The 464,805-nt window shown below is 36.7% G+C and overlaps 5 protein-coding genes, 1 non-coding gene and 1 pseudogene across 9 annotated transcripts; 2 read left to right on the forward strand and 5 right to left on the reverse strand.

Moving 5' to 3' along the window:
* Positions 1 to 467: 467 nt before the first annotated feature.
* LIN7A (lin-7 homolog A, crumbs cell polarity complex component) lies at positions 468 to 120,606 on the forward strand. Of its 3 annotated transcripts, none has more exons than XM_032854688.1 (6): positions 468 to 953; positions 42,522 to 42,640; positions 82,253 to 82,324; positions 84,693 to 84,902; positions 112,917 to 113,135; positions 119,569 to 119,678. In XM_032854688.1, exons 1-5 carry the CDS (start codon positions 872 to 874, stop codon positions 113,133 to 113,135), a joined length of 702 nt encoding a protein of 233 aa, XP_032710579.1. In that variant the 5' UTR covers positions 468 to 871; the 3' UTR covers positions 119,569 to 119,678. The 3 variants fall into 3 exon arrangements, with proteins under 3 accessions (XP_032710579.1, XP_032710580.1, XP_032710581.1); XM_032854690.1 differs by lacking the exon at positions 468 to 953 and adding an exon at positions 1,202 to 1,283; XM_032854689.1 differs by lacking the exons at positions 468 to 953; positions 84,693 to 84,902 and adding an exon at positions 1,146 to 1,283 and having other exon boundaries at positions 119,569 to 120,606.
* Positions 120,607 to 174,145: 53,539 nt separating this feature from the next.
* Positions 174,146 to 176,108, reverse strand: MYF5 (myogenic factor 5). The gene is made up of 3 exons (XM_032855392.1): positions 175,608 to 176,108; positions 174,841 to 174,916; positions 174,146 to 174,433 (listed from the first exon to the last, which is right to left on the reverse strand). The coding sequence occupies exons 1-3, from the start codon at positions 176,106 to 176,108 to the stop codon at positions 174,243 to 174,245; spliced, it is 768 nt and encodes a 255-aa protein (XP_032711283.1). The 3' UTR covers positions 174,146 to 174,242.
* Positions 176,109 to 183,768: 7,660 nt separating this feature from the next.
* Positions 183,769 to 185,579, reverse strand: MYF6 (myogenic factor 6). Its single transcript, XM_032855394.1, has 3 exons — positions 184,997 to 185,579; positions 184,618 to 184,708; positions 183,769 to 184,415 (listed from the first exon to the last, which is right to left on the reverse strand). The coding sequence occupies exons 1-3, from the start codon at positions 185,513 to 185,515 to the stop codon at positions 184,297 to 184,299; spliced, it is 729 nt and encodes a 242-aa protein (XP_032711285.1). The 5' UTR covers positions 185,516 to 185,579; the 3' UTR covers positions 183,769 to 184,296.
* A 24,605-nt stretch (positions 185,580 to 210,184) lies between these two features.
* On the reverse strand, positions 210,185 to 407,552 carry PTPRQ (protein tyrosine phosphatase receptor type Q). Of its 2 annotated transcripts, XM_032854693.1 has the most exons (46): positions 407,475 to 407,552; positions 400,274 to 400,434; positions 399,339 to 399,450; positions 398,451 to 398,677; positions 395,981 to 396,050; positions 391,974 to 392,173; positions 390,580 to 390,829; positions 388,882 to 389,010; positions 386,869 to 387,015; positions 380,521 to 380,693; positions 370,978 to 371,158; positions 369,498 to 369,659; positions 369,214 to 369,393; positions 368,514 to 368,621; positions 368,085 to 368,366; positions 359,442 to 359,624; positions 358,985 to 359,086; positions 354,938 to 355,058; positions 342,391 to 342,551; positions 341,508 to 341,653; positions 336,762 to 336,930; positions 335,047 to 335,337; positions 334,536 to 334,811; positions 334,016 to 334,167; positions 330,512 to 330,653; positions 326,622 to 326,891; positions 299,036 to 299,359; positions 280,208 to 280,329; positions 274,510 to 274,696; positions 271,307 to 271,551; positions 268,756 to 268,822; positions 265,403 to 265,561; positions 264,624 to 264,846; positions 262,558 to 262,631; positions 252,623 to 252,722; positions 250,197 to 250,325; positions 236,687 to 236,713; positions 235,968 to 236,049; positions 232,827 to 232,917; positions 227,454 to 227,530; positions 221,927 to 222,061; positions 221,606 to 221,731; positions 220,602 to 220,750; positions 216,829 to 216,964; positions 211,619 to 211,742; positions 210,185 to 211,382 (listed from the first exon to the last, which is right to left on the reverse strand). In XM_032854693.1, the coding sequence occupies exons 4-46, from the start codon at positions 398,580 to 398,582 to the stop codon at positions 211,345 to 211,347; spliced, it is 6,642 nt and encodes a 2,213-aa protein (XP_032710584.1). In that variant the 5' UTR covers positions 398,583 to 398,677; positions 399,339 to 399,450; positions 400,274 to 400,434; positions 407,475 to 407,552; the 3' UTR covers positions 210,185 to 211,344. The 2 variants fall into 2 exon arrangements, with proteins under 2 accessions (XP_032710584.1, XP_032710583.1); XM_032854692.1 differs by lacking the exons at positions 400,274 to 400,434; positions 407,475 to 407,552 and adding an exon at positions 399,807 to 399,898.
* Positions 279,711 to 279,817, reverse strand: LOC116866467. The gene has a single exon (XR_004382399.1). It is a non-coding gene; the product is annotated as a U6 spliceosomal RNA (small nuclear RNA).
* On the forward strand, positions 323,863 to 324,061 carry LOC116866456 (annotated as a pseudogene).
* LOC116866366 (tenascin-R-like) lies at positions 400,009 to 455,963 on the reverse strand. Its single transcript, XM_032855372.1, has 20 exons — positions 455,951 to 455,963; positions 455,410 to 455,516; positions 454,017 to 454,064; positions 452,994 to 453,131; positions 450,872 to 451,004; positions 450,136 to 450,393; positions 448,227 to 448,441; positions 444,695 to 444,884; positions 444,282 to 444,587; positions 442,405 to 442,680; positions 437,002 to 437,271; positions 428,118 to 428,248; positions 427,809 to 427,938; positions 426,018 to 426,168; positions 425,453 to 425,559; positions 421,477 to 421,574; positions 409,067 to 409,232; positions 407,475 to 407,660; positions 400,274 to 400,434; positions 400,009 to 400,053 (listed from the first exon to the last, which is right to left on the reverse strand). Exons 1-20 carry the CDS (start codon positions 455,961 to 455,963, stop codon positions 400,009 to 400,011), a joined length of 3,129 nt encoding a protein of 1,042 aa, XP_032711263.1.
* Positions 455,964 to 464,805: the final 8,842 nt, after the last annotated feature.

Here is a 464,805-nt window from a genome sequence, read left to right on the forward strand (position 1 = left end):
CAAGTGAGACCATTGCACATGGCATGGAACCCTCCTAGCTTATTTCCTGTCACACACGTCAATGAATCAGCGAGTGGCAACTCTTAGTAACCAGTGGCTATAAATCAACCCCCAAAAGTGCTAGGCACACGTTTTTTAAACTGAGTGACAGAAATTTCTCTTTGTGTGTGTGTGTCTTTTAATTTAAAACCATTTTTAAGAAGTTTGTGTTTAAGGTATATTATTTTCTAGGCCATACACTCGGGTCCTTAATGGAGACCTAGTGATGGAACACTGGTCTTAAGTCCGTTATCCTGGATACTGTTATACCTCAACATTCCAAAAAACACTTTAACAGAAATTAACAGCAACTATAATGAAATCCTGATATTTCTGAACTAGAAGCGCTTTCCAAGGGATGGGATTACTGGGTTGACAATTTCTCTTAATCTGAAACAAACAAACAAACAAAATCCATCTTCCTTCCTCCCTCCCTCCCTCCCCCCATCCCCTTTCAGTCTTCTTCCATCCCGAGAGACGCACGAAGACTCTGACCGTTTTTATTTGAGTGGAAAGTTGAAAGAGAGCAATACACCGGCTGCACCCATCCAGCGCTTCCTGGGGTGGAATAGCAAAGTTCTAGGGTACAGCCTTCCTGCCCGGAGCTGGCGAGGCAGCCGCTCTCCGCTACCTGCTCAGCTTCACGCCGCCTCTGAAGGTCCGCCCGCCGCGGAACAGTTGCGTCTCCATCTGGCTGCCAACCCACCCAAGCTTTCTTCTCCTCCACCACCACCACCTTCCCTCCTTCCCCCCTCCTCCCCCTCCTTTCCGTCTTCCCTCTCCACCCCCGCCCCCAATCTCCTCCTCTTTTTCTCACTACAAGCGGTTGCTGATGCTGAAGCCGAGCGTCACTTCGGCTCCCACGGCAGACATGGCGACATTGACAGTGGTCCAGCCACTCACTCTGGACAGAGGTAAGGGAGCGGCTCGCCCGCCAGGCCACTGCGTCCCCTCTGCCTCCCTCTCTGCCCCTGCCAACTCCCACCGGGACAGCCGGACGCGCTCGGGCAGGGGCAGCAGGGCGAGCGAGGACGAGCGAAAACGAGCGTAGAAGGCGTTCGCGCGGAGAGCAGGATACTTTCTTCCCCTTTCTCTGCCCGCCACGTCCCCACTGTCCCTGCATGCTGCGCTCGCCCGGCCCAGGGATGCCTTCGCCGGGCTCTGGCGCCCCCGCTGCCACTCCCAGCCCCTCGCCCGGTCGCCTCCGGGCCGCCGGCTTTGTTGGAGCGGAGGCACAGAGACCGGTAGGCGCCCGGGGCTCGGGGTTGGAGAGGGGCAGGGAGGAAGCTCGCCGCGCCGGGCGAGGGCGCCTGCAGCCGGAGACCGGGGAAGCCTGGCGAGGGAGCCGCTGCCAGCCTGCGCAGCCCGCGGGCCCGAGAGGGAGGAAGTTTGTCCGGGCGCGGGGGAACGAAGGTCGGTAGGGCTGCGGCTGCTCGGGCGGCCGCCCGGGGGCGGAGGAGGCGCACCCCGGGGTGGCCTGTGCCGGGGCGCGCGGCGGCTGGGCTGCAGCGGCGAGGAGCTGCCCTCGGCCGAAAGGGCAACGTGGAGCACCGGCAGCAGTGCCCGGGCTGGGGGCGCAGCGTCGCTGCCGCGGAGCCCGACTCTTTCCGGTTTCTTGCTCCGAAGGCGGCCGGGGTCTCCTCTGTCCCTCGCCGTCCGCCGCGCTCCGGTGGTGGCAACTCAGTTTCTCCTGCCCCGGCCAGCCTCCTTCCTTCTCTCCCCAGCCCGGTGTCAGCGCGGCACCCCGGCTGCGGAAGGCGCTGGGACGCAGCGCGGACTGGCTTGAAATTCAACTTCTGACCCGCGACCCGGTGCGTCTTGCTTTCCGACTTGAATGGGGAAGCAGTGTTTGCTTCCTCCCAGGACCTCGCCAAGCCCAAGGCTAGAAACCCCCGCTGCTCTGCGGTGGGGTGGGGGGGCCTCTCTGGAGCGCGCGTACGAGGCTGTACCTGTGCCTGTGTGTTCGGGTTTCCTTTCTGGCTTCCGACGTCTAGTTATGCAGGCGCGGGAGTCCCACGACGCCGCAGCGGAGGACACCTGCTCGTCCCCGACCGCAGCAGCCGGATTTAGGACCCTGGGCGGCCATTTGGAAATGGTGTGCTCAGTCGGAGATGATTTAGTCCGATGTGCCTCTAAAAATATTCTTCCTAGCGGATTAAACTGGACTGTGGGGCAAAGCGAAAGAGCATCCCGCTGCGAGTACAGTGCAAAAGCCAGGGAACTCAGTGGGGTTTTAATTTGGAGAGATTGTGGATGACTTTAACGCAATCTGTTGGCGCCAGAACAGATAGTATGTAGTGCCCATAGCAACCTTACTTGGGGTAAGAGTTGAAAAGTAAAAACCAAAAATAAATAATTAATCAATTTAATTAAATTAAAAAATGTAATAATTGATTTATGTTGGGAAACGTTGATTTGCAAGCTACTAAATTAATAACAGTAGTTAAAGAACTCAGAAATCTAGGATATAATCCATGATTTCACCCCAGTATCACCATCTACACTAAGCAGGATAAATCCATTGCCACTAAGAGCCAGATGGCAAGCTATTAGAAATTATGGATTTCCCACGAATTTCTGTTTTAATGTTATGAGCTCTTATATCGTCCCATTACTAAATCAGCCTTTAAATATCCCAAGTAAAACGACTATACTGGGAGAAAAAAAACAACTGCAAGAAAATTGCCTACCTGAGCAATTTTATATATTAAGACTACTAAAAGTATTTCACCTCTTGGGTTTCACCTTAGCCCCGAGATTCCTGACGCAGTTGTGGAGAAGAAGTTCAATCAGACGGGGATCTATTCTTTTTTTTTTTTTTAAGATTTTATTTATTTATTTGACAGACAGAGATCACAAGTAGGCAGAGAGGCAGGCAGAGAAAGAGGAAGGGAAGCAGGCTCCCCGCCGAGCAGAGAGCCCGATGCGGGGCTCGATCTAAGAATCCTGGGATCATGACCTGAGCTGAAGGCAGAGGCTTTAACCCACTGAGCCACCCAGGCGCCCCAACAGGGATCTATTCTTAAAGTTTGTTCTCGTTCACAGCCAGACTGTACCTGTCCTTTCCAGTGTGATTAGGTCCATTTAGTAAGTAGCTCAAGAGGCAGAATGAGACTAGATGTAGCTGAATAAATTAACCAGCAGCCAACTGCAAAGTCTGATTTGTGGATGATGAGTTATTGGCACCATTGCTGTCCATGAAGTCAGTGTGTATAAATATTTTTCCCTCTACCTTATTAAGACATGATTAATTATTTGATTAATTGCATCATTAAACCAATGAGAGAAAGAGTTCTGAAAAATGCTCCTACAAAAAAATACAAGTCTGTTTAGAAAGGCAGCCCAATAATACTAATCTGGGCCCTATTTGGTTAGAATGTGGTGCTTGCTTTGGATGGGTTGGTTAGCATCTTTGGGCATCCGTTTCCCTCTGTGCACTGTAAGGAATTTGGATTAGATGATTCTGACACTGTGCAACTTTAGTAGTCTATAAGTCAATTAGTTGAAATTAGAACGCAGTTTCTGGTCATCTACTGGAAGATTTTCCAGATTAGTCCCTCTCCCAGGTTGTTTGAGTGACCTTTGTTGTATCCAGAGGTCACCCACTGATTTGGCCCTATCAAAGCATTTCTCATATGCTGGTGCATCTGTCTCCTTGCTGAATGGTTGCTCCTTGAGAGACGAGACCATTTCTAAATTCATTTTCATATTCTCAGTGCCTGTCATAGTTCCTGACTCACAGTAGAAGATCAAAAATTAACGTGAACTAAGGACTGCAGTAATTTAAACAGTGTTAAAAGATAGGGATTTAGTAGTGAACCAAGGTACCGTTCATAGATTCATGACATTTTGGCTCTGGGAAAGATGGCAGGAAAAACACAGGCCAGTGGTTCTTAACCTTTCTTTCCCTCTGTGTGCTTGACAGATTCCTATCAGTAACCATAGCTCACCCAAGCTGTGATTAGTAACCAAGGGGGGATGGAGCAGGTAGGCAAAGGAGAAGGAAAGAAGATGCTTGACAAAGCCTCCCAAAGGCATCTCAGCAAATCGGAATGCATAGATCCATAATTTGATTTTTTTTCCTAGCATCTTTCCTTTTCAAGTGAGAAATATTGAAGAAGTAATAAGTATTTTCAAGGTTACTCTACTAGTTAGTGGGAAGTTTTATGCTAAAATTTAAATCTCTTTGTTTGATGCCCTTTGGCACCATAAACCGATTTATCTGGAATCTTCAGGGTAAAGGTTTTAAGCAAATAAATCAAACCTGTGGATTGAAATTAAGATTTACTCCTCCCAGAATTCAAAAGATATTACCTGAAAGTAAGAAGCTCAGAAGTCTACACCAGCTAGCTTCTTGGACCTTGTTTGGGAAGCAAGATTTTGCCAGGACCAGGCTGGGCTCTGAAAAGATGAACACAGGGACTTAATATTCCAAACTCTTTTCTACCTTCCATTAAGACCTCATATTAAGCCTGTAAAGGCCTCTGGTGGCTATGGCCAGAGCTGGCTCCTGTTTACCCTGGTCCTAGTCCTTTGGATTCTTTACTCACTCATTGAATGCCTGGTATAAGGCAGACCCTACTATAGAAAGGTTAACTGGTTAACACGGTGGTGAACTAAACAGACATAATTCTAATCTCTGTGGCAGTTAAAGACCATGGGGAGAGAGAGATTATCCATATAAATACATATGCACACACGCATACACAAAAAAATTCACTCATGCAATAAATATTCATTCATTGAATGTATATATCATATATGTATATACACATAAGGTATACATGTGATATACTACTTTCTCTATATATAATATACTATAGAAATACCAGAAACAAAAGTTTCTGCTTTTCTGGTCCTTAAGAGTGTTGTGGTAGAAACAGATAATAAGGGACTGATTAGTTAATTCAACAAATAAGTATTGAGTGTCAGCCTTATGGAAAGCATTATTTTCAGCTTTGTGGCTAATGAATAAAAGAGATAAAGTCTAGCGGAGTTTACACACTCATGAGTGAGACGCAGAACATATTCACATACAATGCCACCAAGAAAAGCTAAGACTGGACCAAGGAGAGTGGCAGGGGCTGCTCTTGTGGATGTGAGAGTCAAGAAAGGCCCTCCCTCCTGGACTGATGACATTTGAGAAAAGATCCAAAGGAAATAAGGAAGCAAACTCTGCAGACATGGTGGGGGTGGGGTGGTAGTGATGGGGGTTGCCCTCTGCAGAAGGATGTTATCTGTGCATCCTAGGAACAGCACGGAAGTCTACATGAAAAGGAGAGCACAGGGAAGAGTGGTGGAAAGTGAATGTGTGAAGTTGGTGGCCAGGAATCAGATGATGTAGGTTATGATGTGGATTTTAGATTGGTTGAAAGTCTGAAGACAGAAATGATGTGAAGATGGAAAAGAATGGGGAAGGACCTATTTACATGGTGTTAGGCAAGGAAAGGTCATGAGAAAGCAAAATTTAAAACTGAGTTCTGATGCATTAATACAATTTTTAGGAACAACGTTCTGGTTAAAGGGAAGAATACACATAAAAGCAACTTGACTGCATACAGCTTGGCTACCATTCCATTAATACATCTAGAACCAAACAAACGATCCAAAAGAAGAATTACCGAGAAGCAGTAACACTCCAAATGTGCCTCCTAGGATAGAAATTTGGTTTTAAGTATACCAAGAAAATCTATAGATCAGCTTTTTCTTATTGCTGGGATAAAATATCATATAATTAGATTTTTAAAGACATACTGAGAGCTGTAATGTACACATCACTATGCATAAATCTACATGTTGAACCCAAGTGGTCATACTATGAGATAGAGTCATTTTTAGTCTAATATTTTATATTAACAGTGATGTAGAAAGTAGTACCTGTAATTTACCCTTGTGGCAGAGAGAAGAGCCTGATAAGGAGATTAGTGTGGAGTCTTCTCTGCCAGAATTTAAAATGTTTATAGCAATTCTTACCTACACCAGAGGTTAGTTTGTCCCCGATTATAATCTCTAAAACTGGGAATGACCTTCAGCTAAACTCAAGAGAACAAGGCAGGATGCAATCCATGATACTTAACACTTTCATAACAAGGGACACAGGAATACTTCACTACATCAAGACTTCATGGATTTAGGCACTTTCTTAAATACAATAGCTCCAACTCTCTTTCACTTTCCATCTCAACGTCAGGAAAGATAACACAACTGAATTCTTCAAAATTTCACTTCTTTCTACCTCCCCCCTCTAACTTTAATCGGAATTGCTTTTTCTTTTCTTTTCTTTTTAAATTAAGGCTTATAAACAAATAATACAAAAACAGGTCTTAGAGAACTATTGATAAATAAAGCAATTTCTAGGTGTGATTAAAATTGTATCAACTTTTGAGACTTCGTTAATGACATGATTAATAGTTTATAATCTATATTAGGTGCCTACGTAAAATAAAACATTGGTATCCCTGAGTTAGATGCAACTTGGATAAGTCACAAAAATATAAATGGAAATCTTGATTTCTTGGTTTCTGAAAAGAGTCATAATCTAAGATATTGGTTAAACAAATCTTGCTGTGTTTTCTCCTTAAGAAAATGAAACTTTTAGTTATTTAAAAATTAAGAGCTTTTATTTTGTGGATTTCAACTTTATGGAAAAAAAAAGAGTGCAAAATTGAATGCAAATGAAAATCCCATGGGTGCCACACTTTTCACGGAATTTATGATACATTAAAATTTTTCTTTCTTTTCCTTTCACTTTTCAAGGCAGGCAGAGCTTATTACTTTATGTATCTCCCATTTCAGGCCTTGGGCAGCCCTATAGTTTTCTAATCAACTGTATTTGCCCATTTTTATAAAATCTGCATTTGCCTGAAATTGCTTTTGCTCACAGTCCAAAGGGGCTTGCCCTACCTCGCTCTCCTTGCTATTTCTTTTAACATGAGGAGCGATAGAGGAAAAAGGAAAACAAAAATTAAGGTAGTTCTTCTGTTGTTTCACACATGTATGCCCTGATGGGGGAGGAAGAAGAGGGATCAACATTGTCTTATGGCTCTTGTCCTAAAACCTTCTCACATCAGCAGCCACGTATGTTTTCATCTACAAACATTAAGTGCTTGCTTGATTTCTCATATTTTCTGTGAGCTTCACTACACCTAAAAAATTTATTTTTATTGAACTTTTTTTTGACAAATCAATATCCAAGTCTTTCATTCTTCACTATATAATTAGTTACACAACATTTTCCAGGAGTCAGAATTATGCCACATCCATCTTCTCTTTTCCTTTGATAATGAAAAGTTGCAACAAGAAGGTCTCAAATTTTAGAAATCTGTTGATTATTAAAAAAAAGTATTTTGCATGTAATGGGAGTTTTATGTACAGTTTTAAATCTGAAAAGAAATCAAGAAATTAATGATAGAGCTTCCAGAAAAAAGAAAAACATATCTGATATATACTCTGGTTTGGTGCAGTAGCTATTCAAACCCTGAGACATATTTGGTGTGCTCTAGTCATTTATGAAACTAATGCTTTTGCTTTTGGAGTGCTTCCTGGGCGATCACAACTAGGGCTAGTAAGGAAAAGGAAACATGGAATGAGTAGTGTCAAATGGGGAGCTGTATACTGGGTATTGGGGAAGCTATTATAGGTGCAAAGCCAATACCTCTTGGAGAGAATTCTTTGTCCTGATATCAGTCTATTAGGATACAGCCTTCATCAGATCAGGGCGCTGACCTCGTTTATGTAGAACTCAACACATTGTCTGGCACAGAGTTGGGACACTCCTAATATTTGTTGATTGAACGAATGAATGAAATTGACTTAGCTGGACTGCCTCTCATGGACACATCTGTAATGCTTAAAAATCAAAAAAACAAACAACAATAACAAAAACCAGCCTTCTAACCTATAATAATGTGAAAAGGTGGCTACCTTACTCTATCACTTTGCTTCTGTGTCTGTGTATGTGTAGCAGACTCTTAAAAGTGGCGTGCTCCCCAGGGCCAAGAAAGGCTGCAAAGTGCTGGTGTTGATATCAAGGGCTACTTTCATCGTTCACATCCACCTGCAATTTTAACTTGTTATTTGAATTTGTTATTTTAGCTAATGCTAAAATACAACTGAAAAGGTTAAAAAAAAAGGTGTGTGTGTGTGTGTGTGTGTGTGTATTTGTATGTAGAGGGGTCTAGCAGAATTTCCTACGTGCACGTGCACACACACACACACACACACAATGTACACTGCTTCAACCCGTTTTAAAAAACTACAAATGGATGAATGATAAAGCTGTTTTCTGATAAGCAAGTTAAAATGGATTTAATTTGAAATCACTTATGTGTTGGCAAGAGGGAACACGCTTTAAAAGTCATATTGATTACATCGATGATTTACTTCTGGGCTAGGTGGTAGACAAGTTGTTTTATGATTGAATTTTACTAACATTTTGTGCTAGCTGAATTTGAAGACTGGTCTAATAAAAAAAATAAATATGCCCAAACACTACTTGAAAAAAAATTATGTTGAATTAAGACTTACTTTGACTTTATACTCTGATAGTTATTTATCTTGGACAGAAAACTGTAGCTCCTTCTTTAAAGTGATGGCAATTTCCCGTAGAAACACTGTAGCTATTTCAAGTCCAACTGGTTCTGCTATTTTTGTTTACTTGGCCAGTGTGGTGATAGTTATGATATTCCAGTATAAAATCTGTTTTTTTTTTCCTATCAAAGAATTATCTTTAACCAAAAAAGGCTAGAATATAGGGAATCACAAAATGGCAATACAAGTTAAGCCCCCAGTTTAGATGGGGGAGAAAACCATCAAATCCCAGCTGAGTCTATTTAATAAAAATGAGGGAATTGTGAGATATGGCTGAGAGATTCCTGAAAGTGATCTTTTGAGGAAAATTGGAGAAGAGCAGTAACTGCTGATAGACAAATACCCCTGATTCCAAAAGGGTGAGAAAAGTGTTTTAGGAAACTGTAGTTCAATCTACTAGTTTTTTTTTTGTGTGTGTGTGTGTGTGTGTGTGTGTGTTTTATGCAGAAAAGGCAGTGATCAGCCACTTTTTTTTTTTTTTAGATTTTTAAAATTTATTTATTGGACAGAGAGAGATCACAAGTAGGCAGAGAGGCAGGCAGAGAGAGAGAGGAGGAAGCAGGCTCCCCACCAAGGAAAGAGCCCAATGTGGGGCTCGATCCCAGGACCCTGGGATCATGACCTGAGCCAAAGGCAGAGGCTTTAACCCTCTGAGCCACCCAGGCGTCCCGATCAGCCACTTTTTATTTATTTATTTATTTATTTAGTGTACCAGAATTCATTGTTTATGTACCATACCCAGTGTTCCATGTAATACGTGCCCTCCATAATACCCACCACCAGGCTCACCCAACTTCCCAAGTTTTTGCTTGTTGGCAGAAAAATCTAAGGACAGTAATAGAAGAATGGGATTTTGGCACTTATAAAAGAAAGTGGTGATCCCCAGAGCCTACATGAGATCACTGAGAATAGATCTTGTCAAATTTCAGGTGTGTGCTATGACCCTACAATATTCATGACATCACAACTGTTAGAGAAGCCTTATGGAAAGTGTAGAAATACATGAAGTGGATGATCATATTCTAGGATTTTTAGTGGTTGAAACACTGCTCCAAGGCAGTTTGGTTCTCTGTCCTATTCACTGCTCTTACCGTTATTTTGGATGAGGGTCTTGGGAGATTTGTGTAGATGATGTAGAATCTGGCGGGATAGCGAATGATTAAAGAAACCATATCAATATTCTAAAATTATACCTTGCTTGAATGGCAGGTTACAACGTTAGAGATAAAATTTAGGGGCAATGAATAAAGTCTTCATTCATTCATTCATTCATTCACCAGGAAAAAGGAGCCAGCCCTGGCTATTTACTGCTCTTGGTCATACTGCCCAGTGAATACTGCCGACTCCACTCAGCCACCTGGAAGACCTCGGTCCTGGGCTGGAGTAGGAGGTGTTTCAAATGGCAAAGAGGCATTCCAGAATCAGCCTGCCTGGTTTTGAATCCCAGCTTTTGCCTTTACTGGTTCTGCAACTTCCAAAGTTACTAGACTCTTTTGACTCTCCATTTTCTTGTCTGTAAAATGTCAAATGACAAAAATAGCAGTGACTTCATAAAATGTTCGCTTTACATGAGCTAATACGTATGAAGTATGTATTACTATTGTACATATTACAGGTCATCCTAGTAACCACTCAACAATAGTAATTATTTCTTCCTTGAGTCATGAAACTTCTGTCACCCCACCATACTCCCAGGGGGCAGAGACAGATAATATTCCTTGTCTTCAGGCTATCCTAAAAGACAGGGACTATTTATTTTGGTATTCTCTAAGAGCAAGATGCATTTGGAGATGCTTGGAGGTCAAAACCAAGTTTCCTATATACATACCTTATTTGCCAACCCACTCTCCCCAAATTGCTTTTTTCTTGATGCTTGAATAACAGTTCCCCCCCCCCCACAATTCCGTTGGAGTACTTAGCACACAAGATTGACTTTTTTTTTTTTTTACACTGCTCTCACCCCAGCAAAATTAAGTTATTTGCATTCATCTTGTTGTTCTCATTACCTATCACAGTGCCTGAAAGATAAGCACTCAGATGTGTGCTGAATAAATTACTGGTTGGTCTTCACATGTTGCATGTGAAGGGAGTAAGCCTAGATAGGTGAGCAGATGACACAAGACGACAGATTTTTATTTAAGAAAAAAAATTATCTACATTTATTCTGCTCAAAATTCAAATGGGTGCCTTCCAGAAATAAGTGAACATCTTACTACTGGATTCCTGGAAATATACAGGCAAAAGTTGGCTGACAGATTGGAAAAGCTACTGAGTGACTTTAAGATTCAGTAAAAGTTTAGGACAGAGATTAGAGTTTATGTAGATGTTCATTGTTTTTTGCTTTATTTTATTTGTATGCGGATAGCAAAAGTGTTCTAAATGGTTGACTGGAGAAAATATAACCAAGAGCAACTTTTTTTTTTTTTTCTCTCTCCTTTGTAGTGCTATTACATTGCTAAGCATCACAGGACAGGGAAAGGCATATAGATGCCAGTGAGGGGTAAGAGCTCCAGATCTGGATGGCTGGGTTCAATTCCTCCCTATCCCTACCTCTCCCTTGCTATGTCAACTTGGCCTGTTGCTACCCTCTCTTTTTTTTTTTTTTCACTTTCATCTGTAAGATTGGAAATAATATCTCTCTACCTCTTGAGGTTGCTCTAAAAATGAACTGGGAAAACATATGCAAGTGCTCAGACCATTGCCAGGTCCATATAAATGCTCAATCCTGATTGATTATTCCCCACCTCTTCTCCCCAGGGCATGCATTTTCCCCAATGCAATAAGTGAAAAGTGTGCAAGCTTCAGATCTAGACAGATGGGGATTTGAATTGCAATTCTGCTACTTACTATCTGTGAAAGCGTAAGACATTTCTTATTCTCTCCACATCTTCTTTCTTTCATTCTTTAAAAAAAATTTTTTTAAAGATTTTTATTTATTTATTTGACAGACAGAGATCACAAGTTGGCAGAGAGGCTGGGGCAGGGGGGAGCGAAGCAGGCTCCCTGCCATGCAGAGAGCCCAATGGGAGGCTTGATCCCAGGACCCTGGAATCATGAAAGCAGAGGCTTTAACCCACTGAGCCACCCAGGCGCCCCTTTTCTTTCATTCTTAATACCGGAATAATGACACACACTTTGTATGGTGATCCATTCCTTCGATTCTTCCCCTCACTTAGCCTTTCAAGGAACAGTGAATGAGTCTGCTTTGAGCCTGGTACCAAGTCAAGGGCTAGCGGTAGAGCTTGCAGTCTAGGGGAGAGAGACCTTACGCAGATAGTTCATAATAAGATAGTTTAAGTATTAGAACAATAGCTCATGAATTGAGCATTTACTACTTTACACTGCATTATACTACATGGGCTACTAGGCAGTCAGGCATTCTGCTTAAGTCTCTTCTTGTCCCGTTTCAATTAGTCCTCAAAACAAGACTTTGAGGCAGATGCTTTTAGTATTTTGAAGATGTGGGAATTGAGGCATAAACAAGCTAAATAAAGTGATTGAGGCTCAGGCTGGTTGATTCTTGAGGCCTTCAGCTTCATCATTATGCTACGCCAGCGGGCAAGTGCATTGGTCTATAATGGGGTCTGTAGCAAGCTTTGAGGAATTTGACCTTGTAAGGGACAAAAGATGCAGAGGTGCTTGCAAAGTCTTCAAAAGACAGACAGACAGACAAACAGACAGAAGGCACACCAGGAATGCATGTTACCCTGAGAGAAATGACTTTGTCCAGTGCTTGCAAAAGGAATGTATACCAGTGTTGCTCAAGATTAATTTAAGTGATGTATTTTTAAGAGTTTACCACGATTATTGTAAACTAGCAGGCGTTTAATAAATGGATGTGCTTAGTATTCGTTTCTTAGTACCAAAGAGAGAATATCCATAGATAGAATTACAAGAAAGTACTAGCAATATTCTGTTCCTTCCCATGCTGTGCCGGTGAACACAAAAATAATGACTGTGGCATTCAGATTACGTTTCGGCGATCTGTACTGCACAGCTAAAACAGCCCAGACTTCTTCATAGAACGAGAATTTTCACAGACTCTCTTAAGCGAGTGATAATAATGTCCCAAATCCCCTTTCCTTACAGTCTTTGTCTCTAAGTGGGATTAGTGAGAGGGATTTGGGAAGGTAACAGAACTCAAATTTCAGGCACACAGAGAAAATTGTGACTTCTTTTTCTCTTTCAAAATTAGCTTTCAGTGTCTTGAAGAGTGTAAACACACTCTGCTTACCCATTATTATTAAAATATATGAGATGATGTTTAAATATGGATTTCAGTGATGCAGGTAATGCTGTATTTGTGTAGGATTAAATGTGGAGGAGAGGTTGCACTGGGGTAAAACTTACAGATGACTGAAGTTTACTCCTTTAGGCCCCAAACTTACTAATTTTTAACTTAAAATAAAATAAATAAAAAAATAAAAATATAGGATTCATTTACTTTCCTTCTTTGATACCATGTACGTTCTCTAGAAAATGGGATTTTTGTGAAGGAATTGTGGAAGGTAAATAAGGCAGTAAAACTTAATGCACATTACTGAAGGAAAGATGAGACACTTATTTGGACGGGAAAGGGAAATTCTGCATCACTCCAGCTTCTCAGACCTACTTTAGTTATTTGAGGGTGACAGATACACGCCTCTGGATAAATGAAGTACTCTGGATCGTGTAGACACTCTGTGACTCTCATGTGACACTCTGATGTCGCACACATTCCCAGTATTGCCAATTTGGCATTCCAATGGGAACTGCAAATAGCAGAATATTAATATGGGCATATGCTATGGACTGAAAGTGTCTCTCCCATTCCTATTTATACGTTGAAGCCCTGACCCCCAACATGGTAGTATTTGGACTTTGGGGAGATGATTAGATTCAGGTGCGGTCATGAGGGGTTTGCCCCTTGTTGAGATTGATGCCCTTCCAAGAAGAGACCAGAGGACTCTCTCACCTGGTGAGTATGTACATGCTGAAGGTAGAGGTTGCAAGCTAGGAAGGAGCTGAAGGAACGGCATCTGTGGGCACCTCAATCTTGAACTTACCAGCCTCCAGAACTGTGAGAAATAAATGCCTGGTTTTTTTTAAGCCACCTAGTCTGTGATATTTGGTTGTAGCCATCTAAGTTAGGACAGAGTGGCAGTCATCATATGATCTTGGCCTCAGCAGTCTTTGTCCTAAGAAGTTGAAAAATTAGCCACCGGCAAGATCTGCTGTGCATAGATACGCATTAAGGTATGCCTAATTTCCTGCTTTGCTTTCATTTTCTCCCCTCTCGGGGTTTAGAAATCTCTCCTTTACATGTACTAACAAGTTTTCAAAGCTTCTTGTCTTGCATTGCTCTCCATTATTTTCAGAGCTTTGAAGAAAATATATTTAATTATTCTTTTCTTAAAAGTTTCTCCAGGATATTTTCCAAGAGGAGATTTTCTGTTTGTGAATTATATGTTTTCCAAATGTGAAGGAGCTCTAACTAATCAATTGTCTTATATTCAAATAATACTTTCTTGATCTATTATTGATGTAGGCCTTTGCATATCTTGCTATTACCTTTCTTTGATTGTTTGTGGTGGTAGCCCCAGGGTTGACAGGATATATCTTTAATTTAGCACGGTTGTCCTTCAAACAATACACTTCCAATTGCTTCTTCCCATCTTTTGGCCTATTGTTGTACCGATGCTAGAAGCATGTAATTCATTGCTATTAAACCAAGGGTCACAAACTAGAGCCCCCCAAACCCAATTTAGCGTGTGACCTAAGATTGTTTTGGTTTTTTTTTCCTACATTTTTGAATGGTTAGAAAACTCAAGAGAAGAATATTTTGACAGAAGAAAATTCTATTAACTTCAAATTTCAGTGTCCACAAGTGAAGTTTGATTGGAACACCGTGCGATCATTCATTTGCATATGGTACATGGCTGTTCTCCAGCTGTAAAGAAAGACTTTGAGAGTCAAGGAGTTGTGACAGACCATTTGGTCTGCAAAGCCCATGCTTTTTACTGTCTGACTCTTTACAGAAAATGCTTGCTGACCTCTGCTTTTAAAGCATTAGAAAAAATAGAGGAGAGAATATGTCTTTTATATTTATCTTATTTTAACCATTTGAGGGTCTTTGCCCTCAGCTTTCAGTCTTTCTTGTGCACCTGTGTCCCAGATGGCTCACTCCACTTGCTCTCTGCCTTCCCCCAAGGGTAGACTGCTGTTGCTTGTTACTTGATACTGGCTGGTGGTGGGGATTGCAGGGGTTTCTCTATTGTCCTGGCCCAGCCTCAGGCCCCAGTCCTGAGGCTTACGTTGGGTTTTGTTTTTCTGAGAAATTAATCTGATCATGTCATCCCTTGCATTAAACTCTTCAGTGACTTCTCACTGTCCAACATTCTTAACATGTTTTATATGTTCTTAATTTTATTCATTGAGCATATGCCAAATATTTATCTGAGTCTCAAGGATGGCCTTTTCTAAATGATCCTGCCTCTCTTTGGTCTACAGACTAAAAACTGTACCTTCATCTCTGGAAGGTCTTATGTAGGAGAGTTCAGCATACCTTCCCTAGTGGTAGGAGATTTCTAATAGTATTGGCGTAGGATCCTGGAACTAGGAGTTTCCTGCCTCCTCCCTCCCCCTTGTGGTAGAGAATTTTTCTTTTACCATCTTCCTGTTGTAATGTGTCTTCATTTCCGGTTCTCATCTTGATCCATTCTTTCTCATGAACTCCCAGTAAAAGTTTGTGGAAAAAGCCCCTGAGTATTTGCCTGCGCTCACTCCCCCTTTCTACTTGAAGGATTTTCTATACCCTTTGTTACTACTGTTTTGCCAGGTTAACTCAATCTGTGTGAGCTGTGATTCCTACTAACCTAGTTGAGTAAGGAATTGTGTTCCCAGTTGAGAAGACAGGCTTTGAAAGCATTTTTTACAGCTTAGTTAATTTTCAGTACCGATTTGCACATCTGAGCAACTATTTGGTTAGGCAGACTGTCTTTATGTTGTTATTCATATTTCAAATTAAAATCCAATTCTGAGACTAATTTGAGTGAATCTGTAATATGGCAGACTGAGCTAACACAGAACCTCTCCCATTACAAACATCAAGTTGTGCCAGATAAAACCTAACAATTAAAAAAAACTATCTATAGCTTAAATTGCAAGTGAGAAAGCATAATCTTCAGGAGCCAGAAATGAAAAGGGAAGTGAAGGCTGGAATGACATCTTGGTAGAAGTGGAGGGAGGGAGATGGAAAACATATCAAGTGGTTCCAGACTTAGAAATTAGCCCCATGGTTGGGGGCAAAGCAGGATCTAGGGGTGAGGTGTTAGATATGCTCTATACCCATACTTTAGACTTAATTACTTAGCTTGGATTTTAAATGTATGCCATAGAGTTGATTCAGGAAATGTTCTCTCAAGAAATGTACATAAAATGATTGCTAGTCTAGAACAAACTAGAGGAAGTAAAATGAAAGACAGTGCTCTTAAGAAACATCTAGCTACACTGGTTTCTCATAGAACAAATAATCCCTGCCGAAGGGGGGGGCACACAATTAAACATTAGAAACATATCAGAAGGAGCTAGAACCTTGGATTGAGTCAGTATTCACAACCAATCAGTGAGTGAATGAACCCTGCGTTTCCGGCAGAGGGAACAGAAATTCAGAGAGAAGTTATGTCTGTAAAATGAAAACAACTTGATGTGGAAAAAATCAGAGACTATAAAATAAACATATTTATAATTATTTTTAAAATGTATTCTAAAAGAATGGAAACTATAAGGAGATAACCTGACACTAAAAGATTAATAGGCACATTTGAAAAACATTATTGAAAAATATGAGAAAAGAATGCTGAAAGATTTTTTTTTAATAAAATGCTATTCAATTACGTTAAAGTTCTGAAAAAATTTAAAACTTAAATGTATAAGACCATTTTTGTGTTTCACATACAGGGAAAAAATATCACTTACACAGCAACATTTTCACTTTATCTGATGTTATAGGCTTATATTAGAAATTACTGAGGAACATGAAAGGAAGCTGTTGTGGATTAAATATTAAACAAGCCAGGAACTGGGGGTGAGGCTTACGTTGGGTTTTGTTTTTCTGAGAAATTAATCTGATCATGTCATCCATTGCATTAAACTCTTCAGTGCCTTCTCACTGTCCAACATTCTTAACATGTTTTATATGTTCTTAATTTTATTCATTGAGCATATGCCAAATATTTATTTGTGTATGACCTCTTCCTTTTACCCCTTAGGTCCCAAATGCCTGGAACACAGTCTGGTACACTGCAGGTGTTTAACAGCTCTTGAAGAAACAGATAAACTCAAGGTCTTGGCTAATGTTCACTTTGTGGGAAAACTCCTCCCGTCCCCTTCTTCCCCTTTTCCTGGCAAACTCCTCTATTTGTCAGTGTTCAGGTTTCAGATTCTGCAAGAAATCTTTTCTTGTTCTTTCAGCCTAGTTTAGACCCCTATTTTATACTTCTGCTGCACCTTATAATTCCCTTTTGTAACATTACTCAATTATTCACTTGACAAGTAGTTTTTGAGCTCCTGCGAGGTCTCAACCATTGGTCTAGGCCCTGGGAATGCAGTAGCAAACACAACAGACCATCTGAACTCTTGTGAAGTTTACATTCCGGTGTGGTTGGGGTGGTGAGGGCAGGCAAGATGAAAGTAAACAAGTAAATACATAGTACTTCATTTAATTATAAGTAGCAGGAGGAAACAGGAAGCAAGCTTAGGGGGATGAGAGAGCCAAAGAAGTGGGGAGTGGCTCATGGACATAGGGGACCAGAGAGGTCCTCATGCAATGAGGCATTAGCCCTGAGAATAACTAGGGGAAGTGGACCCGTCAGAGGAAAGAGCAAGGGTAAATGCTTTGAGGCTAGAATGTTCTAAGGTATTACAGAACAGCAATGAAGCTAGTGTGGTTGGAACACAGCGAAGGAGGGAAAGGGTAGTAGGAGATGAAGTTAGAGAGGGACTGTTTAAAATTTTTTTTTTTTTTTAATTTTAAGAGTGATGTCATTTTAGTTGGTACATTTACCACAGAGCTGGGCATGGTGCAGGGAAAAGAGGTATGGTATGGCTTTTGGCCTCGTTAGGGTTCAAAGGAGTGCTGGAGACCCAATAGCTCAAGGACCAGCAGTGAGATGGCGCCGGGTGGCACAGGCCAATTCAGGATGTGGGGTGTGGGGCTGGAGCTGGGTGTCCACCACTGATTCTAGAGGACCCCATAGCCAGCCCTCTGCAAAGCTGGTGGGCTTAGGAACTTCTTTCCTCAAGCCTCAGATGAGGTTCGCTCCACTTAAGAGATCCCGGTCCCAAGGTTTGGGCATGGCCATGGTGGTGCCCACCTGCTTGAGGGGCAGTTCCTGGTCACAGCCTGGGAACTGACCGGGTCCAGCTGAGCTAACTCAGCAGAAGGTCAGCACCCAGCTCCTTTCCGTGCTGCTGGGGCCGTCGAAGCAGTGAGGGCCCCACAGAGCCAGTCGCCACGATCGTGGCTTCTGAGGGCCACGTTGGCTGCCTCCTGGAAGAGGGTGTGGAAGTTTTTGTGGAGATGAGCTAAGCGCTGGAGAGAGGCCACTGCACCCACGGACTGGCTAAGGCTTGCTATTTTAAGGGCTTTGGTTTTTTACTCCTAAGATATTAAAGCCATGAGAGGGATTTTAGTTTGAACAGGCTCTCTGCTAAGTTGACAATAGTGGGTAAAAAGTCCACGGGGTGTTAGAAAGTAATTAAAAGAATCTAGATCAGAGATGATGGCATTTGGGACCTAGGTAGTAGGAGAAGCAGTGATAGGTGGTCAGCTTCTGGATACATTGGGGACATTTAGCCAGCAGGATGATGAAAGTTTGAATATAGGGTATGAGAGAAACAAAGCAGTCAATCATGATCAGGCCTCTGGTCTGAGTATTTGGAAAGAGGGAACCCAATTTTCTGAGATTGGGAAGACTACAGAAGAGCAGAGGGAAGGGGTTATTCCAAGAAGAATACAAATTTGGATATGTTGAGGTATCTATAGGACACACAAATGAATTCGAGTTAGCAACTGTATATAAAATTCTGGAACTCAAGGGGAAAGTCCAAGATGCAGATATAAATAGGGTTATTAACATATAGATGTTATTTAAGGCATCTGGAGGGTGGAAAGATGAAGATTGTTGACTCAGCTCTGGGTAATTCCAACATTTAAAGGTTGAGAAGATGAGGAAGCATGAGCTAGAGAGGAAAACCAAAAGAGAGTGGTGATCAGAGGACATGTGAATGTCTTTTAAGAAGATGGCAAGGATTATCTCTATGAAATGCTAACAGGTAAGGTAAGATATCATTTAGGAATTGACCATGGTGTCTAGCAGTATGGAGGTCATCGGTGGTCCTGACAACTTGTTGGAATAGCAGATGAAAGCTTCATTGGAATAGGTACAACAGAGGATGGGAACAGATATTTTAGAGACAATGAATGAGTTTTTGGAGAAATTTGCTTTCAAAGGTTTAGAGAAAACATAGAGTAGCTGGAAGAAGGCAGAATACTTGACATACTTAAAACTCTGTGTCTGTAAGAATGGTAAGAATTGTATGTTGTGGTAACAGCTCTGTCCATTGTGTTAACTTTTTTTGCCTACTACAATACTTGACCCACAGCAGAAGCACAATTAAGTATTTCTTAAACAAGTACCATTTCAGTTAAAATTAGAACCTCAAATTTGTTATCATTTAGAAATATTTTCAATTGACATTGCTTTTTCTTTTAAATTGGACAAGCATATGTATTTTGACACTGGTGAAAAAATGAAGCGATCACAGATAATATGATTATTCCTCATCTACTCCCCAGTTCCCCAGCTGACTTAATTATGCAAAGCACCACATACCACCTTTATTTCAGAAAAACCATGCGATGTGACAAATTAATTTGCTAAAAATATTCAGCACAGGTAGCTTTAATTATCTGGAGCAGAGTTTTTCAAATCACAGAAAAAAGGAAGAAAATCTTATTTTTCTTCAACAAAGTAGACTTTGACTTAAGTTTGGAGAGGATCAGGAAACCATGAAGTCTTTTCTAAAGTCTTTTCTAAAGGAGTGCCATAGTTGTGTGTCAAAGGTTGATTCATTGCTAAGGGATGGTACACAATTATGTGATGAAACACATGTTTTTGATCCGAGGATGGTCAGTTGTCGTACTAAGATCCTAAGCCTGACATCTAGGGAACTACACAGATGAACGAATTCATAAAAGATAAGATGAAACACATCGGGTGCAGGTAGGTAGGGGTGCTTAGCTTTGTTTGATGGATAATCAAGAATGTTTAAAACTTTTAAGGCAGGAAGTGAAATGATCTGAGCTGTGAATTCATTAACTAATATGAAAATTAGTTGCAAGATTGAAATGTATGAAGATCAGTGTTTTACAAACATGACTCTGGGAGATTTTATTGGATGCACTTTGAAAAAAGTTCCGTGGTAAAAGGAATGAGGAGATTTCAGGTCTCCAAAGTGCTGGATTAAGCAAACTTAAAGATGTCTGTAAACTTTACAGACATCTTTAAGCCTATGACATGGTTTTGAATCTCCAAGTCCTAGGCACATGATGGAACTCTTTGTTCAAGAAACTCAGTTATTCTTTGGAACAGTTTGACAGTTTTGGTCTGTATTTTCGTTGTGATCTGGATGACCAAACCTGAACCTGAGGAAGAATTATGGGAATGGAAATGAAGGAGGTGGTGATAATGGGCATGTATTGACTAATAGGGGGTGAAAACAGGGAAAGGGAAAAGCCCAAAGGGAAACATATTGATCTACAAGGCTGATGCGTTAGCTTGGCACTTAATGAGCTTTGAGATGCTGTGAGGACAACCTTATATAAGTTAGGGCTTTGATCCTGAAAGAAGTTTCAGAAGCACAGACACCATATAGTGCACCATGTTGAGAATAATGGGAATGATTAGAGCACTGATTAAGGATATTGAGGAAATAGTAGCTACAGGGTTTGTTTTTTTTTTTTTTTTTTTAAATGCAGTATAGAGCAAAAGACTAGTTTTAGAAAAGATATGGCAACAAGTATTTGAAAGTAAGTATTTTTTTTTTTTAGCGTGACTAGCATCATTTCCAGTATTCAGATGAAGATATAAAAAGAAAACCAATGTAAAAAAATGTTTTTCTGCTTAGCATATTAATTCACTATGGCAGGAAAGTGTGATGCCTCCTTCAGAAATCCTGACATACTCAGGATACTTGGGCAATCAGTGTTTTGTGACGAGTCAGGAATTCCACACTCAGCTTTGTCATCCTTCCTGTGAGTCTCTGGGGTGGCCCATTGTGTCACATCGGGATTACAGTGCTAGGCTCCCAACGCCTCAACTTGATGTGCTTAGCGCCTCCTGGGCTTCCTTGAGAACCACCAGTTCGCAAAGAAGTATTTATTCTTGGAACTGTGCCTGTCAGCCCTTGCAGGTGTATCATGGAAAGTGCAGGAATTTATTGAATGGCTGAAAAGCTGACAAGGTGCCATCACCAGAAACAAAACCTTTTAAAACATCGGAAAGCTGAGATTAAATAAAATACAACACACTATGTCCCTCGTTGTATTAATATCCTTTACATAATTAAGTCTACCTGCTTTTATGTTTAGAAGGAAATGGATGTAGCAAAACCTATGAATGCATTTTCAAGGTCAGAATGTGGAGTTTGGAAGAAAAACAGGGAGCAGAAGGTAAGCTCATAGGAAAATTAAATCAGCCAGCTCTCCCCAGATGGTCACCTTTATACTGTTTTTGTAGCTCCTGAATTAGGCACCTGTGTTTTCTTCAACTCACTCCCTGCCATGTGAATTCTTGCATTTGACATTTTAATTGCAAATAAAAACAATAAATCCTGATTTTTTTTTTCACCAAAAAACCACCCTATGTTTTTTACTCTTATTTTTTCTTGGAATGCAATAACTCATTTGTATTTGGGGATTCCTAAAATGCTTATTTGAATTTTACAATTCAAATTGTATGATAAGTTATGATAATAGAAATGCAAGTATAGTGGTTTGACACACATAAAGGATTTCTTCTTGTACTCTTCAGGAGACTGACTTGAGTAACTTTTAAGATCTGTTCAGTTTCAAAATATATATTACATGTTTTCTATAGTATGCATTTTTAAAGTAGATCTATGATTCATGATAAGAATAGTCATATGGGGGCCCCTAGGTGGCTCAGTTGGTTAAGCGTCTGCCCTCAGTGCAGGTTGTGATTCCAGGGTCCTGGAATCAAGCCCTTCGTCTGGCTCCCTGCTCCGTGGGGAGTCTGCTTCTCTTTCTCCTCCCTGCTTGTGCTCTCTCTCGCTCTCTCTCTTTAATAAATAAATAAAGTCTTTTTTAAAAGGGGGGGGGAGAATAACCATAGGGATTTCATACCTAATTCAATTTAAAATGTTCCTTGAATGTGATAGTGACATGTCAAGTACCTCATCTACCCCCATACATGAGAAGAACATAATGCCTTTAAATAAACAATGACTTAATAAACAAATGACTCAATAAACAAAAGAATGTACTTTTCTCAGTCACTGCTTTCAAACTTCAGGGGCATTTGAACTGGCATTCTTATTATTGAAATATCAGGTAAAAGCAGTAAGCTACCACCATCAGTTCTTAATAAACCAACACAGTAATTTCCACTTTTTTGTGCAGTGCTTCTGTGCATTGAGAAGTGTTAACACTGAGGTTCATGTAAAAGAAAAGTGATTCCTCAGAGATACACGTTATTTTTTCTCTTTCTGTTAGAGATACCCTTGATAAATATAGCAGAAAACTAAATGTGTTTAAAGCATTTATACAATGTGATGAAATATTTGCACCTATTTTAAGGTGCTCAGTGCACATACAATTAGAGATAGGATAAAACTACTCTGTAAATTATGGCAGGAGTGGTTTATATTAATACCACTTGAAAAACAATGCCTTTCAAATTAAACTCATTTAGGTATGAATAATTAGTCTTGCAGTAAAAAAAAAAAAAGAATTCATGATCAGATTTAAAGATTAGGACCTTATCTCATTCAAAAGATAAAACTAAGCTTTTTATTTAATAGTCTCTCACATGGAACAAAACCAAGTTATTTACTGTATATTCAGGACCTTGTTGAGTAAGTCATTTCAAGTTTATTGCATTTGCCTGTTTATTTTGAGTTAATTAGATCCTAATGACTCATGAAATAGAAAAGGTACAAGTATAATTTCAAGGACATCTAGTGGTCTATGGGTTTAAATTTTTTCATCTGACAAAATATTAAATTATTATTTAATCTAATATGAGCTTGTAGCAGCTGTTTTTACCCAATTAAAGTTTTACTTGTGAATTTAAAAATTAACTCCTCATGCTTAGAATCTACAACTCAACCTCCAATTTTATCTCCTAGAACTTCCTTAAAATTGCATTTAAAAAATGTTTCTGATACATTTTCATGTATACAGAGATTGAATAATGATTATAGAATCAGTGAACAGTCTTTTGAACAGTGTGTGTTGAATGGCATTGAGCAATTGAACCCTACCCTCCAAATATTTCCTCCATCTTCTGGACAGGCATTTTCTTTTGGCTCATTTATTTATTCTGTAAATATTTAATGAGTACCTGTCATGTTACAGGCCTTAAGCTAGGCATGGACATCAAAGGAGAACAAAAAGCATTCATGGTTCTTGTTCTCATGATACTTACAATCTGCAGGAGAGAGAGTAGCCAAATAACCATGGAAATAAATGTAGAAGTTAAAATAATAATAGATACTAGGAAGCAAGGGTAGATGGTACTATGAAAGAATGATGGCACATGGTAGGCATTTAATAGGAGGCACTTAATCTTTGTTTGCTGGATTAATGAAAGAATAATGGAGTAAAAGGGCTAGCACAGAGACTTGTCTTAGAAAAATCTTCCAAAAAAAAAAAAAAAAAAGAAAGAAAGAAAAGAAAAAGCTTCCCTGAGGAAAGTATGTTTGACCTGAGATCTGAAGTATGAATAGGCATTTACTTGGCAAAGAATAAAGGGTCTAAAACAAAAACAAAAACAAGATTTGGTGGCAAGATAGAACTTGACAGATAAAGAAGAGTGAACCTGTAATAAAAGTTCAAAATAGAACATGATGGCAGTAGAAATTGGAGTGGTTGATCTTTACTCACAGACAACATGATTGTCCATATAGAAAATCCTACAGAATCTACCAAAACAGCTACTAAAACTGATTTTTATAAGATGAGAAAATATAAGGTTAACATTAAAATATCAATTGTATTTCTATATAATAACAGCAAGCAGTATCAAAATCATGAAATATTTAGAATCAAATGTAACAAAATATGTACAAGAATTATTTACAAAAAAACTACAAAATACTGCTGAAAGAAATGAAAGATTTATATAAGTGGAACGGCATACTATGTTTACAGCATTGGAAGATCCAACATTGTAGAGATGTTAGTTTTTCTCGAATAGATTTGACACAATCCTAGTTAAAATATCACAGTCTTTTTAAAAACAAAAGCTGACAAGCTAATTATATGTAATTATTATAAAACTTATATGAAAATGTAGAAGGTATCGAGTAGCAAAATTGAAAAGCAAGAACAAAGTTGGAGGGCTTATACTACTGCTTCATTTCAAAACTTACTATAAAGATATAGTAATTAAGAAAGTATGATATTAGTGTAAGTATTAATATACAGGTCAATGAAATAGAGTAGAGCTCAGAAATAGGCTCACAGATATATAGCCAATTGATATTCAGCACGTGGGTTGGGAAAGTCAGTGAAGAAAGGCTAATCCTTTCAATAAATGTACTATAAAAATTGGATACCCGTATGCTATGCTGAAAAATCAACTCAAAATGGGCCATAAATATAAATGTAAGATCTGAAACTATATTATATTATTTTATTTTATTTTAAAAGATTTTATTTATTTATTTGACACAGAGAGAGAGATCACAAGTAGGCAGAGGCAGGTAGAGAAAGAGGGGGAGACAGGCTCCCTGCTGAGCAGAGAGCCCAATGCGGGGCTCAATCCCAGGACCCTGGGATCATGACCTGAGCCGAAGGCAGAGGCTTTAATCCACTGAGCCACCCAGGAGCCCCTGAAACTATATTATTTTAAAAGAAAGTATAGAAGGGAGGACCCCTGGGGGTCAGTTGGTTAAACGTCTGACTCTTGATTTCCGCTCAAGTTATGATCTCAGGGTCTTGAGATCAAGACCTGTGTTGGGCTCCCCACTGAGTGGGGAGTCTGCTTGAGAGTCTCTCTCTCCCTCACGTCCCATCTCAAATGAATAAGTAAATCTTTTAAATAGTAATAATAATTAAAAAAAAGAAAGTATAGAAGAAAATATTTAAGACCTTGGGCTAATCCAAGATTTCTTAGATTGACTGTAAAAAGCATAAACCATAATAGAAAACAGGGTCAAATTTAAAATTACTGGTTTAAAAAAAATCAATTTACTTTCATTTTATTTAAGAAAATTTTTAAGAAGCCAAGGAATAAGAGAAAACACTCTTGAAACATATCTGATAAAGAATCTATACAGAACTCTTAAAACTCAACAATAAAAGAAAATAAAATGACCCAATAAAAAAATAAAAGATTTAAATAGACACTCCACCAAAGAAGATAAATAAGTGGCAAATAAGTATATGAAGATATTCAACCAGTGTTTAGGGAGAAGCAGATTAAAGCTACACTAATATTCCTAGTAGGATTTTTTTTTTCTTAAAGTCCTAATTTCTGTGTATTATTTTTAAAAAGGTAGACTTTACTCTGAGTGATTATTGTCTTAATTACAGAACAGTATAGAAATGGCTCTTCCCGCATACAAGAGGGCTTATCTAGGCTCAATGCTGTCAGTCTTCTTTCTCCAGTAATCACCTTTCATTTGATAATAAACGCTCATTTTCTGAAAATTTTCCCTGTTCAAAACCTCAGACAAATCATATTGTGTCCTTTGACCTCAGACATAAAATGTAGAGTTTGGAACACAAAGTCCCTTCCGACTCTGTGATACTACTCTCTTAAAATTGAGATAACTTTTTGATAAAAATCAAGCAAAAATAGCCACCTTCACCTACATTTGGCCCATCTATGGTGGGAATACAGGCATACAGATACCAGATTCTGGTAAGACATACTCCTCTTATAATTGTGCATATTAAAATGTAACATTTATTTTGATTATTTTTGTAACCTTTTCCCCTGAGTCAAATTTTTACTATAACTCTCATTACCAATATATCTGAATTACACTAAAAAGGTGAACCTTGATATAGTAGATATGTGAGTATTGATTTAGGAAATGTTGGACTCACTCTTACAATTGGTACATTTATGTATACAGTAAGTTATTTTTAATTAGGACTCAAGGACAAAAGCAAGTCTGAAGGATTTCAGTTAACTATTGAATAGTAGTATAGTGGAAGAAGATCTGCCCTGGGATTCAGTCTATCTTAGTTTTAGTTCTGGCTTTATCAGTAACATTCAGACTACTTTGTCTAAGTCTTTGAGTACTTAGACAAATCTTATTTATTTATTTATTTATTTATTTATTTAGAGTTCATTCATGTGGAGGCGGGAGGGGTTGAGGAAGAAGGAGACAGAGACTCTGAAGCAGGCTCTGCACCCAGTATAGAGCCTGACACAGGGCTCGATCTCACCCTGAGATCATAACCTGAGCTGAAACCACGAGCCAGGAGCTTTGCTTAACCATCTGAGCCGCCCAGGAGCCCCAGTACTCAACCTTTAGATTGTGGGCAGTAATTTTATCTTACTTGGTTTTGATTTCCTCATCTTTAAATTTATAGATCTGATTTGCTTATCACTAGCGTCCCTCCTGTTTGAGTAGTTTATTGCTTCTATTCTGATTTATTGCTTTCAGGCATGTACAAAAATTTAAATTAGGCTGTCTATGGAGAACACCTTTAAATAACTCATTTTCCTTCACTATCTTTTATTTACTATTAATTTACCTGGTAGCAGGGCTTTCTATTACCTCCTCTGTGAGCATTCTTCCTTTTGAACTCTCCTGCACAAAACCATCTTAGCATAATTGTGTATTGGGCCCCATTCTTCCTGGGGCTCAAGCCATCCTCTCCCACCACTCTTTTTTTCCGTGCCCCATTAATTAATGGCACTCTTGATAAATGAACCATCCTGTTAGGCAGAACACTTACTTTTTAAGGCAAAAAAAAAAAAAAAAAAAAAAAACCCAAAAAACAACTAGTCCAAAACATTGATTTTATAAAGATGCTGAAGTTGATAGAAATTAAGCAAGTTTCCAAAATTATAGCAAAAATTTCAGGACTCTGAACCAGGAGTCTTGACTTCTAGTCTTTTGTGGTTTCCATAATATCATAAGGCATTTCTAGAGCAAGCAGGTAATGATAAAAGGAGGATTTGTATCAAGGTAGTAGGTTAAGCATATGTAATTTCCTCCCCCACCTCAAAATTCATCGATGTCAAATAGATGTAAAACAAACAATAAATTTTAAAAGATGATGGGGGATAAAGGGTTGTTACTAAAACACAAAGTTTTGAAGGATTCCTAGAAGTGAGCAAGCAGACAGAATCAGATTGGTGAGTGACGATGACAAGAATGATCAGTAGTAACATTCATTGAGCATTTACTATGTACCAGGCACAATGCTGAGCATTATTATTTATAATGCTCACACACAGGCACGCACACATGCACACACTCTGGGGTAGATATTATCATGATCTTTGCTTTACGGTGAAGGAAACTCAACAAGGTTGAGACCCCTATCTAATACCCTATGCCCAAACCCCTCAGCTTCCCTGCCTCTCGGGTTCCTGTCTCCTTTCTAACCACTGAGATATTCTGGCAGAACAGAGAGGACTAAAACTCGAAAGCATGAACCTGAGAGAGCAAAGTATGGACAAATTCTCCTAGTGAAGGCCGGAGAAGAACCCTAAACTCACATAGAGAGGGCAGAAGAGATTCCTGGTACAAACATTTGGTGATCGATGAAAGAACTGAATTGATAGAGTGAATCCATTCTCTTTCCTTCTTTAGACTTCAACACAGCAGCAGTTGTTCCTAGGTTAAAAGCTCCAGCATTACTCTCTAAAGGAAGACATTTCAATTTCAGAGTAGGAGCTGAGATGAGAAAAGCATAGCAGTAATCCCCAGATGTTTTTCAAAAGCCAGGAGCAACTGAGCCATCATACCCTGGGACAAACCATCTCTTTATTACCCTTTGCTGAAGAGGCCGGTTCCTCAGCTACTTGGCATATCTACTCCTGGAAATAGGTTTTTATTATTAGAAACTCTATCCCCTCACAGATGGATGGGAATGCCTATTTGGTTACAGAAGCATATAGTTTAAGTTGTTAAGTATATCTATTAAATAAAGCAAAAAAATAAAAAAGTCACTAGCTCTTTAAGAATGACCATCTTTATGATGATACATATATTTATATAATTATAGATAATTATCCTAGAGGAGATAGAATTAATAGAGCAAACAGTGCATTCTTTAAAAAATAAATATCAGAAAAATCAAGAAAATAATAGACTGAGGTGAAGAAGAGACAATCATAGAAAAAGAGTTTGAAAATAAGAGAGGGAAGATGTAAGGAACCTATCAGAGTTTATGGAATACAATAATGAAAAAGGCAAAAATGCTAGAAAGAAGAAATACTAGGGAAACATTAGAAAAATATAGCAAAATCATATTAAGACATCAGTCAAAATAAAATCTAAGCCAAAATTAAATGGGACAAAGATGATACTTAATTTAGAGAAAAATTACTAAGAATGTATTAGTATCAGGTGCCTGGGTGGCTCAGGTGGTTAAGCCACTGCCTTTGGCTCAGGTCATGATCCTGGAGTTCCAGGATCAAGTCCCCCATCGGGCTCTCAGCTCTGTGGGGAGTCTGCTTCTCCCTCTGACCTTCTGCTCTCTCATGCTCTCTCTCTCTCAAATAAATAAAATCTTTAAAAAGAATGCATTAGTATCCTTACATACCTAGGATCAGAGTTTGAAGTACATGTATGAGGTAAAAACTGATAGTGGGAAAAATTAGCAATTCACACAGCTTTCTCAGAGATGATCAGCTCCAATAGAGAAAAATGTAAGACCAGTTGAAATTTCAATAAGTCATTTTAACAAACTCGAGTATACATATAGGTTTGTATATGTATTATCTAAAGTTTTCAAGCATCTGTGCTATGACTCCAAATTTGTTATTAAAATCCAAAATGAGAAACGAAACAAGTAATTTTTTCTCTGATCAATATGTAAAAAATCACAAAATAAAGATTAAAAATATAGTCCTTTTAAAAGCATTCCCTTGGTAACTTTTTTTTCCCCCTCTAAATAATGTTTTCTTTAGGAGCACCTGGGTAGCTCAGTTGGTTGAGAGACTGGCTCTTGGTTTTGGCTCAGATCATGATCTCAGGGTTGTAAGATTGCCCTGCATGTTGGGCTCCATGCTTAGTGGGGAATCTGCTTAGGATTCTTTCTTTTTCCATCCTCCTTGCCCCTACCCCCAACTCGTGTGCTCACGTGTGTGTACTTGGACGCTCTCTCTCTTTGTCTCAGATAAATAAATAATTAAAAAAAAAATAAGAAATCAAAATTAAACACTAGACAGGAAAGAAATGATCCACTCTGTCAAAAGAAGAAAGATAGAGCTATGGTGGGATTCTAATTCCTCAGAATTCATGCAGAATCATGAACACATCCATAAACCTAAACAAACTATAAAGAAGGAGGTAATAAAGATATTAGTAAGTAAAATAATCATGAAACAAAACATATTTCATAAAACCAAATGTTGGATTTTTGAAATGACCAGTATCATGAATGAAATGTTTTCATGTTTGATCAAGAAAAAGAGCACTGGTACAAATTTTAAAAAGAGAAAATCAGATGAAATGTATATTCTAAGACCACAGGACAATGAAGTGATAGAATATTGGAATAGCCCAACAGCAGAAGAAACGGAAAAGAAAAGCTAAAACCTACTGTAGGGTCCCAGTTCCAAATGAATTAGTAAAGATCTGTCCTTCAAAGAACAGGAACTTCTAAAGTATTTTACCTATTCCAGAGTATATGTTAAAATTAATGGAAAAATAATATTTGGTAACTCAGTAAATAAGATATTAGGATTTTTATTTTTTTTTTTTTAAGAGAGCAAGTGAGAGAGAGCGAGCAAGTGAGCATGAGTGGTGGGGGGCAGAGGGAGAGGGAGAGAATCTTAAATAGGCTTTATGCTGAGCACAGAGCCCATTGTAGAACTAGATCCAACGATCCTGAAATCATATCTGAGCTGAAATCAAGAGTCAGACGCTTAACCAACTGAGCCACCCAGGCAGGCCAAGGATTCTATTAATTCTAACATAAAGAATGATCTGATGACAGAGTAAATGATTATCATAAAACTAAAATTTTATAGAATGGAATCACTATATACCCATGATTACAATTTTTTTATGATTTTTTTTTTTTTTTTGAGAGAGAGAGAGAGAGAATGAGAGGGGAGAAGGTCAGAGGGAGAAGGAGACTCCCCACTGAGCAGGGAGCCCAATGCGGGACTTAATCCCGGGACTCCAGGATCATGACCTGAGCCACCCAGGTGCCCCCCATGATTGCAATTTTTGATAAAATAATGAATTTTAAGACTTAGAAATTTAAATAATTACTTTCCATTTTAATCTAAAGTTATTCACTTAGTTAAATTATTTTGAATCATCTTTGAAATTTTTCATTTTAATTTTAGGAAAAAATGATAGAACATGTTAAAAGATTTTTTAAACAAAGAAAAAGTGTCTAGAGCACAGGCCTGGGCTTCAGACTTATCCTATAAACCCACAAGATGTGACTTTATTTTATAATTAGGAAAAAATACTCAAATTCATTTTGATAATCTCTAATTTTATCCAATACTTCATAAAACTGTACTTAAATAACACTTCATTAGTTACTGGTAGTTTGTTATGCAAATGCGGTAAGTTACTAAACAATTACTTTTCCTCCTTCTCTATTCCCAAGATTTAGTTTATAAAAGAAACATCAATAGAAAATCTGAGAAAGCAGCCCCAAGGAATCTAACATAATGAGGAGAAACTCATTATTTCGTGTGTTTCACTTGGCGATTTAAATCCTCTTAATAGTAATCACATTTTCGAGAAAATACATAAACTATTCACCATAACAACTTCTACAAAGTCCAAGCTTCACCTTGTCCCATGAGCACCTTTTACAGATGTAGATAGACCACACTAACCTCACCACATAATTCCAAAGTAACTAAAAAACTAGATGACAGTATGATACAGTAGCGAGAACACAGAAGAGCAAACATATTGTTTAGTGGCTCGATAGCCGAATAATACATCAAAGTGTCAGTTTGGATAAAAACATTCATCCATTTTCTAGTATAGGAGATACTGGAGGACATGAGAAGTTAAATTTGTAAGGTTTCTTTGTAACAACCTCTCTGAAAACACCCCGTTTGATTGGGTGTCTCTCCAGCAATTTCTTGATAAAGTCTTTCCCTTCCAATTTCCTGAGCACTGTGAAAAAGGGAATTGGGATTTACTAATGATAATTACGAAAAGAGCCTCCCAATTTTATGATACACCCAGGTGGAATCACTACCAATATAAAAGGTTGGTTGCTCTTTTAGGTACTAAGCTAGGGAAATATTATACAGATTACTATAGAGCCTAAGGGTCCACATCATTTGGGTCTAGTGTTTTTAAGATGTCAAATAATAATTATTTTTTTACTAACTTTCATTGAGGAATCATTAGACAGACAAGGAGTTGTAGAAAGGAAGGTAAAAAATACACAGACTTTAATTTTAAGGTGAACTAAAGCTTTGTGAAAGACGTTCTGGTCTTGACCAGCTCCATCTAAGATCAGTTGAGGTCCTAAATGAAGCAGAAATAAATAATAGTGTAGATGGACAGGCTGGGTCTCTGGGGGTGCACTGTGGAGGTATCCTATTGCTAATCTGGATACAGTGGTTTTATTGTGTTCCTACAGTCCTATACCCAGTACAGTTAATTGGCTAATGAATAAGTGTTCATCATACTCATGTTCTAAGAAACTTCAGAAACAGTTTATCTGCATACAAAATGTTGTCATCTGGACAGCGTATTTTAAAATACCTCCCTAGAGAGCTTAAAATAAGACTTCTCTAAATTTTTTCACAAGTGCTAAAATGAACTTTGATACACTTTTAAGTCATATACATGGGTTCTTACTCCTGCTTATGGAAGAAAGATTAAGTTGATCATTACGGAAAGATAGGGTTTGGTCCCTTAAGTTCTCATTTTCTTAGAATTCACACTTCATAAGAAACCTAAATCTTGTCAGTGAGGCCCGACACAAGTATCACTGTTAAGTAATGAATACAAATACAATAGAACTGTAACAAGAAAATTTAATTCCATACAATCAGTGCCATTCTACAGACACTTTTTAAGTGCCTACAATTGTCATGATTCTGTATTGGATACAATGGCATATACAAAAATTAGTAGGACACAGATGTTCTAGTATCTAGCGTAGAAGAGGACAGTAGATTGTTTCATTTCATTCTTTCAGACATGCAAAGACAGTTTACATTTTAGTTCAGGTCTAATCCTCATAGGTTCCCAAAACACATTCAAGTCAGCTGTTCGTTTGCATGGATGCCATGAAAGTTGGAAATAAGAAAATATGGACTGAGCTAATTTCACTCTCATTAGGAATAAGTTATAGTTGGCTGTCATGATGTACAGACATGGATGCAAGACTGAGTAGAGAAGTGAGGTGAAAATATAGAAGGAAAGGGAAGACATCACATACAATAGAGCTCAAAGAAAGCTCAAAAAAATGAACGTACAACTTTTGACTTCCCGAGATCTTGGGTAATGGTAGGCAAATCAAGATTCAGTTTCAGCTGTTTGGGAAAATTAGATGAATTTTAAAAGGGGGAGGGGTGGGTGTGGAGGAAGAAGAAAAGAAAAAGAACAAAATGCTGATTATAGTTCCTAGAAAAACTGGGAAACATTACTCATTCTGACCACATAATGGATTGTTTAACAAAGAAAACTGTATCTTAAGCTTTGTATACCTAAAGATTTGTTTATTGGGTAAGTAATCACTTTCAAATGAAATAGGTACCTTCCATTTCAGAGAATCTCTTAGCAACTACAGCTTTTCATTTTGTAGCACAAATTGTTCCCTTGGTTGTGGTAGGTTTGGTAAACACTTTACAGAGAGTCTGGGCCAGGATTTTGTCATTCTATAAATTTATGACTTAAAAATTCTAGTATTGTCAAACTTTTTTTTTTGTTATATACTCCAGTATCATCCCAAATCCCATGAAGAGAAGTCATTCTGTTTTTGCTAAGTAACATAAAGTTGGATATTTTAAAGAACATAGTGAATGAGGTTTTTAAGTTGAGCACATTTAAATTGGGATAATTCTTTTTTTTCAAGTTTACTAGTTGGTCTGCATTTGAGGAACATGGCAAGTTGGTGGTGAATCAAAGTAGAAATGATTGGCAGATGAGAAGGACATACTGACTCTCATGTCTCATTAGTAACCTGTGAAGTAAGAGTGTTTCCTTTCATAAACAGAGCCATGGAAATGCACAGCATTATTGAGCATTTATTTGGTTGGTACATATGCTCCGCTGCACAGCATTAGATTTTTAAACTGACCATTTACTGGCCCATTGGGAGCTGATTGGTAAGTAGTGAGGAATTTTGCAATCTAGTGATATCATACTGGTAGTTTGAAATTGGCTGTGGTAGGAGTATTTATATAACAGAAGTCAGCAAGTGTTACCCATGAGGACTTTTGTCTTGTTTTGTTTTGTCTTTTTGTTTCGGGGAACTGTTTGTGGATTATTTGCCAGGACACCACTGTTGACACGCTCTGCATCTCACTCACCAAGTTGCATTGACCTTGGTTTAGCCTGTTCTTCTAACATGTAGACTTGCTCCCCTCAGTTTAGGGTCTTTGCCCTTGCTGTTCTCTGTCTGGATGCCCCTGCTTTGGATTTGCATAAGGCTGGCTCCTTCTGAACATTCAGGTTTCACTCCAAATGTCACCTTTCCAGGGAGGCTTTCTAAGACCATCTTAATCAAAAGACCAACATAGGTGACCCGATATCTTCAACCTTAGCTCTGCAACCTAGAATAGTGTCTTTAAAGTTATGTGCTCATGTATCAGCTAGCTTGTATCTGGTTGCGAGTCACAGAAAACCAAACAGTAAAGCCTGTATTTGTCTCGTAGGCAGGAATCATGGGGCTGCACCGTTCAAGGCTGGTACAACAGCTCAGTGATGGCATCGAGGGCTGGGATCCTTTCTTTTTCTGCTCCACCTTCCTTAACAAGTGAAGGTTCTTTGCATGATCACAAACTGGGGAAAGAGGAAGGGTGCAAAGACCAAATGGCTGTAGGCCTATGCCAGCAGTTTGTCCATTTAAAAAGCCTTCTTAGAAACCATGCCCAATGTCTTTACACTTAAAACAACTGGCCAAATGACAAGAGTCTGGAAAGAGAAGTATGTTTGCTTTCCAGCTTTTATAGTAGAAGGCAAGAGACATGAAAGTTTTAGATGGCTTTAGAGTAGATAATTCATATTGTTTGCCATAGTACCCAATAAATGTTTATGGGATTAGTCAACAATATGCTTTAAATAACCCAGCTTCATCTTCATCCAGGTTCCAGATGGAGATGAGTCATAGGTCAGATTCTGCAATATAAATGTCAGTCAAGTTAATAAAAATTCATCATTAAGGAAAAAGAAAAAGGTAATTTGATTTTTCTAGATCACTGGGAGCTCGTGCCATTAAGTTTCAATATTTTCTTGTTTTGGGTTGTAATGTCCAACCTACCTTAAAGGAAATCTTTCCAAAATAGGTTATCCTATTATCATCAGGTACTTGATGACTGATCATTTTTCAGTGGCCAAAATATGTTATTAGGGACATTTGGATCGCTCAGTTGATTAAATGCTCAACTCTTGGTTTCAGCTCAGGTCATGCTCTTGCATTTGTGGGGTCAAGCCCTGTGTTGGGCTCTACGCTCAGTGTGGAATCTGCTTCAAACTCTCTCTCCCTCTCCCTCTCACTCATTCTCTCTCAAATAAATAAAATCTTTTTTTAAAAATATGTTATCAATATGAACATATTCATTATACCATAATGTTTTGAGGGGTCACCTCCTGGGTCTCTGGGCAGTGTTACGACTCTTTGCCCCAGCTTACAGTGGTCCATGATGCTATATTAAATGCTTTTTTATATACCTTTATTGTTTTATTTCTAATCCCTCTTCTGTGGCAGGGTAGAGAAATAAATAAGAGCATGGCCACTGGAGTCAAACACATATGGTTTTGGATCCTGGCCCTATCATTTACTACTTGTATTGCCTTGAGCCAGATAATTCATCTTCCTACGCCTTATTTGTTATTTTTCTTTAACTATACAGTGGAAACAATAGTAATTCTTGTATATATGGTTGAGGATTTTATAAAATGATATAGATAGGGCAAATAAGCGCTGAATAGATGATGACCTCCCCCTGTTCTGGATCACATATTAAACTATTAGTAGTAACCCAGAGAGTATGTCTGTGATCTACTGCTTGCATTAGCCCCATCTGAGAGGATTAGTAAAGAGCAGATTTCAAGGTTCAGTCAACCTTCAACATCTTTTTTTTTTAATCTAAATTTTTAACAATAATAATAATAATAACAAATGGCCCAAAGTTAAGTTTTTATGTTGACTAAAATTTGAGAACCACTGCCTTCAGGCCTCAAGCAAGGATTTGTGGATCAGATTAACTTAATCTCTGTTAACACCCTTGGAGAACTGCTGGGAATGATTTTAAGAATATGGATTCCCGAGTCCCGTCTGAGTGTAGCCCAGATTCTACAGCCATATTGGTGAGATTCAAATCTTAACTCTACAACTTACTGTTTCCCTGGGGAAGTCATTTTAACTCTACTGGTCGCAGTTTCCTTTTCTGTAAAATGGGAGTAATAACGGTACCTACCTCATAGTGCGGTTAAGAGGAGTGAAATGTTTAAATCAGTGCCATACTACATACTAGATACACCAGCTAATATTATTAAAAGTAACATTGCTATTTAAAATCCCTGGGCTATAGATATGCTAAGTTTCCCTATTGGTGAGTCTCAGTATGACCACACATTATCATCACCAGGGAGCTCTGAAGATCTTGATGTCAAGTCCATACCCCAGAACAATGAAATCAGAAATATATGTAGGTAGGATCTAGGTCCGTGGTTTTATTTTTTTCCAGTGTTCCCAGGTGACGATAGTGGGTAGCCAAGACCGAAAACCACTCCTCCCTTCCATTTGAAAGCTCTCCAGGTGATTCTGATGATCAGAGAGTACTATCTGAGAGAGGTAGACTGGCAAATGGAATAGGGGTTAATCTTTATTGAGGGAGGAAAGATTAAGAGCTCAGCCTCTGACCAGGAAAGCCTGCAGAGCGTAGAGCTATTATAAAAGTACTGAATGTTGAAGGCAAAAGCTGCTAAAAGAAAAGCTGTGAATGGAATAAAAATAAAAGGCACAGGGTTTAGAATCCCTTAGATCTGGACTCCAGACTCAGATCCTGTTTGTTAATGAGGTACTTAAAACTCTGTAGAAACCTCAATTTTCTCATTGCAAAATGTGGATATTTACTACCACATAAAGGTTGTTGGAAGGATAAAATGGGTTAAAGATGTAAAGTTCTTAGCATACTATGCCCCCTACTTCATAGGCATTAAATCTTTATTGTTATTGTTGCTTTTAGAAGTGAGGATTCAGGAATGGCTACAATTAACAACACAGGATACAACATGTTGGTGAGGATGCAGAGAAAGGAGGTCACTCTTACACTGTTGCTGGGAAAGCAAACTGGTGCAGTTACTCTGAAAAACAGTAAGGAGGTTCCTCAAAAAGTTAAAAATAGAACCACCCTATAATTCAGCAATTCCACTATTAAGTATTTACCCAAAGGATACAAACATACTAATTTGCAGGGATACGTGCCCCATGTTTATAGCAGCATTATCTACAATAGCCACAGTATGGAAAGAACCCAAATGTCTGTAAACTGATGAATGGGTAAAGAAGATGTGGTATATATATGTGTATATACACACATACACAGGACTATTACTAGGCCATAAAAAGGAATAAAATCTTGCCATTTGCAACAATGTGGTTGGAGCTCGAGAGTATTATGCTAAGTGAAATAAGTCAATCAGAGAAAGACAAATACCATATGATTTCATTCATATGTGTAATTTAAGAAACAAAACAGGGGAATGTAGGGGGAAAAAAGAGAAGCAAACCAAGAAACAGACTCTTAACAAACTGATGGTGACCAGAGGGGACGTGGCTGGGGTGGGGGGGGGGGACACCGAGATGGGTTTAAATAGGTGAAGGACATCAAGGAGGACAGGGATGATGATGATGATGATGGATGGATGATGAAGGATGATGTGATGAGCACAGGGAGTTGTATGTAAGAATCACTAAATTCTGTACCTGGAAGAAAAAACTGTAACAACATTGTATGGTGACAGATACTGCTATGCTTACTGCAATGAGCACTGAGTAGTGGATAGAATTCTTGAATTGGAATGTTGTATGCCTGAAACCAAATATCACAGTTATGTTAATTATATTTCAATAAAAATTATATTAATAATCTATATTAAAATAAAGACAGGATTAATGGAATCCAGGATATGAGAAAGAGTGAGGGGGCAAGTGTAATACCCCAGCACTTATGGGATAAATGCTACATAGAGGGATGAACTTGAGAATTGGCAGAGCAGAGGAGGAGTCGGTTTCGGGAAAATATTCTGAGATCTTCTTATTTTCATTGTTTGTCTGGCAGCCTTCCCAGTCCTTATCTAATATTCCTTCTAGGCTGAGCTAAACTACTAAACCCGGACTTCAATATTAGTAACCAAATTTGGTAGAATAGGTTCATGAAATAAGTGCAAGGAGGTTCTGAATAAGAACCTTAAGGGGACTCATCAGTAAAGTAGGCACACTTGCCGTGGTTTTAAAAACAGGTTTTTTGCTGACTTCAAAGCCTCTTTTGCTCCCTTCCAGATCCTGACCTTGCAGGTTTCTGTTACTTCTACAGAGCTAAAGGGAATTAGAAATCCATGGAAAACTCTAGTTTGTATCGAGTTGATTACTCACCAACTTTGTGTAACACCAGCCAGGTCTGGGTTGGTGAGACCTGATTTCTCCCACCTTTGGGCCTTAGACTTCTTTTGGCTTTTACCGACTGCTGTGTATCCCATGACCTCATCCTGCTCAATTCTCTTAGGTGGCTTCCAGCAAGATGGTTTAGGCTCCAGTGGGCTCTGCTTTCCAGTTCTCTCCCTCTGACCAGACAGGCATACAGGGCATGCAGGCCTCCAAGTCCGTTGTCTGTGCAACCAGGAAAGACTCCAGTCTCCCTTCTTGTAGGCACCGCCAGCAGCCATCATTGGTTCTACTGGGAACATTCCTCAGTGGATAGAAGGGAAGCAAAGACTTGGTATTCTGACCTAAGTTAATGACATAACACTTCTCCATGAGTTTTCCTTCCTCTCACCATTACCTCTTCATAAGGACTGGAAAGGGCCTAGCCTGTAATGTAATAGGGCTGGTCCAGCTTTTAATGGGATGTGCCTAGTTTCCTTGATCTTTTTTTTTTTTTTTAAATAATATTTCTTAGCCTCGGATGGTCATAGGAATCATCTGAAAGCTTAAACAAACAAAAATTCTGATGACTGGGTCCCAGTCTTACAGATTCTGATTTAATTAGTGTGGGGTAGCAGGCTGGTTTAAAAACTCCACAGGTGATTCTAAAGACAGCCAGCCTGGTGGTGGGTACTAAGGAGGGCACGTATTGCATAAAACCTTGGGTGTGGTGCATAAACAGTGAATCTTGGAACACTGAAAAAAATAAAATAAAATTAAATTAAATTAAAAATAAAGACAGCCTTTCTAAGGAAGACTGTTTTAGAATGGGGTGGTACTTAACATCCATGAACTTGTACCAGTCATTCTGAGGCTCCTGGAAAAACCATATTCAGTGTTACACAAGGTAGTAAAGAATAATGGAAATGCTAGGATTCTGGAATGCTGGGACTGATAGGAACCTGAAAGATCCATTTTATTTGCTTTCTCAACAAACAGGGTCTGTGAACCAACAACTTCGGAATCACTTGCAGTGTTTGTTTAAAAGGACAATTCCTGGGCCTTATTTTCACACCTTCTGAATTAATACCCCTCTCTAAAGTGGGGGTAGAGGGTCAGGAACATGTGTTTTAATAACTTTCCCCAGGTGATTGTTAGGTTCATTCATGGTTTAGAGACATTAATCTGTAGCAGAGCTTTTAAACCCTGGCTGCACGTTAGAATCACATAGGGGCTATAAAAATACCCATGCCAAGTTGACCAGTAGTTCTCAACCTTGGCTGCACTTTAATATCACCTGGAGGGTTTTTGAAAGCTCCATGTCCAGGCCCCACACTGTGCCAGTCACATCAGAATCTCTGGGGTCGGACCCAAGCATCTTTTTGGTTTTTATAACTCTCTAAGTGGTATCAATCTATAGCCAAGGTTGAGAACCAGTGTTGTGAATATTCTGGCATAATTTGGGGGTGGTGGGCTGGGGAGAAGTCTTAGGCATTAATAGTTTTTAAATGTATCCCAGATAATTATAATGTGCAGCCAAGGTTGAGAATTCCTGAGTATTTAGGTTGGGGTCATTTTCCCTCGGTGTGGTTACTCAGTGGCCTCTAGCCTAGAGATGCAGGTTTGCCTCCTTCTCCCACACCAGATCCATGCCAGTCTTGACCAAGGAGGTCTAGTCTCGTGAGAAGTCATGTGTCCCTGTAGACACAAACCTCTAACCCCTGCTTTCCTGAGTTAGTTACATTAATTAATCTATCTATATAATTATAGATATCTATATGTATAATTATAGATTATATAGAATTATATAATTATAGATATCTATATAATTAATATATCTATATATATAATTAATCTATCACTCATTCGGTAAGTATGTATTAAACTTCTGATATTTGCCAAGTACTCTGCATTGAACCACAGATACAATGGCAAATAAGATATTGTTCCGACCCCTCAAGAAGCTCATAGATTTGCAAGGGTAAAGGAGGGAGATAGACATGCAAACAGAGGCAGAGCAGAGAGTAGGAACTACTACAGCAGATGAGTCAAGAGAACTGTGGGATCACAGATAAGGGAGCAACTTTATCTGCCTTGGGGAATCAGGAAAGCCATGCCAAGGAGATGCTATTTAAGCCAAGTCTTCCCCTATGATTTAAAACAGTTTCCATGATGTGATTTCTATTTCATTTCTTGCTTCCCTTTCCTTGCTTTCAACTTGAGCCATACTGGACTCCTTTCAGTTCTCTGAATGCCCCACACTCTGTTGACCAGACTTCAGTCTGTGTTGATTTGCTGGGGGCATTCTTCCCCTTTCCCCACCCTGCACTTCCTACCTAAGACTCTGCTTAGCTATTAATTCCATGAAGAGGCCCTTCCTGGCCTCCTGAATGATAAATGCCTTCATTAGGTCCATGCAGCAACCTGTAGTGATTCTTCTATAGGACATGCCCGCTTTACTGCGTGTCTATGACTCCTCAAACCTATAAATGTCGTGAAAGGGACAACAACCAGCTGTGTCCTTTACCACTATATCCTATGGATAGCACGGATGAGTGACTTAACTGTGTTCCAGGAACAGGGGATGATGTATGCAAAGCCATATAGGTTGCAATTCTGTGCCACATCCTAGAATAACAGAAATTTTGTCTGTCCAAAATAACAATGAACAGGGAAAAGTTTTTAGAGATGAGTCGGAAGCGGTTGGTTGTAAAGGGCCTTGAGTGTAACCCTACCTGGTCTGAACTTCACTTTGTAAGCAGTGGGAAGCAGAGAAGGTGTTACACTGGGGAGATAATAATGAGGTTTATCATTCAGGGTAGTCATTCTGGAAGCAAGGTGGAGGATGGAATGAGCAAGAAAAGGCTAATATTAAGAACAGTTGGGAGATGTTTCATTTCTGTGAGTGAAAAATAATAAAGGCTTTTCTGAAGTAATCAAGCAAAAGGGCTCCATTCAAAAGGGATATTTGAGATAGCATCTTCAGCTGCCACTGACTAACTGCCGGTTAGTCAGGGGGTGAATGTGAACAATGTTGCCATTGTCTAGCTTGCAGGACAGGCTGGGTGGGGTGTTATAAATGGAATTATGGAATATGGAAAGAGAAGAAGTAGCTTCAGGAAAAATATTAATGAGCTCAGTTTTTAACATGTGGAGAATTCCATATACCTGTGGACATCTAGGTAGAGTCTTCCGTGCAGTAAAAATGCATGAAATTCTTAGCTTGGTAACTTACTGGTTGTGAATATGGCTGGTATTATCCAATTGACTACGTTGACTTCCAGTGTATGTACAAAAAGACCAAGTTTTCCAACTGGCAGTGTTGTGTCGATTTCATGATTTTTGCTTCGTTGGGCCACGATTGACAATTAGTTGGCAATACTTCAAGGGAGAGTCTCCGTTAAAGTTGCTTACTGGTTATTTTCTTTGATTAGGTACATATATGTATGCTAACCCCTCCTAAATTCCGAGGAGGTAATGATTTTATTATAGGTAGCCATGCTGTTATAGTCTCCTCATTTGACTGTGAGTTCAGAAGGGATGTGTGTCTTGTTCTTACTGTCAAACTTAGTGCCTGGTCAAATAGGAACACAAATTAGTGGATGGATAGATGGATGGGTGGATAGATGGATGAATTTGAAATCTGATGGCAGGGATATGGGATGCTTTCTGGAACTAATCCCTTAGGAACTGAAAACCCTCTATCTTACACATAAGTACCTACATGACTCTTCACTGAGCTATTGACTACAACAAGTAGAAGAGATCACCATAAGTATTTTTAAAAGGGTCTTTCATCATATCATTTTTTTCTTGGGAGTATAAAACCATGCAGGGAATTTTAAAGCTATGGGTATAAAAGACAGTGGTTCTTGATACATTAACTTATGATGTTGTCAAGTACAAGAGGAGCCTTTAACTTAATTGTTACAGAAAATTCTTTTGCTTGGTACTGTTCTAGAAGTTGGTAGGTGGTACATGATCAGATTCTTTAGGAAGATAACCTTATGGACCTTATGAAGAGACTGGAGGAGAAGAAATGACTCTATCTGAACAGAGAGGAGATAATGATGAGGGCTTAGAATAATAGAGAAGCAGTTAAATGGATAGAGGCCGTTAGTTAATTAATTCATTCATCAGATATTTAGTCACTGTATTATACCAGACTCTGGGGATGCAAAGGTGACCAAACTTAGATAAGTTCCTACCCTGTAAGAGTTTATCAGTAAGTGGAAGAAATGCACATTGATCAAATCATGACACTAATAAATGTAAAATTGCCAATGTGATAAATATAGTATGGGAAAGGAAGAGTCAGACTGCAAACAGCATCTCAGAGATAAAATTGACAGGACTTATTTGGTTATTGGGTGTCAATAAAAGGCATGTTTCCTACTCTTCTTTGCTAAGAGAATATTCAAACTAGTGTGTATGACAGAAATAACATACATGAAATGCCACCGAGGGAGGTATATTCAGCGACGAATTGTGTAGAACAAATTAAAATGACTTTTTACCAAAAGATTAGATCAATAAGCTATGAATTTTAAGTTGTGATTTTGCAATTCATTCCACTTGTTTTTCATTGCACCATTCAACTGGAATAATAGTACTTTGCTGATGAGTTACAGTTGATTCTAGATGTCTCTATTTTGATTTTTTTTTTTTTCAGATGTTGCCAGAGCAATTGAATTACTGGAAAAACTACAGGAATCTGGAGAAGTACCAGTGCACAAGCTACAATCCCTCAAAAAAGTGCTTCAGAGTGAGTTTTGTACTGCTATTCGAGAGGTATGACACTAAAATTTTAATCACTTCTATTTAGCCATATGTCTTCTGAAGAGAAAGCATGTCTTTTCCACACAAACAGTTGAATAGTTAAGACTGGAGCTACATTTAAGCTTTCTGTTTTTAGTTCCTTGGACAGATGATAAAATATGATTTAGTCTGCTAAATTCTTAAATTAGATCGAGTCAGGATTTATACATTCATGTAAAACCAAATGTTGACCTTATGGTACCGATGAGGTCACTCCCTCAGCAGGTTAACTATTACTTACTTGGAGTCTAAGTTACTTCGTGGCCACATGCAGTCATATGGAAATTCAATTCAAAATAGTCATAATTCGTGAGGGTTGAGCTTTTCTTAAAAGGACACTCAGCTGAATCTTAGATAAATCTGGAAGAGTTACTTCCTACAGACTAATGTTATAATTATCCAAACATTGCTGTCTAGTGAAATAATGGAAAATCTCTGAACAGACTGCTATGCCCTTCTAACAAATTTTTGTAATGCTTTCCTCGCTGGTGGTTGCAAGAAGCCTAACATACACAAGTGTGTAGAAATGACTGAATTTTTGCATTGACTTGTGGTGGTATTGACTAGTCCACTAATGAATTTTATTGGTTACAAAAGAGTTCATTTGGGATGTATAAGCCATATTGTTTTTTGAACAAAATAATATTAAGTAAGCCCATCATTTCTTCCTCATCAGGTTCTAAGTAATAATTCATTATTTAATAATTACTTAGAACCTAAAGTCCCTAAGTCCAGCATATTTGCTCCACTAGAAGCCCCCAATAATAAATTATCTACTGTCATCCTCTCCAAAGCCAGTTGAACCCAGTGACAATCCGGAGAGTTTGTTCTGGTGGAGGACATACACTCGGCAAGGAACACTTGTTATCAACTTCCCTTTCTCCTTGCAATTCTACCTGTAGCTAATGCATTTACCTCAACAATGCTAACAGTCACCACACCAGAAAGACCTAGGGGACTAAGATAGAGACATACAAAACCTCTTTCACTACAAGTTTAAACTGTAGCTTATCCAGTGTGGTTACAGTTTGGATTTTGCTGAGATTTGACTTAAACTGGGCTTGTGCTAAATCTTTATCAGGTGAAGTTGTTCGCTATTGAAGTGTTCTTTATAATGAACACAGCTTAAATAAATAACCATAATTGTGTCTCCAAGTTCAACACTGTGTATTTAACCAAAAGCTGAAAGAAAATTTCTCAAAGTGTATTAGTTCTTGGCCACTGGCTGCTCAGTGGGAAAGGTATAGCTACATGAAAACTCTGTGGGCCTCTCTGAGGTAAATTTCTGTAGTTGCTCTGTAGATCAAGGTTAGATCCCCTACACACAATTTTCTTCCTTCACAGAGTGCTACTCCTCTGAGATTTGATGGCCGATTTTTCATTTTTAGATATTCTATCATCTCTTTTACTTTCCACAGAACTAACTGAAGGATAGGACACATCAAATATATAACTCTCCTCACTGGGAGTTTGGCATATGATCAATGTGAAGTATCTATCTTCATGGAATTTACTTTCCAGTGAGAATATGATTAAATAAATATGCAATACAATGTCAGAGGGTGACAAAACTATGGAAATAAATAAAGCAGGATTAGCGGAGGTAGGAGTAAAGTTCTGTTAAGTTGAGGTGGTAAGAAAATAACCTAATTGCGTTGAGGTGGTAAGAAAGTAATTGAACACGTCACAAATATAAGTGAGGTAGAGTTTTCCAGGGAGAAGAAACCACAAGTGCAAAAACCAAGAATGATCTGAGTCCATGGAAGGAATATCCCCCAAACCAGACCGTCTGCAGTAAAATAAGCAAGGTAGACTTCCCAAAGGCAGCCAGAGAGCAAATCAAGTAAGGCCTCACATGCTAAGGTTGGGACAGTGGATTTCACTCTGGGAGAAAGCCCTTGGAGAGTTTTACCCTGACCTGACTGGATTTTTAAAAGGGTCCTTCTGACTGCTGTGAGAGAATACAAGTGTGTGGGCAAGAGAAGAAATCAGAGAGTCCAGGAACAAAGTCATGAGCAGATCAAGTGAGAGGCTAGATAATGGCAGCTTGCATGGTTAATAGTGTAAGTCGTCAGGTTCAATGTGTGCTTTTTGGAAGTCAAGTTAACAGGAATTGTTCATGCACTGGGTACACAGATGAGAGAGACAAGTCTCAATCACCTTTTAGGTTTCAGCTTGAACAGTTGGATGAATGGTTACATAATTGGGTAGGAATCTTTGCAGTTGGACCAAATTTGGACTGTCCAAGGGCTCTGTTGTAGACAAGAGTAAGTTGATGATGCTTTTCAGGCATCCAAGTAGGAGTCTGGCAGGCATCTGAGTCTGGAGCCTGGAGGAGAGGTTGGGTCTGGAGATGTAACTGTGTTATGGATATATGTTCAAACAAATGCACAGACCTTTTTCTTTAAAGAGTTTGTTAAGGAAAAAGAGAATAAAAGTAAAAAAGAAAATAAATATGAAGACATTATATTGACATTAGAAACATATCTTCCAAACCCTGTCTGTGGTAAAGTGTTCTGTGTGTATCATTAGTGATCCATGGAAATCTGTAACTGAACTATGGGCAGCCCAACAGTTTCGGAGGGAAATAGGTGATGTAATTTATCCGCCTTACATTTTATAAATTTGGACTAATGAGATTAATTTTAGGTTCACAGTAAGGCCCTTATAATAATTTTGTCCTGAAGGGCCATGCATGTTATATAGAAATTGTTTTCATCACTTCATCTTGACTCATATTCCACACTAGTTTTATGATATCATTCATACTTAAGCTTGGAATGTTCCTTGTTATTCTCATTGTGTCACTCTACATTAACTGGGAAGTAACAGTAAAAATAGAAATATGTATTCAACAATTCTGAATCATAGAATTGTATTGTATCTCCATTTAGTAAAAAGGTCTTCAATAAAAATGTAAAATATGAACCCATGTTGTCAGACAGGTGAATCGACAAGCCAGTAAAGAAAAGGGCAGCTAGGAAGTATGATGATGTACAACAGCAAATATCTGAAAATTAAATTTTTTTGAGTCAAGGTTCCTTTCCCTCTTGGTCTCTTGGGTACTATTATACTGCTGTGAAACCTTTGAAGTTACAGTTTCTTATTCAATTCTTATTCTTATTCAATTATTATTCAGTTATTATTCTTACTCAAATTATGCTCAGAATCTCTATGATTAAATTATTTGATTTTTCAGGAATATTTGCTAGTTAATACTTTCCAGTGTGAAAGTTATGAATTTGTCATGCCGGGTAGAGAAAAGACAAAGAACTCCTGGGGCATTATCCTTTGTCAGACTTACCAGAGCAAAAACAGGTACAGGTCATTATCAATAAGACCGTAAAATCCAAATTATGCCAAAAAAAAAAAAAAAAAAAGGCAGGTGGATCAGTGGGTTAAAGCCTCTGCCTTCAGCTCAGGTCATGATCCCAGGGTCCTGGAATTGAGCTCCGCATCGGGCTCTCTGCTTGGCAGGGAGCCTGCTTCCTCCTCTCTCTGCCTGCCTCTCTGCCTACTTGTGATCTCTGTCTCTCAAATAAATAAAGAAAATCTTTAATAAAAAAAAAAAGGCAGGATAATCAATGGCCAATTTTTTTAATTGCCTTACACAGGTGTAACAGTAGTTATTGTTACAATCCCATGTTTTGCTTTACATTTGGATGCAACCACTGAATCAACTCTTGGCCTATGGGCAGTATTTATTTGGGAGGAATGGTTTAATGAAATTTTATTTTGTTTTTTGCTGCAAATGAATGATTAAAAGACACTTGATGTTTTCTGTTCATAACTCTTCTTCTGTGGTCTCTAATAAAGATGGACAAAATCATGTTGAGCTCAGGACTGAAGCAAGACCATTTATGTATATAACTAAAAAAGACATCGATCTATTAATGAGTTTCACTTGAATGCCAGTCCACACACAGCTTTAGCCACAGAATACAGATAGTAGTTTGCAATACTCATGTGCCTTGATATTGTCTTTTCTTGCTGAAAGATCTTAAAAGGACCTGATTAATAATTAAATTACACCTATTCTGTGCAAGTAATTTTGAAGTACATGGCTGGTAAATGAACTCCCACATGCTTCAGCTCTCCCATAGTGAGAGGCACTGGCTGACAAGAGAAAGTTCACAGAACTTTTTGAATGAGAGATGAAATAAAATTTTATGGTACTGATATTCCCAGTAAGGACCATTTCAGGGATTTTAAGTGGCTTCTTCAAGTTTTAGTTCCTCACTCTACTATTTAGGTTGAGTGACCTAAGTTTATAAATTGAAATATAAGGAAATATAGGGTTGAAATATAGGGATTATAAAACGTTGACTTCGGATAAGAGAATTTCCCAAGAGAACTGGAGGGTGAACTTGAATTGAATTCAAATAGCTCGATTGCCAAGAGATGAAATTTTCCCTGACACTTCATGTTCTTTGTGCCTCAGAGAAAGAAATCAATAGTATCTGAGTGGTAATATTTTAAGGGGATGTCCGATTTTCTGCAACAAAATTCAAAGAAATTCTTTCTGAAACTAAGATAATAAAAAAGCAGAATGAATTTATTTACCATCATCATCTTCCAAGTTTTGCAACATTCAGGCTTCCTGATTTCCAGGGTGATATGCTCATTGATCCGATATTTGATGTGCTGCTGAGAGTGGTCTGTGGCGATGACTTGCTCCCACATTTATGACTATCATATTCATGTGAGAACCAAAAATGCAGAACCAAATGACATAGTCACCAAAGACTGCCTTGCTTGGCCAGTCACCAGATGCTGTGTGCTAGGATGCTCTAATGTAGTAGAACTGTAGATTAAGAAAGTAATCCAACTCCATATGGAATCCTTCTGTGAGAGTCAGTAGGATTGTTGGAAAACATTCCAGTTCTCCTCTCCTTCTTAGCACATGTTACAGTTGGATTTCCCCAAACTCCTTAAAGCAGGATGTGGTTATGACAACTGCTTTGGCGAAGAAAATGTGAATGGAAGTGATGTGTGCCACTGCCTTGGTGAAGCCTTTGAGTCAGTGTGTGATATGTTGTGTTCCTTCCCTTTTGCCATGTGACTAGTGATGTTTTACCTGATAAAGGATCAATCAAGTGTGGGTTGCAGAGGGAGAAAATGAGAAATATGGGCTTTAGCCAAGCTTTTGCAAACACGTAGTCTGAGCAAGAAATACACCTTTGTTACTTTAAGCCTCCAGGATATTGGGGTTACAGTACCACAATATAATTCAAGCCATCCTGACAATACACAACTATCAAGCCAAATTTAGCTTGGGTAAATGTTATAAGCTGTAGCAAGCAACCCTTTAACTGCTGTAAAACAAAAGTCTATGTTATTATTTTCGGTAAGCTAGGGTAAATCTTTTTAAAACTATATGAAATTAAAATTGATAACCACTATAAGTACCTATGCCCATTAGTTGACTCATTAATTTTAAATTGAGATACTTAGGTCATGGATTTTGCTCCTAGATTATTTTCCATTTGCTCCTATTCTCATTTTTTTTTCCCTCCCTGAGGATGGAGCTCCTTAACCCTCCACCACCACCTCCCACCCCATCTAAGTCTTACACTGTTGCCTTATAAAGGGATTTCTTTGTTTTATATACTTAAAGTTATAAGCCACTTAGAAGAGATATTTAGAATGTATCAGTCTGCTAATCAATGGCTCTTAGTCTCCAGTGAGATTCTTTCCCTGAAGGGATCTATAGATTAAGAATTATCACCACAATGCCTCCCACCAGGAATGTATTGTCACTGTGATGCAGTCTGTCAGATGGGGGGGGGGTGGGCGGAGGGGGGGGATTGGTAGCAACATCATTAGAGCAGTGTTGTAGTCAAGTCAATGACCAATGTTTGAATCCCAACTTGGTTACTTATTTCAGACCTCTGTAATATTTTATTCGATAATTTTTAATAATGGAATGATACCATCAGTCTTGCAGTGATTCTGACAATTATAGATCCTGTATGTAAAGTCACATAGTACAGAGTCTGGCATCCAATCAGAGGATGGTATTGTAATTAAAGAGTAGACTCCCAAATTATCCCTAGGTCCAGTGTTTTGGTAAGTCAGGAAATGGAAAACAGGGTGGGGGGAGAAGTGTCAAGTTTCTATAGGCTAGATTTAAGAAAACCCGTAAGACTAATAGACCTACTCATTGCCCCACCATTAATCATGACAACAAAATTAACAGAGCCATTGTACCCTAATGCCATGACCATTTGGGACATACAATTATGACACACATGTTTGTTTTTGGTGCTGTTCTGTACATCTTAATCTACTGTGTGGATGAAAATGTGGACAGTAAGTTTAATCAGCTTTATGAGAAAACTAATGGTGGGTGGTATGGCAGAATACAGATTTATAATTACCTTAAGAAAACACGTACGTGGATCAGTACTGACAAGAAGAGATGAAGTAAGGATACGTGGGAGGAGAAAAGAGAGTGGGAGGAAGGGAGAATGGAAGGGATGGAAAGTAGAAAGGGGAGAGGGAGAGGGAAGGAAGCAACCAAGAAAGGAAGAAAGAAAAAGGTAGGAAGGAAGGAATGGAGGGCGGCAGACTGATGTGGAATCATGGCTTTGCGTTGTGTATTGGAAAAATGGCAAGAACATGGAGTCATACAGAGCACTGACAATGAATTCTGACAACCTGGACTCAAATCATTGCTTAGCCCTTTAATTATATGCTCATGCTATACTCATTACTTAACTTCTATGTTCTTGGTTTTGTGTACCCTTTCTTTAAAAAATGATTTATTGAAATTTATTTTATTTTATTTTAAAAGATTTTATTTATTTATTTGACAGAGAGATAGAGAGCACAAGTAGGCCTAGTGGCAGGTAGAGGGAGAGGGGGAGAAACAGGCTCTCTGCTGAGCAGGGAGCCCGATGCAGGATCCTGGGATCATGACTTGAACGGACGACACCACTTAACTGACAACCAAGTGTCTCCCCCAAATATTTTTATTTATTAATTTGAGAGAGAGAGAGAGATACTGAGAGAGAGAGAGAGCACAGAAGTGGAATGAGAGGGAGAAGCAGACTCCCCACTGAGTGGAGAGCCCGATGCAGGGCTCGATCCACGACCCTGAGATCATGACCTGAGCTGAAAGCAAATGCCTAACCAACTGAGACACCCAGGCGCCCAGGTTTATCCTCTTTTTTAACATAAAGGAAGACAATAATAACTTTGTGGGGTTGTTGGGAAGGTTAAATCAAATGAGACTAAAAAGTATAAAATACTTTGACTAACACAGTATAACTAGAAGTATAGCTAAAAGAAGAAGCAGGTAAGAAATGGTAGTTACTCTGGTGAAAAAATCAGTGGTTTTAATGACAAGACAATAAAATTTTATTGTGTTCTAATAGAAATACTAGTTATAAATACAAAGAATAATTGTTCTGTAGTTATTAATCATCCAAACAAGTGAAAAATCTTTTTCTCAATAGGAGGCTCACATTTTAAGAAATATCTTCACAATCTGGAGTGGTTTTAGAATAAACCAGTGTAGTAAGGAATCTGGAAACCTTGTCATTCTACAAGAAGTTAAGGACTTGGTGATCGTTAACCACAAAAGAAAAAAAAAATAGTGGGTAACATAGTTGTCATTTATTATCTGGTAGGATAAAGTGAAAGGGATATAACCAATGTGGACCACTGGGTGAAAAGTAGCAGATTACAGATAACTAGCAATAACCACCAATGAGCTCAGTTATAATGTAAGAAGCTTCCTATAACAACAGCAGAGGTTGGATGGTCATATTTCAGACCCATTTTTGCACAAGAGTTTTTAATTTAATGTCACGTATAAATTTCATGTTGTAGGTGAAGTAAAAGCAAATATATTTATATGCTTTAATAATTTATTTATATACTTACATATACATATATATAGTACAGAATTTATATTTATATGCCTTATTTTTATTCCCTTCCATTTGTGTGCAAAAGTTTTATGGAAAAATATGTTTTTTTAATGTTTTGCTTTAAACATGGATAGAATGGCATGGGTTCATTATGTAAAATTATCAATCTGTTATATAATGGCATCTAGAATAGTATTACATTCAAGGGAATTAACAAAAAATGTGTCTGACATATGTTTACACGTATCTTTCTGTTCATATTGAATTTAGCTTAAGTTGGCAGATGACGAAAGAAAGCTTGATGGCTCTTACATTTCCCTTGATTTTATTTGCACTGCCAAATGTGATAGGACACAAAAGCTAGATTGTTCCTTGTGTGATATGTTTCCTGCCAAGAAGAGCATGAAGTCAATAAATCTTATTTCTGAGCATCCTGAAGATTCATTGCACGATAGAGAATTTTTATGTTCTTTACCAAAACTTGTATTTGTCCCAGCGTGTCTTGACACGTCTCCAAGCCAAAGGAACCATAAATAATCGGGGAAAGCTTGATCAAATCAGGTACTCTAGAAATGTCTGAACGGGTGGGTTGCTCAGAACTACAAGAACAACAAAAATCTCAAAGAGTGCCTCTGTTCATTTGCTATAACCTACTCCTGAACTCTGACATTTTGCTACTATTTTGAAACCCATTATGCTGAAAATAGCAGCTGTTTGGCATGCAATTGGTGCAAAGTCTGATTGTTTTGGTAAAGCTCTGATTTTTATCTATCTTGTGAGTGCTGATGGTCCTATTGAAGTCCGTGTGTGTGTGTGTGTGTGTGTGTGTGTGTGTGTGTGTGTTACCCCATGGGTAATTTCAAGACCCACGTTGTTCCAACGGTAAAAAGTTTCTTTGTTCTGCAGAACTCCAGATGGAAGAAAACTCTTCATATTCAAAGTGCACGTGGGGTAACATGTGGAGTTTCTGGGTCCCACATCCAGCTTGATTACTCTGGAGAAGAAGACGGAGCTTTTACTTTTTATGGAGATTTATTACTTTTCAACATCAGCAGGCATTAGTGTCAAAGACTGACGATTATCCTAAAAGATATCTTGCCTGCTCTGGGAAAAGTGGCCCAATAATTTCAAAGCCATAGCCTAGAACCTATATCTTTCTAAGGTTTTATTTAGAAATGGAGCAAACTGTGTTCTCTTTACTGTCAAAGTTTTTGTTTGTTTGTTTGTTTGTTTGTTTTTTGGCTTTCCCAAGGATAAGTGTTAATGCACTCGGTTGAACTTGGGTCAGAAATTTCACTTTATTTATTCATTTTTTAAGTATTGGGTTTATTTTTCCTGGTACTTTCGAATAGGCTGACAAGAGAGGTTCATTTGTGGCTAGACTTTCTTGTAGTAACATCTAAAATGGCTGTAAGAAGGAGGCTAGTCATCAGATTCCAGAGTCACTGTATGATGGCTGCTAGAAATGTCTGCCATTTTGGAAGGAGACATTAAAACTGAAAACTTGTGACCTTTCCAGAGCTGAAGCAAGGATATTTGTGAGGGGAAAGGGAGTTGAAAATGAGAAAGCCTTGTCAGTTTAACCATGGGAAAGAACTAGAGCAACTGAAAAGACTGCAAAACTCTTTTAAAGGTTACTTCTGCATAGATAATTTAAATTGAAAAAAAAAAAAAAGATTTCAAACGTCTTTCTTTGCTGACAGAGGCTGCATCGTTGATGCCAACCTTTTCAAAAATAACTTTATTTGCCTTAAGGACACAGGATTTGGTAGGACCTAAATTCAACTTGAAGTGTCTTGAAGGAAGCTCAGGTGTCTTGACATAAGTCTGTCTGCCATAATGGAGCTTAATTCTGTTTGCTTTTGAAAGTGCCGTGGGCGGCAACTTTGTGCCCTTGCTGGTATTAAAACAGACTCAGAACTGATTGAATACTAAAAAGGACACAAATATTTCCGTGTAAAAGATCACTCCAAACTTTAACTACTTCCAAATCAAACAAGCTTCTCATTGAAATATATGTTAAGCAAACACAGAATTTTCTTCTTTTTATATGGTTTGTTTAATTTGATTAATTTTCCAGACAGCAGCCATTCATTTTTACAAGAAAAGAATCACATAATCTTAATAAAACTAACTCAATGTCAAAAGCAAAACATGGCATGAGCACTTACACACATGGCTGCATTTTTCTTGGGGTAACACCATAACTTTATCAGATTCTCAAAAGGGCCCATGATCTAGGCTCCCGCTCCACCTCCCAGAAAATGAAGACTACTCCCTAATAAAAGATTCTGGTATCAGTGGAGATGAGATGTACTACGTAACTCAGCTGGTCTCCCTCTCTAAGATCCTACCAGTTCTATGAATCTGTAATTGCATAGCAAGTGACATATGTTTTTCTTCACATAAATGACCTGGAATTATAGAAGGCTGAGCATGTATGGATGGTAGGAATATGTGACTCTGTGAGACCGTGTATTACTGGTGTAGGGAAGACAGATACGATGGAGATTTTTAAACTGCTAAAAATAATGAGAAAAATAAGTGTACTCATTTTATTGAGTTTTTCGAAGAATATAATTATAATTTTATCACAGGAAATTGCAAAAACAGAATGACTAACTCATGGGAAATGGAATCTTTAAACTAAGTTATATTTCTGCAGTTTTCTCAGGAAAGACACATTTGTAACCGTGTGAGGAGCGTTTATAACATCAACAGGTCACTTTCTGGTAGTGAGAACGGGGATCTGTGTGGCAGGAAACATCTTAGACCGTAATTGCACTAAAGGGTCATTGATCTTAAAGATATCTAAACAGAACCTCACAAATAGTCCGTAATGACTCTGAAGGCTGTTAGCATCCACTGTTGGGTAAATAATCAGCTCAGACTTTGTATTTGCTGTAGCAAATGATAAATAGTTCATAATTCTAGAAGCTTGTAATTACATGTACCTACATAGGAGTTCAAAATAATGGAGTCCTCAGAGAAGTAGTATTTTATATCAGTTAGATAAAGTGAACATCCTGTCTTCTGTTGAGATCATAGGGCTGGAAATCAGAACTTCTATTTTTGGCACCATGGATGACAACTTTTTTTTTTCAGTGAACAAGTCATTTAGCCTTTTCTTGCATCAGTACTGCCAACATATGTGCAGACAAGTCCATTTGTACAAGCCATCTCAAGTGAATGTTAAGTTGCAAATTGTCATTTTTAAGCAGCTTGCTATTATCCCTTGGGTGTGATTTGCATATTAGTATCACTTATAATTCAAATATATGCAAGGTGATCATTAACTTCCTCCCTCCCCTCCTTCTTTCTCTCCTTCCTGCCCTTTTTCTTTCATACAAGATGTAGGGCTGACTGCTGACCACGACATCTTGTATTCATCATTTCCTTGTTTTTTATATAGTCTGTGTGTTTGTGTATTTTCCTCAAATATATTATTTTATTATTTTTTAAGATTTTACTTATTTATTTGAGAGAGAGAGAAAGTGAGCAAGTGAGCATGAGCTGGTGGGGGCAAAGCAGGAGGAGAGACAGAAGCAGACTCCCCGCTGAGCAGGGAGCCCCTATCCAGGGCTCAACGTGGGGCTCCATCCTAGATACCAAGTTCACAACCCGAGCTGAAGGCAAATGCTTAACCAGCTGAGCCACCCAGGTGCCCCTCATGTGTATTTATTTTAATTCTATTTAAAATATTATAAAAAGGTATCATGCTGCTGAAATCTTTGGGGGATGTCCTTTTTTCACTTAATATCCTACTCCTAAGATCCACTCATTCTTTATGGTGTTACTGTAATTCACTTATTTTGACTATTATGTGATATTCCATTGTATAAATATACTATCTTTTATTAATTCACTCTCTCATTGATGAACATTTAAATTGTTTCCAGGTGCTACTATTAACATACCTGCACTTCTTGTCACATGAACAAGACTTCTTTTGGGTTCATATCTAGATCTGGAATTTCTGGATCATAAGGTGTAAAAAATATTCAACTTTAAGAAATAATGCCAAACTATTTTTAAGCTTGGTTGCTCCAGTTTATACCCTAACAAGTAATACAGAAGTTGTGTATCCACATTACCTCTAACTTTGCATAGGAGACATTTAAACTTATACTAACTGAATATACTAAAATAGTATCTCGTTGTAGTCATCATTTGCATTTAATTGATCACTACATTATTTAATACCTCTTCTTGTAATTATTGGCCATTATGTTTCTTTTTCTGTTAAATACCTGTTCATGTATTTTTTTTACTGATTTATGCTTATTTTTTAAAATCAGGCAATTTTTACTTGCCTGATTTTTTTTTTTAAAGATTTTATTTATTTATTTGTCAGAGAGAAAAAGAAAGAGAGCACACAAGCAGGCAGAGAGGCAGGCAGAGGCAGAGAGAGAAGCAGGCTCCCCGCTGAGCAAGGAGCCCGACATGGGACTCGATCCCAGGACTCTGGGATCATGACCTGAGCCGAAGGCAGTGACTTAGCCCACTAAGCCACCCAGGCGTCCCTATGCTTATTTTTTAAAACATTTTTTATATATATTCTTTTTTTTTTTTAAGTAGTCTGCCCAACATGGAGCCCAGCACGGGTATTGAACTCACAACCCTGAGATCAAGACCTGAACTGAGATCAAGAGTCAGTTGCTTAACTGACTGATCCACCCAAGTGCCCTTAACATAATCTTGTTATTAATTTTTTGCTGATGGTGTATGTAAGTTCTCCTATGTTGTATTTCCTATGTTATAACTTGTCTTCGAGATGTCTTTCATAAATAAAATTCTTAATTTAAAATAGTCACATTAATTACCTTTTCAATAATCACTGATTTTGGGGGGTATCTTACTTAAGAAGTATTTCCTACCTCAATGTCTAAAAGATATTCATCTATATTTTCTACTAAAAGTAGAAGTTTTATTTTTAAAATTTATGTTCTTAATCCATCTAGAATTGATTTTTTTTTGTATGTTGTATGAAGTAGGCATCTGATTTTGTCTTTTATTTATAAGGATAACTATTCCATGTTCTATTTTTTGAAATTTAATTTAAATATTTTAGTGTTCCAAGATTCATTGTTTATCCATTACATCCAGTGCTCTGTACAGTATGTGCCCTCCTTAATACTCATCACCCGGCTCACCCAACCCCCCCTCCAATTTCCCTCAATTCACTTTTCCATTATTGAATAATTCATAAATTTTTCTGTGACTTGCCATATTAATACACACTGAACTATACACATGGATCTGTTTCTGGGTTTCTGATTAATTGGTCAATTTATCTAACCTTTCATTAATGCCCTACTTATTTCTTTTGGGAGAGGCAAGGTAATGAGTACAGGGTGGGGGGGTATAGTTTTAATCCTAGCTTTTGTTTTATTAGGAGATTTATGAGTGCTTGTTACGGGTGTGTATGTGTGTGTGTATGTGCAAAAGGAAATTGATGAAAGCAAACCATTCATGCATCAATGAACAGTGATGAGTATGTACCGTAAACTAAAGATTTTTATAATACCAATTCTGTTTTTTACAATAGAGGTCCTGTGGGGGGGGTACCACAGTTTCATATTCGTAATTTGTGGGTCTCTTTCAATTTCTTTCATTAAGGTTAATTAAGGTTTTAAGTAAAGTCATTTATCTTATTCAGCTGAAGGCAGAGAATGTTTCAGTTATCACAGCAAAATTAGTGCCCACTACAGTATCTGCCAAATAGTGAGCATTTAATAAATACTTGTTGTATGCATAAAAAATTCATCAAGATGACCTTTTTATTAATAGACAAACATATATTTGATTTTCATGGGTCTTGATTTTCAAATGGGACCTTGAGCTCATACAAATCCCAGGTAAAACCTGATAACACCTCTAGTTCAAAATAAGATCTTACTTACCTTAAAATGGCTTCCAACCTTGAAAGGTAATCAGTGATTAAAACCAAATACTTTTTTTTTTACATTTAAAAATTGTTTCTGAGGTGCCTGGGTGGCTCAGTGGGTTAAGGCCTTTGCCTTCGGCTCGGGTCATGATCCCAGGGTCCTGGGATCGAGCCCTGCATCGGGCTCTCTGCTTAGCCTGCTTCCCCCTCTCTCTCTGCCTGCCTCTCTGCCTACTTGTGATCTGTCAAATAAATAAATGAAATCTTAAAAAAAATGTTTCTGACTATGAAAACTGACCAATAATTAAAATAAAAATTTCAAATCTTTTAATGTATTTGTATAAATGTATAGACTGGTCTGGGTGTGCATATATATAATACATTGGTTTTCATGTGGTGAATGTATATTATTATGTAGCCGACATAAAATTTAGTAATGTGTATAGGTCATAAAGGAACCTTAGAAAGACCCTACTCCTGTGGAAGTTAGACTTAGGGGAGTTTTACACTTCTTTGTGGATCTTGTGATTGCAACTCTTATAAAATTATGAATCATTTTTCAAGGAATAGGCATTGCAAATTTTATAAATGCAGAGCGTTGGTAAGTTCTCTAAAATGGAGCCATTTGGAGTCTTAATCTATTATAACTATAATTTTACAGATAAGAAAATAAGAACTGGAAAGTTAAGTTGTCTTTCAAGCTAGTTAGTGCCTGATTTAGTAACAGAGCAAAGTTTCCTGAATGCTAGGCCGGTTCTAATTCCCCTTGCTTTGGACAGTATTTCAGAACATTCTGAAATGTGGAAACAATGAAACGTTATTTCACTATTTATCAGTAATGAACCAAAATAATTGGAAAATTGCATCATGCTTCCCATTTCCATAATTCCTATTCATATCAGTGTTCCATGTGTACCAACAACATTATTTAAAATTTTTGCCTTCTAATTCTTCCTTTGCTTCATTTAACATAAGACAATACATTGTGGCTTAGTTTTATATCCTCTCGTATATTTGTAATCCAAATTTCCAAGAGACAACGTAAAAATTTTAGTTACTAATCATTGCATAATTGGCGTCATATCACTGAAAGAGTTACGACAGTTGCAGAAAATTTCAGCCTCTACTAGAATAATTTAGTATTTTTAAGATCAAACTTTAGCAAATATGTCTCAGAATCTATCACAAATATGCATGTCTATTCAAATATGCCTTTAGTCCTTTTCTTAGTAAGTTAGTCCTAGAGGCAGCAACACCATTTTCAACAAATAGCTATATTGGGGAGAATGCCTGCTATGCTAGCTGGAGAAAAAAAAATCTATTACAGGTAATCTTGTCTTCCAGACTACTTTGTTTTCCTCCTGTCTGCCTGTTGATTATGTAAGAGATGCCAAATATTTATTAAGCCTGATACTTGGAAACCTTTTGGACTGCATTTTCTTCACGCTGTTTCCCATAAGTCAGCAATGGGGGAAACATCCTCTTCTCCTCCTCAGTCTTGCTTCTAGCAGGGTGGGGCCAGTGACCAGGGACACCCGTGACAGAGAATTCATGGAGGTCTGAATAGCCAACAAGAAGCATCCCCTTGATGGCAGTGGGAAGATGTGTATTTTCCATGTTAAATGCAGTAATGTCCCTCTTTATGTAAGGTGAAGAAAGAAGAGGGGACTTAGTCTTTCTGGAACATCTAGTAGAACAGATAACTTCTCTCTCACTGATTTTGTAGAAATCATTTCCTAAACAATTTTCAGGTCCTATCCACTTTGGGATAACAATACAGGCATGTGGTCATAACAAGGATGACAGCGCAGCACACATTTTTCTAAAGAATACTCGTGGAATATAAGCCCATATGGAATCAACGTGGGAAAGGTTACTGGCTGTGTAGCGAAATTAAAGAATCCTACCTCCTAGAGTTTCTAATTAAAAAAATATTCTGTTAAATTTTCTTTATGACCACCTGCATGACTGGCAGATATTTTTTTACTCCTTATTTCAGAAAGTGAATTATAACTGAGTTCTGTTACATTTTTTTGAAAATCATTCCATTTCCTCACAGACGGGACAGTAATTACTTCTGTGTCCAGGATAGAGACTAGCCAACTGTCACTATACGTTGAGAGAATTGGGATTGCTAGACATTAGCTAAGTAAATTAGACTTTCCTAAACAAGGTTAATATATATATATATATATATATATATCTCCTTTCTCCACAAATGACAAAGAGCTGTGTCAATTATATTTCAGTAAAAATTAAAATAGCCAAATCCTAAAGTTGGAAGAAATTTGAGGTCTTAGAAAATTATAAAGACACCATAATTATTCAGTAGAACTTCTAAATAATAAATATTTTAAATGTCTGAAGATAGTCCCATGAGAGGACAATAATTTATTAGTTACTATGGTTGAAGAGTTTGTAATTATATTATTCAAATCACATTGTTGATATTTCATGCAAAATACCTTGTCAAGCATAGGCAATTACTCAAACAATAGTTAAGAGGAAGAGATTCATTTAGAATGTTCATTTGCCTTAATTAATTTTGGCACATGACTACAGCCGAGGGAGGAATTTTTAAGATTTCCATGACTTACTGACGGAAAGTAGGAGAGCCACTGAATCATACTTGATACTCATATTTTCATCTTAGAAAGGATAATCTTGGGTAATAAAGAGTCCATTTAAAATGTTGATTTACTCATCGTGGTATTAAAATTGTTTTTAATGAAATTGCTTATTATTATAATTACGGCTTTATAATATCTGCATTGCCAAATATAAAAATAGATTGAGGTAGCCACACATTTGAACATGTGACTATGTAAATGAATTTTCCCTAAACTTGAATTTCTAAATAATGAAAATTGGACCCTGTTAAGCTATAACTTAGGAAAAACAAACCCTCAGAACGTTTATTCCATCTTTAGTCGAGTTGGTTATAATGATCTACTAGTGAGAAAAAGAAATATTTCATATTTCATAAAATTGTATTTCATAAAATATTTCCATTCTGTAGGAGATAAAATATTTTTTCATTGAATTACCAGTGATAGTAAGATTTACATTTGTTAACTTATTGTAAGATTCCAGAAAGTTTTTGACTATCAAATACTTACATTTAATTTTGAAAGATGTTTTACAGTGGATACTTAAACATGAGTTTACAAGCAAAATATTCACAACTTCATCATCTGTCAGGCTATTTTATTTATTCAATGTCAAATGTTCAGATGTTTACAAACATGGATTTTCTTTTAGGAAAGCAATATTTATAATTGTTAGGAAAACATATGCTTATTGAACTATATATTTCAGTGTATTCAGTATTGATATACATATTGGCAGCTAAAAAATAGTAAAAGGAGAGTTTTCCTCAGTGACTGATTTCAATATATAAAACTAGTTAGTTGGCTTTAAAACCAGATGCATTGTAATTAACTTATTGACTTGCTTTGCTAACAGAAATAATTTCTTAAAGATACTGTTTCAGACACTGCAATTCAATATACATAATTTATTTTTAATGTAGCAGGTAATTTAGGAAATAAAATCATTATGTGTTGTGCGTTAACTCTCAAGGACGTTTCCTGTTTCCCGCTCTTCTCCGCTACCTTCCCTTTCTCTGAGCATCTAAAAATCAGGTAACCACTGAAACATTCTCTTTACCTCCTCTCATCCCACTGCTTCTATCCTTGAATGTGTCTGGAAAAGGGAAAGAAGCTGAGTGAGAGGGATACCTACCCCACACCCCGTCACTGTTTTCAGCTGAAGATTTCTTAATTCTGACTGCGATTTTGGTTCTTTTAAAAATGTAGCAATTACTAGTTTTAGGGCCTCGGGGCTTAGATCATTTCTACATGAATGCTTTTTCCATTTATAGCAGAATTTTCCATTGACCTTTCCTAAGGTATACAAATAATCCCTTAGACTCTCTGTTTGCTGCTAAAATTAATACAAACATATTACATTACGGTGTTCATGGACAGTGGTAAATTAGGCCCCGGATCAGTGAATTTTTCATTTTGTAGCTAGCACCCAGAGTAGCTCCCAGGGAAAGGAATGACTGTGCTACACATAGTCTGGCCAGAGTTCCGGCTCAGCAAGTTTTTTCCTGTTTATGATCTCTGGTCACAACAGACTTTCTCTTCCATGTGGTCTCCCCCAGTAAGCCATAGATGATGGCACCAGTAGAAGGTGTTTGTGGTGCTAGCTGTGATTTAACGCATTTTGGAATGTGTCTTCAGGCCTCTGTGCTTGCTGTGCCCCCCTCCCCAACAGCCCCAACTTTTGTTTACTTCTTATCAGCTGCTGCTCCTCCACTCTGTGCCCAGGACTTGTCCAGAATTTTTTTTTTAAGTATCAGGCTGATCACCTGGACTGGCAGGATTCCCTTTCTTCCTGTTGAAGAGGAGAGTGTACTTAACGCTAGCTATTCTTCTGGAACTTCTCAAGGATCCTAAGTAAGACTGTGCACTGCATCTTTTTGGGACATCATTCATTTTTGTGGTCATCATGGATTTGAATATTTATTACTATGATGTCCTGGCAGATGGCTGTGTCTTGAAGAAGGGCCAGCTTTCTCTAACATGCACAGAGGCACCAATTATGCTAAGTACAAGATGGGATTTCCCACAACATATTCTTTGTCATTTTGTACATTTATAATAGGAAGGTAGTACTTTGTACATTGAGATTCTAAGAGAGATCCCAAACCTATTAGGAGTTAGCCAAAGTCCCCAGAGCCTTACAACCAACAAGCTTTCTCTCCCTGATTGAAGCTTTCTTATCCTTTAACTCCCATTCTTTCTATAATCTGGTTATCTGCCTATAATAAACATGGAAGTTCATAAGAAATGCTTGCTGAAAATATTTGATTCTATAATTTTAAGTTTTGCCTGATTGCTTTACATGTAACACTGTTAGGTAATTCATGCCCACTCAGTGCCCCATAGGGATTATATATATGGCCTTAATATTTCAGTTGCATTATGCTCTTAATAGTTACATAGTCTTCTAAATTTCTAACAATACATATAACGTTGTATGGCCATCTACTTCTTGGAATCTTCCACAATACATGTTATTCAGGGAAACGATTTCCGAATATGTCTATTCACGGGGCGCCTGGGTGGCTCAGTGGGTTGAGCCTCTGTCTATGGCTTGGGTCATGATCTCAGGGTCCTGGGATTGGGCCCCACATATGGCTCTCTGCTCAGTGGGGGGCCTGCTTCCCCCCCCTCCCGCCGCCTACCTCTCTGCCTACTTGTGATCTCTCTCTGTCAAATAAATAAATAAAATCTTTAAAAAAAAAGAATATGTCTATTCTAAGGATATCTGGGATGTGAATTTTATTTTATTTATTTACTTTTAAAGATTTTATTTATTTATTTGACAGATAGATCACAAGTAGGCAGAGAGGCAGGCAGAGAGAGGAAGGGAAGCAAACTCTCTGCTGAGCAGAGAGCCCGATGCGGGGCTCGATTCCAAGATCCTAGGACCATGACCTGGGCCAAAGGCAGAGGCTTTAACCCACTGAGCCACCCAGGCGCCCTGGGATGTGAATTTTATAAAAGTACAGGGTCCCAACAGGCATGGTTCTCCGCCCAAACCTCTAGGGCTCTTTGCAACTCCTGACAGCTGTGATGGAGTACAGTGCCTTCTGCCCAAGTGACTCCACACCCGGCCAACTCAACTATCTACCCAAGCAGTGTGAATTGGGCAGAAGGGACAGACATGTCCCCAGCATTCTCCTCACTGGGGCATCCTCAAATTCATATTGAAATGCTTTCTTTCTTTATGTGTGACCAGAAAGCACGGGCATCTGAAACACCAGAGGGAGTTCCCACGAAGCCTTTAGCTGAGCCTCACAGGCTTTTGCTCGCCTGTCTCATATACCACATGACATTTTAAAACGAAGTCTAAGATATTTGGGGTTAAACTGTTAAATGCCAATGTCTTTTCTCCGCCTACTTTTCAAAACCCAGTTCACCTGAGCTGCTTCTCCTTGTGGCTTCACCTTGGCTCTTCTCAATGGCAAGTGTGTCCTTGTTTAGATAAGATCACATCCTTATCGACATTCTTAGGTGTCAAATGTGAAGCAGTTCCAATGCAGTGGGTCTGTTTTTGGACACTGGAGAAGAGTCTCTGCTCTAGGATTTCCTCAAGGTGGAGCCAATCCTGCCAACGGATAGTGATTATAACCAACAGGGACCGCTTGTGAAAGCAGCCAAGAGGCAAGTTCTAGCCTCCAGTGATCTTATCCAACGAGGTGTCTATGCTCACTTAGTTAATTAAAGCTGAGCCATAAGTTTGCTGAGCAGTTTGGCAGGTAGCATTTCTGATCTATCTTGTCAGGAGACAGTTAAGTGAGATCCTAGCCACGTCCTGGTTTCTCAATTAATTAGTTCCTGGCAAGTTTGACCTAAGAGACAAATGGCACACGGCTGTGGTGAAAGGCATACTTCCTGCCAGTTTCTTTCCTGTCTTACCAGCAGGGCTGATGTCTCTGGATCCTTGAGTAGGCAAACGCTGACGTGTTGGAAGAACTCTGAGTGATGACCTCGCTACTCAGCAGATGGCCTTCCATAATTACCATTACACTCCCTCGGAAGGCAACTTCAGCATTACCAAAGATAAGAATTGCTACCAAGGTGTGGTCAAGATGCTAACTGTTCATTATTTCACCACAGCAGGCCCAGACTAGCTGCTTCCAGCTTTTCTTTTGCTCTGCTGTCAGTGTAGGAACACTTTAGGGATACGTATTTTGGTGTGGACTGTGTATCTGAAATATACTTAAATGTAAACTTAAATTCTACTAATAAGTTAAATTGGCAATATAATACCCATGAAGCAGACATGTCTTTTATATGTTTCTGGGCCTGAAGGGGATGGGTTGCAAGTACTAACAAAATGCAAATTGAAAAGAATTGGATTTTACTATAATAAGACCGTACCACCAAGGAAGCATGCTTGGAGAACGAGATTGTTTCCAGTTGATTTTCCTCGGAGCCCTGCCATCCTCATAATTTCTCACTTTTATGGAGCAAAGAAAAATGTGAGAAAAATGGATAGAAACCTTACATAAGATGAAACCTATCTTATGATGATGGAGTAGAGGGAGTAGAATGGGGAAGAAAGGAATAGAGTGGACACTCCATGTTTCCTACCAAACAGCTTCCCTCACTTCTCTCCGAGGGCCAGAAAGATGACTTTATTTAGGTGCTTACACCTCCTACCTCTGCATCCTTCCCCCAGAATAATTCAGGGAAGGGTGAGTTTACTCCCTCAGTTAGAGGGCTTAGTCTTACTGGCTTAAAGTAAGGTAGGTGCCCCGGTGTAAGCCCCTTGTGAATGATTGGTTTAGCAGGGTGAGGAAGTGACCTTGATACAGCTAATGTGGCAAGAGAGGAAGTCCAATGACAAGTTTCGGGGGAGTTTATTGTAGCTATTAAGAAAAGACATAGAAACAGATAAATACCTCTTTTCTACTGGATCTTACCTTGTCTGGATATAATTTTTTTTGGAACTATCATGGCCTTTTGAGGGCTATAAGGAGAACAAGCCTCCAAAGACAAAACTGACGCTCGGAACATTCCAGAGGAGTAAAAGCCTGGGTTTTTGATAAAAAGATTAAGTCCCTGAACTAATTCTCTAGATTCTCCTTATCTTGAACTTTCTTGTTGCTAGCTTTTCTCAGTATTTGAGCCAGTATTTTCCAAACTGCACAGGAGAATCACGGGCAGAACTTTTAAAAATCCGAATGCCCAGCTCTCACCCCACTGTTGTCTGATCAGAGTGTTGGGTGGGAGCCAGATATCAGTATATTTCAAGGACCCCCCAGGTGATTCCATTATGTAGCAACATTTGGAAACCATCTGCTCTGAGCTATTTTGAAGTACATCTTTTGTTATTTCCATTCAAGTGCTTCCTAACTGAAATGACAGAATTCAAACTAAGAAAAAAAAAAGGAAAAAAGAAACTAAAAACATTATTTGTATGAGCAGCTACACTGAATAAGAAAATAGAAACAATATTGAGAGTATAATAAAGAGTCAAAAATGCTTTCGTAGTTTTCAAGAGGAACTCTAAGTCAGTTACTTAGCAATTTAATTGAATCATATTCAAATGGAATCAAGTACCTACTACTCTTGATAGAGTAGTCTTACTGATTAGTTCCTTTGATAAAACTTCATGTCTATTTAATAACCTGAAGTTTAATTTATGTAAAATAATTAAAAGTGAGAGAATCCTTCCATCTTTATTAAATTTGGTCTTTGAAGAATGTCCATACAACAGAAACAAATATTGGCTTCTGTTATATATAATTCAAGAGCGGAAGATTCATTATCCTTGTCAGCTGTTACAAATCTCCCTGAACACACACACACACACACACACACACACACACACACACACATATGCAAATATACACACATCATGTTTTAACCCCTGGGGAATCCTAGATTAAGTTCCTCTGATATCTTATCTTGTTGTGTAGTCCATAATTATTATAATATTGAATTTAGGAAACCATCTAAGGAATGATCTACTTACACTCCACATGGAAAAACTCAGGCAACAAAACTAACAGCTCCCTGGGAATCATGGCAATAATTCTAGGATTCAACCAGGAAGTCTCATTTTCTATTCTCCAGAAGGTTATACTTTCTCTTATTTTGAGGAGGGGAACTTCCTGTCTTCTCCTTCAGGGTAGAGATTAGAGAGCAATAATCCATCAGTTGTTTCCTTATCTCAGAGCCAAAGGACAGCAGTCTGTGTCTTTCTCACACTTTTAAAACACTGTGCAGCTGACTCAGGATCTTGCTGAGAATTTCAGTGTCACCTCAGCCCAAGGGTGGTTATTTTTGTCTCCCTAAATTTTAACCTTGTTTGTAATCACAGTACATCATAATCTAACATGATGGCTTCCAGAAAAACCTTCCAGTTTTTGTAAAAATGTTCTTGATATCCCCTAGCTCTCATGGATCCCATTATTCTTCTCCACTGTTCAGTCGTTGGATTGGGACCTTGATTTCCTACTTTGTCTTCAAGTAGGGTCATAAAAACTGGGATAGGTACGATATATGAAGGTATCTTTAGTCTCATTAGATAGCAGGACAGGCCACTCAATTTAAAAAACAAGTCTGGTAAATTGACAGATAAATGGGCTTTGCATTTCATTGGTCATACCAGTGTAGAATGTCTTTAATTCTACAATACAGAGAGATAAGTTTCTCAACAGATTCGAAAAGTGACTACCCAATCTACTTAAATAAAAGACTTTTCAAGAATATGCATTTGCATAGGTAGTAAGAACATGCAGAGGACACTGCAGATTTAGAAACAGGCTTGAAGGGCACCTGGATGTCTCAGTCGGTTAAGCATCCAACTTCAGCTCAGGTCGGTCATGATCTCAGCGTCCTGGGATCAAGCCCTGCTTTGGACTCCCTGCTTAGCGGGGAGTCTGCTTGTCCCTCTTCCTCTGCCCCTCCTTGCTGAATCCCCTCTCTGCCCTTCATGGCCTTCCTCTCTCTCAAAATAAATAAATAAAATCTTTTAAAAAACAGACATGAGATCACAAGGTTGTTTCCCTTTAATGCTGAGTTGTGCTGACAATTATCTCTAATAAAAATGAATGGGCAGGGGTGCCTGGCTGGCTCATGGGTTAAGCCTCTCCCTTCGGCTCAGGTCATGATCCTGGGGTCCTGGGATGGAGCCCCGCATTGGGCTCTCTGCTCAGCGGGGAGCCTGCTTGCTCCTCTCTCTCTGCCTGCCTCTCTGCCAATTTGTGATCTCTCTCTATCAAATAAATAAATAAAATCTTTTAAAAAAAATGATTGGGCAATGTGACAGGAATCATCAGTGACTGAGAGAGAGATTGTTTGTATCAATCTGAATGGATAGCATTTACCTGATTGAGAGGAGGTAGTAATGAAGCACTTTGACCTGGTTAATCTTTGAGCTTTTCTTCCCCCCTTTGAGACTTAGATTTTCTTTTATAGGATTTAATTGGAAGGATATGGAAATACAAAGGTGGATTTTTGTCCCACGTAAGGACAGGTTAATAATGCATTCAGATTCACATCATCTTCGAGGTTGATAAAATTGACCTACTTTTTCTTCAAGAGACAAAAAGTCTCATGAAATATTTTCACATTAAAAAATGTTGCATTTTGGTGTCTGTCTTCTTGCATTCTATAATTAAACCTGGCATATCACTTCCAAAAGTTAAATGAAGTTTAGTTCATTTTCAGGTCTGGGCTATGCAATGAGTTAGCATTTCTGCTGCTTGAGACAAGTGGCATTTGCTGCTTTGTCTGCCGGAGAAGTTTCCTGACAGTGGTGATAATGATGCAGATGTTTTTCGTTGTAGGGATCTTCCAACAATATCCCTAATGGAAACACATGCCTACTTCCTGGCAAAGAAAAACAATCATTTTTGAAAGCAAGAAAATTCAAATGCCTTTATCAAAGATGGCCAATGTAAACAGTCCATGATTTTCTCCACATCATTTCTGCTGTGTTCTGTTGCAGCCGTAAAGTGATTCTCCTTTTTTACTTTTTTTTTTTTTTTCCTGGCTCTCATATTGACCCAATTTTGGAAAGTCTTACGTAGGTTCCAAGTGGAGTGGGGGTATTTAAAGTGGTGCGGGTATCATTGGAGCAGAGGGTTCAAGCCTTGTGAATGCACTCTTAAAATTGATTTGCCATGTCATCTTGAATGTTAGGTCCAGGTGAGCTGATTTGGTTTCAGTAAAGAAAGAAATACAGTCGGTATGAATCATATGTCCTTACACTTAGGAATGTAACTTTGACTCTTGGGATTTTTCTAGATGAAAATATTGAAAGACATGTGTAAATAATCTTTAGCAAATCCTTTTACAAATATGGCCAATATATAATTGAACAAATCTTTTTTCATTGAACAAAAATGTGAAATTTTGCAAAAATGCAGCTGAGATTCTCACAAAACTGAAAAAAATTTGGGGTTAAGTGAACGTTTGATTCTACCCTTTCCTCAAAGGAACATTTTAATATGTTCCAGAAAACAAGCCTTTTGTCAGTTAGCTTTTAAAAAAGAATTTCCATTGATATGCACAAGACATGTCCTTACTCTATTCATTTTTTTAAAAATGTTATTTTATTCTTGTAAGAATGCTTAACATGAGATATATCCTCTTAACAAATTGTTATGTGTACAATGCAGTAATTTTGACCAGAGGTACAATGTTGTACAGCAGATCTCTAGAATTTATCTTGCTTCATTGAAACTTTATGTCCATTGTTTAGTAATTTCCCATTTCTCCATTCCCCCAGACCCTAGCAACCATTAGGCCCCTGTATGATTCTATTAATTTGATTATTTTGACATCCCTCACATAAGTGGAATCATGCAATATTTGTCTTTCTGTGACTAGCTTATTTCATTTAGCTTAAACAGAGGACAACGCATGTTGGTTAGGATGTGGAGAAATTAGAACCCTTACACATGGTTAGTAGAAATGCAGAATGGTGCAGTTGTTGAAAACAGTATGTAGTTTCCTCAAAAAGTTAAAAATAGAGCTACCATATAATCTAACAGTCACACTTCTGAGTATTTATCCAAAAGAATTGAAATCAAGATCTTGAAAAGGTGTGCGTGTCCTGAAAGCCATGACGATTTATTCCTCAGTCTTCCTGCAAGGCTGACCCATTCCACTAGATGGGATATGGAATGGAGTAAAGACCAGAAGTATCTGTTGTAGCCATTGCTTGGTCATTGAAAAATACAGCATTTTAAATATACTTGTCTGGGTTAAGAGAACTATGTCAAAATGCCAGTTCTGATGAGCCAGACCAAAATAGTCTCATTTTCAAAACCTATTTACCACCAGGGGAGATATTTTGAGCCAGCTCTCTCTCCTTCTTGGGTGAATGAGCCATCACGGTCATAGGACATATAAGTAAAAAACTCACCAGCGTAGAGGGGGAGGGCCCAAAACAGTCTGGGTAAACAAGCCAAATAAATTCTGTCATTAGTAGCAACCTGGTTAAGTTTGGGTGCACCTATGGATAAGTGATTCTGTTCTCTCTTTCTCTTATCTTTGAGAGGACACACTGCCCTTTTGTATGACTAGCCTTAGAACCATTTTCAGGCTCTACCTTAATAAACAAAGTATGTTTAATTATGTTTGCTTACTTGCTCTGCTTCGGTTACCTTTTTAATCTAACAAGAAAATGGAGAACAAAATCATTTCTGTGTGTCTATTTAGCCCTTGAATGAATGAGCTTGAAATAGAACTCTGTTAGAGTTGTTAAGCCAGTAGTTAAAAAAAAAAAACAAAAAAAACCCTTCATTTCCTCCCTCACTCTTTTTATCAGACCTGCACATGTTTAAGAGCTAGGGGTCATCTTTGATGACAAATTAGAACTTAGTGATCGTTTTATGCACTTTATGCGATTAATTGAACAGAGCCAAGCCCGGTGCCTTGAACAGAAGTTGAATTTAATAGAGCGCATCAGAGAAGAGGAAATGGAAAACTCCTGTCCATGCAGAGGGTAGTCTGGTATTTTGGTAATGGCGAGCCGGGACAGTGTCAGGAAAGGCAAGCCTGTTCTGATACTCTTCATTTTGTAGCTTCTTAAATGAATTATCCTCATACAATCACTCTTCATTATTCAGGGATGCTATATTTATGAATTCACTTATTCGCTAAAATTTATTTTGCGGTCATTCTTGAATATGTGCACAGTTGTGAAAAACATGAGTCACCCAGTGAGCACCCTCATGTTCCTGGCTGAAAATAAGCAAGGCAGTGCTCCGCCGTAAACAAGTGTTCTTTTCATGGTCTGTTTAGTGTCAAGTCTATCTCATTTTTGTATTTTTGTTGGTGATTCCGCTGTTGGGATTGGCCCCCGAGCATAGCACTGAAATTCTGGCCAGTGTTCCTTCCTGCAAGAAGGCTGGGATGTGCCTTACAGGAGAAAGCTCTTCCTAAATTAACTTCATTCTGGTGTAAGTGGTAGTGCTGTTGGCCTTGAGTTCAATGTTAAAGATCAAAAAGGTTTATTGAATTAAGTGTCTTTAAACAAAAACACACATAAAACAAGTTAATAAATTGGTTGGTTGATGAGGATGTTGTGACCAGAGGCTCACAGGAACCTAGGCCCATGTTTCCCTGGGAACAATGGCTCAGTATTGGCTAATTCAGCATTTGCAGACACTTAATAGACCTTAACTACTGCAAGTCACAAGAATCAGTTGTAGTGCTCATTTTCAATATAACCATTCAAGAGGAGAGATCAGGCCTAGGAATGCAATTAATATGTATAAATATATAATTATAAAGATTCATGATTTGTCTTTTTCCAAGAGACTCAGAAATTATGATAAAACTATTTTTATAAGTTTCCCAGAAATCACCAAAATGTGCCTCACAGTAAAGGTAGTGCAAGCTAGAAGACTCGGTCAGAGCTTTGACAGTTATGACATCTGCCATCTGATAACTTTTTTGGAAAAGAACCAAATCTTCTACTTCTCTATTTTGAAGATTTATTTCAAGGACTGCACAATTCCTATCTCGAAGTCTTTAAATGGGGAATTAGCACTCACTTTAAAACTATTTTTTAAATAGTAGAAGGAGCCATGGAACATTTGGAAAAATCGGTGATTATGCAATAATTTCGTATTAAAACTCAGACCAAAACTTGGGATTCTTTCTGTTCATTTTTCAACATGTGTCTGTAGCCTCTCCTCTTCTGAGACTTCATTTATCAAGCAATCTTTTTTGGTAATAACTTGATTTCAGAAATATCTGTTTTAGTAATTTTCTTACTTGTTAGGGTAAATTTTATCTATAGCAAGGATTGCTTCGTGTAGTGAGTGTAAGAAAATTTTGTTTCTGTGTATCACTTAAATTGGCAGGAGGTACAAATGGGGAGTTACAGGAAATAATTTGTTAATATCTTCTCTTTCTTATTCAACTGTCTATAACTCAGTTTTAACATCAGTAAATTTTCAAGTAATCAAGTAAAAGGAAAAAAGGAAAACAAAACAAAAGTAATTAGTAGATTATAAAATAAGTCACGTGATCTGACCCCAATTCTTTTTTGCATTAGCAACAAACTTTTATGGTTGAAAAATCCTGACTGTCACCAATGGGATTTTTTCTAATGCACACTTTTTTATGACAATCAGTACCCACTCACTGCCTAGCATGGTTTTGCCATGAGCAGTGATAACGTATACAATCTGCTTTTGTGTTTTAATGAGCTGGTTATGATCTAATTGGTAAAATGCAGAGTTTAATTTTATGTGTTATATTTATATGCTTAAGATTTAAAGAAAATCAAGACAAATCTAATGTATATTTAGCAGTGAACGTACTGTATTTGATCAGGAAGTAATTACAGTCCACTTCTCTTTTCTATTGACCCTATCACATTTATTCCGTTTTTTAACAGACTTTTAGTTACAACTAAATGGGTCTGTATTTTCTTGAGTCTATCTAAACATGAGAAAGAAGAGGTAGGAATGAATAAATATTAAGTGTATAACCTACAGCGAAAATGGTAAGATAAACTCTTTCACATGGACAGATGATAAGATCTGTACATAAGATATAGAGTGCCTTTTATTTTTCTCTCATCTTTTCATAAATACATATGGCACAGTATAAGATCAAATACAATGACAATATTAAAATAATATGAAAGAGTATTTAATACATGAGCAAAACATTCCCAATATTTTAAGTAAAACATCAGGTTACAAAAAGTATATAGTGACTGAATTGATGTTGATTTTTAAAATTGAACAAATAAAACAGACTAGAAATAAATCTCCCAAAATGTTAACAGTGGTTGTATCCTAATACGGAATTATAAATTATTTTAATTTTTTGCTTGTACAGTTCTATATTGTACAAATTTTCTATAATGTATGTAAATTATATTTGCTGTTAACTCACTTTTTAAAAATGTATTTATTTGCATTTTTTTTCTCCTGGATATAGTTTTTTTCTTTTTCTTTTTCTTTTCCTTTTATTTTATTATTATTTTTAAATTAAATTTTATTTTTTTGGTGTTCCAAGATTCATTGTTTATGCACCATACCATGGTGCAGTACATTATGCACCATGTACTGCTCCATGCAGTACATGCCCACCTTAATACCCACCAACTCTAGATATATTTCACTTGGAAAGGCATATATGTGAATTATTTAAGTTTAAAAAAGATGACTTGGCTCCATTGGTTCAATATAAGACTAAGGCTTAGTTTATAAATTACATAGGTGGATGTTAGAGCCAGCCCCTCAAGACCCCATTTTCTCACTCTAAATTTCTCCTAGAGGATAACATATACACAAAGGGCTTCATTTGCCAACTAAGTAGATAACTCACAAATTGTATCTTATAGTCTATATTCTTCCTCTGGCTTCAGATCTACATATCTAGCTATCTACTGAACATTTCTTGGAGATCACAAGACAACTCAAGCAATATCATCCAAAGTCAAACCCATTATCCAGCATCCCTGCCCACACTTCTACACTGGACCTCTTTCCATCTTTTCTCACCCAGAGCCTACTAACACCAAGTTCTGTTCAGTCTACACCTTAATTGTATTGACTATTTTGCTCTGAATGTTATCCAACATTTCTGGCCTCCCAAACTGTAATAGTCTCTTTTTCAACCACAATCCATTTATGATGTCCTAAATATTATGTGGGACATATTTAAACTAAAAATCTAACCATTGCCTGAAATTCCAGTTTAATTGAGCATCCTGTATTTTTACTGCTACCTCTGGAAACCTATTATTAGCCGTAATAATTTCAATTCAGTCAACTGAATAATCGGGTTGGTTTTTAATAACTGAGTTGAGTTTTTCTTTAGTGTTTACTTGTTAGTTCATATGACTCCTGTGACAATGACCGTATACACCAAAATGACCCAAATGATTAGTTCACTTACCACATAAAGACCTGTTTTAAGAAGTAGAATTTTACAACACTTGCAAAATTTTAAGTACATTGGTGAATTTTAAATTTTAAAATTGCTCCCAGTGAGCAATATTCTCGTGTTTTGCGACCCTTTGTGAAATTTCACATCATCTTAATCCAGTCACTAAAACGAGACAAATTTTTAAGCCCCAAACCTCATTTGAATTTTACCCCGAATAAACAAATAGAAATAATCCAGTCCCTTTGAATGGTGTTAGACTAATTGGATATGACATCTTCCCAACGTTTTGTTCAGGCATTTCCTGTCACAGAGGACTCTGGCTGTGTAACAAGGACAGGATGGGAACAGCTGCCTTAAGGGAATTCTTTTTTAGACAACCATAAGGAAAGAGATTTCTCCCTGGTGGCTTGGCCACCTGCCATGTGGACCCTGTGGAAATGCTGTTATTTATGATCTCCCTTTTTTCCTACAGTTATTAAATGATTTGTACAAAGCATTTAATTTGTCTTACCTTATGAAAGTTATATGTGTAAAGAACCCGCTAGAAAATATAAACCCATCATAAAAATAAGTAGAGAAATTAATAGTTAATGACACAGTTTTCTTTTAAATTATAGCCATTCCTCAGTTTTATAGCCTAACAACTAATTATTGTACTTTTATATAACAGAATAATTAGTTGCAAAACTATAAAACTGAACAAAGTATTTTCTCTTCCCTTTGGAAAAATAAGTATAAGTACTGTCATTTTAATTCATTTAAAACAAGCGATATAAATAACCTCTGGAAATTTCACAATTGGTAGAGATCTGAGGACTGTGTTATGTAACATACCAATAGTTTTGAGGCTTTCCTACTGAGTCCCTACAAAACCAAAAACAAATTAAAAGATGTGCCATTTACTGTCAGGCGTGAGGGGGGCATTTAATCCTCATTGCTAAGTGACCCCAGAATACCCTCCTTAAGGGTCCTCTCATCTCTCCCACAGCAGTTAGGCAGTAGAGTGCTGGAGAACTTTCTTAATGGTTCTTCATGTTAGCGTTAACCTATAAACAACATTTCAAGAAAACTCCTAGTTCCATTGTAACTTGGTGAGGCAGATGGGTAGATATTCAAAGGCATCATTTTGTCCAAAATATTCTTCATCTTTATCTAACACCAAGCATTAGAGATCACTTGCAACCTGAGGCTATGTTTTCCTTCAGCAGAATAATACTATGTTCACATAAATCCTCTAAGACATGGGAATGGTCACAAATCATGGACCCTTTCAATTCTGCTTTTCTACTGCTGTGGTCTACTCAGTGTCCTTTGAAGAAAGTCGTAGATGGCACGTGTCACATGGCAGCAGAAAGTCTGAGTCAGGTAGTTGAGCTTGGACTTACATAGGTGGATTGTGAGAGACAGACCTGAAGTGTCTGCGTTGTTAAGATGTTTTATAGCCAGTGAGTCCGGCTATTTCTGCATTTCACCCTTCCTTCTCAGGGAGTTACCAACCAAGGACGCTAGATGAAAGGACCAAAACCAAATAAGAAACATATTACTGCTTTGTTAATTGCGTGGAAAGTAACCAAATCTTCTGTAGGGCAGCTCTGTCTGGTAAAACATAGATTAGATAATGAATTTTGGGCCCAGACACCTAAGTGAAACTATCTTTTCTCCAGTCTGAATTTGTGATGTCTGGTTAAGCCTGCGAAAGTAGACTATGAAACAACAAGGCCAGCTACATCTGCCCTAGGTGGGCATATCCTGCCTGATTTCTTGTGACCTGGATACCGAAAGGGATGAAGGGGTGTCTCATGAAGGCTGAGCTTTTAGAAACATGATCAGTGTCACTAGTAAAACCGTGGCCTAACACAGTTCCTGGTTGCTGACCAATCACATGAGCAACAGGTCTTCCTTCCCTGTGGCTACTGGGACAAAAAGTAAGCAGGTATGCAGGAGCTAACATAGGGGAGGGAGGGCCAGAAGTTTTTAGTCCCAAAATGTCATATTTGTTTAAGATCTTCAAATTAAGTGTTTATTGTTTATTTTTGCTTTTAATTATAGGTAATGCCATCCTGTTGATGACTTAGTTGTCAGCTGTATCTTGGCAGGAGACTGGTGAAGTAGGAGGCTCTGTAGGAAAGCTGATTTGCTTCTGGAGAACAGTAGTTGTATTGGCAATTTTTAATTGAGGTTTTTTCTTCAGTGCTGAAAGGAAGTGCGCTCTTTCAAAAGCATTTACTATATACCGTACCAGCACTGTTGGAAAAAAATGAAGTTTTGAGGCATACTGCCTAAAAAAAGGTATTTTGTGTGTTTTGTGACTAAAAACTGCAGAGTCCATTTATCTTCCCCTTCCTGGTTTGAGGACATAAAGAGTATTTTACATGGCACAGTTGTCACTGAACCAAGGAAGAAGGCTTCTACTTCAAGGTCCATTTCTGGAAGCAGTGTTAGTCGCCATATTGATTATTCCAACAATACCATCAATTGTCTGCCTTAATGACTGAACCCTCTTTTGCAAATCATTTCAGCCTAATAGAGATGTATTTTCCTTTGCTTCTTTATACCTGTCAATATTTTTCTTGTCCAGCGGGTGGCATATTTTCATCAAAGTTGATGGCTATTAGAAAGCTGTAGAAAAAGACATTATTCTGGAGATTTTATCCTTCTTGGACTTTCGCAGGATTAATTTGACCTTTGATGGTCTAATTGTAGCAGACATGACTGGTAACCAGTATGTGTCATTTTCGTTCTTTTTGCAAACAATGGTTGGTTCGTTCTAGACATGAAATTTTATACCTTAAATTCCTTAGTTTATAGGAATTCTAACACTGCAATTTTAAACAAAATGTTTGGCTGCTACAAAAGCATATGGAAAGTATATATGATAGATACATAGAGAGTTATAGTTTTAAATACATAACATTTAATTATGGTTGCCATTTTTCCAAAATGAAAGAAAAACTCAAGGCAAAAATTAGGTATTTTTTGAACTAACTCTTCATTAATAGATAAACCAATTTTCAGTTGATCTGGGATTATTTCTACAAAACCTGTTAAAATAAGCAGATCGTATTTTCAGTAACTTAAGCTCTATCTCTCTTTTATTTTAGCCATATGAAGTATAGTATGCACATCCACATTAAGGCACTTGATTTTTGCATGCATGGACTCCACTCCACTAAATGCAGTTAAATTTAGAGGCACAAATTCATTTTAATACCTCCCCTGCCTAAAATCTGCTTTCAGAAAACCTTCCATATTTTTAGTATATTATGATAGGTATATTGTGACTGAATATTGTAGATGTTGTCCAACTACCCAGGTGGCTGTAATTATAAAAGGATATAAAAAGAGCCAATCTTTGCTTTTAATATCATTAGAATATTTAAATATTTTGAAATCAAGATACCGTATCAAATAACTTTCTTTATTCAACTCTTACCTGAGTTTCTAAATCTGAAAAATCAAGAAAACCACTAAAAATTATAAATATAGATACAAGTATCAGTCTTAATACTTTTACTGGCTTTTTCTTATCTTCAAAATGTGCATTCTTACTTGCTTTTTGAATAAAAACTATATATTTCATAAGTCTTAATGAACACTGTAATGTAGTAGGATTGGGACCATATCATTTTCCCATTTGGACTTTGTTTCTCATTAATTTGCTCTAATAATTCTGATCATTTGTCTTTCCACTTTTTTTTCCTTCTCGAGTTACCTAATGTAATTTTCATTTTTCACAATGTTGCTGAAAGGTTTATTTCTTTTTTCTAGTCACTGATATAGAGGAGTGTATTTAATCCTAATTGTAATTCTATTGACATTTTAGGAGCCAGCCTCTTCGTAATGAGGTACTACAAAATCTCTGGAGCATCCTGTACTTGAAAGAAATGTTACCATCCATTAAAGTATATGTTGCTTTCCACATTTATAAACTTTAAGGCATGGGAACTGATGTCATCTTTTCATTCTACTAAGCACTTTAAATATATGTTGTTCTTTGTATTTCAAAGCCCTTGTGTTTCATTTCCAAAATCATGATGAAGTTTCAGAATATTTTCATCTCAAAATATTTTCTGCTTTTTTTAAAATTTGGATCATGGAAGTATAATTTACATAAAGTAATAATATTTCCTCTTTTCAGTGTATAATTTTAAGAGTTTTAATTGTCACAGGCAATCACATGATCATCACCATTGTCAAGATTAGGAGTTCCAAGACCCCCAAATTTCTTCATGTCTGGTCATCAACTCTTCCCCATCCCCAACTTCTGGCAACTTTGATCTATATTCTGTTCCTATTATTTTCCCAGAGTGTCACAGACATGAAATAGTTTTGGATTCTGGCTTCTTTCATTTAAGCAACATCCATTTGGGATTCATCTACATCGTCGCGTATATGAGTAGTTTCTTCCTTTTTACTGCCAAGCAGTATTCCTTTGTACAGATGTACTTCCATTTAATTATCCATTTGGCATTGGAGACTATTTGAATTGTTTCCAGTGTGTGGTGTATATGAAGAGGACTGCTATAAATATTTGCACACCATTTTTTATGAATATATGTTTTTATTTATCTTGGACAAATAGCTGGAAGTAGATAAGGGAATCTTAAGATAAGTGTAGGTTTAACTTTACAGCAAAATGTTATCCTGTTTTTGCAAGTGGCTGTGCCATTTAGCGTTCCTACCAGCAATGTACAAGTGTTCCAGTTGTTCAACATTCTTGCCCATAGTAGGTGTTGTCAATGTTTTTAAAAAGTCTAGACATATTAAAAGAGTGTAGATGTATCTAATTATGGTTTTGATTGGAATCTTCCTAGTGACTAATGATATTGAGTATCTGTGGTGATGAGGATCTTCATATTTGTCACCCGTAGATCTTCCTTAATGACATGTCTATTCAAAGAGTTTATCCAGCTTTTAATTGGATTGTTTTCTTACTCTTGACTTTTTGGAAGTTCTTTATTATTGGTTTAAGCCACTGAAGTTGGATTTTCTGCTATTTTCAGCCAAGAGAATTCCTGATTGCTATATTATTTGAGTAAATATTGAATGGAACTCTGCTATCTTTAGAGTCTGTTTTTTTTTCCTTAAACTACATTTTAGTCTCTCCTTTTTCAGTGTCTAAACCCTGATATTAATAAATTTGCACTTGACTGTCAGTAGGAAAATTAAACCCATCTTACCCAAGTGGAAAGTACTTAGAAATGCTGTAGCTGAAATTGTCCAGACATTTGGAGACCCAACTGATTCTGGAAACTGTAAGCCCCACTGTCCCTGATTGAAGCTCATGCATCCATTTTCTGTTTTCCCTTTAAGAATTCTCTTCAGGTCATCTGGTAAAATATTTTAGCTTCCTATAACAACTTCCTTCAAAGTTTTACAAATGTTTGCACAATTGTCTTTGAAAAGTAAGATAGATAGGGATACATTTTGTCCCCAGAAAATGATGAGCTCAGTAACTTTCATAAGGCAACATAGCTAATGGAAATAGAACTAATATCTCCCAGTTTTGACTTGACTCTAACTCGACCATGTCAGCCAGTGTTTAAAAACCAACGGATCATAATCTGTGGTGCCTTATAGAAGAAAAGACTAACAATAATATTTGGCTTCTTTTCCTTGACTCGCAGTACATTATAATCATAAAAGAATTAAAAATGCTATTTCACTTTCATTTGGATTGATGAATTTGTTAGTTTCCAAATCGTTTGATACATTTGCAGCCACCACGTGTATAATGGTAGGGATCATATTCAACCTAGATGGATTTATTCAAAACATAAACAAATATTGGTGACATCTCCAAGTTTTTGTTTCCCCAGTGCTGCCAAAATAATAGTAGTCTGATGCTGTCTCAATAAGAAAGCCTCGTGTGGTTGAAAGAGGGAAGATTTGGGAGGCAATTACATCTGAATCTCTACATCAAATCTGTCATTACCTGTGAGGTCACAGGCATGCTACTACCGGCTCTGTGGCCGGTTCCTTGTGTGTAGAGTGCCTGAGCCCTAAGTTGTGCGCATCGAATGAACTTACAGATGTAAAATGCTTAGGATTACACTTAGCCTTGAACAAGTCTTCATCAAATGCTCACCAGAATCATGACTATTTACTCCAAAAGATATTTGTTGAACAAGACCCTTTTTTTTTTTTTTATCTTTTACAAGATCCTTTACCCAGTGCTACACAAGTGTCTTTTTATGGCCAACTATTGATTATGTATAAAAAGAAATGATAGAGCATGATTTCTTAGTTCTGGGTTTTTCTATCTCAAGACTATTGACATTTTGGCAGACGGTTCTTTGTTCTGGAGAGCTAGTCTGAGCCTGGTGGGCTATTTAGCAGCATCTCGGTCTTCTAATAATAGATGCCAATAACACCATCCCCCTCCGCATTGGTGACAACCCAAAATGTCTCCAGACATTGCCAAATAATGTCTCCTACTATGCAAAAACAACCCCAGCTGAGAACTACAGTCTCCCATCGATTCTCTGTAAAATGTGTTCATGGACTACCAATCCCAGGAGATGCTTCCCAAAAGATCCCAGTGTCAAATAAGTTGGGAAACATTGAATATTAATCATCATCATCATCATAGCTCATTTTTTAAATAAACTTATTATGTGCTGCAAACTGCTCTGACCTCATTTAATCCTCTTAACAGACCTAGAAGTTAGTTACAACTCTAAGGTTTATGTTGCAAATGAGAAAATTGAACCCCAGTGAAATCAAGTAGCTGACCCGGAACGTACAATGAATATGTGGCATCTGCAGGACCTGTGGATTATCCACCCATAAAGCTGCCTCTTGCACACTCCACTTTTTAATTCACAATTCAAACTGGAATATTAAAGATAATTATTCCTCAATTTTTATTGACTTCATTTTAGAAACTCACAAAATTGCTTTCTGCTTTCATCCGTTGATGACAACCTTCTCATTATTTGCTAATGATTGTCCTCATAAACATAGTTGGATGCAAGCAAAGATAGAACTTTCCCTGGAAAAGATCACAAAAATGACTCCAGACAAATTCAAATGGTTTAAAACTAAGGAGGGAGAGATTTCTCTGCTTGGATGAAGCCAGGAACAAGAAATGGATAAAAATGATAATTGGGTCTTTTAGCATCGCGTTAAACAGGTATAAACAAGGGGCTGGCAGGTGAAAGGGCATTCCAAACAGAGCAAACTGTATAGGCAAAGATGTAGGCAGCTGGAAAGGTGTGATATATTTGAGGAACAGTGAGGGTGGAGGAGAACAAGTAGGGAAATGAAATTATGAGAAAAGGGTGGGTTCTGCGTTATTGTCGTTGGTTTAACTCCTGGAGGCATCTGACTTTGCAATCCTTTAAGAGTTGAAGACAGCTAAAAGCACAATAGTGACATGGTCAGGTAACTAAAGTTAATAGTGTTTGGTGGTGGGAGACCCAATGAAGACACTAATCAGAGCTTTGAGCAAGAGATAATGAGTTACGATAGAACGAAGGAGGGGCACCTGGGTGGCTCAGTTGGTTAAGCATCTGCCTTTGGTTCAGGTCTTGATCCTGGAGTTTCAAGATTAAGCCCCACATAGGGCTCTCTGCTCAGTGGGGAGACTGCTTCTCACTCTGCCTCTCATCCCACTTGGGTTCGCTCTCTTTCATGCTCTCTCCCTCTTCCAAATAAATAAAAATCTTTTAGAAAAAAGGTAGAATGAAGGGATCAGATTTAAGAGAGATTATTAACAAGAAAAGCAGAGTAAGGAGAATTTTGCTCTTAAATGGTCTGTAAGATCAAATAAGTAGAATTAATTTGTGGAAGAGAGATTTCTCCAAAACGAAGCCATGCACTTTCAAGGAAATAACATGGAAACATGTTAAGCAGTTGGTAACCCGGAGAATTTGCATTAACAAGACTTAGGCTGCACAAATGCTTTCCTGGAAAACTATTCCCTTCCCATTCAGACTTCTCACTACTTCTTAGTGAAGTATAGGGCCAAGTAGTAGATTCTGAATGGTGCCCCTACCTTTCTAGTCCAGGCCACCTGGTCTTTTTCCTTCTAAACATGCCCCTTGGGAAAGATGCGTCAGCATTAATGGAGACTCAACCAAGTGTATTTTGAGAAATGACAAGCCAGCTAAGAAATGTTGGGAAGAGATCCATCTGAGACACTCAGCGAACGATTGTTGAATGGATGCGTGAATCACATTCTGAGTTCACTTTACTAACTTTTTACTTAAGTGTGGAAAATAATTTTCTACTTCATCTTTTACTGAAGTAGCTAATGGGTCACTCTCAAAAAAGTACCCCAGCAAAATTCCAAATGGACTTTTACCTCTACACATCATATAATTGATTTTTTACAACTTTATTATTTAAATCTTTAAAATGGGCAGAGAGTCTAACATATTTAACCTTACTGGTTTCTTTTCCTAAATGTCATCTTCAAACTATGTTTTAAGGGTCCTTCTCTATACTTAAGCTTATTTATGATGAAGCACTGTATTTTAGCACTGAAATACAGGTTTTATAACCCTATCCCTGACAATTTAGAAGGAAAACATTTTTTTTCTACTACATTCTAACAATTTTCATAGTTGTGCCTAACATTGTAATTGATAATAATACCTGCTATTTAAGGAGTGGTCTTTAGGTGCCAGAGTATTATTTCTTGAAAGTATTATTTCAAGAAAAAACTATACTAAATAAATATTCTTTACCCATTTCTCAGATGGGCAAAAAGAAGGTCAAACTGTTGAAGTGGTTCAACCAGGACCTTATAGTTCCCCAGTTAGAATGCAAGGCTTAATCTTTGGTCCATTAGTCGGCAAAAACTATGTGCTTAGTATAATATCATTCTGAGTCCAGATTCTTTTTATTTCATTTAAATGTTAATATGAGCCCATAGCTGATATGTTCCTCTCTGCAACTAGTCCTAAGAATCTCTCTCTTTACTTGTCCCTGCCCCCGAATACCATTTATCTTTATATTTATGTGTTATGAATATGTGTCATGAATGGTAACATACCTTCCAACATGCAAGGAAAAGATATTGTTAGCCCAGCTTTGTGGAATATTAATTTATGAAACTATTTAAGATTTGATTTATTTATTTTAGAGAGATAGTGTGGGAGCGGGAGTGGAGGAGGGGGAAGAGCAAAGGGAAAGGGACAAGCAGACTCTGTGCTGAGCTCTATCTTTGTCTCACTACCCTGAGATCATGACCTGAGCAGAAAACAAGAGCCCCACGCTCAACTGACTGAGCCACCGCAGCGCCCTGAAAATTATTTTTAAAGTGTTACTTTAAAAATAAATTTTAAAAAATTTTAAAAAACACTTTAAATATTTTTAAAATGTTACTTTATTAGGGTCCCTAAGCAGGGAAGCCTGCTTCTCCCTTTCCCACTCCCCCTGTGTGTGTTCCCTCTCTCACTGTCTCGCTCTCTCTCTCTCTGTCAAATAAATAAATGAAATCTTAAAAAAAAAAAAGAAAATTAAAGTGTTCCTTAGATTCAGGATATATATATATATATATATAATTTTATCACATATTTGAGACAGCAGTTTAAATGGTAAAAATTCTTACTGACAAAGTAGTTTTTATAAAACCAAATATAAAAGTTTTTATATTTGATGAACGCAGATAGCCAATAATAAAAATGTTCGTCTTCTCTGTTGCAACCCTCCCCCACCAAAAAAAAAAAAAAAAAAGAAAAAAAAAGGAAGGAAGGAAGGACTTTTGGTCCCAATCACCAGGATAACTGACCCAGATCTATTTTGCATTGTGACATAGAACTTGTGTTTTACAATGAAAATTTGTCATCCTATTGCAATGAAAGAATTGATGTTCGTAATGTTCTTACCCATTCTTTTTTTTTTTTTTATGTGAACATTTTAGGTGTATCAATACATGCATGAAACGATCACTGTTAATGGCTGTCCTGAATTCCGTGCCAGGGCCACAGCAAAGGTAAGGCTTGAGTAACTTTGAAAGTATACTTGACCCCAGTGATCTAGTAATTGATTGTGCGCGTGTGTGTTTCAGGTGTTCTCGTGTGTACACTGTAAGAGAATTTAGACATCAGTGGCAGCCCAGAGTCTAGAACCAGTACTACTTCCCAGGTAAAAATCCTAATGGAAAAATTGAACGTTTCTGCTGCTTCTGTAGCTTAAGAAAGGAGAATGATTTCATTAAACTCACTAAATGTCCATTTGGCACAAGCAAATCTACTGGTTCATTGTATGAGATCATATGTGGTTTTCTGACACATGTCTCTGATCCAAAAGAACTTGTTCCCTATTCAGTGCATGAAGATTTATTTGCACAAGTCGAAAGATTTGACTTGAGGCAGACTTGAAGGGAACCCCCCTGAGACCGACTGACCTAGGATTCTTCCTTATCTTCAGCGGGAGCTGTGGGTAACTTGCTGAAAGAATGTGACCTTGACCTAATGGGAAAGCCCATCACCTTTTGTGGTACTGACCACATTTGTTCCTTGAAGACTCAAATCCAGAGACAGCAGAGAAATCTAATGGAACTCTTACCCTAACAGAAATCTTACAGCAATGGGATCATGAAATTATCTGGAAAATAGACCATTAGGAAACAACGGTTTTAAGCTAAGATCACTGATGTAGTTCTTATTTTACAAACACAGAGGTGTTATAATAGACGCACAACAACTTGCTTTTTAAAAGCTCTTCTCTTTCTAATAATGTATGAGAAACAAGAACTGGTGAAAATAATCAGCATTTTCCATTGAATTCTTTTGTGTTATATCACCTCTCCTGATTTTTTTAGTTGTCATTCTGTAACTGAACACTGTAGATTTGTAAGTTGTTTTGTTTTGTTTTGTTTTGAACCCAGACAAAAAGAGAGTGTTATTATCATTATATCCTGCTTTGCTTGTACTGAAGTGGAACACACACTGAAAAATGATCCCTACATGGTTTAATTAAGGGGAAAGTGAATTATGTAGTGTTTTACCATTCTCATTTCTTATTCATGTAGAACAGCAGGATAGTAGCATACTGTTGCAATAGCACAATATTTTCTGGTTGTTTCTGGGCTGTCTGCATTGCATCCATGTCAGCCATTAAAATCTATGCATGACGACGAGGTTTGCATGAGCAAATGCATGTAGCTAAAAACAAGCCATTATTTCCATATCATTCACTAAATTTCACTAAATGCAGACAGTAGCATAATGCTCAATTGATGTGACAATGCTGTGTGTGGAAAAGAATGGACAGTAGTTGGCAATCAGTATTTTCAGAGTGTGGAGTAAATCACTTTATGGTAGGCCTCTAATCAACTGTGGTTAAGGCAGGTGAATGCAAGTGGAAAATAGGAAGCAGGCAGAGAATCTTTTCTTGGTAGAAACTACTTCAGGGCTGTTCTTTTCTTTCCATGAGGGGTGGGAACTAATGGTAAGTTGGGTTTTCGACTTATTTTTAAAAATTAATAGATGAGTCTTAAAACTATGTCCATATTAAATGAAATTTTGGACGTGTTGCTATAAAACCACAGGCTGCTCATTTTTGCCCACAACCCCACAGGAGGTGAAATATTAAATGTAAAATGTGGGGGAAAACATCCTTACCAGATAAGAAGACTTCTCATAATAATGCCAAACATTGATGTGAAATACTAATAATCTGTTTGAATCTATTGTGTTAGCTTTTATTTTCCTCTAAGTATCCTCAATCAAGAAAGAAAGAAAGAAAGAAAGAAAAAGAAACCCTAAAAACAAAAACAAAACAAAACAAAAAAAACCCCAAAACTCAATTTGCAAAGCCAGTGGTCAGGCCAGAGTGAGATTATACGTATCCGCCAGAGTTTATATGTATAAGTGCTTCTAAGTACATTGAGTAAATATTCATGAGTATTTATGTGCAAGCCCTGGGCAAGATTGTGTCACACAAAAAAGCGGATTACGTAATCTCTGCCCTTCCGGTGCTCACGGTCAACACGTACATGGAATCGTTAGAGCATGCGTACAGTGCGGAGGTAGTCTATGGACCAAACCTATTTTGGAGTGCGAGAAAAGGAGGAATTTCAGCTGCCTCAGGTACCTGGGAAAGAGTTTGGTGAAAGGGGGACATTTGTATCAGAATGGATAAATTCTAGAAAGCCGGAAATAGCCAGTTAGGGCTTTGCCAAAGAAAGGACTCATAGATGACATTTAAGTGAAGCAAGCTCCCTCCCCACCGTGTTTTTTTTCTCCACAGGAGAATGCTATAAAAATAAGAGGAGGTGCCTGAACCTACCCACTGCAAAGCGTACGAAGAGCCTTATTTCCCTCGTTTTATTACCAAATGACCATCTTTTCTTTCAGGCAACAGTTGCAGCTTTTGCAGCTAGTGAAGGCCACTCCCACCCTCGGGTAGTCGAACTGCCAAAGACTGATGAAGGCCTTGGTTTTAACGTGATGGGAGGAAAGGAGCAAAATTCCCCCATTTATATCTCTCGCATCATTCCTGGAGGGGTGGCCGAAAGACACGGAGGCCTCAAAAGGGGAGACCAGCTGCTATCAGTGAACGGAGTGGTATGTTCCTAAAATAACCAGAGGTTTTCTCCCCTGAGCACATTTCTCCCCGCTGCTGTTACTGAAGTCAGTGTTGAAAACCTAGAATAAAGCAGAATTTTGCGTCCAAACGGCTTCCTCAGCGTTGATGGACGGTAAACCCACAAAAGCAGTCATTTTGTATAGTTTTCAGGTTTCGTTTCGTTGGTTTGGGTATGATTAGTGTGAACTAGTTAGAAAACCATTCCAAGGAGTCATCCCAAGTAGTAGAAATTCCCCCGATACGACACTCTAATGGATTTAATGTTTAGAAGAACATAATAATCCCAAGGTACTTTTTATTCAAATTACTATGGAAAAATATATGCATTTAAGAAATAAAGGTAAAACTCCTCACCCTGTATTTTTTATTTTAATTAAAAAGGAAGGATAATTTTAATGGAAAAAGATAACGCACAGCTAATTCCTTAATGTACAGCTCTAATAAAAATATATTAGCCTCTTCCCCAAAAAAGCTTGATTATGTTATATATTCATCCTGTATATTTTCATTTTGGCATGACGTTAAGGCAGATTAAAATATATAACATTTTAAAGTAGAAGTATGAACATATTTTCTTTTCATACTCTTGCATTCTTTGGATGCCATTACCTCCACATGTAATAAGGACTTGCTTAAGAAATAGCTTTATCTGAATCATTTTCTCCTCCTAACTTCTACTTACTTCAAAAATAATTGGAAAGCATAAATTTCAGAAGTTTAAATAGGAACAGATCAGTGTTCACCTGTGTATTATTCTCCTAACAGCTTTTCCTCAGAACTTAAGATCTTAATTAATCAACTAGATCTGGGTTACTTGTGGCCATGTTGATCTCTGCTTAGAACACAACATCTAAAATAAAACACACCTGGAATGTGATATTGGTAATGAGAGGGTAAATTCTTGTGTATTTATATCTTGTATTTTGTTTGTTTCTTTCTTTTTTTATTTTTTTGGCCTAACTAGTAGTTTTACAGAACCACAGACTACTCATTCAACTCTGCTGACCTCCGATGGCCATCAAAATCATCAATCCATGAAAATTCTATGTCCCTTCGGCATTCCAGTTCTAAAATTACCATTTCATTTACTTTTTTCTATGTAATAATGCTTTGAGATGAGCTTTCTTGTTGACCTTTAGGTAACTATGACTTTTTCAAAGCATAGTTCTACTGATCATTTCAGAGTCCAACTTTCTAGTAGACCTAGGTCATTCAAGTATGTCACAAAGTAATCTGTACCTCAGTGTATGAATTTACTATAGTTTATCTGAAAATATAGGGAAGATCAAAAGAAAATATAGATTTTTTAAAAAATGAAAAGTACAGAAAAGGACCAAAAATACATTAATAGAATTGTGATTATATATAGCAACGATAAATGTCAATGAAATCGATTTAATGGGTGGTTGGTTGACATTTAACTATCTGTCAAGGGAGCTAAAGAGCCTTTGTTTAACCCATGTATTTGCAAGGAAACAGCTGTAGGCATTTCATAATCTCTCATCTATTCCTTGCAATGACCATGTGACTTTTTTATCTGGGAGGCTACAGGGGGTATTAGAGAGTGGAATCAGATGCATCAGTCTCTATCACTCAAAATTCATATGATTATAAGCTAACATCCCCTACACTTGAATTCTCTAGCCACAATAAGGGGAGTTGTGAGGAAAGGCCCTGATGAAGATTAAAATGAGGCAGACTGTCTTTTAAGAACTGTCCTGTGATAATTTGGTGAAACACTCTTTGATAAGTAAGGGTGTTTACTGAAAAAGGTTGAAGAGGGTTAGCGGTAGTCCCATGATAGTTAATGCTAGCCTTGCTAAAAGTATGTCTTAAGGCAAGTTCTACTACACAGGCAGGCGTATTTTATTTTATTTTTTTGAAGATCTTATTTATTTATTTGAAAGAGAGAGAGATAACGAGCAGGAGGGAGGAACAGAGGGAGAGAGAGAACAGACTCCCTACTGAGCAGGGAGACTGACTCAGGACTGATCTCAGGACCCTGAGATCAGGACCGGTGCGGAAGGCAGTCACTTAACTGACTGAGCTACCCAGGCGCCCCTACATGTAGGCCTATTTCAGCAGACATGTTAGCAAAAAGGCGCTCATTCAGTCTCTTTCAGAAGTTGATCAAATTCTAGTTCTCTGTCCATTCAGATGTTTCAGTCATTACCTGGGAGAAAAGGTTCACTTGAAGCAGATGAAACAACATTCCAGGGCTAGGATTTTGCTACCCTTACATTCAGTCTCAGACAATGAGAAATCCTATTAAACGGGCAGTTGGAAATCAGAAGCTTTAGTGATCAGACTTAGGCCACTGATCCTATGGTGTGGGCTATGAGCCTCCTCAAGATTTTTGCACCCTGTTTGTGCAAAGATGGTGAGTGTCTCCAAAAGTCTTTAATATTCCATGTATATGTAAAACTCTTAATCTTACCAGCGAAGTTCCATTTATCATGGTAGTTAATGAGTCACTAGTTTCACCAATTTTGAATCCATTTCTGATATACTTTTGCTAATAAGCAAAGCATCATTTTTTCAGTGAAATAGTATAATTAATGCTTTTACGTGGCCAAGCTCTTGGACTGGTTTAAGCTTCTCAAATTGGGGTTTCAAGTATTGCACATCCATATATTTAAACTATATGTTATAAGCTACATATTTTAAAGTTTTTAAAAAGTAAGTTGTATACATTTTAAGAGTGCCTAATATTGACTAGATGTTCATCAAGAGGTAGTTTTCATTCTGTAGATGAGAAGCTTCTTGAGTTTCTCCTAGCCATGCAAAGAGTAATTAATCCCAGGCAAGAACCCTGGGCTTCTAACACCTAATCCAGAAGTCTTTTCAGTATAAACTTCAGTCAGATAGAAGTACTTAATTAGAAAAAATAATAATAACCCCATAATGGAAGAGCTAAAAAAAGAGGAAAGATTGGCAAATGATCAAATTATTTCTCTTAACAACCTTAAAGTACCATTTGAGGAAATTACTATAGAAGATTTTGAAAACGTGTCATTATAAACTGAGAAAAAAAAATTAGAATAAAGTGATCTGAAGGGCTGAAGCAAACCTAAACTACTTTAGTACAAGTACTCTGGGGAACATTTCCTAAAGTCCTACTTAAAAAGTGAAGAAATTATTCCATGGGTCTTTAAACATCTGAAAAGATATTTGAAAGTATGTCTTGATTATGTATGTTTGTTTTTATTCCCTGCCTCCTTTTAGAAAGGATATGTCACAATGTCTGATAAAAAAAAAATGGATATATAGAACTATTAACATGGCACATTAGATAATAAAGTGGGATGATAGAAAGAGGGAAAAATAAATAAGTAGATATAAAGAAAAGATACAGCAATGGAGCAGGTGATTTTCAGTTTCTCTCTTAGTGTCTTGGAAGACAAAACAGAAGGAAACTCGTACCAGCTCAGCTATCATTGGAGGGAATTTTTTTTTTTTTTTCTCTAAACCTGAGCTTTGGAGAAATTTCCCATGGGATTCTTACAAATGGGACATTGAATCACCTAATACGATTTTCTAGAAAATACAGAGGCCTTTTGTGTAGGGCTACTTCTTCTGTCGACCCTCAGTAAAAACAGAGTTGAATGCTCTATTAAAATCTAACATTAACAGAGGGTCAAAATGTTACTGTTCGAATTTATAGCTTTGTATTGATCTTCTTTTCACCCTTCTCTGCCCAAGTATGTCATCAGCAATTTTGAGAAAGGACTAAAACGTGTAAGCCCTTTTTTTTTTTTTTTAAAGGGTGCAGCCATTGTGGAGGCGGCAAAGACAATAAATAAATTTAGTGATAAAGCCCAGATAGTAAAAGTAAAAATCTCAGTAGAATGGTAGAATAGGCCTAATTTAATGAGAATCTACATGAGGTCTTGCTCCTGTGCCCACAAAACTAGCTACCTCTGTGCAAAATCAGGGAGGAATGACTAACCATCAAAACCAGAGAGGAAAAAAAAAAAAAAGTTTGGGGATTTCAGTTGATTTCAAGAGGAATATGAGGGAAGTTTAAAAAAAAAAAAAACCACAAAAACATGTTAATGTGGGTGTCAGGGCATTAATACAAATACAGTGTACAGACATGGGAGGAAACTGGTCCAGCTCTGGAATGTGCTGTTCAGCTCACACCCCATTGTGCTCCAGTCCTGGTTCCATCCCTGTGGAGAACAATTAAGTCCATCCAGACATGAGCAGTCTTGTATCCAATGAACATGTTAAAGAAGGAAGGGAGTTGTTTAGGATGGAGAAGATAATATTTAGGGGAATGATGGCTGTCTTCAGTCATCCTGCCTTGTGTGAGGTGCCTGATGGCAGAACCAAGGCCCTTGGGTAGAAGGCATAAGGAAGGTATTTCAAGCTTATTATACTAAAGAGCTTTTCAACACATAGAGCTCTATAAATCGGGAAAGACTGAATCCTGAAACAGTATGTGGCCATCATTTGAAGTTTTAATCAGAGAACAGAAGAACCACCCTGAAGGAGTATTTTAGAGTATGTGTAGAGAGCCGGAATAGTTGGCCCCAAGTTCCCTTCTAACTCTGTAACTGTGATTCTGTGTCCTTAGATGGAATTTCCCTGAGACCACTATACACACCCCCACACACCCCTTTTTATACAGGTAAGTAGGTTCCAACTACTCTCTGTGCACATTACTAATGCGAGATTTTTCCTGGACAGAACGATTAGGAAGCTACTACAATATGATATTTTCTGTTTATTTAGAACTTTACAATTTACGAATGGCATTTACACGATATTCTCCCAGTTGTTCCCCAGAACAGTCGAGCATGAAATGGGTAGCTAGGCCAGAGTTTGTTCCCCGTCCCACCGCACAAACACACACACACACACACACACACACACACACACACACACACACACAGATTGAGAGAGAGAGAGAGAGAGAGAGAGAGAGAGAGAAATGGATACACAGAAACCCACACTGAAATACACACACAGGAACTGAATTCCGGTCTTTATTGTGATCATAACTGATGCTTACCAAATGTTAACTATTAGTTCTTTAAAAAGTCAATCCCAGTGAAATCTGAGTAAGTTCCATGGATTGTGCCAACATCAATTTTCTATTTTTAACATTAAACAATACTTTTACAAGATGTTAATATTGGGAGAAGCTGAGTAAAGGGTACGTGGGGATTCCCTCTCTATTTCTTTTCAACTTTCTATGACTCTATAATTATTTTCTAGTAATCCTTTTTAAACAGAGAAATTTCAAAAGAATCAACTTGAAATATGATATCCTACTGGTACTGATGGAAGAGAGGGCAGGTGGGAAGCAGACGGCAGAAGACAGAAAGATAAAAGCACTAGAACTTTAAAAATATGTCCTAGTGGGAACAGGCCTTCATTAGCCTCTGAAATCCATGCGTGTTTTTAGAGCATCATTGGTGGGAAAATTGCAGTTAAATTTGCCCAGCTCTGTAGTTAATCCTAAATAAAGCTGTTGATACAGTGTATGCACAGTGCTAATTGATTTTTAAGCATAACAGATGAATGAGCAAAAGTTTAGGGATGGAACAGAATAAATTGTTTTCCTGGAATTTGGCTTTTTTCCCATTTTACAAATACCTATGCCAAGTTAAGGGTGAGTACTCACAGTCTAAATTACTTATGCAGAAATGCTGTCAGGTGTGGAATGAGGGCGAAACAAAAATTAGAATTCCTTAGATTTGAGCTCTGAGGAGCTACAGTATCCCAGAAGGGAAATCTGTGTGAAAATCTTACTTACCTGTTACCTGAACAAAGAGAAAACACAAATAAAATAATTTTTTAAAGTTAACTATGAAATGTATTAAGATTTCTATGAAAATTTAAGCTCCACATCAGAATGTGTGCCCTATGACAACAGTAATTTTTTTATTAATTATTTTTATTAACATATAATGTATTATTGGCCCCAGGGGTACAGGCTTGTGAATCGTCAGGCTTACACACTTCACAGCTCATGATAGCACATTTTTGTTCATTGCCTTGAACCGTCCCTGTATGTAGACAAGGCTCCATATCGAATCATTGGACACCAGACACCATTGTAAGTGCTGTGCATAATGAATTTGTTATTTCCACATAATGATCTTTTGTGATAGGTGCTATTATTAGTACTCTCATTTTACAAATGGGGAAACTGAGGAAGAGAGCAATCAAGAAACTTCCCCAAGGTCATACCGCTACTGAATGATAGAGTTGGAAATTCTAACTCAGGCAGTCTGGCCTTATTCATTCATAAAGGTAAATATATACCTCAGCCATTAATAAATTCATATTTTTATCTATCTGTAGGAAAAAATCAAGGTATCTTGACCTTTATGGGTTTACATAAGTGCATTGTTGGTGGGAAAAGGGTCTGTCCTTTTTCTCAGACTCTCATGAGGGGCTTTGACCTTTCAAAAGTTAAGAACTATTCCTAAAAATAGTAATGTTTTGGAAAAGGACGGGTTTACTTGAATTCAGGTGGCTCAGGGGCCTGAAGAGCTTGGTTTGAATGTCTTTGAGCCCTTCCGCATCTGGCTAACCCCTCACTCCACTCTGTGCCAGACGCAGAAATCTCAGAGGCCACAGCGTGGCCGGAACCACCAGTTACAGCCCCGACTGACCCACAACCACTGTCCACGTCGCTTGCCCGTTAGAGGGGAGCAGGCATAGACCTCAGCGGGGGAAGGCAGAGAGGCAGAGCCTCCGTCTTCACTTTCCCTAGAGGCCTGCTGTGAGAGTCCCCAGCTCCGTTCTAGACCACGGGGCCTCGAGGAAAGCTATTCCCCTCACTTCTTTCTGCCTAGGAGTCCTTTCCAGATTCTTCACCTTTCTTGGCAACTGAGTGGCAGATTGTTTCAGTTATAATTAAATAGGAGTGCAAGCTGGAACTTCATTTAAGTACTGAAAAGTTTTGTTCTCTGGATGTCTTCACGAGACACTCCACTCACAACTGTGAAGGAACCACGAGAAATAGAACTGTGTTGTTTTATTATCCCAGTGACCTTGGGAGGGACACACACAAGGCACCAGGCACCATATCCTCCAGTACGTGGCAATGCTGAGCAGGGGGTGGTCTGGTCCCCTTCGTCCTGAGGTGGCTTGTGAGGTCGGCCACCCCAACAAAACAGGTGACAAGAGCTCACAGGCTACAGCTGCTGCCTTCCCGCCCAGTGGTTTCAGCCTGCTGCCCTGGGCCCTGTGAGTATGGTTCTCAGACATGAACAGCTCTACTTGAGCTTTGAGCATCCACTGAGATTGTTCTGGTAAAACTGACTGAAAATGGCTCAGTGCCAGGACACACTCACATTTAGGCAGTAATAAAGGACAGATCTCTAGATGCTCAAAAGCACTCCTACACATGGGGTCAGACTGACCTAAATCTCTGCTTAGCTTGCTGACAATGGGTTTTTGACGGTTCAGTGTAGTTGCTAGTGCAGTCTTTCTCAGAGTTATTTTTACCATTTGTTGTTTGTGTTTTCCTTGTTTTGTGCTGCTATTTTAGCAATTTTTTTCATTCATTCAACAATTATTTGTAGAGCAATTATTATATGACAGCTGCTGAGCTAAGCCCTGGGTACAGATGGTGAACAAAATAAAAAAGGTTGTAAGTCTCATGGAACTTTCTGCCTGGTAGAGAGTAGGAAAGTGATGCTGATAGTGATAATGAGAATATACACATAAATCTATATAGTACTGGTGATATATCTGTCACTTCTCCCAACCTGAAGGAAATCACCCTGATGACTGAGTTCAGTTCTACACTGACCAGAATAATGAGATTTTCACTCCAGATAGTTGATACAGGAGGAGTCCTATGGCTGCTCCAACAAATTATCACAAACTTGATGGCTTAAACAATAGAAAAGAGTTCTCTCAGAGTTCAAGAGGCCAGAAGTCTGACATCGGTTGAATGACCCAAAACCAAGGAGTGAGCAGGGCTCTGCCCTTTCCTGAGTCTCTAGAGGACAATCCTGTTCTCTTTCCTCTAGCTCTAGTGGCAGCAGACATTCCTTGATCTGTGGCTATCTCGCTCAAATCCCTGCCTCCAAGGTAACATTACCTTTCTCTCTTCCGGGTCAAACCTTCCTCCACTTCCCTCTTATAAAGACACTTGTGATTGCACTTAGGGCCCACCTGGATTGCGCAGGATAATCTCATCTCAATTCTTAATCCAATCACATCAGCAAAGCCCCTTTTTCCATGTAAGGTCACTTTTGTAAGCTCCAGGGAATAAGACCAGATTTTTACAGCCTTCTGCAGTGTGCTAAATCCAGAGGGCTTAGGGGTGTCCAAGATCACGGAATAGGACAGCCTCACAGGCTGGGGGCAAATTGGTTTTCCACTCTTAGGCAAGCATGTGCTGAATCTTGTCCACCTTCCTCCCGATCCTCCCCTCCCACTTTGGGAACTTTTCTCCTTTCACTTTTTGTCTATACAGTCGATGAAGCCCCTCGGCCTCCTCTTTGCCGTTCCCCCAGCCCCAATTCTATCTCATCTTTGAATGATGAAAGACAATGCTGCCATTTCTTTCTGTGGAACAGCCAAAGGTTTTCAGCTATTTTTGAGTCCTTTTTCTGTCACCTGGGTGTGGTTTGAAGGAAGCCAAGGGTATGGGGGATGGGGAGAACCAACACACAAAGAACACAAAAATTTAGTCTTCTGGATATAAAACTGCCTCATAATTAAGCCATGTGACAGGTGCCAGAAAGGGAAAAGGAGAAGAAAATAAGGTGCTGTGTAAGAGAGTATGAGAAGGTACTTTTAATAACCGTTAGGGATAGTCTGTCTGAGACAGTGGGCAAGGAAGAGTCCGTTGTCCTCAGAGCAGAGAGTTTGTGTGAGGGCACCCAGGTAAAGAAGTCCGTGACTTGCCACGTGGGACTGGCCAATATGAGCAGAGCGACTGCATCATGGAGAGTCAGATACCATGAGCTCAAGGGCTGGTTGGGAATGGGGCAGATTCTTATAGGTGCAACCAAAGAGGTTTTATTTCCTCTTAAGTGCAAGAGGAATCTTGATGTCCATCTATTCTGAAATCTGGTGATAGGCTAAGGATTTCTGATACCTTCTATGGCTATTCATTATGAAATGAAACACGTAATACTTTTTCACTATTTAAGTATGGTGTTTTTTGGTCTCTTATTCACATTTTCTTTCTATACTCTTATACCACTTGACTAAGATCGGGCACCTGCTAACAACTTCAAAGCCATTTTCTGTCTTTCTATGCTACTTTTAATGGAAATGAGAACACTTTCACTGCCAATTGATATTTTCAACATCTCAATTAAGACATTAAAATTCAAGTTCTTATGGGTTCTGAGGAGTGTAAGGATATTCTAGCCATAAGATCATTTATTTTTTTTTTAAAGATTTTACTTATTTATTTGAGAGAGAGAGAGCGAGCACAAGCAGTGGGGAGGAGTAGAGGCAGAAGCAGACTCCTCACTGAGCAGGGAGCCCAATGTGGGACTTGATTCCAGGACCCTGGGATCATGACCTGAGCTGAAGGCAGATGCTTAACCAACTGAGCCACCAGGTGCCTGATCATTTACTCTTTGAAACTCTGTTTCATCATGTATAATGCAGAAATGACAATACATTTCTTGCAGGGCAGATGTGATTAACTAAGAGAAAGTATGTGAAAGTATCCACCACTAAGTATCTGCCATTAATTCTTACTAATGACTATTTATATTAACTGTTAATGTAAATAACTTTCCCTTAAGACAGGTAAGGGTCCCCTTCCTATCTTATAATTTTGCCTGTATATATATTTAAACTCTCATTTCAGGTTAAGTCATTTCCTTTGCTCTGCTCTCTGTTTATCTTCAAAAGACAGTAAAAGTCCCCTGTTGACCATTCTAAGTCCAGGGGCATTTGGAGCCTATTCATTGGTTGATATTGACAAGTCATTGGATTTCTTGGTGTTCTTACATCTTCAAAACTGATACAAGAGCACCTGTCCAATCTACCTTGCTTAATAGTATTGAAGGTAAAAGAGAGAATTAATGAATATAGATAGCATTGGCAAAAAGAAGACTGTATCTTTCCACAAAAAAAAAAAATGCACCATTATTGCCGTATATTATTATCAAAAAGCCTTTTTCCTCAAGCTCCCAGATGGGTCTGTCTGTATTTCCTGTTGCTACAGAGTCTTAATTTGCAAGTGCTGAAAATGGAAGTAATCATCCTTCTTCTGTTGGCTGAGAACCATGTGGTTTATCTCAAAGGAAAACAGCATTTGTCTTCAAATTCTGTGCTACATTGAGTTCTGGCATCATTTTGGCTTTGAGGAATTTACCAAACTCAATTACTGGTTATTGTTATAACCATTAAAAGAGAAGCCAATTTCTATTGCCTAAGAGCTGTGCTTGATGATTCAGTTTAAGCTTAACTGGCTTGAGAAAGAGCATTCTTTTAGGTTATTAAATGTTGGTCCACAGACTGCTGGCACCAGCCTAAGCAGAGTTAGATGTTGTTAATATACCACGATTCTATAGGTATGCCTAATGAAATGCAGACCAAGTTAAAGCCAAGTTTGTGGAGTTTTCCAAATGGATTTTGATCTGGTCTTGTTCTTGATTGCATTTCAAAGAAAGAAGATGCTGATAGAAATGACAGTCATATAACAAATCATAATAAGCTCTGTGTGGTTACTGGGAGGTTCATCCCCCCCAAACCTAGATGTTAGTTGCCAAGCCTCAGCTATGGGAAATGGAAGGAAGGAGTCTTGGCAGTCGTGGTGTCAGAACAACACCTCTCTAAGTTAGCCAGGGGATATGACCACATTTAATGAAGTTGCACAGTGTGTCATATTGAACCATAGACTTCTACCAAATCATAGCATGTAGCATGCTCCTTTCCAGCATTTTGGAAAGGAGACTGCATCCAAGGCTTGTCTCAGAATGATAGGATCCATGAGAAGGAACCCTGCCATTGACCTTAATTACCATGGGTGACAAAGGCAAAGAGACTGACAGCTCATCGTGAGTGAATCTGTCTACAGGCCAGCAGCACTTTGAGAAATCACTTTAAAGGATTCAGTCTGACCACCACAAGAGAATTATTAACCATGTGCGCCTATGCCTGGCAATGGGAAAGGAGCAGTTTAGCAAAACATAGATCATACCGTGAAGGGGCTTGCTTTTACCTAATTATCCTGGTAATATCAAGTTAAGTCTTTCATAAATGGCTACATTACCCATAATTGGCCTTAGATTTAGCTTTGGGTGATTGGTAAAAATACTGGGTCACTATGTTATGAACAGAAACAGGCTAAGACCTCTCCTCTTTTCTGCCTGAATCTAGATGGCACAGTATCTATTTGACCATGCTGTTAAAGTCTAGAACTGAAGTCTGCAGGGAACCTGAGATCCTGAGAGCCCTCTGAGTTTTATATTGGCTCTGGAATGAGACTGACTACCAGGCTGGGAGGAGGGACAGTGCCTCATCCTGAAATTCTCTTTATTGTTGTGTCTACGATCTATCTAAATTTTTAGAAAATTTAAATGATTATTATGTTGTTATTCATTCTTAATGTAAGAAGCAACTTTTTATTAATTAATTAATTTTTAAAGATTTTATTTATTTGACAGAGAGAGATCACAAGTAGGCAGAGAGGCAGGCAGAGAGAGAGGAGGAAGCAGGCTCCCTGGCAAGCAGAGAGCCCGATGCGGGGCTCGATCCCAGAACCCTGGGATCATGCCCTGAGCTGAAGGCAGAGGCTTAACCCACTGAGCCACCCAGCCAACCCAAGAAGCAACTTTAAATATCACTGGCCATGCTATAGCAATTGAGACAGAGCTAATTCCCATAGGAACCCACTGCACACACCCTTTTGCCTGGGTCTTATTTTACTAAATGAAATTGGCAGGAGGGATAGTACAATGCTGTATGATGCTAGTTATCAGATCACACATCATTTTATGGTGTAAATATTTGTAGAAGTTAAAATGCTCTCTCTAGTTGTATTGAATATATTTTGCACATATTTGGAGTGTTCCACAAAGAAGCCCAATCACTTTTAACCTGTTTGACCTCTAATACGTTTATTAAGAAAATCATCAAGAAGTTAATTATGTGCAACTTATTAGGCACACTTGATTACTCTGTGAATAAAACAAATCAAATATAGTCATTAACATTCCATCTGATGTACTTTCAGTTATCTAAGAAATGCAGGACCCAAGTCAAACTTGAAATTTTAACTATCTTTTTCGTGTTACTCTCTCTGGACCTCACCACATCGTCTGCTTTCTCTAATACATTAGCTGCTCAGTTACTCCACCAAAATTTTAGTTTGAGAGAGTAGAATCAGACTATCTGCTGACAAAAGATAGTTAAATTCCCTGTCCCTAGAGCACATATGTATCCAAATAAGGTTATATAACATTGCCTGGTTATAGTCTTGATAGTAATTCCTTTGTCCAAAAAAAAGTATTTTTTAAGCATCTATAGGGTGCCAGGCACTATCGGAGGCAGTCAGGATCCTCTAGTGAGAAAAAAAAAAAAAAAAAAAAAAAAAGGGAAATTCTTATCTTCATGGAGTTTCTATTCCAGTGGGGAAGATAAGCAATACATGAAATAAATAAACATCTATAATGTTAGATGGTGGCAAGCATTAAGGGAAAAGAAAAGAAATCAGTACAGTGTAAGGATGGGGAGTACCAGGGTACCGTGAGGAGAGGGTGTGGTGCTGAGTGGTCAGCAGGGCGTCCGTGAGGTAATATTTGAGGAGAGGCTGAAAGGAGATGAGGGGGTCAGCCCCTTGAGAGTGTAGGGAAGAAAATGCCATCCTGGGGAAAGAGTCAGTGCAAGGTCCCTAAGACGGAAGAGCAGCTGGCATGTTGGAGAAGCAAGAAAGGGCTACAGATGAGGTCAGTGGTAGTAGCTCCTTCCCTGTGTTTTTATTTTTAAAGTTTTTGTTGATTAAAAAAATGCAACTTTTTAAAAATTTAATTTTATTTTTTCAGTGTTCAAGATTCATTGTTTATGCACCACACCCAGTGCTCCATGCAATACATGGCCTCCTTAATAACCCACTACCAGACCATCCCAATCTCCCACCCCTCCCCCTCCAAAACCCTCAGTTTGTTTCTCAGAGTCCACAGTCTCTCATGGTTTGTCTCCCGCTCCGATTTTCCCCAACTCACCTCTCCTCTCCTTCACCCAATGTCCTCTGTGTTATGTAACTTTTTAAAAAATAATCTTCTACTCAATATATATGCCACCACATTAAAATGGCAACTTAAAGGGTGCCTGGGTGGCTCAGTCGGTTAGGCGTCTGCTTTTTGCTCAGGTCATGATCCCAGGGTTCTGGGATCAATTCCCACACTGGGCTCCCTGCTCAGTGGGGGTGTCTGCTTCTCCCTCTATCTCTGCCCCCTTCTTATGGTCTCATGCTCTCTTTCTCTCTCTCTCAAATAAATAATAAAATCTTTTGTAAAAATGGCAACTTAAAAATCCCCAGATGTTAGACTTAGAAATGAAGCAGGCACAGGAACAAGCATAGTCCCAAAATCAGGAACAAAAGTAACAGGAAAAGCTTCCTTGGAGAGCTTACAGCCCAGGCATCTGCCAAGCACTCTGAATGCACTGGGCAATTGAACGCTCACAGACTAACTCAGTGGAGTTTGTGGAGTTTGAGGAGCAATTTGGTAACCTCTCTGAGCCCTGTTCTCATCACAGAAGATGATAGTAGCGGCTACCTTGTTTTTATGATTTGGTGTTCAATGGCATCACATGGTCCCTGACAGTAAGAACGGAAGAAAATGTTGGTCGTGATCCTTGTTACTAGTTTATAATTATGGCAGCAGCCATTAATTTAACTAGGAAATCATTGTTTTTCTCAGAGTTGTGACAGCATAGCTAACTTACAAAGTTGTTGATGAACATTAACCAATTTGCAAAATGTAGGTATTCATCCATCCATTCATTCAGCAAAATGTTACTGGGTCTGGTGTTGCCTTAGTCATTGGTGACAGAAAAATAAATACCTCTGATCTCATATTTATAAGTCTGGGGAAGAAATAGGCCTAAGTGTGGGGCTCTGTGGGAGATCATGGACGGGTGTCTAACCGGGTCGTGGGAGGGCCAGACGAGACTCATAGGCAAGTAGATGCTATAGGTAGAGGGAGGCAGTGAGGAATATGAAAGAGCCACCTCACGGGGAGTTAGAACAGAGTCCAGATCCGAGACAAAAAGGCCAACTCTTCTGTTTGGAGCCTGAAAATATAAGCAGGGGTCAGGTTGTGATGAGGCACACTGGCCTGACGACTTCGGGCTGTATCTAAGTGATTGGGCGACTGGGAAGGATTTGAAGCAAGGCGTGACATGATCACATGTGCATTTTAGAATGCTTCCTGCGACTGCAGTGTGGAAGTTCAGAGAGGGCCACAAGTGGAGGCAGGGCGACCAGGCATGGACATAACTACTGCTTAGTAAGAGGAGAAACAGATCTCATTATGAATCTGTTATTTAGGGAATAGCTCTGTTTCTTGATTTGTTGCCCAACATTGTTATTTGGGGGACTGGGGGCAGAGGATCAATAATCATCATAGAGATGAATATAAAGGAATATGAAGTCAACTCATGTCATTTTCAAACAACTTCCTGGGAGGACTGATTTATACCCGTCTCTGGGATGTCACATCTATCAAGCTTGAAATCACTGCCGTTTTTCAACTCAGGAGGCATTAGGTGAAAAGCAAAAATTTAAACCTGCAGTATTTCATAATTCTTCCTCACCATTTCTCAGTCAAACATCATTCCCTGAAAACCTGGAGGTATACCATGCCTGCTTCAGCACGAATGATCTACCAGGCCGTGTAACCAAAATGTTAGCACAGATCAATAACCAACCGAGAGGACGTGAAAGAAAGGAAAACTCAGGCTGGTTTCAGGAAATTAACGATACCAGCAGAAAAAACATTCCGTGATGATGGTTCAAACGGAATCTTGGTGGTTTTCACAGACCACAGTTCTACATCTATAACTTTTGCAGTAATGCAGCTAAAATCCCTTCATTTCACCTAAATCACCCAGGCAATTACAGTTATAATTTATTTTTGCTCAGATTCCTTCAAAGCTGTGCCTCAAAGCACTTTTTAGACAAAATTACCCTTTGTCCCACCTTCTTCGATTTGTTCTAGAATGACTTTCCCCTCTCATTTTCTTTATGATGATATTGGGCTAGTGAATTAAATTATACAAAAAATATGAATCCATCCTTATAAAGCTTGCAAATAATTCAGTGTGAAAAGACCCCAGTCAATTAAAAAAAACCAAACCCTTTTAACCATTTCCCTTTCTTCATTCCATTCTAGTTCTTTCCTCCTGCCACCTGCCTTTGTGAAGAAACGCTATGAGACTGGGTACTTATGCAAACATTTTTCTTTGCACTCAAGTACATTTATTTAATTACTTATTTTTAATAGTTTAATTTATTTATTTACTTTTTAAAATTACTTATTTATTTAATTACTTATTTATTTTTGAACCTAAACATATAAGGCAATACAGAACAGTGATTACAAGGCAAGTGGGGAGGCAGAGTCCTTACACATTAATGGTGTTGTGTCCTTGGAAACTCACTGAGCCTCAGTTTCCTCGTACAAAATTCAGATGATAACATTACATACCCCACCCAAGTTGTTAGGAAGGGTAACTATTTTGATAAATTTAAAGCACTTGGAACAATACCTAATAGTAAACACTCAATGAATGCTATTTTTATAAGTAAGTTTTTAAAATGCCTTGATATTTTCATATGTACTTATTATTCCGTGACTTACTTTCTCAGAAGTATGTCTTGGGGGGCATTTGGGTGGCACAGTCTGTTCAGCATCCAACTCTTGGTTTCGTCTGCAGTCGTGATCTTGGGATCGTGGGATCGAGCCCCACATTGGGCTCTGTGCTCAGCAGGGAGTCTGCTTGGGTTTCTCTTTCCCTCTCCCTCTGCCCCTCCCTGTCCTCCCCCAATGCTGATTCTCACACTGTCTCTCTCTCTAATGACTAAATGAATATTTTTTAAGAAGTATGTCTTGGATATCTTCCCTTGTCAGTATATGCTTATATTTTTTAAAGAAGGTTTTGTTTATTTATTTGACAGAGAGAGAAGGAGAACAAGCAGGGGGAGGAGCCAGCAGAGGGAGAGGGAGAAGTAGGCTCCTCACTGAGTAAGGAGCCTGAAGTGGGACTCGATCCTAGGACCCTGGGATCGTGACCTGAGCCGAAGGCAGATGCTTAACCAACTGAGCCACCCAGGTGCCCCTTATGCTTACATTTTTAAACTCCTCTGTAGTATTCTGTGGAGTGTGAGTACCACAGTTAATCTAAGCATTCCCCCAGAGATGGACATTTAGCTTGTTACCCAACTGGATTTCTGTTTTTTGGTTGTTTTTGTTTGTTTGTTTGTTTTCGTTATTGTGAACATGGCTTTAATGAAAATCTTCATGTTTACCAGTGACTGTTTTTCTGGCGTGGATACTGACATGGGCTAAGGTTAGGGAGATATGGGCATACTTTATTTTAATGGACACTGCCAAATTGACCTCCAATTTATACTTCTACATTGTATGAGAACATAAATTTCACCAAGTCTTTGGCAATACATTATCAATTTTTTAAAATAAATGGATAATTTTTGTCCCATTCTGGATTTATTCTGTATCTCCCTAAGTAATAAAGTCGAGCATTTTTTTACTTGAACACTTTACAAGAGGGCGCTAGTCATTCTAAATGCTGGCAGAAATGAAAGAGGCATGTACAATTCAAAAAAGAACTCCATTGTGATTTTGGGGTATGAATGAGGGGGAGAGTCTTAGGAGGTAAAGTTGAAGAGGTCAGCTGGGAGTACAGAGGGAAGGTCCTTGTAGGTCACTGTAGGGTGTTTGGACAAGAAAATGACCTAATAGAGAAGTGCTATCTGGAATGGACTTTAAATGACGGGTGGGGATTTACTACCACAGGAGGATGAAGGAAAGACATTCTAGGCTGAGGGAATAAGACTGAAAGATTACGGAAACATGAAAATACATGGTAAAAACAGAATATGAGTTGACCATATATTGGAAATGAATATAAGGAAGCAGGGTTGGGCCCACCTATTTGAGGGAAGTAGTTTGCATGTTATACGAAGTTATGGGAAAATACTCATCAGGTAGAGGAAACTGCCTTTCTTGGGTGCATTCCGTGGGCCAGGTTTAGTATGTGGTACTTTACATGGGTAGTTCATTAATCCTTAAGTGACACCGCTAAAGGAAATGTTACACCATTTTGGAGGCATAGGAACTGAAGCTCAGGGAAATGATATAATTTGCCCTAAATCATATAGCCGGTAATCTTTGGGTCAAAGCTTTGAAGCCAGCTCTCCCCAGATAGGTTAAGCAGATGCTGGGTGCGTACTGCGCCCTGTGCTGGATACTAGGGAGAAACGATTGATGAGGCCCTGTCCCTGGTCTCTAGGACAGTGTCTACCAGAGCTGTGTGTATTCTGGTCCTCATCAGAGTAAGCAACAGCATGGAAAGACCAAGGGACTCAGACAAGAATTTGTAGAACAGTTTTGATGATAAGAGAGAAGATAGAGGATATTTTAAAATCCAGGCAAGATATCATAAGAAATAAGAGGGAGGAGAGATGAGATGATAAATGGGGAATGAGTGTCAATCAGTTTGATGGTTAATTGGTTGAGGGGAGCATGCAAGAGATGTCCCCAGAGTGTCTAGTATGGGTGGCTGCATGGCCAGTGACAGCAAGAACCAGAGAGGAAGGGTGAAAAGAATCTTTAGAGGTTAGAGCCAGTTAAAGCATTGGAAATAAGTTTTATTTTGTGGACCTACCTGAAAAATCTTAGTGTAAGTCACTGGTGACAAATCCAAGAATATTCTGTGGATGTGCTTTTAATTGGAAAAGACATTTATATGCAGAGCCAGAGAGATATTGGACAGTAAACCCAAAATAGCCTTCAAATGTTTGCTTCTCCTGCAAGAAGGCATCTGTAATGTTAAGTCTCCACAATTAAATTAAATGTTATAGCTATTATTAATATTTATTATTCATGATACACAGCAACGTAAATGTCCCTGCTGCTTTTTACACCTCACAAAAAAAAGCAAAACACCACATTTGACAGCTCTGGACTCAAAGCTGCCTAGATTTTTTATGTTTCTCCCAAATGCTTTAAATGAATTGCCTGGGCGTCTAGGATTCTAAAACTGGTTAAATTATTATTTAACTATGTATCATTTGAGGGGTTTGATTGAATAATTTCAGGAACCTATTATTTTCTCTGACACCCCTTAGAAAACGGTGGTCTCTGTGAGATCACTAGAGTTAAGACACTGAAACAGGGGAAGGGAATCAAAACCAAACACACTATTCTGGTTGACAGAATTCCAGTTGTTACTCCAGGGAGAGAAGACAGGGTGATGTGTACCGTGCTTAGTTGAATAAGATTCCCCTATGTCTCCTAGAGATGAAGCCTTTTTTATAAGCTGCAACATCTTTCATACAACCTTGCAGTATTAGCCTTATCCCTATCACAGCAACAGCCCACCCATCCTAAAATTCAGTGGGGACTGTTTGAAGAGTGGGCTTTGGTGTTTGACCTGAGGGATCTCAGCCAGCGTCAAGGTACGCAACACTACCTCATCAACATTTAAAAGACCTCCACTGAATCTGGTACTCCTTCTAAACTAGTTTGACAAGTCAAAGCCAGCCTCCTCCGGGCTGGGGATTCTGCAGTAGCAGCGGATCCTACTCAGTCTGCTTTTCGGGTCTTGGGCAAAATTGCAAAGTGAGCAATAATGACCCAGGCGCCAGAAAACCTACTCTTTCCAACTTTTCTCTTAAGTGAGATCTCTTCTTCCTTTCCCCTTCCTCATGCTGCCTTTGGTATTCAGCGGACCTGTCCTTTGATAAAACTGCTTCCCCTCATGTCCACTGAAAATTCATACTCCACAAGGACTGCTGATTTTTTAAAAAACCAAAGATTTACCAAAGAAAGAGGATGTACTGGGCATTACTATGTATTTTTTGGTAACATCTTCCTGCATCTTAATGAGTGACAACTGTCGCGGGTTGCCAGGGACTGAGGCATTTCCTGGGACATGAGTGCTCTAACCAGAGACTGCCTCTATCTAGGAGTTGAGGCTCGGAGAGGAAGGGCATTTTCTAAGGATCACACTCTTCATGAGTGATTTGTCTACTCTTAACATGCCTCGATCTTCTTGACTCCAGTCCCTGGGCTTTCAGCCCTGTCACACAGGCTATATACTAGGGTCAGTCAATACCATGAGTTGCTGAAGAGTCACTAAATTTGAGAGGCTGAGATATATTTGTGTGTTTCAGTGGAGTATAATAGTGGGGAGTATGGAGAAGGCAGTTTTGGGAAGGGTATGTGGGATGGTGGTTATCACACCTCCACACCCCTTCCCGGTTAAAACCACACCCGGAAGCAGACGTTGAGAACCAGCATTTTCTGCATGACTGTTTCTAGACGTCGGCAAGAGTCTGCAGCTCAGGGCTTTGGTGTCACAGAGTCTGTGGCTTGGGAGAGCGTGGATGGACACAGCAGGCATGTTAGCAGCACAAATCAGGTCAACCATGACTAGGAAGGGTTCACTGTAACCTTGACTTCTTGCTGAAACTCACTCCTCAGAAATGAACAGACCAGTTGGAAGATCTCATTTTCTAGGAATATTTTCCCATGCAGCTGGCTTCTGTTTCTGATCTCTAGTGCTCACATTTGTACTGAAGATGGTGATGTGTGTGTGTGTCTGTGTGTGTGTATATGTGTGTATATTTACTGTGTGTATGTGCATGTGTGTGTACGTATATTTATTGAATGTGTGTGTATTGTGTATTGTGTGTGTGTGTGTGAGTGTGTGTGTGTGTGTGTGTGTGTAATCTTCAACTGAACAAGCATCAGGAATTTTTTCCCTTCCTTTGGAGCCAGAACATCATGAGTTGAGCAGTTACTACAAAGCATTACAACTGAAGTGTCGTAGCTGCATTTGTTTTCCATTTTAGCCTCCAGATCTGAAAGGTGGGCTGAGATCACCCAAATGCTAGACTGGTGTATTCTGGTGCTGATTTTTCTTCTAAAGCTTTTGCCCCCTCTAGGTTTTTTGCCCCCTGGGCCAGCTGGCAATGCTCTGCATTCTCTGCTGTCATGGTTCAGAAATTTTTTATTTATAACTACTCCCACAGGATGAAAATACGTGTAATTATAGACACGCTTTTCTCCTGTCAACCTCTCCACTCTTTTGTAGTGTTGGGTCAGTTGATGATTTTCCCCTCTCCTGTTCGCTCACATAATGTGTACTACTATCAGGCAAATCTCTTGCCCACTGTTCCTCTCCTTAACGAAGTGGGACACAGTGGAGGGACTGAGAGAGATAGTTTTCCATGAATAAATAATGACTATTTGTAATTAACATATCGATTGCATGTATGGAAATGGTGCTTCTAAATTACTTGACAGTGATTAGAAGCAGTTGATTTACCTAAATAGTTGTAAACGTCCTTCCAGCAAACTCCACCCACTGTTAATTTATTTAACAGACTTGGCCCCTAGATAATATAAAGGAAACGTCTACTTACTCCAGAATTAGATTTTGTTGTTGCTATTGTCCTTAAGCACCTGAAGCCCTACAATAAGATTATCGCAAGGAGCTAGCATTTCTTGGAACTTCTTTAAATGTCACACTCTTTTCCGGGGGCTTTGTGTACATTAAGTTCAATGTCCATAATGATCCTTAGGAGTGGATAATCTATACCAACTTTACAGATGAAGACCTTGAAGCTTGGAGGTACTAACCAACTTGTCTGAGCTCATAGAGCTGATAAGGGAAGAAGTTCAAATTCAAACCAAAGCAGTACTGACTCCTTAGCTTAATAGAAAAAGTGTTATATACATGCATACATACATATATGTATATACATGTATCTATAGGTATATGTATATATGTGAGTATTTGTATATGTGTGGCTCATGTCACACACACGTTATATGTATGTGCCATGTGTCATGTCATACGTATATATGAGACATGTGTTGTGTGTGTATATATGTATATGAGTCGGGGGGGAGGGTGAGAGGGAGGGGAGAAGGGAAAAAGAAGTTTTTTTCATTGACTCTTAATTGAACACACAATGCACACAATAGATGCTGGGTATAGAGATAAGTAAGACTCATCTTGCCCTTGGACAGTCTGGTGACAGCAGAATGATTGTAAACTGATAAATTACAGTGCACTGAAATAGATATTAGCATTTAGGCAGGCGAAGAGTACTATGGGAGAATATTAGCATATTTTTTCCAAGGGATAAATGTGATACTTTTTATACACTTGTCACTTTTCTTCAGCAAAAGAGAATACATTTAGAACAGGAAATTAACATATTTGAGGGAAGGAATGGATCAAAAAGTCATAAAAAAGTTTTTTCTGAATATGTCCTGCAGCTAGTGCAGAGATATTCCATTCTTAATTAAATACCCAATTAATATGTGTAAGGTATTCTCAGTGACCAAAAATGATGATTCTAGAGCTACGCCACGGCAAAATTACAAGATTTTCTAACCTACTCAGCTCTCTTTCCCAGAATAACATAGCAGAGAAATTGACTATTTACTATTTGGGTTAATTATAGTCTAGAGTACTGTGCCCAAACACTGATCTACGTGTCCGTGCCTGGTTGGCTGGCTGTATGAGTTTTATAAAGTCACATATTCCTAGGTCATGTTGCTGAGGATATGGTAAGTTTGAGATAGAGCCAGGCCTCTAATGTTTTTGAAAAATGCTTCAGTTGATTCCTATGGACATCCAGATTTAAGAACTACTGGTCTTTAAAAAAAACACAAATAAGGAAGAACCCCCCATATGATATTTACTTTCTCTTTAATATCTTGTTTAATGCTATGAATTTGGTAAATAAGAGTCTAATCTCTGGAAACAGATAGATCTCAGTTCATTTTAATCTGATCCACATACTATCTGGAGGCCTAGGATAAATTTCTTAAGCGTTCCATTCCCATTTTTATAGAGTTATGAGGATTAGATATAATGCACAGAAAGTAGCTAGCAGTGCTTTGCACTTAGTAAGTGCTCAATAAATGTCAGAGTACATACACACACACACACACACACACACACACACTTATTTTTATATATAGACATATGTACTCTTAAAATAATAAAATGACTTAATGGACTAAAAGAAAAACTATCCTAAGAACAAAATGATCAGTCTCTGGAAACTTTGTGGAAAAGGAGTAGGTCTGTCTTTGACTATACTGGAGCATTTCCAACGTGAGAACCATAACCCACAGGGAGCCCTTCACGTAGCCTCATGCTGCTCCTTCACTAGACAATTCATGCACTTTAGAGCTAGGAATTGACCAATCTCACCCTTGTCATTATTTCCTATTCTTTCACATCACTCCAAAAAACCGATTTCTGTACAAAAGGTACAGATTTCCAGATATAAATAAGTCAGAAGGGTAGAGTGTACAGCATGGCAACTGTAGTTAATAATTCTGTATTGCATCTGTATTGTAGTTAATAATTCTGTATTAATAAAAATTGAAAGTTGTTAACAAAGTAGATCTTAAGAGTTCTCATCACAAGAAAAGCATTTTGTAACTATAATTGTGATGGATGTTAACAAGACAAAAGATTAGATACAAGGAGATAACTAAGATTGTTTCTAAGGGTCTTTACAGCTGTAATGTTCTGAGTTTCTGAGCTACCTGATTCCTATGATCCAATGTTCTTCATATATTTTACTCCCTGAATCATTTGGCCCTTAATGCAAAGGAATGACTGATGTCATGGTAGGAGCCCATACATAACCCTGTCTCCAGATATGCCTAGAACAGAGAGGTAGAGTGAATACTTGGTTATTTAAGCAACTTTTCTATCAGCAAACTCTGTCAGGATTATGTTCAAGTAGTACCCACAGAGTGAGACCTGCATAAGGACCTGGGCATGGACCATCTGACAGCTAATTACGCACAAATAGCAAGCTTCTTCCCCAGGACGGGCATCTCTCCTATCTGAGGGCCAGCCAGGGTCAAAATTTAACAACGAGTTTCCCTATTGCAGTGGGGAAGAAACACAAGTCATGAGCAAATTAGTGTCTGCATTGTGATCCAAAGTTCTCTTTTATTAGACAGAATTCTTAATCAACCAGGAAATTGAGCATACCATGAACTAGCAACCATTTTGCTATCTCCCAACCTGTGGAAATAGCAAAGCTATTGAAAGAGCAGAAGCCAGCCATGTTGTTAAGTTGGTTCATTTGCCAGCCACTGATTTATTAAACTTTCATCAAATTAACTAACTTCAAAGCTTCCTAGAGCTTACTGCTGCATGAGATTGCTGGTGAAACCAGTATGCAACTGGTTTTTACTGAGCTATTTTCCCCCGGCTTCCTGAATGAAATACCTTCTCTTATATAGTAACATTATAGGATTATGGTTTTATATCAATTTAATGTTTTATTAGCTTGTATTTATGTATTTGGAAGTGACAACAAATGATTAAGATTCTCCAATACTGATTTCTATGTATATTTTTAAAAGATTTAGCAGGAGAAACATGTATTTTCAGGATAGAAATGTCCATTCTTCCTAGTGTCTTTTAATTCATTTCGGTAAATGATTATGGCCAAAGTATGTGTAACTGTGGGGCAGATAATATCTCTCTGTAGGGCCTTTTCTTTTTCAGGACCATATTCTTCTTAGTCTAAATGTTTCTTAGGTACCTACTATTCCCCCATGCCTTCTCTACCACCCCTCGCCTTCTAAATAACATCTTTCACCAGATGTCTTTACTAAATGAATCCTTGCTTATGAGTTCCTAAAATTGCAGTAGGTACACCAAAACTCTTCAAGCAAGAGAATAAAATCTAATCATATAGAATTTCCAATTTTAACTGCAAGAGGGGATTTTGCTTTAAAATGGGAAGCCCCTCGAGGTTTCTTCAAAGTATAGAAGGGCCACACTCCCCCATCTGTGACGAGCTGGTGCTGCAGGGTCTCAGTGACCACTCCAACTGAGCGAGGTGTCACAAAGGACAATTTCTGGGTCAGGATGGCTTTTATACATAGAGATTTGACAGAAACAGTTCAATTGTCAACAAATGAATGATACCATTTCAAAGCATGTTTTATATACTTAGCTCAAAATAAGGCATACTTTCATTAAAAGTGAGAATTAGGAGAAGCCAAAAGTAGGGATAGGTGATAAACTTTCAGGGCTCAAGGAATACCTATTAACAAGTGTTTGCACATCAACACATATACCCTCACTGAGCAGATAGTTTGGTGGCTTTTTATGCATGGATAAGACCTCCATGGGAAGGTGATCTGCTTTTTCATTCTTAGCTTAAAAAAAAAAAAGAGGAAGGATGGAAGCAAGGAAGGAGAGAGAGAGGAAGAAAGGAAGAAAAGAGAGGGAAGGAGGAAGGAAGGAAGGAAGGAAAGAAAAGAAAGCAAGCAAGCAAAGAAGAGAAAACAGCCTTATTCTTCTAATAAGTTGAGCTAAGGGACTAAAAGCACTCAAGAGATAAATTATAGGTTAAAGAGGCAAGCATCTGCACTGAAAAGCATCCGCAAAGTAGGCAAAGGCCAGTGGAAGAAGCCATCCAGATCAGTCATTGAGACAAGAGTTGAGACATTTTTCTGAAAATAATTAAAAAATAAGGTTGAAGAGGGTTTGAAATAGTACATTCTACAAACATACTTCTATTTCTTCGAATCTCTGAGTTACCTCTTAGTTTCTCTTGTACCCTTCAATTATAAACTTTAGACTCTTTGAACCAAGCATTTTTGGAAGCAGAAGTACGACACTCTGCCCAGATCCCATCAGAAGGTTCTGTGCCCTGGTGAAGAAAGCAAGGCGGAAGGTGGAGTCAGACCAGGAGACCTGGTATCGCTGGTGAGCTGAAGGACAGCCTCAGTCATCATCTAAACCAGAGAGAGAGCATCAGGGCAAACATTCCAAATTCAAAGACCATGGAGTCCGCTTTTTAATAAATCGCTAACTGTGTGGGGGAGAACAGAAGTTGGGCTGGGAGAGGGTAACTTTGAGGGTTCAGTGGGACTGAGTATGGCACACCAGCCATATTTCTCTCAGTTCTCTGTCCCTGTGGTGAGAGCTTGATAGTCCCATGTATCAGCACCACAGCCCTCCCGTGGCAACTCTAAATTGCAGGCATAATGCCTGCACGGGGATAATGGGCCTCTAAAGGTCTGGCCTAGAATTTCCAACCCTATTAAATGAAAGCAAACAGAACAAAAGCCAAAAAGGGAGTTGGAGATTAATCATCTGGCCTAGAAAACGGGTGAACCAATGAAATTGAACCAATTTCAATGTTATCGAAATATATGAACACACTCATTTTAATATTAAAAAAGAAATTAGAGAAAGGCGTGAACAATCAAATCGCCCAGATTTCCTTTTGAAGATTTTTCACATCTTAACCATTCATCTTGGGGCAAATTGGAAAGAAATTCTGAACACACTGAAAACAGGGATGATATTGTATAAAGTGGTCAGAGTTTTTTCCCCTATCCTTTAATGTTCTTCCCAAGAACTTAGTAGAATAGAACTCATAGAATAAATGCTAAATAAGCATCTGTTGAGGGACCAAGTCCATGATTGAATGAATAATTAAGGGAATGAATTGATCAACGAACAAGCCTATTTTCCTAGGCTTTAGCCACAGGCAAAAACTCACTCCGCTCAACTACTGTTTATAAACCCCTGCTCTCTACTGACCCCAGACTTGGGGAAGGGCTGGTTCTGTAAACTGTCTCCAGGGCTCATCATGGTCATTTCTTAAATCCTTAGTGTCTGCTTCGTACGTGTGATGAAACAGCGTTCTTACACGCCAAGATGGCTGCCTCATTGCTAAATTCAAAGCAGTTTCTTTTTCTCAATCTACATCCACCTTGATGAAGCAAGTGATAAAATTGGAACACGGTCTCTTGTCTCCAAATCTGTATAATGTGGCAATCACGAGTCTCCACAGATACAACTGAAGTGTGCTTGAAATGCAACTCACTTTATTTTTTTGTAGCTCGATATAATACCATTTTTAGACCCCTTTCTGCTTGGGTTATAAAATGTGATCTCAACCAACCTGGGGTGGCCTTCCCGGCCACTTCAGTCCACCCTTAGGTATTCTGACACTCTCTCAGCCTATCTCCTCATACAGACATTTTTTTTTTTTCTGGGAGCTTTATCCAGGAAGCAAGTCAAAAAGACCTGGGCACTTTGATCCTATAAAATGTGAGTTAGGTTATCTGCCCTGAGGATCAGATGACAGGGAAGATTATCTCCTTTTCTTGGGGCCCTGTAATGTCTGATTACAGCTTTCTTCTGTTTTGCCTCTCCCTAATCCCAACCTGGAGAATCTTTAGAAGGTTTGGGAATAGAAACCTCTTTGTACCTATTTGTAGTAAAAACATAGTTTCCCAACTATTATCTATACCATGATGTCTACAAGACTTGGAACTCAAAAGCCAAGAAGTGATTTATTTTTTGCTTTCTGCTGCATCATTCCTACCTTATAGGTTTGTGTGCATATCTGATTATATCCTTAGTAAGTTTTTCTGAAAATAAACTATTCTTTATAAAGGGCTTATTTGATGCATAACAATAATGCTCTCTGGAAAAATCGTGTCAGTTTGTGTTAAGTTACTAGCCTTGTATGACAGTCCCATTTCCCTCGGTCCTTGCAAATACACCCTATTTTAAAAAATACATATTCACCATTTTAAAATTATAATTATAAATGAAGTATTTTGTTTTCATCTGTACTTCTTTCATTGCAAGGGAGCTTAAACATCCTTTCATAGGGTGTTTTTTTGTTTTGTTTTGTTTTATTTTAATTATTTGTCCCTGAGTTCATGAGCCCATCTTGCTTAGGACTTTATAGACTCTTCAGAGTCCTTCATGGTAAGAATATGAACAAACTGTTATATACTAAGAATATTTTTTCTTGTTTGTTATTTGGCCTTTTTATTGTATATGAGATCTAGAAATGTACAATTTGTAAATCTGATTTTGTGATTTTTTTCCCCCTTGGCATTTTTACCTAAGCATTCTTTCTCCATTGCCAGATGAACGTTTCAGCTCTGCTTCATTTTAGTTGTTTTATGGTTTTATTTTTCCATGTAAATTTTTATTTATTTGACAGAGAGAGACCAAGCAGGCAGAGAGGCAGGCAGAGAGAGAGAGAGAGAGAGGAGGAAGCAGGCTCCCTGCCAAGCAGACTTCGATCCCAGGACCCTGAGATCATGACCTGAGCCGAAGGCAGAGGCTTAACCCACTGAGCCACCCAGGCGCCCCTTTTCCATGTAAATTTTTAATTGGTTATGTTCAGCATAGTCTAGGAGATAGGCTCTACATTATTTTCTATCATTTAATGATTTGTTTCAGCATTATTATTTAGCTGTCCTTTGCCCCTTTGGTCTAAATCCCACATTTATCGTCTAACAAAGTTTTACGCATGATGGATCAGCTTCTAGACTCTGTGTTCTGTCTGTCCCTACAACAATAAGACACTGCTTTAATCGTGATAGATTCCCAATCACATCAGTCTCTGATAGCGAAAGTTCCTCTTCGTATTATTTTTTTCTTAAATTCTTTCAGAATTTCCTTGGCCAGTGCATTTCCTCTTCCAGCTGAATCCCACGCTCAACGTTAGCGAGGTCTCTTAGGTTTTGGTGGCTTCTCACCCTCCAAACCTGAACCCCCATTCAATCCGTCCTGTACCCTAGTGCGCCCTAACCTGCCTCTCCTTCGACCACAAACGCAGTAAATAACAACAGTCCTGGCAGCGCGTCCCATCCGCCGTGCCTTCTTGACCTGTCAAACCGGGATTTGAATGAGACCCTAATGGCAGATGGGTCTCGCAGGGAGAAGAGGGCGCGAGCTCTCCCCTTTCAGCGCTGCCCCTGTCTTTTCAGAGCGTGGAAGGGGAGCACCACGAGAAAGCGGTGGAGCTGCTCAAGGCTGCTAAAGACAGCGTCAAGCTGGTGGTCCGCTACACCCCCAAAGTCCTGGAAGAAATGGAGGCGCGCTTCGAGAAGCTCCGCACGGCCCGGCGCCGGCAGCAGCAGCAGCTGCTCATTCAGCAGCAGCAACAGCAGCAGCAGCAGCAAACACAGCAGAACCACATGTCCTAGGTGAGAAGCGCCTTCTTCACGCACAAGCGAGGTCCCTGACGCAGGCGAGTTTGTTGAGGGTTTTGAATACGTATTGTTACTGAGACCGCTGGGACAGAAGCAGTAGATTTAACAACCCCCACCCCCGCGCCCCCCGAATCACTCAAGCAAATAAAAACAATGAAGACCTCAGAAAATGTGAACAAGATAGTTGCTGACTTTCCATATGCCGTTCAGCCGTGTTGTGCAAATGTAAGATATTTTGGAAAATAATATACTTGGGAGGGCCAGGTAGAGACTCTCTAGGATGCCTCTATACACATGAGGGAAATGCAGCCTCTGTGCAACCCAGGTCCTTGGGCACAGAGCTCAATGACAAGAATGCGGGCTGGGTTCCAGCCCCCCACTCACCCTCTTGGCCAGTTGCCTTTGCACAGTGTACAGACTTACTAACCATATAGTGCGGATCCTGGGAAGATCCCTTTAGAATACTGATACAAATTCCTGGAAAACTACTCCATGGTGAAGAATGATGGGGAGACCTGCCAGTGTGGGTGCTCGGAGAGACCCAAAATTCTCTGTGGGTGCTCACTGAAAATGTGATGCTCTTGCCTTTTTCTAAATACCACTGTGACAAAAATTTTTATTCAGGTCTTACGATATGCTTTTAAGAACATTAAGGGGAAAAAATGTAAAGAGTAAGAATCCCGGTCTTTGAAGTGCTTCCTATGTGCTAGGCTTTTCTCCCATGTTATTCCTTATCCTCAAAAAAATCCTTCCAGGTAAGTATCTCTAAAACCCCATTTTTTAGATGAATGATACGAAGTTGCAGTGGCTTTGGGGAGCCCTCACAACCACACTTTCAAGGAGTGTAGAATTATTTTCCTTTTTGCTATTGCAGGCCATTCCATCTGCCAACATCAGATAGTCTGGAGTTCTATAAATTGTCCTTGCTTTCCTTTGGAAGGATAGTTAATAGCATAAAACACCTCTCCACTATGATGTCTGCAAATGTGATTTTGAAGGGAGGTCCAGATGTTCTTGGGAAAATGGCAGTAGGCATTTTATCAGACTACTATTGGAACAACCAGAAACATTGGATATGACATGTGACTTTCAATGGTTTGTGACTCACACAAAAAGGAGAAGCTACATGGGGAAGTATAAAGACTACAGGATTTGTCCTCAGACATGGCTGAGAATTCAGCAGTCTAACTTTCTTTCATAGCTTGTAGGTTTTATGGTATATATCCCATAGTTTGGTGACTTCAACTAAAAATCACCTTCCATTCACTCTAATTTTTTTTAAAGAGTTTATTTGTCAAAGGCGGGGGGGGGGGATGGGGACAGAGCACAAGCAGGGGGAGCAGTGGGCAGAGGGAGAAGCAGGCTCCCTGCTGAGCAAGGAGGCCGATATGGACTCCATACCAGGACCCTGTGACCTTGACCTGAGCCAAAGGCAGCTGCTTAACCAACTGAGCCATCCAGGCGCCCCACCTAACGTTCACTCTAAAAACTACATTTATTCAGCCACAAGTATCTATTTGGTACTGCCCTGGGCTTGACACTGTCCAATGGGCTGTAGAAACAGCCTGAGCAAAGCAAAGTCCTTGCATCATGATGCTTACCTTCTGGTTGGAGGAGATAGTTAATATCCAGGTAAATGAAAATAGCCTATGGGGACCAGTACTTCAGAGAGTTCAAGTAGAGTGCTTTGACAGACACTGGCTAGATGACAACCTTCTATTAGGTGATCGGGGGAGACGTCTCAAAGGAGAGAACTTTTATTCTGAGGTTGAATGCTGAGGAGAGGCCAGAAATGAGCCCAAGAAGGAAAGGAGCTAGCCAGTGCCTGGCTCTAAGAGAGACATGAGCTATTTGATGTTTGAGGAATAGAAAGAAAGCTGGGGTAGTTAGTTAGGAAATAATGAGTAAGGACAGAGAGGTAGATTGGGGCCGGGTCACAGAAAGCTTTTTAAATCACGGAGGGAAGTTAGATTTTATTGCGGTGGAAGCCACTAAATGTTTCAGGCAAAGGAGTGACATGATCTGATTTATGTATTTAAAAAGATCACTCGTGCTGTTCTGAGGAAAATGGATTATTGCAAGGTAAGAGCGAGAGCAGCGACTAATTAGAAAGCTGTTACAGAGCAGTCCAGGCAACAGATGCAGTGGTTGGACCAGGATGATAGGGTTGGGATAGGGGGATAAGGATGCATGTGGACAAGACAGTTTGCCCACGTCGTTCTCCTCTCTAACCCATTGCATATACAAAGGTACTTCACCTCGCCCGGTACTGTCAGATCCCTTCAAAGGTCTTTTTTTCCTAATATCCATCCACAATTCTTTAGTCAAACGTGGAACTCTTTCCACTAACTCATTTTTTTTTTTCTTCCCTCCTCTGTAATGCGGACTTACACCGTTTTCCTAATTGATTTGCCACACTGGCCCACAGTGAAATTATTCTAAAGTGTTTTAAAAGAAATATGTTGCCGTTCAGACTTCTGAGGTCTTACTAAAAGCTTCCACTGTTCTATCCATTCAATCATCTTTGGAAGGATACAGCTTGGCCATGACTGTGGGCTGGGCCGTGCACCCCATTTCATTTCTCTGCTCCATCAGTCTTCATTAAATCACTTCAGAATTTCCTATTGTCGCGTTGCCAAAGACTAACATTTTTAATAAAAGACATTTACAAACTCTTTTTCTCCTGTAGAGGATATGGGAAAGTTCTATTTAAATGAACGTGAAATTTACATTTATGCCTGCCAAGATAGCCCTTGGTATGCACACGCTCATGGCCTCTTGAGGTGAAATGGTAGTGGCCACTTTAAGTAGGAGCAAAGTGGTACCGAGTCGTGTCACCCATGGATTTTATGGTGAATTCAGTCAAAGAGACCTGCATTAGCTCTTGTTCAACTCTTAATTAATTAAATTTTTAAGGATTAAATGGGATTTGTTACACTTACTAACTCATACTATGGTTGCTTTGGGGAAGAAATTTGAAGCTAATTTGACTAATTTACTTTGAACCGATCTCTGATTTTTTTTTTTTTAAGTTTGACAAGTCATGCAAAGACCAAATAAAGCAACATACTTGTCAGATAGTCTTATTGTTTATCACGTGAAATATAATTTCTATTCTCTAAATTAGGAATTTTTAAAAATCGAAAATGGTGTAATTTATTAAGTAATGGTAAGTAGTGCATACAAATGGAAAACAGGTTGAATGCAAGTGGTATGTGGAGACTATCTCTGTTGCCCACTTATAATTTCAAACTCCCCTGAAATAAAACTCACTTGTCTTTCCCCCTAACTTCCATGTTTCATAATCAGGAGTAGATTACATTTTCTAGAAGGTAATAGAGATGATCACTATACAACTGAATTGTAGAAACCTAAACAGAGAAGAGGAATAAAGCTATTTTTATGCTACCCCCACTTTCTTGGCAAAGAGCAGTACATTTACTCAGCTTTAAGCACCTCATTTTTTAAAGCATCATTTTATAGACATCTCTGTTTCACTCAGATTCACAAAGAGTAAAAGGAGGAAGGAAGAGGAATCCTTCTTGAGTTGTCAACATTCTGAGGAAGTCAAGACTCAAAGATTGTCGAATTTCTCTGGCCTCCTGTTGCTGGGTAGACAGTGGAGAATTCCCTGCATTCGAAACCAGGCTGGATCTTAATAGATTTACAAATAGCTGGAGCTTACCAGTGGCCTCACCACCTGTCAGGCCCCCACTCTCCTTCCCTTGTCCGCTACCGACCGTCTCACTTCCCACGACCAGGGCCCCAGCCGCCGTCCTGCTGGTCCGATCCAGGGACCCACTGCAGAATGGAGGAAACCAGCCTCAAAGGATGACTCTGATAAAATCGAATCCAAGGAACCCAGAGTTCACCAAGCAGAAAACCAGAATAATAGCAATAATCATCGTAATGCCAAGTAACATTTATTAAGCAATCAGGGTGTGCCAAAAGCCTCTTCTAATTGCCTCATCCATGTTCAAGTACTTTATCTTCACAACAGTCTTAGGAGTAGGAGGTACTATTTTGAATCATTTTAAAGGGAGAAACTGAGGCATATAGGATTTTTAAAAAATCTATACCACAGTTCACAGCTTGTAAGTGATAGGGCCATGATTCGAACCCAGAAACATGGGCTTCAAAGCGTCTTTCTCTCCATCACCATGCTACACTTCTGCTTTCTTCAATGGCACCTGCCCTTACATTCCCCCATCCCTCCTCACAGGACGTGGTCACACGAGCTTTCCGGGGATTCCTTCTTACACTACTTAGAGTCATCCAATTCACCCTTCCCATTTACCCCGTACTTCAGAGTACCCCCATCACGTCAGCTGTCTTCATTTCTTAACTGCTGCCTTAAAAAAATTACCACAAATTTGGTGGCGTAAAGGAACACAAATTTATTATCCCGTAATTCTTTAGGACTGAAGTCGAGCACAGTCTTTCTGGGCTTTAGGAGGCTCCAAGGAGAAAATTCATTTTCTTGCCTTTCCTAGCTTCTAGACGCTCTCCCAATCCCTTGCCTCGTGGTCCTTTCTCCATCTTCACAACCAGCAAGGGTGGTTGAGTCCTCACTGCTTTGCTCTGACATCTGCTTTCACATCACTTCCCCTCCCTTGGCTCCTCCTTCTCTCTCCACCATCCACTTTTAATTATGTTAATTACAGATCCTACCTGGACAATCCAGGATCCTCTCCCTGTTTTAACATCAGCTGTTTAGCAACCTTAATTCCATCTACAACTTTAATCTCCCTTTAACGTGGTATCTAACATTGACAGGTTCCAGGGATTAGGACATGGATAGATTTAGGGTCCATTAATCTGCTACCACAACGGCTCATTTAAAAGTTAGCAAAGTGGGCATCTGGGGGGCTCCGTCGTTAAGTGTCTGCCTTCGGCTCAGGTCATGATCTTAGGGTCCTGGGATCCAGCCCCACATCTGGCTCCCTGCTCCGCGGGAAGCCTACTTCTCCCTCTCCCACTCCCCCTGCTTGTGGTCCCTTTCTTGTGGTCTCTCTCTCAAATAAATAAATAAAATCTTAAAAAAAATAAAAAAATAAAAGTTAGCAAAGCAATCAGAGTGATAAAATTTACATTAATATGGGAAAAAAGGCTTTTATTTAAACAAGTAAAAAAATCAGTGATCCTTTGAATTACAAATCAAAGCAATGAGAGAAATAATGAGAACATTTGGTGCAGATGGTTCTTCCCAGTGGGTATTTCAGTGACCCACATTTTGGATGCCTGGTGATCTCTTAGCTGAGGGCATATCTCTCAGGCCTCCTCCCTCCCTACTCTCTGGAAAGGTGAAAAGACCCAAGACTGTTACTAAAGACTGTCACCAAGACCCAAAAGACCCAAGACTGTTACTAAAGACTGTTACCCAAGACTGTCACCTGTTCTGAGTCCCGTTCCCTTGGGACATGTACTATATAATAAATTAATTTGTTAAAAATTCAGTTTCTAGATCTCTGTCCCTTGCCTGCCCCGGGGACCTATAGGAAGTTATTCAACAGAAGATTCAGCGAAATGGTCTGTTATGGAGATTAAGAAAAAAATATGTAGAACTTTTAACAAAATATGTGGCAATTAGTGAGCACTCAATTAGAGTAGGTGTCCTATATAGTAGGGGTCCTGAAGAAGCACAATGGCCGTGTGCAGGGCTTTGAAGCCCCACCCAAGGGCTTCCAGGCACACCAGCTGAAGGCAGGCCAGTGCTGGGGGGCGGGGAGGGGGCTTGATGCAAAGTAGGCAGATTACAAGGCCCGCCACGATTTGTAAAAATCCGTTTTGTGTAGCATGCTTGACATTCATGGGCATAAAAATATCTGCAGCTTTAGAAACAGAGATCGGAAAGCACTGTTGTCTGTGAAATGATCCCATAGTGGGGGAAGAGTACTGGCCTGGGGAGAGTGTTCACACGAGGCTGCTTCTCGGGGTCCAAGCATGTGGGCGGCTGCCCACTGCGTTCAACTTGGTGTCAGGCTGACCTTGTGCGAGAAGAAATGGGTCTGAGAATCTGCTTCAGAGCAGGGAGGTTGGTGGTGCCCCAACCAGAGCACTACTAATCGCCCTAAGAATCACACTGTAAAGGTTAGCTAGCTTTTGCCTTCGTGAAGAAAAAAGAGAGGCATCCGGAACTGGGAAGCAGAAATGTTGTGCTTTTGAAATGTTTCCCGACTGGTGTTCTGTATTTCATTTTAGGGAACAACTGTGTCTTTTCCATCCTCATTTGATAATGACTTCCTTTGCGAACATCAAGCAACTTTTTTTTTTTTTTCATATGTGGAAGATTGTGCCTGAGCGACAGATCCTAAAATAATTCTTGCTGTTCTCGCATAGCACACGCTCTTTTGATATTTTTAGCATATTGTCGTTGACAAATGAATACTAATCACTGGCTTCCCTTCCCTCTTTCCCCCTCTTTCAGGTCCTTAAAGAGAAGCTACCTGATTGAAGATCTGATAGTCACAAATTCGAAACCGGGCTTCCGAATCCCAGCACATAGTAAAAGGAAGAGACCACATTGATAATTATACCTGTCAAGAAGCTGTGAACACGTGGTGTATGAATTCTTTACCAAGGCGACTCGACACCGTCTTTGGGGCTGAATCCCACTGCTCACGCACTCTTTACACACACAGACCTTCCATTCGCTGCAGTGGGAATTCTCAGTGTGTAAAGGGAGAGGCTTTCCAGTCTGCAGACTGAAGTAGTACAAGAAGAATCAAGTCCATGACTTTCAGATAAATCACCAGGCCAAGACAAAGTGAATCTTTGGTCTATAGCTTTTCCAGAGATGAACGAAACCCTCATTAGGCTATATTTCAAACTGTATCAGTTCAAGGTTGTTATCACTTACAAGAAACCTACGCAGGGTACCCATACCCTGACCTTGTCCACATCCATATTGCTGAATTGTCCGAAATAGAATTCCAGTTAATTGCAAATTTAGCATTTATCCATCCCCCTCTTCAAAATGGCAAGTTGTGCTATTGATACTCTCTTCAGGTTCTAGAAGCAACTGGCTTTTTATTTTCTGTCTGCATGAATTTAATTATGCATTAATGGAGTGCAACAATTTTTGCCCAACTTTTGGTTTGCTAGAGGCAAGGGAAGAGAACTCTCATAGGGTATTTTTTTTTTAATTTAAGTATTGCTTTTATCTATGATTATTAATTCTAACAGAATATAATGTATATTTATTCCACACAATATATATTATCAGAGTGTATTTGCTACAAACTGAGGTCTTCTCTTACCAAATGTTACACATCTGGTAAGAGAACACTAGCAACAGACCTAGCTTTTGGTTAAGTTTTATATTTTTTGATTGATAAACTCTGGAGAAATCTAAACTCTTTCTACCTACACCGATACGTCGTTATAGAAATTTGTTTAATATTTTAAAGTTGAGAGCTTTACAAAGCTCAATTATGATATGTGTTCATATATATATATATATATATATATATATATATACACACACAAATACATATGTCACACAATATTTAGATCAGTTTCCCCAAAGATAAACTGGACATTTTTGGCAATCTAAGACCAAAAGTATTACTCCTTTTAAAATTATGCAGCTGTAAACCAGGATATAATATTGTAAATGAAAAGAAGCTGTTCCTTCTAGAGGGAAAAAATGCCTCGTTCATTACACATATTCATGTAGGAAAATAGACAAGGAGATACCATCTTTCAGGAAGTATCGGTTGCTGGAAAATGATCTGTTAGGAGCCCCCTATACAGATCATCCCTTTTGACTTATGATAAATCTAAGCACATAAATTGACTTTACTCAATGGAATGAATAGGAAGCAATAATCATTTAGGCACTTAAATAACTTAGGCACAAAAATGTACCGGAAAAAAGAATAAATGTTTCAGCTGAAACATCCTAGAAAGAGCGTTGAAACTGAGACAAATATTTGGATGTTCCCTTTTCTCAAATGCAGAAATTGATTCCCCAACATAGAGTTTACATTTCAGATAGTCCCCCAAATTAGAAATCCATGAAGCTCTGTTCAAGAGCTATTGCTTGAAAACAAGATAAAACCAGTCAGAATAAAATAAAACCACACATTTTCTCTTGTCCTGCCAAGTGGTAGTATTGTCAATACCAAGTTCTGCCTGTTCTTCACAACACATCACCCAGCAGAGAGCAAAGAGCGAGGAAACTAGGAGCTACACCAATTTCAACAGCCTTCTTGTAAACATATCATTTTTTACTGGAGAAAACGGGGATGGGGGAGGGGAGGGAGGGCAAAGGGAGGGAGGACCCTGAATGTTATGTAAAATAGGTTTACAAAAGAGATAAGCATGACTAAAGGGAGTGAATGGAGACCACGTGTGAGTATTACTCAGTTTGAAAGAGGTAGTTCTCATTTTTATAAGAAAAATTTAATAAAACATATATTTTAGTTATCATTTAACAAAGAAGTATAAAAGCTATTCAGACGATGCCACAGATTCTCATAAAGGGAAATCACTGCACCCTTGTAATGAGAAAATGGTCATTTCAACACATTTCAATGCCTTGTGTGAATTTGGAGCTTAAGGTTTGTTTTCATTTAACCGTAAGCGTAGGGTTGATATGAAATGATCATATGTTTTTCCATCGATATATATTGTCATGGTGTTATAGAAGCAGCTATCAAATGAACCGATACCTTACATTTGTGTTTTCTAGATGTCTTTGTATGTTATGCTTCATTTGCATAATGTTAAATGCTAATAAATGTATGCCAAGTCCTTTGTCAAAGTGAAGGGGCGATCCATCACACCTAAGGCATCTAAAGACAGATTACATGTCACAGTGGTCCCGCATACAAATGACCAAATGGCCAGGTTTGGGTTTTGTTTTGTTTTCAGTAAAATCTGGTCATTGAAATATAAACCTTCCCTTAAAGTTTTAATAAAAGTTTCTGTTCCTAAGACTTAGAGAGGCCCCTTTGTGGTTCTCTAAGTTTCACCGAAGCCAGAGGGAAAGGGAAAAAATTTACTACCACTTGTACTAATGTTCTAATGTTCTTTATTATTAATGATCCTGGTAGAGCCACTGACGTGTCCAAAATCATATTAAGGACATATCAGGTTGCTCTTACGTGAATGTCACTCTTGAGTCTCATAATTAGATATTCAAAGTTGGCGGGGGGTCTGGTATGACTATTTTTCCATGATCCTGGTGAATTTGAGTTCTTTCCTTTGGTCAGGTGGTGGCCAGATTTTGCTAAACTCTTTCCTGCTGTGATTTTGAAGGCCAGTACACAGAGCATAGTTTAGTAAAAAGAATACCTGAACCTCTCCATTTGGGGCATTTCCATTTTGATTCTGTTGCCATTTGAAATAGAACATCCGCTGGAAGATAATGAGCTTAAATTACAATTGACTTTTGGAAAAGTAACAGACTTTGTGCTTCCTCAATCATGTAATCAATGGGGAATTCTCTCCTTCTGTGAACTACCCCTATCTTTTAAGACAATGCTAAAATCTAAATGTAAAATCTAGCTTTCAGGGGCTTTTTAAGAATTCAGGGCTGTCTCGGACAAACTTGGCTAGAGATGGATTACATCAGTTTACAAATGCAGTTCTCAACCGCGACAAATCGAACGGATGTGATCCCAGCTCATTTTACTCAGCTGTGCCCATAGGACTCCAAGACGCTGGGGGATTTTGTCTATGTTATCTTAAACATCTAGAGATATCTGTGAATGGGTGAATAATGCCTGAATTTCTCATCTTTTAGCTGGTTGTGTTTATCATACAGAGTCTGTTAATAAGACCAGCTTTCCATAGGGCTGTGAAGTAGAAATCAATGCTCTGAAGACTTAGGGAAGCCAATGTTAGGCAATAGCTCCCCAAACTTGGGGCAGTCCTACCCAGAGTGGCCCTCTCTGGATCATAAACTCCACGAGAAGAAGGTATGTGCCGGCTTTGTGGACCTGCCAGATCTCTGACATCCGGTGTGGGGCCTGGCACATGATAGGCGCTCAACTGGTGTTTGTTGAATGAATGGAAGATTGGGTTTAGGTTGATAGACAAATAAACGAATCATGCCTTCAGATAATTTGAAAAATTTCACCAGCATACAGCAATTGGCACTGTAATTTTTGAATTTCATAGAACCAGAATTGACTCTTTTCATAAATAAATACTTTTCAGATAGATTGAATTTGGAATCAATTACTTGAAAAGCTTCAAGGATTTGAGGCCATTTAGATGAGGGATAGTGTTTGGGGATTAAGTTTTTAACAATGAAGAAAGCTCAGCCTTTCTAGTTCTTTATGAAAGCTCCCTGAGTTATTTTGTAAGGGCGATTAAAAAACATAGGACTCCATTTATGAGTTTTATAAAATATTCTGTTTCAATTTTTAAAAAAGGAAGAAAAGTCATGACATCAAGCACATGATTAATATCACCTTTCATATTTTCTGATAACTTCTCACTAAGGAGTTCATAGTAATTGGGGACACATCTCTAAATCTTCTGCTTTCAAAAGATCACTTCTTTCCCATTCGATTTCTAGACTATACGTGAGCTAAAGATGAATCACAGCTACTAAGCCTTTTCCAGGTATTTATTCATTTAACAAATATTTCCTGTGCACCGAGTACATGGTAGGTTCTAGACATACAATGGCAAACAAGACGGACATAGTGCCCTCCTGGGGCTTACTGTGAGGAACTCCTCCACATTTACTCTGGCGATAGCTAGGGTTTACTGTCCATCATCTCCCTCTTCACAGCCGACATAAAGAAAATCCCTGGTTCATGGAAATCATGAAAGACCCCCTGCTCATATTTTATGAGAGCTTGCTTTTCTAAAAGCAACACTCAAAAATACTACTCAGTTTGCCCATATACCATAGTTAGATCCCAGCAAGGTAGGTAAGTAATAATTTATTCATAACACTTAGCTATTACTAGGTTCTGCTGTGCTTGGTACTTTCCATAGACTATACCATTGAATCCCTTCAACAACTCTAGTAGGTTTCATTTTATAGGTAAGAAAACTGAGGCACAGGTATGCGACTTGTCCAGGTCACACAGCTAGCAGATGAAATGGGGATCTGAACCCATGCAGTGTAACATAAAAGTTCATGTGTCTAACCATGATCCGTGGTTTGGGGGATACCATTACATTAAAATAAATGGGTCATTAAATGAGTCACTGTATATAAAAGTACTTTGAAGTTGTGAAGTAGTATACAAAGAGATAGTTCAGTATTAAGGTCAACAGTCCATCAGGGGCAGAAGCAGACTGAGAACTCAATCTTACATTCACAGCTTACTCTTCGAGAAGAACACGTCAAGCCAGGGACATGGATAAAGCGCAGGTTCCGAAAAATTTTGACATGTGATAGATAGGTCAATGACTTTTCAGAATTATGTGTTAGCCACTGTGTCTATCTGGTGCTACAAGAAACAAACAGAATCCCTTGCTGAAGGGCTTCTAATAAACACAGTATGAAGCTGAACCAAGGATATTTCACATTTCCAGGGAAAGATGGGTCAATAGTACTATTTTCTCACCATTGCATGTGATCGCGTCTTTCCAATTGTTTTCTTTATTTTTCTGAAAGAGCTGCAAAACTGTGCAGTGGTTCAACCTGACCAAAGTGGTATTATGCTGCTGGGAAGTAAAAAGATTAGACACCAGACTGGAAGTATTGTCTTCATTATCAAATGACTTTTAAGTTCATTAAAGAAAAAAAGGGTGTAGGGGTGCCTAGGTGACACAGTCTGTTAAGCCTCTGATTCTTGGTTTCTGCTCAGGTCATGATCTCAGTGTCATGAGATCGAGCACAGCATCGGGCTCTCTGCCCAGTGTGGAGTCTGCTTGAGATTCTCCCGCTCTGTCCTTCTGCCCCTCCCCCACCCCCACACTCACTCTCTCTTTGTGTCTCTCTCAAATCAATCTTTAAAAAATAAAACAGTGAGTGCTATGAAGTGTGTAAACCTGGCGATTCACAGATCTGTAACCCTGGGGCTAATAATACATTATATGTTTATTAAAAAAAATTTTTTTTAATTATGTCTTTTAAAATAAATAAATAAATAAGAACAATAATAATAATAATAAAACATGGATATAGAAAGATTTTTAGATGCCAAAGGTGCCTGAATATTTGGGTGCCAAGTTCCTTGTACTTTTTCAGTCCAGACCATACAGTGGGGTCACATTTTTGAAGGGGTCAGTTCGAAATCCAATATGAAAGGCAGAAATTGAGAGTGGCCTAATGTTAGAACCCCAGTCAGTTGGATGTGACCACATTTCCAGAGGCTAGCAGGAACTGACCCCTTCTGTGGGAATAGCGAACTCCTTCTTTCATCTTACAAAGAAGAAACCTACACATGAATTACACGTGTTCTCTCTCTCTCTGCCCCTCCCAGTTAAATGTGCACGCGATGCAACTTGAGTGCTGGTTCCTGTTGGTGGCAGCAAGGAGTCCTCTTAAGAAAACTTTAAAATCATTATTCTCCCCCAAGTACTAAGTGATTAGCCCCTTCAAAATAGTTAACATTTTAGGAAGTTTAGCTTTGCACATCATACACCAGTGGGGACATTCAAATACTCTATATCCAAAATCACACTGGTTACACCTCTCCACCTCCCTCCTCCTTTTGTCCTCTTTATTTCTACTGATAATATTCTCTGTACAAATATTGTCATCTTTCTCACTTCTATTTATATCTGGTCTTAGATTCTTTGGATTTCACTTTGGCAAAGTCTCCTGAAATTATCTTCCTTTACCCATTCTCACTATTCCTACCCATGCATAGAACCTGAGTATTTTTTAGCAAGACTTTCATGAGCTTTTAACTATTTTCACAACATGCCTTCCCAATTTTCCCTACATGTCAATGCTAGATAACCCCCTCCCCACAACTGAAGCTATTCCTTTGCTCAAAATCATCTGACTGTTCTCCTTTCACCCTCCTACACACACACACACACACACACACACACACACACACAGTCAGATTCTCAGTCTAAACCAAAACACTAGTATGGTGTTGCGGAAAGAGGACGTTAGAGTACCCTTCTACCCACAAGTGTAAAATATAGAACATGAAATGTGATAATATTGATATCTGGTGCATGGGTTGTGAAATAGAAGTCACGAGTTTCATGACACTGAAAAAAATTACAAGTTCTTTTTCAAGGTGAAATTAAAAACAAAGAGACACTAGCAGTGTTCTATAGCAAAGATATCTATCAAGATTCCATCAGATTATGATCCACAAACTCCAGAGTATTTGCTTGAGGTAGGGGGTGTGTGTGTCCACATGTACACGTGTGCACGCTCGTGTTTGTGTATGTGTTTGTGTGTACAGATGGGTTACCATGCTAACGTTAGGAAGAGGTATAGGTTGAGATGCATTTCCCTACTACATAGCATCGCATTTTTAGCCATCTTGCTCTGTCTTGTGGTCCAAGTTGACCACTACCTATTACTGGAAACTGTCAGACCTATACTATGATATACAGTAATACCCATACTGTAAACCTTCCCCTGAGCTTTTGATTATTTCTGAGCTGCCTCTTGCCTTCCTCTATATCTATGCCTGAAAAAATTGCTCAAATTTTAAGGCTCATTTTAAATGGTCCCTCTTCAAAGAAGCTTTTTCTTTATCCTCCAAGCCTGATACTATCTACCTCATTATCAAACTCCATTGTGGTATTTGTACCATCCTCCAGCTCTTCTTTTAGCTTCTAGTATAACTATTTGTGCCTTTATCATCCTAATTTGCCCTGTAGTTAGTAATTACCTATGGAATGGGTGCTTACTATTTCTTAAGAGGAATTACCTTTCATTTGTCAACATCACAGAACGACTTCTGTATTAGTTTGGGGTCTATCTCAGTAGTTCACCCATGAAACTCATCTGAATTGAGGACTCAACACCAGACACTTTTAAAAGAGAAAAAAATGGGGATGCCTGGGTGGCTCAGTGGGTTAAGCCTCTGTCTTCGGCACAGGTCATGATCTCAGGGTCCTGGGATGGAGCCTCGCATCAGGCTCTCTGCTCAGCGGGGAGCCTGCTTCCCCTCTCTCTCTGCCTGCCTCTCTGCCTACTTGTGATCTCTCTGTGTGTGTCAAATAAATAAGAGAGAAAAAAAAGGTAACTTCTAAATGTTTTTATTAAAAAGAAAAGAACACATAAAGATAATAGTGTTAATTCTTATCACTTATTTCCTAGGTTTCTCTAATCTGATTTTTTGCACTCAGGATGAATATGAAGGTTGATATAAATATTTAAGACATCCCCCCACCACCCTTCCATGCACATCCACACACATACAATGACTTTAATGATGGCTTATCCCCATGTATTTATTCGATTGCATATTACATGGGGAAAACAGTAAAGGGTAAAATTAGGTTTCAAGTTAGCAACTGAACAAACAAGGTGGGTACCATATTACCACTTCTGATTAGAGTCCAGTCCTGTATTAATGGTCCTGACTGTTTCTGCCATTCACTAGAATACAGGACTACCTACTTATTACTACCTACTTATTATCAGTCCTCCCCTTCCCTGAGCTCTCAAGCCTCTACATCTGCAATGGAGGATTGGGAGGCTAAATATATTGTGTCTGCTTTAGTTTACACAGGAAAATAAAAGTTAATGGAAATCAAAAAATTTCTCCAGTCCCAGTAATGCATTGTGGTCTTTTGTAGGGCCAACATAGTTTTATCTGAGTATGGCATGTCTATGCCAAACCTATTTAACAACTAATTTAAGCATGATATTCATTTATTTCTCTCCACAAGATAGGAAACACAGTATCTTACAGGAAAATTCCCACGCAGAGACTGAAACCTGTACTCTTTTGAATTCTTTAAGTTACAAACAGAAATCCAAGAAATCTCCTACATGAACACAACATAGTTTCAAAGAGCTTAGTTGCTACCTGTCTAATAAACTCCCTGTGGATTCTTGTCCATTAACTGTGTTCTATCTAAACAGGCTGTAAGAGCGGGGTGCTGACTGGCAGCCATGGAAGGAGACCCAGAGAGGCTCCATACCTGGATTTTTGGTGACACGACTTCCCAGCATCGGGTCCTCTGAGGAGAGGGTTGAACTCCACAAAGAACTTGGCTCAGACGGACACACTGTCACTTCCACCATATTCTAGTGACTAAAACAAGTCACAAGGCCAGCCCAGATTCAAGGATTGGGGAAAGAGCCTCTCCCGCTTGATAGGAGAAGTTCAATGCAAAGGACATTACAATACAGAGAGGGACAGAAAACTGAGCAATTTTTCAGTCTGCAGCAATGCTTTTGTGAAAATAAGATGATTGAGAAAACATCCTGGGTAGACAAAGCTATAGCTAACAGCTAACATTAAGTGTATCCTGTGTGTGCCAGGCACTGTTCTAAGAGCCTAACATGCACTGACACATTTTAATTCTTACAACATCTTTCATTTCAGAGAAATAGATGACCTGCCTATGGAAGTCTGGATGGGACTTATTGTTAGAAAAGGAACCATAGTTGAGTCCAAGGCCAGGAATTCCCTGAACTCTGGGCTGTTGTCATCAGAAGTCAGATTACACTGTGTAATTGCTGCTTGTGTGTCCAGCTGCCCAGGTAGAATACAACAACTAATAAGATGAGGTATTAGGGTTCTTCAAAGAAACAGAAGCAATGGGAGATAGATAGATAGACGATAGATAGATAGAGATCTATGATAGGAATTGATGTTACTATGAAGGCTAAGAAGTCCCACAGTCTGCCATCTGCCAAACAGAGAACCAGGAAAGCTGATGGTGTAATTCGGTCTGAGTCTGAGGGCCTTGGGACTTCCTGAGAACCTGCACTGCCTGTGTCAGTGGGCAGGAGAAGATGGATGTCCCCGTGCCAGCAAGAGGGCAAATCCACCCTTCCTCTGCCTTTTTGTTCTATTCAGGCCCTTAATGGAGTGGGTGCTGTCCACCTGCATTGGTGAGAGTGATCTCGACTTAGTCCACTGATTCATATGCTAATCCCTTCCAGAAACATCCTCACATACAGTCCCAGAAATAACATTTTGCCAGCTATCTGAACATCTCTTGTCCCAGTTAAGATGGTACGTAAAAATCAGCCATCACAGATGGTATCAACTTCTTCCTCCCAAAGAGAATGCGATTTAATGAGGCAGATGTAATAGGATGTTGAGAGGATTCCCGCCCCCCCGACCATTGGCAAGAATTATGGCTAAGACTTGAGGCTGAAATCAGAATTTACCAAACATTACCAGAATCTGAAGACAGTGTTAGACTTTCTAAGACGTAGCAGAATTGGCTCCATTCACGTCAACCTCTACCCAATCACCAAACATCACGACAGCTGAAAGAGGGAGAGAGACAGAAAGATATAGAATATGTAATTTTTTAGAAATTTTCCATTTTTGCCTCCACTCCCATCCAGCACAAGCCATGTGAGAGAGGAGAGCTTTAAGGCAATCTCTCATAAAGATGTAGGGGTTACTCTAAGAAAAAAATAATTGGAAACTCACTCGCTTGCTGAACAATTGCTGCACTGTGGAAATACATCATTCCCCCAAAGTGCCATTACTTCTGTAGCTGAGAGCGATGAGAGGGTTCTTAGGAGAGCTTTGAGATTGTCCCTTGGATGTGGGGCACACATGAACAAGGAGACCAAAGACAGGGAGACTCCTCCAGGGCCTGCACCAGCAAGTCTTGAAAGGAGTGTGGTGCTTGAGGAGAACAAATCTCTGTTTCATTCCAATTCCCTGTGGTCCTCAGGATACCCGAAGAAGGTCCTCAGTAGTGCCAGTAGGTCTGTACGATGAAGTATAGAATTCAGAGGAGGTGCTTGAACAAACTTGGGTGTTACATCACTGTCAAGTTGTTAAACAAGCTTCTAAATGCTTAGACGCTTATTTTGCCTCTCACCAGTAGTAAACCATCTGTGGGCCAAAGAGAGTCCATGGACCGACCACACTTTGAACGTGAAAGGGAGCAGGTTTTGCCAGGATATGTCACTTTGGCATAAGGATTATTTTGAGCTCAAGGCATTCAAGACCTAACAGACTCAAGGAAAAATTTTACTCCTCCCTTAATTACCTAAAAGAATTTAGATATGGCCCAGAAAGAGAGCTATTATGAGATAAGTTTTTATCTAAAAGACCTATCGGTAGGGCAGGGCAAACATCTCATTACTAAACAAAACATCTGCTCTTCTGACTGCCCTGTGAATCACCCTCCTCCCCTTTGAAGGCCCCCATCCTATTTCTTAGCTCTGGATGGCATATAAGCCTCAACTGCCTGACTTGCCCTGGAGTCTCATATGTTTGGGTCTCCCATATGGACTAAATTAAATTTGTTCTTCTCCTATTAATCTGTCACGTGTCAATTTAATTATTAGAACAACCAAAGAATTTAGATGGAAAGAGGGTAAAAATTTTCCACCGCTACAAACAGCACAGCCTATATACACTCTGCAGAAGAGCTCTGGATCGAATATAAAGATTGCAGATTTAAATAGAACCAAGATTTAATTTCAATGGACAAAAGCAAACAGAAAGTTGTGAAATCTGCCCAAGATACTGCCAAAAAAGGACTGCAAGGAAGAATTAAAAAAAAATTGCTGAAAAAAAATTGAAAACAGAGGAACAATATCATTTATACCATTGAATACAGAGATTTTCAATAAATTCATGAACTTATAATAATTCTCATTCTAAGTTTAAACTCATTCTACCCTTTTGTGAGTGCATACATTTGAATACAGTCCGATCACAGCAATGATCTGCTTCAAAAGTGAACCAATCGGAGCAACAGTCTTGTGTGACACTGTTATTTACAATAAGTATTTTGTTTGTTCCCAGCACCAAGCTCCTCAAAACCCTTGGAACTTCCTGGGATGAGCTCAATAAAGGTGCCTTTGTTATGTTAATTAAGCAGCTTTCAGAAAATCCCTAGGTCACCTAAGGATGTGGGCTGATTGCTGGTGGAGCCAACTACATGATTAGAAGGCTGGAACATTCAGACTTACCCTGTACCCTTCCAGGAGGGAGGAGGAACCGGAGGTTGAGTTCAGTCACCAATGGCCAGGGATGTAATTTATCATGCTGCTGTAATGAGGCTTCCATAAAACTCCTAAAAGGACAGCGTTCAGAGAGCATCTGGGCTGGTGAACATAGGAAGATTGAGGGAGAATGGTGTATCTCAAGAAGGTGTGGAAACTCCATGCCTTTTCTCCACACCTGTCCTATGCTTGCTGTTCCTGAGTTGTATCCTTTTATAATAAACCAGTAATCTAGTAAATAAAATGTTTCTCTGAGTTCTGTGAGCTACTCTAGCAAATTAATAGAAACCACGATGGGGGTCACTGGAACCTCCAGTCTCTAGCTGGTTGGTCAGGATATCAGCTACAGTGATGACCACCGTGATGTTCATGCAGTTTCCTGAGTTGCATCCTTTTATAAGAAAGCAGTATTTTATTTGGACGCAAGGCAAATGAAATCTCCTTAGTACTGTTCCTTACCTCCTGCTCCATGTAGACGATTGCTTGGTTCAGGTCGGAGAGAAGCACACACACCACGCAGACAAGAGTTTGCTTTCCCAGCCTGCGAAAGAAAATGCCTAGGCCAGAGATGGAGGCCTGTTGCGGTTCTATGCTGAGAAATTTTCAGAAATTCATATGTTCAGGAAAAAAGCAAGCTGTTGGATTTACAATTTTCATTTCAAATATACTTTTAGAGAGGGATCATAGCATTAAGAGTTTTGCATTTCCTATTTCATATTGGACAGAAATACACCCCAGTAGGAAGATGTCATTCTCTTGCATACCTTGACTGGAAATCACTGAACAAAAAAAGTCGAACACATGCTCCTTTTCCCACAAAACACAGAGCTGCTATATAAAAACTTGAGACTCGTGGTTTACCTTTCTCTGGCCAAGGTTTATAGTGCAAGCAGCACCAGAGGTCTTTTTATTTAAAAAAAAAAAAAAAAAAAAAGAGGCGTATCTTGAGAGTGGTTTCTCATCATGGGAAGCATGGTAAAGTTAATGAGAATCGTCATTAGTTACAAAATAGTGGGGAAGGGGCCCTGAGCTTCTAAGGTTGTCTGGATTTTGTTTTGTTTTTGTTTCCGTCATGGTGATGGTAAAGACTTGAAGAGCAGCAAATTCAAAGGGTGGAAGCAGGTCTCTTTCCCCATTAGAGAGAGAGACAGCAATTCACCTTGGGGATTGAATGAAGAAGTTGGAATTTAATTTAAACATAAAGCCATTACCCATACTTTATTCTTAGAGGAAACTGAATCACCATTCTGTGTGTGTGTGTGTGTGTGTGTGTGTGTAGTGTGTGTGTGTGTGTAGTATGTAGTGTGTGTATGTGTAGTATGTAGTGTGTGTGTGTGTGTGTGTGTGTGTTAAAGAAAAAGTAAACGAACCAGAGGAAAGCCTTGGTCTTACCGCTCCAGCAACAGGGAAGCATCTCATGAAACACCAGTCTTCCTCTCTCTTCCAGGAATGACTCTTAATCTTGCGTCTCTCCTTTTTTGTTTCCTAACAACTGACGTCCCAGACTGTAACTCTATACACTTGAAATGAAGCAAATAGAAATTTGTAGACAGGTTAGGATATACATTATATAATAAAAGAATCATTTAAAACCTTCAGTGAAATTAAGAAAACAGTGATGTAACCTAATGCATGATCTACCCGTTGATAAAATGAGAGCCAATGAACTTCAGAATGCAAATTTGAAATACAATTTTTTCACGTGGCCTGGAAATACACAAATGGCTTTCCACGGCTCGCAGGTGCAATTTTCGATCTTACCACCAGGGGGCAGAAAAAGGCCTTGAAAGGCGAGCTCTTCAATCACTTAGACGTGAAAATATCAAAACCTTACCACGAAGGGAATGCAAATAAAGCCAAAGAAATAAAGTGCGTTGATGAACACGATGTTTCTTTTAACAATAAAGGATGCCAGAAGGTGTAGCTACGACAAACCATCTCAACCATTTTCCATCTCAGTATCCTTTAAAGATATGATGGTTTCATCAACCATCATTTTGCTGGTTTGCGTTGAGGAGGCAATGCCTCCTCTCTCTGAACGTGAGCAAGTACTAAAGAAAGGAAGGGGCAACATACGCACCCGGTTTACTTCCCGAAGTGAATTCACCTGTCTGAAAAGGGGGACATTGTGATATTGCCATAGTAAACCTTCAACACGGACTTCTTCCCTAAGGAGTTCTCTTGAGTCCTAGCACATCTAGCTGCAAGCAAATCCACAATTTCTCTTGGTGTGTTAGTGCCAGTAGAGTTTAGTTTAGTCACTGACACATTCTAAATTAAATTCCAGGCTATCAGCTATACAACCAATAATATCATGGTTAAACTTCTGGTTTATAGGCAAGTTTACACAAGTTATCCTTGAATATGTAACATCAACCTGCTATGTGCCTTTAATTTAATCAGTTCATGTTCAAAAATCTCCCCGGGTTTTTTTTTTAAACAGGACTTCTCCAAAAAATAATTGGTCTTAGAATTAAGTTGGAAAATATGTCTTTGAAATCTGGAAGTCCTAATCTTCCCTTCCCAGTTCCTTAACTCTTTTTGCATTCTGTACACCCCACCACCACCACCATCTTCCCTGAGTGCCAGTATATACATGATTGCTCAACACCTGTTGTCACAACCTCAATTGCTATAAATGACACAGTGACCACCTTCCCAGGTCACCCTTCTGAGCACCAACTGAAGTGTTACAAGCCTCGAATACTTAAAGCTGAAAGAAGAAGATACAGCACAAAACTTTAGACTCAGAATGCTGGTTTAAATCTCAGCTCTGCTCTTACTAGCAAATTTCTTAACTTCTGAGTGATTTCTTTTTCTCTTTTGTAAAACAGAGTAGTCGTAGCAGCTAGCTTGTGGAGCTGCTTAAGCCTTAAGTGAGATCATGGGATATTGTGTCTGGCGTGTTGCAAACTTAATGAGTGTTAGTTATATGTCTTCATTACAAGGGAGGTTTTCTTTTCTTTCTTTCTTTCTTTCCTTCCTTCTTTCTTTCTTTCTTTCTTTCCTTCTTTCTTTTTAAATAAGCCCCTTCTCGAGTGATTGGAGTCATTACCCCTGGCAGGTTTTCCCTTAAATAGGCCAGAGCATTCTGAGCTTGGCTATGATTTAATGCCTAGACGGCAGTTTACAAGAACAACTGTTCATGACAACAATGCCATCTGCGGAACCCTGTACAAATCATCCAAACTTTTGACAAATGAACCCCTCCATTTGTAAAGAAATAGTGTATAACCGTAATCTCCAAGTTCTTTCCCAATGAAGAAATATTAAGGTAGGATCTCATATGACTAACCTACATCTCAAGCCCAGCACATCCCAAACTGAACTCCTGACCACCCCACCCCCACATTCAGGCCCCCCCCCGTCTTAATTTATGACAGCCTCACCCTGCTGTTTGTTTGGAGTGACCCCCACATCCAGTGTGTTAGGAAATTCGATGGAGTCCACCTTCAAAAATATACCTACCCAGCCGCTGACCACTTTCCATAACTTACATTGCCATCATTCTGATTTCGGCAACCATCTCTCACCTGAATAGCTGTAGTAATTTCCCCAACCCCAGGCTATTCTCAGCAAAGTGACCAGATCCTTAAAAATGACGGGTCAGATTATGTAACTCCTCTGCTCACGGCCCTGTAATGACTCTTCACCTAGAGTAAAACCCATGTTTCTTACAACATCCTCAAGGCTCCATTAGCCCACTCCTCTAGATCCCACTGTCCTTGACGTTGTTCCTCAAAAATGCCAGGCCTCTGAGCTAGCTCTTCTCTCTTTCCAGCATACTCTCCTCCAGACAACTGCTTGACGAATTCCTACAGATTCTTCAAAGCTTTGTTCGGGTCTTAATTTCACAGTATGACCTATCTTAACCTCTCTAGTTCCCAATGCAAATTGCCCGTCCTCACCCCTCATGCTCTGAACCCATCTACCCTGCTCTGCTTTTTTCTCTTAGCACTTACCATCACCCATCATATATATCAGTATATCCTCTCTCTTCTTTCTCTGTCCATTTTTTTGTGCTGCTTATTTTATTTTGTCTATCTCCCTCTCCTGGAGTATAAGCTCCACAAGGGTAAGGATTTTGATCAGTTTTATTCATTGATGGGTCTCTACCTAAAACACTGCATAAATATTTGATGAATGATGTGAGGGGAGAAAAGTAGTGTGCAGAGAGGATTCAAGGTAAATGGAATGTTTATTGATTACTGATCTAAGCAATTTCACATACATATCTACCCACTTTCCTCTTTCACATGATTAACAAAATCCAAGCTTCTGTTAACACAGACTTGTATCATCATTTCTTGCCTAAGATTTGCTTTTCAAGTATCAGCAGTAGATGCTGAGACACAATAGTCATCACCACCTCTTCATATATAATTGGTTCAAAACCATAAGAAGAAGAACAGGAATCAAGAATCAGAAAGACAGGGAAATGGCTAATTCCTTGAATATAGCTTCCGAAGGTAATAAGCACAGCCCTTACATGTTCCAGAGTCCAGCAGTCAAGTTTGTCACATGTAAACTCACATTTGTAAGTCATTTTCTTAAAAATGTTAAAATAAATAACTTATAATAATTAATTAATTAATAAATATAAAAGATAAATTTAAATTTCACTTAAATTTTAAAGATTACTAAATTCGGGGCACCTGAGTGGCTCAGTCCGTTAAATGTCCAACTCTTGATTTTGGCTCAGGTCATGATCTCATGGTCGTGAGATCAAGCTCCACATCAGGCTCCATGTTCAGCATGGAATCTGCTTGGGATTCCCTCTCTTCTTCTCTCTCTCTGTCCCTTCCCCAGCTCAAGCTCTCTCTCTATCTCTCTCAAATACATAAAATCTTAAAAAAATAAATAAAAGATAACTAAACTCAACACACATAAAATGAGTGATCATTATGCACGAAGCCATGTGTGAGCAGTGAGTAGAATACCAGATGAAACATGGTCTTCGCCCAGTAAGAGTAGGAAACACAGGACATGTACCACCAGTAATTATAATTCAGTGCAGAATGTGATAAGTGCTATCATAAAGGTACAGAGCACAATAGAGAGACAGGAACGAGAATGATTAATTCCAATACTCAGAGATATTCACTTTTAAAGTTCATTTTAAATTTGTGCATGTGTTTATCTCTTGCAAGATGCTTCAACTAAATTGACCTCAGCCAGTTCCAAATAATTGCTATGGTTTTTATTTTATGTTATCAGACTCTATGCTCTTCATTTGTCATTCCCTCAATTCGTCTAAGTAATGCTTTGCAAAGTACAAAGCCCTGAATCCTGAAGTTTTAAAGATTATTTTTTTAATCTAGTAACTTCCCATAATCTAAAGTACTACTGAACTCAATTTAATTCATCTCATTATCTGAAGTCAAAATGAATCAGGAAATGTGAATTACGAATCCCATAAAACATACTTCAAGCACCTATCAGATGAAAAATATTGTGATGTTAGCTTCATGAACACTACTACCTGATGATGTTTTGTCTAGATGGTCAAAAGTAAAAATATACGATCAAAGCAAAAACGATGAGGACATTCCTATGCCAATATTCCCTTTTCCAGTGAATGATGAAATCAGAAGCAGAAACTTAGGAACTGTCTTTGAAATTTCCCTATCTTTCCCCTCACTCTAGAGCCAATTCAGCATGAGACCCTATAGATTTTTACCTCCCCAGCACCTTTCAAATGCATCCATTTCTCTCCATTTCCTGCCATGCTAGCTCAGCCTACCACCATATGCCCCCTGGACAATTGCACTGGCTGGTCATCTACGTGGGCTCTCGCCTCCTACACGCCATTCTCCACACTGTGTCAGGAGTGAGTCCCATTTGTGTCTGTGGCTATTTTGGGGACTCTGGATGTCAAGAGCCGAGTGACTCACAGTTTTCAGTTCATGGCATAGTATCATCACCAGTCCGTACAACGTTCCTCTCTTGTTATAACTGTTTTTATTTTCTCCCTCTACCCCTCATCGCCATTATTTTCTTCTCTCATTTCGTTTATTCCTGTAGATAGATATACTTGCAAGAAATATGAGGTTGTTTCAGCATAATGGGGTTTTAAACGGTATAAATGTTACGATGTGAAAGATTATACTCTGTATCTTATTTTTATTCACTCATCACTATGCTTTTAAAGATTTCACAATGTCTGCACTTATCAAATCACCATGGTGTACTTTTCAAATGCATCAAAGCACCAAATTTTAATATTTAGGGGTCATTTTACCTTGATTAAAAAATATTTATTTATGACACTGTTTGTTTATCTAATTAATTACTTCCACCCACTGCCGAGTACTTTGTTGGCTGCATTCACTACATTTTTACTCACTGTGCTATGAACATGAATTCTTATATTTGACCCATATACGTTGAGCGCAACTCTGGGTCTGGCAATTTTTCAGGCCATGGAGAAAATAAGAGCACATAAAAAAGACAAAAATCCATGCCCCTCAGGAATTGGTATTATGTTGGTAGAAACATAATAAATAAGATAAATAAGTAAAATATAGACTATGTTGGATGATAAAATCCATAGGAGACAAATAGGGGAGCAGGTGTAAGAAGTATGCAAGGATAGGGGACAGTCGAGAAAACGGTTTTGGGTTCTGGGAAGGTGATATATGAATGAAGATCTAGAAGAAGCAAAGGTGTGAGCCATATGGGTAGTTGGGAGAAGAGCATTCCAGGTCCTGAAAGGGCAAATCCTGGGGTGCCTGGGTGGCTCAGTGGGTAAAGCCTGTGCCTTCAGCTCAGGTCATGATCTCGGAGGCCTGGGATCGAGCCCCACATTGGGCTCTCTGCTTGGTGGGGAGCCTGCTTCCCCCCCCCAACCCCTGCCTGCCTTTCTGCCTACATGTAATCTCTCTCTCTGTCAAATAAATAAATAAATAAAATCTTAAAAAAAAAAAAAAGAAAAAAATAAAGGAAAAAGAAAAAGAAAGGGCAAATCCAAGTCCTGAGGTGAGAGTGAACTAATGTGTTCAAGAAACAGCAAAGACACCAATGGGCTAGAGCAGAGTGAACCAGAACCAGGGAGGAATAGTAGAGGTGGGATTCCAGAAGCCGTGTGGAAGCTCCTTTTCCACGGCTTTGTAGCTCACTTTAAGGAATTTAGCTTTTGTGCTAAATTAGATGAGAAACCACTGAAATATTTGAGTGAGGAATAACACGATCAGGTGTACGTTTCATCAGGATCTGACTACTGTGTTGAGAACCGACTGAAAGGGGCAAGGCAGAAGTGGGGAGACTAGTTAAGTGGTAAGAAGCTATTTGGCTTTTGATATATTTAGAATGTAGAGCCAGAATGTTTAAATAAATCATAATAACTTATGAAATAAAAAGAGTCAAAGGTTTCTGGCTTGAGCAACTGAAATAATGAATTGTCCTTACTGAGGGGGGAAGATAAAAAAAATTACATTTTTCCCATGTGCAGTTTGAGATGCTTATTAAACATCTAAGCAGAGTGGTTGATCAGACAGCTGGATTTATGAGTTTATAGTTCAGAGGGAAAAATCTTGGCTAGAGTTATAAATTTGAGAGTCTTCAACATTTGACCAGTGTATTTAAAGCCACGAGGCGGAAGGAATTCACTAAGGTACACTAGATACCCCAGACTCACTAACATTTGTAGATCAGGAAGATGAAAGAAAACAAAATAAAACAAAACAAACAAAGCTAAAATGTGTCCAGAGGGGCAGTTCTCCATCTGGTGTTAAAAAAAAAAAAAAAAGAGATTTTCAAAAGGCATGCCTGTTTCAGGAAATACAGCTAAGGTCAAAACAAGGACCCAGGCTTGGCATTTCGGGTTTTCTTTTTCTTTCTTTCTTTTTTTTTTTTTTTTTTAATTAAAATTTTTTTATTTAATTTTATTTATTTATTTATTTGACAGAGAGAGAGACAGCAAGAGAGGGATCACCGTAGGGGGAGTGGAAGATGGAGAAGCAGGCTTCCCCAGTAGCAGAGAACACTGTGAGAGCTTTATCCCAGACCCTGGGATCATGACCTAAGGCGAAGGCAGTTGCCCAACAACTGAGCCACCTAGGCACCCCGCATTTGGGGTTTTTGATACCAAGAAAAATTGTACATAAACATCACTTAGCTTAAGAAACTTTTACTTTTTTATTTCCTCTAGAAGCTAAGAGACATCTGCAAGTAAGCAAGATGGGGTGGGGCTGGAAGGGGGCATCTTTCTCACCAGCTAAGCCTTTGCTCCCCGCCAACAGTTTTATCTCAGGGTCTCACCTGCAGATGTCTTTGCCAAGGGTAGGGGATACATAATGGTCTGCATGTAGCAATTTGCAGCCAGCTCTGCACACTCTCTAGGACACAAGGGTCAGTATGGCTCATGGTCTGCCCAGCAGGCTGTATGCTAATTGGGGAAATCCAGAGCTCTGGAAGGGTCTCACATTCTATTGGTTTGCAATGGTATCAGCCTTATTCTGATTGGTTAGACCCAAAGTTACCTAAGCCATGCCAGCATTGATTATATAACATTTTTGTATACGTTGTTCCTTATAAATGCGTTTTAGAACTTTAAAAATTTTTTTTTCAAAATATTTTTTTTAATTTTTTTAAAGATTTTATTTATCTATTTGACAGAGAGATCACAAGTAGACAGAGAAGCAGGCAGAAAGCGGGGAGGGAAGCAGGCCCCCTGCAGAACAGAGAACCCATGCAGGACTTGATCCCAGGACGCTGAGATCATGACCTGAGCCAAAGACAGAAGCTTAACCCACTGGGCCACAAGCCAGGCTCATCTTTGAGGTACATCAGGTCTTTATCTCCTTTGAGTGATAAACTGATCACAAAGTGCTCTCTACTGATCTGAAAGGAAGAAAACATGTTCACAACTTGAGCAACTCTTGACAAGAGCATGTTTACCACCATTATGGCACAGAAAAACAAGATTTTATTCATTTTTATTAAAATGCAGGATAAGGCATACTTAACAAAAGAATTTATTTGAATGCCTGACCATGATTCTGCTTCATATGCTTTAAGAGATTCCTATTGTTCTAAGAATAAAGACCAAATTATCTAAACTGGCCAGTTGCACCCTACAAGGTCTAGCCTCAACCCGCTGGTCCAGTCTGATCTCAGAGCAATCACTTTTATCCACACCGGCCCTTTCGATTGAACCTCTGTTCAGTGCAGGGATTTTGTATGCGGTTTTTTTCTCTTGGGAGCTCTCTTCCCCAATCCCATTCCCAGCTACCCTCCACTCACCCAATTAACTCTTGTAGATCTCCCATCATTTACTTCTTCCTCAGGGCAGACTTTCCTGACTCTCCAGACTGGGTTTAGGTCCCTATCACTTGTTTCTACAGCACCCTAGGTCTTGCCTTTGTAGCCCATTGTATCATTTGTATTTTGATTTTCATCTGTATAATTATTTAATGAATATATTCCTAAGCAGAAAATAAACTCCACTGCATCCCAGCAACCCGCATAATGTCACATTACAGAGTAGGTCTTCGTTAATACCTGTTGAGTGAACCAATATATGGAAAGCACCTGTTGGAGCACCTGCGTAATGCCATTGGCTCTTGGTTTCAGCTCAGGTCATGATCTCATGTGGTGGGCTCCATGCGGGAGTCTGCTTGAAATTTTCTCTCCCTTTGCCCCTCCTGCTCCTGTCCTAAATATATATATATATATGGCTGTAGTGGAACAGGGCAGCTTTCTTAAAGTGCCTATTCAGTCCCTTGAAAGGTCCAAGTTGGAAGCAGCAAGCTACGGGTTTCCTCTTGTTATCCAAAAATAGAGCGTTCCTACGGAACCTTTCATAAGGCGAAATTGTATAAAGTGAAGAGACAATTACTATGAACTTATATAAGAAAAACTTGAAGCATCTCCAGACCCCAAACTTAACCTCCCTTAGGCTCCTCTGGTACTTTAGGACACAGGCTGCCCACGGATGAACAAAATGAATGAAGACAGAGCATAGACGCTGTGATGCAGGGGAGTCGGTCCCGGAGAAGGAGCTCGGATGCATGCTGCTTCCACAATGGCTCACAGCAAAACAAACATGAACACTAGTTTTTGCTTTTCACCTTTTTCGTAGAAGAAGTTTCTTTTTGGACGGCCTTCGGTTAGTGAAAACAGTTACTAACAGAGTAAAGTGGTTGTAACACAAACTTTCGAAAAGCGGGGATAGCTGTATATAATGCAGATATCTTAAATCTACCACCAAATTTTTTTTTTTTTTTTTTTTTTTTTTTTTTCTTCGTGGCCCCGAAGCTAGAATAGTGGATATTTTTGTTCATGCTCTGGATGTTTCAGACAACAAAAGTGACCTATTGTCAGTCTGCGTGTCTAACACCTATGCATCACCTTCGGAAGAACACAGCTCAACACACCATAAGCATGAGTGGAATTTGACTCATTGAGCATCCGTGGTTCTTACGTTGAATTTGGGGATTTTTATGGAACACGGCCACAGGGACTATGGGCCTGAGTCATGAGAGTCCTACCCTGAATATACTCACTTCCAATCAAAGAGAGAATTTTGACAACTCTGTTGACGCCTCGACGCTCCCACTGGTTATCTTTAATTTTTTATTTATTTTTTTTTATATTTTATTTTTTTAAAGACTTTATTTATTTGACTGACAGAGATCACAAGTAGGCAGAGAGACCGGGGGGAAGCAGGCTCCCCGCTGAGCAGAGAGCCTGATGTGGGGCTCGATCCCTGGACCTTGAGATCAAGACCCAAGCCGAAGGCAGAGGCTTAACCTACTGAGCCACCCAGGCTACCCTCCACTGGTTATTTTTAAATTGTAATATATATTTTGGGTTGACCAGTATCTAAATTCCTTGATTATTCGTTACATAGTTCTGCTGAGAATTTTGGACTGGCATGCATCTCATGCTGCCAAAGATTTATGACGTATCCATGCCAAAAGCTCAAAGACAGGATAGTTTCCCAGTGTTGACTCTCCCATCTGGGAGGAAGAGTGTTGTCACAGTGACTGCTGTGACCGCCCACTCCTGCAATCCATTCTTTTCATTCTAAGCCTAAACAAAACTCACCACCTTCTTCTTTATTTCCTTTCGTTTTCCTTGGATCATTTCATTATGGAGGCAAAAAGGATACAGGTGGTTTTCCAAGAGATTTAGAGTTTGATTGTAGGCTTAATTAAGCAGAAAGAAGGGGTCTTGTTGAGAATGTAGTAGAAAAATTCAAGAAGTTCAGAGTGGAAACAAGAAAAAAACAGCAAAGGACCAAAGGCTCTGCCCAGCTAAAGAAATCATCCTTCAGAACACAGCTTTGACACCTTCCATAAGCAGGAAGCTTGAGAATTGAGCAGAATCAGTTAAGAAAATGATAGATTTTTGGTTGAGTTTTGCTGTGTAAAAGCTTTACTCATTTTTGCCCTTATTCACACCCTTTCATATAATATTGTTTTATTTTCCTATAGCATTTATTACCACCCAGTGTGTTCTTTCCCTCTCTCTCTCCTTCCTTCCTCCCTCCCTCCCTCCCTCTCTTTCTTTCTTCCTTCCTTCCTTCCTTCCTCTCTCTCTCTTTCTTTCTTTCTTTCTTTCTTTCTTTCTTTCTTTCTTTCTTTCTTTCTTTCTTTCTTTCTTTCTTCCTCTCCTCTCTAGTCCTACTCTGTAAACTCTGGGAACAGAGAACTTGGCAGTTTTGTTCTAAACTATATTCCTACTGCCTTAAAAAGCATATGGCACTGAGCGAACCCTCAAGAAATCTTTACTAAGTGAATTAAATAATGTTTAAAGTCCCAGCAAGGGGCGTCTGGGTGGCCTTGATGGTTAAGCGTCTGCCTTCGGCTCAGGTCATGATCTCTGGGTCCTAGGATCGAGCCCTGCACTGGGCTCCCTGCTCAGCAGGGAGTCTGCTTCTCCCTTTTCCTCTGCCTCTCCCCTCATGAGTGAGCTCTCTCTCAAATGAATAAATAAAATCTTAAAAAAAAAGTCCCAACAAATATTTCTATCTTCTCTATAAAGTCCTTGCTGATTCCTTGAGGTGAAGGAAGTCACTCCCTCTATATTCCTGACATATTTCATCCATCCACCCTTTCATCTATCCAATGATTCATTTCTTCATTCATACCACAAACATTCACTGTGTGTGTGCAGTACACTAAGCACCACGAGAGACATGGAGGCTGTAGGTTGGATAAAACTCTACCTTCTGTTACAGTCTGGAGGAAGAGACAGGAAGTCAGTGCCAAGAGAGAGCTACGCACCGGCTTTTAGGAGCGTGCACAGGGAAGAGTTCTTAACCCAGCATTGCCGGGCCACGAAGGCTTCCCCATAGGAGATTCTTTAAGCTGAAATCTGAATAATGAAGAGAAGGGAATTGCAGTTCAGAAAGAAGAAATGGCCTTTCCAAGTCCAAGTCGAACATGGTATATGTCAAGATCTATGCTGTTCATCTGACAAATAGCAAGGAGACGCCCTGCACATAGTAAGTACTCAGTAAATGCTTTATCCCAGCGATTGTATGGTTTCTCCATCGACAAACAGAACAGTTATGGAAATGAGAAAATCACCCATAATGAATTACTTTGTGCTTTCCTTAATCTGATTTAAGTGTAACGCAATTTCCCTCTCCTGTTAAACCAATATATGGCTGAAATAGCATTCGTGCCTCCACATGTTCTATTTTATAAGTATATTAAAGGATAGAATCCAGGTCTCCTATGCAGTCCCGTGACTGCACAAGACTTCTCAATTCAGTGGTGCAGCTCCTCCTGTTGTGGTGGTAGAAAGGCCTGGTACCAACTGTTCCCCACCTGGTACCCTCACCATTCCAGGTCTGAAAGGAAATCATCCTGCACTCTGTCTCAGGAGATACAAAGCAGGTGCTTAAAATCTATCAAAAAGCTTTTACGACTCTTTGGCAAAAAGGCAAAACAATGAGCTCCATTATTCTTTCAGTATTCTGAGTTTTCCAGTATATTCCATGCTACTTAATATAGAATAACTTTGGAGGATTTCTTGGCAATCATAATTCATGGCTGGCTTCTCTCTGTTCTTTATGATTTCTAACCAACTCCCATCTGTTCTGCAATTTCAATATGGACTTGTCACAAAAGAGATTCACTGCCCACCTAAGGTTCAAGGAGGTAGTACAAGAGCGGCAGAGATGTCTCACATCTCAATCTGTAAGAAAAAGGCAAATGGTAGGACCCAGGGTACCTGTGAAGGCTGTTAGAGTCAGAAAATGAGCAAGTTATTATTGAGGTAATGAAAACACATTCAAAATAGCTCGTTCAAGAATTACCTGACTTTAGGGGCACCTGGGTGGCTCAGTGGGTTAAGCCTCTGCCTTTGGCTCAGGTCATGATCTCAGGGTCCTGGGATCAAGACCCGCATCTGGCTCCCCGATCCTGCATCCCTGCTCAGCAGGGAGCTTGCTTCCTCCCCCACTACACCCCCCCACCACTGCCTGCTGCTCTGCCTACTTGTGATTTCTCTCTCTGTCAAATAAATAAATAGAATCTTTAAAAAAAAAAAGAACTTAAGAGAAAAAAAAAAGAATTACCTTACTTTAAAATGAAACCAAAGCAATCAATCTGGAACACAACTGGATTCTAAGGAGAGAGATTGCTGCACGAGGTCAGCTGCCAACCTGCATAGTATTTGACATCTGTCTACTGACCATCTCGTCCCCAAACCTGTCAGCTCCTTTCTGATGGGTCTATCCCTTTTCTCTCTTCTCCAGATCAGTCCTCCCTTCCTCACGATGCACGTACAAAATTCGTGATTTGAAAATAATTTTATTTCATCGACATAATTTACAAACATGGCCATTTTACATAAAAATTGAGATGCTTAGTGTCTCTTGGGGGAGGATGGGCCCGCGTTCCTTCTTGGTGATAATTAGCTAGAGCTGACATCTAAATGTTCTGGAGTCCCTGTTTGCCCCATCGTCACTAATCCCTTTAATCACACACAGCGTCTTTCACTTGTTTATGTAAACTGTCTGTTTCTAGGGAAGTTTGAATTTCATTTCTCCAGTTTTCAATTTTAGTGCCTGGATCCCTTTTAGGGCGTGTATCACCTACCCTCTGTTCTTATAATTACCGATGCACAAGTTCTTCCTCTTCTGCAACTGTTAGTCTGTAAAATATCTGTGATTCATTTTTGAATGAATGCAAAAGAAGGCAAATAATAGATGTTCAATGAATATTCAATGGAAGGATAAAGTAGTAGATGAGAAAGTGTCACAGAGTGGAGACAGGACTGGTACTGGAGTTAGAACATCTAGCTTTTCTATTAACATATTATGTGACCTTCAGCAAGGTATACCTCCATTTTTGACCCTCAGTTTCTGTGTTTCTCAAAATAGGGAAGTTAATTTGGATGATCACAACTGTCTTTTCACTCTAGAATTTTATGATTCGAGAGTTCTCTGAACTGGACTTGCATCAGTTTCTATAAATTTGCCAGCTCGGTCCCCAAATCCCCACCCTGTTCCCCACTGAATGTGATTGGGAAATTATTGTGATTACGGTTTTGCAAAAGCAGGCGAGAGAGCATGTCAAGGAAAATAATACTTGGCACCTTGTGAATGAGATTTAAAACCAAATATTTTTAGACTGTGTTTTTTTTCTTTGATGTGTCGTTATCTAAATCCTCCTCACAGGGCTCCTTTCAGACGTGATTTACAGTTAATAATACGTTAAGAGTCAAGCAACTCTGTCTTCCCCCGTTATGCAACACAAAAGAGGAGAATGCAGGCGTCAGGGAACTGGTGATGAAGAATTTGTCAAGTCATCTGTTCCTTTATATTCTGCAGAGCAGTGAGAGTTCTGTTGCCACTTGAAAGATAAATAATAATAATTGTAATAAGTTCTTCTCTATTCCCAGCAGGACTGTCATAATCTGAACACTACTTCTTTGCAATATTGCAACTGGGGACACAGGCCCCCTGGTGTTTCTAGGAAGTGCAGAATCATGTCATAGGATATCTTCTTTTTCCCCTGACTTGGCCTCAGGCCGGATGTCTCAAGTAAAGGAAGTGATTTCCTTAAAATGTAGCACTAAAGAAATATTAATTAACCATTGTAGAAACATTTAAATATAAATAAAAAAGACAACATTACAATGAAGTCCCCTAAAATACTGCTTTATAGATAGTTAACAATTCCAAATACACGCACATCATTTTGAAAAGGATGTTTATCATTTTCTTCTCTAGTCTCTTCCCCCATTCTACCCACACTCTGCTGTCCTGGGGAATGTCCTGTCCACCTCCCTCACGTGGAATTTTAGGGAGGCCGTGAATCTGATTGTGAAGAAGAAGTATTATTTCCCAACATTTGTACTTCTGTAAGGAGCGGTTGTTCTCAGCCTTGCACCACCGTCCCCTTGAGCCGAGTAAGGCTCTGTCGTGGGAGCTTTCTTGTGCATTGTACTATGTTTAGCAGCATCTCTGGCCTTTGTCCTCCAGATGCCGGCAACACCCCTCTGATTTTGACAGCCAAAAAATTCTCCAGCTATTGCCACAGGGGCAAGATGGCTCCCAGTACAGAACTAATGATGTACTATGATTGCCCTCAAATAAAATTCTAGGCCTCTTGGGAGGGAGGAATGACTTAGCTCTTTAGAGACGCAGAGGAGAGGAAACAAGCATGCTTGGTCTGGCATCTCTGGACTTCCTTTTGGGATCTGTGGCTGTTAGTGAATGTATCGTGCTCTGCTCTTAGTCTTCTGGTCATATAACCAGAACTTAAGATTTGGGTGGTGATTTACTGAACCACCTTTTTTTTTTTTAAGCTTATATGATGGTCAGAACTGTGCTATTTGACATGCTTTTAAGGTTGTGGAGTTGACTTTAAACTGACATGATTTAGGCGAGTGGCTTTAAGACTTGGCATTTTTTGTGTGCAGGCTACATGGTTCTTTTGACCTTGACAGGTCATCACAGTGTAAGGTGGCTTTATCCTCAGGCAACTGACTGTATCTCAGCAAAAATGGGCCATAATGGCCTTGGCAGATGTGTGCTGCATAGGCTCTAGAAGGCAAGCAGCCATAGCTTGACCATAAGCTCTATTTTGACTTGGACTGCAATAGAGACAGAAAGTGGATTCGTTCCTTTTGAGCATTAATAGGGAGAGAAATGTTGGCCATTTGTGCTGTTTCTCAGTCAGGCTTTCAGGGAGGACTTCGCACAGCACATGCCGCCAGCTTCCAAGTGGGCCCCAGTAGTGAATTTCAGACTTTAAATCATTGGTGCCAGGCCTGAACAGACGGTGCTGTATCAGCTGCCTGAAATCCCCTCCTTTGTGTTGTCTTCAACTGCATTCTTGGCAAAGGAAGAGCTAACATCTTTGATTCATGGTCCCTGTCCACATGCTTGCACATGTGTACCCTCTACAGCCATCACTCAGTGGCTCTCGAAGGCTGTGGTTTTGTTCATTACATGAGTTCTGACCATTTTGACCTCCACATTGGAGAGGACCTTAGTGTGATTTTATTCATATTAATGTGGCCAATTTTAGTATTCATGAACAAAAATAAAATTATGTCATTCCTCCCCATAAAGACGATATCCTTTCTTCTTTGTTGGAGACCGAGAAAGTGCTCACTGAACTTTTTGCAAAGTAAAGGTCTATGCCTGCAGCCACATGTTTCCTGGAATCTCAGTGCCCAAGAATTGGTTTAAAAAAATTAGGCTTCGGACATATTCCGAGAAAGAAGCAAGAGAAGACTAAAAATAAAGCAAGGAAGGCAAAAAACTTAAACTTGAGGAAGAGAAAGAATTCTTTATTTTTTTTTTAAAGATTTTATTTACTTATTTAACACAGAAAGAGATCACAGGTAGGCAGAGATGCAGGCAGAGAGAGAGGGGAGAAGCAGGCTTCTTGCTGAGCAGAAAGCCCGATGCGGGGCTCGATCCCAGGACCCTGAGATCATGACCTGAGCCGAAGGCAGAGGCTTAACCCACTGAGCCACCCAGGCGCCCCAGAAAACATTCTTTAATGTTAAGACCATAGAATACCTATTCTAGAGAGATATGAAGGGGAAATGACATTAGATCCTCAAGACTGTAAGAAACAGATACAAAAAAAGAAAAGGGTGGATCACCTGGTTGGCGCAGTGAGTCTGACTCTTGATTTCAGCTCAGGTCATAATCTTAAGGTTGTGAGATCCAAGCCCTGAATCAGGCTCTGAGCTCAGTGAAGAATCTGCTTCAGGATTCTCTCTCTCTCTCCCTCTGTCCCTCCACCCACCCCCATAGATAAATAAACATATATTTTTTTAAAGTCTTAAAAAAAAAACAGAAAAGGAAGTGCTTTCAGATCTCATTTCATTTAGAGAGACTATATAAACTAGAGGAATCATTTCAGTCATTCACAAGGGCTAACTAGGGTCCAACAATAACTTCTAATAGAAGAAGGGATGCCAGATCTTAAAGAGTAGGTTAAGATGACTGCCTTTCAAAGAACAGGACTTAAGAAATTACTGACCTTGAGTCACATAGTTCAATTAAAGTGGCTGCAGGATCAAAGCCTTGGAAAGCCCCCTTGAAGACTAGGATGGTTACAGTAGACAGTTTCAATATAGAAAATTTGTACCTATTGAAAAAAAAAACAAAAAACCAAAACTGTAAGATTGTTACAGAAACTCAAGAATGATCTGGTGAATGACTATTCAGGATGACAGTAATTGTCAGCAGGCTAGCAAGTACTGCCTGTGTTTTGAAGGAATATGTGCCAGGAACTTTGGACATTTCAAATGCAAAGGAAGGCACAGACAAGATGAGACATCCTACTGAAAACTGGGCAGAACCATACCAGAGTCCACGCCTGACCTGAATGTTTACCTGAAGAAGAATATCTCCTGGGTGAGATGATCTGACTTGCAAGGAATAAAGAGGGACACAATTTGTTTGAATACTGGAGACTTTTAAGTGGTCCCATAAATTACATATTTCTATGGCAGATGCCAATAAGGCAAAATCTAGATGACTATGTAAGAAAAATGAAGTCTGAGCCAAAAAACAAAAGAGAGAAAGGAAAGAACAAGACATCCAAATCCAGCAAATAATGCCAATTCTACCTACCTAGGAAAGGGAGAAATGTAAGAATCAGAAAAATGGTTGAAGCTGAACTGAACGTCTCTAAAAGCAACAAGGGAATACCAAAAGGTCATAAGGAAAAACTATAGCAGCTCTGTAACAAATCTGCACAGGATTGATCTAGAACTTTCCCAAGTTTCAGGAAGACAATGTCTTGCGGAGCACGTGGCAGAGGTATTGATTGGTCTTTACTGCATGCACCCTTGGACACGAGCCTCAATATGTCAACAGCAGTGTCAGCTCAGGAATGTGCTGAAGGTGATTTTGTGGCTGAACAAATGTGGAGAGCAGGTGAAAACCTTCCCGAGCACACGGTTTCACAAGCCTCAAAACTAGTACAACAAAAAAACAGTGAGAGCAGCCACTGTGCTTGTGTTGGGGAGAGAGTGGAGGCTTTCCACTAAGTGCGGAACCATGGCATCAGAACACAGACTCTGCTGGAAGATGAAGTGAAGGAGTTTTGAGTCTGCTGAGTAAGACCTGGTCACGGGAGATCTCACAGTGTGGATTTTAAACTTTGCAGGGCAGTAACAGTATTATAGTATGTCTATGTAAAGCATTTGACGGACTAATTAGGAAGGGAAATTATTCCAGAGAGAGGGAACCATGTCTTCAAGACTAAGAGTCATGAGATAAGTGTCCCAGTTGGAGGATCGCAAAGTCAAGTGATGGAATGGCGTAATGTCCAGAAATGAAGATGAGGGGAGATCGTATGTTCGAAGAAGCACAATCACATCATAGGGACTGAATTTACGTCAGAAAGAGATATGAAAGCAAGCAAATGTAACAACAAATTTGAATCATGGTAATACTTAGTGTCTTAGAAAAAGCAACAGTTAGAAGCACTTATGGTAAGGTTGATAATATTGGGCAGAAACGGAAGTAGTTTTAGCAGAAGTAGCAAATAAACAGTATATACTGTTTTGATTATCTGTTGTTGCACAGAAATATGGCTAAAAATTTAATAGCGTGAAACAACAGCAGTTTATTGTTTTTCATAACTCTGGGAGTTGGTTGGATGGCTCTTCTGATCTCACTTGAGCTTTCTCATGGGGCTGCTGCATTCATTTGGTGTTTTGGCTGGGGTTGGGCTCAGCTGGGGCAGCTGGGTTGGCAGGGTTTTTCTCTCAATGTACCCTTTTCCTCAAAGGGGCTTGGCTGAGTTTCCTCATAGCATGACAGTCTCAAGGTTCCAATGAGGTGAAGGTGACAGCTGCAAGACTTTTTGAGTTCTACGTTCAAAAACCTGTACAATATTACTTATACCACATTTTATGTGTCAAAGCAAACAGCATGGTCAGCCCCTTGCTGAGATGCAGCGAAATACTGTAGCCATATATTTTTCAGTCCATCTGACCAACTCATAAACTTGAAATTCTATGGTCAAAGTCAGTTGAGAATTGACTTCAAACATCCGAACATCCATGGGCCAGTCTAGGACACTGTCTGTATTTCAGATTACTCCATCTGTAATGGAGTAATGGTGTTCGAGTTCTATAAATGCTGCTCACAGATGGGCCTCGCAGTATAGGTGTTATTTTTTCCTTCATCCACAACTTTTTTTTTTTTATAGAATTAATATTTGTTTTGTTTTGTTGTCTGTTGTGTGAATTTTTTGTACGTTTGTATTAATCCATCCCCAAATTCTCTCTCACTGGGCTGTTAATCTCTTCTCTGTTCACTTAAAAACAAGAGGTATTCTTCATTTTCTGAAGATGTTTCCTGTGGCAAATTCTACCTCGCTCCAATCTGATTGGTCAGCCAAATAGCTGTCTCCTCAAAATTTGTCATTAGTTTATTCATGGGTCTTATGTCTCACTTGTTCCTTTGTAAACTCCCTGCTACTAGTGAAATATATCCTCTGGTAACTTTCTGAAAGACAGTAAATTTTTGAAACTACACATCTCTATTAAAAATATCCTTATTCTATCTCCACACTTAATTGAAAAATGTTTAGATGGAAACTCATTTTCACACAGGACTATGAAGTCATTGTTTTGCTGTCTTCTGTCTTTGTGTATTGTTCTTGAGATGTTTATTGCTTTTGGATCTTGATCATGTGTGTAAAATCTATGGTCTTGTCTCTGGAAGGTTTTAGAATCTTCTTTTTGTCCTCATCTTCTGAAATTGCATACTGACGTTATTTGGTTTGGGTCAATCTTCATGCAGTGTGTTGAGCATTCAAAAGAGTCATTCAATCTGATAAATCCATTTCTTACTTTCTGGGGAATTTTTTGAATTATTCCTTTCTCTGCTTTCTTTTAGAACTTCGATTATTTGGGTGTTAAGTCACTTGGCATAGTCCAATAAGATGTCCAGTCCTTTCTTTGCTCTTTGCTCTTTTTTCTCTACTTTCTGAGAGGCCTCTTTGACTTTATTCTTCAGTCCTACTCCTGAATATTTTATTGTTATACTTTTATGTTCCATGAGTTCTTTTTTGTTCTCTGAATATTCCTTTTCTCTAGGATCCTTTCTTGTTTCTTTATTTTTTTGAAAGATTTTATTTATTAGATAGAGAGAGAGAGTGAGCAAAAGAGAGAGAAAGAGCAGGGGGAGAGACAGAGGGAGAGGGAGAAGTAGACTCCCTGCTGAACAGGGAGCCCAATATGGCACTCGATCCTGACCCAGGTGCTCCAGGATCATGACCTGAGCTGAAGGAAGATATTTAAATGACTGAGCCTCCCAGGGGCTCCTCTTCTTGTTTCTTGATACAATAATTTCTAAGAATCACAAGGGCTAAATTTTTGGTCTGTCCTACAAACAACTGAATACTTGGTGCTTGGCACACAGTAAATGCTCAAATATTTGTTAAATGAATCTCTCTGGGAATATTTTTTACAGGATTTTGGAGGTTTTCTTCTCTCTGCATAGTCTCTGTTTCCTCTAAATTTTTATTTTCTAATTATTTTGCTCCTTTCATTGTACATCTACCGATTCTTGCTTGTCTGCTCATAGAAAAGCTTGGCTCTAAAAAACTGATTAAAAAAAAAAAACTCTTTAAACACAGACTGAGCTTGTTGACAGTAGATTTCTTGTATGGCATCAGTCAAATGGAATTTAAGATATTCAGTTCCAGTTTTTAATACACATTTTGGTTAGATTTAACTACAGAGTGTTCAAAATCATGTAAGATATATGTAAATGTCTAGTTTTAACATTCTCCACTATGTTTCTCATCTTCCTGAATCCTTCTTAATCTTTGCTATAATGGCTTACACAGGGTAAGTCTGCATCAAATGCTTATCTCTTAATTTTGCCTTCCAAAAATATTCATATAAATATCTAAAGATCTATAAAAGTATTCACTGCAGTGTTGTTTGTAAACAAGCCAAATGTTCATCAGTATGGAAAGTGTAAAATAAATGATGGCATATAATGGGACACTATACTGATTTTTAAAAGCATAAGGGATACCTACATGCGCTTATATGGAAAGAAATTTAAATTTTGTTTAAAACATGTTGCAAGACATAAAGAAAAATAGGTAGTGTTCCACTTGCATGAAAAGTGAATAGGCACAGAATTAATTATCCCTCTCCTATAAATAACACCTAGGCTGTTGGGAAATAAACATAATATCTATTTCCTCTGGTAACTTACTCTAAGGATTAATAAAAAATCCATGACAATAAAACCATCTTTATGTCTCATTTCTGTAACCTCAAAAGAAAATTTATTTACTTATATATTAGTCACTACATTTCAGGTACCCTTTTGTGAACATGTATATTTCAGATACTTTGCCTATGTTAAGTTTAATTCTTAGAACTAAATATAAAGTAGATCCTATCATTATTCCCCCCATTTTTAGATGAGGAAGCTGACATACAAAGAAATTAATTAATTTGCTTAAGTTTACTACTGAACATTTCAATCTATAAAATCTGTATCCAGAACTTATGCTTTAACCACCATGCTATCCTATTCATTTATCCATCATATGTTGGGTTTTCTGTTACTTTGAACAAAGTTGGAAGGGCCAACTTTGATCAATTTAAAATTATCATTGATCATTCCAAAGAAGATGATCTTGTAAACCTTTCAATCTGCAACTTACTCTAATATGTACTATTAATCACATCTACACTGAATCACAACTCCTACTAGCATTTCATTTTTATATCTTCATTCTTATAAAGCCTTAAATTCTGGACTTGTCTTTCCCTCACTTGGGGCTGACAGCAGCCAAGGAACATTTGTATACTTGAAATCTAAGAAATAGATTTTCATCACACAAAAGAAGGAGGAGGAGAAGAAAAAGAAAGGAAAGAAGGAAGGGAGGGAGGGAGGGAGGAACAGAGAGAGGGAGAAAGAAAACTATGTGAAGTAATAGATTAATGGATATGTTTATTAGCTGGATTGTGGTGATCACAAAGTACACACATATTGAAACATCAAGTTGTCTACTTTAAATATATGCAATTTTTATTTGTCAATTTTACCTCATAACCCTGAAGACAAATCCCACATTTGCACTTACACACTTGTCCTGAGTGTCTTCTTTTCTAGTAGCTAGAGATATAGTCAGCAAACTGGCAGGATCATCATAGCAAGGGCTCAGGCTCAACTCAAGAAATATATTCTCTTCATATCCTCCCCTTGCCCTCTGAATTATATCAAACCTTCTCAGAGCTTATAAAGCCCACATTAATTAAATCATATTTGTGTAATATGCTAGTGTGCCAAAATTATTGTATTTCTATACCAGTGAAGAAAATGAAGAAAACTAGAATATATCTCTAAACACTCTAGCCTCAGTTCCAGATCTCTTATTTTAAAAAATTATTTTATTGGAAAGGGGATTGATTTTATTTTTAAATGTCCTAGGAGCCTCTGGAGACCTTCCTGCCTATGGCCCACTTTACCCTTCTGGTAGATTCCAACTGGTTCTTTCTATAGCATTGTCTCCTACTAAGAGAAAACTATTTTAAAGAGCAGTAGACACTATGCTTGCCCTGGTCAGGTCCCTTCTATCTTGTCTGTGCCCATCTCCAGGTTCCATCCTTGTTTCTCCACAAGTACTGACCTTGGCTAGAGCCACTCTGCCAAGTGTAGAGATAGGAATTTCCTAGGACATTACCAGGAGAGCCCTTAGCCAATAACTGATTTGATTCTCAGACATGAAAACCCAATTCCTGCACCTCCAGTAAGGACAAATTCTGAAATAGAATTCATGTTTCAGCGATCGGGCTGATGCTGGAGCTCTGTCTGAAATCCCATCTTTTCTTAGTTTCTTCCTCTTCTCTATTCTGATTCACACACTCTGATGCAGGGTTTTTCTGGGACCCCTTCTTTAATAAATGATTTTCCATAAATCCCCATCATGGGACCCACTTCTAGGGATGCCAACTTCCTAACCCAAGACATGAAAGGATAGATTTTTATCAGTTTTTCATAGCATCAGATTCTCCCCCAAACTCAGTCCCACTGTGTATCTATGGTTTTGTACAGGTTGGATCTGATTGTTTTAATAGGTTTTTCTCTCCTCATCTACCTACCTCATACTACTGTGGTATTTTTGCATGTACTTGTTTCTTTTCTTGGCATTCATTTTTAAAGTTCAAGGCTCTTCTGGCTACTGAATGTTGTCTGTACTCTACAAGATCCTAAAAACTGCATTCTTTGCTACCAACTCTTTCTCAAGAACTCAAGTCTGATTCCCTATTAGGTATTTTGAGATCTTCAGTAACTTTATACATACTCACACAGGCAAGTGCATATGCATTAATATATCTGTTTGGTAAGCCAAAGTCTTAAACCTTTTCTCTTTCATCCTTACTGCTTCTAGAGTATTAGTTCTGAATGTGTGGATCACCGCATCAGAATTATCTGAGTCAGAGTGATTTCTGCTGCTATTCTCACAAAAATGTTTTTATATCGTGATTCTCTATGCACATACACGCCCACACATTACCACATGCGTATATAACTGAAAGAATATTTTTAAAGAAATGACACTTAATTCTTACTACATATAATATGATCTGATATTTTGTACTCCACTTCATATTTTGATTCTACTTAAACTCATCAACTTTAAAACATACAGTTTTTCTCTCCAGCTTGTATTTCTACCCATTTTGCTCATATAATCTTAGTGCAATATAATTTTTATGACTCATCTTTTTAAATTTTAATTCCAGTATAGTGAACATACAGTGTTGTATTAGTTTCAGGTGTACAATATAGCGATTCGATAATTCTATACACCACCCAGTGGTGATCATAACAATCTCTATCATCAATTTCACCCATCTCCACCACCCACCTCCCATCTGGTCACCATAAGTTTGTTCTCTATAGTTAAGAGTCTGTTTCTTGATTTGTCTCTCTCTCTTCTCCCTTTGCTTGCTTGTTTTGTTTCTTAAATTGCACATATGAATGAAATCATATGGTATTTGTCTTTCTCTGACTGACTTATTTCACTTAGCATTATACTCTTCACCTCTAACCATGCCATTGCAAATGGCAAGATTTCATTCTTTCTATGGCTGAATAATATTCCATTGTATGTATACCACAGCTCCTTTATCCATTCATCTGTTGATAGACAGACATCCAAATCTGGTCAACAGACACATGAAAAGATGTTTAATATCACTCACCATCAGGGAAATGCAAATCAAGCTACAATGAGATATCACCTCATACCTGTCAGAATTGCTAAAATCAACACAAAAACATCAAGTCTCGGTAAGGATGTGGAGAAAAAAGAACACTCATGTATTATTGGTGGGAATGCAAACTAGTACAGCTGCTCTGGAAAGCAGTATGGGAGATTCCTCAAAAATTTAAAAATAGAACTACCTTATAATTCAGTAATCACATTACTGGCTATATACCCCCAAAATGCAAAATATTAGTTCAAAGGGATATATGCACTCCTATGTTTATGAACCATTGTCTCTTATTGAGCTCACTATCATAATTCTGCACAACAAAAGTTCATATAAAATTTAAATTTAATTAAAAATGAAACTTCCTCTGACTATAAAATCCTAAGTGTGTTATAACATACTAAATGATTCTTTCAAATGGTTTTTCCAATGAACACTGCACCAGCATTAGTCCACATCCTTACCAACACCTGGGATTATCAGACTTCTCAATTTTTGCCAATCCAGTATGCATAAAATGAGAGTCAATTGTAGCTTTAATTTGCATTTCCTTGATTATAAATCAAGTTGAGCAACTTTCTATGTGTTTATTGAACATTCCAGTTTCCAATTTCCTCTTTTATGATGTTTTGGCTTATATGTTTTGGCCCTCTTGTGATTATTTGTTTTTTACATTATTGATTTGAATAGTTTTAATATGTATATTGTATAAATATTAAGTACTATATATATAAAATATAAATTTATAACAATCCTTTGTTGGCTACGTGTTGTAACTAACTACCTTATTTGTAGCATGTATTTTCACTTTTTTATTATGTTCTTTGGTGGACATAACTTAAAATTTTAATGTACAAGTATTTAACATCTTTGCTTTGTGCTACATGTTTTATGTAAGATATCCATCACTATATCCGAACATCACAAAGATATTCTTTTCTTTTTGGAGTGTTATTGAGACATCATTGACAAACAGAACTGCATAGTTTAAGGTACACAGCATAATGATTTGATTTACATTTACTGTGAAATGATTACTACATTAAATTTAGTTAACATATATCCATCTCAGTTGCATGCATGTTACACCTTTTAAAATTGTCCTATAGTTGGAATGCCTGGGTGGTTCATTTGGTCATGATCCCGGGGTCCTGGGTTTGTGACCTGCGTCCAGCTCCCTGCTCAACGGGGAGCCTGCTTCTTCCTCTGCCAGTTCTCCCTGCTCTGCCTACCACTCCCCCTGCTTGTGGTCTCTCTCTCTCTGACAAATAAATAAATAAGATCTTTAAATAGTTATTAAATAATAAAATAAAGTAAAATAAAATTGTCCTATAGTTCCTGGGTAGTCTATTTTTTTTTAATATTTGTTTCTTTGTAGTTCAGTTTTGAAAGTCTTTATTGATATCTCTTTAAATTTACTGACTCTTTCCTTGGCCTTGGTCAGCCTGTTGATGAGCCAGTCCATGAGAGGCATCTTTCATTTTTGTGGCAGCATTTTTGATTTCCAGCATTTCTTTTTGACTCTCAGAATTTCCATCTCCTTGCTTACATTGCCCCTCCATTCTTCCATATTATTTACCTTTTCCATTACAGCCCTTAACCTCTTAATCAGAGTTATTTTAAATCCCTTGTCTGCTAATTCCAAAATTTGGATCATATATGATTTTTTTTCTGATGGTCGATGTTTGTCTTCACCCTTAGTCTCTTTCTGCCTTTTAGCATGACTGTAGTACTTTGTGGAGAACCTGGCATAATACATCAAGTAACAGAAGCTGAGGTGAATAGAACTTTGGTGGGAGGTTTTATGTTCACCTGATTAGGAGTGGGGCTGTGTTTAATGTTTCCTGCAGCTGTAGATAACAGAAGCCTCAAATTCCCAAGTATCCTTATTTTTGTCTCTTCTGTGTCTTTGTGTTTCCCTAAGAATCCTTTCTTAAATAGAGTCTGAGCCTTGCAGCTCTTTCCATTATAATCTACTCTCGGGGCACTAGAGCTCTGCTGATGTGGTGGTAAGGAGCAGGAGAATGTAAGCATTCTGTAGCCTATGATTAAATACCCAACTTTTAGTTGACTTATGTCCTAGGGCTATGACCTTCACTTCTGTTTTCACCCAGGATAGGACTTTGTTATGGAGAACATGTTGGGTGTATTTCCAAATGGGAACCTTTTCCCCATCCCCTGCCCAAAACAGGCAGTGATTTCTCTTGGCTCTACACTGAAAACCTAGTGGGGTTCCTGGAGGTAAAACACATGAGATCTTGGGGACCCTTCTAAGACTGAGGCTCCCAAGAGCATCTCACTCTCAGGTTGGTCCACACTCATCCTCTGCAATTTGTCAAAATTACCATCTAAATATTCCTGTCAGTTTATGACTCCAGTTCCTTCTTCTCCAGGTAAGCTGATAATGGCTGTGTTTCCCTGGGTTCTTGTGTCTTCCAGATTTCAGGGGGACAATTTGTGCTGCAACCTCAATTCTCTGTTGGGTCTGAGAAAAATTGTTGGTTTTCAGTTTGTTCATTTTCTTTCTAGTTGAAGAATAGGTGGCTGATTTCTAAGGTTTTTAGTGTCAGAGTTGAAACCGGAAGTCCAACTCTTTTTCTTAGAGTCCTACGTGTCCCCCCCTCCCCCCCCATTTTTATAAGGGATCAGCTCTTGAATATCATCTATCTAAATGCAATGCAGAACACAACCTTTAATGACAAATAAACCCATCTTCACTCTCCAATCAAATCAAGAACAACCAATACTGTCCCTTACCACAAAAAGAAACATTAAGAAACAATCTCATGTATTATATTCCGTATCCGGGGCGTCCTTACAACACTTCCTAGTTTGCGCAGACTTCTCTGAGAGCTCGTTCCTGCTTCTTTTACCCATTCTTCTCCCTCTCCTTGGTTCTTTTTTTTTTTTTTTTAAGATTTTGTTTACTTATTTGACAGAGAGAGACACAGTGAGAGAGTGAACACAAGCAGAGGGAGTGGGAGAGGGAGAAGCAGGCTTCCCACAGAGCAGGGAGCCTGATGCAGGGCTGGATCCCAGGACTCTAGGATCATGACCTGAGCCTCCTGGGATCATGACCTGAGCCGAAGGTAGCCTCCTAATGACTGAGCCACCCAGGTGCCCCACCTCTCCTTGATTCTTAAATATAGTCAGTCTTCAGGGACCATCTCTTCATTCCACATGCTTTCCTATAGTTCATGGATTCAGTGAATATTCAGTTAATTAAAAATTTCAAAATCTTATTTCTGTCTCAGTTTTTTCTTTTTAACTTCCAACATATATATCCAGTTGGCTCTCAGTATTTATATTTAAATTTCTTAAAAGCAGCTCAGTAAATATGTCATTAGTCAGTGAGCTCAGTAATTAGTGCCTGAAGAGCACTGTCAGTCGGGTTAAAGCCCAAAGGCGAAAATATTTGTGTTGTTGTTGTTGTTGTTGTTGTTGTTTTTTCTCCACATGTGATTGTAAACCCTTGAAAATAGTCTCCATAACTTGTTCATCATGGAAGGGGTCATAAAATATTTTTCCAATTATATTTTCCAGGTAGTGGATACTGTTGTTCTTTCAGAAAAAATTTTACAAGTATGTTATAAATTTCTTCACCTTGATTTCATAATCCGTAAAATAATGCATGTCAAAGAGTGAGTGCAGTGAGTGTCTTTCTGTAATACCTGTTACTGAGCTAAGGCAGTGCACCTCGAGTCCTTCTGACTACAGGCTCGCAAATACATGTCAGGAGCTGGGGTGCTCTGGGTTGCCACTTATTACTTGAATTGATTGAACACCAATTTGGGGTTATTCAATCAGGCTTTTGCTTTCAGGTGAATGGCTTCTAACATTTTCCTACCAACTTCTAAAGGAGCAGAACACCTCTTTCTTACTTTCCTGGAATACAAAATCAGAAGACACATGAAATAAAGAAAGGTTTTCTGCAGCAGGCCTTAAGGTTTTTTGTTTTGTTTGTTTGTTTGTTTGTTTTTTTCACCAGATCGATGTCTCCTGAGCTTTAGATCTGATCCACAGTCCACTGAATTTAATCTGAATACTTTAGAAAGAAGAGAACATCTAAAGATAAATAAGAAAAACTATGTTTAAAAGTCTTTTCCACTCTGGGTAGCAATTGTAGACTCAGTTTAATATTCCAAATGATGTAGTGTTCTGCAAAATTCATGCCAAGGATTTAAACCTTCACATTACTTAGATTTCCCCAAGAATGTTTTGCCCCAGTTAACACTGCAAAATGTATGATGAAGTAACTGATACCTGAAATGAGTTTCACTTATTATTTGTTCCCTGACTCAGCATGGCAGGGTTGTTTCTCACCCTACCAGAACCTAAGCTGCCCAAGCCCAGTCCTGTGTTGTCTGCTGCTTGGATCTCTAGACACAATCCTGAGGAAGTTCCCGGTGCACTGATGATCCAATACAGACATGATAACTGATTATAGTTTCAGTCTGTGTATTCTAAATGCAGGCATATCAAGGATGGATTCTGATTGAACCGGCACATTCTTCTAAAGGGGCAACGTTTGGGAGATATATTTGTTAAGAGGCACTCAAAGGTGCCTCCTTCCAAAAGGGGGGAAAAAAAAACCAACAACCAAACCCCAAGCCAGTTGCATATCAGAAATGGCATCCATTAATCTCTTTGCCAAGCAGCATGAAGTAAAGAGGCCTTTGAAAGGAGTTGCCCTTAAGAAAGGAGTCATGGTTTAATGTGGTTGATTTGGAGCACCTTGCTTCCAGAAGCTAGCACCTGCAGCAGACTGACAGAGTCGCTGCTTCTGGGAGCAGATTGGGTAATGATACTGATGACATTTATGGTCCAACATTTCAAGAATGAATTTACAGTGGAAATGGTTCTTAGTGCGGTGAATACATCATTGCAATGAAAGACGGATGCTGAGTTTATCAGCTATAAACTATGCAGCCCAGCTTAAGTTCTCTAGAAGCAAGCATTACGCACATTACTCACAGTTATTTGGGGTTCATAATTCACTGGGAGAATATTTGAAGTACGAAGCTGTATGCCACTATGGTAAAAACAAGAACAAAAAACCTAGAAAGGGATTTGCAGGCAAGGAACAGCAATGGAGGTACGTGTTTCAGATGCCTCCGTGTCAGATTTTCCATGGAAGCCACACAATTTTATCCTTGACAATCCCCTATAATCTGCTTCAGCAAGATTCTACCAAAACATTATATTTATTCATCTTGTCTTCTTTATCATTACCTTATAGGCCAGTCCATCATGTTCATTAGAAAGAATTTTTTTCTCTGAATCTATTAGAGAAATTCACACAAAATGTGTATCTTTAAGTAGTTGTGTGGATTTTATTATGCTTTACAATTCACTCCTTTCTAGCCTTCGATAAGGACGAATATTTTCCTCAAACATCTGGAATATTCTCCAAATGACGCTAAGTATCTTCTCTTTTAGTGGGATATGGCTCTGTGTACTGAAAAAAAAAATACTAGAGATATACTGGCAATAAATCCACATGTAAATATTGATAAGAATATATGAATAGACTTGTGTTAAAATTGCAAAATAATAAAAATTAAAATTATGCAAAGAGGATTAATGTAAGCCATTTATTGCAGTAAGCTAAGACTAATATTTGCATTAGAAAGGTAATTAGTGAGAAGCAGAGATACTGGAGTCATAATTATTAGTACTTATTCTTGGCTCTGAAACAGACTTGGGATAAAGTCTTTAACTGAAATCAATATTTTTCTGTCTTGAAATTAACATGATCTTTCTCAAAGATGTCCTGAGTATAAATAATATGTAGGGAGGAATATTTTGATGGGAGCTGTCTAAATAATCAGTAGGGGAGTAAGGAGATACACTCCAACTGGCTTTCACAGAGGCTTTTGTCAGAATTCTGTATAATGAGGTATTTACTAAGTCCGGTAAATATACCAGGGCCCACCCTCAAATACATTTTCCTTCCCTCCCATCCTAGCCTTCCCTCTTATGGTTAGAGCTTATGGAATTAGATGTATACAGTACATGAAACATTAGGTCTACTTTCAAAATCAACTAACTCTCTAAAAAAAGACTTTACAGATTGAGTAATGTTGGTATAAGAAGAGTATGAAGTTTCTACCCACTGTTTTGTTTTCTTTATTCAAGTGTCCATTAAAAAAACTTAGAAAAGACTAAAAAGAAGAAAATAATGAGACAATTATATCCAGAGTTCCCTCACCCAGATGTGCTGTCATTCTTTGTACATTAATATCCAGGAATTTATAGTATGAAAAATTTGCCACATACTATAAAATGTCATTACTTTGGCCTGAACATTTACTGGCAACCAATATATAAAGTAATTTTTAAAATACCACCCATAAAAACAGAAGTCTTCCATATAACATACCAGCAAGTGATATGGCTCAGTGATTAAAGCTAGAATGGACGTACCAGAGACACTCAACACTTGGTCAATGTTCCCAAGTGCCATAGCAAATATAACACATGAAACTTAATAGCCACGATTTTAAGAATTAACCTCCGGACAGGATTAGACTAACAATTAGAATCCTATGTATTTAAGTTTCAGTGAGCTATGAGTCTTGCCACCCGACTTCGGTTACACAATGATTTTAAAAGGGGTGATTTTGCCTACCACACTCAAGTTAGAATGAAAAATTATCTTCTCATGAATGCTGAAGTAACCATACATACCCAGGCAAGGTGAAGAGCACTATGATCGTAATTTGCTTGCAACTCACTTATGCCAGTTGCTAGTATATGATTTCAAAGTGTAACTCAGATATTTTTCTCTAAGGATTATTAAAATAGTTTTTATAGCACTATTGTATTGTATGCACACATGTACTTATTAATATTTCAGAGTTTGATTTATATAGTGAAAACATGTTAAAATTTATATCTTCAGTTATTAAATCAGAGAACAATGACCCAAGTTCAGAATGGAGATGGGATGGAGAAGATACAGTTCTGGTGATGAAAGTAAGATTTTACTAAAGCTTATAAATTAATCAAAATAAAAAGAATAACATTTTTAGGTAACTCATTTAAGTAACTTTATTTAATGTTGGAGCATTATATAATGTCCTATAAAAACATTAATATTTGTTTGAAAATTCTAGAGTTTATCAAACTGAGTTTGAAACAACTCATTTTGGAATCTTGATTGAATATTTATTGTTAGGCAGAAACAACAAAACAAAAAACTAGTGTGTTTGTGTTTTTTCTAGTTCTACCTAAACATATCTTCCAGCTATGAAAGATATTATACAAGGTGTATAATCTATTGCTATTGCTGAAGCCTCTTAAGTTAAACCAGACTCTCTCGGACCAAAAACTTTCAGGTCCCTAAGTTAAGAAGAATTTAGTATTTAGGAGTATATGTCTCAGAATTCCCTCCCCAGTGTTTTGTATGAATTCTGCCTACCAGAATTTTTCCATGTATAGTGTGGGTTCTCTGTAATAGGAATTGATTTCAGAGCTTGATACATGGTACGTGTATAACTAATCCTAAAAACAGCTTGCAGAGCCGAGTATTAAGAACTCTGTGTTATGACTGAGGAAAATAAAGCACAGAGAAGAAAAGTAGCTTGATCAACCTTTAAGCTGGGAAACCGTGACTTGTCCAATGTCACTCTTCTTTTGCTGTTCATTCCCTTAACTATACCCATTGCTTTCTACATTCTATATGCTGGATCAGAAAACCAAAGAAGCCCCATGTGTTATTAAGAAACTCTTGAGCTGTTGAATCACATCTTAAACTCGGTTAGTTGCACTAAGTTGACTTTTGTGTGGTCATCAAGGGCCCTAGGGACTTGATACCGATACAGAACATTTAACCTCCCTGGCCTGGCCAGAAATCTAATTTGAGCAGTTTTACTCTGATGCTCTATTTTTGATTGGTTAAGCCATTCATCCTGTTTGACATTGTTGTGTAGTGTTGCTATGCTTCCTTTAGCCAGCTGTCACATTCCAGCCCAGAGGTGGGTGAAATGATTCTTGTTTATTCTGAAAGGACTCTTAGATGCTCTGAGTTGGCAATGTGTCAACGTAAAAGACACTTATCATTTCAGCATAGCAAACCTGAAAGACTTTCAAAATTCTTCATGGAACTTTTAAAAAAAATTTCTTTCTGCCATTCAAATGTTGGCAACCTGATGCAATTAGTTCCAGCTCTGTTATTAATCCTGTGATTGTAAAAAGATGTCTTTGTAGTGGATACTCATTTCTTCATGTTGAATTGATTCTAAATTTGTATGAGACTATTCATATCATATATCCTGTCCTTCTGAAAGAGATTACAACATTTAAAACAGGATGGATGTTCTGATCTACAACTAAATATGGAAAGAAGTTTGAATTCCTCCAGTAGAGGTTCTACTCATGTATACAAATTGATTCAAGAATATAGAAATTGATTCAATGAGCATTCATTTTATACTTTTTATGTGCCTGAAGCAAGACTAGATATCAGGGGTTCTGGATTCAGGGGACTCATAACCTAGTAGGAAAACAAAAACAAAAACAAAAACACATGTTTTTAATATTCTTTAGCCAAGAACTTAGGTTCCTTCCAAAGTGTGTTAACAACTAGACTCAGTGGAGTTTTGGTTTAGTTGTCCAGAAAATCATCTCAGTTCTTCTTACCACTTTTCTGTGTAGATACTTCGTCTTTCTAGTTACTATTATCCTTATCCACAGAATGTAAAGCCAATCAAGTGATTCAAAAAGTAACTTTAGAAATCAGCAATTTCTTCAAGAAAAAAAAAATATGGGAAGAGCCCAAGTGTCCATTAATGAATAGATGATGAATGGTTAAATAGATGATGAATGGATACAGAAGATGTGGTGTATATCCACAGTGGAATATTACTCAGCCATAAAAAATGAAATATTGTCATTTGCAACAATGTGGATGGATCTATGAAGTATTATGCCAAGAAAAGTAAGTCAGTCGGAGAAAGACAAATACCATATGATTTTGCTCATATGTAGAATTTAAGAAACAACACAAATGATCATAGGGAAAAAAAGAGAGAGAGAGAGAAACCAAGAAACAGACTCTTAACTGGAGAAAACAAACTGATGGTGACCAGAGGGGAGGTGGATGGGGGGGATGGATGAAATAAGTGATGGAGATTAAGAATGATGAGCGTTAGATGTTGTATGGAATGTAGAATTACTAAACTATACACCTGAAATTAATATTACACTGTTTTTAAAAAAGTATCACACTGCATGCTAACTCAATGGAATTTAAATAAAAACTTTAAAAAAATATATCAGAATAGCCATACACTTACCTCATTGGAACTGCAATGTGTATGGTGCATCCTTCAACTAACACTCTATTTCATTACGATACAAGTGCTAGTAAACCTATGTGTATAAATACATGTGATGAGCCCTAGGCTTATCTCATTAAATCTACACTGTGTATCAAAGAGAAAAAAAAAGTCAATCCTATAGCAGCTGATCTTTTTATCATCATGCACACAAACCACTCAGATAACCAGTTATTCAAACTTTTATTTCTCAGTAAGTCAGGTTAGCAGTTAGATATTCAATGAATTTGATCAAAAAGTATTATCTTCAAGGATCCTGGGTGGCTTAGTCAGTTAAGTGTCTGCCTTGGGCTCAGGTTATGCTCCCAGGGTCCTGGGATCCAGCCCGACCATGGGCTCCCTATTCAGCAGGGAGCCGACTTCTCCTTCTCCTCCCTATGCCTGCTCACTCACGATCTCTCTCTCTCTCTTTCAAATAAATAAATAAAATATCAAAAAAAAATTTTTTAAAGCATTACCCTCAATGATAGATCAATGTTCTTATTTTCAAGTTACATTTGCTTTACTTTGGCAATAATTTTTCAAAAACCAGAGGTATATGTATTTTATGTTACCACCATTACTTAATTAAAGTAGTATGATTTTATCAAAGTTGGGATTTTAAAATACATTATTATATGCAATATAGTTGTTTAGGAGGATAAACTTGACTTATAGTGAACTGAATATGGCATTACAATGCTTCACTTTTTTTTTTTATCACATTTGAACTGTGCACAGAAGGAAAGTGTTAACATTTAATTGTCTGTGAAACATTTTGAAGGAGTTAGCTTTGATGTGCAAAAATAATAGTTACTTAGAGGACTGTAATGCTGTAAGCTTGAGACACCCAACCCAAAGAAAATTTTTTGAATAAAAAGAAAAGAAACCACTACAAATAGTGCTTAAGCTATGTCTCTGATAATACGAAGCTTTCCCTTTCTTCATAATTTACTAGGTCTCACTTATTTTAGGTCCACCTGCCTGCTATATAATCATATAATCATTCATCTTTGAGCGATTCATCAGCCCTGGCAATCTGATTAACCATTCCACAGGAAAAAAAAAAAAATTGAAGAAACAGCAATTGGTACAGGCTCAAGCTGAGTTAACTCAATGCTATTCATCTGGATGAAAAGTAAAGAAGGCAGTCAATCAGTTAAAAGTTTTAAATGTTTGATGGCGGCGTATCATGTAACCTTGACATCTGGATGACTGGATTTTACTCTTTACATCCAGATGTCTGGCACCATACAGACACAACCTCCGCAGTTCAATCAGTCAACAACTTCCATTGAGAACACTGCTTGTGCTGGACACATCAGCAGGGGCCGAAGGACAGTGTCACCTCACGCAGGGGCCATTTACAAAATCCTCCTAATTAGTCCTCCTGGCTCTACCCTCTCCCCATTCCAAACTACCAGAATACTAAAACACCATTTTCAAGATCTCTAGTGACTCGCCCAAAATACTTACTTTGCCTCAGGTTTTCACAGAACTCTAGTCACTGCATCGGGCTACAATTGGACGGTTTACAGGAACCCCATTTATGAATTGATCATGTTACTTTCCTCTCTGCGTGTCAGTAAGCCCTTCCTCAGCTAGAGCCTGGGGTCGGTACTACTCATCTCATTGAGCCGCTTTTATGCTTTTATATATTATGCCCATCAGACGCTGAGAATTATTTCTAGGGACATAGCAGTTGCTCCACGAGTGGAGGTAATTATTTTATCTACTAGTGATCAACATTAATAATACATTTAAAACCCAGTTTCTAATATAAAAGAAATGTTTAATAAAGGTCTTTTCTTAACTTTCGCTTGGGGTCAACATTTCTTTGACCTTAAAATCCCTTTGACTGTAAGATGTTCAGCTTAAAACGACTTTATGAGTAAAAAAAAGAATCTCCATTAAATGTTGGCAAAGAATATAAAACCAAAACTGATTTCATAAATTACAGTGTGGAAAATTATACTTATTGAGGAAAAATACTATTGTTTCCATTGCTGTTACTGCCATTACTTTTACAATTCCCTGTCATGTGTGTTACCCACCAACTGAATTAACTATTGTGGGAGGAAATGAGGAAACAAAAATGATTCTAAAATTTCTGGCAGGCTTACCTAGGCAAAGATCCCACAAAATGAAATAGGATACACAGGAGAAGATGCATCTAATTTTGTCCACGTTGCGATTGCCGTCAAAGGACAACGTTTCAGGGACCACTGGAAATAGGAATGGCTTTCTGAAGAAAAGCCTGCAGATAATATTTGGAGGGTGTTTTAATGTGATTCTTTCAGTTGCAGACCCACTCCCTCTAGCTCATTTGTGGGATTCCTAAAGAGTGATAAGGGAATGACTTGGGCCCACAGTCAGTAAAGTGGGAGGACTTTCTGGATGGTTCCAAAGATCCCCACCTCAGACATTTATTTACGAGCCTTCATCCTAAGTCTCAACCATTGAGCTTTCTTTTATTAATTATCATTCCCTGAGTATTTGTTATGTACGAGGCACTAAGCTAGCCATTTTTATGCCTCAGATCATGGAATCCTCCCACGTTCTGTGATTTATATTCTGTTACTATCCACATTTATAGGGAAGAAAACAAGGTTTTGAGAATTTAAGTAACTTAGCTAAATTCCCTCAGCTAATTAGTGATAAATCAGTGGGGCTCAACTTCAGCTCTTGTCCAGGGCCCCGGATTTACTATAAATAGTGGGCACATAGTGGGTGATGTGTTCTATTCTGTCTCTGAGTCCTCTCTATCCCACTACTGATGGGCTTCTTTTGTTGACTTGATTCATATTCTTCCATAATTTCAGCCTGTGCATAGCTTATCATAACCTCTCCAGCCCCATCAACATCATGATCTTTCAGTTTAGCTTCTATAATTAAACAGTGATCTATTTATCTGAGTCTGAACTCCTGATTTAAAAAAAAAATACGTTTATTTCAATGCATATATTAGAATCAAGCTACGTATTTCCTAAGTGTTGATCCATCTATGGGATTGGTTACTCTCAGGTCAGATATCCACCCCTACCCGATTAAGTTACTAAAAAGGCTAATCCATGCCAATCAGAGGCTACATGCAGGGAAGCTCCCCTTAGAAATGGTATAGGTGAGGCAATGGTAGAAACATCTCCACCATAGGCTCTAAGTAGGACATGAAGCTATGGAATTAGAAAAGTCCACAGTAGACCAAAAGAAAAGAGGCCACAAAACAGAACCTTAAGAAATAAATGTATACAGATTGGCCAGAATTAGAGAGGTCAGTATGAGAAATTAATGAAAAACAGAAAAGTAGGAGAACCAGTAGAAAAATAGAAAATAGTATTAAAGAATTCTATGAACAAGGGAGTTTAAAAAATAAGAGTGTGTTCCACAAAGACAAGGGCTTCAGCAATATCAACTCATTGATATATATAACATAAAATATGCTACTGCAGTCCAGGGGACACAGGGTTGAGCAAGAAGAACAGGTCCTTGTTCACAGGGCAGAAGAAACAAATGTTAATAATCATGCAAAACAATACATGATTGTGATACATGATGAGACATGCTACAGAGGAGAGGTATATGGTATTTTTTAAGGTTTTATTTATTTATTTATTTATTTGAGAGAGAGAGAGAGAGAGCATGAGCAGAGGTCAGGGACAGAAGGAAAGGAATAAGCAGGCTTCCTGCCAAGCAAGGAGCCTAACATGGGGCTTGCAATCCCAGGACCCCAGGATCATGACCTGAGTGGCAGACAGGTGCTTAACTGACTGAGCCAGCCGGGCGTCTCTTGGGTATATAGTATTTTGAGATCATAGACTCAGAGAACATGACATTGTGAAAGAGTGCAAGGAAAACTTCGAATTGATGCCTGAGCTGACGTCAAAAGGAGATTGGAAATAAACGAGATGAATTGGAGGGAGGAAAAGCCATGCAGACAGAATGTGGGAAGCTCCTTTGGCAAGAGGGAACACGGTGGCTGATAAAGGTCCTTTAGGTGGCTGGAGTGGAGAAAGCAAGGACTTGACATTACCTCTACAAAGAGGTAATGCTTGAGATGTAGCTAGGAGATAGGCATGTAGAACTGGAGGGTGCTGTTAAGTCTGGTCTGTTGTAAACCTATGTGCAATAATAAGCTGGAGGGGAAATGGGGTGATTGACATGATCAGATGAACGTTCTAAGATGATGCTTCTGGCTGGAATGGGCAGAAAAGACCAAAAGTGATATTATGCAAGATTTTTTCAGTTAACAGTGTTTGCACTTATACCGGTTTAAGGAAGAAGATAACTTGTTCGCTCCAAACCTGTAAAGCCTGGCCAACAGTGGATATTCAGGTATATTGGGATCCACATACTTAATGATGTTTTCAGGAATACAATTCTTGGCATCACAGGCACAGCTTGGCTTTCTACTCTGTTGGCTTTGTTTTTAGGCAGAATTTCTGGTCTTGGGGATGAAACTCGGCAACCTAGAGTAAAAAAAAAAAAAACGTCTATATAATCACACTAGCAGAAAGAGAAATTATCCCCCCTATTGATCCAGCAAATATCCCAGGACTGACACTTGAACAACTTGGTCAACTTGGTCATGAAACAATCATTACGGCCAAAGAAGAGGACATACTCCGAGTGAGCCCTGAATGACTTTCTCACTTCTAGAGTCAGACAGTAGAGTCAATCTCACCTGAGCCACATGGCCTGAGAAAAGAAAAGGGACGGTCCCCCAGAGAGAACCTTGGATGATGTCTCCAGGAGTGGGAGATCCAGAGAAAATATGGGGTGAGGGGACAGGTTAAGAGGATCTTATGATATTCCTGGATAGTGATAACCACAGTTGATTGAGAGTAGAGGTCTGAGAGCTACTTAGGAGAATAAATTTACAGGATTTTGTAATGAATTAGCCAAGAGGGTAAGGGAGATTGACATATCAGGAGTCAATCCTAAGCTTCACATTTACAACACTGGTGATACCATTCACTGAGAGACTCAGTACGGAAAGGGAGCCAGGGTAAGAGGTCAGGAGAGAAATGGAATATCATGAGTTGAATTTGGAACATATTTGGTTGGAGGTGCCATTGAGACACTAAAGAGACACTAGGAATATATACAGGTAAAAAGATCAGGAGTGACATCTGGGCTCCAAGTATAATCTTGCCCAGAATAGGAAGAGTCTACTGATTTGAAAGTTGTCTTGACCATGGGTAAGGAGAGTAGCAGAGCCGGATTACAGTGAATGGGTAAAATGGGTAAAATGGGTGAAAGTTAGAGAAACAGAGAAAGTATATACTAGTCAGTATGGTAGATTCAATGTGGCTACAAATTCATGATTATTTCTTCCATTGAAAAGTGGAGTTTAATTTGCTTCTCAGTGATTCCTCACTAGCTTTAGTAACGTGCTTGACCAGAAGAATGTTCTGGGACTTCCAGTGCTGGGTCAAAGGATGCCTTGTAACCTCTGCCTGAGCCTACTGGAATCTGAGTTGTGAGGGAATCTAATTAGCCAGTCCAAATAGAGAGTTCTTAGGCAAATTATTAAACCCTTTAGCCTCAATTTCCTCATTTGCATAATGAGAAGTACTCAATAATTACTAGTTGCTGCTTTATCATTAGTGCCCACTGAATCTATAATGAAATGAATTCAGTAGCATAAATGGAGGTAAAATTCGGCTTATTTTCCTCTTTATGAAGAATTATTTTGTAGGATTTTAACACTATAACAATATTAGTAGCAACTATTTGTAATAGCATCACAAATGACCATTTATCCTGTTTTACAGATATGGCAAATAAAAACTGAGAAGACAGCAAGACATCATTCTAGACCCAATTTAGACTTTAGATTGAATGCTAGATCCTCTGCTCAGCCAATGTACCATGTTAAACAACTGAATCACTAGTCAAGAAAAATACCTATAATCAGCATTCTTAAAGGAAATCGACTTAGTGTTCTATGCTTTTTGCCATGATGTGGAAACATCCAGGAGTGATATTTTCAGGGGGTACTTTGACATTTCAGCTGGGCTTTCCTGAAGTTACAGAGAGCTGTGCTCTAATATCCTTCCCAGAAATACCACCTCTGAAAGTCATGGGATTAAATTACGACTTTAGGCTAGTAACTGTTATAACCCCAAAGAGAGAATTTCAGGAAAAACCTCTCTCAGATTCAGTAATTGTAGGAATGCCATCTTAAGGAAGAATTTGTGTACAATTTAGCCACTAACTCGTGTCTTTCAAATGAGAAGAACAAAACAAAAACAAAAAACAGGGGCAATCAAGACTCCTTGATTTCTGATAGCAGCTCCCTTCCAAATAGCACTTCCCAGTTTCCATCATCTCACTAGAGTTTTCCTGCATAACCCAGTAGGCTTGTGTTTCTCAGGCACAAGGAGAGAAGAGTCTCCTTTTGACTATTTCCCAAAGGCCTTCTCCCCACAGGTCTGCAGATAGTAAAAGGAACATTGTCAATTTCTTCTAGAAGTTTGTCTGCCGATTGCATTTTCCCAATGGCTGAGGTGGGGTGGTCTGACATAAGCTCAATGACACCCCAACCGTTCACTCTAGGGGATTTCTAGATGGCCAACTCCTGTTGTTGGTTGAATATTTTGCCGGGTCTCTTCTCACTCCTCCCCATCCACTTCCGTGGAGAAGAGACTTTTCTGGGTCTGGACTACAGGAGAGCCAATTTGCAAAGGCCCCTTGTCAAAAAAGTATATATGACAGTGTGTGATATGTTGTGCCAAACTGGTTGCTGAGGAGACACCAGCCTTGGATGTTAGTATACCAGAAATGAGAATGACTGAGCAAGTTGGTGTGGACTGTGTTACCTTCAATGACACATCAATCACTACCTAGATTCACTCCAGACCAGCAGAAGATGAACTAAACACTTGGAGGCACTATAATTTCCACTGAGAATATCAAATACATTGACAAGTTGTAGAAGTGACTGGAGTTTGCTAAGGAAAAAAGTTCATTTTTATTCACTTGAGTAAAATTACACAGTATTCTCCGCTTGCTTTTCTGAAACGGAACAGAGTATGGTAATGTGACTTAGAATTGAACTTGAAAAAAAAAACCAATCTTTGGATGGCTCCCTTTATTCTAATTCTACAGAGAACAGCAACAAATCTCCAACCTCTCCACGGAAGTATAAGAAAGAGTGTATACTTAGCACAGTGTCCAGTGAGGATGAATAAGTGTCCAGTGAGGATGAATTTATACTAGCACAGTGTCCAGTGAGGATGAATTTATACTAAAACTATGCATATATCTCTGTTATGCCTTCTTGAATTCTCCTCACCTCAACTCCTCACACTACCAACCAAGGATGAGAAAGACTCACCTGTGTGCTAAAAGTTGGCATCCCTATTAGGCCATGATGCTAACAGGTACAGGAGGCTTCATGATTTTTTGAACTCAGCCCTTCTTCTCTTCCTTCCTTAATGGAATAACTTCCGTTCTTTTAAGCCCGATGACTGGACAAGCACAAGAAAAATAATATTGGAAGGAAGGGAAAAATCTTCCTGAGAACAGTGTAATTGCCAAGCTCTGGCAAAAGTCCATTGGATTACTGTATATAATGCAACCCTTAGCAATTTTAAGTGAAAGTACACATTAGAGGATGAAACAATTATCTTTTCTGCCTGGGAACAGTTACTCTAGATGCTTCAAGGATATTTCCTTTTTATCTCTCTCAGCAGTAAACCTGTGAGAATTATCTCAATAATCATCTGAGCCTATTTCCTACTTAATTGTTATATTTTTTTATCTCAATTCTTGCTAAAGGAGATTTAAAGTGATGAACAATGAAAAATGCATGTCCATCATACACACACACACACAGACACACACAATATGATTAATAAAATCAGAAAGGCTCTGAAAAGGAGGAAGCCAATTATAGTCTGTTTCACTTCACTATAGTTTAAGTTTTCTTATTACAGCACTTTAGCAATACAAAAAAAAATCAGCTCAATACTTTAAAATATTTTATTGACAATATTAAGATAATGTATCAAGATATTTTTAGGCAAGTAGATAAAGTAAACATGATCTAACTCATGAGCTATTAAAATGTAATGTTGTACATTCTTTTCATTGAACATGTGGTCTTGTCCTGAATGACTTCCCCTCCACACACACATAATTTGACATTATATGGCACAGTACTCAGAGAAGGGAAAAACTGTATTTAGCAGGCTCCCTTCAAAGCTGATTAAAATAGAAATGTTCTCTTCATTTGTCACAACAGGACCTAAACTGTGTCCATGAGATGGCAAACATTCACACGTATCCACAAAGCCAACTATTTTGTTATTTTCAGCCCCATGTTAAAAATTTTGTGTCAGTGACCACTAATTCCATTAAGGATGTTCTTTTTTAAAAAACATAAACCAAAATATTTCTTTCATCTGAACAATTTTATTTATGGTGGAATTTCCAAAATTTCTTATATCTTGAAATTATCCACAAAGTACTATTTTGTGCTTACACAAAAAAAGAGGCATTCCTTACAAGAAAAGATAAAAATATATACCATTAGGCAGTATTGTTATGTGTTTACTTAATACAATATCACCAAAGGGTTAATAGAAAAACAAAAGTTAAATATATTTAAAGTTTCCTGTAACTGATTTCTGGCTGTTCTAATGTTTTAAAGAAAAAAAAAATAAAGTTCTAACATCAGACATAATATTTTGATAAGCAATATTTATTAAAAAATATAAGTTAAGCATTGCAACAAGCTACCTTCAATAAATTGCCCCCTATCCGAAAGAATATTATTGGAACTATATATCTAAAGCAATAAGGAGGTAAAGAAGAAGGAGGAAGTGGAGGAGGAGGAGGCAGAGAAAAGAAATAAAGTATCGCAACGGTGACTTTTGAGTTAAATACACTTTCCATATAAAGTGGCAAGATAATATTTACAAATTTCCAACTGAAAGGAAATCTTTATATACAAGTTGTCTTGCTTTTGAACTTCTGGGGCTTCCTTCCTCCTGTGTAATAGGCCCTCCTCGTAGAACTCATCTAGACTAGATTTTCAGTTCATAGCACATGATAGATGAGCCTGGAATTAGAGGCCCCTGGAGTTGCAGGCTGTGAATCCGTGCTGGCAACTGGGGAGAGAGAGGCCGGGTCCTGGAGAGGCAATCCAGGCTGCTCTGAGTTGGTGATTCGATCCACTATGCTGGATAAACAATCCAAGCTGGATAAGGAGCTTTTATCTGTGGCATATACTAAGAATACAAGGAGAAAACCATTAAAAAAAAAAAAAAATCCCAAATAGAGAGACTTGCTTATGTGGCCTCTTAAACCATAGGTCAGCAACTTTGACATCCAGAGGTCAGGTGGTCACAGAAAGCCTGTTGTAGAAATTTGCAACAAATATCTAGCAATTCACGGGGGTGAACAGGGAGTGGAGAAGCCCCTTGATAAAATTTCAAGCAAAAGTGCATATGTGTGCATCTGTTAGGGGGATTTTGAACAAAAGATGTGTGCCTATTTTGCTGCACCAAAACCTCCCCATAGGAATCCTCTCTTCTCTTCCCTTCCCCAATACAGCCTGGAAAACCAGACTGCTTTGACAGGCTGAACTGTGAAGTTGAACTGATTTTGAAATTCCTCTGAAGTCATCAATTCTTACCATTTGGCATATCAGGGCAGTAGATGCTCTCAAAACTGCTGCTTTTTCTGGACCAGACCGGACTGTTACATTCAGGCTATAATACAAGACACAAAGGAAGTTTGTTTTCAGGTCTTGGCAAAAAGATGCTCCGAACTAGGGTGGCACTGGGCTTGACCACTAGCTCCGTGCATTGACCACTCTCAATTACCTTCATTGCCTCGATTTAGGAAGGATTCGACCTCGCGAAATTGTAAGGGCACTGAGGTCAATCTCTGTGCTTGAAGAAGAGGAGAGCAGTGGCAAAGGGAAGAGGGTGGGGGTGGAATTCAGCAGCAATGTGCATTGGGTTAACCATGCAAAATGGATTGGAGTAGAAGGAAACCACACTAATTCAGGGAGAGAATACTTTCCCAGGGCAAAAACACATTAAAACCTGGCAACGATGGGGCAAATGCCCTCCGAAAAGAATGCATCGATATCCCTTTCCAGCCAGACCTCAGCAAAGCAGAGATGGGGGGCCATGTGAAGAAAACATGTTATTGATCATTTGCAGCCACCTGTCTCATATGACAACCCTCTCCTACGTTCACCAGGAACCTGGGAAGAAGTCAAACTAAAATCCTGTTCAACAGCTGTTTCCTGGCATCTTTCTAATTGTGGCACCCCTTCTCTAGCCCCCTCCCAACTACCAAGCAATAACCATTGAATATTTGGTTGCCATCCCTGGTTTAAAAGAGATCTGAGAATTTTTGGAAAAGATTGGGGTGACCAGTGCTATCTCTTACCATGCCGTCGGAGCAGTTGGAGGTGGGGCTGGTGGGCTCCGAGCAGCTCTGTCCTGGCAGACTGTAGTAGTTCTCCACCTGCTCCCTCAGCAGCTCCTGCAGGCTCTCGATGTAGCGGATGGCATTCCTGAGGATCTCCACCTTGGGCAGCCTCTGGTTGGGGTTGGTCGTGGTGCACCTCTTGAGCGTCTCGAAAGCCTGGTTGACCTTCTTCAGGCGTCTCCTCTCACGCATGGTGGCCGCCTTCCGCCGATCCATGGTGGTCGACTTTCTCTTGCATGCTTTGCAAGCCCACATGAGACAGTGGCCAGCCTGGTGGTGGCCTGTAGGTGCTCTCACGTGCTCGTCCTCGTCTGAGCCTTGCAGCTCTGGTTTGTGCACCCCGAAGGCAGCTCCTCTTGGCTCAAACTCATCCCCGAACTCACCCTCAGGGGACGGGATGCAGGAGCCGTCATAGAAGTACTCAGAAGGCGAGAACTGGCAGCCGTCCATCATTTCCATCCTTTGCGGTGAAGCAAGTGGTGCACCTGGACAGCAACTAGAGATACAGGGGAGAGACGGGAGCCTGGCGCCGCTGTGGGCCAGTGAATCCCCGGGCGGAGCTCCCTGGTCGGTTTCTCCAGTAATTAACAAGGGCAAACGCCTGGCGGCCTGGGTCGAGTGTGCTGGGGTTGGGGCTCTTTATATATTCTTGGGGGAGGGAGGCCGGCCCCAGTGGCCAGGCACTATTAGCATATCCCACCACAACCCCCGCAGGGGCTGTCTGGGCAAACCTCCGCCTTTCCTCTAGAGACAATTTGCTGTTTACAGCCCCTTTTGACGCTAATGGTTTTACTGCATTTCTGCTGGGGCGGGGGTGGGGGGTGGTGGGGGGTGGATCATTCTCCGACCCGACCCGCTTACTCGCACTCTCTAGGTTACCTAAACCAAGGGATCACGTAAAGAGTGGTAGAGACAAAGGGACGAAGTCCATCCAAACTTTTGGAATTGATCATACATCAAAAAATATTAAAAAAATAAAACACCCTACTATAAGCTGAAACCATAAGCCGACCTGCCTTCCCAATCTTGGACATGAGGAATTAGCTTAATTTTTGGTGTTTGTTTCTCTTCTACATGAACTTTAATTATCTCGGGAATTTTTTTTCAGTCAGTGGATCGAATAACGGTTGCTAAAAACTTTGAAGCAACACTTTGAATCATGGAGTGAATCTGGATTTTTAAAAATCTATTTTGCTCTGGTAGCTTGTCACTTTATAGGCTCTGTGTTGTTGGAGGATGGGCAGGGAGGTTCCTTTTTTTCCAAGACAGGGCTCACTCTGAGTTCTGCTCATCTAAAAGGAGGTGGGCTCAAGGGCCAAGTGATGCGAACCATCCTCCCTTCTCTTCCCCTCTGCACACGTTTACTGAGTGCCTCTGCCCTTGTACTAGGCCTTTGCTAGACCTGGTACAGATCTGGCAGTTCCGTGCTTACTGCACCTCTGTGATTTGTACTGGAAGAAACTGAGTTTTAGACGGCGACCTCTCTTTCCAGGGGCGAGTTTCCTTTCTCCCCCTTCTGCTCCGCCCTGCCATTTCGACAGACTAAACAGCCAAGCTGGGCTTTGGGGTCGCTAATTTTCTGCTTTCAGGCGAGCTAACACCGTTACAGATGCGTCCCAGCTGCCAGCACAGCAATCCTTCTCGGCTCGTGTAAAATTTCCAGCTCAAACCTTGAGTAACTTCACACACTTTGGTGACAAAAGCCTTCCAGAAAAGCAATCGCATTAGGGTCTTGGAACTTTGGTGGGTAGGAGAGAAGAGAGGGCTGCCATTTATGTAAGAAATCAGTCTATTAATTGGCTTTTGCCAATGCTCCTCCACCTTTAACCTACTTCCAGATCTCTCAGGGCGGGGATGGGAGGGGATGCTGCTGTTTATGGACAGGAAAAACGATTTCTTAAGGTCTAGGCACATAGACTTAAGTAGCCTGGAGATTTAGACAGGGGCTGTGGCCCGGTTAAAATAGGAGGGAGTGTTTTCATCACCATCTTCAGTCATCCAGTCCAGTAAGTGTTGTGGCTGGTGGGGCGGTGGGGGTGTGTGTGGGGGGGCGCTTTCTTGTATTACTTATTCCTAAAATTATTTTCCTCAAGCAACCCTGGTTGGCTGAACCCAAGTCTGTAGGGATTAGAGAAGTTCTAACTTTTTCAGGGTGAGATCTGCTCTGCAGTGTGAAGGCTTGGAAAAACAGGGGTGGTAAAATGTCAGTCACTAAGGTTAGCTTCTACCTGCAGGGCTCTGCCTCCTTTCCCATATTCATTCATCCCTAAGACAAAGACACCACCACACCCCCCACCCTCTTGAAAAATCAAGCTCCCTTTCATACCAAGGAGCTGCTTAATCGTCTGGCCAGTGGGAAATCCGTCTGTACCTTATTTAGGACTATTAACAAGTGGATGCCTTTGAAATGAATAGGGTACTGAGGACTACACTAGATAAAAGAGTCAAGTTCCCGAAGGACCCAGGCGGAGTCAAGATTCCATCCACAGCGGTGGAAACATTGGAATTGCATACACATTGCTACCTCTGAAATACAATTGCAGGGAGATAATCTCACCCAGGAAGTCACACAGGTTCCGGCCATCATCAATACCCCCACTTTCTCCGACTGTGCAGCACACACCTGATGCACAGATTTATGATTTGGGCACAAATCAACTTGCCCTTCCAAGTTCAAGTGGAAGACGTTATCCTCGCCTTTCAGCTGATTTCTTTACATCAGGCGCCTCCTGTGCTCTGTACCCAATCCCTCAGCGCGGGATATGTGTAGTAAACAATTATTAAGACTTTTCTATTTGCCGAGCACTGTTCTCATTCCTTCCTCGTGTTCATTCATCTCCTACGGTCGACGACTCTGGGGGGACTGTTTACTCGATCCATGTTTAGAAGACGGTAACCGAAGCTCAAGGGGAAGGTAATCTGCCCCCGGTCACTCAGGGTTGGAAGTGGGCATCCTGATTCTTAGAGCTCGGGCTCCTAGAGATGAATTTTGTTTGTGTTCTTGTCCATTCCGACTCAGTGCGCGCGCTTGGCGCTGCAGCAGAAATCGCCCGAGCTGGGTCCCGCTCGCCCGCCCTCCGCTCGGGGCCTGGGAGAGGCTGTCACTCAGGAGGCTCTGTCAGTAACGGCGGTTCTCCGGGGTTAGGGCCGTCTTGGGTAAGGTGATCTCAAAAACAAATTTACCAGAGTGCCGCGGGCGAGTGGAACTAAAGAAGCCGCGAAAACACAAGCGCCCGGAGGCTTAATGGGACTTGTTGGTCGGGGGAAACAAGGTCCGGGGTTGAGGACCCTTGGGACTCAAGCGCTGAAAATAGGATCTCAAAACACCGGAGTGAAAAAACGAGACAAAACTTAAACCGCTGTCAGTGGCGGGGGCAGGGGTGAGGGCGAGGAAGGGGGAGAAGGAGGGGGAGGAGAGAAGAAAAAAACAAAACAAACACACACAAAAACGAGAGACAGTATACAAAGGGAAAAGGAAGCCAGTGTTTCCAAGATGGCTGGGATCCCCCGGTACAGGAGGGATTCTGCGGCTCTTTTCCGACGGGAAACTGCGTAAGAGAAAATGAGGAACTGGGTGAGCATCGAGAGAAAAATACTTTTTTGGAGTGGGGAAATTGAACAAAGCAGAATGAAAAATGATGAAAATCACTAAGAGAGAGAGAGAGAGAGAGAGAGAGAGACATCTCCTGATTATTTGGGTGCTCTTAAAATCAGACTAGACTGACTTTTGTTCCTCATCCAAAAGAATAAAAATACAAGCAGTGGTTCACTCTTTCTTGAGAAGTGAATTTCCTACGTGCAGAGGAAACTTCTACGTATTTAATATGCAACCACGTTGTTAGATATGACATTCCAACACTAACTATAGGAAAGCCTTACAGGAGGCAGATGAAGGGAAGACAGTAAGCCATGCATGGTGTTATAAATGAATGCCACCCAACGTTTTCATGGAGTATATCAATAATTAAAATGTTTTTTTCACTTAACATTTTGAAGGAAAATAAATGCATGTTTGACTTTCTTACAGTTTAGATTCAACAGGTTTGAACTGCATAGACCTTTAAGTAATCACCAACCTTTTTTTTTTTTTTGAGAACCTATTTTAATTTAAGTATTATGGCAACAATCCTAGTGTTGATGGACAGACTCCACCAGCGATATGATGCTCAGAGCTCCCTTTCCTAGAAAATTTTGCCTACCCTAGGAATTCTGCATTATTCCAAATTTTCTGTGATTCTCTCAGTGGGAGAAACCAAATACACATAGAAAGATGAGTCCATTTCAATTGCTTCTGCCTCTATCTGAGACCCTTATCAACTCCTGGACAAAGGGAGCTGTTCTAGAGATTTTTTGCTTATCGTATATGACTTCACAATGTGCTAAACAATTTCAAACTGCTATTAACTCTGGGAACCAGGCACACCTAAGTAAACACATTAGTACCTGCCAAAGCTGCTGGAAGAATTTGTGGAGAAGACAGCTGAGGAAGACATTGGCCTCTGCTTGGATTCGAAGACTCCCAGGAGAGATCAAAGGCCCATGGAGGGACTTTGAGCAGCCTTGAGAGTAGAGAAAGGAGCCAGTCCTTGCAGCATTATCTTTGTTTCAGCACATGGCATAGCCATTCTGAACTCAGAAGCCAGGTTGACTCTGAACTAGGCTTGCAAAAAATGTCCTTTTCAGAATGAAACCTTTAGGGCTGAGAGTCATCTTTTTATAACACTGCTTTTGAGGGTAAGGGAGTGACTGGAGGGGTCTGTTAGAGAAATGTCTTGAAGGCTTGGCTCTTTGAGGAAGCACTATGTCATTCCTAACTTACTAATTCATTAGAGTAGGAAATGAGATATTCAAAAGTTCAAACTTAACTATATTTAAATATATCTTTCTGGGAGAATTTTGAGATAAATAAAAGATATAAAATATTGCTTACTAAGAGAAAAGCATGAACAGCTATATTCTAACTTTGAGTCAAAAATGTCTTAGTAAAGACAGAGTTCAGTATAGCAACCAAAGACTCCTCTGGCAGTCTCAACAGTAGTTGAGAACATTGAATTTCAGCACCATGCTCCCAGTCCCCACACACAGGAAGGAGTCTGATTTATCTATATCTATATCATCTATATCTATCTCCATCCATTAGACATAAATGAATTTCCATTATTTTTAGGGTTGGAATTCAATGATTCAGGTGTGATGATTAAAGTTAGTTTGAAAAAGCTGGCATTTGATATTTCGTAAATTATTTATATAGCAATGTACAAAAAGAAAATAACTAATTTTAAAAAATATTTGGTAACTTTATGGCTACTTTGGGAAAGAGACTCAGTTTAAATCCCAAATTGCTTATCTTTACCAAGTTATTATATCTTGATTTTCTGCTTCCATGGCCCTGTTTGTTTTGCCTTTGGCCTTAGTAGAGATTATCATCATTAATATCAAGTAAAAACATTTTAATTGCAAACACACCAAGGATTTCATTGGAAAACCTAATATGTCAACTATAGCAGTGGAGGTCACATGAAGTATTTGGGAAATATTTGCTCTATTTAATGAAGAGACCTCTATAGGCAAACTTACTCCAAACAATTTCTCAAGTTACCTAGCTAGGGGAGATAGAGAAGATTTGCTTTGTAAAGACTGAATAAAATCCATCAAGCAAATAAAGTCCATGAATTGATAAAAAACATTCTGCTGCTAGTTTATAGTACAGATCTTATTATAAATACATGTGCAATCATAACATAAATGAATTCACCTGGTTACTTATGACATTTGATTTCAGTTGTGGCATGAATCTGTAGCACACATATATACCTATATCTTATTTTATATATATACTATATATAATATGTAATGTGTATACATATATATATGTATATGTACACATACATATATATATATGTACGCATATACATATATATATATACACATACATACATACATACATATACACACACATTTTAGGGAAATTCTCTACTGATTCTCAAGAAAAAAATCATAGATACATAATAAGCATGATGAATGGACATACACACCACCCAGACACACTCAGATTCATATACACGTTCTGATTGGATAATCTGAAATGCTCTACACTTTATCTTTAATTAAACTACTGCCCTAATTTGGAGTTGGCTAGCTAATCACTCTTGCGAAAGAACATTTGGAAAATAATTGCTAAAGAGAGCCAAACTGTTCTAGACCATAAATGTTCTTTCTTATTTGCCAAAGTCTTCTCTTTCAGGCCACAGGCGGTTGGGCCAAGGGGCTGGAAACCACTGGTATTTACTTGCTCCAAGCCCTGGCTCTTTGCTTACAAATCCAAGAAACTCTTCCTTCCAAAAAAACCTTGTCTCCGAAGAAGTAACCAGTTTCTCTCACACAAGCAGTTGTAGGATTCTGTAAAGTGCTAAGAACGAGTCATTCATATTACTACTGATTTCATTGTTATTAATACTTTTCCCAAATAGCACTTGCAAGGCAGACTGTATTTGAAGGGACTGTGGTTTTTGGTGGAAGAAAACATTTGGTGGTCAAAGTAGATTTACTGATGAAAAATAAAGAGAGCCCACATTTAGTGTTTGGGGTTCTGCTTTGGCTAGATCCTTTATGTGCTTTATCTCACTGAAATCTTCACAGCCCTGAGTTAAGCACCATTATTGTTGTCTATTATTTTATAAATGAGGAACCCGGAAGAAGAGAGGAGCTGGGATAGCCCAAGGCTACACAGGAGCAACCCTGGATTCAATCCAGGTAGGCAGTGCGCACAGCAACTCAGCCCTTTGCAGCCCCTCACATTCCCGCCTGCTTTTCTCAAATCTCTGAGAGAGATTATATTTCAATGCCGGTTTTCTCTATGAACCTTTCTGCACTGTATAAACCTTCTAGAAGAAACGAGAATTATCCCAGTGCTGGGAAGGCAGAGTAACTTTTACTCCAGCATGAGGTCTTTAGAGATAGATAAGGGGCACGATACTGTTCCGTGCCTGCAGGGGGCGCTGTCTGTGGTGGTATCTGGAACTTGCATGGTGTGCAACGGGAACGTCCAGACTGTTGGGCTGGGAAATAGCGAATTCGGTTTGATTTTCACATTTGTAAACTGAGGACCAGCTGTGGGGAAAAAGAGGGAGGAAGAAGTCAAGGGTGGGGAGGGGTGTTGGAGGGAAGGTGCCGTTTGCAGAACGTAAGCGAGAAGTAGCGATTCCAGAGAAACGGCTGGCCCTCTCCCCCGCTTTACTTCCCACTGCGATTCTTGGTGGTCGTTCCTTCCTGAAGTTACAGGATAAACAAACCTGGCACACGTTGTAAAATCCTGGCCGTGAGGAGCTCCTGCGGCTTCAAGCTTCTCTGGGGGCTTTGCTATTTGGTCCAGCTAAGAGGTTTCATGTGTGTTGTTGTCTTTTGCCCTCAGCCATTTAACCCTTCCGTCTCTTGAAGCAACCTGTCCTTCAAAGAAGCCCCCCCCCCCCCCCCATCTCCAGAGACAAATTGTTCCCTTCTTTTATCTTTCTATTTGCAAAACAAACTCCAGCCCCCGAGGCCTGGAGGATATTCCCGTCTTTTAACTGGTCTAGTTCAAGCAAACTAGGGAAGGGCCAACCACCAGGCTGGGAGGCCCGTGCAGTCCCTGGGTCCTCCCGCGAAGGCTTCTTCGTGAAGGGCCCGGCCTGAAAAGTCAAACAGGGAGAGTAATTTGGGCTCAATTAGCTGAAGAGATTTTTAGGCGGATACAAGTTTTTGTGTGGCTATCTCTTGCAATAGTGAGATTTTTACTGGACTGAAAATTCAGTTGTTAACTCTGGGGAAGTAAATCTTGCCCAGATCTCCAGGTAGAGGACGGTGAAAACATAAAAAAGGATGCTGATAAAAGAGAAAAGGGCAGATTCCTCCCGGATATTCTTCACTTTTAACCCCAAGTGTGAGGTCTATATGAGATAGAAAGTGAACAATTTAATTCAGACCCAGGAAAACAACTCATCTTCTTCCCTTACAGTCAGCCTTTAAGAACACACCCAAATAAATGGGCTTGTGTGGCGTCTTCGGTAAAATACGGCTCCTCTTTATTTACGTGCACCTGCGCCCAAACATATTTTTTCAGATGAATCAAATTAGGACCAACTTTGTCCATAAAGAAACTTATTTTTTAATATTACAATATCAGGATCCTCGCACATTTTATATGCAATCCGTCACTCCACATTTAAAATAATATTTCTTAGGTTTACATAAAAAATGAAAGTACTAAGATTATTTACAAAAATACATTCAATACCACTAACATTTAGAGGCAACGTTCCCACTCGGCTTCAGACAGGAATGAACTTCTTTTGAACATGGCACAAAGGGATCCCCGGAATCAAAGGAAGAGGTTACACAACTAACCACACAAACACAGAGTAAGGCTGCTAGGGCTAAGCCACTCGCGGTTCCAGAAGTAAAAGCCCAAAGCCGAAAGGCTTTTTCATCTGAGCGTGCACAACAGTTTCTGAGAAGTTTCTTTGTGAACAGGTCTCCTTCCCTTTCATAAACTCCTGGGTCTGCGTTCCTAAATGTTAATGTAATGTGACCCAGGCTCCAGGATTAGGCGAAAGAGGGAGGGTGGGGGTCTTCCTGCGCCGTGGCGGACATCCCACACTCCGGCCGCGAGCTACTTCTCCACCACCTCTTCCACGCAGGGCAGCTTGCGTTCCTCGGAAGAAATACTGTCCACGATGGAAGACAGGCATCGAAGGCTACTCGAGGCTGACGAATCGATGCTTGCCCCTCCTGAGCTCAGAAAAAGAAAAAACAAAAACAAACCACTCAAGCACAGCATCCCCGGGGGAAGGAAGTAGGAGGCAGCTCCGGGCCCCACGGGAGGACCCCGGCCCCGCGCGTCCCCGCGGTCCCTGCGAGCCCTTTCTTCCCTTCCACCCCAGGCCCCCTCCCGGGATATTCTCCAGCACGGCCCAGTGCCCTTTTACTTTACCTTCCTTGGCAGTTATCACGAGCCCCCTGGAATGATCCGAAACACTTGGCCACTGGGAGCTGCAGGTGCGCAGGAAATCCGCACCCTCAAGCTGGAGAAAAACCAAGGCCGCAGATTAGGAAAGAAACCTCGGTTCCGGGGAGGGAGTGGGGAGGCTCTGTGGGGGTGTTTCCCCTACTTCCTCGGGCCGGGGACGAATTTCCTGCCTACTGCAGGCACCCCGAGTTCACGGGTCACTGGGGGTTCACTGGAGAGGGAGCGGGAGGGGCGGGCGAGGAAGGGGACTGGGAAGGGAGACGGAGCAGCTGGAGGTTAAGGCCCCGAGGAAAGCGTCTAATCAGCCGGCTCATTCCCCTGCCCCAGCAGCATCTGGGCTTACATTCTCTTGCTTGGGTCTGTAGCTGAAGGGGTCCACCCCTAGCTCCTGAATTTTTTCCTGCTGATCCAGCTGATGGAGCAGGTCCTGCAGCCGCTCGATGTAGCTGATGGCACTCCGCAGAATCTCCACCTTGGGCAGCCTCTGGTTGGGGTTGGCCACAGTCCGCCGCTTCAGTGCCTCGAAGGCCTCGTTGATTTTCTTTAGTCGCCTCCTCTCGCGCAGGGTGGCAGCTTTCCGCCGGTCCGTGGGGGCCGATTTTCTCTTGCAGGTCTTGCAAGCCCAGATCAGACATTGGCCCGGGCAGTGGGGGGGCTGCAGGCCCGGGGGCGCCAGGACGTGCTCCTCTCCGCTGCTGTCGCTCCCAGCTTCCGGGGGCATTTGGTCCTGGCAGGGGGACAAGGTACCATCACTCCCTGGGTACAAAGGAGAGCCCTCGGCCACTTCTAATGGCTGCAGAGTAACATTTTCCCCGTCCAAGTAGAAGAAATAGGAGCCAGTTTCAAAAAGGTCCATCATCATGTTCTCCTCCTTGGCCTCTGACTGGGTCTGAACTGGGTGATGGGCTCAAAAACCCAGAGGAACCACCCAGATGGCATTTAATTAGTGCGGTGACATAAGTCGCCCCAGCTTTATATATAGTAGCTCCTGAAACTCAATCCAACTTTTAGCTGTCATGGAGCATCAGTCTCCCTATGTGATCACAGCCAGTGCTCTCCGGAATATCTGGTTTGAAAGAAAACTGAGAAGTGTCACCACCAGGACGACAGGACAATCTGTGTGCAGAACAGGTTAAAAACAATACTCCAGGGAGAATCCTACAATTTAAATAAAACGTTTGAATGCTTCCATTTAAGACAGTTTAGGTGCTAACCTGTTTACTGGACAACTCCAAAACAACTGGGGATTTACACTGCTCCATTCCCCTCCCCCATGCTCATCTGAATTCTAAGTATAGACCCATGATGAAAGATTTCAGAGGCAATAGCCATTGCTCCAAAATAGCCTGGTTAATATTTGCAGAGTGGTTCAGCTCTTTTCTCTGTCCCGCCTGTCAAAAAGATGCTATTCCTGTGATTAAAACCATTACAGTCCTTCAAAGTTATACATGACTTTCAGGCTTCAGCCTCAATAGCAGCAGGTAAATCTCTTTCCTCTCTTTTACTAAGGCTGTGAGATGATTTGGGAGCTGGAGGGTGGCTGAAGGGTGCTCAGATTCCTTCTCTGGCTATCTGCTTTGGGGCGGTGGCAACCAAGATCTGAATTCTGTACCCATCCCTAACGGAGAGCCGTGGTGTGGTACCAGTGAGGTAAGGGGTGGCAGAGGTTGGGGTTGTAATACACGGAATCACTTCTTTGAAAACCGTTTTAGTGGAAACAAGACTCACACCATAGCTACTTGCTATTTCAGAATTCTCTGTGCCCTTCCCCTACCCCAAGGTTCCCCCATTATGGTTCCTACTCTGCACACTGTTCTCAGGGCTTGGTGGTTCACATCATGATACCCATTGACTACAAATAAGTTGTTGCATAGGATTCAGGTGAGAAAGGTGGCAACCAAGGCCCAAGCAAGGATTACCAATTTTAGTTGTAGCCCGCCATGGTTCCGTGGTCAGGAACATAATACAATATAAGGATGAAGGAGAGCATCTCTAGATGGGAGAGAACCCCCTTCAAATCCTAGCTAAGGTAATTTCAATTTATGTGTACATAGACAAGTACTAGTTCTGGATTGCTCCAGGATACTAACAGTTGTATTATAGAATTTTGTAGAGGGTTGACTCCAATGGTGTCATGCTTGGGAAGCACTTAGCCTTATACCAGCTGCTTGATGAGCATTAGTTAGCACTAAAAGCATAAGGCTATGTGCGGGGCTAAGACCATTTTGTACGAAGGAAAGAAAACACAGCTATTGCAAAGCATTATTTTTTTCTTTTTTATTATTGCATTCTTTTCTTTTCCTTTCTCTTTCTTTTCCTTTTCCCTCCCCGAGCTCTGCACCCTTCACCTGTAAATGGCCTTTGGGATGACAGTCAACCTTGGTTTTGTCCTCAATATTCAGTGCCTGAAAAAGTAGATGGAAACATAAGGTCTTCCTATTCTACCCCCAAGTAGGGATAATTATAGGCTGTGTTAAATATGACTTTATTTTTTAGATGATTATGTGAAGACAGTATAAGGGATCAATGGGCAATGTAGGAACTAGCTACATTTTTGAGTCAAGTCACTAATTCCAGAATATAATTCTTCATAGCCTTTTCTTACTGAGCCACAGGCTTCAGGGGTTATGTTCTGACATTTGGGACTGTTTTTATTTTTTTGTTATTGGGTAGCTGAATAATTTCCTATCAAGTTTGAGAACCATTTTTATTTTTTATTTATTTATTTATTTTTAGTAGGAAACATGGGGAAGAATAATATGAAGCCATTACCTCTTTTGTGACATTTCCTCCTATTTCTGACAGGGCTGGTTGCTAATATCAGCAGGTAAAACAGCAGATTGGGAGTCCTGACAACTTATCTTATAATGTGAAGACAATTTGAAAAGTCACTTTTAACCAATAAAATATATCACATTATTGCTAAGATAATTAAGATAACAATAATTAAAATTCATTTATTCAACATTTTGGGGGTACCTACTAAGTGCCAGATAGGGCCTGGGGGATAAGGATAAAACAGTAAAAAACGATCCCTTTTCTCATGGAGTTTTGAACCTAGAAGGGTGAATGAAAATCACTAAGTAGTAAAAAATATGAGAGAGAGACCTCAATTTGGGGTGCAGAAGGCTTGGATTACAGTCATTTTAGCTTGTGAAGACTCTGTCAACTCTAATATCTCAAATTCTCACTTTTTTGTCCATAAAGTTGAAATAGTGACAAAAGATGTCATACTCTCAAAGGTAGTAATGAAGATGAAGTTTTTAAAATTGTGCAATCACTTCAAAAATGTTGCATATTCTATAAAAGTACTTTCATTAATGGAACTAGGTGTAGACAAAAATGAGATAAGAACAACATCACTTCTAAGGAATTTTGTTGCTTGGATAAGAGAAAGAACGTTAAGGTGGTACCATTCTGAGACTCACTGTTGATTTATTTAAGAGTATGGCATAGGTGGGGCTTCACATGGTGAGCCTGCTATCTTTTTCCCTCATTCAAGTGTTGTCACTGGAGAAACAGTGAGTCAAAAATGTAGAAAGAAAAGATTCTAGAAAGTAGAAAAAGCTTTGAGGTGCTGATGAATATCACCCTCCCAGACAGGGGTGGCATTTCTTTGTGTGAATTCAAACTTTACTACAGAATTGTGGTCCCTTATTAAATTATAAAGCCCCTTTCCCAACAATCTCTAGAACTTGGGCCAATAAAATTTAGTGTTGTTGTTCACCTTGGTTGAAACAGGCTTTTCCTTCTTTTGTTGTTGTTTTGGGGGTTGGGGGTGGAGGTGGGAGGAGAGAAAAAGGAAATGCCAGCTTGGGAAATAACCACCCATTACTAGATTAGGTAATGGGAAAATATGCAGTGATTCCAAACAACTAACTGGTGAACTCTTGGAACTCAAACTGTTTACAGAATATGAGATGCCTGTAATTGCAGTTGCATTATTTCTCAGCAGAACTTGGGAGACGCAGACCTTGACAAGTGGTCCAAACAGGTTTGTGTAAACTGAAATCCTCCAAACTTTAAATAGTGCAAATGCATTTTAAAAAAATTATGGACCAATTAATAATAATGAGAGAATAATAATATTAAGGATCACTTATTCACTTCAGGGGCCTAGAGTTTATTCATAACAAAATCTGAAACTAGGTTGGTGATAGTATTGAGAGTTTTCAAACAATTTGCCACCTTGTTGTTCTTACTTCATTGTTCTTACTTCATGCTTAGTTATTTGCAAATGCATTTTCTTCCCATCATCTCCACAAAAGCTTGACTATATCCAGTTCTCTGTGAAAAGGAGTGGGAGGGAAAGGATTACAGCTACTCAGTCAATGGTGGCCTGTGGCTACGAGCCTTTGGGAAGATGTTGTAAGCAGTAGAAAAACAGCTTTGGAATGAGACAGAATCCAAGTTCCAGCCATTCTTCTTAAAAAAAAATTTTTTTTTTTAAGATTTTATTTATTTATTTGAGAGGAAGAGAACACGAGCTGGGGGAGGGGTGGCAGCAGAGGGAGAGGGAGAGGAAGAAGCAGACTCCCCACTGAGCAGGGCTTGGTCCCAGTACCCTGGGATCAGGAATTGAGCCTAAGGCAGACGCTTAAACAACCAGGCACAAAGGCGCCCCTCTGGCCATTCTTAATTATATATTCGGAGCCTCAGGTTTTTTTTTTTTAATTTTTTAAAGATTTTATTTATTTATTTGACAGAGAGAGATCACAAGTAGGCAGAGAGGCAGGCAGAGAGAGAGGGAGAAGCAGGCTCCCCGCGGAGCAGAGAGCCAGATGCGGGGCTCAATCCCAGGACCTTGACATCATGACCCAAGCCGAAGGCAGAGGCTTTAACCCACTGAGCCACCCAGGCACCCCACAGCCTTAATTTTTTATAAGAGATCAACTGGCATATATAACACATCCGTCACAGGCATGTCCTTCACCTAAAATGAAATGATTAAACGTTGAGTCCATAATAAGGAATACGCACTCAACAAATGTTACTTTTTTCCCTTCCCTTACTCAGTTCTTAAGGCCTCTGATCTAGCCAGAGTGAATTAATGGAAATACCTAGATTTGGTGAGACAAATTTTTAAGATGAATTTAGGGACCGAATGATGTTAATGGTATAGTGGAAGTGAAAATATTGCACCTAGTGACTCCAATAAAGTGTTTGATGTATTTATGCCCCCAACAAATCTCTGGTTTCCTGCGGGACAGACGCTAATGAAAAATAACCACACAAATGAGTAACGGAACTAGGAACTTTGGAGGAAAGAGTGTGGTTGGAAGCTAGCATACAGTGACGAGTCTATCCTGAACTGGACGCTTGAGAAAGGACGATTTGGGGATGGAAGTTCCTGAATGTGCGGTTGGTATTTCCAGGGAGCATGCTGAAGATTTTTAGCAAACCTGTGGGTTGGGATGGTGGCGACAGAAGGAGGAAGTTCAAGGAAGAAACCGTCACAGGTGAAGGTTTGTCAGAAACTGGTGAAGAGATTTCTGTGGGTCATGTCTAAGGAATCTGGCTCTCTTGTAGCATAGTTGGGTTCAAAGAAAGCCATTTCACTGATAGCTGAGAAAGTAGGACTGAGAGCCAGAAGGAAGCAGCAATGAACAGAGAAAGAAGAGAGAAAAAAATGACAGAAGAAAGGAAGGGGGATGGAGAGGAAAGAGGCAGGATGGACCGCGTGAACTTGGTGCAGCTTGCCTGTGGGAAAGGAGTCAACCAGCAGGCCTCTGACAGGCCTAAAGAATAGTGGTGAAGGAAAGGCCCGGTGACAGAAAGGGAAAATTCAGAAGAGGCAGGTTAATGCTTGAAACTTGTGGCAGCGCAGTGAGTAACATGAACCCCAGCACCTGTAATTTACCTAATCGGCAAACAGTTTGTGCCCAGATATTCCCCAACACTGTGGTAAAAATAGTTCTGCACTTAGACTGACAGAACATTTGAGTCACTTCAGAGAACATGGGGGAGGGGCATGGACCACGCTGAGGAACTGGGAAGATTTAAAAGGCAGGTCCTGCGCAGTCTCTAGAGGGCGGCAGGGAGAGGTGATACCAGGAAATGAGGCAGGACCCGGGCTCCCGAGGACTCTGGTTTTGAGGCCTGCCCCAGAGCTGGTTGCCTTTTTAAAACAGCCGAGACACAGGTCTAAGACAAGCAAGGGAGGAACCAGACAGCTTCTATTCAGATCTTTTCATGAGTGTGTTGTTTGCTCTTTGCTCTCAGCTGGCCTGATTCCCTTCCATTTGGGAGTAGAACACTACTTCCACAAAACTCGTGTTCAGTTCACTCACTGACCACAAAAGATACTGTAAGAGTCTCTGGCACATTTCTTATTTTCTAGGCCATAATTTCCAGGGAAAGAGACAATGAATGCTCCTCTCCCTGCGAAACACTAATTCCTTACTGTTTACAAAAATGAAGTTTTCTTATAATTTTGTACTCTCCATTACTTTTCATTCAGATTGATAAATTGGGGAGCAAAATTTGGGAAGCTTTAGAATCTTTCCAGGTTAAATAATGTTTCCTGGTGACTGACCAACTGGGTCACCAACTGGTGTAGGTCTGCTTAGGATGGGAACCCAGGAGCCCTGGCACTAAAACTGGGAAAATCCCATGCAAACCAAGGAGCTGGTCACCATATATCCCAGAAAAAGACAATAGATACCTACAGATATCTCTTCATAAATAAGACAACAGAGTGCAGGATATACAAAGTGACTTAAAAAAAAAATTACAGTGATTACAAATACGGGGTTTGCCTTTAGATTCAAGTTCTAGGCCCAACTCTTCCATTTGGTGATATTCGACCTTGGGCAAATTATATAACTTCTCTAAGTCTCAATTAACTAGTCCCTAAAGTGGAAATAATTTTACTTTATTTAAGGTTGTTTTAAAGATTAAAACAATATCAATGAAACAATATACAGTGTCTGGCCCATAGTAAAACTCAATACAAATCAGTATTATATTATTTAACTTTTGATCGAAGAAAAGAAGGAAAATCATCCAACTACATATCACCTTAATGAATCACACTCTTTGTTTTCTGTATGTCGAAAAATTTCATATAATGTAATATTACATAATGTAAGTGTTGTATTACGTTATTTAAAAAATATAAATCTAATACAATATTACGTATATGTTACCTTTTGTACTTAAAATATTACATGACCTTTTTCATGATACTACATACAACTATTGTTTAAAATGTCTAAAAGACACGGAGTAATTTTTCAGTGTCATTTACATCTTTTAAAAACCAAATCAGTTGTGCTATTTAGAGCATCCAAATTATAGTAGGGTCTGGTGTTACTAGCTTTGCTAAGCTAAACAGATGTCTCCCTTGTAGAACGGTTGGCCAAGTATTTTGTTACTGTCCTCCAACTGGCTGGTTATGACATATTGTCCAAAATAGTTGGTGCTTTAATGCCAATGTCAGAGCCTCCTGTGACAAATAGTCACCACTGTACAAACACATTTATTCCATAAAGTTTTTCTACCGGTTTAGGGAAAAAAAAGTTGTTTAGTCAGCCATACACACACATTTCATACTCTCTGAGAAGCTCAAACATTTCTGCCTCCTAATAATACATGTTAGTTTTTAGAATAGTGATATAAGCACCCCAACAATTAGAATATGTTTAAATTGTATATTATCTGGAGCTTTTTCAGTACAGAAATAACATGGTTGATGTGTCCCTGGTCACGTAAAATATATGTTAAGTTTTATCTTCCTTGATTTAGTGATCTAGGCTAGATGTTGTGATTGGAAAAGACTTTGCTATGTAATTTTACAGTAAAAGTATACCCAGTTAATTAAACCATGTAAATTAATTTTTCTTTTTCTTCTATTTAAGCATAAACTACCATGAGATTTAAGCTCTTTGACAATATAATGTACAAGAAGTGGTACTTTGAGAGTGTAGACTTTAAAAGTAGAGTGCAGTTTTACATTTTATTTTGTAAAGTCATAGCCATTATTCAACTCTGGAAAAAAAAAAAGTGACAGGCCCTGTGTTGAAGTGCTTTAATGAATGATCTCATACCATCTTCACAGTGTTTTACCAAGCATGTTATGTAATTAAGAGAGAGAAAGCAAAGAGAAATTTGTCTACTTGCTCAAGTTCACGTGCTTATAAACCAATCCTGGTTCTTATACCAGTGATTGATACAATCAGAAAGAAGTTCTTATTCTGAGCCTCCTTACAGTAACCAATAGAAGGATAGTCCTCAGTGGGCGGGGGGGGGATCTCAGGGCAAACAAACTTAGAGGACCTTTAAATATTTATTTGGCAGCCTGTAGGGTAACTTATTTTCTAGTAGAGTGACCAAAAGAGACAGTGTTGAGAGCTGACGGCTGAGGTTTGGATCTGTGTTTGGTTGCACTGGGAAATAGCAATGCAACTGTGTTTTCCATGTTACTGCCACGGACAGGCAGCCTGTCCCATATACATGATGCAGGAGTGCCTGGGTGGCTCAGCTGGTTGAGCAACTGCCTTCAGCTCAAGTTATGATCCTGGAGTCCCGGAATGGAGTCCTTGCATCTGGCTCCCTGCTCCGTGAGGGGTCTACTTCTCCCTCTGACCTTCCCCCTCTCATGCTCACTCTCTCATTTTCTCTCTCTCTCAAATGAATAAATAAAATCTTAAAAAATACATAAAATAAAAATAAAAGTGTACATAAAGAAGCACAGGGGAAAAGATGGAATAGTTTTGTGCACTCAGGACGGGGTATAAGTAGGGTGGAAAGACCATATTCTCTGAGTCCTGAATTACACTCTGTCTCGCCTTTGTCCTCCTTCAGTCTGCCCACTTTCAGTAGTTACAAAGACTGGAATTAAGGGAGAGCAAGAGATTGCAGCAAATGGAAGGTACCCAGAGTCCATTCATGGATGCTTGTAGGACCAAGTCAGAAGCTGTAACTCACCTATAATCTGCTGAGCAGCCACGCTTATAATCTGTGTGGGCCAAACTGGATTCCCCAAATGAAGGCTCAGTGTACGGCCTCCTGAATTCTTGATGTCTCAGGCATATTTGGTTACTGATGCTTAACTGGCTGGCTAGCCTTTCCTTTGCTGATAAGCATAGGCTGCCCCTGCTTGATCGACGTCCAATTTGTTTTCCAAGCCATTTGCTTTGATATTTAATTTCATCTATTCTTCTTCTTTCTCCTCTTATAGTCTAGGGTAGGACTGAATATTCTGAAAAATGGCAAATGTATATTATATCTGCTTTCACAATAATTATGTATGGGCTTCCAACTAGAATTGCTGTTTGCTTCATTGTTGACCTACCTTATTTTAATTATTTACTATGAATCTGTCTTTATAAAAGGTTTTAGTATCATCTCATTTTGATTGGCCTCTGTCCATTCCTTGGACTTTGTTTCTTTTTGGAAGCTGCTATTTTATCTATGTACAGTCCCACACCAAACCCTATATTCCTCGTCGGGTTTATGTGCCTGCTGGAGAGTCTGTCATTTACTACCATATTTCTTAAATTTCTAGATCTCAAGTTACAAACCTTTATATGATTAACTATTTAGCAATAGATCCAACTTTACCACTTCTGACTCCATATTCTTCATGTATTTTAAAATTTTCAAGATGATTTTCCCTTTTTAAAATACATCCTTTCAAATGTTTGCTTAATTAACAGACTAATTAAATATTAGATTTAATAGTAAGTGAAATATTAAGTGAATATTAAGTGAAAGCTTCAGAGTTCCAATAAACTCCCACATGAAATGTTTTTTAAATTTCCATTTATTCTCTTTCTCTTTTTCTACCTCTTCCTTAACAAGCCTTTATTCTGTGCAGAATTTTGTATTAAACTTAGAGAGATCTATATATTTGCCCTCACAGTGTTCGTTTTGGTACTTTGGTTTATTAATGTGAATTACATTGATGTTTAAAAGATTATTTCACTAAGCCATTTATAAAGAAAGCCTTTCTTAAGAAATCCTTTTAACATAGTGTCTTCCTAAAATAGAGAGGAAACATACTTCAAATTTTCTATTTATTAATTGTGCTTTTAATCAGATTTAATAATCAGGAAAAAAGTTTATTTTTATTGCTATTCATTTATTGACAGAATAGAGAAAATTGAGTTTTGAGTGGTGTTGCTCCTGAAAAAAGCTAGAACTTAAAATATTTTAGATCCGAATATTTTAAAACTCACTTAGAAATAAGATCGTTTGGGCTTGAAAGAGTCTTTTTCTCTCTCAAAAATAATGGACACATTTTGGTCCAAGAATTACATTGCTGAGGGTAGAATTTCTTTCTAAATTTGTTTCCAAGAAAACAGACGATCATATGCTGCTGGAGATCAAAAAAATAAGACGCCCACATAGCCCGTAATAAAACATTCTTTTCTGCTCAACGCAGGCTAATGCGGGCTGTGACAAGCATGACTCCTATGATGGATATTTGGTAAAGTTCGATGTTCTTTTCATACAAACAAGGGCTCTATTAACATGGTTTCCTCAACTCCACTTCTCACTTCCAAATCCTCTAGGAACTGACACCAACTGTCCATTTTGACACTTGTTCATTAATTTCCTTTCAATAGAACTATTCTCTTTGCTCAGCTGTTGCAGCAATGTAAGGTTTTACCAACTCTTCTGATGCGGGTTTTTGTCGAACATTCTGTCTGTATCCAGAAGACAATATAACCCCAGAGCCCTCAAGTATGTCCCTGAGTCATTGGTGCAGTTTCCACTTGTTACATTACCCATGCTCACAGAGGGAAATTTTAGCTTGACCTCTTCAACAATGAAAAGAGAAAAATAGATTCGTTCTCTCTACCTAGACTACTGTCTGAGGTTCTGTAAATGGTGGCCATTAATCTGTGCCAGTCCTTCCTTTCCTAACTTGCCTCCTTCCACACACCTGACCAGAGTGGAGCCAACAGATCCTGAGTTCTAAATGGCTTACAGAAAATCTTTTTCCCCCGACTCCATTTGGGAGGTGTGGATATGCCCACCATGTGGGAAGGATCCCTTCACCACCATGACTGGAAGCACGCACAGATCCTAGGGAACAGAGAATGAGTGTTGTATCTCTTTGTGAAATATGGCCAACCTGGCTTTTACTCACAATTGGGAAACTCCAGCTCTTTGAGGATTAAAGGATATAACAATGAGTAATAAAAGGCATGGTTGGAGTTGAGTATAACATTTGTTTTGTAGTAAAATAAAGTTGGACCATGCACAATGGTATGTCTTTTCCATGGCACAACAAGCTCTTTACTTGTGTGTCAGTTTTTGTTTGAGGTCAGTGAGAAACATCACATCACGAGGAAAGAATGCAAGAATCAAGGGTTGCTTTGCTCTTTACCAATCTGTTGCGCTGTTCTCAGAAATATTTGCATTTGAAGTTGCCAAAAGATAGCAATTTTTTTTTTTGTGGCTGCTATGCTTAAAACTAACATAAATGTAATAAGTGGTATTTGATTATTTTTATATTCTTTTAACATTTTATTCAGATCGGTGTGGTTTAGTCTTTCAGATTTTTGTATTATGTTATATAATGTAATAGCGTTAGGAACATATGCTACTTTTTTTTTAAAGAACTAAGTAATTTCAAGATATTAATTCTTTCATGTTCATATATGATTCTAAGATAACTAGACTTCTTATGTTTCCAACTTTATTTTTACTTCTTTGAGGGTTTGGTATTTTATATAGCTTTCTGAAACTCCCATAGCAGATTTTTTTTTCTTTAATCTTATCCATTTCAATTCACCAAAAAGCTTATTTTTTTCCCGACTTTGAAGAAAATCCCAGTCTTCTCAATGGAATAAGTTATCTTTTGAAGATTAAAGTGATGATTAAAATCAGCTTTTGGACATATGCTAATACTATAATACTATTTTTGGCAGTGGTGTGTTACTTAAAGAGTTTTATAAATACGTTATCTTAGCAATAACCTCAGCCACAGGAAAAAATGAAGCACAATCTTATAAGATCTTATAAGATTAGTGTGAGATTTCCTGAGGGTGCAGTAATTTAGCTCTACCTTTAGAAGTGGGCAACAAGACTTTTCTGGGGGCTCTGGGGCTTTTAATAGTCTATCTAGAGAAAAGGCAAATAATGGAAAGAGAAGGGGGAGAGGCAGGGAAGAAAAGAGAGGGAAGGGGAGGGCAGGGCTAGGAGAGGAAGAGTAGGTTGTGAAATTATTCTGAGTTCAGAACTGACAACTAGACTTCCATCAAAATCCACTCTCTAAGAAATCCAGTGTTTTGAAAATCAAAACATATTTGCAATTATTTTAAATGCTTAGTATTCCCAGATAACACAAAAGGCTTTAGGGTAAAGCCCAATTTTTTATGGCATGCTTCCTTGGGCACAAAATTTGATGAAAGAGCACGGTCCCAGGAAGCTTGCAAACACTTGGGTTGTCTCACATGAAAGGTGCCTGAAAGGTGATGACTGTAAGGAACTCACAAGGAAACTATTCGTAGGGTCTGGAGCAGCAGATGCTGCCCATTTTTCACAACTGTCTCTTTTCATATCTCTCATATTGATTATAATATCAGCTTCGAGAATTATTCAGAACCAAGCACTTACCCCATTGCCCTATAATGCTTATTTGTTCATACGACCCACTCTCGAGGGCAGGAACCATGGAACCGTCAGTGCTTGGAAAAGAACCTGGTGGAGAACAGGTACTACGTCATCTTTGCGGCGCCAGTTCACAAGAATGGTGATTGTCAAAATCCGCCTCGACTTTTCCAAGATGAAGGGGCATTTTTCTTCAGTAGAGATTTATTGCTATTTTTATTTCTACTTAGGATTTGCTTGTTTATTCAGGTTTGGTCAAAAGACATGTAATCGAGGTCAGTACAAGATATAATGAACATTTACTGTCTTTGGAAAGGGTTCTCTGACCTTTGTTTTGATAGAAGTTCCCAGAAACTTTACGGGACCAGGAGCTCCCTTACTCAAAACAACACTTTATAGCCAAACTTCTCTTTTTGTACATGAAATTACTAAGACTCAGATACTAAGTCTAACTAATTAATTGCTAAATCTGACCATCACAACTTAATTAGGGTAGAGAATTTGAGTTCAGGCACTCACACTGTGTTTATATGACACTATGACTGTTCATTGGTTGTTCCTTTAAAAAAAAAAAAAGATTTTATTTATTTGAGAGAGAGAGAGAGATAGCGAGAGAAAGCATGAGCAGGGGTAGGGGAGAGGGAGAAGCAGGCTCCCGTTGAGCAGGGAACCGGACTCGAGGCTCCATCCAAAGACCCTGAGATCATGACCTGAGCTGAAGGCAGACACTTAACCGACTGAGCCACACAGGTGCCCCACGGCTGTTCATTTTAAAAGTATTGGTGGGTCGTTGTTCCTGGTCACCCAGATCCTGAATACCTGGCCATCCTTGATGTTTCTGGCCTTCGTGTCAACAAGAGTCACTACTGGCCCCATTAGAGTGAGAGCCTCAGGATAAGGCTTAGTTCAGGATAAGCTTAGGATAATTATCTCACACCCAGCCACTCCCCGGGACACTCTTGAGAAGCTGATCTGTGTTGTTACCTGCTCACCTCCTGAAACCCTGCAGCTGCCGTTTCCTGGGTACCTGAAGGTAGTTACAACAGTATGGAATTCAGCATGGACAGTTGTAACACGTAACTCCCCTCACTACATCTTTTAACTTTCTTCTTCATAAAATTTTGGCTTTATAGTAATAAAATTGTGTTTTAATTTACCTTAAAAGAACTTAGTTTTGTAAAAAAAATTTTAATCCAGTAAATCTTCATTTTAAGAGAAGATATCTTTAATGTTACATACTGGGTAGCCCCGTTATAAAAGGCCTTTGAAATGAAGACGGTAGACTATATAAGGCACTTATTGAAACAACCAGGCCTCAGGTTTATTTTAAGAAGCAGTCTTGGTGTCAATTGCATCAGAATCCCTAAGGGAGCTTGTTAAAATTCGGATTCCCATGACCCACTGCAGCCAGCTGAAGTAGAAATATTCTGTAATATTTCTGTAAATGCTAATAGAGTTGTTGCTGGAATTCAATGTGTCTAGCACAGTGCTTTTTCATCTCAGCTGGGAAGTTTGGAAAACACCAGGTGATTTTAATGCACAGTCAAGTTTGAGAACCCCAGATCTAACACAATGACCAGCACTTACTAGATGCCCAGTGATTGACAGATACCCTTGTTAGACGAATAGAAGCTAGTAATTAATTAAAAACCAATCTCTAAATTTAATTTACTAACGGAAAGGAGGAGCAATGAAATCTCCAGTATATATATTTTTTTACTACAAATAAGACTAGATCTTGGATATTTATCTCCCAAAATACATATAGTTAAATGATTTTACATTAGGTAAGAATAAATAGCATTTAAATTATAAATAGCATTGGTAATGTTGTATAATACAACTCCTTTTCTTGATGAAAGTCCAACTTTAAAACATGGGTTCAGAACACAATGTCAAGACGAGGTAAAACCATAGTTCAGTTACTGAAATCTCCAAATTCCCATATGATAATAAAAAAGGGATGATAAACACCAATATTTAATTGCATACTTACCATGAGACATTTAAAATAATTGTTTAAAATTAAAAATTATTTAGATATATTAACTTTTTAAAAAATAATACCTCTAATAGTTAATATCACATCTAAATCTACACTGCTTTTAAAGTAAAAGCTTTCAAAGTAAAAGCAAACATGTAGTAAAACGTGCTAGGATGACTCACCTATCCCCCATGCATCATTTCTTTTATAAAGAATTCTTTATTGGAATAACATTTGCATAAGCATCTCTTAAACTGTGGTTTTTTTTCTTTAAAAGTTCACACAATGGCATTCTTCTTGGTGTATAATCACCTTCTTTGTTATATTATGAAAAGTATGAGAACTGAAGTGCAAACTATTCCATATTATAATGTTGACTTTGCTAGATTATGTGAAATGTTGTTTAAAAATTAGATAGTAGGGGCACCTGGGTGGCTCAGTGGGTTAAAGTCTCTGCCTTCGGCTCAGGCCATGATCTCAGGGTCCTGGGATCGAGCCCCACATCAGGCTCTCTGCTCGGTGGGGAGGCTGCTTCCTCCTCTTTCTCTCTCTCTCTGCCTACTTGTGATCTGTCAAATAAATGAAAATAAAAGTCTTAAAAAAATAAAAATTAGACAGTAAGTTCCTGTTTAATATAGTCAGATTGTATTCAGTATGCAAAAAAGGACATTTCTTAAAAATTGAGCTTAATATAACAAAATTTTAAAAAATAATAACCCAATAAACTTAGAAAAACATAATAGAAAACTCGGTAGAATAGGCCTTGCCGTTCAACTAACTGACTTTAGCACATTTATGGATAATTCATTTAAAATATTTTTTTGTAAATTGCACATAATTCAAGCCTGAACTTTGAAAGCAAAACAGTCATACTTCATGTCAATGCTGTAAATATCCCAATTACCTTATTAAACATTTCTATAAAATCCTGATGCATTTCTCTCTCTGACCATGACCAGAAAAAAGAAGAAAAAGGAAAAGGAATGTAAAGCACAACTCCAAATTGTACATAATAGCTACACTTACAAAAAAAAAAAAAAAGTTACACTTAGCTACTGGAATTTTGATTGATATACACTTTTTAAAGAGATTTTTCTGGTGTTAAAAAAATCTATAAGCATTTTCTACTTTTGTAATGAGAAAATCAAATGAAGATCATTTGAGAAAATCAAATAAAACAAAAAACTAGAACTAGCATATCTGGCAAATAACACAAATAATTTTTAGGACCAGGAAACAAGATCTGTAGCACATTTACAGCAAAGTTTGCTTGATGCTGACCCAGAAGTATTGAAGGAATATATTGTAAATTTCCCTGGGACAAAATTCTTCACAGAGTTTGGGGCAAGGCTGAGCTTTTTGGTTAAATGGAATTGCTTCTGATAGACATGAGGACTCTGACACAGGGAACCAGGTAGCCAGCTCCACACGACAAGCTTCAATTTTCTGGGAAATTCAGTCCTTCCTAGTTAGAACAGATTTTGTTACATGCTACTTTACTTAAATTTTTTGGACTGGGAAGTAAGTTTACCCAAAGTGACCCAGTAGTCTAAACTCCAGATTTTGTTTCTGGGACATAGGTGTGTCTTGGAATTCTTGTAAATTGTGGGAAGAAATGTAAACATTTCATGTTGAAGTGGTATGATCCTTTGGGCATTAGAAGTTGGGTGAGAGATTATCCTAAAAGAGTAAAATTATTTATGGTCATTAAAGGGAAATACAGCCATGCACATACTAAGATTTGTTTGCTCCAAAATTCATTTTGGTTAATGGTGAGGTGGGTAAATTTAATATGATTCTTTCTTAGCAGCCAATTTCTTTTCATCATTTACTGAATAACATGTCTTTTTTTCACTGTGATTTTTTTTCCTTACCAACATTTTAAAAACTTATAACTTGGTCTGTGTTAGAAAAACTTGTTTCATTGAGGTATTGCCTGCTTCTCATATCAGTAATATAATTTATTTAGATGATAAACCATCTTAATAGCTGAAAGAATAATTCTCCCATCACTCTTACTACTCAAAAAATCTTAAGCTATTTCCCAGTTATTTACTCTTTCAGGTAAACTTAAGAAGTTTTTACAAATTTGAAATAATCTAATTTGAAAAGTCTAATTTGAAAAATCTAATTTGAGAAGTTCTTTATAACAGGCTTCCCTTACCAAAAAATTTAATATTTTAGATTTCCCTCTTTTATAGTTTTCTTCAGAAATGCCCTATAAATTTAACCTCATGGAATTTTATAATATTTTGGACATTATCAGTGAACTAATTTTTCTCATTATATCTTCTCACTCATTAATTGACTATTTATAGTTTTGGTATATTTATTTTGGGCTCACCTACATTAGAGATTTTGTTATTACTTATAAAATTTTTCAGGATACTTATTTCTATCTTCTAGGTTCTTTTTCTTTTTTGCTACAATATTTTTGTATCAAATAATGGCAATTTTGACTTCTATTGTTATTTTTGTTATTGCTTTGGTTAGATTAGCGGTATATATTTTTGGTAACTGATTTTGATAATTTTTTTTTTTTTTTGCCTCGAATAGCTCTCTAATACCCTAGTTACTTAAGGCATTCATTCATTCACCACTTATTTAGAGCTTATGCTCTATGAAGGAGAGATATAGAGATATAGATAAATATGTGTATGTGTGTATGTCTACATCCCTATCATCCATCCATCTATCTATCTATCTATCTATCAATCATCTATCATCTATCTATCACCGTTTATCTATCTTCAGGCGATAAGGGGTCATTGACACCAGCCTGGGTCTTTCTACTTTGTGTTTGTTTCTGAGGAAAGAAGTCGCCTTTAAATCTAGCTGGCATGTAGGACTCTGCTCTCTGCTGACCCACTTTCCTGCCTTTGCCTTTTCTCGGATCTGCAAGCGCCAGTTCCTGGACTCTCTTCAGCCTAGCCCCACCTGCCTGTTAAGACATGTTACCTCTCCCCAGCCCCCACTCATGTGTCCTGCTAGCCTGGTTTGCCACCTGTCGCTCACTCCCATCCTCTCTTGGACCCCGCTAGCGTTCAGGGACAGCTGGATCCCGACCTGCTCCTGCATCTCCAGCAGCAGCCTCACTCTGTGGATTATCTTGTTCCAAGTTTCTTCTGAAACCGCCTCACCCTGCCTTTTTAGTCTAATTCATTTTGATAAGGTTTTTAAAAAAATGTGCTAAACCTATTCCTGACTCCTTAAAGAGTAAATAAAATTTAAAGAGGAAAAAAAATGTTTTCATCAAGAGGACCTTGGTTGTGATAGGTATTATTGTTCTGTCTAGGGGCTACTGAAATATGCGGATTTCAAATGGTCCTGAATTTTCAACTTTGAAGGGCTATGTGCTTTTAATAAAAAGGAGTGTGTGTGTGGGTGTGGGTGTGCACACAATATTAAGGATATAATCTATTGGCTTTGCTGTTTTCAAACCGCTGTGAACTGGGAAACCAAGTTTGCTGAAGTGTTTATAATGTTAGGGAGGGGAAAGGCTGTTGATAAATTATGTTTGAATAAGTTGCCCAAATGTACAGAATTCTTTTTCATCAACTTGAGTAGTTTTAAAGGTTTTCTGCATTTTCTCATGATCTTGGTTTCATTCTGAATCGATGAGAATCCTGAACAAACCACACCATGTTGATGCCCCCTTCCCTGCTCTCCCGCCTTTATCTGTGATCCCGCCGTGTTTGCTCCCCGATCAGAGAGATAATTTAGCCTGTGTGCATTGCTAAGAAGAGAGGCTGTCACATAGGTGATATCATTTTACTTCTGCTATGGCAAACTTTCGACTGGACATGTTTGTTTGAGTTTCTCTCGAGTATTAGATGTTACGACAAATGCTACGTGAATAAGATCAGCAGCACTTAGTCTTTGTTCACAAGTGGTTGACAATCTAGTAAGTGGGGAATGCCAGTGGGTAAGAGCTATTGGGGAAAATGGAGGCGCCAACAAATGGTTTTAGGAATGTGAAGGGTGGGCTTTTGTAGGCAAGTATTCTTACTGGGCTAAGTCTAGAAAAAGAGAGTAATACCGTGGGAAGGATTTTTTTTAAAAAAGATTTATTTAGTTTTAGAGAGAGAGATTGTGTGTGGGGAGGAGAGGGGGTGAGGGGGAAGGAGAGAGAAACCGAAGCAGTCTCAGTGCAGAGTGCAGAACCCAGCGCAGGGTTCGATCTCAGGACCCTGAGATCATGACCTGAATGGAAACCAAGAGTCGGGCACTTAGTGCCACCTAGGTGCCCCCAAAGGATTTTTTTTTTAAATGAGTTTAATTTAACAGACAATGAAGGCTATTGAACAGATTAGTGAAATGATCAGAGCTGAGAGCTAGGGAGATAAATCTGGCACTAAGTTGAAGAGAACTGCAAAAATAAATAAACAAGGCAATTTGGTTTGGACCAAATATATACTGGAGGGGGCAGCAAATTACAGAAAGAAGACTGGATTAGGTCCCTGAATTCAAAGGCCAGCACTACCACTGGCCATGTGGCATAAATAATTTGTATAAAGTGGCCTAATTTAGACAATATCAAGAAATTTCTGTTCTTGAAGATGTGAGTAATTAGCATTCACATGTGTGTGTGTGTTCCTGTCTAATTAGGGAAGATCAAAGATATTATATATACAGTGGTCTCTAGGTAATAAATTGGGGTATGGTGGTTGACACTCACCTTTGAAATCAGACTTCCGGTCTCAAACCTAGATTCTTATACTTACTTAGTGTGTAACGGGGGGCAGATTATTTACCCTTTTTTGATTTTGTTTTCTCATTTGTAAAACACAGTAGCACCTAACTCTAAGAATTGTCAGGAGATTAATTCATTAACATTTGTAAAGTCCTTAGAAGAATACCTGCACATAATAAGAATGCAATAAAGACAAGGGTTACTAAGTTACAATAAATAAAATTATAATAGTCTATTTTATGCAGATTATTCACATCACAATTTTTAATAGTCCAGGGCACAGGCATTAATCCTGTTTGCCTGCATCTGTTTAGGAAGATGGTGTCCTTAGACTCATGAAACTCTGTCCAGCAAGTGAATTCTTCATATCTTCCATGATAATTCACCTGGTTATAAATACTAAGTGAGTAAGAACATAGTGAATTCTTTGGGAAGCTCTTGGAGCATGTCAAGTTTTATTTTTAATGTTTAAAACACCAATTGTTAGGGCTTAGGGAATGTGGTGGGTAAATAACAGAAGAAAATAAATATTTCCATTTTGTGCTCATTCAATAAGGAGAGCAGGACACTTTGATAGATTTGTGAAAATAATACGTAAATATTTTATGTGATTTAGTAAATTTTTAGAGTTTAAAATTTACTCATGTTTGTACAAGTGTGAATTGTTTCAAACACAAAGAGAACTTTAAAGAATGATATAAACTTTTTCATTCATTACTTCATTTTGACAAATCTGTGTTGCCATATAGACTATGTTTCAAATTTTAAACCAAGATTTATAAATGCACTTGAAACCCTTGGGGATCCTCCTGATTCCATGGCAATCCATCACCGTACCTGTGTTCCTCCCATGTCAGAAGAAACCATGATTCTCATGTGAAATAATTCATGAAAATATGTACTCTTTGTTGTATTTTTAAGAATTCTGTAAGTGGTATATTGTAACTATTTTGTGACTATTTTTTCATTATCCTTCTATTTTTTAAATGAACTTTATTGAACTATAATTTACATGAAATAAAATGCACTCGTGTATACAATTTTTTAAAGTTTTTAAAATTTATTTATTTTAGAGAGAGAGAGAGAGAGTGGAGGCTGGGGTGGAGGGAAAGGGAGAGAGAATCTCAAGCAGATTCCATGCTGAGCATAGAGCCTCACTTGGGGCTCAGTCTCACAACCCTGAGATCATGACCTGAACTGAAATACAGGGGGGCCTTGGTGGCTCAGTCTGTTAAGTGTCCAGCTCTTGGTTTTGCCTCAAGTCATGGTATCATGGGTTCTGAGATCAAGCCGCCTGTAGGATTCTGCACTCAGTGGGAAGTCTGCTTGAAGATTCTCTCCCTCTGCCCCTCTTCCCACTTAGGCACTCGCATGGTCTCTCTCTCTTTCTCTGAAATAAATAAATAGATCTTAAAAAAAGAACATTAGATTTTTAATTTCTCTTAGATAAATGCCTAGGAGTGGAAATGATGGGTAAAATGATAACATGGTCTTATGTTTAACTTTATAAGAAGTTACAAAACTTTTTTCAAAAGTGGCTACCATTTATTTCCAGTTCCAACTGTTCTAAATCCTCTCCAAGATGACTTGATACGACCAGTCATTTTAATTTTAATCATTCTAATGGTATGATTATCTCATTCTGATTTTAATTTGCATTTCCTTGACGACTAATGATGTTGAGCACCTTTTCATGTATTGGCCATTTGTGTGAGTGTGTGTGTGTGTGTGTGTGTGTGTATGTGGCGGGGGTGGAGTGGGTGTATGTGTATCATTCTGTAAATATACATGTGTTCTGGATACAAGTCTCCTGTGACATTCTCCCAGCCTGTGGTTTGACCTTTCATTTTTTTTTTAAAGATTTTATTTATTTATTTGACAGACAGAGATCACAAATAAGCAGAGAAGCAGGCAGAGAGAGAGGAGGAAGCAGGCTCCCTGCCAAGCAGAGAGTCCAACGTGGGGCTTGATCCCAGGACCCTGGGATCATGACCTGAGTCAAAGGCAGAGGCTTTAACCCACTGAGCCACCCAGGCACCCCCGACCTTTCATTTTCTTAATAGTGCCTTTTGAAGAACAGAAAGTTATACTTTTGATGAAGAACAATTTATTTTTAAATTACATTTCATTTTTTGTACTCCAAAAAATCTTTGCTTATCCCAAGGTAATAAGGATTTTTTTTTAGTTTCTTTTCTATAAGCTTTATAGTTTTAATTATTATATTTAGGTCTGTATTACATTTCAATTTAATTTTCGTATTTGTTAAATGAGATAGAGATAAAAATTGATTTTTCCAAATGAACATTATTGGAAAGACACTCTTTTCCCATTGAATTACCTTGTCATCTTTGTTGAAAAACAACTGATCAGATATGTGAAGATTTATTTTTGACTTTCTATTTTTTCTTTTAATGAAAACACTGTATATCTATAGTGTAAATCATTAAACTGTATTCTATTTAAAATTTATTTTCACTATTCTAGTCTTTGCATCATTTCTATATAACTGCAAAACCAGCCTATCAATTTCTAGAAAAGAAAAGCCTTATGGTATTAAGATTGCTATTTCAGGGTCACCTGGGTGGTGCAGTCCGTTAGGCATATGAAACTTGGTTTGGCTCAGGTCATGATCTCAGGGTTGTGAGATTGAGCCCTGTGTCAGGGTCCACACTTAGCATATGTGTGGAGAACTGATATCTTAGCAATGTTGAGTTTTTGAGTTCATGGAAATGTATTTTAAAAATTATTTGAATATTCTTTAATTCTTCTCATCAATATAATTTCTGGTATACAGATCCTGTACCTATTTTGTTAAATTTATTCCTAAGTATGTTTATAGATGCTATTAATAATGGTATTTTTAACAAAATTTCCTGTTGTTCATTGATCATATGTAGAAATAAAATTGATCTTTTTATCTTGATTTTATATCTTGTAACCTTTTTGAAGCTATTATCATACTTAGCAGCTCTTTTTAAAAATAGATTTCTCAAGAATTTCCTCGCACATAATTATAGCTTCTACTCACATAGACAGTTTTGTTTCTTCCTTTAGAAACCTTATTTCTTTTGTTTCCTTTTCTTGTCTTATTGTAATAGCTAGGAACACCAGTACAATGTAGAATAGAAGTTGTGAGAATGAGTATTTTTGCCATTTTCTTGATCTTGGAGTGAGAGCCTTTAATATTTCACTATTAAGTATGATATTAGCTCTAGTTTTTTTTTTTTTTTTGTAGCAGCCCTTAATCAGTTTTTTAAATTAATTTATTAAAGATTTTATTTTAATTTATTTGAGAGAGAGAGAAAGAGGGAGTGAGAGAGAGCATAAGAGGGGAGAAGGTCAGAGGGAGAAGCAGACTCCCCGCAGAGCTGGGAGCCCCATGCAGGACTCGATCCTGGGACCTCGGATCACGACCTGAGACAAAGGCAGTGGCTTAATGAACTGAGTGACCCAGGTGCCCCCTTAATCAGTTTTAGAAGCTACTTTCAACACTTTGAATGTCATTGCATTGTCTTTTGGCTTACATTATTTCTGAATAGAAGCCAGCAAATTTTCTTATCTTTGAACCCCTGAATGGGATTATTTTCTTTGTTGCCTTTAAAAATTTTTATCTTTATCATCCACTCATAGTAACTTGATTATGATATGCAGCTCCCACTCTTGCTAAACATGGTCTCAGGCACAGTAATTACACTTTCATTATATTTATCTGTAATATGGGACTCTGCAAAACTTAAAAGATTTTGTAAGGATTAGTTGGGATGATATATAAAAGTATTCTAAAAAGTTTAAAATTTACTACAATAAATTTCCAATTCAAGAATACTTTCAGTGAAAATTAAAATAGAAACATAGTATTATTAACAGGAGAATAATGATTTTTGTTACCTTATATTAAGTTATAGTTTTATTTTCAAATGACTGTATTGCAGACACTGATTCAGAACATGCAGTTGAAATGTCCAAAATCAAAATCTCCTGACTTGTTGTCCAAATCACATTTATGTTACTTGTGCACATGTCTGTCTATTCATCTTAGTCCAGAAATTCCTTGAGAATGCTCAAATCATTCATGAAAAAAATAGACTGTCTTATTTAGCAGAAGTTGGTATAACTGCCATAATTTTCAGTAAGTGCATGTGAAACATACACAAGTGCATGACATACAGATATGGCACTAATATCAAAAAGTACAATACAACCTAAAAATGAGATGCATTATCTTGCTGATAAACATTACACACTGACCAGTCTGGGTGAAAGGCTAACTTTGCAGAGTTCATTGTACTTTTATGAAACACTTTCCTATGTGCAATCTAATCTATTCCCCAGAACATCTTTGTGAGCTGGTAGGTGTATGACTCCTGCTTCCACACAAAAACTCTACGCACAGTTATGAAGTCATTCAACATGAAATATTACTTGTCCTAAAAAGGCAATCTGTTTTGCCATGATTATGGTTTATAAGCTTTTATTTCATATTTACACTTTTTCATACCATTCAGTTGGGAATTTCAGGTCATTTTGTGTACCAGGCTTCGTCAAAACTTTCATGTGAGTTTTCTGAAAGTTGGCCATGAAATGGACTTGCCACAATAATGCCATGGACTTGTAGGATGCATATTTTGCTGAACTTAAATTCCATTTCTAAAATCTAGTGTTTGGTACCAGATGTGGAGAATGAATCACCATCTTTTTATGAAGAGGGAAAGCTTTAATTAGCTTTTTTCAAAAGACTTATTATACATCTCACCTATAAACTGAGAGAAGAAAATTATGCGTTTTAAAGCGGGATGAAAGTAGAGGTGATACCCACAGCTGCTGTCGTCTCTGGCAAACCATTCTTAGAGGCTCCAGTTTCATTTGGTTCAGATGAAACACATGTTGCTCATTTATTGTACATGTGCTTCAACGTATTTTGACAAATCGGATCTAAAAATGTTACAGATGTTCCTCATTATTCTAATTTGCACTTAGTAGCAATAGACACCTATAGAATGTGTCTGTATACTGGCTGTTTCATAATATAATTAAGAGAAAATTTAGCTATCATTAATATATGTGAGTTTTGATTCAATTTTAGGTATAGTTTTGTGATAAAGCTAGGGAGTGATACAGATTCAACAGGTGTTCTAATATTTTTTTCTGTGAAGACAAAGATTTTTTTTTTAACAGGTTTCAAGTAATTTCAGGTGGAGATGAAATTATTCTGATCTTAATGTCTTTTAGAGATTTGCTATTCAATATATGGCCTGAGATGAGACAGCAGTATTATAACTAGAAGTTAAGAATCTCAGGTCCTACCCTAGATCTACCGAAACAGAGTCTGCACATTAACACAATCCCCAGGTGATGTGTATACACATTAGAGTTTGACTGGCACTGTTTTGTAAGAGGTCTTATATTAAACCTCTGCTTTGTACACACACATATGCATATACACATGGGTCAAACCTGAAACCCTAGTTTTATACAAATGTTGTAAAGAGTGGGCCGGCCTGTCAATTGACCTGCTTATTTTCTTATTATTTAATACATTAAAAAGTAACCTCACGAGTACTTTCCAAAAGCTGTCTTTTCATGAATACAAAAACCCATATTCATAACTATTGACTCACCACACTTTTTCATGAACTGATACATGAAGGAAATTGAAGAACTTCTACTCCAAATTAAATCTTTTAGAATTCTCATTTTTTACTGTTTTCTGTAATTTTCTATAGAATAAAGTCAGAACAATAGTGGATTTCATTATTACACTGCTTTGCCAAGAAAAACAAGAACCAGGACTGCTTATAAGATTAAAGAATTTAATTTCTTGGGTAATAAATTTGATTTTCAAATATCTTACTACTGATGGTCACCTTGGGAAATAGGTATATGTTAATTAAATATATTATACTTTAGTACTATATTGTATTTATATATAATTTACTGCATTATATTAGTTAAGGTAATTATCAATTATATTTCAATATGTGATATAAAATAAAATTTAGACTTACAAGGACCTCTGAAATCATGATGCAAAGTAACTCAATTCCTTAAAATTTAATTTTATTGGCCATCACATTTCCTATATGTATATGCCAGCAGAAAGAAGCAAAAGGTATAATTCTTTTTTTTTTAAAGATTTTATTTATTATTTGACAGAGATCACAGGTAGGCAGAGAGGCAGGGAGAGAGAGAGGAGGAAGCAGGCTCCCTGCTGAGCAGAGAGCCCGATGTGGGGCTCGATCCCATGACCCTGGGAACATGACCTGAGCCGAAGGCAGAGGCTTTAACCCACTGAGCCACCCAGGCGCCCCATAATTCTTATTACAGAAGAAATATAATAATTGATACTATTTCATTTTATGATCCTTAATTGAAATCTATGATGAAATAATTCCATGTAGTTCAAAACTTAGTACATTGTCACTATCAAACAAAAAGGAAATTGAAATATATTAAGAAAAAAATCTCTAATTTGCTACGACCTGGTTAATTTCTTTGTTTATAGTTTCCACGAAGTGCACTACTCTATGATCAATCTTGGGAGATGAAAAAAGATCCTTTTATATAATCTATTCAGAAATTTCTGTTGGCACCACAATAGCACATCATTAGTTTACAAGTTTGCCATACATCATATATTTCTGCTGAAAAGACCTTTCAAAACTATCAATACTAGGTTGAGTAGACATCTAATAGACAAATACTTTGATAACCATGTATTTAATGCTACAGCACAGTGGTACAGCTTGTCCTGAAAAAGGTACAAATGTACTCTGTAGCTTTGTATGAGCAATCACACTGTTTCGTTTTTCTTTTTGTTTTTCCAGCTAAAGATCACAATGCAACTAAATAGCCCTAAGTGTCCCCGAAGAGCTACTGTGTGTTGTATAAAGGCTGAGTAATCCCGGCAGTGTCAAGGGGTTACTGTTCAGCTGTTGGAGATCATGAGATGATATCTCAGCACTCATAAAACAGAGGAATCAAAACATAGGGGTGTACATGGAAGTGTACAGATCGTTATGACAGTCCTGGAAGTTATCCACAAGGAACGTTAACACCTTGGAGGCCAAAATAACACGACCGAATCAACATTTACAACTTTTGTTCAAGATTCAATCTAGTATGTGGGGAAAATTTACATGGAAACATTCATGCTAATATAATGATAATTTTCTATTTGGCTCATTCCAAAGATACAGAAGACTTAAAAAATCTCTGGGATCTCTTCTCTTAAACATTTTAAATGCATATTTATTCTGTACAAAAAAATGACTACCCTGAATTATCTATTTCCTAGAATTATTCCTAAAATGTCAATCCATTTAGTAAGGCACAGTAACAGAAACACAGAGATTTCTTTAAGGTTGCACATTTCAATTCAGAAGAGTGAGGGGGAAATTTTGGCCCCTGGGATTTGAAAATGTCTTCCAGTTGTAATCTTTGGTCTGGATATTTACATGGTGGTCTCTTCCCATTCAAGCTCAACATCACCTATAACATAAAGTAACATGTCACAAAAGAGAACTGAAACTACCAGTTCAAAAGATTTAAGTGTTTCATAGCAAAAATAGAGCGCAGATACAGAGGTTCTTACCTTAACTTGTATTAGAGAGAAATAATAAAAATTTGCTATATGCACTAATCAAGCTTCTAAAACATTTTCATCTAAAACATTAAATTTAATTAAATTTATGTTCCTGGTACACTAGTAAATTGGTACTGTTTACCTTCCATGGCATCCAAAGAGTCCATCTTCTGAAGTGCTGAATAGTTAACAAAACAGATGGGCTGATTACTTCCTTTACTTGATAAAAGATCCAGAATGCACTGGTATAAAAAGATATACTGTGCCTAGACACCAAAGAAAGAGTGGTTAAATAAATGGGTGGGGTGGATTTTTTAAAAATTATTTTTTCTTATAAGAGGAGCTATGCTGTTACAGTGAAAAGTAAGGCTGAATTTAAAAATGTTAAATAGCTAAATGAGAAGCACAGAATTTACCATCTATATAAATGATTTTGTACCATTTCACACATCAGGTTTTCTAAATTCCTATGGCTTCTTGTAGCTTCAATTTTTTTTTAATACTTATCATTAAACCCCATGCTAATTTGTTCTTGCTTGCTGTGATTACAAAAACGTGGCAAATTAGGTTATTTAAATCTGTTTATGAATTTCCTTTTTCTTGTTAGGTCTAAATGAGTAATTTTCCTTATAAACAGTTTTCTTGTTAGAATGATTAGAATGGCTATTGGAATGCAGATGATTCATTTGCTTTCACTATCTGTGAGTGAGCACATTTACACACCATCAGCACATTTAAAATATGTTTGAAAATTCTGTTAATCACCTGATATTTGACCTACTCAATGTCAAGTATCTGGTCTTTATTTGTATACGAGGCAGTTGATCACTAAAATAGCCAAACACCCATGCCCCAGACAAGGACTCCTAACGTTTCATCTGAATGTTTAGGCTAAATTCAGTATCATCTAGGTTCTTTCAGTTTTTTCAGTATAACTCAATAACCTGTTAGCATTTCTGACTTCGAACTTTCCCAAAGTTCTTAAGGTTAAGTCATAGAAAATCACCCTCCTTTTTACAAAGGAAACATAACTGATGTTAAAGGAACATAATCCAATATTTATACTCTACATATTACCTATTATTTATGTATGTATGTATATTGACGATTTAAATAGGATGTCCTCTAAGGTGACCATCTTCAGAACTCTATGTTCATATCCATTTTTACTGTATCTCAAAACATTTTTGGAACTCCTCTACTGAAACTGTCTTCAGAAACTGTTGGTCATTGTTACGAATATCTATTTCTTCATGAATTACAAAATGCTTCCACAAACATCTCCTAAACAGAATGTCAGTTCTGGAAGGGCGGAATCCTGTCACATTCACAACTCCATTCCCATTACCTGTAATAGTGCCTGGCATGTAGTAGTTATGTAACAAATGTTTGTTGACTCAGTATCATTTAATTCTCACAACTAGCCAATCTTTAACATTTAAGGAAGGATTTCATTTGGAGAACATTTAGAAGTCACTAGGGATTAAGTTTTGTCAGCGAGTGGGCGATCAAGTTACATGATTCAATTTTGGTAAGAAATGAGGTGTCATTATACAGTAATGAAAATCCTGTCGAAATTGCTAGTAAAGTACTTCTCATGATAGTTCTGAAAAAAAAATATTCAAATACATGTCACACAATGAGTAGCATCCTTGGCAGAAATATATGGACCCAATATAATTTCTTTAAAAACAACAATCATTTGAATTGATGCGTTTTGGTAGTTCTTACAAAATCACATTTGAATTTGAAGTCACATTTGATATGTGATGCTTCAGACTGTCCCGATCTCATTTTCTCCACTGGAAAGAATGATAGGTTTAAACTCTGCCAGCAGGCCAGGCTGACTTCCAAAGGGCAGGACTGTATTTTCCAAGATCCCTCTTGCCATGATGTGTTATTGCCAAGGAGGCAGTGGAGAGCTCAATTCTAGTTCCTGCCTTAGATAATCATGGTACCTGAAGAATAAAACTTGTCTGATGTTTAGCTTCCTCATCTGGAGGATCATAACACCTATGTTGTGATATTTAAAGGACTTACTATATGTAAAGTGCCTGGCAAAAAACTAGGCAGCCTAAGTATATTAGCTTTTTTTTTTTTTTTTCCTTCTACCCTGAGACTTCTACATCAGTAAATTTCTAGAAAAACCAGAGCAGGACAGGGACTCATCCAGATTAATCTTTATTTGATTATTATTTGATTATTATTTGATATTTGATCCCTAATGACTTAGAGGACTTATTTGAGGGTCCAATAGCTGCTCAGGATGTTATCTCAGTGAGGACTGTTCTCTCAGAAAGTTCTTGGGGAGACTATGAACTGTTTTTTGGTAGACAGTGAAAGAGCTCCATGTCCTCTGCTGGGTCTGGGCCATGCCCCCAGAGCGGGGTTGTAGTGGTAATATATTTTGAGGTTCCCACCACCTCGCCCTGCCCATGGCTACTGTAGTATGTGCTGAGACTGCATTCTTCATCCAAATGGCAATCACTCCCAAGTGCAACAGAGGAAAGTAAGAAACCACTCTTGTGCAAGGCAATCCTGGTTTGCAAGGGCTGGAGCCATGGACTGTGGTCATTTTCCTTTTTATCATCAAAGAGAAAAGATGGTAATGACCAAAACTTCTGGGAAGGAAATCAGGTGAAAGAGAGCTTCTGAGTAGCAGCTTTTCAGCAAGGAGGGAATCCAGCAGAATTCTGTCAGATAGTTACTGCACACTGGGGTGGGACTGTGTGTTTGGTGCTTTAGTACTTTCTCTTATTTAATACTGACCATAAGCATGTGAGAAGTATAACATGATGATTTTACAAAAGAGAAAAAACTCAAAATGACTAATTAAACAAGTCAACGCAGCTAATTAAACAAGTCCAGCAATTAATTCAGCAGCAGAGCTGGAATCGTAACTCCGTTCTCTGGCTTCAAAAGTCATGCTCTTTCCCCCCCCTACCCAACTAGCTTGGGCTGGTTAGACAAGCATAATATACGAAGTTGAGAGCATATATTGTGACTAAATTGGGTGAAATTACTAACAGGCATTCTTGAACACACTGTTTACCAAGTTCAGTTCCACAAAATCATAGAGCTTGGCAAAATAGTTTCAACTTTTATTCCCTCAAGAGCGACTCTAGTTTCTAGAAGGAAACAAGATCCCGATCTGTCCCACCCTCTATCCTATCCAAATCTTGATCAATGTCAAGAACACTGAGTACCTGTGAGCACGAGTAATCTAGGGACATGGGAGGAGAAACATTAGCTTTCTGCTTATTCTTACTGTTAACAAAAATAAGAAAGAATTTGGGTTTTAATAATGGTTCATAAATAGTTGGATTGATATTGGAACCCTTATAATTGAGAACAAGCTACCTAATTTGTGGGCCCACTGCAAAATGAAAATGAGAGTGTCCTCCCTCAAAAATTATTAAAGATTTTCAAGACAGTGAGAGCAAACACTAGGCCAGGTGCAGTGCCCTATTGAATATGGGGCCTGTGAGATTGTGCAGGCTGTACACCCAGGAAGTCAAGCCTGGTCACAGGTTATCTTCCATTTCTGAAGTATCCTAAGGGAAGAGTGATACTTCACTCCTTTGTCCCCCTTCAACATATAGGGGAATGGATATGGATTCCATTACCTAGTTTTACCTAATCAACACAAAATTGCAGTGGCTTAAAAAGATTCCTACAAAGAGACCATGGATTGAAGGTAGTATTTATCATGTGAGCCCAGATGAACGACAAGGAAACGGCAGGGCTGATGTTCTTTGTGCTTCTAGAATAAAACTTATAACCATTCTATGAGGTTAAAAACAACTATGTAAGGAAATCTGACAAAAATCTAGATCATTTTTTAAAAAATCATAAATAATTTATAATATATATTTATAATATATAATATATATTAAATAATATACATTTAAAACCACTATTGAAACAGAATTATCTCATGCTAAGGATCATTATCTTAATGATAATTTGAAGGCATCACAATTAGCAAGATTTCAAAATATTGCTTATTTGATCTTTATCTGATATCTTTGATTTCTCATTTTGTACATATGCATTTTATAATTTATGTAATTGTTCAATCTACATTTAAAAATAAATATAGATTAATTGGAATTGAATGCCTAAACATTCTTCCTGAGAGGAATGTGCAGTCCACAAAGTTTAAATGTCTCTGGTCTAGAGCAGCATCTTTCTAATATTAGTGTTCCCCTATATGACATTATAGGTTCTGAGGTCAAAAGAGGTTCAAGGATTTCACAATCACGTAATTTTGGGAAATAATGTTCATAAGGTCTCTGGCTCTATAACTGTCAATGTACAATCACATAGAGGCTTTAGGAAATTCCAAGATCAGTTTAACTTCTTTTCAAACTTATTTAGTAAAGAACCTTTTTTCTCACACCTTTAACAACTGTGATGGTGCATGTGTTTTCTAATAGGTATGGCAGAAAATACTATTACAGCGGATCTAGATATTTACTGTGAGAAAACTTCCATTTGAAGAGTATAGAAATATCAATCCAAATATACAGAGAAAAATCTTACATATTATATTTAGACAGACTCTGGCTTGAATTTTGGTTCTGAAACATTAATTGTATAATCTTGAAATATCACTTAAATTCTTTGGATGGAATATCTGCTTCCCTATTTCTAAAGCAAAGCCAAAAATACCTAGTCTATTGATTAGTTTTATTGACACTGCTTTACAAATAAAAGATTAAATAAGATAATACATGTATAGGATTATCATAGAAGGTGGAACTCTCTAGACACCCACTGTAAGTTTTTGTCTCATTACCATTATACTACATGATTTTTTTAATGAAGAAAAATCTATATATTTTATAAATGTTTTTGCCTTTAAACCAAAACAACAAAACAAAAAACTGCCAGGGAGTTAGCGAATAAGATGCTATGACAACTGCTTTGAGTACTAACATACAAAGGGATAAATACGGACACGTGAAATATACAGAACCCAGTAACAGTCAATATTTTAAGCTTCTCCCAAATATAACATTTAGCATGTTTATAAAAGAAAATGATCTGATTCATTTCTTAAGTTTCCCAAATTTGCCAAATGCTAAGGACATCAATTTTTCAATTGCTTTCTATATGCCTATCAGTATAAACAAGCTAGGATGAGCAAGTAGTAACAGTACTGAGGGGTGACTGCCCCACGTGGGATGCCCTCCCCAAACCTCCTCCCCTCTAGGGGGTTTATTATGTAGGAAAAGTATCTGCTCTGCAAACAAAGTTTCAAGTCCATGCCCAATCAGACTGCTGCTACTAAGATCCTCCCTCGTAGAAATTGCAGAGCTGACCCTGAACACAGTTTAGCTGTCTTACCAGGTTCTGTACCATGCACATTCTTTCACTTCTCAGTTCAGCTACTAATCCATATATATCCACAAAATCGTGGTCATTTATATGTTGTGTCAAGTGGTCCAGAGCAATAAAAACTCCAGTTCTTCCAACTCCAGCACTGCAGGAGAAATAAGATTATACACACATTGTTCATCATGTTGATAGTGATGAAGAAAGAGAACTGAGAACTATGGTAGTAATACACTCTAAACAGGTCCTTCTCTTACTTGGAGGAACTTTTTTTGGAGTGTCTTTAGATTTGTATTATTAACGAGACTGTCTAGATAGATCAAGATGATTAACATTAGCACTCTATCAAATGTCTGAGGTTTTGTTTTGTCTGGTTATTTTTTCCAGTTGAACTTTTCCTCTTCTTTCATATTATAAAGGAGATAGTTGGAGAAGTATAGAGAAGAGTTTAAAAAAAAAAAAACTGTTGAAAATTCTTGGGGCGCCTAGGTGGCTCAGTCAGTTAAGTGTCTGTTTTTGGTTTAAGGTCATGATCCCAGGATCCTGGTTCTCTGCTCAGCAAGGAGTCTGCTTGCCCCTCTCCTTTCCCCCTTCCCCGCAGTGCTCTCCTTCGCTCACTTTCTCTCTCTCAAATAAATAAATACAGTCTTTTAAAAAATTGTTGAGAATTCTTAACACCAGAAACTTTTTATTGAACATATTTTTGGTTACCAATAGAAATGCTAAACATTAAAAACATCCTACTATTTAGCCCTATAGCATTTCTCTCTGTCTTATTGGTAATCTCTTTTGTGTTCTTTTCACTTTCTTTTCTTAGATTTTTTTTTTTTTTACTTCCTATAGATAATAAAATTGAAAAGCTATTTCCTTTTAAAAAAATTAGTTTAATACCCAGGGACAAGCAAGTATGTGCTCCATAGAAACCGTGAATTGATAAACTTGACAAGATTTATGCAGAAATTCCCATTAGAAGGACAAGAATCTTGGTATTTGAATGGTTAATCTAGGAAGTAAATATAAAAAGAACAACAAAAGATGTTTGGCAGGTCACCTGGTCTTATAAATGTTACTTTGAACAACATAAAAATGCCATTTTGTAGGTAAGAAATAGTCGAATCTTAGCAATATCTCATGATTCTACCATGTAAGGAATAATGAGCATTTCAATGTAAATTTGATTATGGCAACACATGCACACATATGTTGAACAGTGGAATCTGTCATGACATCATTCAACATACCTTGAGTGTCAGAGCCTGTCTTAGGCATCTGGGGTACAGCTGTGAACAACAGCACAGAGTCCCTGAACTTATGGAGGTTACTCTCTAGAGGGGCAGTGCATAGCTAAGTAAGCATGCATAGAATGTGACTGGCGGTAAAAAGTGCCATGAAGAAAGATAAATCAGGTTAAGGAGAAGGCATCTCTGATTATGTAATATTGGAAAAGAAACTTGCGTAAGAGAGCCCACAGCTGGGTCTTTGGGAGGGGAGCACATAGCCCAGGGGAGTGGGGGGAGAAGAGATTTGAGTGGCATGGGTTCTATGTGCTAGAAGAAGAGCCGGGAGCCCAGATGGGCAGAGTGCAGTGGGGAGGTGAGGCGGGTGAGGCATCAGAGTGTGCTGCAGGGCTGCAAGTAGAACTTGGGAAGAGCAGAGTCAAGGATGACTCCACGGTTTTGGCGCCACACAGAAAGGATCTGCCTGCCATTTACCAAGATGCAGGTTGAGAAGCAGGAGTGAGTTTGGAGACTGAATCAACCATTCTGTTTTAGACACGTCACATTTTCAGAGTTTTGTGGTCATTCAGGTTGTCACATCGAATTAGCAGTTAAATGTATGTCTGAGTGGAGGTGAGAAGTTGGAATTAGAATAAAAATTCAGTAGACAGTTTTAAATGATGCTAAAAGAGAACTATTAACATGAGCATGCTTTTTTCTGAACTCTCTTATCCATTTCAATCACAAAGAAGGAGATTCTCTCTCTTTGATTATGGATTGGAGTATAGTTGACACACAGTGTGACAGTAGTTTCAGGGTGCAACATAGTGATTTGACAAGTCTATCATTTTGCTGTTTATTAGAGTGTAGCTACTCTCTGCTCTCTACTCTGAGGCTACAAAGGTGGTATTAGGTCCTTTTCTAATAGACTTCCCTGTCAGTGGCACTGTATGTGCAAGATACAGAGAAGCTGAAGGCAGCTACTGTCCATTAAAGGTTTTAATTGTCAATGACCCAGCTTAAAAGCAATCATCAACTTTAGAAGAAAACTCTTACACTATTTACACTATAAATTATTCTGTTGAAAATGTTACGTAGAAGAAGGAGAAATGGAATTGGGAGGGTAAAAATAACACTTTAACTTTTTGTTCTATATACTTTTTAAATCTAAGCATTATTTAGATATTTTATAATTGAATCTAAGCATTTATGTATTACCCTTATAATTTTAAAAAATCCAGAATATTCCTGTAAAATATATAATCATTTAAACTACATGGTGAGTTTTTTTTCCTCTAAATAAGAGTAAAAATTTGGATGGATTGATATTTTCTTACATCTTTAACCACATTAATTATCGTATTTATCTGTTAGAAAAATTATCAACTAATTATTAGACTTATTATAATTAATAATGTATTAATTATTAATGTGACTAAGATACTATTACTTAAATTTTTATTGTAGTAAAGGATACATAACATAAAATTACCATTTTAAGGATTTTTAAGTACACACATCTAAGTTGGTGTTAAGCACATTCACAATGCTGTGCAACTGTGACCACCATCCATTTCTAGAACTTTTTCATCATCCCAAATAGACATTCTCATTAAACAACTAATTAGACAATGTACCCATTAAATAACAACCATCCTTCTCTCTCTCCCTTGAGTCCCTGGTAACCACAATTCTACTTTCTGTCTCTATGAATTTACCCATTCTAGGTATCTCCTGTAAGCTAAATCATAAAATAGTGTATTATTACCTACTTTTTCTCTGGTTTACAAACCAATTATCGAAGAGACTCAAGTTGAGACTTATTTAAGTGTATTATGTTAGAAAACAATCAAAGCCATCTGTTCAGAAAAAACTCTGAATTCTAAACAATCTTGAGTTCTATTTCTTAGAGTGTTAAATACCAATTAAAAGAAAGTGGAAAAAAACTTCAATTTATAGTTATATTCCCTTAAGTATGTCCAAAGATCTAGTCAAAGGAAGACATGTGTGTAGCTAAAATTTGTAAAAATTGTTGTCATACTTGGGTTGGTCACTTAATTTGGTCTTTAAATTTTGCTTTCTTTTATTCTTTACAACTCAAATCCAAAAATTTTCTTTTATGAAAAAAGTTTAAATTATGGTAGTAGGCTAATGCCAATTGACATAATAAAGGATCAGATGTTTATCTGTAAAATTCTTAAAATCCTACACACACACACACACACACACACATCAATGAGGGGTTACTATTAAAAAAAAAAAATTGAAGACTTTCTTTTGAGAGGCATAATCCAGTCAAGAGTTCAAAAAGATTCCCTTACCAGTAAGATACTTTCCCTTGCTTTTAGACACCTTCACTACTCATTTTATTTTTCCCATCCAACCTTTTATAAAGTTAAAATTTGATCCATTATAACCAGTAAAACATCTGAAAACTGGAAATTGGAATGAAGCTACATTAACATTCTGCCAGAAAATAATCAACGGTATCATGATAATAAAAGGACGACATTGACTTTAAAGACCATATCTAGTGTTTCATATAGGTTCTGGAAGTATCTTCCTTACCTGCAGTGAACAATCATGGGTGTGGTGTCATGCGCTCTGCTTGCTCGAACCAATTTTACAAAGTGAACTAGAGGGGCACTGTTTTCAGGGACCCCGTGCTCAGGCCAAGCAGTAAAGTTACACTGTCGAACAGTCATGCAATCTCCATGCTAGGTAGCGTGACAGATTAAAGAAGCATGACATGATTATTAAAGTATCACGAGGAAGGTTTAAGGCAGCTGACATCCTACCTTTTGAAGGTGATCTTTTAAAAATGACTATTTACCAAAGAAAGGAACCTGTTTTTCATGATCTCCTGCAAGACAGATCTTCTATGATTGTTACAATAAAGGAAGTTGCCTTCCAGTATGAATGGAAAGAGTAAAAAATCTTGCAAACAGATGATAATATAGAGTGTTTATATTCAAATGTAGTGTAATATTTAGTAGCACAAGAATAGGAGATTTTAAAATAATTTTGATCCAAAATTAAACACATTCCCCTATTATTCAAAACACAAGTAATGAGTGTCTGATAATGTCAGAAAGTATAAAGATCCTTGTGTCATTTTCTGTCTGTATAGGCATTGATACGAACTGATAAAGTTGGGATCCTATAGTCTATCTTCAGTATCAGTTATGGATTAAATAGAAAATCAAACTATTAAAATGAAGAGATGACTGATTAGAGAAATTCCTGTTTTAAGGAATTTAAAATTTTTCACTTTATAGTTTCTTCATCAAAGAAAAACCTAATGATCTATTATTTCCTTCTTTTTTTTTCTCTTGTCTACCAAAGAATTTGATGTTCATTGGTTAATATAAACTTTAACCATAAGATTTGGAATTAAACACAGTGACCTAGATACTGAAGTCAGTTATCAAAAATTTCTGTTTAGAAAATAAGAGGAAAACACTGTTGAATATAGAGGTATTGTAGCAAGGGACAGTTCTAGAAATTAATTTTACTTTTAGACAGAGCACTCATACCTACTATTGTGTTCCCCTCCCCTCCCTTTGTTTTACCCTTTCAATTTTCAGATCCCTGATGGTCCAATCTATTTGTACATCCTCCATTAGCTTTGTAATCACTATATCTCCAAAGACGGTAACTGGTTTGTTGTCCTCTGGCCAATACTGATGGCATCTGATCTGCATTCAGAGAAAATCACCAGTCATAAGAACCATTGTTATATGGATCTATATATCACAGTTATTGCTACTAAGTTAAAACTACCTTATAGATGTCCAGGTTATTGATGACTCACAGTATTAGCAGAAATTGTCACACATATATTAAGACAATTATAAAATAACATCTTGTGAACAGATTTTCAAATAACTTACCCTCCCTTTTTCAAAACACTGTGTTAGCATTACTAATGTTTTTGCTCTGGTTTCCCATACCATTCTCCAAAAATCCCCAACTGTTCCTGGTAATGGACCTTGAGTGGCAATAAATTCATTTGGACATAAGTAGCCCTAGAAGGATATAATTACAATATTAAATCAACATTTATATATACAGTATTTTTTAGTTTTTGATCAATAGATAAAAATGCAATAATTGTAAAATATCTAATAGAATGTGGAATTCACCCACAATATCACTATCCAGAATGAAATGCCATTAACATTTTGGTCAATTTCTTTACAGTATTAAAATATGTACATTTCTCCATTGAAATAATATTTATGAGTTCCTACTGTGTGCCAAGCACTGTCCTAGGAACTGGGGATTCATCACTGACAAAAAACACTAAAATTCCATTCTTAGTTATTTTATATTCTCTATATTTATACAAATAAATATACTGATATTTATTTTATATTATCTATTTATTACATATTAGGGAAGATAGACATTAAGTCCATTAATAAGTCTGTTAAATAAGCAAATTACATAGAATCTTTAAAAGAGGTAAGTGTTATGAGAGAGGGTTTTCAGAAAATTTGATGTTCAGAAAAGACTCACTGATGACTAAGGAAAGACTTGAAGAAGTAAGGCAGTAAGCTCTGCAGGATTTGGGGGCCAGTGTTCCTGGTAGAAAGTCAAGTGTAACATTAAAGAAAAAAAATGTGCCTAGAATTTTCTATGAACACTAAATGGCTAGAGTGGAGTAAATGAGGAGCGGACAGGTATAGAAGATAATAGAAGAAAGAACAGAGGAGGGAGGATAGGATGCTTTAAGTCCTAGCAGGTAATTACAAGACTTTGGTTTTCACTCAGGATGATCTAGAAAGCTGTTGGAAGGTTTTAAATATATAGAGTGTATGGTTTAACAGTTTTACTCTGGTTTCTGAGAGAAGACCAGCCTATATGGGTTAAAAGTGAAAGGAGAATAGCTAGAAGGTTATTGCAACGATACAACCAAGGGGTTAGTTAGGGTGATAACAGGGGGGATGGTGAGAAGCAAAAGGATCTGGATATACTTTGAAGACAGAGTCAAAAGAATTTGCTGATGGACTGGATATTGGGTATTAAAATCAGTAAACATTTTAAAGGAAGGTTGGGAAGACTTTGGGATATGCAGGTTTGAAGGGAAAATTAGGAATTCATTACAGACCTGTTAAACTTGAAATCCTTGTTAGATATTCAAGTGGGAATATTATGAAGGCAATGGGTATATGAGTTTGGAATTCAAGAAGAAATCCAAACTGGAGACATACATTTGAAAGTAATCAGGCAACCCACGGAATGGGAGAAAATATTTGCAAATGATAGTACAGACAAAAGGTGGATATCCAGGATCTATAAAGAACTTTTCAAACTCAACACACAAAAAACAGATAATCATATCAAAAAATGGATAGAAGATATGAACAGACACTTCTCCAATGAAGACATACAAATGGCTATCAGACACATGAAAAAATGTTCATCATCACTAGCCATCAGGGAGATTCAAATTAAAACCACATTGAGATACCACCTTACACCAGTTAGAATGGCCAAAATTAGCAAGACAGGAAACAACGTGTGTTGGAGAGGATGTGGAGAAAGGGGAACCCTCTTACACTGTTGGTGGGAATGCAAGTTGGTGCAGCCACTTTGGAGAACAGTGTGGAGATTCCTCAAGAAATTATAAATTGAACTTCCCTATGACCCTGCAATTGCACTACTGGGTATTTACCCCAAAGATACAGGTGTAGTGAAAAGAAGGGTCATCTGTACCCCAATGTTTATAGCAGCAATAGCCACGGTCGCCAAACTGTGGAAAGAACCAAAATGCCCTTCAACGGAGGAATGGATAAGGAAGATGTGGTCCATATACACTATGGAGTATTATGCCTCCATCAGAAAGGATGAATACCCAACTGTTGTAGCAACATGGATGGGACTGGAAGAGATTATGCTGAGTGAAATAAGTTAAGCAGAGAGAGTCAATTATCATATGGTTTCACTAATTTACGGAGCATAACTAATAACATGGAGGACATGGGGAGATGGAGAGGAGAAGGGAGTTGAGGGAAATTGGAAGGGGATTTGAACCATGAGATACTATGGACTCTGAAAAACAACCTGAGGGTTGTGAAGGGGCGGTGGGGTGGGGGGAGGTGGGAGGTTGGGGGAGCCAGGTAGTGGGTATTAAGGAGGGCATATAGTGCATGGAGCACTGGGTGTGGTGCAAAAAACAATGAATACTGTTACGCTGAAAGGAAATTCAAAAAAAAAAAAAAAAGGAAGTAATCACCACACAGTTAAAGCACAAGATTAGATAAAATTATCAAGGAAATTAATTCGGAAAGGAAGAGTAAATTCAAGGATTGGGCTCTAGATAATACAGGTGTTTGGTGGTGAAGGAGAAAACAGAAAACCAACCACACTGAGATGAAAGAGTCAGAGCTGTAGATGGAAAATTGAGAGAATGATGTTCTGGATGCCAGAAGAAGAAAGTATTTCAAGGATGAGGACAATTAACAGGAATCAATTTATAAAATGTTTCTCCTGGTCATCTGCATTTCCCTTTCTCAGGGACTAAATGTCCTTTGGCACTATAATATTCTATCAACGTGGGAACAACTATGATGTTTCTGATGTTATTACAGCTCCTTTGCATCATGGCCTTTAATCTTTAACTTCTAATTATGGTAAAAATCTCTCAGTTTAAAGTAATATCAGGCATAGGGTGTGATGCCTTTCTCTTGTTCTATTATGTTTTCATTGTTAATTCTCTTGAAAACCTTTCTAAACTCATTTGTAAAGTTAGTGGTTGTTTACAGGGACGCAGCATCTCTTTCCCTCCCTACCTCTCTCCCATAGTTCTTCCATCATCAAACTGATCCATGCTCTCTGTGAATCCTAGCTATGCATAGGAGTGCAATTCTTAAGGACAGCTGAGGGCAGAGAGGTAAAGTTAAATTAACCTAGTTACAGACCCTGACTTGGAGTTTCCCAGTCTTAAAGGATATCCCTCAGATGTACTTATAGTATATCACATCTCCCTTTTCCTCTCCCAGACTTGAGTTCTTTTGCTTTTCCATCTGAAGACTAGTTATTCTGTTTTCTTCCCTGCCTCCCATTATGGTTCTCTTCCCTTTTTCCTCTAGCACTGGGACATATAGGAATCCAGAATCCATTTGTAGATGGCCTCTGTCTTTTGCTCCTGGAAAAAGTATTCATGAACTTTCAGATAGAGGTGTCATGGAACAAAACGGGGGAGGTGGAGGGAATTGATACACCCGACCTTTCTTTCTGAGAAGTTTTCACTCTTTCTGAGGGAAAGATTGCCCGAATTTGGGGATGACAAAGTAGGGGCCATTATGGTACCATGGCTTTTCTATTTCCATCTATTTTTTCTGGCATCCAAGCAAAGGAAATTTACCTAAAGGCTAAGAGCAGCAATATCCTTCCACTCCAATTCTGAAATCTGCCTTAACCTACATTAAGCTGTTTTCCATCCGGGCCTGCTTCCCATGCAGCTCAGTAATGATTATGCATATCATTACGTATGGGTCATAGTGACTTTGTTGTAAGATTTATTATATTACAATGTCACTTGATTATAGCAGGATATATATATATTCAGAATCCTTAGTTTTATTGCTCACCCTACATTATCATCATCTTATAGCTGCTTCCTGACAACCTGTAATATTTAAAGGGAGCACTGGGTGTTCATGAATATTCCTTTGTTTATGTAAATCTGTTTGGTTTAGTTACACCTACTAAAACTGTCAGTTTCCTTTCTAATCATATTCATACCCTATACTGTCACCCTATATCTGGTTGAACATTAGAGAATGTGAGTTATACTTTTGTACTTACTTATTAGTGAATAAAAATGGTACAAACAAGAGATACAACCATTTGTCCTTGCCCTGTTCTGTAGTATCACAAAACATATGATCACTAGCACATTAATTAAATTTAAATGCATATATGCAACATTCTGTAAATCAAAGTAAAACTTCAACATAGTATGGAGTTTGGGCTGTAATGAAAATTAGTAAGCACAAGATTTCACCAAAATCTTTAGAGAAGAATTATATTTTCAAGGGAATCAATCATTTGAAAAGTGACTAAAATATGTCACCACAGTAGAAAATGTGTGTGGTTTTTCAAAATGGATTTAAAGTTCTTGCATAAAAATAGGCTGGAATTCAAAGGATGCTTTAACTCCTATAAACACTCTCTCATTTCCCCTATTAAAAAATCTCAAATTCTCTCTTTATGTATTCCTTTCACAATAATATGATTGAAGTTTCAGAGTCATTATCAACCAATAAAGAATTTAGAATGAAAATTTTCCCCTTAACAGGGGTTTCAAGGGAACGGGACACAGAACAAGTTATGTTAATGGGGAAAGGATGGAGCAACACAGAAGCAGAGTCCCAGTGGGACTAAAGGGCAGGCCTGGGAGTGACCTATGAATAAGAAAAGAATACAAGACTGTGGACACTAGAGGAAACCCTCAAGTGTCTGTAGGGTCACCGTAATAAGGATGGCTAACTTTGCTATAAATTAGAATTGAACCCAGTGGGTGAAAATATAAGGGGGAATATCTTGTTTTTATAAAAACAACGATTTATTGGAGCTGTTCAGAGATAGAATCTTCTGGCTTAGGAGAAAGTAGGTGAATCAATGCCAAGAGAGGCAAACATCTAATTATCAGGATTTTTTCAGAAGCAGCTCTGAGGCAAATGGTTGAATTTAATAACCACAAGGTCAAGGGCAATTCCATGTGTCAACCCTGGTGCTGGTCTTGGGTACATTTCAAGTTTCTATGTACCTGTGATAGTGATGAGCCCCGAGAGCACAAGAGAGCCATGAAAGAGAGGGAGAGAGAGATCCCTAAAACACTTTGGTGTCATTCAATTTTTAATCCAATACAGTAAGCATTTATTATCTATGATGTGCCAATTAGTACATTAGGCATGTCACAATTCATCTCATGTTGGTTCATTTATGTTTTTTGAGCAGCTACAATGGAGTGTACATTCTATAGGTAACTGAGGATCAAAGAAGAACATGACATTGTAATCTCCTTGAAGGACTGAAAATCTAGATGGCAAAAAGAGCATAAATTTTTTATATTGTATGACATAACTATATTTGACTTTTTCTTTATAAGAGAGATTGACAGACATCATTGCATACAAAGAATATACTGACAAACATTAAATAGAGGAAAGGCCTGGGGATATGTAGCTTAAAGTTATGTATCTGTCACTTGGTAAATTGAAATCTCTATTAGGAGTCCCCATTTCTGCATCTATAAAATGGGGGTACCTAGTGTTGTTGTAAGGAATTTTATGCACATAAAATGCATAGAGTTTATAATAAATTTCTTATTTAAAATAGTTGGAAGAGTAGTATAATCAAAGTATTCATGTTTTATAAGAATATAAAGCAAAACAAATAGCAACTTACAGAAACATAGCTGGCATTAATATAATCTGAGCCTGGAATACTAGCATCAGCTATCAGCTTCACTCTGTTATTATTATCTAGAGGAAAATATAAGACAGAAATGCTAATTCATTGTTTAAATTGCCACTACTTGATTTTACTATAAAAGTAATACAAAGAAACTCATAATGTAACATTGAACATCACAGATGGTAGTAAAATTAAAATAGAAGTTCCCTCTTACCCCATATTTCCACTACCCAGATACAATGACTATTAATATGTTCTTGTATATATTTCTAGAATCTATACAATTTCAAAAAAATTAACCATAAATGGAGTGATAGACATTCTTTTCTGTATTTTTTTCATTTACCTATATCTTTCCATATATTCATAAACAAAAATGTCTAGGTTATTATTTTAAACAGCCATATCACATTTCATTGTTCAAATATAACATACTAAATTAGCTCATGATGATTTCAACTCACCTCATTTTGTTATTGTAAAATGATATGTAAATATAACTAAATTTTTTGTCTATATGTTGTGGCGTATTTGTAGAATACATTACGAGCAGTAAAATTCCCAAATACTGTCATGCATTTCAAATTTTGAAAGATATTGCCAAATTGTTCTCTAAATATATCAATTTATACTCTGAATAAAAGTGTTTGAAAGTGTTTGAACAATTCTGTTTCCTTTTACTTTCTACTACAAGATATTGTTAAACATTTTAGTTTATGATTGTTTTGATAGATACAAATTGATGTCTCATAATGTTTATTCTTATTTCCTTAAATATAAAAGCAACTCAGCTGAGCTTCTTTGCTTGTGTATTGACCATCTTAAATACCGTTTTCATTAATGGTCATTTCATATTTTACTATTTTTCTATTTAAAAAAATATTTTATACAAAGATATATCATGTTACAATTTTAATACACACTACATGTATTGAAATATTCTTCTCATTTTTTGACCCTATCCATCAATGTACCTAGCCTAGCTATCTTGCCATACATAAAATGTCCATTTTTTAATAATCAAAATTCAAAGTATTTTTCCTCATAGCATCATGATGGCTTCTTGTGTTATTTCACACAAATGTGTCTTTCACACCAATATTATTATTTTTACAAATCTTCCATTCATATTTTCTTCTAGAACTTTAATGGTTTTTCTGCTTTTAACTATTTCAATCTTGATCCATTGGGATTTATTATTATTTTTTATGGAAGAAGGTAAAATCTATCTTCTATTGTTTGTTTCTTTGTTGCCATTTGGAGCAACGAAGTTCCAGTTTGTTAATATTTTATCATTTCCCCCTTATTCAAAATACCACTCTTATTATAGACAAGATTGCTCCATGCATTTCTAAGACTATTTCTGGACTATTTATTCACATTTAATTTATCTGCCCATTCTTTCTTTAATACCAAACTTTTAATTATTATTCTTTAGACTATTTTAAGATCTGATAACATTAGATGACCCCAATCATTATTTTTCTTCAAAAAGGAGGTTCAAATTATTTTTTTTGAGGATTTTTACCAAGTTGGTATATGGGTATTTCAATTGGAATGTCCAGTGCTAATTTTAGCAAGGCATGGAAATGATACAAAATATCTATTATATATAATTATTTTGATTTTTTTTTTTTTAAATCTCATTGGGAAGGCACTCAGTAGTGGAGGAAAATGGGTAAATGGTGGGTTTGAATTCCAGAATTCAAATGAATGACCATTCATTTAGAGCCATTCAAATATGAATGGCTTTAGGTGAATTTCTTAACTTCTCTGCTCCTTCACTACCTCACCTATAATACATAGTTATAATATTTATTTTGTAGAATCCTCTTGAAGAAAACATACATGAAAGCTTATGGAACTTCTAAAGCTGAATAAGACTTGATTAAACCTAAGCACATCTTACTTTTTAAACGACTTTGCTGTATTGTTAGTGATTCAAATGACCTGCCTGATATGCTTAGAGATGGGGAATGTTTAAGCAAATTTATGCAAATGATTTATGTCCCAAAGACTTTGAATTTGGTATGACCTAACTATTTTAATGACACTGTGGCTAGTCCTGTAACTTAGGAAGGGAAGCCATCAGTTTTCTGTTCATGCAATGTGCCTGCTTGTAACTATATGAGTCAACCGCAAGCTAAAACTTTTCTTCGTGGTGTTGGAACATTTCTGAAGGTCATAGTGTCCTGTCAAACAGAGATTTGGAAATCTCTTCTGCAAGCCTTTGCTGCTAATTCTAGTATCTTAAAGCCCTGTAAGCTAATATCTTCTAAAATGCACTGTGATATTTGAAATCCTACTTCCTACATTACTCAGGGGAAACAATGCACTTCACTAAGCTGTCTCAAGCTAAAATTCAGTCTATTAAAATGAATTCATTCTCTACGGGAGAAAAAAACATTTCTTCAGCTTAATGGCTTCTCTGTAAGCACAGTGGGAGAATATATTAAGTTTAAACATCTTATTTGCTTGTTCTGTGTGTGTGTGTGTGTGTGTGTGGCCGGGGAGTACTTGCCCACAGAGGTGGCTGAGTTTACAGCTTGTCTTCTCACTCAGGTTAGGGAAGTGGGCTTGTTATATCCAGACTATACACCCCAAGGGCCTGTTATTAAATCTTATTCACCCAAAAAATTAACAGCTTTAAAAATAAGCAATCTACTGATTACTAACAATCATAAGACTTAACAGCGAGAGCTTTCCATGTTCCAGTATTGGGCAAAGTGATTTACGTAATTATTTCATCTAATCCTCCCAATAACCTTATGAAGTGGGCACCACAGAACAGTATGTCCAGTCACTAAGGCAGCGAGTAGGTTCACAGGACTGTAGCCCAGGAAATTTGATCAGAGCCCACACATTCTTAACATTTTTACTACGTAGCTGGCAGTACATATTTAGCTGAATCAATAAATTATTCTCATCACATTCTTGAAAAATAGAGAAATCTACCTAACAAAATTATTTCTTATAGGACCTCCAACTCTCTAAGAGTACAGTTAAGAAAAAGGTTTCTCTACAAATGCATTAAAGGATATTGAATGTAGATGTAATACATTTGAAAATTTACTGTAAGTTTTCTGTACTGAAATCAAGAAGCAGAAAACAATTGGACATTATCCATTTGACTCTAGCAAAGGTGAAAAATGTATTAAATGCCAATTATAATATCCCAAACACTCTTGATTTATAACATAATTCCATCATCAACAATTACTTTTTGTCTTAGCCCCAGATTAGAAGAAATTGGGCAATCAGACTTTTCGGTCTCCTTGTTGTTTTAAGGTTATTTACTTTCATTGACTGCTCTTATTCTCTTCCTATCCTATAAGTAATAAGCTATATGGTCTGACTTTTCTTTCAGCCATGATGTGAATCCAGATAATAATGTACTGGGATCTTAATAATAAATGAGTGATTAAAAAATATCTTGGGTTGCCTGGGTGACTCAGTCAGTTGGGCATCTCATTCTTGATTTTGCCTCAGGTCATGGTTTTGGGGTTGAAAGATTGAGCCCTGTGTCAGGCTCCGTGATCGGGCAGAAGTGTGTGCTCTGCGTGAGATTCTATCCCTACCTCTCCTGCTGCCTCTCCTCCTGTTTGCACTCTCTCTCTCTCTCTCTTAAATTCTTAAAAAAAAAAAATCTTGCTAATATGTCAAATTTTTACGTATTTTAAATTAGATACTCTTTGGTCTTTGGAAATAAGTTAGCTGTATTTGGTTTGCTTATTTTATATATATTGATGTAAGTTACTCCAGCCAAATATATGATTGTAAATAAATATTAAATATTCCATAGAAACTGTCTTTTTAAAAAAAGATTTCTTATTTATTTATTTTTAAGAGAGAGGGAGAGAGAGAACATGGGAGCGCACGAGTCAGGGGAGGAACAGAGGGAGAAGCAGGCTTCCCGCTGAGCAGGGAGCCTGGTACAGGACTTGATTCCAGGACCCTGAGATCATGACTTGAGCTGAAGGCAGACGCTTAACTGACTGAGCCACCCAGGCACACAGTAACTGTCTTTCAATCAGATTACAGTGTTTATTTTCACAGAACAGCACTGAATAAGCATGAACCAGTACCAAAGAAATTTAGGTAGCGACAAATATAAAGACATGAGAATTTCCGTATCTTTTAAATTTATGATGCATCGAAACCAGGTTAACTCTCTGGAAAGGAAAACAAAAGGACCTATTGAGAAACTTTGTGCCACAGAAATTTAGAGATTCTATACTAACATTCCTTACTTCCTACAAAATGTCTGATTTGTCAACTTGCTCCTAAAGTCATTTACTTATGACTTGCTTTGTTCCAGAAGGGATTTGGGGTGATTAAAGCTATTTGCATTTTCATTTTATCCTAATTCTTGGGAATTAGCAGATTCCACTAGATTACTACTTCCTATATCACATTTCCATAAATTTGTTTACTTCATGCCTCAGTTATCCTTGAGTTCTAGAATATCAGAATTCAGTCCACGTCCTCCTATCTACATCCTTTATGATTTTACACTCTGTTATTGTATCCTCCTTCAAATCTATGTCTTTCTAGACAGAAGAGTTAATTCTTCAGTAAGGAATTTTCCCAATATAGTTTTGAAAATGCACAGAACATAGAAAAATGTGTATTTATTCAAAATACTTTCAGATTAGGAATATTTTAAAATTCTAGATTTTGAAACAATAGTAACAATATTTTAGAATATTACAAAAAGTGTATTGAATCAGAATATAGATAGGAGGCATATCTGTTCAAAAAATGTAATATCAAATATATAGCTATTATGAACAGAATTTTTCTTTCACATCATTGCTAATTCTTAAAGTGACAATACAGTTTTTCTTATTGATTGAAAAATGAAGTTTTATTTACTATGGTGAGACACTACCCTGTTTCCTTTGTAAAACCAATCCTGGTAAGCACACATTTGCTTTGATCTCCAAGGAATGTTTCGCAATACAACTTTTATATTCTATAAGAAAGCACTGCCCTGCTTTTAAGGGAAATGAATGCACAAAGTTACGTTTCTCTTTTCACTGGAGAACTAGATCTGTAGGAAGATGTTAGAAAGATTCGTTACTTGGGTTAAATTACAAAGCTAAGAAAATATTAGGTCTACAGTTTCTTGCACCTGCATAAGTGAACCTTGTATGAACAAGCTGAAAATCATGTACGTTATCTTTACTAAAGATTAACAAAGCAAGAGAGATACAATTTGAAAATTACTGCTAATAAATGCATTATTGTAATTTGATTAATATGTAATATAATAGGTTTAAGAAATAAAAAGGCCAAGATGCATTTGGTGCTCATATAAAAAATATTTTGCAGGTGGAAACCAGAGGCAGTAAGGGCACATACATGGTTTTATGTTTGGAAAGCGGTTTTTTGCTCGGTTCCAAGGCAGATCAGCATCAGTTGAAGAAAGATCCTGAAGAAATTTTGGTAGTTCCTGTGGAATGAAGTCATTGCAAAGGTGAGATTTATTTTGGAGGTAAACAAGAAATTCTACTTAGGAAAAAAATATTCTTTATTCTAAACCCTTTTATTTTTAAATTGAAAACACCTCTCATAACTGCAGAAACAAGGTCAAATTAATAGCAATAACTTCCACAACCGTTTACTGAAAATATCCTGAATTGGCCAGTTGGGCTGTTGCTTCCTCTGGGATAATTTCTTTGTACTTTTGGAAGCCCTGAGATGTGGCAACCGTGTTAATAATAGCCTTCTCTATACTTTACTAATGGTTCATCAGGAACACACTGAGTATTATTTAATATTTTAATGTCTACTTAGTAGGGGAAGGGAGTTCAGTGATTTATTTTTTGTTTTTTCTCCTCAGGCAGTGTGATTTCATGCCTATTAATTGGTACAACATTGGTCATTTTAAGAAGATGCCAAAGGTCAATTTCCGTTCTCAGTAGGCATTGTTAAATCGATACTGGAATGAAAAGGTGCGATTAAGAATTATCAGACACAGATGAAGGGTCAAGGAGATCCGTTATTGACATTTTGGTAAAAAATGATATTACCCCTTCATCCTTAAGAAAGTTGGTGCAAGAAAATGCATTCATTATTTTGTTGAGCTGGTGTTTTATATTTACAAAGTTTATAGTTTTCCATTTTAGAAGTAAGTCTCAACTTGCCAAATTCCTTTAAAAAGTATTAAGAATTTGCGTTTTTACAACTTTTTCAACATTTATTAGATAAGTCTCCCTTTCCCCCTTATTTTTCCTCGGAAAGAAAATCTTTGCCTGTGGTTATGTGCAGTGTAAGCATTTGAAATCTGGTGTATTGGCATAAAAGGCTTAGAAAAAAATGTGTTTAAGTAGGGAATCTTAGGGTAGTTTCCCTGTGTCAAGGTGTTGGGAATATATGTCCATGTATCCATAAGACACAAAGGAATAGGGAGGAAACACAGGTGAAATGGAAATCTCCTGAAAGGTGGTACTTTTTTTCTGTAATTATTCCACATAGAAGTTTCCATTTATAGATTTAAATGACTGTGGCCTTGATAATCAATACCCAATTACCAGGTTGAGTGTTTGGATAGTAATGTCACACTTGGCAGCCTTTTTCTTATCAGAGAACACAGGCCTTCCAGCAACCTATGCAGTTCTTTCTTCTATTGTTTTTTCTGTTCAGTGGAATCACAGATGAGTAAGACTGTTCTGCATCTTTTTGCTTTTGCATTCCTTCTCCCTCTCTGGGATATTCTTCCCCCCTCTGTCTACCCATTGGTCTTCTGTTTGTCCAAAAGTGCATCAAACATTACCTTTTTGTGCAGTCTTTTCTGACTGCTATCCAAATAATGTCAGTCCTCACTTCTGTCTGCATATCTCTGTCTAGATACAGTGTATTTATGCATTATTTGTGCAGATCTGCAGTTCTTAACACAGTATGAGCTTCCTTATGGTAAAAGTCATCATCCTAATCTAATAGCTATTAGTGCCTGTATCAGCCACTATTCTTAGTGTTATACACATTTGATCATTTTAGTGCTCACAACTCAGTGAGGAAAATGTTAGTATTTTACAAATGAGGATATTGAGGAACAGAGAGTTTATGTGGTTTGTTCAAAGTCACTTAACTATTAAGTGTTGAATTGATATATATTAATATGCCAAATATTTTTTAGAACATTTTATTTATTGTTTGACAGAGAGAGACACAGCAAGAGAGGGAACACAAGCAAGGGGAGTGGGAGAGGGAGAACAGGGTTCCCGCTGAGCAGGGAGCCCAACTTGGGGCTCGATCCCAGGACCCTGGGATTATGACCTGAGCTGAAGACAGATGCTTAATGACTGAGCCACCCAGGAGCCCCAGTATTTAAGAAAGTTTTTAAAACCATGATCTCCAAAGAGGTTGAACTAGAAATTTTCTCAATGTAATATATGTGAAAATGTTGTTGCTAATAGAACTTTTCATCTACTCAGTCATGCATAATGTAATTATATTCATTCCTATTATAGTGAAATTACACTTTTGCTCTTGAAAAATTACAAGTTCTCGCTGTGTAAACGCTAAGAAAAGTTTTATGGTACCATCGATTTTGTTAAGTCCAGGCCGATATTACTTAAGAAGCATAACCAAAAAGCTGTAGGAAATACTATTAATCTTCTCACATTTTGTTATTATTCCCTGAGAGGCTGAAATAGTATAATCCTGAATTATTCAAGCCAATTGCTTAATTCTTTTTTTCATAGGTTCACACACTAAAAATTTCATGGAAAAAAAAAAAAGAAAATTGTTGGTGACATTTAGAAATCCATTTTACTTATATAATACAAAATAATTATACAAGTTTGGAAAGAGGTATACAAGTTTTAAAATAGCTTATTTATAGATCTGATATATACCTCATGCATTAATATAATTTCAATTTTATAGATATATAAAATGCTAAAAGCAATATAATTAATCTTAACTTTTAGAAAGTGTTGAGGTGGAATTTTCTTAACTTCATTTATTCTCCATAAGGTGGTATATACTTATTTCATAGTAACTAAAAACTAAGCCTCATAAAACAGATATTTTTACTTTTAGATCTAGAAATACTACTTTTGTATTTTCTGGATACATGCTCTGTTCTCAGGTTATAAAATGGAATTATTTAGTCTCTAAATATAAAATCATTATTTAAATATAAAACCACATTTATGGTAAAGCCTAAATCTCACACACCAGCAAAAACCAATGAATACAACCTTCCAGACTCCCGTGTCTATCTGGATGAAAGAGCAGAAACGAGGCCAGGCTGCCATTGCTAGGGAGGTCTGAAGAGGAGAACCCTTTCCTCACACAGTAGGTGAGTAATTCTGTTCAGGTTGCACCAGAGGCCATCCCGTGTAACATTACTATCCAAACAATCAACCTGGTAATTGGGTATTGATTATCAAGGCCAGAGTCCTTCATGGCCTTGCCTGCTTAAAATGGACATGAAATGTGACACATGAAACGACTGGAGGTCTGGCAATGTTGTGACAACTGCTGGTAACATACCGAAAATTCTTCTTGAAACTTTAGGTTGTTATTTGTGCAAAGCTCTTCAACATGTTGCAGGAAGGACTTCTTGCTTACCGGCCTCCAAGCAAAGAGAGGTAGAAAATGGAATCATATTAGATTGGCACCGGCTGTACGATGAACAAGTCAAAGAACAACAGACATTTCAAAACCCATAACCACATAGCCCTTTAAAGTCACTCTGCCATGTTTACAAAATTAACTTTTCCCCTGTAAGTGTGCTTTCTTTGTATTGGTGGCGCCAAATCCTTTCCATTTTAAAGTGACTTTATATGATGATTTCACATTGTAAAGAAAAAAGTTATTCAAGTAAATATAAGAGCATAAAGTTATCATTGAGTCCTAAAGCACATAATACCTCTTTGTCACACAGAAAACATTTTATACATTACAAGGTTTTAGAAGATATAAAATATTGCAGTGACCTCATTCTCATAATGACATGGTTTTTAAACCCTAAGGAGTTTAAATATCCCCGTATTACTTCCCAAGCTAAAATACAGACATGCAGTCTTCACCCCAGAGAGAGAGAAAGCATTTCTCCAGTTACCATGCAATTAGTCATGCTTTTATGATTTATATCCAGCTTGGAGGTTTTTCTAGCAAACATACAAAAAAGGAACCACACATTAAGATTCATTGAATAGTGAATTTAACAATGACATTCAAAAAGAAGAAAAGATATTTAACAAACTTACTTGATGGATTTTCTATAACTAAGTAACCTGCAACAGAGATTGTGTTAAATGCATGATAAGTTGAGGGTATAGCTCTTTCTGAAAGAGTTCTAGATTAACATCAGATAAATAAAATAAGTCCATAGTGTAGGATCTGCTATGCCTTTCCCTGATATGCAATCATTATTCTAAATTCTATTTCCTTTTTCTAACTCATATTATTTGGACTCAAATATGGCCAAATAATAACTTAGCTTCCCTCTCAAATGAAGACACTCTTTTAATATCGTTAGGCATTTGGGGTACTATGCTAAAAACAGATCACTTTTTATTATATTGCATAGTATTTAGAGTCTAAGAGAGTTAATATAGATTTAAAAAAATATTTTCTTTGTCCATAAAGAGTGCTTCACCAGGGAAAGAAGATCTTTGAAAAATGACATCATATTGCCTAATTTTTATTTCACGAGTGAATTGTGATGAGCATTTAGCCATAAAAAAAATCACAATTCTTTCAGTTATTTAGACAAAACTCCTCTGATAGTTTGTTGGTCAGTTATTCATACTCTGAAAAAAATTGAAATAATTTTTAACAGCCAAGTAGGCTATGCAAAACACACAAATTCAGAGATGGTAACATCTTTAATAACACATTTGTCATGCACAATTAGCACTGCAAAACCACAAAAAGCACAAAGTATAATGAAATAAAATCAATAAAATATAAACTTTTCAAAGTTTTATATTTTAAATATTAACAGGGATGATTTCACTACATTCCTTAAGTGAATAATGTTTATAAGAGGATGTGGTTTTTGAAGTAAAGAACAAATAAAAGAAAATAGATTGAAAAAATGTGTCATAATCAATACTATGAAAATGGTACAAAGGAGTATATTCAATGAAGAAAACATGAATCAAAAAGTTCATTTTATTATAATATAAGAATTGGTGAAAAGTGTGGGGGTGCAGGAGCAAGTACTACCAGGAAGAATGATAAAATTCTGGTTAATGTGATAGGTGTCCCCAAAGAGATGGAGGTATCTCTCCTCTTCTCAGGGTATAACCCCATACAACATCCCATTATCAAACATGGCTTCACAGTGATAAAAGAGCAATGTTTGAACAGTCTTGGTAGATGAATTTGTAAGCTTCCTACAATAACCTAGAGTATTCTGAGAAGGCAACAGAGAACTTTTAAACTAAATGGATATGGAAATGGTTGAATAGGCTACTAAATCAGAAGAATCCTCAATTTGGGGTTTGCAACAGGAAGACAGAGTCTGAATTAGAGACCCTAGAAATATTTCTGACATAGCAACAGATAGAATGGGAACTGAGGCAACAGTCAGTCCCTGTTGGAAAAAATTACCCTTCAGCAAAGACCAGCAAGAAAAAAATATGACCATGGGCTAGACCCATACTACCCAAATACACTTAGATGCCTCATGCCCCAGTGCCTTTATGTCATCATGTTCCTTAGAAAGAGAAAAGGCAAGTGAGTTAGGTTGGGCAAAGCCTAACTGACTGAGCTGATAGAAATATGAATGAGATATGAATGAGAAATATGAATGAGATATTTGAATTAGCAAGATCAATTTCCCTGCTACCACACAGAAATGGAAATTCTTGAGTTGCATGGGTATCGCTTTTATAACAACAGGGAGCATTATTCAGTTTGTGATTGGTGAAATTCAAACACACAACATCTGATTTAATGACAGGCTCATGGTCTACCTATTTAAGGACAGCGAGACTGCCATCCTACAGTGGGGAGCATCTCTCTTCCTAGAGAATCCAGGAGTACTTGAGGTGGTGTTGGCAGAATATTTTTACTAGGCTATCTAGAAACTAAATAGGGCTAGCTTCTGGGCAGCCATCAATAAGGCATTTGAAGAATCAGAAGACGTTCATCAAATCCTCAAAAGACATTAAACATGAATAATCATATTAAAATATAAATGCACAAGAAGTAGTTAAAGCACCATGTTATTATTCACATCCTTGCTCTTTTTCTCATTAATGTCTCTTCTCGTTTAGAAATTATAACTAAAAAATATATTTTTCTTTTGTTAATTTCTTTACAGTGAAAAAGAAAGTTGCTTCTTTTTAAACTATTATTTTATTTTGCATTTGAAAGATCTCTCTAAAGATACTAATTTTGAACTGTAACTGGCTAGCTATTGGATCCAGGTGGATATTTGTGAATTCTTTCCTTACTATAAAATATGATCACCTCAAATATCCACTCTAGCAATTAACCAGTTACTTAATCACTTAAGTAAGTAACCAGTTACTTACTTAAGCAAGTTACTTAATCTTTCTGTGCCTCTGTTCCTAATTTGGAAAATAGAGCAAGTATTTGTAAATCAAGCTCATATATGTACAATGCTTAGAAACGCCTTTGGCTTTGGAAGCAATACATAAATATTTGTTAATATCATTAATATTATAAATTGCTATTTCTACTTTATTTTGTAAAACTCAAGCTCCTCTTACCCATCTGTCCTACAATTCACTGATATAAAGGAGGATTTCTTTTTGTTTCCAAAAGAATATTCTATCTTAATTTTACTCAAAACTGGGTAGACTAAAAGATGCTAAATTAAGCAATGAGCTTTCCTGTTTTATTCTTCTTAATCAGGGTCTCAGCATAAAGAATGGTCATAAATATCCAGACTTCAAATCCAAGTCTGGTTTTCTAGTTCTCAATTTAAGATCCTAAATAAATCTCTAATAACATAAAGATGGTAATAATTCAGTTTTCACATTACCATGTGAAAGCATTCTCATCACGCTGGCATTTTTAACATTATTCCTTACAAACTACCTTTTACCTTTTAACATTATTCTTTATAAACTACCTTTCACATACCCTGTTTGTATTCCAGATTTTTTCTACCATTCCTCCCTCTCAGTTTGCACCATTCTAAGGGTTTTCCTACTGATCCTCAATAGCTGATTCAAGTGTTAACTCTTCCATGCACCTCACTCTGTTCTGATACAGAGAAAATGATTTCTTCCTTCCACAAAAAGAAATTTTTATGGGCAAACCACTTTCCCCCTTGTATTATGGCTATATAAGCACATGCATTAAGGATAATGTATTGAGGTTCATATGTGCTTGGAGGCAGGGGTAGGATTAATACTGGCTTACTACAAGACCCTCATAACCTTATTCATAGTAGACAATGAATAAATCATTATTAAATATACAATTGTGGATGCATTCAGACTAAGATACACAGAAAACTAAATGTAAGTACTGTGCTTATTATGACAGTATCTGAACTAAATGAATTTTCCACTAAAATAGTAAGCAACTGAGAATTCTCAGGAGCTTTAGGTAAGTATGATCAATAGATGTATCAATAAACCCTCATGAGTCTAGGGTGCCTGTGTGGCTCAGTCGGTTAAGTGTCCCCCTTTGGCTGAGATCATAATCCCAGGGTCCTTGGATCAAGCCTCACATTGGGCTTCTTGTTCATTGGGGAGCCTGTGTCTCCCTCTCCCAATCTCCCTGCTTGTCCTCTCTCTCTCTCTCTGTTAAATAATAAGGTCTCAAAAAAAAAAAAAAATCCCCAAAACACTACATGAGTCTAAACAAAGCCATATTAGATCCCCTCACATTAGAAAATTTATAGGTGTTAGAAACTTCTTAGGAAATTAGATATATGAACAATAAAATCATCTTGCCTATTCAAGTAATAAAAAGACAGACTGCAAAAAAAGAGTAAGATCTATTTTGGCTTCTTTTTCCTTTGTCTCACTCTCTTTATCCAAACCCAATCACTTTATGTAACCCATTCTTCACATGTGTATTTACATAATGTGAGAAACAAGATTTCTAAAGTTTAATTTTTATGCAATTTTCCAGTCTATGCCGATGTCACCAGTATATGTAAACTGAAATTGAAATATCTATCTGGGTAGCCTAAATTGAGAAGACATTTTGGCAAATATTACCTGTTCCCAATAAAAGATTTTTGTGATTGTGTATAGTATCCATATCACTGTTTTGATACTTACCCTCATATTGTATGGGTGTATTTTTCCTTTAAGAATTAGTTGCATTCTGGGGTGCTTGGGTGGCACAGTTGGTTAAGCATCTGACTCTTGATTTCCGCTCAAGTCATGATCTCAAGAGTTGTGAGTTCAAGGCCCGTGTCAGGCTATGAGATCAGTGGGGCATCTGCCTGAGATAGTCTCTCTCTTTTTCTCCCTTTGCCCTTCCATCTCACACTCTCTCTCTCAAATGGCTAAATGAATCCTTTTTAAAAGGAATTGGCTTCATTCTAAATTTTATTAAGTTTTAAAGTTTTGTTTTTAAATAGGAAAAAATTAACTTGGACAATTTGTACAGGGAATTAGAAAAGAAGGTGGGGCATAATAAAAAAAAAGGCATTGACTTTTACTGATGAGGAAATTAAATTCTTTTAGGGAAAACAGTTTGGTTAGATAAGTATAAAAAAATGCACAGAAATTAATGTGCATGAAAGTCAACAATGTTATTTTAGGAGTGCTATTTTCAAATTAAGTGATCTGTGAAGACACTCAAAGAAACTCAAGTAGAAAACTTTTTATTACTATTTTTAAAAACAAATTGTTACATGAAGAGCATTTTAGCCTGATATTTTATTCACTTACAATGGTGAATGATACTGCCAAATCAAATTCAGTTCATTATTATATAAATCAATTTGGGAATTGTCCAGATTTCAGTAAGATAACCAACCACCTTCCAACAGAAAGGGCTAAACACTTTTTATTACATGAATCTTAGCTGTCTTAAATCTGATTCCCTTTTGTTGAAAAGGGTATTATTTCATGTCTGGGCTCATTTTTTAAAAGTCTATCAAAAACTTAAATTCCACTCAGATTACTCTTGATAGATCCAGAAAGGAACCATTTATTTATGTTGGCAGTGGTGATTGAAGACCATATTGTCACAGAGACTCAGCTTTCCCTCAAGGTCAATTAGTTGAAATCTATAGGGAATTAAAATATAGTCCAAACAGAGAGCCAGGGATGATACCCTATAGATGAGCAGCTTAAATCAGCATTACCAGTGGCATAGGACAAACTGAAAAACTTTGTGTTTTCTTCTTAAGTCAGGTAAAAAGAAAAGAACCTCAAATTTTATTGCATTGATTAAAAATATGTATTTGGCACACTGACATGTACTTCAGATTCAAATAAAAATTTGTTAAGAATCTATCTTTCTGGTAAAACATTAATTAATCCTTCTAAGTTCTATAAAAGATTGAGTATGAATTTTTAATTTCTATATTTCAATCAAGTCATTAATTCCTCCAACATTTACATCTACTTCTATAATGATATCCTATTACTTATCCTCAGCACTTACTATAATGCTTTCAAAGATGTCTTCAGTTTTGTTCTTTCCTATTCTTTTTATTTGTTCTAGGCTTTAGAATGGTATTATTTCAGATCTTTCTTTTTTTTAAAAAAGACTATTTATTTATTTATTTTACAGGGAGAGAGTGAGAGAGTGAGACAGCACAAGCAGGGAGACCTGCAGACAGTGGGAGAAGCAGGATCCCCACTGAACAGGGAGCCTGATGAGGGGCTTGATCCCAGGATCCCTGGATCATGACCTGAGCTGAAGGCAGCCACTTAACTGACTGAGCCACCCAGGTACCCCATTTTCAGATCTTTCTTCATTCTTTTATCAAATCGCCAATGATTTTTCTGGGGTCCTTAATATAAATTTAAAAATTATCCTAACCAATCCTCATCAAGTTAAAAACAGAACTACCAGATGATCTAGCAAATCTACTTCTAGGAATATATTCACAGGAAAGGAAAACACTAACTCAAAAAGACATCTGCATCTCCATGTTTATGGAAAAATTATTTAAAACAGCCAAGAAATGGAAGGAATCTAAGTGTCCATCAGTGGGGGAATGGATAAAGAAGTTGTGGCATTTGTACACAGAGGAATTCCTTTGGCCACAAAAAGAGGAAAACCTACTACCTGCAACAACATGGATGGGCTTGAAGGTACTATGCTAAGTGAAATAAGTCAGACAGAAAAGAACAAATACTTATGATATTACTTATATGTGGAATCTAAAACACAAACAAACAGAAATTCATAGAGAAAGAAATCAACTTTGTGGTTTTAAGACTCAGAGGACGGGGGGGGGGTATTGGAGGAAGGCTGGTAAAAGGTACAAATGTCCAGTATTAAACTAAATAAGTACTAGGGATGTAATGTACAACACAATGGTGGTGGCCAACATGGCTGTATGGTATATTTGAAAGCTGTAAGGAAAAGAGACCCTAAGAGTTTTCATCATAAGGAGAAGATTTTTTCCATTTTTCTTTTCTTTGTTCTTTTCTTCTTATTGTATTTATATGAAAAAAAACTTTGTTAGCTGAATCTACTCTGGTAATTACTTCACAGTATATGTAAATCAAACCATTATGCTATACACCTTAAACTTACACAGTGATGAATGTCAGTTATTCCTCAATAAAACTGTAAAAAAAGTTAGAAAAGATTATCCTGATGGCTGGAACTGAATAGCTGACTCAGACTTCACCTTATAAGGTAAACATACCACCTCAATAAGTAAGTAATATACATTTTTCTTATTCAATTAGAAAACAGTCAATTAGTAAGTGCTATCTAAGTACTTTTTCAGTATATCTTCTCATATCTGGAAAGACAAATAGATTTAAAAGCTTAGCCCTTTGAAGGGCAGCTCTTTGGAGTCAATGCCCTTTCCGTTTTCATCACAGCATTTCCAGGGCCCAGAACAGTGCTTGGCACCTGGCAGATGCCTGCTGATACTTCTTTTACCCAAAAGAGGTAAAATGGACTTTTAGATCGATAAGGAAAAGCAATATTCTTGCTGATGTCAAAGAGCTGAGAAAAGATTCCCAAGGTGGCAAGAGTTGAATTTTCATTATTACTAAGCCTCTCCACATTAGCACATTGGAAAACAAATTCCTGACAGATGTTTTATTTTGTCAGCCACATATTCTCAATTACGGCCAGGGCCACAAGTTTAGCTACCAAGAGGGCAGAAGGAGTGGAAAGGGAAGCTGGAAAAACTGCTCACAGCTATGTGAAGAGAGGGGCGCAGGCTCTCAGTGAGACCACAATGGAGGACACAGATGACACGGTATCATCTAAAAAAAAAGGAGTGCTTGGAGCCTGAACTATTAGCTAGCGAGGCAAGTTAGCCCTAAAGTTCCTCAGTTAGGTGTTAGAAGGTAACCTCAAAAACTAAATTTGGAAGAAGACTACATCTACCTTAACAAATAGGATTTATGTGCAGGTGTGTTCTATAAAGTTTCTGATGAATTCAAACCGTTAAGTTAAGCTCTATCAGAGTAAGAGCTCTGACTAAATAGGACACTACTGACTGATTCTAAGGGAGAAAATGTGGTGCTCGAGGAGAAACATGAGGTAAAAATGGAAGTATTTTTCTGAGGCATTAATGGCACAAGGCAAAAAAAAAAAAAAAAAAAGAAAAAGAAAAAGAAAAAAAGGTAAAAGAATTCTGTTTAACGATGACGAAGAAAGTTACTTGGCAGAGCTGATCAACCAGTCCCCTTGTGAGTCTGGAGTCCTGAGAGGTCAGCTTTGAGGGCTGGTTGGAAATGGATATTTTATGTGTGATGTGATCACTTAAACCTTCAGCTCAGTAGTCTCACTTTGACAGGTGAATCTGATCAAGCAGGTCCTTTGAGGAAAATGTATTTTTATAAAACCATTTTAATTCTGTCAATGGAAACTTGGCAATTAGTTAATAGGAAGTAAAAGAAGGTAACCTATGGTTCCGAAATACTAAATATGATTAGAGTAGAAAGAGTCCTGGCTTCCACTGTTTTAATCATGCTGAGCACTATCTGTGATCAACGAGAGTGTCAGGGATCTTGGCCCCATCCAGCCTTGTGGCTCATGGAGACTGATGCCTCTGTCATAGATGTGGGGTTTTAAAATCAAACGCATTTTTGTTCTTTGCCTCCATTCATATTCTTTGCATGAAGAAACTGATTATCTCTGGGGCATTCAATCTGTTGCTGGGGTCACTGATAATGCTGACATTTTGTTATGCTACCTTCAGAAGCCATAAAGCAATTTTTGTGCTAGCATATAAATGGCATTTCCGAGCATCAGAGGAGTGCCTGAAAGCATGCATAGCTAGCTACCCATTGATTAGTGCAGAAGTGCAGATACTATGAACTGTGTCACTCTGTGTATGCCCCAGAGGTACAGAACGGGAAATTTCGTCATCCTGGTCCTTACAGATTACCACCTGCGGTAATTGAAAATGAGCTTGTGTGAAGTGTGGGCCCAGACTCCATCTGTCAGATGGAGAACTCAGCTTTGTATCATGGTAACAATAAGACAAGATGCATGTGAAGAAGTCGAGGTGGATACTTATTTTACTATCAAAGCTAACACAACGTGAGAACACAGCAAATTCTTAGGACATGCACATTCTGAGTCAATGTGCATTTCGATAAGGTTAACTTTACCATATCAATAGCATGCAAATTATAGAGGACATATTGTAAGTAGAAAGCATAGGGCTTGGGCTTTTTTTTTTTTTTTCCTTTTGGCTTGGAAAAAAATAGCATGTTAAACCACGAAACGCTCAATATAGTGCATTTAAAAATATAGAGCACACCACCTGACAAGATGAAAACAATCACAGCAGAGCTCTGCATCACCACAGTAACTTACTGGATGACAAAAATCTCCTTGCGTCTAAAGAAAAATGAAGAATATCTGGAAGTAGAGATTCATTATGTATTTAGTACACAAACACACTGGATTATCTTTTGCTACTACAAGAACATGAGCATTAAATTTATTAAATCATCCTACTTCAGGACAACTGTCTGGATTTCACATATTTGTCAGACATTTCTTATCTGGATTCATGTATTTTTGCCATTGTTTGCAAAATAGTTTAAGAGAGAAGTAAAAATTCATAGCTAGAGCCTGTCAGAGTTGATGGCGATTAAAATACCAACAATTTTACACAGAATTTCATGTATCACATGTATCACATACATGTGATGTGATATATCACATGTATCACATATCATGCATTCTTACTGAAGGTACAATAAGACTTGTACTACTAAAGATCTTTTGGTTTCTGCAAGTTTGAGCCTATACTAAAATGCCATCACTCCTTTGTCCCATATAACTAAAGAACAAAGAATTCAAAAAAAAGCAGTTCTTCCCTTAGAATCATTTCTTACACAGGAAAAGCTGCTTGAAGAAGGATCCCATGGGGTCATGTCTTTTTAAGAAGGGTTATATTGATCTCACCTAATAACGCTTCCAAGTTACACATACACACCCACACAGAGGGGCAAGCGTATCTTGTTACCTCGGAATCCAACACACCCAGGCTAGCATCATGGCTGTCCTATTTACCTGGTCAGTTACTTAAATTCTCTAAGTATCTTTCGTTTTTCAACTGCAAAATGGGGGAAAAAGTATCTACCACCAAGGATTGAAAGGGTTACCTGGGATCATTACACACAGAATTAACACATAGTAATTGCTCAGAAACAGTAGCAATTATTATGTTAACAAGCCCTCTATGTGAAGGTAGATTGGGGTGATTTTTAATTTTTTAAAGTTTGCAAACAATAATAATAATTCCCAATGTATACTGATTTAGAGTTTATGAGTTTTCTGAAAATGCATACATTTAATAAAAATTCAATATGCAAACTTCTAAAGTTCTTGAAGAAAGATACTCTTAAAAGAACAATTCAATTTCTTCCTTTATTTTGTTGAGGATTTTAATTCCATTCATGATTACTGGATTGGGTCTTGAGTCTAATTAATGCACTAGTACATTCCTAAAATAGGTAAGAGAATTAATATGGAATAATGCACAAAATTTGGGTGGGGAAATTGAGGCTTGGAAGAAGTTGAGTGTCAAGTAATTAGATTAGTAACATGATTAATGTTATTCTACTGTGTTTCATTTTGTTTTTTTTCCGATTTAATCACCATGGCCAGGAAGGGGTGTGGGGGAGCAGAGAGGAAGAGGGAGACCAAGAACCTACTATAACTTAATTAAGCCTGGTAAGGAAACAGTGAAAAATAAACATTTTTAGCAAATAGAATATTAACTTGTGAACCTTCTGTTAGGTTATTTAATTTTAAGTGTTATAACTCTCTTGGGAAGGTAGTTTGTGTTGCAGTTAAATTAGTTAAAGCAACCCACAGGGCCAGCTGGTCTCAGCAATCCTGAAAAGACAGGTCTGTTACACCTGAGTGCATGCTGATCTTGCCAATATTTCCTCTGAGAAACCTTTCTCACTTCCTTGGGCTAGGGGGCTGTTTTTGTTTGTTTATCAAATAACAAACCCCAAGGGTCATTTTCTAATCAGGTGAATGTGGAAGAGATGAGCTCAACCCTTCCTAAGAAATATATTGTGCATTGTCTAAACTTAAATATAAAATGTGCATAAGGAAATGATATAATTATCATTCCAAATAGAAATTGAAAACATTATTTTGGCCTATCCTGAATGTTCTCATGGAGTTCCAGAGTACTAAATTGTTTTTGTTTTTTGTTTTTTTTCCAGAGTACTGAATCTTCATTTGAGTTTTGTTCTTCAGGAAGAAAAAGTACAATGTGACAGAATTCTTTTTCAGATCCTTTGTGAAACAGGTAATTTATAATTAATGAGAGTTGACACAAAATTTACAGGATGAATCTTAATGTAAATAAATACATAGGCACGTGTCATAAAATGAATACTTTCTTAACTATAAAATTCCAAGTCCTTGACAGGATTTAGTACAAGCATCATAATGACTTTTGTCAACTAGATAACTCCCTAAAATTATTATTTTAAGTATTGATTAGATATTCTTCTTTTATCATTTCTCTTATGGACATGTCAAGATATAGGACAACTGAAGAAAACTGCTAGTCCATTAGCATGAAGAAAGTGGGCAGGTTAGAAGGAAAAGAACATACGTAAGCCTCAGGTAGAAAGAGCATATGTTAGTGGGATATTTTTTTGTGCTGTATCTCAGTTTTATTTTATTTTATTTTAATTATGTTATGTTAATAACCATAAAATACATCATTAGTTTTCGATGCAGTGTTCCAAGATTCATTGGGATAGATTTAAAGGAAATTACCCAAGTTCTTTCCTGCAAATAACAAAGACTTATGACATAAGTTATTCAACAATTTAGAAACTAAGTCAAACTCCCTGATTCTTTTTTTTTTTTTTTAACTCCCTGATTCTTTACTCTCAGAACCTACTATCAGTCTCTGTGGTCTATTCTCATGACCTATATGACTTCTAATAGATTTAGATCTTCCAGCGCCTCAAGACATGTGAAGGGCTTTAAACTTCACTGAAAGACGGCTCCTCATGTATGTGCACATGACTAATTATGGATCCGTTAGTTACCATTTCTTCTAGGCTTATTGTCTACTGTATTACTGACCTTGTGAACATGAAAAACCTTCCAAAAATAGTAAATCTGGAGACAGATCTCTGTAATGAAGCTAGTACTCAAACTACTTGATAGTTACTTTAATAAATTTCTATAATAATCAGGCAAAGCATAGTCTTATGAGGCACCAGGATTACAAATAAGGATATTTCACAGTCATGAATGCTGGAATCATAACAAAAATGAGAAAGTAAAAAGCATAGAAACTAAAATTTCCAACTTTACAATTTTGGGGGTAATATATACTAATGATCTATGTGCAAAAATAAATAAATATTATTTGAAATATACTTGAAAGACACTTCTACATCATTTTACAAATAAATCCATATATACATAAATAAACATGGAAGTAAGAAAATAAATAATTAGGAGTTGAGAAAATAAATAATTAGGAGAAATAAGGCAGCCCCTGATTTATAAAAAACCAATAATAAACAATCCATGCAATCCTTATCCACCGTTTCCATTAGCTGCCATGACAGTCATTGTTAAAAAAAAAAAAAAAATCTTCCAGTTTTTAGACAATGGCCGTGTTCAGAAGTATAGGAAAGGGCAAACTGTGAAAACACACAGAGCTTAAGGAATCTAAACTCACCACAGCCTGACTAGAATGATAACCTCCTTTATAACGAGCACTTTAATACTGAATAACTTTTTTCACATTATTAAGTCTTTTCTCTCTCCTAAAGATCTACTTACTGAGGACTTTGGGGGGATCAATAAAGCTTCTTTTAAAAAATTGCCGTAAAAGTGTTTGGACACTTAGAAGTTTCCATTTTAGTATGAACAGACCCAAATAAATTGTTCAAACAACTAAAAATAATTGTACTGAGAGATCTCATGTGTTATCCCTTGTACTTTTGGGTGTTAGAAGATGCTGAGACTCCAGGCCTGTGGTGGTGGCTCAAACACTGAGAAAGGGAGCTAGGAGGATGCTACAGAAGTTCAGTTGGCCCACAGGGGGACAGGAGAAGAGATTTCCTTTTAATCTGCAGGATGACCCTTTTAATTTAATGATAACACTGAATAACTTTCATTTTGTAGTATTTGGAAGGCCCCTGCTTACCGGATGACACTTCCTCTGTAACACATATTAGATATTTTTAGACACGCTGGAAATATTTTTTTTCAAAATCAATCTCTTAGGTAAAGAACAGCTTTGCTAAATGACAACTATAAACAATTCCTTTTTAAGTTCAAGAACTTTCACAGCCTATTTCCAGAGTTAATGATTTTTTAAAGCCTGGCAGAGTTGTTCATGTACATTGTAAAAACTGTCATGTGCTTATAATCATCACAAAATACTGGATCTTATAAGAGTCTAAATTTGTTATGATGGCCTGATGACAGTTTTTATTAAGGATTTGATGAATTATTGTAATAGACAAGTTTTTCAAATGTGCCAACATTTTGAATGATTTATAATGATCTCAAAAGGACTTAAAATATTTACTCTTTAAAATTAAACTTTACTATTTCTAGTACATACTCATGACACACTTTTCTTTCCAAAGGTAATTTTTACTCTGTATTTCATTTTTAAATATTAAACAATTTAAAAAATAAAGTGTTAATACACAAGTTAGATTTTTAATGTAATTTCATACTAAAATAAAGAGCTATCAGGCTTTTATAAAAATGATAAAAACAATATCAAATCATTACAAATTTAATTCAACTTGTAATTAAAAATATGGACATTTCCAGAAAATCCAATATGAAAGAAATCGATCACATGAAGTGAATTATTAAACATAATTTTAAAGGCTTAATGTGTAAAAATATTTGTCTCAGGAAAAAAAAAGCCTTGCTTGAACATTATAGTCCGAGGTTCATATTGAACCCAAAGCATGAGGAAGATTAAGTGATTCTCCGAACACCAGTGAGAAGTGTGCAGAAGATGGAGGTCACCCTTTGAAAGAAGATCTCTATGACCTGTGTAAATAGGAGCCCCACAAACACTTCCAACAAGCATAGGTCAGAATAGGGTCATGGCTCCAGGCCCTCTGAACCACTGTTCGCCAAGAAGAGTGTGCTCACCGCGTTAATCTCTCGTCCTTCAGTTCCAGGTCTGCCACAGTGATGAGCTGATCCAGCTTGAATTTGGTGTCAATAATTTCTGCGTCTTGAGGAGAGTATGTGCCACCTTCTTTCTGCTTCTGTCGAATTCTAAAATAAGAGTGGTAAAGTCCGAAAAGGAAATACCATAGAAAGCATGTGAAATTAAGTTTCATTTTCTTTTTAAGTAAAGATATCCATCCAGTATTTTCCTTGTTGGTCGTGTCTCTGAATATGGTGCAGATTTTTAGCTACTCAACTTCTTTCTCCTGTTTTAATTTCATAAAACCCAATTCTACTATATTCCTTTAACAGGTTGCTTTGTTGTAGTTTCAAATTTTAATGAGAATCCATTGATCAGGGCTTGGGCCACTGGCAAATTTTAAACTACAGTGCAAATGAAACTGATGCTGTGAGCTTGTTTTTCCTCCCTCTAGCTGTCTCTAGATTTGTCATAAAGAGAAAGTAAGCCGAAGTGGAACCCGCTCATTGCTATCAGCACCAGTGCTAAAAGACAATGGCATGTCTACAGTCATGAAAATGTATAGAAATGAGTTTTGAATTGTCCCATTGGCTTTTTATAAAGATATTGTGCAGATTATAATGTTATCTTTATTTACATTCAGAAAACTCAGGTTCAAAAATAAAGTCACATGAATTTGAGAATCAAATCCAAGTCCTTTCATTGTAAGCCCTTTACATGTTTATTTTTCTATGACATAGAATGATAATTACAAAGTGATATTAGCTAATCTTTTACATTTCAAACACTTATTACACAATATCAGTTGTGTATTCAGGATGGAATAGAAAGTATAAAATATGGTGCCTATTCTCAAGAACATTACAGTTTAGTTGAGAAGCAAGATCTAAATGTAGAAAAAACAATAAAAAGAAAAAAAAATCCAAATCCCAATTCATAAGACAACTATTAGTATTGACAGGAAGTAAAAAAGTGAGATCTGATTTGAGTGTTCCAGAATAAGAAGGAGGAGGAAGCACAGTTCTGACTGACTGATAAAAGCAGAGTTGTATAAAAGCCTCAGGAATGTTCAGGTGAGAACAGAACCATTTGGCTGAAGAGAAGTATGTCAGGAGGTTGAAGGGAATAAGAGGGAAGTATTTCTAGCCCACATAAGGAGTTCATCCTATAAGGAGACGAAAAGTCAGACAAGTTCTTAGAGCAAGGAAACAATATGAATATGGCCAAAGCATACCCCTCAGGACAAGGAAGATATCTTACACAATCCATCCCTAAAAGTGCCTAGAATAATGACTTTCCCTCACCATCTCCTGGCTCAATCTGAGAACAGTATGTAGCATAAAAAAAATATATTTGTTTCAAGAGCTCCTCAAATTATCCATCAAAATGATGATTTAAGAGATTCAGGGTGAACAGAATATGGGACCACCTTCTCCAGGTAGAATAAAAACAGCCTATAAAGCTACTTAGGAAATTAGTGTGATGGTTATTTTTGCAAATGTAAGGCCCCTTTAGCTCAAAAATCTATTTTATGAAGCCAGATTTTAGGACCACAACTAAGATTTCCCCTGAGGCCCTGTAAACATCAAGAACTAGGAGACCGACACTGGGAATTTAAAGGGACCCTTGGAAAATGTAGTACAGACTTGTTGGTAAAATAAACAGGAAAAAGGGGTCCACCATATAAGGAAGTTGGACATCTTCAAAGTGTTTTCCTGATTGTAAAAATGATCTCTTCTGAATAAACTTTAAGATTCAGACCTAATTAAAATATTTTTCATTGAAACTATCAGAATTACAAGTTATTTTAAAAATGCAGAAATCCCAGCACCTTCTGCTCTTGTGGTTTCACCTTACTGTCTCTTAGGTTTAAACCCAGACTCCTTTGCCTTGCTTTGTGATACTGGAGCTAGACTCTGTAATACTTCCCTTTTCCAGTTGTATTCGCTGCTGAACGATTCCGGCAGCTCAGCAGCCCCCACACTATTCAGCAAGATGGGCTGTTTCTATAGACCGTTTCGAGTCTGCCTATCTTCCATTCATGATAGTTAGCTTGTCCCAACAGCTCTGGCTCTTCCCTCTGCCATTTTCTTTGCTTGCGGGTTGCTGCTAGGTGACAGGCTGTGTGTGCCTGTCGTAGACATTCCATGTCAAACTTTGGAGTGAGACTTCTAATTCTTAGTTCCTTTATTGTCCACTCTTCCTCAGCCTTGAGAGAGCGCCATTTTGTTGAATTTGTTACTTCTGGACCCTTGAGAGTTCTTTTACCACCTATAGTAGTTAACTATTTCTACTAGTTAGCAATTTTTTTTTTTATTAAATATTCCCCATTCAAATGAGTATTGTGGCTTCTGTCTCCTGATTGGACAATGACTGAATAATGTCCATAAAGCAGCTTAGGGAAGTGAGTACAAATAAATCTTACCTTGCAAATGCAAAAATAGCAGTCCCAAGAAGAATGATTGAAAGGATACACAAAGTGACGGAAAGAATAATTTCTACAGTTCTTTCAGAAAGTCCTTCACCTGAAGAGGAAGTAGAACATTATTATTGATTATTATTGTGAAATACTACTGGGGTCTCAAAACACAGAAAAATATTTTCTTGGAATGTTTCTCAAGAATGCTAATAAGGTGAACATATATGTTTGTTCTCCTTCTTCTCCTAGCTTTTCTAAATCTGGGACTCAGACCTTGAACCTCTTCTTTTTTCTATCTAAACTCACCATCTTAGTGAGCCCCTGCAGTCTTGTGGTTTTAATTTTCATCATAGGATGATGACAATGTAATTGCTATCTATCGAACTTCAGACATGAGTATCCACTTGCCTACTATATATCTTTACTTAGAAATGCAATTAAAATTTCAAAATCAGTATTTAGATTGAATTTCTATAACCCCTTCCTTTCAACTGCATCTTTCTACATCTTAGTGGATGGCAACTTCATTGATCTAGTTACTTAGTCCAAAAACTCTGAAGTCATATTTGACTCTCTTTCTCTCGTAGAACATATTGACAATATCCTAGGAAATTCTGGTGCCTCCATCTTCAAAATACATACACTTTTCATTAAAAGAAACTAAGGAAACTTGGAGAGATAGTAATCAAAGTGTGATAAACAAACAAAAGGAATTTGGGACATCTAGTGGGACCAGACAGCCAAGAAGCTATCAAAGGCTAATGGCATGGAAAGAACTAAAGATCATCTTGCAGAAGTTCCCACTGGTTAAAGAAGGAACAATTCAAATTTTATGATGAATAAAAACTGGAATTGGTGGAAACAGATTCAATATATAAAAATCCACAAGTTCTAATATTAGTCATTGAAAGAGAAATAAAAAAATACACAAACTTTTAATCTGTAAACACTGCTTATAGCCAGACTACCATTTCCTTATTTTAAAAGTATGCAATTAAAGGGAGAAAAGTAAGCATTTTTTCCTAACTTTCTCATATGAACTATATTTCATGAATTAAAAAAATAGTCCTACATAAGGCAATAAAGCTCTTCTGAGAGGAGAGCTCCATTTAGTAAGTGCAGAAGGAATAATACAATTAGAAATTAGTTTTCACTCCTAATGAAGTAATTGATTTAGGTAACAATCATAAATCCATCCTTAATGATTAGGAGGTAGGTTGAAAGGAACTGGATATTAACAGGACATTAAACTATCATCCTACAGATTATTTGTTCGTTATAACAAGGGGGAAAAAAACAACTTGCCAATGTAAGATCATGCTGTCACTATAACTAAACCCACTGATCAATTTTAACATCATTGAAATGTGACAACCAGATATTATATGCCTCCCGATGAGAGGTTATTTAATCTAGGCAGCCAACACCTGCAAAATACCCTTGCCGAAAATTTTAATTGTGAATATTCAAGCCTTTAGATCTTATTTCTAATTTTAAGAAAGTAGAGGAAGGAATAAAAATTAAATCATACCTAGAGAAAACAATCAAACAAATCAGAATATGGGACCACCTATAGAACAACTCATGTGGGTGCCTAAATGAATCTATGGCATAGGGGAAAAAAGAGGAAGAAGAAAAGAGATTGAGAGACACAACAACAAAAAGTAATATATGGACCTCTTACTGGGGTCCTTATTCAGACATATTATGAAGAAAAAAACAGAAGATGATTTGAAAATATGTAGAATATTATATATTAAGGATTTTGTTTATCATTAATTTTATTTAACTGTGACAATAGAAATGTTCTTATTAGAGAAACTTACTAAATAGTGGAACATAATGCATTGTGTGATTTCCTTCTTTTCTCCCTCTCCTTCCTTTTTTTTCTTTTCTTTTCTTTTCTTTCTCCCTCCCTCCCTCCCTCCCTCCCTCCCTTCCTCCCTCCTTCCCTTCCTTCCATCCTTTAGATTTTGATTTATTTATTTATTTGACAGAGAGCGATACACAATGAGAGAGGAAACACAAGCAGCGGGAGTGGGAGAGAGAGAAGCAGGCTCCCCGCTAAGTAGGGAGCCCAATGCAGGGTATCGATCCCAGGACCCTGGGATCATGACCGGAGCCCAAGGCAGAGGCTTAATGACTGAGCCACCCAGGCACCCCTGTGTGATTTACTTTAAAATACGTCAGAAATAAAGGAACAAATGTGTAAATAAAACAAGAGTAACAAAATGTTAAAAAACATTACATTTAATTAGTAAGGATTTAGGGTTTCATTATACTATTCAAAACTTTGTGTAAGCTGCCTTCATTTCTCATCCCCTCTGCTGCCAGGATCCCGAGCCAGGCCACCACCCTGCTTTGCACTAATTATCATATAGATACCTAACAAGTGTTCTTGGATTCACCCTTGTGCTCTTCCCATCTATTTTCAATACAGCAGGAAGAGCAATCCTTTTTATAATATTAACTTTCTAATTAAAATCCTCCTCATCTCTCACAGGGAGAAGCCAAAGTCCTTCCAATGGCCTCTGAGATCTGGTCCCTCATTAATTCTCTGACTCCCTGTTATCTCTCTGACTTCCCTTTCAATCTCCACCTTTCTCACTCCGCTGGAGCCAGACTGGCCCCCTTGTTGTTCTTGGAATATACCAGGTCATGGGGCATTTGCACCAGCTTCTTCCAGTGCTTGGAAAAGTATTTCCCTTGTATATCTGTCTGAATAGCCATTTCATAACCTTCGAGGGTTTGCTCAAAGATCACCTCAATGAAGCCCGAATGGATCAAATATATGTGTTCTTCCAAAATTCATATGTTAAAGTTCTAACCCCTCAGTATGACTGTATTTGGAGTCAGGAAGTCAATAACATTAAATGAGGTCATAAGGGTTGGGCCCTAATCCAATAGACTTAGTTTCTTATAACAAGAGACACCAGAAAGCTAGCTCTCTCCCTCTCTGTGCATAGACTGAGGAAAGACCCCATGAGAACACAGTAAGAAGGAGACCTTCTGCCAGCCAGTAAGAGAGCCCTGATCACACAACAAACTGACTGGAATTTGGTTCTTGGACTCCTAGCATCCAGAACTGTGAGCAAAATTTCTGTTGTTTAAGCAATACAGCCTATGGCATTTTGTTATGCTAGCCTAAACAGACTAAGACATCATTCTATTTAAAATCGAAAGCTCCAACTTTCTCACTTCTGCCTTCTGCCTTCTACCTCAACTGTACTCCGTTCTATTTTTTCTTTTCTCCATTGCTCTTATCATACTTTAATATATCTTACAATACATTTATTATTTATAGTCCTCATTGTTCATTGTCCAGAGTGTAAAGCTCCTTGAGGACAGGAGTCTTTGTTTTATTCAAAACTGTATTCCCAGTTCTGAGAATAATACCAGATACATAATAAATGCTCAATAAATTGAACATTCATTAGTAAATTTGCTAAATTTACTAATGAATATAAATATTAGTTTTGAAATAAACATTAAAAATTTTCAGGTTGAAGATCAAACATGGAAACAAATAAGAAATGCAAGATATTTATCATTTACTTAGAAACAACTATTACAATTATGACCATTTTTAAGTTACACGAGTTATCATTTAAAATTGTCCTGTAAAAAGTATTAAAGTTAAGTGACAAAATAAAATAGGTTAACTAACTATATAATAGGCAAGAATTGGTGTTTTAATTTTTTTTCCTTGGATTGGTGCTTATGAAATGTTAACAATAGGAAAGGTCTCCTGTGGATATTTTGCCTGGTGGATTCAAATGAATACTGACTCTTAAAAACAGTTTCCAGAGTTTCATGGACATCTAGAATCTCCAGCTAAGTTAGGAGACTGGAAAGCAGCACGTAGCTCATACAGTATTTTAGATACCTTCTTTTTTATATATTAACATGTGAATGGCTTGTTTTAAGAATTTTCATATGCTGACTCTAATTGGATGTTTATGGGAAAGGAAATACATGAAGATGAATAAAGAATCCTCTTTATTAGGTAATACTTAATCACTGGACCTTAGAACCCAGTGGGGAAAAAAATTATTTCATAGACCACAAAAAAATGTTTCAGATTAGATTACAGTTTCAAAGCACTAGCCAAGTGAAGTGAGGAAATGACATACAATGTATTAATAAACAGTATGTAATCCTTTTGGGCACATGTATTACAAATGTACTAGTAGGAAAGGACAAAGTGTACCATGACTGTTGAGCACAAATTCTGATTCACTGCTATGCATATACCCACAAAGTATTACTGTCCAAAATGAAGTCACTTCTCCAAATCCTTCCATATGAAATGGAATTCTTTCACTTGAAAATACAAACATAATTCTCTCTGTAATAAGCAGAAGTCATTTCCTGACCAGACTTAAAGTCCTAAAAATGGTCACATTAAATTATGTTTTTTTGCATAATAAAATGTACTGCTATAATTAAGCAAACATAATTATAAAGCACTAATTTTTCATAAGTGTTTTTTGATTGAAATTATTATTATTTCAGTTCAGTTGATAAATCTGTCATGAGCCAGTTTTATAACTCTAAGCAGAAGCTGAATTAAATGAATTATAAAGCTCATTGGACATATCTGGCTCTCGATATAGATGTATGTCATGGGAAAAATCTTCTAATATTATTATTAATCTTAAAAGAAAATAAGTTGTTATAACAGAACTCAAGTATAAGGATCTCTTCTCTTTTGGACAGTACTGTTCATCCCAGATATTCATGTACTGCACAAAGAATTTATTAAAAGTCACTCAATTTCATAATTGAAGAAATGTAAGTTAAAACACCCTAGGGGCACCTGGGTGGCTCAGTCAGTTAAGCGTCTATCTTTGGCTCTGGTTATGATCCTGCGGTCCTGGGATTGAGCCCTGCATTGGCCTCCTTGCTCAGCAGGGAGCCTGCTTCTACCTCTGCCCTCTCCCTCTGCCCTTCCCCCACTCAGTTCTCTCTCTCTCTTTCTCTCTCAGATAAATAAAGAAAATATTTAAAAATAAATAAAATAAAATACCCTGGACATATTTTCATGCATCAGTTTGGCAAAATATTAAAAGTAGACAATAAACAGTGGTTTCCAAGGTGTAAAGAAACACTTACTCCTTGTTAAAAAAAAAAAAAGAATTTTTGCATCTTTTTATGCAAAAGAAAAGCATACTCATGTGTGAATGCTAATTTCAAAACACTAGGAGGAAAAGATGATAAAAAAACAACTGGACGTAATTAAAAATGTTGCGAGAAGAAAATGGTACAGCAAGGACAGTAAGTCTTTGGGAGCAGAAACATCACTAGGAGCAGGGCAACTGCAATGGACTCGGACACTTAGCAATTTCCAAGCAATGTGTCCAGTGGTTACTAGCACAGTGCTGACCTGAGTCAGGCTGCCTGACTCTAAAAGCTGGTGCTACCCTGTCCCAGCTCTGTAGCCTCAGGCAAGTTGCTTTAAAGACCCACTTTCAGATTTCTTACCAATAAATTGAGGATACCTATAAATAGGGGATTTTGTTAATAGGGTTGTGAAGAGTACGTGTAGTTATATATAAAAATATTCATAAAAGCCTTGGCACATCAATAATTATCTTTATTAATAAACATTTCATATTTATTCATCATTCATTCATCTGAATTGCCCTTCCAGTTAGCTGATGAGGTGGGTACTATTATTTTCATTTTGGAAATAAGATGTCAGAAATTAATTTGTTAAAGTAATGAACCCAAGGCTACATAAATTCAATATATACCCATACTGCTTGAAATATCCCTGTCTGACTACAAAGTTTATGAGGTTCAGCACCATATTACCACTGCCTCGTCAACATCATAAAACTTTCCTCATTTGTCTGGTGTTTTGGAAGCAAGTGATCCTTTTGCTGCAAAAAAATACATAGCGACTCCCTACTTCTGCTTCTAAGTGAGCATTTTGGAACTTCTCATTGTTAGCATAGTAATTAAATGAGAAGTGTTATGACAAAAAAAAAACAATCACAGAGTGCCTTTGCCATGGGGTTTAAGGTTTCATCTTGCTCCACTTTAATGAAGCCCGGAAAGGTGCAGAAAGCAGTGTCTGGTTTTCAAATCACAGGAATCCTCTATAATTAAACCTTGTAATCAAAACATTGCCTATGAGCAGTTTCCATAAACTGATGTGCCTAAAAAGGATTTTTAAGAAGAGTTTAAGATAATCCTTACAAATTTTGCTAGTAAAAATGCTAATGCTCATTCTGAGTGAAAACAAAATCAAGTAAATTGTAGGTATTTCTTTAGGATTAAAATAATGGCATATGTCATTTCCCCTGTTTATTCCTACAGGCCATAAAGATTACCCTAAACGCAAACTCCTCTTCCACACACTCATACTTATTCAGCAAAGCCCTGCCTGGTCCCTTCTCACTTGTGTTTTTGTTAGCCCTTTTCAATAAACTTAAACCTTTTAGTTGATCAGTCTACAGTGATTCTTTTACCCCTAATTTTAACTTCTGAATAATAGTATCCATAAGACGCCCAACACTGTCAAAATGGTCCGTCTTGGAAATGTATACTCTATATTAACTTAAAAAGACAGTCTTGCAAAGACTTAAATCCTGAAGATTTTACTTTGCTTGGAGCTCACCGCCTGTGCTATGCTAAATATCAGTGAAGGAATGTGTATCCACAGGTGGTTAGAAGACCTAGATGGGATCCTCACTTCTTTCACTGAAGTCTGAGATCACATACACACATAACTTCTCAGCAGGCTTGTTAGGAATGTTGGGAGCATCTAGCCTGTTGCAAATGGTATCACTCATCCTAATACATGACATATTTGAGATAAACAAGGACTTGAACATCCATTGTAATATTCTGATGACACCAGAGTGTTGCATTAATGCACTGTTTGCTCCCTATTTGCTTGCTCCCGTTCTCACAGCCATGAAACCATTCTTATCACTGACCAATGTAGAAATAGTCATGTTTATTTCCTTTTTGAGTCCTATTACATCTTCATTGGCAATTCCTCATCACCCTCCCCCCCACCAAACTCTTGTAAGTCCATGGTCTTTTATTAATGTCAAATTATGGATCACGGCCATTTCTGGAGGGTACTCTTTGGTGCCTGACCCATCAAGCTGAATCTGATATCCATAGAACAGTAAGATCTAATAGTCAGATGTAATATGAGGACAGAAATTGATGGTAGTAAATCCATTAACCAGCCAGATGACTGGGCTACTTTTTCAGACACTGAGGAATTCTGCTCCAGTGGTCCACTCCATATTCCCAAACTACACATCTCATTTCACCACCGCTCAGGGTGGCACTCCTAACCATTTTCTCCACTCCTGCCTGTCATGGTTTCACTAACTTTAAAAGACTATCTTGATAGCAGAACTCATGTGATCAATCCAGAGTAAGATTATAGGGCAGAAGCCTAATACAAAGCCATTGTTTATCAGAAGAAAATCCATGGAAAAAACTTTAAGGAGGAGCCTGAAAAGCTTCTCTTATGTCTCTATCTACAAATTCTGAAAAATTAGATCACAGATGTACAGGACCGTTCCTTGTAACTACCCAACCCAATGACTTTCTACCTTATATGTTGAATCTACATTTCACCAGTGCTTCCTTCCCTAATTTTGACCAGATCCTCTGCTCTGCTCTTTGTTCCACATCTTGCATCCCCTTTAGAGTCCTGTTATTACCAGGGCACACAGACATTAGTACCTGGATGACTGGGGTGGGGATAGTCATGATTTCAAAGAAGGAAGGCGAGAACTCATGGTATACTTCTGCTACCTTCTAGAATTATTTTATTCCACTGAATTGGTTGCAAGAGAAAGGAAGAAAAAGAAGAGCATCACCGAGGAGCACCTTGAGACCACCTGCAGCCAAAGTACTAGTTGAGGTCCACCCTCGGCCAGAGAGAACCTATTGACAGAATGTGAGAAATCACATCCCTGAACATCATGGTTTCACATGCTTGTCTTTCCCCTTTTTCATTCCTATTACTCTGGGTGTTGTGACTTCATCTCTCAGAGAACTGACTGAACGTATCTTCACATCGATAATCTGCATGAAACCAGCAATCTATGAGAGACATAACACACAAGAAAACTACACAGTGAGGCAACATCTTCAGCACTGTTCCTACAAAATGTCATCTCTGTTAGATACATGAGCTATCCACTTTGTGTCTCTTATCTTCCATCGGAAAACACACCAGGATCACCATTTTGTTGTGGTAATAATTTCTGAATGCTGTGACCTAAAGGAAATGATGTTGGTGCCATCAAGACATTTAGTTCACTGTGGTGGTGTCAGAGTGTGATCCACTCACTTATCAAATGATGAAATACTCCACACCATTTCAAAACCACAAGTCTAGTCAGCCAGATGTAAAATGATTGAATTACTGGGTAAAATTAATTAATCAAAACTATTGATTTCATGGAATAAGACAGTAGAGGCAAAGAAATTCATGTTATTACTCTATAAACATCTATGTAGCCAACCATAAAGCCCCCTTATTTCAAGACTGAAAATTTCCTTAACTAAGTAGAGGTTGCTGAAGCTGACTTTTTAGACAATTAAAACTTCCTCAACCAGAGGAGAATTTCTAACTTAGAATAATGGAAAAATCTACCTTCCTCCAGCCACAACACTCACTGAAATCTGTTGCAACTCACATTATACTGTGGATCTGAATGGCACACAAAGGTATACATTCTAAGAGCTTGATACAGAGAAAATTGGAAGCTGCAATGTATTTAGAGAAATCCTAGGGAAATAATTTTTCCTAAAAAAATGTATATTTCTATAATCTTTGATTATAACTTATCCAAAAAGAAGCGATTAAGTATTTAAAATTTTACTAACTGTAAAATATTAGTATTTTTACATATACTATTTTATTTAAGTCTTTCAAGTGGACACTCTCATCACCATTTTCTAAATAGGAAACTGAGGTTTATGGAAATTATTTTCTCAAGTGGCAGAGTCAAGTTTTGAATCCAGGTCTAAATCCTGTATTTCTATTTGTGATGGTTATGGAATCTGTGCTAGAATACTGGTTGAGCCACTTAATTACTTAATCTGGGCCTTGGTTTCCTCATCTACAAAGTGGAGCTAACAGCACCTAAAAGCTTCTCTCCATCTCAGCACTACTGACATTATGCACTAAATTCTTTGCTGAAAAGACTGTCCAGTGCAATACAGGATGTTCAGCAGCCTCTCTGGCCCCTACCCACTAAATACCAGTAGCTTGGCCCATAATTGTGACAACCAGACAATCAAAAATGGCCACAGACATTGCTACACATTCCCTGGAGAGTAAAATCACTCTGATTGAGAACTACTGGTATCAGTTAAAAGACAGTTGTGAAGAGTCTATCAGTTACTACATAAAAAGAGTCTTGAAGATGATGATGATGGTAAAGATGGGGGTGGGGAGGAAGTGGAGGAAAACACTTGCATTGGACTAAATCGTACTTATGTTTTATTCAGCCTGATTGGGCAGATATCATAAAAACTCATGAAAGACTTGATTAGAAAGAAAATAAACTTTAAAACAGCTGGTAAGTTTCTAGTTTTTAAGATTATTTCAGGAAAACTTCCATAAACCTTTTCCTTTCTTTATTAAGTAAAAATGTTTTACATATAAGATTATATATTAAATAGCCAAGTAAACATTTGCTTAGTATAATGCCAGTACACATCAGCATAGAACTAACACCATATTGAAATCTATGTCCAGATTTGAATAGATGGAACATCCATCACTTAAAAGAATATCACAAATACTATTTTTTCTTTGTCAGGCTACTTAACCTTGAAATAAATTTATACTTGAGAACATCCAGTCATGGATTAATATATTTACTAATGAATGTTACAACTATGATTACCATGTTAAGATTATCAATGGAATTAAATTACAGAATATATCTTACCTAAAGTCTTAACAGGATCAGAATAATCAGAATCGGTAAATTGTCCCATAATATTTGTGGCTCTAAATTTAAATCTATGAAATAAAAAAAAATTAAAAGCCAACAATTTGCATGGTATATGACTTTTTTCTATGAACAATTTAACAAATAGCAATGAAAATGCACATTTTTATTCAAGAGAAAATGTATTTATAAGATGCAAACTTGGAAATCAGATGCCATCAGAACAATATATCCTATCCTTATGTGAGATGAATAATTATCCTGCACATAAGAGAGTAATTAAAAGTTTGGCTAGACTCGTGAGGTCAGCAGTTTAAACAGATGAAGTAGATTACCTCCCTCATAGATTTATTTGGATGAAATTTTTTCATGTCTGTGAAACTGTGTTACACAAACATACCTTACAAATATAAAGTATAGTAACTGCTATACTTCAACTACCTTTGAAAATACCAGTGATTTGGAATAGTCATACAGAATTATTTTGTTCACATGTTAACAAAGTAAGAAAAATTCTTCTTAATTTTCTGTGTGCACAGAAGTATTTTCACTTTCTATGCATTTATGACATAAGAAATAGAAAATGGTTATAGAATGGGTGATTCTAACATCTTCAGAGATAACTGAAATTTACCTTATTTAAAAATTATAGACATCTAAGCATTTTAAAGTACAAAACCAACTTATATTAATGTTTCAGTTTGTAATTTAATCTTTACCCTTCTCAAATTCTCATGATTTTATTGATTATATGAAGAGTCTGTGTTGGAAAAAGATGCAAAATAAAAAATACTTGAATAAATATTAAATTTTATTTCAAATAAAATAGTTGAATAAATATAAATACTAAAATATTTGAGGGGCACCTGGGTGGCTCAGTGGGTTAAACCTCTGCCTTTGGCTCAGGTCATGATCTCAGGGTTCTGGGATCGAGCCCCGCATAGGGCTCTCTGCTCAGCAGGGAGCCTGCTTCCTCCTCTCTCTCTTCCTGCCTCTCTGCCTGCCTCTCTGCCTACTTGTGATCTCTATCTGTCAAATAAATAAATAAAATCTAAAAAAAATTTTGAATAAATGTTAAATAAATAAAATTTGAATATTAAACTTTGAATAAATATTAAATATATGAATAAATATTAAATAAATAAATAAATAATTTCATTACTGCCTATGTATAATGACTAAATTTCAGGCAATGACTTAGTAACCGAAGTAACTATACTTCTTAGTTGATGATAGAGCAGTCTATTTTTTCAAACGCCTAACTTTTCTGTTTTTCTAATGTTAACTTGGCTTAGGATGTTTATGAAGAATTTAATAATGCTTTAACTAGCAGGCAAATAAGAAATTAGCTGCGTTTTTCAAATTTAGTAGTAAAAACTATATTTTGGGAATTAAATAATTTAAAATTAAAATTGACAAATTTTAAAAATTTAAAATTTAAAATGACAAAACATAGTCAATTTAACAGGAGATAAATGATTAATTTAGCAAAGCATTTAATAAAACCAGAATTTCAGCAGTAGTATTTAATACACTAGATTATTATGATCTACAAAATGACAAATATTAAAGTGAATTATAAATATTTCAGTCACTAATTGAGCGGTTTGGTAGTACAAAGAGGAGAAAATTACTGCTATGACTGATAAACTGAAGATGTCATCAACTAAAAGATTAGGATAGTGTTTCTAAAAACCCATACATTAGCATGTGTTGCAAAATACTGAGTGAAGAGCACAAAATATTATGTTAGTCACATTATCTTTTACAGAAAGAATTCAGTTCTCCTATCCATGTTCTCCAATTACATGTTTTTCATATTGTTCTTATGTCACTTACCATATCAAGTCATAATTACTTCTAAGCTTGCTTACTTTCCCTACAGAACTGTACATTTAGGGAATGTAAGGACAATGTCTTGTTGATCTTCACCACATAGCAGGTCATGATACATTATGGATGCTAGTGCTTATTGGAAACACAAAAAGATGGGTAGACGGATGAATAAAAGACGTCGACTTGCTTGCTGCCACGATGCATTCGTAAGTGTCAACGATACTTACAGGTATTGCTTTTTTGGTTTCAGAGGTCCATTGCAAACTCTGTCTTCATTGCCAGGAATCATGCATGCATTATCAGCACCAATGATGTAGATTTCTTCATTGCCACTGTACTTTGTCTTTTCTTCCGTACACGGAGGATTAGGAAAGCCTTCATTTGTAAAATATGGCCTTGGTTTATTAAAGTATGCATCATACCACTTTGTTACATTTCCATCATGCTGAGCTATTTTCAGAAAAAAAAAAAGGATAAAATAACAAGTAATATATGAAGGTATTTTCACATTTCTGAAGAGCATTTCTATAATCGCATGAGGAAAATCTGGATGCAACATCTGTCACTCTGTGAACCACAAGGGATGATTCAGCTGATCTACCTGGATAAACAGGGAACCCTATCTTTCTCCATCGCACATGACTGAGGCTTTATTGTGGAGGATAACTTCTCAGAGACTGAAAGAACATCTCTCAGTCAAGGGTAACTCTCCTGTTCATACCTCCAAAGAAGCTATCAAGACTCTATCTTGCCAAAATCAAGCAATCCAGTCAGTATATGGAATAAATAGATCACATATTTTAACTATGCCTTTTCTTATTTTGATCAAGTATTTTAGGTGTACATTAATGATTAGTGTAATTAATGATAATATTAATACTATTAAGCTCAAAAGTTGCGTGATAACAGGTAATCAACCTTATATTACTAATTCTGAACTGAAATTTCTTTAGCATTCAACAATTCATACTCTAATTTAACAAGATAAGTTAACAGTTGGTGATACCTCCTGCTTCTGTTACAAGCACTTGTACATTTTTGATTGGTCCATGATCATCATTGTAGTAACATATTGGCATTCTGATTGTAATTGTTGTTGAAGTCACAAGCAGTTTTCCTGTGGCATCATAAATGGGGGTTGGTTTGGTTTTGGGTCGTGCTGGAGCTTTAAAAAAAAGAAGAAATATCACTGCAATTGATTTTTTTGTTTCTGAAGAGAAGAAAAAAATTTTAAATTCTCATTTCATGCAGGCGATTTATATATAAAATGATGACAAACAAATGACAAATGAAACAGAGTTTTGTTTGAATATAACAGATGGTTAGCAATTATTATCTCCTGAAGCTTTAATTATGTATTTCATAATTGCTTGAGATAATGGGGCTCAGGTGTGATTTTTACCCATCTGAGTCCTCTTTACATATTAAAAAAATCAAATTATTTATGTTCTCATTCATATAATTTTTATAAGTGCATTAAATCATACAATATTTTAGTGGGTTTTTTCTTTTTTTTTTAAGATTTTATTTATTTATTTGACAGACGGAGATCATAATTAGGCAGAGAGGCAGGCAGAGAGAGAGAGAGGGGGAAGCAGGCTTCTAGCTGAGCAGAGAGCCCAATGTGGGGCTCGATCCCAGGACCCTGGGATCATGACCTGAGCCGAAGGCAGAGGCTTAACCCACTGAGCCACCCAGGAGCCCCGGTTTTTTCTTCTTTTACTTCCTTTAGCTGATTCATCAATTTCTATTCTAGTCGTACTAGCATCGCTCCCACAGTTTATCCATGCCAAACCTATGGATGATATCCTCCCATATTTTTCTCCATGTTCACCTAACCATGTAAAATAGATAAAGTCATACATGATAGATTATTCTCACTTTTGATTTTTTTTAATGGGACTATATCATGTATTATAATCACTCCACATATTGCTTTCTTCACTTAAGTATGACTTATATAAGTCTTTCTATGTCACCAAGCATGGGGCTAACTCATTCTTTTTAATGATTATGTTGTATATCATGGTGTGACATCATATTTATTCAATCATTCAGCTAGTAATGGGAATTCATTTTTCCTTCTGGTTTTGAACATTTGCTGCAATAAAGAGCCTTATATATTTAGTCTTATTTACTGATCCTTTTATTTCTATGGAATAGATTTCCAAGAACAGAATTTCTGAAACAAAATACATAAATATTTTTAACTTTAATAGGTATTACCAGAATAATTTCTGAAAGTGCCATGATAATTCACATTTTACTGCCAATGCATACAAACGTCTCCAAAATCAATATCTGTAAGAGCTCTGCTTGTTTCATTTCATCTCATAGCTATATGTGTATACCAGCTGTTGGATCACAGCACGTTGCTTAATCAAACTTCAATTTCCATATTTATTAAAATTTTTTTAAAAGCCTCTCAATAATGCCATAAAATTGGCAATACCATTTCCATTTTGTAGATGAGGAAATGGCCTTATGTCACATAGCTATAAAAGGGAAATACCAAGATTTCAATCAAATCTTTCTGGCTTGATCCTTTAGCTCATTCCTCTGTAATGTAAGGGCTATAATAATATTAGAAGTTTAGGAAGCTTATTGGAGGAACTACCCATGAAGAGTCAAGGAACAGGGAACAGAAGTAGGCAGCGAGAGCCTTTAGACCCCAGATCACAGGTCTAATACCTGTGTGAGACAAGAAGGAAGGAAGGATTCAGCAGCAAGAGCCTCAGATTTCAGGGATCTCTGGAAAACTCTCAGCCAGGCCACTGGGGAGTCCCTAAGAAAAGGTTTCCAGTTAGAGGAATCTGGCATTTTGATAGGATTATCCAATTGTATATTATGTGTCAAATGCAAATTTAATGACACTACTATTAATTCAAGGCCACTCCATGTCACCAAAAACAATCATGCATATTACTGGAGAAAAATGAGTCTCTAGCACCTCACCAGTACCACCAGTACTCACATATTTTTTCTAGACAACTGATCACGAGTCTATCTGTCCTATCTAAGGAGTGGAAAGTCAGAACAAATCCTCTCTACCTGGGGATGATCAAAGCAATAAACATAGGAGGTTTTGCTAAAGAATTAATATAATGCAGCCATCGTTACCTGCATACTTACCGGTCTGCCACTGAATAACAAAAAGAAATTAAGATGGTATGACATAAGTCCTTCTTTATGAAGTCATTTTGTAAAACAGCTGATGTTTTTGAAGAACTTATGCATTTGCACATTTCAAGCAGTTTGGAATTAAAAGCAAAAGCAAATCTTAATACTTTTAAATAATACTACAATTACATAAACTATCATTGATGAAAAGACAAAACTTACCAGCTTCATCTTACAGGGAATATTTCTTAATAGTACTTAATAGTACTAGTTTCTAGGAACTGTCCTAAGGGTTTTCAAAGATTATCTCTTTTAATCTTCACAACAATCTGTGAGGTAGGAACTAGCGTTATCTGCATTTTACAACTTATAGAGGTTAAGACACTTGCCCAAAGTTGAGCAGATATCAAGAGGCCAATCCCGGATTCAGTCTCCCTACTATGATCTGGCTCATTTAATCACTCTGCTCTGCTGTGCTTACAAAAGACTAAGAAAAGTTACTCTTTGCTTCAGAATGAGGAGCATTCTACTAAAGGTCCATATGTTTCATTTTTTTAATCTCTCTGCAGGTTTTACTATAGATTTTTAGAGAGATGGCACAATTACATGTATGTTTTCAGTCAGGAAGAGAAAGAATCACAAATGACTGACTAGCCCTAAGTTTTTCTTAACAATCTCTTTTGGTTTTCATGGATTGTTTTGTGTAAGGGAGGCAGCCTTCAATCTTAATTATATTTTCTATAAACAATACCTGTCAGAATAATGAATTGATCGATCTACTTTACAGTCAGAATCATAAAGCGGAATATATGGCAGTGCAGTAAACATTATCTGATTAACTAAAAAAGAATTTTACTTTCAAGATAAAGATCAGTCAAGGAATTTAATTAAAACTAGTCAAAGTCTAGCCATGGGTAATTTAACAATCAATTTTCAATAAAACTACAAAACATAATAACAGACTATAAAATTTGACTCAGAAAACTTTAAATTTAGAGGGAAAGAAATGTAAGATAAATAGCAGGTGGGCATTCTCTTTAAGATGGTAATTTGCATTATTATTTAGACATTTTAAATATAGCTTTAATAAGCAGAGTTTATTACTAAATGTAGGCTTATTATTGCATATGCATCATTTAAAAGCTTGACTACATTCTTAACTCTAATAATAGAATTCAATTATAATTACTCTTTGATTAAAACAACAGTATTTCACAGGAAGGCAGTTCATGTCTGTACCTTTAATGTCCATGGTTATTCTCATCTGAACCTTTGGCCCTGCGCCAGCACTATTGATTGCATAAACCTAAAAAAAAAAAAAAAAAAAAAGGAAATATCTTGTTACTATTTTTATCATGGTCATACGTAATTTTAAAATGATTCTACTTTTAAAAACAAACATAGCCTCTTTATTATATTTTTCCTGCACTTACTCAAATGAATACAATATGTGGAGGAAGATCATTCATAATAAAGTAGTTTTTCGAACTATCTTACAGTACTAAGGCCTGAGAACAAAGGGTGAGTGACTCCGACAGCCCTATCATGGTGACCAGGAAGGATGTGGCTTCACTTTGAATCCGTAGGAGGAGCAGAGGCAGAAAAGCCCCTAGGTCTACACTCCTTCATCTACTCTCACATCTGTGCCTTCCCTCTGTAGCTAGGTAACTCTGGCTTTCTTTAAATCCATATTCAAGACTCTCTTTTTTTCCGCTTCTCTGAAATGAAATCCTATTCCTTCAACCTCCTTGTTTTCCTGTATTAAATCATCCCTCTGAAAGTTGGCCTTTATGCCCTTTTTCACCCCTGCCCCGAAGTATCCGACACTATAACCTGCATAATGGAGCATATACACATAAAACATTTCTGTTTGTATAGACAGAGGGTGATTCACACAAATGGGGATCCTTTCAATTCACTTAATGCTTAAGAAATTGTAGGCAGAGAATCTTTTATTTACTTTATTTTGCTCTATAAAAACAGAGACTATATTCTTGCCCAATTTCATTCACAAACACAATTCAGAATATAATATGTGTATTGGAACTAATTGACTTGTTTTCTATACTTCTACATTATAGCTACTTTGGGGATGTTTTTACAAAACTAAAATTATAGTAATATATATGATGCAATGGGTACAGTAAACAGACAAAGCCTAAAAAATGGGGTTAAAAAATATCTAAAGAAAATATTTATTGGAGCATGTAAATTTAAGGAAAGAAGTATTGGGGCGCCTGGGTGTCTCAGTTGGTTAAGTATCTGCCTTCGACTCAGGCTCAGGTCATGATTCCAGGGTCCTGGGATCATAGCCCCACATGGGCTCCCTGCTCAGTGGGGAGTCTCTTCTCCCTCTCCCTCTGCCTTTCCCACCTCATCCCCTCCACACCACCCTCCTGGCTTGTGTTCACTTTCTTTCTCTCTCAATGAATAAATAAAATATTTTTAAAAATTTTAAAAATGGAAAGTGATATTATGGTGTGCTACATTATTTTTACTTCTTTGTGGTATAGCCTAACATTTAAGTGAGATAATAAATGAAGAGTTAGGTATGCTTCTCAAATTGCATGGTACAAAGAAGTCACTTGTAAACCTGTTGAATGAAGATATTCAGGTTTTGATTAAGTAGGTTGAGATGGATGTGAAAGTTATATATTGTTAATAAATTCCTTGGTGTTGAGGAGCTATAAATTGCATTTTTTGAGCAGTAAGTTAAATAACATTTTTACTATTAAGTTTTTGCTATTTTTTTCCTTTAAATTATGAATTAGTTCTACTTTGTTTCCTATTCTTTTCTCTTATTCCAAAAGGCAAAACTCATGGAGAGCTCACTGCTTCCTATAACTCTAATTCTTTAAATCTTACAATAATCTTATAAAGAAATCATTATTCCTATTATTGTTTTTTCCTTTTTTTTTGGTTTCAAGTTTTTATTTAATTTCCAGTTGGTTAACATATAGTGTAATATTAGTATCAAGAGCAGAATTTACTGTTTTTTTTTTTAGATAAAGAAACTGAGGTACAGAATTGAGGCAAGTGCTCAGAAGCAAATCACAGAGTCAGGATTTGAACTCAGATCAGTTCATTCTTTTAACCACCTTCCCTCTACCTTACAGAATAGAAGTCCATATAATGGTGTGTGCGGTAAGAATCCTAGCAGGACAGATACATATATTTAAAAAAGATATATAGTGAGTGAAGGAAGAAATGAAGATATGCAGATATATAGATGTAATATAGAGAAAAACATATATATATATATGAATATAAATTATTAATAAGTGTTCTGATTACATGATAATCATAAAAGAAGGTAGGAAAATTAATTACTAAGCTACTTGAATGTTTAGGGTGAACTCTATGTTGCTTAAAAGATGATATTCTGACCATATAATTCTATTTGCAAATTTTAAGACATACTACAAAAACACATTTTTGAAATAAATTGTGTGAATATCTGTATGTCTGTAAACACACATGGATAATTTAAAATTGGGATGTAAAATGCTTAGCTTTAGTAATTATTATGTGAAAGGTATGTGAATTTCAAACATGTAAATCGTTGTTTCTGCCCTTTGCCTTTGAAATTTGCTTTTCCATTTTCCATTTATAATCACACATAAATGGCCTCCCTTTAGGTAGAATCTCTCTTTACATATCACTGCTCTCTTGCTTTTAACATGCATTTTTCCCCCTTTATTTTATTTCTGGATTTCTACTATTGTTGGATGATGAGTTTGTAAACTGACTTTTTAAAACAGGCGAGTCATTAAAAGCTATGGATGCTTACACTGATATTATATGTATGTCCACCTTTTAGTCCTTCCAACATCGCAATGATGGATGTGTCAGTTTGCTGGATAATACTGAGGTTGTGAATCTGGACAGCAGTAGGATCATCTTCTCTATAAACTAAAGCTTGGTATACTTGGATATTTCCATTGGGTTGAGAAGGAGGAAGAAACGTTAACTGGAATTTTGTAACTTCGTCTGGTATCTTCTGAAATGTCATGTTGTTAGGTGGATCCTTGGGGACTAAAATGAAATATTAAGCAATTAGTTTTTAAAACTTTTTGTTTCTCTTTTTAATCTCCACTTAAAATTTGTGCCAAATGTCTGCTTCTAAAATGTGTTACACAAATTATTTAAACCATGTAAGTTACAGAGACAAGCAAAATGGCTGATATGTGTGGGCCACAGAAATCATAATGGTGATTCAGTTAGTTTGGTTATTAATTTATTTTGACTTTTACATGTATTTGTTTTTATATAGAATGCACTCCCATAACTTTTGTACTGCTTGTTTAAAGATAATATAGACTCACAGGAATTTGTGAAAGTGGTACATACATACCCCTAGAACATTCCCCCAACTTTTACCAGTGGTGACAACTTACCTAACTAGTTTTATATCAAATCTCAAACCTGGATATTGACATTAGTACAATACTGTTAGTTAGATTACAGGCCTTAATCAGATTTCACCATTTTCGCATGCTTTCATAAATGTGTGTGTAGTTCTATGCAATTTTATTCCATGTAAAGATTCCTGCAATCATTATCAGAAATAAGGTGTAAAACTTTTCCATTTCCATTGAGAAACCTCCCCAACTGTCCCCTTGTATTTGCACCCTATGCATTCCCAAAACACGAACCATTGTTCTTCTAGTTCTGTCACTTTAAGGAAAACAACAGCATAATGCTTAAATTCCATCAAGGTTGTTGTATGTATCAGTGGTTCATTCTTTTTTTTATTACGGAACAGTGTTCCAGTTTGTGGATACACCAAAGTTTGTTTAATCATAGAAAAACATTTGGGTTGTTTCTAGTTTTTCTGTTACTTCTAATAAACCTGCTATTAATGCTCATTTACAGCTGTTTGTGTGAACATAAATTTTTAATTCTCTGTGATAATTGTCCAAGAATATGATTGCTAGGTAATGTGCTCTAAGTGCATGTTTAGCTTTATAAAAGGCTGCCAAACTATTTTTCAGTGTGGCTGTATCCTTTTGCTTTCCCACTAACAATGTACAAGAGATCCAGTCTCTTTGTATCTTTGCCAGCATTTGGCATCATCACTATTTTATAATTATTATTTTATCTGTTCTAGTAGATGCCTAGTGATATCTCATTGTGGTTCTAATCTGCATTTCCTTAATAGCTAATGATGCTGAAACTTTATCTTATCATGAGTTTATTTGCCCACTGTATCTCCTCATGATGAAATGTCTAGTCATGTCTTTTCCCAATTTCTAACTGGAATTCTTTTGAGTTTTGAGAGTTCTTTATATATTCTAGATATTTCATCTTATTTTTGATAAATAAAAATTAGCCTAATACACAACAGCTAAGTATCAGTGAATTATCATGAAAGAGAGTGATATATGTGAGGATAAAATTAATTTATGAATATAAGAACTAGTTCTTGCCGTACTACATATTAGTGTTCTCTATATAAATGACTCACTGCATGAATATATTTATTTTGATCAAATTGAAATGGATATATCTCCCATACTAAGGGGATTTCCATGAATAAGGCTGAGAATATTTGGCTAGCAAATGTTCGGATGCTCAAGCTCTAGTATCTTTATTTATTATTTATTATCTTAGAAAATATCTTTATAGGTAAAACTCTGCAACAAGCAAAAAAAAAAAAGCAAATAATAACAGTGGGAAAAAAAGAGGAACAGATAAATATGGTATAGTGCCAAATATCAATATTAAGTAGAAAAATGCATAGCTAAAGTGAAAGTTAAATTGGCTCAAGATAGATGTCACATTTGCTGTTATACATTTCTATGATATAAAAAATATGTTTTCTTTTAATAAGAACTCTTTCTAAAAAATCAGATTAGGTTTAAGGTTGGATAAGTGAAATAACTCTCTGAATGCTGGAAAGAATTTCCTATTTTCCAAATATCTTTGGTTTTACCTCTAAAATTCTACTCTTAGAGATTTAGTAATAATTTATTTAACCATGATATCTTTGTGAGGGGTAGCATTTGACAATCAGTACTTTATGGTATGAGTGTGAATAAATTCAGCATCTTTCCTCCCAGGTGAGATGTGGAAGTACAAAGTATAAGAAAGTAAGTATCTGGGATGTATGTGGCAGCAAAATGGAAACAAATGAAATTTTAGGGTGCTGAGGATATCTTCTAATGCAGAACCATAACTTTATAGACAATAGAGCATATAACATAATGAAAAGACTAGCTAAAAAACATGTTTTACCTCCTATACTTACCTTACAGAGAGCAACAAATAAACTATAGCAACACTTCCCTTCATGTGCTCTTTCCAAAGATAAATCTGGTAGCAAAGAACATCAGGAGTCTGAAGGAGGATAGGGCAAGCAAGTTCTGGCAAGCTGACTTTCCACACTTAATTCCTATTGGTTACAAACTTATTATTCATTCAGACCCTGTTTGTAGGAACTTGAGGACATCTGTATGGATTCTGACATTTATTAAATAGGTTATGTAATAAAAACATGTCATTTGATTAGGTGAGAAAAAGAGAGAAGGTAAGCATGACCAGGATTCTAATTTTGAATTGCAGATTATATAATGATAGACTATTATTACTTTAATGTGCATTTAAATCATAGAAATAATTAAAATGGAATTTTACATGAAAAATTATTGGCTACAGACCATTTGAAAAATCATCTCTTAGGCAAGGTAACTCAATTTCTGAAATCTTTAGTGTTTAAATAAATAAAAAAAATACAATTAGGACATTATTATGAACTAATTTGTTTCTGTATTTCCAAGAACCAATTATTCTACAGAATTCCTCTTTGCCTGAAAAATGTAAATAGAAAACTTCACTTTTGTCAGTTATGGTGAATCATGGAATTTTATATTTTATACACTTAAAAAATGTCTTGTAAAACATACCCTTTTTAAGGAGTGGTATGAGAAATTCTAAAAAAAAAGGCACTTAAATCTCAGTCAGCTTTTAGCAGTGATGGGAAATATGCCTTACCTGATTCTAAAGTAGTAACAATCACTTCAGTGCTTGACTTTCCTTCTGCATATGCAGCACTTATGTTTCCAGTGAATGCTGTGATCACCACAGAATACCTTGTGAATATTTTCAAGTCTTTAATTTCTATGGTCTTATTTTCCTCATTTGACTTGATGAAGGAAATATTAAATTCATCACTGTCTACCTATAGGAAAAAATAGCTAGTAATTAAAGGGAGTTAGTTGCACTTGAGAACCAAATCACCAAAACATAATACTACAAAGCTACGTGTGGTACATTTATCTAGCCAAGATTTAAATTAGTTTTTTTCTTGCAGTCAGATTGTCCTGGGAAATCTAAAGTGCCACTTTAACAGTCTACTTATAAGCAATTATTTCAACAACTGAAAGTAAAAGAAAAAAAAAATAACCCATCAGAGTCAATCAACCCATCTAATGAACAAGCAAGTATTATCTCTGTGTCAATGAAACTCTACTTTCAACTGCATTTTTTTAAACTAACATATAAAGTATTATTTGTTTGAGGGGTACAGGTCTGTGAATCATCAGTCTTACACAATTCACAGCACTCACCACAGTACATTCCCTCCCCAATGTCCATCACCCAGCCACCCAATCCCTCCCACCTCCTCCCCTCCAGCAACCCTCAGTTTGTTTCCTTAGATTAAGAGTCTCAACTGCAATGTTTTATAGGAGAAAGAATACAGGTTTTGGTAATTAATCATTAAGGGTTCAAATCCCAACTTGGTCATGTAATAGTTCCTGTAGCATTAGACAAATCACTTATGTTCTCTGTGTCTTACTTTCTGTGTATATAAAATTGCAGTAATAATATCTATTTAGTTTGGTGAGATTTAGAAAAACAGATCTGAAGTAGTTGGCCCAGAGAATTTGATTTTTTTTTTTTTACTATGACTTACCAAAAGGAAGCACATTTTGTAACATAACTCAGGATGTGTGTGTGTTTATACTCTTATATGTATACATATACACACTTCTTTACAACTTGAAAACAATTTCCAGAAATGCAACTTCTTTCTGAAATGCACTTTGATATTTTCTTTTCTTTGAAATTTTACTCCAGTTCATTAAAAAAATTTTGGTCATGAGTACAGTTTGAAAAAATCCCATCTAGCACTAAGCATGGCACTGGATGAGGAGACAATCGTGGATGTTATAAGTATTAGATGTGCAAAAATGAGAATCCTTAGGTGTATTAAATATAGTCTTATAGTATGTTCAAACATCGTCTGCCTTTGCCTTTGATGGACAGTCTGGCCTATTCATTGCAGGGATTAAACATAGCTAAAGTTTCTAGCAATACAAAGAAGGCATTTTCCTAAGATGAACAACAGAAAATTTGGGGAAATCCTACAATGCATGCTACTCTCAGGTATCCAAACTGAAACACTTAAAACCAGATTGTGTACACTGTTCACACTACTAAGTTCTTCTCAACTTGACCCTCCCTTGTAACTTTGAAAGATTTTTTTGTTCAAAATATTCTTCAAATGCCCTTTCCTAAGAGCTTTTTTTTAACTTAAAGAAGATGTTGTTATGAGAAACACAGCAAAAGGCTGACCAATAACGTAAGCATTGCAAAGTCAAATAGATTGTTCCCACCTTAGAGCACTGAAGGCAGTTGCCTCCTTTCTGTAAAGTGGCAGAAAACCAAATCAGCGTAGGAATACTATTGGTCAAGTGCATGTACTCACTGGTAGGAAGTGAGCGTGATTCAGTTAGCTCTCAGCATTTAAACATCACTTAAAAATCTAGCTTTTTAAATTTTCCTTAAGACTAGGCTTATATTGGGACACCTGGGTGGCTCAGTCAGTTGGGCGATTGTCTTTGGCTCAGGTTATGGTCCTGGAGTCCTGGAATCAAGTCCCGCATCAGGCTCCCAGCTCCATGGGAAGTCTGCTTCTCCCTCTGACCTCCCCTCTCATTCTCTCTCTCACTCTGTCTCTCTCTCTCAAATAAATAAATAAAATCTTTAAAAAAAAAAAGATTAGCTTTATATTCATGCTCAGCAAGAATTACGTAGAGATGAGTGATAGTTGACTTCTATAACGGGGCATGAGTCTCCAAATCACCATGGCTCTGCCCAACTGGCTGAAGTTTATGTTACTTGACTGACAACCATAACTATATGAATTCTGATTTTATAGAGTCGGTGAATTCCTCAACATTCCATAGTTATTTAGTAGCTCAAATAGGATTTGCTCCCAAATCTTTCAAGAATTCAGAACTCTCTACACTACTACACTGGGCCTGATCTTATAAAGTAAAATTAAATTATTTCAATGTCTTCCATTAAAATAGGATATACCAAATATTGAGTAGTAAAAAGTGACATAATATGCCAGTGTTCTACTATATCTTAAAAACATATATAATAAAACCCAAAAAGAATATTGGGTCTTCAAATACAGAATGTACCAAAATTCATTTATCATTCTTCATAAACCTACTCTGTCATTGTTATTGTTAATCATTACTTGTTCACTTACCCAGGACTGAAACCTCAGACCTTTTTGATTCATTATTTCCCTTTTACCAATTCGAAGCTTGTTTGCTCGTATTTTATTTGATCATCTATTATTATTATGAAATATGCCCCATTATTTTTGCAGTATGGTAGTTTTATAGGCACTGTCAACAGTTAGACTTTGATTCTATTTTCTTTCCTTTTCTTACCCCATTTGCCCCCTTCCCCACCTGGCACACCTCAATTCATTCCTCAGGTCCCATAACCAATATAACCTCCTCCGTGAAGTCTATGTATCGTACGCCACTCATAACAGGAACTGTAATTACTTTGCTAGTTTATGGTCCAAAAAAACCACATAGCTCACATTCTATGATTAGCTGTTTGTATTCTGGTGTCTCCCACTACAGTGTGAGCTACTTAAGTTCTTCATCCTTATTTTGGTGAGCAGAAATGATAAATAGTTGTTATTTTGAAAAAAAAAAAAAAAAGAAAAACCAACAAAGGGAACAACAAACAAAGGACCACAAAAATACATGAATTTCTGCTAATATCATCCAGGGTGATACCTGTGTCCATATATCTTTAAGATTGTCAAGTTTTGCTTGAGCCTTTTAGGAAGAGAGTTTTATGCCCCTATGACTAGTATTTGGCAAAGGCTAGAGTGTAAGTCTTAAATTCAATGATATGTGTTCTTCCCTGGCCTAGGAGCCAATGATTTTTGAAGACAGATAATTATGTATCCATGAAATGAGCTGCAGATAAGCTCTATAAAGACAATGTCCATATCAGACTTGTTCCAGGTATCCAGCACCTAGCACATTTAAAACTATGACGGCCTAGTTCCAAGAACCCTGGGGAAACTGAGAAGTGCTACAATCTCTTTGAATTCTTGTTATCTTTGACCCAAAAGGTTTGGATGGTCATATACTTCAACTTGGCACATTTTATTTTCTACTTGGTGGTTTTTCCCTTCTCCTATCACACCACTGTCTGCTGGTTGTAGTCAGGTCTCAACTATTTGAGAAGCCATCATCTCTGTGCTTCAACTCCCCTTTATGCAAAATGAAGATAATATATTTATAGCAAAATATCAGATGAGAGGCTACTGTGTAACTGATAGAAAGTAAGCAATTACCACGTTAATCATCCTTCTCTTTCCCTCACTCATTTTTAATATCTATAAGAATACTAAGAGAGTGAGGTTATAAACCACTTTTTTAAAAAAAATTATTTTCCCTTCCTTTAAATATGATCAAATTTCAAGAGAGAACTGTTTTCATTAATAAGGTGACTTTTGACAGAACAGAGCGTTCTCATTTTATAATTTGCTTTTAATACATATTCCCAGAGTGCTTGTCATGCGTGTTGATTACTTTTGGCTAATTATGAACTAAGTCTTCACAAATATGCTCTAAAAAGGAACATAAGCAGAAGACTGAGTGGGAGTCCAAATGCAACAATAATCCCTTAAATTTTCTTTTAATCATGACTGGTCTTTTGAGAGAGAAGCACTTCCATTTTAGAAATAACACAAAGACACAATAAAATTATAAACATTAGACAAAAAGTAGGTAGAGAAAGCACGGAAGGGGGAGGAAAATCTACCGTAAATTAATTATCTGACTCAATGCATGAGATGTCACGAGAAGAGAGCAGTCATCAGGCCCAGTAAAACCCAAGCAGGGCCCTTAGGAGCTTTTTCCGATCCTAATCCTAGTTTACAATCTGCATTATTTCCATTGGTGAGCACCTGTTTTAGGTGAAAGGCTTGACTCTCACACCTGGGTTTCCTTCTGTCTGGATGGCTCCTCTAGTCTGGTGACTTCAGTGGCCTCTTCTTCAAATGTCTGGATTCCCCAGGATTCAATCCTCAGGTTAGTTCTTACAGAAGAGGTCCTTATGCGACGTGTCCTGTATTTCATCTCATTCCTTCCTATCATTTCAACTACCATCTGAATACCAACACTTCCCAAATTGGCAAATTCAGATCTCCTCTCCTGAGCTCCAGATCTAGATATAATAGTGCTAAGGGAGTATCTTCATCTGGGACTCCTGGGCATCTCAAACTCAGTGCATCTAGTGCTGAATTCATTCCTTTCCTTTACAAATCTCTTTCTCTTCACTTTTCCAAATTCTGTATCTTGAAGTCATCCTCAATTATTCCTTTCACTCACCATCCACCAAAATTTTTCCCACCAAATCCTATAGGTATAAATGATTTTCCATTCCCTTCCCTCGATATATTTCCTCTGTCCTTATCTTTTCTTACCCAGTTACTCTTACAGCATCCCGTCCCCTGGTCGGATTTTGCACTAGGACTGCTCTGTCCTCTGCAGTGCAACCAAGCTGATCCTATAAAATAGAAATCTATATCCCAGCACTGCTTTAATTCCTCAGTTGATACTCCACTGGGTTTATCATGAAACCCACATTCCATTAACTGTTGTACAGTCTGCCCTCCTAATCTAGCTTCTCTCAGCACTTTTCTTGAATGCTTTGACCAAGGATTCCTGAACTGCTCACTTTTTCATCAATGAATCTTAATTTTCACACTCTTAGTACCATTTCTTCCTCATGGCCTGCTTCAGGTGTTTTTTACATTAAGCTCTGATGTTACCTTATTTGGGAGCTATTTCCCCTAATGCCTTCTCCCTTCACCTTTTGTATTCTGAGTTTTTTTCACTGTATTTTTATTATTATTATTGTTTTAAAATATGGAATGTTTCATGAATTTGCATGTCATCCTTGTTCAGGGCCCATGCTAATCTTCTCTTTGTCATTCCAATTTTAGCATATATGCTGCTGAAGTAAGTACTTTTTCACTGTATTTTAAACCAGTGTATTATTATCAATTTAACCACCTTTTTACATACATTATCTAAAACCTGGTTATAAATATGATAATCATGCTTATAATACTTTATTTACATTTATTAGGCCTTATTTACATTCATTAAGCCTCACTCAGGCAATGTTTAAAGTACTTTATGCATTATTTTCTAATTTAGTCTTCACAAGATCTCTGTACCCTGAGTACTATTATTGATCTTTACTTTATAGATGTAGATACTGAAACACATACAAGCTAAGTAAGTTGCCCAAGGTCTAACAGAGCTAGGATTAAAATTCCAATAGTCTGGTTCCAAAATGTGTATTCTTAATCACTCTCTATACTGTCTTTTGCAGAAGGTAAGACACGCCTTACCGATTTGACATTGACCAGATAGAATGTTGGTCCAGTGATGGTAGTAGGTTCACTCCAGCTGATGTTGATGCTAAAAGGGGATGTTGCTATTACATGCACACTTTCAGGAGGACCATCTGGAGCTGTGAAAAAGAAAATCAATTACCCTGGGACTTCTGAGTTAGTCTTTGCTGCAAGATAATAATAGAAAAGGCCATGAGAAAAAGATAGTGATAATGAATTAATTATACATTAATTTATAGTTTATGCATACTAAAGGCATTGGCAAATTAAAAGATGTAATTCCTTTCAAAACAATTACTATATGTAAGAAACTTCCACACGAGATATTAATGATTATAAACATATGATTTTTAAACTCAAAATAATATTTTGAAATGAAAACATTACTATTGCATATCTTTTTGAATAAATGCTTTTATTTAAAAATAGATTGTCTAATAATGTTGTTTTAGGAAGACCTGCAGAAACATGTTTGACTACAAAAAAAGTAGAACCGGAACAAGGGAATTATATCTAAAATTGAGTTGCTTTTATTGTTTTCACCAAGGGAGTAACATAGGAAATAGGTTTACAACTGATATTATCACAAATGTAAATTTTTTCTGAATTCATTATGACTCCACATAAATTCTTTAATTTGTCCTATTTTTATTATTTTTTTTTATCAAGAGTGCAAAACAAGAGATAATATTTTAGGGAACTGTCTGCTAAAAACCCTTCCGTAAATTTTTAATTTATGAAACTGCTATGAACTAGAAGAATTTTTAGTATGTTAAGAAGGATTTAGTCACCGTTGATTTGATATACATTGAACTAGGGACTGTTACTCATATCTCTGTCCTCCTATGGCCCCTAGTCAATTTTAAGGGCATTAAATACTGAGAGATAAGAATTTTTCCAGTTTTTCTAATTTTTAAATCCATGTAAGCAAACATTACTGAACAAATATTGTCCAACGAATCCTGAGAAGGTATAAAGAAAAAGATTATTAAAATAGTCCTTTCCATAAATAATTTATAAGAGCCACAAATTGTACTCACTCAGTCAAACAAAATTTCTGGACCTCGTCTTCCGCCTTATATGCATATTTTGTAGTGTTTTAAAAGAATCGTGTATTCAAAATGTGTGAAAGTGGCCAGTTAGTCTACTGTTCAGCCCATCATTGTCAATTAATACAATATGTTATAACAAAAGGCTAAGTTAAGATAAGGACAAATCAGAAATACAAAGAATTGACTGTGACTGGGCCAAGGGCAGAGTGCTGAATACAGATGGAGCAGGGAGTTTAGGTAAAGTTGCTCAGAGGAGATGGGAATCGAATAAGCCTTGAAAGATGAGAAGGATTTCAATAATCAGAGGAGTAGTTTTAGGAGCACTTCTTTGCTAAGAGGATCACAAGCAAAGCCACAAAGACATAAACAGCAGGGTCCACAGACAGAATTTTATCATTGTAGAAGTGTTTTCCTTGGTAATCTTATGTTTATTATTTTATACATTAAAAAATATTGTCCTAGGAAGGAGTCCACACACTTCCTCAGACTGGAAAAGGAATTCATGATGCAAAAAAAGATTCAGAATCCCTAAATTCAAGGAATACAGGTATCACAGACAGACCCATGTTCATATGGTAAGGAACAAGCCTCAATGGTCTTTTGGACACTAAGGTTATTATGTTAAAGCATTTGAAGCTCATTCTTTTTTTTTTTTTAATTTTATTTATTTATTTGACAGAGAGTGAGAGACAGTGAGAGAGGGAACACAAGCAGGGGGAGTGACAGAGAGAGAAGCAGGCCCCCCACTCAGCAGGGAGCCCAAGGTGGGGCTCCATCCCTGGGATCATGACCTGAGCTGAAGGCAGACACTTAATGACTGAGCCACCAGGCGTCCCGTAGCTCATTCTTTAAATAATAGAATGCCACTGAAGGTTTTTGAAAAAGGAATATTTTTCTAATGATTTAGGAAGAAAACTTTAGTAATTATACAATAGGTAGGCGCTCTGAAGCATTGAGTCCAGGGAAGCTATTTCCAAAAAGCCAAATAAGATATGATGAGATCCTAAACTAGATTAGTGACACTGGGTATAGATGGGAGGAGATGAATCCTAGAGTCATTTAGAAAATTTAAATGAAAAACAAACAAACAAACTTGAGGCTGATTACATGTGGGTAAAAACTGACATAGAGGATGTAGCAAAAGCTAATAGCTAGTGTTAATACCAGGAGAATGTTGATAGAATTCATACCAACAGTATATTCAGGAGCAGATACTGGTTTTAGTAGGGATAAAACTTTGGAAGGAGATAATAATTTTGGATTTGTACTCATTGAGCCTGAGACACTTCCAAGAATTGAGAATGCATACCTGATAATTTGAAAGATAAGCCTAGAATTAGGAAGATAGGGCCAGGATAGAAAAGAATTTTTTAAAAATTTCAGATAATTCCTTACAAATCAAGATAGCATAAATACAGCAAGCATATCTGGTTCAAGTGAGTCACATCCTATGAAGAGACCCAAAGGATTATTTCAGTACCAGATAGTTATTTAAAATGTTAACAGCATGGACATTGCTGCTATGAACATTGGAAGGCACGTGGCCCTTCTTTTCACTACATCTATATCTTTGGGGTAAATACCCAATAGTGCAATTGCTGGGTCATATGGCAGCTCTATTTTTAACTTTTTTGAGGAACCTCCACACTGTTTTCTGAAATAGCTGCACCAGCTTGTATTCCCACCAACAATGTAAGAGGGTTCCCCTTTTTCCACAACCTTTCCAACATTTGTTGTTTCTTGCCTTGTCAATTTTTGCCATTCTAACTGATATAAGGTGGTATCTCAATGTGGGTTTTTTTTTTTAAGACTTTATTTATTTATTTGACAGACAAAGATCACAAGTAGGCAGAGAGGGAGGCAGAAAGAGAGGCAGAGAGAGAGGGAGGAAGCAGGCTCCCTGCTGAGCAGAGAGACCAATGCGGGGCTTGATACCAGGACCCTGAGATCATGACCTGAGCCGAAGGCAGAGGCTTTAACCCACTGAGCCACCCAGGTGCCCCTCAATGTGGTTTTGATTTGAATTTCCCTGATGGCTAATGATGATGGTGATGAGTATTAAGGAGGGCACATACTGCATGGAGCCCTGGGGATTATATGCAAACAATGAATCATGGAACACTATAGCAAAAACTAATGTTGTACCATATGGTGACTAACAGAACATAAAAAAAGATAAAATTGTTAATAGTAGTGACAATTTTTAAACTATGAATATGTTGTTGGCACTTAGAGTATGTTTCCATGAGAGATATTATGTGTGGAATTTAGATATGCAACTCAGCCCATAAAAATGTATTTTAATAGTAGCATTAAAATATTTTTATACAATACTCAGATGTAACAATAGAGGACTCTAACAATCATGTAAAAGGAAATTTCTGTGGGAAAATGCCTTTGAGGTACCAAACGTATCTTTCTTACACATACCATTTCTGACCCTTGTGCAGCACTCTGTACACTGACTCAGAGATCTAGTCTGTGGCGCATCCAGGAGAGACAGTGGAGAGGGGATGCTTCAGGATTCAGAAGTCTGATGAGCTGAGAAGCACTAATAATGATGACAGAATTGGATACATGATTTCTTTGGTAGCTAATGTAGAGAGATCATGGAATCCCAGTACTTAAACACACCTGCATATCCTAACATCTTCAGTCTTTATTACTTCTAATTTTATGATCCTAGATTTATGAAGTGTCTCAAATTATAGCATAATTCATTTAGATAATTATATATAACAAATGAGAGTTATGAGAGATCTGCCACTTGCATAATCAATTGCCTTCGGATGCCCTAACAGAATAATGCACTTCATATTCAAGAGTGGCAATCCTTTTTCCTGTCCAAACTGGACGTTCCTTAGAAATGTTATGCCCACCTTAACAAGTAGCAGAATAACAAAGAGCATCCCTGAATCTCTCTATTCAGAATGTTAAATGAAGAGAGGACAGGCTTCAGGACCAGGTACACCATTACTGATCATAACCGCACACTTTCCTCACAGAGAAATCTGCTTTGAAAACTGTAAAATGGTCTGTAGTGGCCTATCTTCTGCTGCCTTTGACTCTATAAATGGGATGGGCTGCAGTTAAGTGCAAATTTATTAAGACATCTACTAATTAATTAATAATGCTTTTGTTATTTAACATTAATTAATCCTTTTGCAAAACCTGCCTTCTAGCTCTGTAAGAACCATTGTGGAAAGGAACAATTTTCTGACAGGCCACAAATTTAAAATATACCACTTTAAAGAAAATATTTGAGGCTCCCTTTCTCTTTAGTTATATCCAAGTGTTCTGTTGGCTTTTAGATGAAATTTATACGTTTATCCAACCAGCAAATATTGACTGAATACCTTCTGTGTACCAGACACTGGGAAGACACAAAGACTACAGAAGTGATGGATGCAGTTGTAGACCTATCTATATAGAGATTCTAGAATGTAACTTCTCTTCTTCACTCAACAACTATTTATTGATCACCTACTACACAATGGGCATTTTTGAAGTGCTGGTGGTAGAGAAGAAAACCCAAGAGATAACGATCATAGAACCTCTATTTTAGTGGAGGGAGATAAATAATATATAACATAAAAACTTAGGTCAGTTAATACTAATATGTAATTAAATTACATATGATGTTAGGAAGTGATATGAAGCATGACAAAAAAATGAAGCAGGATAGTAAGAATGGGGATGCTGATGAGAATTACTATTTTAAATATGGCAGTCAGGGCATACCTCTATAAGCAGGTGATATTAAAACAAAGCTTTGAAGGAGGTAAAGGAGCATGGGAATGTTTGAAAACAAGACAAGACTCTGGCTAATGCAAAGGCCCTGAGGCAGGATTTTGCCTGGTCTATTTTTAGGAATAACAAGGACTCCAGTGAGGCTGAAGCCAGGTAATAATGAGAGTAAGAGAGGAAATGGGAGCCATTTTGTGTAGGGCCTTTAAGGTCAGTGTTAGGGGCTTTGTAAGAACTGCTGTCATGGGTAAAAAGAAAATGCCATAGTGTATTTTCACTACGGGGTCTAAAGGGACCTCTATAGATTTTGACACTTGATGTCTAACACATACCAGATAGATGGGTCAAACTTAATTAGATCCAAAGAGGAAATATTACCTCCAGAATCTAATTCATACACCTCTATAAAGTATACTAATTCAATGGCTGTTGGGACTAATTTTTAAACCAAACTCTTGTAGCAGGCAAGCAAGATGGTACATTACTAACAAATATCACATACAGTTTACTGATAATTTTCTGTGACTAAGAAAGTTGATGAAATTTTTCTGTGACTACGTTGATGGTCACCTGTCTTTGGAAATACTCCCAAGGAAATATGTCTCTCTTCTGCTCTGTAGTTTGGGTCTTTCGGGTCTCAAGTGAAGGCAGATCCAAAACCATTTCCCAAGGGAAACCTTGGCCAATTTTGCAAGTATGTCTGTAGGCCAGCTCAGAAAGCAGTATGAAGCCTTACTTCCAACTCTTATCTTTCATAGGAAAATGTCAACCCTGCAATCATTCCTTGAATACTAGTAATCAAGCCCTCATCAGGGAGTGTCTGCTACCCCAAGCAGAGTTGAGAGAAAAGTGACATTTAAAGATCATTCATGGCAGACACTAACCAAATGGACTACTAAATATTTTCAGTTCTGTACACTAATCAATCATTATTTTAAAAAAGACAAGGTATTTAGCCCCTTGCTGAGCTGTGCTTTAATGCCATTTCTTGAACTTTTTTCAAAGACTTTTTCTTTTTTCTTTTTTAAGAAACACTCTAAACAATATTTGCATTTTTAATAAATCTGATGAAATTGCTTTCTTTATACAAGGTTTCTTGTGTTGAATTCATTCTGAAAATTTCTCTTAGAAGGTAGTATATCAATCTGTATTCTTGAAGAATTAGAATATAATGATATGAGAACCCCTAAATCTATATTAAAAAAATTAAACACACACATTACTAAACTGATAAAAGAATACATAATATGCATTTAATTGATTCTTATTTTATCTGTATAAAACAAATAAAGATAATCATTTAATTCACAGATAATTTAAGAGAAATACATAGAATACCAAAATGCTTGTCTATTAGAAAACAGTATTAATTATTTTAATATTGTCCAAACATTATAGTGTACTTTAAAGCATATGATATTTTCAAATTTCTTTTAGGTAATATTCTTTTGGAAATTATCAAAATTCCAAAAATACATAATAAGATATATGAGTATTTTTTTCTCTTTTATTCCAATGTGTAGTAAACTTATTACTAAAGTCATATAAAGGAGAATGCAAAATTAAAATTACAAATGCCAATCAGCAAAACCAAGGAAGCTTAAAGCACTAAAGAAGTGGGGAGATGAAAATATGCCAGTTTAAAAGCTTAGTAATGTATAAGCATCTTTGGGAGACTTTGTTTGTCTCCCCATAAACTGTCACATTCTGATTTAGGATTGTTTGTGAAATGAATCTAGTCGGTAATGGGCCAAGATATCACTATACCCTTTCTCTTATAAATCACAGCAATTTACTCAGTAGGAATGATCTATCTTTATTCTCTCATTCCCCATAATCCAATCACTTCCTCTCATAAGCACTTTTCCCCTGGTTTTCACAATAATGCATTTTCTGTAACTAACAACCATCATTTCCTGATTATCATGCTTCTATCCTTGCACAGGAATGTGGGTCTTATGTGGGTCAGGGTCATCTTTCCCATCCATCTGTGTCCCCATGCTAAGTGTGTTAGCTGAAAGGTGAGTCTGGATAGACCATCATTTTGCCTCATACGTATAAGAGCTTTAATGCCCCCAAGTCTATGCCAGTTTGATTAAGAACCATATATTTTGGTGTGTCTAATACTATACTTTCAAAATAAGCACATTCAAAGACTTATTAGTAACATTGCCTTCTGCAGATCCCCACAAATTAATGATGAAAAATGTAGAAAATACTGAGTTTTTTCGTGTACCACACAATCGTGATGTTCCTAAAAGAATAAACATAAATAAATAAATGACTTGACAACAACTCACAACACAGAAAATCTTGAGCTCTGCACACATGTTATTTAAATTGCCTGTGTATCTATTTGCATTTAAGTTGAGCTTAAAACTTATTTCAAGGGCCTATCCTTCAGGGTATTTTGGTTTCAGGATTTGGTAGAGTAGACTACCACATTCCTAGCTACTACATGAGGGACTCCATTCTTTCTCAGCTTATACAAGTATTAGCCCCTAGGACTGTGAGTTGGCTTTGATTCAGCACACCTGGAAGAATTAGCTTTAAGTTTTACTTGTCTCTCAGGACTAGAGGAAATCTAATTGGTTGGGAGGTTTGAGTAGATTCCTTGAATTTTAAATAATTCAAGAGCATCCCAGGACACACCGTATTGGTTACAGCACTACACTAATCAGCTATCCTTCCCTGGGGCTGAATGTTTCCCTAAAGCCCTAAAGGTAGTGATCTCACTGCCTAGTATAAGACAATATGGTTGGGGTATAAAATATTTCCTAGCATTCTACAGGACCTTAATTTTGTTTTATTGTTAGATTTTCTAACAGCAAGATGGCATCACAAAGGCAAATACCATAAGCCCAAGAATGTGTTTAATCAGACTGTTTGATGAGTACTGAGAATGATTCATGGATACTTATATTATTAGACTTCACAGAATGACCACTTTTGGTGATGTGTAATGAGTAATTTTTTGAGTCATTTCAGTTTGGCTTACATTGAAAAAATTCAAAATACAAAAAACTCTCATTTCCAACACTAACCATGCCAGGTTAGAATAAAAATATTCTAATATTAGTACTATTGCTTTTAGGATCAGATAATACATCTTTTTCTAGAACATCAGGTTTATAAAATAACTTCCTACGACGTGGTTCTCAAAATGTGATCTCCATACAAGCAGTATCAATATTACCTGGGAAGTTGTTAGAAAAGCAAATTCTGAAGTCACACCCCAGATTTAACTGAATCAGAAGCCTGGGCAGGGATTAAATTACTGCTTCTGTGAGAGCTAGGGAAGCAGTGGAGGAGGGCTTGGGAGCTGGTGGTGATAAACACGGAAATGTGCATCCCGCCGATACACACTCCACAGACTAGTCTCCTCCTACCTTCCATTTATTTTAATTCTGGATAAATTACAGTGAGGCTTCTCCCTACTGTCACTCCCTCCCATTCCCAAAGTTCCCAGAGTAATAATAGGCCCCTGTGTTCCATAAGAATACAGAAACTTTGAGAAGGAACCATCTGGAATAATACAGATAGGGCCATCAGCATATCAGCATATCATAGAGCCCATCACCACAATGGAGTATTGGGACCAAGATAAATGTCCCTATTTCATCCTTCCAGTCATTATATGTGGGTAAGATAACTATCAGGTGTATCAGCAAAGAGAAAAGAAACTGAAAGTGTAGTTTTGAATAAAAGTCCCATCCAAACTATTTGGGAATGGAGATGGTGGGATTATATACTAGAAACTTGTCTAATATCTTCAGGTCTGTTTTAGTCCCAGTTGTTGAAGTTAATAATATCACATAGTGATTATCCTTAAAATTTCTTTTAACTGTTTGGTTCTTAGTGCTTTTGCTATAAAAGACATTGCATTTGTTCATGCAAATGGGATTTCAAAGTATTTTTATTTATATTCTGGAAAACTTTCTTAAGGTTTAGCAAAAGCTTTTTTGACACTAAATATTGAATTGGATGCTTTAGCAAATAGTTTAATTTTAAATACTTACTAGTATTTCCTTTAAATTACTTTTTAATAGGATAGTTTCTCTTTGTAATCCCACTTAGCACCTCTCTGCTTCTTTTTTTTTTTTTTAAGATTTTATTTATTTGAGAGAGCAAGAGTGACTGAGGGAGAGAGAGAGAAAGAGAGGGAGAGAGAGAGAGAAGGAGCAGGGGGAGGGACAAAAGCAGAGGGAGAAGCAGACTCTCCACTGAGGAGGGAGCTGTATGAGGGACTTGATCCTAGGACCCTGGGATCGTGGCCTGAGCTGAAAGCAGATGCCTAACTGACTGAGACACCCAGGTTACTCTGCTTCTTTTTTGTGGTACTTTCATATCACCAGGAGGCTTTGGCCAAGTCCTATTTCAGATCTAAGATCACAGACTCTACCCTAGAAATAAATGAGGTTCATGAATGAATCAATGTGTGTAAAGTTCTTAGACTAGAACCAGCATATAACAGTTGATAAGCTTAGCTACTGTTATTATTTTTAACAACCCAGCAAAGTGCTCTCAGTTCAGTTATTGGGTCCAACCAAAAAGTGCCCCAAACTACCAGGTATAGCAATTATATGGTCTTTTCAGATTTGAGAGTTTTCCATAATCAAATCAGAGTTCTCCCCACTTCCTTAGTAATGCAGAAGAAAACGGATCTGAAAGTAACAAAGAATCAAGCCATTAACATCACACTTCTTTTTGAACCAAGAAAAAAAAAATCTCAGAAGAGTCCAAATAAACTCAATTCACTATGAGATTTGAAGTTTGAGATGAGAAAGTGAGAGAATTCATTTGAATTCATTTATCATTGAAAGATAAAATACAGGTAGCTACACTTAGGGAAAAGATATTTTTTCTCATTTTTCCCCCTATGATAACCAGTCCTTCTTAATATTAGTGATTTAAAAAATAACTGATGATCTTTATAAGATCCTTTGATTTTTAATGATTTTGCTGAGAAACATGCTCTATGTGCTTATGTAATAGAATTTAAAAATTTTTTATTTAAACTCTAATAACTTGTTTAATAATCTGACAAAAGCTCTTTTGAGTTAAATATATAGTTGACCGCTCTATTAAATTCCTTAATTTTATATGCTTACTATTTTGTTTTAAATTGTGATTTCACTCAAATATCTTTTCTTTGTAATCATACTTAGCAGCCCAAATTTAGACATTGTTCTCTTTTGTTTTCTTCATGGAATATCAGTCTATTATGATCCCACTTTGCTATATAAATACAGTAAGTTAATTCTCTCAGTTAATCATATAGATACTGTTAATGCTTCTGAAATAGGCATGCACTATTTTTCCTTATTGTTTGAAATATTTCTCAATTTATTACATGCATAATTCTTTCCTAAGTGCAGAATTCATGCTTCCGATGCTAATGTCAAGGAAAAATAAAAACAATATCAGCAATATAAAATAGACTGGCTTCATGAAATAAAAGAAGCTAAACATGTTCAGCATGGACAGTAACTGGGAGAATTTTAATTTTGGCTATAACTACGTAAGTATTTGAAAGACAAATTATAGGAAAAAATGAAGAAAAGAATTAGTATGAATTATTTTGTAATGGAGAATTTTGGCATTGATAGATTTCCACATTAAGTCAAATGCCTTCCACGAGTCCAAATGCCATAATCATTTAATCTTAGATACTAAGTAGGCATAGAGGATAGAAACATACATAAGACATGGTCACCTAGTTATCTCTGCTTTTTTAAAAGATTTATTTATTTATTTGAGGAGGGGAGAGAGTACACAAGTGGGAGGGGGAGAAGAAGAGAGAATCTGAAGCAGACTCCATGCAACTTGTGGAGCCCAGTGTGGGGCTTGATCTCAAGACCCTGAAATCATGACCTGAGCCGAAATCTTTTAGTTTCTGATGCTTAGCTGACCGCACCACCTAGACACCCCTAATCATGTCTACTTTTAAGGAGCTCATAATACCATAAAAGAGGGAAAGAAAAACAATTACAAAGCAAAATATTTGGTATTTGAGAAACAATTCTCAAGATGTGGGAGTGGAGAGAGGAACTCATAGAAGGGTTTGCAAAAGAGACAGTTGGTGTGAAATATAGTGAAAAGGAAGCTGTTCTCAAAAAACAAAAAACAAAACAAAACAAAAAACAAAAACAAAACCCACAGAAAGGACAGTGAGAAAGAATAGCAAAGATTCTGGAGCACAAAAGAGAAAGACCAAGGGAAATGTAAGCGAAATCACAGATGACCTACCTTATACAACATACCAAAAAGTATGATTTTTATGCCACAGGAAAATAGAAACTTTAAAGATTTTAAGCAGGGCACTAACATGGTCAGAGAGGTGTATTCAAAAGCTGGGTTCAGGTGGAAGATAGAGGAAATGGGACCAGAAAGATCACTTAGATAGCTTTTGTAATAATGCAGGAAATTAATTTTAAGAGTCTGGATTTAGAGATGTTTAACAGAGGAAAATAAAGAAATTCATGAAGTACTTAGAAGGTAACTTCAATAAGACTCAGGTATGGATTTGGGGTGGGGGGTGGGAGGCGGCTAGAAATAACGAATCTAGGGTGGCTGGCATGAACAATTAAATGAACAATAGTACAAGTGCCCTGAAACAGTGAACACACAGGCAGGCAAGGTTTGCAGTGGGGCGGGGGAGGTGGGCAGTAGTAATATGGGTTTGACATGTCTGTGGAAACCTAAGCAGTCATGCTAGTAAAACCTACAGCCTAGAAGAGAGATGTCCTCTTGAACTACACATTTGGGAGTCTCAGGCAACTGACTGAGAAGGCTTTCAACAGCATCTAACGAATTTCACAGAAGTACAACCATCATGTCTAGAATAAATTATATTCATTTCCTCTAGTGGCAGCAGGTTAGAGCCATTCTAAAAATTCATTGCCACCAAATGGGCTTCTTTATGTCTTGGATTATATTTTCCTATTTATTTATGGCTAACATCTCTTCTTATCTTTATATAATTGCTTCTTTATAGAAGGGATAACATCTACCTTTGTTAGATGGCACTTATCACATTATAAGTGCATTACACCATTTAAAATAAATTAAGGAAAATATCTGAATACATAGTAACTCAGTAACCACTTCTTATTTTTAAAAATTGTTAAGGCATATTTTGCCCTTTATTTAGTTTTTTTTTTTTTCTTTTTAGATCATAAAGTTGCATTCCTTGGAAGCCTCTTTGATGAGGCATGTTTTGTTGAATTTTTTTTAACCTAACAGATGTTTGGGTAGTTAAAATTCCTCATGAGTATGGTATCCTGTGGCTTTCACAACCTAAGTGTTACCCCAGGAATTTTCCTTTCTTGCTGTCTTCCAGTCCTGGTGGTCTATAGGAGATGCACATTATGAGAGTCTCATTTCATTCCATACTAATTTCACACCCACACTCTTTTAAAGTTGTACATTTCCTCAGCATTATAAGCACTTATTGTGCACCACGGAGATATTTAATATATTTCCATTCTACATTCCTCCTCCACACACAACTCAAATGGCTTTTGAGTATAAAGGCAATCAGAAAAAAAGAGATGAGTAAAATAATCTGCAAGACTTTAATGTCTCAAGTTAAATATTTCTGCCATTTGTAATTTTTGTGATTATGTTTGTATCTATACACACTCAGCATGAAGTAGAGAGTTATGGCTATTATACAGATGACTTAAGGAAAAAAGCAATTTGGCTTCAATTATCTAGATCAGAGTATGTGGGAGAAAGAAATGTTAGCTTGAGTTGGCTGAATATTGTTTCCTTTCTTTACTCTAGTTTACAGTGGTAGATTCAAATGCAGAAAGTACCTCAATTTAATTCTTAGTTCGCGTTCTAACTTTTCTCCCTAAATCTTCATTTGAGTACTCTTCCTTATGAGTTCAAAGAGAGAGAATACTACATATTTTCTTATTCTACAAGCCATTTCAGAATGTTTTAGAATATTTATTATTCATACAATATTTAATATTCAATATTATCATTATTTAATAATAAATAAATATTTATTATAAATAATAAAATTATTATTCTAATAATTTTAGAATTATTCAATTTTTGAATTTTGAATTCAGAGTTTTGAAAAAGTTGATCTCAAACTAGCCATCAATTTCTAGCTCCTTATTTAGAATCTCCAGGCTTTTATTTGAGTTGCTTCTGTGCAACTCAATGCCATTAGAAATGCATACATATGAAATAGTGATTTGTACTAATTTATATTGTTGTTTATTCTTTACTATCATTGAGAGAAACAGTTCATTTTCATCATTTTATCATCTTACATGAGATTATGAAACAACATAACACTTTTCTGAATAATGACTATACAAAATATTAATTTTCTTCATTCAGATTACTTTTTATGTTTGTAAAAGGTCTTTAATACTTTTCATCTTTAATATTCAGAATAAATGCTACTTATTTTTTATCTTAAAAGCATTACTGCTTATCAATATTTTTGTGACTGGACTATTTTAACTTATTTTATTCTTTTTTAAAGATTTTATTTACTTATTTGAGAGAGAAAGTGAGAGAGCACATGAGCAGTGACAGAAGAAGGAGAAGCAGACTCCTAGCTTTGCAGGGAGCCCGATGTGGGGCTCAATCTCTCGACCCCAGGATCATGACCTAAGCTGAAGGAAGACACTTAACTGACTGAGCCACCTAATTTATTTTATTCTTATAGTATATGTTAGTTCTCTGTATATATTATCTGGCAATAATATGTATCATGTCTTTTTGTCTTTCATATCAGGTACAATCCCAGATGATCTCTCCTGGGCTTAATATAATAAATAAAACTTTTTCTCACTGTACAATTATGAAATTCAGATATACATGTATGCATACATGTATACATATATATGCATATACCATTCAGAAAAAATGTCTTTCCCATTCTGAGACAAAAAGGGGTAGCCAACTCATTCTCGTTCTCATAATTATACAATTATTCCCACACATATGAATACTCAGATGAAAAGCTAGTAAGTTTGCAGATGCCAAGAAAAATCATATGTCTATTGTCACAAATTCTGAAATATATAAACCTTTTTACTTTTCTCTCTAAATCACAGTGGCAGGAAGGCAGTTTCCATGTATCCTCTGGAACTAAAATAGGAAAAATTTTTTATTCTACTGACAAATAACAGAGTAGAAAATCAACTCTCAAGCAGAAAGAAAAAGAGGAAGGGAAAAGATTAGTATAGACAACCTACTTATATACTGATAAACAGCTTCATATGCAAGTATTCTCTGATGGCGAATTCAAATTGTGGCAGTGAGATACTAGATCCAGGGAGAAGAATAGTACCAGATAAAAGACAAACTAGTGCTTTGTAGACAGGCACTCTGTGAATTAGTCATCAAGTAAAGACCTGGAAACTGGGGTGACGAGAAGCCAAGATTACTTTCTCCATTGCATCAAGAACTAGCCAACCAACAAACCACCAATGACAAAGGGACTCATCCTGCTAAAACCAGGAAAGTAATACTTAAAAAAAAAAAAAAAAAAAAAAAAAAAGCTCATGCTGATTGTGAAAAGTTTGCAATACTCTACCATTATTCCTTTAGACCAAAATGAGCAAAATAGAGTAGTAGGAAATAGAAAATGACCAAATTCTAGTGGGTTGATCACAGATCTAAAATGGGGTGGTAAGAAGGAGGGGAGACTAGGGTAGAAGCAATGACATTCAAATGGAAAAATTCCTAAATTTTCAAATTAAGAATGTGAGAGTCCTTAAAAACTTAGCTTTGCAGTTTCATTTAGCAGATTCTGAATTAATCATTTTAATTATCATTTTATGCTAATTGAACATCTATCATTATGTCTAGAGTGCTTGAATAGATGATGCATCCAGAAAATCCACTTGCTGGCTCACTGTAGGAGGTAAAAGCAGGTACCATCCAAGTGAGATGATGGTAAGGAATAGGATGAGAAACCTCAGTGTCAAGGTGGGAATCCTCAGTGTCTGAATCCTCAGACCCTCAGTGCAGGCAGAAGGTCTATTTTAACTAAAGGCTCAAAGTAACTGTCCACAGGCCAGATCGGGGCTACAGGTGTGTTTAGTTTGAACTATTAAATGATTTTTTCAAAAGGTTTTATTTATTTATTTGACAGAGAGAGATCACAAGTAGGCAGAGAGGCAGGCAGAGAGAGAGGAGGGAGCGGGCTTCCTGCTGAGCAGAGAACCTGAAGTGGGGCTTGATCCCAGGACCCTGAGATCATGACCTGAGCCAAAGGCAGAGGCTTACCCACTGAGCCACCAAGGTGCCTCTTAAATGATTTTAAATTAAAAAAAAAAAAGTCACAATCAAGAAACTGTTTTCACATTTAAAAAAAAAAAATCTAAATTTCCTGTTTCTCTGAAAACATCAGAAGTCCTAATAGCACGACCTGTCTAATAGCATGACCAGTAATAAGCCTTTAGATAGCACATTCTCTGTTAATTTGTCAGTTTCCACCACCCCCAATTGCCTTACATCAGCCTGCTTCACTCATTATAGCACCCCTTCAGTTAACTTCCAGTTGCCTCGGGACCTTAAAGTTTATTCATTCAGTCAATGTCCCATTTTTTTTTTAAGATCTTATTTTTTATTTGAGAGAGAGAGAATGGGGGGTGCACACGCATGTACACATGAGCAGGGGGAGGGGCAAAGGGAGAAGTAGACTCCCCGTCAAGCAAGGAGCCCAACTAGGGGCTCAAACTGAGGACCCTGGGGTCGTGACCTGAGCCTAAGGCAGACACTTAACTGACTGAGCCACCCAGGCGCCCCAGTCAGTATCACACTTTTTAGTCAAATCTTCATTTGTGATTTTCCAGGGTGATGCAACTAAAGTCCCTAGTTTTTCCTACATTTTTATCTCTAAGCATGTATTTCTGTTTTCTAGTTAATTGGATTAGAATAGTTACTTCTTCTCAGATCCAAAAGATTCAAAATAACCATGGTTACTGACTAAACCCAACCCCAATGTGATTCTTCTGTTTTTTTTTTCTTTTTTTCTTTTCTGTGTTATGGCACTATCATCCTCAGTATCACCTGAACTAGAAAATAGTTCATTCTCCCCTACTCACTTTAGCTTACTCAATCAAATTTCACTCACTTAGGAAATATTAATAGAGTACCTACTCTTACCAGGCACCATTCTCTAGGCAATAAGAGATAGCAATGGTCAAGACAAATTCTAAAAACAAACAAAAATAAAAAGCTATTACATATTTATAAATGCTCATTTAGATAGCATGATATTCTAGAAAAAGACTGCAAAGCTACTTTAGATTGGGTAGTCAGGGAAATCCATTCTGAGTAGGAATCATTTAAATAGAGGTATACATTATGAGAAGGTGCCCTTGCAAAGCTAGAGGTGAAAGAACATTCCAGTCAAAAGGAACAGGGGGTGCAAAGGCCCAAGTTCTGGGAGTTTAGTGTGTTCAAGCAACAGAAAAAATGTCTTGTGTGAATGATGAGTAATGGTTAAGAGGGAAAGTAGTTCCGGATGAGGTTAGAGTGTTAGGTAAGGGCCAGGTCATGTGAATCATCTTAAGAAATTTGAGTTTGGGATGCCTGGGTAGCTCAGTCGGTTAAGCATCTGCCTTCAGCTCAGGTCAGGATCCCGGAGTTCTGGGATCGAGCCCCTCATCGGGCTCCTTGCTCAGCTGGGAGACTGTTTCTCCCTCTGCCTGCTTCTCCACCTGCTCGTGAGCTCGCTCGCTCTCTCTTTCTTACAAATAAATAAAATCTTGAAAAAAGAAATTTGAATTTTATTCTAAAGCAATGGAAATCCATTGGATGGCTTTAAACAGGGAAGTGACAGCATCTGATTTAGGTTTAAAAAGATCAGCCTAGAAGCTCTGGAGGTCAGTTAGGTTCATGCAGTGGTAACAGTAATAAAGGATAGGGCTAGTATGACAGCAATGCAAAGGGAGGGATATATTTAGATGGCACAGTTGAAATAAATCATTGGCAGAGTTGAGTAGGAAAAGAACACTGCCTAGATTTTCATTTTCTGCAACCAGATAAATAATTGCACATTTTACTGAGATAGGCAATGTTAGAAGAGGAGAGGTTAGGTGTTTAGACCACATTAATTTTTGAAAGGTATATTTGACACACACGCTCAATAGGGCCAAAAGACATCAGTTGATCAGGTAAATATACTGATCTGGGATCAGTATATTTTATTCAGTATATATAATCAGTATATTATATTCTAGGGATGAATCAGAGCTAGAAATAGATATTTGAGAATAATTACTGTATCAGGAAACTTTAAAGTCGTAGGACCAGATAAAGTCGCATCAAGGTAAGATCTCCTGGGGGTTATATGTTGATACAAAAAAGGGTTAAATATAGATATCTGGGCACCCCAACACTTAGATTTTAAAAAGGAATGAGCAAAGGAGACTGAGAAAGAGCTACCAGGGAGACAGGAGAAAAGCAAGAAGGGCAGATATTACAGAAAGCTAGGGTCAAAGTGCTACAAGGAGGAGAGGCTGGATAATTGTGTTGAAAGTGGAGTTGTTTGGACTCTATCTCAGATGTTGAATTGCATTAACAAATATGGATTGAAAATTTACTCTGCAAAAATTATGCTATACTCTCCTGGGAATACATTTAGTAACCTAAAAAATAAGGTCTCTAGATTAAAGTTTATTTCTCTATTTATAAAGGCCTATAACAGCATCTATTTATTACCGAAAATCTCTCTGTATGGTACCAAATCTCTCTTATAGGTACCAAAAATTTTCAGGAAAATGAGATTTGGATTTGAAAGGAATCACCTAGTAATAGTCTTGATCAAGATAGAAGAATGGTAACAGAAGGTGCCTATTTGGATGGTTTATATGGGAGGGTATTGCAATGGGTGACCTGGGCAACTTGAAATTTGCTCAGGATGGCTTGGGTGGAAATGGCATTTCAGAAAGTGCAGCTCTGGCTTGCAGCATTTGATCTGCAATTTATTTAGTTCTCATGGAAGCCATTATAATTCAATGTAGATACTGTTTAGGATAAATAATAGAAATTTATTTACTTACTTATGGTTAATCATTTTATCTAACCAAGTAGGGTAACCAGTTAGTTTTAAAATATAAAACTAAAGTTATAACAGCATTTTTACATAGAGTTTGAATAATTTCTATGGAGAAGCATTAAAAGAGCTCTTTCCTGAATACGAAAGTCCTGAAAGATGGATAAATGGCAGAAAAATTTTTAAGAAATTATTTTATGTTCCTTCTCTGTGCTTTTTCCCTTATTCACATCTCCAGCTAGGAGTTGAACCCCTGGTATTTGTTTGCCTCCAAATTTTATATAGGTATAGCACAAGCTGAGAAGGTGCTTGCCAGGAGATCTGTTTCAGCTGGTGTGTGTGTGAGTATCCATAAAGTCACCACAAAGGTTGTAAAGTATAGCTTAAAAGGTGCAGAGCATCTAGATATGAAGGGAAAAATGTAGGCATGGACAAAGGGGGCTCAGTGGCAATCAGTATAGCCTAGTAATATACTCCAAGAGAGGTCCATAATGCTTTATTGCAAGAGAAGACTCTAGGACTTTAGTACGACTCTGAAAGTCTGAGAAAAGCCTTTAATAATTTCTGAAATTGAATTTTCCATTGGGATTCAATTCAATTAAAAACAAATGTTATTACATGTATTAGTTTATAGACTAATTCAGTAATTTTCATGTCCAGTGATTGTATTAAGTAAAAATCATTAATTCAACAGGTATCAGTGTATGTATTTATTTCTTCATAAATATATATATATTTATTTCCTTTGCATGGAAGCCATTATAATTCCATGTTGATAGTGTTCAGGATAAGTCATAGAAATTTATTTAGCTAATTGTGAGTAATGATTCTGTCTAAACAAGTAGAGTAGCTAGTTAGTTTTAAGACATAAAACTAAAGTTGCAAAAACAATCATTACCTATACTTTGAGTGATTTCTGCGGAAAAGCATTCAAAGAGATTTTTCTCGAAAGCAGAAGTATAAACACATATAGGAGATAATACTTACGACCAGGAAGGGTTTGTGTAGATATCCAGTTGGAAGCATTGCCATAGCCGGCATTGGTGCTGGCAGCCACTTGGAATCGGTACCATCTAAATTTCTTTAATCCATACACTGTCTCTTCAGTTAAGTCAGCTTCATAAAGGTATTGAATTTTTTGATACTCAACACATTCTTCAGAATCCCATTCTACGCATTTCTGAGCCCGCAGCTGAGTGATGATCTTGTAATTTTGGAAGTAGCCAAGAATAGTGTCAGGTCTCTTCCACATTAATGTTGCACTAGTTGACTGAACATTAGAAAAAGCAATATTTGTGGGAACACTAGGAACTAAAAGTTAAAGGAGAAAAATTGAAAACAATTAGAACTACCAAAAACTGTTAAACAGAAGGAAGACTGGATTCAAAAATATGTCCTTATTATGCATCTAGTGGCAATCCCTTATTACAACTACCCTTAGATCAGCAGTACCACATTTACTGAGCAGAACCTTAAGGTGATGCTTCAGAGACCACTGATCTAAAAGGTAGAGGACAAAACAACTGTGATTCGATTAATTCCAAGTTTTGCTCCCAAACTGACTCATAAGAATCTCTTATAAACTTACTTTGGCTTCATATACAAACATTAGCACAAAATAAAATTGTATGCTCATTTAACCTTATGTATTTCCCTGGGTACGGACTGACTTTTAATATTCAGTTCCCAAGAAAGACATACTTACATTTAAATGTTGGATAGACACAAATGCATCTTATATATAGTAAAGATTGATTATATAATAATTCTAAATAAACAATGCTATTAGCTGAATTAGTAATTTACTTATTAGTTGATTTTTATTTTATCTTGCATATACTTACATTTGATAAAAACCAAGATAAACAAACAAATAAATAAATAAATTGATAAAACCCTTTCTAGAACATCATTCAGCACACTGATATTAATACACAGACAAGGAAATCTGAGTATCACCTATAATCACAAGGTCCTACTTGGGGTCACTTTTTGGATTTGATATTGACCACCAGTTTGCTATTTGTATACCATCTGTGAGGTTCTGAGCCTGGTGTGAAGGATTCAAGATATAAAAGGCTTATGTCTTATTTTTAAGATACTGTAATTTATTGAACAAGTAATACAAGCATGTTAAGGTTAGAAATATGAAAGAACAATGAAATAAGTGATGTAAGCACTTTTCTCAACCATGTCTTTCCCTGCGTGTGTGAAAAGGCTTTTGCTTAGAAGACTAAGAAGACTAAGATAGAATGGTAACAATGACTTGTATGAAAATGATATAATTTATAAAAATTATATGATAATAATCACACTTAAAAATTAGAAAATAAATGAGAGAAAACTCATTCATTCCTAAATGTATCATATTAATTCAGGATTCAGTAAATGTCTAATGAGCACCTAATCTGTGCCAAGTGCTACTGTAGGTGCTGGGTATACAATGAATAAACCGGACAGAAGTCCCTGACCTTGTGTAATTTACATTTGGTGTATTTACATACAATAAAAGTATAAGTGACCATTGTATATAGTATTTTAGATGATGATTAGTGTTTTGGGGGAGAAATAAGGAAAGGAAGAAGAGAAAGATGATCTAGTGATACTGAAATGTTTAACTGAGTATTCAGAGAAGGCCTCACTGATTAGAAGACATGAAGTTCCTGATGAAGGTGGGGGAACCAACCTTGGGAATATTTGAAAAAAGAACATTCCTGGCAGGGAAAAATGCATGATTATAAGCTCTAAGTTGGAATCATCCTTGGTATATTTGAAGAATAATTAGGAGGCCAGTGTGGCTAATAAGAGTTGAGGTCTGAGAAAAAATAATGAAGGCTAGATTGTATACAACATTCTTTTTTTTTTTTTTTTTTTTAAGATTTTACTTCTTTATTTGACAAAGAGAAAGAGAAAGAGAGCACGTGTGCACAAGCAGGGGGAGTGGGAGAGGGAGAAGGGAGTCTGATGCAGGACTCGATCCCGAGACACTGGGATCACAACCTGAGCTGAAGGCAGATGGTAAACCAACTGAGCCACCTAGGCGCCCTGCAGGACATTCTTTTGAGCAGAGGAATGACAGGTTCTAACATGTTTTCACACAATCACTCCAACTACTGTGCTGATTATAGAGTGAAGAGATGTAAGGGTACAAACAGGGAGAGCAATTAGTAGGCTATTGCAGTGTCAACACAACAGATCATGATGGGGATTACAGCAGCAGAAATGAAAGGAAGAATTCAGACTCTGAACACATTTTGAAGGGGAGCTGACAGGACTTGCTGATGTGTGACATGTGGGGTATAAGGGAAGGAGAGAGTAGAGGAAAGCTCTAAAGCCTTTGGATTGAGCAAACAGAGGATGAAGTCATTATTAACCAAGATGATGTGGAAGGAGTAAACACTAGGGAGAGATTAAGAATTTATTTTGAGGGGCTCCTGGGTGGCTCAGTGGGTTAAGCCTCTGTCTTCGGCTCAGGTCATGATTCCAGGGTCCTGGGATCGAGCCCCACATTGAGCCCCACATCGGGCTCTCTGCTCGGCAGGGAGTCTGCTTTGCTTCCTCTCTCTGCCTGCCTCTCTGCCTACTTGTGATCTCTGTCTGTCAAATAAATAAATAAAATCTTTAAAAAAAAAAAAAGAATTTATTTTGAGCATGTTAACTTTGAAACAACTACCAGATACCCAGAAAGAGATGTCATACAGATGGGCACATGAGTCTGGAGTTCTGTAGAAAGGTCTAGACTTGAGTTAAAAATTTTAATTTCCTCTTAAATTTTTGCTGAATTATATATAGACCTATTGCTTATATATTTGCCTAAATCTGAAAGAGGAGAGAAATTCTAATGCAATGGAAAACAAGGAGCAGGTAACTTAAAGCCATATGGTCAGATTCAATCATTCTACTTTCTAATACTAATATTTATTATCAAATTTTATTGTATTTAATTGAATTAATTAACCTTTAAAGTAGATTGCAAACAGAATACTTGATATAATACCTACAACATAACTACTACTTTTAGTTAGGCAGAAAAGCAATTAGAGAAAAAGTTATTTTTTAAGGAAAATTTACCTTATAGAGGAATCATTTTAAGAATTAAAAAATAGAATTTTCATAAAAAGTAGAATTTCTATAATTTATTCAAATCTCTCAGCCACTAAGTTTGAACTCAGACCACCTAAAGAAAAGACAAATTTTCAAAATATTCTAACCCAAGGCAGAGACATATGGATGACCTGGTGGTTCAGGAGAAGCCTTAAAAGAAAAAAGTGGCAGGATGCCTGGGTGGCTCAGTGGGTTAAGCCTCTGCCTTCAGCTTGCGTCATTGTCTCAGGGTCCTGGGATCGAGCCCCGTGTCGGGCTCTCTGCTCAGCAGGAAACCTGCTTCCCTTCCTCTCACTCTCTGCCTGCCTCTCTGCCTACTTGTGATCTCTGTCAAATAAATGGATAAAATCTTTTAAAAAAAAAAAGAGAGAGAAAAAGTGGCATATGAGATAAGATTTCACTGATTGTTAAGATAGAGATTTAGAAGAAGGGTAATGTGATCTAAGTCAAGTTCAACTATTATTTACAGTTCATACTGCCAATTAAAACAGAAAGGCTACACAATAACCTGGGGATATACTGAGAGGAACTTAGAGTTTGTTAGGCAATGGAAAGCTATTGAAGTGTCAGAATGAGATGTTCAGAAGTACATTTTATCAAGTCTAGTCTGATAATTACACTACAGGAAAAAGGACAAATTTATAGATTACTGGATATGTTTAAAAAAAGAAAAAAATGTAGCAATAAGAAAGATATATTTTTAGATCCATTTTGGTGGTCGAATTCATGGAATAGGCAAATGAATCAGAAGATGACAGGAGCAGAATTTGAAGGAAGTTTAGAGATGATCTTGATCAACTTGTCTTTTTATGTCTGACCTTTATGTAGGCAGATGTCCCCAAGATTCCTGGCCCCTGTACACTCACCTTCATCCAATTTTTCAACTAAGCTCTGATATAGGTGCTGATATGAGAAAAATTTTCATCTGTAATTAAGAAACCAAATCAATTAAGGGAAGCATGTGTGATGAGCGCCAGGGGTTGTATGGAAGTGTTGAATCACTATTCGTATGCCTGAAACTAATATTATGCTGTTAACTAACTGAAATGTAAATAAAGACTTAACAAATAAATAAATAAGGACGGATTATCCAGTGAACCTGATTTTATAGACCGAGTCCTTTAAAAGCAAAGAGTTGGGGCGCCTGGGTGGCTCAGTGGATTAAAGCCTCTGCCTTCGGCTCAGGTCATGGTCCCAGGGTCTGGGGATCGAGCCCCACATCAGGCTCTCTGCTTGACAGGGAGTCTGCTTCCTCCTCTCTCTCTGCCTATCTCCTTTGCCTACTTGTAATCTCTATCTGTCAAATAAATAAATAAAAATCTTTAAAAAAATAAAAATAAAAAGCAAAGAGTTTTCTTTGTTTCATTACAAAAGAGGAAGGAACATACTCTAAGCAAGAGGCAGATTTGATATATAAAAATGTATCCATTATTGTCTTAGAAGAAGAAGGAGCTATAGGATAAAGACTCTAGGACATCTTAAGGAACTAAGAGAAGCCCTTGGCTATTAGCCAGCCAGGAACTGGGGATCTCAGACCTATAAACGTAAGAAACCAAATTCTGTCATAAGCTTGTGAGCTTAGAAGAAGACTGAGTTCCACATGAGTATACAGCTTGCTGACACCTTGAGGTCGCTTGTGGGCCTCTGGGTAAGGAATCGATGCACAATATACCCAGACTTCTGACCTACAGAACTGTGTAATAATCAATGGGCATAGTTTTAAACCACTAAGTTTGTGATCATTTGTGACATAACGATAGAAAACTAATGTAATTTTCCTCTATAAAATGGCCAATTTCCACTTTTCTGGCCTCTATTTAAATACATAGAGCAAAAGGAAACTCAAAGTCTTGAGGGGATCCCTTTTGAAATTTATTTTCAGATAGCTCTATTAGTTTGTACTTCATTGTTTTGAACTGATAGCCACCCTCCTCTAAATCCTAATTCTACTTTGAAAACCCACCTCAACTAGGCCTAATCTTCTTTTCAACTCCACTTCTTTCCAATATGTATTCTAAAGATCTAGAAAGGTTCTAATTCTACATTCATATCAATAAAAAAGATTGAGCAATGACTACAAAATGTGTATGATTATTCATATGTCATATATACATACAAATATTAATCTACACAAATAATCAAATACTAGATTGTGTCTCTGAAGGTCTGGAGTCATGTTTGCAACAAAACAGACAATAAATATTTTTAAAGCAATGAATAAGAAGGCATAACAGGAGATTTCATGAATTTATTTTTAAAGATTTCACTTATTTATGAGAGAAAGCAAAAGAGCAAGAGAGAGAGAGTGGGAGGGAGGGGCAGAGGGAGTGGGAGAAGCAGACTCCCCACTGAGCAGGAACCCCGACTTGGGGCTCCATCCTAGGGCTCTGGGATCATGACCTAAGCCTAAGGCAGGCACTTAACCAACTGAGCCACCAGGGCACCCCAGAGATTTCAATTAGATAGATGGTCAGGAAAGACTTTAATTTAATCAGAGAACTGACAGATAAGATTAGCTTTCCAGGTGAATAACATCAGGATGTGTTAAGATTCTGAGGGGAAGAAATATGGCTCATTAGAAACACTTAAGGAACATAGCTGGGTCCACAAGGAGATGGATAAGAAGAAAGAAAGCTGGAGATGTAGGTCAGAATCAGATACTGATGAACCTTCTGGACTGGATTCAAGATTTTTAGTTTTATCTCAAGTGTAGTGGGGACACTTGGGAAGTTTTCATTCGCATTAAAACTGTACCCTCTGCTCTTTCCCTATGGGAATCAGGGAGTATAAACAATACATTTCCCTCCCTTTTGAGTCCATCACCAAACACCCCTTCTGCATTTCAATTTCTTTTACCTAGGGTTTACTAAGCAACTAGGAGTGGGAAGAAAATGGGATGCGTTAGCTATCCAATGAACTGAAGAAGTCAGAGGAACTATGTTTTTCTCAATTCAGCAGAGGGGATGACTAAATGCCCATGGTTGTTCTATGACCAACTTTTATCTCCCTTGCAATGTTCAGATTTTAGGAATGAAGACTTCAATGGCAAAATTAGTTACACATAAAAATTTTCACCATTATTAATACTGGTCCACAGACTCTTGGGTTTTCCAAGTAAGTACTGCAAAGAAATAAGGGTCTAAAAGAAACAAGAATTATGTGTAACCTGACTAAAGGAAGAGTAACAACAATTGAGTTGCCTTCCATGTGACAGGCACAATGATGGAACCTGCACAGATACACAGCATCTGGCACATACAGGCACTCAGTATGTGTTGAATATATGAATAAGTTATGGTTCACTGAAACAGTCTTTTGGCTTTCAAGTGGTATAAAATTTTGTCCACATTTTCTAATCAAATATATTTAGAAAGATAAACCAGAAATAAATCTAATCTGAGCCCAAATATATAACTCATAGACAATTTTTTAAAGCAAGGCTACTTCAGTGGCACTCATAAAAGATCAGCATTGATATGCAGTATCTTCTCTTTTGATGAACTGTGTGTTGAACTGGACTATTTCAAAGCAACTGCCCTATTGAATTACAGATACAAAAAGGATTACGCTCATTTTAGCATGGAGAATCAGATTTCCATTCTTTGAGAATGACTAAAAACCTCAATTTTTTTCTATCCACAGATGGTACTAATTTGAACACATCATTCCATGCTTCCTGGAGTAATCACACAGCTTGCTTAGATTTTCTAAACATGACTGAACTGTGATGAAGTGATCAACATTCACTGGCAAGGTATTCCGTGAATTACATTTTTATTCATAAATTATTCTTATCTGTGAAATACTTTCATCATGGTTGAAATGAAAGTCTGTAGAACTATAGAAGTGAAATTTGTTGTAGGTTTAAATGCATGTCAGTTTTTAGTGACTATTTAGTAGGTCTCACTCAGAAGAGGAAAATGTGTATAAAGTATAATTATTCTTTAAACTTCTGAATATCAGCTGTTAGAGTTGCCAACCTCCCATCATAAGATTCTGACAGTGGCTTGTATTGACTTCTCACTGACCTGATTAAGTATACTAATATGGAAGGCCAAGTTTCTTTAAATCTTTATTTATGACTATATATTTTTATCTTCAACCACAGATGTACTTTCTTTAAAACAAAGCAGATGCCTGAACAATTATATTTATAATTTATATTTATAAATCCTTAAAAAGTACCAACATAATTTTTTCCTAGTTTATCAAGAATATATTTGTCTCTACTAGTTTAAAATAGTCTATAATCCTTTTAGAAACACAAGGTGCTAATATATGATCTGAGCATATACAAATAAAATTACACTTTACCAACACTAACATAGTATGAATCAACATAAAAATAGAAATTCTTATGAAGTTGAGTGGAAAAATATTTCAGCATAGCAGATATAAATTTTGCATTAACTTGAATTTGATCAATAACATTTACTGATCATTCACATTGAACAATGTGGGCAAGTTATTATAGTCTTAGGGAATAAGCTGCTTTTCATACATATATGAAAAGTAATTTAACTAATAGAAACCACCATAAATAGGCGATGTCCAAAGGAAACGTTCAAGGAAAGAGAATAATTAAGAATCTGTAGATATGTGGAAGAAAAGATGTTCAAGGGCATTAAGTATGGGAGAGATATAAGTAACTGTTACAAACTGTGAAAGTCTGGAAAGTATACTAGACTGAAGAAAAGAGTAATAAGAAAAAAAAAGAGGGGGCCAACAAGTGTCGTGTTGTTTGAGAAAAAAGTTTAGGTGACTACCTAAGCTCTATTAAGCAATAGAGAACAATCAACAGAGATTAACTGGTAAAGTTTAAACTTAAAGAAAATCCTGAGCCTCCATGTAACTAGTTATTAGGTAAAGTATAATTTAATAGAAACTGGTTAGATGTTATACACGTGCAGTGTAATGCAGATTACAATAACAAACAATAATTGGGAATAGAGTTTTTTAAAAACAGCAAAGAATATCAGCAGAATGTGTTTATTTATTGGGCAGAGTGGTGATAGGAGTAAAATATGGAATGAACCCAGTAACTAGGTCAATAGATAAAATGTACACTGTTCACTTCCTAAAGGTAGACTATGACTTGGCTCTGTGTTGTAGAAAATTATACAAAAGAGAAACTCAAGATTTTAAATCTCTGTAATTATAAATAAAAGCAAATTAAATGAACAAGAAAATACAATAATCTCTGTTACTGAGAAGAAATATTTCTCTCTCTTCTCTCAAAAAAAAATCAAACAGGTTGCCATATAATTTAATGAACAATCTCTTCAACAACATCCTTACATAGCAAATGTAAGTATCTGTAAGTTGGCTTTTTCTTACAATGGCTCTCAATGTGAATGATAGAATAACTATCAAACATGTAAAACTATTTCTTCAGAGGTTCTAATTATTCAGTTCAGGCATTCTTCTAGCAGTCTAGTTTAACCTAGAAATAGATTTTGGAGTAGCTGGGTTAGAATTTATCAAAATATGCTACATAAACATGATATTAGGTGGCACTATGATACTGGGAACATGAGTTGACGCATTCTTATTAGTGTACTAACTAAAATCACCTTAAATATTTCACTTAAATGAAAGAGAACTGAGAAAGTATAAAGCAGGATAAAATTTCCTAAAAGCTTTTTAAAGTGTCTGTCTTAATGCATGTATAAATGGACAATTGAGGGACCCAAAACTCTATGGACCATAGCTATAATAATATAGTTCTTAAATCAAGTATTACTGAATATATAACTTATTTATAAAAATATTTCACTAAAACTTTTGTTTTGTTTTATTTTTGGACACCACTACAAAGAAAATGGGCTATATATGTTCCTTATATATATTATGACATAATAGATATGAATTGATTTGTTTTATAAAGTCATTAGTTTGACAGTTTTATATACCAAGCTAAATAGTGAGAATGTCCATCAAAAATGACAACTTTGATTTGAAATTATTTATCTGAAGCAGTTCTTAGGGTAGTAATTATATAGAAGAGTTAGTTGTCTATTAAGAACAACCCTATAACACCTGGAGATGAAATTGAATTATTGGCATTAATGAAGAAATGGGAAATATATACTGGTTTGTGGGATTTACTTGAGGATGGATATGAGTAAATGACATGTTAGTTTCATATCTTGTTAACATGAATAGAAATATCTTGGGAGGAGAAGATTGGGTTAGCCTAAGAAGTCAAGAGAAGCTAATTTGGCATAAATAAGCATCAATAAGCTTGGAAATCATAAGAGTGAATAAACATTTAAGGGGCATATTATATATATAGTATCACCACAGCAGATGATAAAGAACTGAGTCTCTATCAAGTTAGTAGTTAATGGGCAGTGAAGTAGAATGGGAAAAAGAAACCATAAAAAACTCAGTCAATAATGTCTGGCTTATATTGATACTTGAGAAATATTTGTTTAACATAAATAAATAATTGAGCAAACAAATGGATGGTCGTATGTACTGATTTCAAGAAGAAAATGTCACCAGTGCTATAACCAATGTTGATTAATGAACAAGTATCACCAATGCTGATTGTAATCAAATGCTACTTAAAACTATTCCTGTTTTCTAAGGATTGTGGCTATACAGAAAACCCTGATAGACTAAAATGTACAAAAGGAGTCCTGGTTCTAAAATTTGAGGAAAGCTCTATAAAAGAAAAAGAAGAATTTGGAGTTTTCCAGGATTCTGTGAGACACACACACACACAAACACACACACAGAATCAAAGGAGAGATGAAAAGAGATGAAAACAACTGACAGAGGAGAAAGGATGAAAGGATTGGAGTGAGACTGGAGACTTTGTGAAATAATGTAGCCAACAGAAAAATCCCTGATTATCAAAATATTTTTAAGAACAAAAATATATACTGTATATTTTAGAGTCATGTATATTATTGCAATGTAAACCTCCCCTCTGTGTGCTTATCACAAAATATTCAGTAAGGCTATTTTTACATAAAAGTGTTCAGTATGACTAGAATTGTCAAAATCATGCAAAAAATAATTTTGCAGAAGCAGCAAAATATCAAAACATTCTACTGCCCAAATGCAGGAAGTCTGAGGATCTGTTCTGATGGTACAGCAATAGTTCGTATCAGACTAATTCTGCAGATAACAACTACACACTCTGCAGGAAACAAAGAAGCATATAAACAGCTTTTGGCTTGAGGTGTTAGGGAATGGCATATGAAACTGTCAAAACAGTTAGTTGGGAAAGGAGGGAGCCAAAGAGGGGTTAGACCTAAATTCTGGGTCTAAACTCCTCTGAAATCCTTGGCTAATCTCTTAATCGTTCATGTATGAAGGACACACTGAGGAACACAGTGGAAAGAAACAGATGCAAAACTGAGTAGAAATTTTAGTTGCTTCCCAGTGCAGAGAAGACAGAATTTGGAGTTTCATTTCCACCAAAGTAAAGGATTGGTAAATAGCACAGGACTCATACAAAATCCTAAAATGGCCCATACATTTAACTTTACTCTATATCCCAGGATTAAGGAATTTCCTCTGTAAATAATGGAGAAATCAAAACCACACATTCACGAAATTGTTACTCAGTAATTTAATAGTCTGGTAGAATAAAAACCAACACTCTTCAGAACAAGATAGCAAAATCCAGAGCTTCTGCAAAACATCACCAACAATGTCCAATGTAAGTTCAAAGATTACTGGGTAAGCAAGAAAATTACTAGTGACAGGAAAATGTAATTCATAGGAGGAAAAAGTGCTCAATAGAAAGAGATCACAGAATAACTCAGGTGGAGGAATTAGAAGAAAATGAATTTCAAACAATATAAATATTTTATTTGACTTAACAGAATATACAATCATAATTAGAAACCAAATAGGGAATTTCAGGAGAGGAATAGATATAAGGAAACACTAAACTAAATAAAAACTCTAGAACTTAAAAATCCATCTGAATGGGATTTGTTTAACACCAGTGTAAAAATAGGAGAAGATAGTCAATAAACTTCATAAAACATCAACAGAACTCCACTCTGAAGAACATAGGAAAAAAAGTGAAAAAAATTTAATAAAACCTCAGTCATTCAAAGAATGATATCAAGAGGTTTATAATTGGAGTATCAAAATTGGATGGAAGAGGGAAGAGAAATATTCGAAAAAAGTTCTCAAATTTCAGAAAAAAATTAATTTACCAATACAAAAAGCTAAATGGACCCTTAGCAAAACAAGTGCAACAAAGTACACTAGCCATATCACTGAAAAACTGTCTTAAAGAAAATATAAAGAAAAAGGATCTTGAAAAGTGCCAGAAAAAATAACATGTATCACAGACAAAAGAATGACATCTTTAAAGGGAAAAATACTTAGGGAGTGGGTGGGGAGAAACTACCTTCCCAGGTTTTTATATCTGGAATTATCTAAAATAATTCTATTTTTAAGTAAATAATATCTGATAGAATTTGTTGTGAGCATACCTGCACTAGAACAAAGTCTTAACAATGTTAAAGGGAAAGGACACTAGATATGTGACACTGGGTGAAATGACACTGTAATAAAGAACACCAAAAACAGTAATTACATAGAAAAGATAAGTGGTCTTTTCTAAATTTATTTAAATCTACTGGTAGATTTACTGGGAAGTAAAAATAAATTGTGGGGTTTACAATGTACATATATGTAAATTATTTATATGGATATCAAATGCATGACATGAATAACACAAAGTATGGCAAAAAGCATTGAACTATACTTTTGCAACTCTGTGGAGTGGGGAAATGGGAGAAGGAGGGGCTGAGGGAGAGAGAGATTCTTAAGCAGGCTCCATGCCCAGTGCAGAATCCAACATGGGGCTTGACCTCACAACCGTGAGATCATGACTTGAGTCAAATTCACGAGTTGGATGCTTAACCTACTGAGCCACCCAGGTGCTCCTGCAACTCCATTTATTTTATGTGAAGTTGTATGATATTAAGTAGCTATAACAACCCAAATAATCCTATTATAATCCCCTTGAGCAACCACTAAATATTAATAAGATAAAGAAGTACAGCCAAAAATACAACAGATGAATTAAAATAGAAAGCTGAAACTCTTCAATTAACCCAAAGGAAGGCAAGAAAGAAAGAAGGGAGGAACTAAAAAAGAGATAAGACAAAGAGAAAACAAATAGTAAACAGTAGAACAAAACTCAACAAAATTAAAAATGACTTTAAATATAAATAGATTAAATGTTCCACTTAAAAAGCAGAGATTGGTGTTATACTGAACTGATGAATCATTGAACATTATATAAAAAAAAATGATGTACTATACCTTGGCTAATTGAATTTAAATTTTAAAAATTCTTGTATAGTAAAAAAATAAAAATTACAAAGCAGAGACTGTCAGTCAAAATAAAAATAAATGGTCCAATTATATGCTGTCCACAAGAAGCATACTTTGCTGTCACTATGCACATAGTTTAAATATGATACAAATAATTCAAAAGTAAGGTTAGAAAAAGATGTATGATGCAAACAATAAACTAAAGAGTATGTGCCTATATTAATATCAAACAAAAGAACTTTTAAGATAAAGAGTATTCCCAAAGATAAAAGAGACAGTTATAATGATTAAAGGGTTAGGGAATTATAAGAATCATAAATATGTATATGTTTAAAAAAAACAAACTCTGAAGTGCATGAACCAAATATTGACAGAACTAAAGAAGAAACAGACAAATCCACAATCATGGTGGTATATTTTAACATTCCTTTCTCAATAATCAATAGAACAATTAGGCTAAAATATGGTAAGGATATAGATTTGCAAAACATTTGCAAACACAATAAATTAATACAGAGAACATTATGGCCAACAACTGAAGAATATAAATTTTCAAGTGTGCATGAAAGAATATTCAACAAGATAAATCATATGCAGAGCAATAGAAAATTTCTCAACAATTTTTTAAAGATAAAACCTTAAAGATATATTTTCTGACAATAATGGCAATAAATTAAAAGTTGATGACATGAGAATATCTGGAAAAGTGCCAAATAATCAGAACTCAAACATATTTTTATGTAACCATGGCACAAAGAATAAATTACAAAGGAAATTAGAAAATATTTTTATCTGGAAGTAAAAAACTAAAAGTTTTGATATAAAATTATCAGAAGGAGACATCACTATGATTATATTTGAAAAGAAGAGAGGTTTAAAATCATTTTGCTAAGTGAAATAAGCCAGATTCAGAAAGGTATAGATAAGTCTGAAATCTAAAAAAGCCAAACTCATAGTAAGAAGATTTAGCATCATTAATCATCACTGATATGAAAATAAAACTTACAGCAAGATAGAAATTCTTTACATGAAGTGGAATGTCTGAAATTATAAAGGCTGTTAACACCAAATTCTGCTAGTACTGAGAATTAGAACTCTCATATATTACTGTTAGGTATGTATTTAAAATAGTACAACCATTTTAGAAAACTGCCAGTTTCTTGAATACAAACACATATCTAGACTTTGACCCAGCAATTCCACAAGAAAAGATTTAAACAAAAATATCTATAATGCTTTTATTCATAACACTTAGTTTAGAACAACCTACATGACCAGAAAAACAGACACACAAATAATGGAATAGTCATATAATGGAAAAGTATTTAACAGTAAAAAAGAACAAATTAGTAAAACCCTCAAGAACATGGGTTTCACAATTAAGTTTGAAGAAACAGACCAGAAATGAAAGAGTACATACAGCTCAAGAACAACTGAAAATAACTTTTGCTGATTGAATTCAGGACAGTGGTTGCCTTTGAGAGTGGGTGTCCAAGGGAATTTTCTGTGGGAGATGGAAATGTTCTATATGTTGTTGAGTGGTGTTACATGGGGGGTACGCATTTGTGGAAAACCACTGAACTGTATGCTTAACTTCTGTGCATTTCATTTTATATAAGATAATTTCCCATATGTAAAAAACATAAAAAAGAAAACATAAAAACATGAAAAGGAAAAAGCTTTCCCATAAAAGTATAGCAGTAATATCTAAAATAAGTTACATATTACATCTCTACAGAAATTTAAAATACTAGACATTAGGGGCACCTGGGTGACTCAGTGGGTTAAAGCCTCTGCCTTCGGCTCAGGTTATGATCCCAGGGTCCTGGGATTGAACCCTGCATCGGGCTCTCTGCTCAGCGGGGAGCCTGCTTCCTTCTCTCTGCCTGCCTCTCTACCTACTTGTGATCTCTGTCTATCAAATAAATACATAAAATCTTTAAAAAAATACTAGACATTGATACTTTCTAGTTAATGTTTTATAAATCTAGCTGTTAGTGGGATAAAACAAGGAGCTTTGCTGTATTTTTCATATATCCATACTAGAGAAGAAGCCTTACAGATTAGTTCAAGTAGTCAACAAACACTTTCAACTTCAACTATCTTCTGGCAATTGTTCAATCTTCAAGCAAAGTTCCTACTAGTACTTGTGAGAATAGCATTCTATCCAGCTTTCAAGGAACATGTCTTATACAGTTAACCATTTTTCTGTAATGATATCCTAAATATACAGTTAGTTTTAAATTTTAAGTCTAAACTTTAAAAATGTTAGACTTTTCTTATATAACAAATATTAACGTAGTCGTGTTTAAAAAAAATCACAAACAGGATCTTGTTTTTTTTTTTTAAATCCTTTCTAAAGCAGGCTAATTTAATTACCAACAAACCAGAAAATTAGGCTACTTAGTTTTAATGTATCTTTTAATTGGTATAGATTTCATTATTGTGATCCATAAGGAATGACAGTTATTATCTTTCTAACATTCATTGCAAATTGTTTTTAAGGTAATAATTTTTCATAATAAGGTAACCAGACACAGAACTAATGGGTGATTTGAGGGTGCAATGAATACTGGGTGGTGAATATTCAAATTATAATGATAACATTAATATACTAAGAATCATTATTTCTTTACTTGAATTTTGGAAGTGTTTAATCACATGGTGACTGCTATTTATGCATGCCTTATTTTATGAAATAGTTTCCTGACCAAAAGTTATTTTCTTACACACCATGAAACTTGTAATATTTGAAGTTCATTAAGGGGAGGTTAACAATAACAATTTGTTCAAAGCTTTTTCTTTATATTCATATTGCACTGTTTTAAAATTGAGTTTAAATGTAGCATTGTTAATGAAATTTTGCTATCAGTAAAAGTCATTTATTTTACATTTCAGAATTTTTACACCGTTCATAAATGGTTTCCCTGACGCTTATAATCTCACCGAAACAACAGGCACATTCCTGAGGCTTTCAAGTAATAGGGTTACTAGAGATAAAGAAAAAAGGCTCTTGCATGCACACACGGCACATCCTTAATTTACTTAAAAAAGAAAGTAAAAGAGAAAAAGGAAAAAAAATAGAGTGAAATGGGGGAGGAGGTTGATATGTAGAAGCTGTTATGAAAAGTACCAGCTACAGCTGCATAGGACAGGAATGGAAAATAGGGTAATAAGATATGCCCCAGTTCTTAAATAAGTTAATAAAAATGCTGCTTGAAGAACAGCTGTCTTTAGCTGGAGCTGGGATGAAGAAAGGAGTAATGCCGGGAGTGTGCTTAGTGAAAGGTATTAGAGCATCCGTGGGGTCAAGGAGAATCATGCAGAGTAACTCCTATTCATTTTTTACAAATGGAATTACTTTTTTTTTTTTAAAGATTTATTTATTTATTTGACAGACAGAAATCACAAGGAGGCAGAGAGGCAGGCAGAGAGAGAGGAGGAAGCAGGCTCCCCACTGAGCAGAGAGCCAGATGTGGGGCTTGATCCCAAGACCTTGGGATCATGACCGGAGCCGAAGACAGAGGCTTTAACCCACTGAGCCACCCAGGCGCCCCCAAATGGAATTACTTTTAAAAGGAGTTTTAAATTTATAATTTAGAATTTGACACCTAAGACAATTTCACAAAGCCAAACATCTCACCTTTGGAATGAATCCAGGATAAAAAAAAATGTGATACATGTTTAGGAACTCTAAAAATTCACAGAATGGCTGTACTATTTTACATAGTATTTTTAGTATTATAGTACTTTTGGTATTAAAGGTAAGCACATATCTGATGATAGAAATTGAGTTTTCCTTAATTTTAAATCCGTTTTTTGGGCAAAAGTCTGTATAAAGTTTTATCATAAATATATCGGCACAAATTAATGAGGAAATTCATATAATGGACCTCAATCTCCTTACCCCATAAGAATTTTGTTCAGATATTGTGAAATAATGGAAGAAAACAATTCTAATTTCAATAACTACAAATGATTCATTTAATTTTTAAGGTAAGGATAAATAAGAAGAAAGAGTTCTGGATCAGTGGTAGTTCTGCTAATAATTAGTTATAGCTCACTGAACATACGCTTAACCTGTGTGCTTCATTTCCCATGTCTGCCAGATGAAATGACTGAATGAGGTTATCTCTGAAGTCCAATGAAGATATAAAATTATATAATTCTAAATTTTAAAAGCACAAAAAATAAATTTGTTTCATCATAGTCTTCCCATAGTCCCTAGCATACTACTTCCTATGTATTAAATAACATCATCTTGAGTAGGTGGATAAAAAGGGTACCATGCATGATATTAAACATGCTTAGAATTTTTGCTGGAAGTATTTTTGCTGGAAGCATCTTTGCTGCATAACTAATTGGCTGGAAGACAACTCTGACATAAATGATAAAATCATGAAAAATAAAAGAGGGATATTCATTAAAAAGGACATAATGAAACATTAAAAATGAACGATAGAATTTGAAAGACTTTATTGCAAAATACTAAATATCTGAATACATTAAAAATGTATAGTGTTGATTTGTGGCAGTACTGCAGAAATAATGGATTTTATTTTTTGGAGTGTACCTAAGCACTTGTCATCAGCAAAGTTTTTCATCCATCGTATCACGTAGGCTTTTGTTTGTTGATTTATCTTCATGTACAGTATCTCATTTTTTTTTCCCTAAAATTTCTTCCTTCGCTAAAGGATATATCAGTTTCCAAATACTGGAATGCATTTTTGTAAGTAAGCTTTGTCTTTCATTGTGAAAACTTTCCACACCATTATTTGTTCTTGGCATTTTGTCACATGCCCACTGATGGATGTTCCAAAGTTCTGTGGGAAGTGTGGGTTCAAAACTCTGTGCCATCCTACAGACCACCATAGGAACTGGCTAAGATTTATATCATATAAAAATGGGAGAACTGTAACAATAGAGAAATGAAACCAAACTGTCAACGAGCTGATGAAATGAACCATCAAATCAAACTGTCAGCCCGTTATTTTTATCTTTTTCAGTGAAATTGCCTTACAGAGTGGAAATGATCTGATTGTGGTGAAAATGCTTACAGCAAAGATGCTTACTTAGAACTATTAAATATATCCCCATATGAACTTCTGCTTTGGAGAAGATGGAGTAGATGTATTCTCGCTACTCCTTCCACTACCTGCAACTAAAACCATGGACATTAAATATAAATATTTAAATATTTATATTTAAATATTTAAATTAAATATAAAGTGAAGACACTCAAAGGTGGAGAGAAGGTTGAGGAACTAGGGAAATCAGGATCCAAGAAACAGCACAGTGGTGAGTTCTCTGGGTTTTCTTTTTGCTTCATACATCCCTGAGGCCAGCAATCTGGAAAAGACAACTAGCTGAGGCCAAGAAAGTCCCAATAAAAGCCTGCTTTCTCTAGGCAGAAAACCATGTAGCTTAGTGAGACAAAAACTTTTAGACAGTAACAGCTCTACCCAAAACCACAGAAGAAAACTGTGGCTCCACCTCCTCACATACAGCAAAGGTCAAATGGGGAACCTAGTCTCCTGCCCTAGGTACAAAGGCACGCCAACCATCTTTGATAGGGTGAAGTTGGAGTCGACAGAATAAGAAGCTAGAACTTCTACCCTTTCCAGAAGTAAAAAGACCCCTCCCCCACGTCAGTGGAGAACCCATGTGGGAGCATAATGAGGAACTCCTATCCTTCCCAGCTAGGGCCAGGAGGCCTCCTCAGTAGAGGCCTAGTGGGCAGCCCTCTTTCCTGTGCCCACTCAGCATTCTTCCCTGGGGTATCAGCAGAGGGCGAGAGGGGAACTCGGATTCCTACCCCCACCCGCCAGGAATGGAGAGGCACCCTCCCTTTCCCTACCAAAGTGGGTCACAGGAAATCATTGTGCATATAATGGCCTTGATAATTATAGGGCCATTCACATACTAGGTGAGCTGTGGAAACTGTGGTTTTTTAACAAAGAGTTTATTTCACCTAAGGTATACAATTTTTGTGTGTGATGCTGTTGGTATTATTTCCTTATTATCTTTTTGATGTTAGTAATGTCTATAGTAGCTTCATTCCTAAATACTGGTAATTTGCATCTTCTTTTTCTTTGCCAGGATTGCTAAGGGCTTGTTAATTTTAACTTTTGTTAATTTTTAAATTTTACTTATTATAACTGCATATGAATCTACAACTATGTCAAAATAAAGTTTAATTAAAAAATATATTCCAGAAGACACACCTTTCTTAGTTTGCCATATAATTGTCTAAAAATAATTTTATAACCATAAGTTTCTATTTAAGGTTCCCAAAGTATACACATTAAGTGTTTACTCTGTGCTTATCACTTTTCTAGGACTGTGTACTGATTGATTGGTTGATTCATTCAATCTTCATAATGTATTTATTGAGTATAACTGAATTCCAGACACATTTCTGGACATTGGAAATAGCTGTAAACTGCACAAAGAAAAATCCCTATCCTCACAGAACGTGCATTATAATGAGGACAGACCCATAGACAATGCCATGTACAATACAGAAAAGTAAAGCAGATAAAGAGGACAGAAAATTCTACCTGGTAGGAGGTTCAATTATAAATAAATCAGATCCTCTTTAAAGAGGTGGCATTTGAGGATAAATTTTCAAAAGATAAAGGAGGAAACAATACATAACTGGGGGAAGAGAATGGTGGGTTAAAAATGGACCCTCTGGGCCACTGAAATGACTGTGGATTTTATTCTTTGTGACTTGGGGGGGTGCAGTAACTATGTAATGCACAAATTCTTCTTCTAAAAATTACTGCAGTCTTTTAGAACAATGGTCAAAAAACAATCACTATTTTTAGAGTTACTTATGTTGCTTCCTATTTTAAATTTAGCAGAATTCTTTTTTTCCATCATATTATATTCAAACTTCTGCTACAAATATGCAAAACTAAGAGCAAAATAAGGCCCACTTAAGTTATTCAACCTCCTCTCCTACACTCTTTCCAATACAATTCATCCCACTCTAGTCAGTTTTCCACCTGAGCCTCCCCCCCACTCAGCTTTTTTTAAAAAGGTTTTATTTATTTGAGAGAAAGACAGAGATAGTAATTGAGATAGGGAGCGAGAGCATGAGCTGGGAGGAGAGGGAGAAGCAGGCTCTCACAGAGAAGGGAGCCCCATGCAAGGCTCTATCCTAGGACCCTGGGATTATGACATGAGCCAAAGGCAGAAGCTTAACCAACTGAGCCATGCAAGCACCCTTCAGCCTGATCCCATTCTTTTATCTTAGAATTCATATTTACTTCCTTCTCTCTTTTAATCTCACTATTCATGAATAGTGATGGTGCCACAGGATGGCTTACCATGAGTGCCTTAGCATACCCACAATCTTTAGTTCTCCCTACCATTCACATAGCTCAAATAAAATGAAGAATGTTCTTTGACATGTAATATGACATTTTCTCAAAACACTTTGAGGAACAACAAAAAAGGGTATTTCAAAAACTTGGCTCTTTTATTGATCTGTATCAGATTATCTAAGTAAACACTAGTATAACTGCCTATGAAATTCAAGTTTCAAGACCATATCATTTCCCATTAGATTACTGAATCTAAGCTTCTTATACAAAGAAATGCTGAAGCTGCCAATGAGCAACATCTAATTTATATTCCATTTCTTCAATACAGCGTTCAGTAAAATCTATTTCTAATCTTCAATGTAGCTTTCAATAAAATCTATTTCCTATTTGATTTAATCTTCAATCCACACAATTGATTATTAATAGTTTCATATTTAATTGCTTTATATGTATTGGATATGCCTTTACAATAATGGTGGTGTTATTTGGAAGCACACAACAGAGATCACTGATGCTATTTGGGATACAACCTTGAATCTTGAACCCTAAACACAGAGCCTGAAAATAGTAAGTATTAAATAAGTATTTATTGGTCAAATTTCCACACTACAAGTGCAAAAGTTACTTCAGACCTGATATTCACTCTTAAGAGAAGTATTATATTTAATACTTAAGTATGAGGGATATTTTGTAAAACACTTGAATTTCAATTAGAGTAGCAATGCTAACAGCTATTTCTTTCTGATCTGTGACAGGCAACTATAGTGGTTTTTATGCTTTCAGCAATTACTGACTAGTAAGTAGAATGTGTCAATTCACTTGCTTAAGAACAAATAGGAGCATTCAATTTTCCTACATGCTTGACTTCTCATCTCAACTAAGGTGATGGATAAGGAGAACAATGTCAGTGGGATGCAGACAAAGGAAAAACTGAACTTTTGATTTACTGCATTAGTTTGCAACCCTGAGAAACATTCTTACCACCCACGTTCAGTCCATTAAATGGTATTTGAGAACAGTATGCATTCTTATAAGTGATATAAATATTTTATATTTTTAAAAACCTGGTAAATGGAAACCAAATTTAGTTGTAATGACAGTTTGCCCAGTAATCTCTGCACTGCTTGGAGAGGTCCACAGAATAGGGATGCAAATAAAATGCATGACAGATAAATATTTCTTAAATAATTCTCAGGGGTACTGCAGTCAGTACTTTATAGAAGAGGATTGAGAGTAAAATATATATTAATATAGATAATGTATTAAAATATATATTATGTATGAACATTATATATAATTTTATTAATATGTCTAAGTTACATATATTATATAGATATTATATACTTAAAATGCAAAAATATATGCATGTTTTTTATGCCATATATGTTTTTTTCAAATAACCAACAGTAGAAGAAAAAAGAAAAACAAGGAAATTGAATACATTCCAATTCAATCATACTGTTCCATTAATATATTTGCTAGCTCAAAGGAAACAGTCAACAAAACAAAGAGGAAACCCATGGAATGGGAGAAGAAATTCACAAATAACAGTACAGACAAGGGGTTGATATCCAAGATCTATAAAGAACTCCTCAAACTCACACACAAAACAAGAAATCACGTCAAAAAATGGGCAGAAGACATGAACAGACACTTCTCCAAAGAAGACATACAAATGGCTAACAGACACATAAAAAAATGTTCATCATCATTAGCCATCAGGGAGATTCAAATCAAGAACACATTAAGATACTACCTTACTTACACCAGTTAGAATGGCTAAAACTAACCAGACAGTAAACAACATGTGTTGGAGAGGATGTGGAGAAAGGAGAACCCTCTTACACTGCTGGTGGGAATGCAACTTGGTGTAGGCACTTTGGAAAACAGTGTGGAGATTCCTTAAGAAATTAAAAATTGAGCTACCCTATGATCCTGCAATTTCACAACTGAGTATTTACCAAAAGATACAGATGTAGTGAAAAGAAGGGCCACCTGTACCCCAATGTTCATAGCAGCAATGGCCACAGTCGCCAAACTGTGGAAAGAACTAAGATGCCCTTCAATAGACAAATGGATAAAGAAGATATGGTCCATATATACAATGGAGTATTATGCCTCCATCAGAAAGGATGAATACCCAACTTTTGTATCAACATGGACAGAACTGGAAGCAATTATGTTGAGTGAAATAAGTCAAGCAGAGTCAATTATCACAAGGTTTCACTTACTTATGGAGCATACGGAATAACACAGAGGACATTGGGAGATGGAGAGGAGAAGTGAGATGGGGGAAATTGGAGGGGGAGACAAACCATGAGAGATGGTGGACTCTGTGAAATTAACTGAGGGTTTTGGAGAGGAGGGGGTGGGGGCTTTGGTGAGGCTGGTGGTGAGTATTAAGAAGGGCACATATTGCATGGAGCATTGGTGTGGTGCATAAACAATGAATTATGGAACACTGAAAAGAAATAAAATTAAATATATTTATATTTATATTTGCTAGCTCAGTGGACTTCCAGTGGGTTCCTATGTACCTGATATCTTCTGTTGGACAAAAATGAATGAAGAAATCATTGCTGAAAATAACACTCCTAAAAACCACAAATGTGTATTTTACTTTCCCTCAGTTGAGTTTTAGTCATCCAAGGGATGTAGATAATTCTTCTCTCTTGATACTAAATTACTGAACTTGGAAGAGCTCTGAATAAATCCAAACTGTAAAATTATCTTCCAAGGGAAAAAAAAAGTTTTAAAAACTCAATATTAAATCACATTTACTAAGATTTGAAAATAATATGAATAAGTACATGTATTTTGATCTAATATGAGATTCTAAAAGTTCAGTCCTGGTTGCACATGAACTTGCTGTAATATTTTTATTGGTACATATGATATATTTTGACATAAAATACTGTTTAAAGTACCAAGGTTTGGGACCATCGTCTATATTTGCCCTATTCCAACATGCTTAACTGTGACAATGGAACCAGCTTAGACGCCAAACACTAATCTTCTCATAAATTTAGTCGTCATGATGCATGTTTAACTGTGCCCAGATAGGCCCAAGTTTACACTGAGAAAAATACCCAATAATCCCTGGAAGGAATGTTAAGGTCGGACACCAGGCAGTGAGAGAGTGAGCCAAAATTGATTTTACTTTATGTCAAAAATAAGTACAGAGTCAGTGACTCAGAGCTGACTATACACCATGACCAATCTTAGACCACTATAAATTAGAAGTTTGCAACAGCTATAAAACTGTTTCCATTCTAAACAATAAATCTCCAGTTCTAACTAATATCTAGTCAACAAACAATTCATGTGAACCCAGATAAAAGCAAAGTATTTATCTAACAAATATTGTAATCAGAAATATAATTACATCCTAGACCTGAAACTTAATTAAGATGAAAAAATTGCTTAACTATTTTTGAAGTACCAATTAATACTTATGTTTCATGTGAATGACTCTCCTTAATTAAAAATACTTCTACATTTGCATGGGAGAAAATAACTGTAATTTTGCCTGGTGAAAATGTAGAAAGAATATTTTTAAAAGATTTTATTTATTTATTTGACAGAGAGAGAGAGAGAGAGAGAGAGCGAGCACAAGCAGGGGTAACAGTAGAGGGAGAGGAAGAAGAAGCCTTCCCCATGTGGGGCTCAATCCCAGGACCCTGGGATCAACATTTGAGCCAAAGGCAGATGCTTAACCATCTGAACCACCCAGGTTCCCCTAGAAATAATATTCTGCAATGGGATAAAAACCCTTATGGAAAATGATAAGTTTCATTACAAAACAATCCATTTCTTTCTTCTACAAACATGTGAGTACCTATAATTCCCAGGGTATCTGCTAGGAACTGTGAGGAAAATAAAGAGAAACTAGACATAGACCCTGCAAGCAAAAAGTTTACAATGGAATAGAGTGCATGTCTAATTTCAACATTGTTCTACCCACATATCTTGTTTAAATGCAGACTTGTTGTGAGTCTTATTTTCCAAATTCTGACTCCTTAGATCTGGAGTAGGGTCTCAGGGATATACATTCAGATGCAGGGAGTTAGGAATACAAACTTTGGAAAAGAATTTGTCTTCAGTAGTGAGTGCATACATCACACACAGTACCATATATCTAATATCTGCCTAATTCATTGATTTAGATTCCCTTCAGCTTTCACTCACGTAGTCTTCTAACCCTGAGTTAAGATCAAATTCAAATATATATATTTTTTACAAAAACCTGTACCTTGCATTCAGGTGTCTCTTTATTAAATACAGGTTACTTACTATTTTGATTACATGTCTCAGTTCTACTAACTGAACTTCTGCTTTGTTCTTGTGATGAAGCAGTCACCCTGAGTACCAATGGACTCTGTAATGAGTCTTTGGCCTCATTTTTAGTCTTGAACCTCTCATTTATCTCAGAATTATTGTCCTGTCTTTTTTTCCAGTTCTCTGAGACTCAGTTCCTGTCCAATGATCAAGACCACTGTACCTGGTACTAAACCATCTGCCTGGATTTGAACATATTTCCTTCTTCCAGATTCTACATAGCAATGGTCTGCTGCCCACCTACTAGGCAAATACCTATCCCTCTTTTTTGAACCTCTCTGACACTCCCTGTCCTCACTGCTACATAGCACCAACCATCAAAGTTCATGAGTAATCTACTCCAGTACTTCCCCAGATTTAGCCATCAGATCACCTAAAGAGATGCTTAACAGATTCTTGGGCCTCAACTCCTGAAGATGTGATTCAGCAAGTCAGGAGTGAAGCCTGTGGCTTTAAAGCTTGGCATGTCATTGAAGAATTTAAAACACACACACACACACACACACACACACACACACACACACACACTTAAGTTGGACTTTTAAGAATCAATACAGCTTTGTGTGACCTAGAAAAGGAAAAGGACAATATAGGTACAGGAAACAAAACAATTTGATCATGAGAAAGTGTTGGATATGTTTAAAAAGAGAGAGTCTAATCAATTATTAGCCCATAGCAAGTAGCGAGAAGTTAATAAATGTTCTTTGAATTGAATACTTCAAGTCTAGCTTTGCACATTGGCAGTATCGTAGCCAATGAGGTTTATCCAAGGCACGATTATTGCTAATTGAATATTTCAAGTCTAATATACTGAAAAAATGAAGTTTGGCTAGAGGCATCAGCTAGATGAGGAAAAGCAGTGGAGGGACATAAGAACGAAAAGCTAGACAGAAGTCAGATTCTAATTGTTGATAAATTCTGGAATGAATTTTCTTTCTTTCTTTTCTTTTCTTCCTTTTTTTTTCTTTTTAAGATTTTATTTATTTATTTGACAGAGAGACAGCAGGAGAGGGAACACAAGCAGGGGGAGTGGGAGAGGGAGAGGCAGGCTTTCTGCTGAACAGGGAGCCTGATGCAGGGCTCGATCCCAGCTTCCTGAGATCATGGCCTGAGCCAAAGGCAGACCTTAACAACTGAGTCATCCAAGTACCCCCAGGATGCATTTTCTAGACAAAGAGAATAAGTAAAACCTTTGGAGTATTCATAGAGTATTCTTAACTCTATGCTTCAAATCTCTATGTTTAACTTTTACCCTCAGATAATAAACTTTAACTGCCAACATGTAAATGCTCTAAACTGTGTATGAGAGACAATTCAATCAACGTAAGAGGGTAGGAAGAGAAGACTGATGAGCAGGCTGGATAAGTGTGTGTAGTAAGGCTACCTTAGTGTACTATTACAGGAAGCAATGAGACTATGATGCAAAATGGGGCAGTCAAGTTGGAGAAGAAGGAGCAGAGTGCAGAACCATGGCAGAGACTGAACTGATAAGATCTGATTTTATGCAGGAAAGATGGGAGTAAGAATCACATATAAATATGAGGCTTGGTGTCAAAATGATTATAAAGTACAGGCATAGAAAAGTAGAGAAGAGAAGAATTCATGTAGTATAAATTCCATGTGAAAATATTTAGGGTTGATATGCCAACCAGTTCCTTAGCTGAAATTTTCTAATAATTTATGTGTGTGCATTTGTGTGTATGTATGTGAGAGAGAGAGATGGGGGAAAATGCAGGAGAAGGTATATTAAATTGATGGAGTAATGTTCTAGAGGAGATATGATATTGAAACAGATTTCTGAAATGAGGAAGTCAACGATACCCCTGAGAGGCTATCTGGAGAGCATAAATGAAGATATGGGCAAATTTTGAAGGAGGTTAAGTCTGTATCACAATATAGTAAAATGAATAACCACATCAAATATAGATGATAACATGGGTAGATTATGTTCAAAATGAGAGAATAATTCTGCTATGGAAAATTGAAAGAGTAAGAACAAAGGGTATATAGAAGATTATGGAGCAACTAGGAGAGTTAGAAAAGGTGAATTTATAGCTGAAACAGGTAAACCGTTTCTGTTTTTTTATAGCACTATTCTTCAGCCAGCATCTAGTGAAAACAAACAGTGGAATCCTCTCAGCGTTGGGAAACCCCTGGAAGATGAGTCACAATGGCATGGTTTGAGATATCAAGAGTAAGAGGTGGCGTTGCTGAAAAGCATCCATTCCAGTTCAACAGTGAGAACACTGAAGTCTAAAGAAGTGTTGCATTGGAAGAATGAAAAGGAAAGGATGCTGATTAGGATGCTGAAACCAGAGAGAAGGCACACCATGTCTCAAAGTTCTATGGTTTACCGCCTCAAGGATAGAGAAATGGAGTAAAATTGGGTGATGCTGATTTCAAAAGGAGTAAGGAATTACAAGATGCTACCAAGATAATAGATTCGGATGTGCTAGAAGTAAACAAATATGCCATTACCCACAGTCCCTGTTGGAACTTCCAGGAAAGTAATTATCAGGAAGGAATCAGACTTACATGTATATGAGCAGGTACAATACTGGAGAAGGTAAAAGGATGAAGGAGATTATGACATAGATCAGACCAGTGCTGGGAAGGCAAGAGTTTTATTCTTTGTGGACTAGAGCTTAGGGGACTGGATGTTTTTATTCAAATAATATACAAGATAAGGGCTGGTATATACAAAAACAAATAGATGAATGAGAGTTTGACACCATCAGCTATGGAATTCAGGGAAGCATCTAGAATTCCATAAAATCAATTAAGTAAAAGATAAATATCAAAATGGTTACATGTTCATTCCATATTTTAAATTATGAGAAAGCATAACTCAATAAGTTCAGAGTTTGGATAGTAAGAAATAGATATTTGTGGAAACACCGTAGAGCAGATTTTCTCTCTTTTTTCCTCCTTTTAATCTCCCAATGTTGTGGAGAGGGGTCAATGTACTACACAGCTAGTGCTCAGGTAACACATGTCATAAAAATGTATGTGTTATAATTTTTAAATATGTCTTTTGTGTCTTCAGATAAATGTGGTATAAAGACAAATACCACATGAATTCATTCATATGTGAAACTTAAGGAACAAAACAGATGAACAAAGGAGGAAAAAAAAAAAGAGAGAGAAAGAGGCAAACCAGAAAACAGACTCTTAATTAGAGAGAAAAACTGAGGGTTGCTGGAAGGGAGGTAGGTGGGGAATGGGCTAAATATGTGATGGGGAATAAGGCGGGCAATTGTGATGAGCACAATTAGGTGTTGTATATAAATGATGAATCACTAAATTCTATACCTGAAACTAATACTACATTGTCTGTTAACTGGAATTCAAATAAAAACTTGAAAGAAAAAAAAAGATTACAAACAGTATTGAAAAATGTCTGACACAGGCCACAAACAGTTACTTGTTTCAGGTGTGAGGTAAATTACCTGTTTCATATCAGTTACATGTTTCAAAGTAGTTACCTGCTTCAGGAAGGGTGCTGACAGTGCATGTTTTTTCATCACCTTCACCAGCTGAGGTTGACGCTCTTATTTTAAAGACGTAAGAGGTATTGGCAAGAAGTTTCACGAAAGTATACATGTGCTCTTGGGGAGGGACTTCTGTAGAATTCCTTTCAACTGTTACCATATAATGTGTAATTATTCCATTTGCCTTTTGGGGTGGATCCCATGTCACTAAAGCTGACTGCCAGCTAGTTGCCACACACTGTATGTTCTGCACAGCTTCTGGAACTTAAAAGACAAATGTCCAAAGTTAAAATTTATCCACATGTAGTAAATGATTTCATTACATCATTGCTACATAAAATCATGTTTAGGAGTTGAGACCAAATAAAAATTTAACATATTAACCTTGCAATGTGGGCTAAGTTCTTAACATAGACTGAATCAAATGGCAATTAGCTCCTTTTCTATGCTATTATGTTAATACTTTCAATACTGAGCCAATCACTGAATATTTTCCTAGGCCCAAGCAGAAATCATCCTCGAATCCTGAGAAGCAACTAACTGTTCAGCCTCAAGCTCAGACAGTGGTTGAAGCCTGCTCTCCTTATCTCTTAACTGCAAAGGAGTAGTCTTAGTAATACTTTTTTAATGGAAACTTTTTATGGAAAACATAGATGTAGGTACCTCCATGATGTGATACCTCTGGGCCTAAGACTGTTAGGAGATAGTTGGACAGGCAGTCAGAGCCAGGGTCCCCAACGGGAAAATAGGGAGTCAGAACAGCTAAGACAAAACAGCACTAACATCCGGTTTTGCAGCTAAGACAGGACCGGACTGACATTCTGCTTTGCAGCCTTTGAAGAAATGACTTGTGTAAAACATCCTAAAATAAGACAAATAACTACAAAGTAGATGTCAATATCATGAGCAAGGGGCAGTTAAGACATAAGCCCCAGATGTCTGCCAAACAAGACCATTAGCAGTTGGACATTAACCTAATAGGTAGACCTATACGTGATCAAAGCCCTGGTTGGCATGACTCAGCACACCCTGCTTGCTGAAAATAGTTCTGCAAAAGAGCTCATAAAACCCCCTAAACTTAGAAACTCCGAGGGCAACCCTCTCAGGTCCCCTCCCTCTCTGGGAGCTTTATACTCTCTTGCTCAATAAACTTTGCTTTGGAGCTCACCACTCTGTCTCGTCTACCTTTTCATTCTTCGAAGCGGCATGACCAAGAACCAGGGGCACTAAAGGCAGAAAATTCCTGCAACAACAGTACTAGGAAACATGCGATCCATTTAGGGATTTTGTTTTTACAATTGGTAGGCTTCTTGGAAGAAGTGTGAAAGACTGATCCCTCAGTTATCTTTTAAAAAGTCACTGGAGAGAAGATTTAAGTCAGTCCCTGCTTTTAATTCAGTACTAGTTTTTTCTAGAACTTCCATGAATTTACTTGGAAGTAACCCAGTTTCTCAGAGGCCCACTGTATCTTGTGGACCTGTTTGAAGAGCAGTACCCCAGCCCATCAAAATGACTGCAGATTAGAGAGACTGACTACTTCCCATGAAAATGTCCAATTATGGAATGTCCCCTAATATTAGCATAGCTTTTCTTACTACAGTAAAAAGAGGATGCTAGAAGGAAAATTTGCATATCATCATTTTGTGGATTGTAAAGAAGTAGCAGAGTATGAAGACTTGGTGGAGTATAAAGAAGCGTAAAAAACTTGCTGCCATTATGAAAAACATCATTATTTATTTTTTTTAATTATTTTTATTTTTTTAAATTATTTTTACTAACATATAATGTATTATTTGCCCCAGGAGTACAGGTCAAAGCATCATTATTTAGAGTACTCAAGTACTCTTTCATTTTCTCCTCTGACCTAAATTTATCTTTACAAATTTTCTTCCTCTGTAAGATAATGGCATCAGCACTAAAGGATATGTGGCATTTAAAATTAAAGAAAAGACAATTTCTCAGCTGATCCAGGGTTCTGGCAATTAAATATTATTAATTATTTGCTTCTTTATTTTCAAAAATATATAATATTTTCATAAAATAAATTCAGTTGACACTTTGCTTAATTTATAAATCCAGATTTTGTGAATATCTATTTCACTGACTCTGTAAACCAAAAAATAATTAACCAGCAATATTTAACTCTTAACGTTGAAAATCTTTTTTACTTAACCAATCAAGGCATAGAATTTTATGCAATAATTTTATTTTATTGATGAAAGCATTTACTGAATTATTATCTAAAAGATTAGCATTGATTTTTACTAAACTGATACATGTATAAATCGTTAAAATGTTTTTCTTCTTTATAGGTTTAACATTTGTATAAAATATGTAAATTATCATTTATAATATAACCATTTCCTACACTCATGTCCACCCTTCACTAGTGGTCAGAAGTTGACTTTCTAATTCAGTTTCTTCACTAATTTTTCAGACCTTTTTATCTAAACTGCCTGAATCATGGTTTCTTCATCTGTAACATGAGAATGGGGCAAGAGTAATATTTTTTTTGGCCACTAAATGTGTGCCCAACACTCTAATAAAAACTTTATGTGGATCTTTTAAAATATTTTCCACCACAACCTTAGAGGTAGCTACTGCTTACATGTATTTCTTTTCAGTTAGGAACATAGAGGCTCAGAGGACTCATGGGCCTTTGCAAGGTTATATAGCTATACAAGTTTGGATTCAAATTCAAACACTGACTTCAAAGCATGCACTTTTATCCATGGTATATATTTTTGTCTTAGCCTGTTTTATGGGAATGCTCTGGAAAAAAAGTCTCAGATATTCATAAATTAATGCAAAAATGACTAACTTATCAGTGAGTGGTCCCGAGTTTCAAGTTAGAGATTCACTAAAGTGAGAGGAAGTACATCTAAATGTACAGAGAAAAAACAACTAGAGTAATATCTTGTGCTCATTCAATAATCACTGATGAAAAAAGTGAGGCAGAGGAGCTTTTATATATATGGTCCAGTTGAGAGAAGGAAAGTGCATTTCTAAGCCACCCATGAGATAGATCATAAATGCAAACTATCCAGTATATACAAGCAAAGGTGAGCTTTGGCATGTATGTGACATGTAGGTACATTGTTTAATTAGACCGGTGGTATTTCATAGTCTTCCTAATTCCCTCCACTTGTTAAGGATGGACGATGGGAAAATAGAAGCTTACATAATGACCAGTGGTCTTCACATGTCACAATACATTATCTTAAAAAACAAAAACAACAAAAAAAAAAAAACCCTGGTATCGCTTCATAGAAATATAAACCAATCTGTTAAAAGTGATTGGTTGGTTCCTCTTCCCTCCTCCACAACCCCAGATGTCTCAGTTGATACTAAGAATTTAAGAAACAAAACAAACAAGCAAAGAGAAATAAAAAAGGGAGAGAGAGGGAAACCAAGGAATAGACTATTAACTATAGAGAACTGTTGGTCACCAGAGGAGAGGTGGGTGGTGTTGGGTGAAATAGGTGATGGGGATTAAGGAGGGCACTTGTCATGAGTACCTGGTGTCGTACAGAACTACTGAATCACTATATTGTATACCTGAATCTAATATTACCCTGCATGTTAACTAATGAATTTAAATAAAAACTTTATATAAAAAAAGAATTAGGTAATTTTCACAGATACCTAGAAACCTAATTTGTTCCTAAACTATTTCTTTATTTCAATTCCCTCCATTCAAAAGGAAAAACCACATGTAAATATATGTATAGATTGGAATGTAGACAAGACAGCCTACAGTCCTAAAATTCAACTTCCCTTTGAATGCACTATTAAATGATGATACTTTATCACATAAACCAAAAGGAAGAGAAAAGTGTTAAATGCAGAGTGAAACATTTTAGGATCAAAAAACTGTGTCTTACCTGATTCTTGAGTTGTGAATTTTACTACATTACTAAACTGATTACCATTTCCAACTTTTGTAAAGGCAGATACGCTGACAGAATAGGTGCTGACTGGTTCCAGTCCAAAAAGTTGGGTTTCAGTTTGAACACCTGAAATATTCTGAAAAGCAGGAAATAATTCTTTGTCACAATGCATCACCAAAAATTTATAACTGGAAGAAATGTTTTGTTACATGAAAGTTATGCCATTTATGTTTAATAAGCATGGGTATTTTCAGTGAAATAGTAAACATTTTTTTGTGCCACAGGGTGGGATCATATTATGATAATAGGATGAAGTAGGCACACTCTCAGCTCTGAAGACTCTTGTAATGGCCATGTTTTTAAATTTTTTTTAATGCTAGAATATTTTGTTTTCATTTTGTCTCCTTAACACATGCTTAGATTAATATACTGATCACTTCCTTTAAATTTGCAAAAATCAAATTCTCCAACAAGTCAAATTATGGGTGGTCAGTGATATTCGATTTTTCTTGAATTCATCTAGAGTCATTTTTTTAAACCCAGTAATATTCTATGTAAATTAATTTATTCATCAGCTACTTCCTGCTAGGTATTAGAAATACAATAGTTAATAAAACAAAATCTCTACTCTCATGAATCTTAAATTAAGGAGTTTTCTTAGACAATTCCTAAATTTCTAATTTTACCCAATCTGTTAGGAAAATGAAAAAAGGAACAAAACAGTTATCACAAATGCTCAAGGAAGGATTTGCATTCTCATATAAAAATTTATCGTTAAGTGTAAAGTCTTCATTCAAAGATAATTGTCAAAACTGAGAGATCAGTTAAGACTAGTCTGTTATCCTTACGGAAAGAGAAGACAATCTCCTATGATGGTATAATTTTTAAAATACTGCATTATATCTGACCCAAATAGATACCACTTTGACTTATTAAACATTTCAGTAACAGAAATTTAGCAAGAATACTACCTTGCAAGGTACTTACAGTTTAATCACATTTTAAATTACATCATATTTTAAATTAATATTCTAAGTCATTCACATATTTTAGGAACTCATTGTATTATACTATTTCCTCTCATTCTTTCACACTTACTATTTATAAAGCATACTGTTAGATAACCAGGAGATTATAAATATACAAATATAAGAAATACGTGGTTCCTGTATCAAGGAATTTTTATATTAAACAAAGAAATCTATCAACAACTTACTGAGGAGAAATTAAACACCGCTCAGGTAAATAAATTTCGACTTGGATTAGGAGGGGCTCATACAGAAAAATGACAGAATTTGAGGCTATAATAAAAAAAATGTGAGCAGCTTACTGGATAGTTACCAGATTTACATAAGAGAAGTTGTAAGAAGGAGAATTGAGGGAGGAATATTTCCAAACATTGTAACAGAACTTTCTTACTGAACAATTTCTTTTCATCATATGTGTGAATGACCCAAGTTACCAGCAGACCTGGATCTAACTGGTCTCCATGTGGACCACACCAGACTGACTGCAATGGTGGGAATATTTGGGGATGGTTCGGGAATTATTCCGCTTCCACAAACCCACATGTAATTTGAACGGATAAAAAAGGAAAGAAATAGAAACTAATAGGAAAGAGGCAGAGGAAAACATAGAAAGGGAAATAGGGTAAATCGCTTGGAAAGGAAAAAAGGCGGCATGAAGTACATGTAAAGGAACTTAAAAGAAGACTATGAAGGGGTGCCTGCATGGCTCAGTTGATTAAGTGCCTGACTCTTGGTTTTTGCTCAGATTATTATCTCAGAGTCCTAAGATTCAGCTGCCTCAGGCTCCAACCTCAGCAGGGAGTCTGCTTCTTTCCCCCTCTCTGTCTCTTCCCATTCTCATATGCACGCTCTCTAAAATAAATATTTTTAAAAAAAGACTATGAAATTTGACAGAAGAGAAAAATGGATGTAAATAGGAGTAAATAAAAGTAGTAAATTTTAAAGAAAAACTATTCCCTCAATTTAAAGTGGCACATTTAATACTTATGGTACAAAGATAATATGTTTGCTACTAGTGAAATTTTAATGGTAGCATTTCTACTGAAAAAATGAAGAGGATTAAAAGCTTAGATTATAACTTCTCATATTCAGGTAGAGGTATACTGTCTTTCATGCTTAGTACTATGACAACGCTGGATTGATTTTTAAAATCTTTTTTTGAAATATGTATGATAACAACAACAACAACAGCTAATACATTTGTCAAGTGCTAAAGATTATTCTAAATGCTTGATATAGAGTCTCCCTTTATAATCCTCAATTTTTAATGTACGCATCCTTATAATTCCTATTTTACACTTGAAGAAACTGAGTCAGAGAGATTAAGCAACTGCAATAATGCAGCACATTAAGTCCCAAATGTGATTGCAGTAAGAAAACGATTGCCCTTTCCTTTTTTATATATGTTTCCCAGTGACCATTACAGATAAAATAAACAAAAAATGGGAATATGTTAAGATTAGACGAGGCATAGATATTAGAGGGCTAGAGATTTAGCATCATTAATAGAATTTCACGCTTTGGGGAAAGAGTCCATATTTATGGAGTATTATAATTCAAATTCTACTCAGCCAATCAGATTTTAAATTAATATCTTGATTTCCAGAAAGAAAGTCATTGTTCCTTAAAACATCGCCTTAACCACTCCTTTTGCTTTTTACTAGTAAGCTACATATGCCATAAAAATGATTTACCATCAACAATAAATTGTAATGCATATAATATTGGGGACAATGTTTACTGCAGAGTTTTTTCACGCTTCTTGCTGTAACTATGTAAGAGCATCCCAGTACTTCATCTGCCTTTGGAAAAAATAAAAAATAAAAACATTTTTAAAAACAAAAGCCAGTCATATACCATATTTTGGCAATTAAATGCTAGTATATATGAGATCCCTTATAATATCAGTTCTTTGGGTATTTTTCATTGATTCTGGAACCTAAAAATGGAGGAGGGAAAGGGTATTTAGTGTTACAAACGAATTAGTTTTGAAAGGAAAAGAATAATGGTATATCTTAAAAGACCAATTAGTGTGGGATTATATTCTATCAGGGAAGATTACCAGATTCCAGTATAAATACTTTTCTGAAAGGTTAAAAACATCACTGGGTATCTATCTTGACAATAAATAGAAATATATTGCATTTAAGATAACAACAGGTTTTAAATAGTCTGAAAAAATTTACTATGTACTTTCTAGCATTAACAAAACAATGCAATTATTTCTTAACTCTTTAATATCTAGAAGTTGTAAGTGCTAAGTAAATTGCTCTACAAAGTATTCAGCTTCCATATCTGACAAATGTTTTCTCATGTTTTCCACAAACACCCCTAAATTGCAGGAAAAAAAAATATTTAAAAAGATGATCCTTGTTTAATTTAAAGCAGTTTGTTTTCCCCTGCATGTCAAAAGATTTTAATTCAATTTTTGAATTTTTGAAATTAACATACACTGTTATAATCAACCTACCTTATAAAATACAGTATCAGTTTCATGTTCATGAATTTTTAAACTATATATTTTAACAATACCGCCTGGAACAGGACTTGGGTTCCATTTCAGCCATACAAAGTCTGAAGTATAGTTGATTAAAGTCAAATTTTGAGGAGGTGCTAAAGGCACTGCAGGAAAACACATTATAAAACTTATATTCATAACATTTTTAGCATAAAAATATCATTGTGACTCTAGCTTCCTGAAAACACTAGTTAAGATTTCTAAAATGATGGTATTTCAATTTCAGAAATAAATAGCAGCAGTAATTACATTTTTACACTTGGAACTCAGTAGTTCCAAAGTAGTTTTAAACAAACACTTCATTCTGAAGCTTGAACTAAGGAAAAAAAAAATGTTCAGCAAAGTAGATGAATAGTTGTAAGCCTGTTACAAATAGGTAACTGAACATCCTTTCAATTTCCATGGTGTTCCTTAAAGAGAGAGCAAGGCTGCAACAGTGAAATCATTTGAATAGGTATGGATTCCGGCTTACCTGACTCGTCTGTGTAAAAGAAAAGAGTACTGGAAGGACCAAGTCCTTTCATAGTTCTTGCAGCAGCAAAAAAACTATATAATGTAAATGGTGAAAGCTCTTCCAATATTAGATAGTTATCAGAAGTAATAAAAGAATAATTTTCATTTGGTCCTTGTAAAGTTAAATCATAACTTATTATTGCACCATTTGGCTTTACTGGGGGATCCCATGATAAGAGAACTGAGGTAGAGGAAAGGTTTTTAAAAGTGTTGATTATTGGTGAAGTTTCTGGGACTATAAAAGAAAAAAAGAATATTAAATGAAACAAAAGTGAATTAGCATTAAAAAGAGGCTTAATAATAATGGGACTTACTTTTATTAGCAGATAATTATTTTAATTTTAAATTTAATTTTATGGAAAGACTAATTATTTGAGAACAAACAGATTCTATATAAGAATGATGTTTTCTATCAGAAAGCCCTTATAAATAAGAAATCAGCTTATAGGCAATAAAAGGGTCCAGCCTACCATCTTCTTCAGTTTTGATGTGTAGCTGGGCAGTATAGGTATCAGAGAACCCCTTTTCTGTTGATGGGGTGATTTTTAATATATAATCAGTATATTTTTCCAGATTATCAAAATACATGCTCCTTTCATAGGTAACGAGAAGTGGTCTCACGTGGCGAGGAGTCTGCTGTAAGCTCAGAGAAACATAGTAGAAGACTAGACCATTTGGTTGAGATGGCGGGCTCCAGCTTACATTTATTGCAGTTGACGAAATGGACTCGTAAGTTAGGTTTCCAACAAACCCTTCAGGTACTATGGTAGGTAATGTGCAAAATATAAGAATTATCAGTCACCCTAAATGAAATATAAGTAAATTAACAAACTGAGGGTAATTGTTGCAATGGCATTTTTATACCACCAATTCTTACATCATTTAAATGCAGATGTAGTAAATACCACCTACTATAAAATATCATTACAAAATAATTATATTAAAAATGATTCAAAATATAAGCCCTGTCATCTTTAATATGGGTGAGAATTGCTTTATATAGTACTCTCTTGTCTTTTCTTTCCTACAACATGGAGATTATCCATGTATTATTCATGTACGACTGTGTATATATACTCTGATATTTAAATATTTGATAATTTGTATTATCTAAATTATCTAAACAATTTTTTATTTTCTTTCTTCTAAAGATTATCTTTATCGTACATATATCACATCTAGGACTTCTCATCCGCAACAGTGCACAGTAAGTGTTTATTATTCACGGTGCTATAATGGTCTCTGATAAAATTTATGGGTTGGTGAAAATATGGGGAGAGATCTGCATTTAAAGAATGTCTGAAATGATATTGACCACATACTGCACTAAAACACTTTGCTAAAGACTCTGCAAGCACATATTTTCACATACTTTTTCATATCTTATTCTGTCGCTCACTGGGTAAACTATTTAAAAGATTGCTCTAAAAAGGAAAGCATTCACTCCTACTTATCATGTCTGTCGGTTTACAATCTTAAGACAATAAACACAGAATCTACTCTCTGCAGAATTTTAGGTCAATACCATTTCTCAGTAGGAGACTAGTCTTTAAGAAATAAGTGGACACCAGAAACAAGAAGAAATAGGCAACAATTTTTGTGTCATTGTATTCTTGAAGCTGAAACCTGAAAAACATCAAGTGCTTCAATCATCATAGATTTCTGAATACTCAGCACAAACAGGATACTGCTACAGCTCCATACAAGAAACTTCTGGGGTTAAAAAAAGTAAAGACATTCCAGGTATCTGAGTCAAAATCACAGGAAGAAGCTGTATAGAGTCCTATGTGGATTCAAAGGCTGAAATGGAAGTTGCTAGATTTAAAACAAACAAAAAAAAAGTAGCTCCTAAAAGCAAAGGGACTGTATATTAAGTATTGGAAAATCCATCCATGGATGCAATTGCATTTTTCATGCTTATAACTGGACGGCTGTGACAACCTCTGAAGGAATAAAAGTGACAGAGTCTTCATGAATGGTAGCAGTTTTCATGACCAGAGAAAGCTGTTATTCTAGTAGTTTTATAGCTGCATTAAATGTATTTCGAACTTCTGTAATAACTAATTAAATGTGCCTAAATAAATTACAGATTTTGCTAGCAATGCATACAACAGAAAAAAAGGTTTTGAAATCAAGTTTTAAATTAATCCTACCAAAGGTTAATAAATGCTTTTGGTTTACATACTGTCTTGATCTGTGTATACTTGAACTATGTCACTGCTTTTATTCCCATTTCCAACTGAAGTACTTGCTGTGACCCAAAATGTATAGTAGCTGAATATGGCCAGTTTATCTATTATTGCAGATACGGTCATATTGTCAAAGTCATTGGTGACTTCATGGAGTGTAAAATTCTGAAAAATAAACATATCATTTTAATTGTTCAGGATATAGTTTTAGGATACATAAACATTTCAGAATAATTATTATCCATGAATTGGCTGTCTCATTTTAATATGTCAATTTTTGAGAAAAATCAACATAGAAAATTTTAGTGCAATAATTAAACTGGAAATACGTTGTGCTAAAAGAAGAATGGATGGTAGTAGTTTTTATCCTAAAATCAACATACAGAATAGCTAAGAGGAGAAACTTCCAGCTTATGGTGAGTATTCAGTGGCCAACTGAAAATGCTACAACTGTACTGGTCAGTGTTCCATTTTCCTTATAAAACATTCAAATATTTTTCCTTATAAAACATTCAAATATTTTTCAAAACACTGACCATATATTTTTGAACAAGTTTAAGTATCCTATAAAAACTTTTATTTTTTTCTTCCTGTTAATGATGAAGAAATTATGAAAATATTCACCTCTTTCTCTCAAATTGTTATTATTCATCTTTAATGGGTTTTTTTTTCTATAATCATGCAGAAAGATAGAAAGTCAGATGGACTTTCTTTCTTCTATGCAGAGTGAGAGCAATTTTAAAAATCCTTTGCCTGACTCCTAGTTATATTTGTCCTAAGGCATTTTTAGATGATTAGGGAAATTAAGGAACTTATTTATGCAATCATTTCCTTTCTGAACATATTTTAAACACAAAACACATAGTTAAAGAAAACCAATTCTAAAGGAAAGGAAAATAGACTTAAAAATTATGTAGGTAATTAGTATGACTAAGTCTTAATAATAATGTGCATCTACACAAAGAAAATTTAGTCATTCCAATCCGGACAAAGCTTTGAACATCCTATAGACTTAATTCAATTCTAGCAGAGTAGCCCTCAATAAATCAACTCAACTCATAACTTCTCCTTCCTCAACTATAAAATAGGAATAATTATTTCTACCTCACAGAGAGATTTTGAGGATTAGATGATATGGAAGCATATAAAACAATATCTGGTATACAATTAAAACCACACTAAATGATAAATAGTTCATTTAAATGAAAAAACAGGGTAATCTGGGTGGCTCAGTTGGTTAAGCATCTTACTCTTTTTTTTTTTTTAAGATTTTATTTGTTTATTTGATACAGAGGGGGTGAGAGAGAGGCAGAGGGGGAAGGAGAGGCAGACTTCCCGCCTAGCAGGGAGCCTGAGGTGGGGCTTAATTCCAGGACCCTGGGATCATGAGCTGAAGGCAGATGCTTAACTGACTGAGCCACCCAGGTGTCCTACACACTGACTGTTGATTTTGGCTGGGATCATGATCTCAGGGTCCTGGGATGAGACTCCATGCCCTCAGCCAGGAGTCTGTTTGACAGTATCTCTCCCTCCCTCTTCCACAGCCCCTCCCCTGCTCTCATGCACACATGTGTACATTCTCTCTCTCTCTCTCTCTCAAATAAATAAATAAATATAAATGAAAAACTTAGGGTAGTCAATTTGACTAAAGTTTATAGTTAGGATGGTTCTATAATGTATCAAAAAATTAAATTCAGCAAAGTTTTGTGGTTCTTTTGCCAATATTTGGTGGAGGGAGGAATGAGTATAATAAAAGATCTACCTCAATTTTGTGGTTGCTTATCCAGAAACAGGCAAGTTAAAACAAAATAACAATGTCACACAAAATATGATCTGTAAACTTCAATATCTTTCAACATATCTATTTTACACATGTAATAACTGGGTTACATGAAGTATCTCTTAAAAATATTAATGTTATTAGTCATTTAAAAAGAAGGAAATCTTGCCATTTGCAACAGCAAGGATGAATCTTGAAGGCATGCTGCTGAATGAAATACGTCCAACAGAGAAAGACAAATACCATATGATTCCATTCATATGAGGAAACTAAAACAAAAAACCAAAATCCTGCACTCACAGATACAGAGAACAGATTGGTGGTTGCTAGAGGTACAGAGTGGGAGGAGGTGGGCAAAAATGGGTGAAAGTGATCCAAAGGTACAGACTCCAGTTATAAAATAAATAAGTCATGATTATGTAATGAAAAAATATATTAATATAGCTTTTGGGTATAATTTTTAATTTTTCTTTGTTATGGAACTTATTCTGATTACCTATCAGAATAATTTATGTATTGACTATTCAGACATGAATTATTTTGAATCACCCAGAACTCATTCCTGATGAATATAACATGCATAAACATGTAATAAATTTGGAATTAGATCAGTTATCCAGATGATTATTTCAGTCATTTTATTGGGTTTTTGGAAAAAACTTCCATCTTAAATTATCGAATTAAGACTTGCTACTTTTTATATATAAATGCAGCCAGAAGTTATATAGTGAAAGCATCCAAATTTGATTAATCCACCAGTACAGTATTTATTTAGCATTCTGTTAGTAAAACAGGACACTATGTCAGGCACAGGAGGAGATATGACATAAGTGGGTCAAAGTGAAAATGCGGAAGAGTTAATACATTCTACTAAACACAATGTGCAGCAATTGAGGGAAAAACATGAGATTAAAACACAAGAGATTAAATTCCCCAAGGTAAAAAGAAGGAAAAATCACTTCACCACAAACTCAAATGCTCCATAACAAAGTGCCAAAAATAAGGTTGATCTATTATAATAATTTTGTGTTCTTTCAACTAAAAATATTTATTGAGCATTAAACCTATGTATGATATAGTACCAGGGGACTTTGGAGGATGGAATGATAAGTGTCACATGACCCTTTTCTTCAAGTTATTTGCTATGGCATAAGAGCTGAGACAAGTAAGTAGATACCAGGAATGATAAGCAGAACATGATGGGCCCTCCATGAAGTATTCTACAAAGTTCTGTGGGAAAGAGAAGGACGAAGACAAAAGCGTTACACTTATTCTGCTATATAATTTTTATTTCAAGAATTTCTTCTATTCTGCCAATACAAAATAGAAAATTAGGAAGTGAAGATGCTGTATTTAATACTAACTGGAGGCACAAATTAAAGCAGAAATGAACTTTAAGCAATATGAGAAATGTTTTCACATCATTAGCCCGTGCCCTTTTGCAGCTGTCACACTTAAAAGCATTCTTAAGATTATTTAATAAAAGATTACATTTTCTAAGATAGATGAATTGTAAATGGGATAGTATCATATACCCAGGTTTGAATAAATAGGTTCATAAGATCATGTTGAAACCATAGTTAGATGTTTACACTTCATTATTTAGATGTGGACAAAGAGAACCGAGATAGAATTTTGTACATAGGTCATAAAGTAAATTGTGCAGAGGAAAACCTTTGCTAAGGTTTAGAACTACTGACACCACTTTGCAATATTTTTGTTGAGCGGATGAAAGAAGAAAAATCTGCATTTTGAATGGTCTCTATGACATAATGACACATCCTTAAATTTGTAAAACAATTGTATAAAAATAATAAATTGCACAACATTAATCCCATTTCTTTTCTCCAAATAGAGTAGAACAAAAAAGAATAGCAAAAACTGCTTAATACACATAGAAGGGGAAAAAAGCATCCTCCTTTCTTCTTCTACTCTTAAGGTATTTGTTTAAAAAGTCTACATCTATAGCTACATATATATCTATATCTTCATGTCTTGTACAAAGTCGTTTTCCTTTTGGCATAAAGTTTTAAGTAGTCACACTTATTCATCCCCTACCCTTAGAGGGTTTTGAGCAGAATATCAAAACCAAACCAATCTTGGATTTCTCCTATTCACTGCTGGGTTAGTCCTGACACAGCTAGTAAAATTCTGGTCTGACTCTACTGATCAGCCTAAACTAAAGCAAATAATACAATAAATCCTGCTTTGTTTCCTGAGATTGTAAATTGTAGTATTTCTTTGAAATTGGTTTTTTTCCAAATTATATTCCAACTCTCTCTATTTCTGATTCAATCACAACCATTCCAGTTTCATCCTTTTCATATATTAGAGGTCTATAAAATATTTAGTTTGGATAAATAGAGGATTTCTATTGAGTAAATTGAAAACATTTCTCTAAATGAAATGCATTTTAGTTATCTTCACAACCATCATTCACATCAGAAAACTATGCGATCCTAAAACCCTGCATACTTCAAGTTAAATAACCACATTACTAGTAGTTTTATTACATCTAATACTAAGTAACAACAACAACCCTTCCTGCTAACAGTTGAAAATTTTCAAAACTGAGGAAAAATACCCAAACATATCCAAAATTGTACTGTACACAAACAAAAGGGAAAAATTTAGCTAAGAAATAACTGAGGGTAAATTAAACCATCAACTCTTTAGAGAACACTTCTTGGAGAAGTAGAATTAAGGGCCGTATTTATACACAGAATTTTAAATAGGTGGTCACTTCATTGTTAGCAATACATTTGAAATGTGTGAGCATGCATAGCTAGATTAAAATGTATCTGACATTTTTCCACCACATTTTCTTAACGTCAGTGGGAGTTTTACAAAATGTCTATGCATAATTATCAGTGTAAGAAAAATGATTTTTCTACCATGCCAAGTCTTTATCAATAAAACTGAAGGATATAAATAAAGAACTAGGAGAAAACTCAGGTCTTACCTGCACAAAAGTACCTGTCGTATTTCTGTAATAAACTGAATAATATTGTATAATCCCATTAGGTTTTGAAGGAGGCATCCAAAAGAGCATTATTGATGAAGAACTGAGATTTACATAATGAACATCTTTGGGAGGATCACTTGGTGCTACAAAAAAAATTTGAACAGAAGACTGTACTTGTGGTTCCAAATAATGTTTGAAATCTAAATACCTGTCTTTGATAAGTAATGACCATCGTTTTTCATAAAAAAAATTAAATTAGGAATAATTCCTAATTAGAAGTCAGAAATGAAATTGAAATCCATAGGCTGGTTGGGTCATCCCTCTCACACTATATCTTGGCAATACCCAAGCAGAGGACTATTAGATTTTTTTACTCATAAAACACTATCTCAGCTCTAAAACATGCCTATTGCCCTGTATTTGAAAACAACATCATAACAAGTCTACAATATAAAGCACATAATATGAAATTCTAATTTAACTTAGAATCTTGAAACCAAGTAATAGAGAACAAAGGTAAAAAGCTGACTTCATGCATTTTAGTGTGTTTCATTTAACAAATATGTAAAATGCTTACTAAGTGTCAAGTTCTGTACTGGGTGCATTTGCAAATATAAACTCAATTAAGCCTCATAAGAAGCCTGTAAATTAGGTATACATTGTTTCCATTAATATGGAATTAATATGGAATTAAAGATAAGAAACTGAGGCACAGAGAGATTAATTTTCCCAACATCACAGAGCTGGGAAATGACCAAAAAAGCAATTTTGCCTCCAAAATGATGACAGATGTTGGGTTTAATAATACATTTTGATATTTACTGCTTGTTTTTTCTAAGTAGGATATTCTTTTACTTGGCCTACATCCAAAAGAACTCACCTCCCTCAGGTGTTCGAAAGTTAATGATACTGCTTCTCATTTTCCCATCACCAAACCTGGTGCTAGCTGTTACATAAGCACTATATTCAATATCATAGTCCAAATCTGAGAACTCTAATGATGTTTCAGTTACATTAATAGCTTTAAATGATGATCTATCCCTGGGAGAAAAAAAAAGAAATTATCTGTATAATTGACTATTAAACATTACACATACATTTTGAGCACAAGCACATTTAAACAGGATAAAAATGCCACTTATTCTGAAAAGCTGAAGAGTAAAATTCAGAATAATTCAATAAATAAATTTCTTTTGTTTTCAAGTATACTCAGTAATTTAATCAAGTGTTAATAAGATATTCATACATGAATTTGCTTGGCTGATTTCAATAGATCTCTAGGAATACTATGTAGTCCAAATAATTACACTACTCCTTTTCATACCCATGTTTTAATTGTTCAAATATTTGTTCTTTTTAAGTGTTGACAATATCTTATTTATACTCTTTATTTGTCAAATTCACTTTTCATATGTATTGTACAAAAGTAATATTTACCTTAGACCAATTCAAAAAAATAGTAAATATTTGAATGGTAGTATCAACTAAAATAGCAAGCTTATGGGTTACCCTTCATTTATTCATTATATTAATTAACCTTTAATTATTAATTTCCAATAATAAATTATATACTAACTGGAAACATACTAAAAAGAATGTATGCATAACATACAAAAAAGAAAAAGGTAGAGCTCATTCTTTCATCAAATTAAAATCTTAGAAGTATTTAAAATGTCACTCCACAAAAGGAAACACAAATAAATGTTGATTAAAAACTCTCCAAGAAAGTACTGAAATCACAAGAGGGAAAAGAAAGTCTAAAGAACAAAATGTTGCTAAGTAATATAATACTACAATTATCTTATTTCATGCTCATAGAGTTTCTATAGTTTTGAATTAACTATCGATTAGAATCTAAATTAAAGAATGAAAATGTATATAGAGGGGTGCTGAAAACAGCATTTAAAAAGAAGTTTAAGGGCTCTGGGTGGCTCAGTCAGTTAGCATCTGGCTCTTTATTTTGACTCAGGTCATTATCTCAGGGTCCTGGGATCGAGCCCCACATCAGGCTCTGTGCTCAGTGGGGAGTCTTCTTGAAGATTCTCCTCTCCCTCTGTCCTTCCCCCCACCTTTGTCTCTCAAATAAATAATCTTTTTAAAAAAATTTAGATTTTAAAAAGCAAGAAAATTAATTATGAAAGAATGTAAGTAAGGCAACATGATCAACATCACAGAAAAAGTATATATCTTTCATGTAATCTCCTTTTTCCTCTGAAGTATCACAAAGCACCCAAGAAGTAAATGGATATTTCCTCTGAGTAAAAATGCTCTCTCTTTGCCATTAAAATAATGAAGGGTATCCACAAAGACAGACATTTCAGGCATGGTTTTACTATTACAAAAGTGTCAATCCACTCCAAATATTAAGTGTGGTTATCTGAAAAGTAGTTGGAAAGCTTACCATAGTGAGAAAAATATGGATTCAGAGTATGTGATTGGAGACGGGCAGGATTAGCAAGGCTGTTCAGCAATTTGAAACAGTTCCATCAGACAGTCTCTCTCAGAGACAGTCGGGACTTCACTGAGACCCAGGAGGGGGCTCTTAGAACTTAATGCTGTGGCTGTTAGTCTCGGAGAAATGCCTTGTCACAGAAACTCTACCCAATTCCATACTCCTGTCATTGGTCACAGGTCATTAGACACTGCAGTATGGTTAATCCAATTCAGATCTCCAAAGCTATGGAATTAGCTAAAGTAAATCTAATTGCACTTTATCTATTTTTAAAATTCCTTTTCAAGCATATTTTTCAATGCTATCCTCTGCCTTGCGTCACTACCCTCTTGCCCTGATCTTCACAACAAAATACTGCAGATGACTATGCCTACAATAAGAAAAACCCTGATTATGTTCCATAAATAATGTAGAGTGGAGGCAATTACCTGGAAAAGGCAGGTCAGAGTAAATTTTGTCTCATATATCCAGATATTTCAGTAAGAAGATAGTCTTTATGAATTATCTGAATAACAAAACCAATAATCCACCTCAGCATATACCAACATAGTTTCTACATCTGTTCTGGGTTACCCTGAGACAAAATAGTACTAACAACATTTTTCAGATACTGATACATCTTGCTGTTTCAGGCTTGTTTGTTTTTCTTTTGGAATTTAGGATTGTTGCTGATATTTTAATGACTAAGGTAAAAAAAAAATCTGAGCACAAGTAAACTCAATTGAAATTCCAAATTCTGATCCAAATTCAGAACACAGATAAAGAGTTTGCTCTATAACTGAGAATGTGGAAGTAAATATGAGGGAAGTGCTCTGTCTCCAAGGAACTGACTCCATCCTCCTTGCTCTAATGCAGTTGCCAGATTGGAGGAAAGACCCATGAACCTCTGGGATGATGCCTGAGCTCTCTGCCCTCCAAAGAGGAATTTCTGAGCTGTCCTGCAGCTCAGATGGGTCACTCCGTCCCGTGCATGAGAAACCCTGGCTGGACACTGCCATCATCTTTTGGTTTTTAACTGGCTTGGTTTAAAGACCTCCGTTTTGTTCTTATTAGTTTGAAAATATTATAACAGATACGTTAGGTGTTCCATTAGAGTTTTTTATTTCCACTTATAAAAGTATGTGTTCTTCTATATCTTGATTGGTTTTGGCTTATCATGATTTATGTGATTAACAATAACAATGATCTATATCATTATTTTTTTGTAGTTCCCTAATTTGGATGTATCATAGTTATTCAGCCATTCTTCTGTAAAACTAACATTTATGTTGCTTTCTCTCTCTTTCTCTCTCTCTTTTAGTTACTAATCATGATACAGCAATCATTCTTACACAAATGCCTTTTCATAATGGCACTTGAATTTCTGTAGGTTAAATTCCCAGTAGGTAATCATTGATTCAAATGGTTTGATTTTTTTTTTAATGATTACTGTTCCAAAATTGTTTCTGTCCCAAATTACAAATGATTATAATTTAGAGCCACAACTACAATGTGTGAGAGCACACCTTTTGGCAAACTCTTATCAGTAGTTTGGATATTAATCTTTTTACTTACTACAAGCTTGACCAAAAAAAAAAAAAAAAACTATTTAATCTGTACATCCCTAACCATTTGTGAGCTAGAATATCTTTTCATATGTATATTGGTCATATGTGGTCCTTTCTTCTTTTTTGCATAATGTACACTTTTCCTTTTCTATATTTTATTGTAATGGTTTAAATGGAAAACAATATATATTAGAATTAGAAAGACTAATTATTAGTCTATATATTATATTAGACTATAGAATAGTCTAATACATCTATGTAGAACATATAGACATATTAGAATATATAGAATATATTCTATATAGAGAGAGTATATAGAATAGAAAGACTAATTATTAATCTGTATATTATATTAGAATATATATATATAGCCTATATATTAGAATTAGAAAGTCTTCCAATTAGTACTCCAAACAAAGGATAGATACTTCCCCAGGCCCTCTGAATTTAGAAATGATATGCATGCAATCAACATTTGACAAAATTTATTGAACATCTACTTTATTTAGGAACTATGTTAAAAATAGATATGAGTAAGATGTAGCCCCTGTTCTCAAAATAGACAGAACAGTAAATAACTATAAAACAATTCATTAATAACAATGGGATCCCTTTAAGTATAACACCTCCCCCATCCCACCCACCAGTGGCTAACAGCAAAGAAAAGTTGATGAGCAAAAAAATTAAATCAGTGAAAAAAAGTTAAATTTGTAAAATTTATCTATTGGTAACATTTAGAAAAGGAGAATAAAGCATAACTCCCAAAGATGCAGGAAACTGTTGACTAGAAATTTAGTTTGTAAGGTTTGTGAGTAGAAGAGGGGTGGGGAGAGAAAGAATAGAGGCCTCTCTGACAAAACAGGTTTAAGTCTTACATATCCAAAAGTATAAACTGTGTAGAAAAGGAAGGAATATAAATGTCAACAATACTTAATCTCTGAAATAGATAACTTTCAACAGCAGGCAAACCTCCCTAGTCAGTGTAAATTTTCAAATTGAGAAAAACTTGAGGGGAGTACTCAGTGCCTTTATTTTACAGATTTAATTCTGGAAACTTATTAGAACATTTTAAAAGCTTTCTTGAATTTGAGACATCAAAATCACTTGAATGACCTTGAAACCATGCTGAATAAATATAAGATGCGATTTTTCTGTCTATCTCATTCATAACACCAATGTTACCAAGAAATGTCTTGGGATGGGATTAATGTAATCCTTAAAACAAAGTTATTTCCTCATTAAGTTATGATTTTTTTTTTTTCAAAAAAAACTGAGCACATTTTGACTTCTAGGGCATAAAGGAAATTCTAGGGTATACAAGCAATTCTTTTAGTCTGGTTTAGTACTTTCTTTGCTCATCTTTTACCACATCAAGATCATGGTAAGCAAGAATCACCAGTGGAGGAATGCTGAGTACCAAAACCGTCTGGGAAGACAGACAAATTCCACTTCCCTAAGCATGGACGTGAATGGTTTTCCACACAAGGTCTGAGATCCTTGAAAAGTTGTGGTCTTAATTCTAACTTTCATCATTTGGCATTTTGTTCCTTGTGGGTAATCTAATCTAATGACACATCCATCCTTGCCCATTCCTACATTTTCAAAGCTATAATCTGCTATTATATATTAACCATTTCACTCAGTAAATAACATTTCCAATAATAATTTAAACATCCACATACATGACTCTGTCAAATATTCTCTTCCTCTATGAACAGGTGATTTTCACAAATTTTCCCAGTATAAGGAAACTGCTTGACTATGTTGCGCTTTAGTCTAGAACAATTACCTGCATAGCTGAGTTCGTATAGACTCACAATTATGTATTAAACAACCCCAAACTAATTAAGACAAAAATAGGTGCATATTCTATGATCCTAAAGGTCTTAATAGTGTTTCAGAGAGAGTCTGAGTGAAAGCAGGTTATTTATTTGTCGTTGCTATTATTCTTACTGTCATCATTTGGTTAGTTGGTTGATTTGGTTTGGTTTTGTCTTGTTTGTTTGCCTTTGCAGAAAAGACACACTTATAAGATTAAAAGAAAAAGAGAATGAGGTTGAAGATAGGGAACCATTTATAAACTATGATCTTGGAGCAGACACACGGAATTAAGGACTGGAAGATAGGAGGAGGGATTGTGCTTCGGCTGAAGGAGAAAGATTTCATTCCCTGAGAGTGGATATCCCTTAGGCCAGAATGAGAAGTTTGGATTTTATTAAAAAAGGACTAGAAAGTCCTTGTGGAGTATTTTCTCTAGCAGTGTGATCTTTGGGTACATGGCTAAAATAAAAATTTAAAATCCCATACAATATTGAGATTCATATTCTTCTGATAGATGGGCAGATAGAAATATATGTAAACCCTTATTCAAGCCTCAAAAATCCATGTGTCTGGGCTGCCCACCTCTCTAGCTTCATCATCTCCTGCTTTCCTCCTGAACCATTATATTCAAGATATAGGGTTGCTTTGCTGTTATCCCCACAAGTTTCTTACTGCTAACCACATCTAATGAAATTATTTGAGACCCCACATCCAATTAGCATATCCTGGATTTTCAGCCATGTGTCAATAAGTTCCAATTTTTGCTTAAGCTTATTTAAGTTGGGTCCAGGCACTTGAAACTAAAAGTCTTGACTGAAACCTCTTCCTTTCTCCCAGCAGTTTCTCACATGCCTTGATCCTGAGTATTTTCACCATCTGCATCCCTTCCTCCCTGAACAAGCTCTATTTTGTCTACATACTGTAGACAGAGACCAGCAATCCAAATGGTTTGCACATGAAACAGTGTACTTATTCTCTCACAATGAATATAGTCCATCAATTAATGCAGACCAATAACAAACCAGTGATTTTTTTATACAAATAGCCCATATATGTTGATGCAACAAGCTTAATTTATTATAACCCTGTAAGTGTTTCTCACAAATACTTTTATCAAACTAAGACTTCCTTAATTCTGCAGGTATACTGCTGAGTATTTAGAACAGATGCCAGTTATAACACTTATTCCTAGTGATTTGAGAAATGTATGATTTAGAACTAAGACAGATCTAGGTATGAATTCTTACTGTTATCTTCTAGCTCTGTAAACTCAAATAACTCCTTAATCTCAGAACTCAGTTTCCACACCTACAAAATGGGAATAACATTCTCTTTATGATATTTTTATGAGAAATAAATAAGGAAATATAGGTAAGGAAACAAACACATTTGTCCCAAAATATTAACTACTACACTATCCCTCTTGGGCCTTTTTGCCTAGCTTTCCAAGATGTTTTGTTCCCTAAGTCTGTAACACAAGGAAATACCAATCTCTCCCAGCTGTGTACATATCACAAATGTGATTTAAAGACCCCCAAATTGAGGGTGTAAAGATTCAAGATCCACCCAAGCAAAATAAATAAGAAGACTGGATTTGAAACAGGGTGTGGTGGGAACTGTGGTAAATTGTCAAGCAAACGCCCCATCTAAAAACCGCTTCTATTTAACTCCAGCTGATTTTTTATCAAAGGGAATATGGCAAACTTCCCAATTTCTGCAAGAAACAAAGGAACCTGAAGTTTTACTAGAGATCTGTTCATTGTAAAATGCTGACAGAATTCTAATCAAAATTGATTAACGGTTCACAGGTCCAGCAAAGCACAGGTGGCCCACAAGGAGCCTGTCTGTGACTTGACACCCACCTTCATCTAGGTCAGTCAGAAAAACGACTAACAAGATAGAACTGACATGGGAGTTTTTAATATCCCCCTAGAAACCTCAAGTTAAACAATTCAAGGGCATACTTGTATTGAACCACTTTCTCTACATGTGTTCGTATCTCTCCCAGCCTAATGTGACCCCAATATTCTATCTCTATAATGCTACTTATCAACATCCTGGCACGGTTCACTCCCATGCCTCCAAGGCTTCATATTCATTGTCCTTAATCCACAGAGGATACATTCCAAGACCCTCAGTGGATTTCTGCCTGAAACCACAGGTAACACTGAACCCTATGTATATTCTTTCTATACATACATATCTATGATGAATTTTAATTTATAAGTTAGGCACAGTAAGAGATTAACAACAGTAGCTAATAATTCAACAGAATGATTATAATGATACCATAATAAAATTACATGAACATGGCCTCTCTCTCTCTTAAACATCTTATTGTACTGTACTCAGCCTTGTTCTTGTGATGATGTAAGATGATAAAATGTCTACGTGATGAAATGAAGTGAGCTGAATGGCGCAGGCATGGTGAGGCAGCATTAGGCTCTTACTGACCTGATAATTTATCAGGAGGATCATCTGCTTTGGGGCTGCATTGACTGTGGGTAGGTGATATTGCAGAAACCAAAACCACAGTTAAGGGGAGACTACTGGACTGTTTCCACTGAGGTGTTATACTGATTTATCAATCTAACTTTACAACCTTCCCTTTCTGATTATTGATCTATATTGTATGCTCAAACAGGTAGTTTTACTAAGGGGGAAATATTGTAGAAAACTGGAAGCAACAGAACTAAGTATACTTTTAACATATACAAGGCCATTTCCAAAGTTAAACTTTTATGTTATGGGAGAAATTATTTGACAATGGACATTTTTTAAAAAGCTGACTTCCTAATATACTACTTAGCAAATATTTTTAGAATTATTTCACACAGATATTTTATCTCCAATTAGCCTACAATCATTTTTAAATTCTCTCTATATTTTTATCTCCCCACAGAGTTTAATAAACATTTGTCAGACTGACTGATTCAAAATTACTACTAAGAAAATGAGAAACATTTAAAAGCCAAAATTTGTACAGAAGCTAGAATTTTCAACTTTACTTTCACTCCAATCTTTTAGCTATACCTTATATGGAATTCACCTGGAAGTTTGATAAACAACAACAAAAAAGGAAACTACTGTTAAGTTTTACTAAAAATATAGAAGCAAAATTGCTAAACAAATCTAAGTTGAGTTCAACTACAGGTGGTTCCCAACTTACAATGGTTATTATAAAGGATTTTTCCATTTCACAATGATGTGAGGAGCAACACACATTCAGTAGAAAGTGTACTTGGAATTTTAAATTTTGACCTTTTCCGAGGCTAGCCATATGTAGTAGAGTCCTCTCTTGTGATGCTGGGAGAGGCAGCAAGCCACAGCTCCCAGTCAGCCATACAATCATGAGGATCAACAACCAATATACCTACAAGGATACTGTACCCATATGACCATTCTGTTTCAGTAAAATACTCAATAAATTACATGATGTGTTCAACACTTTATTGTAGAGGAGGTCTGTGTTAGATGATTTTGCCCAACTCTAGGCTAATATAGGTGTTCTAAACACATTTCGGTAAGCTGGGCTAAGCTGTGATATTCTGAAGGTTAAGTATATTAAATCCACTTTTGACTTAATGATACTTTCAACTTAGGTGTTTATCAGGATGTAAACTTATTGCAAATTAAGGAAGATCTATATAAAGTAAATAAATGAGCTTTGTTTATCAGTTTACTACAATATTATACCTCAATCCAAAGTGTATTTAAAAAAGCAACTGCTTCAATAGGAATTCGTTCATTTAATGGTGGTTGCCCTTGCAATGCAAAGATTGTTTATCATTTAGACACATAGAAACATAACATCACTACAACTGAGGGAAAAATGCTACTTCACCATCTTGATAAATTGATAAAAGCTATTACACAAAACAAAGTTTAAAAAGAAACATCATTTAAAAATGCAATTAGTTAAAGCAGATTTCTGTGCACACCATCTAAAAATCAAATGTGACTCACATAGTAGTGGTTATAAAATGTCTGCACATTAACCCTCTTTTTGTAGAGAAATAGTCATGACAAAGAGAGAAGTCACCCATTATAATGAATAAAATTGGCAGCCTGGATTTTGTAGATATACTGAAAATAAGAAATATCCAAATATGTTGTTTTTAAAAGAATTTGGTAATCACTGGAACAACCAAAATAATGGAAACTGAGAAGTATGAAAGAAATGTGAACCCCTGAAACAGGAACACTGTTAATAACAATACCACCATTTATCCAGTATTTTAAGAGAACCACACAGATAATTGAAAGGCAGTGCCAGAATTCAACCCCATGTCTCCAAAAGTGTTCCAAGTCCCAGTTTAACAAAAAAAAATGTAATATTAAAACCTTTTATAAGGAGTTCTTTCTATATCCTTTCAAATCTAATTCCTGGGAGGTCTATGTTGTTAGAGTTAATATAGTAAGAGTTTATTTTTTAATCTCAATAAGTTGTGAAATAACTTTAAAGTTTTAATAAATTTATGTACCTTTAAAGAACATTTATTTTAATACTTAAAAAGAAAGATTCACATATTCATTCCAACAACTTTATCAGGCTTGGCTGTCCAATAAGTTACACACACACTCAGGCACTTGGAAGGTCATGGAATGGCTTTTTAACTGAACGAGTCAGGACAAAGTGGCCACATTCCCACAACTGGACTCCAAGTTCATTTTTCACAAGGACACCTTACTCCAAACAGGCTGTGGGGCAGCTGCAGTTGAACCCTGCCCCTGGATTATGAAACCAGTGAAGTCAGCATGATTCTCATGGCTACTTTGACTTCCAAGTGTCTTATTTACTGAAGTGGAACTCTCTGAATGGAGAGGCTGAATTATTGCCTGCTCAGTAAAATATACATATAAAATTTTCAGTAACATTCTAGACTCAGACAGGCAGTCAACAGTAAAATACATGTCAGTAGCCTATTCTTGACAAATGATGCAGCAGCCCTGACTCAAGGATTTCTTTCCCTACAAGAGTCTTAATATTGTTGGCTAGTTGATGCTTTGCTTTTTTGACTATTTGATGGTTTTGATGAATTTTCTGTGATTCAGGGTGTGCTCAAGTATTTCTTTTGGAGTTATCCTACAGCTGGGGATATATTTCAATGTCTTAAAAGAAGTTCTCTGGCTCCCTCTATAACAAAGGAGAGAGGTGATTCTCTTGGGTGATGCCCCATGTATTGACCACCCTAATTCTGCCATCTTAAACTCTCAGCTGATCCTAGGAGCAGCTTCTCTGACTCAGTGTCTCTGTGAATAACTCTGAATGACAGTAAGAAGGGCTTGTGCCTTCTCAGGATGGAGAGAAAAATAACAAGCCTTTTACGAAATCTCTGTCTTCAGTATGCCACCATATTCACAAGATCTAAAAGCCCCTCTAGTAGATCATCTGGAGCTACGGAAGGATGTGGAAGTCACCTCTGCAATCCTGCCCACTGCAAATTAGTGACAGCATCTGGCTACCTGAAGGTTAAGACAAGAATGCTAAGAGAGCTAGGGCACTAGAATAAGCCTGAGGTTGGATCAAGGACAAAACAGAAAATCAGAACCTTGAAACTAGAAGCTATGACTACAGGTGAGCAACAACACAATTCCCAAAAAACCAGGTAAGATGAGCCGTAATATCCACAGACTTGAGATTCCCTGACCCCACTTTCAGTGGGCTTCCCTTGCACCTAGAATCCATCTTACTAAGTGAGAAAGAAAAGAGATACACCTCAAAAGAGGAGAGAGAATGCACCACTGGGAAGTTGAATTTACATAGCATGATCACTATATAGAGGGATGAGATTGTCCCTACAGCATGGGCCAGAAACCCCAGTTGTAAAATCTTAAAGTGATTCTCACTTTTATTAACTTATTTTACTTCCATTTTTTCTAACTCAATAAACTGGTGTCAAAAATCTCAAAGTCATCATTCTTGATTCAGAAGTCTAAAAGTCATCATTGATTCATCTCTTTTTTTTATCCACACATCCAATGTATCTCCAAGTCCTGTTAACTTTCCTTCTTAAATGTAGAAAAAAGCTGCCCACTTCTGTCCATTGCCAGTAACATCTATTACCCAGATCACTAAAATAGTCTCCTAGCTACTATCCCTGCTAACAGTTTTGCTATCTACAATTCTACAATTCTTTCTCCATAAAGTATCCAAAATGCTTAAAATTATCCAATAATTCTCATTATAGTTAAAATTAAAGAAATCAAATCCTTTTTGTGGCTTAGCTCCTGACCTTTCGCTGCCTCCAACCTCTCAGTATAACCCTTGTCTCTCTAACCCCCCAAACAACACTGACATCTCTGGTCTTCAAAATAACAAATTATGTTTCTTCACAGAGCCTATACAGCTGATGTTCTCTCTTCTTGATAAATTCCACCTTGTAGATCTTCATTTGATAAAAAGCTTGTCGTCCAGACTGTGAACTCTGGAAATGATTTCCTTAAACATCCCATCAAAAATAGTTCTCTTTCCCCTGACTTTCCTTCATTTGTTTGTTTCTGGGATATTAGTCCACTTTAAGAATGTAAGCTCCTTGATGGCAGGAGGCATATGTATGTCTCCTTCACTGGTATACAGGCACTTTATCAGTTTTATTGAATGAAGTAATGAAAAATTGATAATGAATGAACTGGGCCACAGAAGAGAATGGTTACCTTCTTCTCATTGCTTCTTTTCCTACTGATATTTCTCATGTCACCCTCATTTTTTTCATGACTAGGCAAAATGACTAGGAATCAGGCAATGAAAAAAATCAGGAAGTGTAGCCCTAAAGAGTGGTATGCAAAGGGTTTAAAGAGATATTAGGGAAAGAAAAGTCTTAATTTAGGAAAGAGAAGAGTAGACTTCTTTAAAACATCATAGCCTCTCAGTGTTGGACCTTCAAGTCAGGAATATAAAGGTAAGAAATGCCTATGTTCTGTAAAGTATTATATAAATTGTATTTTCTGAGTTGAAATATTTAAAATCCATGAGGAAATATTACCTGGTGAATCTTTTCACTGGATTTGCGTTAGCTCAAAGTGAGGATTTTTATTTACTGGGTTTTCATGAAGCAGTAGACCCATGTTGTTAACTGATGTGAATTGAGCCATAGTATTTAATCATTTACACAACTGACACATGAATAGGTAATCAGGGTAAAGGTGATCAGAAAAATAAAATAGATACACTGCTTCAATTTCTTTGGAAAATTGGCTGTAAATAACAGATTTATGAAGAAATATCTTTCAGTTAAATTTTAGTTAAAATTATTCTGCTCAAAGAAACTTAACAAGACAGTGATACACAGAATATTTGTGTAAAACTCTGAGTTTAAAATTATATGCTTGTACACATAAGTTGATTAGTCAATGGCTTTTAAGAGAAGAAATTATGCATGATATATACTTTTTAAGGTACAAAAATTATATTGTTTGACTATGGTTGGACCTTTTGCATAGTATGGGAAAGACTTGTTTCTTTAAAAAAACATATTAACTAGCTTATTAACAATCAGGTTCTTAATGTAGCATCACATTCTAAAATAAAAAAACTACATTCCTATTATGTTACAGATTAATACTTGTTCTCAGAACTATTTCCAAAAAAGAAAAAAGTTTCTTACCAGACATAAACTGTGTAATAGAGGATAATTCCATTTGGCTCCAGGGGTGGTTGCCATGACAACCTCGCGGTGATACCAGACAACTGTTTTACAGAGAAGTCTTGGGGGGGAGAATCAGGAGCTGAAAAGTTAGGGTAAGGATAATACATTTTATTAAACATATATAAGAGAACACTAAAATGGAAACACCCAAAGTTTTCACTGCAAACTTCCTGGTAAACGAATCAGGTACAGTGCCTTTCTCCATGAGCATGGGAGACTAATTGTTTACTTTCAAAATGAGATGATAAAAAGAGATTTTGCATGGTGGCGTTAGAACATCTGTTTCTGTGATTCAATGGAAAAAAATATTTCATGAGAAAAAAGAACAAGGAGTATGTCACAGTGATTCACCTACTGTTCAAGTACATCTTGGTAAATTATCATCCTCTAGTAAAAATAAAACTACTGGGGTGAATAAATATAGTATGTAGTAAAAATGCTCCTCAAACAATAAAAAGAGATGGGAAAAAAATCACACATTCAAGAAGTGGTAAAGTGATAAGCATAACACGGGGAGAGCAGTTAAAATGACTGACCTCATGAATAAAAACTACATTCTTCAATTTCACTTGCTTTAAACTGTAAAATAGTATCAAAATCTGTTCACTGAGTCTTCAAAATTGAATGGTGACAAAGAAAACCAGTGTGGCACATAAACAAGAACATGGACAGGTTAGGGTCTGCTTCTAATTCTGCTGTGACAGCATAAGGATTCAAATACCCTAGCCATTCTGCACTGTACAATCACTAAAAAATTACTAGCAACCTTCTTAACCAAGTTTACTTTCACATTTAGATAAAACATTTAGAATGGCATCTCTCAGCTACTGTATAGCACCACAGTACTTACTGTCTTAGAAGATTAATATACAACTTTTTGCATACAGAAGGGTATATATCATTAAAACTTTTTATCATTGTTATAGTTATATATGGAAAGTGAACTCATAGGTAGCTAATAGAAGTTTTAAGAATTTGTTCAGATCTTTGAACAATCCTAATATATATATTAGCACACATGCACATCACTTTTTGTAATAATTTGGAGAAAACGCTACTTGAATTATTTTAATTTTTGATTTTCTGAATAATCTCAGCTAGAGTTGTGGGTGTACATATGCTTGTATGTGCATATGTGCGTTTTAATTATTTTGGTAACAACAACTTTCCAACAACAAAAAAATTATTGAGCAGAGAAAAGTTTTATGAGATGAATTCTAAAGAATAATGATGACAGCTGTATTCGTATTTTCATTTGGTATTCTCACAAGCACTACAATAAAAATGCTATCAAATATTGATTATCACAAGAATCCATATATCACATGGAAATGTCTGTTTCCCAAGATATGAATTACTTCTGAGAACTCTGTCATTTGTCAAAACAAAAGCCTATGATATTTTTACTAACATCTTTGCAAACTTAACTTTTGTTTATTATTGGAAAAAAAGGGTTTCCATCAAAAATAGTACTGATTTTGAACATAATATGTTGTAACTAAACATTTCTATTCTATAATATGCTTTCAGGCTTTTATGTCAAATATCAGATAATTCTGAGTGTTTTATTTTTAATTTCAGGATATTCTTGGGTGTTTTCCTTTTTCATGTCAAACTTTTTGTTGCTAACTAAATACAATTACCAGTCTAGCTAAACAAAATATGTACATCATTTTGGCATTTGTATTCTGAAGTACAGTTTAAAAAAAACGAAATTGATGAGGGGGATTAAGAGGTACAAACTCAGTCATAAAATAAATGTTAAAAAATTAAATTTACTTTAAAGAAAGAAAGAAGGAAATTAGAATACATACATGCAATATCTTTTTTTTTAAGATTTTTAAAATTTATTTATTTGACAGACAGAGATCACAAGTAGGCAGAGAGGCAGGCAGAGAGAGAGAGAGAGAGAAGAGGAAGCAGGCTCCCTGATGTGGGGAGATGAGCAGAGAGCCCGATGTGGGGCTCAATGCCAGGACCCTGGGATCATGACCTGATCGGAAGGCAGAGGCTTTAACCCACTGAGCCAACCAGGTGCCCACACATACAATATCTTTTGCAATCTCTCCAGTTCATCATGACAGAGCATATGAGAATAGGTGAGAATGGCATGCATAAGATTCCTCTTCCCTCTAGCTGCTGTGGTCTTTCCTATCTCTCATCCTCCCTCTTCACTCACTTCCCTTCAGGTCACAGCTTAGGTGTACCTTCCTTAGCTATTCTTCCTCTGATACCTCAGAGTAACTAAAATTCCTCTTTTGTCCTTAGGAATTACTTGGGGGAATATTTAAACCAGTGACTAAAGCTATAAAGATTATTCATCTACACACAAATCAAATTTAGATCTCTTCCACTAAACCACAAGTTTCATGAGGGCAAAGAGCACCTAATACCCAAGAAAGCAAAGCTTCTCAGTCATTTATCCATTCTTGATTTGCTAAAATTTTTTCAATAAAGGGGTCTGTTCTTCACCCTTTTTATTGGCAAATATATTGATGACTTGGCCAAGGACTCAGATGGTAAATTCACTATGATGACTTATACCATGATGTTTAGCAGTCCAGGTAATTCAGATACACCGTATAGTTTGGAACTATTGACTTAAGTGGTAAAAAACAAAACTCTGTCAGCTCAGCATATATGTTTACTACTGGTTTAGGTTCTTCATATAGACCTCAAATTCTTACCATCAGGACTATTTCATTAAATTAGAAAAAAAAATGGATACTATGTTCACAGGGGCATTGCATAAATGATTCAGTACATCTTTCGTAGGCATTATCTAAGATGGAAAAAAGAGCCAACCTCACCCATGCCCCAGTCTTTAACAATCATCCCTTTGGAAAGGATTTATTTATTAATTTTTACTTTCTTTCAGCACAAAGAATTCAACTATGAAAAAATGAAAATTTGAACAAGTGAGTTTTGATAGAGAAATTAGCATAGTTAGGAGATGCAATGACAAAGGAAGACCAACCCATGAGAGTATTTAGAACCTGGGATAAACAGAGCGGCCCACCAGGATGCTTTGATGAAGTAATTTGATGGAGGCAAAAATAGGGAAGGATCTGAAACGGAGAAGAAGGCTCCGAAGACTGTCATTTTTAATAAAATAAGAACAATGCAGAGAAAATCGTTCCTTCTTCTCAAAGTATATAATGCATATTTTGGTGAATGATTAGAATCTGAACATCCACAGAATGCGACCAAACTTGAGGACGGAAAAATTTGAAAGTGGGGAGGAAGATATCCTACAAACACTTATGATATATCCCTCATGACAACAGGACTTCCCTTTGCAGAAATAAAAATAACAGTCTCAAATATATACAATGTATAAAACATAAAATGCAAATCCAAATCCCAAATATATCCCTCAAAAGTAATTTTCCTAGCATGATATATGCCTAGAACTTGGTGAGGTACCTGTGTAAAGTGGTCTCAGCAGTAAAGTTGATTTTATTCAGGTTAGGAAAAGACGGGTTTAAATATTCAATATGAAGGCTATTAACATTCAAGAATAGCATCTTGGCAAATTATGTAGAGAAACCTGGAAACTGGCCTGAACTCATTAGCAAGCTAATCCTAATATAGTAAAAAAGGTTGCAGGTTGACATAACAGAATCTACTACAAAACTGATATAAATGTCTATTCTTATGAACATTAAAGTTGAAAAACAGTCATAATATAAAGTAGCTGATGTTCAAACCATTCAAACCAAAATTTTAGGCTTAAAAATTCCCATGAAAAAATACTGCTGATTTCTTACAGAGCAAGGATGACTTCAGAATCAAAAAAAGAGTATTTTATACCTGATTTTTTTTAACATAAATCTAACTTTGCTAGCTTCTTTAACTGTGACAATGAAATCTCTCTAATGCTGGCATGACACACAACAGATAACCCAAGTCTCGTAGAATTTTTACGTTACACCTTCATTTTATATACACACTTTTTTTGAAATGTGATGGATTCAAAATATATGTATCCACTACTATATTTACCATCTTCTTCAGTCAGTACACTTATGGGCTCGCTCCGTACTCCTTCACCCCTAAGTGTACTAGCAGACACCTCAATCTTGTACTGGGTATATTTCTTCAGTCCTAAAAAGAAAGTAAATAGATAAGACTTACAAAATATCCTTTAGTAATACACAAGAGGCAAACTATGAAATGACCTAATATTCCAAAAGTAAAAACTAAATGAAAATGAAGTGTTTTCAAATAGTAAGTCTTATTACAAAGACAAAATGATATAGGATAATATGACAAAGGACTGACTAAAAGTATTCTTTCATGTGACTATAATAAACTCTTAGTTTATTTAACTAAAAAGCCAGAACTGTCCTACCCCGAATAAAACTAATCATATTTACCATTTATAATATAAAAGCAAGCCAATATTTTGTGCCCACTATCAATATTAGTGTAAATGCCCAACACTACATATTATTTTTACCTTTAATGCTCTGTGTCAAAGAAGTTGTATTTATAGTTCTTTCCTCATTTCCATTACTTCTCCTGAGATAAATTGTATATTTTTGTATGATTCCATTAGGACTACTTGGGGGAAGGAATGACAGCTCAATCTCTCCAGAAGATATATTTTTGTAAGTAATATTTTCTGGTGCACTGTCAGGCACTGGGAAAAACAAAAACATAAATGCGTAAAATAATTCCATCCTAAAAATGTATTCTGGAAAAAAAAAATTTTGCTGAAGTCTTCACTCAAGTGCACAAGGATGTATATATAAGAACAACCTAAATGGAATAAGAGATACAAAACTTGTACAGTTACAACTATGTAAGAATTATATCTCAAAAGAAAATTTCATCCTCTGATTCTACAGAATAATTCTTATAATATTTTGTTAAAATACTTGAGATGGTATTAAACTTTCTATCACTGCAGAACACACAGATGCAAGAAAGAAGTTTGAGAAACACCTAAAAATCAATTCTGCCTTTCATTAATAATGATAATATATAAAAGATTAATAATTAGTTTGGGTATAAAACAAGATGTATTGGCAAGGAACCTCTCCTAGTTACAATATTGTAAAGTAGGACTGAGCAGCAAACCAGTCTCCCAAGGATACAAAATAACATTAATAAAATACTAGTTTTGGGTGCCTGGGTAGCTCAGTGGGTTAAGCCGCTGCCTTCGGCTCAGGTCATGATCCCAGGGTCCTGGGATTAAGCCCCTCATCAGGCTCTCTGTTCAGCGGGAAGCCTGCTTCCCTCTCTCTCTCTGTGCCTGCCTCTCTGCCTACTCGTGATCTCTCTCTAATAAATAAATAAAATCTTAAAAAAAAATAAAAAAATACTAGTTTTATGTATCTACTAATGCCTTCTTATACTGAATCCAATGGTTGTAAAATGGTTCTCTACACATATTCAAATACTATTACTACATGTGGGATTCTGACTCTGGTAAATATTGAAACAGGTACCCTAAAACTGAATGACTATCTTAATTAAAACAATTAAAACTCTTTATAAAATTAAAACAGGGGTGCCTGGCTGGCTCAGTGGGTTAAGCCACTGCCTTCGGCTCAGGTCATGATTCTAGGGTCCTGGGATCGGCCCCACATGCGGCTGGATCTCTGCTCAGCAGGGAGCCTGCTTCCCCCCTCTTTCTGTGCCTGCTTCTCTGCCTACTTGTGATCTCTGTCTGTCAAATAAATAAATAAAATAAAATAAAAACTAAAACAAACTTTACAAGAATTGCAGAGTGGACAAGAAAGTCAGAAATCTGTGGTAGACAAAAAACAAAAGAAAAAAAAATTAAACAAAAAACAAAGTTAAAATGGGTATCCTGAAACAGAAGCTGGTACAAAAGCGAGCTTTGTCTTAGAGAGGACTGGCCAATCCTGGCAATGTTTTTGCATTAACAGCTGTGTGGAATGCCAGATAAAGAAGAGAAAGCCTTGGGCCAAGAGCAGAGTAAGGAATATCCTTGTATAAGAAGCTGGAAGACCAAAAGCACACAATTTCAACCACTCTACTGGACAACTCCAGAGGGCCACTTGAATTCTTCTGCAGAATGCAGAATGCCACAGAATTCAGTTTGATCTTGTGCAGTGTGGTGTGTCCACCCTCAGGGAAGAAGGAGTGGGAAGTAAAACTATCACACAAAAGAGGGCAGAGAAGATTTTTTTTTTCTCATTCCATACTAGATGATAAAAAGAAAGAAAAATGATGCCTATCCCTAAGAGCCTATATGGCTCAAATCCATGCTACCTGAAAAACCTCACTTCAGAATCTAAGTTAAAATGAATCTGTGAGGGAGTTGCTATTATTTAAAAGCAACTAAACATATCGATCCTCTCAGACAGAACTCAGCTTCAACTTAGCGCTCTTGGGTAACAGGCAGTCATTTGGTTTTTTTTGTTGTTTTTTTGTGTTTTTTTTGTTGTTGTTTTTTCCTACAATCCCTAAAACCATAGGACCTGGGAGTTCAGTAGCTGGATTTATCACTCTTTGCCATATCCGGATTGTTTCTCCTTCCTTCTACCTGAGGAGCTCTAGCGTTACCCCTCCTTAAAAGCCAAACTTCTTCAAACATCTTAAAAATGTTATCACCTAAGAGGGGAAGAGGGTGGGGAGAGAGGGTAAATAGGTGATGGGGATTTCCTGTGCCAAGCGCCGGATAGCGCATGAAGTGCTGCATCACCGTATTGCACACCTGGAACTAATATAACACTGCATGTGAACTAACTGGAATTAAAATTAAAACTTAAAAAGGAAAAAAAAATTTTTGTCACTTGGATGACTGACTTCCTCTCTACCACTCTTAAGAGAGGTCAACGTCAAAGCAAATGATCTGCCCAATTCCCCGGACTCTATATTCCTTGATCTCCATAATTCCAGTTTTCTTCCACCTTACTTTAACCAGTAGCTTTTGTGGTTATAACCACAACCTAGTCGTTACCCATCACTGCCAATATTCCTTTCTTTGGCAACACCTCCTACCTTTCTAGCTTACTGACCTTTGTTCTGACAATCCAACAGTCCTTCGACCCTCATCATAACTTCACTGTTCATCGCCTCCCTTATGTCCTCGTCTCCCTACTCAGGCCAGAGCCTACCTCCACAGCCAGCCCCTAGTAATCTCCATCAGCTCCTTCTGTTTCCATCTGGCTTTCCAGCAAAATTCCAATTTCAGTTAAACTGAGCTCAGTGCTAATTCCAGATCTGCAACGAACAGCTGAAAATATCAAAAGAAAACAAAACTCTAGGCTAACAAGCTTCATTTAAATTTAAACCTCAAATTTCAAATGAATCATCTCTACCTCCCAGCGGCCTATATTTACTCTTGTCAGATCTGTCTACAACTCTGTTAAGTATGTTTTCACCATCTTCTCTGTCCACAAACATCCAAAAATCTTCCCCACTTCTTATTCAAAGCTGAAAAACTTGCTTCCCACTTCATTGAGATAATAAAAACGCTCAGGAGAGAACGGCATTATCTTCCTTCTACTGATTTTCCTTTAACTGCTTTCTCTCCTAATTCCCTTCCAAGACACAGCTCAGCACTTATTTTGATTTCTTCTTTCAAGTCTTTATTTAAATTCCAGTTTATTAACATACAGTGTAATATTAGTTACAGGTGTAGAATGTAGCTATTCATCACTTACACACAACAACTAGGGCTCATCATATGTGCCCTCCTTAATCCCCATCATCTATTTAACCCATCTCTGCACTAACCTCTTCTCCAGTAACCATCAGTTTGTTCTCTATAGTTAAGAGTCCGCTTCCTGGTTTTCCTCTCTTTTTTGTCCCCTCTGTTCATCTGTTTTGTTTCTTAAGTTCTGCATGCATTGGTATTTGTCTTTCTCTGACTGACTTATTTCTCTTAACATAATGCTCTCTAGCTATGTCAATGTCATTGCAAATGGCAAGGTTTCATTCTCTTTGATGGCTGAGTAGCATTCCATTGTATAAAAATATATCTTCTTTATCCATTCAACAGTCGATGGAAATTTGGCTAGCCCCCCATTTCTGTGCTAGATTCCATTCTATCTTATCTGGTCAGAGGTTTTAGAATTGAAGTTATTCCCTCTCTGTTGTGTTATTGATTTTTCTTTTTGTTGAATTATTTCTATATTGTGTCCCTGTGAACACACATACACATGTTATATCACAGCAAAAGAAAAAAGACACTTGACTCCCTTTTCCCTTTCAAATATTCCTCCATTCTGACCTCCATGCCATATCAAAACTGCTCAAAAGTCAGCTTTATTCATTTTCTCCACTTTTTCAATCTTTCTTTGTCTTACTTTAGTCAGGCATTTTCCTCCATTTTTTCCGTGAAATGTGCTGTCATGAAGTCACGAGTGATCTCCATAACGCTAAACCACTCAGTTGTATGCCCTCATCTTACTCACTTCACTGGCAGCAGTATTTGGCACAGGAAATAAATTCCTTCTACTTGAAAATCTTTATTCACTTCCATTACAAGATACAATCTTCTGATTTTCCTCTTACCTCACCACAACCCACTTCTGATTAGTCCTTGACTAACTCCTCTCTAACTTCCCCAAGTCTATAGGTGATATTGCCTCAGAACATAGGTGTCTGCTTCTTTCCATTTCTATTTACATGCCCCCTGAGGTGACTTTATCTCATCCCTTGACTTCAAATTGTATATTCAACCCTGAATCCTCTCCCTGAGTTTCAAAGTTACATATCCAATTGCCTTAATAACATGTAATCAGATATTTAAAACATGTTCAAAACAGAACTGAATTTCCTCCAAGCTGACCTCTTCTCCAGACTTCCCTATCTCAGTAAATGGTATCATCGTTCACCCAGATATTCAAATGAAATACCTAGTAAGTAATCGTGTTTTTCTCTGCATTCCCAAATCCAATATAGTGAGTAATGACCTTCCAAAATTACAAATCATATCATGTTCTTGTCATAATTCTTTAATAGCTACTCATTAAAATTAAACTCCAAACCTCTTAGAATGACACCAAGAATCCTGCACAATCTACCTTTGCCAGCTTGTCTCTCCTCATCTGCTAATTCTCTTCCCATAATTCCTAGTACTCAAATGACAGAAATCCTCTGCTCTTCCTCAACTACACAAGTATCTTCCCATTTGAGGATTTGGCTTTTGCTATTCCTCCTTCTGGAGCATTTTTATTTTTTATCCTCATCTAATTTACTCTTATACATTTGTTACTCTTTCTGGGCCAATATAATTGTCCTCTGCCTCAAACAGTCTGTTTACTAGTCAATAACTCTCTATTCTTTCCCTGTTTTTTTTTTTTTTTCCTTACTAGAATTTAACACTACTGAAGTCATATATATTACTTGTTTACTGATTTATTTTCTGTGAAACATCTAAAATGTTAAGTACTAGGACAGTAGGGATTCTGTCTTACTGCTATATCCACAATACATATGAATCCATGAAAACCTGTTCAGGCCATGAATAAATACATCCAACATGACATAAAATATATTTAAAAACAAGAGAGAAATTCACAGCTAAGCAAAACAAGATTGAATTGAATAGCTCTTTAACGGCAAGAATAAAAGGAATTAGTAATACAATGCCTGAACTTCATAACTAAGTATGACTTCTGATTTTGAAAAATTCTCATTGGAACTTGCTAAGTCGTCCCTCTGGAGTTGTCTGCCTTCTACCAGTAGTCAGAAAATAAATATACATCTCTGACCCCAGGCTGATATCCTTTGCATTTTTATTCATTTATCCTTAGGGATAACCAGTGTTGGATTCAGGGAAAATGAAGAAGACAGACCTCATGGCTTACTGATTTTGGAGAGTAATGAAGGACTTAGAGTTTTCTGAGCTAACACAGTGTGTCAAATTGGAAAAGTATTGTGTAAAATAGATAACTAATGAATAAAAAATAAATTATTATAATCAGAAGTAAGTTGAATCTATTTAAAAAATAAAAATAAGAAAAGTTTGCTCATGATGGTCCTAAAACAGGAAGTGACATGTAATTTTGAGTATGCCAAAAGATTGTTGTTTGGCATACACAATTACAATGACATGTAGAAAATTTTTTAAATTCTATTCATAAACATAAATAAATTTATAGGTTCTTACACAAAATTCTGGTCAATATCTAAGATGCTATCCACTAGTGGTTATTACTCCACACCAGACATATTCAAGGTATTTTGTTAAAGACTTACCACAAAGAAAGTTAGATCTTAAAAAAGGAAAGAGAAAAATAAAGATCACCAAAAGATAATCTCTATGAGAACTTAAAGTTCCTTATATGATTACTGAACCCTAAGTATGAGAAAACATGAATTAATCTTATTTGTTTGCAAACTATACATTCTATACTTAAAACACACATAATCACACAGTTTCTCTTTCACACACACACACAGCCATGAGATCCATCTCATATTAATCTTTTCTGCTTGAACACAGAATATTTTACTCCCAAGCATAAATAAACTGATTACCCAAACAAGATAAAGTATGTGCACAAAAAATTTATTCTTAATTTGTAGCTAGCAGCATTAACACACCACTAACCAATCCCTCAATTTCTCCTGAAACAATATTGAAAAGTAGGCTCTTTTTTTTTTTTTATAACAACAGTAGAGGATGAATTCATTGTATTTAATAAGAATATGAAGGCTTGGGAATAGATCATTGTTCTTGAATATATTTTCCTTCAAATGACATCTTGAGACTACTTAACATTCTAGCTTCCTCTTTTGCAAAAAGAGCAAAGCTGGTGGCTCAGTAGTTGTACACATATTATGGGAAAACTCAGTAATGTAGATTTCATTGTCCACCATTTCCATCTAGAAGGAAGGATGCAAAGATGTTGAAAGTAAGATACTTTAGGACAGAGAGTTAGAATTAGAAGTATGGACACTGAACACTATGCCCTATGATTTGGTCTGTTTTGCTTCTTAGGAGTCTAGTGTCAAAATGACCCAAACCCACACAAATGGGTGAGCTAGTGAGCCCAGGAATAAGTTGTTTCCTTCTTCTCTCTGCTTTTATCACTAGCTCAGGAGGCTTACCTCCAAGTCCTAACATTACTTCTCATCTACTCTGGTTTTTGAGTCATTTTGCTACAGCATTTCCAGGGTCTCCTCATCTATAAAACAAAGAGTTCTGTGTGTTTCGTAAGATCTCTTTCAAAACTAATATTCTCATTTTTAATTACATGTCAAATTAAATTCTTATATTCATTTAAGGTTTATTATCCTTACCTTGGAATTAAGCTCATCTAAGACATAGTAAAATGAAAATTAAATTTACTTATTCAATACTAAGTAAAAGATTGCATGCATGTAATAATTATCCAACAAAAAAAGATTATTCTATAGATAATCATGAAGATAAGGTATTCTTGATCTGTGACCACTTAAGCAGTGAAGTATTTGATAAGTATTCATAAATATGGTGATCATTTAATATAACAGGAACTTTGAAAGTTCTCCTTTCCATCCTCAAGCTGTGCAGAACCCAAGCAGCAAAGTATCACTGCAAAAATGAACAGAAAGAATCCCAGATATATTCTATAATTTACCAACTTTATTGATGTCTTCTATAACAGATTATATTGTGAAAGGGAATATGCTTTACAGTCTGATCCATTTGAGTTCCAGGTCCAGCTTCGTCACTTACCAGCTGGGTGACCTTAAGCAATTAAACATCCACCAATTAATTTTAACTTTAGAGGGTAGAAATTCACTTTCCTTTATAGTAGTATATTCTCAGTAGCCTTGGCATATTGCAAATATGTGTTGAGTATTTACTGAAAGGATGAACTTTTCAGACCTGCTTTTTAATTAGGCAATGAAGATAATAATATCTTAATGCTCTATTTTAAAACTAAAAAGGAAATTTTCATGAAAGCCAATGACATAGTGCATGGCACTTTGTAGGTGTTTAAAATACAATGATTTCTTACCTTGACCCAATGTAAAATAAAGTTAGGTCAGGTAAAGAGCAGGTATTTTTCTTAAAAAAATACTGATTTTAAAATCAATTTCTATAAAAGCAATGAAACATGCCAATATACAGTTTAACATCAATTAGATTTCATTTTAAGGGATAACTCTTAATGCTATAAAACTTTCCGTTCATTATTCTCTCAGTCCAGCAATTAAAGAGCACCATTCTCCATGGGCTCTTTTGTGTCATTTCATTAATATCTGTGAACAGTCTCAAGAAGAAACTTCTGTTTAAAGCTTCTGTATCTAGCTTTGCTAGATACCTGGATCCTCAAGGTTAGAGACAGGGCATCACATAGAGCACCTGGCTGAACCATATGAAATTGCTGATATTTGGCCATTATAACCCATAGGAATGGTAATTCCACATGGTTCAGCCAGTAGCTAGTCAATAAATATTTAAATTTTTTTAAAGTAGGAATCAACCAGTAACTTTATACTTAGTTATTAATTCTTACCATAAATTATAGAGTTGGCTTAAGAGTGATGCTCCAATATATGATTATAAACATAACATAACAATAAACTAAGATCATCAAGCAGAATGTCTACTTTATGCTATTTGTTCTTGTAGCACTGAAACTGAAACCTAAGAACATAATTCCTTGCTTCCATGATTTCCTTTAGATAAGATATTCCCCTCCCTGCCTATCCAACAACTTCAATAACATCCATTCTATCCTACTCTTCAAGATCTAGGTCAGATGCTACCTCCTCCATAAACCTCAAGCAGGCATTCCCTTCCTATGCTCCCACTCTGCACCTCTCTATACACATACCTTATTGGAATACAGAACTCTGTTCTTATGAGTGTGCTCTGCTTTTGCCTTATTTGCAAGCACGTCATTATTTTATAGGTACACTGAAAGATTCCTTGGTTTCTCAAGGTCTTGCATTTGAAAAATTCGCTGACCTTATTTTGGAATTCCCATATATGTAAATAAGACATAACAATCGACACAGCAAGCCCTTTTCCCACACCTTACCAGAAAAAAACAAATAAATTTCTAGATTACATAAAAAAGAATGAGAGATTTTAGGTTACTGAAGATATAAACAATATGACAATTGTCAGTCATGTTTACTTCATTACTAGGTATTATTATACAACAAATACACAACTTACCAGTCTCAGAAGTCCTTACAGAGAGTAAAGAAGATAACTGATTGCCATGACCAAATCTGGTATATGACCTGACAGAAATGTTGTAGAGGGTGTAAGGTTTTAAGTCCCTTAAGATTATGTTTGTGGTTGAGGTGTTCTTCATAAACAAGGCATCTATATTTTTATACAGCACTTCGTAAGCAACAATAATCCCATTGGGTTTCTCAGGTGGTGACCACTTCAAATTTATTTCACTTGCAGTAACATCAATAACTTCAACATCTTGAGGTGATGATTCTGGCTCTGGGGGATGAAAGCAAAATTTTAAATACTGTATTTTTCCATGCTAATTGCTTCAGCCACTAGGGAACATGAGGTAGACAGCAGTAAGCATGCGACACTACTTGCTTTTTTTTTTTTTTTAATTAAAATTGCACCTGATATTCTTACCATCTTCTGGAGTTCTCACAAAGATGTCATTTTCTTCAGACAAAGAACTTTCTCCAACATGGGTTGAGGCAGCCACTCTCATTTTGTATTTTGTGTATTTCTTTAACCCTATAATGACAACAGGTAATCTGTTTAAGATCATAAAATAACATTCACGGATTAGGGTCATTTGACACAGAACTAGTGAAAATAATTTATTTGGGAGACTGGCTCTCCAAGTGAGTTTCCATGTAATCCCAGTGTTCCAAAATTCCCTGGGCTTGAGTGCCTTCCCATGTTGATATTTTACTTCTTTTCTGAATATTAAGGCAATCATCTGAAGCTGAAAAATAATTTTTGGCACACTGCAAGGACTATGTTGACCTGGCACAAACAGCATTCAACTCAGTTACTTCAGCTGATTTTCACATTCATGCATTTAAAGTTTTTAACACTTTATTTCAATGTACCAGATAAAAAAATTCTCTGGATTAAGTATGTCCATACAATACTTGTGGTCTGATTATCTCTTTTTTTTTTTAGATAAATACAATAAAGAAAAACTCATTTAATCAAGGTATTTCTGCACATTTTTCAAGATACCCATGGCAGCACAGCATAAGGAAATCTGAAATATGCAGCACATGTCCTGCTGTGCTTAAGGCAGAAGGAGATGCCTGTTTTCATCAGAAAAGCAATGTTTTAAAAAAGATTGTTCTACCTGTTATGAGAAAGCTGTTGGCTGTAGTGGTCATCTGGAATGCTCTATTTGTATCCAGTTCCATTGCATAAATGGTATAATGAGTTATCTTTCCATTGGGATACTCTGGAGGATCCCAGTACAACAAAATAGATGAAGAACTAATATTTTTGTAGTTTATAATTTGAATGGAGCTTGGCACTTGTAAAGAAGAATGAACAATTAATGTGAACAAAAAGAAAATGCATTACAATGTGTAAGAAAAATACTTGCAGGTAATTATTTCAAAGGAGATACATTCTTACCTTGCTCCTGTGTCCTCACATTGAGAACCGTTGGTGGTCCTTCTCCCATGATGGTGAAAGCAGATACACTAATCATGTGCTCAGTGAAAGGTACAAGCCTCCTGATAACATAAGACAGCTGTTCAGCTGCAATGTCAGTGATATACAGATTCTCTGTAGTTCCTATTTGAAATCAGTTTAAAAAAATCATCAAAATTATTTTTTTCTCACAGAGTGAAATCTTAAACTTGATTTCACATTAGTCATTAATTTCTCTATGTACTTCTTTATGCAAAATAATGAAGATATGTGTGAATAATAGGTATGTATAATTAATACTACATACATCCTGGAACATGAGACTAGTGTTTTGGAAAAATATAGCCTTCTGAAAGGGACTGGCTAAGAATTTTTTTCTGAAATGAAAGATGAGGTAGTAATATCAAATTAAAATGCTATAAGTCAATGCTCTGTTGTAATGTGAATATTATCAAAATGAGAATTATTTGGACTCAAAAATCACCATACCTTTATTAAAACTCTTGGAGGTTTAAAGCAAGCATGCTAGGGTAACTTACACATAAATATGTCTGAATAAGGATTTTAACAAATGTTAATTTCTTTAAATTAAGAACCTGTGCTTCCAACAATGTTAAATAACAATTAGGCCAAACAAATACCCAAGGAAACATCTGTATCAGAAATTGTAGGTCTCTTAATTTTTGGTCTTGCTCTGGTCTTTGCACAGGAAAAAAGTGTATTAGTAAATGAAATAAACATTTATTGAATGTAATGTGATTTTTTTTTTTTACTAATTCTACCATCATAAAATAACATAACACTTTTAATTTGGAATGAGATAATTACCAAATCAGAAAAAAGGCAATGAAAAAAAACATTCTTCTCACTCTTAGAATGACCAGAGAGATCATTTAGATCTTGTGTCGTGTAACCAAGTATTTTTAATTTGCTATCTATGGCATTCTTCTCTTAGAAACAATAAGATCTACTGACCCTGAAAAGCAAGTGTATACACTAATGACATCACCACATCGCTGGGGTCACCTACACCTGTTTATCACCGCATGCACTAGAGTTGTAACTTACTGACCTATTTACCTTTAGTGACATTTGAAAACCTATTACTCAAAAGCTGCAGAGAGTGGGAGGCCTGTAAATGATTTGAAGATATGTTAATCCCTCCCCATCACACCTGCTTTGGCAACTGTAATAACTGATTGTCTATGCAGCTTGGCCAGAGACTCTAGGGTGCTACTTTCTCTAGGAGGAAGGTCAGATGGGTTAGGAGGGGCCAACTCCTGCCTGTGTGGCATTTCCATTTGCTCCATGAGGTTATCCAACAGTTGAAGAAGAAAAAAAATCTGACTCCAGCTCATGAGCCATTAATAATATGGTTGAACTCGAAGCTAAGGTTCATATCTGGGCTAGCTAGGACTGGTAGTTTGAAATGCGCTTCAAAGAACATAAAAATGGTACCTACCAATTGCTGAATGCTGGTCTTCAACTCTGTTCCTCACAGGAAAGTTATTATGTGCATGGCTGTTATATATAGCGGAAGCAAGGGAGTACAGGTCTGAAGATATCTCTGCTGAACCCTCAAATAATTCTGCCATTGACTCTACTATGTTCACAGTTTCTGGAGTCATAGGGTCATCTGTATACTTCAGTTAAAAACAGACATTTACAATGACTCTAACAGTTACACTTAATAATGATTTCACTCAAGTATTTAACTTAAAAAACTAGTAACTTTGGAATCACACTTTTTAAAAAGATAATATTATTTCCACAACTACTGTTTTCCTTTACATTCCCAGATTTCATCCTAGAGCTATTAAATTCCTGCATCATTTTAACACATCCTGATCACTCCATTATTTAAGAGATCAATACCGTATTGTGGGATGAAGGGGATATTTGTTTCTAGTGTGAGTTACTTTATTGTAAAATTAGTCATCCACATACAGAAGTTTCATAACTAAACTATTTTAAAACTATTCACCCACAAAAGTAAGTGTTCTGGGCACACTGCCTTGTTAAAATATGTTTTGCTTCTCTATCTTTGTGTTCTCATTTGCACATGAGGTGTGAGAGGCTTTCATGCCCGCTTGATACATCAATAAACAGTAGTTTATCTTTGATCAAGGGAAGTTACAGACATGAACAAAGCTGCATGGCAATAGCTTTCAAATAGCTTGTCTAAGGCTCTGGACCTAAAGAATATTTTAAGTAACCGTGATTGCTCCTACATCCCATAACGTACTTCACACATGTCAAGTTCACCAAAGTAACCTATACTGAAGTGAAAATATCAGGGGCACATTACAGATAAATAAAGAAAGAGTTTCTATTGGGATAACAAGATGACTCTCTCCCTTCTCCCTCCCCACACAGCATAACTGATAGAGGAAAGGGTATTTGGGCCAAATACTATTAAGTATTTTCTGTAGTTTTTCAACCTCGGAAATAACACTAAGTGTTAATCAAAGTAAATGTTGCCTCAAGAGACTTAACAACCAAATGAAATGTGTGGACTCTGGATTCTAATTAGTACATACCTACCAACACAGTCTTCAAAGATAATCAGGAAAATTTGAATATGTTCTAGATATTAGATGATACCAAAACAATATTAGTAATTCTGATACTCGTGGTAATGGAATCATTATATGAATTAAAATGTCCATAAGTTTTAGAGATTTGTTCTTAAGTAGGCATGTAGGAGCAAAATGAAGTCTGGAATTCATTCTAAAATATGTCCAAGGCAATAGTAACAATGGGAAACAGCTGATGTTGGTATGGCAGGATGTTGGTTACTAAATCCAGGTGAAGGACTAATAGGGGGTTATTACATTCTCTTCTCTACTATTATATCTGTTCAAAATTTTCCAAGATAAATCATTTTGAAAAAAAAAAAATTGCAAGAACTACTTGCTTTCAGTCCATTCCTTTTCAAGTTCTACTTCAAAATTCAAAATTCAAAACCTTTTTAAGAAAAGCAAAAATGCTTTTTGCATTTATTCCTTCCCAACTCCATGCTCTCATATCCTCAAAACTTATAATATATAATAAAGGTTTTATTTATGTAAATAAGTTTTGATACTCTTATTTTTTAATTATCTTACATGTTTTGGGGTTGTCCTAGAGCCCAAAACAGGGTTTTATTCCTAAATAATATCAACACTTAGTATTTAAAAAAAAAAGTAAGAGGTGTTCAGGAAAAATTTCAGGAAGGCAAGAAATTTTAAGGCAGTTTGTCTAACCATCTACAAAGATAGGCCATTGGAATATTAACTTTTCTGAGATATGAAAGAATGGAGAAATGGTCTAAGGGCAATCTTTAGTTCTCCAAATGATGTTTATAAAATAAAATTATCTAAACTTGTTACATTTTTAGCCAGAAGAGTATTGTGATGGAAAGCAGGGGGACACCTATAAGATCTATTCTAAAATTGTTGCAAAAAGAACTCTGGAAAGAGAACTCTATATGGGATAAGTTAAAGGTCTTCTATCTTCCAACAGCTCACTTCAGTTCTGCCTCCACAAGGAAATCAGGGAGGGCATGAATCACAAACACATAATTCAGAGATGCTCTGGTATTCCAGTCAATAGTTTATGCTTGAAACACACAGCTGTTTCCACTATCAATCAGCCATTCTTTGAGAGTCTACTGTGTACAAAGCACTACAGAAGGTACAATGAAGTAGTACAATTTCCCCCTGAACTACAACTTTGCATTAAATCTCCCAATATTTTACACTCCATGTCAGATACATTATTAAGAGTAAAGCCACAGCATCCCATCGTTTTAAGTTAAGCATCTCTGTTGGCAACTGCCATTTCAATAAAAGAGTTGACCTAAATATTTTTGACTTCCTGAATTTCTCTCGAATTCTGGTATTCTGGAAAGACCCTTCCTAACTGGGGCAATGATTTGAACATTGGTTTCACAACAACCCAGAATATTATTTGTTATCACTGAGAGGGCTGTGCCATGAATATTTCTCACACTTCGCCTCTCTTAAAAAGACAGCAGATATTGGGTTTTTCAAAGAATGAAAAATAATTATCTCAAGAGCAAAAATGATGAGAAAGAACTAGAACTGAAGAAAGTAACTAGGGGGTGCCTGGGTGGCTCAGTTGGTTAAACATCTGCCTTTGGCTCGGGTCATGATCCCAGGATACTAGGATTGAGCCCCACATTGGGCTCCCTGCTCTGTGGGGAGTCTGCTTCTTCCTCTGCCTGCCACTCCCCCCACTTGTGTTTGCTCTCTCTCTCTCTGTGTGTCAAATAAATAAAACCTTAAAAAAAAAAAAAAAAGTAGTTGGAAGGGGTAGAAGTGGATGTGAGAGAAACAGAAGGGAAAAGAAGCCCACTGCAACTCCTAAAGGTTTCAGACTAATTGAGTTAGTCCCAGGCTCTCAACCTCAGCACTATTGACATTCTGTGTTAGATAATGTTTTGTTGTGCGAAGTTTAGCAACATCCCTGGTCCCTACCCATGAGAAGCATCTCCTCAGTTGTGACAAAGAAAAACGTCTTCAAAGGTTGCCAACTGGAGAGCAAAATCTCCCTTGGTTGAACACAATTGACTTAGGAAATGTCACAGTTATCCAACATGAAAGGCCTCTCATATGTTACCCAGGAATCTTTGGAATTTATGTGAAAGAATTACAAGTTCCTCAGAGTTAAATTCCTAATCCATCTGTATAAACCAACCTGATTCTACGTGTAATTACCTTCATTATAGCTAATATGATTTTATTTCTAAAAAAAACTCCATTACATCTATCAATTTAGACTCACTGGAAGTCTACTGGGTTAAATTAATGAAACAGTTGACTTATCCTTAAGAAAGGCTTCTATATTTTATTATGAACTATAACATGATTTATGCTGTTATTAAGCAGTGGTAAAAAGAAAAGTCTGCAATTAGTGTATGTTTGGAAATCTAATGGATATTGTATCCTCCTGCATATTATTTGGGTGACAAATCCTTAAGGCTTAATTCTTTTTCTGTTCCTAATGGTCAATAAAGTAAACTTTATCACAAGCATTCCTAAGCTACCCTTAAGTCCTGTCAGCTTCATTCCATAGCAATTGGTCAAGCATTTAGCTGGCTTTCTTCTCATGTTCACCAATGACAAAGACTGAGATTCTTGTGAAATAAATCAGATGAAAAGATGTATCTGTATGAATCTCAGAAATTCATAACATTAAGCAGCAAGATGGTGTTTGGGGGGAGAAAATGTCCCAGGATTCTACCAGAAGAACAAGTACAGGACGATATCTGAGTGTAAAATTCAACTTAAGAGCAGTCCATGGAGAGATGACTTAAGGGTTTTACAGACTTTAGTCTCAGTGGGATGAGTCTTGCAAAGAAATTAATTTTATTCTTTGAATTGAAAGAAGTAAGAAACGAACATCAAGGTGGAAAATATTTCTTCTCAATATGGATCTAATCAAATTACATATGGAATATTGTGTTCAGATATTTAAGAGGCTCATTGACAAACTGGAAAATATACATAGGAGAGTAATCAATAATATGATGGATCCAGAAACCACAGCTGATGAGAAACTGAGGACATTAAGCCTTAGGGAAATGACCATCGTTTTCAAATGATAAAAAATTACACTACTGTGTACTATTGTTACTACTACAAAGAATGACATTTAAAACTACTATGTGTCAAATATAGTGCTAAGTACTTTCACTCATATATCACTTCATTATAGCCCAAAGAGGTATCAAGAGCTTAATTTTACAGTCATCTGTTCAAGTTCACAAAAATAGTCATAGCAGAAGTAGGACTGAAACAGATTTCTCTGGTTCCAAATTCCAAGCTCATACCATGTGAGTCTAGAGAAGAGAGAGGAAACAAACTGGTAAACATTAGAAGACAAATAGTTCATTTCCGAACAGTTAGAGAACAGAGTACTTTCTTATTCATCTGTGCGTTTCCTGGACCTAACAGAATGTCTGGAACTTTGTAGTTACTTAATAACCGCATGCCTGCGAGGTCACAAAGAAGAATATTTTAAAGTTCATAGAATAGGAGCTGTTTTTATGGTAGTAGTTACCCTATTATCAGAGCTGATCAAATATTTTAGCAGAGTCTGGATTCCCAATCATTTATTAGGCATGTTATACATGCAATTCATATATAAATTTGGAAGGTGAAATAAAAGTCTTCAAATGTAGGCACCTGGGTGGCTCTGTGGGTTAAGCCTCTGCTTTCAGCTCGTCATGATCTCAGGGTCCTGGGATCGAGCCCCACATCGGGCTTGGTAGGGAGCCTGCTCCCCCTTCTCTCTCTGCCTGCCTCTCTGCCTACTTGTGATCTCTCTCTCTGTCAAATAAATAAATAAAATCTTTAAAACAAAAGTCTTCAAATGCTGAGATTTAATTTTCTAATATATTTTTCAAGAATTTGTTTAAATATTGAAAATGAAATCTTATACATGTTTCAGCATACTCATATAATCCCTATTTATTAAGAAATGAACAAACCATAAAAGGTCACTGGAAAAAAAATTTTCAATAAGGATAACTCACTGTCTACCATGATACTAAGGAGTTAGATTTCTTAAATAGATATATACCTTCTCCATCTCTTCTCAATTTTTAGTTACTTTGCATTAGAGAGAAGTATAAATAATATACTTAAACCTGGAAGGATTATTCTAATAGATGTGTGAAATATGTAATAGTGGGCTGGGACAGTGTGGTGTACCAACTCTCATGTGACCCTCCCCCATTATTCCTACCTGCTGCTGTTTATGCATTTGTATAATTCCTATGGTTGTGTGGAACTATGATTTGCACAGAACCAATGAAACAAGGCAAAGGTGAGAGGATGTCATTCCTTTGATTACATTGTACCAAACAGATTCCCTTTGCTGGCAGAATGAACTAAATGGCCACTTTGGGAAAATCCTCATGACCATCTTCCTGTGGGAGGCCTCTGTGAGCTGGGACTAAGGCTAGCGTCCAGTCAAAAAGCTGAGGCCCTCAGTTTTCCAGTCAAAAGGATATTAAATCTGCTGATCGGTCTGGAAATGGCTTCTTCCCAGTCAAGCCACCAGACGAAAACACAGCACAGTCTCTGACTGCAGCATTACAAGACCCTTAGCAGAGAATCCATCTAAGCTGTGTGGATTCCTGACTCAAAGAAACTGTGACATAATAAATTAATATGAATTGTCTTTTTTAATAAAGATTTTATTTATTTATTTATTTGACAGACAGAGATCACAAGTAGGCAGAGAGGCAGGCAGAGAGAGAGAAAGAGGAGGAAGCAGGCTCCCTGCGGAGCAGAGAGCCTGATGCTGGGCTCGATCATGACCTGAGCCGAAGGCAGAGGCTTTAACCCACTGAGCCACCCAGGTGCCCCTAATATGAGTTGTCTTGAGCTTGTGGCAAATGGTTATACTACAATGGAAAACTGATGCAGTAAGACAACAATAGTCCAGGTAAGAGACTATGCAATCCTGAGCTACGGTGGGGACACAGGAATGAAATATAGATGTATGAATCACCCTTTGGAGGTAAAAATAGCTGGCTTAATCTTGAATGACTACTCAACGCTCGGTATAACCCAAGTCAGAGGTAACCCCACGGTTTTGAACTTTTACGACAAAAAGAGTAACAATGCCATAATCTGAAAAGAGAAGTATCAGGCATGTAAAAGCACCATAAAGGCCTTCTCAGTGCTCAGAAAATGACCTTCACGTCAGAGACCTGTGGTGTCCCCAGTCCAAAGAGTAAAGGAATTCTAAGCTATTTGGTATCTAGGGTGCAAATTAGTCTCTCTCAAGACTTCATTCTTCATAACTGAAACTATTAATTGTCTTTTTTCTTGTGTGTCCCATGAAAACCTTCACAGGTCTCCATTGCCATCCCTGGATCTGTCAAGTTATCTGTTCCAAGCTGTATCCCAGCTTTGTCTCCTCCTACTGGTCATTAACCAGACCATTATCCATAAAAGGATTTTGTTTGTTTGTTTGTTTTATGAGGGAAAATGAGTTTAGATGAGATAAACCCTGAGAGAATCTCTCTAAAGATGGTTGCCATTAGGACTAGAGTATCAGAGAAAGACCAGAGTAGAAAGCAAGGCAAAAGGATCATTCAGGTAGGAAGCTGTGATTGAAACCATATGATCATCAAAAGAAAGTGTAAGAAGAAGGCTGAAAACAGGACTGGCTGGAATACGTTTATAATGAAGGAGTTTGGAGATTATAGGAGAACTAGCTGTTTCATTTTTTTTTTTTTTTTTACTACACAAGAGCAAAGTTTTGCAAAGTCACAGCATATGAAAGTGGAAGAAGCATGAGGCAGAAAATAATCAAAAACTGGAGAGTAGGAGAACAGAAAAATGGATTTTGGAGGAGACAATAAAGATGGGGACACTTAAAAATATATAACCACCTTATTTGACACTTAGGTCACTGATGACTTCTAACAAGATTTCAAGGACTTAGATAATTCTTATGAAAGAGTGTGGAGGCCATACTTTGAGAAGTAGAAGAGCGAATGAAAAGTAAGAGCCCTTATCTGGTATCAAGGTCAAAATGAAGCGTAATAAATGAATACACTAAACCAGAGGTTTTAACTATTATTTCCCCTACTCCTCACCCTATAAGGTAGGTCTATAAGCCCTGCTTTAAAAATGAGGGTACCAAGTCTCCAAAAGTTGACTTGTCCGAGGTTATAGAGCTAGTATAAGGCAGAGCCAAGACTAGAACCGAAGTCCATTTGGATTTAGAGCCTCTGCCATATCTCTCTCCCCAAATCAACTTCCTGAAAGATGAACCCAAACATCAGTCACATGGGAAAACAGAAATATCAGTAATAGACCTGATCTGATAAAGAAAGATACCATCATAGAAACAAAGAGAAGTAATGTGTTCTTTTATTGAGAGAGGCCAAAGAAACTAATAATGTGTATCAATCAGAGTGAAAGTTCCAATGCCATGATTAATAATCACAACAGTTCACAATTATTTAGCATAGCACTTATTACATACCACATACTGTTCTAAACTTTTTTGTACGCATTAACCCATTAAATCCTCATTAATACTTTTGTTATAGGGACTTTTATAATCTGTATCTTTGAGAAGAGGAAACTGAAGGTCAGAGAGGTCAGGCCAACTTCCTAAGGTTAAACCAACCATAATGACAAAACCAAGGTTTAAACCCGAGCATTCTGCCTCCTAGAACCATGCTGTCAATCTCTCTACTGTAGAGCCCATTAAATGACCAGGATCTAAACCCAGATTTATAGGACTCCAAAGCTCATGTTCTCTTCAGTGTATCATAGGGATTACAAGCCATATAGACAGAGGCAGAATCACAAAGAAGTCTTTCTAGAACATCTTAGCTTCAAGAAAAACAGGTGTATCTGGCCATTTAACAGATGTCATTAACAGAAGTGGGAGATCTGTCACCTCATCTCAAAACAGCTAACTATCTAATTTAAGACCGTCTCAGCCAGAGCAAAGGTTTAAGCTTTTGCTCTTTGCCTGAATTGTCCACTAGAGTATCAGAGAAAGCTTTAACACATCTTTTACACACAGAAAAGGAGTAAACATAGAATTGAATTTTAATCCTGTGCTGGAGATGTTGAATAATTGGGAGTTGTACATCTTGGTCAGCCAGAGTGCTTTGAGCCCACAGTAACATCAATTTTCAAGGGTATACAAGAAGTGAAAGAAAGTAGAGACTAGAAATAGAATAGACAATATGTAAGGGGAAAAATAATAGCACAGCTAGAAAAAGCAGTGATTCTAGACCAAAACAGTAGAAGTGAGTTGATGAACAGCCATCAGGTAGCTCCTGCAAGACCTGTGATTGGATTCATTGGTCCTAAGTGCATTTATGTTTGTACCTATTCTTGGATGTGACTAGTGTGGAGGCTTACAGGGGTCTCACAGGTGAAGAGCTGGCTGGGTAAGATGAATGAAGACAGGAAAGGGAAAACAGTGTTGCCCATATTTCTAACAAAAAAAAAAGGGGAAGGGGTGCCTGGGTGGCTCAGTGGGTTAGGCCTCTGCCTTTGGCTCAGGTCATGATCTCAAGATTCTGAGATCAAGCCCCACCTGGGGCTCTCTGCTCAGTGGGGAGCCTTCTTCCCCCAACCCCAATCCCGCCTGCTTGTGCGCTCTCTCTCTCTCTCTCTCTCAAATAAATAAATAAAATCTTTAAAACAAACAAACAAACAAACAAAAAACCAAAGGGGAAAAAATAAGACTTCCATTGTGAATAGAGGCAAACACATTGTCCTCTTATCATTTATCCATGCATGGCTTAATCTCCATAATTTAGTAGGTTGTTTCTATTTTAAGATTGATTTATTTATTTGAGAGAGAAAGAGTGAATGAGCAGGTAGAGGGGCAGAGGGAGAGGAAGAGAGAGAACCTCAAGCAGAATCCCCCACTGCAGGGAGTGGGACAGGAGCCCACCCTCACAACTTTGAGATCATGACCTAAGTCTGACACTTAACCAACTGAGCCACCTAGGTGCCATCTGCTTTCTTTAATCAAACATACTTTGCTTTCTTTTTTTTTTTTTTTCCGAGATAGCTTTGAAAAAAAAATTAGCTCCCAAAGACTGAACAGGACAAGTCATTTGTCAACAACTACTAAATACTATGCTTTTCCCTGGCAACTGTTCCAAATTGCAAGGAGGCCTAAGAGGAGTGTTTAAATCATAACAGGAGTTTCTAAACAATTCATTAACTGAATTACCATAATAAAATTCACTTATGGAAGCACCTTTAGTCCCGCTTAATTGCTCAATTAACATTTTTATATGCTGAAAAAGAATAATAGCATTTAACTAATAATGTATGTTCTAAAATGAAATATGACCCAGTTGGATGATCTTTATAGCTCAAATTTACTTTGTACCATGATGCTTGTCATACATTTTATGTTTGAATGCTGGAAAGTCTTCCAAGTTATCAGGGCCAAAACCAAGGAGAAAGGGCTCACCAAGATGTGAAATGAAAGTGAATACCTCATCTTTTCCTGTGAGCAAAGTATTTTCCAGAATTACTCCTGTCTCTGAAACCAGAACTTTGACTCTGTATTGGTTAATGATTCCATTTGGTTGTCGTGGTTTCTTCCAAGTAATTCTTATTTGTGTGGCTTCTACTTCTGCAAGTTGTAAATCAAATATTGCACCTGGAACTAAAAAAAAAAAAGAATAAGGAGGGGACGAATTTAACAGAATATTTTTAAATCTTAAAAATTCCCTAAATTCTTAGCTTACCATTTAAGATTTGTAAGGAAGTCTATTAGAAAATAGACTACAACAATTTATTATTTATTAACAGATATGTATAAGATTCATTAAATAAACAGATAACGTTAAATTTCTACATATTGTTCTCAAAAATGTAAATAAGAAATAGGATAACATAGAGTTATTTCCTCAAATCAGAATGTCATAATATTTGTTTGAAACAAATTCATTAATCAAAATAACTTCCCAGAAAAAGCTGTTTAGGGATGATTAATGCCCAGCAGAAACCCTGAAAGCTTTATAAAATTATAACAACATATCAAAAAATAATATCCAGAAGACTTTGCCTGAAATGAAATGTAGTTGGTAAATTCAACTAGGTTATCTTTCAACTTATTACATGAGATTGCTTGAAGAGTTGATTGATTTCGGTCTGCTGATTTTACAAATGAATTATGTGAGTCTCTAATTTCAGGTACTCTTACTCTTTTAAGTAATAAAGAGAAACAGAAACAAACTAACCACTGGCTTACAATAAAGCACCAAGTACTTAGGTAAATTGTAGTTAGAAAGTGACCATGAGTGACACCCAATAACCCTCCCAATACCAAAGGAGTAATAATGGATCAAGGATAAACATGCCCTTTTGTCTACTTTTTGTTTATAGCTAGTGTGATTATGTATAGCCAATTTACCCCTCCCCTAAATTTGCTAACCTATAAGATGGGTAAAATTATACTGCTCTTATTACTATGGAAGGTTACCATAAGGAACCTTGAATGAAAAGCTCAAGAAAGAAAATAATATAACTCCTTATAATCAAGATGTAGTAAAACATCAAATTCATTTCCCTAAGCTATTTTACATTAGAATAGTTTTAGCAAATATCATTTAGAACAGAAGTACTTTAGGGATATAATATAAATAGAAGTACTTCAGGGATATAATATAAATAGAGAATGACCCTTTTCCCTTTTAAGATAACAGAAAGGAATTGAAAATCAGTGTCACAACTCTTGTCAACATGATTTAAAATTAATGAATATAATTATGCTTACCTCAACCATATAGGAAACTGTAGGGATTTTTCATTCCACAGATTTGAGGGTTTTTGTCTCTATGAAGTAGCCATTTAAAAAGCCCCCTAGAGGCGCCTGGGTGGCTCAGTGGGTTAAAGCCGCTGCCTTCAGCTCAGGTCATGATCCCGGGTCCTGGGATCGAGCCCTGCCTCGGGCTCTCTGCTCAACAGGGAGCCTGCTTCCCTTCCTCTCTCTCTCTGCCTGCCTCTCTGCCTACTTGTGATCTCTGTCTGTCAAATAAATAAATAAAATCTTAAAAAAAAAAAAAGCCCCCTAGATATTGTAACAATATAAGTATTTCTAAATCTTTCTAAATAGTTAATGGCTAGATGAATGAATGAGTCATTCTTGCCTAAGATTTTCATTACTACTGCAGCCAATATTTTTGTGTCCAGCACATAGTAACAACTCTGCTCAAAACTGGAATATAAACATGGAAGTACCACTGTAATTTGCTAATTCTTTAAATCTCCTTTTCTAAAAACATTTCCGTATTTCTTTATATAGAAGGATAACTCTTTAGATTGATCTCTCCCCACAGAACATCTGATCTGAAGGAAAAATAGTTTGACATTTGAAGGATGGAGGAAGAGTTCTAGACTAGGACCCCATAATCACAGATTCACTCCATCATCCAGCAGACTGAGCCCTCATCTTTTGATCATTGTTCTAGGCTCTTGAGGATCGAGCAAGAAATAAGATAGATAAAAACTTTTGCACAGGTCACCTCTTGTATAAGTATATATAAAATAAATATTGTTCCTAACATATATGGTCCTTATGTTTCTATCAACATATTTACCAACATACATTTTTCCAAAGGCAGAGCAACTTTCCAATTGACTGTGTACTATGAAAATAACACAGCCATTTAAATAGCAAAGCTTCCATTCCACCTTTCTTCTACATTTTATTTTAGATCTTTATTTGCTATGTAGACATAGCAAATATTTTATTTTTTTTATTTTATTTTATTTTATTTACTTTATTTTATTTGCTATGTAGACAAAGCCTTGGCCAGTATTGTATCATGGAAGAGATCTGGCATTTTTCCATTTAATTTGATCTTGTGTAGAACTTCAACTGAAGAAACAAATTTAATGACTACACTGATCAGATTAAGAGGTAAGGAAACCCTGCCTATCAAAAAAATAAGTAAAGTGTCATTTCCATTTGACGTAACACATTAATCTAGTGAATACCAGAAACTACCCAGTACAGCAAAAAGAAAAAAAAAAAAAGTGTGTGTGTGTGTGTGTGTGTGTGTGTGTGTGAATTTACTATCCCTTATTTAATCAAAGAGAGGAAATCTTCTAATTTATAAGATATTTTTCAAAATAACTTAGTAAGTATTGCTCTATGACACCAATGCCTTAAATTACAGTTCAAGTAAAGATTAAGTTGTTCTATATTACCCTAAAAATGTACCCCTGTATAAGAATGACTGTAAGTCTCTCTCTCTCTCTTTTTTTCAATGAAAGAAGAAAAAGCTTGTGGGGCAAAGGAAATGACTCCATTTGTGCTTGTCCTTGTCCTAAGAAGGATACTTGATCTGTTACAGCAAAAATTCTTATTAGGAAACCAGAGAAGTATGGATTAAATCAGATTCTTTTAATATTGATACCAAATTAACTAAAGAAAATAAAAAACACAAGGCAATTATTCATGGTTCAGCATCAATTCTGAGGTGTAGTCTGTAGGAACTTCCTAAGAATCATTCTCAAGTCAATACATCTATAAATTTTATAATAAATGAGAAACAGAACAGACATATAAAGGATAAATAATGTTCCAAATGAGTTTAAGCTTTCAAATGAAAAAGTGTTAGAAAAAATAAAATGGAGACACTGGCACAGGGGAAAGAAAATATATTAAAATAAATTTTGCCATTATGTAGGATGCCCGGGTGGCTCAGTTGGTTGAGCATCTGACTCTTGGTTTCGGCTCAGGTCATGAACTCAGGGCAATGATCTCAGGGTTATGAGATGGGGAGCCCTGTGTCAGGCTCTGTGCTCAGTAGGGAGTCTGCTTAAGGTTCTCTCCCTCCTCCCCTCCTTACCTCCTTACCTCCTTATTTCTCTCTAAAATAAATCAATCTTTTAAAACATAAATTAAATGTTGCTATTGTCTAGCAAATTAAACTAATTTGTTAAATTTTAATTAAATTAAACTAATTTTGGAAAAAAATCTATTGACAAAAGTCATTGAGAACCCTGAAAATTTGAGACTTTCTCTGATTTCCCTACTAATGTTTATACTATTTGCAGAAAGGAACAAGTTGAAGGACAAAAATCTTCACTTTCATAGTCTATTTATGGAAGAATAAATATGGATTTCAATACTGTATTTGCTTTTAAGAAACAATGTTAACCTTCTTATGAGATTTCGATACTAGTGACAGAAAAGTTATTAGGTGATATTGAAGCAACAAAGTTTTACTTAAGATTTGTTTAAACATCCCAAACAAATAGTAAGAAAATGCTGATGTCTATGTTGTATACAATAGCACTGTCTCATTTTGGGATAGGCAACTCCATGACACTTTGTAACATTGGAAATTATTAAACTATCTTTGTTTGCCAAAACCATCTCTTCCTCATACTTATGTAGAAGTCTGCTCAGTAAAATATTAATGTATATATAGGAATCTTAGGAAATGTACAAGAGTACTGCCATGACATGATGTTGACTTTCATTGATCAAAGTAGGCTATGGACTATAACATTCTCAGTGTTAATGAAATCAGCCCCATATTACTATAATAGCATATGTAATTGTCTATAAGAGAAATTCAACATAAATATATAAATATATATATTTATATATGTATATATATATATAAATTCAACATAAATATAAAATTCAACATTTTTTCCATGACTATCTGGAGATTTGTTAGAACACCAGTTGTTTTAAAAAACATTAATTTAAAAATTGGTCCTAGTATATTTTTAAATAGATAGTCTACTTTTAAATATGGAGAAGAAAATAAATTGGGTAACCTTAATTAGAATACAAAGAATCCAGCTGTATTAATAAATGAAAAAGAACAGCCTAAAATTAATATATCAAATTAATATATCAATTTTAACTGAAAGTATATAGTTCTAGTGAGTTATTAGATTGTTTTCATATAGTTTAAAGATTCCCTTATTGCAAAGTTTTAATTAGCAGGACTAGGACTAATTAGTGTTGTCAGAAGTTGAAAGCTACATTTACTGCACTTGCCACAGCATTTCACTGAAGCCCTTCCTAAGTCTGAACTATCCCAAGAGAACTCTATGGAGGAAGGCTGGCATGTAGAGATAAGAACCATGCCATCGCTGCCCTTAGTGGACCCCACCTGCTGCCAGTGGAACCCCCTGAGGACCACCTGGATATGGTCAGGACGGTAGTAAGATAAAACTCAGGATAAATTGTTTATTACATAGGGCAAACAAAGTCGTTTGTTCAAAATAATTTTGTGTCAAAAATAAGCCATGTGAAAAATATAGAACAACAATTTAAATTTTTATTTATTACTTTGTGAATAAAAAAAGATACAAAAATAAAGAAAGAGGGATAAACTCTTTTAACGATGTCCAAAATCAACAGCATGAGAGCATGTGGCAATATATTACCTATTTCCCTATTTTTGCCAAATGCTATAGGCCAAAAATAAGGATAATAAAAAAATAACCTTAAATTACCGATTCAACTTAGGGGTGCCAAAACTGGTTTGATTTGAAGGAAGACAAAAATTCTGAATTTATTTAACTGCATGACTTAAGAATAAAAATTATTTGGCCAATTAAGTGGTTTGAGAAAATGCTATAAAATCAAACCGAAGGACTCTAGACTAATGAGGGCCAGGTCACTCTGCCATTTTTGGTAGCCATTCATAAAGCTGTCTGGCTTTCTAAGAAATGCTTAAGAGCAGTTATTAGGTGAAGGGGAGATTTAAGGTGTAATGGAAATAAATACAAAGGTAAGACTTCTGACAGAAACACAATGGAAAAATTTTAGTAACGAAGAAATGAAAACATTTTGCTTGTAAGTATACATCTCTTTCTTAATCTGTGTATTGAAATCGTATACACATCAGCATTTTCATTTGATATAAAACATAATGTTTACATTCTTTCAACAGCAAAATATTAATAATGGTTAATTGTTCTTTGAAGGGAAGTACAAAATTCCCTAATAGTTGCTGCCCTCTAATGGTCAGATACTTGAGTGATTTATCTCTCAGTCTTGATGAACATAAGCCCAATCTTTAGTTATATGTGCATATGTGCACTTGCACACATGTGTGTATTTAATTTATAAGTTCCTGTATGTTAGCTATCACACAAAATCTGGAAATTTTTCCAGTGTTAATGTGCTTGTAATAAAATTGTGATCTTCTCAAATAATTGCAATCCCTAAGTAAAAATGAAGACATTTTAGCAAGTTTGATGTGGGCCAGGAAAATAAGTTGTGAGACAATGCAGGAACATTTTTTAAACACCTAAAACTGTGATGTTTAATGCATGCTAACAAAAACTTTCTTTAGGAGAGCTATTTGTGTAATTATTTCAGGATGTGCTAGTAAACTTGTATTATGCATCCTCTAGGAATCCTCACTTGCTTAATATATCCTTTTGTTTAAAAACATATTTTGTTAGAAGCATTGGGGATATATGGATTCCCCTAAACGTCATTCTGTGAGAAAAATCTATTCTATATTGAATAATGTGAGTCAAACAATGTTAAATGTGTTTGTTTTTTTCCTCGGACCTCTTGAGGTTTTGCCAGTCTTCACTGTGAGTCTCAAACACACTGACACTACAGGTAGTACTTCCTAACCTTGCTTGATCTCCAGTTCCTCTATGAAGCATGCTGTGGGTTTAAAGTTCTGAGGAACACATGTTTGGAATGCATAGGTAGTAATCTGGTAAGTAAATAGCATGAAATAAGTAAATATAACCCAAATAGCTTCTAATATAATGTTTAACCAATGCAGTAAAATCCACAAGCAGAGTAAAATATCTTATGAGCACACTGAAAAAGATGTTTTTACCTTCTGGAGGAGTGAATACTGAAGTATTTGTTTTGGGTCCAATTCCTGCACTGGTCTCAGCAGCAACATATACATCGTACAACGTAAATGGTGTTAGGTTAGTGAACGCAAATTTAAGGTCTTTCGTGCTATTATCCAAAATTCGACCTGCAAAAAACAAAAGATACTGTGAATTATTTCCTCATTAGGCACATAATCATTTTCACATTTCAGTAGAGAACCAAGAATAGCAATTAACGTTTGTTATTACAATTTTAATACATTATAATTACAATTATTTCAAGTTTCAAACATTTAGCTTAGTGGTACATTGATATCAGGTTAATTAAAACAATGGAAAGAACATGAAAATCTCCTGGTAGTCAGAATAACATTAAATCATAAAGCCCTATCCAATTACCATGTTACTTTTTGACATTTTTAAAAAGAAAACATTAGATTTTGCTAATATTAAAATAATGACAGTATTTTATACATAAATTTAGTTAATTAAGATACTAAACATTCTCATTATCTTCTATAAAAAGACATTTTTAGAAAATACTTGTAGTTCTGCTTCTGAACAAAACTCCTTCTTAATAGCCCATCGTCAAAATTCTTTTAATCCTCAACTTTACCCCTGAATAATTGTTTCATTTCTTGCTGTAGCTGAAACCTGGCTCTCCCCTAAAAACATGGCTTCTGTTCCCCGAATGGTCTAATTTATCTCACCGTCACCAAGTGATGAGGCCTTCAGGTGTGGCATGTGTTTCCCCAGCACCTCAGGGTCTAGTCTTAGACCAGCCCACCTCCCTCCTTACAAAAGCTCACAGCTTTCAATCTCATGTCATGGATGGTCTCCACCAACCTTCGTTGCTGTGATAGATGTAGGCCTAGGGTCATTCACCTTCATTCCGGATGGTTTAGTGCCTGCTTCAATGTCACTGTCTTTAGTGCTAATTTGTGGTGATTTCAGGATTCCCTACACTTGGTCCTTAAAACACTCCCAGCTCTCCTCAAATAATCTAATCCACCACCCTATCTCATCTACTCCCATAGACATCACAACTGCAAGTAACTGCGAATGTCCCATGATCCCAATTTCTTGCATCTTTCTCTAACTTATTCTAGAACCCCAAAGCAACAATTCTTTAAGTTCATTGGGACCTCCAATCCATTGATCGTATGAACTATTTTATTTTATTCTGCTTGGTTTGGTCCCTTACTACTTGGTTTCCACTATTATCCAGCCTCAATGGCACTGTCAATTAATCACTACCTATACATAAGCCTTCCATTCCCTTGTCCTCCTCTTGTTGAAAGGAGCTGGAGAAAAACACAGATCCACTCTGATTGATATCACTTTATTCACTACCATACCCCAAAGGAGCCTTAAATTTTGATAGCCCCCTATTCAACTTCTGTGACCTAATCACTCTCTACTCTTCTGGTTGATTTCTTTTGTAGAACTATTTTAGAAAAGAATTTTAGAGTTTACTTAATTGACTTCCAGCAATAATATCTGAACCCCTCAAAATATCTGATAAGGGAACATCCAGGTCCTGCTTGTTCAAAAAGATGAACTTGCTACATTATAAAGTTGCCTGTATTATTTTTAGAGAGCTCTAATTATTAGAAATGCACTCCTTGTTCTAAGCAGAGATTTGAACTAACTGAAGTCCATTGTTCTTCATAAACATATTTGCAATTAAGTAAGTCAAGGTCCTCCTGTTCAAACATTTGAAGACATATATGTCCTCTAACACTTCTCTTCTTAGGAGTTATCTTATTCTCTTAGCTTCTCCTCATGAAATATGGAACATGAACAATGTTTTGCCATCCATATACTTATTTAAGATTTTAAATAAAAAGTTCAAAGAGCCTCACCTCCCTTGTTGCTTTTCTATTATTTGCTTCAATTGTAAGATCTTATTTTAAAAAAGAGCATATTACTTTTAAGAACTTTGAAAATACTAATGTGTTTTGTATAATTCTTACTCCAAAAGGTAAACACAAAACTGGTTTGAGACTTACCTGATGGTCCATATAATTCAAGTCTGTAACTAAATTTCCCTGTTACTACACTAGGTGGGTCCCATGAAATTGAAAAGGACTTCCCTGTAATGTTGCCTGTTACACAGTTTTGTGGTGGTCCTTCAGGAACTAAAATGGTTATAGAAAAAAATGAATAAATAATATATACTTAAAATAAGTGAGCATTTTATTAAATATACACAACAAAACACAAAGTCTGAAAGAAAATAAAATATCACACTATGAGCAAAGGGTTTTTTAACTTTAAAAAAAGGAAAAATGAATAAATTTAATAATTTAAATAAGGCATGCTGGATCATCAGATGAACTACTTATTTGCAACAGTTACAACTTCAATTTAATGTTGTATATGACTGCACAGGCTATTTCATTCTCATTCTAATATTGTTCCTTGTATAGTTACATTGTCCTGATACACACCTATATATTGAATTCAACCAGCCCTCGGCATCTGACTTGAAAAAACACCCTCCCCCTGGTGGACACAGGTAGAAGGGTCAGGGAATTAACTGTCCGTATGTTACCTTATTGGCAAAGATCTTCACTTTATGTATCACTATTTGTATTTGTTTCTGAGAGGAAATTTATAACGTACAGTTAGAAGATTCTAATGTAACATTGCCAGCATGTAAAAAATAATGATATTTTAAAATAGTCTACTTTTCACAGATGTAGTCCCACATTTTACTTTCTTTTGATTGAAATGAAACATTCCAAATATTTTTCTCAAGCCAAAGTTCTTGTCTACTAAATTTCACTTTGTGTTATCCTTAAGAAATTATTTTTTAACTGTATAAGTAGTATGGAAGGAGAAAATGGTATGATTCAAAGATAACTATTTAAATCAAGAAAAAACTTCAAACTTAATGTGATGAAATGATAAAAGCTGACAGCTATGTCATCAGAAAAAAAATACTGTTTTAGGGAAATCACCCTACCAGTAATAATTTCCAGTAACCTCAAAAATTACCAAACACAATGGAATGTCTCGTATTACATATTTAATATGATATTGTGTTAGTAACTACATAAATTTACATATATATAATACTGTAATCCCATAATTAAATATATAAACACCCGTAGCTAGAAATTATGTGCACTTTTCAAATTTCATAATAATACAAATTATACTCATTGAATCCTACCACCACCACCATAAGGGAGGTACTATTGCTATCTCCATTTTTCACATAGGGAAACCCAGTGCAAAGAGAAGATAAGTAGGTATATTTTTAAGTACTATTTTTGTCTAATATTGAAATGTGAATCACATGATATTTCTTCTACTATAGGTAAAACTTCCACTTTTGGTTGTAACAATATCAGTGAGAGGAGGGTATAGATGATTATAGGAGAAGGAGAAGAACAGAGATGATTTTGAAAATGGCTCAGATCAAAGATAAATTAAAGCTGATTGTAGGATCATGGTTATTAAGCTCAAGAATCCATTCTTCCAAATGTCCTTTTTCTTTTTAGATGCTTATGTTAGTATTGTAAAAGGATACTGAAATTAAAGATGCTTCAGATGGTATGTCCATGATCTGTTATGGGGGGAAAAGTTATTGGAAGGGAAAGAAGGTTTTAACAGAAAGATCTATATAGAAAAAATGAAAGATTATTATATAACTAATTTAATTCTTTTTTTTTCTACATACACAAAAAATGAAACCATACCTGATTCTGGTGTTCTGACGATTGTACTATCAATATAACCTGCTTCAGTTGTAACAGCAGAAACTTCAAAAAGATACGTTGTATAAGGTCTCAAATGTGTCACTACAAAACTGATAGGCTCTTTCCACACAGAGCTTATTTTACTCCTAGCTAACGTGCTTGATGAGTATGTGGTACGTGATGGGGGCGTAACTCTAGCAAGGGTTGGAGAAGGGCTGGTTGTACTCCACAAAAAAGATTCATTATTCTCCTAGTAAATAAAATAAACAGCAATAGAAAAATAATGTGGTATTTCTTAATGAATATGAGCAGTGTAATTTATTTCTTTCCTTTATAGCATAAATATTATTCTTAAATTTATGTTTATGTATATAATTTATTAAGATTTTAATAGATTGTTATCTATTCCAAGTTATGGACCAATTTGCTAGAGCTTAATTATACCCATTTATGTCTACAGTTTTAGAAGAGAATATATTTATTGCGTTCTTTATACGTTCATATTTCTTATGAATAGGATTTCAAAAGGCTTAGCAACACCAAAATCATTAGTAAGAATTTTTAAAATTCATGCTAAAAGTTCAAGAACCAAAGAGATATTCTCCCTTTTGTGAAATTTCAAGCATACATCACTTTATCACTGGTACTATCATTTTTTTCCTCATAAATACTCAAATGATAAAGCCAATAACATAAATGTTGTGTATGTATACATATGTGCATATATATATATATATGTGTGTATTAGAAATACAGCCTAATTTTAAAAAGAAGGTTTTAAGACTTCTATAACTTACAGTATTTAAAACAAAAGTAATCTTGTTTGTTTTCCCATCAATAATATCACAAAGATCATCTAGATTATTTTTGGAAAAACATTATTATGGTACTTTCCCATAAATGACTAGAGTCATTTAACAAATTCTTCACCAAAGATATGCACAACAAAAACAATCTACTAACATGAACATAATTTTGACTGTTGCCTTCTCTACCCTTCCTGTCACATGGAAATATTTTTTTTTTCCAGTGATATCCTTTACTATCCTATTTCAGGTCTTTTTAAATATCCTCCACTCAAAATACTCCTTACACAATTTCCCCTGTCCTTACACCAAGGCAATTCCAAGGTCCATTAACAAATGCTACTCCTTTCATGATGTCTCTTCATAGCTTCCTGTAAGATTTTTATATCTCTTGAATTCTCAAACCCTTCTCTTACACTACCTTGAATACAGTCAGTTGTGTCTAACATGATACTATAACTGAACACTATAAGGAATCAAACAGCTAATAACCACTGTGGTTTAAAAAGTTTTCAGATACTAGAAACTTCAAGTGAGAGGCTCACACCTAAAATTTTTGAGACACAGAAAGTGTTCCATGATACTTACATTACATTCTGGCAATTTCCCAGTTAAAATGTCTTCCACTCTGATGGAGACATCTTTCACTACTATCCCACTTCTGGCATGTTTCACACTAATCTTGAAGCTGGTAATTTTGCCATTTGGTTGCCGAGGTAAATACCAAATCAGATTTACTGCAGAATAGTTAAAAGCCTCAACTGTGAGATTCACCACTTTTCCTGGGGCTGGGGAAGTAACAGAGATTGAAGGAAAAGAAAAAACACTGTTACAAAATTTAGAATGGCATTCATATAATGTTGAGATGTTATATTTCTCATGTTATATAAAATTAAATATACCCTGTTAGAAAAAAACCTACTCTTTCTCTCAAATAAATTATAAAATATTTAAAAATAAAATAAATTTAAGATGTACAAGATGTGAATTTAACACATTTCCATACTGTGCTATGACTGCCATTGTAGTGATATTTAGTACTTTTATGATATTACATAATTATAAAATCACCTTATATAACTATAATATCACACTGTTATCTATATTCATTATACTGTGCATCAGATCTCTACGCTTATTTATTACTTAAGGTAAGTTTGTACCTATAAACAACATCAGTCTTACACTCCCACCCCATCCTCTGGTGACCACCATTTTATTCAATTCATGAATCCCAGTCGCCCTTTTAAGTTTCTTATTTGTGTAAACTATACATACGCTTATAAGTATGCCTGTATACACACACATACACACACAAATTAAATACATACATACAAAAAAACAAATACAATTTGTTTTCAAAACATTTTCAACTGAGCTTCAATAACAGTCAGTCACAGGGAACTACTCGAGTATAAACTTGAATTTATAACATAATCAAAAATTTACTAAATACATGATTTCTAAATATTTGAAAAGTGACCAAAAATATTAAATACATAGAAAGTGATTAAATATGTTGGGGCACCTGGGTGGCTCAGTCAGTTAGTTAAAGCATCTGACTTCAGCTCAGATCACGATCCCAGGGTCCTAGGATCAGATTGAGTCCTGCTCCTGGAATTGAGCCCCCTCTTGAGCCCCCTGTTGGGCTCCCTGCTCTGCGGGGGAGTCTGCTTCTTTTTCTCCCTCTGTCCCTCCCCCTGCTCATGTGCTCTCTCTCTCTCTCTGTCTCTCTGATAAATGCATAAAATATTTTTTAAAAAGAAAGTAATCAAATACAATAAACGTTTAGTGAAAAAGGTATTTTTATTAACTTGCTTTAATCCTTTTTATCTCAATTAAATATTTCTGCTTTTATTTTCTTTTTGTGACTTCATTATGTCTGAAGAATAATGCTGGCTCTTTTCTGTAGTTGGTAGATCTTTCCCTAAATATTATAGTTTCTACTTCTGAACTTTCATGTGCCAAAACCCATTATTTCTTGATGTTCGTAGAATGAATTCATCCATCTTGATCCAAGCAAAGGTTTGACACTGCGGTATCAAAAACTTCTGTTTATAAAGTCATTTCATCTCTCAGTTAGGTGTCTTCCAACACTTTGAGGATATATCTAGACTAGTGGCATGCATAAATCTGTCTAAGTATGTGAAGGTGTCTACAACTTTACAAAGTATATGTTATGCAAAGTATACATTTATTGAGCCAGAAACTTCATAAATCCAATATAGAGACTTTTCCTGCATTTCTAACGATTCATCAAGTTGAAAATGGAGGTGCATTCTATTATCCCAAAGCCCAAATAAATTCTATGTTTACCTGAAATAATGCTGCATGGGAAGTTAAGAAGTTGAGATTTTTGTGCTTGTGGATGCAATATTAACTCAGGATGGTATAACTAGTTAACTCGTACACTCTTCCTAAGAGTATTTTTATTCACAGGAAAAGAAATTCCTTCTTATTTAACAATAAAAAATGCAGCTTATTTATCCATGAACTATTCCTTAAATTTGGATTCTTTATATCATAAATAATGAAAAGTGGTACTTAGGGTGAAAATTGCAGAATACCGATGCAATTAAATTAAGATTTACATTATGTTTTTACCTCTTTATATTTACCAAAAAAAAAAAAAAAGGAAATATAGGGGCAAGAGAAAATATATAATATATAATTTGCCCAAAAACACACAATAAATGAGAAACAGTAAGACTCTCAAGAAAAAATTTCTCATACGTCATTCAAAAGTTATTCCAATTAACTTTCCTGAAACTGAAAACATAAGTAATAAATTTTTCTTTTTTATCCTGGTGAATATTTAATTTTGAAATGATAATTTTCCCACTTGAATTTTAGTTGTATGAATAATTTGAAAGTCAATATGCTCAAAATCAACAAGAGTAATTTAAACCTCATAAATGGTTAATTTCTAATTTTAATAAACTGAATTTTCTCTAACTTCCTATGGAATAGAGCATGTTTTCATATGCTTCTCTAGATAAAGTCTCAAACAGAAACTAGGCCACAAAGCTTGATGTATCTTTTTTAACATGAACCGTTGCATTAGCCTCTCCAGATACACAGAGTTCATTCAATTTATCTCGTTGGCATAAAGTGGCTCACTGGAAGATTTTTGTCTTTTAAATATGTAGAACATTTATAGTTGTAAAAAATTATGGAAATTCTTTTTACAGTAGTTACCACTAACCCTACATATTACTTAGTAACTCATAGTTATCTTAGCCCACAGAATGTAAGTTCCACAGAAAATATCTGTTGTTGAATGGAGATGCCATTATTTATATAATCATTCTGAATTTATTGGTCCTAACTTTTTACTATTATAAATAAATGGAGGAATTATTAAATAAATAAAACTCCTCCATTCATTAACTTATTTTTATCAAAAATCTTATGATCTACTAGGCTGAGATATAGAATAAAAAATAAGCAAGTAAATGTGTACTATATCAGGCTGCTCTAATGAAGAAAAATAATTTGTTAGGACTAGAGATGGACAGGAAGAAATACAGCCTATTTTAGGAGGTATAGTTAGGAAAGTTAATGTGAGATTTGAATTAACTAGGGGAGAGAGACATGTGGTATTTAGTGAAAGAGTATTTCAGTTAGAGGAAATAGCAAGTACAAAGGCCCTTTGATGGAAGATAGGTATGGATGGTGTTATTTGGAGGGAAGGGAGAATGTTAGAGATGGATCAGAGAGGGAAAAGAACATCCTGAGTGCTATGCACCATGGGAAGGACTTATGGTCTTATTCTGAGTAAGATAGGAACCCTACTAAGAAGAGAGAAGTACTGTGGTCTGGCTTATGTTTCAAATGAAGATGCAGCTCTTGTGGAGAGGGAAAATTGTAGACAGGTAAGCTGGAAACAGGAAAACCAGTAAGGAGACTTTCAGTTGTTCAGGCAAGAAGTGATAATAGATTAGAGTGATTTGCAATTGGGGTGAGATTCAGGATGCATGTTGATGTAGTGCTGGCAGGATTTGCTGATAGACTAGAGTTTACTATGAGAAAGAGGCATCAATAATACATCAAACTCTTTCTTCTCCACCATTGAAAGAAGGGAGGTAACTTAAATTGGTTTGATAATGACTACATGCTATAGAATGATATGATAACTATAAAATCCATACTTCCAAAGGTCTAATGTCATAAAAATGTATATGATTTGATATTAACAGGAAAAAGCAGGATATAAACTTGTATAAATGGTATAAGGCTACTTTCATGAATATATAGTCATATATACATATATTCATAAGAGGAAAAAAAGGACCAGCCAGGAGTGCACCAAAACGGTAACAGAGTTTTTATATGACAAGGTCATGGGTAATTTTTACTGTCTGTTTCTTATTTTTTCAAAGTTTTTTTTAAGATAACACTGCTTTCATAATTGTAGAGAAAAATATATATTTTAATGAATAATTATCTAAGAAGACTGTAAAGGTAATTGAATGGCCATGCTGTTGAAGAGTCTATGGATTTTAACATCATTATTTGGCTTATATACCTATTTATTTTAAATAACAAAAATTCATAATTAAGTTAATTTAGAATAAATGATTTAGGCAAATTACCACTTTCTGCAGTTTGGAAAAGAAATGGGTCACTAAACACTCCAATACCAGCACTATTTTCAGCAGCAACCTAAAACAGACCAAAAGAATTATGTTTATGCTCTCTAATTAAACAGAATCTGAAATAATAACATTTTGATATTGATTAGTTAAATGACAAAGATATTTTTCCCTTAATTCCTGCAAAACTCCCAAAGTGGAAAGCACACATGGAGCTATTCCATATTTCTATTATCCTTAAGGATATATTTGCAGCATAGTTTGATTCAACAGATTTCATCAATTCCCAATAGAAAAATTAATAGTCAAGTTTTATAGCCAATTAGTAGTATTAATAGTAACAGGTATTTATGGCCAACTTTTATGTACCAGGAAATCTCCTAGAAATTTTACACATCTTATTTTATCCACATAATCAAAGCATGAAGTGTTCTTATCAGCATTTCATAGACAAGGAAACTGGTTAAGAGAAGTCAAGTAACTTGCCTGAGTCTTATAGTAAGTGGTAGAACCAGAATTCCACTGAAGTCATGCTTATTTCTAAAGCTCAACCCTCTTTCCATTATATTCACTTCATGCCAGATACTATGACTATTTCTGTAACAAATATGAAACCATATATATGGTATCTGGCCTTATGGTTTACAATCTAATCAAATACATACTCAAGAAAACAATTTAAAAAGTCTAGTCAGTTAGACTAAGTATTTTGAATTTAAAAGACAGAAAAAATAGATAGAAAAAAAATAGAAAAATTATTTTAAACTCAGATATCCTAATCAAATAGACTAGAATAGGCAGAGAAAATGTCATTATTGAGCTCAAGACTCTTCACTCTTACAAATGCCAAAACTGGAGTCTGAAAACCTTAATTTAAATTGCACTCCACTAATTCTTAAATGAGTAATTGTAGGTAATTTATTGGCCTTATTCTAGGTAACATTTTCCTTCTCTTTAAAATGAGAATAATGATATATCTATGTCATAGAATTGTTCTAAGGACTAAATGAAATAATACCTGTAAAGAACTTAATAGGATTTTCCCCAGATCATGTAAATTTGAGATCTACTTTTGAAGATATCAAACATACTGCACCAAATACTCTTTGGAATTCTGAAATGACTAACATTTATTTGAACAGCTTAAAGGTCACAACAATGATTTAGAAAGTGTAGAATTAAAAGAAGAATAAGGACTTCCCAATAGGCCTGAAATAAGAGAATTCAAAGGAATAACAATTCGAACTCCATAAAAATAGATCTAAGTAGAACCAGCTTTCTGTCTGTAACAGCTTCCTACAACCACATTAAAATTTGAACTTTACATATTACCTTCAATAGTATATTTTAACATATAAACTAATCTAAATATGTACTGTTGACAAAATATATGTATACTATGTCATTTTTATGTGTCAATTAGAAAAGGTCTCCTACTCTTTACCTATGTTTCTGCAATGAAATAACCATCGTGAATCTTTGACATTTGCAAAAATTTCCTTTTAACTGTTCTCATATAGGGGATTCCTACTACTGCGATGCTCTCTAATTCTTACTATGTGCTTTGCTTTCACAAACAAGCATGCTTCCAATAAGGAAACCCCCACACCAGGCAAATTTTTTTTTTCCCCATCATTTCTTACCATCCAGAAAGCCATCTCACTTATGTCTTATCACATACTTATACAGCTTTTATAGATTTTTTTCTCTATATTGAATTATCTAAAAAACTCAAGGAATATATTGATGTTATATTGAAAATAGAAAGGATCAAAAAGATATCTGTATCTTTTACTAAACTCTGAAAATATCACAAATATATCTTAATTGGAAACATTTTCATATGGCATAATTTAGTATTGCTTTTTATATGCTCTTCTTTATTTAATTTTTAATAAGATGTTTGATTTTTGCATATTAAACATTGTAAAGAACTAAACATTTTTATAAACACAAAAGACACAATAAATGTTCAAGAAATACTTATTGAATGGAACTGAATTGAATTTATTGTTCTCTGAGAAGCTGGCTCAATAGAAACTTTCATTCCATTATTTAAATTTTGATAACTGACACACAAATACAACAGGATTAAGGGGAAAATAACAAAGCTAACTTAAAGGTTAATGAAAAAGTAGACTATTTTTTACCTTAAAGCCTAAATTATGTCATTTAAACTAGATTCATTCTTTGAAAAGGTTGTTAAGTTAAATGTTTTTAAAATAAATAAATTACACAAATACATCTAATAATGAAAAAAATTATAACAGTTGTTCAAATTTTAAGAGCCCATGTGGGCACTGAGGTCAGGACTCAGATGATCATTCTTCAATCACTTGGCTGTGTTTGGCTGTAAAGACTTAACCAGGTGGGAAAAAGCTCCCTCATCTTTAAAATGAATGGAATATTTTAATACTGTGTTAATACTAAATACATAATATTTAATACTAAATATTAACAAAAATATTACCTTGATTTCATATGTTGTTCCAGGATTAAGATTAGTAAGAAGAACTTCCAGACTGTCTGGCTTTGTTCTAACTTGTGTGTATTCTGTTTGCATCCATGGACAAACTTCCTTATATTTCACAATATAAGACATAATCCTTCCATTTGGATTAGGGGGTGTATTCCAAGATAGAAGAATTCCAGCAGATCCAACTCTTTCTCCTGCCAGGAAGACTGGAGTTCCCGGTTCTATTTTAAAAAATATGTTGTTAAAAGGTCAAACAATTATTGCATTTTCACAATCATAAATAAGAAAGCTTTTACAAATGTAGACTTTCCAAGTTCCCAAAGACTAATGGTCTCTCAAATGTGACTTTATCTTCCCCTAGACCTTTGCTACCAAAAGAAAAAAAAAAAAAAGATTAAATGCTTTGGGGGATACCAGAAACATTCTTTTATAAGAATGTAAAAAATGGAATGCTACTACATATTACATGCCAAATGCACTTTTGATGCCAGATCATTTTTAAAAGAAACTTATTTGTGCAAAGCTTACACATAAAACTAAGAAAGCCAGAACACAGTCTTACAAACTTAATTATTCTTCCTGAACAAGAGTAGTGAGTCTATTTTCATGGCTCTGTATTATTTAAATATTACCATTAACAGTCTCTCTGGTCAATTTCACAAACAAGTATAATTATCTTTACTCTGAAAGTCAAGAAAGCTAAAGAAGCAGTAGGACACAGGTCCTAAACAGATCACTTTCTTAAGTTTCCATTTTGCTTTAATTACTAACCTGTTTTCATGTATATAAGGCACATAGTGCTAAGGTAAGTATTTCCATCCAATAGACTAACTGTAAATACTTCATGAAAAGTACTTCATAAAAAAAGGAACATATACTTACTTGTTACATTGGTTGTCACTGTTCTACTAACAGGTGAGCTGTATGTTGTAGCAGAAATAGTAGAGATGGTTACATCGTACCTAGTCCCAGGAACAGCTTTGGAAACATCAACCTGGAACACCAAAACCAAATAACTGCATTAAAACTCTTTCTGGAAAACAAGAAAGCTAAAACAATAAATCCATCACAACAATAACAAAATAAAGTTAACATCTCACCCTATAAACTCTGTACTGTTTAATATATTCCAAGTTCCATATTATTGTAAAATATAATAAATTTGTTCTATCACATAACTATTTACCAAGTAACAGATAATAAAAACTTACAAAGCATACAGTGTTATCAAAAACTAAATCACTATTTCAATCCCTCTTGTTTGTTGTCACAAGAAACAACTATTTAAGAGTATTAAGAAATCTGCAACCCATTACTTAACCCTGGTTTTTAAGAGTATGTATGAAATACCTGTGTCTCTGAAGTTCCAATAAAAAGTAAAAGAAAAATGATTAGAAAATCCATCATTATTACATTTTTCAGGCAGTGGAATCACATTGATGGCTCTAGAGAGAAATGTTGCCTGCATTAATGATTTAAAGACAGATCCTCCTGGCAAGTACACAATTAATGAGCCTGGATTACTCAATAGCTCTGCCCTTTCTTTGTTAAACTATTCATGAACCCTTGGATGGCTGGCTGTAGGTTCAGGGTAAGACTTAAGAAAAAAAAGGCATAGACGTTGCTAAGGTAACAGTCCACCCATGCTGAAACTTACACTCATCAACTCAGCATCAGTGTTTTTGTCTTCATTTTATGCTTTTAAAAACTCTCAAAGGAGTAAGTGTTCATGATGTATGAGTTTCATAAAGAACTTTCCTATGAGGACCAAATATAAATACAAGTTGGCTCAGCAAGTATGATAATGAAAACTATACCTGATACTCTCCACCTCCAAGATCTTTGATAGTAACAAAGCCACTGTCAGGAACAAGATCCACATTAAACCCTTCCACATGGCCAGAGGGCAGGCTCCAGTATAGAGAAAAGGAATGTGTGGAAATATTGAAGGCTTTAAGTTTCTCGGGTTTTTCCGGTTCTGATATTGAAAAATAGAGGTTTGAAATTGAGTTATTCTCCTAAATATTCAAAAGAAAAAATGAAAATCAATAATCTGTCAGATTTCAATATAATCACATTGCTCAAAGGCACCAAATCCTCTAAATTATCTCTGATCACACAAAAGTGTTAGGCATCTAAATCTTTAATAATAACTATTTTTTAAGTATAATTATCAGAAATAATATATTAATTTATGTATCTGTTTCTGGGATATTCTTTACCTGCTAAAATATGCTGGTTGCCCAAATTGTTTTATAAACCTTAAGCTCTAATTGAAAACTTGAATCATTTTAAGCAAATTATTTAAATCCAAACTATTGATCCAATTACCTGGATATTTTACAAAGCAGAAGATAATTGGAAAAAAGTATAACTAACATCTGTCCAATTTTTTTTAAAGGGTAAGCATTTCTGATGAATATTTAGTCAGGGGTCTCCTTAAAAGAAAAGCTTTTTTCATGTAGGAAGTGAAATACGATAGCTTCTCAACAATAAGTATTAAAGTTCTAGCCACTTCAACCATATTTTTCTACTTTTACTTCCACTGTTCCCAGGGTCTTGTTTATGCTGCCTGTACCTCCTTGAAGGGAGTTTTCTACATAAGGTTCTTCTGATTGGTTGCCAATGAGTCAGATTTTCACTCTCCCTTATCTTTAGCGCAGATTCCAGACAAACAATATAGGGGGAGGAAGAGAGATTATGAAGCCAAGCATGCCGAAAACATACCTGATAAAGACAAATTTAATACCACTTCCAAAAGAAAGGACTGTGGAATTAAATATTTAACTCTGCTTATCATTTTAAAGCCATCTATCAGAGATGATTTAAAATGGATAAAATAAAAAAATGAAATATATATTTTCTAAAAAAACTGATAGGTCACGTGATATAAAATAGAAACCTTAACAGGTCAACTTCTCATATTTGGGTAGGTGAGAGATACTTTTAGAGTACTCTTTCTTTATCTTCTTTTAAAAAAATTTTTTTTAAGGCTTATAATGCTTTCCTGGTAACTGGCCCTGCTATTGACCAGTTAATTTCCACCATGACACTCAAAGATACAATAAACATTCTCTCAGCATCATCTCCAAATTGTCCATGTAGGGAAAACTATAGTCTCATAATAACTCTTTAGAATATGTAAACCCAAGGTAAAAAGATCAGAGGAATACCCAGTTTGTATGGGTAGAATTCCTTTATTATGCATAGCTGCTGCTGGCATTTTTCCTGGATCATTCTAAACATAGACCTATGCCCTCTGTATTCCCAAGGTTGAGAGAAAAGAGCTTGGTTCTTCTCACCAGCTCATAGTAAAATAGACAAAAATCTAACATGACAGAAGTCCAACCAATTAGTACTCACGCTTACTGATTTATGTGAGGACTAATACTTTGTATTTCCTCCAAGAGCCTAAAAATTAACTAATATCCGTGAAATCTTAGGCAAGAAACTGGAAAAGGACCTGGAATGAAACTTTGGAAGAAGAAAAAAGATAGGAGAAGTAAAGGTCTGCTTACTGGGATGGTGATGAGATAGGATATAGTTTCCTAGACTGTGGGTTAAGATTACACACTGAAGGAGGGTTGGCTAAGGATAAAGCATATCTCACCAAAAAGAGGAAGAATGTATTTGTCTGGAAACCTGCCGATCTGATTGAGTGAGAAGACTGGAAGCTTCCACACAGGTAAAGACTTTTCGAAGCAGAATGAATAGAAGCCCTGGAAGTGGACAGAATTTAGTGTAAGTGAGAAAGGCCAACCTGAGTTTCTGGAATCAAGTAAGAAAGAGAAAGTCTGATGATCATGCCAGCTATCATAAAGATGTTAGCTTTTTCCCCCCTTAAATGCAATGGAAACCTGGAGAATTTGAAGAGGAAATCAATGTGACTTTTTAAAATTATTATTTTAAAAGATTAGTTTGAAATAGTATATGAAAAACATGAGACTTGGAGGAAGCAAAAATGGCAATGGGAGGGCAATTAGTAGGGTACTGTGGTAGTCTGGACAGAGAGGCAGGAGGCTTGCCCTCAGAAAAAGGTAGTGGAGATGAAAAACACTTATGCCATTGTGGAAGAGTGTACAGCCCTGAATATGAGCTGGAAAATTCAATTAACTGAAAGTAAATGCTGTAATAAATACATGATTTGTACCTCATGGAATGTAATCTCTCAAAAGGCAGGAAAATATGAAGCGAAACTATTACTCTCAACCAAATTGTTACTAACCAACAAAAATCAAATTGTGAGATGGATGTGTTTGGGGTTTTAAGAGAATATCACATTGTGTTCAATTTAATTAGGGATAGCAAACAGAATTCTAGGCATAGTTACATATTTTTTTCAGACCAGAATTTCTTGAGCTAATCCTCAGAAACCTAAATCCTCAGAGTTTAATAGATGTTCTATGATTCAGCCACTTTGTCAATAACTTCTTTGTTTAAGTTAAATAGCTTTCTTTATTGCAGGATATCTCAGAGACTTAAATATGCTTAACTGTCTCTTGATTCTATAAAGCAGCAGTGTCCAAAAAATATAATGTGAGCCACATGAAAAAGGTAAAAAGAAACATGTAAAATTAACCCAATAATACATTTTATTTAAACCAATAAATCAAAAACATCATTTTACAGTCAATATAACATTATTAATGAGCCAATTCCCTGTCTTTCATACTGTCTTTGAAATCCTATATCTTTCACACTTATCGCCCAGCTGAATTTGGACTGGCCACATCTTAAAACTCCATAGTCACAGATTGCTTATCACTCTATATTCGACAGTATAGCTTTAAAGAATCTCTCAACTTTTCCCCTTGGTGTTTCGGTAAATTTACCTAAACTGCATTTTGAGAAACTGAAAAAATAAATAAATAAATAAATAAATAAATAAAAGCAGCAATCTAATCCCATGATCAGTGTCTATAAAGGAAAAAAAAAAAAGTTCAAAAGAACTCAGAGGACCTCAAAAACAAAATTCTGGAACAAACTATGGTATATTTACCTTTAAGAAAGAGAGGAAGAGGAGACTCAAAATGGAAGAACAAGCTACATAAGGAACTCCTCAGAAGATTCTGACTCAAAAAGCACACTTACACAAAATGAGAGGAAAATGTTACGTACCTTGGAATACCCACAAAAAAATTGTACATACTTATCAAAACACTATTGAGAAAACAAAAGCCAGCTATTTTAAAATCAAATGGGAAGAGTTAAAAAGTTTCCATTACCATTATTATGAATTTTTATTCATATTTCCTATGTACCAACACTGTATAGAATAAGCTTGGCATATCCCATTTAAATCCTTCCATGACTAAATCATAAGCTGGGCATAATATATACTATCATTGAGGAGATACTCATGCATAAGACATGCAAAATTATCACTAATTATACCAAGTTTATGATACCATCTGTCCTGGGCTAGCACTTTCACACGCTCTATGCAACAGTCATAACCATTCGTAAGTACATACCATTATCATTGCCATTTAAGAAATGAGAAAACTAAGAAACAAAGAATTTAGGCAACTTCACCAATGTCTCGAAGCTAATAGGTAAATGGTAGAGCCAGGATTTAGACCTAGAAGCAAAAGCTTCAGAACTTAAGGTTCAATAATTATGATAACTGCACCTCTCTAACCTATACAAAGTGGCTTACAAATAACAGCAGATCAAGAAATCCCAAATAAATCAATACTTTATAGAGGATTCAAGCAATAGGGAGATCCATAGTTTTACTGTTAAGTCTATTATTTGAAATGGCCCCCAATTTAAAGGGACTCCATCTAAGGCAATACGTAGTTCAGAAATAGGTATAAATTATTAATAAAATAAGCATTCTCTAATAAGTCAGCATCACATTAGGTGCCATAAGAGTCTAAACAAGGAATCATTTTTTTGTACAGGCACTGGTCATGGGCCCTGGAACTGGTTTACTGGGTTTAAATCCTGGCTCTGCCACGTAAGTAAGATTTTAGGCAAAATCCTTAACCTCTCTGTACCTCACTGGCTGCATCAATTTGGAGATAATAATACTGCTACTCTATATACTGTTGTGAGAATAAAATAAGTTAATACACATAACATGCTTAGAAGAGTGGCTTGAACATAGCAAGAGCTTAGTAAATGTAAGCCATGACTAGTAGAAAACCATCACATTGCCTCTTTTTCATTTCTTACTTTTAACCCCCGCTCATGTCAACAGTGCTCTGCACACAATGCCCCCTCCCCCGCAACATTGTTCCATTATTACCACTCTGCAAAAAGCAGGGCGGCAGGATCTATTCCTGCTCCAGAGACAACCCCTCACCCCCCTCCCCGCCCCACCCCACTCCCACCCCGGGGAACCTAGATTGCCATCCTTCCCTATTTCCCTTCCTTATCAACTCACTTCAAATCACTCCTCTCCTCTAACAGTGACTTCCATTACCCACCTATTATCTCTCAAAACCATCTCCTAAACCACACCGCAATCAGAACATCAGGTTCCTAACTATTTCATAAAGTGTTCTCTTTAATTAAAATGACCACTGACAGTCTATATTTTCCATGAAACTTTTCTGACATTGACGTTATTTTGGTTACTTTACCAAATTCTTATTAAGCAAACTCTGTTCCATTTACTGCATAATCTTCTTTACCTGTACATCAGCAAAATATTTGCCATACTTTTTCTCAACCTTTGCTCAGTGATTTGATCTTTCCTTCCAACCACAGACATCAGTGCTTACCATGGACCATTTGTGACTTTGCCAACTTCTGGATTTCTGGAAATGGAATGTGATTACCATGACACTAGTATGTAGTGGGCAGAGGTCAGGGATGCAGATCAACATCCTACCATGCATAATACAGACCCACACAAGAGAGAATCACCCAGCCCAAAATGTCAGTAGTACTGAGGTTTAGAAAACCTGCCACAGACTGAAATTTCTTGAATGGGTCCAGTTTCAATGTGTTTGATTATATACTGGACTTACTGTGACACTCTGAAGAAAAGACATTGAATACATGATTGAACAAATGTGTTTTTTAAGAAATAACAAAGATGTAGAGTATTTATATATAAATAATATTTAAAATGTACAAAGTAGGGCCCCCTGGGTGATTAGTTGGTTAACCATCTGTCTTTGGCTTGGGTCATGATCTCAGGGTCCTGGGATTGAGCCCCATGAAGGGTTTCCTGCTCAGTGGGAAGTCTTCTTCTCTCTCTCTCTCTCCCTCTCCTTCTGCCCCTCCCCACCACTCATGTGCTCTCTCTCTCTCTCAAATAAATAAAATTTTTAAAAATTAAAAAATAAAATGAACAAAGCATAATAGAAAGTTTAAGAGTAATAGGAGTCTCAAAGATCATGTACTCCAAATTACACTGAAACATAAAGCCAAAGATATTAGGTAACAAACAATAACAGTTAATAAGTATCAAATCCAGGAGTAAAGCTGATGAATGAATTCTAAACACTTTGCTTGTTTTTCATTGTCACATACATATCACATTTAGGAAAACAATAGTGTATTTAGTATGCAGAATAACAACACTCCAAGGTGCCCACATGCTAACCCCTGAAGCCTTGTAATATGTTATGTTACATGGCAATAGGGGCTTTAGATGTAACTAAGATTACAGACTTTAAAACAGAGAAATGAACCTAGATTATTCAGGTAGGCCCAATCTAAACACACAGGCCCTTAAAAGTGAAAGGAAGAATAGTCACATGTGACAGGAAAAAAAAGGTAGGAGAGAGTTTAAGCATGGGAGCACTTCAACCTTCTTTGTTGGCTTTGGAGATGGAAGACAAGGATTACAAACCAAGGAATGAGGCTTCCTCTAGAGCTGGCATCAATTCTCGGCTGCCAGCAAGGACATGGTCAAGGAACTGAATTTTGCAAAGAATCTAAATGAGCAAAGAACTGCGTTTCCTCTGGAAATTCTAAAAAGAACACAACCTTCCAAACACCTTGACTTTAGACTGGTAAGATCTGTGTTGAATGTATGACCTACAGAATTAGGACATAATAAATTTTTTGTTGGTTCATGCCACTGAGCTTAAGGCAATTTGTTACAACAGCAGTTAGAGGCAAATACTATGTGTAAAAGCCACATCACAAATGTCCACAGACTGAGTTATCATCGCATGTCTGCTTTGGATTGTGTTGAATCCACAGTCTTAAAGATTACTTAAGAACAATCTCATAAGTTATTGCTGTGATTGTGTTCTTTTTTCAAAAATTTAAAATATTGATAGGTTTCACAGCTTCATTTGGATTTTAAAATGATGCTTTGTTCAGAATATGATTTTTTTCATATATACAAACAACAAAATATTACAGTATTGAATTGCTTATAATTCCACAAATATGCCATTATTCATTTCACCTCCGTAATTCTGCATAGGTTATTCCCTCTCTCTGTGAGTCTTCCTCCTCTCACACTCCACATGCCCTCTGGTCAAATTAAGAAATGCCTTACACTTTACAGTCATTATCAGGTTCAAAGAACCTTCTCCATCCCTGCCATGGAGCTAGTCTTTTCCTTTTCTATGCAACCAGAATAAGTTTGAACTTATTTCCATTGTTTCTCCTATTAATTTGACTTATACTATATGTTCCTTTATGCTTCCATTCTTTACTACTCTCTGTACATTCTAAGACTATGTTTTTTCACGTGTATATCATGTAGTAGGACACAAAAAACAATGAGTAAGTTTTTAGGAGAATGGATGATCCCCAAATCATCCACCTACTTTCACTAGCTGGACCTCTAATTTGATGTGACACTCAAGTGTAATATTAGCTACATTTCCTGAGCACTGACCAAGCACCAGAAACTATTTTATACAATTTGCATTTTATCTATATTATTTCAAAAAATGCACAGACTATCCCAATAAAATGAATATTTTACCCTCATTTTATAAATTTTAAAATTAAAAAAAATGCACTGAAATTTTATCTTGAACAATATAATATGTAACACAAATGTGAATTTTTTTTAAATATCAATAAGAATATGTATACCTGTAACAACTCTGATAAATGTGCCAGGTCCCTCAACATTGCCTCTCACTCTGTGTACGACGATGTTATATATTCCACTAGGAGTCAGATCTGTAACTGTGTGTTCTGGAATAATTCCCCAAATAAGATACTCGTCTGCAAATGTTCTGTTTGATACATAAATCTTGTACTGAGTGAAGTTGGTCTCTGTTGGATTCCACATTAAATGTGCAGAAATAGTATTCACAGCTTTTAATGTTAAGCCACATATCCTAGATGGTTCTATTGAAAAGGCAAATTATGTATAAGTTAAAAGGCGCGCGCGCACACACACACATATATACACAAGGCAAAATGAATAATATAATTTAATCATCTAGGTACCAATCCTTAAATTTTTTCATGTATAACAGCTTCCATGTTCAGCTCTGCAAATAGAGAAACAGGATATTATATATATTTGAGCTTCAATTTAAGTGACTCATTAATATCTTCCCTAGTTCCCAAATGTCTTTCCTTAATCAATCATAAATCAAGTCACTAGTAATTCCTGTAGACTTGTGCCTCCTGAGTGCTTGTAACAAGAAGTATCCTTATACCATATAATCCCAGATCTGTTAGCTACCACCAGAGGTTAGCTAGATGTTGAATAAAAATGAAACAGAACAATGGAGTGCCTGGGTGGTTCAGTCAGTTAAAGGATCTGACCTTTGATTTCAGCTCAGGTCATGACCTCAGGGTTTTGCGATAAAGCTCTGTTGGGCTCCCTGCTGGGTATGGAGCCTGCTTAAGATTCTTTCTCTCCCTCTCCCTCTGTCCCTTCTCCCTCGTGCTCTCTACAAAGAAAAAATAAAAGAAAAAAGAAAGGAAAAGAAAGGGAAAGGGAAAGGAAAGAGAGGGGAGGGGAAGGCAAGGCAAGGCAGAAAGAAACTGAACAAATAAGTTAGAGAGTGAATAAGGGTCAGAAGTAAGGATAATTTCGAACAGGTTCTGGTTACATCAAAGTTTTTAGCATTCCTATATTGCTACATTTTTAATACATTTGTCAAAGGAAGTAATGTTGTTTCTTGTACTACCAATTCATTTGCACTGAGAGGGGATCCTGTAGGCCTCACAGACTTTCATAAGAATTATTGGTAAGATACTATTATTCCACCACATCCAAAATATTATTAAACTGATTTATAGTAAATTTACAAACATCAGGGAGGAGAAAATTTCTATCAAACCCCTTCCTCAGTAGAAAATGAATTGTGTTTATATTATTGTGGCATCCTATATATAGTGTTTGTGTGTATACACAAACATATATACATGTATGCACACATATGTATTTCATATATGCGATAGATAATACACACACTTATATATACATGTTGGCTTCATATTATTAAGAAAAAAATCTAGGTACTTCTCAATGCATTTAGTCATACAAAGATTTGTTTGTTGTTCATATAGTTTTTGAGAATTATCTTAACCATATTTTTATGGTCATAATTTTCCTTCATTATCAGGCTTTATGTTTTAAAATAGCTATATTTATGCTAAGCCAAAAACACTTTAAGTTCTTATAAAACTATAAGGCAAAGAATTTATTTATGATATAACCTTACTTGTAGCCACTTTCGTCATTACAGATACACTGTAATCTCTGCCTCTAACTGTCTTCATGTCCAACATGTAGTCCACCCCTGGAATCAAATTCTTTACTTTGGCTTTGTTGTCATCCACAATTATTTTAAATGTCTTTTCCTTTCTAGATGTCATACAAAAGGATATCTAGAGAAAGAGAGAAATTTATGCTTTTAATTGTTAAAAAATAATTCAGTTAGCAACAACTCTGTATCAGTCAAATTCACAGACATTAATACTGCAAAGAAGGGGTTGTGATTCTTCCTGTCTTCATCAAGGAGTTATTTGGGGCCAGTTGATACTGAATAACTTAGTGAAGTTCCCATAGTTAATAAGCACAATTGTCTGACTCAGAAGTTTATGCACTAAAACACAAATAGTCTCAAATTGTTTTTAAATTTCATACACACACACAGATATCCATGCGTACATAGATATATATGTACATATGTATATACAAATATATATAAATGAAGTATTTAAAATATATATCTGTGTACATATGTGTGTATATATGTATATATTCTGACTTATATGTGGATATGTGTATAATGATGTACTGCATAATGAATTGGACTTTTCATGTTGGTCACCTGAAAACAAAACATATTGTGTAAAAATCCACTCTCCCAACTCCATGTAAGCTGAATACTAGAGGAGGAAAAAGCAGGAATCACTGGAGTCGCAAGTTTCTGACCTAGTAAAGAAGACCATGGCTTTTCCCTGGCTTCCCAAGGTATTGTAAACAAGGGGCTTCTGCCCACACCCCACACTGCAGGTAAATGAGAATGACATGTATCACTACTATAAATTGAGGGTGCCTACTAGAAAGAATGACACCTCCCACTTGGATATGTACTTAGCAGACCTGCTGCTCATGTTCCCAACTGGTCAGAGAAAAAGGAAATTGGTAAGAAAGAATATTGCAAAAAAAGAGCCATGGAACAATTCGTACACCCACTTCTGCCCTGACAAATATGACAATGTCCTATGAATCAAGTACAAGCACAGGGAGTAGTCAGTCCTAAACCATCTTCCCAGTACTCCACTAGGAAAGCTGACCCCTGGACAGAGACCCTGGCAGCACAAAGCAGTGGGATATAATGTCAGGGTTAGAGACAGGGTTGAGAGGAGATGCAAAAGGTTGAGACTGAGAGCTGGGTCAATCATGTCAAGGAAATGGACAATGAGGACAAGCCCCAGGGCTCTCCAGAGCACTCACACATGTGCCTCAGGAGGGAAACAGGATTTGGAGGACTGTTAAATAGACTGTAATACATTCAGTGTTAGTGGAGTCAAACAAAAACAAAGCAGCAAGAGAGAGAACGACAAAAATACACACCCGGGATAGAGAATGCACTCCAATGATTATTAAATGGATGCATGACAAATGTCATGCTCCATGCCAGGCCATCTTTCATTGTGACCTGAGCCAATCAATTATTCATTAAAGCTCTGAGAACTGGCATTGCCTTTAGAAATTTTCAGTCAAATAACCTGATAATTCTAATACCTTGAAGATTTATTGAGTCATTAAAATTGACTCAATAAAGATTGCTATAACAATCTTTACTCTTCTTCACTCTATATTTCATGTTTGTAAAACAGAAAGATGTATCTAAATGAAAATAATGACATTAATTTTATAAATTATTTAAACTTTATGATGCTTTAAAAAGCAATTGTTATGTGGTAGGAATCAGAGAAACAAATTTCCGAGGTAGACATGTTTATCACTGTCTTGTGGGAAGAGTGTTTTGTTACTGAGAAAGATAATCATGAGGTCTGGATGCATATCATTGTTTATTGATTTATAAGGTGTCACTGGCAATTACCTTGCTTGTCTGGCATATGGAAAGGCAGGAGGAGTGAGGAGAATGCTGAAGACTTCCAGGACAAAAAGGATGGTAGGAGAAGGTACTTTGTAATAACAGAATATAATCTTAATGGAGTGCTAAATTTGAACATATGAAGAGTTACATTAAGGCATTGATGAATGGATAGAAAGAAAAGAAACAGTCTGTGGTGATCTCAGGTAAAATATATAAATTCTTAAAATCCAGTTTGAAGGATAGAGATTTGTTTCCCAAAGTATGGGGACTACGCATCTAACAAAAACCAATTGAAAAAAAAAATGTAATTCTCGCTTTATTTCCACTTTTAAAGCATAGTTTGAAGATCTGGGATGATTAATTTTAAATGATTAGGTAAATGATCCCAATTATGCAATTACACTGTGCTAAGCAAACAGGATACTATTGCTTAATTCATTAAAATTTAACAAATAATCTCATTGGTTGAGAATGACTAGGATAACCATTAGTGATGTAACATAGTTGAAAAATAATCTGAATCCTAAATATTAACATAAATAATAAATAAGTTTCATTTATTAGTATATACATAATTTACAGTCTCTGGGGAAAAAGTGTTCATACAAAAATAGGAAAAATTAACTCTAGAGTTATATATTTCATCTGACAATAAATAATTTTATGGCCTCAGTTAACCCCAAAGAAAGATCTTTTTTTTTTTTTTTTTTTTTTTTTTGGCATTTGCCTTGAAAAATGAGAATTAGTACAGACAGGTAAGGGTAAAATAAAATGTGAACTTTTTACAATTAATATTAAAAATGTTTAGGATTTTCACCTACACTGAATATAAAAATGAATCAAATAATTTCAGAAAGAATAGGATTTTCAATGAATGATTTATAAGGAGGCTCCTATCATTGAATGACATTTAAAAATAACAAATAGAATGCTCACTCATGACCTTGTGAACCTGCTCATGTGGAATAATTTCTTTCCCATGAATGTGAAGCCTACTAAAAGTGCATCTCAAGTTCTACACTTTCCTGATACTATATTCAGTATTGATATCTTCTCTCCATAATTATCCCAGTCATATATGGGGAAACAATGTTATGTTTTGCTTATTTATCAAACATTTATTGAGCTTCTTATTCAGGGTAAACATTAGTATAGGCACTAGGTATAATTGGGATAAAGAAGACAGAAAAGACATCTGATTGTAGGGAAGTTACCGTCTAGCAGTAGCACCTAACAACAAGCAAACTCAATAAATAAATGAATGAGATAACTCAGCTACCTCAGGGAACAGTTCTGTTTAGATCAAAGAACAGTTTTGTTTAGATTACACAATCAGAAAAGGAGATGGGAAGATAATATTTGAGATTAGAATTTAGTAACAGGAGAAAGACAACCAAAACTGAAAGCAAGATATCCATGCAAAATGAATGTCAAGGGGAAAACCTTGTAATGGCATGCTAGAGGAGTAGAAAGAAAGTCACATATGGTTGTACCATAGTAACTATGTAGACAGGATAGTTAGATGAAGGTCCAATCCCATAAGGTCTTGGAAACCATGGCAGGGAGTTTAGTTTTTATTTGAAGGGCAATGGAAATCTACCAGAAGATGGTAAACTAATGAGAGAAACTATGTTTTTAATAGCTCTCTCTTTCTCTGGCTGTTATATGCAAAGTGGATTATAAGGGAATCAAGAATGGAAACAGAGACCAGTTGGGATGTGAGAAGCTACCATCTGTCACCTAGACTGCTGTCTTGGTAAGAAGTTATAGTGACTAGGACATGAGAGGTGCAGTGGTGATGGAGAGAAATAGACACACCGACAATCTGTTTTAGAGGTATAAATGCCAGAACTAGCTGATGGATTGAAGGAGGAGACGATGGCAAAAACTGGGCAGTGATTTAAGGACAGTAGCCTTTCCTGAGCTGACAGAGATTGGAAGGAGAAGAGATAGGGTCACAAGAGAGAGGAAGAGCATTGTAAGCCATGGCAGGAGATTTTAAACCCAAGAATGATACATATTTTACTTCCAGGAGAGAGAATTCTGATTGTTGTGTGGCAAGGGAGGGGGTAAAGAGATTCACATCAAAATTAAGCTTCTTTTAGGGCGCCTAGGTGGCTCAGTGGGTTGAGCCTCTGCCTTCAGCTCAGGTCATGATCTCAGGGTCCTGGGATCAAGCCCCGCATCGGGCTCTCTGCTCAGCAGTGAGCCTGCTTCCTCCTCTCTCTGCCTGCCTCTCTGCCTACTTGTGATCTCTCTCTCTCTGTCAAATAAAAAAAAAAAAAATCTTAAAAAAAAAATTAAGCTTCTTTGGGCAACCTAGGTGGCTCAGTCAGTTGGGCATCTGCCTTTGGCTTGGGTTTTGATCCCAGGGTCCAGGGACTGAGTCCTGGATCTGGCTCCTTGCTTGGCAGGGAGCCTGCTTCTCTCTCTCATCTACCCACCACTCCCCTGATTGTGCTCTCTCTCTCTCTACCAAATAAATAAATAAATATAATTTTTTTAGAAGATTGAAGATTGATGAGAATTAACCCATACTTACATTATCAAATAATCTATGACAAAGAAGGCAAGAATACAATGAAGAGAGTATCTTCAATAAGTGGTGCTGGATAAACTAGACAGATAATACAAAACAACAACAACAACAACAACAACAACAACAAAACAAAACAAAAGGAACTGAATGACTTTCTTATGCTATACACAAAAATAAACTCAAAATGGATTAAAAAACCGAAATATGAAACCTGAAACCATAAAACTCCTAGAAAAAAACATAGGTATAGTGATTTCTTTGACATCAGCCATAGAAACATCTTTCTAGATATGTCCCCTCAGGCAAGGGACACAAAAGTCAAAATAAACTACTGGTACTACACCAAAATATCTCAAAGTATTTTTTATTTCTCCCCTGATTTCTTCATTGACTCACTTATAGTTCAGTAGCATGTTGTTTAATCTCTATATATTTGTGACTTTTCCAGCTTTTTTCCTATAACTGAGTTATAGTTTCATACCATTGTGGTCAAAAAAGATGCTTATAGGATTTCAGTCTTTTTATAGAGATTAGTTTTGTGGCCAACATGTGATCTATCTTGGAGAATATTTCATGTGCACTTAAGATGAATGTATATTCTACTGTCTTTGGATGGGATAGTCTGTATTTACCTATTGACTCTGTCTGGTCCAATGTGTCATTTAAAGCTGATTTTTCTTTACTGATTTTCTATCTGGAGGATCTGTCCATTGATGTAAGTGTGGTATTATTGTATCTATCTATCTATCTATTGTATCTATCTATTGTATCTACTATCATTGTACTGATGCCTATTTCTCCCTTTAGATCTATTAATATTTGCTTTATGTATTTAGATGCTCCTATGTTGGGTGCATAAACATTTACAAATGTTATATACTTCTGTATACAACTATATATAGTTATATATATATAACTGTATATACTTCTGTATATAACTATATATAGTTATATATGTATAACTATATATACTTCTGTATATAAGCATTATGAAATTCCCTTCTTCGTCTTTTATTACAGACTTTTTTTTTTTGAAGATTTATTTACTTGAGAGAAACGGAGAAAGAAAGAAAGAGGGAGGGAAAGCATGGGAGTGGGAGAAGGGGCAGAAGGAGAGAATCTAAGCATGAAGCCACTTAATGCCCTTCATGCCCCTTCTTCGTGGGGCACGAAGCCCCATGCAGAGCTTGATCCCACACACCGTGAGATCAAGACCTGAGCTGAAACCATGAGTCAGACACTTAACTGAGCCACCAAGGCACCCCTTTGTTTTAAAGTCCATTTTTCCTGATGTTAATATAGCTACCACAGCTTTCTTTTGGTTTTCATTTTTATGGAACATCTTTTTCCTTCCTTTCACTTGCAGTCTGTGTGTGTCTTTATACCCAAAGTAAGTCTCTTAAAGACAGCATATAGAGGAGCCTTCTTTTATTATCCATTTAACCACTCCTTATTTTTGCTTTGAAGAATACATTCATAATAATTTCATTCATTCATTCATTCATTCATACAATCTCTACATCTAACATGGGGCTCAAACTCATGGCCCTGAGATCAAGTGTCACATATTCCTCCATCTGAGCCAGACAGGCACCCCTCAAGTAATTATTGGTACATATGTGTATATTGGTATTTTGATTATCATTTTCTGGCTTTCTTCTCTGTTCCTTTCTTCCCCACTTGCTTTCTTCCATTGTGGTTTGATGACTTTCTTTAGTGTTATACTTAGATTCCTTTCTCACTATCTTTTGAGTATCTACTATAGGTTTTTTCTTTGTGGTTACCATGAGCCTCACATATAACATTTTTTATATAGTCTAAGTCTATTTTAAGTTGATAGCAACTTAAATCCAAATGCATTGCAAAACTCTACACTTTTATTCTTCTTGCCCACATTTTATGTTTTTGTTGTCACATCTCACATATTTTTATTTTGTGTATGTATCCCTTAACAAATGTGTAGTTTTCGTCATTTTTACTACTCTCGTTTTTTAGCTTTCATACTAGCTTTATAAGTGATTAATTAATCCACTACTTGTACTATATATTTATCTTTAACAATGAGATCTATACTTTGATAGCTTTTCTTGTTACAAACAAGTGCTCTTTATTTTCAGGTCAAAGAAGCTTGAATATTTCTTCTAAGTCTGGTTTAGTAATGATGAACTTTTACTTTTGTTTGTCTAGAAAACTCTACCTCTCCTTCAATTCTGAATGATAATTTTGCTGCGTAGAATTTTCTTTGTTGGAAGTTTTTTCTTTCAACACTTTGAATATATTTTGCCATTCTCTTCTGGCCTGCAAAATTACTGCTAAAAAGTCTCCAAAGTCTTACAGGGGTTCCTCTTTACATAACACATGTTTTTCTCTAGCTTCTTTTAAAATTCTCTCTAAAACTTTTGCTATTTTAATTGTAATATGTCTTGGTGTGGATCTCTTTGGGTTTATCTTATTTGAAATTTTCTGGACTTCCTGGATCTGGATGTCTTTCCCTACATAAGTTAAAGCAGTTTTCACCATTGTTTCTTCAGATTAAGTTTTCGGCCCCTTCTCTCTCTTCTTCTGGGATCCTTATCATGTGAATGTTATTCCACTTAATGTTGTGCTGTAAGTCCCTTTTAGCTATCTTCCCTTTTAAAAATTCTTTTTTTCTGTTTGTTGCTCTGAGTGAGTTCCACTATCCTAACTTCTAGATCATTGATTTTTTCTTCTGCTTTACCTAATTTGCCATTGAACCCCTTTAGTTTTCGATTTTATTTTTGTTGTTGTTGCTGTTGTTTTAGCTCAGCTACTGTATCCTTCAGTTCTCTGAGTTGGTTTGGTACTCTCTTCTATTTTCTATCTCCCTGAAGTTCTCACTGTGTTCATCCATTCTTCTTCTAAGTTTGGTGAGCATTTATTGATGACTACTTTTGACTTTTATCAGATAAATTACTTATCTCCATTTAATTATGGTCTTTTTCTGAGGTTTTATCTTTTTCTATCATTTAAAACAGAAACCAAGGAAAGCACAAAGGTGACTTCCCCCAGCAAATGCTCCCTGAGAACACTCACATAGCCTCTAAATATGTGGCAAACTAAGGTCTGCCCTCCAGACTGAAGCTCCAGGACCAGTAAATAGGCCTTTTTCACAGCAAGACGGGGGTGTGCTTTACTCTGTTATCTGTGAAGTGCCCTGGGGTTTGTGTCCTTCCAAAACTATCTTTCTAATTGTTTCTATCCCATGGAACCCAGAAACACAAACACCCTGACGATCAGAACCACATCAAGGAGCATTCCCTGTGTGGACTAAGTGCCTATGCTTATGGCTTTAGCTTAGCAGGAGAGGACAGGACTGGGGCACACCTACTGATTTTACCAGGCCAGTGGGTAAATGTAGGGACTACAGATGCCCACCAATGCTAGCATGATAGAGGGAAAACACAAAAATGGTTCCCGTTAAGACCTCTATCACTGGGCAATGTCCCAAGAGGCCACTGCCTTTCCAACAGAAACTTTAAAATAAGCAAATGAATCTCTTTCATATATAGTTTAGATGCTTTTCAAACAGCTGCTTTCAGCTGGGTCCCAGGAAGGATGAGTCTGTGTGAGAGCCCTTAGAGCAGTATCTCAATATTTTACAGCCCCTTGGGTCCCCTGGACATAAACCCCACTGGATTTCAAAACCACATGTTTTGGAAGTTCATCATTCCAGTACAGGTCTTAGGGCTTGTAGTTTCTGATGTGGGGTATGAACACTTTGCTTCTCAGGAAGAAGCTCCAGGTTTGTGATATCCTTCCCTATTGTGGGTTACTATGGCAGGAATGGGGTTTTTGGCCTCTCAGCCTCGCATACCCATCTCAATCTGACCCTTTTATTGTTTGTTGGAAAGGAGCTTCAGGTCTTCTAGAGCTTCTAGTCTTCAGGTCTTTTTCAGAAGGAACTGTTCCTTATGTAGCTATAGATTCAGTGTGCCTGTGGGAGATGAGTTCGGGAGCTTCCTATGCTACCATCTTGGACTGCCCCCTCACTTGTATCTTTTTACTTTTTTAATGTCTCTATTAGACAATTTAAAATTATACATATGATTCTCATTTATGGTTTCCATTATATTTCTATTGGACAGTACGGGTCTATAACATAATTCAGAGTACATAAAAAATAGTTGAAAGGTATTAAGAAGGGAAATCACAAACTTCCAGTGATGTCCTATATCAGCTATATGATTTTTTCTAAGTTCACACTGAATTCTTTTAGATCTTAAGTGTGTGAGCCAATGTTTATTTTCATGCTTGGAATAGAGTATACCTTCAATTCTGTTACAGTTATGAGATTCTTTGAAAGGATATAAATCTTTTTGCACTCCCAGTGTTCATGAAAAGAAAGCTAGCAATCTAATAGTTTCAGAGGATTAATCACTAGACAAATATTTGGTGTTCAAATGAATTTCACAGTTTGTCAATACTAATAAAATGTTCTGTCTTTATATTTTGAATGCTCAGAATGCCGAGAAAAACAAAACACGGACTTCTGGGGGCGCCTGGGTGGCTTAGTGGATGAAAGCCTCTGCCTTCGGCTCGGGTCATGATCCCAGGGTCCTGGGATTGAGCCCCACATTGGACTCTCTGCTCAGCAGGGATCCTGCTTTCCTTCCTCTCTCTCTGCCCACCTTTCTGCCTACTTGTGATCTCTCTGTCAAATAAATAAATAAAAATATAAAGAAAAAAAAAACAAAAAATATACAAGGATTTCTGTTTTGTAAAGAAACTCCTATTATGAAATCTATTGCCAGAATATTCTGCATAAGCATATCAGAATATGAGCTTAATTCCTCTGAAAAAGGCAGAATTGGTTGAAGTCAATGTTTACTAATATCATCAGAAATATAAGATATTTGTTTTCTTATGTTAACTGTGACATAGACTCTTATGATCTTGTAAGCCAGGCAGACTCCATCATTTCACATTGGTAGAGAACTTTTAGGTGGTTTGGTTTTCTGAAAAACCATGAGGAGCCAACTGGAATTTATACTACAGTAATGGAATTAATAATACTTGGTGACTGAGCCTGAAAATTTCATTTAAGATAGTTCATTTAAAAATTTTCCTTGGTTAATCAACCAGGCTTTTAACACATAATGCTCTCTTTCCTTTTGATTTCAGAGGATTTAAGCTTGATCTTCCCTCCTCCAGCCTTTTTTAACCATTCTAGTCACTATCTTTCTCATATCTGCAATTCTCCTAGAATGTAAGCACCATCAAAACAAGAATTTGTTGTTGAAGGAATAATTTTTTTTAATGCTGAATGTTGGATTTGTTGAATGAATGAAATTTTACTGTTCCAGGAATCTTTCAACTCAGCCTGAAGGCACACACCATACCTCTATCCTTTAAAAAATAATAATGATAACTCCTTCTTACTTTATTTCTATTAATCCTATATAATTAATAAAGTACTATAACATAAAGAGTTTAACTCCGTTTTTTACTTGACAACCTTGAGATCCCCACCCTTCTTTTCATTCTTCCCTACATCTGGGCCTCAAGATAAGAAAAACTTGGATCCTTTTGCCTCTGAGAGTAGAAAATTTTCAAACCTCACAGCTTCTAATTCTTCCAGGAAGCCCCTGCTCCAGCTCTATCCTCTAATCACAATAAAAACCAAACGCAACCTCTCTTCCTTTCTATTTGCTCCCCTCCTCATTGGACCCTTATATGAGCCTATCCCCCTCTGGGAATTCTCGATTTGCTGTGAATATTAGTGAAGTGTTGTTGTGTCTCTGCCTTGGCATCCAAAGACATTCCTGGTGAGCAATCAAAACAAGTATGTGGTAAATATCTGAAATTAATAAATGTTATGTATCAACTATACTCAAATAAAAAATTTTTTAAAAACAAGTATATTGTATAAAGGCTATGACAAAGACATAAACAGAAAATTGCATGGATCACAGAAGAGAAAAAATAATTATTTTGGAAATAGCTGGGGAAGCCATCCCCCAAAATATGGTGACAATAAAAATATGCCAATAAAAAGAGAGAAATAACTTACAGGGATGAGTCTCAAAGGGGTGTGTACTATTGAGGAGAGTAAGAATAAGATGTTTAATGTATTTACAATATGAACCTGAAATTTAAGATGAATACAGGGAAAAGAAACAAGATGAAGTTTCAGTAGATTTAGGATTGTCCTGGGGTCAGCTTGATCCTTGGAGCACAAGGGAGCCAACAATAATGGTAAGAGCCTGAACATAGGTAAAGAAAAAGGGAATGGACAGAATAAGTAGGATTTTCCCAATAATTCTAAGTTGGAATCATCAGGATTCAGTAAACAAGTACATATGGACATGAAAGAAAAAGAAGTCAATGATTATGCAAAATTTCTGGTGTGGGAGACTGATAACTGGTGTTCAAGGGAACTTTCACAGAGAGAATATATCTGAGCAGGGTCTTAAAGAACTATCAAAGAAAAACGGGAGAGAATGTATTCTGGTTAAAAGAACATGACTAGATGAAATAGAATCAAGAAAACACAAAATATGTAGATAATTGTAGGCAATATAATTCTGCTGAAATATGAAGTCTTGAGAAAATAGATTAGACAGGTTGTTAGAGTCTGACTCTGAAGGTCACACTAAGTCGTGTGCACATTAGATGGACAGTGCGGAAGCACTGAAAGACTCTGTATTTTATACAAGTCCATTATCTTGCTTCTCTTACTGACCTTAATTGTCAAGAAATTCATACTCAAATATAAAACCCAGATGTACTAATCTGTTCATATCATGTATCTAATAATTTTATTGTTCTGGCTCCTTTTAGATTACACTGATTCTATAAATTATTAAATTCTGTATTATTTTTTATTTATAGGAAACATCTTTTGCTGTGTTTCCCATAAATCTAATGATCGTTTTTATAACCTCTCCCTCACAAACCTGTGGGCACCATGTTTTACACGATTTGGGACCTATAAGCACAGTTACCTGGAACTGTACTAGGTGTCTAATCCAATTTGGAATAATCACAGTCCTCCCCATGGGAATTTAAGGAGAATCTGTCTCTCTGTGGCTGGTAACACACCATTTATACTCAGAAGTTTTATACAGCATTCTTTCCCTCACCACATGGATTGCTTAGCAAAGAAAATTGGTCGTTAGGAAAAAAAAAAAAAAAAAAAAAGTCAGGCAGATGAGTAGAAGTAGACAAAAAAGAAAATAACCCATGGATTCTCCACAGGCATAAAATATATCATTACAGGTCTTCCTAACAACCAGCTATACCCTTTTCCTTGGTCTCCATGAAGCACTCTTGTATTAATGCATTTTGTTTTCTTTATTGCTTAAACTATGTCAGATTGTTTTCTATTATTTGTAACTCAAATTATCATCTCCTACTGCTATGAAAGTATGGAAAAGTTGGTTGCCCCCACAGAATACAAAGGAGTAGTGTTGTCTCTGGAAGCTTACTCTGTAAACCATATAATGTAGGATGCAGGGTGGATATATTAATGTGATGCTCGGTTACATTATTAATGACAAAAGACAACAAAAATGTACATGTTTACTACAAATAGCAACAGATAGAGTTGAAAAGTGGCTTCTCCATATATCTTACTCTCCCACTTTCTTGGCCACAAATCTCCACTCAACTAAATCTCTTGGATAAGGTTAAAAGGGAGCCTATGACACATCACCCAGCTTTAACAGCTCACATTTTTGGTTGGCCAGTGCTGTCACAGAAGCATTACTCCCCAGCACCATTGTCCCTTTATTCCCTTCCTTGTACTACGTGTGCACACGTCTACCTCTGTTGAAAACTGAAATCTTTTAAAGTATCAGCTTTGATTCATATTTGAATACTTCCCATGATAACCTTGTACTTTTAAAGCAGTAAATAGAAAATTTACTTTGGAGGAAAATCTTATGTTAGAAGTAGAAAAGTTTCCAAAATCATTATGCAAAAGAAAAGATAAAAACAAAGGATGAAATAAAGATCCCACTAACCATCAATGTTGTATGATAGCAGCACTGTTATTTACCTGAAACTTTTCAAAGCCTCCTTGTGGAAGTTTCCAAGACAAATATATTGTGTTTTCTTCCTGCCCCCAAATCATCAAATCTGATGGTGGGTCTGGATCTATGGGTAATGAAATAAGGGTAACAAAATAAGACACTGGAATAATATCTTTTTTAAAAATCTATACAGAAGTTATCAAACTCAACACTCAAAAAATCGAGATAAGAAATGGGCAGAAGACATGAACAGACATTTCTCCAAGGAAGACATACAGATGGCCAACAGACATATGGAAAAATTCTCAACATCCCTCAGGATCAGGAAAATACAAATCAAAACCACAATGAGATATCAGCTTATACTGGTCAGATGGCTATAACTAACAACTCAGAAAACAACAGATACTGGCGAGGATGCAGAGAAAGAGGAACTCTTTTACACTATTGGTAGAAACGCAGACTGGTGCAGTCACTCTGAAAAACAGTATGGAGTTTCCTCAAAAAGTTAAAAAAAGAGCTACCCTATGATCCAGCAATTCTACTACTAGGTTTATCCAAAGGATATAAACATAGTGGTTTGAAGAGGCACCTGCACTCCAATATTGATTACAACAATGTCCTCAAGAGTCAAACCATGGGAAAAGCCCAGGTGTCCATAAACAGATGAATGGATAAAGATGTGGTATATATATGCAATGAAATAGTACTCAGCCATCAAAAAGAATGAAATCTTGCCATTTACAATGATGTGGGTAGAACTAGAGGGTATTATGCTGAGTGAAATAAGTCAGCCAAGAAAGACAAATACCATATGAATTCACTACTATGTGGAATTTAAGAAACAAAACAGAGGAACATAGGGGAAGAGAAGAAAAAATAAAATAAGATGAAAATAGAGAGGGACGCAAACCAAAAGAGATGTTGAACTCCAGGAAACAAACAGGGTTGCTGGAGGGGAGGCAGGTAGGGAGAAGGGTATTTGGGTGATGGGCATTAAGGAGGGTCATTAATGTAATGAGCACTGGGTGTTACAGGCAACTGATGAATCACGTAATTCTTCCCCTGAAACTAATAGTACAGTATATGTTAATGAAATTGAAAACAAAAACAAAAACAAAAACAAAAACAAAAAAACTTGACTGTCAGACTATGGAAGAGTCCTAGGATATAGAGGTTTTTCCAGTCCAATTTAGCACTATGTGATCTTGTGTAAGCTATCTACCCTGAATCTCAGTCTCCCCAACTCTGCAATGGAAGGGAGAATAGAATTTTCTAGAAAGCCTCTTCCTACAATAAAATTATATAAACTATGAATTTTAACATTTTTCTCATAGCAGAATTCATTATGAAGTTATTACAATTGGGATATTTAACTTAAAATTTTACACACTGCATGAAGAGACTGATCTATCTCCCTTGTCTTAAGTTCACAAACTCCTTTTCCCTTTATTTATTTATTTATTTATTTTTTTTTTTTGACAGACAGAGATCACAAGTAGGCAGAGTGGCAGGGAGAGAGAGAGGAGGAAGCAGGCTCCCCGCTGAGCAGAGAGCCCGATATGGGGCTCGATCTCAAGACCCTGGGACCATGACCCGAGCCAAAGGCAGAGGCTTTAACCCACTGAGCCACCCAGGCGCCCCTCCTTTTCCCTTTAAATGCTATATCTGAGAATGTTCTTGAATCTTATTCTTCATTTTGGTAACATGACTCTATTTCTAATTTATATTAAAAACTGACATATTGCATTGCTTTCTTTAACTCAGGGAAACAAAACATTAATATTTTATTGGAATAATTTCATCTCTAAAATTCAAATTTTGTGTAAGATTTTTTGTGCCCACTTACATATTGATTTAAGTTTATTAGATTTCAGCTCAGTGAGTGGTAGATTTAAACCTGAGTCACTGATTCACCATCTTTTTTATTTTATTTTTCTGTGATTCACATTCCCTCTCAACTGGAATTAATTTATTTTGCCTCTAAATTCTCATAATATATTTTAGCTCTATTTTATAATTTATTAATATCCCACCTACTTCAAATGGAGCTGAGGTGGCTTCCAGAAAAGGGAGGTACAGAAAGATAAAAAATCATTAACATACAGTAGAAGATAAAAGTCAAATCGTAAAGTAGAAAAGATGGGGGCGAAGAGTTGCCTTGTCTTGGAAAACACAGCCAAAACAACATCATGAAATATGAAAGTATTATTAAACCCAGAGTAGAAATGAAGATCTTGAGGTTCAAACAGAATCAGGATTTGTACAAAGTCACAGAGCCAAGAGTGGGTAGGTAGTATCCTTCCTTGACAGACACAGTGGCCTTCCTAATGAAGCACAGTTGTTACAAGGGCAAAATTTTATATTAGGGAAAACCAACTTCAAATCTTTGTTATGTTGTATAAGCTACTAGAGTTCTCCAAGCCTCAGTTTCCTCACTTACAAAAAGTGTAAAAATATGCGTCTCATTGTGATCAATAGAATAGAAGTTGTCATTCAGAATTAAGTGATATAAAGGATAGAAAATCCTGAGCAAAGTCTCTGACACACAACAAGCACTCAATTTGATGATGACAACAATGATGACAATGATGGTGAAGGCAGCAGTGATAATGGCACAGCTCAGATCAAAGCAGCAGAGAAACTTGCACTGACAATTTTTTTTTAAAGATTTTATTTATTTATTTGACAGACAGAGATCACAAGTAGGCAGAGAGGCAGGCAGAGAGAGAGAGGGAAGCAGGCTCCCTGCTGAGCAGAGAGCCTGATGTGGGGCTTGATCCCAGGACCCTGGGATCATGACCTGAGCCAAAGGCAGAGGCTTAACCCACTGAGCCACCCAGGTGCCCTACATAAAAAAAAAAAAAAATTAAATAAAATTTATACAAATGAAGCTGTTTCTCATCTGTTTCTGGTATTTCTTAGGGTGGTCTTTGTGAGAGGCTGCAAAGTTCCTATCAGTTTTGGAGTTAGTTAATTGGGTTAAAAATCTCACCTTTCATGATGAGTAATGAACACCTCTGAGCCTTAACCTACATTTGAAGTAGCCTGGGCAGATTCAATATGGTGACTTAAGCACATAATACCATGCCGGTAAATTGTAACTGCTCAGATGTTTTAGTGTTTTTTCCAGGAATTTACCTGGCTGTTACTCATCTTCCCGTGCTTTCTATTCCTCCACGCTGCAAATTCTGAGAGTAAGCCCCTTCTCACACTGATAGGGCACTGGTACCGGAGCACAGGTGTATTTGGCTGGGCCCCACAAGGGAAAGGGCTTTTTGGAACACTGTGTATGTTCAGGATGGGCTTACGTGCAAGTGATGCTAATAAGATCAGAAAAGGCAAACTGAACCCAAATAATGCAATTAAAAAGACAGTGCTGGGGCGCCTGGGGGGTGGTTCATCAGTTAAGAATCTGCCTTCAGCTCAGGTCATGACTCCAGGGTCTTGGGACAGAGTCCCATGTTGGGCTCCCTGCTCAGCAGGGAATCCACTTGTCCCTCTTCCTCTGCCAGTCCCCATGCTTGTGCTCTCTATCAAATAAATAAATAAAATTTTTAAATAAATAAATAAATAAATAACAGTGCCATTTATTTGTTCATACTCCAAGTTCTGTTTTGTGCTTCATAAAATGTTAAATACAGTCAAAATATTAGAAAAATATTATTTCATGACAATAGCTTGAGGTTTAGAGTACTTTGCACTTGCACAAAGAGCTTTGTGCTTGGATCTTAGTAACAAGATTTTGTACCTAGGCAGAAATAACTATTCTCATTTTCTAAGTGAAAACTTAATAGTTTTGCTCAAGGTCACATAACTAATAAGCGGTGGAGGCAGGAATATAACTCAGGCGTTCTCCAAATAAATGCAGTGCTCCTTTTCTTCAAGCATGCCATAAACCACTTCCATTTTCATTCATTTTTAATTAGATATTGGCTTAAACACAATCATTTCCATTATTTTTTTCCCATGAAAAGTCAATTAAATATAAAATAAACTTACAAGTGCTAATCATGAGGACAGTAGGATGGCTTCTCTTCAGTCCCTTGGTAGTTATTATGCTAATTAAAAAGTCAGTCCCTGAAGACAAGCTATTAAATGTGAAGGTCCTACACATTTAAAAAAAAAAATCAAGTATTAAAACGTTTCACTCAGAAACATTTGGAAAACTCCCATTTTCTCATACTGTCTACAGAAAGGATTTTATGTTAAAGTCTTGTAGTATTTTTACTGCCTCTCATGGAGATAATCTGCTATGCTTAAGCACAAATGTTAATGAGAAACCATAGCTTCTTACACAGAGTAATTCATTTAAGTCGAAAACTGTGTATTATAGATATAAGCATGAGCCCTCCTGAATTGATTTATAATTATTTATTTGAAGAAAGGATTTGTTACTGTACGTCTGATTCAGGTATTCTAATCACATATAGTCCAAAAAGTTGTCTTACGGTTTTCTAATTTCTGTTTATATTAAGCCACTAATATAGCTTTTCAAAAATATATATAAAATGTTAATCTCGTGTTCCACGTAACGTAACACAGTTTCTCTTCAATATTTTCATACCTTTCTGTGGAAGGCAGGATTTCCTCTTTCATTAAGGTTTTGCTGGATATTGAAATAATGTACCCATCCAGAAGACTTCTAGCTGAAGACCAGCTAACAGTTATTGCATTGGAGTTTCTACTGTGGTTCATAAATTCAACGGCACTCGGGGCTATATCATTAGAACATACACATAAAATAACATTTTCTACCGTGCAAAGCACCTGCTCTGAAACAGCCTTGAAACACTCCCAAGATTTGTTTTACTTCCTGTAAACTCTGAGGGCAAGCAAGATAGTCCTTTTATTCTTCCCGGTACATATGAAAAGTTAAAAGTCAAAAAAGAGAAACAAACACACAGCAAGTATCATTTTAAACTTTAAATAATATGTATTATTGTAGTACTGCAGCCAACATTTCCCTTGCCTCAAAATGTAGGGAGAGATTATATCTTGGTTCTGGGCAACCACTAAAAAGGAGCAGAAAATGCCACCCCAAAATATTCCTCTTTGCCATAAGGATTATTTCAAGCTGGTTATTTTTAATAAACAGCAGATACAGGAGAAACTCTGAAAACTGAGTAAAAGCTACCCTTTTTAAGAGACACTTATATTTATAAGGGAAATCTCCATTCATAAGAGATTTCAATGGAAATCTCCATTCACTAGAGAGAGAAGCCTGACTAAATCTCTTAGAAACTCTTAACAATGGAGAAGACAGACCTAAATCTCCATAACAACCTTACATTTGTTTTCTGTGCTTTTCCTGGTAGCCTCCCATAACTGGCTCCCTTACCCCCTCAATATTTTCTTTTGTCTTTAGCTGGAGATGGTATTTAAGGTGGTGGTTTAGACCAATTCAAGGAGTTTCTCAGATTCCTTGGGTCTCTCCTACATATGCAGGAAGTATACTTGTTATTAAATTTCTGTTTATTTCTCTCTTGTTGATCTGTCTTAGAGGAGTTGGCGGGGGCGGGGGGTGGGGGTGTTGGGTCTCAGTCAAGGACATAGAAGGGCAGAGAAAAAATTATTTTTCTTCCCAACACCATGAATCTCAGAAATATTTAATGATTTTTCGGACTTATTCTAATTAAATACCAAATAGTGACAAGGTTAATCAGCAGGAAAGTTCATTGCAATCTAAACATAAAATGCTTCCCTTCCTTCCTAAGGAAAAAAAGTTAAACGAAATAGCGTATAATATATATTTTGTTTTGTCTCTAAAATTCTTCCATGTATAAGAAAAGAACAAAACTGCCAAGATATTCTCTCCCAATTCCATTCTGTATTAATATAGTAAAGGAATACCAGATACGACCAGTTTCTAAACATATAGATCAATGTTCCATAACATCAGTGTCAAGAGTCACTAAAATAGCTATTTTAGTACGATAGTTGAAAATGTTACTTCATCTAGATATGAAAATGCATACATTTTACATACATCCTTCCCAATCATCTTTTATTTCATATGACTAGCTTAGAATAATCACCATCTGCCATGGAGAGTAAATTGCTAACACTGGGGAAATGTCACTTCATTGCTTGCTTAACTGAACAATGAAGGAATTGGATCGCAAATGGAAAATCTGGTCAAACCCCAGGCAATTAGCCACACTACTGCCTGGCAATACACATACAAAAGAGGTTATTCTAACCCATACAAAGGGAAACAGAAAGAGGGACAAGAGATGACAACTCTCTGTCCATAAAGAAAATCCGGGAAGAACAAACTATTTTCTAAATCTTCCCTAAAGAATGAAACAAATAACTGAACACGGAATAATATCTAAAGTGCTTACGCAGGCTGTACCTGTCTGTATTTCTTTGAGGTTAGGAGTGCTGTCTTTAAAACCTTCCCTTTCAGTGCGAATTGAGAAGGCGTACACTGTGGCGGGATCCAGGTGGGAGAACGTTGCTGCTTCTTGAACTACCTTCTGGACCTATCCATCCAAAAGAATAAATTAGGAAGTGTTCATTTAAAAAATGTTCCACAATTCAGCACAACCAAATAAGCACGGGGGTTATTTAATTTCACTACCATCTAGTGTAAGAATGCAGTAGTATTGGGTCAGCATGAAAGATTGGAGTTTAATGCCTCCAAGAGCCGCCTGTAACCTACCATGAGAGCAGCAGTACAGTTCAGGCATGTGATTTCATAATGCTGGAAATTCCCATCAGCTCGATTCCAGAGAATCTCTATGGAAGAGTCTGTCACTTTGCCCTCGTGGATATCTGATGGCGATTCCAGACCTACCCAAAACACACAACACTTTTAAATTCCACTTATATGTTTTCTAACTGGGTTTTTCTTTTAATTTATCCCTTTAAAGGGAAAAAGACATAATTTCGGGTAAAGAATAAAGTTTATTAATCAACCATCCGTATATCCTAAAGTATTGATTATACATCCATGACAGTTTATCAAATATAATAATCAGTGGCAATACTCAGAGTCATTGAGAACACTGTAACAAGAAGCTGATTTTGGTTTTGCCGCAAAAACTACATAACAACAAATTCACAGTGCAAATTGCATGATATCCAAAAGAAGAAAAGGAGATTAAAGCTTTCTAAGTCTATTACCATAAGCTAAAAGGACAACAGAGAGAAAAATGTGAAGTCAAGACAACGGAGTAAAAGAATCCTCTTTGTATCAAATATTGGCTAAAGCTAAAATCAAATCTTATCTGATGAGTTTTAATGGGTTATATTTTCAAATTAAAGATTCCATTCAGCATACAGAAAAAGAAATTTTCATAAAAACTAAAAAATTTCTGCTTTAGATTATCATCTTATATATTGATATATTTTACCACTTATATCACAAAATTGATATATTTAGATGATCAAATACTAACTATTTCTAAAGACAAGAACTGTCAAATACAATGCTGCCCATAATGATTTATAACACAAGGAAGAGACAGAGAATATAGATATGATATAAAAAGTATATAAAGGGGTGCCTGGGTGGCTCAGTGGGTTAAAGCCTCTGCCTTCAGCTCAGGTCATGATCTCAGGGTCCTGGGATCGAGCCCCGCATCAGGCTCTCTGCTCCGCGGGGAGCCTGCTTCCCCCGCTCCTCTCTCTCTCCTGCCTCTCTGCCTAGTTGTGATCTCTGTCAAATAAATAAATAATTTTTTTTAAAAGTATATAAAAATTGCAAACAAAAATAAAGTATAAACATATACTGAGCTGATTACAAATATGTTAAAGTACTATTACAGTATGTGATTGGTGATATCAGTTTGGGAGTGTTTTATGAAAATTTGAGTTTATACAGTAATGGGAAGATTACAATTTGAGAAGAAGACAGACAGTGATATAACAATATATGTGTACATTTAAAGAGTGAAAGAGAAAAGCATGAAAAACTTGGATATGTTATAGTCAAAATTATTACATTTTTAGGACTACATATGATTTTTGTATGGCATTTATTACTTTGTGCCATTCATTTCTATATCTACTCGGTCAATAGTTTAGATGAATTTCATGTGTCTTAGATGTTCAAAATGAGTATTGTAGAATTTGTGAGTGACTTAAAAGATAAACCAAAACTGATATGAAATTCAAAACATAAGTATTGGTATGAACAAATATAATACACACTAATTTTAAATATTCAAAGAAGTGGGGAAAATATATACTAGTTCTTTCCAGACAAAGGGCAGCATGGAGAGAGCGAACACATGCTAAGACTATATGCTTTGAGAGACACTATTAAGTGTCTCTAGACTCAAAAAATATAGCCTAGTTCTCATAATTTGCCTAAAATTATTCACATTCCTCACTCTTAAAATAAGTCATTTTAAGTTCTGATTAATATGCACATACATTTTTTGTTAATGGAAAGATTTAAAAATTCAGGACTTGTCAATTTTACATAAAGTTAGCTCTTCGTACTTGAGCAATGAAAGATCAGGCTCAGTAGTAAGGCATTTGTAATTATTTTAAAAGAGCTTTGAAAATAACTGCATTGAAGTAAATGTAGCCTACTAATATGAAATGGTGCACAAAATCAAAATCAAGAAAACACGTAAATCCCAAAATACTTGTTTTTACTGCAGGCACATAATAGGTATTACTTAATTTAGTCCCACTGATAATGGAAACAAAAAAATTATATTCTGTGCCTGGGATTAAATTGCCAACAGTTATTTTATTGTCATGTTTCAAGGGCTTGGTTATATTTGGCCCTCCTTCAATTACAATGTGTATGCCGTCAAACACTCCAATATCAGGCATTCGAACAAATAAGATTATAGAGGTACTATGACTTTCATATGGGATGACAATTTGGACTGGTTTGGGCTCTGAAAGATAAAAAGAGAGATTTATAATTAGTGGGCTTTTTTTTTTTAAAGATTTTATTTATTCATTAGAGAAAGAGAGAGCATGGGGCAGAGGTAGAGGAAGAGGGAGAAGCAGGCTCCCCACTAAGCTCGGAGCCTGACACGGGACTCAATGTGGGGCTTGATCCCAGGACCTCAATGTGGATCATGACCCAAGTGAAAGGCAGACACTTAACCATCTGAGCCATCCAGTTACCCCAGTGGGCTTTTTTTTTTTTTTTTTTTTTTAAATTTCAAATACATTTCTCTCCATCTTGTCTGGCATGTTCTAGAATATGCAAAAACACTAAATGCTTGCGCAAACTTATGTTTACTATATCAGAAAAATAAGGTGGATATTCTGAAAGACTGTATGTACATATATATTGGAAATACTTGATTAACTTGCATTTTTTGATTCTCAGGAATAGTCTCCAAAACCTAAGAATCTGAGATTTTCTGATTTTTTTTTTTACCTTTTTTATCTTTTTATTAAGCCAATGCTTTTGAAAATCTATATACTAGGAAGAGTGCTTAAATTAAGTAAGGCCAGATTGCTGCATTCAGAGTTCCCAATCTCAAGAAAGAGATACGCAAATCCCTTACTAAATCCCAAATGCATAGAGCTGAGCTGGTAACATGAACAAAAAGCTGTTGAGAAGAAAGGAAGAAAACAATTCCAGCAGAGATCATTGGAGAAGGATTCCAGAGTCTATGATGTTTTATCTGAATCTTAAAGGGTAGTACAGGTTAACCAGAAAGAGAATGTGGTGGGGAGAGGTGGTAAGGAGGGAATTTCAGACAAAGAGAAAACTATGAATGAGGCATGGAAACCAAAAAGGAAATTGGGATGATTATCATCATCACTGTGTATTCAGGGAATATCAAGTTCTTTCCTCTATTTACTAGCATGGCAAGTTACTAATCACTAGTCTTTGGCAACTATGGCAAGATTAGTCCCTAATCTTTGGCAAGTTACTAAATCACTCTGTGCCTTGGTTTCCTCATTCCTAAAATGGGAGGGAGACTAGTATCTACTCTACAAGGTCACTGTGATGATCCAGTGAGAGACTGTATTTGTATACAAAGTGCTTAGTTCCAGGCTTAGGTGGTTAAAAGCCTGGGGAATGTGAGGAATAGGGATCAGGCTGGGAAGGCCACCTCTGGGGATGGGTGCTATCTGCAAGAGGCTTTGCACGCGGTGCTATGGAGGTCAGACTTTATCCTGTGGGCACAGGGATTCTGAACAGATTCCATTCCATTTTTAGGAGCGCAGTCCTGACAACAATTTAGGGAAAGGATTTGCTTACATTTCATATTCTCGCTGACCTCTCTGTAAGAGCTTTCTTGTACTGTAATCCTCTGCTGTCCTATTTAGAGGAGATTTGAAATTTCAGATATTTCTATTCATATTTTTTCCCCTCAGGTCAATTTTAATTTCAACTGTATTTGTGGATTATTGAAATACTACCTAGTATATCCTTATATGTGTCTTTCTTCCAAGTATATATCTTCTTCTAAGATACATTCTGAGGAGATATTCTTTCTTCCAGAGAGTAATTGGACAGCCTTTGCTTTTCAGTTTTCTTTGTGACATCTGGTTTGATGCAATGGAACTTGTTCTAAGTCAATGATACTGTATTTGATAATGTGATTTCACCAGTTTACCCAGAACCAGTACTGTGTAAAAGGATTTAAACACAGACCTATAATTAGCATTCTAGAACATAAAACCTGTGCAATATGTCCATCAATACGTTCATTTGTAACATAAATTTCTTGCCTTTTTCAGTCTGGGGAGTTATGAGGAAATGTTCAATATATTAATCAAAACAAATACCATATGGTTTACTACTGGGTTTCAAAGCACTTTTACCATGTTTTTCTTTTTCAAGCTATATTAACTTTCCTTTTTCTGTCATCACTGATGTTTTTTGTGGGTTTCCTCTTTAAATTCCTTACAGCTCTCCTCAGTTACAAAGCTGTGAACAAAAAGTATGGTTTTTCCAAGTCTAGTCTGACATCCCACAAGCATCCAATCCATTTGAATGTGTGAGCAATGATATGAAAGTTTCTAAATCTACCTTGAGCAGAAATTAAATATCAGGAGATTGGAAATAAGTGGCCGGTGTAGTCATGGAAACAGTTCATTTCCGTGTTCCTAGGCACTGAAGATATCTTCTAAGGAGAGACAATGCTTTAAATAGGCATTATCTAATTTAGTTTCTAAAACTGTATAGTCTGTGACATTCTCTATAGCTGGTAAATGTGGGGTTTTTCATCAGTTCCACTTGTTCAGGGAAATGGGACCAATGACATCAATAAATGACATATTACAGCAGATGGACACCAAGGCTGGAAAAGTGTACAACAAGACAAAGTTCTTTCTTTTCTTTAAAACTATATCCTGAACCTCTGGAAACTCAAGTGAGAGAAAGTGTTGCTAATTAATTAATTAATTGTATTGCCATATTCTGGAGACATCTAGGTGTCTCCACTTTCGTGGCTGTGACCTTTATCCTTACCCATTTTCCTGAAAGAGATCTTTTTTTTTTTTTTTTTATGTTAAACTACTCATCTTTATTAACAGCATTTAAGTTAAAAAAGAAAACAATTACATTAGTAAATTATAAAATTTTTCATTTGGGACAAAAGGGTTGGATTGTTATGGTAACAGTCATCAAATCACCATAGCCAGAAAGACAAGAATCAATATGGAGTCCTCCCTCCTCTCCATCCCAAACTATATACAGTCTACACTAAGTTCCTTTGTGTGTGTCCCTTTAATAACTCACATATCTGTTATTCCTCTTCACCATTTCTGCTGTTGCCCAATTCACATGCTCATATACTAGTGGACCCCCAGCAATAATCTGTACTGACTATTTCTGATCTCCTGGCTTATCCTTCATATCCTAGCCTTCTTGTTTTTTATTTATTTTTATTTTTTATTTTTTATAAACATATAATGTATTATTAGTCCCAGGGGTACAGGTCTGTGAATCGCCAGGTTTATACACTTCACAGCACTCACCATAGCACACACCCTCCCCAATGTCCATAACCCCACCACCCTCTCCCCAGGCAACCCTCAGTTTGTTTTGTGAGATTAAGAGTCTCTTATGGTTTGTCTCCCTCCTGATCCCATCTTGTTTCTTTTATTCTTTTCCTATCCCCCAAACTCTCCACGTTGCATCTCCACTTCCTCATGAAAGAGATCTTTTAAAAGGAGTGGAAGCAGTGGGGACTATATGAGGGTTTTTTTTTTTTTCTTTCAATATAAGATAAATGGAACAAGGCTAAATTCAAAGGGTTTTATTATAGGCAAGGAAGAATGAAGTCTCAGAGATTTCCAGCCTGTCTTAATATTTATCCTTCTATACTGAGAGGGAAAGAAGGAGACTCAAATACCAGCTCTCCCTCCCTCAAGGAAAGGAGTACTTAATTCCTCCAACAATGAGAGACTACATAAACAAACGGCTTTACTGTGGTTGAAACATTAGGGATGCTCTTCACTCCCCAAAACTACCAGTCCAGTCCTACTGAGAAAATAAAAATCGTCACAATAATAAACATTCTCAGAATGCTTGCTTGGTGTCTGAGCCCTTAAATTTTATTAATTTCATACAGTAGATAAGATTATCATCATTCCCATTTTAGAGAGAAGTAACCTGAGGGCCAATAAAGCTTGAGGGACTTTCCAGTGGGTATAAGCTGATAATCGTGGAGCTGGAATTCCAGCTGAGACAACCCAGTCCCAAGGTCTGTGCTGCTAAGCACTTCCTCCTCCCAAAGGTCACATGTTACAATTCATGTGCACCAAAATAATAACTGGAAATCAAATCTGGCTAGTTATTTTCAAGATAATTTAGAGCGATGGTCAAATATGTTTCAAAAAGAAAGGGGAAGTCAATGAAGATGTGAGTTTTATTTTCTTCTCTGTGTCTGCAAAAGGTCATTAACAGGTAAATGTCCCTCTATGCTTTAACCATCTCAAATTGTATGGAAGAAAGGGAAATGGGACATGGTAAATAACAGTTATCAACAAATGTTTGTTGAATGGATGCATACAGAGAATTAATTTCTATTTATGCACCTTGGGATAGGTTAATATAGATCATCTGAGACAAATAAAAATGATGAATGATAAATAATCTGATGGTGCCAATAGTGCTTCTAAGGTTAAGAACAGAATAGAAAAGCTAATAGAATTATAAGAAATAGTGATATGCTTGAAGAAACTAAAGACAAATCACCAGAAAGGAAGAAACTATAGAAACCAGGAACACCTAATGGCTATTTCCAAACAACTGATGTCCTTTCATGTGAATCAGGGAGTAGATTTGCTCTCTTTGTAATGCTTCTGGAAAACAAACATGGTCTTATAATAGAGGAAAATTACAGGGATGCATTTACAAAATAATGAGAGGCTCTATGCTAGGAATCACATATCAGGTGGGATACTGGTAAGAAGATTTCTGTCTTAACTTCAAACCCCCAAATTCTATCATTTTTCCTAGGATTTATATATATTAATCATGTTTCAGCTTGCATGCTAGAGAGCAGTATTACAAATGTGTTTGAGTTAAACAGAGTTAAGAACTGTTGGACACCTGGAGATTCCAGGCTGAGTAAGACTTCAAAGAAGCTCACTTTCTAGAAAGGGAGATAAAATTTTTGTATTTTAGATAGCAGAGGGTTGAAATCTCCTGAGTTCCCTGGACTCAAAGAAAAAAAATAGGACTTTAGAGCTGGAAGTCAATTTAAAAATGTATTCAATGATCTAAATTTTTAGAGAGAAAACTTAGGCACCAAGACACTGTGGGGACACTCTAACCTCATATTGTTAATAATTGGTTCATTTTCCATCTATGAGTTTTAATTTTAGTACTTCTATTCTGCCAATAAAAATTTTGGGTTTGTTTGATGGACGTGAAATATATTTTTTTAGGAATATTTCTTTTTAGGAATATCTTTTTTTCAGATTTTTTTTTTTTTCCTAACGTTTTTCCTATGATAATTATCTTCAGGCACATTTTCTCAGAAATTTAAGTATGGAAGTGCTATAGACAAATTTAGTTTTAGTCTTCTTTTTTTTATTAGGTACAGTTAGCCAGCATATAGTACATCATTAGTTTTTGATGTAGTATTCAATGATTCATTAGTTTTAGTCTTTGGAAGACAAAATGGTAAGATTTGATGTGGTTGAGTGTGGACACTACTGGTACATAATTTTTTGGACCAAGTCATTTTTCCCATCAGGCTACCCTACTATTAGCCAAAAAGGCCTGTGAGGTCTAATCTTCTTTCCTTCCTCAGAGTTACCTCTTTCTACCCAAATCAGATACAAGTAAAAAAACAAAACAAACAAACAAACAAAACCCTTCCTTTATTCCTCACATGCACTCTATCACCAAAGCTCAGATTTCCTACTTTCACACTATAAAATATATCTACTACTTTCTATCTGCTCTTTCCCATCCTTGACTGCCATAATCTTTTCCCTAAATTCTAGGACACTCTTACCCAGCTGTCCTACTTCCATCCCTGACCCTTTACAAATCATTCTTTGCACACAATCAGGGGGGAATTTTTGTAATGGAGCTCACACCATCACTCTCCTGAATAAAACTCTCAATGGTTTCCCATTGTCCTCAAAACAAACTCAAAAGCACAGCCTATAAGATCTATGTGATCTAACTCCTGAATACCTCTGCAATATCATTTCATATTCCTCCTCTCCCTCTTCATTAGACACAGAATATTACAGCCTTTTTTGTTCTCAGATACACCAAACGTTTCCCTATTTTATAGCCTTTGTGCCTTTACACTGGGTGTTAGTGCCTACCACACCCTTCATCCACCTGATCGCACTGTGGCTCCTTCTCATCCATTAGGCAACTCCCATTACAGTCCATCCACACCAGAACCGCCCACCCCTCTTCAGTTACATCACACCACATTGCTTTTTCCCCTCCTAATGTTTAGCACAATTTATAAATATCCAAAAATATTATTTATTTACTTGTCATTTCTTTTCTTTCTCCTTCCTTAATAGATTTGTTTTGGCATTTTTTATTTGAATTTCTTTTTTTAGATTTTTAATGATTACGTATTGCATGAATTAACCTTATTCGAGAAAGAACATGGAGATTTGTCGTTGCTTTGGTCCTAAGCCTTTTAAATACTGTCAGTATTTTCTTTCAGTGTGTTGCAACAGCATGCCTTTATAATAATAATTACGGACATTCATATAGCTATGTGTCAGGCTCTGTTCACCTTTATTAAATCAGCTAGTCTCAGGAAAATCCATTCAATATGTACATACCATTATTTTCTCCCACTTTAGAAATGGGTAAATTAAGGCAAAAATATGTTGAATACATTGCTCAGGGCCACTCAACTAGTTTGGCCCAGATTCAGACCTAGGCGATGTGGCTTTAGGGTCAAGTTTCTAATCAAAAACAACATTGCCTTAATTCATGCATTAAGCATTCTCGGGAGAAGAGGAATGCAAACCACTCCAGGTCCTGGGCTACCATTAGATAAGCAACCAACAATCTACTTAAAAAGGTAAAACCTACTACCAGAGGGGTGTGTCAGGGAATGTTCCACAATAGCCCCAAATCAGCAGATATCTGTTATGAATGAAAAACATTTGATTCTCACTTAGAGTTTGTTGAATGGTTACCAGCTCACTCAAATTCCCATTCATTACTGTTGCCATTCCAATGTCATAGGTCATCCCAGGGGTTAAATTATCAATCTTTAATCTATTAGCATTCCTTACAAAAAGCTTCAGGACTTCTCTTATATCTGATGAGGGTTTGATTTGAATGTAGATCTCGTGGCCATCTGGTAGGGATTCCCACTGAAGAATTAGACTGTCCTCTCCCACATCTTCAGGTTTTATGTGAACCTTTTGAGGAGGATTAATACCTTCAAAAAAACAGATAAGTAGATAGACTTATCTTAGTTTATTGTTAGCATTACTCTTGCTCTGGAGTAAAAATGTCTTAATCCAATATCAGTTCCTGTTTACAGTAAAATTTAGCAAATCCCTACATCACCATGACTTGAAATAGACTCAATTTTAGAGAAAAATATGTCTTGTTATTACTATGTAAGATTTGTCAATAAGATTAAGCACATTACACATTAAGGAAATCTAGAGGCTTTGGCAAATTCTTCAGATTTTTAAAAAAGATTTTATTTATTTATTTGACAGAAAGAGAGAGAAATCAGAAGTAGGCAGAGAGGCAGGCAGAGAGAGGGGGGAAACAGTTTCCCCACAGAGCAGAGAGCCCGATGCGGGGCTCAATCCCAGGTCTCTGAGATGATAACCTGAGCCGGAGGCAGGAGCTTAACCCACTGATCCACCCAGGCACCCCAAATTCTTCAGATTTTTAAGAGTTCCATCAGAGTAAGGTTTCTATTGCCAAGGTTATTCCTTTTTTCATCAAATGTGTATGGCACCTACTAACATACCAGGCAATCACCAGCACAAAAAATAACAAAGATCACTGCCTTATGCAGTTTATATTGTAATGGGTGGAAATACACAATAAACAATCATAAAATAAATGTAAATATTATATAGTACTTTAGATATGATAAGGCTAAGGGAAAAAAGAAAAAATAAGCTAAGGCTGGGGAGCCCAGGAATGAGGTGGCTTTGGGGGGAAGTTGTGGTATTAAATAGGGAATCCAGGGCAGGTGTCTTTGAAAAGATGAGATTTTGAGCTAAGCATTGGAAGGAGGTTAAGGAAGTAGAAGATGTGGTTCATATATACAATGGAATATTACTCAGCCATTAGAAAGGATGAATACCTATCATTTACATTGACATGGATGGAACTGGAAGGGATTTTGCTAAGTGAAGTAAGTTAAGCAGAGAAAGACAATTATCATATGGTTTCATTCATGTGTAGAACATAAGGAATAGCTCAGAAGACCACAGGGGAAGGGAGGGAAAACTTAATGGGAAGAAATCAGAGAGGGAGACAATGAGACACTTGGACTCCAGGGAAACAAACTGAGGGTTACAGAAGGGAGTGGGTAGGGGAATGGGGTTAGGTGATGGGCATGAAGGAGGACACGTGATCTGATGAGCACTGAGTGTTATACGCAACTAATACATCTTTGAATACTACATCAAAAACTAATGATGTACTATATATTGGCTAACTGAACATAGTAAATTTTTTAAAAAGATAGATATTCAATATCTGGAAGAAGAGTTTTCTAGGCAGGGGAAAAAAAAAAAACAGCTTAAGTAAAAGCTTTTACATGGTGGGAGTTTACTTGTTATCTTCAAACACAGAAAACCAGAGTGAAAGGAGAAAGTAGTAGAATGAGGTCAGGGGATAACAGAAACCCAGAGGTTTCATGGGCTTTTACTTTGAACAAAGTAGGTAGCAACTACAGTTATATGCAGAAGCATGATCTCGCCTAAATTTATAAGAATCACTTGGGGGCACCTGGGTGGCTCAGTGGGTTAAAGCCTCCGCCTTCGGCTCGGGTCATGATCTCAGGGTCCTGGGATCGAGCCCCACATCAGGCTCTCTGCTCAGCGGGGAGCCTGCGTCCCCTTCTCTCTCTGTCTACTTGTGATCTCTCTCTCTGTCAAATAAGTAAATAAAATCTTTAAAGGAAAAAAAAAAAAAAAAGAATCACTTGGGTGTTAATGTTAATAACCAACCACAGAGAGAGCCAATGGTTGAAACAGAGGAGGCAAGCCCAGGACTCCTGGCAAGAGAAAATGGTGGCCTGGATAACAGCAACCATAAGGAAAGCAGGGAGAAGTATTCAGATTCTAGATTCATTGCAAAGATAGAAACAGTAGGATTTCCTGACAGCTAGGGTGTAGGCTGTGAGAAAAACAGAAGAGCTGAGGATGCCTTCAAGGTTTTTGACCTAAACAACCGGATGAATGAAATAGCCATGAATTGACCTGACATAGTTGTAGGTACAGCAGATTTGGGTGGAAACATCTGTAGTTCCATTTTGGACAACTGGATTTAAGATGTCTATCAGATATCCAAATAAGATGTATTACTGTAAACATATATAAGTCTGAAGCTCAGGAGTAATGTCTGGGGGCTGAAGATATAGACTTGGGAGTTATTAACATGTAGATTTTTTTTAAACTTTGGGACTGGTATTTATCCTAGAAATAGTTATAACTTTATATTACTTTTCTAATTTCTGAAAGGTGTAATATATATTTGAAAATAGGATGATACCAGGTTGTGGTTGCTATTCTTACAGAAAATCATCAGAGAGCTCTTGATAGTCTATCATAATAACTGAAGAAAATACTTGGGGTTAATTAGCTCCTTATACAATTTACATGACTATCAACCTTGTGATTTTTAATACTATACAATTCTCTGAAAATAGTAATCCCCTCCTTTTAGTCTTAATTGTTTATCCCATGTCATATACTTCCTCTGAACTTTCAATAGTTCACCAAAACAAAGATCATTAATTTATGTCCAAGAATAATTATGTAATTTTAAACTGTTCAGTAGTTATACTTTAAATAATCTTCAAAGAATTCTCTACAATTTTCATAATTAGTTTGTTCGCAAAAACTGTAACTTGACTTTTAATCTGTTTCGAGATTCACTTCCTATCAACTCAATAAAGGCCGACCATATTTTTAGTTCTTAGGAAAATATCACTCTGGGTCAGACCCATAATCTGCTCATCCTATACAACTTCACAAAATTGTAGCTGGTCTGACTATAGGCATTGAAATTAATTATGTATATAAAAATGATCAGAGGATGCTAGAATAATCCAATTAGATAAGCTGCCCACAAGATTCCAGGGTGAAACAACTTCAGATCTTTGTTCTTGTGTGATTGCAAAACTCACAAACATTTACTTCAGTGCAGGACTTAGATGAAATCTATGAATGCCACACATAAGCAGAGATTGAGGAAAAGATGAGATCTGGTAAGTCTGTGATAGCCCTATAATTACTCACAGAAATTTCTGTTTATGCATGTGCATTTTTATGGGCAAGGGTCCATTAATCTTTCCACATTCTCAAAAGACTTCACGACCCGTAAAAGTTAAATTTTACTGAATAAAATATACTCCTTAATACGTATGAAAGCTCTTCCTGTTCTGTGCCTAGCTTACATTTTCTAGATTCTCTGCATGCCCCCATACTTCAGCCTTGCCAAACTACTTGCCAATTTGCTAATGTTCAAATGTCAGTCCTCTCTAAAAGTTCTGGCTTTCCCAGGTATGGCTACCTAGATGCCTTTTTTTTGGTCCTCTCTGCCTGTGCACTTGCTGTTTGCCCTACTCACAGCATGCTCTTGCCCCCTGGCTAACTCCTATTCTTCCTCCTGAAGCAGTTCATGACTGCACCAGAAGACTTCTGGGTTAACTGATCCTTCTTATGGGCCCATAGTCCCCAGAGCAGAACCCTTATAATTGCAACTGTAAGACAGCATTATCACTGTTTTTTAAATTACTTGTCTCACTCTATTAGCACATAGCCCTTTAAAGTCAGAAGCTAGGTTTTATTCATCTTTGCATCTCTAGTACCTATTATGGTTCTAGTCTAGATACTAGTCATCTCTAGTACCTATTACTGATACTAAAAAAATAATTTATTGAGTGAATAATGAATGAAAAAAGGATATTGCGTTAAGCTTAAGAGAGTAAAAGAACACGGGATTACTAATTCCTACATATGCACTGCTATGTCAGCTTACAGTTAATACATAGAGCAAATGACCCCAAAATTAAAAGTGCAGACACACATGTACCTTCTTCCTGTCCCTCTAGTAAATAGGTATATGCCATGGAAGATTCTAATTTGACTTTAAAATGAACAAATCTATGAGAAATCCTCCCAGTCTTCCTGTCAGTTACAAACAGAAGCATTTACAGAGAAGAGACCAATGGTTACTGGAGAGGATCTGTATTGGAGAGTAAGCAAAAAGGGTAAAGGGGGTCAAGGGCAGCATGATGGAGGGTAACTAGACTTTTGAATGATCACTGTGTAGTGTATAGAGATGTTGAATTATAATATTGTACACATGAAGCATATATAATAAAAAAAGAAAAAGAAAAGAAAGCATCTTCGTAAGTGTAAAAGAGTCAACCAAGCATTTATCCATTGAAGGGAGCTTTGAATGAGCTCCAGGAAGAGAAAAAATCGGCTATCTAATCCATTTGGAAAAATACTTTTGCTTAGGATTTGCAACACTGAATACATGTATGTTAAGCATTTGCATTTAGTTCTCATTAAATAGCACGTTTGGTTGTTCTTATTCTCAAAGTTTTGCAAGTATTCCCAGTAAGTATGAGAAGGCTAATTGCTCTATGGCTGTGCACATTTTCCATTTCTCCCACCTTGGTCTAGCATGTTTAAATTTTAGCTATTCTGAGTTGACTGGAATTTCAGCTAAAGAACTTTGCATATAGGCATGTTAAATACACATGCACAAACCATACACATATTACACACACAGGAATATACTCCAAAAAGTGTTTAGCTATGCGTTGTTTCATATAATACTCTAATCTTTTCCAAAAAAAAAAATGACTCATAGGAATATATCTACTGCTTTATTAAAAGATGGATTACTCTAATGATTATTTTCCAGACAAGAATTCAAAATTGGCATGTGGAGGTGAAGGATTATAAATGCAATTGCCCAAAGTCCTGTAGTGATACTGCCCCCTAGAGGTGAACTCCTCACGCTGTGTAAGAAAATGAATTTGAGTAAAAGAATATGCAGACCAATTTGTTGGATCTAGAAGCGGATGAACTAATTTTTATGTTTCATGAGAACTTATTTCCCAGCCAAGGCTATTATAAGAAGTATGTCTTCTAGGAACTCTGGTAGGAACAACGCAGATGTTTAAAGAGTTCATGTAAATCTAAACGAATTTAGTACGCAGAATCTATGTGAGATTTTGATTCAACACTCAAATGTTTAACTGTATTTATACCCATGAAGGATCAACATAATTAAACTTAAATAAATTTCAAAACATGAAGTTTAAATTTTTTATTGAAAGGCAAAATCGGCCTTTGCTTACCTGTAATGGCTGAAATAGGTCTCTCAAAGCAGCTTAAAGTTCCTCTTGCCCCAACACTGAATAGATGTATCTGATAATGATGGAAAGATTTCAAATCTCCAATTTTCACTGATGTGCTGAATTTTTCAACAAGCACCTCTTCTGATTTACTGTTTTCCACATCCAAAATAGTCACAAGATAATGGTGAAAAGACATAAGATCTGGAGGATTCCAGTGTAAAAATACTTCTGTTGGGGTCAAAAGAGTCACTGTGACATTCTTAGCTGATAATGGGCCTGGGAGATTTCAAAAATCAGAAAAATACATCATATTAGTGATATAATGTGGCAGAGTGCTCTAGCACCTCTCAGTACTTCCCTAATATTCTACGTTGGAGAAAAGGAAAACTGGATTTGAGTCGTGGCTTTTCCATTGTATGTCTCTACTCCCTGAGTAAATTATTTACTCTCCCTGAGCCTCTATTTTTTTGACTGTACAATGGGAATTACAGTAGTAGCTATATTGGAACATTATTAAGAAGATTAAATGAGATAAGGAATGGAGAGCACTGCACAAATCGTTTGACCTCTGTTATTGGTTCAATCATTATTTTTATAACAAAACCACCAAAAATGGCATTTCTGGCATTCTGTGATCATATCTTAAATGCCTCTTAACCCTTCTGCCTTGTCAGACTAGAGAGCAGGGACCTCCTATTCCTTATTCTTCATTTCTGTCATCACTAGACATCAAGTATTCATCCTCGCAGAAATCTTTCCCTACACCAAAGCATTTCAACCAATCCCAGTCAGTGGTTTTTCTAACACATCCTTCCGGATTAATTTTCTTTAAAAAACACCTTGCACATACCAACCTCAAACCCATATCCATCCCTAACCTCCAAACACACACACACACACACACACACACACACACACACACACACAGAGTACACTCATTCCTTTCGATCCTTTCTTTAGAAGTAATAGCTCAAGAGTTAAAACAAGACCATCTGGGTTCCTGTGTGGCTTAACAAAGCATGTTGCTCTGGTCAGTTTATTTAACCTTTTTGAAGCTCAGTTTTCTCTTTTCTATATAGCTACTCCCAGAGCTGAGTTACGACCTTTGTGAGATTATGCATTAAAGTGTTTCATAAAAGGTAAAGCGAGTTTTAGAAACGTCACTTAATGGATTTCCAATGCTTCTAAGGTCAAGTCCAACCATCTGAGATTCACACCCCTAGCACTCCCAAATCTGGTACACTTCACCACTCCAACTGTTTTTACCTTCATGCCTGAGGAAATCTTTTCCAGTTAACCTACACTATTCTTTTCCCATGAACTGCTGTCTCCATACTTTTGCTCACAATGTGTTTTCCTTTAAGTTTGAATCTAAGCCTCCCCTTTTCATGAGTCTTCCCATCACCCATCTTCTGAATTCTAGAAAGCACTTATTAAATGTATCACTAAGTTATTGATAATTTAGGCTCTTACATTTTCCTACACCTTGCTATCTTTTGTTTGCTTTTACTTTTCTTCCTAATTCTCTTCATTGCAAGTCTTCCAAAATCCACAATGCATGTCTGTTTATCTCCTGCTCTTAGTACATATCAAAACTTAAGTTCCAAAAAAAAAAAAAAAAAGTCTTGATATCCACTGTGCACTGGACACCAGTCTAGTTGGTGTTGTTAAGACAAGTAAGATATAGTTCCTGCCCTTATGGCTATATAGTTTAATAGGTAAGTCAAAGACATACACAGATTCACTGTAATTTAAAATGTTTAAAGATCTAGGTATGCCAAGAGTGTTATGAGAAAATACGAGACCCTCAGGAAATATCTGCTAGTTATGATATTCAATAACTGAAAAATCATATTTTCAGAGGTTTTGTAACTTACGTGTTTCAACAATAAATACTGAACTTAACATAGTTCTTGCCTCCCATTTATTTACTGCAAAGAGTAAAAATCTGTAAATATGGCCAGGAAACAATTTGGTAATTGTTTTTTCTGTAGTATTTGGGGATATGCTTTCAAAATATTGTTCTTCTGTATAATATAAATAATACTTAATGATAATTTTATATCCCAGTTTTAGCCACTTATTCAAAGTGTTCCAAACATTCCGATTATGCCAACCAAATACAACTTCAGTTGTTCCAACATCCTTTATACTTATCAAAAGGTTTTCCTGCAGAGAAGGTGCTGAAAAAAATACAGAGGAGGATTGTTTGTAACTAGAAATCATAATTCTATCTTTACAATAATGACAGTGAGCTACATGGTATAAGAATATTAATAAAAATAATTACGTTCATATTTGCAAATATATGGCAGTGGAACATAACAGAAAAATCTTGTAAAGAAATAGTTTGATCCAGTTGCATTTTGCTGCAAAATGTAGCAATCTGTTTCATTCTTGGGTAGCAGTGGAAAAGAAAAGGTTTCATTTTTCTTAAGACCAAAAGATGATCCATCTATCCATGTGAGATGACCGTCCTTCTGAAATAAGATTAAGCCGAGAAATTAAGCTGAGAACAAGAAACAGGTGTCATATCTTCAAATATATGTATCCTTCATGAGTTATCAGAGCCAGAGACAGAGTTCACTTTTATTCACCCATTAGCCTTATGTCTTCAAGCAAATTGCTGAGTCTCACATTAAGCTTTTATTTTCTAATCCATAAAATGGCTGTGATAATAGAACCAATATCCTAAATTAATTACAGAGGCAGTGCAGGTAAAGGTCCAACACAATGCCAAGTACAGACCCACTATTCATTACAGATTAGTTACTTTATTTCAGCTCACCGAATAAGCCAGAGGCATCAAGGGAGGTTGTTGATACCTTTCTACTAAGGGATGTCACTAGTGAATATCACCAACCTCAATGCTCAAAGGTAAGAGATGTTAAAACAATCTGTTCCAATTCCACCTGACAAAATAGAAGAATACTCTTTCCTTGAAAAACTGCACATAGTGGGCTGCAGCTTAGCAAAAAGACAGAGGCTAGGAGACAGTACACGTAAGTGGTCAGGGCACAGAGCACTGGTCAGACTGACACAGATTCAAAGCCTGGAAGGGCCTTCTCTTAGCAGTGTGACCAGGATTTTTCTGAGCTCCATCTTCCCTATCTATAAATGAGAACAATAACAGTACTTCCCTCATACATTTGTTGTGAGAACTAAATGAGAGTTACCTGTTTAAACTTTCTAGATTGGAAGACAGAACTATTAATCTTTCCTTCATCACATTCCTGCTGAGTGCCAGGCCCTAACTGGAAGCTGGGGTACAATGATGAATAAGACACTGTCTTTATCCTCAAAGTCGAGTAACAAACTCATACTTATTCAGCAAGAGTGAATGAGGTGATGGCTTTCACTACCTGCCACAGGGATTATAACCCAAGAGGTGACTTTGATGTTAACCTCAAGAGACCAGCTTAACGTAGAGGTTATAGAATATAATGGTTAAGAGCAGACTCTGATGCATGTCCACATGGGCAAGTTAACTTCCTGTGCTCTAATTTCCTCATATGGTATACAAGTAAAAAACACAGAATGGTGCTTTGCACTTAGGAGACACTATAGGACTCAGCTATTATTATAAAGGAAGTTTTTCTTAATAGTTACTTTGACGTTTCATTTACCTCCTAAATTATTTTTAAGTATCATAAAAGCAGAGACTGTATCTTAGACCCCTTTGAATAATTCACAGCAACCATCATGATGCCTTGGGCACCCTCACTTTGGCTGTCATGACCATATGACCTGAACCTGATACTAGAAACCAGTAACAAGAACTACTAGAAGAGTACATTCTAATTTAACAGTTTATAACAATCATGCTAACAGCAGGAAACAACGATATATATACACTAACTGGTCTACTTGAAAAGAGACTGCATGCTGGGAGGCCGGCTTGGGAGAGTCAGAGATGAACTGTGATTTGAGGAATCTTTATTAGAACTTCATTCCCTGACTGTGAAAAGATAAAGGAGGCCCCAAAAGAGAATGATGAAAATGCGATTAAAGACTGTCAATAAAGGGCACCTGGGTGGTACAGTCATTTAAGCTAGGACTCTCGGGGTTCACCTCAGGTCATGATCTCAGGGTCATGTGATCAAGCCCCAAGTCAGGCTTTGCACTCAGGACAGAGTCTGCTTAAGACTGTCTCTCCCTCTGTCCCTCTCACCCTCTCTAAGAAATTTTAAAAATCTTTAAAAAAAAAAAAAAAAAGACTGTCAATAGTTTTCCTCAAGCTGATGCAAAGTTCCACAGGGGGGAAAAAAAAAATGGTATCAAACTGATGTGTCTTGGGTCCCTAGAGGTCAGGCTATCTGGTAGAGAACAGATTTATTTTTGAGTGGAAGGAAATTTTTAATAAATGGATCATCAAGAAGAAAACACAGAGTAGAGAGAGATAACTATGCTATGTCTTGGGTTTTCCTACAAAAAGCTGACCAAAATGAAATTTTGTAAGATTTTCCATAGTGATAAGAATGTTGGGAGAAAATATCACACATTCCTTATTTCACTGGTATTGTATAAGATCTTTAGATCTTTCTATAACTCTTTTAGTAAAATTAAATTTCATGAACCTGGATGTTTTATCATTCCAATTTTAGTATATGTGCTGCCAAAACGAGCACGAACCTGGGTGTTTTAAATAAAAAAATAAAATGAACAAAATTTCTATATTCCATAGTTTCAATTTCACATTATTCTGTTTTTCACAGAGGTGAGAAATAGAGGAAGTAGAGCAGGTTGGCAGGAAGGAAAGGACAGTCTGGGCAATCTTGAAGTGTCTGTGGAAAATTCCTAAAGAGATAATCAGAAGAAAATAAGATAGGGGTGCCTGGGTGGCTCAGTCAGTTAAGAGCCTGCCTTTGGCTCAGATCATGATTCCACGTTGCTGGGATGGAGCCCCGCATTGAGCTCCTTGCTCTACGGGGACCCTGCTTCTCCCTCTCCCTCTGTCTGCCACTCCCCCTGCCTGTGGGTGCTCTCTCTCTGTCAAAGAAAAAAATAAAATCTTTTTTTTTTTAAATCTTCTTTAAAAAAGAAGAAAATTTGATGTCTGGAACGCAGAAGAGAAAAGTGGGCTACGTAAATACATAAGAACAATTGAGCTAGGTGGTAAATAAGAAATGGGTGACATCATCCACATTTAAAACAGGTCTGGGGAAGACCAAAATTAAAACAAAATCATGGAAAGAAATAGATGCCTACAAAGAGAGTGAAGGGGGTGGGAAGAGACAAATAGGCAGAGAACAGAGGATTTTAGGTGGATGAAAGTATTTTGCATGATACCAAAATAATCAGTGTATGTCATTATACATTTATCCAAACCTAGAGAATATACAGTACTAAAAGTGAACCATAATGTAAACTTATGAATTTTGGGTGATTACAATGTTGCCAGTATATGTTCCTCGGTTGTTAACAACTGTACCACTCTGGTGGGGGATGCTGATAATGGGGGAAGCTATTTATGTGTGGAGACGGGGTATGTGGGAAATCTCTGTACCTTCCCCTCAATTTTGTTATGAACCTAAACTGCTCTAAAGAAAGGTGATGGGGAGGCAAGGAGGGAGGGAAAGATTGAGATAGAGAAACGGAGAATGAAACAGTGTCTGGCTTATAAGAAGTACTCTAAATATTTAGTGCATGATGGAAGAAGGAAGGAAGAGGGGGAGGGAGGGAGGAGAAAAGGAAGGAAAGCAAAAAAGGAAGGAAAGAGAACGGAAGAGAATGGTAGGAGAGGGGAGGGAAGAGAGGAAGGAAGAAGGAAGGAAGGAAACATAGCTTTATCATGATATATGCACTTCTTTACATTGACTAACCTTCAAGTCATTAAGACCAGTCCATATTATTATTTGATTTTTTGACCTGAGAAGTGAAATTATAAATTTTTTTTCCTCTTCATTTTTTATATCCACAAGGTGTGCAGAACTTAAGGATAACCTACAGCGTCGCTGGGCTATATTCCATGGCACACTCTCTTTGCTAATTTTGTAACAGCTGTTTCTTAATGCTAGCCATCCTCGTGAACATGAACCTACCAAAAGAAAAATGTTCTGTGAAAGATGAATTCAGTAATATAACATTTCATTAGTACATTTCTTAACATTTATAGTAATTAATCATGAAAATCTCATAGCATTAATTGTGCACTTTCCCTGTAGTTCTCCCAAACCAGTAAAAGCGCTAAAGTTGCTATTATTCAAGTAGCAAATGGGTGACAAACAATCAAAATAGTTTTAAGTAGTTTCTAAGAATTAATTATGCAGAATTATTGTCCAATTATAACTTAATTAAAATAAAACCACAGTTTTTTTTCTTTTCTTTCTAAGTCACTTTAGCTTGCCCTTTCTATCACTCTTATGTTGGCGGAGAATTTTTAAGTGTATATTTTAGAGACTTTTCAGGTTTATCTTTATTTTAGAGAACTAGATATAACACTTGCTAAGAATTCTGCTCTCTGCTATTTCTACTTGACTTCAAATGGGTTCACTTTCCAGAAAACACTTAGACTTTTTCTCTAAGATTATACACCATGGAAAGACTGGGGAAAATACCAACCTATTGAGAGTAGATTTTTTTTTTTAAAGATTTTATTTATTTATTTCACAGAGATAGATCACAAGTAGGCAAAGATGCAGGCAGAGAGGGGCTGGGGGAAGCGGGCTCCCACTGAGCCACCCAGGTGCCGGGAGAGTAGATATTTTATCAGTGCTTCAACCCAACATATTGGGGATATGTAAGAAGGATCTTTTGAACAAACTGTTGTCTTCTTTTTTCACAGGAAGGAGAAGGAGGATGGGAAGAGGGGATGCTTTAATTACCTTACTATCTTTTTCTTACTACTGACGTGTTTCTCTCTTTCACTTGTAATTGTATACTGGAGTTCAAAGTTTATTCCTATATAGGGTATTAAAATAGCACACAGCCCATCACAGTGTGTTGCCGTTATTAGGGTCTATGACTCTCTCCTTTTCTCTTAAATCTTTTTTCACCATGTGGAGGAAGGAAGTGGATCTAGGAAGCCACAAAAAAATTAAACACATTCCCTTATCCCTTGGAGTATTCCAAATTTTGGTCACGTCCGACTGGGGATGAATAATGAAGAAGCCTTATATAGGATGAAAGATTGATATTTTTATGGATTTTAATGGATCTATTAATACCTGAAGATAAGACCATTCATTGATATTTTAAAGTCACCTAAAAAGCGATCAATAGTGGTGCCTGGGTGGCTCAGTCAGTTAAGCGTCTGCCTTTGGCTCAGGTCATGATCCCACGGTCCTGGGATCGAGCCCCATATCAGGCTTCCTGCTCGTCAGGAAACCTTCTTCTTCTTCTCCCTCTTCCTCTCTCACTGCTTGTGTTCCCTCTCTCACTGTGTCTCTTTCTGTCAAATAAAAAAAAAAAAAAAAAAACTAAAAAAAAAAAAAAAAAGCTATCAATAGTTGCCAGAACTAAAGAAAAGAGAACCCACTTGGTTTCATTTTTAAAAAGTGGTGGAAGGAAACAAAGTTCTTAACCAGCTTGTTAAGTTCTAAATCCAGCTTGTTCAATAAATCAGTCAAATACCAGAATGATATAGTTAGAAAAAAGGAACTATGCTGGTTCACTTACAAGCAGTTTCCTGTAGCTAATACTTGGCTCAGCCACTTTTGAAAAGAACAATACATCTACCAAGTTATCTACAAGATATATAATATATTAATAATGAATCAGATATCTACATACCTGTTTCTACTTGAACATCCAGTCTCTGCAATATATTTATAAAATCCAAATACAACTGTTTAAATTCAAATTTAAAAGCATATAGGCTTCTAGGTTTTAAATTATCCCACTCATAAACTGTAACATTATTTGGCATAATTTGTGAAGAATTATTGAAAGATATTGACACTGAAATGTCATTGGAAGACAGCAAACTCCAATTAAAAGAAACACTCGTGCTTGTCACTACTGTTTTAATATTGCTAGTTGAGAAACTACCTAAAAAAAAAATCAAGAACAATAATTAGTTGGATTCAAATAAAACTGAATGAAACACAAAAGATGTTGAGCCACAAAAGAATCACTATGATGGGAGAGCAAATTATCTACTATGAAATACTTTCTAGACTATATGAGAGTTTCCTGTCCCCTCCTTGAAATAAATGACTTAGATTACAAATCCACATTATAATATTTTTAGATAATCTGGATTGCATGTAACATCTCTGCTATGCCTATCTATTCATATTAGTACACATCAAATATCAGAAATTAAAATCTTCTTCTTAGTTTATAATTTCCTTTAAATTTTAAAATTTACATTATGTTAAAAAAGACACAAAACACTATCATCATGATGTAATTTTTGACCATTATATGACTGTTAATTACTACAAAATTCAGATTACCTGGTAATAAAATTGTTTCCCTTTTACAATTAGGCAATACAGACAAACAACAAATACATATTACTTACGGATTTTAAATGACTTTTCACTTAAAATTTGTCCATATTTTATGGACTGTACAATGATGTGATAGTCTTCATTTTCCTCTAATGTTACTGATTTTGAAAGCTCTTGTGGGCTTACAAGAATGCTTTTGATATTCTGTAAATAATTAGATTCATCTGCTTAGGGAATATTTATTAACTGAGTCAGGTATGTTCATTAAAAGTTTGACTTTTGTATATTTCTTTCATAAGAAGCAATTTTTCGAATAGAATACAAATATATATATGAAATATTTATTTTTACATAAAACTATATAACCTCAAATAATTACTCTCTGTATAACATAAATTATTAAAAATATAATCATTCCTATGAAAAAGTTCAAGGATAATTTGATCGACTACTTATTGAAGATATTTCATAAAATGCTCACATTTCACACACTAATGAAATAAGAGTAAGAAATACCAATAACTGCATAGCAAAAGAAAAGATCAACAAAAGAAAAAGCCAATCTATGGAATAGGAGAAAATATTTGCAAACCACATATCTGATAGTGGGTTAATACCCAAAATATATAATGAACTCCTATAACTCAATAACAAAAAGCAAACAAACAACAACAAATAATCCAATTAAAGTGGGCAAAGACCCGAAGAAATATTTTTCCAAAGAAGATATTCAAATGTCCAACAGGCATATGAAAATGTGTTCAATATCATTAGTCATCAGAGATATACAAATTGAAACTACAGTGTCCAAATGGCACCTATCAGAATGGCTATCATCAATGCTATGTAGGGATATGGAGAAAAGGGAACCCTTGGTGCACTGCTGCTGAGAATATCAATTTGTGCAGCTACTTTAGAAAACAGTATGGAAGGTTCTCAAAAAAAATTAAAATTAAAACTACCAGAAGGGTAGGAAACAAAATTACCATCCCAAAGAGATATCAGCACCCCTAAGATCACTACAGAATTATCTACAATAGCCAAGATATAGAAAACAACAAAAGTGTCCATTGATAGATGAATGGATAAAGAAAATCTGGTATATACATGCCCAAACACAGACATACACACACACAGGGGAATACTATTCAGCTATAAAAAAGTAGAAAATCCTGCCATTGTGATGACATGGATGGACCCTGAAGGTATTATTATGCTAAGTGAAACCAGTCAGAGTAAGACAAATACTGATCTCACTTATATGTAGAATTAAGAAAACTAAAATCATACAAATAGATCAGAGTGGTGGTTGCCAGAGGTGAGGGAATACTCGGTGACGATAACCAAAAGATACAAATTTCTAATTATAAGATAAATAATTTCTGGAGATATAATGTAGAACATGATGAAAATAAGTAACAATATTGTTGTGTACTTGAAGGTTGCTCCAGGGTAGATCATAAAATTTTCATCATAAGGAAAAAAACTACTTGTCATTATGTGAGCTAATACATATTAACTAAACTTACTGTGGTCATCATTTTGCCATATACAGTATACAAATATCAAATGTCAGATCATTTCAATATACAAATATCAAATCATTATATCATATATACATATACATACACATATATCAAATTATATATACCTTAGACTTATACATGTTTTGTTTGTTTGCTTTAAACATTTTTTTACTGGGATGCGTGGGTGGTTTTCTATCTAAATAAATACATTTATATATTTTTATGCATTTATATATTTATATATACATTTATATATACCTATATATTTTATACTTATTATGTATATTTATAAATATTATATATTTATAGTAATATATTTTATATATAAATAAATATATCTAAAACATATTTAGAGAGAGAGAGCACAATCAGTAGGAGAGGCAGGTAGAGGGAGGGGAAAAGCAGGCTTCCTTCTGTGGAAACCCTATGCAGGGCTGGTTGCCAGGGCCCTGGGATAATGACCTGAGTTGAAGGCAGAAACCTAACCAACTGAGCCACCCAGGCGACCCTAGACTTATACAATGTTATATGTCAATTATTATCTCAATAAAATTGGAGAAAAACTATCAATAACTATCAAATTCCTACTATGATGTGACATTTAGTCCCAATAAATTTACATTATGCTTACTTCTTATCAGAGTAAAAAAAAAAAAAGATGTCTTACTTTTTCAGCAAAATTATTAACAAGTTGGTATTTTAAAAAATAAAATTCAGGATTTCCTGCCTTAGGAAATTCATCCCATTCAATAAAAACTGCTGTTGTTTGATTATTCATGGGCATCTGACAGAAACTTTTTGAGATCTGAAATGGGAAAGAAAAGTAACTGTAAAGATATAATAAAAATGCATTCTTGGTTATTATTAACCATTTCTATTTTATTAGAAAACTTAGAAAAATTAAGCCCATAATATGTCAAATTATAACTGAAAAGTATTTCAGCAGTCTCAATTTCTATGCATGAATTAGGTAACATCCCATTGGATACTTTATTTGTAAACATAATTTTGAAAATGACTTAAGAAAGATAAGTAAAAATGAAAGCAAGGAAATTCAAGATCCATGTTTCTCGAAGTTGGAAACACCATGTTCCTGGGGTCAGGGAGAAAGAAGAGACTCAAAATCACAGGAAAAGCACAGCACACCCTCCTGGTGTGTCCACTATGTACTTTGATGATAATGGCTACAGAGTTAAATTATTTCACAGACATTCTTGATAACACACTTGCAACAGAAATAAGTTAGAGTAAAAAATGCTTGATTCTGTTATTTCAGAGGTTCAGTTTATTGCTACAGAAAGAAAATGTTAGCAACTGAGACAAAACAGCTAGACCACAGGATCGGAGATGTATTCCCTCGATGATTAAAAAAAAAAAAAACACCTCAAACCTCAAGAGAATGATATACTTAATCAAAATTCCTACCAAAAACAACTTTAAAATGCCTCACTATACCATGAATCTTACCAAATTCTGATCGCTCTCCCCACAGATTTTTCCTGACACAATGTGTAAGCAGTGAAAACAGATGCCATTTACATGTACAAATCTGTGCAACATCTAGCAGACAGCCTGATGAGGGGATACCAGGACCCTGGGATCATGACCTCAGCTGAGGGCAGAGGCTTTAACCGGCTGAGCCACCCAGGTGCCCCTAATAATTTTTTTTAAATGCTCAAAAATGTCTTACCTTAACAACATATTGTAACCAGAGCAATAGAATAATTGATTTCTTCATCTGAAAAATAAAGTATATTCAGCTCAATTAAACATGTATTTTTTTTAGCCTCAAAACTAAATCATTGGACCTTCTTTAGATGTGTATGTGTATCACTTCAATGTCATCTTTTCAAGTTAGACTGTTCATGCAACTGAGTGTTAAGGCATTAATAAGCAGGTGCTGCTTAATATCCTCCATGTAATAAAACTGGAATCGCCAGTACTTTCCAACAAATTACAAAGTAACTTGCTTCTAGAAGCTGCTATAATTAAGTATAAAGGAGGTGTCAGAAATAAAATGAATTATCAGGCAATTACAGGAAATTGTATCACATTGTGTGAAACTATTTAATCTTAATTGTTGGAAATTTAGAACACCTACACACTGCTACTTCATGGAAGTAATTTCTCACATTTTAACATTACACCATCGTTAAGAAAAATATTTCAAAACTATTGATGAAATGGGAAAAACATTTAACTCTTTTCAACTTAGTTTATTTTTAAAGCGCATTTATCTAAAAAGCTTGTGTCACTTTTCCTAGGAATCTAGACTCCCTGGGTAACTGAGACCTTTACATTCAACGAAAGATATAACGGAAAAAATTAACACACTTGGTATTATACATATTTCTAAAACTGAAAATACTTAAACAGGTACCCATGATCCATTTTAAAACCCCTAGAGGGCCCACTGTAAAGCGAATTCCTCCCTACAAAATCCTCTTTAGTTCCTGTCACGGTGTTTACCTCAGATAAAATTCAACCCAGTTAAAAAACACGTAATAATCCAATCCAGACGCCTCCACAAAAGTGCAATGTTTAACCCTGTTCATTCTCCCCCAACCTGAGGTAACTGTACTATCCGCGGGGCTACGGTATCCATCTCCCGCGCCAGCTGTCCAGGTGTGAACTGGCATTGCGAAAGCTGTGCACCCTCCTAAGAAGGCCAAAGTGGAAAGATCTCTCTCGGCTGCCTGTTCGTCACGTCCAAATCCCCGCTCAAATTCATATCTGTTGAGTCACAGGGTCCGCGCCCGGGATGGAGAAAGAGAGCGGTTGCCCTGGGGCGCACTGGTTTAGAAGGAGGCCGCTGGAGCCAACTTTGGGCGGACGGAGTGCGGAACAGGGTTGAGAGAAAAGGACTCCGGTTGTAAGGATGGCTGCGCTGGGGTCGGGGTGGGGTGGGAGGGTGGTACCGCGCAGAGAGCAGAGCCCTGAAGTCAGGGCGCGGGACGCACAGCGCAGCAGCGAGTTTGTGCAGGAGCCCACGCCCGCCCCGCCCGCGCTTCGCAAGGTTCGCGCGCAGGTGCGGGGCCGCACAGGCGCAGACCACGGCGCGCTGACTCGCCGCCGCACCCCACCTGGCGGCCGCGCTCCTTGCAGCCTCCTCCCCGAGGCTCCAGCTCTTTCCGCCGCTGCTCGGGCTCCGCCGGGTCGCGTTCCCGCCTGGAGGCCCTGTCCCTCGGCTCTTTAAGAGAACGTCTCCATGGAAACGCTGAGAGGCGGCGGGTGGGAAGGGCAGTGGGAGGCGAGCCCCGCGACGTTGGTGTGTGGAGGAGCAGGAGGCAGTCAGCATGGAAGAAGGGAGGGAAGGGGAGGGAAGGGGAGGGCAGTGACGGAGAACCCGAGCGGGAAATTTCGGCCTCTCGTGAAAAAGAAACAGAAGCCCACCAGGTGGCTGTGAACAGCCCTCAGCGGACACAGCTTTGAGTTAACCTTCATTCGTGTGGCTGAGTGTGGAGCCACATTCTTTCCTGTCAACAGGTCTTGTGGTTTAATTGCTGCTTATTTTCTGCAGCATTTGAAGTGTTGATTGAACTCTTCCTCCTTTCTGAGATCTCCACCTTTCTTCCCTTCCTTCTTTCTGGATGCTGCAGTTGGCGTCCCTGACATCACCCTCACCTGGATCCTCCATCTTATTCCACCTTATCCTCTGACATTTCCACCTTAAAAATGGACTTGAGCCAGGGTGCCTTTGTTGAGTCAGGGTTATTTTGTTCACTTTTGTGATTTCGGTCCTATTCAAGACCGCCAGTCACTCGTCTTGTCTCTCATTTCTTTCGGGGCTTCAGAGCAGTATCTACAGCTCAATACTGGCTCTCTTCACCCTGATGTCCCCAAAAGGCAATTCAAAACCAGCTTTCCAAAATGAAATTCATGATCATCCTTCTCCCAGCCCTTCCCGAGTAGAGTGTCAGCCAACCCCCCCCCTCCCCAAATTATCAACTCGGCATCCTCAGATTCTTTCCCTCACTATCCAAAGTCAATTTTGTCCTCAAAAATCCTTTTTGATTCTGCCTCTAACACATCTTTTAGGGCAATTATTTCCTCTCTAGTCCGACAGCCATGGGCTTAGGTGATAACCTTGGCTATCTCTCCTTCTCTCTGGAAAGTATATGCCATGTTTAAGAGTTGGAATTTCAGTTCATTCAGGTCGTTTGGCTCAGTTTACTAGCTCAGCATCTCTGAAAAGGTGAGTGTAGTCAACGGTAAGCTTGTAGAGGGCTCCTGGAGTGTAAATACTTAATACACTGATAACTAGTACTGGTTTGTCAAAATTACTTCCAATAAGGTCATACTCGGACTAGGTCAGGCATCCCTAACTTCCCTTACACACTGTTAGCCAGTGTGGGCTTTCTGAAATACACACATGATCCTCCCGGAGGTGCTTACTTAAAAGCCTATTCTGACTCTTGCTTACATAGTACCTCAGGCCAAATCCACTTTCCATCTTCACCTCTTTCCTCTTTGGCACCCTAACTTGTATGCTCCTAAGTAACAGGCCATAATCATTTGCATCTCTGTTTTCCTGTATGACTTTATTTATATTCTTACACAAAAATTTGGTTTTTATGTGTTTATGTCCTTAGCCAGATTAGGAATTCCTTGATGGAATGGACTGTGTCATAATAAAAGCCCAGTTACAGATATGAACTATATATTTTTGTTGTTTTAATTCCTGAGGGTGGTACATATCTTTACTTTATAAAAGTAGAAAGTATCAAGGCAGTATATCACAAAATGATTTTATTGCCAATGAATTAGTTTTAGGCTTCGAGAAATATGATCAGATTAAAAATCCACCAACGGGGGCGCCTGGGTGGCTCAGTGGGTTAAAGCCTCTGCCTTCGGCTCAGGTCATGATCTTCGGATCCTGGGATCCAGCCCCGCATCGGGCTCTCTGCTCAGCAGGGAGCCTGCTTCCCTTCCTCTCTCTCTCTGACTGCCTCTCTGCCTACTTGTGATCTCCGTCAAATAAATAAATCTTAAAAAAAAAAAAAAATCCACCAACGGTGTTGACTGAACATTTTTGGTAATCACTTTGCAGCATATACATATATCAAATCATTATCTTACACCTTAAAATTGTACAATGTCTTATGTCAATTGTATCTCAAGAAAATGGGAAAAAAAGACAAATCAGGAAACTGATCACAAAAATAAATAAATATATAAGATAACAATCCATCAAGTGAATTGAATCAAGTATATCTAATTCAGTATGTGGTGGGATTTGGGGGGGGGGGGCGTCATATATTTGCTTTGCAAATAATGGCATTTTAAATAAACAGCCATTGTTAAGGCTACACCTTCCAGGGGCAGCTGGGTGGCTCAATGGGTTAAGAATCTGCCTTTGGCTCAGGTAATGATCTGGGAATCCGGAGTCAGAGGTCCCTGCTCAGCGGGGAGTATGCATCTCCCTCTGCCCCTCACACTACTAGAGCTCTCTCTTGCTCTCTAAAATAAGTAAAATCAGGAGGAGGAGGAGGAGAAGAAGAAAAAGAAGGAAAAGAAGGAGGAGGGGGAGGAGGAGGGGGAGGAGGAGGAGGAGAAGACCACTACCTCCCATAGTTTACATCAATCTTTCCACTAAGTCAGTAAACTTGGTTGCAAGTTAATCAATAGTGTTTCCCTCAAAAGCTCTGTTTCCTGACATAATACCCTATGAAATTCTATCCCAGTTAAGGGTTTGTTCCTTTATTTGGCCTAGGAACTTAGTTATAGAGAAACTAAGAGAATGATTTTTAAAATTATGGGTCTTCTCTTTCTAGAAATGGGAAAGTATAAATTTAGGACGATTTCAGGACATTTAGTTTTTAATGGAAAGAACTTAACTTGTCTGATGGTGAAACACAGCTGAAAGCCATTTAGGCAATAATGGAGATCATTAATGTCTTAAAACTTCAATTCCCTATTAGGAAATATGTCGTTTGGCATCTTATTTAAATATCTATTATGAAAAGAAACCCACATCATCACCAGAGGTTGGGTAGACATAACATGTATTACCACATCTCTGATAGAAATGTAACAATTACACAAATGATAGCCAACACTTCCTCACCTTCAAATTCCAGGCATTCAGTCAAAAGTTTTTAGAGAATGTTATGTGTCAAGCCCAGTGCTAAGCACTGAGGCTATAGCAACAAATGTTACTAGTTCTCCCTTACATAGCTACTAGTTACTAGCTTAAATTCTACTGAAGGACGGCTGAGTATTATATACTATGTCCCATGCACAACCGTATTCCTCTTGATCCTGTTCTTACTATCTAAATCCAGGCCCTCTTTCCCTCTCATCTAATCTTTGGGTTCCTGGACCCAGTTCCAATGTGTGTGATTGGGATGGGAGGTGTTACCCCCAAACCACCAAACAATTCTTGGGATACCACCTTGGTGTCCCATAGATAATTCAGCTCAATTCTGACACTGTCTACCCAGAGATAGAGTCAGATTCCACAGGCTAAGCATTCAGTCCTACAAGACTCCCCCCACCACCCCATTTCATATATCTGTCACACGCCCAGGTTGCTATCCATGCTTCTGACCTACGGACTGTAGGCTCAATTGAACTCCCTGGGTTCAATTAATTTGCTAGAGTGGCTCACAGAATTCAGAAAATCCGCTTACTCACTAGATGAGCGATTTATTATAAAAGGATGGAACTCAGGAACAGCCACATGGAAGAGATGCAAGAGCAGGGTATGTTGGAAGAGACATCCACACCCTCTTGGAGTATACCACTCTCCCCAAATGTCCATGTGTTCACCAAGCTGGAAGCTCCCCCCAACTCTGTTTTTTTGTTTGTTTGTTTGTTTTGTTTTGTTTTTTAATGGAGGTTTCATTACATAGGCACAGTCCTACAAGCCCTCTCCCCTTCGGGGAGATGGTGATGGAACTGAAATTTCCAACCCCCTGATCATATAATTGGCTTCACTGGCAACAAACCCCCATTCTTAGAATCTGTCCAAAGGTCATCTTATTAAAATAACAGAAGACACTTTTATAGCTCCCATCACTTAGGAAATTCCAAGGGAAACAGTGATGAGAACCAAATATATATTTTATTATAACTCTCAATATCACACTAGATAACTGGCATCCCTTCATGCCTTCTTCCTAGATTGATCTAAAACAGTTCTCCTTCTCTCTAGGGACACCTGGGTGGCTCAGTCAGTTAAGCGTCTGACTCTTGAGTCGGGTTCAGGTCATGATCTCAGCGTCTTGAGATCGAGCCCAGACTTGTGCTTTGTGCTGTGTGTGAAGCCTATTCAAGATTCTCTCTCGCCCTTTCCTTCTCCCTCTGCCTGAACCTTCTACTCTCCCCCCCGCCAAAATACAAAACAAAACAAGTCTCCTTATCTCTGGTTTTTCTTCTTTTCTAATCTATTTTCAACTTTCTTCAGATTAATCTTTCTAGAGTTCAGTTCTGATAATGTTCCTTCCTTCCTCACAGTGTTTTCAATGACTCTTCAGCCTCCCTAATTCCTTACTGTGCCCATTAAAGTCCTCTGGAAATATTTTGGTTTACTTCACACATGTTCAGTTCACTGTTTTTCCCTGCAATATTTTCCTCTTATTTCACCTTCTTCATGAAACTTGTCCTGGTATTCCTAACAAGAGCTCTATCCCCTCCTCTGTGCTTCTGTGGTACTTAGTGCCCCTAATACATGGCTCATAGAATTCTATTTCTTTATATAATTATCTGTGAACATCTTAGTATCTCTATCAGACTGTAATCTCCCTGAAGATAAGTCTTATTTCCTATTGATTTTCATATTACGATCCAATAGTGATACCTTAAATAGTGAGCCTTCAATTAACATGTTTTGAATAAATACTTGTAGGAGAAATATTCTAAAACTCTGCCATCTCCTTTTTCTAGGTGACACTGGGGATTCACTTCATTGTAAATATTTCTAAATGTTTTTGAAGCACAAATACAAGTTTTAAGATGAGTCATGTCATTCTAAAAAAACTAATGTATGACTTACAGGATTCCTCTAATATGGATCTGCTTTAAATCTGGAGAGTCTTTTTCTGAACTGTTTGTGATATGCCTGAGATTCTTTCCTAATGATTTCCTCTTTAGAGTAGCAAGATCTGTCACATTCCAGATTGTGGAGAAGTATATTGTTTTAAGGTTCAAATGGAACAGTGCTTAAAAGTTAAAGACCAACACAAAAATATTTTTTCTTAAATCTTCTAGATAAATTAGATGTAGTGTTTTTGTCTTTCCTTCTTTCCTGTCTCCTATTTTTACGGGTCTTTTTAAATGTCCCCTTTCAAAGGAGATATTTTACTCTAAATTTTCTTACAAAAATAAGACTTTTATAAGCTGACATGTAATCAAAGTGAGCCAGATTTCTATCATTATTTAAAGGAAAGCCATTGTTGCTATAGAATTTCTAAGCTTTATTTTGCTGGCTTGAGTTACAAGAGAAAGAATATAAAAGATAGATTAGCAGCATGTTTTTCATCTGTACTTATTTTTTAAATGTGATGCCAAAAAGCTTGGTGTTTTAGTTCTGTAACTAGGATTGGCCTTTTCTACAATGCAAAATTTCCTAACAATTTGTGGCATTATCTTTTTAGCATATTTATTTATACAATATGAAAAGTAGTTATTGCAACAGATCTTTTCTGAAATGATTTAATCATCCAAATTAATCCAAATGAATTTACTTTGAGTGAAAATTATATGTTTAATAATGTGTTATTGGCTGCATTTCAGAATTGAAGATTAAAACTCAGATTTATCTGTATTTACTGGTGTGGACTAAAATGCAAATGTCATATTGAGAATTGAGACTAAAAAAGGATTTGCATCTCTGGAATGGGGTAGTTGTGAAATAATCTGAGGTCTGGTCCATCACGTTTATGGCTTTCCTGAGAGATTTGTTAACAAGTATGCCAGGATGGGTGGGAATTTATTTCTAAACGAGATTATCAGTACATTTAACAGGTTTAATGAATTCAGTAAATTTTTACTGAGAAACTTTGATGAAGAAAATATCCCAGCGGGAGGGACAGGAAAGACAAGGCAAGAAAACTGTGACTTCCTTACTACAAGAGCTTTCTATCTAGACAGGAAGATCCACTATCCTTATACCCTGAAAAATGAAAGGGAGAAGTTAAAGACCAACATAAAAATATCCCTCCTTAAAACTTATAACCTGGATAAATTAGTGACATGGTTTTTGTCTCTTTTTATGGGACACTAGAGGATAAGGGAGCTCTGTGACCTTACAGGGGGATGGCCAATGACCCTGGCGGTCCAAGAAAGATACTCAAACCCTTACTGGTGGCACAATTCTAGGATGACACCTAAAATTTCCACCCCCTGTTATTCACACCCTGTATAATCCCCTCCCCCTGAGGCTTGGTGGACCTGTGAAAATGATGAGATCATCACTACCATGATTATTTACTTTATAGACTACTTCACTATAGCAGAACAAAAAAGCCATTCTCTTGCTGACTTCTAAGAAGTAAGTTGCCATGATGTGAGAGGGCCAGATGGTTAGAACATGAGCCTTGCCTCCAGAGGCTGAGGGTGTGTGCCAGCCTACAGTCAGTCAGACACTGTGATCTCAGGCCCACAGTCCCATGGAACTTAATTCTGCAATGACGTGAATGAGCCTGGAAACAGCAGACCCATAGCCTCAGATGAGATCACAGTCCTAAGTAACAACTTGATTTCAGCCTGGTGAGATCCTGAGCAGAGAGCCCAGACTCCTGGTTCACAGAAACTGTCAGATAATAAATGTTTTGATTCAAGACATTAAATTTGTGGTACTTCATTACACAGCAATAGAAAAGCAATACCCACAGGTTATTGGGATCGCAAACTTGGGCAGTCATCGCACAGGAGTTCCTAACGAGAAGTCAGAGATAGATGTCCTATCCTCTTTGTTGGAAAACATCTTGAAGGGTTGTTTCATCAAAGCTGCCATAGCTATATACAAGGTTGCCATGTGGAGCAACAGGAACGCAGTGGGAGAAAATGGAGTTGGCAGAGCAAGGGAAGCAGAGATAAATGCATTCAATTCCTGGCACTTCTTTCACTCTGGCCCATCTCAAAGTTGGTTATCTCAAATTCTTAAATTCTGTGAAAGATATTCTTTGCAGTGGCACTCATCCTCCCCAGAATTAACAAGTAACAAGTGGGATTTGATCCCAGGCATCCTAGTTCCAGAGGCTGTTTTCCTAACCATGAATCACAGAAGAATACCCTTACCCATTGATTACATAATCAATCTCATCTTATTTGATATAAAATAGAGCAGCTGCAGGTAGATCAAGGAAATGAACATGACAAAAAGCACAGGTATTCAGGTACTACTTTTAGCAGGTCTAATATATTTATATCTTATAGATTTTTTCTAAAGTTAAGAAATAATTTTCTAAATGTTGACTTTAATCTACTGCTCTCTCAACATTAAATAAACTCATATGTTTGGTTAAGCATCTGTTATCCTAATAGTTTGTAGTATTTTCTCAAGACTCCTTTGCAAAATTTTGTAGACCTTTTGTATAATGCTAATATTTGAATCTCAGTTTGTACTGTTCTAAAATATAAAAACAAAACAAAGTTCACAAACAAAAATTGTGTAACAGAATAAAACTGATTTCAGAAGAAAATCTGTTATTTATTATTGGTAAAATTTACCAGGAAAGACAAAAGATATAGCTTATAACTCTCTGATTTCCAATTCCTTAACTCAGAGTTCTGCGTAACAGAAGCTGGTCAGTGGACACATGGTGACGAAACAGTGTCTTTCAGGAAGTGGTTAAACTTTTCTCTAATTCCAACTCTCTTTCTGGTCTTTCTGAATCGCTTGAGAGATAGTAGTTCCCAGGAAACAAAGGATTTTAGAAGTACTCCACTGTAATTTATGAGTGCTCGTTACAAGATAAGCATTATAGAAGAAAGTGTCAAGTAAAATGAAGGATAAAAATGGTAGATGTGAGCAAAAATAATCAAAGTTTTTCATGACTTTTGATAATTCAGGATATCAGAGATGCATGAAAGGATGTAGAGGGAATCTGTGACCTTTGTAGTTGAAAACTATTAAGACCATGCTCACCAGAATATAGAAAGTAAAATAGGAATAGACTTTTTCATCCTGTCCTGTAGCTGGAAGTATGAGAGTAAAATTCTTACCATTCCTCAAGTGGTAATAGAGGACAACCACAGGCAATCCGTATAACCTAATATAAACAGCCAAAATGACATGAAAATAAGCCATGAGACCCATGAAAAAGTACTACAAAGCAAAGAGAATGTCATCTTAAAAATTGAGGAAAAGAAGAGATTAAATATTATAAGCACTTTGATGCAGAATTCAAGGGAAGAAATCAGGAAAGTTTTTGTTTTTGTCTGAAATACGCAAAATACATGATTTCCGTAAAAGTATGAGAAAATATTGAGAAGAAGAATAATTTTGTATCAATAGAAAATAGCCTGAAGTTAAAAAAAAATTAGATGAGTTAAAAAGAGAATCTGATAGGAAATAAATACAAGGAAACTAAAAATGATTTTGCAGATTTACAACCTACACTGACAGAAGTAGAGTAAGCATGAATAATTATTATGGAAAAAAAAACTTAGTATACAATTACACAGAGCAAAAAAGACAAATGGATGAAAACATAGAAAGAAATTGTCCTAGGTATGAAAGAAAAACAATGTATACACAATTAATTTTTCTGAATATAAAATCAGATTAAAAGGGAAACATATCAAATAAAAATATACTAGCAATAAAAGAAACACCTTTTATATATTTAGAAAAAGATTGTGTGAAGATCAGAAGATCCAAAAAAATCAATAAATAGAGAACCATACCTACACACACTTTCGCAATAGAATTTAAAACTTGAAGGAAAATTGTAATAAGCAATCGTTCAAAGAAAAAAGAAAAGAAATATACCTATAATGGAACCATATACTAAAATGGAAACCAGACTTTTCTTTTGCAGCACTAAATGTCCAAACACAATGAAGCAATGCCTAGAGTTTTGAAAGCAAACTATGACCTCAAATTTTTATACTCTGCTTATATATATCAGTCCTCTCTATGTGTTAAACACTCTAGTAAGTACTTTACATATATAAACTCCATTATCCTCACACAAATCCTTTGAGGAATTTGAAAACTATGAAGTGCAAAATTATTAAGTGTGTTTAGAGTCACACAGAAAAATATGATATTAGGATTTGAATTTATACCTATTTCATCCGAGGGCCTGAGACCTTAGTTATCATGTAAAAGTGTGAGTAAAGTCTTAGGAAATATATAATCCATATACCTTTCTGGAGAAAAATTACTTGAAGATATAATCATGCAACCAAGAAATCAAACAAACATAAGAATTCAGAAATGGAGATACTAGGACTGGCAGTAAAGACTGTGGTTAGTCCAGATACAGAACTATAAAATTAGGTTGCAAAAACTGAATTTATTTTTATGT

This window comes from Lontra canadensis, unplaced genomic scaffold, assembly GCF_010015895.1.
Source record: "Lontra canadensis isolate GAN:19392208 unplaced genomic scaffold, GSC_riverotter_1.0 scaffold9, whole genome shotgun sequence".
NCBI classification, from domain to species: Eukaryota; Metazoa; Chordata; class Mammalia; order Carnivora; family Mustelidae; genus Lontra; species Lontra canadensis.

Bases quoted from the DNA above. Each gene is read 5' to 3' on its own strand.
- MYF6 (XM_032855394.1), bottom strand. From the start codon at position 185,515: ATGATGATGGACCTTTTTGAAACTGGCTCCTATTTCTTCTACTTGGAC. The intron at 184,709-184,996 runs GTAAGCCCAGAT...GTTTTTCTCCAG, and splicing joins ACAGACCCAAGCAAGAGAAT to CTTGAGGGTGCGGATTTCCT. The intron at 184,416-184,617 runs GTAAAGTAAAAG...TTCTGAGCTCAG, and splicing joins CGTGATAACTGCCAAGGAAG to GAGGGGCAAGCATCGATTCG.
- PTPRQ (XM_032854692.1), bottom strand. From the start codon at position 399,863: ATGATGGATTTTCTAATCATTTTTCTTTTACTTTTTATTGGAACTTCA. The intron at 390,830-391,973 runs GTAAGTATCATG...TTTATTTACTAG, and splicing joins GGAAATTGCCAGAATGTAAT to GAGAATAATGAATCTTTTTT. The intron at 232,918-235,967 runs GTATGTTACCAG...TTCATTCCACAG, and splicing joins AGTTTCAAGAAGAATTTTCG to GAACTACCAAAATTTCTTCA.
- LIN7A (XM_032854688.1), top strand. From the start codon at position 872: ATGCTGAAGCCGAGCGTCACTTCGGCTCCCACGGCAGACATGGCGACA. The intron at 42,641-82,252 runs GTATGACACTAA...TGAACATTTTAG, and splicing joins TTTGTACTGCTATTCGAGAG to GTGTATCAATACATGCATGA. The intron at 84,903-112,916 runs GTATGTTCCTAA...CTGTCTTTTCAG, and splicing joins TGCTATCAGTGAACGGAGTG to AGCGTGGAAGGGGAGCACCA.
- MYF5 (XM_032855392.1), bottom strand. From the start codon at position 176,108: ATGGAAATGATGGACGGCTGCCAGTTCTCGCCTTCTGAGTACTTCTAT. The intron at 174,917-175,607 runs GTAAGAGATAGC...CTTGTATTATAG, and splicing joins CCAACTGCTCCGACGGCATG to CCTGAATGTAACAGTCCGGT. The intron at 174,434-174,840 runs GTAAGAATTGAT...TTGTATTCTTAG, and splicing joins CTGCCCTGATATGCCAAATG to TATATGCCACAGATAAAAGC.
- LOC116866366 (XM_032855372.1), bottom strand. The intron at 453,132-454,016 runs GTAAGACATTTT...TTCCCATTTCAG, and splicing joins GGTTACAATATGTTGTTAAG to ATCTCAAAAAGTTTCTGTCA. The intron at 451,005-452,993 runs GTAAGACATCTT...AATTATTTACAG, and splicing joins TTAATAATTTTGCTGAAAAA to AATATCAAAAGCATTCTTGT.